The 558060-nt window shown below is 45.5% G+C and overlaps 1 protein-coding gene across 3 annotated transcripts; it reads right to left on the reverse strand.

Moving 5' to 3' along the window:
- Nucleotides 1–20725: 20725 nt before the first annotated feature.
- Aff3 (ALF transcription elongation factor 3) lies at nucleotides 20726–424683 on the reverse strand. Of its 3 annotated transcripts, none has more exons than XM_051204400.1 (23): nucleotides 424472–424683; nucleotides 341558–341632; nucleotides 339292–339412; nucleotides 337788–338100; nucleotides 337278–337663; nucleotides 210279–210326; nucleotides 155351–155431; nucleotides 145023–145059; nucleotides 135251–135302; nucleotides 98697–98748; nucleotides 82439–82476; nucleotides 61437–61626; nucleotides 53186–54271; nucleotides 50277–50401; nucleotides 47489–47690; nucleotides 43885–44012; nucleotides 34895–34958; nucleotides 33319–33455; nucleotides 32305–32376; nucleotides 30650–30743; nucleotides 27749–27798; nucleotides 27402–27625; nucleotides 20726–24642 (listed from the first exon to the last, which is right to left on the reverse strand). In XM_051204400.1, exons 1-23 carry the CDS (start codon nucleotides 424522–424524, stop codon nucleotides 24521–24523), a joined length of 3750 nt encoding a protein of 1249 aa, XP_051060357.1. In that variant the 5' UTR covers nucleotides 424525–424683; the 3' UTR covers nucleotides 20726–24520. The 3 variants fall into 3 exon arrangements, with proteins under 3 accessions (XP_051060357.1, XP_051060356.1, XP_051060359.1); XM_051204399.1 differs by having other exon boundaries at nucleotides 82439–82479; XM_051204402.1 differs by lacking the exon at nucleotides 341558–341632 and having other exon boundaries at nucleotides 82439–82479.
- Between the last annotated feature and the right edge of the window lie 133377 nt (nucleotides 424684–558060).

Below are 558060 nucleotides of genomic sequence, written 5' to 3' on the forward strand. Positions count from 1 at the left end.
TAAAAACATTTATCTTTCAGGGGGCAGAATGCACATGTCACAGTATATGATTGGAGGTCAGAGAAGAACTTTCACGAGCTGATTCTCTCTACCCACCATCCAAGGATCCAGCTTAGGTTGTCAGGCCTGGCAACAAATGCCTTTAACTGCTGAGCCATCTTGCCAGCTCATATGAGTGGTGTGTGTGTGTGTGTGTGTGTGTGTGTGTGTGTGTGTGTGTGTGATATGTGTATTGTGATATATGTGTGTATGCATTCATTTGTGGTATGTGGTGTGTGTGGTGGATGATGTGTGTGTGTGTTGCATTGTGTGGTGTGTGTATGCATATGCATGTGGTGTGTATGTAAATGTGTGGTATGTAAGTATGTCTAGGTTGTGGACTTCTGTCAGAGTGTACAAATATTTTCTTCCTGTCTAGAACTTGTCTTTTCATCGAATCAGAGTCTTTCTTTTTCAAGGATTTATTTTTAATTATATGTATGTGTCTGCATGGCCTCATGCACAGGAGTGCAGTGGCTTTAGGAGGCTGGTGCATGGCCTCCTCTCTGGAGCTGGAGTTACAGTCATTCTGACTCAGCTCCACAGAGCAGCGGAGCTTTCAACTGCCCAGCCTCTCTCCAACCCTCTCACCATAGTCTTTATAACATATGTCCTCTGCGCTTTACCTCTTTCATACATAGATTCCAAAGCTTTCCCCCCCAAAGCTTTCCCCCAATATCTATTTCTGAAGATGTCTCGTCTTGTATTTTGCCTTTAAGTTCCCAAACTGTCTGGGGTTACTTCTCAAATCAAGAGCAAGGTTGAGCTCAAGGCATTCTGCTTTGCTGTTCCTGTGGACCCTTGATCACCCCTGTACCATTTGCTGTTAAAGCTAGCTTTCCCTTAGTGAACAGCTTTTACATCTTTGGCAAACATTATGCGGGTAGGCAATGCACTGGAGAGGGTGCGTAGGACTCATTATTGCTCTTCTGTCTGTCAAATGAAATTACTTTTATCTCCAACTTCCCATTCTGGGGGCTGATGGGAAATTCCTCCTTGATCATTAGTGTGGCCCTATTCCCTCCCAGGGTAGTACCAGACTCCAGGACTTCCATGCCTGAAGGGCCTGTAATTCCATCCCTAACTCGAGGCTGCGAGGCTTCCTGCCCTCACTGCTTTTGATGATGGAGTCATGTGGAACTGAGAGAGAGAAAAACCCTTGCCTCCCTGAGTTGCTTTTGGTCCTGGTGGTTCATCACAGCAATAGTAACCCTAATTAAGACAGATATGAAACCTCAAGGTCCACCTTCTCCAATATGGCTGCACATGAAGGCAAATGAAGGCAACTTTCCTGAACAGTGCCACCAGCAACGGACCAAATGTTCAAACCCATGAGCCCATGGGGCACATCCCACATTCTAACAACAGGATCAGTTAGAGATTTCTGTAAAATAATTTAGTAGATAAACAGTGTACCGGACCCATCCACAGGACACCTGAGAGGACTACATTTCCCAGTGTTCTTTGCAGGTAGCCGTGGCTTCCTCAGTAAGCCTGTCTAGTGAGAAAGGGGCACAGCCCATGCTTCCTTTGCAGCTATATTGACTGGCAAGAAAACAGAAGATCAGGAGATAGCTGAGCCCAGGCCGAGTTACCTCTGAGTGTTTACGTGAGAGGCACGCACCTCTTTCTTGATGTAGGCGGCAGTGATCCTGCATCTCTGACCCATCAATCAAAATAATTTCCTAGCTGAACAGATGAGAAAGTCCTTGCCCTTGAAGCCTAGCACAGCCTTGCATCATTCGAAATCCGCACACAGGTAGTGCAGGAGAAGCCGTGAGCAAAGCACCTGCCAGTGTGATGATTAATTCTTTTCAACCTAAGTGGCCTTCACGTCACCCAGGAAACATGCCTCTGGGAGCATCTGCGAGCATCCTTCCCCACAGGTTTAACTGAGGCAGGGATGACCTGCCCTGAATGTGGGTGATAACGCCCTACGGCCTGGAACCCTGGGCTGAGTAAAAAAAAAGAAAGTTGCCATCTTTTCCCTGATCCCCGATTGTGGGTGCCGTCTCACAGGAAGCATTCCTTCCTCCAAGGAAGCGCTGTAAGTAGGGAGGTGAACAACTCAAGACAGCTTCAGGAAGTCCCTGAAACTGACCAGGTTCACATGGCCCCTCCCTGCCAGAGTAAGTAATGAAGAAGGAAGCTCCTGGGTCACCCTCAGACAAGCTGTCCCTAGGTAGGGTTTCTGATGCTGTGAAAAGGCGCCATGGCCACAGCAAGAGGAAAACATTTGATTGAAGGTGGCTCACTTACAGTTTCAGAGGTTCAGTCCGTTATTGTCACGGCGGCAAGCATGGCAACGTGCAGGCAGACATGGTACTGGAGGAATAGTCGAGCATCCTACATCTTACAGGCAACAGGCAGTCAACAGAGTGTCACACTGATGGAAGCTTGAGGAAAGAGACCTCAGAGCCCACCCCCACAGTGACACACTTCCTCCAACAAGGCCACACCTCCTAAAAGTGCCACTCCCTGTGGGGGGCTGTTTCCTCTCAAACTATCACAAAAGCCAAGCGGCAAAGAGGACTCAGACTGAACCAGCTGCCTGGAAGCAGCAGAACCCAGCTGAGCAGGACACTCTCTGACCCGTGGAGCTGCTTGCAGGCTGTGCAGTGTGCTCCAGGCTCCCAGCTTTGTGAGCTGTCACTCATGCCAGAGTGGGCCTTGGTGATTCAGCTATCCATGAGTTATTTCTACCCCTGGAAGTAACCCCAATAAAACTCAATGGTCCACCAAGCTGAACTTTGGTGGTATCTATACTTTGATCCATCCTGGGCTCCCTACTTGGAGTGAGTAGATGTGTCTCCCGCAAAATGTTTTATCACATAACATGGAATGCACCCCTTCTTAAACCATGAGGCATAATAACCCCAACCCTTGGAACTGGAGAGATAGTCCTGCAGTTACAATGCTTGCTGCTGTTGTAGAGGGCCCGAGTTCAGCTTCTAGCACCCATGTGAGACGGTTTATAACCACCCGCAACTCTAGCTCCAGGGGATCCAACACCCTTTTTTGGCCTAATAGACTCTTGCATGCGCAAGTGCATGTATCTTGCACGCGCACGCTCGCGCGCGCGCGCGCGCGCACACACACACACACTTTAAGAAGAACATCTCTCTGTAAGTTGCTTTTGTTAGGTGCTTTGTCTCAGCAACAAGCAAGGTAACTAATACACACAGATAGACACAGATAGCAGCTTAGCAGTTAAGGAAGGGTGGGTTGAGGGTGGGTATGGGTGGTAAGGAGTTCCCCTAGTGAAGCTGGAGAAAGGTTATCTAGGGAATAGGAAGAGGGTGTCTGGAGGCAAGGATGAATTCAAGTGATGCTTCCTGAAGGACCCCAAGCAGACTCAGCATGATTGTTGCACTCTGTGGGGAGGTTGCATAATGAGTTACACGGGTAAGGGCTAGATTGCCAGGAGCCCCATACATTAATAGTTAGAGTTCTCTCTAAAGCAGGGGTTCTCCTTGGGTGGGTTGGGGCCACAGGTGATGGTTGCTGCTGAAAGCTCTACAGTGGATAGGGCAGCCCAAGGTTGGCTGCTGAACATGTCAGATAGCCCAGAATGAAACCATGGGTCTCTTGGTTCAAAGTCACCATTGCAATTACTAAAATATATGCCAATAATCAATCTAACCCAGCAGCACGTAGGAGGTTGAGACAGGAAGACAGCAAGTTCGAGACCGGCATGAGTTGTGTAACAAGACCTACTTCCCCAAGACCAACCAGCTAAACAAAAAGGCAAAAATACAATGCGGAAGTCTTTCCCTTTGCTCCGAATTCTAATTATTTGTCATGGAATTGTTTCTGTTTGCTACCTAGTGTTGTTCTAAATAGAGAAAAGTTAAAAAATTTAAATTATCAGCAAGTGGTGTCCCCTTTATCTTCATATTGTACAGTGCTGGTTTGAACAACAAATACAAGGACACGTAATTCACCCGAGGAACACCTAAAACCACCCTATTCACATTTCGTAGCTGGCCTGGGCATATGTGTTTGTTTTTCTAGCAGAGCAGAAAGGCTGCACAGAGCTCACGTGCCTGCTCTTACTCTGCTCCATAGCGGCACCCTGTCCCAGCAGCTACTGCAAGGAGGAAAGAGTTAAAGCTGAGAGCTGCCCTGGCCTCCCCTTCCCATCAGATAAAAGACCAGGTAACTTGTTTAATTTGAATTTTGAGACCAATATTAAAATTTCAGTGTAAGTACGTCCCATGTTGCTTATTTTAAATTCAGATTTTAACAGGCAACCTATGCTTACTAATAAGAGCCCTCTGCTATTTTTCAGTCCCAGGAATCAGATCCTGGGCTTCTGGTGGTCTAGGGCAGTGCTCTGCCTCTGAGTTTCATCTACCTCCATGTCATTGTTTTCGGTAATTGGCAAGTTTAGGAATGGGACATGAATGGGAGGAGTCCCTTAGCTTATTGATCACTTGCATTTCTTGGTGGCCAGCCCACTTTTTATGCATCCAAAGCAGGCTTCTGGCTGGACAATATCTTGGAGCTGTGAAGGGCTCTGCTTGAGAAAACGACCCTTAGGGGTCACCTAAGACCATCAGAAAACACAGACATTTACACAAATATGTACACTATTACAATTCATAACACTGCTAAGACTACGGTTATGAAAAAGGAACAAAAATAATTTTGTGGATGGGGGTCACCACAGCATGACGAACCGTGTTAAAGGGCCGCAGCGTTGGGAAGGTCGGGAGCCATTGCCTTACTCAGTCACACGCCTACGTAGCGCTTTGCTGATTTGCTTGCTCTGACGGTCACTGCACCTCCGTGCATCGTGGGCCAATGAGAATCCTGTGCTCACAGGACACCGGAACTGTAACCAGTCTGCAAACAGGGCCGCAAGGACCACGGCCATGACTATCAGGCATGTGCCCTGCTCATAGACACGCTCTCTCGCTCTCCTGCATCTAACACGTTTAAAGATCATTAATGTATCACAAAAAATAAAAGACCCAGAAACTGATACTGGGGTTCCCGCAGTTCAGACCGAAGGGGCGATCCTCAGACTGCTCCCGACTTCTCTGCTCCTCACATTCACTCAGACTGCTGTGCTCTCCTCAACAAGGCTGGAGACTCACCCTGATATTGACTCCCGAAGACCCTGCTCCTATCTTTTATCTCTCTCTAGTGCTGGCATTAAAGGCGTGAGCTCTGTTACTCCTTTAGATTGATTCAATCTCGTGTAGCCCTGGGTGGCCTTGAACTCAGAGAGAGCCAATTCTGAGTCCTGGGATTAGAGGTGTGTACCATCACTGCCTGACGTCTATAGCTTGAGGCTGGCTTTGCTTTCTGAGTTCTCACGCAAGCTTTAATAGATCCTAAATAATGTGTCACCGCCACACTAAGAACTTCAAGATGACGGCAGTGGCCCCTGCAGGTGTTAGGACCTCCTCTGAGTGTTCTGCCTTGTGGGACTGCACATGCTCCATGCGGCATAGAGTTTGGGTGCGAGGAGGAACTTCGGAAGTGCAGCTTAATGGAAACGATGAGGCCACCAGTGCTGGTTCAAAGGCTGCGCATGGCCCCCTGGGAAGGCACTGGTTGTCTCAGTTGCCATGGCACGGGATGAAGTCGGTGGCATCCGTGTTGCATGGGGAATATTTGAAAACTGGAATAGTATTCGGTGTGGGGAGGCGCCACACCTCAGTCCCCCGGCAGGCACTGAGATAGAAAGGGTAGCCTTGTCTCTGCTGCCAAGGTTCTCCAAGGTGGGTGTTAGTGACATTTAGGCTGCTGCTCCAACACCCAGCAGCTCTTCTCCCGCTGGGGAGCGGCCATGCTCTCTGAGGAACTGCTCCCAATCCAGCCCTAGAGGTGGAACTCATTGGTCTAAACCAGCAAGGTCAACCCCGTCCGCCTGGGTAACTCAGGCCTAAGCAATTAAACAGTGGTAGCCCGCCAGAGCAGCCACACGATTGGAGACCGACATCTCTGCTCAGGGCTCTGCACCTGCCGGCTTTCTCCTCTTTTGTGTAAACAGGGAGGCCTTGTCGCTACAAGCAGCTACATTGTCACATTGCCACCATGGGGCAAACCATACCAGGTAAAAAAAACGGCCAGCACTGGGAGGAGGAGCTGGGGTGCTGCAGCTAAAGGGGACCACATCACTGGCAGAATTACGTCTCCAACCTTTCTCCAACCGGTCCCCTGCTGCTCTATGGTTTCTGCTCGTTTTTTTAAGTTACCTGAATTTAGCTCTCTGATATTCTCAGCCCACTCTGGGCATCCCACTAAAAAACTGACTTCCTGTAGGAGAAAGGAAAGCTGTGTAGTCTTGCTAAGGAACAGAGAGGACATGCTGTTAGACATCAGGAAAGGGTACAGCTTGCCATTATTGGCTGGCACACAATGCAGCCATCTCTGGAGCTACAATGTCACAATTACACCCACTGTGTGTGTGTGTGTGATGGGAAAAATTAATAAAAATCTAAAAACTTAGACTTCAAAGTCCATAGAGGAAAAAGAAAACTTTCACACTGCTCTGAGCTCCCAAACGCAGCCCAACAGACAAGGCTAAACAAAGAACTGGATGTGTGACCTGAGACCAGATAACACACCCCAGCTGTGTCAACATTTCTCGTCTTAAAGAAGACAAGATAGCCATCAACTCACAGTTGTGAAAATCCTTGGCCCAGAAGATAACTAACAAACTTATTTCTCCTACAATATCCCGCCCAAACATAGTTATTGTTTCATCCTATGTAACCTTGGAAGCTTTGCAATCTCTAGACTTTCAGTCTTGTGTACTTTCCTTATATCCTCCTCCCCGCTTAGCTGTTGAAGCTTGCCAATAAAGAAACCTTTGCTCTTGCATTTGGTGAGTTGTCTCCTTGGTGGTGGTCTTTTTGGGGTCCCGTGAACTGTGCACAGTGGGGTTGTATGGCTTACCCACCTTCATACAGGAGGGACTAAAGTTATGTTGAGGGGATTTCACCTCTGTGTGCAGAAGACTTCTGGAGGGTCAGTGGCCCACTAGCTGCCCAGAAAAGCAAGGCTTCTGATGTTTAAAATGCATCTGAACTGGAGGGTTTTTCACAGGGAACCACTGCACCGTCGGGGTGTGGTCCAGTTTGAGTAGCCTGAATTCCTCTCTCCCATCCTTTGAGTTGTCTCTCTCCCAGTTTCTGTGTGCATATCCAGCTAGTAGCAAGTGCTCCAAGATTCTCTACCCAATGAGAGTCCTATTTCCTTGGGTCTGGGACTCTGATAAGATTGTCAACCCATGATCACATTGTGTTACTATCAAGGGAAATCTTGAAGATTTAATTAAAGATAATAATGACTTGGCTTTGAGATAATCAAAAGGGAGATTATGCAGGCAGGTGCAGCCTCATCACATTCTGCAAAAGGCATAAGATTTAAGGCTGGTAGCAGATGGAGAGACATCAGAGAGACTGGAAGCGTAAGGAGGATTGGAAGTGCCCTTGCCGACTTTGAAGACAGTTAGCTACACACCAGAGCCTGTGAGAAGCCTCTCCGTGTGGAGAGTGACCTGATCAACAGCCAGCAAGGATGCCAGGCCTCTGCCCCATGGCTGCATGGAATGGAATGCTGCCAACGACCAGAAACAACTTAGAAGCAGCTTCTTGCCCAGCCCTGAAGGGCTGACTCTTGGAGTTCAGATCTTAAGAACCCGGTCACCTATATGGACTTCTGACCCACAGAGATGGCAAAGGGATGCTAATTTAAACTCTTATTTTTAGTAACTTGTTACCTAGAATTAGCAAACTAATACAGCCCATTAAGGTGTCAGCTAGCAATCCCTTAAGTGGTTTTTAATTAGGAACTCGGGAGGCAGACGAACCCAAACATGCAAATATACGTATGAGTAGAAGAGAGGCACCCAGTGGGAGAGGGATTTGATGTGAGGGATTTGTTTAGCAACCCCTTTCTCACGTCTTCATAAGACTAAAACTGAGGGTTTCAGGAGAGGTGGGATGCCCCCTACACACACGGAAAAAGCAGCGAGGGATTTAAAAAGATCTGGTTGTGGTAATTGTTCAGGTTTTAAAAGATCATCTCCACCTCTCCCTGTTTTTCTCTTCACCTTCTGGGAATTCTCCACGCTCAATTTGAAACAGGTGGGAAAAGCCACAAGCCGTGAACGTTTGCCGTTACCAGGTACACACAACCCTCAAGCGCAAAGGGGCCTCTAGGAAGATGTCAATGGAAACAATGTCCTGAGCTACCCGGTGACCCTCTAAGTGACACAACACTGCATTAGGAGCTGAGCAAGATTATAACGAAATGCATATTTCGATTCACGCTTTTCAGATTGGCATGGCTGAAAAAAGACAAATTTATTAGAGAGACTTGCAGTGTTGTAGCGTACTTGCAAGGCCTCCCGGCCCACTCAACCCTAAAGTCTACACCAGTCATCTATGTTGCCAACCGGGTGTTGTGACGTGGGGAGAAACGGGTTTACATGGCTTACGTGTCTCTGTCACAGTTCATCACAAAGGGAAGTCGAGGCAGGAACTCACTCAGAGCAGGAGCTGGAGCAGAGACCGGGGGGGGGGGGGTTGCTGCTTTCTGGCTTGTTCCTCCTGGTTTGCTCAACCTGCTTTCTTACACAACTCAAGGTTACCGGTCCATGGTTAGCACCTCCCACATGGGATGAGCCCTCCAATTAATTAATTAGGAAAACACCTCACGGATGCGCTCATAGGCCAATCTGACTGAGCACCTGCTGAGCTCCCTCTGCCCGGCTCACTCTAGGTCCGCGTGAAGCCCACAGCTGGGGCTAAGTATCTGCCAGACTTTGAGCCCTTTCTTTGTCGAAGACAAACGCAAATGTTCTGAAAGCAAATGTGCATGGCTTCTTGTTCTCTTAATTGACCACCTGATGGTGTGTGCTGAGAGCGTTAGGCTGGGAGCTGGGATGCCAGAGGAATAGCAGGACACAGAAGGGTTTGTCAATGTATAGTAGTTCCTCCTTGGGGAATGTCCCCAGGGATGTGGTGCCCGAGACTGCGGATAGTTAACACATCTCATTTGTGTCCCTTGTATCATTTGTGTCCTTATTCTATGATACACTTGACTTCATCATCTAAGCATAGAAAGAACTTGACAATAATTAATAAAAATAGATTACTTTAACAATACACCGTAATAAAAATCTTGTGAATTTATGGTGTCTCAAAAATCTCCGTGTGTGACTGTGTTGTGTGTATATTTATGTGTTAACGTGTAAGGGAGGGTGCGGGTGCTTGTGTGTCTGCACATGTGTAGGCCATAGGTCATCATGGTGCTTGCATCTCAAGTGCTTGCTTTCTAGTCACTTTTTGAGTCAGGGTGTCTCACTGACCCCGAGGCTTGCCAATTCATCTGGACTGGCTGGCCAGCAAATGTAGGGATGCTCCTGTCTCTGCCTCCCCAGCTCCAGGATTCCCGATGCACACTGGCTCTTCAGTGGGTGCTAGCAGCCCGATTCAGGTCCCCATGCCTGTGGAGCAAGGACTTAGCCATCACCTGTATACCTCAGTGTGCTGTATCCAGCTCTCTTCTGGAACTGATCCCAGATCACGTGGTGGCTAGCTGACAGAGGAAGTGAGGTTCACTGGGCCAGCCACAACTGTGCAACTGATCTCAGGTAATGGGAGCTGTGGAAAGCAGAACTGGCAGAGAGAGGGACTAAGGTAATCCCTAGCACAGTACAGCGGGGGCGTACACAGATCATATTATAGAGTGGGCCATGTCCATGTCACCCTACAGGGGGGCACGGAGACTGTAAATACCAAGAGTGGTCCCCAGGAGAAAATGTTTCACACAGGCTCCTTGATCACACCAGTGCAGGCTCTGCTGGGGCTCGGGCTAACATCGAGGCTCTGGACAGGGACTCCACAGGAACTATCTTAACGTCCCTCTTGGCTTTTTTGTGAATCTAAAACCGCTCTTAAAAATGACATCTTCAGCCAGGTGGTGGGGGCGCATGCCTTTAATCCCACCTTTCGAGAGGTAGAGTTCAAGACCAGCCTGGTCTATAGAACTAGTTCCAGGACAGGCTGCAAAGGAATACAGAGAGAAACCCTGTCTCAGGGAAAAAAAAAAAAAAAAAAAAAAAAAAAAAAGCAGCATCTTCGTGATGAGAAAGGATTTGAATAGAAAATGTACGTCAGGATCTCAAGGAACTGAAGGTAACTTTTGACCTAGCCCTCCATGATCAGGGCTCCCTTTGCTCCCGAGTACACTGCCGCTGAGTGGTTTTGTCTCTGTCTGGCATGCATTTCCCCCTTTAAGTTCTGCAATGGCAAAGTGTTGAGTAGGATATATGGTAACACTGTGAACCGGGAGTTTGCCTTTGCATTAATGACAGAAAACCAAACTTAACTTGGGTCAGGAGGCGAAGCTAGCAACTAGGTTGGCAGAAGGAAATCTGAGAGTCAGAGGGAGTCTGGAAGATGGATGGAGAAGTGCACAGGAGCAGTAGGGAGGGACCTCGAACTGCTTGGTCTTTTTAGGTTTGGGGGAGCAGAAGGAAGCTCTCGTTCCAGAGACGCGGGAGAACAGGGACATTCAGTTAGTTGCTCTTCAGCCTCTCTGAGTTAGCAGGTTTCACTCTAGCCTCTGATTCCCGAGTCTCGTTGAAAAAACAGAATGATAGAGATTTAGTTAAAACTACATTTGGTGACAGGGGCAGGAGGTGGGTCCTGTGGGACTTTTTTTTTTTTTTTACCAGAGAAGCGGCCAGTAACTGCGGAGCCACAGTCACGGGCTGAAACAGCAGGCGGCTCAGGACATAAAACAGCAGCAAAGGGCTTCCTTCTCAAAGCCAAAATCCAGAGCAGATCATCCTAACAAGAGAAAAGTATCCTAGATGTTAGAAGTCTGTAGAAGTCATCCCTTTGTTCACTCATCCGCTGACCGAACCGTGTAGACCCTTATACCCTTTGCAGACCAAAGTCTGGGGGAGAGGGGGCCGGATACTCTCCCCATGTAAGTATGAATTAGCACCCTGCCTGGCCCCCGTCCTGGGCACAGACCTCCCGAGTTTTTGCCGCGTACAATTTGCACATCTTCTTCAACTCCCTGCCAGCGATAGTGCAACAGTTTCAGGCATGGCAGCTACACGGACTCCCAAGTCAGACCCACCCATCTTCAGAACGGGTCCCTCAAAGCCTAGCGGAGCAAAGATCCTGATTGGCCCCAAGGGCCTCTGTAGGACCAGATGGGAGGGGCCTCTCCGAGGTGGGGAGCAGCTTTTCTTCTGTGTGTTTAACGATGCTCTGTGTGGTCTGAATAGAACCCCCCCCCCCATAGGCTCATAGATTTGAAAGCTTGGTCACCGGAAAGTGGCGCTGTCAGTGGGCTTGTTGGAGGAAGTATGTCACTGGGGGGGGGGGGGCTTTGAGGTTGCAAATGTCTCTCTCTTCCCGCCGCCTGCTGATCCAGATGTGGAACTCTCTGCTCCTTCGCCAGCACCACATCTGTCTGTGTGCCCACCTCAATACCTCCCAGATTTGGCGTGGGGGTGGGGGTGGGAGGATAAATAAAAATCATTAAAACACGTCCATTTGCGGCTCATGCATTTTCTGTGTTATGTGCGTTGGCCATTGCTGAACTCAGGGACTGGAGCTGGATTTTTATTCCCAGACAATGCACAATAAAACAAAACAACCCATTCAATATGATTTACAAATTGCAGCCACCTAATAATAATACCTTGCATTTCTGGAGATCCTTTTTATTGCAATACTCTTTCCAGACAATAACTAATGAATTCGCCAACTCCCTCAAGGAATAGAGACACATGCATTCCCACTTAATTTACATGAAATGAAGAGAAAGGCGTCATGAAGCAGCATTCCATTAAATCATAATTACAACCTCAAGCCCAAGGTGTACATATTGAACTAACTCTCCCAGGGACGTTGTGATTCTTAACCATTGGGGAGTTTCCACTTGGAGTCTCTCTTTATCTGCGGGCGAGGATGAACTTCCTGTCACTGGCCGGTCCCACACAAGACACTCAGCACTATGGCTACTTCCCATATGTCTTGACTATTTGCCACGTCCTGTTATTACACTGACGTGACTCCAGTCACCAGGTGAGTGACTGGGATGTCTTGAAGTCCTACATTTGGAATGCCTTAGGATGGAGGATGGATAGCTGCTCCCTGAGGGACATAGTGACTGAGTACAACTGCCTTCTTCCTCAGTGGGTTCATCAGGCAGGTGGAGGGGACTGTTACCCTTCACCTGCACCCTGCTGCTCAGGCAAAGGCCACTGCTCAGGGCAGGCAACTCCTATCTGTGTTCCCCTGAGGTGGTCCAGTTTCGTGTCCCAGCATTGACAACTGTTTTCTGCTTGTCTGGGTCTCCAGGAAGTTTTCTGATTTATACTGTGTTGCTAGCAGTAGCTTGGAACAGTCTAAAACCAGTGGTTTTCAATCTGTGGGCTGTGACCTCTTGGAGGCGTCGAATGACCTTTTCACAGGGGTCACCTAAGACCATCAGAAAACACGGATATTTACATTACAGTTCATAAGACGTCCAAACTGCAGTTATGAAGTAGCAAAGAAAATAATGGTATTGTCACCACAACATGAGGAACTGTATTAAAGGGTTGCAGCATCAGGAAGGTTGAGAACCTCTGATCTAAACTGACTTTTTAAAATTTTAAAGCCATGACAGAAATTGCTTTGACACTGTTTGTCATTGCCATTTCTGCCTCGTGTGTGTGTGTGTGTGTGTGTGTGTGTGTGTGTGTGTGAAGTTGCCTCTCTAAATTATTCTACATCATATATATTGAGGCAGGGTCTCTAAATCAACAGCTTGCTGACTTGGCTAGTCTAGCTAGGCAGCTTACTCCAGGGGTCCCCTGATTTTATTCCCCCCACACCCCCAGCACTGGGATTACAAGTGGGTTGACATTTGTGCTCATCCTGGGGATCCTAACTGTGGTTCTGATGTTTGCGTGGCAGGTGCTTTACCCACGAGGCCACCGGCCCAGCCCTCCAAGGGAGCATTTTAAAAGCTAAATTAGAGACGGATGCACCAAAACCCCCTCGTAACTAGGCTCACTTGTATGGCTGAGCCAACAAAAGGCAACAAAACACAACCTGTTAGCAGAGATGGGAGACCTCCCTGGGTCCCCATTGGACATCCTCAGTAGAGAGATGGGTTATTAGTCAGTCGGGACGGTTGGCCGTGTAAATGGGGAAAGGCAGGCCCAGACCCAGAGCTGTCAGCCAGTGAGCTACCTCAGTGAGGGCTCCAGCAATGTACAAGATATCAGAAAGCGAGTCTGATGGAACATGAAGACTGCAAGCCCGAGATGCACCATGATCAGAGGGGGTTCTGTGCCAGAGACATTTGGTCTGAGCTTGTCCTCCCCAGCATCTCTAGTCCTACCTGAGAAATCACTTGGAGGGATGAGGAGCCTCTCAGCTCAGCCTCTAGGATTCCCTCAAAGCACAGATGCCAGGAACGCTGGAACCCTTTAATGCACTCTCTCATCTTGTGGGGACCCCCGACCATAGAATTATTTCCCTTACTTCATAATCTTGCTACGGCTATGAATCATAATGCAAACATCTGAAAAGCAGAATATCTGATATGCAACTCCTATGAAAGGATTATCTGACCCCCAAAAGGGTTGCAATCCACAGGTTGATAAATGCTATCCTGGAAAGATCTGGAAAAGTGGCCAGGAAAGTATAGAGAGGTCATAAGGCAAGGAGGAGTGAGGTCCAGCTTCTTCCTCAAGCACTGGAAAACTTAGCAGCCTCAAGGAGACCTCACCCAGGTGGGACTTCAGAGGGGGCCTGGCGGTACCAAAACACAGGGTGCCTGCTGCAGGCGGCGGTGAGCATCCGAGTGGGAAGCACAGGCACACGGGAGGGAAATGGACAGAAGAAGCTCATGGTTTGGAGCTTCAAGTTCTGGAACAGCTTTGTGTCCCATACACCTCAGGCCACCTCGGCAGTGAAAACAGCATGTTTAAGATGTGCCATGTCGGCAGTGGGGGTAGGGGGTGGAGAGGGTGACACATCTGAGCACTAGGTCAGTCACTCTGGCATGAGCCCTGGTCCCTCAAACACACTCAGAAGAAAAGGAAGTCAGCCGGCAGTGAAACGTGCATGAAGTCATTCTGCTCTTTCCAGAATCCTAGTCACACTGCGAAGACAGCATTGCTTCCTAAACTGAGATGGATAGACATTTGCTTGCAAAAGTTTACTTACATGAACTTTAGTAGATAATGGGAGGCTAGTTAAAACCAAACACTTTAAACATAAAACCGAAAGAATGAAGTTAGGGTGTATCGCAGTTAGAAAATGCATAAAGTTCTGGATTTGGTTCCAGATGTGTTTGTGCACACCCAAAATCCCATCGCTCAGGGGGCAAAGACAGGACTCAGAAGTTCAAGGTTCTTTCTAGCTACAGAGCATGTTTGAGGCTTGCCTGGGCTCTGGAGTTAGTGCCAGACCAGCCTAGGCAACTTAGTGAGACCTTGTCCTGAAACCAGAAAAGTAAAATGCAAAATAGGTCTCAGAGTAGAGCTCAATGGCAGAGTCCCAGGTTTAATCCCAGAAGTTGAGAACCAAACATGGAAAAGAAAATTTCAGGAAGAAACTAACTGATTTGGACAAGGGCAGTAGGACAATTGGTAGAGGACAGGGAGTTCTTCCAGTAAAGGATGCTGATACAAGTGAACATCCACGCAAGAGGGTGGATACGCACACACAGAATCAACGGATGAAAAATCTAAAACCCAGAGACAAACTTTCCAAGCCCATCAAACAATGTAAGGGCAACCTCATTATCCCGAGTTAAAAATCGTCCTCAGATACAGCACAAACACTGCAGAAAAAGTTCATGGACTTCATGAAAGTTAAACGTGCCTGTAGCACGCCACACAGCTAACAAGGATAGGTACACCCAGTTGGCAGGGCAGCTATTTGTGGGTAAAACTGAGTGGGAGTTAAGGGAAAGTCTACTTACACAGTATACCTACACAGGAAAACAATTTCATTAAAAAATTTAGGAAAGGAAAAACGTAATGATGGTTAAGGCTTATTATTAGCCTGATAACACCGAGCACCATGAAGGACAGACAGAAGCTTCTGGAACAACTATGAGGGATGACCTAGAGCTGGTTAACATCTGGCGTGTCTCTGAGGGATTATTTAGGTCAAGGCAGCAGACTCACCTTCATTGTGGATGTCACCATCCCATGGGCCGAAGTTCCAGACTGCATAGAAAGAAGACAGGGAGCTGAGCACCAGCATCCATCCGCCTCTCGCTGTTTCCTGTGGATGCAGTGCGAGCTGCGGCCTCAAGCCTGCACTCAGTGACTTTCCCCGCCATGATGGACTGCACCCTGGAACTGTGCCAAGGGAAACCTTTCCTCACATAGGTTGGATTTGTCAGAGCACTTTTTATCACAGCAAAAGGAAAAGAACTAACAGTGGCCAGTGAGCCTTTCACATTTAGTAATTTTTTTAATCATTATTAAAAAATATTTTTTATGTGTCTGGGTGTTCTGCATGCATGCATGTCTGTCTGTGCACCATGTGCATACCTCATTTTCATGGAAGACAGAAGAGAGCACCAGATACCCTAGAATTGATGTTACAGACAGAGCTGCCATGTGGGTGCTGGGAATTGAACCCTGGTCCTCTGGAAGAGCAGCCAGTGCCCTTAGTTGGCTGAGCCACCTCTCTAGCCCCCACGCTGCACATTTTAAATGTTTGTCTAGTGTTTGCACTGTGGAATAGTAACGGTTTACACTTCAGTACTGCCTTGTGCAAGCAAAGCTTTGACATGCGAAGAAACAAGACATCTCTTAGCGAGAATGCCCCAGGTGCTCCAGAGGGTGCTTCACCTTCAATCTGAAGTGACACTGTTTCCGAAAACATTCCCAGACTGGTATGTGTTCCTTTCAAAGCCAGGCATCCCCTGAAGCTTACATGGGCACATACTTCTTTCTGGTTAGGAGGTAATTTATTTGGCTGATTGATTATATTAAAATAAAAGCAAGCAAAAACAAACAAAACAAACAAAAAAACCAAACCAAAACCCTGCTATGCCACACGAGAACAAACATCCTGCTTGAAAGAAGTTCGGGACACTAGAACATATTTGAGTCAGAATGCCAACTTCATGGTTTATTGAGACATTAAAAAAAAATGTCACTTTGATGATGAGTTCCTATTTGCCTCTAAATAGAAAAACTTCTTTTAACAAATCCTTAAGGCTGTTTGGGTGTCTTGTGAATTATACGAGCGGTAATCTATGTGGTTCAAAACAGTAACAAGTCTGGTTGATGCTTCCATCATCTTTGTATCTGGGAATTTTGGCCTCAGACAAAGGGAGAGTCTTAGTATTTGCTTCTCCTCCATTCGCTATGGAGTCTCTCCTGATTTGGAAGGGCATTGCTTCCGCTGTATGGGAGCAACTTTTATTCTTTGAGAGGAGAAATAAAAAAGGGGGTTTAACATTCTGCTGTTGTGTGCTACTGTGAGCAAATGAAGACATTAGGCCCCAGGCATGTGGGCACCTTCGAAGCGGCCTGGGAAATGAGGCCCCTTACAGGCTTGTACTGCTTACTCGGGACCCACTGCAATGCCCTTGGGAAAAACACTCACAGGCCTGGGGCAGAAAGTGCTCCTTATTAAAGCCACTAGCCTTTATTAATTTCTTGGGTTAGGATTCTTGTCACACGCTCAGACACAGGAAACTGCACACAGCTCCCTCAGTAGTGCCTGAGCCACCACAGATTCTGGATTCTGTAACAATACCCAAACACGGGAACAAGCAGTCCAGATGAACGCCACATAGCACAGACGAATTTGAGCTGTTTTAATTTAGAGCAGCTGGACAGAATACAGTGATATTGGACTGTATGAACATAACATTTCACAAGTCTCATTGCCGTGCAGAATTGACCTGTTTAAAATTCTCTTCAATCCCTTAAGCCACCTTCAGGCTGGTCCCCATGGGAGGCGCAGATGGGGGCCCTGTAACTAACTTGCTTTTGTGATTATTAAAGCTGGATCACTGGCCAAGTCTGGTGGGATGTAAGCACTGGAGATGGTTGTTGGCCTGACGGTGTGGTCCTTTGTCTTTGGAATATTGAGTCTGAGTTATCGGTTCCAGGAATAGCATGAATAAATGGTTTCTTTCTCCAAGGTAAACAGGCAACTCCATAATAAGGGAAACAGCTGAGTTTCCCGTGCTGAGTTTCCCAAGGGATACTTGAAAGTATCAGTCGGATCTGTACCTGATGTCTAGATTCTAGAGTCAGAATGTTTGGGGTCTAGTTGGGTGTTACAAAAAGCATTGAGTGCCCCTGTTTGTTGACAACTCTCTTTCCCAGCTGTGACTCAAATTTCACCTGCAATTAAGTGATTATGCTGAGCCGCCGCTTAGCCCACTAGAGAAAACCATGCCCTTTCCCTTGAGAGGGCTCTTCTTTCTGAGTCTCTTAGGACAGATCTTCTTTCTGGGGGGACAAACTTCCCAGAACAGCTGTCCACCCCCCAACCCCACAAAGAGAACTCAATCCCGCCGTCTCCAGGGGTGAAGGCCCAGAGCACACGGAATGAGACAGGAGGCTGTGGACCGCCAGCTCCGTCACAGTTCTTGAACCTTAGTGAATGGCTACAGTGGCTTTTCATGGCAGATGTCAGCTCCTGAACCCAAAGTTGTTTCCTTCCCTTCCCAACTGGATACCACTGACCTCTCAGGCCAGAGCTGGGTGGTGGAGAGGGTGGGGATTCGGTTGTGACAGAACCCTGCCTGCCCCCAGGAAGGATCCCAATCCTGATGACACACAAGATCCCTGGCAATCTCCCCTGGGTGTCCTTGCTGTCCTATCATTGGATTGAGGCCACGCACTGTCAGCTCTAGATCCCACGGTAACGCTGCGTGTCCCATATCACACATCGGATGCCTACAGCGTATTTATTCCCTTTGTCTGTCCTACAACAGTGCTTTTGCTATGCATCTAAGGTCCACCGATGACCTTGAACTCACAATTCTCTTGCCTTTCAAGTGCTGGGATTACTGGGACATGTCACCATTGCTGGTACGTGGTGGTGCTTGAACCCAGATGAGTGACAACAGAGAACATGTGTCCCAGTCTACTGATCTTCATGCGGAGTGGGGTAATCGATATGTTCAGACACACTTAACAGAGGCCAGGGAGACAAAGCGCAGCTTTCTTTAAGGGTTAGGTGACCCTGAGGAAAGTGTGTGGGCACCCAGTTACTGCTCTTCTGTGGTCCCCAGAACTGTGACTTCCTGCTTTGCATTAAAAAAAAAAAATTATTGAGCTATACATTTCCCCCCTTCCCCTTCCCTCCTCCCCTCTCCCATCAGTTTTGTTTCTTTAAACCTCACTGTCTCTTGGAATTGTTCTACTGAAGAGACAACATACTAAATGTGACGTACAGAATTTGCACCTCAAGAATAACAACAAAACCAATCCAGTTCTCAAGTGCGGGGTGGGGGGTGGGGGGGGGTTGGAATTGATTTGGAAACCCTGGAACTCTGGGGAATCAGCTTGAAATCACTCCAAGTCACCACTAGGAAGGGACTCAGTAATGACTCAGAGAGGGGTGTGTGTGTGTGTGTGTGTGTGTGTGAACAGCATCAGATCTGTGTTTACAATCACTGACCTCTCAACTGCACAGCCATATTTGTGGTACTCATGCTCAGGCAAAGGTACCAGAAGAGGCTCAAAGACCATTAAGTCATACCTTGAGTACCTTTGGCTACTGTGGATGGGATGCCATTCCATTCAGTCACAGATATTCCTATGTTGAGGGTTTTCTCTGTGCTTATCTTGAAATAAAGAGTTCATAAATCCTGGTGAAAAGTCTAGTTTTCTGAAAAACTGAAAGGAAGTAGAATGTCAGTGATTTCAATCAACAATAGCATGGTTTGAAAGCCCCAAGCATGGAAGATATTTCCCATCTTGTCCGGGTACCACGAGCTTTCCTATTTTGAAAGCAAGCAGGAAACAAGAGCTTGATTCAGCTTTCCAGACCTCATCAATACTTCAGAAACTCTGTGGACCCCATCCATATCTTGGATGCTTAATTCTCTTTTTTATTTGGGATTAACACCTCATCCTTCAGATCACTGTTTTTCAAACTGGCTCTAAGAGATGAATCTCCCAAATAATACACAGAGGTTTAGTCCCTTGATTCCCATTACTGCCAAGAGCTGTGACTGCAAACCCCTCTGCAGCTGACCCCAAATTTACCCCTTGGTGTAGAAAGTGCCAATTAAATAATAAAAGCGAAACCGTGGTCAGATGTAATTAGTTTGAGAATAGGGTTTTATAATGTGCCTCATACAGAGCAAATAAGTTAACCATTCCCAAGACAGAGGCACACGGTTTGGACCAAGCGAACAGAGCTGTCGGATTGGAACATTCCGTGTTTGTTGGTTAGGGTGTGTCTGTCCTCCTGGGAATGGGAAACTGAGGGAAAAGTCGCTGACTCCAAAGTACAGTTTATGTGGCTGCTTCCCCTCCCCACTCTTTCAAGATTCCAGCTGGCCTAGGCGTGGCTGAAAATTAGGCATACTTTAAAACAGGATTCTGATAGGAATAGACTCTGCTGGTGTAAGTTATTTGACTGGAAGGCAGTTAGTTCTTGCTTGGAAGGTTGCAGTTGTTCTGAGCCCACCTCTGAAAGAGTATTGCTCTCTTTGGAACCTACTAAAGACAAGTCCCCGGTCCGAGCCACTTTTGGTGTGCCCCTTGGTTGTCCATCTCTGGTTGGCTGATGAGGGTTGAACTGAGTGGCCCAGCCTTGTCCGTCTCTCTGGGCTGGGTGCATTATGTCAGATGGGAAGTGGGGAAGGTGTGTGAACCTGAGGGTATGGGCTGCCATCCGGCCAGCAGGGCGTTTTGTCTCTGTTGTTTCTGCTTCTTCAGCTTGGGGGGTGGGGCGGGAGGAGGAGAAGGAAGAGGGAGGAAGATAAAGTGTGAAAAGGTTGACAGGTCTTCAACTACACAGGTACACTAGGTCATGTCCTGCTCCAGTATTTCAGCTCTTCAATCCAGAGTTCTCTCATTTTCTCAAGCAAATATTGCAAACATGATCCTACCATGTTGTTCAAGTTGGAAAAGCCTGGCACAGTCAGAGTTGACTTGTGCCGTTAAAGAATGTTGATTAGAGCAGAGTTTTGGGGATGTTAGTTGAGTAGGTGCCCATCCATGTAGTCACCGACAGGAACCTGGTTTCCTCATCAGCAGTCTTAAAAAAATGTGTGTGAGGCAGGGAGGGAGAGAGGAAGGGAGGATGGACACACTTGGGTATGGAAAGCAGAAGTAGGAAACTACAGTTCTATTGGGAAAAAAAAAAAATCAGACTTAGCAATGATAACCCATTAAAAGTATCAGTGAGTGCAGTTCAGTGGTCTAGAGCTTGTGCAGCATGAGTAAGGCTCTAAGTTTAATGCCTAGAATAGAAGGAGGTAAAGAAAGGAACAAATAAATAAGAGAAAGAAAAAAGTAACGTAGAGAGAGAAAGAAAGGAAAGACAGACAAAAAGAGATTCATGAGAAAAGATTGCTTCTAAATCAGTTCCAAGCTGGGAGCCAGAATATTGCTTTGAAAATATTTCAATTCTAAAGTTTCCTTGTAAAATATTAAGAGAACTGGTGAACTTTTTTTTTTTTAACGTACAACTCGATTTGTCTCACGTACAACATAAATCATTTAATGTATCGTTTGCAACCTTAGAAAGGCAGACATACTCAATCCAAGTCTGTTTATAAATTCCAATTTTGTAATGGATTAAAAACTGCAGATAAATTAAGTCACAATAGTATCCTGTACATGCATTAAGGCTGGTGACTGCTAACGTCTCTTGGTTATCTACAAATAGGAAACCACACGCAGATCACTGTGTCTGGAGTGTCTACATCATTAAAAATAAAAATAATAATAATAATAATAATAAAACACCTTGCATTCTCTCTCTCTTTTTGGCGATACAGATTTCAACAGTAACTCTGGAAAACTGTGAAAAATGTCGTTTAAAAATATATATGCGTATGCTACTGCACAGTTTCAAAGATGTGATTCATAAATAATGTCGCTGCATTGATTAATTTTATAACAATGACTGCACTTCCAAGGTGACGTGGACACGCAGTGACTTATACTCGGTATTAGGCACTAGTAATATGTCAGGCGCACTACGGTTTTGTGTTAGCTGTACTGTACATATGTATTTTCAAATGTATGCATTTATACAAACTGTGTCTATTTTGTATGGGCGTCAGAGACGTACATAACTGACATCAGCACAAACACCACTGCTAAACATTCCAGTGCACAATGTCTCATTGCATTGCATTCCACGTGTTCAGTCTAGAGCATGGTTTGTCAACTGTTTAGCGTATATTTTCAGGACACTCCTCTTTAGAGTGGGTTCAAGTTTCCATTTGCAATTTGGATGTTTCCAGAAGCAAACCTCTCTCTAGCACATTTGCAGAGGACATTCGTCTGTGCAGAGTGCTAACTAATGCAGAAGTCTGTGCAGGAATACTTATATACTCCCTTTCAAAGGTAATTCTAACATGTGACAAAGGGTGGCATCTACTCAGGTCACAGGACATAAGACCAGTTGGTCTTTGGTGGGATGTCTTCAGATGGACACAAGTGGTAATACATTTCATGTTTAAAAGGAAAAACTTCTGGAAGGATACAGATCACCAAACTGTGGTCATCTTGGGGCAGGTGAGGCAACTTACATCTTCTACATTTCAGCATTATTTGAATTCCTATAATGAACATGTAGGACTTTTATAGCCATAAAACATAAGAAAGATGCTTCAACCTGCAATCCAGCCTAAGGAAAGGAACATGCTATGGAGGACTTCCATGGCATCAAGCTGAAGACGGTTCCTTACCAGAACTGTCAACATTGAATCCCATCAAGTGGAAGATGGTTTCTTCCTAAAATTACCTACACTGGGCCTGACACATGCTCCATGGATGAGGCGAGACACGGACAGGACCTGGATGCCCTGACTACATCTCCAGGAGACCAGTTTCCACAAGTTCTGTCAGGAAACAGGCCCCAGTGTGTTCATCAAACCTGTGCTGTGGCAACGAGCCATAGGCCACCTTTGCAATCTGATGGGGCTTTTCCAGGGATGTGGATCCAGGGGTGCTACAACTAAGGGAGTTGGGACCAGAAAAGCTCCCCAAGGTTGCAGAGAGGCCCTGAGGGTATTCCTCCTCTATGTGAGAATTTGAACTTTACACCAGAATTCACCGACAGCAACCAGAACAAAGTCTCACTCCTGCACAAAAGGTGATTGAAAATCTCTTATATTCAGACTTGGAACATAGGATAGGATCACAAACCTGCCGACAGTTAAGTGAAAGGGGACACAAGGAGCACGCGGTGTGGATAAATATAAACGTGGAGATCGGGTGGGGTGCTCTCATCTCAAGGCTCTGAAACATAACCTGCCCCAAAATCTAAAACTTCTTGAGCAGTGACATGACGTTGAGGGATGAATCCCATACCTGACCTCATGGGATGGCTTACAATCGATACTGCAGACATTACTTTCATGTATACAAGGTATATATGAAATGTAAATGATTTTCATATTTAGACTTGAGTCCTCTTCCCCTAATTATGTATTCACAAATATTCAATATCTTAAAAAAAAAAATTTCTGGTCCAAAACATCTGAAGTCAACGTACTGCTGAAAATTTCAAGAGTCTGAGGGTCAAAGCCGAACGCAAATCCCACAAATTTCAGTCTGGTATGGATCGCCAAACCATGGTCAGCTGTTCTGAATCTGCACTACGATCTGGGGAATGAGAGCAGTCTTATTTGCTGCCGACTGAGAAGGCTGACAAAATGCCAATACGAACATAACCAAGCTCGCGGGGAGACCGTGGAAACACAGGACACATGCTCTAGGACCCTGCCACCTTCAACATTGGACTGCAGAGGTGGTCTTACCTATCCTCCTCTGGCTGACATGGCACACTGGTGACAATTACTCGAGGACATTAGTTTGTATTTAAAGTGTGGCAAGATGCATCTCGTTTGTAGGACTTGTTTCTTTATACTAATATTTCAGATCCACATATACTTAACAAGAAGACTAAGTCTCTAGGGTATGACAGAATATGAGAAGAAAAAAAAAACAGACAAAAACTGTAAACAAGATGCTGAAAAACTAAAACATAAAGTCAAAAAAGCAAAAACCAAAACCAAAACAAAACTCAAACCAAAAACAATCCAGAAAAGAACTATGGTCAAGTCATAAACACACCGGATGCTCAAGCTATATGTAAGACACTCCGGTCATTGCTACTCCAGACAGAGTTATGGTCGTCAAAGGGGTAACTTCCCTTGCAGTGTGAGGAGCTTAAGGAAAGCTTGAGAAATATCCCCAAACCAAAATGCACTCACAGCCCACACTGTGCGTGCAGACACCCCAGCAGTGACCGGCTCCCAGACTCGACAGCGACGGCCAGACCCAGGGATGGCATGTTCTAGACAGTGTCTTCATTTGGGCAAGACAAGCTGCAAGGAAGCTATTGCAGAAAGAAAAGACTTGCAATGTGTTGGCTGACAACAGCCAGGTGGCTCTAGGGCCACAGACTCACAGTGGCAGGAAGAGGAAACCCGTGTGCCTGGAGGGTTTACTGCCACAGGGGTGGACTGGATTTCCAAACCAAAATGGTCACCGTTGCTTTTGTGGTTGTTGAGCTTTCGCTGAATCCTGGGGCCATCTGCACACTAGGTGGGGACGAGGCAAGGGACGTTGGCGGCTTATAATGTGTTCCGTTCAGTAGGTGATGAGGGCTGGGCGAGGGTATGAGAGAGAGGACGGGCAAGGCAGTGTGGTTACATGCAATCTAGCGAACTTCCGGCACAAAAATAACTGACTTGTTTCCATTATTCAATTGCTCATTAATATACAACAACCGAAAGCAATTGGGGACTTGTATGTAATACTGAAAGTAATCAATAATATAAGAGCTAGGTTCAATGCATCCGGCAGTTATGCTTTTTGCGTGCTGGATCACACCAGGTTCAGCAACACATGAGATTTTGGTGGAACTTTCTAAGAAGGCAATGGCTTAGCACTGGGGGTGGGGTGGGGGGTGGGATGTGTCTGTGGGAGTGTGGACACGCCTGTGCTGCGTGGATTTCCTCCAGTGAGGAATCTCTAATCAGTTGTCTAGCTTGGGATTATAGGAACCAGACAAAGAAACTGTGTTTCGAAGAGCTGTTGATCTTACACACACACACACACACACACACACACACAGAAAGCTTCGTACGAACCCACACCTAAACACACACGCCCCAGAAAAAGATCACTGTTGGAGTCTGAGGAAATGTTCACCACAGTTTGGGAGAAGCTGTGGGCTAGGAATGTCAGCAACACAGAGTCCAGAAGAACACTGGGCCACCAAGGAGAGGAAAAATGCGGTCTGGCTCGAGGGCAAGGTCCCTAGGACAGGTGTGCGCTGCTCCGAAGCCAGTGCAGGCCTTGCTGGGAATACTGGACCAGGTGTTCCATGGTGCTGTGCAAGGTGACAGGTCCCATGAGCAGATCCAGGTCATTGAAGAACTCTAGGAGACAGAGAGACATGGGGGGGGGGTGTCAAGGCCCGGACGACTTCAGAAAGAATCCACTCTCAACCATTCTCCATTGTCTATGTGGCTTGGCATTTCCCTGGGACAGAGTAAAACCCTACATCCAAACATTCGGCTGTTATTCTGCCACATTTATGTCTGTGCGTTCCAGCTACTTCCTCCTGGTAGGAAAATGCTTTTCGCAGGGTGTCAGTGTGACTCAGCTCTCCATGATTCCATTGTCGCCTGTCATGGGTGTCCCCTGAAGGGGTCCAGGGAGCGGGGCTCTAGGACAGCTGGCAAATCCCGCCCAAGCGGTCACCTCTGCTGAAGTCACCTTCTAGCTTGGGATAGGCTCTGCGTTTGCTGTCTCCTTTACTTTGTACCTGGGTACTTCCTGGGAAAGTGGGTGGGTGCGGGGAGGACAAGCCAGACCTCACAGCTGCTCTGTTGCCACAGGTGCGTGGCTGAATGAAGTCCGAGACAACGTTTCAAAGGTGTGTGTGTGTAGACACACACACACATATATATACATATACCCACACACGCGCACGCACGCGCACACACACACACACACACACACACACACACACACACACACTAAGCGGTGTCCTCCTAAGAAAGGAGGAAGGGAAGGTTCAGGAAAGACTCAACACTGAAGGAGCTATGGTGGGTGAACAGGAAGAACCAACTTTGTACCCTAGACATGTCATTGAGACCTCTGGAAGGAGGCACCTAGCGGGCGGTGGCCGGTGCTCGCTCATGGTCTCTCAGACTGGGGAGATTATCTTTCTACATTTGCCTGCTTTGCTTAACCCACCTGTGATACCCACCTTGGTCTACTTCAGCCGTTGAACTACGTCCTTTTCAAAACCCTCTTCCACACCAGCTCCTCTGGAGAGCTCCTCCTGGGGGCCCAAAGCCTGCCATCAAAGCCTCCTATCCTGCCCACTGGGCTCTCGAGGCATACTGCCTTGGACCTCACATCAGCCACCCCCCAGTACTCGGGGGTCATCCATGCTATCATCTGGCTCTAACTAGAGTCTTGTCAGAAAATGAGCTTGACTGGCATTCTCACCTGTTGCTGGGGGGAGAGGAGCGAATCGTTCAACTTTTCATCTATTAAGATACAGTGGGGTGTGGTGGCTCATGCCTGTGATCACTCCAAAGGCTGAGGCAAGAGGTTCATCATGAGTTTGTGGCCAACCTGGGCTACACGGTGAGCTCAAAGTCAGCTTTGCCTACCTAGTGAGGTTCCGGCTAGCGTACGCTATAGAGCGAGACTCTGTCTCAAAAACCAAACCAAAATAAAAATGACAAAAAGGATCTTTATTCACCGACACCCAAAATTTAACTTCCATAACTCTCTCTTAAGTATGCAATAAGAGCCAGGTAGTGGTGGTGCATACCTTTAATCCCAGCACCTTGGAGACAGAAGGCTTGGCAGAAACCCTGACTTGAAAAACCACACACACACACACACACACACACACACACACACACACACACACACACAGAAAACAATGATTTACTGAAACATTATTTGTCACAGGTAGAAAAAGAACTAGAAATAACTTAAATGTCTGACACCAGAGGGATGGATTGAGAAATCAGGCAACTTCATGATTCTGTAAGCGCGGTATCAAAACAGTTATCATATATAATTGTGATTGGCTACCTGAAAACCTTTCCCTCTGTATTGAGCCACAGAAAGCACTCATTACTATGTTAAAGTTTTCGTGTGTGTGTGTGTGTGTGTGTGTGTGCGTGCGTGTGTGTCTGTGTGTGTGTGCGTGCGTGTGTGTGTGTCTGTGTGTGTGTGTGTCTGTGTGTGTGTGTCTGTGTGTGTGTGTGTGTGTGTGTCTGTGTGTGTGTGTCTGTGTGTGTGTGTGTCTGTGTGTGTGTGTCTGTGTGTGTGTGTCTGTGTGTGTGTGTCTGTGTGTGTGTGTGTCTGTGTGTGTCTGTGTGTGTGTGTGTGTGTGTGTGTGTGTGTGTGTGTCTGTGTGTGTGTGTGTCTGTGTGTGTGTGTGTGTCTGTGTGTGTGTGTGTCTGTGTGTGTGTGTGTCTGTGTGTGTGTGTGTGTGTGTGTGTGTGTGTGTGTGGAGAGAATGCATGAGAAAGGGAGGAAATGCTTATGCAAATGTGTGGAACACAGAGGTCAACTTTGGGGACCTGGTTTTCTCCTTCTACTGTGGGTTCCAGGGACTGAACTCAGGCTGTCGGGCTTGTATCCACTGAGCCCCCTTGTTGGCCCCTGTTATTTCTACCATTAGCAAAACAAGTGTTAATTCGATACTACATGTAAGATAATCTCTTCTAAGCAAGTAACACTTTTTTTTTTGAGACAAGGTCTTATTTATGTAGCCCAGGCTAGCTTGGAACTTGGATTTGGCAATCTTCTTGCCTCAATTTCTGGAGTACCACCAAGCCCGGCTAGCAGCCCAGACAGAAAAAAAAAGCTGGTAATATTCACATTCATTCATTTCATATATTTGATATTTTTGGAACCCCAGCCGAGTTCTAGGAACTAGGCTAGGTCTTGGGGGCATGAGTCACAAGGAAATAGATTCTGTGTGCAAGGAAGGAGCCCTCTGTAAGCTGGGAAATGCCGTGTGTGTGTGTGTATCGACATCCATTCACGTCTGAATTTCCCCTGCATCTGTGTGTATCTCATTTAATTGCTTCCACAGTGAGGGTAAGAGCAGGTCCATGCAGCAGGTGCCAGCGGGTCCCCACTCCCCACGGGATGCACATACCTCTGTTCTCCTTGGCCAGGTCGTCGGCCATCTCCCAGTAGTCATAGCTGTGGAGGATGCTGTTGGTGATGCTGACGTGATTGGCTGCCATCTGGTGAATTCGCTGGGGGATGCTGACGATGGTTGACGGGGACAGGGCACTGGAGCTGGAGAGGCTGCCCTGAGACCCCACGGAGCTGGGGGGAGAAGGGTTGGGAGAGATGGGGGATAGGCTTCCAGTGCTCCTGGAAGGAGAGAGGTAGAAAAGCCAGAGAGGAGAGGTTGGGAGCAGGCGAGCCGGGCAGCCCACTCAGAGCCGTGCCATCATGCAATGCGTGGCGTATTGCGTTTGGGAAAGGTGAACTTACTTGCCACTGGACCCCCATGGGGATGGGGCTTGGGCAGCTTTCGATGAATTCTGCAAGGAAATAAAAATGTGGACGGTGAGTACCACTGGCTGAGGCTAACCAGGGAACAGCAGCAACTTTTAACGTGACCGTGATAATCGGTAGGTCAGTGCGGAATCACAGAAATCAGCTTGGAGGGTGGAGGGGGGGGGGCGCTACAATCACAAGGCTATTCTTCCCTCGGAGGAAGCCAGTGTGTATGAATGAGTGTGCACACGTGTGTGAGCACACCTGTACACACGTGCCTTACCCAGTGGAGGTTTTTACAAACAAATTTTAGGCACCAAGTTATCCATAACTATTTAGAGTTTTCATTGGAGAGTAGTCTAAATCTTCTGGAAAGAGTGGGAACCCTTGCTCATAGCATGATAAAAATGCCTTATATCTAATCTTATATCTAAATCTAGGGATTATTTACAGAGACTTTCGAGGAAAGTATGTCATGAAACCCTACTGTTTTAAATTATGAACTTTAAAATTATCCCTCTTAATGCTGGGTGTGGTAACACACAGCTTTAATCCTTGCACACGGGAGGCAGGCAGATCTCTCAGTTTGAGGCTAGCCTGGTCTACAGACCAAATTCTAGGACGGGCAGAGCAACACAGAGAGACTCCATCTCAAACACAACAATAACAAATTATTCCTCTTAAAGGAATAAGAGAATACTATTCAAGTGATAGTTTCAGATTATTTCCTAACAGAAAAATTTAAAAATTCTGACATTTATTGATATCTTATTATTAGCATAAATGTTAACACAATTAATAGAACCAAGAGATTTCATTATGACACACAGGTTTTACTTTTTTTTTTTTTGGTGGTACTGGGTACTGAACCCAAGTGTTACAAGGAGGCACTCTACCATTCAGCTCCATCACTAGCCCTCGGAATACTTAGGTAGCCCGATTTAGGTTGTTATAGTTCACAGGCTAGGCACCTGCAGCAGGCATTTACGTGTTTTCCTGATCGGGGTGTGTCTCAGTCATACAGTACTTGACTGGTATAGGAGCTCCTGGGTTTAATCCCAGGCATCACAAAAAACCCAGAAACAAACTGGCAATAAATAAGTGAATAAAAACAAATGAAATAACAGTTTTTAATATTCTGCATGTCTGTCTGTCTGAATGTGTGTGTATGTGTATGAGCATACCACGGCATGTAGATGTTAGAAGACAACTTGTAGGAGTCAGTCAGTTCACGCCTACTTGTGGGTCCTGGGGACGGAACCCAAATCACCAGCCAGGCTTGGTGCTGAGAGCCTTTATTCACTGAGGCAGCATGCCAGCCCAGCAAAAATGTTCAGAAAGACTTCTGTTAAGCAAGGGACGTCACCAAGTGCAGCCGGGGTTCCTGTCTGAGAGCCACATCTCGCTCCTATCGTCTACATGGCTATGAGGGGAAGGGACAGTCTCTGAGCAACCACACTCAGCAGCTCCTAACAAACACAGGAGCTGCTGGCAGAAGGAGCTTTCAGGAAGTGACTGGCTGTCCAGTGTCAGTGCAGAGGCTGCCAGGATGGCCTTTCGGGCTCTCAGCAAGCGAAGACTGCCATTTCCATCTGTCTCACAGAGAGGGCTGGAACAAGAATGCCAGGCTAGGGTATCCCCGCTCCTTTCAAAGCATCACATCGTACGCTATTATTAATACAATCTGCCACTTACAGCATACTGCAAAATATAGAATTGATGGAAAGCAAAGCCAATAGCTCCTAGAGGACAGTATGATTTCTTGTTCTCTTACCCATTTTGTTCATACTTTTGGACTGGATATAAACATTAAAAACTATTTTCAATCTCCTTAAAAGTTTGTCAGAATTCCCAGGAATTCAGTTTTCTTCTTTATTCAAGCATTGTGTTTTGACTTTGCTGTAATAATTCGCCTCTTAGACTCTGAGTTCCTGAAAATCACTACCCCACTTGAGTATGTTTGTCTGAGACAGGCCTCACTGTACACAGATGTGACTGGCTTGGGACTTCTGCCCCCTGAGTGCTGGGATCACGGGCAAGCCCACCATGCCTGGTATTTGTCTCACTCAGTCACTGCTCACGGGGACTCAGCAGAAGTCATTTGGTATGCACAACTAGGAAGCTGGCCTTGCACTGGACAAAGCCCAGGGATTCTCCAGCATGGCCTGGCCATCTGACTGGTCGCTAGGGTGTGCAGGTTGACAAGAACGGGTTGAAAATGACGGCTGTGTCCTTGTGTATGGTAAGGGGCTGGTGGAGACTGTGGTGGTGTCATTTCAGACAGAGAGAGGCCCAGAAACTCTGAATGAGAGATTAACTTCAGGGTCACTTTGCAACGCTACATCAAAAAGGTGTTTCTCTTCTGTTTGTTATGTATTCTTCTAGTGAAAAGAATTTAATTCTCTGAGATAAAAAGTTGCCATGGTTGCAATTCAATCCCTCTCATCACACATTGCTATCAAGGGTCTCGGAGCTGTAACAAGCCTTTTCCTATCTTTACAAATAACATTGACATCAAAGATTAAATCAGCTGCTAGAGACTAACTAGGCGGACTGGGTCTAAGTAGTTACTTCCAAGAATTCTACATGGCCATAAGGAATTATATCTGTTCTAAAGACCAATCCCCAGGTCACTGAGGGCGAATAATCGGGCATTCTTTGTTTACAGGCCGTAAAAACAAGGACATGAAGGCAGGCAGACATATTAGCTGGGCTCTCAAGACCAAGTCTCCCTCTGAGTCCTACAAGCCACAGTGTGTCATAAAAGGGTGATTCTGGGGAACGGAGATGACAGGTTTAGCCTCAGCGCAATGGGCTGGATGAGGCCTCTCAGGGAAAGCTGTCAGGGAGACAGCTCACCACGAGAAGACATGCTGCTTGTTTGCTAGACAGTACCTTGAAATAGTCGATAAGTGCTTTCGAATACTTTACAGCGTGGTCCCTTTTGAGTCGAAACATCCGCCAGTATAGGAGAGCCAGGCATCGGTAACTGCAGAGGAAGAGAGGGTAAAGAGTCGTCCATCACACTGAAGCTTCAGAACAAATTCTGTTGTTTCCAACTCAATATTTCCATCACACTTATACATCCAAAATGTTCCCATATCAAGTATTTGCGTGATTATCTGACGCTTCTCTTGTTAAAAAAAAAACAAAACAATAATTCAAACTTCCAAGGAGGCACTCCATACATGCATTTACCACCAGATGATGTGTAACAACAGCTTTGACAGCTCTTTGTTGGGAACAGGGTCAGGCTGCTTTCTCCTCCCACCACTAGAGAGCAGTCTCTCCCCACGAGAGGCTGAGGGACAGCCAGCATGCAGCCTGCTTTACTGGGTGAGCTATTATTGGCTTTGCAGACTGGACAGCAATTTCACAGATTTCTATTACCTCTGCTTGTTAACACTTTACTGGGCCGTAATGAGTTCAAATAAAGTGCACTACAAACAACAGAGTACTAATCGGGGGCGAGTTATGTTTGCTTATTTCCTACAATGTCTTGTATAATTGTTTATGTCACTCATACATCCCAACATTAATTATTAACCACCGTCAATTTATTAATCCCATTATGGTACCCCAGTAAAGAAAAGGGTATGTTTAGCATTTTCTGAGACTGATTCTCTCTTCCCCGGGTGCTTCTGACTCGTAACTCTTCCCCAGCTGAGGCCAGGTTTTGAGGTGCTGGAGTCGTAACACGCCCAGCACAACTCGATCTAGCTCGTAGCACTCCAAACTCCACACGAAATTATGTCAAACAGCGCGGGACCCTCCTGTGTCTATGCGGCTGCTACCCCGCCTGGGATTCCATTTGATTTTCTATCTCTCAGATTAGATCTTGAGCTCCATGAAGCCCACAGGGAGCAAAACACAGGAGAGAGCCAGAGAGGGCCTTGCAGAGAGGAACGGGAGGGGGCCTTCAGAAAAGATGCCGTGGGGAGTTGCCACCGCGCAGTACTTGTTACTGTAATCCTAAGCATAGGGAGATCGATTACCCTTTAGCCAGTATGAAAGAAATGATTTTATTATCTAAGTATAGCGAGCTAGCGGCCCTCAGCTCAATGTATTGGTAACTCTAATGGATCGTATCTATTCATACGATTTGGCATGCAAAGTAACTCGTCAATGATTCTGACTGCATCTGAAGTGTTAAAACACAGGATAATTCCATTTAATACAATTCACATTCAAATGAATGAGGCGGGACCTGTTTTGCTTTGCTTGTGTGTATGTGTGTGTGTGCACGCGTGTGCGCATATGTGGATATGAGTGTGTTCTCCATGCATGTGTAGTGGCCCGAGATCAACATGAGTGTTTGTTGTTTGCCACCTCTTTCTCTGGGACAGGGAGCTTGCTGGTTTTGGTTGCTCTGACTGGCTAGTGACACCACCCACCCACTCTGATCCTTTGGACACCGCGGATTCAGGGTAGTGCAGTAAAGGGCAGACTGGGCCTCTTGGCTGGTGGAGCAGCTTGGGGTCAGTGGGTTAGAGGTACGGGAAGTGCAAAGCTGCTGGCCATCCTGTTTACAGGGCTGGGGTTACACTTACCAAAGTGCGGCGAGTTGTTTGTCCTCTGGTGTGGCGTTGGGGCCTGAGTGGGTTTTTAGTCTCATAGCGTACCTTAAAAAAAATAGAAATTAAAAAGCCCTCTCTGGTTATCAGCGGAACCCCTCTCTCCTCTCCACGCTTACATGTTCTTTCTTTTCTTTTAAAAAAATGTATGTGCATGAGGAAGCAGTTTGGAAAGAACGATTCCCAAATATTGTCTATAAATGTTTTCATTTAAATGGACTTGGTTATGTAAAATAAATAAATAAAAAAATGTATGTGCATGTGGGTAAGTGTCAGTGTGGACGCCCACAGAGGCCAGAACCGGGTGTTGGGTCCGCTGGAGCTCAAGCGGTTGTGAGCCATTTATTGTGAGCTCTGGGCCTGGGACGTGGGTCCTCTGCACAAGCATCAGGTGTTGTCAGCCACCGGGCCAGCTCTCCAGCCCCAGTTTGTAGGTGCTCCCAGTGCCTTAAAAGCCAGCTGATGGCAGTACTGTGGCGACTAAAAGGAGAAGACACGTATGAGGATGCGCCACTTCCCGCTCTCTCATGGCTCGGGACAAACTCTCAGGAGTGCTGCAAGCTCAAGGGTCATCACCAGTGCGGTAAAGTGTCCATTTTTCTACATTTCAACTTACGCCGAGACACTGAGAATGGAGGCCACGTCCACCCCTGTACTTAGGTGGATGCTTAACGTACCTCTGTCCTTGCTATGTGTGGCTCTTATCTGATGACAGTATAGCTGGCGGCAGTATGTTTTAACGTCTATTTTCTGAGGGGACATGGGGACATGTCCCTTGGACAGTCAAGGATGCTTTGAGCAGGAGATGCCCTGTCTCACACAGAAAAGAGGGCCGCACGCCACGTGAGAGCTGTTCTTATTTTGGGGACTAAACACTGGTCCCCAGGGGCTGACACTGCAGGCTGCCTTTCTCTGCTTAGCATTGCTCAAGTACTTATGGACACAGCCTTCCGGCTCCTCACTGCGCCCCCTGCTGGAGGCAGACCTTACCTGATGAGCTCCACCGTCTCCGAGTACATGGTGTAGGGAGACTTGGATTCCATTGGGCCTTGCTCCATTGCATTCCCACACTCGATGAAGGACAAGGCTGCTTCGGCATAGTTCAAAGCTTTCCCAAACTTCTCCACCTGACCAACAGAATCAGTGGCGTCTTCCTTAATAAGAGGGAGCTTTGCTTTTTTTTTTTTTTTTTTAATAGAAAAACAAGGGCCATCACCACATAGCTTATATGCTTTGAGAAACCCAACTTTCAAGCTCTAAAATTGCCTACAACGGAGCTGAGAGAAAAAAGAAATAGATATGTAGGCCCTCCCTGCCATCCTCAGCTCATCTTCTATGATTGCGGGTACCTGTGGTCAGTAGGGTCTGAAAATGGTGCGAGCAAAATTCCAGCAATAAACAACTCATGGACGTATACATTTTATTACCACAGCTTTCTATTATAATTGCCCTACATTAATATCAGTTACCGGTTACTGTTAGTGCATTTCTGTGCTTAACTGTATATCAAAGACACACATGGATATGAAACACAGTGTGTATACAGCTCTTCCTTCCTTCCTTCCTTCCTTCCTTCCTTCCTTCCTTCCTTCCTTCCTTCCTTCCTTTCTCTCTTTTGAAAACAGAGTGCTGGAGAGAGGGAGCTCCACACATCAGTTCCTTCAGATGACTAAACTCCACCAGCCGCAGGGATTGTCCGGCTACGTGGGCAGGGGCTGTCCATTCAACCGTCTCTGTTTTCTGGTATTCACTGCTATTCCCACATTTCCCAGTGTTCCCTGGAAGCTGACTTGGATAATAAATGTGTGGTAGGCAACGGCTAGGACTTACACATCTTCCTCTCTGGAATCATATTCTGCAAGGCATTTGAGAAGCCACCTTTATCTCCAGCCCCCTGACTGATCTTTGTTATGAACCCTGGAGGGGAAGAAAACTAGAATTTCTAGGAAGAAAGACATCATTCTGGAAGAGGCCTTAGGGTAGGAACTACCTTGTCATCTAAAAGGCAAACAAGCAAGCACACAAACCAAAAGCCTATTTCTTTCCTGAAATAAATAGGTCACACACATCAGAAAAGTTATTCTTTGCAAAGATCAAGTCACGGCAACTTTAAGGTTTTGAGTGCGGGTGATCGTTTCTATGTTGAACACTTCAGGGGATGCACTCTTTTTGGGTAGATATACACCAGGAACTAGTTGTCCTGAAAAGAGATTTGTGGTGGCACTGAGCCAAGAAGAGCCAGCTAGACTAGCCAGAGAGGAAAATGCAAATTCAATTTCTTTCCAATAGCTCCGCCCACTGATTCCTCTGGCTCTGTTTACTATTCAAACCTTAAGACTGAATTGAAATATTCATTTACCCAGGGCTTTCTTCCAGTTGGGCCTTACTGAGTGAAGCCATAATTTATTGGGCTATGAGCCTTTGATTATATAAACATTTTCCCATTTAGCAGGCCTAGCCATGCTTGTAATAGATTTTATAATTACCCCGGCTATATTGCCCCAGTGATGAAGCTTCAGCACAAACACAATTTGGATGAACAAATCTGGAAAGAAAAGGGTCTCACCATCGCATCTGCTTTATGCTTCATCCGTTTAGCTTCTTGCATAAAATAATCTGCACTACGAGGCCTACAAGGAGAGAGTATTAGATGCCATTATTGCTTAAGTGCAAGATCTGTTGAAGATACGCTTTTCTTTCATTTAAACATAAAGCACAATTTAAAAACCCTGCTTTAATATAGAATCATGTATACTTTTTGCACTTTCAAATTACAGCCTGTACATAAAACACATTATTTTTCTCCTAAGTTAGCAATTCAAAACCCACTCAATGCATTCAGATAGCCTATATTTATAGTTGCTTTAATGTGGTCCCTTAGTGCCTAATTTGTGAATAAGATTTTTATTTTATTGTATGGGTAAGAAAAAAGTGGAAAATCTTATTTTGCATAGTATCTACAGAAGACTATCCCCCTTTGATTAAAAAAAAAAAAAAAGCAAACCTGTATGTATATCTGGTAATAATTTCATGGATATGTATGGGTGAGAATATTTATCTGTTCTTATGAGTGCATCATTTATATACATAAGTAGTAACTAGAGTTGCGTGCACATATAGTTATCTTAAAGCCTCATGGTGAAAGCTGAAGAATTGTGTTCTAGTTGTAATGAAGTTAATTGTAAAATGATGTCTACCTTGTAACAATGCAAACACCACATGTATCCTCTGGAGTGCTGATTAGCTAGCTGGTAAACAGGAGCATTAGACATGTGTGTTATTAAAGCAATAACCCTGGCCAGTGCCAGTTCTTCTGGGAGATGAAGGTAATTTGTCCTGAGACAGGTATGAATGTGCGTAGCAACCCAAGTCACACTAGGCCACTCATCGGTTGTTACCTTTAAAATGCTTAGTCTAATAGATTATCAAAAACATAAATAAATAAAAATACATTTACATCCCTTATATGCCACCAGCATAAACTTCTTTGTATTCGGTGCGTTATGTGATCAATAAACTTGACTTATGCATAAACAGCAGATATCAGCCAGGGGATATGATGTCAGCAGAGACATCAGTCATAGGCTGTTTAACCAACTGTGATACGCTTATTTTAAACTGTCTTGTTTAGATTAGATTCTAATGGGTCTTTTACCTCATTGTAATACCAGGTAGTGAGGACATTCCTTTACTCAAAGAGATCAAAATGCGTAGAGAAACAGTAATGTACAATGACAATGAACTTGGCTTGGCTAGAACATGACATTTAATTAATCAAGCAAAGAAACAAAATCAGGGTCAAAGCAAACAATTAGTCTGCACCAGAAACCAATGACAAGAACAACAAAGGACCTCGTATCCTGCCTCTCGCTCCTCTACAAACACCGTCAGAGTTGTGGCAATATACTGGGACGGACGTGTTGGTGTGTTACCACAAAGAAGCTGCAGGATTTCCTGAACGCAACTGTCTTTGGGCAATGGCTCCTTCTCCGTCCTTGCTCCCAAAGCCTTCCATTCTGATTGGCAGGTCTCAGTTGTGGCTGAAGGTCTCCTCAGTAAAACAGGCCTGCTTTTCTAGTTCATCTCCCTGGAACCCACACCTACACTTGAATGGCCCTTCAGGCACAGGCAGGTTCTCCTCCTTGGCTACTTATTGACTTGATTCAAACTTTGGCAACTTTTATTGTTTGCTTTCAACTTCTCAGAGGGGTGTGTGTGTGTGTGTGTGGTTTTGTTTTGTGTGTTTTTTTTTTTTTTAGATCCACAATAAAACTGAGCAGAAGCTATGTAGTTTCTATGTATATTCTGCCCCATATGTGGACAACCTCCTCCATTGCCAACATCCTGAATTAAAGTGAGTGTAACTGTTAAAAGCGATAAGCCAGCCAGGTGGTGGCGGCACACGCCTTTAATCTCACAGCACTCGGGAGGCAGGCGGATCTCTGTGAGTTCCAGGACAGGCTGGTCTACAAAAGCGAGTAGCCAGTGGTGCCAATCCATGTTAGGGATCATTTCTGGATGTTCGAGACCCTGTGGGTTTGGAGTTATGACATACAAACATCCATGACATCCCGCTGAGTCTGACACACATCTGCTGCTACAGCATTAGAAGGAACATACAACACACGTGCTGCCGTGTTTGCTCTTTGGCTTCACATTCCAGCACAGACAAATAGAGTCATCCCCAGTCCCAGCCTAGACTGACTCCTGAGCTTCAGATCCCAGGGCCTACAGTTTGAGGGGAGGTTACAGTTCTCCCAAGTTCTCTCTTGTTGCCAGATGCTTCCTTTTTTAGAATTCCTCTTCTCTTAAAGACACACCGCCCAAGTTGGCTTTTTTTCTACCCTGGTTCTGGGGCTTACAGTTCAACTCCCTTAGAGTCAACCTGGAGCCTTGCTCCTTGACCAGTGTCTCTAAAACACGTCTTGTTTCCAGTCCAGAAACCAATCTTCGGGACTTGTGAGGTCAAATCTTTGTTCAGGCGAGGTATTCACCAGGGAGTAAGATCCGGCCGGGATGGTTCCATCAGTTCTGGTAGAGCACGCCACTCCTGTTTGGAAGTTCCCTTCTTCCTTTCTCCAGCCTGTAGTATTCTGCTCTCTGCTTATGCACTGATGCTCACCAGATCCTGTCATGATCCCTGCCAGCATTCCTAGTAACGTTGCCCATGCTTCTCACCGTCCCTCCCACTGTCACAGAGAACCTGCCTACACTACCCTTCATGGGTAATTAGTTACCTTCCAGGGTTACAGGGTTACAGCCACCGCATGTGTGCAGCTTGGCTGCTGGCACGTTCCTGTAGGAATCATGCAGTTGACCTTTTCGGTCTTCCTCAGCCTACAGTAATCCTTGAATTGTGCTGAATTTCTTCTGAGCCTCGGGGAAGAGTGGTACCTTCTGAGAGGGTGCAGCATCATAGCCAATGAGCCAGAGAGTGTCTCCATGGCAACTTGAAATTCTCTACATCATTATCTGCTCTACACTCAAGTATCTAAGTTTGGTCATTTTCTTTGTGTCCTGTTTTGCAGACTTTGCCACTAGAAGATTGTCATTTTAAATGCATTTATTCCCATGGTGTGTGTGTGGGGGGGGGACACCTCTTTTGGTCATACACTATGGCATCTTGGGCTTTCTGAGTTACTCTTAGAGATGGCAGTAGCCGGTAGACCCTAATATGGGTTCTTAAATCAATTTTTATCAATTTATTTTTATCTTCAGCACATGGATGCATTTTTCAAACCCGAAGCAGAGGCTCAGTCACAGGCACACAGCAATGCCTATAGGTAAGTAACACATCCAATTTTCTGACCAGATCCTGGCAGCTACAACAGTAACCTGCCATGCTCAAAGAAAACCCGGTGCCATCTATGGGCCATTTACAAACATGCTTGTTAGAATCCTTTTTTGCATATAATGGAGGGCTCTCTATACTAAGCACTGAAAATTGCCCCAAGATTGGCCCATTTTCTCCTCTCAGGTGATTTCCATTGCTATGCTCTTAAATCAGGCCATTATAAAGTCATCGGCACCAACGGGGTGTCACTCACTGAGACTGTCCAGCGTGGCTGTGGACGCACTAACCTGAAGGCATTGCTTCCTACAGCCGTATACAAGTCAGCTGCTGTCACAGGTATGGAATGTAGTATGTCAAAGGTTCTGAAATAAAACCCAATCATCTCAGGGTAAAATAGGTTTTCCATGGGATCTGCCTTTACGTGGGAAATCTAGAGTTCTTAAACTTCTGTAATAACACCTTTCCCGTTATTTTTCATGACGGTCGCGAACACGAGGAATAAAAGTGCGATTAAACATTGTAAAGGGAACGACATACACCCACTGCCCCAGACATCAGAACTGGCTGAAGGCAGAGCCGGAAGGCAGCCATGTGCATCTTTGTTCTAAGGGTTCTCTGTAACAAAAGCAAACTGGTGTGCTTGATCCAAATGGTACGTTTTCTTTTCCTCCTGTCTTCCGCCACCGCCACCTACAGACACATGGCCTTGGCTCTGAGCCGCTGCAGGGTGCGGGTGACCCTGACATATCTTGTAGCACAGGAGCTTCAGAAGCAGGCTCTGTTTTTTTGCTCTCCTTCACGGCTGAGGGAGAGAGAGAGATGAATGGCCTCCCACGGAGAGGCTGGCACACTGCTTTCTGTAATTCCTACCTCTTTGAAAGGCCGTCCCTCCAAAGAGCAAGCCTGTTTTGTGCAAACTGGCAGGGACGAGAGCTCACTGTGCTTGAACAAACAGGTCCCCCGGGCGTGGAGAGATCTGGATGGTTTGCTTGCAGGAACTGAAATCCACATCAGACAGAGCAGCAGCAACAGTGGTATCAAATGAATTTTCGTCTGATACCCACAATGTCAGTTGATGTGCCCTTGGGGTGCTACTGTGTCCCCCAGCCTTGAGGTACTGCTTCCAAAAGGAGATGTGCCGTGTAAGGGGTTACACACGTCTCTTTCCACACACAACTGCTTCGTAGTGCTAGCTTGCAGAACTGGGTGGCACCCTCAGGGCTAGGTGCATGCTGGGCAAGAACTCTGTCACCTGCCTCCTCCCGCAGTCACTGCTGGCCATGTGTGTGTGTGTGTGTGTGTGCGTGCGCGCGTGTGTGGGTGTGTGGACCGGGGCCCCCAGATGCTGCTGCTGGCTGTCTGCACACACCTGGAGGGTGCAGGTAGATGGTGTTTAAGCAGCAAGGATTGAAAAGCAGCTTTTGTTCCTGAACATCTACTGGAACCCTAACCCTGGCACCGGCTTCTCAGGAGGGGGAGAAGCCCCCTGCCATTCTTCACGCTGTGCTGACTAGGGAGGCAAGCTTTAATCACCTAAGAAACTTTTACTGAAAGGGAATGCCATCAGTCTGTGTTCTTCCTCTCTGGGTTGGATATTTAAAAAGATGAACTTTGGCAAAGCCGAAAGAGTCAACAACAGAGGTGCCCTTCCCCCCCAAATCACACAGTTGTTTCTCTTCAGGGTTTTCCATTGGTCAAAATAAAGTTAAGGGCTCAGCCTGAGAAAGGGAATTCATGGTGGAGACAATTCCCTAAGGACAAAGAGTGGGGTCTCCCCAGGCCTGGAAAGGTCCACAGAGTGCCTTGCCTGGCTCTCTTACGGCCTAGGCAAACATTCGAGTTGGCTTCCTTTGATTAAACCATGCTGCAGGAGAGATTCAAGCTCTCATACACGGGACTCTTCCTTCCCATCCTCTGTAAAATTAAAACCTTTTTAGCAAGGACACTGCTGCCCATAATCACATCACAAATGTCAAGTCCCCATCCCTTCCTCCCGCTCACATTTCGCGTGCTCGATGGCCTTCAGCTCTGAGTGTCCCAGGGAGTCTTCACTCAGTGCCGGGCGGGTTAGGCAGCTCTGCTCCTGTTATTGGCGTCATGGGGACAGATGGCACATTTGGTGGACTGGCTGAGTGCTCTGGCCGTGACTGCCTCTTCCATGCGAAATACGGGCAGGGCACAGCATATCCTTCAGCAAGCAGCAGGCAGTGCTGGCCTCCAGCCCCGCTGGCTTCCAACACAGCAATATGGCTGGCGGGAGCCAGGCTTTATTTCTCGCCAAGCCTTTTACCGCTTAGCTCCATGAATTCGGGACTCCTGGACCGGGGCTTGCCATCCCAGATCCCTCTCAATTTTCCTCGGCTAGAGCTCCCTGTCACTAATTATGACACCAAATAATATATAGCTCACGGCTTTGCACTAATAAGACCTGTGTCTGAGCTGCGGGGCGAGGCAAGCGTTCTCACTCCTTGACATAAATTCTCACAGATTTTGTCTTTTGCAAGGAAAGTCTGTTAATCATGCCAGTGCCACCCGACTGTGTCATGCTTTTCGGGCTTCTCCTGAATGTCAGGGGAAGAGGGCAGGCATACTGACGCTAGTCTGCACTTGCAGCTTACCAAGAACATGCCGACCTTGATCCCGGTTTTAAAATAAGTGCTAACCCCTTCGGTTCATTTGCATCCCCAAAGCACTAACTGGCGCTTAATTGGTAAGAAACGTGGGAAACATCATGCGGAAGAGCATGAATTTAAATGTACTTTCATGTAGGTTGGTGGAAGAAGGAAAACGATAGAAAAATCCAGGCCCTCCCCTGGGAAGGGTATTTATAATTCAGCTGTATTTATTCAGTACTCATTCTTGACAGCCTGGTGGATCCAGTTGTTGTCTGAATTGCATGTTTATTCAACCATTAACAAGTATTGATACTACAAAAGGATGACTTCCTTCCTTCCTTCCTTCCTTCCTTCCTTCCTTCCTTCCTTCCTTCCTTCCAAGGCTACGTGACACAGCTTTAAGAACTAAACGACAGCCTGGCATCTGTTACTTTTGGGATCTTTGTAGCTGGCTTCCCATCAACTTCTCAGTTGCTCTGGCCCTGATGATCTGGCCCTCTCCCTCCCTTCTCCTGGCAGCCTCTCGGTCATCTCGGTGCTTGTTGACACCCTCGGAGAACATAAGCCAAGAGGAGTGACAGGAGCTGAGCACTTAGGAGGTTGCCAAGGCAGGAGGAGACAGGGTGAAAGGGGAGGGAAGGAAGAGAGGGCAGAGAGAGCCACTTGGGGGAGGAAGAGGCTCATTTGCTTTGCCTGTCCTGCCTGTCCCGGGATGGTAGTGCACGCAGTGAGCTGGGCTCCCGCACCAATCGGCGGGAAAGAAAATGGCACGCAGGCATGCCTGTTCTCATGGAAACAGTTGCTTAACTGAGGTCTGCTCTTCCCAGGTGTGTCAAGTTGAAGCAAATTATGACAGAAGGGAAGGAAGAAAAGAGGGGTAAGAGAAAGGACAGGAAGAAGAAAGGGTGACAGGAGAATGTGGGAAGAGGAGGAGGCGTGGCCACAGAGGAGGCGTGGTCACAGAGGAGGAGGCGTGGCCACAGGAGTGGTCCCATTCATGTCCCAGTCTCTCTCTGCTCTGCAGAATGACCCAGGATGAACCAATCATCATACCCCAGCTGTTGCCCTGTACCTGATTCCTCCTGGGTGCTCAGTAGAGCAGCTAGTCACGGTAGACGTTTTGCATGTGTCAGGTGCCTTTGATCTCTTTGAGGGGCAGCTATTTTTATGGCTCAAAGGAAGAGACAATGTTGGGTCTTCGTGTTTTGGGTTTTAAGAAACCTTCCCGCTGCTCTCTTAGATTACTGGCTGTTTCAGTTGCATGTTTATTTTACTGCTGAAGATTTCAAATCATTTTGGGCCACTGGCCTTACCTCTCCGTGGAATGGGTATGTAAGCGGGCTTTTCCATTCCACGGCGCCATATCCCTAACCGCCAGACTGGCTACCATCGTTGGGTCGCTGTTCTTTCTGACTCAGGTCGTTAGTTCTGAACACTGGAGAAGTCACTGAATTTATTTTCTCACACATTCTCGTTTCTTTCTTATCTTTACCATGCTCCCCAAACCATATCCTGGAGATGTCTGATATTTTGAGCATTCCAATGCCTGATACGTCTGTTATCAGCTATGACACCCAACCACAAATTCCACAATGACCTTCAACATCACTCTCAAAAAATACCTAAAGTTCACAGGGCCAGTTTCCACCGCAAAGTCCTACTGAAACGATAGTTGACCACCTGACTGTCCTTCCGGGGTCAAAGGAGCACCTGCCATTCTGTTCAGCAAAGGGCAAGTGAAGGGAGGAAGGCGGTGGAGCAGTTAAGGGAGGGGAGGATTGCGTGCAGCATGGAGTTGGCAAGCAGCTGCAGGAGCCTCAGGAAAGGGACCTGGGCCTTCCGGCTGTCCAAATACTTCCCCCAATTCAGTTAACCTGGCGTGTGCTTCTTAAATGACACAAAGTTGTGCATTTGGCTTCCAACCCCCCAAACACTGTGTCTTGGTTAATGTATAAAGTAAAACCAACACTTAAAAGACTATGGCTCAGTATGGGAAGCTGCTAGAAGGAAATAACTCAGGTCTACTCTTGGGTGAGGGTTAAGGCTGTCAAACAATGGGCGGGAGAGTAATCTCTCCTGCGTGATGCCTCATGGTCCCCAGATGCTGCTGCTGATGTGACAGTAGTCACTGGTATTATTATTTTCTTCATAGAGGGGCTGGGGGATGTTGAGACTTCCGGCGGGGTTATGGCTTGTAGTCTGTCTCTGCAGTTGGAACATAAGCCAGCAGAGGGCAGGGATCTCCTGCACGAGGTTTCCCAGATGACTTCATTGTCCTGCCTCAACTGGACACGCATTGCATGTTCGTGGGTCGACTAACAAAGGAACACAGGATTCAGGCTGAACTCATGAAACATTATCGCCTCCTTCTAGGTGTTCCTTGATGGGCTTTCTCTCTGAGACTAGATCATCTTTAGCATCATCTCTGCCTTTCTGGCTGTGATTTTTCAGCCCCCCCCCCCAATATCATGGCTGGACATTCTTGTTCACCTTCCCCTGGTAATGAGCATGGGAGGTGCACTCAGGTTTTCAGCAGGAGAAGTAGACAAAGGATGGCAGGCTGCTTTTCTACAGAAGGCCTGTTTACACTGTATCAAAGAACCTACATTTTGGAAGAAAACAGCCTTCGGAGTAAATCACTATTATTCTTTTGCTATTAGAGTTCACAAGACCAAAAGTACTTTTTTTTTTCTCTGATAGCATAAAATCACCAACACCCCATAATACATATCCTTAGAAATAAGACTCACTGGAGGGGCTGGAGAGACAGCTTAGCAGTTAAGGGCATGTTCTGCTCTCGAAGAGAACTAGGGTTTGGTTGCAGTACCCACACTGGGCAGTTAATTGCCTTGGCTATAGGTGATCCGTGAGCACCCATGCATACCCAGACAGATACACACATACTTTTAAAAGAAATAAGACCCGTTACTGCAGTTTGCCACAGTTTTCTTAGGTCTTGGGTGTCAACTCCATTAGCCCTAAGGAACCCTGTTTACCCAGGGCTGTGCACTAGGTTCGAGCTTCCTTTGAAAGGGACATTTAAATGACCATATCACTCAAAGGCAAACAGCCACATCATAAATGGGAGGTAAGGATCTTTCTTTCGACTTTCTCCTCCCTCACATTTTCAAGAAGGTCCAAACTTACATGTCATCGAAGATCAGTTTCTGTCTCTTGCAGTCCCTGTGGCCACTGGAACCTGGAGACCATGGCTCAGTCTGCGGCCGTGACTTGGTATGGAGGATGCCGTTTTCGGAACTGTTGTGAGCTGCTTTCTAAACAACAAACAACACAGAAGTCACTGAGACACTGGCCACCTGGCTAAGAGAGCTGTTAAACACAACACCTTTTCATCTGCAGAGTACTGCTTGTTCTATATTAGAAATGGTGGCAATTTTGTTTCGATAAAGAAGAGGTAATACAAGCTATATATTCTTTACTCAAATTACTGGGGACCACAAGTGATTGACTGTTTGGGGAAAGGGATTCAGGTCTAAGTATAAAACTCATCTGTGTTTCTCCTTATCCATATAGTAATTATATACACATGAAATCAATTATATGCAGGTTTTTTGTTTTGTTTTTGAGATAGGGTTTCACCGCGTTGCTCTGGCTGTCCTAGAACTAGCTCTTGAGACCAGGCTGGCCTCGAACTCACAGAGATCCTCCTGCCTCTGCCTCCCAAGTGCTGGGACTAAAGGCGTGGGCCATCACTACCTGTCTATATGCAGTATGTTTTAAAACAGCTTTGTGACTCTTTTTGACTGTGACCTATCATAGGGACCAGGTATGGCATGATCATTTTTGCAGAATTATGTTGGTGTTCATCAAGTTTCAGATTTTGTTGCCCTTTGGATTAGGGGTGCCCAGCCTGTACATGTCTAAGTCTCAAGCTGAGGACTTTTGCACCTGTTATCAAAAGCTGTGCTCACAATGTCAAGAGGGAGGTCTTACACCTCTCTCATGGATGAAGAACTAAGACTGGGTAGGTCAGGTGCCTTTCTCAAGTTCTAGCAGGAGCTGTGGGTGGAGGTCCTGGAGTGAAAGCTTGGGCTTTATTTTTCCCAATATCACACATGTATCAGAATCATCCGGAGACCCATTAAAACACGGATTGCTGGCTTAGTTTCTGTTTTAGTAGATCTAGGGTAGTCTCAGAAATCAGCATTGTTTCTTCTCTTCCTGCTCCCCACACCCTTCCACATAAGGTTTGATATATCACTCAGGCTGATTTTGAATTGCCTCAGCTCACTGAATGCTAGGATTACAGGAGTGTGCTATTATACTCTCTGAGAGCTAGGATTATAGGAGTGTGCTATCACACTGTCTGTGAGAGCTAGGATTGCAGGAGTGAGCTTTCATCACACTCCCTGGGAGAGCCAGGGTTACAGGAGTGAGCAATCACACTCCCTGTGAGTATCTGTATTTCTACCACATTCTCATATGTGCCCCAAAGCCAAGCTTTCGCCCCGTCTCACTCTAACTAGCCCTCCCAAGAGCTGCCATTCATGCCAGAAATGGACTGCTTCCCAGGCACTATCACTGAAAAATAGAGCGCAAAGCAATTACTTAAACTGTTTGAAAGAGGTCCTACTACCCAAGGTCACAAAGCACCCACTGTGGGCTGACACATGGTAAGACAGCACGAGTCTGGTCACAACACAAAGACTGTTTGCTCTGAAGTAGCAACATATACATAAATGCTTTTTTAGGTGTGGGTCAGGGTCATGTACAGGATTTTAAGAGGAAGAGTGTTGTACATGACCAAGAAGATTGGATGCTTAATTTAATTGTTCTTGAGACATTTAAATGGTGCCCACTTAGCTCTCTATGAAGTGGGAGAAACCCGGAGCGCCATCATGGTAGCAGTGGAGGCTGGCCTTTGGTCTGTCTTCAGGCATCTTCCTAGGCTCTCTATCGCTCAGACTCATGGGCCGGTGCTGACTTCCTCAGGACCTTTGACATCACGATTCTTGTGCCGCGAATGTCACTGCGACTTGCCCTGCCTTTTAGAGATTGTACACTGGGGCAACCTATGTCTAGTGGTTCAAATCTGGCCCTTTCTGTGAGTGAGTTATTACTGGGGACCAGTTCTGCCTGTGTCTTTACACGATGTCCACACCTGGGGTCTCCCTGTGATGGAGACCGTTACAATCAGCAGATGGGACAAGCCAGCGCAAACCAACAAGCCATCATCCATTTATTATCTGACCTCTTGTACTGGCAGGAAGTAGAGGCCAGGGGTACTGCCTGGGACCCTACGGTGCACAGGACTATCCTGACCATGAATGGTTGGTTACACAGCCCCAGGTGCCAGTAGTGCTGTCTCAGAAACTTGCTGCTCCTGGTGCCAATCAGACCTCTCTGCGAGACAAATGCCAGTTCACTGTGAGCATCATCGTAGCATGTCTGGCAGTGATGAGGGGGTGTGGTTATGAATGTGTAGGATTCCCTGTCCTAGGCTCTCTCCCCAGATGGGCTCATAGCCTCCCGGTGATGCAGAGGCGGATGCACTTAGTGATCAGCTCATCAGCTCAGCATGAGCCTGGCCTAGGATAGGGCCTGCGCTCAGAAAGCAGCTGCTTGGTGAATGAGAAAGGAGCAAATGGTTGTACCTCTCGGCACAACGGCACAAGGATATGAAGGAAAAGAAAACTCGTTTTGTTTTAAAACCTGAACAGATAGCTTTTTCTGTCCCGTGTTTCTCTAGCAGAGTCTCTCTGAATTCTTCCTGCCTGAGATAATTACTTCTAAATGTGGGTGCAGTCAGAGAGGGTGTGGTTTGGAGATGTGCTAAGACTCAGGCTCCCATAGAGCCTCCTGCCAACTTTCTTGCATTTTAAATCCATGGGGAAAATGGTAAGTACTAGCCCCTGCTTAATACCTTTCTTTGCACAGTCTATTTTTTTTTTTTTAAAGACAGAGTTTCCTCTCTGTAGCTCTGGCTATCCTAGTTCAGGCTTGCCTCAAACTCAGAGATCTGCCTGACTCTGCCTCCCCTGCCAGGATTAAAGGTGTGTGCCACCATAGTCTGGGGCATAGTCCTATTCTGAAATCTTCTCTCTCCCTAGCCTCGCAGAACCTTGCTGGCTTTTGCAGGCACAGTGACCTGGGTGAAGTCAGGCAGAGTGTATGGAATTACAGAATACCCCAGGGAGATGCTGTACTTCGGGGCTAGTGAGGGAATGTGGAGGAACTAAATGGAATGTCAGTGATATCTAGAAGGGCTTCGGTAAAGAAATGCTCATAGAGATTAAGCAACTGGCCCAGAATCACACCAAAGCTCCAGCGCCTCTACTCTACCCCCGGGGAGTGTTAGAACGACCCTGGTATGGATGGTTAAGGGTGGTACTAGGAACCCCATTCCACGGGTGGACAAAAGCGGGTGACAGTCCTGCAATGTTGGCATGGGAGTCACGTATGGGTAGGACGTTTCCTCACCACAGAAACTGGCCGGTTTAAAACTCCTAATTTTCTTTGTCTGGGGATGGTGTTATTCTGGGGTCTGACATAGTTCCAAGATGCTTCATAAGCAGAAGGGGCTTGGAAGGTCAACGGGGCAGGCTTCTTGCTTCCTATTCCTTAGGGAGAGAGGAGGAGGAGGAGTACTTTCCTCCACCAGATTTCACCAGAAATGCCTTCAGCACGGGACCTCCAGCCTGAGTGTACAGTGTGCTCAGCCAGGGACAGAGTGGTGGGCAGACTCAGCATTTCACCCGAGCTCACTTAGAAGGGAGGGGTGTCAACCCACCGTGAGGTCTCCAGGGTGTGACTGCAGCTGGCTGTCAGCCTTCGGCTTTTTGTTGGAGGAGGCGGAAGTCAACACCCCATTGCCATGAGGGCGGCTGGAAGAGGTCAGGTCCTCGCTGGAGTATTTGTGTTTGCAAGCGTCAGAGAGCGGCGAGGACGGGGATCGGAGCGTTCTTTCACTTTTGTTTATCGGTATTGCCGAGCTGAAAAGAGAAACAACAACAGGGTCTCCCGGTCAGCACAGGCAAAAGGGACAGGGTTCTCGTAAGGCCCAACCTCCCATCCCAAAATCTGCTGGGAGGAAGCAGTTTCTTGGGAATTATTGTGGCAGGCGTGACTCTGTGGCGCCAGGACCACAGAAAACAACTAACAGATCTCGCGCCCTGTCTCTTTATGAGGACACACAGTGATCTTGAGTCCCTGCCAATGCAAGATGAAGAAGAGTAACACGTGCACCCTTGGGATTTCTTCATCCAGGCGTCTGCAAACACCGAACAAGCAAGTTTTCCCTCACAAGTGTGAGGAGCGTGGGGAAGTCAATCGATAGTCAACAACGGTAACCGAGCTCTTAGCTTCCTAGAGGGTGGGCACCCAGATTGCGGGAAACAGTCATGGGGCGACAGGGTGACTTCAAGGCCTGAAGCCGCCTTCCAACAGCCGAGTTTCTGAATTCACCACACATTGATCGGCATTGTCTACTCTCAGAATCTATCCAACAGTAAGCATCAGGGAAGACAAATTCACTGAAGTCTTAACTGTGATGGTGATGCTTACTGCTAGGGATCTATGTGTTTGGCATTAGGGAGGAGTACCATTGGTGGAGGATATGTTGTTATCCTTAAACTGAGTCAGTCATTGCCAACGAGAGAGGCATACAGGGTCACTTTGTACAGATCACAAGCAACAACAACTATAACAAAAGGGTAGCGCCAATGAAAATTTAGTTGTGACTCCCGGGGTTATGGTGGGTTAATTGTATGTGTTGGTTATCAGAGCAAACAAGCCGTTAGAGTCACTTCAAAAAGCAATTTCCTTGGCTGGTAGTCACAGTGGGGATCTGAGATCTAACATCTCGCAGATAGAGCCGGGGTTCCTGTCTTCAAAGGTACTGAGTGACATGTTACAGACAACCGCTCTGGAGGAGCCCAAGATGTGTCTGGCGAGGAGAAAGGGGAGCTGTTGCCAAGGATGGGTGTGAAAAGCCTGGAAACAATCATTTCTTGACATCTGAGTGAGGGAAGAGCTGCTCCTAAGTGTCTATCATTTTACATTCTTCATGTGTGGTGGAAAACAAATTACTGGCATTAAACACAATCAGGGGTATACGTGGCTGTTGCAGGTTTAACATATGCAAGTGGAGCATTCTATGGAAAGCCTCGTAGCTGGGCGGGCGGCTCTGTTGTGTTCTGCGATGGTAAAACTGGCAGTGAACCACAGTCTCAGAGGTCCACAGGCCACCTTTCCCAGAAAGAACTCCGTACAGTTTCATTCACACTGTGACCTTACTTAGTGTCGACAAGACAGTCAGATCTGGGAGGCCCTGCCAGACAGTCGCCAGAGCAAGAGAGTTTTAATTTCAGGTTCATGAATCTGGATGGCAAACAGTTTAATCATCGCTGTCACCCTTTCTCATCTCTCGTTGGAACATTTCTTCCCGTTACAAGCAAGGGCAAGGATCAGGAGAATGGTTAAGCCAGAGTCATCTTAGCAGCACCCATGAGCGTGTCTCAGCAGAAACCATGGGTATTTTCTTGTCATGCTTGTTTCGGATACCTTGTGTTCATTGCTATGCAGCGGTTACGACTGCCACTAGGCAGGAAGGTTATTTAAAGCACTGGCAAATGCACAAAAAACCACACTATACATTAAAGAGAGATATTTGCGTGTGTGTGTGGGGTGGGGGCGAGGCCCCTTCATTCCCATTTCCCTACTCCTGGAATGCACAGAGGGCTGTGGAAGAACCGAGTATCTGTCCCCCGTGCAGGGTTTCAGCAGCATCTCAAGGGGATTCCCCAGAGCACCGCGGACCTGTGCGTCTCTGCTCCCCAGTTGCCTCTTCGACATTCATAGAGGCTCTACGTCTTTCCCCAACCTTTCCGTTTACATTTTTATGTGCTGTGCAGAACCATTAATCTCCCTTTAAAAACCCTCTGTGCATAGCCAGGGAGACTGAGAAGTCTCAGCAGAGGGAACGCGGGGTCTGTGCGGAGCGGCTTCTAAATGGAAGAGCCTCTATGACTGATGCTAAGCTACTTGCTTTAATGAATGGCTGGGACCTTGCCTTGCTGGAGGACCATTTATCACAGAGCGAGGTGGTGTGGGGGTCCCGGTGCTGCTCCTTTGGAGGAGTCACTGGGTGACCTTGGAAGCACAGATCCTTTCTAAGTCCACGCCCAAGAGCTCAGGCGCCATTTTTGGTTCTTATGCGTGTTGCAGCTATTATTAAAGCATTAGCCTGTAAGATTTGGTTAGGGTTAGGGTTAGGGTTAGGGTTAGGGTTAGGGGAGGAGATCATCTTTGGGGGGGTACAGAGCGCAGAGCTGTGTGTGCCAGGTCACTGGTTTCTGGTTACAGGTAAGGAAGGGCCTGATACAGCTACTGGAAAGAGAGCATGGGACTCACGTTAGACAGAATTACCAGCCTTCGGTTAATTTGAGCGAAGCAAACGGGCAGACTCAGATTAAGCAATCAGAAGGATCTTCCGTTTCCTCGACACAGCGTGCGTGCGTGTGACTTTCAGATGTAGTGGCCCCCTCCTGCTCACCTCTACCCTGGGGGAACAGGCTTACCTGTTGAAGTTCATGTTGCAGTGGCTCCCGGACAAGGTGTTGCTAGTGGAGATGGCCAGACGTGAAGTACTGTCCTTCTCTCCCTGGACCTTCTTTATCTCCCGGTAGTCATCTTCGTTATCACACTGGGTGGTAACAAGAGGAAGCCAATCAACTTTGGGCTCTGAGGGGTGCCCGTGAGGTGCAGGCCACTGCCTGTCACACAGCACAGCCTCTTGGGAGATGCCCTCAGCTAGCTCCTCTAGAGAATGAGGCACAAGCAAAGCCCCTGGCATGGGCTCCACGGTGAACGAGGAGGATGTGCGCTGGGTTAAGTGTGGACGGCTCAGTGAAGGGAAGGACACCATGTCCTGATCACAACCGGGCGACGAATGTTGCTAAGTGTTTAGCCCTGCAAAGCGGATCCGGTCTGGATTACCCTGCGGCGTCATCCCTGCGCTCTTGGTATGAGAATAAAGCGTGCCGTGTGTGCTTTGCCCAAGCTCGTTGGGGGGGGGGGGGTCAATGGTGAGAAACCGAAGCTTGGCCTCTCTGAAAGAAATGTCTCTAGTGAACGGGAGCAGAGGGTGCTGTCTAGGGTGCTTCAGCCCAAAACAGCATCAAGTCCCTCTCGAGAGCCTAGGGCTTGGGTTGGGTTCATGCCGCACTAATGTGTTTGACTCTACCGCATCAGGGTCCAATGGAAATGCACTTCCCAAAGCGCTACTCTTGGGGAGACAAGAGCTGTCCATCAGGGCCGCGTGGGTTGTTTTGTGGGAGAGAAAAAAGCCACACAGCCTCTGCAAAGGGGGTGGTCCTAGAAGCTCATGTTGTTACAGTGGCCCCTTGAAGGATCGAAAGAGAACTTTAAAAGTCCTTGGATCTCACTTATGGGGCCTCAGCAGGGCGAGGCCCAGCTGTGTTGGTCTGTGTAGGGAGTCTGCACAGTCATTTGCCTCTTCCAACCCTCCCATGGAGGATGGGTGACAATAGGGATGGAAATGTCTTCTACTGAAAGGGAAGTTAGCTGCCCTGATCTTGGCATACGGGCAACTGGTACAGTCAGTACAACTGGCTCTGCAAGGTAAAGGCACTTGCTGCCAAGCCTGACAACCTGAGACCAATTCCTAGGACCCGTACGGGGGAGGAAGAGACAAGTTTGTCCTCTGACCTCTATGTGTGCACTGAGGCGTATGCATGGGCCCACACACACATACACTCTCTCACACACAAATATAAAACACCGAAAAAAAGGCCTTCGTATGTGTGTGTGTCAAGAACAGGGGGAGTAGCTAGCCGCCTCTTGGTGGTCTTTCTTTCACAAGGTTCAAATTCCACTTTGTCGAAATAAGCTGTTCAGTGTTACTATGTGAAGAAACACATTCTGTGCCTGCATAATAAATGTCCTTGCTGGTAATAAAGCTCACTGTCACCAGGAAGAGACTACGCCTTTGACATATACCCTTCCAAAATGAGGAGTATCTTCATTTTGGCCAAGAAAATTGCCTAATAAACATTACTTCCAAGTCACCTCAGTGTGTGTGTGCGCGCGCGCGTGTATGTGGGTATGTGGGTGTGTGTGTGCACTTCAGTGCTCATGTGGAAGTCAGAGGACAACTTCTGGAAGTTCGCTCTCTCCTTCCATAGTGCTCTGGTCATCTGAATTTCATGTCCCAAGAGTCATTTTGCCCCTGCCCACAACTATTAATCAAGCAAGTGAAACAGCTGTAAAAAAAAAAAAAAAAAAAAAAAAAAAAAAAAAAAGCCATAAAAGCCACGTGTACGGAGTCTCTCTCTCTCTCTCTCTCTTTTTTTTTTTTTTTGTTGACAGAACAGATTGCCTTTTGGGAATTGGAAGACGGCTACATAAAACTCAGGCTGATGCATTACTGAGTAGGAAAATGTGGGGCCAGCAACTGCCTGGGTCCATTTCTATTGGACAAGTCCTTTTAGGCTCTCTCAGCTTAACATGGGCATGACACAATAAAGTTGTAGGGACTTAAATGTATAAAGTATTTAGCAGCATCCTTCTACATACAGGGACATCTGTATGTAGTGACTGCTGTTAGCAATGATGGCGTCCACGGGTACTGCAATCTTTGGTTAGTTGTTAGGTGTTTGCTTGGTGGTCCAGATTCGTACATATGTATGTATGTATGTGTGTGCGTGAGAATGTGCGAGTGTATGTGTGGGTGTGTGCATGCACATTGAGGCCAGAGTTTGATTTCAGGTGCTATCCACCTTGTTTCGGGAAACTAGGTCAGTGGAGAAGACCCCGGGGGTCTGCCTGTCTCCACCTGTCCACGCTGGGATTATAAGCATGCACCTCCATGTTCAGCTTTTTACAGGAGCTCGGGGGAATCAAACTCAGGTCCTCCTGTTTGCTTGGCGAGTACTTTACCGATGGAGCTATCTCCTTCCAAACAGCCAGGGAAGGGATTGTCGAAGTCCTCAGATGTGACTTGAGGAAGGAAGGATTTCCCAAATTGGAAACCTTCAAAACTCCAGTCACTAGGCCCCGGCTCTCTTTCTAGAGTGAGCACACTAGCAACATTACCCGTCCATCTCAGCAAAGAATGGGGTTCACCTTGTGTTCAGCCCATATCTGCACGCTCCGTAAATGCTGCCTGAACAAGCATTTCTTCAGGCTGGGCTTATGCCTAAGTGTCTACAACTATATTGATACAGTGCCAGTACTTCCATGCATCATTATATAGGAGTATCAATCACTTATGCCATTGTTGGAGGGTACACAGGGCAGCCACCTGCAGCCTGCCCAGCAGCTTATCTGTAGTCCACCCCTTGCCCTCAAGTGCAGAGAGAGAGAGAGAGAGAGAGAGAGAGAGAGAGAGAGAGAGGGAGGGAGGGAGGGAGGGAGGGAGGGAGGGAGGGGGAGAGAGGCTGCTCAAGACCTCCAACTGTAGGCCTACCTTGCGTTTCCTCTTGGATTTTGGCATGGTCCTTTCAGCAGGCATGTCTAACGCATGGCTGGCCGGGGCACTATCAGTGTCCTTGGCTCCAGGAGCACTCAAGACCCCAGGCTCCTGGGACAGGTGTTCTGGGATCCGGGACAGGAGGGTCAGGTCAATTTTGACCCACAGAGACCTGACCTCATCACTGTCCTTTAGCGGAGAGAGCAGTTCATTCCGGCCAAAGGGGACCAGCGTGTAAAACTGTTCCTCTAGCTCCTTGGCAATGTCACTGGTGGTCCTAGCGTTGATGGAGCCCACGGGGGCCCTGGAGGCGCTGCTGTTGCTGTTGCTACTGGCGGCCTCCTTCAGTCGCTGCTCGTTCCCGGTGGTGGTCTGAGCCTTGGACAGGACGTACTCCTCTTGCTCCGACTCCAGGTCCGAGTCAGAGGAGGAGGATGAAGACGAGGATTCAGTCTCAATGAATTCCTTGGATTTAGGGGCAATTCTGCTCAGCCCCCGCGTGCGCCTTTTCTCACAGGTCACGGAGGAGCGCAGCTCCTTGCGGTGGCTCGTCCTGCTGTTACCGCAGGGTCTGGTTTTGGGGGGCTCTGGGGGTCCCACCACACTAGCCCCCAGTGTATCTTGGGCCACGGGCTCCTCTGGCCGGTGGCAGCTGGCACTGTCCCCAGCTGAGAGCCTCTCGGTGCGCCGGGTGGGTTTCTTGCCTGCTGACCTCCTGGTGGGCGTGGGTGCGGTCTCGGCGGGTGCACTGGGCGCAGCAGGCAGCAGGGCAGCTGAGGTCACAGCCACAGTGGCGGCGGCCGGTGGGGACTTCTGCTTTACACTCTTGCTGCCAGGGGCCTTGTTCGCGGTCCGAGGCCTCTGCTCCTCCTTGCAGGCAGCCTTGAGGTCCTTGTCTCTCAGGCTGGCTTGGCAGATCTCGGGAAGTTTCCCGCGGTCCTGCCCTTCATCTTTCAATGGCGTGTAGTATTGATTCCTCTCAGGGCCATGGCTTTCATTTTGGATCAGAATAGGCGGCTTGTGAGGATTAACTTTGTTTAGCCATTTATCCAGCTGCCACTTGTTAGAGGACGCAGGTTCCGCCTGAAAACAGAAAACCCAGAACAAACAAAACAGCGTTTAAAACAGGCACACGTAAAAGGTGCCCCGACTGTTTCGATCCTGACATGCTCTGCTAAGCGAAAGAGAACTGAATGGTATGGCAACAAATAGCAAAAGGAAGCTCAGGTATGTGGGACAGCCCTCCGCTGGTACAGAGGGTGCCCAGCTGGCCCCTGGCACCACAGTATCCACAGAGCAGTTTCAAGTACACTTAATAAAATAACAGGACAGCATCACACCTCACCAGCTTATTCCTGGGCACTAAACAGTTAGTTATTTGTACGTACATATGTCATTTCATGTACATTTGTACATATACATCTAAATTCAAGATTCTGTGAATTTTTTTTTTTTTTTTTTTGGTTTTTCAAGATAGGGTTTCTCTGTATTGCTTTGGAGCCTATCCTGACACTCTGTAGCCCAGGCTGGCCTCGAACTCACAAAGATCCGCCTGCCTCTGCCTCCCGAGTGCTGGGATTAAAATCGTGAAGCCACCACCGCCTGGCCAAGCTTCTGTGAACTTAACTGGGCAGTAATAACTGGGTGGCCCTGAGCATTAAAATGTTATTTCCTTTTTCTTCTGACTTGTCACCTTTGAGAAAAATCTGTGAACCCAGAACCGGCTCCCCATTAGCACGTAACTTACATGGAGAAGGCAAGCAGGTCATAGGTGTTTAATGGCAAAAGCAGCATCATCGGGTGAGTGACTCGTTGGCAGCAGAGAGCACCGCTTTCAAATGGACCCGGTGTGCCCTGCACAGCCTGTCAGCCTCACTGGGTCCTCCCTCAGCCTGCTTCTGCCAGGGTCTGCTAGAAATGTTTGGACACAGATGACTTCAGAAACCGCCCCCAGAGGCAATGATGCTGACTTGGAGCAGATCATGGGAATTACTGTGTTTCACCCTCAGCTTGTGTGGAGGGTGTAGGGAATGCTCTGAACAGGAGAGGAAGGGGCTGTGTTGATGTCCCCAAAGAGGTCTAGAGTTTTGAGTTGAGTCTGTGAGGCTGTATGTTCCAAACAGGTTAGAAATTACGATTTTACAGAGATTGTTGATTTCTAATAAAAGTGCACCCATGTACCACTAGGATTTAATTAAAACAAATAGAAAATATGTCTTTTGAGAGGCTTGGGACTTCAGTCGGAATATTTCCAATTGGTGACTCGGGCAAACGCCATTATTTTCTTTCTGTGAGTTCCCTCTCTCTGAATCCATGGCATTAATGCTTCAGGAGCCAGACACTAGGCTAGAGCAGTGGTTCTCAACCGTCCCAATGCTGTGACCCTTTAATACAGTTCCTCGTGTTGTGGTGACCTCTAGCCATAAAATTATTTTCGTTGCTACTTCTTAACTGTAATTTTGCTACTGTTATGAATCATAATATAAATATGTGTGTTTTCCGATGGTGTTAGGTGACTCCTGTGAAAGGGTCATTTGACTCCCAGAGGGGTCGAAACCCACAGGTTGAGAACTGTTGGCCTAGAACAAGAATGTCTATTTGACTCAGGTCTATCATTTACCTCCTACCTACCCTACTCATCATCCATCCATCCATCCATCCTCCCTATCTATCTATCTATCTATCTATCTATCTATCTATCTATCTATCTATCTATATCTCCAGCTATCCATCCATCATCTATCTCCTTATACACCAATCACTTATCTATCATTGTGATGGTATTATAAGAAATTCTAAGGTTTTTTTCAACAATGAGGTGCATCTTGGGAGCAGAGCTTAGGGCTCTGAGTGTTGTTACATACCTAAGCGGGTCAGGAGGGGTTGTGTCTGAGACACTAGGTTGCTAGACAGGCTTGCAGGAGTTGAGGGCACACACAGCCAGGGAGATAGGCAGCCTCTGATAACATCAGGGGGCGGAGCCAGCAGGAACTGGCCACCTAATATGGTGTCCACCAATCACAGCTGTGCAGGGGAGCAGGGACATTGTGATGGTCACTCTTAAAAGATGAGATCAGCTTATTCTCCCTTATTACAAATGCTTGGGGCTAGGACTTCTTCGGGTTTTATGCTATTTTTGAATTTTGGACAATTTGCATATAATCATGAGATCATTGAGAGATAGACCCCAAGTCTAAATGTGAAAGTCATTGTGTGTGTGTGTGTGTGTGTTGTATATACATGCATAAGTGTGCTTCAGTACACGCCAGGGCATTTATGTGAAGGTCAGAGAAACCTCAGGCATCAGTACTCTCTCATCGGCTATCTTGCTGGAGGCAGAGCCTCTGTTGTTTGCAGCTGTCTGTGACTAGCTGACTCAGCAGCTTTCTTCCACGGATTTTCCTGTGTTTGTTTCCCATCTCGCTACAGGAGGCCTAGGGTTACAGACGAGTGACCACGCCAGGCTTCATGGGGTTCTCAGTCCCTCACCCTTGCGTAGCTAGCGTTGCTTACGGAGCTATCTCCCGGTCCCTTGACGGTGACTTTGTACAGTTTTAAAGTAGCTTTGAACGCGGGACATAGTGTCCTGATGTGAACTCCCCACCCGTGGCCGGTTTTAGAGCATTTGGACCAGGGGAGCTCAGTTCTCCCATTCTTGCTCTCGCTGAGTGTTACATGTGATTTTCTGCTTTTGGGGGGGCCTTCTCCAGAGAAAAGGCAGGAAGAGAAGCCTGTAGGACGCTGACTGGCTTAGATCACAATGGTGACAAGTGGGAAAATAAGGGACACAGAATAGCTTCTTTGCAAGGGAGCTCCTGTCTTCTGAAGAGCATCTGAAAGCGATTTTCAGTTTCTTTCTGAGACAGATCTGGCTGGCCTTGAACTTCTGACCCCCTTTCTCTCCGCCTCCCAAGGGCTGGGATTGCAAGTGTGAACTACCACACAGGGTTTAAACAGCCTCAGGGACAGAGCTCAGGGCCTCGTGTTTGCAAGCTAGGCAAGTGCTCTCCCAGCTGAGGGGCAGCTGCTGCCCCCTGAAAGCTAACTGGATGACAAACATTCATGGGCTCCAAGTCTGCCTCCCCTAACTGTTTTGTGTCAAGCTTCAGTGTCGCTAAGGAAGTGCAATGCGGGGGCAGAAGGGGCCGTGAAGAACAAATGTGTGCGGCAGAGAGGGCTCAATCACCAGGCGGACGGAGCACAGGGCTCACACCAGGTCCCTCCTCCACCCCAGGCTTCCATAGCTCTCGTGAGAGACAGCACAGAAGTCTGTTTGTAGCTGAGACACAGCTGCGAGCGGGCAGAGCCACACTGGAACTTCAGAGTGGGACCAGTAACGGTGAATTGTAGAATCTCATACACTTCGGACGGGCCCACTGCCAGAAGCACTCTGGGTCACTTTTTTTCCCTTGTTCTTCACAGCTGAATGAATCAGTCTCAAGTATCATTTTCAACACATCACTAAATCACATTCCCTTTCTCAAGGGCCTACAATAACCTCCTATTGCCTCTTAGACAAAATCCAGATTCCCCAGACTGGCATTCAAGAGCCCATCGTCTTGGTTGGAATCATTTATCATTGCTGGAGCACCTACAGTATGCCTTCCCACTTTGCATATGTGGCCCGATTTAATCTTGACAGATAGGAAATGCTATCTCTAATCTGTAGATGAGGCTCAGAAAGGCTGAGTGATACCCCATGGCTGCACGCTTCCCGGGCTCTGCCAGGTGCGCAGAGCGGGTTCCCCCGCACTAGCTGCCTCCCCTCCCCCCAGGACTCTCGGAGTCGCCCCATGAAAGGGAGCTCTTTCTTCTGAGACATGTCAGTCCTGAACCTAAAATTGAGAGTTCAGAGGAAACTTGGTTCTTGCAAACAATGTCTGCTGGCCTCTGTTTCACCCAACAGCACAGTCTTTTCTGCGTTTGTCTCATGGGCATGCGGCTCGTACCTTCAACTAGTCTGCACTCGTTTCTGGCTAGGGTCAGGCCTTTTAATGGCCTTGTACAGCCATGTCAGGGCTGGGAGCTTGGTGGCCATGCTTCTGCTCAGTCTGTATTGTCTGTCCCTCGAGGGTTAGGGAATAGTGCTGAAGCTGTGGCTGCCGTAGTGGAGGGAGCCACTGTGGTCATGGACGCTCAAGAGACAGGTGACCACATGGAGGGAAACCTGCGGCTCCGGGTCCCAGTCTGCCGTCGTGCAGGGCTGGCACCCACATCCTGAAGTTAACACCGAGACGTCTGTTCCCCGGGGGCTCCCTGCATTCTGTGCGTGACCCGGGCTCTCTTCCCTAACCCGTCTTCTGAACATCCCCACTTGATCTACTCCTTTAGGGCACACGCTGCCAAGTGGCCCAGGGGTTCCAGATCATCAAGAGGCCGTGCACCTGTCAGCATGAGTTTTGAGTTCCCGCTGACTGCAATGAGGACTCTGTGGTGGTCTTTTCTAAAACGTGCTTTCTGTGCAGGTACCTCATGAAGGTGTGGCATGGTCAGATCCACTGGGGGAGTGGTCACAACGGAAAACGCACTTTGTAAGAGCAATATCTAGGGTCGGGAGGTAGAAAGACATGGCGCTAACCTGATGTGACCAGAAAACCCTGTGCGTTGTCAGTGTGGTGGCTGCATGGAAAGGCAGCTTCCACCCCTGAGACGCACTGGCATCAGAGGGACATACCCGATGCCAGGAAAACCCAGGAGAGAACAATCCAGCATAGGCCAGGCCAGAGGGGAGTCACAGCTTTGTACGTACTGACAGAGGCTTTTCCGTGCTAGCTCTCCAAAACCTGGCCTGCCTACGCTGGGGGCGATTCATATACAGTAGAGTGGCTTCCAACAAACAGGTCCACAGAGAACGATCTGTAGGAGTCTCAGTGGGAGCAGCGAGTTTTCTAAGCGCCGGCAGAGCGGAGGAAGACGTGAGTACGTCAGAACGTGAGTGCGTCCTCTCCCTCCACGCCCATGGAAGGGCAGTCTGGGAGAGAAGTGACCGCCAAGGCTATTTGCTTCGAGGCAGCACAAGTGGATGTGAGCCATGGCCTGTGGAATGTGGCTATCAGGGGCTGGCCTATCTATCACTTGGGGCTTGTAATACAGGGCTCCTCGCTGTCTGCCCGGCAGTCTAGTTCAGCCACCTCCAAGAGAAGCAGAGTTAGGCTGCTACCTAGCACTGTGATGTTCAACTACTACAAACTGTTATGTTTACAAACAGGCTACGTTTCTGTGTTAACCTTGGGGGGAAAAGGCCCAAAGTGTGTGACTCTTATTCCAACACGCACGTACACACATCCTTTGCCAGAAGAAAGGAAATCTGGGGAGTTGGTTAATGCATCACCCAGCTTCCGCCTTCCCTCCACAGAGAAGGGAGTGGACATCTCTTACGCTCTCCAAGAACTTAAAACTCCAGGTCCTCCCTCTTCCATCTGAGACTTTCAGGAAGAAACGACAAGAGCCTCTACAGCCTCTACTGCCCAGAATTCCAGGCTCGATGCTTTTAGAAAGTACAGTGCTGCTCTCAAGCAAAAGCAGGCAACTCGGGAGCCCCGGGATTCATGTTCAGTGTTGTTTTAACCAAAATAAAGTCACAAAGCAAAGAAACCTGGATAGGAGGTACTTCATAGGCCCCGCCTCCTTCCGGTCGCCCCCACCCTGGCTCACGACTTCCTGGGATGCTCTTTTACCTTCTGTCCTATCACTTTCTTTCCTTTTCCCATCCCGGTAACGGGGATTGAACCCAGGACTCTGTGCATGCTAGGCAAGTACTCTCGCACGGACTATAATTCAATGTGCTGGAGTTTCTCAACAAATTATAGTACAATGTGGATACTACTAAAGTTCAATCACCTCCAGTATTTTTTCCCATGGTCCCCCCCCCCATTTCAAATAACTGCCACTGGAATGTTAGCTCTGGACAGACAGGACACTTTCTGTCATGTAGTACTGTGGCTGATGGTCAACGCATATCTATTGAATGGACACTGCATGGATGAATGAATGAATGAATGGATGAATGATGAGGGAGGGATGAGGGCTTAGCTTCTGGGATCAGTCAGGGTACAGCAAATAGGTTAGCGCAGCAAATAGGTTAGCGCAGCTAAGGCCTTTGACCTTATGCCTACGGGTACAGGTGGGCAGGTGGGGACTTTGTGGGAAGGACAGAAGACACTAGTGAGCGGCTTATTTTAGGATGCACGGAGAGCTTGGCGTGATACAGAACACGCGGAGAGCGAAGGTGGGCTGTGGGGCATAAAACAAAAGCTTGCATGGGCGTGAGCCTGGAATGGGAGCATTTCCGGGGGGGGGTACAGGCATGACACTGGGTGTGCATTCTATGCATGGCACAGCTGGACTTTCCACGCAGGGTCCGCCTTTGCGGCTCAGAGCCTATTTGTGCTCTTGGTCCCTTAGGTGGCATGGAGGGCTGTAAGCAAAGCTTTTCACCCCACAGTCCGCAGTGATGTCAACTGCCCGTAATCTCAAGAGGAAACCGTTCTACTCATTATTTAGAAAACAAAGCCTGCCCTTATGGCTCCACAGGCCCGAGGACCTGGTTTTCAGCCCTCACCCAAGAATCTTTGGGCTCTGAATTACTGTTTAATCCTCCCCTCTTTCCACTGAAAGTAGAAACAGCAATGTTTTTTTTTTTTTTATTGGTACCTTATAATGTTTTTATATGAGGCACCTAAATCTTCCCCTTAGATATCGGTCACAGCCGTAAAAGGTTTCATTATTATTTGTAGGTGGATGCTAATTTCTCCTTTTATATTTTCACAAAGAAAACATGGTAAGGGCGGTTTTATTAACATTTACAGCCCTTGTTCTTCCGATGCGTGACCAACTGCAGAAAGGTAACATTCTAAGCATGTCCGATGCATAAAACTCTTTGGCCTGTGATTTATGGGTGGTCACACTTCCCAAGTGACAAACTTCTCTGCCTGGTTATTGCCTGGGATGGCCCTGAGGGGGAGACCCCAACCATGGGTTATTTCCTGTCACTGATGTTTATAGCATATGTGGAAATTTCTGGAAGCCGAACAGAGATTTTTTTTTTTTTAGACAGTAAAAGCTGATGCTTCATACTTGAAAGGAAGCCTTGTCATCAAGAGACAGGGAGAGGACACAGTAAGGAATAGAGCCCCATAGCCCAACAGCTTGCTCCAGGCTGGGGGACAGCAGGAGGGTGGGTGGGCAGTTAGGATGAAAGCCAGGGCTGGCCCCGGAGTGAGAGCCTGAGCCAGCGGCCGCCGCCTACCTCGGGGCTGGAGCAGTGTGGAGGCTTGCTGCCCTCGCTCTCGCTGGAGCTGCTCTCGGTCTCTGAGTCGGATCCAGAGCTGCTTTCCGAGTCGCTGGAGCTGCTGCTGCTGCTGCTGCTGCCGCTGCTGCTGCCGCTGCCCTTGCTGGAAGGCAGGGAACCTCTGCAGTTGGTCTGCTGGACCGCGGAGCTGCCAGTCCACCAGGCCCCCCAGGAAGGGAAGGGAAAGAAAGACAAGTGAGCAAACAGGAAGCGCCAGTAGACTCCCATCCTGGCAAAGGCCAGGGGCGGCACAGGCTACACACATCTGTCCACCAGGACCGGGCCTCGAGGCCCACAGCAGCCAAAACCAGACAAAATTAGACCCAGGAATAAACCGAGGATGAACAGTCCCTTTGGCCACTGGACGCTGGTTAGATGTGTGGCTGTTTCAGAGGAAGGCGTTGTGCTAGCCTAGCATTTATTTCAATATTGCTGCTGTTCTGAGAATGTTGTTCAAGAATACCCTAAAACCTCAAAATATTTTGCAAACTGTCAAAAATAACTTTATCTTTGCTCTAGAGGGATATGTCTGATGGCAAGGAAGCTGCCAGGAAGGCCACAAGGGTCTGCTGGAAGCGTCCACACAATCTGGGACTATCAGAAGTTAAACAGCTTAGCCAGGTGGTGGCGGTGCACACCTTCATTCCCAGCACTCGGGAGACAGAGATAGGTGGATCTCTGAGTTCAAGGCCACCCTGGTCTACAGAGAGAGTTCCAGGACAGCTCTTACAGAGAAACTCTGTCTCTCTCTCTCACACACACACCAAAAAAAAAAAAAAAAAAAAAAAAAAAGGTGAACATCTTGCTTTAATCCTTCTTTTCCCTTTCCATTGCAGAATCTGATGCCGTAGTTATGGATGCTGGCAACGTGTGTGAACAGTGGCCTCTGAAATCTTCAGGGAAGAACTGACAATCTTTTACAAACAAGTTTATGTATTATTCTACATTAAAAAAAAAAATCCCCAGAACAGTCGCTTACAGAAATGGCATCTCCAGCTTTCACCGGACAATTACACACGTGCTGGAATCAGTCACACCGTCCCTGTATGCTCAACGCCAATAGCAAGATTTGGGCCCTACTTTCATAATAGTAATTCATCACACACAACAAATCCAGCTATCACAAATCCACCAAGGAGTGTGTAAAAGTCAAACAAGAAGATTCCAATTCTCACACATTATTCCACTGTTCCCAGGCCGGCTACGTAACTGAACCGAGACATTCCTGTATGCATGTACCCCTCTGGGGTCAAGCTCCAAACTCAGAAAAAGCTGGTCGGTGTTGAGGTGCCAAGGCGGCAACAGTCTGTTTGCCGCTTCTCAACCGTGACCATGGCTTCTACAGGACTGAACTCAGGTGAAGGATGAGGCTCGGGGGCACCCTAGGACTGAGGGGTCCCTTACCATGCCCAAGGAGGCCGGGCATGGTAAATAAAGGGTTCCTCTCACCCATCCCTTAAATCTCAGGAGGCACTGTCTATGGAAACTCTCATAAATTCCCTTTGTGGGGACTGGGAGGGGGGAAACATTGGAATCTCTGCTTCTCTTAAAGAAGAAGAAAAACAAAAACAAAAACAAACAAAAAAACAAAAAAACCAAGGAATGAAATCATCCCAGGAACTTGGCAATAAAAATCAGCTTTCTGAATGGCAGGGTTAGGCAGACTGGAGTTTGAACACAAACACCCCTACTGGCTTTCGTTTCTTCCTGCCAGTGTCAAGGTGCACACGTACTATCTGCCTGAGTTCTTCAACCTCGGACAACATCTGCAGGTTCATGCCTCGTCTGTCTCAGCGGCCGAGATTTTAGTTCCCATCCCGTCACTGGTCTGGCATTGAGGGAGGACTCTGGGATTTTGAGATGGAGACCAGAAGAGATAATTCATGTTCAAGGGAATAAATCGTATCTTTTCCTCGTGAATGAAAATTCGCTCTCCAGGTGACTGAATGGTGAAAAATACTATCATTGGAATTATTGCCCAGGGTTGGGGCTACTCTCAGTGGGCTTGAATTCAGCTGAATAGGAACATCAGGATCCCTAGTAATAGTTTTATGGTTGGCCCTTAAAACACTGGGGCTCTCTCTCTCTCTCTCTCTCTCTCTCTCTCTCACACACACACACACACACCCACCCACGCACACACAACAACAACAACACATGGACAGAAAAGCTACACTTAGCCCGGAAGCACTTTTATCATTAAGAAGATGGTGGGAACAGACAGCAACCACAGAGGTGGGTCTCTCGGTGCCATACTCTAAGACGACATTTGCTGAAGATCCCAGGAAATAAAGATGAACAAAGATGATCTTGACTCATTTTATAAAATATGCTCCCGATCAATATCTGTTACTTGTTCCAATCTGCACTGCATTCACTGTTCAGCAAAGGCTGAGGTGGGTGGGACTCCCTGCACAGCAGGGTGAAGGGCTGTCTTTTGAGAAGAGAGGCGGCTTCCATCCCGGGGAAATGCCCACTGAACTTTCCCACGCCGCCGCTCTTCCTCAAGGGCGAGACACACCAGCCCACGTTGATGACAATACAACCACTAATCTGAAATAGGTTGGCAGGACAGCCTTGCAAGTCCATGTGTCTCTACCTTAAATTAGGAAACTGATCTAAAAATCACAATTTTACTGGCATAACCATTTTATTTTTAAAAACATCTGGGGGAGCCAAGGACTAAGATTTTTTTCTCCACACGTGCGTGGCTTGTTGGAGCCGAGAGGCTCACACTTCTGGGGCCAGGGATGAATTCACAGACAGTCCTTTCATGGTGGGTGTTTGACTTCAGGGTTTGCGTGTAACGGTAGTGCGACAGCAGCATGCACTCAGGAGAACCTGCACATGAAATGTTGAATATGGATCTTTGCCTGGGCCTGTAATCTGTCCTCTTGCGGCGCTGGTATAAGCATTACCACAAGGGGAAGCAGCCAAGACTCTGCAGTTTGATGGTGTCCACAGAAAGGAACTGCTAACGCTCTACCCTGCTTTCACCTTACGATGAGTTTATCTGGACGTAACCCCAGAGGAAGCAAAGAGCATCTGATGTTCATGTTCCTCTGGTCTGAGGATGTATAGCCAGCAAACACCTATGTCTAGGGTAGGGCTTGGAAGGACTCAGCTGGCTGGTCGTCAGGCTGAGAGAGCCACTCTTCTATTCCTGCTCCACAAAGAGAGCTCTGTTAAGTGCAAGGATGCTAAGTGGTCTTTGCAAGATGATCCCCGGGGCACACTGGTCACCCTGGCCGCTTCCAACTGACTTCTGCGGCCCTGAGTGCATGTATCTACTTTGCGTCTGCTGTGATGATGGTAAGGATGACCGACCAAGTGATGGTCTCTGTGGTGATTTGAGAGAAAACGGCCCCCAAAGGGGGTGGCACTATCAGGAGGCGTGGCCTTGTTGGAGAAGGTGTGGCCTTATTGTGTCTATGGAGACGGACTTTGAGGTCTTATATGCTCAAGCCTCGCCCAATGTCTCAGACCACTTCCTGTTGCCTGGGAGTCAAGATGTAAGAGCTCTCAGCTCCTTCTCAAGAGCCATGTCTGCCTGCACGCTGCCTTGCTTCCCGCCATGACAATAATGGACTAAACCCCTGAAATGTAAGCAACACGTCAATATGAAATGTTTTCCTTTGTAAGAGTTGCTGTGGTCATGGTGTCTTTTCAGAGCAACAGTAAATCCAAAACAGTCACTCATACAGATGAAGAATCTGAGAAACCAGCAAGGTTTTGGGGGAGTCATGGAATTTAGAAGCTGAAAACAAAACAAAACAAAACAAAACAAAACCCAAAAAAACTTCCTTAGGCTTGGTGTACTTAAAAAAAAAAAAAAATCACAAATTGAAAATGTCAGTACACAACTCGTTATTACGTTTATAAGGGGTACTGTGAAAAGTAGACTAAATGGTCTGGGTAGATAAAACACTTGCCATGCAAACTTGAGGATTCAAGTTTGGACTTCCAAAGATCCATATAACAGCTGGACAAGTGTAGGGGTCTACCTGTAATCTCAACACTTTGGAGGTGGAACTGCTATCCTCTAGCAAGCGAGCCAGCTAGATCAGTCAAACTAGCAAGCTGTAGGTTCAGTGAGAGGCCCTGTCTCAGTAAATAAACTAAGAGCCATCAAGGAACATACCTGATGTCAACCCCTTGGCATCCACAAACATGCACACACAAACACACACCCTATGAGTGCCCACATATATATAAGCATACACATGAAATGTCGACTCAGCAGAAGCTTTCCTGAAATGATCACACAGACTGATTGGCATTACGACACAACTTTAGGTGACTCTTACCATACCGCCTACTAAGGAATGGACCCTATACCGTTTCAAAACCATGGAGCCACTGACTCTGAAGACATGGAAAACGCATCTGACATCATGGAATCATCTTTGCATTAGCTCGAAGGGTGGTGCACACCTGTAACCCCAAAACCCAGGAGGCAGAGGCAGGAGGATTTAAGGCTGGCGTGAGGCTCAAACAAAACAAAAACCCAAACAGCCTCCCCCTTAAAGACAAAACACAAAACAAAACACAACCCAAACAAGACAATGCCCCTCAAACTGAAAAGCTAAGTCCTTGGGTCATCAAAGCTTGGCATATATGCTAAGCTCAGCATGGATGGGTATTCACATGCATTCCAGAATGAGTAACCAAAGGGAAACTACAGCCTTAACTGGTCTCACTTTCCACAAAGTTGCAATCGCTTGGTTCCAGTAACAAAAACATGAGGTGATTTCAGTGCCTTTCTTCCTGTCTGCGAATATACCTTTAAATGCATTCTCGATTCCATTTGCTGTAACTTAAGCGGGCTCCCTAGTGGGGAGTTTTAAGTTTCCACTTTTCATGAACTAACTGGCCTGCTGGTGTCTCGAGTGTCTGGACTCAAATATTTCAAGCACACCATTGAGAGGTGCCAGGCTTTATTTATTCTGGAGGATGTGCCTTGGTTGACATTGAAGAATCCCTTCCGGAGTCTGGCCCAGGTCTAAATACAGGCCATGAAAGAAAAGGTCCAAAATGGAAATAACACACCCTGGATGTCCCAGTTAAGACTCAAGCTCTCTCGCCCGCCGGGATGAATATACCCCTTGCCTTCACGCCTTCCTGGTGACAAATGACTAGGCAGGGGTTCCCTGTCATTTGCTGGGATGGTGAGGAAATGCTATAGGCCTGAAGGCTATTAAGCACTTGCTTCTCCTTGCTCAACACTCTGTAACATTGCAACAAATACACCATCTCCCGGCCACCGCCAGGCCTGAGTGGTGGCAGTTCTTTACTAGTGCTCCACTGGTCCAAAACCGGGACCTCACCGGAGAGTGCAGGGGCACTTTAGTGTGGGACGGGTCCTCCCCCTGCTGCGGGATTATTTCCAGGTGCGTTACATTTGTCTTAATGACGTAAAGATGTGTGCTGCTTTTGTTTACGATGTTTGTTTAACTCTGTGAAGCTGCGATTCTTTGCCTGTCTAAAACACCTGACTGGCCTAATAAAGAGCTGAACCACCAACAGCAAGGGGGGAGAAAGGGTAGGCAGGGTTGGCAGGCAGAGAGAACACATAGGAGAAATCCGGGGAGAAAGGGTCCAGGAGCAGGGTAAGGAGGAGGACACCAGGGACCATCCATCCAGCTACACAGTCAGCCACAGAAATAAAGGAAGATAAAGGCCCAGAGGCAAAAGGTAGACAGGATAATTTAAGAGAAGCTGGCTAGAAACAAGCCAAGCTAAGGCTTGGCACTCATAAGAAGGAATAAGCCTCCGTGTGATTTACTTGGGAGCTGGGTGGCAGGCCCTCCTCCCCAAAGTGCCAAAAGAATAAAACAACCAACACTTCCCCAATCCAAACTGATGGCACTGTCTGTTTGAACCAAATTCTTAGGTTTGTCCTCCTGGAGCAATTTCTCTATTTAATGTGTATTTCGGTACTCCACACCATGGGGTATGGATAGTAATGCTTAGACTCGGGTATCTCTTTTAGACAGGGATAGGGTATGGTTGGGAAAGGTATGGTTTAGATGGGATAGGTGTAGATTAGCCTATCTTCTTGTGAAGCTGCTATCAATAGTTTTGTATAGGGTTTGTGTAGATGTAAATAATCATTTCTATGTGACTAATGTCAAGGAATGTGCTGAGTTGTACAGTGTCATTTTTTTAAAAGATACTTTCAAACTACTCAAATATTTAAAAGTTCTTCTCATTTTATGTGTTTGACTATTTTGTATATCTGTGCACCATGTCCATGCTTGGTGGCCTCAGAGGCCAGAAGAGGGCATGGGATCCCCTGGAACTGGAGTTACAGATGTTTGTGAGCTGCTATGTTAATACTAGGAATCAAACCTGGGCCCTTTGGGAGAGTAGCCAGTGCTCTTAACCCACTGAACTGGTTCTCCGGATGATAAACATGTTTTGTATTTTCGGTGTCTCTCTGCTATTATTTGGTGTTAACCTCGGGGGAACTGAGATGTTTACTACTATGTTACATTTGTTCTCAGTCCCTGGTAATTTCTTTCAAGTTGACTTAAGTTGTCACTAATATGGCTACCTCTTTCTTTTTTTTACCTAATTTTTATTTCTTTTAAATTAGAAGCTTAGTTGAAACCCAGAAGTTGTGCATAATTTGTGAGATACACGATGATATTTCAATGGCCTTGTCCCCTGTGTACTAGTCAAAGCAGGGGAGTGTTATTTCTAATGTTGCTTCAGCCACTGGATGCAACTTATGAAGTCTACAAGGAGAAATGAGGGATGAAAATGACTGAGATTCACTATATGCACGCATGCAATTGACAAAGAATAATGAAGAAGTAAATAAGAACGCCCGAGGGAAGGAACATTTCTTGTAACTATGCTTCACACATCTTACTGTTATCTTTTCTGGGAATGTCAAGGCCCCTTCTCCCCTCGTTGAAGACATTGCTTCAGCTGTCTGAGCCTTTAGGGTTTTCCTCCTGACGTGCCTGTCACTCCTGAAGGACTTCTCCGGATGTAGACTCCAGCAGCTGAAAACTGTCGTGTGATTTTCTCGTGGCTCCCACGGCTTACAAGCCAGTGTCACTGACATGGTTTGACCTGTTTTCCCTGCCCGCACGTGTGGTATCTGTCTCTTATTGCCTAATTTTCTTTTAAAACAGACAGTGCCTCATTTACACAGCCCAGGCTTATGTATGTAGCTCACACTTATGCAGCTAAGGAGGATGACTGTGACCCCCATGGTCCTTCTGCCTCTGCGTCCCGAGAGCTGGGATCAGAGGCGTGTGCCAGCACCGCAGGTCTATGTGGTGCTGGGGCATGAAGCCAGACTTGGAGCGTGCCAGGGGGGCATCCCAACAACCGTGATGCACGTCTATACTCGGGCCGTTGCCTTTGTTGTTGGAAGTTTGACTTGCTGTGCTGTCTGAAAGTTACTGTACACGCATCTCTGGGCACATGCTACAGGGTCCCCAGGTTGATAAAGGGACAGGAGGTGTAGACACACCGTGGCCAGCTGTGTCACCTTCCTCTGCTCGCATAGCTACACCGGGCCTCTCTGCCACACTTCCCTGCTGCTGATGGACAGCTCAAACCTTCCTGCGCTACGCCCATTGCCAAGTATTTTGTCACAGCAATGGAACAAGGTGACCGATTCATGTGCCTTGACCTAGATTTCCTTGGCCTCATCCTACCCGGGGTTCACTGAGCTGCTGGAACCTACAGGTTTATTTATTTTGTAAAAGTTGAGAAATTCTTAAAAGTTCATTTTCCTTTGAATACGGTCTCAGCCGGCTTTTTTCCACTCCTGGGACTCTCACGACATGATTTTTTTTTTTTTTAATTACAGTCCTGCAGGCCGCTGTCTGGTCCTCTGTCCCCTAGTCTATATTTTTCTCTGCTGTACGACCCAGGCTGGCCTTCAATCTGTCGCAGTCCTCATGCCTTAGCCCCCTTAGTGCTGGGACTACAGGTGTGGGCCACCTGCCATGGCTAGTTTTGCTGATTTTATGTCGTTTTACTTTTCAAAGATGCAGGTATCAATCCATATTGTGATTCTAGTATTTTATGGCTTTGCTCATTTCGGAGCATTGTCGGAGCTGTCTTAAGACGCTGTCACAAAACTCCCGAGTTGAGGGCTTACTTCGGCTATTTTTTTAATTAGTCATAGAGCCGCTTCCTTTGCCCCTTAACATGCCACAGCCATGGCTGCAGGCCATCAGCGGGGTTTCCTTTTGCTTCACTTTCTATTGACAGATGATCTTTGGTCAAATCTATCTAGATTGCGTTCACTACAGGGTGGTGTTACACTGAGGTTTTACAAAAAAGGAGGGAAGGAAGGGGGTAAAGGAAGGGGATAAGGGGTATCATGAAGGACGCCGCACCCTGGGGGGGACCCTGCGAGCCCTTGTAAGCAGGTGTGAAGGTGAGATGTAGGGGAAGCGTGACTCCTGTACTCAGGGCCAGTGGAATGGGAGTTGGCGATGGCTTGTGGAGGTGAAGGCCATAAGGAAGACTTATACAGCACTGCCCATGTCCCAAGGGCCCTCAGAACCTTCTGCTAGCCTCGGGGAAGCATAAAAGTGGACAGAAATGGTCATATTCGGCAGCAGAGAAATTCAGTAATATAGAGGGTCCATAAACGTGGACATAAATTATGCCTCTTTTTACGGCTGATACTGCTGTAGCCGCTGAGACATCTTTGATACAAACAACAGAGTCCAGAGACGTGGCTCACAGTCCTGCTGGGAATGTGAGGCTGTGTCGGATACCAGAGAGCCGAGATGTCACCTCCCAAGGCCCCTGGTCACTTCCTGGGTTTGTATCCTTTATAATGCTCTGCTCTTCCAGCAGAGGTGGGTGCCAGGGCATGGGGAATCTGCCTGGATAGTGGCAAAACACTCTTGAGTTTAAGAGCCTTGAGTTTAGGGTGTCACTATCTGACTAGTGACATTTGTTAAGAAATGTCTGCTACTATGTCCCGGGATAGCCCCGGGATCTGCTGAGGGACGCTGTCATCCTCATGGACCAAGACACAAAAACTATTGTTTGGTGCCCTGGGTGATATTTGAAGCGTACTTTTACTTTCATTTGGATAAAGGCCCCTATGTATCCGGCCAAGAAGAAACGGACTTCGATAAATAAAAAGAGAAGTAAAATAATATGCAAACATTCCCTAGCTCTCTCTTCAAACATTCTTGGGCTTGTTGGAAGTTTTTAATCAATAATATCCCATATTAAATATACTACAGTACAATATATATATAAAATAATTACCAACGCAGTAGTAAGTAAGGCTTACATGAGAAGCACCCACATAAGTATTTTCTGCAATTACGGTGAGCCCGCTGGCTCTGTGTCCTTGGGAAGGGTCCCTGCACTTACTCCTGGGGAACAGAGCATGGCAAACGGCCAGACTCTGTACTGGAACTCTAGATGGGGGAGGGACTTGGAGGATGCTGGCCCCTTCAGACTGTGTCTCTGGGTGTCCTATGTTGGTAAGGCCACGGTACCTCGTCACGACATTGCCGAACAAGGCCAGCCAGTGCTACTGCATTCTCCTCCTTGAGAGGCAGGGACAAGGAGCAGCAGCTGTCTTTGGCAACACAGATTTGCACCCCTCGCATTAGGGGACAGTATGCTGAAGAGTACTTCAAGGGAGAAGTCCAGTCTTTTTCTGAGAGTGGTGTCAGGAGAACTGGGACCTGGCAGAGAAGGCTGAGGATGTGTGGGTTAGAACATCTGCAGCCATGGCCCAGCAGTTAGCCTGCCACTCCGGACTTATTTATAGGGCTCTGGAATTTATTTCTCTGTATTTTCAGCTCCTGAGACAGTTGCCCCATGGGAAAGCTGCTTGACCCCACAGGGTTACCACCAACGGACAAGTATGGGCAGATAGCAAAAGACGGGGAGACAGCTTTGGTATCTAAGCTGTGACCATGTGACCCGAAGCTTGGGAAGGCGACCCAGTAGGTTGGAGGGAAGCAGAAGGGAGTGGGAAAGGGGAGAGGTTCCAGGCTGGAGGAACACTGCAATGATACATGGGTGGGTGCACATTCTGAAAACATGCTGTATATCTGAACGCAATTTATCTTTCACTTCAAAGTACCAACAGTTGGAAGGGGAAAAGTCTTCCAAGGAATAGAAATCTTAGGAAACAGTATTGGCTTGCATCTTCTTTCCTCCTCATCTAAGTAAGTGGCTCTCAACCCGTGGGTCGCAACCCCTCTGACAAACCACTATCTCCAAAAATATTTACGTTACAATCCAAAACAATAGCAAAAATTACAGTTACGATGAAGTAGCCATGAAAAGTTTACGGCTTGGGTTCACCACAACATGAGAAACCTCATTCAAGGGCCGCAGCGTTTGGAAGCTGGAGCGCCACGGCCTCTAAGCCCAGCCAGGGCACCTTTTCAAATGCTTTGTTATCTCCTATTTCAAGCGTAGAGCCTGGATCCATTTGCTTGCTTGGGTGGAACAAGGTTAGGCAAGGCATGCTGTACCACTCAGACTTCCCCGGGGTGTGGCCCTCTGGCATGGGCTATGTGTACCGTTTTAAGGGGACGAGGGCTCAGGCAAGCAGCCTGTGGTGTGGCAGATCTTCCCTGTCCAAAGCCACGTGGCCCCTGTTGTGGGATACTTTGGTCACACTGTGACATTTCATAGACTTGCCAATAAAGAGAAACCTTGAGTCAGGGGGCGGAGCCAGGGAGTAGCTGACCACAGAGAACCAGCAATTTGGATGGAGAAGATGCCCAGGAGGGAAGGGGTGGAGACTTGAGCTTGGTGCTTCTTTTTCTGGTTCTGGTCTTCCAGTGTCTCTGGCCAAAATGCAAGGCCAGCTGGCTGAGTCAGCAGGCTTTCACCCCACCTTTGACTCTTTTGATAAACAGAACGAGAGAGACTTAATTTAAACCCGCATACTGTGGACGCAGCAAAGCCAGGGCCGCAGGACCGGAAGCCCCTCTAGGCCTTGGCTCGAGTGGCTGGCGGGGCTGTGACTGAGGGGGCTGTGGGGCCACAGACGATAATTAAAATAGCAATGGCGTCATGTGCAGCTACCCTGACTCCAGTGCGTACCACACCTTCCTGTAACCCAAGTGACTGGGTGGCAAATGACTCGACAGTTCGAGACTTGTTTCCCGTGTGCAAGATGAGGGTGAAAACACCTGACCCAGAAGGCTGTCTGGGGATGACGTGGGACGGTGACCGTGAGATGCTAGCACAGAACTGGAGCCAGCCAGCCAGCAGGCTATACCAGCAGGACAGAGGCCAGCTAGCACCCAGAAGACCACGCGTCTTCGATAGAGAGGGGGCGTGGACAGCTTCCTCTGTGCGCATCTTCCCACCGCGCCGGGGAATATTCCTCCTTTCACAATTACACTGACTAGCTGGGACAGTGACTCAGAGAAAGCCTGGCCGACTTTCACACACCCTCTCTGGTAACTTACACTCAAATCGCCATGCTCGTGCACTGCCCGCTGTTATCTGCCTTGGCTTCTCTGAGTTCTAGGGTTAGACAAGCTGAGCCGTCTCCTCTGTAGGATGAACAGCGGTGACCTCAAGTGGCTCACGGGCTCACTGGCTGTGAAGAGAGACCACACTGCCAAGAAGAGCCACATGGGAGCTGCAGGGCCGAGCTCGGACTCAGCCTGGGCAGGTCTTCACACAGCCCTACTTGATTGGCTACACCAGAGCCCGCAAGCAGGCCAACCTGGCTTGTGATACAAGAGAGGGGCCGTGACCCTGGCCTCCACAAGCCTGCTTCAGCATTTTAGCTGAACTGAGTACAGTGAACGCAGTCACGCTAGATACCATCTCTCAGGACGGGAGGGACGAGGGTCAGAAAACCCATACAGAAGGAAACTGGGAAGTCACAGCAGAGAAGGGGACAGAGAGAAACCCACTCAGAATCCGGCAGACCCCCAAACAGCAGGGGTACACTTTGCAGGGAGAGCAGAGACGGGCACCGTGTGGTGCCCGTCAGAGGAGGATGTGGTGCGGCTGCCAGACGCTGGCCTAGCGATCGGCACAGGGCAGGGAACTGGGCAGAGCGAGAGGTCAGGCTGCTCCAGCCAGCAGGAGCATATTAACCTTCCCTGGCAGCAGGAAGTGTCGCGGCTCCAAATCACAGTCATCAAAGGCTAGCTAGCCAGCGCAGGTGACCAGCACTACTCCAAGTCTGCCTCTGCGAAGGAGTTAAAGGAGCAGGTCACCGGGAGGGGAGGACTTCCGGAGAGGGGCAGGCCCTGAGACTGGACTGAACAGCTGGCTGGGCAGTGAGTCCAAGTTCAGAGAGACACTTGGCCAAAGGACAGCTCTGGGAGGGAAGGACAATTACAAGGAAGAGGGCCTATTCGCAAGGCTCGTAAAGCCAGAGAAAGAGGACTCTGTGGACTCGGGAGATTTAGGAACCGGTGCAAAGATTTAAATAAATTCCCATTATAACCAGCAAAGTAGTTTGAGTTCTGAACAAAACGCAAAACAATCCTAGCCTACCAAATGGCTTAACACACCATTCCGAATGTTTCTCTCACTGGCTTTCAGGAGGAACGACAGGAACAGCAGTGTTCAGGGAAACCCATGTATACGAAAGGCTTTGGAGCCTGTCCTGGAACTCACTCTGCAGACCAAGCTGGCCTTGAACTCACAGAGATCCGCCTGCCTCAGCCTCCTGAGGTTGTCCGCTGGCCTCCACCTCCCTCCCCTAAATATAATTCTTGCCTTGGTATCGCCTTTGGGTTCTGCCCCATTTACCAGATGAGGACTCTGAGAACAATAGCTATCTATGGCGAAATTCAAAGCAGGAGGGAACTACACACCATCTCTTCACTGGCGCTCAGTTTAAACATCCTAAAATAACTGCTCAGTAGCTACCAAGGAGTAGCCCATTTCCCGTAGGACAGTAGTCTTTAATCAAAGCAGTTTTCCAACAAGGTACAGCAGGGGTGTCTCTCTCATAAGTACATAGCTGTAAAGTCTCCAGTTTTTAGTTCACAGAAAATATGTTAACTACACAATAGCTTTTTCCTTAGCTCTCGAATTGAAATGCCACACGCTCCATTGTATTGGCTGGAAATAAAACGGCCCCCAAAGGGAGTTGCACTATTAGAAAATGTGTCCTGGTTGGAGGAAGTGTGTCACTGGGGTGGGGTGGGGGTGATTTGAGGTCTCAGTTGACTTCCTGTTGCCTATAAGATGTAGCACTCAGCTCCGGCACCACATCTGCCCGCACGCCGCCATGCTCCCCGTCAGATCATAAAGCACTGAACCCCTGAAACTGTAAGCCAGCCACCCTCAACGAAACGCCTTCTTTATGGGAGTTGCTGTGGTCATGGTGTCTCTTCACAGCAACAAAAACGATCTCTGCGACAACCATTTTATGTAAATTCAAATAAAAATTAAAAGAGCCATAAACACTGGACACACAGAACACCCACCACCCTTGGTCCATAAGGGACACAGGTGTTCAAAGGCCCAGAACTTGTTGACCAAGTGACAAAGACCAAGCAAAATAAATCAATATAAATAAGGCACAGGCCTGTGATGTAAAGATCTTGCCTCTGGTAACTTTCTCAAAAGTCGGATGCTTTCAGCAGGGAGGGGACACGGTGTGGGATGATGACCCTGTAGGAAAATAAACCAAGTACGGCGTGGTTCAACCATCCTGTCACTGGAGTGTGACGACCAGTTTACAGAACGCAGTGATGCAGATGAGCAAGGGAGGCTAATCAGCTGTGCCCCTCCACAGTCACAGTGGCTGGAGGAGCTGGAGGGGGCATCGAGCTAGCCTCTGGTTCTCCCCACTCCAGAAGCCCAGGTTAGTCACTTCTAACCCTGTCTGAGAGGGAGCGAAGCATGCTTCAGTGGGAGACCCAGTACCTCAAAGCCATGTGAGGACGGACATAGGTCTCCCGGATACCTAGGAGCTTCCAAATTCCTGACACTGGAATACTTGCTGACTTCAGTTCTTTTTCAGGGCGTGAGAGAGAAGGGGGAGGGAGGGAAGGGTGACAGAGGCGAGATGTCTTGGCACCTGGACCCAAGTCTACATGCAAAAATCTATTGTTTCACATGTACCTTATTCAGAGATTCTGAAGGGAATTTGAGATGGTGTTTTAGGTAATGCTACACGCAAAACAAGATTTCATAATAGATAGTCTTCTACTTGTGGTGTTAAGTTGGTGCTCCAAAAATTTTGGATTTTGGAGCATTTTAGATCTGAGACTTTTAGGGATCTCAGCCTGTACCTGCAGACCCATTCAATTGCATGCATGCATACATACATACATACAGGCATACATACATACAGGCATACATACATTTTACTGTGCCAAATACACATCACATGTTTTAACCTTTTCCCTCATACACTTCAGTGGTATTAAGTACATGCATGTCGTCACAGACATCTCCCTATTATTCTTTTTAAAGAAGCCGAAACTCTACACGTGCGTCAACCATGTGAACTGGGGGGGGGGGGGCTCACGGCAACGTGAGCGCCAACTAAAGGGTTGAAACGCTCGCACCCAGAGCGCCTCCTGCTGGAGCCCCCCCTGGCCAGACATCAGGTCCATGTTACTTCTCAAGCACACTCAGACCCACTAAAGCCACTTAAAGGGCAATTAGTGGCTTTATACAACTCGCTACTTATTTACTCAACAGACCGTAACTGTAACTTCTTCCTCCTCTCTTCTGTTGTGTGAAATACATGTTTGGGACCTTTTAAAGCAGTGTATTATTTACCTGATAGGACCCAATGGTTTCTCTGGAGCCATTTAGTTTTATTGTGGAAATTAGTGCTGGGGGTGGGGTGGGTGTTAAAGCTGAGCTTTAGACCTCTCTAGCCCATGTGTACCCCCCCCCCAGTTAATGTAGTGTTAATGCAGCTGACTGGTCTAACGGCCACCCAAGGGCTGTGAGGGACAATTCTGTGGCTTCCCTGTAGAAGCGGGGTGGGGGGTGTGTCTCTGCTTGTAAATGATGGATATCACAGGGCCCTGTTAAGGACCAGAGAGACTTAGCACATATGGCTCTGTTCATGGCCCCACACAGCGCTCTACCTGAGGAGGGAGGCTTGATTTTGAAATAAGGGATTTCTGCTCTGTGGTAAGGAAACCAGGCAGGATCTTTACAGTCGTTGGGAAGAGCGTCAGTGAGTGACAACGAGTCTCCTGCACGAATGAGGTGAGGTGATGGCAGAGACACGTGTGGCCAGTCCATCAGAGGCATGTGTGGGCCTCATCCAGGGCCCTGGGTCTGGTGTTTCAGGGACAGCAGGCGAGGTTAGAACATTGCAGGAGAGTGGGTGAGAACTAGCAGGGCCATTGAGACTTACTGACGCCAGCTTTCCTTGGACAGACAGACAAGCGGTCAGGGCTGGTTATTTTTCCCATCAGACCCATGTTCTATTCTTCTGGGTAGTGAGCCTCTAGGCAGACTCGAGCCAAAGAGCTTCCCCCAGTACCTGGGTGACAGGTGCTTCAGAATGCTATGGTGGCGGGGTTATCTGCCCACAGGGAGAGGGACAAGACACCCATTCTTTTTATTAGTTCATTTGGTCTGTCCACAAACCCGGGGTGGGGGTGGGGTCACTGCACTGTTTACTGCGACTGGGAAAGTTCAGACCCGGATGCTGAACGCCTTACCTCAGTCTCATCATCCTATTTGCTTTGCTAAAGAGCAGAGAGATCAAGGATGGCTGGGGTGGGGGCTTTCTCTTCTCATCACGAGAACAGATGTGAGGGGCAGGATGCATATTCTCGGACTGTTTCGTTTTAAGCGGCATGCAGGAGTTGGCCACCCTGCAGCCCAACACTTCTTCATTCTCTGCTGCACTCCATCCCTGGTCATAGTCATTAATGCAAGTTTCCTTCATGCCACACTTAAAATGCTCAACGGGTCCCCCTTTTCATGCTCTGAATGTCCCCCACCTTTCCTCATGCCCCGCCAAGGTCACTGATTTCCTCACGGCTGGATGGGGGCAGGGGTTTGCTTACTGAAGTGGCTAAAGGCATTGACTCTGGGGTCGGACAGATTGTTCTGGGGCTCTGTTAACAGAAATCCAGATGCAGTAGGATTTTGGGGAAAGCAGTTTAGAATATGAAGGGCAACGGAATCCTATGGACAATAGCCTCTCTTTACAGCCCTAATGTTGGACCCTTTCTTCCTTGCTGAGATGGCTGTGGTGAAGATTAAATGAATACCATCAATGACACCCTTAGCATGCTGACGCACAGCTGCTCCAAGAGGAAGGCTATGCATTCTACACCATTCTTCTACGGACAACAGAGTGGTGCCCTACCCAGTGTGCGGTCAGAACTGTAAATGCCTCTTGAATGAGTCAGTAGAGGTAAGAAGGGGACATTTTAAGTCTTGTCACAATGCATTGCAATGAAAGGTTGTGTGTGCATGCGTGTGTATGCGCCTCTCTCTCTCTCTCTCTCTCTCTCTCTCTCTCTCTCTCTCTCTCTCTCTCTCTCTCTCTGATGTCAGTTACATAAGTCACCTGGCCTGACTTCCACTTGGTGTCAGAAACCCTACTGACAAAGTTGCAGAGTTTTCTCCTAATCACTGGCTTCTACTTTACTCCACTCAAACTTAAGCGCATCAGGCAGGAGGCTGTCTTGTCCACCCTTGGACTGATTCTTTTAACAGTTGTTCAATATTTTTCTCTTGTTCTATCCATGTACTAGCTGCTCATGTTACTTGACTAAAGCAACCCTAACCCCTGAATTTTGAGCCCCTGTGTACCAACCTCTCCCTTCCGAGTTACCGTGTTGCTGGGATGGAGACCAGATTCTGAAAATCATTTTCTACTTTAAGCCCAGAGTTGCCTCCGTAGCCACAGCCCTGTCTTGGTTCACCCATTCAATCATTTGTTCATTTACGCATTCACTTATTCACCCAATAATGTCTCCTCTGGTTGCCAGGTAATGTTGTAGGTATAAAAAGACGGCTAAGGTAGAAATAACACATGGATCCGAAAGGTGGCTGAGCCTACAGCAGAGGTCTCTGATATTTCAAAGCTTGCTTGCTGTTGTGTGGAGGATGGCTGGACCTGAGTTCGAGTCATAGCTGCACCACCTGCTTCCAGGTGGCCCCTGGGTGAGACACACCCCCTGCCCTTTTGGGTTTAAGTTCCCACACACCTGTCAGGACTGTTCTGAAGATTACAAAGTAATACGGTAAATGGGACAGAGCCTCTGAACCGTAATACTTTTAGAAATCCTGCGATGCACATGGTGTCCCAAAGCCTTCGCGATAAGGCGTCCCTTGCTTGAGAGAAACTAGGGAACATGGGCCCCGCAGGCTCTGCTGATAGGAACCTGCCACTTTAACACTGTCAGAGCCATGAGTTCAAAACTCCCTTAACAGTGGCCCCATCTGCTCTTATTGATGCTTCGAGAGCAACTGGGCCTACAAGGTGGCTCAGTAGGTGAAGGTTGCCACCTAGCTTGCCACTAAGCCTGCTGACACTCGTTTACTCTTCAGGGTTTACAAGGCGGAAGGAGACAATCAGCTTGCTCGGATTGCCGTCTGACAGCCATCGGCACCTGGTAGCATGCGTGCCATCCACAATAAATAAAGCAAAATACTTTAAGCAGAAGGGATCAGTTAGTCAACTGGGGGCGGGGGGAGCAGGAAGAGGAAGCTGGAGTAGAAGCACCCACTACCCAGTCAGCGTCTGTCCTTCCCTTCCATCCCTCACAACAGGGACATGTTTCTGGACACACATCATTTCACGTCCCGCTCTCAGGGTGGAGGCGAAGTTCTCTTAATTGTAGGCTATTCCTTATCTATTTCAGTTCCTTCTATTCTTCCCCATGGAGAGCAGGACTCCATGTGTGAAACTTTACCAGAGAAAGAGGAAAACCAGGCAGAAGCAAGTGCAGAAGCAGGGCCAGGCCTCTCTCCTTGAAAACCCAACCCCCGGCCTCTGGCCTCAGGCTGCCAAGGCCCTGAGCAGAAAGAAACATTTCTCCAGCAGCTCACTTCAGTCCAAGCATTGCCCCCAAACCGAGCATGCTGCGCGTGCTCAGTGAGGAGCCCAGGAATAAATGGATAAATCCATGGCAGTTGTTTGGATGTTAATATAAATGGATCTTGGACCTGAGAGTCTGCCAGATGGGCAGACAGGTCTGGCGATGGCTCTCCAAAGCTATAAAAACGTAGCCATGGCTGGAGCTGCACGCTGGCGTTTTAGAAAATGATTACATGCACAATTTAAGCACACCGCCATCCCTGCCCTCCAAGTGCCGTTGCTATCATGGCTGCATGGATATCAGCTGTCTTGATCCTCCCCCCCCTTTATTAGAGCCAAGCAATTTTTTTCTCAGCCCCTCACATTTCTAACAGTGTGATTTATTCATACAAAATTATGCTCCATTTTTATAAAACCCAAGTTGCTGCAAATGATGCCCGAGGTTCCCCAGAAAATATTAATTCCTGATCTACTGCTATAAAGCATGCCTGCTCTCCCTGCAGAGACTCTGCTGCCCCAAGACAGATGGAAGCAGTCTCGGGGTATGATTAACTTCTCAGTCCTGGCAATTTCCTCACGCTCCTCTGGCCGTAGACTTCCAGACTGACCTCCAGCTTCCCTGCAAATGAACAGTCGCTCCTCGGATTGATAAATCACACCAATCCCTGCTCTGATCAGAGCAGTCTGCTATTTACTGCTTCAGAGAGAAGTTAATCATATTCAAGGCTCTTCACGTGCCGCATGCAACCCTTCCTTCCTAACAGCCGCCTGCATATTCTCCACATTACAGACAACACGGGAAACCCCTGCAGTGTGGCGTGCACCTTCCCGAAGGAGCCGAGTGTCCCTCCACCCCCACCCCCTTCACCTGTCCCCACAGCACTCGAGACTGTAAGAACAGAGCACCTGTGCGAACTACGGTCTAATAATTAATTGCCGTTTTTATCCCTTCAAGACTTTTGCCACCTCTTCCTGCCCTGGTTGCTTGTGGTTTTCATCATCTGGGGACACCAGTAGGCCTCACACTTCTTGAAAATATAAAACAAAAGCCTACAGTCAGGTGTAGAACAGAACAAAGCCCACCCAAGCCCATCTCCCTACAACAAACCCTGTCACCTCAGGGCGAGGTCCGGGCGAGTGGGGCTGCAGGTCAGCTTCCCACACGGCCTGCTGTGCTCTTCTTTTTTGGCTGAATTACAAACAAAGCCATGTCAGTATCCCATGTGGCCTGTTAAAGTTAGGCAATGGATGTATTTTATTTTCAGCTGAGACTTCCCGAACTTCAGAGCTGCTGGCCTGGGTATCAGGCCCCAGTACACCAGTACTCAGTAGACTGTCGGTACATAACGATAAGGGACTTGGTGCCTTTGGAAAAGGCTAGAAAAGGACCAGCAAGGAGGCTCACTGGGTAAATGCACTCAGTCACTAAGCCTGACGGCCTGAGTTTGATCTCTGAGACCTAGGAGGAAGGAGATGACCAATTCCTACATGTTGTCCTCTGATCTCCACAAACAAGCAAGCATATGCATGTGCACACACTAAAAAAAAAAATGTTAAAAACTATGAAAACGCTACAATAAAGGGTCCTGAATGATTTCAGTGAAGAAGGGATGTCTCAAAAGATAAATGCCTTAAAATTTAAAAAATGTATTTACTTTACTTTTAGGTGTATGAATGTCTTGCCTGCCTCCATATATATGCCTCTTGGATCCCCCCCCCCCCCCCCCCCCCCGGGAACTGGGGTTAGGATGGTTGTGAACCACCATAGAGGTGGTGGGAATCGAAGCCACATTCTCCATAAGAACAACAAATGCTCTTAACTACTTAGATATCTATCCAGCTCCCAAGATGTTTTTGATTTAACTAAAATATCACACAAAGGATCAACACATCATGCCGGTGAATGCGTATAATTTAAAACACAGTTAAAAAAGACAAACCTCACTCTAAAAAGCTTAGTCAAGAATAGTAAATATTGGATTTGTGCCTCTTTAGAAAACAAAGTAGGTGACTTTTGCGATATGAAAGGATGGAGAAAGAAACCCTTCAGAAAGTATCTGGACATCATCAAAGCCACCACTACCCAAGAGGCATGAGAACCCCCTTCCCTTTCCCTGTGGCTGGCCTTGTTGGACCAGGTGTGAAAGCAGTAAAGACAGGTTTCCTTCCAGCCGACCTTACAATGCAAATCCAGACCCTCCCAGAACCTGGTCAGCAAAACCAGGCTTCATCAGAGCAAGGATGCCACCCTTGATAGATGTCAGGGTACCCGTGGGCCATTCAGAACTGAGGGCAAATGCTTGGGTGTGGGGTCTCGAAAGGAGGGCACAGCACAGGGAGCATGGCTGGAGACGACTGGGCCTCTCTGCCCGACTCCAGAACCCAAGAACGTAGGGAGCAGTCCAGGTCTGAACTGAAAAGCGCCGTCTGTCCTGGTCTGTTCTAGAAAGTGATTCTGTATCTCTCCATCCGGTACTTCTGCAACCTTTGAGAAAAAGCGGGCTGCAAATTCCAGTTCAGCAATACAAGGCAGGAGAAGCAAGCCAGGACTTAAGAAGTCAGGCGGCGGACCATAGGGCTCAGGAGAAAATCCTACCAAAAGGCAGAGTCCTCTGGGTGAAAGGGCACAGAAGGAGGGAAGAAAACACCTCAAAATAAATGAAGTACTTATAGCTGAAAAATGAGCCTGGCTCTAAACCAGTTCCAAAGTTCAGAATTTACGGCACCACTCAGGCCCTTCCCGCCTAAGTTTCCTGTCTCTTGTTTCACGGCACAACAAGGGATTTTTCATACTTTACGTGAAATACAACAAGGCGATTTTTGCAGTAATAAACTCCATGCACGCATGACAAATCCAAGCACGGAGAAATGTTTAACATCCCAGCTCTCAGATTCTTTAGGGACAAAATCCGATTATGAATTATATGCCACAATAAATAGGGCTCAATGTTTCATAAGGCAATTTATAGTTCATAAAAATGACAAAATGTACCTGTCAGATAGGGCGCGGAGAGCTGTTCTCTGGGCTGCCTGCTGGAAGAAAGGACAGAGATGTTTGTTTAATATTCTGACTTTTAAATTATGCGCTCAATCAACACTTAAAAAAATCTGTGCCACACACATTTTTTTCTTTCTTTTTTGTCAAGTAACCAAAATTTAAACATAGTAGAAAGCCCTGCTAGGCCATGAAAGGAAGGTTCTTGGTTAAGGGGTGCTGCAGCAAGGCACACTTGCCAACAGGGGGCGGAAGAGAGGGCGGTGCTGCTGAGAAATCCTCCGGGGGCCGTGTCTGGCGGCGCTCAGGAAACACATCAAAGACCTGAGCTATTTTTTTCCCCATCACCTGAAATGACTTTTCTACTGTTTTATCCTCATTTCCTGTAAGGAAAAGAAATAAATTGTTTATCAATGAAGGTGTAAATCTGTGTTGGTATGTGTCTGTATGCAGTGTGCCTGCTGACAAGCATTGTTCAAGCATGGCTGGGCACACCTTTGGACGCATGGGCAGAGGCTAGAAGCAGACATGGGTGCTTTCCTCGAAGGCTCTGGGTCTTATGCCCTTGAGTCATGGTCTCTCAGGGAACCCAAAGCTCTCCATTTCAGGTAGGCTGGCTGGCCATCAAATTCCCAGGATCCATCTGCTCCTGCCCCCACGCCAATGCTGATGTGGTGAACATATGTGGGCCGTGCTGCGGTTTTGGTATTTTTCTTACATAGGTGTAAGAGGTCTGAATTCAGGTCCTCAAGCTTGCGCAGTATGGAGCCATCTTACTAGCCATTGAGGATATCATGTTTGACTTTTTTTTTTTTATTTTTAAATTGTTTCCTTTTAGATTTATTAAAGGTCTCCATACTTAGAAATCAAATCGCTGCCTAGGCACAAATATGACGCTGTGACCATGGTTTTGTCTTTTGTTTTGAGAGATTTTTAGTGACGCAGGGAGATGGCTTATTTGGTATAGTGCTTGCTCTGCAAACATAAGCATTAGTGTTTGGATCCCCACTACCCTTGGGGACACATGCACACGTGTGCATCTTAAGCCCAGCTCCGCGGAGGCAGAGGTGAGTGTATTCCTACAGCTTACAGCTAGTGTAGCCCGAGTGATAAGCTCCAGGTTCAGTGAGACACGGTGTCTCAAAAAAGCACCCCCTGACTGAAACGTATGAAATGTAGCAAGCATGCTGACTAGGCACTGGTGCTCGGTGATGTGTCTTATCTCCTGTTCCTCCTGCTGGTGACACTCAGGCCTCTTCAAACTGACCCTCACGCAGGATGGGCTGCATCTGACACCTCTGTGCTTAAACAGGCTGCCTGTGGTTAAGAAGACCTACCCTGGGCTTCCCACAGACACTCCCGTGGTTCTGACTTCAGGGCAGCCACTGTAAGCCCTACCTTAGCCACTTTGTAAGGGCGTGCACTCTTGCGTTAGTGTGAGGTCTAATGTGTGATCTGAGAGTCGGTATTGGTAACTGAGACTGTAACAAAGGAACTTGACATTGCCAACGGCTACCCATCAAGCACATTTAGAAGCAAGTCGCAGCCAGTGAGACTGCTGTATTTTATACATTCCTGGTTACCCAGTAAGTTCCAACACCGAGGAACAACAACCAAAAACAACGTGGAGAGTGACCGAGGAAGACGTGACGCTGACCTCTGACCTTCACACGGAGGAGCATCCGCACACACGTGTATGCCCTTACAAGAACCACGAGGGATAGGACTAAAGATCCAGTCTGAACTTGAAGTCCACTGACACCCTCCCCCCCTTCCAAAGATTCCTCCTGCTGACCTCCAGGACAGGGCGCACCGAGCTGGGGTATGATTTACAGAGCAAAGGAAGACAGAAATGGCTGTGCACCCACTGAGTGCCTGGGAATCCATGTCTCCTGCTAATGACCTTGCAGGAGACTCTCCTTGGCTAGTTCCACCCTGAGCTGGGTGGGAAGCCTGGGGCAAGGGTGGCTTCCTGTAGGTCATTTTGATCTCCATTTTCCTTTTCTTAGAGCACACTTGTTATTCACTGTTTTGTATATAGTTTTGTATTAAGCCTAAATCTTTTCTTTAGACTAAAAGGGGAATTGTAGTGAGATAGTCCTTCTGTGGCACTGACCACGCCCATTGGGGGTGGAGCCATGGGCGGAAGTGAGCTGTGGAAGGAGGTCGGAGGGGGCCAGGAAAGGCGCTCTCTTTCTGGCGTGACTCGGACAGGAGAGGATCTGGTTGAATTTCCTGGTGTTCATCTGTCTAGGTTGTAAGTTATTTCTCCCTGAATAAACATCTATTCGGCCTGTTTGTTTATCGTGATCCTTATTTACCGCGATAGCTTCCCTTTAGCAAACCCACATGATGCTGGCTTAGATACCCCGCCCTCCCCATCCATTTACCAGTGTCTGTTGTCATTCTTTACTCTCTTTACTCTCCTATTCTGTCAGTGTGATGAATGCTACCGGAGGGAGTCAACGCTGTGGGACTCGGCACAGTTGCTCCAAGTACTGTTTATTTTTTTAATGCTTGATTTTTGACTGCACTTTTCGTTGTAACTATTCTTTGTTATGAAATACTATACAGAGGACAATCATCATCCATTAAGAAAGGCAATGAGAATGCATGAAACATTTAAAATCACTCTTAGGGAAAAAAAAAAAAAGCTATGGTATTAAAGTAAAAGTCATACATGGAGTCAGGGAGTGATTACCAAGAGATCTTTGGTAATCCTTCAGTTTTTGCACACTATCTTAGTTTATAGTTGGGAAATAGTAAAAAGGAATAAACATTGGGATTAAATAGTCAAGAGAAAAATTAGTTGGGTGACTCGTGATTGAAACCTGAAAAACTCGTCGTAAACTAGATGGATCGCCCAATTCCATTCCTTCAGGAGTTGCGTCACACTGACCACATTTTCCTCTCTTAATCTCTTATCAGCTTTCCCTTATTCGGTTTCAGCAGAGTCACTTGAGAGGGTTCAGAGAATGCTTCACTGATCTTTCCTGAGTGCATTATTCATTCATGAAAGACCCCGAAGCTCAAGTCTATAAGACAAAACAAGTTCTCTGCCAGAAATAGTCATCTTCCAAGCTCTCCTCAAGAGATGACATCTTTTCTCTGTCTTTATTTTAACAAGGTTGGTGCCTGGAAACATAATCAGCAGATATTCTGGTTACAATGAATGCTAAATGAATTACAAGCCCCAATCTGTTACTGAAAGGAAATCAAAGAGGAAATGAAATGCCCTCTTGTAATTGGGTCTAGCATAGGGCAAGTCCACAGACACTGTGGTAGGGAGTATAACAAAGAGTGGGAGGCTGAAGGTCAGAGGCGGCCCAGGGCCATCCCATTTCACGATGTAAACAGCATGTCTGCCTGGGTACATAACTAGGTTTACTATGAGCTACCTACTATGTGCAGGCACTGGGTCTGCCATATGTGACAGTGAAACAGATTAAGGTCTCGGTGGTGTCTCTGAGTCCGTAGGTGTGGCAGACTCGAAAGCCCATAGGCACGCAACACTTTGGATTACAATGCCTGTGGCTGAGGTGGGCAGCGTGCCATGAAATGGTTACAGAAAGCTCAGGAAGTGTGGAATAACAAGGCCTGGAGGAAAAAGCAGAACAGGGGTCCAGAGACGACATGGGGCAGGGGGAGGAGCCAGGGCTCGATGCGGGGAGGAAACAACCGGAGAGTAAAAGCTGCATCAGGCTCAGACGAGAAACTATCCAAGGTCCCTGTGCAGTGGGACAGGCTCAGCAGGGCAGGCGGGGCCATGACAGAGCAAGACGAAGCTAACCTCAAGGGCTACAGAGGTCCAGTGTAGGCTTGTGGATATACAGGACAATAGCAGAGCATTAAAGGGTTTACGTGGACAGAAGCTGGACAGAGCATGCTTGTACCTTCCGTGTAACTCCCTGTGAATCTCCAATAATAATAATAATAATAGTAATAATAATAATAATAATAAAATAACAGAAGGACCAGTGACACAGAGTATATTTTCAAATGTCACGCTGGACCCTGTTTTGTGTGGTGAATGAATCTGAATAAGAAAAGGAGTAAACGCGAACTTATTATTACAATGGCCAGGCAAGAGGAGTATTTGACGACACTGGAGACGGCGGGAGAATTGTTACACTCTGCAGTTCTAACGGAGGCAGCTGTCTCCGGCAGGGTTGGCAGGTCAGGTCGGGGACGGCACTGGCCTGGCACCAGGTCTCAGGCCTCAGCACCTGGTGTGGGTGCAGGGGCGCTGGTGGAGATGAGGGACCAGAGGTGCAGGAATATGCGGAGAAAGCTGCGTGCTGTTAGGTTCAGCACAGGACGGACGTGCATGGACAGACGGACGGTGATTGACAGCAGGAAATGTCAGACACAAGTTCTTCAACACGAACCAAACAATGATACCAATCACGGGGGGGGGGGGGGTGACAGCTCAGCCAGCGTAAGCATGAAGACCTCTGAGGGTCTGGAGGAGGAGGAGATTCAGTGGCCTGCACTGATAATCCCAGCCTGGGGTGGGGGGAGCCCTGGGGCTTACTATTCAACCAGCCTGTCCTAATCTCCAAGTCTGGAGGATCGCCAGCCTGCTCTCACATACACAATACGCATGCACATACACACGTACCCTTTCTGCGAGACACTCACACGAGTCATGAAACTGACAGGTATGGGTCAACACTTCGCCACTGTTATTCCTCTTGGCGTTTCCCTGGGTAAGCAGCGTCAGTACTGTTCATGCCTCGATTCCTAGAAATGCAGTCTAAGGAGCCTGCATTCAGGAGGCTTCCTCCACACCCTGCTCTGTGCTGGGGTCCGGCAGAGCCAGTGAGGATAATAACTTAACCTCTGAGGGAAAACACTTGGAGAGTTGACAGGGGATGCTAACCAGATGGCAGCCGGAGGAAGGAGGAGAAAACCCTCCTTGGCTGGGTACCCTGGGCCGTCTCGCTGTTCTAATAAAGACTGCTCTGTGTGGACACTGCTGGCTCTTTATAAAACCCACGTCGAGTAGTCTCACACAGACATGGCACAGTTTCAGAGGTGGCAGAACTCGTCAGTAAAGAAGGCCAGCGGCTGAATGGGGGCAGCACAGGACAAACCACTGTGGCTCCTCATGGCAGGGGCAAGCCGACATCTGTAAGGCTTTCTGGATCCTTCCCAGCACTTCTCCCCTGATTTAGATTGCGCCTAGGCTCTGAGGTCTAGTTCATTTATTTTTTAAACTGATTGCTTCTGCAACTCTCAACTTTCCTCCTCCCAGACTTTGGGTCTATAACAGGAGCTCGCCACTGGGGCAAGGTGGCATTTTAACGTTGGCTTTCCATACTCCTTTTAAGAGGGCATGTGGCAGAGATCTTAGTGCATTCTTCTTCCGCCGGAAAGCACTTCTTTACATTTAGAGGATGTGAACAGGGGACTGCTGGCCCCGACTAAGCCTTCCGCGGGGTTAGGAAGACACATTTGCTTTGTTAAGCATTTCCAGGACATTCTACTCCCTGGAAACACACTCTGAACTGTCTATGGCTCTTCTGGGTTCTGGAGGCCATTTCCATTACAGACTTTGGGCTTTTCTGTAGAATCAAGAGAGAATTTGACTTCACCGACACATTTAGCACACACGACAGGGCTGTATAAGGACAAGCCAGTCTGTGTTAGGTGTGGGTAGGACTAAAGGCCACTGAAGAGTAACTAGGATTAATCTAGTTGATACATACTGCTTCTGGATAACGGAGAGTCAAACTTTTACTTGCCCTCAGAATTGAGAGGGGGCTCTTGTGAGGGCAGCACATTTTTTTTTTTTTTGGGATTCTGGCACTGGTAAGACAATTGCACCTTCTCAGAGGGAGAGAGCATGTATACAGAAGTGCATGGCCATCTGTGTGTTTACAACACCAGGAGAGAAGTCATATGAGAGTTGGCTGAGGTGGCCGAGCTTCTAGGAGAGTCTACAGGAGGGTATGTCTTTGCAGCTCTAGTTCTTGGCAGTCGGAGATTAAATTTGGAATGTGGATGGTGACATTAGAACACAGGTCTGAATCAGGTGCCAAGTCACCTTCAAGAAGGCTTTTTGGCCTCTAGGTCTCACCTGAGTAGACAAGCCTATTCTCTAGAATCATGAGATACACTATTTGGGTAAAGAATCAAAGTCAGTTACTGGTAATGAATCCGAAGTTCTACATAGTTTGATGAGTGCTTCTGGACTGTTATATTTGGGTTAGATTTAATGTAGTTGTTGTGTTATATATGGAGTCACTGGGTTTGGTGCATTGAGGTTTTACATTAACGGTGATGCCGGCAGGGAAACAGAAAGCTGATAGAACTTTGTAAGTTAAAAACTAGCTGGTTATTTAGGCTGGGGTTGGGGACAGATCAAGGGTCCCTACTGCCTCGAGACTCGAGTGTACAGGAGTTATTGCTTGAGGTTCTAAGTAGTCTGCAAGGTGTTGGCTAAATCCTTCAGGTCCCACCGCAGCTCTGAGACCTACTCATCTGGCCGTTTTGTGCTCCTAGAACTTGTTCCATATTGGCAATCTGAATGCAGCCACCACTTCAACAAGGTTCAAATGGTGATGGATTATTGATAACTCTCATTTAAATCTATACCCCAAACTTTAATTGATACATGGATATATATATATATATATATTATATACATACATACGTACATACATACATACATACATACATATATATTCATTCATGGGGTCCACACTGTGATATGCCAACATGCACATGATGTTTAATGACCAGATCAGGGTAACAGCATCTTCATGATCTCAAACACTTATAATTTCTTTGTGTCAGGAATATTCAAAATCATCTCTACTGGCAAGTTTGAAATATGTGAAAAACTGTAGTCAACCACAGTTACCTTTATTGTGTTACAGAATATCTGAAATCATTCCACCTGTCCAAATGTATCCTAGTTCCATTTTTCATCATCTTTCCATCTTTCTGCCACATTCTTCCTACTGGGCGCTGGTTCTGCTATTACTTCTCTGAGGTTCCCTTTGCTCTAGCATTTGGGTACTAGGATGAGTCATTTCTCACTTTGTGAGCTTCCAAATGCCTTTGGAGCTTTTTACAAACACCCCTCTTGCTACCTTCTTTATGATGCTTTGGTGCAATTCCCTTAATGTCCCACTGATGTTGGTGGGTGGTCAGTAACTGTGAATGTAAACGCAGTCTACACATGTTACTTTCTTTTTACATAAAGAACACACAGGAAAGTGAAAGAAATATCTTGGTAGCAATATTATAATTGTAATCTATATATTGGTGGTTTTGTTATAACAGCAGTCTGTGATTGAAGAACCTATACTAAATCTGGATATACATGATATCCAAAGTTTTCTACTAAAGAAGTAAAAATAGGCTTGTCTTGGTCAAGAAGATTATGCCAGTTGTATGTTCCAAACCAATTATGCAGCAGGAAGCAAAAACTATTCCAAGTTCATTATTGGTGTTTAGATCTTCACTTCCCAGATGATCGTAGCTCTGTAGTCACTGTGAAAGCACACCTACTTTCCCCAGAACTGCTTGGGACTTAAGAACAGCAACCAGAAGGGCAATAAACGCAGAGGCATCCTCCCCAGCGAGAAATCCTGGCTACCCTGTGCCTGCCATGCGTCAGTTGTGGTAATGATGGTGATCAGTGTCAAACATAAATCTCTTCTATCAGATACTGAAAACTTGGGTTTAGGACAAGGAACTAAAATCTTTTTTTTTTTTTTTTTTTTTTCTTTACCTTTCTCAACTGGTAAGACTTTCATGCAAATGCTTTAATGATTCTGGACATTTGTTTGCATAAAGGCCCAATACTCTGCTCTAGAATTTGATGGTCTGGAGGGGTAACCCCTTTTTTCCTCAGAGCAGGACTCCCTTTCTACTTCCTCATCCATTTATTATTTATCAATTCTAACTGAATAAGTTTATGAGGTCTAACCCCAGTCAATGGGGAAAAGGCACAGTCACTAACTGATTTTGAATAAAAATCAAACACATTTTCTCTTTCAGAGAGCGTTCACTCTTTCAAACACACCCTCTTGATCAAGAGTAAAGTTATTATTATTTTAATGTCCAGACATTTCAGTTGGGATGGTGCTGTCTCTCCTTTCCACCCCAAATGTATTTCTAACGATGCGGGGGCTCTGTCTAGGAACCTAACTTCCCTGAGGGAGTGCCTTGGATCCAGTTTTAACTATCATCTGATCTGTCTCTTAGAGATGATTTTATTCCATGCAACACAACCCATGGGCTGCAGAGCTGGCCTGGAGAGGACTGCGAAGTGCCAAGAGCCCTTGAATGACAAAACATTGGTTTGTCTCTCTGCTTCTCCAGGCTAAGAGTCTCCTGAGAAGAGCTGTGCTTAGGAGATAACCAGCCCCACACATGAAGAAAAATTAGGACAATAAAAAGACAACTTTCCAAATGCTTATCTGGACCAAACACCTGCATGCCTGACTGCAGATAACTCCTGTGCTACAGGACATCACCCACACCTGTAGAGATGGCAGACACTCTAGATGCTGACACCTCCCAAAGAGCTAATAAGGAAAATAAACAAAAAAACACCCCAAACTCCACATCATCAAAGTCGCAGCGCAAAGGGCGACTCCTCCCAGCTGAAGGAGTGCGCTCTTGGAGGGAGAATTCCAGGTTCTCCAGGGAGAATGCCAACTAACAGTCTAGCTGAAAGCTAGGTTGGAGAAGAGTGGTCCCTTGGCTATGGATGGTGGTTTCCCTGAGCTCCTGGAATGCAGGGCAATATTGACACCCGTTACTAGCCTTAGTTAAAAAAAATATTGCAGGTCCTTGTGTGAATTCTACACGTCTAGCAGTCTCCACGGCTTCCTGTCTTCGTGTTAATCATTTGTTTTCTTACATTCATTGGATCACCTTTTAATTTATAGATATATTTTTTTCTCATTTTTTTAGATTTTCATTCATGGTGTTAGGGTTGAAGTGAGGCACATTCTTCAGCGTGGGCCTACATAAATCTCACCTGACCCCCAAAGAGTAGGTCACTAAAACACGTTAGGTTAGGGAACAGCATGTGGGGCTTTGCACATTTGTGGACAGTGAAATTTAAACTATTTCAGTCTGGGAAATTGCAGCCGACTAGAATGGAAAGAGAAGAATGTGACCGGCCGCTCTCACCATGTGTAGCTTTCACAGGTTTCCATAATTTGATAAAGGGGGAATTTCCATTCACTTTGGACGACAGCAAAAATTTTTCGTTTATAAAACGCGACGTCGGGCTGACAAGCGAGCCCGCACTCCTGGTGAGCACTCACATTTGCTTCCTTGATTGACAGTTCAGATGTGTGCTCCTTCCGAGACAGGTGTGACAAAGATCTGTGTTCCCACACAGAACGGAAACTAACTCAGCAATGCTATCAAATTGAGTGTTTACTCAGGGACATGGGTACAAGACCAGAAACAAAACCAAATATAAGCTAGTCTTTCCCTGCTGTGTTCCTACTGGATTTGTGATACATTAATATAGTCTCTTGCATAGTCCTTCAGAAACAAGACATTTTCTGGCATTGAAAATTTACTTAAAGTTTTTGTGGTTAAATTATCATAACAAATATTACTAATGTGTAATTCAGCTTGAGCAGCAAGCCAGCAGCTTGCATGGATACGTGGAGCTTAGTAGGCATTTAAGACTATTCTTGGAACGATTTATGCAAAAATTCGTCTAGCTCTTGTTTGGATACAAATAACAGCTCTAATACACTTCATTTCTCATGGAAAAGAAACTTGATTTTGGAGCCACGACCCCCCTCAACCCCCGCCCCCAAACCTGGTCCCGATTACTGCTTTGACTCCTGTTTATATAATTCTACACAGTTTTGGCAGGATCCAAGAGCACATACCAGGGTGTTGGCTTTTATGAATCTCCTGGGATGTGGATGTCACGCCGACTGGATGAACTCTGGCCACAAATCCCAGACAAGCACAATGACTCTATTTATTCAGACTTGGCTGCCTGAATGCAGATTGACTCTGCGTGTAATAAATTTTCATAGGCCAAGAACCTCCACATCAACCAAGCTGAGGCCGAGAGGAAAAAACGCGCCGAGTGGAACTGGGCTGCAGAGACCTCTCCTTCCCGGCTGCGTTTCATTCCTCATCATGTGCTCCCTGGCTGACGCGCTCTGTCAATGACTTTAAAGCTTCACCTTTCACTGTTTCCAAAGCTCTGCTCTCTGTGATGCAGTTGTCATATTGAAACGAAATAAGGGGGCAGGGATGACGAGCAGAAATCTGCTTTTAATAGTTTACCCTGGGCTGGTATGAGTCATCAGTGGCCTCTCCAGGACGGGGCTGAGAGCTGAGACAGGGCTATTTTCTTTACCACTCCTAAGAGACCAAATGAAACACGATGACCCCACTGTGGGACCTCACCTGCGGTACAGACAGGCTAGGGTACCGAGGCTCTGGATTCCTCCTGACAGAATTATAAACAAGAAAATAATTGCCTCTTTAGCTTGCAGATTTATGTTAATGACATAGATATCTATTAAAATAATTGTATGCTCTCCAAATATTGATTGGGGATTAAAAGGTAACTTTCCTTCATTGTGTTGAGAAATCAATTAGGCCAATAGAGAAATTCCCCTCTACAGATTAAATCCGATGATCACTGCCTGTAAAATTAAAACAGTCAGTTTAAGTGGATAAACTACACTCATTTAAAGAGAGAAATGCACTTACATAATTAAAATGAAAAGACTGCCCAATCCCTGTGGATAATGTGATTACTTGGAGCTGCAGGCACAGACGTGGCTCATGCAGCATGGATCGCCGTTCCCTTGCTCTCCCTGAGCTATGGACCTGCCACCTCGGAGACCCTGCTAGCAGCTGATACTCTCAGCTACTGCTTGCCAAAATTCTCAATCATGCGTCCGGTCCCACATGCCTCAGCTGCACGGATCCTGTCTAGAGATTTGCTCTCTGTCCCTTCCTAGGCTTTTCCCGGACTCAAGAGGAGCAATGAAGGGGTCCCATTCTCTTGCTTTTTGGGGGCTTCAGCTTGAGATGATTGAGAAAACCTTGTAACATTAATATTGCCTGACATGCAATTAGTGTGTGTAAGAAATGCATATAGAATTTCCATGCAGATAGTACAGACATGTTAAATCAAGTAGACATGTTATCTCTGCCTTATAATCTTAGGTCTCACATTTTTTTTCTCCTGTCTCTCAACATGTCTATTTAATGTTTGGAATTAGAAAAAAAATATCAGTGTGTAGTTAGAGAAATAAAGGCAGAACAAAGGTCATCTTTGCCCCTGGACACTGGTGTGTCGGTCCTTAAATACCAACTTGAGGCTGCGCTCTGTGTTTATTTAGGCATCTACTCAATAATCAGAGCCCCTACTGCGCCTGGCTGTCTCTGCTCAGTGATCCTTCAGTTCTGTCGGTAGGAGCAGTTACTGTCAAGAGTAAACACATACACCGACTAAAAACAGAACGAGGTCCCGGGGAAAGAGTAGTATCTCTGAGAAAAGGACACGCTAGCCAGGGTCTCTCTGAGAAAGTAAAGGTATGATGCGCCTTCAGTGCGCACAGGAGTCGGCCAGGCGCAGCACGGGACAGAGCGTGGCTTGGAGGAGAGGCTGGCACAGGACCGACCGCGTAGGCTAGGAGACGCCATGCATTTCTCTAGGTGGGACAGGAAACCCATTTCAGATTTTAGATGAGAGAAGAATGCTTTGGGAGCCAGAGAGCACTTGTTACTCCCGTGTGGGACCCACGTTTGGTTCTCAGCACACGCTAGGCTGGGCACAGGTGCCTCTTAACTCCAGTCCTAGGGGATCTGATGCCCTCTCCTGGCCTCCACGGGTACTGCATGCCTGCGGTGCCCATACAGATAGCTAGATACACACACACACTCACTTACACACACACTCACACACACATACACACACTCACTTACACACACACTCACACACACACACACACACACACACACACGCTTTTAAAAAGATAAATGATTTGATCTGATATTTTTTTTTTAAAAAAAAGATTGCACAGGACCAACTACTGCAGGGGTTGGAAAACACCAAGACGACAGTTCACACAAGGCTGGTTCAAACTAGTTAGGATAGAAAGAGGTAGGTAGACTAATGTTAAATTTTACAAGTTAAATTTCAGGAGTTAGAGAAGAAAGGTGTGTTTGCGTGAGGAGTGGGAGTTATCAAGGCTGAGACTGTGATTTTTCGGCTTGAGCAATGGGCATCTGGCCATGCCAGCTCTGGAACTGGGAACGGCCACAAGACAAACACTTGGGTAGAGGGGAGGCAAAACCCGCAAGTTCAGCTTGGCATGGCTTGAGTTTGGAAGGCCTGTGAGACAATCGAACAGGAAAGCCTGTATGTTGTTGAGGAGCTTCTTCTGAGTGAGAGCTGAGGCTGCACAGAAGTTGTCATTATTTAAAAACCGCAGGCATGAGGAGGGATAGGGACTCCACAAAAGGGTAGAACCGGAGAGGAAAAGGCAGGGGCGAAGACGGTCGGATTCCAACACTGGGTGGAGAGTGAGCAGTCAGCGGATCACTCTGGGAAGGGTCGGGCCGAGAGGAGGGGCATGGATGAAGGCAGAGAGCAGGGACACGGGCCAGAAGCCGTGCCCAAAAATGGCCAGCAATGCCGCGTTCCAGGTAAGCCAAGGGACGAAAAGCGGCGGGTGTTTGGGTCAGTCGTGGTTCCAGCGGAGCAGCTGTGACAGAAAAGAACTATCCTGAATGGGGAAGGCGGGGGCTGAGGACAAGTTTCAAAGAGGCAGAGATGGGCAGACTTTGGGTAGGACTGGCACAGGGCCCCAGGGAAGAGGGTTGACAAGGGGGAGGGGGATAAGGGCGGGGTGTGGCAGGCTGAGGAAAGACTAGTCCTTTAGACTAGACCCAGGTCAGCACCGGAATGCAGTGTGGAGATGGAGAAGCACAGGCTACGACTCAGCTCTCTCACTAACGTCAGGGAGATGAGTACTCACTCCAAAGCTGAGCGATGATGACTGCCAGAAGTCAGAGGCCTGCCTGGGCTAACCTGGAAGACACGCCCCACACCCCCCACTCCCACAAAACCCCACATGTATAAGATTAAATTCTATACTGTCCATGACTGTCAAGTTTTGACGGATGTAATTATAGGATATTAATGAGGAAAATTTATAAAACAACCAAGGGACTGCCATGTCTTTATAATGCAATATAATAGCCACCATAAAAGGCTGTATGAAGTGGTATGTGAATGTATGTGTGTGTGTGTGCACGTGAGTGTGTGCATTTGTGTGCATGTGTGAGTGTGTGTGCGAGCATGTGCGTGTGTGCGAGCATATGGGTGCATGTGTGTGTGTGCGTGTGTCTGCATGTGTGAGTGTGTGCATGTGTGCATGCATGTGTGTGTGCGTGTGTGGGTGTAGGTCAGAGTTCCTTGAAGGGCATCTTCATCTTGTCTGCCTCCTGACTGTAGAAGCAATGTGGCCCGCAGCCTCATGATCCCACCATCCCGAAGTCTGGGTTGTATGCCTTCAAACTGAGCCCCCCAAACCCTTCCTTCCTTGAGTTACCTTTTCAGGCATTTTGTCAGGGCAGCAAGAAGAGTAACTGATAGGGGGAGAACTCACAAGTGGAACCCTGAAGGGCCTTGTGGTTGAAAAGCTGGGCAAACTACTCAACAACTGAGCAGGGATTTGAACCCTGGAGCACGCACGGCTCCAGTCCTCTTCGTTACTAAAGCAGCCCCCTGTCTTCATTTCTAAGAGCACAGAGGCAATTAGGAGTGTTCAGAAAATGTCCTAGAGTGTGAGGCGAGCGAGTGCAGCAACCTAAGGCTCTTAAGGACACCCTCTTTTATTCATGCTTAGGGGACCGCACAGGCTAGCTGGGCCGATATTTACAAAGACAACCAGGCGATCTTAGTACATCCACCATGCTTCCACGGGCAGGGAAGTATGCGGGTTTTTTTGACAAGATTTCTGGGACAGAGGAGAACTCTGATTGTACCTGGAAAGATTGCTGAAAACCAACGTGTGAGAAAGAAAATAAAATATATGTGTGCATGCTTCAGGTGTGTTTGAACACATGTTTCAGGGGGAGAATATCAGTAGCGTTTTTCTAAAAGCCCCCCCCCCCAGGGCTCAGGGACCAGCATGAGACAGGCACTGGAACAAATATAAAAGCCTGAAGGCGGGAAGAAGGGATGTGATGTGCGTTCTTCAGTCATGACATCATGACTAAGAACGTGACTTCTCAGCAGCAGTATAAACCAGGAATTCAGAGGAATAGGTCTGCAACGACCAGTCATGGATCAGAGAGGATTCATGGGGTTCCTGCCTTTTCCCTGTTGAACTATTGGCAACTTAGGGAATCTCAGGGGGCGGGAGAGGGGGGTCATTGTCTTTAGCTGCATACTGAAAAGTGAGCCCAACAGTCTCTAAGGCAGAATACATTACATACACACACGTATGGAGTTATTAAATAACCTTAATCAGTAAAAATGGGGAGAGTTGTGACTTTGTGATTATATAAGAGTATACTTTAGATCCAAATAGGACAGCTTTATATAATCAATGTCGACAATTTAACTTAAGTTGCCATATGCAAAAACACCATTTGGAGTCTTGTTGATAAGTTAGGGGACGACTGTTTGAAAGCCACTCATACATACAAGGGTTGAAACACAAGAATAGAGGGTCTGACCCATCTATTCATAGTGCAATGTTACCAATGTCTGTAGACTGCAAAGTAGACACTAAAACAAACGATTCGGCAGACTTTAGAGAATGTGACTGTACACCATTAACACTGAGTTTCTGAAATTGCATGTTCACTGGAAGTATTTCCTGTAAATAGTTCTAGAAACTGTTTAGCCTCTGAATCCTTTTTCTAATATAAACTACCACAAATGGCATGCTTGGGAAGGCTTAACCCATTTGGTACCTTGCTGGGCCTCTCAGTGGTATAAAATAGAGGTGAAATCATTTTCTTTCGGTCACACAGATGAGAAAACAAAATTAGATGTGAATCTGTTTTACATTTCTACAATGATTGCTGAGCTGTGGGTGTCTGGCTGCCTGGGAAAGACATATAGAAAAAGATTATTGCCTCTCTAAAATTCTCAAAGCCCCAAAGGCCCTTTCTGCAGAGCTAATCTTCCTCTCTGGGGATGCTCTCCACTTGCCAACTGGGTTCCCAGATTTACGAGTCCTCCTGCACCCCTGTGTCTCAGTGAGGGCTCAAGCCTTCCGTGGCCCCAGGCCCATGTTCTGCTCAGGCACACTTCTTAGTAATATTCCTTTGAATCCTCTCTCCTTTGCTTGCTCTATGTAAACATCATTTGTATTTGCGTGCCTGGGCAGCAAATCACGTGCACAGCATTTCACGATGCCTTTGAATCAAGTTCACGGCTTCAAAAACCAATGGCGTGGCACATGCGTTTAGCCCAACACATAGAGATAACTTAATAAGAGAGAACTCTCCAAACTGTCTCTTTAACCTAGCCCGCTCATCTAAATTCGACAAGACACAATACAGGTGATGGCTCAAGTGAAAGAAATGTAAGAAAGTCTGTCTTCAGTGTTTTGCAAGCTGCTTTAAAATAAAAATGCTTCCTGAGATGCAGGAGTGGATGTCATGACTGTTAAGTGGATATTTTTTAGCTTTAACTGACTGATCAGAAGACTATTTATAGCCCTCCTGACTGATGTCTCAAGCTGGTAAATCAACAGCAAGGGAGACTATTTCAAGCACATTTATCATTTAAGACAAACAGCCCAGACTGCGCGTGATTATTTTTTATTCATCATCTCCACTCACCTCTGTGTTCGCTCCTTCTCACTGTTAATAATGTCTGTATAAGGCTTCTCAATATTTAATGGTATAGTCTCCCCGCTGAATGCCGAGGAGTTTAAGGTCATATGTTTGAGCGCAAGGAGGCCAGTTTGCCAAAAGATGTAAAAACAAAGGGGGGGGGGTAAATCTGTATTTCCTGGGGAAGCCGACTCCCTCAGTTTTGTGAGAAACACTATTGTTTGTCTCTTTGCCATTAAAGAAAGAAATCACAGAATGAAAGCTTTTAATGGGAACAGAGCTCAAGGCATTTCAACAGACTGGCCCAACCACATAGAGACTTTTGAGTGGCGGAACAATGCCCAGAATCACAGGACAGTTTGGCTCAGTGTCTCTATGGCTCAGTTTACCTTCATCTGTGCATCTCGTAGTAGATAGCAACACCCAAGAAAAATCTTACCTGTTCACTCTCTTCGTCGTCACTACTTAGCTTAAGGTCATCTTCTAGCATCCTGAAAGAAGGAACAGAGGGGTGCAGACGCTTAGATTCAAAATCTTTCAACACCTAAACATCACCCTTCAGGAATGTGCATTTGGATCTCTATACCCCCCCCCTTGCATTTTAAGCGTTTTTCCTCTGATGCACTTAGGGATGAACAGAAGAGTCGCATCACGAAAACGAACCCTCAATGGCAATCACAGGGCGAGATGAGGCTCCTTCAGGGTTGGCTGTTGTAGAGACACTGAACCAAACAGAGACTGCTGTTCCCTAGGAAGTTCAAATTTCGCAATTGTTTCTTTAGCCTTTCCCAGGCTGTGTCCTTGGGCCTGTCTGGGGGATGCTCAGGGAAAAGAGGCTCAAGAACAAGCAGAACCCTGCCGAGGGCCGAGCAGCCATAGCCTTGAGTCACAAATGACATTTGTGCAGGCCCCCTGACAGCCTAAGGGCTGGAGAGGACGTCTACTCCAGGATCTGCTGCACGGAAGGCAATGACCAGCGGGGTGCTTCTGAAGAGTCTAGGAGGCCCTTTCCACAGGCCACCAGGCACGCATGCGTCCTAACATGGGCAGCAAGTGAGGCCAAGGGCACACAGAGAGTGGAAATGCGCACCCTGCTGTGCTTAGGGTGCAGGGCTGCTCTTATCAGGGTTGCTGCGATTAGTTCTTTGTAGTGCAGCTGTTTCCAGATTCGTCTAGTGCCAAAGGAATCTTGCTCAGAAAAGTGTGCTCTGAAATGCACTCTGTGCACCAAGAGCTGTTCTGCCCAGGAGTGGGGAGGATGCACTGGCACAGAGCCCAGGGCTCCAGACACTGGCCTGGAAAACTGTTGAGCTCTTGTGTTCAAAGACCTCAATGTCATCCTTATAGTCAACTTCTGAAGGCTGCTACCAAATGTGCCTCTCAAAGGCAGATAGTACTATTTTAACATTACTTCAGTGACTTTGGGGATAAACAGGAGACCAGGGGCTGTCAGGGAATGGGCCCAGTTATGAAATGTCTAAGCTTTGGGGGGTAGCTGACATGTGGCACCCTTGTTCACCTCATGGAAGGTGAAGGTTACACCTGGAGATTCTGCTTTAGATTCCACGAGTCTAAGAAATAAAACTGTTTCTCCCATCTCACAGAGTAGGAAAAACATCCTTTCTATTTGATGAGAATCATTTGGAAAAACAACTGCAATTGAACATGTGTGTTTTGTTTCTTGGCCATTATTTCCTAGCCACAGGGCAGAACACAGCACTTACGTTGTGTTTGGCGTTCAAAGTGATCAAAATATATGAGAGAGAGAGAGAGAAAAAGCCAACATTTATCTATCCAACACATCGTATTTGTTAGACAGGTCTACCCCTTTACAGGCATTCCTACACAGTACACCCCATGCCTTAGAACACTGATTGTAGGGAATGTTAGAAACCTCATTCCATTCTTTCTGAAGTTCCCTGCTCTGTTGGTTGCTGCTACTACCTGGCTGGGTAATTTTTATCTGTAGTTACTTGGAACAACTTTGCCTATAGCATTCTTGGGAACTGGGGACTGAGAAGGCTAGAAAAGCTCTTGTGTGTGTGGTGGGGTTGATGACTAAGTATATTCTAGATGAAGATGGATGAACTGACTTAGCCTGGAGCCAAGTGGAAAATGCAGGATCAAGACAGGGTGGTTTAGATAACCTAGCAAAACCTAGCAATGTCCGATCAGAGCGTGCTCTGTTCCAGGGATCTATATATTGTTGTAAAAACATCTTGTGAAATTCTGGCCACCTGGGGAATCTACGTACTTGTTAGCCTGTGTGAACCAACCCATGCCTCACCCATGCCCGCTTCTCTTGGATGTAATAAGAGCGCATGAAGCGCTGAGACTATTTGAAATTCTTAGCTTTTTTTTTTTTTAATAAACTGTATATTTTCAAGTGTACCACTTGTGCTTTTTACTTGGAATTAGAATTTTAGCCACTGGAGCTGACAGCCTGGAAAGAATGAGTTTGGAAAGAGGAGAGGAACGTTGGGGCCCCCTTTCCTTGAGCATTCCATCATTCTTCTACATAACCAGCCCCCCCCCCAATCCCTCAAGGGCCACATGCTGTTTGTATGCTCATGAAAACATTCCCTCTTTTCTGTTTAGGACATCACAGACCGTGGTGATGAGGTCGCAGCCCCCCCCCCCCCCAACACATTAGACTTTAAAATTGCTTCTTCCTGAAGGGATTACAGGAAAAGAGATCTGTCCGGACTCTATCATTTCCATCAAAAGACAACAGAGGCTTAGAAACCCACTTCCATAGGAAATGCTTTCCCTCTAAGACGGCTTTTAAATTCCCATCTTTCTTACACCGACTTGCAGAAAATGAGTTTTTGAACTTGGCGTCCCTGGTATTAAAGGGCCGAGTTTCCGAGGACAAATGAATGCAAACACAGTGTGTATGAGAATATGATCCTTTCCCCGGCAGACAACAGAGGGGAGTGGAGAGGGCCCAGGCTAGGGACATAAAATGCCCTTGGCTGTACAGAGCCAACGATGGACGCTTCTTTACTGGGTCCTGATCGAAGAGGAACCTGTATTTAACCAGAGGGGTATTCATACATATTCATCTAGCTCAAGTCTAGATGTTGAATATTAACACTATTGGTTAAGCTTGGTACCTGTTCTGCTTGCTAACTAATGATCTGTTTAATTGGTAACTCTCGATGGTGAATGTGCACTGGCGTTAAAAGTGTCATATATACTTAGGCTAAGATTCGGTCTTTGGTTTTGAAGTACTGGCTTCTGCCTTTTGCAGCTGCTGTTATTGACATGTTAATTGGGAAGAGAGTCCCTAATTAAGGGATTTGTTTGAACAGGTAAGCTGTTAAAACCAGGACGGAGGGCCAAACATAATCTCTCAATTAACAAATTCATGGACTTTAAGCCCTATCACGGTGCCTGAGAATGCCACACGCAGTCATTGTTAAGCTTTACTGCACACTGGCATCACTTGGGAATCTTTAAAACATACGGATACTGGCTTCCATTCTTCACGCATGTTCTGATTTAATAGGGCTGGAGTGGAATCTGGGTGTCCAGACATTTTTAGAATTCCCTTGGTGATTCTAAACCGTAATGAGGGGTTAAGCGCACTATCGACAGGAGGAAACGGACTGCACCAGAAAAGCTAAAGGATAGCTCCTGGCCTTGGACGAAGTCCTCACCTCTAAGGTTCAGTTTGTTCATTAATAAACTGGGGTGGATGATAGTCAAGACTCGAAAGAGACAATTTAGATACGAATGCATGCCAACTCTACAGGCTTGTAGGCGTGCTCAACAAAGGTTAAGGCAGCCTATGGTGTTTCCAAACATACTGACTTGAGGGCCGCATCCACAGAGGCTCTGGTTTCAGCGGACTGGCCACAGGCATCAACATTTTTGATAAACTCCTGTGGTCAACCCATTTGTTGAAACCTAACCACCAATGTTGTGGTGTGAAGATGTAAGACCACTGGGGATGATTGGGTTCCGAGATGAATGGGACTATTACCCTTAAAGAGGACCCCAGGGCTGGGCGCGCAGCACAGGGGTGGAGTGCTCTGTGCATCCTAGGTTCAATCTCCAGTTCTCAGCAACACAACTCCAACAAGCAAAGTGCCCACAGAGATCTATCACATGAGCACTCAACAAATGGCTACTACTTACGAACTAGAAAGCTGACTCTCACCAGAGTTCAGTCTAGCTCAGCCTTGGCCTTTGACTGCCTGCCTAGCCTCTGCTGTTTATAAGCTGTCTAGTCTACGGTACTTTCTAAGATATTTTGTTATAAAAGTCTGAAGGGACTGAGGCACACTCATCCTGAGACTCACCGCCTGAATTCTCACCAGGTGACCATCACACTTGTGCCCCGAAGCCTTCACCAATCCACAGGGAGGACAAAATGACTCAAGCTGCGCCTGAGTTTGTGTGTAACTGGTGCACCATGCTAGCACTGCGTACTGACTCACCTGACTTTACCTTTCCCTCGTCTTCTATTTGAATAAAGCGTACTAGGGCTAGGGAATGTAAGCCTTAGTGGCAGGGGACTTGCTGGGCATACACTCTTCAGTTCCATCCCTCCTGTACTTTAAAGTGAGAGAGAGGGAGAGAGAGAGAGAGAGAGAGGGAGAGAGAGAGAGAGAGAGAGAGAGAGAGAGAGAGAGAGAGGGAGGGAGAGAGAGAGAGCATTCTCTAAGGGAAGTGGGTGGTGTATTTTCTCAGTGCCTAGTAGAAGCCATAGCCCCATCATTACCAATGAATTAAGTTAGGGATTGTGGTGCAATTTAGAGTTCTACAGGGCTTGTTTTCAGACACCATGGGCAGTGCAGGAGAATCTGACGCCATTTCCTGGGCTGCTCTTGAATTTATAGGAAGACCCAGAGGTTATCTGGAATATCATGCCCTCTCCCAGCTGGAGAAGTCTTCAAAGTTTCTTCAAGACCAAACAGCACAGCACAGGCCATTTCAGGCATGGAGACTCAACACCCTTCTGTGTCAAGAGGGCTGGAGGCCTTGGGCCCATCAGCACGGTTTTTATTCAGGTGTCACCATTGAGAGGCGCTTGAAGAGTGCTTGGAAGGTCAGAGAGTAACAACCGCTATTGCTCCCAGGGCAGAGAAGCATCCCCACCACCTTCAGCCCGCGGCTGCCATGACTCCCGTCGAGGATGCTGGCATCACTCTGTGACAAATGCTTGTAGGCATGCTAGGCCTGAGATTACCCTTAGCAGTTTCCTGCAGTTCTTGTATTTATTGCTTCTCTGCAATGAGTTTCTGATTACCAACTTCTCCCCATTGGCTCCCTGAGCTCCTGATGAGTTTGGCAGCCACTGATTCTTTATGTTAGTGTCTTCATTCTTGAAATGCCGCCAACAGTGGCTTCTCTTGCCCAGATTAGACTCTGACCCACATATATAATAAATGGCAAGAGGTCTGGAATCAAAAAGGCTCACATACTACTTCATTTCCCTGCTCTGTCACATGTGTCCTGGTCCAAAGGACTTAAAATTGCTCTGCCTCGCTCTCCTGGCCAATAAGATGAGACACCAAAACTGTCTGCCTCCTAGGACTGCTGTGAGAATTACATGGGGAAATGAAGAAAAGCACATTATATATATAGTAATCACACACAAACATTTGATATTATGTCTGGTATCTTATTACCCATCCCATATGGTCGCTGTAACTGTGCTATGATTTAGGTCTATTTTATTGTTTCTAGCACATAGCATACTTTGCTAATTTATCCACTATTTCCAAAGTGCACATTTTAGGAGCCAAAAACATGACGTTGCAGAAGTTTCTGGCTCATGGTTGGTTGGAGACAGGCCGAAAGGCAGGAGGGAAACCCTGAGAAGTGGTAAATATCTTCTTTCCTTGGCAGGCAATCACGGCCATGTTCTCTGTCCTTGCAGGTAGATCCTCCGGTTTGTAAGTCTCCAGTATTCTGTAATTTGCTTCTGTGTCTACTACAAATTCTTTGGCATCCTTCCCAAGCTGCCCTTAAACTAGCTATACAGCAATAGGTAGCCTTGAACTTCTGATTCCCCTGACTCTGTAGAGTCATGATAGGGACTCAGCCCACTCACCACATAGGCCTTATTAATGCTATCTCCAGCGGGAGCATCGTCAGCTATAATGGTTAGGGTCAGATATGTTCCCTACAGGTGGTGTATGGAAATACTTGGTGCTGGCTGGAATGCTATGGAAGGCCGTGGAACTCTTGGGACAAGGCTAGCAGAAGGCCTTTAGAGCAGACCTTGGGGAGTTTAGTAGGGCTGCTCTGGTTCCCTCTCTGCTTCTTGATCTTCAAGATGTGAAAGAACATCCAGTTGGCACAGCCCCAGACCAAGACATTGACCACGCTGTCTGTACCATGACAGATCACATTCTTTAAGCTTCGAGTCAAAGCTCATTATCTCTTGAGTTGCTTCTGCCAGTCATTTTTGTCACAGCAACAAGAAGGTAACTAATACATCCGTGTTGTGAGGAACATTCTGATAACCAAGGCCTACTAAGATTAACTTTCTAATACCTGAACCCATTCAATTTGTACCTTCCCCAACTATATCTTGAGGACAAAAAGGCATCCACCTCCTTGCTTTGGATATTCATGAGGCCACCTAACATTCATCAAAGAGCCCACTGTGGTGACATAGACCTGTAATCCTAGCACTTGGCAGAGGGCAGAGGAAAACAGGAAGATTAGGAGTTCAAGGAAATACTTTTGCTACATAGCGAGTTTGAGGCTAACTTGGGCTAAAAGAGACGATATCTCCAAAAACCAACCAACCAACCAACCAACCAACCAACCAACCAACCAACCAACCAACCACCTAGAGCTGACCGATCAACCAACTACAAGTGATTGACCGACCAACCAGCCAACCAAAACCAGCTAAATGTCCATGAAAGCAGTCTAACAACTTTGCCCTATGCTGTGAGGTGTCTGTGATGGAGACACATCTGGAATTGGATCCTCCTGAGACACAGCCACTAAATGGTCTAAGTCCTGGGATACAGACCCTCAGCACATTCATGTGCACTGATCCGCTAATCCTCTCTGCTGCAAATGTAATAGACTTGTCATTTAAATGTAAAGAGGAGAAAAAGACTTTTATGATCCATATTAAAGAAAATGCATCCTATTAGCCATTCATTGGACTTGGAGATTGCTATATGATACTCCAAATAAGGCATTTTCATGAATTTGGCTTTAATGCTAACACTTTCATAATAAGTTGCATATTATGTCTGCTACTTCCAGAATTTTTCATTATAAAAGTAATCCAGGTGGCCTGAATATACAATTTGGGGAAAAAGAGAAAAAACATCTCATATATGGAAGGACTAATCCAGCATTAAAAAAAAAAAAAGTGAATAGACTCGAAAATTAGGTCAGGTATATGAAATATCCTAAACCCATTATCAGATACACATAACTGACTTTTGCCAAGGGATGTATGATTGCTCAGTCAAAATCAATCACTTTCCAGCATCTTTGCGGTGGGGGTGGGGGGGTGTAGAGGTTAGTTTAAGGTAAAAGAGAACACATCAAACAATCTGTGTAAGTTAAGCCCTGTCACACTGATTAGAGACAAGGACTGGATGCAGTCTCCTGAAGCTGCTCCCCTCCAAACCGGCCACATCTGAGGGTTAAGCAGAGCACAGCTGATGTACCAATCATGTTATCCACCCCACATTTTTATACATTCGCCGTTGGACTTCCGGAGTGCAGAAAAGAGGCTCGCGTGCCGAGGAAATAAATCATGCAGGAAATTTTAAGAGGGCATGTGGATCTCTGGGACAGATCCTGACCGTGGAATAGCCATGCTCTCACCCGCTGCTTAGGGAAACAATCAGGTAGTCTTGAACACAGAGATCGCCTACATGGGTCTGCTCATTGGTGGAGGACAGGAAGCGGGAAACTGCTCATTTCCCTGTTTTTGGCAAGTCAAGACTCTTGTTTTGGTTAAAATGGCAGAAAATCAACTGATTTAAAGTCAACACTAAGTAACACCTATGGTCGAAGCTTATCCTTGAAAATCTTTTCCATTTTAGGCACAAGTCTCACCCTCTAGGACTTGGGGCTCCAGCTAGTGTATTCCTTTCTGAATGATCCTGTAGAGTCGTCCCCCCCGCCCCCACCCCCGTGATGTGGCCTGGGTTTCCTTCCTGCCTACCGCTAACACCTTTCTCTGTAAGAAAGCTACTGCATCTGGGGGAGGGGCTACTCAAATTCAGTCCCATTCCAATAGGTTTGTAAGCACTTAGGACTTGCAATTGTACCAACTCCAAACAAATACAACTCTAACTGAGGCGACAACGATTCCGAAAGAATGTAGTTACGGGGAGGGGGGGAGGGGGGAGGGGGGTGTTCAGTTACACTATGAACTCCTCAGCAGATTCTCTTAACCATGACCCAGAGGGCCTGGAAAAAGTGCAGAGGTGAGCATGTCCAGTTGACACCAAAGAGCATTGCCTCCCGTGGGTCCTTAGTACAGGAGCTTGGCCTGCTGAGAGCAGACCATCAGCTGCTTCAACCAGACATCAGTGTCGGCCTTGGTTTTCTCCGCCTTGCATTTTGAGGCAGGGTCTCTCACTTAATCTCAGAGCTCACAGACTCAGCTAGCTTGTCTAGCTCTCTACCTTGTTCTGGGGGAATCCCTTGTCTCTGCCTCCTGAGCTTAGGAACTGCAGGGGAAGCTGCCACATGGAAGGTGGAAATTTAAACTCTTGTCCCTGAGCTTGTGCAGCAAGCACTTTCCCTGGCGAGCCATGCACCTGGCCCCATCAAAAACTCAGAAAGAGCTCCCTGAGTGCTCCAAGTGTGAAATGTCAAACCCAGAATAAACAGAAGGCTCTAGAAGATCCCGAAATACAGCAACTTGTATGGCAAAGGCAAACAGTACTAAACACAAATTTACTTCTTGCTGCTGTGATAATTTCATCATTGCCCCCCATTTTTACACTTTAAATAAATAGCTGAATGAACAGCGATAGGCATTTAGGAAATACGTTGTTTTTCTCCCCTCATTGTGGAACTGCAGATTGAGCCCGGGGCCTGACCTTGCTAGGCAAGCATTCTCTTGGGCTACCCATATCCTCCACCTTCATGTTCACTAACTGCATTTGGACAGTGTCAGGTTACAGGGGTGACAGCAGGGACAGCTGGGTGTGTGTGATGAACTAGGGCAAAAGGAATGAGTGACATTTCAAGTCAGGGAGCCCAGAGGGAATGCTCAGTGTGGCGTTGCAAGCCTGCAGGCTGAGCTCTCAGCGCCAAGCCCCATGCAAGAGGCTGTGGGAGTTTGCGTGCAGGATGGAGAGACGTCAGGGCCTTCCAAATTGAGGGCCCGGCCCACGGCATGCACACACAGCGGCTTAAAGAGAAAACTTTCGCAAGTTTCAGATTCCTAGGGATGTTTTCTTAAACATATACTGTCCTATAACCACAATGATGCATGTTAGATGTCCTTTAGGTCAGTGTGAGAGTTCACAAAAGTAGTCACTGCTTTTCATTGCCAGCAGCATTCAAAATATGACATGCTCATCAACACTTTACTAGTATGCTTTGTGCTAAGTGATCTGCCTGAGCTACAGCCTAATGCACTCTGTGCGTGGCTAAAACTGGTAAAGCTAAGCTACGATGGTAGGTAACACAGGTGTGTAACTCACATTTCTCACAGGGTATTTCTGACCTGTGATGGGTTTTCTGAGGCCCAGAACACCTTAAGTTGAGGACTGCTCATCCTCAGTACTTGATTTCTATTACTGTCAAGATCTAACGTCGATGAGGCATTTGGCACAAACAAACCAATATTGCTATATTGACTTAGGCCCACACCTAATTCCAATTTATTACCTCTTACCTAATGGTCCCTTTATGCTCGTTCTCTGCTCTGGTGGGGGGACGGCAGTATGTTTCTCTTTAATTGAGCTGTCCTCAAACTCGTCCCTTAGCCTCCTTCTTAAGTGCTGAGATCACACTTGTGAGCCACCTCTCCTGGCTACCCCAGGCTCTCCCCCCAAGATAGAATGTTATGTTTAGTCATCATGTCTGGGTAGGGTCCTCTAAATGGCGCTAGCCTCTTAGACCTGTCTGGTTTAAATGTTTTTGACCATTGTGAGGAGAGCTGGCCATGTATTTTATAGAACGTCCCATAATTGGCTTATGTGCTGTCCTTTTCCTGGTTACAGTTAGGAGGCAGGATAAGACGATGACCCCAAGAGGTACACCCTATTCTTTCCATGTCCTATCACGGGTGCATGCTACCGACATGACGTAGCACTGATGGTAAACATCACCACATAGAGGAGCTGGTGTCTGCTAAGTTTTTACTCCTTCCTCAGACTGCTTGTGGAAGGCCCTGAGCAAGACTCACAAAGAAGGAGAGAGCGACAGGTCACTACCTCCTCACAGGCATCGCCTACATAAATTATTTGGAGTTTCCTCCTACGGGGTATTTGTCGATTTCTACACCTCCTTCACTCCTACATCAATATGGCCTCTTGTATGTTTATTTCTGTTTGTTTTTCCAGTGATGAAGATGGAGCCCAGGGCATCATGCATGGACAAGTGCTCTATCACTAATCCCATTCCTCTGCCTATTACATATTTAATTCCGATGATAGCTTTTAAATCAGCCCTAGCCAATTGTCTCCAAAAATCACATTGAGAAGCCCCAGGTCCCCGAAGAAGTCAATGTCCAGAGAATAAGGGACTAGGGAACGTGCAGCCTAAATGACACATCACACCTCTCTGGAGGCCTAAGGTTTGGGGGTGTTCCCAGGGCGGGTGCACACTGGAACTCACAGAGACTGTGGCAGTATGCACACGGCCTGTGCAAGCTGAAGTCAGACAAAATTCCAGTGATGAGGAATGGGAGGAAGTCAATAGAAACTCCCACCGTTATCTGAGGAGCATTTGATAGCTGCTGGGAGAGGAAGACTCAGTTTCACCATGGTCCGTCTACAAACAGCCAGAGCAGACCCCACTCACCAGGGGCCTCAATGGGAGAAAGAAAAGAAGAAAATTCAAAGTCGAGTGGATATAGATACGATAGTAGGTAAGAGAGGGGTCGAGGTGAATATGATAAAGACCCGTTTGTGACATTTTCAAAGAATTGATTAAAAAACAAAAAACCATTCTTTCCAAAAGTAGCATATTAATCAGCTTTCCTGCCTCTGGTAGAAGCAGGGAGAGTAATGGCCGAGAGGAACTGAGTGGGTGGGTGTGTGTTACAAACAGTTGCCACAGGTACAAATCATAGGACTGTCATTATCTGTATAAAAGCGCTGAAAAACTATGCCCAAATGGACCTAGCAAATCCTTCAGGTTTTTGACCAAAAACCAAAAACAGATTCCTTTCCAAATTATAGTTTACCCACATGTCCACACTTGGACTGTCGAGGACATTCAGCTGTCACATGAGGGGGGACATTCTTTACTTGTCACGCTCCTTGCAGTTTCTGTGACCTTCCTGGCTCTCTTTACCTACTACCTCCCATTTCCCCCAGCGTGGCTACTCCTTTGGGCCATTCCCCACAAGTTTCCAGCGCCTGAGGACCTTGTCGCCAATTCTCACCTCTTCTGGACCTTCGTGATCCCAAACAAGGCTACTCCTGGGTATGACATTGGTGACCACTTCCTCCAAGTGCCAGCTGGGAGGGCTACAGTGGCGTTTCTGGACTCTGGCTTCTGGACTCTGATTTCTAGACTCTGGTTTCTGGACTCTGATTTCTAGACTCTGGCTTCCGGACTCTGATTTCTAGACTCTGGTTTCTGGAAATTACAGCCTCTATTCTACCCTACGAGGCACCCGCAGAAAAACGCTTGGCATAGAGTAACCACACACGCAACACTTGTTGACAGACAATTACCCTGCGCTTGGATGTGTCCCTTCATTTTCCTGAAACTGGAACCTATCACCTGCTCACGTAAAATTCAGCTGCCACTCCAGAGTGCTGTACTCAGCAGCACTGGGGCCCACCTGGCCCTCTCCATCGGGGTTTTGACTCACCCTCGCTCCTTCCTGGGGACGACAGAGCTCCGGGTGGTGTCTGTCCATTTCACCACCCCTGTGTGGAAACCCCCTTCCCTTTTCCAAGGGGTGTCGCAGAAGCTCACGTCACCTCACTGTGAAAGCTTCCTTTCTCCTCGACCCCAGTCCTCTGGGGTCTAGTTCTTGTCTTCCCACACTCCATGTGAAGCTTAAGTTCACACAGTTTGGCTTGTGGAGAGCCACAGCTCCCTCTGTCAGGCCTGGCTCAGCTCACTGCAGCATGCTGGACCCACTGCAAGCCTTTCATGGCTCCTTGCTCTGGATCGAGTCAGGTGTCGCTCCTGTCTGACGGTTCCCTTCTCCCTCTCCTTAGCCATTCTTCGGAGGGTGCCCAAAGGACCCTGCTCGGTGACCTGAATTAATCTCCCTCCGCTATGCCCGTGTCTGTTAGTGCACTTGCCACCCCATATTGTAATTATTTGCTTTCCAGTCTGCCGAGCCACAACTGCCTACAACCTCCTCCTTTCTGCGTCTCTGGCGTTCGGAGCTTTGGAGATTTATCCTGTCACGCCCGGACAAAACGGAGCTGAGGAGCCATGCGACTAAAAGGGAAACAACACTCTGGTCACAGACACCTACTTCAAGAACCAACTTCCTGAACTTGCCCCACGAAAAAGCCTGTTCTGCTTCGAGACCATTTCCCCTTGGTAACTATCGATACAATTGCCAACTGTGACCTTAAGATTAGATTTATGTAGCTGCTGCCACCACTCACCAATCAGAGAGGGTCAGCCTCCGGAAGCACCCAAAAGGCCAATGAATTTTCAATGTCCTCTGTGTGGATTTCTCTGTCCTACTAAAATCCCCTAGACATATCCTGGCTTTTGTCTCTATATTTCAGATGGCATCCCTAGTCTTTATTTCTGAATACAAATACCTTCACTGTAGAGCTCTTATTGGCATTTGGCTCTGACAGGGCATTAGCATTTAAAATGTACTATTTATTTATTATTTTAAAGTTCACACACGAATACCATATATTTTTGAACCCCTTACCACTGCCTTAGGTATCTTACGAACAGCAGACTAGATCTCTAATAGGCCTTGCTCCAGGGTTTCAAGTGGAATGGACTACAATTAAAATCTTAGTAAGCCGAACATACTGAGAATAAATTACGAAAGTCTATCTAAAAGACTGTTGGACTGTTTCACAAGGAAAAGTTTATTGATTGTCACTAAGTAGAGACATACTAACTTTTAAAACAATCAGTGGCTGGACAAATCTATCTATAGTACAATCCCGCCAGTAACAGTAAGGGCCTTTTCAGAAACTGCTGAGCAGCCCAGGCCTCTGTAGGCTGTGCACTGTTACGAGTAACATTCCCAAGACTGAATGAATGGCTGCGTACTGTTGTCAGAATGCATAAGTGGGCATGCAGAGAGACGCGACTTTAACAGAGTATAAGCACAGCATAAGATTTTATAAAAATGAAGCGTGTTATTTCAAGACTTTATATATGGTGGGGTCTCCTTCTTCCCACTTTCTCAAGAGTGTTGGGAGAGACAGGAGCATTACTCCAGGGGAACGGCTGCTGCAGAAGGGTAGGTAATCCATGCCTAGTGTTCAGGAAACCCTATGCTCCTGCCTTGGCCCGATGATAGGATCTGCAGCAAGGAAAGTGCTCAATGGCTTTCTCAGGGTTCCTAAAAGAAAGTTCTGGAAGCAGCGGCCTCAAAAGCCAGCAGCGGAGCCTATAGTTGCAGTGACATCAGAACAGCTTGGCTCTGGCTACCTTGGCTGTATCCTCCCTATTCCTGGATCAAGGCTTCCTCCTGTTCACATCCAAAGAGGACTACTAGCTCCTTTCCCGAGTGGCCCATTCCTACGGCTCAGCTGTAGCTGCTAAGCTTGGCTCTAATGCTTACTGAGCTCTACTGTGGTGGTGATGTCCTGTTCTACTGCAGAGCCCCAGAATGATATATTCTGCTTGTCTCTTTGCCTTGCCCCTGCATCCAGCAACATGTCCTTTATTCTTATACCCGAACACCCTTAATGGCAGAGTTAGAAGAGGGTATGCCTGTGATCCATGAGTGATGTACACAGGATGAGCTCAAGAAGGTTTGGGGAGTTCTCTGGGGGAGGGGAGGAGTCCTGTGTGCAGTGTCCTCTCTGAGAAGTCCTGCCTCCTTTCTCTGTAGACTCCAGTCCAATAATACACCCCAGGGGCCTATCCTCTGTGCTACACATACACCAGACATCTCCACCTGCCATGGACCGTCGTCTATACGCAGGGACACACTCTTCTTAATCAGGCCTCTGGAGAGAACCTGGACGTGTGCTCTTAAACAGAAAGGAAAAATAACCTGGGGAATGTCTTCCTGATTCTTGTGTGCGTGCGTGCGTGCGTGCCTGCGGCTGCCAGCCATCCTCTGAGGCTGCCTGCCATGCATCAGGGGGAAGTAGGGAGGTCTCTGCATCCGCTGTAAATGTCAGTAAGTGGATTCCTTAAATTAGAGCCCAGCAATACATTTATCCTCTCTCTTTCTACATTTGTAATATGTGCATGCGAGAATTTTCAGGCGTTTACGCCTGAAACGAAGACAGTGTGACAAAGCAAATATGACACTACAGATGACCAGCTACCATGTTGTTTTTCCTAGCCCAGAGAACTCTCCAGATCTGAGAAGAAAAAAAAAAAAAAAATGGCTTGGAGGATCACCCCGAGCTACCAGGCAAGGCTTTAGTAAATACTGGTCACCCCGTTGCCAGGGACGACAGTCACTCCTCAGCCTCACCACCTCAGACCGATCAGCTGTCCAAACCCTTGCAGGCAAAATGGATTATTTTTTCTGGTGAAGGGTACAGAAATAATCCTAAATGAGCCGCCTGTACAGTTAGTCTGACAGAATAGTTCACAAAAGCTTTGCCGCTCGGGAAAAGTGTAGAGTCTCACTGACATGGCGCTGCATCCCCGCCTGGCTCTGCAGACACACTATTGCATCATCCACACGCAGGAGGCTGCAGTTACTGCTTCTCAGATGAGTAGGGTGCGGTTGGGTGGGAGTTATTCTGTCCTTCATGTCTGTTACATACCTTTACATCGCATTACATCTACGTGTGCATTAACGTGTGTAGATGTGTGTGCTTAAGTGTGTGTGTGTGTGTGTGTGCGCGTGCATGAGGAGGGTCGTGTGTCCGTTATCAGATGTCTCCCTTGATCTCTCTCAATTTATTGTTTAAGACAGGGTTTCTTGGCTAAGATGGCTGGCTAATTCGCTGCAGGGATCTGCTCTTGCTGTCCCTGACCCCTAGCACTGGGGTAACAGCTTTTATGTGGACACTGGGGATCTGAGTTCAGGTCCTCATGCCTACACAGAAGGCATTTGAGTAACTGAGTCAGCTGCCAGGCCTATGGTGCATCCAATACATGAAAAGTCGTGACAGTACTAGACGCGTGGTCTCTGGAGGAAAGGGCTTAGGCTCAGGAAAGGTCATCACACCACACAACATGCAATGTGACTTCTAGCCACATCATGATGCTGTCCCACCAGTAACGGGGGTTGAGCCAGCACACAGCTAGCTCCTTTGCGTCAGGCTCCACCGTGTTTTTCTAGGTTCCGAAGACACTCGGTGTCTCTGCCCAACATTTCCTCCCACCACACAGATTTGGCTTCAAGGGAAAAGGCCACCTGTCCCTTGTGGGGATAGACTGGGGGAACTAGGAGAGCCTGGGAACGATACATTCAAGAATTTTATAAGGACTCACTTTAATTTTTAATCATATGAGTGTGTGTGTTTGTGTGTGTATGTGTGTGTGTAAGCATATGTGTGCCAGAGAATGAATGCAATGATCCCTTGGATGTATGTGCTTGTATGTAAGGAAAACCTCTGTGTTCTTTAGACCTGTCAGCTTTTCTTTTTCTTCTCTCTCTCTCTCTCTCTCTCTCTCTCTCTCTCTCTCTCTCTCTCTCTCTCTCCTCTCCTCTCCATCTCTCTCTCGCTGAAACAAGGTCCCTCACTGACCTAGAATTCATCCAGTAGGTAGGCTAGCTGAACGTCGAGTCCCAGGGATCCACCTGTCTCTGCCTCCCAAGCACTGATATTGTAAGAATAACCCACGAGCTCATGCCTGCATGGCAAGCCCTTCGCCCACTGAGCCCCTTCCCCAGCCATAAATGCTTTTTTTCAAACAGGCAACACACTGTTTTTTAGAAGGGCTCTGGGGATCAGAACAAGAGGAAAATGGGTCCTGCTGAAGGCACAGGCGCTAGGAAGATCTTTTAGGGCCCCCAAACCCCGATAGGCGTTATGAGTGTAGTCAGTGAGTCGGCGTTCTCTGAGTTCTGTTCAGCAGAGACCCACACACCTCCCTGTGGTTTCTTTACAATGTGAACAATAAAACCAGCTCCACCCTCCCACAGTAGTTCTAGGGACAACATAATAGAGCTGGCAGAGTTTTTAAGAGCATTATTGTGTGAATAAGACATCCCTCCCCGAAATGTCACTCTGTGAATTCAAATGCTGTCAATACATGTCACCAAAACCCAGTTTCAAGTGTGTGTGTCTTTTGAGGACTTGGTCGATGACAGAGTGTTATGCTGCTCCTGACCCTGACTGGCCCACCATTAAACTTCTTTTCAGCATGAAACCTCAGTCTCATCTAAGCACTAAAATTTTTGGTAACTGATTTGTGTTTTTTTCTCCTTCTAAATCTACATTTATTTTGACTTCTTCCCCCCTTTTTAAATTTAAATTTGAACAAGCTTGTTTTACATGTCAATCCCAGTTCCCTCTCCCTCCTCTCCACCCCCAACCTCCATCCCATCCCCTTTCTGCTCCCCTGGGAGGGTGAGGCCTTCCATTGGGATCTTCAAATGTCATAGCATTTGGAGCAGGGCCTAGGCCCACCCCCATGTGTCTAGGCTGAGGAGTATCCCTCTATGTGGAATGGGCTCCCAAAGTCCATTCCTATACCAGGGATGAATACTGACCCACTACCAGAGGTCCCACAGACTGCCCAGGCCTCCTAACTGACACCCACGTTCAGGGAGTCTGGGTCAGTCCTATGCTGGTTTCCCAGCTGTCAGACTGGGATCTATGAGCTTCCCGTTGTTCGGGTCAGCTGATTTGTGTTTTTTAACATTCACTCCTCAACCTTCAGGATTGCTACGCATCTCCTGGCTCCTCTCTCTAAGGGAGTCTTGGGGTCAAGCAGGCTATCTGCAGAACACTGAGTCTGCTTGATTCATGCTTCGGAAAACTGGGTGTCAGGGAGCTGGGGTGTTATTGTCTTAACACTGGCAGAATTTGGAAATTCTTCCTCATGTTTGACTCCAAGGTCCAAGGGTGTTGATTCTGGCTAACCACTCTAGAGAAAAAAAAAAGTTCCAAGGCTGATGCGTCATATGAGAGATCTGGCATGCTTGGGCGTTTGATAACGAGACAACAACAGACACTTTAGTAACAGTGTAGGAGCCACCAATGATTTTTAAAAATCTATTTAAACACCTGATAGTTTACGTATTTACCCAGCAATTTATAATGTTCTCATAGCTCACTCAGCATTATTTCCAAGGGCAGATTGCTTCATAGCCCAGACAGATTCACTGGCAGTCTCCAAGTAGGCATAACTTAATTTTGATTCCGAACCTGGAGAAACCTGGCAATATGTCTTCAACTAGGTAATGACTCACTAGCGTAGCAGTTAATTGAAAGAACTTAAAAATAATGCTTGAATTTGGACCATAAACTATTATATATGCTTCTCCGCAGAAGTCATAGACAATACATGGGCACATAAGGAAGGGGCCACGTGGTCCCTTTGAGTAAAATGAGGCACATTCAGTTGACAACATCAAAATCCATCCTATCACATGGGTGATTAAAAGTGAGAGAAAAAATATGTCACCTTCTAATGACTCCTTTCTCATCCTTACTAATACTTAGGTACTGCACACACATGGGGAATGGAGTAGTGCCTTGGAAACTGTCCTTTTCTCCCTCTAGCCCAAGTTCCTCAAGACATGTTTCTCTCACAATGTTTCAAGGGTCCAGACTTGTTACTGCTGAGTAATAAATATATGATGCGGTGAACATTGAGTCAGTTCCCAGTTTGGGGCTTTTACCAATGAAACTGCTATGAACCTTCATGTACAAGTTGTATGAAAATAAAATTTCATTTTTCTGGCATGTAAGCCCGAGAGTATGACTTCTGCTCCATTTCTAGCCATAAAAAGAATTGCCAAACTTTTTTTTTTTTGAGTGGCTGTAGCATTCTGCACTTACAGCAGCACTGTGTTTAATGATCTGGTTTCTCTACATCCTTGCCAGCATTTCCAGTTGGCGCAATCTTTATTTTAGTCACCGTGACAGGCGTAGGGACACTTTATTGAGGCGTTCAGTTACACTTTTCTGAAGGCTCAAGGATGTTTCCTGTCTCTCCCTATGCTTCTCCATCGCCTGCAACATCTGTCTCAGTGAAATATTTACATGCCGTTTGTCCATATGTGTAGCTTGCAGGCTTGTTCCTTTAATACTAAAGAGTTTGTGAATTCTTTGTGATATATATATATATATATATATATATATATATATATATATTGTGATATTTATATATATATATATATAAAATTTTACCGGGAACAATTAGATTAAGGTATATGGGGTACATGCACAGGTTACACACAAATGCTATGCCATTTTAAGGAATTCTGATACCCTCCTGGAGCCAATTCCCACCTGCAAAACCAAGGCCTGACTGAATCTAAACTTGACAGTGAGTAAAAGCATGAAGGCAAGATGAGGTACTCGCCATTCTGCATACAATCATGGAGGAAGAGACATAAGTAGCTTGTGGAGCCCAGGTAAGCAGCGTCATGGGAAAATGGCATAGGGTCTCAGGAGAGAAATAAGAGAAGCCACTTTGGGTACAGAGAACAGCGCTCACAGAGGAGCAGAGGAGGCTTATCTGGGGACAAAGTAAGAATAGCCGAAAGCTTATTAATTTGTTTGGTGCTTTATGTGTGGGGTTGGGGTAAGGGCAGGGAGAGGGAATGGGGTCAGGAAATATAAATAGGGAGCTAGAGGCTGTAGCTTGGTGGTAGAACACTTGTCTAGCACGAGCAAATTCCACGACTCAAAACTCCCAGCACTGTGGAAAGGAAATGAAATAAATAACCGAGGGAAGTGTGCAAAAGATACTAAAGGCCAGGCTAGAAATCTGAACATAAATTTTGGGTGTTTAGTCATTTAATGGTATAGAGCAGAGAACGGTCAGAACCAACCTTTATGCAAGTTAATTTTGGCCTGGCCTGGCCACCCTGACTTCTCCCAGTCTCATCTGATGTAAGTTAATTCAGAAGGATTATATGCAGAAGGGATCAAGAAGCTGGAGGTGGGAAATCAGATTTCCATAGCGGGCAGAGGCTAAAGCAGAAGAGACTCGCCCTGACTAGCAGTCAGGAGGACTGAAAGGGACAGAAGTATGTGGGAGAAGCTGGGCAAACAGACTGCTGGCATAGAACTAGTCAATGAGTCCGGGTTTGGGAGGTGTTTGCGTCCCTGTTCTATTGCTGTGAAGAGACACCGTGACCAAGGCAACTCCATAAAGTAACTGCATGCTTGCTTACAGTTTCAGAGGCCACCTCCATTGTCAGCTCCGAAGGGGGCGTGGCATAGGAAGGTGTGGGAGACAGAGGCAGACACACACACACACACACACACACACACACACCCCAGAGAGGAGAGACTAGGTGTGGCATGGTGACCTCAAAGGTCAACCCTAGTGACAACTTCCTCCTACAAGGCCACGCCTCTTAACCCTTGTAATCCCATCAAAGAGCTCCATTCCCTGGCGACTAAGTATTCAAATCCATGAGCCTGTGGAGGCCACCTTATTCAACCTCCACAGGGGGCTTCATTAGACACCACAGTAGTCAACAGTGAGTGAGCAAGGGCCATGGACAGTGCCCCGTCCCCGTGGATGGCTGCAAGGGCTGATCGGGTTTAGGAAGATGTCCAACTTAGAGATCTTGGCACGAACACCACCTGAACAAGTAAGTTAAAAGGGATAGATGATGGAATGAGAGGCCAGCTGAAGAACAGAAGGCAAAGCGGCCTGGGCAAGCTCCAAGGGGGTCCCCGAAGACAGAGAGCCAGCTAGAGCTCAGTACAGGGTCCCACTGGAGTCCCCCTCCCACGGCTGTGCGTCCTGCGGTGTCAATTGCTCACAGTTACAAACTAGGAATCAGAAGGCTTCAGACACAATCATAGACTTTAACTTGTGTGCCCTGCTCTGTCTTGCATGGATGCAAACTGTCCTTTTGCTCTAAGAATCCACGGTGTACAAGTTACATGTCCTTCAGTCATTTCATAGCCACAATGCAGTAATTAGAAGTAAAAAGCACAGTACAATGGAGGATTTGGTGGTGGAGAGGGACTGGCAAGATTCACATAACTTACATTATGTGAATACGTATACATTATAATAACATTAGACTTGCTCTTATTTTATTATTAGTTATCGGTGCTTCTCTCCTACTGTGCTGATTTTTTTCAAATTAAATTTTACCATAGATAGGTGTGCGCAGTCAGGTATGTGTAGACTGCGCACAACGCACACCTATCTATGAGAGAGAGAGAGAGAGAGAGAGGGAGAGAGAGAGAGAGAGAGGGAGAGAGGGCAGAAGTCAGAGGCTAACTGTGGCTATCTTTCACACTCCACCTTATTGTAGGGGCATGATTACCCGTGCTGAACTTGGGGCTCGCCGTTTTGGTAGCCTGGCTAGCCAGTGAGCTCGAGGGTTCCTCCTCTCTGCATGTAACCCTCCACCAGGGCTTCAGGCATAGAGGCCACCACACCGGTGCTCAAGTTTGCAGTGTACACACTTTATACCCCTATCCCCTAATATTTTAAAAAGCTTATCCAGAGCTCTGACCTACACCCTGTCTGTGATGCATAGCGGGGAGGCTGGACTGGAGGAAAAGCTGTTTGGCTGGGAAACACCCATGTACACCGCAAAGGGCCATTAGATCACCGGGCAATTTTCTTTGGTTATCTCTCCCATCAAAAAACGGCACTTGTTTCTAACCTGGCTACCACGGGTTGGCCCCGTGGCTCCTCGTGGCTTTTTTCCGCACGCAGCTGTCGCTGGCTCTTGGGAAAGAGCCTGGCTTTGGGAGCTTGTTGAAATCTATTAAATGGAAAGCATTCTTCATCTGACCCAATCCCACCGTGCACCTGATGAGAGTTAGGTGCGGGATAAATCAGACAGTGAAATGAGGGAAGGTAGAAAAGATAGGATGTTTTGTTTTGTTTTTCTCTAGACAGGGTTTCTCTGTGTGGCTCTAGCCTGTCCTGGCACTCGCTCTGTAAACCTGGCCTCGAACTCACGGAGATCCGCCTGCCTCTGCCTCCCGAGTGATGGGATTACAGGTGTGTGCCGCTACTGCCGCCGCCGCCGCTGCTGCCACCACCACTCGGCTAGTTTTTTTTTTTTTTTAAAGTCAGCAAAGATGCAAACTAACAAACCAAACCAAACCAAACCAAACCTATTGGAATCAAGAGGCTCCCACCCAGCTGCTGGGCTTCAGGGAGCTGTAAGCACACACAGTCCATGAAAGACATCTCGACAGTGCAGCTTCTTTTCCTTCACACCAAATGAAAGCGTGGTCCAATGCTGATACCACATGGCCAGGCCTGCTATGTGTTAGACCACAGCTCATGGCACAGACACCCCGCCCCCACCCCGCCCTTTAGAGGACGCTCACTCTAGCTCACCCAACAGCCAGTGCAAACCTGCCGCTGCATTTCCCCACAGCCACCCGCCCTTTTAACAGCAAAGATAAACAGTACACGAAATGACTCTTACCCCGTTTAAGGCTTGATCCAGCTGTGGCTCAGCTGGCCAAAGCCCAGCACACGTGACTGAAATGATACGCTTAACATTCCAACCATTATTTTTCCCCACACACAGTTAAAATCCACCTCCTAGGAACAATGTCACAACGTGAAGTGTCCAGGATCAAGCCAAGAGTTTTCTTGGTTAGAGTCATGTGTCTGGTTAGAGATAAAGGAAAAAAATAAACCGTCTTGAGCTGTGAGTTAATATTTTTAACTTGAAAGAAAGAAAGAAAGAAAGAAAGAAAGAAAGAAAGAAAGAAGAAGAAGAAGAAGAAGAAGAAGAAGAAGAAGAAGAAGAAGAAGAAGAAGAAGAAATCCATCTTCATGTTGCACAGCCCGTCTGGTTCTTTCAAACGGCAAATTCCTCTCCCTGCCCTGTATCCGATCATTTTCTGCTTTTTTGCACAAGACAAACAGAAGGTCACTCATGAAGTTTCAAGGGTGTGTTAGAAAGAAGAGCTGAAGTTAGGTGCCTTTCCTCGCTAGCCAATTGTGGGGGGCAAAAAACAAAACCTGCAGTTAATAAGTGGCCACGGTCTTCTGACCAAGTCGCAGGGCTAAGGGTCTTCAGGTTCCAAATCTTCCCTTCCTGGATGAGCAGCGACGCTCAGTTGTGAAGAACAAGGTCTCCCCCCCCCCACCCGAAAAATATTCAGGCTCAAGAGTCCGTGAAACAGACATTTTCCACCCTATGACCTCAGTTTTCAGAATTCAGTTATTTTACTTGGCTGGCACCCAGCACTCATTCTCCCTTCTGCCTCTCCTCTCCTCTCCTCTCCACTCTCCGTTACTCGTTATTCATCAATACTTTAAGACATTTGGCTCTGGAGTTTATGTGGTGTCTGCCGAGGGAACGAAACTCATGGGATTCCCTGCTTAAAATTTGAATTCTATGTTAAAGAAACAAAAACAAACCCAAGCAACATTTTTTTGCATGTGTATACCCTTAATACTGCACAAGATGCACACTGAAGCCATTCCTTGTTTATCTGAAATTCTGATTTAACTGGGTGTCATGTATTTTACCTGGCAGCTATCTCTATTTATTGAGGGGAGGGAACCAAGCAAGTAAACAAACAAACAAACAAACAAACACACCCATTTACAGCTCCTGGAGGAGGAGACCTTCCTATCCCTGTTGTTATGAGTGCTCTGGGCCGCAGAAGCTATCTACAGCCTCTAACTGTGCCCCACCACCCATAACGAAAGATCATCAGAGCAGACCACACATGGACAAAGCCCACTCCAGGCCAGCACTTGTGCCCGGGGCAGCGGTGAACGAACCTCAGTGTAGCTCCGAACCCACACAAGCCTGAGTCAGAGCAGATTATTTTTCTTCCAACTCTGAATACCAATGGAGTATTTTTAAGGACAAGGCACCGTTTTCTCTGCTCAGCATTTGTTCGGAGGCATTTAGCGGGATCAGCGACAGGGAAGATTATAGAACAGAACAATGGGATTAAAATGCTCTTCGGAATGCTATAAACCGATCACTTATCAGATATCTGAAAAGATGTAACACAATGCTTTGTCTCAGACATTTAAAACAAATAAAAATATGAGGGTCGATGAGACACGCTACATTTATCATAAATTGATGCACATACTTGAACATTTGAGAAAATCCTGAGTGGCTCAAAATTTAGAAAGTCTCTTTGGTTACTCAGAGACACATAAATAATATCCTTTGTTTTGGCAATATGTTGAAGTCTGGTCAAAACAGACGTTCTACAGAGGAGTCCTGAAAAGCATGGACCCAGGAGTCAAACTACATTCAAATTCTGGCTTGAACCTCTTACACAAGGACACCTTTTCTAAGAAGGGTCCTCCACCCCGAGAGCCCAGGAACAACACCAGCAGGGTGCTCAGAACAGTGGTCAGCAACGCTGGGTGGGAGGGTCAAGTGACCGGCTCACACCGAGGAAAGGAGGTTCCGTGTGCAAAATCCAGGGAGTCTCATGAAAAGCGATTTTGCCTTGTGGTCAAATGGATGATTTCCCCCCCCTCAAAATCTATAAATGTTTTATGCATATACTCATTTAAAATATTTATTTTTCAGAATATAGCTTCTGAAATTTTCATTATATTGGTATAAGAACTGTTGGCTATCATTCTTGTCTTTTATTATTCTATTTACTCTTGGAAACTCAAAGCAAACAAACACATAAAAAAATAAAACCAAAACCCAATACTCCTTCTGTCTCATATTCCTTAAATACAATTAATCTAATAGATCTAATCAATCTTTTACTTTTTGTGTCAAACTGATTTTCAAGTGAAATCACCCAATGGCTGGGCTTCCTCCTGGATTATTAGTTCATTTTCTGTTCCTAGGCCGGGTAACTGTCCAAAGCAGCATTCCCTTCTAAGGGAAAGAACACGGTCCTACAGAACCGACGCCAGAAGACCTAGCTCCCAGCACAGCACACCTGAGACCCCCCCCCTCCCAGTACGCGAGCCCCCGGGGCACGAACCACGCCAAAACCATCTGCAAAGTCCTTTCTAGGGTTAAAACCCTGACCCGAGGGCTCCAGATGGCTCAGTGCATAAGAACAGTGGCTACTCTTGCAGAGGTTTGATTCCCAGCACACACTCTGTGGCTATACAACTGCATGTAACTCCAGGTCCAAGAGACCCAACACCCTCTTCCGGCCTCCCTGGGCGCTGCACAGAGAGAGACACGTGGAGGCAAAACACCCAAACAGACAATAAAACAACAAAACACAACGACACTGGCCTGTCTGCTACACCTGCGTACGTTGCTCTCTGGGCCTCTATTTTCCTGTCTCTGCAAGAGAAGGGTTGTGGTGCACTCTGAGTTGCTATGGAGATTCTAGGATGACTCACTTAAAGGGCACACGATTCAGGTCACACCCCTGTACCTATTATATAGACACAGCATTTGAAATAACACATCTGGTGTATAGCGCCGCATCAACTCAGTATAAAGCACGTCCACCTGTGGTCGCCAAAGGCTCACTTTTAAATACTTGGACTTTCAAAGAGTCCTTATTTTTAAAAGGTCAAACCTGGAGGTTTGATTTTTATTTGTTTATTTTTTTAATAAAAAGGGGAGTGTAGGCATGCAGGTACGATTTTGATCACCTGTCCTAACCCTGTTTGTTCTGTCCTGTGGACACTTCAGTCACGTCAGAAAGAAGGCAGAAGGAGGGGGTGTGACTCCCTGTGGTGCAGCCTTGGTGGCAGAGGCTAACACATTTACACCCTGTGGTTAAACGGCTTGGGCACGGACGGCTTCACGGAGGCACGCTCTGCCAGCAGCGGGGGCCTCTGAGGTGAGCAGGTGGGTGAGGCTGGGACGTCACTTTTTGCTGGGAGAACTCCAGACTGGTCCTTGGCGACTTCTACCACGGTGCGGGAGACTACAGGCGCTGATGCCTGGAGCCTGGCTCTCCCGTATCCTCAGGAGCCCTCCTGGGGCCTCGCTCTTGTCGGTGGGTGGGAGAGGCTGGGCTGCAGGAGCTTCTCAGGGAACTATCCGCCCTTTGTTTAGAAGTGGGATCTCTTCACTCACCACCTCCGAGGTCCCCCGTGCCAAGCCACAGACCTAAAGCAGCGCCTGTCAGCGGCCCTGGGGCCAGGCAAACAGCCAGATTCCTGGCTCTGCGGCTGCCAACTGCGTAGCCTGGGGGGGGAGCTGGAGATCCTGTTTACCTCCTCTGTAATAAGAGATGTGACAGTGTAATGATACACCCCATCAGATTGTCCTGTGGATTAAACAGAACAATGTGTCCAGGTGAGTGCCTGGCACAAGATGGGTTTTTTAATCCATGGGAAATATCCTGTGTGCCAGGTGTACAGAGAGGTCCTGTGATATGGGGAAAGCATGAACTCAGCGGGCAAGCATTTGAGCTGTACGTTTAGGAGGTTCCTGTCTCAGACTGTGTGGAAGAGACAACACATTGAGCTCAAAGTGTTTTCGAAAGAAAGCGCACGAAATGCAGAGTGAGTGTGTTCCAATCACTCCCTGTGTCCTCTGTATCAATTAATTTACTCATCACATCACACTGTGGGAGTACTCTGAATACTGGTGTTTGGGGGGGGGGTGCACGTACAGAGGAGCATGGAGAAGCTGTAAGACAACGCTCTGCCAGGAGAAGACATAACCAACCGTTAACGTCAGGCAATGCTGACTTTCTACAACAGTCAATAAAAGTGGTAACAAGAAACATACTCTTCTGCAGCCAAGGGCTTGCTCAAAAAAAAAAAAAAAAAAAAAAGGTTACCATCTGCTAAGGTCATTGAGGCTCAGGGCCACTGAAGCTTGCCAGGACCGACTCTGGGGACTGAAAGGGCTCATTTCAAAGGTGCCACACCTTCCTCTAGTCTAGGGACTGTCCGTTGTAATAATATGCCCACTGCCAGCTGTGTATGTGGTCTCTGTAGGGGCCACTAGAACTTTCTCCCATCACACAGAGCCCTCACAGCTCCATCACAAACAAGCCCGTGACTCGGTCCTAAGAATTTTCTAGGTTTCGGTTCTCTTAGCTAAAACGTTTGTAGGTCCTGCTAGGATGATCTTGAGTCCTCTGGGGAGTGCTACATGGGCGTGTATAGGCCAGAGCTGTCCGGGCTGTGTAGCACTCACAGAGCGAGGGCTGGGGAGATGGCCCGGGGGGGGGGGGCGGGGGTGAAGTTCTTGTGCAAGAGTGACTGTGTTTTGATCCCTGGGGCTCGTGGAAAGCTGCTATCACATCTGTAATCTCGGTGCACCGAGTGTGAGAGGGGAGGCAGACACAGGAGAACCCGGGGCGTCTTTTTAAAAAGAACGAAAGTCTACAGACTGGCCAGCCTGGCGCATGCAGAGGCAAAGGAGAGACTGTCTCAAACAAGGTGGGCAGTGAGGTCAAACACCACGGGCCGTGCTCGGATATAAGGACCACGGCACGTGCACGTCATCCTCCCCATCCCGCCAAGGTTAAAAAGAAATTACAATTTGAAGCTTCGTAAGTCAGGGATAGTCTATAACACACAATGCAATATTATTCAGGCTTGAGAAGGAGGTTGTGCTGCACGCTGTAACATGAGTGAAACCTGAGGATATCAGCTATAAAACAAACAAACAAACAACACTATATTTTTCTACTTATCTAAAAGTATCCCGGATAGGCAAGCAGAGATCTACAGGTGGAATGGTCCTGGGATTGGAAGCAGACAGATGGTGAAGCTGTATTTTCACCAGTGTGGGTGTTCAGTTCTGGGTTAAGATGATGAGCGGTAGAGCAAGCCTCCGAGAATGGCCCTCATGCTACTAACCCTTACACTTAAAACAGCTAGGACAGTAAGTCTGGTCACATTTTAAACATTACATTATAAAATCCAGAAGACAGTCAAAAGACCCCGAGGAACCTAGATAGCCTCTGAAAAGAAGTATGTTTCGTGGGGCCCAGGAAGAGAAGAGGTAGACCCCACACAATCAAACAGGGGACAGGGGAATGGACAGGTTTCTCTCTGCTGACCGACCCCCTTGGGACCAAGCCTCCAGTCAGGAACAAGATCACAGAAGACAAGGTTTCTAGTCTTTTCTGGGAGGACACAGTTTATGACTAGCAATCTTGGAGAGCTTTTTACCTGATTGCCCTCTAATGCAAAATGGACAACTCTCGCATAGCTTCTCCTCCAGAGGGTGCCTGGCCCTGCTACTCTTTGGTGCTTGCAGGCTGCTCATGGGAGCTACTGGGTGTTTCATGCTTCTTCACAGACCTACATCTAGTTTGGGCATCTATACGATGAGTGGCCTGCGGCTGTCTGGGTACAGAGGAACCCTCGGCTCATTTTTCATCCTTGGTGTCTGAGGGCGGGAGAGACAGGGTCTGGCCAACCCTTTCCAGCAAGGGCTGTTTTGTTAGATTTCTCAGGTCTCTAGCTAACAGGATCCTGGCAAATCACTTCAACAGATACAGAAAAGAGGTCTCCGGGGACAGACACCTAATAAGCTGAAAGATCAGCAAGAATTCATCATTGTACACACAGATTGCTACAGCTAAAATAAATATCACCATGGTTTCAAGTTTCTCAGGGGGAGCAATTCTGTTCTTTTGAGGGGGGAGTCATTTTCCAATAGACTTTGATCTCTCTACTATGAGCTGGCCAGTTTGTGTAACCTGATTATTAAATGCACACGTCTAAGTGGCATACTTCTTTTTATGTTTAGAAGCCATTTTCTCCATACTTAACATTTTAAAGGTAATTTTGCTATGAGCATGGAAATTTCAAATGGACACTTACATCCTACAAACAAGCAGTCTATTGCAGCTCTACAGCGTGCTGGTGTAGGCTCATCCAGGACCACATCACCAGTCAATGATGCCTATGTCTGGCAAGATGTTTTAAAGGGAAATCAGTGATGGAGTTGGTCTTCAGCCTCCTTCTGGGCATGCACTCCCTCTGGAGAGAGGCAGAGTCAGGCTCTTGCAGATGGTTGTGCCCTGTGATGGCTTGGGGAGGAGTTTGTCCCGGTTGCCATCTCTGGAGATGAACAATACTGGATCTTTCTGAGCCCTGGCCTCATTGGAAGCCCTTTCAGAAAACTTTCTACAAGTTAATCTTTAATGCCCTTCATTCCTTCTAAGTTCTCTACTTGTTTTAAAGAATAAATTAAGCATCTAATAAAGCTCCGAGCAGCCACAGAGACAGGGCTGTTTTCAAGCTTTTATACACCATAAATACTGTTATAATGGCAGTAACAATGAGTTATTGGGTGCCGGCTTGGTAATGGGCACTTTCCATATATTACCTTTTGAAGAAGGAACATTTCATGGGTCGTTGCAATTTAGCCTAGCTTATAATAACTTCCAACTCTTTCAGTGCACAATGTGGGCACCTGGATGGGCCATTTCCTGCTGCCTCGTGTCTCTCCCCCCTCTTAGGATTTTAACCCTTTTGTTTACGGCCATCACCTTGATTTATGAAGGTCACTTATAACCTCTTTATTCTCTCCAGGCACACTTACTCCAGCCGATCGAGGGACATCCACAAATGGAAAAGGGCATTCTCTCGGGGTTTTGTCCGCATGCCTGAGCCACGGCCTTTGACTCGAATGTTCATTCTTCATGGCTAGCAGTCCTCCAGAAAAGCCAGCTCAGCAATCTGCCTAACTGTGGGCTTTGCAGGGTCTTGGAAGTCTCCATCCGGTCATCATTCCTTGGAGCTCTCTAGCTGGGATGACTACCCAGTGGGACACTCCTAGGATTGGAGCCTTGGGGGTTCGAGTCCCGCCTTCACCACTTCATTTACAGCAAAGTGAGATAGCTTTTGTTGGTCCGTGTCTTCCCAGCTGCGACCTTGGTGTAGCCAGTCATCACAATTCGTCATAAGAGGTAGTACTTAGTTATGGCTTCGATGTGTGCTTCCCCAGGACGAGTGTGAGTAGCGAGACACACCCCTTCACCCGCTCACTGGCCGTCTGTGTATCTTCTCTGCTATCTTTGAGGATTTTTCCCACTTAAAAATGCTTGTTATTCTATGATGGGCTTTTCCAGAGTTCCTTACATATTCTGGGTATGTTATTAGCCAGGTTAAATAGATTATAAATGTATCCTTCCGACTCTTGGCGAAATATTTTCAGGCTGTCCTGTAATTTCCCTAGAAGTTTTGTCCACCTCTGCTGCCTGCAGTGGGAGATTTGTCCCCTCACTGGCTGTCCCGCTGTCCTTTGGTGAAAGGCTCGCCCTTCCAGCCGGCCTGCATTCCTAGCTGTGTGCAGGGATAACCGTGCACGGGGCCCATCTTTAGACTCTTGCTTCACAGGCTTGTCTTGCTACACCGTGTTAAGGCGTTTTTATCATTAAGTTTGAAATTGGGTATTTGTAGACAGATGCCTTGCTCTTCATCAGGGGTCCTACAGTTATCACCCATGCCCTCCGCTTTTGTGATATTTTCCCCTTAGTATCTGTGCCCCACATTCCCTTCTCCTGTCCGATGGTACTGACCATGATCTCCAGCAGAATGCTGGACAGACGTAGCGACTGCGGACAGTACTGATGTATTTCTGATTTTAGGGGGAAAACCACTACTTTTAAGTGATATACCAGACAAAGGTCTTGATTTTTTTTTTTTTTTTTAAATAGATCCTCATCACTAAAGTGAATACGTTTCTTACTGGTTCCACTTGGCTCATTTAAAAATTCATTGATGGGGCTTAACGTTATTCATCATGTACTTTTGCTGTACCCACTTATATCTAATATTTTATCATTACTGTAAATTTATATTACTTGATTTTTAATGCTAAAGCATCCATACACTTCTGTAGTAAATCCTACCTATAGCTATACTCTTTTCATAAACACTAGATTGGATATGCTAATGCTTTAAGTGTTTTGCATAATGTTTTATGAGGCGTATTGGATTACAACTCTCTTAATAAGGTGAAGGCTGGTTCTGGTGCCTTGTTATAATGGTTCTATACAATGAACTGGATTTTCTCATAATTCATTGATGGTGTTTCATTGGAAATAAACTTTTTTTTTTAATTTAAAAACATGACAATTAGTATTGAGGCTGACACTGAAGGGGTTTCTTGTTTACAAAAGTCTGACTGGATTCACTTATTTAATAATACCAATATGCCATTCAGATTTTTAAAACAAGTATGATAATTTTATTTCCTTTCTAAGAAAACTATTTGATCTAAGTTGCCAAATTAATTTCCAAGAAGTGGCTCATAATATCTATTTAATTATTAATTAAATATACATAGGAGATGTGAAGCTGTCTTCTCTTGGGGCTTATGCTGGCAATTTGTGTTCTCTGTGTTTTGGTAGATCAATCTTGCCAATAAGTTAATTTTGCTAACCCTTATAAAACTTTTTATTAGTTTTCCCTATTGTTTGGTGATCTCTATTTTTTTTTTTTATTATACGTTTTACTATTGATCTAAGGTTTACTTTCTCCTTTTTGATATTTTTCATTAGTTTTTTTTCTTAGCATATAAGGATATATTTCATAATTTTCTATCTAAATCTTAAAAACAATTTTGGTGTTAGACACAAGTGCATGTATCATGTGTCTCTGTGTGGGTACATGCACATGAGTACATGTGCCCACAGAGGCCAGAAGTGTCAGATTTCCTGTGGAGTTTGAGTTACTGGAGGCTGTGTGAGTTGCCTGACCTGGGTCCTAGGAACTGAATCTGGGTCCTCTGAAAGAGCAGTAGGTGTGATTAACACCTCTACTTTTCTAGCCTCTTAATACAGAGACGTAAGTCACTGATATCAACCTTGGTTTCACATATTTTCGCTCAAATGTACTTTCATCCTTGTTCAGTTAAAATTACGTTCTAATTTCACTTGTGATGTATTCTTTAATGCAAAGAATACTTAGAAATATTATTTAACTTCTTGACATTGAGATTTAAAAAATCCTTACTGCTATTGAGCACAGAGCGGGAGCCAGGATTATTTTCATACTCAAAAGCTTACTGAAACTTCATTTCTGCTGCTCACCATCAGGCCTAGCTTGGTGGATGTTTCTGTGGCTCTAGAAAGATCCCGTATTTGCACTGCTCAGGTGTAGCATTGGATGTACACTTAGGGCAGAGTGGCTGCTAACGTGCATTATGTTCTACAAACTCTAGTATTCTACTTACTTCCCTCCCCCAATTACTATAGAGAGATATGTTAAAAAAAAATCTAACCATGATGCCAGTCTAGTTAGTTTTTGCCATGACTTTTGAGCCTGCCTGTATATACATATTTATGACTATCATATCTTGCTCATTGGCACGAGGGAATGTCTTTCTTCAGTGTCTTACAATTATGCCCTTTGTCGTAGGGACTGTTTGGCAGCAACAATAAGACACCTACTCCTGTTTTCTTGCATTTGTTATATAACCAGTTTATCTTTTCTTATTTTTCTTTTTTAATCTAAAGGCGTTGGTTTACTTTCTTATATTTGCAGTATGGAGGTATAGACAATAAATAATCTTGATATTATAACCAGTATGACATTTTCCTATTTACTGGAGTGTTGTTTTGTTTTTTCTTAACATTTCTTTCATTAATTTATTTTTTACATTCCTATCCCAGTTCCCCTTCCCCCCTCTCCTCCTGGTCCTCCACCCCCAATCTGTTCCCTGGACTCTCTAGGAAGTCTACTAAGTCTGTCCTGTTATCTCCTTGAACCAGGACCAGGGCACCTCTCCACCCCCACACCCCTGTGCCTAGGCTGAGCAAGGTGTCTCTCCATATAGAATGGGCTCCACTAAGTCAGTTTGTGCATTAGAGTTAGGTCTTGGACACTGCCAGTGACCTCATACATTGCCCCAGCTGCACCACTGGAGTTTTTAATGTTTTTATATTTAATACAGGCACTGTAGGCAGATTTAGGTTTGCTAGTTTTCTATTGGTATCTTTGTTTCTGAACTTTTTGGACTATTGTCATTTATGTTAATCTATTTAAAAATTTCTGCAATTGCTTTTTAGATGAGTTCCATTCAGTATCTGTTTCTAGTGATATACTGGTGTACTATGTATATTTATCTTATAGCCAGTGTACTTAGATTTAATATTGTGCTACTTACACATGAATATGAGACCCTTATCATTTATGTTGCTTTTGCCATACATTTTACATTTATATACATACAAATTATAAAAGATTTTTACTGCAGTAAGCATTTTTTTAAAACATAGTCATATATTTACATTTCCTGTAAATGTTTATTTGCTTTAAACTTCTATTCATCATTGAAGGAAGCCAGGACAGGAACCTGGAGGCAGGAGCTGATGCAGAGATCATGGAGGGATGCTGCTTACTGGCTTGTTCATATGGTTTGCTCAGCCTGATTTCTTATAGAACCCAGGGTCACCAGCTCAGGGATGGCCTCATCCACAACGGCTGGGCCCTCTCCCATCAATCACTAATTAAGAAATGTCCTACAGGTTTGCCTACAGCCTGCTCTGAAGGAGGCGTTTTCTTAATTGGGGCTTCTCTCTCCAATGACTCTAGCTTGTGGGAAGTTGACATAAAACTCGCCATTGGATACCCAGGAATGGAGCTATGGGCGGTTGCAAGGCGCCTGACTTTAGTGCTGGGAACCACACCCAGGTTTTCTGCAGGAGCATGATGTGCCTTGACCATGGCACTGCCTCTCTACCTTCAACTTCCTGTCAAAGCTTGATCCTTCCAGACTTGGGAAAACCGGTTTTACTCTACATCCGCATCTTGGGTGATATTTCAGTCCCCGACTCTGGGCAGTAGCGGAAGTCTCCGCTGGTCCTTTACGGAGTTCTAGTTCTTGTTTCCGACCGACGGTTCTCATAGGTATCTTCCCAACACCGGACTATGCAAATTAAGAGTCATTAAAGCACCCGTGGGGTTTAAATCCAGCACCGGGAGTGTCTGTTTCTCATGGCTCCTCCTTTATGAAAGTTCTTCCCTTAGTTACGCCATACGTGCCCAGCCGGGGGCTTCGCCCTCTGACATCTCACACCATTGGAAGTGTGGTTCCCTCCTTCAGTCCTTGCGGATGGCTGAGTGCACCCTGGAAGAGTCTATCTAAACGTAGTTCTTGCTCAACCCTCTTTGCTTCTTTCTGGGATCAAATTTCTATACTGCGCCTGAAAAAACTAATGCGAGTTTCCCCATCATTAATGTAACAGAAACTCTTTCACAGACAGTTATGGTTTTGTTTGTGTCTAAATATTAAGCTGACCCTTTCATCTTCTTGAATCCCTGGATCATTACTCCTGAAGGAAACCTCAGGAATTTCCCCAATTCCTTTGTCCTACCACGCGACACATGTCTGAAGTGCATCACAATTAACAAGGCAGAAAGGCTCTTCTTTAGAAAATGTGCTCTGGCTCCCAGGGCCACTCGTTTATGAGACGGGATTGCTATGCCCCTGTGGCTTCCGGGTGTCCTGGCGCTCACCGCACAGACCAGGGTTGGCTTTGAACTTGCAGTGATCCTCTCTCCTGTCTCTGCCTCCCAAGTGCTGGCACTGCAGGTGTGCCCCACCACGCCTTGCCCAATGGTTGGAGTCGGCTCAGCCCCTCGGGCGTCCATTGAAGCTATGGCCTTTGCCCCACCTGCTGAAATCCGTACATTCTATTCCTGTTAAATACCAATTCCTAAGCGTTCCCTTCCCCAAGTCTGCCCTTCAGGGTTATGGGTTGAATTGCTTCTCCCTGAGGAACCCGTATGCTAAGGTTCTACCTTTAGTACCATGCTGGTTATCCCTGGGTAGCTGTGACAAACAGCTGGAAGAAACAATGTAGAGGAGGAAAATGCTTAATCTGGGGCCCAGTTTCACAGGGTTCACATTTGTTCGTCCCCGTGAGCTTCGGCAGAGCATCATGACAGAGGAGACATGGCGGAGATGGCTCTCACCTCATGTGGGCGTGGAGTAGAGGAAGGAGGAGAGAGAAAGAACAGACAATCTCAAGGATTCCCCCTCCCTCCCAAGTGAACCTCTGTCAGCTTAAGTCCCAGGGTGGATGTCATCAAAACCAAGTATCCAAAAACTGGAAGCCGCGGGGGACTTTTCCTCTTCAGACCAAAACTGTTATCTCGGAACGTGACCTCATGTTGGGACAGGATCTTTGTGGAAGTAACCGCGTTAAAACGAAACCGTCATGGTGAGGTCTCAAGCTAACATGGTGGGCTTTGATCAGTATGGATGGTGTACTTACAGAAAGGGGCACAGAGGAAGGAGATGCTGTGAAAGCAAACGGATGGCCTGTACGATGTACATAGACCAGCAATGCAGGTGGCCCTCCCTCCCAACGGTCGGAAGGGAGGGCCGCCTCATTCAGTGGGGAAAGGACATTTCTGTTGCATTTGTCAGCGGTGGCCCCTGACTGGTACTTGTCTCTAACCAAAAGTGGTTCAATTTTAAAAAAAAAATTGCTTCCAACTCATGGCTTGACTTTGTCTCAAGATTATACGTTTATGCCCTAAGTATCCTTTAAATTGGGCAGCCATTCTGATCCTCAGACTTCTCATATGCAATGTGTGTAGAGTGTCTTGCTATACCCATTACATTGAAACACAAATGAGGGGTATATATCGTGTGTTGCGTGCGTGTGTGTGTGTGTGTGTGTGTGTGTGTGTGTGTGAGTGTGTGTGTGCTTGCGATGTAAGTATATACTCATATGTGTGAGTAGGTGCACATAACATCATCTGCAAGCATGCCACTGCTACCCACGTCTGAGGCATCCTTAAGCTGGCCCTCCCAGTGTTTCCCTGCCTGAGTATAACAGAGCCCCTGGGAAGAGCTCGGAGAGACTCTTAAGACTCACGCCCATGGTGCCTCACTTTGAAGAGGTCCTTGTAACCTCAGCTCTGTTTCTATTACGTGCGATTTGAGTGACAACCATACAGTAGGACACAAAGGAACCACTCGGGAATGAAGAGGCAGGGAGGTGGGCTGCGGATTTCACATCACCAAAGTGCTTGAACTTTCCTCCTTACACACTAGAAAAATAAAGCACTGAGCAGTGGAAACCGACATTTGGGGAGAGGATGCTACAGAAATGCACAGGGAAAGGAAGGCGATCATAAACAGTGCACCAAATCACACAAGTCAAGCTGCTGTCTGGCGAGCAAGATTTTCAAAATATGTAAAGTTATGCATAATAATGCTGACGGTTCACTGACATATTTTTGATGCTCTTTTGTCTGTCTAGGAAACGATTTTGTTAAGAATTTGAAAGACTGCTGCTTTTATAAAATCAACGCTGTTATCAAATAACAAATAGATACAACTATTTCACCAATATCTTACGCTCTAGTTACATTCATTTTCATCTTGTCCAAATGGTACTCAAGTTAATGGTAATTTTCAGCGATTCTACCCTTTTCAGTTCTCTAGAATGCCTCCAGATGGCGTTAAAACACTTCACCCATTGTATCCTACAGCATAACTTAAAAACCCACCAACATTTCTAACCAGTTAGGACTGCCATATTTATTATTTCGTGAGAAAATACAAAACGAACAAAACTCATTAGAACGTTTAGGGCAATATCTTGAGAAACATAGCCCATAGTCCTATCTATTATTAAACATCCAGCCACCTTGTATAAGCCAGAGGAGCTCTATAGGTGGAAAAAGTTCTTGAACCAAATAGAAGACAATACTGGATCATAGGCTGTGGTTGCCAATGAAGAACACATTAGGTGGTTAGCACAAAGCCATTCCTATAATCGAGCATGTTCCATTCCTCAAAGGTGATCAAAACGAACATTTTAAGGAGGAAGCCTGTATGGATGCTTGTGAGGTTACAACAGTCATTAGTTAGTCCATGCTTCGTTGCCATTAAGGACTTATAGGCATTTCAGACAATAATAATGATAACGTTATTGTTTGACATGGGGCCACTCACTGGCCTGGAGCTCAGCAAGAATGCTAGACTGACCAGCTGGTGAGCCCCAAGACTCTGCCTATTACTGCTTCTCTAGGGCTGAGGCTCAAGGTGCTCGCCACATGCCTCAGCAAACGCTTTACCCACTGAGCTGATCCTCTAGTCCTGGGACCAACCTTAATTTGGTATCATATGCATCATTAAAAACATACTTGTATTCCTTCAATACTGAGAAGGAAAAGATAAAAACGTAACAATGAGGCCTTCTAAGTATCTTTTCTCATCTTTGACAAACGCTTTACTTAAAAAAATCAATGAATCCTTGAGATCCTAGAGATATCTAGTTGTGTTTGTCACATATTTCAGAGGTGGGACTGCAGATGGCAGGCTTGTTAAATGACTTGGGTACTTCATGGGTATGTGGGACAGAATGCCCTCCGGTATGTGTAGAAAGTTCTGCAAATCTTATGTCAGTGTTAAAAGTCTCCAGCCAAATTTTAAAGGGCTTATCTCCATCCTCCCTTAGTACATATGCTCTAGTCTAATTATATTTGGACTTTAGAAAGAAGAGCATTTGCAAGATCCCTTTTTCAGTGCTAAAGCATAAAAACCTCAAAGTGCGTCTCTACCCAAAAGCATTTAAAAAGACATTATCATGAAAAAAGAGAACCGTGGGCCTCCTTCCGCTATGGTTACCACCATCGCAAGATACTTGTACTGTTTCATTTTATAAGGCATATTAAAGAACCGTCATCTCAGAGAGAAACGCGAAAGACACTTACGATGTATTCGATGTGCCATTGTCTGGGCTCTCTGGCTCCGCTTCAGCCTTCTCTTAAAAAGGAAGTAGAGGGGGGGAGAAGAAAAAAAAAAAAAAAAAACACCAACATCAGTCTTACAGTCCTTTAAGATTTAAGATTAAATGTATTTCTATGCTCCTATTAACGAGCTTTCAAAATGTGCAGCGGGAGGCTTTTAAAACATCTTTTATTGTTTGAGAACCCAATGTGAAAAATAATTTCGCTTTGGCAATACAATTGCCCAGGCACAGAGCCTTGAGTAGGTACCAAGGAGCTATTTGCAAACAAGCAGAGACATGGAGTGCAGGCCTTGCCAGAAGATGAATATCTTACAGATGGAATCAGTTTCTCTCCACTACACTTTACAGAAAGTTTAAGGAAATAAATTCATTAGCGTTGCACATCCAAAGCACTCTGAACTTTGATCCCTTCTGCTAACACAAGCCAAATGGGGTCAGGCTGCATTGGAACTTGGAGAGAATTTCACAAAACACTGAAGCTATAGTCATGAAGTGTCCAAGAATTTCACCCCACAGAGAACTCTGGCAGCGGATTTGGGGGCTCCCAGTAAAAGCAGAATAAGATATAAACCAGAAATCCTTTCTGACCATCTGAGAGGCAAGTAAAAGAACATCTCCATGGGACACAGCTATGGGGGATTTAGTTTTAGGAGTTTGGAAGCAGTCCAAATCCTTTTCACAACAGGCATAAGGTAATACTTAGCCCCGAGCCAACTGCGATTTGAAATGTGCACCCTCACTTTGAAAGGCGCTCCTAAGGTTTTATGGCCACGGAAAGAAAAAGCCGGTTGTGCTAGGCTACTACGGATGGCTCTGCAGTGCCAAGAGCTGAACTAACCCAGTAAAGTTCTGAGCAGCAGGGGATGCGCCTAGTGGCAGCAGCTAACCTCTGCTATCGTCCAAGCCAGGCCTGACACCTTCCGGGACCTCAGCTTCTGCTTAGCCCCACCTACCCAAACACCGGACCATGATAGGAAGTTTCACGTATTCGATTCCGACGCTGGCTTGTGGTTGTATCATTTTGGGAATGACCTCCTGGACTATACAATGAACTTATCCCAAAGGAAGCCTCCTAACTGAGCTCCAGAGGCCACTTTGTTTGTTCTTGCAGGAGACTAAAAAGCTGCAAGGAAGGGAGGACATTTGCATACACGCATCTCAGATATAACTCTGCTGCATGTCTACATGGAGCCAGAACACTTGCAAGAGACAGCTAGTCAGTCCCAAACCCAGTCAAAGGAAGGGGGGGGGGGAGGCACACCACCTATGTTGATACCAACCCGACTAGTAGGTTCCTGACCCAGCTGAAACTATGTTGAGATGAAAGCAAACACAACAGACTGATGCTTGCTCTAATACCCTGTGCAGAACTATGGTGTGCTCATTTAGGAGATATGTAAGGTCCGGTCAAGTGGCCTGGAAAATAACCTAATTTAGTCTTTTCCAGAATCGTTTTCCCAGAGCCATCATTTCTGCCACAGTCCTAAAATACAGTCACAGCACCTGTATTAAGCAAGACAAAACTAAACAAGGGTCTAATTCCTCTCATGCACATTGCCTTTCCTCCCCCTCCCCCGACGTGGGTCACATTTCTCCAGGAACAGCCGTCAGCAGTTATGGCCAGGCACCATTATAATGGAGGGTATCAGACAGGCCCAGCAGTACCAGACAGTAAACATTCCCAACAGTTCATGGCAGAGACCAAGGGCAAACTATAAGATAAAGGAAGACCTTGATTGGATGTCTGAGTACGTGTTTTACCTTGACCAATAACGCTGTCAAGTAGCCCACAGGCCGAGAGGACCCAGGTTGGATTGCACATGGGATCTGGGGGCCGGAGGCATCCTGGGCTGGCTTCAGCATGGGGACAGGGCGGCAGCTGATTATCTCTGCTCTTAGCAGCACTATGTTGTGGCAACAGGAGGGGTAAGGTGGGGCCAAAAGGGACATTTACAGGAGCAGTCTGATAGTGCTCTTGGCAATCTCAGTACTCAGAGAGTGACTCTTTCTGGGGGAACAGCAAGGCCAGGCTTGAGACAGGGATTACAGTTTTTTTTTTTTTGTCTTTCAGGAAGAAAATACAAGCAAATTAAACCCCCAACACCTTTGGAAATTTAGGTGATGCAATTTCTGAAGTTAATTTGAAACGGTCAAGGATTTGAGTTACTGGGAATCATTATCCCTTCACCAGGCCTCAAGGGGAAGTGACAGAGGAGAGCTCTCGAAGTCTCAGGGCCATGAGTCGGCAAGTGGGTACTTGTGCCCCACAAAGAAGACCACTGGGAGTCAGCTTATAGTCGTCCTTAGCTCTTGGATGCCACCATTCTGGTCTCACTGGGGAGGGGGGGATCTGCATTGCCCATTAATAAACAAGGTAGAGGACGTACAGGGCAGTCACGGTGCACATGGAAACAGAGTCCAGAGAGAAAGGGAGGGTCATACAGATATCCGTGAAAATGTGTATTTACATATGCAAAATGTATGTAAAGACATTAAGCTACTTTTCATGCTATTTATTACTGTGTGCGTGTGCGTGTGTGTGTGAGATGAAGGCCATGGTAGGTATGTCAGAGGACAATCTGTGGGAATTGGTTTTTTCAACTATTTGGGTTTTATGGTAGATCCCATGGGTCAAGTATAGGTCATCAGGGTTAGTAACAAGCATTTTTATTCACATCTGTCTGTCTGTCTGTCTGTCTATCTATCTATCTATTATCTATCCTTCCTTCCTCCCTCCTTCCTCTATCTGTTTATTATCCTAACCACCATCATTTGTGGTGTGTGTGTGTGTGTGTGTGTGTGTGTGTGTGTGATACATGTGTTTTCAATTTCACATGTGCCCTCTGATGCCAAGTCACTGAAATGGAAAGTAAAAAACCTTAGCGCCGAGGGTAGCGCTGAGTGGCAATCACCATTGGGGTGGATATATTTTGAGGCGCGAAACAGCTCACTCAATAGGCCACTTGAAACCATACAGTAGCTTCCTTTCTAACTGATTACACATGATGATGGCTCCCGTGTGCCTGGTAGAGGTAAGATTAAAAAAAAATCTTCTTATAGAGACACTGAGTACCCTGATGGTGTTAGTTACAGTGACCATCTTCCCAACAGAGGAGAGTTTGGACACGTGGGTCCAGCACTTTTTATTTTTGGAAAAGGAAGAACATCAAGTTAAGTGGGAAGGGAGGAGGGGAAGATCTGGGATGGCTTGGGGGAAGGGGAATGAAAATGATTAAAACACACTGCATGAGGAGTAAAAAAATAAAAAGTGTAATAAAAACCCACACATATGTAGTTTCTAATAAGATTAAGAGGAGCTACACCTTGTTACTAAATTTTTAACTGAGATGTTATTGAAATGACTAAAATAAAAAGGTCCTCCAGATAAAATATGTATTCTAACATGTATTTATAACTTCTTAATCTTTTATTTCTCACATTGAGAAAGTGAGAGGGTTATGCTATGAAGAAAGAACAGAATGTAATCTGTTTCTTGATTAATCTCAGCTTCTTTTGAAAACTAATTATGCGTTTTTGTTTAATGTGCACGGATGTTTTGCCTGCTTGCGTATCTGTGAACCACAGGAGTGTGGTGGCTACAGAGAAGAGGGCATCAGATCCCTTAGAACCGGAGTAAGGCAGCTGTAGACTGCCACGTGGGTACTAGCACCAGAGCAAGTACTCTTGAATAACGCTGGAGCCGTGTCTGAGGCCTCCGGCTTCTGTTTTTATAAATGTAAAGTGAGGAGGCTCACCCACACGCCTCTCTTCCATCCTGTCACAACTCTAAGTAGGTGTATCGTTCTTTTCACACGGTAAAATCACAACTATTAGTGAACCTTCACGGTAATATTAATGTAGTTAATGGATTATTCACTGTATTCGCTTATCGGTCAGTTAGAGAAACTACAAACCAGTAATGAGTACTTGCAGCATAATACAAGTGAGAGATACTAACCAACAAGGGAGGAAGAGCTGACTCACACCAGGAAGTATTCCTCACTGAACAATGGAAATGTTCCTGGCATTTATGCTCAATGGTTCTTACTCTTACATCCCGTCATTCCGTGGGTTAGTTTTTCTCAAGTCAAGGCCAGGCCTTTCCTAAAAGATTGCTAAATGGTATGTACCTTTAATGCACATAAAATGTACATGCAATTGATGGGTATAGGCAGGCATTTTTAAAAACTAAAATGCACTATGAAAACACCTTCCAGGATGGAAATAAATATTCACAAGTCATCTACTGCCTCCTTAGTGGTCCCAGTGGACTGCATCCTCTTTCTTGCCTGTAGGGCCCCTCATGGACCCCAGAGGCACCTTGAGCAAGCCCAAGCTGTTGGCTGGAACATTCTGCAGTTTTAGCTGGAACATCTTGCCCCAGAGTTGTTACTGGTACTGGGGAGGAACTAAGCCTGAGAACTTGCACGCTTGGCCTTTGACTGTTTTCCACTGTGCTGTAAGTCAGTATATAAGCCTGCTCCTTCCTCCTCAATAAATGGCATTCGGGCATTCCTGTTGGGAATGAGCCACTGTCTTGTCTCTAGGGGAGCAGATTGTAGTGAGGGAGCTACACCTGCCTTTCTCAGTCACTCCTGTTTTTACACTTGATACGAGTGGGGCTGGGTTACTACACAGTCTCCTGAGACTCATCTCTGACTCTTGAGAATCAACTGCCGGGATGCTCACAGCGCTGCCCTGATTCAGTGCTGCAGCCGGCGGCCTCTGTCTACAGAAGTGTACTGTGAGCTTCTTATTAGACTTATTAGGGGCATTTCGATTTGACTTACACGAACGATGCATTTGCAAATGTTCATGAACACCTTTCCCCACAGAACATCAGAAACTCTGGACGTCAGGGCTTTCCTATGTCCCAAACTGGCAAATCCAGATTTACAATCCTTCAGGGAATACCGTAGTGTGGAGGGAAACATCACTGTGATGTCTGCATGTGTCTGAGAACAGTGAGCCACCCGCCCCCCCCCCCCACACACACTCTGTACCTGGTTCTTTTGTGTCATTTCTTAAAATGTTTTGATTCGTTGTCCCAGTGCTAACGGTTACTCTTTAACCACCACAAACACAGATTATACGTCTAAGTAATAAGATACAATGTTCTCGTGCTGGCTGTTTACTTTTGTACCTGGTACTTTTGGCTGAACGGTGTTTTCCACTTTAATAAAGAGATATTTGCAAATAGTTTCCTTTGATGTCTTCATATTTATTGAAGACACAAATAAGACATTCCATTACCATCTTCTAAAAGCACAGTTTTACTGGTCTCTTAAAAATACTTGAAGTAATGTTTGTGCGAACTCAGGAGAGAGGGGATTTCATTATTTCCTGTTGTAGAGTATTATTTTAAGATGTGTTACATTTGTGTTTTGCTGTGGAGCATTTGTTTAATGATGCAAAGATATGCTGCATTCTCTTATGTTGCATTTGTTTAACTCCGAGAAGCTGTGTTAATTTGCCTGTCTAAAACACCTGATTGACCTTATAAATAGCTGGACAGGGATAGGTGGGCCGGTGGGCAGAGAATAAACAGGAGGAGGATGAGGAGAGACAGACAGGAGGACATCAAAGGACAGACACCCAGCTACACAGCAAACCATGGAGTAAGAAGAAAGTTACATAGAATCAAGGTAAAAGCCCAGAGACAAACAGTAGATGGGATAATTTAAGAAAAGAGAAATAGAAACAAGTTGAGCAAAGCTGGGCATTTATCAGAAAGAACAAAACTGTTTTTATTTGGGAGCTGGGTGGCAGGCCCCCAAAGTGCAGAGCCAAAAGGGTAAAAAACAAGTATCAACTACAGTTTCCCATTCCAATATTGTAGCACAAGACACCTGCTTCTCCACACGGCCTGGGACTCTGGTCTCCATGTATCCATGGTCGTCCATCAGTCCACTAGTCTCTTTCTACCTTACTAATGTAGCTGTGCTTGTTTCAAAACTGGTAAAGAAAAGGTTCCAACTTTGTTCTTTTTCATGTAAGTATTCGCCATCCTCATCTTTTTCTCTATGGTATAAATCAGAGGCCCAGCTTGCCAACACCTGAAGTTTGATTGGCGTTGTATTGAATCTACAGTTCAATGTACAGAGAATGATAATCTTCACGCCGTCATTCTAATGCCTGTACCTGGTATTAGTCAGTCTATTCATTTAGGTCGTCCGCAATATTCCCTGAGAGTCTGTAACCTTTCCCATCATTCACGTTTATACTTTTTCACATTCTTTGCTTAGTAAGTTATGTATGTTTTATGCCAATGACAGATATTTTTAGCTGTGATCTTTGTTTTTTTTTTTTTTTTAAATTAGGAGAATGCAATTGATTGTGAGTACAGAATTGTCCTATTTTCTTATTAATTCTAATTATTCATCTGCGGGGGTTTTTCAGTGTTCTATCAGTGTATTGATGGTCACATCGTTTGGGGAAACGAGCTGACATTTTCACCATAAGGAACACCCCACTTTCCTTTTTCTCAACTTACTGCTGTGACCAAGGATTCTGTCCTGAGGGGTCGGCCTTGAACTGGTACCTTTGCCTAAGCTTTAGAGGGTGAGGAGTACTACCATGAAACAGGAGAGAGATTTTCCTTTCTGACATGCGCAACTGTTCACGGAAACGAGCTGGTCTTCTAGTCCCAACTCGCTAAGACATTCCCCCCACCCCAATTACACATATAGGATTTTATCAAGTACTTTTCTCACTGTCTTTAATTAAACATATTTCATCTTTTCATATTACTACGGTGAATTGCATCAGTATTTGCACAGAATCTGATTTTTGAATTACTACAACAAATAGGATTCCTTGCCTTTTACACTTTGAAATGTATTTTACACATTGCTAGATTTAAATGAATAGCAAGTGCATTGGGATCATTAGTAAAATTATAACATTTCTTTCTTGTACGATTGTTGTCGAGTTCTGACATCAAGGGTACAGTGGCCTCAGTGAGTGGGGAATTGTTGCCCTTCCTACCAGACTGCCCACAAGTGGGTGCCAGCTGTGAGTCATCTCTCACAGTGCTTGGTGTAATTCCCGGTGAGAACCAGTCCAGTGTTACCGCCGTGTAAAACGATTTCACTTTTAAAACGACTGAGTAACTTTTAGGAAATAAACAGTTGTAGGGTTGTTTACATTACTTGGGCACCGTGCGCCTGTGGGCTAGCTTTCCAGATGGATAATTCTCACGGTCGCGTCCTTCACTAAGGGCCCTGACCCGCATGTTTTGGGAATTCTAGCCAGTTGGATGGTAACGTTCCTACAGCAGCTCCTTGCTTTGTAACTCATGCCCTTCTGTCTGTCTGCGCTTGGTCTTCCTATGCTCGCTCTTTATACTCAAGTTCAGCTTTCTAATCAATTCATTGGTTTTGTTTTTTCCAACAATGTCAAATGTGATATTAAACTTTCCCAAGGAAATTTACTTTCTATTTTTTATTTATATAAATGTGAATTAGCATTTCTTCAGATTTTCTTGTTCTTTACTGTATTTCCACCTTTTCTGCGACCTCTTTTGTAATTTAACAAACATTCTGTAGTCCACAGTTCAAATACCAGAATTCTGATTTCACTTGTGTAAAGCCTTTTTTTTTTTTTTTTTTTTTTTTTTTTTTTTTCCTTTTACATAAAGTGATTTTTAAACTGTATGTTGCTTGTTTTCTTGGGGGACGTTATTTGTTTTGAGCTTTGTTTAATTTTTGACTTTTTTTTTTTTCTGGTATTCTATCAACTGGACCTTGATGCTGCAGTCCTGGTTTTCTGTTTATGTTAGCCTCCTTTGAGGCTAACATAAGTCTTTATCATGAAAATAAAAAGGTTTCAATTATATGTGCCAGGTTTGGGCCTTAAGCTATTGCTTACTGCTTTTATGAAAGTCTACTGATTTTTTTTTTTTTTTACTTAACTGATCATATTTTCAATTCTTAATCAGCAACCTCTTGTTTTGCATAGCTTTTTTTGCTCCCCACAATTAATTACAGGTCTTTCCGCCCTACACTTGCACCTCTGCTCCTCTGCCTCGAGTGACACGGATTTCCTCCAGGTCAGGCCTTTCAGTGCTCACAGCTGCTCACAGGTTTGAACAAGGGGCTGTTCAAACAAGTGAGGTGCTGATTTCCACATCGGAACACTGATGGACTTTTCTAGAATACCTGTGCCTTGTGGGGCACCAAGGGCTGATCTGCAAGAGGAGAGGGTATGTTGGCTGGAGCTTCACAAGACAAGCGGTGAGCTGGGGGCCCAGAGCCTGCTTTTGCTCCCTAACAAGGTGGGAGACACTTCACACTGCGTGGGCAGAATTCTTGATTAGTCACCTTACTGAATTTTGCCCCGTCCAGATCTGACACCATCTTTAGAGTCTATGTTGTTTCTCTTTAGGAGGAGAGTTAGTCAACTGTTCATCTCTTAAGCCAGTATTACTGTGGTTTTCGTTTTATGGATCTTTTGAAAAGGGAAATCAAACGGAAATATCTAGGTGTACACTATTGAGGATGGGGACTTGGGTGACAGGTGGAACTGTCCAGGTGTACATCACTTCGGTCCACGCCTGTTCTCCTGGGCTCCCAAGGGCTCTCATACACCAGCACACACTCTCTGTTGTTGTTTTTTTGTCTGAGAAAAAATTGGACTGCTCAGGGCTGTTTTTCAGTAGGGGCCCATCTTTCTGTTCGCCAGATGTCATTCTTTCCTGGACCAGGCTGCTGCTAATTTAGTCCCATTCCTACAGAGTCCTAGTCACTGAGTGAGGGGTCCAAAAGGGAAAGGAGCAAGTACTTAAGACCAACCTGTCACTGAAGCAAGCATCCCCCCAACTTATAAAAGGCAGACGCATTCCAGGTGCTTTCATACGTGAGCATACACTAACATATTTAATATCCTAATATTATAAAAGAGAAGCTTATTAAACAGAGGATTTGTCACAGAAGGATTACAAAGATTCCTCACTGGTGACCATGTTCCCAGAAATCCCTGTGCTGGAGTGCCATCACCCCCTCCAATTCACCTTTCTCCTGTCCTCCCATGTGATTTTTATCTTCCCACAGAGCTTGGTATAACTAGCAAAGGCTGCTCTGTTCCCAGCTCACTGGCTGCTCAGGAAACCGACAAAGCCTCAACTTTATGAGTTTGCTCTTAGGACACAAACAGGGCAGCTTATGCATTTTTAATGCCCCCAGACAACGTGAATACCAATTTGTAGGGCCAAGGAAGAGAATTAAAACTCTTCTCCACCGAATGCTCCCTGTCTGATGACAGAGCTCATGAACTTCATTATCCACTGATTCAATAAAGGGACCACTTGCTGTCCAGCCCAGCTGCCTATTTCTGGAAGAAGACACAGCATATTTTGCAAGTGTGAGTCTCCCTCATAGAGTCTAAGGCCGTTTATTGCGAAGACTTCTGATTGGATTTCTTTGCCTATTCATTTTCTTTTAATTTAGGCATCTCATTACTTGCCTTTTAATTTGTTTCCTTCACAGATACTAGGGACCAATGGAGCATATTTTCTTCTGGAATGCCTTTGACACGCACTGTTCTATGCTTTGGCTTCTCTTCCCCTTAAATATCCACACCCAGGCCATCAGGAACCTCATCACGCACGTAGGCGGTGCCTGAATAAGAAGTTCTATCTCTTTTTCTCACTTGATTTTGTCTCCTGGTGGCTGTTTTGAAACCTACTGCTCATCTTCCCCCCCCCCCCACAGAAAGCTTTAAAGAGACATTCTTACTTGGATTATTGTGTCCGGAGGATACAAGTTGAGAGTCCTGAAAAAAAAAAAATATCAATTAATTCTCTTACTTTCATTTTTCAAACCGAAGCTGAACACACGATATTGTCAGTCACTGTACAGAACCAAGCCTCCACTCACAACCCTGCCAGCTACCGCCACGAGAAACATTTACACGGGTGTGCGTGCTAAGAGGTTCTGGGAATGCAGATGGCAATCACAGCCATTTCTCACGACTGAGTTTTTGTTACACTTCACCGAGGAGAGGATTCACATCACACAAAACAGACACTAGGAGACAAGAGATTCCGTGGCTGTGGAGCTCTCGCGGTGAGAGACGACTACCACCTCTTTCTAGGCGGCGTCCCATCCCTCAGTCAAGCCCCTCACCCTTACTCACGCAGCATCTCCCACATCCCCTTCCCGTCCCCCAGCCTCTAGTAATATACCCATTTCCCGTCTTGTCAGACTTTCTCACACACACACAGAATCATGTAACCTGTGACCTTTGAGTCTGGCTCCTCCAGATAGAATGCTGCCCTGGGCGTGCCTTCTTGTTGGAGTTGGTATCAGTAGCCATCTCTCCCACCCCTGTCTCCTCCTTCATTTCTTCTCTCCCCCTCCTTCATTTCTTCTCTCCCCCTCCTTCATTTCTTCTCTCCCCCTCCTTCATTTCTTCTCTCCCCCTCCTTCATTTCTTCTCTCCCCCTCCTTCATTTCTTCTCTCCTCCTTTTTTGGCAAGGTCTCACGATACAATCTATGCTGGCCGGGAACTCATAATCCTCCTGCTTCAGGCTTCTGGGTGCTAGGATTATACGCATGTGGTATGGTCCGTTTTTCATGGGTGAATACTATTGGATATCTAAGGTGGTATTTTATGCATGCACCTGCTTATAAGTGAAAGGTGTTTATATTCTGTGAGCCATGCTGCTATTGATATCATAATACTAGGACACACTCAGCTCCTGTTTTAAATCCTTTTCTGTATATACCTAGGGGTAGAGTTTGGGGTCTTGTGAAAAACTCTTTGTAAACATTTTGAGAAGCGGCAGAACCATTTCATTCCTACCAGGAACAGTTCCTGAGGTGAAAAGTTCCTCACACAGTTGATACTACAGCCTGACTAGATATAAGGTCTGCCAATTACCTCCCCTTTCTAGTCTATCCCCTACTGCTGGTAATGCCTTCGGGTACATGAAGCTTTCACATTTTTATATTTACTTGATTTCTCTTTTGTTGTTCATACTTTGGAGGTTGCATCTCAGAATCTATCACCAAACCCAAGGCTGTGGAGATATACCCTTGCATCTTCACCTATGAAATCTGTAACTTTAGTTCCCAGATTTAGTCACTGATACATTCCATTAATGCCTCACTGAATGAGCCCTACTTCTAATTCCTCTACCGACAAGGGCTGCCAGCCCCAACTCGACTGCACACAGTCTACTGAGCAACTGTGGTCATCGCATTGTGACGGACACAAAGGTTATTATGCATAAGCATTAACCTGCAAGGCCATGGATCTGGCATTACTGTGTATATTAGATTTAGTCACTACTCAGGTAAATAGAGGCTGAATCTGATTTTATTTGTATTTAAATGAAATACGAATGTGTCTCTTAAAAATTTAAATTTTCTTTCTTTGCAAAATTGTTTTTTTTTTTTTACATAAAATATAAGGGTGAGTTCTAGAAGAATGGACTGAGATGTTAAGAGTGTAAATAAGAAGAATGTGCAAAAGCACATAAAATTCAAGACTCCTGTATAATTCTGATATGTGAATAAAATGTCTAGTGAAATGGAATTAACTTCTAATATATGACTTGATGCGTTTCTACAGAACTTTGCTCTAGGAAGGAAGTTGCTACCAGTCAAGGGGAATCATTTAATGAGACCAGTGACATTTAAACACAAGTAATAATGTCTATTTTAGAAAGGAACCTCTCTGAAATAGTATAAAATGAGCCAGGCAGTTGGGTGGCTGTTTAGCATGGGTCACACACAAGCCTAAGGAAACTTTCTAAGAAATAATGGGCTATTTGCCTTCAGCAGAGGAACAGTTTAGTTCTTACTCTGAAACTCAGTTTTTGGAAAACTATTGTGTGAAGAGGAAATAAATAGGCCATCCCACCGCCCTTTTTTAAAATTTGATTTTTCGAGACAGGGGTTCTCTGTGGCTTTGGAGCCTGTCCTTGAACTAGCTCTGTAGACCAGGCTGGTCTCAAACTCACAGAGATCCACCTGCCTCTGCCTCCCAAGAGTTTGGGATTAAAGGCACACGCCACCACTCTCTGCCTAAATAAACTGCTCTTGAAGCGATGGGCTGAAAACTAATCTGCAAAATAAATTTGGCCTACTTTGGGTAGGTTCTGGTTAAAAAAAAAAGTTCACAGTTAAAAGACTCCAGATGGGTTGGTGCACGTTTCTTTTTCAATTAATTTGGAGTTTATATATGGACACAATTTTGTTTTAGGTTTAATTTGTAGCAAACATTTTGGGCCTCAGTCAGTCAGCTTCCCCATGCTGTGTGTAGGCTGTGGCTCCAGGCAGAGACTTGTCGTCAATGGACAAGGACTTCAGCAGCCAGCTCCTTCTTCTGAAAGCTTCTGATTGTCTGCCAACACTATTGGGAGTACAACGTTTGCTTGCATCTTATAGGTTTCAGCATCCACTCTTCTTAAGACAGGAGGAGCTCACAGCTGACCTGAATCCTCAATCCTACATCCCAGAAGATGAAAAAACGTCACTGCAGAGGTCTTGTATAGAAAAGACGGGAATAAACAGAATAAAGCTGGAGTTTGCTCCCATTGTGCAGATGTCAGATGCACGGACTGCCAGATATTAACTCAGAAAACACTAACTCATTAAACTCCAATATTCCCACACTGCTACTGTATGCCAGGCTGGCCCATGAGCTTCTGCAAGCATCCTTGTCTACACTTTCCGTCGTTCTATGAGTGCTGGGGTCACAGGTGGCTGATACTGATCTGGCTTTTCTCGTGGGGTCTGAGATCTAAAATCAAGGTCATCAGACTCGCACTGTTACCCGGAGCCCTCTCCCCGGCCCGTATCATCATCCTTAATGGCAGCTGGTCCAGCGTGCCATCAGTCTGTTCTCGGAGGCATTAGTTTCTTTAAGAAAACACAGGATGCTGTCTTAACCATGATACACTATCTGCCACCCTTCCTGTCCAGTTAGCTGTGAACCCCAGAGGCCTCCACAGTGTGCAGACCGTTATTTCTTCAGGAACCCTGTACCAGGCTGCGTCATGCATGGCAGAGGGATAACCGACTTCTCCAAGGGGCCCAGAAGCTGAAGTCCTTTTCATTTTCATCTTCACGTCAACTATCCAGCCGCCAACCTGCTTGAAGCTTCTACCTTAAAGGCTGTGTCCTCCCTTGTGATTATCTTCCGTTAGCAGATACCTGGAGGGTACCAGTTCTCGCTTGCCTTGTACTGTCATTTCCAAGGTCCCCTGACCTCTTTTGGAGACTTAAAGACGATGCCAGTGGGTTGAGAGAGAAGGGAGCACAGGAAGGAGTCTAACTCTGCCGGAAAGTGACATCAAGTGGCTGCACGAATGCCCAGGCTGTGTCGTTCACCCAAATTCCCTCTCAGGACAGACGTCTCACCGGCTTCTGTGATTCAAGGGTGCCTTGCGCTCTGAGACCTTCCTGACTCCGAGGGAGACATGGTTGCATCTTTGTTTTATTCTCAAGCACGAGATTTTTTTTTAAAAAGAAAGCTACACTGAGGTATAAATGCATATGGGTGTAAAAAGATGATTGATAATGCCATAAAAATATCTTACTTTTATGACCGGTTTAATGCAAGCATGGCTTTGTAAAAGTTAATAAAGTAAGTTTAGAGAACCAGAGAAAAAGAAATTGCTTTCATCTTATATCAGGACATTCCTCAAGTTTATGTGTTGTTTCCGGCTTATCATGGTCACACCTCAAAGGTGATGCTCTGATGGCCAAGGGCATGATGGGAGAAGTGCATGATGGGAGAGTCAGCTATGGTTTTGGAAGAAGGCAGTACTCATATTGGTACGGTGAGCACATTTCTTTTTAAACATTTTTATTATTTTTAATAACGAGGTGTGTGTGTGTGTGTGTAAGTGCAGGTGTGAACAGTGACCAGAGGAGGGGATGAGATGCCCTGGGGCTGTGAGCTGTCTCCCCTGTGGAGGAGCCCTGCTTCTATAGGAGCAGAAAGTGATCTTCCCTGCTGTGTCTGCTCTCAGGCCTTGGTAAGGGCACTTCTTAAAAATAATGGCTTTGTTGAGCTTTCTGAAGATGACTCCACTCCTGTTTCTCCTTGTTTGTTTATCAGTTCATCACTACAGTTACCCAGTGCTGGAAATGGGAATATTTTATATTTTCAGATGGCCCCTGAAGCTGATTACCACAGGAAATGCAACTGTTCACTTGGCAGTAATTTAAATGTCTTCAAAATCAATCAATCATCTACCTACCTACTATTCTCTCTCTCTCTCTCTCTCTCTCTCTCTCTCTCTCTCTCTCTCTCTCTCTCTCTCAGAAGACAGCGTGTATGAGTCAGCTCTCTTCTACAATGTGTGTCATGGGGATAGAACTCAGGTCCCCAGGCTTGGCAAGTGCTATTTCCTGCTGAGGCATCTTTGCTGGCCCCAAGCAGCCTGCTTCCTTTCCTTCTGCGCCTATAAAGTTCAAGCTGATAAACCATAATTTACAGTAAATTTGGATGTTTCTTTTTGAGGTAATGTGAGCCACGAAGCTTTACGTTCACTTGGGGTTGTGAGGCATGCCAGTGACCCAGAGGAGACGTGTGACGAACCTTCCCACCGCAGACATTTCCCGTCACACTTCCCAGCTCTCACTCTCCTTCTGGTGATCCACATCTCTGGCAGTCGATCCACATCTCTGTAATGATGCTGGAACGCTGTATACGGCTTTGAAAACCACTCGGCAAGAATAGTGCCAGATGAGGGCTGATCCGCCAGACTCATCACTCCTGACCACGTAAAAATGCTGCCAAGGCGCCCCTGGGTTCCGAAGTGCATCCCTAGCGAGGATGGAGAACGTACTGCACTCTTCAGCTCTGTATTTGCATTTCACCAGACAAGATTGCTGCAAAGTGAGGGGGGATGGACAGAGCGCATTCATTTTCTTCTCTCTTGGCTGAAACACCTGGCAATGAGTGGCAGCCAATTTATAGGAGCCATGCATTCTCTTCTTTACCAAATCCAATTACTTTTGAGATTTGAAGAATGAGGCAGAAATGCGGGGCACTGTTTGTCTAGGGAACTGTGACTGCAAATCAAGTCCCCAGGGGACAGAAGCAAAAACCAAGTCCATTATCCACTGACTTAGCTTTCGTATATATCATTTAATACTTAGACAAAACACAGAAATTCTCAGAAGTGTGTTTAGCTAATTAAATTAGTGACACTGGAAACTCAGAATGCGCAGTAAAATCGACTTTTCCTTTTGTGAGAGCAAACGATACCCTTAATCTTAATAAGGTCTTAACTCCATTATTTATTAGTCATTTTGAAGGTTTTTGCCCCTCAAATTCCATAAACACTTCTAGCTCAATAACGCAAACATTAATAGTCTAATCAATCAGCTGCACTGTCCAGCAGTCAGTATATTAATTAGCTAAGATAAGGGTTCAGAGAGAAGCACTCTAGGATTGGCAGCCGGCATAGCCGGCAGGGAAGCACCTGCCTCCATGTGCGGGTCTGTGGACTTGGCCCCGCACCACATCCAGAAGCAGCGCACACTATTGTAAACACTCCTGTCTGCAGTAGGCACAATCATGGTACCCTCAAAAATGGTGATGACGTTATTTCCACGGCCCTGCAAATATGCCGCCTCACATGGGGAAAAGGCCGCTATAGATGTAATTCAGCTAACGGTTCTAAAGTAGAGGCTTATTCGGGGGAGCCCAATATCATTTCAAGATTCCTCACAAGGCAAAAAGGATGTTAGAGGAAGTCAGAGAGCCCAAGACAAAGGTCAGAGTGAAAGGAACCCTTCGCAAGGAAGCGTCCAGAAGAAGTGAAGTTATCTCTGGAGACATTCCGAGGAGCAGAGCCTGATTTAATGTCAGTGAACCTGACCTTAGGCTCTGCCCCAAAAGTAGCAAGACAATAAATGTGTGTTGTCCTCAAACACCAAGCCTGTGGCAGTGGGTACGGTTGAGGATGGAGACAGCTTCATGTCATCCGTACGAGACAATGATGAGTGTCTCAGCAAAGCTGTCTGAGAGAAGGTGCTCGTAAGACCACTCATGCTCCTGGATCATAAATCAGTTACGTGCTCTTCCTCAAGGGCCCAAGACAGACAGACAGACATAACAGACAGACAGACAGTCCTAGAGGTGAGTTCCATGCAACCCCAACAGTGGTCCTAAGTAGGGTAGTTCTCATTCATGTTTGACATTCCCTGCCTTTTCAGTAAATAATAGTTTTTTTCCCCTCAGTGGAAACAAATTAGATAACTTCTAGCTATTTGTCTTAAAATGTGGATTTTTCACAGCGGTATCATCATATGTTAGATCACTGAAACATGTTCATTTTGTTAACATAAAAAGAACTTTTTGTCTTGTGTTTCCACGACCACTCCAGGTTCTGGAAACTATAAGTTTCACGATATTAGAAGAATCGTAAGTGACAATACTTTTCTTTCAGTTTTGACTTATTTCGTTAAGCACCCCCCACACATATTTATATACACACATATGCATGATAGACCTTATGTAAATGCACCTTGTACGTGATATATATGACATACATGTATACATGTCACGTGTGTGATTTTTATGAATGATCATGGAGCATAATATACCAGAAATAAAACTATAGTTAGTATTAGATTGATGGTGTCATACACTTGGAATTTGCTAAGAAGGCAGATCGTGTGTGCATGTGTATGCACACATGTACGTGTGTCAGAGTGATCCAGAACTCTCTATTTCCACCATGTGGATCACAGGGATTAGGGAATCAGGCCTTGTCACAAGCACCTTTACCTGCTTTACTGGCCTCTTTACTATATTTATATTTGTTAATTGTAATTCATTAACACTAACAAAATGAAATTTTTGCATTAACAGTTTAAAATCCAGTGTCACCCTCAGGAGTTAAGTTCCTACTTACTTATTTCGTATTTATACGAATCCAAACAGAACACATTTTGGGACAGTAACAAGAAAAATAAGCTTGGCAGATGCATATTGCTATCACAATTGTGTCATAGATTTCACAAAGCCCAGCACTCTTTTTGGAACCTATTACCCATGCATGGATGCCCTGCCCACCCTTGATGCAGGAAGACGAGCTTGGTTCTGCTGCAAAGTGATATCCCATGCTTTGTTGGCTCCCATGGGAGGCCTGCCCCTTTCTGAACAGATGTGAGTGGATGGGGCAATAGACAGGAGTAGGGAGGAGAGACTGTGGTTGGAATGTAAAATAAATGAAAACATTAATAATAGGGGATAAAAAGGTAACCCAGCACTCAGGAGGCAGAGGAAGGTGGATCTCAGTGAGTTCGAGGCCAGCCTGGTCTACAGTGTGAGTTCTAGGATAGCCAGGGCTACACAGGGAAACCCTGTCTTGAAAACAAACAATTAAAAAGGCTTGTCTGATTGTATTCTGGGTAGTCATGGTCTCAGATCAGATTATGTGTAGATTTGAACAGTTTTTCCTCTTTCTTCTAAGCATGGCACGATGACACCAGCAACACACATTATAGAAACTGTTCATCCCGAAGCATTTCAAAGGCACGTGGCCTAGACACCACTGTGACACACTGCTCGCTTTATGACATGTTAGTGCAGCCTGGGCTCTTCACTATCTGATCCTTGACTGAGAAATACTGCAAACCTCTGACTTTTCTCTCTCTTTCCCTCCTCTCCTCCCAATCCCCATCCCTGTCTTCTTGTTTGTTTGTTTGTTTTGGACCCAGGGTCTCGCTATGTTGTAACAGCTAGTCTTTGAAATTCTGGGGTCAGGAGATCCTCTGCTTCGTCTTTAAGTAGCTGGGACTATAGGTGTCTTGCCATGCCCAGCTTAGTCGGCCTGATTTACATAAATTATTGAGAAGTGTGTGTGTGTGTGTGTGTGTGTGTGTGTGTGTGTGTGTGTGTGTGTGTATGTGAGTGTAGTGTGGTCTAAAATAAATTCAAATGTTGACACAGGGAATATTTCAAATTCCTGGGAGAACAATGGGCTAATGTGGTAACAGTGCTACCATAATTTACTAACTGCTACACAGATGAAAGCTATAGTCCCACCATCCACATTTTTTTAAAAGCTAAAAACCATGTTAAAATTAGAATAGAGACCATTGTTAGAATGTTGGGAAAGGGAGGATTTTCTTCCTGGTGACAGAAAAATTAAACACTTTTCTAGATAAAAGGAGCATAAATAAAGTTACAAAATGATCCCATTATATGCACTAGACAAATGAATAAGATAAAAGAAGTTACTACAAATCATTTTTATGAAGTGGCAATGGATGTGAATGGGCAATCCACAAAGGAAAAATAGTCATTGCTAAAGCTAGAAGTAATTGGGGAAATGCAAATTAAAACAATGAGATATCAACTTTTCATCCATCATACAGGCACAATGATAAAACCGTGGATAGTATTAATCATTGGCTGAGATACATAAAAAGACTTCCTGAAACACAGCCAAGTGTAAATGTGGTTTCCAGGGGCTCCATATCATAATTTCTGTGCTTACTGGGGACAGTCAATGGCAGGCACACAAAGGGACATTCACAAAGAGTGCTTTGTGGTACTGGTGTCTGTAGTAACAGATCATAAATATATCTGTCTACCACCATGAATGGAGTAAGTAAATCAAGGCAAATCCACAACACCCAATATTTTGCTACTGTCCGCATTCACTCAGAAGGTCTTCCAAGTACACTTTGTCAAGGGAAATCTAATCAGCTCTTAGGAGGCTGGGGTTTGGCTCAGTGGGGGAGTGCTTGCCCAGCACCTGATTCTTTGCAATAAAGAAGAAAGGAAGGTGGGAGGGAGAGAGAGGGAGGGATGGAGGGAAGAAGAGAGGCAGGAAGGAAGGAAGGAGAGAGGAGAGGGAAGGAGGGAGAGAGAGCAGCAAAAGCCTAATCCTTAGAACAGAATTTATTGTTCTGGTAAAGCAATGAACCACTTCTTCAATGATTCACTCTAGAATGTGGAATTTCTGTAGAAAACAGTGTGGCTGGGGATGTCACTGAGTTTCCTACTTTGCTTCCTTTCTAGCTGTAAGATTTGATCTTTGATAGTGAGCACTGAGCTACCCGTCAGTTACATGCTAAGAAAGTCACGGAAAGCTTTTGGACTCATGTATATTTTAAATGTATCTTGTGGCTGAGTTCCTTTAGAAGATATAGACATCCCTTTTAAATCTTAGGGAATTGGATGCTGTAAAAGGATAGCCAGAGAAGTTAAATACTATACGCCTTGTAATTCTAAGGCATTCTCTTTAGGCTTAACCATTAAAAACAGGTTTCCAGTGTGTGGGTAGGGGTGGGGGCACGTGATCTCAATGAATATATGAGATGATTTCAAGATAAGTTTGATCTTGCAAACACTTAGATTTGTGCATCTCAACCTGAGGGTCGAAGGACCCGAAAACACAGATATTTACATTGCGATTCATTAACAGTAGCAACATTACTGTTACAAAGTAGCAACGAAAATAACTTTATGGTTGGTGGGTGGTGACCACCACATGAGGAACTGTATTAAAGAGCCATAGCATCAGGGAGGTTGAGAGCTAAACAATTTACAGAATATGGAAATGCGAGGGTCACAGGCTTGACACCCACCGCAGTGAGCACATACATGCTTGCAAGCCATTGGAGGCCACAATCCCATGCTTCTGCCAGGAAGGGGGGAAAGAGACAAGCATCCATACACCATCCATAGCATTCACACAACACACACAGTATCCACACAAACTACATAGCATCCACACAGCATCCACACAATCCACACAGCATCCACACAATCTACACAGCATCCACACAACACCCACAGCATCCACACAACACCCACAGCATCCACACAACACACACAGCATCCACACAATATCCACACAATCTACACAGCATCCATACAATACCCACAGCATCCATACAACACCCACAGCATCCACACAATCTACACAGCATCCACACAACACCCACAGCATCCACACAGCATCTACAACACCCACAGCATCCACACCCCCCCCACAGCCTCCACACAAGCCCCACAGCCTCCACACAAGCCCCACAGCCTCCACACAGCATGGGGCTTCCCTCTAGTGCTACAAGTGCTCACCTTATTTGGGAATGGAAACTTGCTCGGTTCCACTTTGCCAGGAGCTTGAATAGCAGAGAGTGGAGGAAGCCAGGTCATCTCCTAAAGGTGGTTAGGAAAAAAAAAAAAAAAAAAAAAAAAAAAAAAAAACATTTTCAAATAGAGCACTGGACAGCAAAAGCATGCAGTTTTATATGGGTATGCTTCAGAGGGCATTGAAATGACGAGAATGAATAGAGGCTGAAGAGGAATTTTTCAAACAGAGATTTGAAACTCATTTTTGTGAGGTGTTTTCTAGAGTGACCAGTTCTTTACTCCAAGCCTCTCCCCAATGCCTTAAAAAGGGCTGCCCCACTTTCGACATAGAATCAGAGCCCCTGTTAGTACACAAAACACACAGGGCGTTTCTTAAGGTGTGCTTAAGACAGATGGAATCTTAGTGACTTCACTGGGTGAAATGTCTCATCTACTCGAGATAAAGAAGGAATTCCCAACCAGTTCCATAAAATCAACTCTACAAGCCGGTACTAAGACCCCGACTTGAGCTCTGTGAGCAGTAATGTGCGGCATGCTCTTTGACACTTTGCCCGAGCTATGGGATAGGGAGGGGCTGCACTATTCACAGGGTGCTTTCCTTCAGTTTCACCTCCTAGAAGACAGCGGCCGTCAATAACTTATTAAGGGATTAAATTGACTTCTGATGACCATGGGAATCAGGGTAGTTTAAACAGAGGTTCTGAATCCAGTTTTTAATTGGCTATCACTTTCAAACCTAAGCATTCATGAACCACAGCTGGTGTTTTAAAAAGGAAAGTAAGATCTCTGCTCTGTTCGAGGGAGGCTGGGTCCTCTCCGACCGACCGTTGGTACGCACGGCGTTGAGAAAGGATCCTTCAGGGTGTGAGAAATCAAAGGAGGGTCTTGTGGCTTTCTTTCTCTGAGTAACCCTCTTCTATATATAAAACCCCAGGTGGGACAGAATTCACACAAGAGCCAAGGGAGGGTGAGAATTCTAAACAAGCCAGAAAGGATTTAGGGGACCTCCACCATCTCCCAAATGACACGTGCCACAGGCTGGAGAGTTTTCCACGTGTCCCTTTCCCCTTGACCAAGTGGCCCCATTTCCTTATCTCCCCCCACCTCTCCTCTAAGGAGAGTAGGACTTGCCGGGTTTGTATTCAGAGTGGCATCTGACTCCATGCCCAGGATGAAGGATTAGCTCACCAGGACCATGAGTGGGTCACGTGGGGAAGCGATCTCACCTGGATTTTTGCTCCCCAAGTAAGAAAGCTATTAAGACACAAATGGGTTTCCTCCACTTCCTCTAATGCATTATTCCTTCCACTTGGCTCTTCCACACAGTTCAATAGCTCTGTGTTTTTCTTCACAAGTTTTCTTGTTTTTCTTTCTCACTTATATTACTGGATAAAGTGGTGTCAAATCTTTCACAAAGGAAGCTAGTCTTCAATTACAAATACTTGACCTGTCTTTTCCTTTTTCTCCTCTATGAACTGACGTGTCCCTAAAGCCACCCCAATTATTCAGTAGCTTTCTTCGCAATCAGCTTTTTATTCACACAGTTTAGAGTGCGTAATCTTTGGAGATAAATACAATATACACTAATTATTCATGATAAGCATCAGACTTGTGTGTACACTCCAACATGTTCCTGTTAACTTCCTTTCAGTTACTGTATGCTTGAACACTGGCATGTTGTATATGAGTCCTTACAGCTATTCAGAAGTAAGTGACAAAAAGGGTTAATGAACGTAAATGGTTGAACTTTCTTAGGACATGTCCTACAAATAACTTCTCCCAAGCAGTACTTTCAGAAATGAGTTTATTACACAGTTTATCCAAGGCAGAGGTAGCAAACCAGCTTTAAGAAAGCGCTAAGCTGTGATTCCCAGGGGCAGGGATGGCGTCCCCCTGGCGCAGTATCCTGATCCTTGACTGTCCCACTCACTCACTCCCTGGGTAACATTTACTGAGGAGTTCCCGTGGGCGGGCACGGGGCTCAGTTAGTGTGTCAGCCCCAGGCCCAGGCGTCAGACTTGCAAGCCTCCCTGTCCTCATCCCTTCCCACCTCCGCCCCATCTGCCCATCCACACACTCTTCCGTTCATCTTCCATCCTGCATCCCTCCCACACAGCTTGCTGTTCTTGCCTGTACCATACTCCTTTGCGCCCTCAAGGCTTTCCTTCATTAGAGGGCAGCTCCCTCATTCTCTCAACCCCTAAGAGTGCAGTGGCTCCCTCTTCTTCCCTGTCCACCTTTCCTAGACCCCCCCCCCCTTGCTGGCTTTTGAGAACATTCTTGTGGCAGCCCCCAAGCGTTTCACACCATCTTCTTAATGTGATGTGTGTCCACATCTATTATATTGCTCCATACCTCTGGATTTCACTCTCAAAAAAAAGCAAACTTTATTTATTTGTTTTTTAAGTGAGACTCTTGAGTCTTTTGTGTTCAGCCTATTTTCTATTCCCTGGCTAATCCTGTTTCTTACTATGGCTTTAGAAACCATTGATGTATATGCTGCCCAAATATACATCGGGGCAGTCAACTGCCCACTGTAGGTGTCTACTGAGTGCCTTAGTTACTGAGCTCTACAGCCAATTCATACTGTATTTATCACTGATTGCCTCATCCTCAAACTGTTCATCTTCGGTATTTTACATCCTGGGTGAATGCACCAACGTCTCTTAACTATTCCAGACAGGATCCTTGTGATCCTTATGGAATCCTTCCCTTTTATCACTCTAACCCTCTCCCCAAAAAAGCACCATCTAATTAAACACTTAAAATAGAAAATGTTTTATAAGGTTTATTTAGCATAATCTTCTAATAACCCCCAAAGGTAGGAATGATTATTTCCCTAGTGTATTTAAGGTTCGACGCAAGGCCGGGGACCCCAGTGTATCCTGCTGGTCTCACGGAGCTTCTCCCTATCTACAGGGCTGCCTCTCAGACCCTATGGTTCCCCCACTCTCAATGAAGCCTTCAGATGCCAAGCCAAGGTTTGTGGGATATTTATCTCGCACCTAGGAGTGACCGCCTTCTCCATGAGGCCGCATCATGTGCTTGATGGGCTCAGCGGTTAATACCAAGCCTATGCATGCCTAGCTGGAGTATATATTTTCATGGTCTCTGTGTTTCCTTCCTTTATGCTTTCTGAGCTGCCATGAAAATATGCTGTTATTTTATCCTGCTTAATAACTTCCTGTCTTAATCCATTTTTCTATCATAAGTTCTTTTTCCATATGGGTGGCAAGCGGCTAGTCCTGTGGGTAAAGGTAGCCAAGGGTCTTCACGGCTCCAAAAGCCTCATTAGCCACCATCACACACACAACAGATGCACAATGATAGTCGTGTCTTTAACAGTTTCATGACGGCTCCATGCAAGGTGCTCTATTCATGCCCACCCACCTAATGTAACAATGATTTCACATGGGACGTGAGGAAGGTAGAGCTCCAGATTACAACTGGTTCACAAACATCACAGCTCAAGTGTGGCCCTGCGTCTCCTCACTTCCACACCAGGATTTTGTTTTCACTCTAGTGCATTTGCCTTCAGAGCTCTCACCCTCAAACATGAGAGCAGCATTCAGGGACCTGAGCCAGTCACATTTCTCTATCACAGAGCAGGGAGTCTCTCTTTGCTTATGAAGTGCCTGTTTCGCGTGAGTGCCCGTTCCCACACCCCGCCGCAGTTCCCACTATCCACTAAGTGATCCATCTGCCTTTGCTGATACATCCTTTACATCCTTTGTTCCAGTAATCACATGAGAGTTCCTTTCTCAGGCTCTTCTAAAGCATTCACCATTTCTACCTTCAGCCCCCAGGCCCTGTTCTGTGACATACTTCTAAAAGTACGCACCTCAACCTGTGCATAGGCTTCCCCTCCTCTGAGACTCTCCTTCCATGATGAATAAAAAGATCAAACTCGGGAGATACCGATACCTTCCTTCAAGAGCATCCATTCCTACTCAATAGAATTAACAAATGGGAATCCCAATAACCCCTCACGAGGGTGTGTAGGCTAGAGCATTTTACACAGTAGGTGCTCCACAGAAACTCAGTGAGCTGAGTTGAATAACCACATGTCAATGCAAACTTATTTGCTAATATTGATTTAAGTATGGCTAAGCATTTCAATGGGATTTATCTGTCTAACAAATCTTATCAGACACATAAATGAGGATATGGGTGAGTTGCACAAAACACACAAGTATATAATACTTTCAAAAATATGAATTATTATGGCTATTTAAGTAAGTAATGATTGCATAAAATGTGGAGGCTGGAGAAGATGGCTCAGAGGTTAAGAGCACTGGCTGCTCTTCCAGAGGTCATGAGTTCAATTCCCAGCAACCACATGGTGGCCCACAACCATCTATAATGAAGTGCCCTCTTCTGGTATGTAGGCGTGCATGCCGACAGAACACCGCATACATAATAAATAAATAAACAAACAAACAAATCTTTTAAAAATGTTATGTATGTATAATGTGCAATGACTTTATGAGGTAGACTGCATTTTATTGAACTTTCTTACAAGGGTTGTATTAGGAAAATTGGGGCATACAGGCATCTCTATTTCTCTTGGCACTTACGAGCTCAGTAAATCCACAGCTCAACATACCATGGTAATTTCAGGTTTTGGAGTTCAGTATCAATTGGATCTCTGCTTGTGATAGCTTAGAAGGGAATGGAAATATCATTCCCTGAGTCAGGCACAAAGACTAAATGAGATAATGTATGAGATAACACAGCGGAATGCCCCGTATCTAAGCATTCATCGAGGATGTCACTGATTACTATCAACACTGCTCCTGAATTCTTGCCTCTAAAATGAGAGATATACTTTATTTCTGAGTTCTGGTTGTTGGGGGGGGGCCTAAGACATAAGAACAGATACCGATGTGTGTTTGTCTTAACAATATCAAAATAAGGTATCATTCATACATAACCTAGAGTTTCGTTAGCAATTATTCATAAAAAACGATATGTTACTAGAACTGAAGTTATTTAAGAAATTATGATTCCAGAGGATGAATTGCACTTTGCTTTTGGGAAAGGTCCCTAGGTTTTCTGAAATGAACCTATCTGTGACAAAATAATAACAACTGATAAACTAGTAAGACCTTATAGAAAAGCGTTCGTGTGAAACTTATTCTGGGCACTGAGTGAAAGTGTGAGCACAGGACCCCCCCTCCCCCGCCACATCACATGGCATTAAAATTGCCACTGGTTACTCTACATGGTCCTGTTGCCAAAACACCAGGAAATTAAGCTGGCTCTCAAGTAGAAGCTTCACCATTGCTGACCATCGTTCATGGAAAGACAAGGTACTATGCAAACTATTAGAGGAGAGAAATCATTAATCTCACACAGCTCCAAACTCTGCAACCTGTAACGGCAACCTTCCAGAAAGATATTCTCGCTGGAGCGACAACGGCACACACATTACGAGAATAACCGACTACATTTAAGGCCTACTTCACATGATGGAACCCATACCTGACACTGTTAGTAAAGCCAAGAACCTGAGACTAGAGAGGCTATGGGACTCAGGGGAATGGTTACTGTTCTGCTAGATGAACACAGCAATAAAATGACTCCTTATGACACACAACTATAATCATAGATCAGTACACTGCTATCAGATACAGTTCTCGCAGGAAATGGTAGTTAACATGGAGACACAACTGGACAATGCATATCGTGGGTGGGTGGGAGACTTGGCAGCACTCGGCCCCAAATGAGGTGCTCTTATCAAACCCGTCCCCCCTCGAAGCTCAGAGACCTACATGGCAGAGGAGGTGGAAAAAAAGTAAGAACCAGAGGTGGTGTACAACTCCATGGAAACTGTTTCCCAGGCACAACGGGGCTCAAGAGACTGCGAGAGCACACAAGACATGGAAAAGGGGGAATGGGCCCAAAGTTCCACCCTTAACGTGTGCGTGCTTGCCTGTGTGTGTGTGTGTGTGTGTGTGTGTGAGAGAGAGAGAGAGAGACACAGAGAGAGATTTCCGTGGATTTTTTTGTGTGTATGTTCTTTTTTGTTTTTTAGTGGAGAGAGAAAGAGAAAACATGAAGTTGGGTAGGGAAAGGTTCTGGTTAGAGTTTTGGGAAGGGAGAAGACTATGATAAAATATGTTGTATGAACATATATTCTCAGACAAGAAAGAAAATGAATAATAAAGAACGAGCAAAGGTAAGGTTTCTTGTCCTCGTCCAATTCTTCTTTAGCTGGCCTTGTATTATCTTCTTTATAGAGAAGGACACATTCTTGTGGCCTGGACGGGGATTCTCACCCCCTGCATCCAATGCCTTGCAACCCCATCCACATTCCTGATATTGAATCAGCCCTTCTTCAATGCTCTGCTTTATTTGCCCTTACCCATAGGTGATACATTCCAGGACCCCGCAGGGGAAGGCTAAACCTTGATCGCAAAGGAGCCTGTATATACTATGCCTTGTCTTGTGCGTTCAAGCCTGCCACTAAACCCTTTTAGGACGGAGATAGGGCAATTGTAAACTCAAAGCAGCTGTAGGTGCCCACATGGACAGGCTCAACTCAAGATCTTGCAAAAGCCATTCATGGAGAGGGGCTAATGGGGTCCTATCTTTCACTGCCAAAGCGATGGCTATTGCAATGGGAAAGCCATTATCTTTAGATGTGTCTCTCCCTGATGACCCCAGCAGGCTCCCCTAACTAGCTTCACACTGAAGGTCACCCAGACAACCCTAGCTAAAACAGACTGGTCACAGAAGAGGCATGAACATGGAAAAGGGTGTGTAGGATAGAAAGGAGAGCAAGGGTAGGAGGGAGAGGTCTGCTGGCAAGGGGTGACCATCTTCAGGGTGTGCAACTAACGACAGCTTTGCTCTGGGAAACATATGCTACGTGGGACCATGAATTAGCTGCCACTTGGGATTACGAAGGATAAATGCCAGAGCTGTTATTTATGTGTTTCCATGCCAGAATGACCACCCGGATTTTCAGTATTTCCCAGTTACCGTTCGTGTTACGACCCTCCTATCATGTGACTGTCACCACCAATAGAACACGGCAATTTTCATGATCCTGCCAATTTCTCCTGTGCAGGCAGCTCACAAGAGCACCGGGGAATGGGACAGCATTCTGCAAGTGTTGGACTTGGAGGAGGGACTTAGTGCCAGACTGGGAATAAGAGAAGAAAAGTAAATGCTCATTACCTGGTAGATCTGAAGAGTACATCCTAACCATCAACCCACAAGTGGTGCCCAAGGAAAAGGCCAGCATTGGCCTTCACATATAGACTCCAGTGCCAGGCATGGAGGCTACCTGGCTTTGCTCAAGGCACGGAGGCCATAGCCAATAACAGAAATTCAGAGACATCTTCATCTACTGCTCTATGGCAGAAGGGCCTCGGGCTTGGCAAACAAGAATCACAGTGCAATGCCAGGGTGTCTGAAATCACCACAACCTCTACCTACTGTGAAGTTGGTTGGACACCAAGGGGTAAAAAATGGGGTAGTCTGGTAGAATTAGTCTGAGAAACAGCGTTCAACTAAAATTTCAAAGACCGACAGAAATAATAAAATCACCACTTTTTAAAAATGCAAACACTACTCATAAAGCTTTTGAACAACAACAACAACAAAAAAAAAAAAACAAAAAAAAAAACCCCAAAAAACCACTACATGCTGGGGGAAAAAATGTACCTTCTAAAAATGTTAGCTTAAAAAAATTCTATAATGTAGATTGCATAATTGCAAATGATTTATTTATATGTGGACACAAATAAGCAAATGACTGATAATAATTTAAAGGCTGAATTAACAAATACTATAGTGAATTTTTATTTCTTTAAACTTAAAATGCAATGTGAACTAAAAATAACTAAGAGGGGGTCCTTGGGTATTAATGGGAAATCATTCTAAGACCCTACAGATATTAAGAGCTGCAGATTCATCCTCATATAAAATGATATAGTAGTTGCATCAAAACCTACGCAAAATTTCTCATACACTTTAAATAATCTAGAGGTGACTTAGAGTACCCAACACAATGCAAACACTCTGAAAAGCTGTCAGAGCATACTGCCAAAGTAATAGTTTTTGCCTGCTCACCACGGACGCAATGCTTTCTGTGAACATTTCTGATCCCTGGATGGCTGGCTTCATGAATGGAGAACTCAGGGACGTGGAGGGCCCATGATATTTATGTTTCTTGGTGTCACGTGGGCTCTTTGGATGGGGAGATCTCGGAGCAGGATACTAATTCAGCTAATGAACAGTAATGCGGGGCCCCTGTCTTTAGAGAGGTGAGTCAGCAAGGAGGAGCACGCCATGCAGATGGACAGATGTAAACTGCACAAGGCGTGCAGACAGAAACGCCGAGGGTCCTCAGGGATGCACAGTGTGCCTGCTTCTTAGCTTGAGAGAGTTTCGCTTAGGAAAAAGCTGAGGACAAAAAGCACTCAGCCTGTATTTTATCGGTTCTGTCTAAAGTGCTGCTTGATGAAACAACACAGATCCCCCACGTGGGGGGGGGGCGGGGACGGGGACGGGACCACTTCTCACCTCTTGGACTCGAGCTGTCACTAGAAACTCAGGATTCTCCACTCAGGATCTTCCGACTTTTGTCACGGTGTTAGGGAGCCACTTTTGGACTTAACACGGGGTAGGTGCAATTGTATCGTTGTTGGGTGGGAGCACAATAAGGCCCTTTTTAATCTCTAGTACCGCCATGTTAAAGAAGTCCTTATTATATGTTCTCAGAACCTTTTGCAGCAATTAAAAAAAATATACATTTTAAACTTTATTTTTAAACGCACCTGGCTTTCTATGTCATTTTACTACCCATTCCTCAGTCTACGGGTTGTTTTTATGACTCTTGGTGGATTAAAACGTTAAGGTAGAAGAATTTAAATTGGGTTCTCAGAATTTAAAGCGGCCACCTTTGCCACGCAGTACACAGCTGCCAGGCTGAATGAGTCCTGTTATAGCCCGGTGACAAGAACTCCAACCCTGGGCTGCAACCCACACACCTGTTAGCCTCCAAATTTGCGCTCCTGATGAGATATGGCAACTGGACTAATTTTAAATTAAAATTCGTTTTAATATGCATTTGAGGATCACTGCGGGGTGGGGGTTGGTTTCCCAAATTCTGAGCCTGGGCTTGATTCTTGTCTGTGCAATTTCTGAGAATCATATTAGATCTAGGTGGGCAAATTGAGGGGAAAGGTCATGGTATTAATGGCACTGCTATTATCTTAGTTTTGACTCACAAGGTAGGTTTTCACAGTAGCATAAACGCCCAGAGATTGGCCTCCCGATAGACAAGTAGATTATAATTAACCCTTGAACTGTGGTTTGCCACCGCCAAATTGCTTGTATTCACACCCAGCTAAAGGAAAAGATGGCATTCAGTGCTCTGGGCACACAGGCAGATCATGGGAGCACGAAGGGGCAGAGGATGGTAAGCATGTTTTTGGCCAGGTTTCCATGTAACCTACTTCCAAACTCATTGCCGTAAGCACGCTGGGACAATGCATTTGACAAATCACAGAGCAGAACGGTGGAACAGGACTAGGGCTGGTGGGTGCATGGCCCTGTGTAGTACTGGCCCTTTCACAAGCCAGCAAAACATTCTTGCATGGATAGGTCCTCCCCCTGCCTCCCCGCCCAGGTATTATTGTGGTCACCTATAGAATGATATTAACCGTAGCCAAAGGATTACTAGGAACAGTGGCACGTATACACAGCATCTAGAATGTCTGGCACACACTAGGTAGTCAGTCAATAAGATCTATTGCTCTAATACCAACTTTATAATTACTATTGTCAGCTCTTGGCTTAGGCCTTGAAAAAGGAGAGGATAAATAAAGAAGGCGTTTATGAGTTTGTTTTTTAATCTATTTCACTCAGTTAATTATTTAATATTTAACTGGTAAATTATTCATAGTCAAATAAAAGGCATAATAAAAGTATGCTTATTAAACAATAATTTGCTCCCTCACTCCCTTGACCCCGGAGTCTCACGTGTACAAACGGAAGGGAGAGCTTGCCTTTGTGTCTGCGGTGTTCCTTCAAAGGCATATGTACGAGAAAGCAGGGTCCACCTCCTTCTAAGAGCTGGTGTGTGGTGCCAGAAGCATCACCTTTAGGCCCAAGGGCAACCCCCAGCGCAGCATGGAGTGGCGATGAGGAGGTGCACCGGTCTAAGCTCTCCTCGGCTAACTGCAACACATGTTGGGCAGGCTTTGAGCACAGAGCTAGAAGGCGTCTGCAGTGTGGTGGAAGGGCAGGGGACAGACAGAGCAAGACCAGACAGAAACAAACCAGAGTCACCGGGACCAGGAGAAAATCCCCAGGTGTGGGGTGTGGGAGTGAAGGTGAGGCCAGCCCTGTCCATGGCACATGTCCATCCCCTTTCAAATGTTTCCCAGCTACGTCCCCTTTGACGATTCTGGCTCCTATCTACAGAGGATGCATTTCAAGACTGCAGGAAATGCCTGACATCTTACATATAACTGTGTTGATTCCTATGTATACATCCTCAGATTTAACAGCCCCTCCTCCCTCTCTTAGCTACTCTCGGGGACGTTATTAAGTAAGTACTTGAACACAAAGCCTGTGATACGATGATGGCAGGGCTGTGATAAACAAGAGGCCCACTAAGTAATCGACGCAGGGCAAACACACTGGACAGAAGACGACTCTTGCCCTGGGAGAGATCTCATTATGGGACTCAGCACGGGGCACAGTTCAAATAGTTTATCTAGAGTTACTAGATAATATATTCAGCACTTTCGGGCCTCGGTGAAAAGCTGCCAAAGATAGCACTGCAGAAGGGGGCTTACTATGCTAACGTTATCTAAACACTAGGCGGGGAGGTGACTGTATCACTGAGTAGAACAAGGGTCCCGTCCAGCAGGGATGTCTGCCAATCTTTCAGATGAATTCTAAAGGCAGGAAGACTTTACAGGAAATATCACCAGAACTACACTGAACCCCAGCAGCCACCCAACTTCTAGGGGACAGTTCTTTAGCTGTATCCATGTTTCCTTTCCTCCTTAAAAAAGACAAACGATTCCTCACAAAAGATGTCTAAAACAAGATGTCAGGGTGTAAGTTGTAACAGAGGGTGACTATGCTGTGATCTTTCCAACTTGACCCCTCCGAGTCCTGGGATGTATAGGTATGGGCCGCAACACACTACTTTTATTAGAACACTGAATTTGCAAATCTAGTGGAAAAGATCTATGGAAAACAAATAAATGTAAAAGCGGAAGGTGCCACATCAATAAATACCAAAAATTGAATAAATAAATAATAATAATAATAATTTTTGGGGACTGGTAAGCGATGATGATCTGACAGTGACTGTCGTATAAAAGGCGGCCAAAAATATGAACCAAATTACAGGAGAACAAATGGGGTGGAAACTTCAAAAGATCCTCACTAATACGGACATCTTCTACCTTGAGAGGAGGTCTGGAACTAGGCTGACTTAGCAGAGCCAATCATCTGAGTTCCTGTGAGTGCACCTGAGTGCATCCAACAGAACCCATATTGAGCAACCATACTGAGCATCCCTAGGTCTTAGAACATACTCTACAACCCAACAGAAGTCTTCCTATTCTTAGCAAGTGTAAGGTCCAAAAGAAGGACATGGAATGCATAGTCTCCTATGCGTCGTTTTGTAATACAACCCAAGGCAGTATGTGCAATGAACAACGACGCTGTAACCATTACAACTTGTGTCTTAGAGTGTGGGTCAACATATGCAAACCAATGAATTTAATGCCATTTACACATACACATACATACACAAGCAAACAGAGATCACAGGATCATCTTAATAGACATAGAAAGTGACTTTGGCAGCATTCAACATTCCTTCTTGACACAAGCTCCAAGGATACTAGGAAAACGGAACGCGCCTGAATGTAATAAAAGCTGTACGTGACAGACCTATACGCAACCGAAATGCAGCCAGACAACGGTGTCACGCTTCACACGTTGGAGACACTACTTGAATTCTTAGCCAAAACAATAAACCGAGAGAAAAAATAAAAAGAGAAAAAAGAGTGATAAATACCGGGTATTTTCTCTCATGCACGGACTCTAGGCCTAACCAAGCACTTGACCACAAAGCAGGGGGAGGCAGCTTGGGAAGCAGGCCACAAAGGAAGGAGCCGGGGAGACCAACGTGAGCAAAGCACATACATCACAGTATCAAACATAATTAAAATATTGCTTTTGAGACGAGGAGCCAGGGAAGACAACAGGAATAGCACTGTGCATCCGTCCAAAGGCCGTCTCTTCAAATGCTGAGCTGCTTCCCTCAGGAGCACTGAGCATCTCAAACAGGGTGGGAGGCATAGGGGCCCTAGACCTCTGCCTTCGGTAGAGCCATGTGTGGGGGCTCCTGACTTAAGAGTTTTGTATGTATTTGTCTCTATTCCTGATTTGATGTCATTTTAAACTTAACACGGGATGCGTGGTCTGCTTAGATCATATGGTCTCGCTTTTTCATTAAGTAGTATATTCATGGCATTCTTCTGCTTGGGTAAATTATGCTTTCCATATAAAAGTCAAACATGGAAGAAATGTTAAATGTAGGGGTGTGGGATCCTTCTAGAACAGGAACATCTATATCTCTACAGTGAATAGCACTAAACACTGGATCCAACTTTTATGTGAATATATATTAACATGGAGGTCACGTACACATATATGCACATATACAGATTCACGCGTTAATTTGTATGTGCCTGTGTGTATGAATATGAACATATATGTGTGCTGGTGCAGGAGCCTGTGTCTACATGTGGGTCAGAAGAAGGTATTGGGTATCCTCTGTTACCATTCCCCACCTAATCCTTTGAGACCGGGTCTCTCCTTAAACATGCAGCTTACATTTGCTTAAACTAGAAGCTAGCAAGTCCACATCTCAGTGGCCCTCTTGACTCTGCTCCTATAGGGTTGGGTTTGGAACAGTGTGTCTAGTGCCTGGTTTGTTGCCTGGGTACTAGGATCCAGACGTTCATCCTCATGATGGCACAGCAAGCTCTCCTAACTGTGGAGTCCCCTCCCCTCGCCCTCTTCCACACACTCTCTCCTTTCTTAATTGTTTACATTTATTTATTTATTTTACATCCCGACTGTGGTTTCTCCTCCGTCCCCTCCCCTCATCCCCTTATTTTTAACGAGGTCATGCTGTTGGGTGACATACCCTTCTTCACTGAACATCTTAATTTCACAGTACCACACTGAAATGTATCTCCTCCTTAAGGGATGCAGAGACCATCTCACTGCCCGGAGGCGATGTGTTCATTTACTTACAGGACACAGTTGCATTGTGGGCATCTCTTCATAACTACAAATGATGCTTTGGCTAAAACCACTGTGCCTGCATCTATTCACTGTCCTGTATTCTTCAGTAGGATTAATTCCTTGAGTAAATTCTAGTTCAAATGGCATAAATACTTAAACTTTTAATATATTATCCAAGTTTTCCTTTATCTATCAGTTTATATTTTCACAATTGTACATCTTCACAAACAGTCCGTGTTTCTAATCATCCTAATACCCTCTTTCAAGACATTTTTACTTTATTGCCAATCTTATAGTAAAAAGATCATTTGCCATTAATTATCAATGTACCATATCTATTGGATATCCACTTATTACTCATGAAGTATTTATTTATATCCCTTGCCTGTTTTGATGTATGAATATATGCTTTTCATTTTGTTGTTTAAAGAATACTTTGGGAACACAGGAAATTAATGACCTGTTTTACCAGCTGGCTCATTATATATTTTCCATATTATGCATACATAAAAGGGACTCCTGATATAAAAATGAGTAAGAAACTTGGAAGTAAAAAAAACTTTGGAGAAAAAAGGGTAAGTAATAAAATTTTACTGCTGAAAGATAGGTTTAATGCTTTTCTATGTTGCATAATTATAAAGGTGTGTGACAGGCACACTTCATTGCCTAGTGGCAAACTTAACGCTGAATCAAAGAAGCTGACTTCTAAGCACATTTGGTGTATAAAAGCTTAATAGGCCACCACAGCAAGGCCCCTCGTGAGCCTTTAGAAATATTAACATGAAGGTGATTGTCTCCCAGGGATCCAAAGATGGCAGGACTCTTGGCTGGATTTTTTTTTTTTTTTTTAAAGACAGGGTTTCTCTGTAGCTTTGGAGCCTGTCCTGGAACTCACTCTGTAGATGAGGCTGTCCTTGAATTCACAGCCAACCGCCTGTCTCTGGCCTCTTCTTCTTAAGCTCTTCAAAGATAGACCAAACTGCTAAACACATGTGCATAAGCCCCAACATGCGGTTGACTTTTTGGGGTGCCGAAGTGTACGGCATCTCTATCATGGTATCAGTTTCATAATACCGAGCATCTACCTTAATTCCTTTTGCAACTTTCTTGTTTATTTTTACATCATGAGCTCCTTCTGTACAGGCATTATGTGGAATAGGATACAATGACCTAATTGGCAAAACGTGCCATTAATTTCCTAAATTCCCAATGTATTCCTCAAAAGCACAACATGAAAAATCTATCTTCAGATAGCACTGAGTGACATGCTGGAAACATCCATGAGCCTATCCTGTGTCCCGGGATCTTGTTTCCCACGCCATAGCATGTCACCAAGCCCCTCTTGCTGTCCAGCTCCGTCACGTGGATCTAATCTTCCCTTTGACACTTGCTCTTTCTTCCCGATCTGGGAGGCATAGTGGCGATTTTAAGAAAATATATTCTCACAAGCCGGATGCGATATGGCTAAGCCTGATAACCGTTTCACTCCAGAGTTTTAAACTCTTCCTTTGTGTGAAAAAGATAAGGTCTTAGTCTCCAACTCCTTCCTGAACCAGATGTCACCAAAGTTGTTGCACAGGGGCCATGGTAGGGTAGACTACAGCAAAGAGCAAGACCATCCTTCCGGATGCAGATTCGAAGCTGATAGGCAACGTTCCCAGCATACCAGCCCTTATCTGGGCATCATTTCTATTTAAAGGAAGACCTGAAAGAAAGGGTCCAAGCTCTGCGCTTTGTGGCACGCTACTCCTAGCCTGAGTCTCTATCCAGTTCATGGGGAGAAGGCTCAGGGGATCCCAGCTGCAGGATTTGGTCAGGTGTATGCTCACTGGTAAGTTACCTTGGAATCTCACCTTAAACAAAACAACTTCCCTCTAACTCCTTTTCCTAAGTACAGATCGGGTGTGTTTGGGGTAACATGGCTCTTAACTCCCCCTTTTCTCAGTGTCTAGAGTGTTCTAGACAATGCAGTTTACATTCATCCTATCAAGTGTCAATGCAGTAAAGCTCTCTGAGGGATGGAAACTTCGTTGTGTTCTAGGCCTCTTGCCCAGATCTGGCTTAGCGAGATGCTCCTTAGGAAGTCACGGGGAGTTAACGGGTGAGAGCTTGGTTTCAATGCATTTGCTGCTCACCATGTTTCTGGCGTCCTTCTCTGTGCATTTAGGAATGGGTGGAGGTGTGGGGGGATCTCAGCGGTCAGGATGGAACTGAATTTGGAGAGTTAGGAATCCCTGACTGAAGTGGCCAACGGAAAGAGAGAGGGCTCTTCTGCACTGGGACCCAGTGCAGGGCGCTCTTCATCCTGACCACTCCTCCTCCTCTTCCTCTCAGGACGTGAACACAACTGAGGAGTTTTTGAGAGACGAGAATGCATTCGCGTATTTGGTTTCTCATGTCTGTTTCCAAGGATGGCAAGTGATTCCTCAAAGGCATTAAATCACCCCAAACTTATTTCCCCCTAAAATGAAGCTACCAGCCATCCCCAAAAGGAGTTCACTCGCTATCTACTGCCCCGACTCTATTCATGGGGTGGCTGAAGCTAGTCTGGCCCCATGTAGCCAGACTAGCCCCATTTGATGCTCTAAAAATACCAAGCTCTCACAGAAGGTCAAGAAAATAATATATCGGCAATAAATGGAAGAAAAAGAGGGAAGGAGATTGTTGGAAATACAGTTCTCAGAGAGGGAACACATTCCATGTTGCTGGAGTCTCTCATAATTGCTCACACTGGCTGCTAACAGCCAGCAGAGTCAGTATTATTTTGGGAAAGTTTCAGAAATTTAAAACAAAGAGTTTTTGGATTTTTTTTTAAAGAACAGGGGTCAGTCTGTTTACCTAGCACAGACAGATGGTTGTGTTTATGTACTCAGAGGAGCAATGTAGAGAGATTCCAGAGTTCCAGATGAGGTGCATTTGCCAAGAAAATGCTTCAGGTTGGCAGAAGGCAGAAACCATGTATTGGGTAAATATTTAGCAACATGCAAGAAGTTTTAACACTAATATCTCATTTGTAGTGGAGTATGCTCTGTAGCCCGATGAAATCTCTTTCCCCGTTCTGTTTTACAAGCAGTGATTAAAAAAAAAAAAAAAATCAAAACAGCATCACCTGTCGAGGACGAATCCTGCACCTGGGAAGATGCATTTCAAAGTGACTTCCTAATTACAGCAGAGGGAACTGGCAGAGGAAGTAGGCCCTTCCCACTATCCCCAATGGGACCCGGACTCACAGGCAAAGGGCTGTGGTGTAACCACAACAAAAATCTGCTCAAGTCATCCTTATTATTCTAGTCTGTACAACAAACAGTGCCAGCTCCAGCCAAATGTGAGTGGGCTCAGCTCTGAGGCGAGTGGAGTGCAGCCCTGCCTGAGGGCGCCATGAGCCCAGGGCCGCACCAGCTGGCTTTGTGCAGGGCTCTTTCCTGAATGAACTTAACTTACAGCAGGCGGGCAGACAGGAACCTACAAAGGCACGGGTACAGATTCCAGTCCCTTAGTCACGAGCCACAAATCCAAACGCCGCAGCGGGTGGCCGCACATAGGAAGGCTGACGTTGTGCCGTGAGCACGTCAGTCAGGGGCCCACGAAAGAAGCAGCCTGTGTACACACACTCTGTGCCAAGCTCCTGTACGGCGTCCTCTTCACATGTCTGTAGCCCAGGGACACGCTAGGACAATGCCACTAGGAGCTGCCAGCACTTTCTACCCAGAGTGAAGCTTCCTTCCATTCCTGAAAAGCATTGCATCGTCCCACCCCAGCTGACAGCAGACCCACACCTGGCAAAGCTGTCCGTTCCAAGGCCTGAGCCCAATGCCATGGGCGTCAGTGACAGGTGCTATGATGCCCTGGGGCTTAGAGGCAGAGTCCTGAGGACTCGGTGGTCTTCTGGATACACTGCCTTGACACCGCAGGACCCTGCATGGCCACGCTGGCATGTCACTGTCATGTGGCTGGCACTGAACATTTCTCTCCTTGATACTCTTCAAAGTATTAAAGTTAGTGTCCGCCTTCACCATCCAGCAGGCTCCCCCTTAGTTATTTGTTTGTTTTCTGACTCCACTAAGATGCTCGGGAGAGCAGGCGGTTCCCAGGTGACTCCCCGGCACGCTCTAACTCGATGGAAACACACGGCACAGCCACCTTGTACCAGCTCTGGTGACCTTACAGAGCACATGCGCCTGAAGGTCGTGGGGACACACTCTCAGCTTGTACCACACTACAAAAGCAAAGCCCCAAACCCTGGGAAATTTATTGCCATATATCCAGCTCTAGCTGGTCACAAGAGAGTCCACCTGCCGGTCCCTGTGAACAATGAGGTCAGTCCCCAGTTGATTTTGTGTCAGGACCGAGCCCAAAGGCCGTTATTCCCGGGAGAGAAAAAACAAAGGCCATTGCTTGTAGCCCAATCCATGGCCCCCTCCACATGTGCATTCTTTACCATTTTCCCTCATCCTTCATTCTTTAATGAAAAGCATGTTTGCCTGAGTGGCTGGAGAGAAGGAGAGAAGAAGGTTTCTTATCTGCTGGGCAACTGCAGAAGTCCCTGCGTGTCTTTCTAAAGTGCCTTTAAGGATCCTTCAGTGATACACCCAGGAGTTGTGCATAAATATAAGCATCCTATGGTAGCACTATACAAAGACGTTTAGTAGAACCTGGGTATCCCGCAGCATTCATCCTCCTCTGGCTGTTTCTGTGCAGCAAAGGCAGAAGTGGGCAGTCGTGACTGAGACCGTGTGGTCTTCATATCCTAAAGCATCGGTCACCACAACCTGCACAGATCGAGCCTGCTGACACCTGGATTTCTATCTAAGGCCCAGCACTCGGTAAAGATGTCTAGAGGAGACACAAACACACTGTTGAATGAATAAGTGAACAGAAGAAACAAGTAGGCAAGGGACCTTTGCAGTATTACTAGATGAATCGAGTTCTGTACAATGTCAAGAGAAAAACGATGTGGATGTACCACAAATCCAAACATAGGAACGAGATGCATTTCTCCTGACTGAAAGCTGAGGATTGAATGTGCTTCCCTTGATGTGAAGAGAGTGAGTTACTGAGATGGGCAGTCAGGCTTACATAACATTTAAGTTTATATGGGACTTTACTACCTGTGCCAGTTTGAATGCAATTGGCTCCCATAAGCTCACAGGGAGTGGCAGTATTTGGAGATGTGGCCTTTGAGGTCTCCTATGCTCAAGTTACGCCCGGTGTGGACACTGACTCTTTCTGCTGCCTGCAGATCAAGGTGTAGAACTCCCAGCTCCTTCTCCAGCACCACATTGGCCTGCATACCACCATGACTTACTATGATGATACTGGACTAAACCTCGGAACAGTAAGCAAGGTACACCAATTAAGTGTTTTGCTTTTATAAGAGTTGTGTGGTCACAGTGTCTCTCCACAGCAGCAGAGACCCTAATCAAGACAATACTTGAGTGACCTCAGTCTGATTTTCTTTTCTTTTTTTGAGACAGGGTCCATCTGTGTATCTCTGGCTGTCCTAGAACTCCCTATGTAGACCAGGCTGGCCGTGAACTCTCACAGAGATCTGCCTGCGTCTGCCTCACAAGTGCTGGGATTAAAGGCGTGCTCCACCAACACTGCCTGGCACCTCCAGTCTTAATACACAAGCAATACACACCAAAATCTGGTGCTAAAGAAACATGAATTCTTCTTTCTGTTTCTTCTTTCAGTTATTCACAAAATGTCTTCATTCGCCATCTCCCCTTGGGACATGTCCCAGAGCCCTACAGTCTATTCTTCTGGACTACAATTTACACTTAGGGACAGTCAGGGGGCACCAGAGGGTCTTTCCGGGGATGCTGGTAGAAGTTCTGCAGGGTACCCCACCTGAAGACTGGAATACACTGCAAAGGAGAATCAGGACCCCCTCCCCCTCCTACGTCATCTTTTTAAAGACCATAACTCTGTTGAGGTGGGGGGTGGGTGGGGATGGGAACAAAACAGAAATGGTATAAACAAAATGTGAACTTGCGAAGATAACGCTAAGCTCCACTGAGCACCCACGGGCGCCTCCAATAACCCCATGCAGCTTTCCCAGGGAGGTCGGCAGACTGGCTTGAGGGGAGGCACTCATTCATACTTTGGTTTCGGTATCACATCGACGGCCCAGGCCTGTGCTTCACATTTCAAACGACAATCTGCAGACAGATACCTCCATCCCCACACGTGCACATCCAGACCCCTGAGGGAGACTTGGAGCCTGGACTTTTGAAGGTACTCTGGGTGTTTCAGAGTCTTATGATGAGTCTCTGTCTCACCATGCACAGCGTTTGGACCCAGAAGAAGGGAGCATAAATACTTTGCTTCATGACTAGATAGAGAGTCTATCCCCGAGTCTGTCTTTCGTTCCTGTTTAGAGACATTCCTAGAGATCCGGGGAATTCAATGAGGAACGTGATAGGGAGTGGTTTCTTGGAACTCAAGCCCAAGCTGGCAGGGCAAGGAGCGGAAATTAAGATGAGAAAATGTACCGTTTACTCAACTTCACTATGGCAACAAAAGTTTTTCTGCATGCCATGCCCTGCTAATCTTACCTCCCTGGTGCTCTTTAGAAGTCTCCTCTCATCCTAAAGAGGTAGAAATCCCCCATCCTTCACCCTGACAGTAGAAACACAGGACACCTGTCTGTTTTCAGCCTTCTCAGAATTATCATGAGGGTATGTCAGACAATGCCTAGGGGAGCTGAGAGGTATCAACACCACAGTTCTGTTCTTGAGTCTTCCTCGCAATGAAGAGGGCGCTGGAATCTAACAACGGGAGAGACAGGAACCACACAATGGTGGAGGCTCCCCCTTCAGGCTTACACTGACTTAAGGGCCAAGTCAAGAACTCTCAGCCAAAAGAATCCCAGTTCAAATTATGTGCTGTTCTAAACGCAGGCATAATTCATGTTGTGAGGCTATCCTTCACGTAAACAGCCAGAAAAGGGAAGAATGATAAAAAAAAAAAAAAAAAAAAAAGAAAAGAAAAATCCAGCCACTTCCTGCCAGTCTTCTACCTGTGCTCTGTAACATGTCGCAGGACCCTCACAGAAAAGCAGGTCACTTCAACAAGGTCTCCCATCGCTACAGGGACCAGGACATCTACAACTCAGTTTTGAGTATCTGCTATGTTTCAAACCTGGGTAGATGTTGCACTTCCTCAACCATGTGTAATCAGTTTCAGAAGTTGCAGTCTTTGACTGACACTGGGTGCACCCAAAGATCCTTAAAGGGACTTTAGAAAAACACCCAGGGACCTTCTTCTCGCCAGGCGCCCTGGCTTGGACGATTATTTTAGCTTCAAAACCCTTCGAGAATTGAACGTGGTGGCAGCCAATCTCAACCAAGCCCACATGACCCAGAATTCCCTGAGCTTTATTTCCTTAGACAGTTCCCCAATAGAAATAAGGCTAGTGGGCTGCCCGGGCCTTGTAGTCTCCAGCACCCCAAGGTCACCCTGGAGCATTCTTTGGATATGTGTATCTATTTATAAATAGCAAGACTCTGCCGAGTCCAAGCATGCTCCAAATTTAGAGGAGTATACACGACTGGGGGGGAGGCGGGCATGTGAAGGGCATGTCACAGCATGGGAACCCAAAGGTCATTGGCCTGGCAAAGGAGACTGTATATGCTCATTTGTCACTGCAGAGTGAGTGTTAGGGTGACTTCTGGACTAGTGAAGCTTGTGCAGGGGGAAGAGGCCAATCTCAGCCAGCGGGAGAACGAGCTATACAGGGATTTTAAACACAGGAACAGTTTTCTTCTGTTGAATAATGTGGACTTCATTGCTCGTAGCCATTTTTTGTTTGTTTGTTTGTTTGGGGATCTAGAGTAAGGACATTAAACAGATGTATTTGCCTAAAAACGTAGTCCATATTTTCAAATTGCCCCCTTTTGGAGTGTTTCCTGTTACAGTACGGTCCAAAACACCAGAGTTTAAATGATCTGTAGTAACATGACAAGGAAGCTCTATCGATCAATTTTCTTCTTCGCAGATGTGTTATTACTGTCTTCTTTTCTTCATTCCTCAACCCGGGTCTGTAGCTATCTACAAAGACAGTCTGAAAGGTAGTTTCCTGGGCCGTATCCCGAGTGTTTATGCACGGTGGTGGTGATATTGGGACTCTTTTGAGGTTTCAGTATCTTATTCTCATTGATGACCTGCCTGTGCCGCGGCAGCTGGTACTGTTGTTGGTCACGTGCTGCATCCAACCTGTAAGTTACACTTTATCACAGACGTGTATGTCCAGGAAAACACTGGCATGTTCAGAGCAGTGAAGAGAGAGGATGGTGAGTCCAGGCGACTGAAGGTTCCTCATTGGATTATCCGCTTCTCACCAGCCTGGGGCCAGGTCAGTGCTGTTTCTAGTCTACAAGGGGCTCTGTAATAAGCAGCTTGTGTATTAGGGGATTACACTAATGGGGTCATGATGAGATTTCACACGGACACACTACATTCAAATTAAGCGGCCCACTCTAAATTAGAAACAAACAAACAAACAAACAAACAAAAAAAAAAACACAGCATCAAGGAGGATTCAGCCTTCCTTTGTTGGGATAGCACTGGTTCAAAAATCATCTTCAACACTCACAAAATTTATCATAGTACAATTGTCCCATTTTGTCATCAATATGGGCAGTATCTTGCTAATTTATTAGCCACACTTTATCATACATAGGTATGTATATGTAGGACAAGGCAGGATATGCTGGTTCTGCCCAGGGCTTGAAGCTTTCACACAAAGTCTTAGAAGATACTCCCCACAAATAAGGGGGACTTTGGGAGCTCCTTAAATGTTAGTTGTTACTACGATGATTGTAGGTTGACAAGATCCTAAAGCAAAGGGCAGAATACTAAGAGTTCAGATAATACAACAGGCTTCCTTGAAAATGACAAAAGTTTTTCTTTTTTATTCTTTTTTTTTTTTGTTTGTTTGTTTGAGACATAGTTTCTCCATGTAATAACTTCAGCTGTCCTGGAATCAGATCTGTAGACCAGGCTGGCCTCAAACTCCGAGATCCAACTGCCTCTGCCTCCCAGGTGCTGGGATTAAAAGTGTTTGCCACCATGCCCAGCTGACAAAATGTTCTTAAGATCAGCATGTTCCATATTCTTTGTCTTTGTTCTGAGTGATGAAGAGGCAAGTTAACTGAATGCTGTAGTGGGGAATCAGGCAGCCCATAGCTGTGACTGTCCAGACGCCAGGGGCGTGTGATCACGAGACGGAACAGAGCCTAACTGCTGTCCTGGCTTCTTCTCCACAGTGCTATAAAGCCAGATAATGAAAACATAAACTAGAACTTCAAATTAATCCTCCTGTGCCAATTTACGGTAAAATATTTAGAGGATTCCGGCTGGCGGTAGGGTTGGCCTCAACCTGCCTTGGAACTCTGTGGAACTGGAACTGCAGGGGCTGGGTTCCCGCCACGCCATCTGCTCCTGACACTTGGTCCCATTAGTACGACTGCTTTTATCGATACACACAGTCATGCTTCTAGTACCATCTTAGCTAGGCATTATTTATTGTATCCATATACACAACAATATTAACACAGTCAAGCACCAAGATGGATACTTGAGGGCATCATTAAAATCAGCCAGTGTTCAGTACGAGATTTAATGATGATTTAATAGTATTAAATGAGAAGAAATGGCCTTTACACTCTCATTTAAAAACATATGAAAGAGCAGTGGCTCAGGCAGTTATAATTCTCTCAAAGATCTTGCTCTAAATCACAGATGGCAACGAGAGGCCATGGCCGCGTGCTGGCTCACACCCCGCCCACTCTGACCGAAGCGGCGCCACAAGTGCTTTGTTGGGTCGTCAATAGCAAAATGCTTGCAAACTCAACCCTGTAGACCAGAGGACAGCAAGTGCCAGGCTGGAGAATAGAGGGTCCATCCCCCACCGCAAACACTGACACTGAGCAGCACCTGCACACACACAGTGTGAAGGAAGCGTGGTGTTCTGTCCGCCCAGAAGGCTGGGTGGCTTTGCTCTCTGGCTCACAGGGTTTAGGGCAACACGCTTTGTGCACTCAGCTCCTGCTCTCTCCCTTGCTGCCCACAGACAGAAACATATCACGGAGCTGCCTGATTCAGAATTCCCTGTGATATGCAACCAGCAGAGGAAGACTACAGCTTCATTGGATGCCCATCAGGCTGGGTTTCTAAGCGGGACGGAGAACATCTTGGCAGAGCAGAGAACAATCTTGGAGTTCAGGGGGAGACAGAGCAGTCTGTTTGCTTGGTTGTGGACCAGCTCTGCGGCCAAGCTCCTGCCAGTTCCTGAATTCTTTCCCTTATCTACAAGCTGTCCCTTAGATTCATTCCAGTAATTCTGTAATCAGAAGACATAGCAAGACTAGATTATAGTATATGGAATGCCTTATAGAAGGCTTGCCATAATTTCTGTAAGAAGTTGTCTTCATGTCTACAAACCTTAGAAACAATGCAAATGTCACCAGAGTAAAATGGCTATCCTCTTTCAGAACCAGAAACATCTACTCGGTTAGCCTGCATGTGTGCATGCCAGCCTCTTTCTTCCTGGGGCATCGGGAGAGACTTTCCTTTTGAAATATGACAGTGAGCATGGGCAGGCCATGTCAGGGAAATCCACTGGCCACACTTGGAGGAGGCTGCATCTATGGCATGTCCTGGTGCTAAGAGTCATCCCACACTTGCTCAAGTCTTGTTGGGAAAATAAACATGGGTGGTAAAAAGCAAATTAGAAGAGAGCTACAAAGTGATGCTCTCTGCATTCTAACATAGATTACAGAATCTTTCAACTGCTCCTGACAATGAAGGCAATATAGAGCCAGTCAAAATTACACATGCATGGACTCTGGTGATGATACCTAAAATTAGACTGCGGATGGCGGCTCCTGCAAAAATAAATGCAAAGTGATTGCTCATCAGAAAACACACACGTTCCCGTGCAAACCTCTCCCGCCTGTGATAAGCTAGCTCTTCCATCAAAATGACTACTCAAGCATTTACCAACTGCCCTCGAAATACTGCAAGTTAATGTTTCTCCTGAGAATGTGTACACAGCACAGATAAGGGAAGAAATTTCACAGCAACATCGGAGTCTCGAATTCTCTGAAAAACTCATACAGTAAAGGCAGGGCCTCGAGAACTTTCAAAGCACGACGGAGAACTAGGCCAACGGGGTAACAGCTGTGTTATAACCACAGCACCCACACCAAGGCAACCCATTTGCCCTAACTATCCAACTCTTCACAAGGGAGCCCTGTGCTTCCGAGTTTTCAATGAAGTAAACAGAACCTTTGTGGTGAATGAGACCTGGCCTCCCTCTGCCTAGCGAAGGGACGCAAAGCTTTCCCCAGGATCTGAGGATGCAATGCTCCTTTTATGGAATGTCGGCTGCTTTCATTATTTAACAATAATGTCCACCATTAGTGTTTGACAGAGCATCTCAACCAGGGGCCTGATGGGAAAGTTTTTAGTGAAAACAGCTATTGTGTATGGGTAAAGGTCAAAGGTGAGGGCACAATCTTACAGTACCTGGAACTATCCCTGTAGCCGGAAATCACCTAGCTCAAAATGTTAATAGTGTCAAGGTTGAAATCCTGATAGATACAGAAGCCTGCGATTCTATTTAGCTTAGCTACATGAAAACATACAACTACACGGAGACTTGTACACAACAAGAGCTCTATTACAAAGCCCCAAACTGGAAACTCAGAATATCTATGGACAAACGAACACGTTCGATGGTGTATTTCTCAACATGAAAAAAGGATGGACCCAGAAACGTGAAACACAGGTGGACCTCGAAATAACAGTCTGATAAATCCAAGAAGGAAGGCACAAAGATTATATCTTGTTTGAATCTACACGGGCAACATTCTAGGGGCGGCTGTGCAAGACTTCTCTGCGGTGGCTTGTTGATGAGAGCTGGGTCGGTAGAGACGCTCCTCTTTTAAGCCTTTGTCCTTCCCTGTTCCGAACACTGGAGTCTCACGCCTTTCCATAAATCCCGGTGTGGGCTGTGTGCGGCAGGAATGCTTTCAGCAAACCCCGTACATACTCTGATTCCTCCTGCGCTTTCTTTGTTGAGTTATGAGGAGTCATAGAGTTGAACCTTCCAGTATCGGGAATTTTAGTTACATTTCCTTGTTATTTCTAAATTCATTTCATGTTTGAGCTGAAAACGTATTTTCCCGGTTTTCAGCACCTTGGACTCTATGGAGGTGAGTGTTATATTCCAACCACAGTCTACTCTGCCTATTGTGTCACGTGCGAACCTGACACAGATCACCGGGTGTACTGCTGCCTAGTGGGACATGCCAAAGTCACCAGATGAAGCCGCTACTGGGTTTAGGGATCACGCTGATGTGTTTGCTTGAGTTTTGGGGTCTTTTTTGCTCCTACTAATTTTTTGTGTATTTTTTTTTTGTTCCAGTAATGAGAAAAGAATAATAACCTCCAACTAAAATGATTACATTGTTTCTCCTGATACTTCTACAGGGTTTATACCATGTAATGGAAAGTTCTATTATCACACGCAAGCTTTATAAAGGCAGTTGCATAATTCCAATGGTTGGTTACACAGTTTTTATTATTTAAAACTTTCCCTCTGAATCCCTAATAATATTTGTCTTGGAGTCTAATCATAAAAACAATGACTCCCATCACTGTTTTCTTTAGATTAGCATGTGCATAAATTTTTAAATCTTTTACTTTGAATATCTTGATGTATTTCCAAGGCATATAGGCAGCATGCTGTTGATCTCTGCTTTGTTGAATCCACTTGAATAACCTCCAACCTTTAAGTAGTGCGTGGGTCATTTTTCTTCAATTATATAGTTTTAACTTACTTCTTTGGTAGTTGTTTTCTGTCTTTTACATTTTCCTAGCTTACTGATGGGTTGCTGTCCTCTGTTTCGTTTACCTAGGTGCTCTTCTGTTCAAGATCAGCATCTTCAGTTTCTCACTTTCTGACGGCTGTCAAGTAAAAGCATCTGCTCATGCAGGCACAAGCTTTATAACTCTTGTGACTTCCTTCCCCTATCCCCTCATCCTTGATACTCTTAAGAAATTCATTTTACTTCTAAATATGTTACAAACCCCTCGAAGGATTGTTACCCTTTTGTTTTAGGCTGTCAGTTATTTTAGATAAAATTAAAACTAAGAAAAATTATACCCATCATTCCTGGAGTTTTTTTATTGTTTATATAGATACAAGATTCTGCCTGTCAATGCCTTCTAGTAAGCATTTTATTTATTTATTCAGTTTGCTTCATTGAATTTTCTGACTATCTGCCGAGTAATTTGCATTCATTATTGAAAGGTGTATTACTGGGGATAGATGTCTTCGGTGACAGAGTTTCTTTGTCACACTTCAAAAACACACAGCACAGTGTGCCATTTCCAACAACAACAACTGGCTGTTTTTCTATTTTGCCCCTTGAACACTTCCAGACCTATCAGCTGCGTTTGTGGCCACCTTGCTTTGGTTTTGTTGAATTTTCTGTATTAGTAAGTTTACAGTTTGCGCTGACAACTATTTCTCCAGATTTTGTGTCTTCCTCTCTCTTCTTCCTCTGGTTTCTGGTGACGCATTTTGACAAACCCCTGCGTGTGAAGGATACGGTCACAGAGGCACTGATATCCCTCTTCACCCTGTACTTTTTTCTTCTGATTCTATTAGTACAGCTTTTGTGAAAATGTTGGCTTTTCCTCCCTCCCTCCATAGACATTAGTTCCTCAGTATTATTTATTTATTTCACATAACAGAATTTTCCTACCTAAGTCAAAGTTATCGTTTTGAAGCGTGTCTGTGAGTGTAAGGATCCAAACAGCTTGGAATATTATATGGGCTGAGTCTCCAAACCAGTCCCCTCTTAGTCAAATGGTGTTGACCAGTGTCAGTTTATCAGTGCATCCATGTAGTAAATTTAGAATGTCCAATCATGTATTTTATTAGCTTTATCCGACCATTTCTCATTTCCATTACTGTTGTCAATGGCTGTGGGTCACATGCCTGGCTTTCGTGTCTATCAGCGTTTGGATTGGAATCTTACTGACTTCATGGGTCAATACTGATGAAGTTGGGTCTATGAGAAAGCCAGTTTACTTGGGCTGGATGTTCTTTTTAAGATTTTGATGAATTTTTCATAGGTATATTCCAGGTTGTTATCTGAGAGCTTACACTTCAGTTTGTTCGGACAGATCCTATCCCTCAGCGCTGGCGTGTGTTAGCTAGTCTGCTGTCAGGGTTGTAGGTTTTAATGAGGTCTTTCCACTACAGCTAGTGAAAATTTAAACATACCTATGCTGAATTACTGGGAATTACTTAGCTCATAGCTTTGTGGCAATTTTCATTTGCAGGCCCTATGGAGTTTATATTATGAGCGCCAGGATTAGCTAGCCTTCAGACAAAGATGGAAGGGACCTTCCCACCCCCGGCCCCTGGCGGAGATTTTGGGACTCGTCCTGTGAATGCTGTCACATTCGTCTTCTGTCATCAATTCTAGCTACGTAGGCCTCTCCAAACACTGTCCGATCTCCCCTCGACTCAGACAGACTTCAAGGCTGTGCTTGAATGTACCCCTGTGCACTGCAGTCCAGACCCATCTAAGATGATGGTGGAGTGGCCTGTGAACTTCCGTCACAGGTTCATGAGTTTCCACTGACTGATGATCAATAACTAAAACCAGCAATGTCAGGGTTTCATATCATTTCTTAGTTGCGGCAGGAGGTAAAGTCCTATGCTGTTTACCACTTCGTCAGAGGGACCAGAGAAAGTACTCAATAGTGGAAAGCTGATGATGTCATTCCCAGCTTAAAATCCATCCAAGCACGCTGTATGTTTTTCTGAACTGCTAAAACACAAAGAGGAACTAGAAAAGCAACTCTCCCTCTCCCCATTTCTTACCAATCGTTAGTCCTTCCGTTCTATTGCCTCTGTGATGACAGCCCATTTTCTCAGGACACTCCCTTTCTGACAGTCATTGGGAAAACCCAGAAACCACCCCCCCTTTTGCTCCTCAGGTGCTGAGAATATCATCATATCGTCCAAGTCATGTTTTGTACGTTATGGGATTCTATGAGCTTATTGATTTGTTTACATTGTGAGGAACTGAGGAAAAAAAAAAGATCTATATTGTAGAAAGTTCATCTAGAAGGTTTATTTGTGGAATTGATAAAATATAGATGGTAGAGCTTACCCATACGCAGGAGACTCTCAGTGCAAAGGTCAGTGCAAAGGAGGCCCATCTAAAGCGACTGCTGGACTCCGTTCACTTTCCTTCACAGGGTCATGAGTGTACTGACTGCCGCCCAGCACACATCCACAATCCTATCCAAATCCTATTCAGAAAGTCATACTTTTAAAATCTTAAGCTTTATGATCTAAAGTCCCTACTGGTGATGACACCAGGAACCTCAGAAAGAGGCCCCAAATATCCCTGATCTGGAAATGAATCGGTCTGGAAATTAATCCAACATCTCCTCCCTTCAGAGTAGGGATTGCATTGTAGAAATAAGAAAACACAAAGTTCTACTTAGCATCCAAACAGAGGTTACCAGACACATGCTAGAAAAAGAAGAAAAAAAAAAAAGTGAGTCATAAGGACAATCCAACCTAGAAATAATACAGACATCTGAATTAACAGGCATGGACGCTCTCTGGCTATTAGAAATGTAGTTTACACATCTATAAAAGCTAATCGGAGACACGTGAGATTGAATATATAAAGATGACGCAACGACTCGATCCAGTGTAATACACCAGATGAAAATATGCATTGAAATGCAATTAACAGGACCATAGAGACGGCGAAAGGAACACCGAGCTGAATGACAGCAGTAGAAACTAAGCAAGATAAAACAGGAATGAATCTGTGTGTGTCCTAAGGGGTCTGGAACTGGACTCCGTAGAGAAGGAGGGGAAGCAGAAATTCATACTTTAAGAAGTGATGAAAGAAAAACACGATTTGGATGATAATTATAGACCCACAGGTATAGACTCAGAGTCCTAAGCATATGAAATATGAAGAAAGCTATGTGAAGACACAGTAGAGTTAGTTACTCAAAGCTAGTGATGAAGACAAAACATTAAAAGCAGCCAGAAAAAAAGAGCTTAAATCTAAAAACATAAACAACGAGCAAACATTTGCAAAGACCTGGAGAAGTGGATTTTCTTTTCCTGCAGGTGGGAATGCTATAAGGCTTTGCATAATGGTTTGGAGAAATATATATATACATATGTATACATACATATGTATACATACATACATACATACATACATACATAATCCTCCCATTCCAGTCCTGGGCATCTACTTCAGAAAAGAAGACTTCTTGTGTCCTGTAAACAAGTGCACACATTTATAATAGTTTATTTGTAATAGTACACATATAGAAACCACCCAAATGCCCTCATACAGGCAATGGACAAATACATATAAAACCATACAATGGACTGCTGCTTAGTGATAAGAAATAATGACTATTGTCCTTTTCTGTTTATCCTAACTGGCTTCATGTGACTATTTTTATTATGCATATTATCTCTTCTGCAAAGATGGTCACTGTACTGAAAACCTCAAGAAGCAGGGGCAAGCATCAGGTCACAAATTGAGCCAGTACACACAAAGATGGTGGCCCTGTGATCAGAAACAGAGTGGTTAAGGGTGGACAGGCACAGCCCATCTTCTCAGACAAGGCCCAAACCGCTAAGCTTGTGTTCCTCTCTGAATACGCTGAGCCTAAGCGCAGCTCTCAGAGGATTCTGACCATCAAGAGATATAAGTATTTTGAATTGTGCGGAGACAAGAAGATCACGGGTTAAGTGATTCAGTTCTAAAACTTCAATATTTTTGTCTGAGAGGAAAATACTCAAGTAGTAGAATAATTACCAGTTGGAAAATAAAACTGCCAGTCATACAAAAAAAAAAAATACTATTGATGCATGTAATAATTTGGACAAACAGAGTAACATTTATTTGGCATAAAAGAAACCAAACCAAAGAAGGGAGTATGCACAGTATGATTCCATCTCTGGAATGTTTGTCAGCAGCAGAAGCAGCAAACAGATCAGTGGAAGTGTACGAGGGAATAGAAAAATCAGAAAGAGGACTGGGGGTCGGGGGAGGAGTTGAAAATGATGGGCATGTTCTTTAAATTGACTGTGGTCAACATGCCCAGGAGAACACCATGGGCAGCCATGCCAAGTCTGTCTGAATATGTGTAGTGCAATGTGTCAATTATGCTTCAGGAAAAAACGGCAAAAGTATCTCCCATGGCCACCGGCAGCTCACAAGCATCAAAACCAGCTACGTAATTGTGAGAGTATAGTTTCAAAACATGTTACCGTCAACCTGTTATTTTTGAATAATTTCCTTCTACGTTCAAATGTATTAGACTTCACCCTCTCGTGTGTCTGTTAATATCACTTGTGATTGTTCGGTCTTTAGAGATATCTGTGGAGTCAAGAAAATGAATCCAGCTGGGCGCCTTTAATCCCAGCACTCGGGAGGCAGAGGCAGGCTGATCTCTGTGAGTTTGAGGCCTACAAAGTTAATTCTAGGAGAGCTAGGGCTGCTACACAGAAATCCTGTCTCAATCCCCCCACCCACCCCAAAGAAAATGAGACAAATTAAACTGCAGACACCTTCCCTTTCCTGAGAACCCACAAGTGCCTTGTCCTCCAGTCTCCTTCAGAAGCAGCTGGCTGGAGAAACCAGCTCTGGTCCAGAGTTCTCTCCAACTGCCGTTGGTAACTTAGCACCCACTTCCAGGTGTCCCTCCTTAATTGGTTCCCCAAGCCCCAGCTCCATGGTCATCATTTACTTCTGATAAGAAAAGTGGGAAGAGAAATCCCAGTGCTATAACATGGGTTCTATGTGATTGTACATGGGTCTTCATCTCACTCCAAGACATTAATTAGTCCAATTCCGTTATTTCCTCCAAGACAATTGCTTTGCCACTCTTCCCACAACCATCTTCTGCAGAGCCATTTCCTTTGTTAAACACATGCTTATGCAGGTTTTCACATGTGTATTATGTACCAATTATCATATAATTACATAATTACTGTAATCGGATTTAACGGCATAATTAGAATGTGTAATTATATAATTAAAACATGTAATTACCAAGTTTAAAAAGTTATGGAAATTATTTTTAAATGAATAATGCATGTATGAATAGGCAACTTTTAAAATTTGCTACCCGGGCCTTGGGAAAGTAATTTTAACTGGAAACACGATTAAAGACCTAGTCAAAGGCCAGGAGAGATGGCTCAGCAGTTAAGGGCACTCGCTGCTCTTAAAAAGGACCGGACCCAGGTTTGGTTTCCAGCACCCATATCAACCACCTGGAATTCCAGTTCCCAGAGAAGCCTATGTCCTCTGGCCTCCATGGGCAACTGCATGCACAAAGTCTGTAAGACACACAGGCATGCACATACATACACAAAAAATAAGTAGGTAAATAAATAAATAAATAAATCTCTTAAAAAATCTAGCAAACGTTATTCTACCACTGGATTTTAAAAACGGGCACAGGAAAACACCTTTATCAAGTGTGCATGAGGTCTATCCCCACATAAAAATCATAGCTTTCTTAATTTTAAACAGTGAGTGGCGGTGGCTTGAAGAAATGTTATCCCCCAGATGGTAATCCGGGACATGGTGCATCCATTTCTGTCCCCCAAAGTGCAGCTTGGTCTCAAAGAGAAAAATGCTACTTTTAAAAATAAGTGCTGACTATGTATCACCTTCATAGTTTAAAAAAAAAAAAAAAAAAAAACCCACAGCTGGCCTTCATTCACATAACATTAGAGAGAAACTATGCACCACAGCGGCAGCAGCAATGTTACGGAAGAGTTTCCGCTGTGTTGAAGACAGAACACCGAAGCAGGCTGAGGGCAGCACTGGCCCCCCCTCGCACCCCTCCCCACTGAAGCTGGTGCTTGCTGAGGGTGGGGTGCTGTATCCTTCAGTCCCGTGGGCACTGGTTAACTGTCCCAGCTTCAGAAAATAATCTCGACTCATGATCAAGCCAGTGACAATAATAAGCTCAGCGAGTCTCGTCCCTCACAGAAACCAGGAAGGGAATGGTGGACGTGGTAGTAACTGCTTCTTTTCTAACAGAGGTGCTTAGCCTGAAAACCACCTGGAACCCTGACCTCTGTGTTGTCAGCCGATCACTTCAGTTGAGCTCCCAGGACAGAATGAGAGACACTGTAGTCATCAGGAGAAGACAGGCTGTTTGGACTGAGGGCATTTACTGGCCCGCTTGGGTGGGTGGGGGCACCATTTTTACAGAAAGAACACCTTATGGAATTATTTTCCCTTTGTTTGTTTGCTTTGTGCAACACCACGATTATTCTTTTCAAACATGAATGAAGAACGGAAGAAGAAAAGTTGTTTTTTAGGGGGGGGAGGGTTAAGAAGTGAAAACGTTCATTAATAAAATAATCATTATATATGTGAGTAAAACTATCAAAGGAAAAAAAGATGGAATGATGTGTATGTTGTTCAAACAGAAACCAGAGCAATAAACAACAAACAAACAAACAAAAACCGCAGATGATTTGGGCAGCAAATGCTTTTGAAATGCCCAATGACTATTGAGAACTTTTTTGAAAATACAATAATGAGTCATAATTTGGTGCCTGAGGAAATGTGCTCCTCATCAAAACTGGTAATCAATTATTGATTTTCCTGACCACAATCAACACAGCGGTTCGGTTGAGTACCGTCTGCATGAAAATCCCCTCTCTTCAGGCCCGCCAGGAACACTTTGCACATACTTAATAGTAGAGTACTTACCCCATTACCTCAGAATTATGCATATGGCTGCGTCTGTAGAATGTGACCCAGCAGACGAAGTGCTCAGCGTGGGGGAGGGGGGCTATGCTTCCCCGCCGGTGCTGCATGCCTCAGGGGTCTATGCACATGCGTGCAGGTGTACATGTGAGTGCATGCAACCTCCCCCCCCACACACACACACAGGAGAGAGAGACAGAGACAGGCAGCGCTCACAGCGACTTAACCTGAATTATTTATCCCTCCATCTTAACCATGCATTTCTATACAAAACAACGCACAAAGACAAAAAGAACGCGTCCCGCAGTAATAACAGACGAAAACTGTGGAAAGTCACTCACTGGACCTTACAGGGTTAGACCAACCACGGGGATGCTATGTCTGCTTCCCATTGCCGCGTCCCTGTACTCATTTACATTTCTGATGAATGCATGTGTGCCCCCCTTTTCTCTATCCTTGTCTACATTTACCTACCTTTTGCCCGTTTGATAACTCAAGGAAACGCCCTCCTTAATGTGGCCTTGCTGGGAAATAAGTGGGTAGATGGGGTTGGCATGTCGTCTGGGATACAGAAAGCACTCTACATTAAACGCTGTATCCTTACAGGAATGCCACTCATGATAGACAGCATGGTAACACTGAGTGGGTTTTTTTTCACCCTAATAAATCTTTATTCTGAAAGTATGATATCTACCATGCAGCTGAAAATAAACCTCTAGAGTTGGACCTCTGAAGGGTGGTGGGGTCATCTGAGGCACTGCGAGGCCATAATACTTAACCTCAAGTGTCCCCTACTCTGGGGCATTAGAGGCACACCACCCAGGATGTTCCTTACATCCATCAGCAAATAACGACAGAAGCTGCCATTTGCACCAACATGTACCAATGCCCTTGGTGAATGAAAATTGGTTCATTCGAATACTACCTGTCCCCTTGGAGACAAGCAACCAGGACCTGGGCGTGAAGAGGAAGAAAATGCCTCTGGGAACAGCTCTGGGGTCACCTCTCTGAATGAACCAAGGCCAAGCAAACAGAGCAGAAGTGAGGGGCAGTTCAGAACAAAGAAATGTATATCTTCGGGGATGTCAAGGTCACTGGTGACAGGAAACTGATTCTAGAAAGCAGGTCAGATTTATCTGATCCACCAGCACTCTTAACCTAGGGCCCACGCCTTACTCTAATGCTTGTTTTGATTATCATGTGACTGGCATCAGAAGTCTTGTCTTACATGTAAGAAAATCAAGGGGAGGGACAAGAACTAATGATGACTAAGGCAAGCGATCTGGTTACAGAAACAAACTACCACCTTGAACCCTTAAGCTAACACCGGAACCTCTATCGATACATTCAGGGAAGGCCATGGAATCAGTGATGAGGATAACGTAGTAGCAGAATCAAGAGGTGGCTTTAGAAAACAAAAATAAGGAAGAACACATTGATGCAATAACTACCTGAGATGTTGCTTAGCAACAAGATATGAAATTGATACATGATGTCACGAACTCAGTTTCCCAAACAGAAACAGTGCCCTGTCTCAGCAGTGCTGAAAAGTACTTTTACCAACTGGGACTCTATGGAGACTATTAGCGCTGCCATTTTCCATAATACACTCTCTTAAACAATCATGTGTTTTTGTTAGTGCATTAAAACACTGGATTTACTTAACGACTGCCCAGTGATCCTGCCGCCAGGGAGAGAGGGGATTTATTCTATTTGCTTCTGCAGATCACAGGTTCATTCCGTGGTCTGGAGAGGTCAACAGGTTCTGAAGGGTATGAATCCAAACACAGGGGCTGGCATCAGGGAAAGACAGGCTTTTGTCTGTGTGTATTTTGAGGGTGGATGGGAAATAATGTTTCTCAAAGGTTTTTGTTTGTTTTAAATCACAGAAGAGACGTTTCGAGAAAGCACACAGTTCCAAGGCGTTTCCTAGGACATGGGAGGAAGGTATGGAAAGTAACAACAGAGGGGACTTTGATGGGAGATGTCATTCTGTAAATATGTTTCTCATACTGGTTAATGAATAAAGCACTGTTGGCCAATAGGAAAGGAAGATAGGAGGGACTAGGAGACAAGGAGGAAGAGGAAGTAGTAAGGAGGAGTCAGGATGGAGAGTCAGGAGAGAGCAGTACGCGGCAGCCGGCTCCGGGTAAGAAGACCACGTGGAAATACATAGAAATGGGTTAATAATTAAGATAGAGCTAGCCGATAAACAACTAGTAACTGGCCAACAGGATAATATCTAATACAGAGTCTCTGTACATTATTTGGGGCAGGCGGCGGGCGGGAAAAACAGGACTTGATCAGGGGGTAGAGAGTAAAGTGCCCTGTTCTCAGTGGCCAGCAGCCAGGGTAGGAACGGAAAGGCTCTTGCTTCTAAGGAACCGGAGGGAGGAGGATGAGGTTCGGGTGAAAGGTGGGGGCGTCATACTCACGGCTTCATTTCATCTTGCTACGACTTTAAGCTCATTCAGCAGAACCAAAAAATAAGCTCAAGGAAATTATGTGACTTATCCAGAGTCACTCAACTAGCAAGCTGTAAAGCTGAAAAACATCATCATCAACAACAACAAACCTGCCTGTCTTCCAAGATGCTGCACACTTGAGGCAGAGTGGCTGCTACAGAACGGCTTTGTGGGGGATGCTCTGGGAGTTGCCATCATTTAATGTCCTGGTTGCACAAGTGAGGGAGGAAACTTACTTCTTCTAAATGTTCTGGCAAACAAAACCCAAACCTATCCCCACTAAGTCCTGCTATACGTGCACTGTGTACACATTGGACTTACAGGCCGCTGACTTTAGTGGCCTATCTACTCACTGTTATGTGTGGCCGTTCACTCCTTTAACATAGGGCTGCAAATACTATTTTAAGACAGGTTATTCAGTAGCTCACCAGGAACTTCTGATAGACACCTCATGGGTAGGATAAAGGACATTTCATTTTATAAAAATCCCCAGGGCGTGAATCTATCTCATCCACAGCACGGTCTTCAGCATCGGTGGTGGACGGAGTATAGCACGTGCTCGAGAAGCAAGCAATGCCCAGGAGAACTTTATAGATTCAGAATCCAAGATCTTCCTGGCATGCTGATGGACAGTGGTTTTTGGTTAAGGCCCCCTCTGGGATTTGAATCAATAGTGGTATCGGTAAAGCAACCTCACAGATGATAAATAAACCAGACCCTCCGTCACTGGATGCTGATCTGAAGTGGAATGCTCAGTCTGAAGAACAGGTGATCAGATAACTCAAGGGCACCCGAGCATCCTCCTAGTTGCTATGCAACCCTGAAGCCCTGCACATCAGCAACTTCCCCAGCCCTCAACATACCTGTTCCCTCACCTAGGCAATCAATTCAACACTTAGGCTGTAAAGCACTCACCGAGTATTTATGGGATACCCATAGGGCACAGAGCAATAAACTTATTGCTTACTTAAGTCAGGAAGTAAAGTAACAGCAAAGCGGAGGATTAGTCAGAATCCTGAGCAAACCAGGCCCAAGTAGAGGCATTATGCTTCTAATCCTCTAGCGGACTATGGTGAGTCTTGGCTTTGGTTCTTTCTAAAGTAGCACCTACCTGACAGACCATGTCTCTTTGCTGCTTCCCATCTCTGGGGGTTAAATCGACTCCAACCCAGAGGGCTAAAGCAACACACATTCATGACCTTAGAACACCGAGGTGCTGGCAGGGACATTTTCTATCCTGGAAGTTCCAGGGGAGAATTTACTCTTTGCCCCTTTGAGCTCCTAGAGGACACACGTATTACCTGGCTTATTGCCTATCCTCTGTCTTCAAAGGCAAAGTCACCCTTATCCTTTCTCCTCTCTGGTCACCTCTATTTCTACACTATTTTAGTTCTAAGGGCCTTTGTGACTACCTCGCATTCAGACGATATTTCCTGGACCACCTCTGATTCAGAGTGAGCCGATGAGCATCGTCAGTTGAAGTTCTCACCTTGGAACCTAAACATACCCACGTGTTCTGGAGACTGGGGTGCAGAGGGCATCGTTCTGCTTGAATTTATCTACTGAGATTAATGAAGGGCCATGTAGTCGTCTATGGGTATGAACCAGAGGCCTGGATAAGACTGTTTATTCCTTTGAGAACTCAGTGTTCTAAAAGGAAAGTGATAAACACATAAAATATTGGTTGTAACCCCAAGCTTCACATCTAAAGTATGATTTACCTTCTACAAAGCACTTTGACATCCATCCTTCTTTTGAGAACCTCAGAACTTCTTTGCAGGACAGGTAAAGAAGTCATGATTAGCTCTGATTTATAGGTAAGAAGGATTTTTTTCACAAGGCCATAAAAATATCAGATTCCAACCTAGGGATGCAGGCGTCTGATCCTATGCTCTTTCTACTCCCTACTCGGTGAAGACCTAATGGCAAGTGTCCCAACAACTACACTGCCAAAACCAGAGGTCCTGTTTCCCTTCTCTGAATAGAAAAGAGAAAAAAGGAAGGAAGGAAGGACAGACGGACGGACGGACTGAAGGAAGGACAGATGTGAGGCTATCCAGAAACTTCAGGCTTCTTCTAGAGATGAGGTCCCAGACACAAGATTCTCCACCAATCAGGTTAGGGCTTACCCCTAACCCACATCATGGACAGTGATAGGGTTAGAAGAGTTGCCTCTACAGAGTCACCATATGTCTCAAAAGCACTGGAGATGTGGGAAAAGGACCTCTTTGTTGTCGGATTCCAGTCTTTGCATTCCTAAATGAGGGATACTACATGGTGGCTTTGGCCTTATGTGAAAAATGGTAGTAGGCATACACACACGGGTATGCTTAAATTTCGCTACTGTTTCAGTTCTGTTTGCCACACTTTTATCTCCCCACAAAGCTTCATCATTTATACGGAGACTCCACGATGAGAAATGCATTTGTCCTGTCTCTGACCTCCCAGGGTGGGTCTACTCCCTTCTTTTAGATGGAGGAGACCTATCCAAGAGATCATGATTAGAGAAATGGGGCCAGTTAATGAGCAGGTAAGATACATAGAGTGGAGAGCGCAGGAATCAGTTGGAACTTTTTCTTTTTAACTCTGTTCTCCCTCTCTTTCCCCTCCCTCCCTCTACAAGAAGTGGGAAACTTAAGAGGCTGCCTGCAGCGGCCTCTCCGTGGAAGAGATCACTCCTGAGGTGAGACATCACTGTCTTCTTTCCCACAAACCCTGAAGGTGAAGCACCTGCAGAAGCTAAAGATTCACGGGCACCTGCTGGCCCTTCTTGATAAAGCCGCATGGGACTCAGCTGCGAGCAGCCTCTGGCCACAGCATCTTTACAATGTAAGACCCGCTAAGCCCCAGGATCCCCCGATGCTCAGTGTATACATCCTTCATGACTCTTACTGGCAAAGAATATGGAAAGAGACAGTCACTGACAGAAAGGAAATATGTAAGTGTAAACACATAACGGGAAGTCGAGTGTGCCTGTCTTAATTGCCTAACACAATTCCCACTACGTGCATAAATTGCAGTTCCCATTAACAACACCATGAATAATAATCAGTTTACTTTCTGACTTGTATCTAAATATACCTTCTATATGATTTCATCTTTTATGCAGCTGTTTAGAAGCAGAACGTCTAATTACAGTTCCTATTAGTCAACATTAATTTTTCCCGCTTTTGCCATGGAGCATATGTAATGACTGATTTTCTAAAAACAGAATTTTTTAGCATATGGAACAAATCGTGTTATTATTAATGCATTCCCAGATGACTCTGCATTTCAATTCCCTTAATTATTTAGTCATTGCTGATTATGTCTTTTTACCATTCATTATCCCATTTCTTGCAACACAGGCAGTTTATTCATTAAGTGTCAAAATGAAAACCTTGACCTCCAGGAAGAGGAAAAGATAATTAGGAAAACTGACATTTTTTTTTTAAAGGTCTGAGTGTTCACTCTTGAATGTTTTCAAGTGCACAATGACACGCAGTAAGCCAGCTTTTCAAGGGCATCCTTAGATACTGATGCCAGAGCTGGAGGAAGCAAAATGGAGACATCACAAGATTAGGCCGTGACCTTAGCTGTACCGCCACGTTCTCCCTTTAAAAGAAAATTACAATTTGTGTAGTCTTTTGTTAGACCTGTTTTATTCAAAAGCTAACACGATGTTTCAAAAATAGTTAAGCGGCACTGAGAAGCCCAGGACAAGAAACATTTACTTAAATTAAAAGAGAACGAGCTCTTAATGAGGATTCATTGTGCCTGCTGGCTGATCCCACTGACGTTATAAAACCCGATTTTGACCCTGACTATTTAATAAGGCTTGGGTACTGTGATCTCCATGCAGATGCTGGCTCATTATTTCTGTGAGGTCTGTGTACCTCATCTGAAACCAAATTTACTGCAAAGATAAGACAGCAAAGGGAAAAAATACGAAAGGAACAACAGGGTTCAGAATGTGAGGAAGCCAAAGGAGATGAGGCATGTCAGTTTTACTCAGACAGAGCCTTAACAAAACTATTAATGTGGGACAGAGGAAATCATAGCAAGATACCTCTGGGCTTCCCCAGCTAGTCAGTGGGCACTGGAAAGCAGCCAGCCCTCATGTGGGACAACTGGTAAACCTTTCATAAGGCACATTTATCTTGTTGCTAAACAGGAACCCAGATGACGGTGCCAGAAATGGGTGCTACTGAGCAGGATTTTATGATACAACAGACAAGAAGCATCAGACAGCCAAAGGTGGCTACTCAGCCCAGACTGGGTGTGGCTGGTAATGAAGCGAGAGGAAGGGAGGCCTGCTTTCCTAGAGAAAGTCACGGAGTACTGTGATACTTTCCTGTTGTGATACGTGGTGAAGGGAAGGAGGGTGGTTCTTCACCATCTCTGTTTCCTGTTTCCCAGCTTTCATCTGTCTCTCTCTGATGACTCTCATCTCTGGTGATATCACTTATGTTACCTTGCATGCTGCCTACCTTTTCTGTAAGAGCGTGGTATTAATTGTGGTCATTTAAATAGCTTCTTTTAAAGGTCTATTACCTGTGTCATATCTGATTCTGGTGGGGGGACGCTGCTTTGCTTTAATCCCCCCCCCTGCACATCCACACTCCCAGACAAGCATATTGCTGTGTCAGTAGACACTGAAGTAAATATATCCCAGGGTCTGCAGTGAACCTTCCCTCACCTTGTTTTTAGTTTTGTTGTGTTGGATTTGGAGGTGGTCTGTGTTCATGTATCCAGGGCGTGAGCTACAGGTGAGTTCCCTCTGGGACTTGCAATCTGTCTCCCCCGTGGCCCTGAAACTTTCCTCTCCACACCTCTCCTGGTTGCACCCACTGAGAGTCAGGTGGAAAAGGCATTGGCTATGCTCTGATTGCTACTCCTGCGTCTTTCTTCAGCATTCTAGCCCATAGCTGATGCACACTGCACATATCCCTTTTCCAAGGGGCAGAACTTCTGAGTTTCCCTGTCCCTCCCTGAAGGGCAGGCTTCTAGCAGGGTCCCTCAAAATGTACTTCACGTGCCTCTGCTGCCTTTGTATCCTAGGATTGACGGAGGAGAGGAGTCTGTGTCTTGGCAGAGGCTGGTAGCTGTTATTCACCGTCCTCCCTCGGCTGTAGAGGGATGCAGCCCTCCAGAATGGCCCTCTGTGTCCTTCCTGCAAGCTGAGGCTCTTAGGGGAGGGGAGACAGAGGACATGGGTCTGGAAAGATGTTCACAGGCGAGGTGTCTCAGGATTTTCCCACGTCTTCCCTACAGGTACCAAGTAGGGACAAAACTTGCCATAGGGGGCAAACCTTCCAACATAAATGGCCCCACAACTGACAGCCCACATTTAATCTTCAGCAAATATTGCAGCGTTTCTGGCTGGACTTTTCATCGGTATTGAGACCTTGATTAGTGCTCCATGTACACAGCACACAGGCTGTCCTGAAGTCCCCTCTCTGCAGCTCAGGCTGTTTGCTCTGCAACTTGAGCTCCCTCACGAGTTTTAGAGAAATCATTAAATTGTTAATGTTCTGGCCCTCTGCTTTTCCCAGCTTCTCACAGTGGGACTGGTGCTCTCACAGGCAGTCAACTCCAGCTGAAATATTACTATTACTTTCATCAAGTTCTGTGCAGCTAATTCCCTTTGAGCTGTCCCCTTGGCAGGGACATGCTGACCAGTGCTGTGACAGAGAAGAAAATCAGTCCTAAGACACTGTTTCCAATGCTGGATAGTCTTCCCATGTTCTTCACTCTCAATGTAAACAGGGGTTACCATCATAAACTATTCACACAGATGAGACTTCCCATCAAAGATAGAGCCTAACTGGTCAATTTAGACACTTTTATTGGTTCCCATGAAGAAATGGATTTTCTACAGGTAAAATTCCACTTCCTTAAGAGACAAAAAAAAAAAAAAAAAAAAAAAAAAAACTATCAACCACCAGGGGGCGCAGTCTGCACTGCATTGATTTCTTTTGCAGTTACTCGAGTATGTACCTGAACCATGGTTCAACACACCACTTTGCAAGGTAAGATCTCACTGCTTTAAATTTAATTCCGAGGGAGGCTATTCTTCATGTCTTAATGTTTGACAATCAATTTCAAATGACTTTCATTTTTACAAATTAATGTCAACTTGAAAGAAACTAAACAAGTATTTAAATGCCTTAGGGAACTTCACTATTAATGTTAATTATTCCCAAACAATCAGTAATGCTGAGGAAATAAAAAAAAAATCTAGAAAATATCATACAACCTGGTTTTCTAGACTGAGATTTCTCGACGTGAAGTTCATTTCTAATAAATCTGAAAAAAGAATGCTTGCAGCTAACAGCCATTATTTCCAATATAAAATATTTATCTTGGTCACAGGTTTGCAGTTTGGCTCGCCCCCAGAAGCATAGTTAAAGGATGAAAACACATTGTTAGAGATATGCGAATCTGCAAACTGATTTGGCAGGCGATGTGACAGCCATATGTAACACCGAATGAGAACAGTAGCTTTACACTGCAATCTATATTGGCTCAAAGTCACTTGTGTCATGAGCAGCAGAGTGGCTCAAGGCTCAAGCACAGTAAGAAATTCTTACTCGGGCGCCAAGGAGCCTGTTCCGTACCACAACCCCACTCCGTGTCTTCTACTTCTCCCCCTCCACGGGAAAGGAGATGGCCATCCGGTATTGCTTTTCCCAGGGGCGATATGGGTAGTATCACTTGCCACAGAGCTCCGCAGACAGTGGTACCACCCAGGCCATTGCAGAAAACAGACGGGCATTTTAAGGTGTGTTGCTAAGTAACTAGTTATGATTGCTCTGGGCCAATGTATAAGGACTATCAAAAGTGTCTCTACGCTTACAAGGCGCCTTCATGCGATGGCTACGTAACCAAAGTCTTAGTCCTGTATCTCATGAACAGTTAGCAGGTTTTTTTTTTTTTTTTTTTTTTTTTATTCCTCCAATACAGAAGCAGCAAATGCAGCCATGATGTATTTTCTTCAGACTGAAGGGAGCAAGGGTCTTGAGGTACTTCCACAATAGTCATGTTTAAAAATCTGCCTTTTGTTGTTGTTCTTTGTTTTGAACAAGGTTGTTCTTCATTAGCCACGGGGACTGGTTCCCCAAAGGCGGGCAAATCTGCAAGTGCTCATAACCCTTGTATAACATGGTACAGTTTAGTATGAAACCTACACATACCCTCTCATGCAGTTGATGTCACGCCTATGTTACTTACGCTATCCAACACAAAGTATTATATCATTCTATTGCAACCGTTGGGGAATAATGACGTGTTAAGGACGGATGTGGCCATACTGGGTCCAACATCAGAGCTCACCACAGAGACACGGACACGGCAGATGACAGCGAACACTAATCACCTGGGAGAGACCAGGATGTGTGAAAGGGTGGAGGCCACATGGGCCACACCCACAAATCAGGAGCAGTCACTGAAATCCTGGGTGCGTGGGAACTCAAGTTGTGGAGCTTGTTTTCTGAATCCTTCCTATTTTCCACAGGCATGTGCAGCCGCTGTGGGTACAGAAGGGTCCCAGGCGGGACTGTGGGAGCCCTGAGTTTCATCCCTACCTCTGCTTGCTACTCCTCCCACCTCTCTCTTTGCACAGGGAAGACACTACATGAGTGAACAGGATAACGGATGTGAAGGGCATCCTACCAACACACAGTCAGCCAGGATGCAGGCAACAGTAGTTCCGGTGGCTTCCATTCCCTGTAGTCCAAAGCCTTAGCTTTTAAGGAGGAGAAGGTTACCTAAAAATATTGACCTTTCGTATTTAGGACTGAAAGGTCCAGTCTGTGCCACCTTGGGGCCTGTGAGTTTCCCTGGCAGCGGGGTGGAGGCATGTTAGAACCCGGATGTCTGCTGGTCCCATTTTCTTAGATAGTCCTTCTCATTTACTGAATATTGTGTCCTCTGCCTTTCAGCTGATTCCCCTCCAGGAGCATGCGCTTTTGCCTTTGATGTGGCACACGCTTTCAAAAATGCATTATTAAACAGGGGAGCCCCGTGGCCCCTGGGGCTGATGCTCTGTCCCCCGCTTATTCTTAACAAATCTCCCTCTGTGCTCTTTTGTGCTGAAGTGATTAATCATTTCACTATCCAGCGGGCTGCTGACAACCTTCCCAGATGACCCCAGCTGCATGACCTCTCCACCCTACGTCCAGCACCCGCACTTTCTAACGCTCTAGGAAACTTCTTTGGGGTCTTTATTCACACTCCTTTATTCAGGCTCCTCCTTTCATACAACAACACTTAGCGCCATTTCCATCTCTTGGCTTTTTTTCCCTTCCCTCCCAAGAGTTCAGGGCTCAGTGTGCGCAGGCGGTGGTGATGGCTTCGATGCACAAACAAGGAAACAGAAAGGGAAGAAGTGAAGATGATGAAGCTTGCTGTGCAGAGCAGAAGGAGGTTTGCATCTCCCTGGCCGAGGAGAACCTGTTGCTGCTCGTTTTCCTAGGCGATATCATTCTCGTGTCCTGATGTTTCTTTGCTCCTTATTCCTTTTTGCCTCTGGTGAGCTTCCGTAGTCTTCAAATGTTCTGTACTGAAGTCCAGCCTTAGCCTCCCCGGGCACTAAATCTCTAATCTGGTTTCCTGAGAAGTAGCTGGGGTAGGGTTTGGGGGCTGGTCATTTAGACATAAGTGCTCAATAGCATGTTTAGCTAACTTTGAAGGCTCATCTATTTTGTCTTCTTACAGGCATATGCTGTTAAAGTGAACTTTAAATTCATGTTTAAAGAAAGACCCAACATCGTTATTCTTAGAGATGGGGAAGCTAAACTCAGAGAGTGGGTACCCATATATGAGTATTCTGAAAATGTTCATCAGGAGTAATCATCAGGGTGAGTTAAAGTATAGACTTTATATGTATAAAAAAATCTGTACTTTAATATGTACAAGTAGCCGTGGCCTAGGGAATTCAATCCACTGCACAGTGGCATGCTGAGCTGAAGTTCTGCGTGTTCTGTTTGTTTGTTTTTTAACCTAGGGCCTTGTACATGTGACGTAATGAGTGAGCTGTACCCTCACCCTTCTGACCTTAACATTTTAAAGCCGACCTCAGGAGCCTAATCAATATGCATAGACACTTGAATATGAGAAAATAAGACCCTCTGTATATTAACGTCATGGAGCCACAAATCTCTAGTTGCTTAGAGTTACCATAAAAAGTAAAGGTGTGATGAAAATTTGGCTAATAAAAAATATTGTTAAAATAAACAAGGAACTTCCCATCACTTCCCAGGAAATCCCCAGGACAGCGAAAAGGCTGATGAATACTGCGTAGGAACAAGGGAGAAGAAGACCACACCGTAAGTCAGCTCATGTTAGCGTACAACAATCCTTTCCAACCCAACTACTTCAGGCACAAGAAAAAGGCCCAGTTTGCTGAATGATCCTCAGACACCAAAGGCTTTGAGGAAGGCAATCTTTCTGAGAGATATCGGCCAGAAAACGGAGGTGCTAAACACATTCAAAGGTACAAAGAGGACCATAAGCAGAGCCATGGACAAAGGAAAATAAAAAAAGCTTCACGTCTAATAAACATTTCCCTTAGGAGAGTAAAGAAAGCCTGACACTGTGCTGCTCAGGGTCTGTGAGAGCCAGAGCAAAGGACGTGCAAGGGTCCAGGCTCGCCGTAGTTCTGAAACAATCTGAGTCTGAATACTGGTTTCTCAGTATTCACAGTTCATAGCACCCAATGAGCATAAAAAACGAGAAATCACACATCTACAGACTGGAATTAGCAGAGCTTACTAAAAACACATGAATGCAAAACCAAAGGAAAAATTAGTTTCCTAAGTTTTTAGGCTCAAATGGACTAAACGTCCATAAAATTACAGGGGACAGGTAAAGAATTACACCTGATTCAAAATACACAGTTGTTACGGGGATAGATGCTCTCCTGCTCTCCATTTCTATCATCTTCAGGCCATCATTCTCTCTGTTAGGAATTATATTCCAGAGATCTGTGTACATACAATGGTAATTTGCAGGAAATCAATGTAATTCTACAACCCTCAATTTGGAAGAAAAAAAAAAAAAGTAACGGAGAACACTGCATGTGGTTTTCATAATAAATACAAGTTTTAAATGCGTGCCCCGAGCTGATCGCTCTGGGCGGGTGTTTTAATTTTTTTCCAGGAGATGCTTTGCATAGACCACATTAGCGGTGAAATCACTTTGACTTGCAGCCCTCGATTCCACAGTAGCAACACGCCAATTAACCAAATTATCCTCGCAAACTTATTATCTTGATTTCTTCAACTTGTAAAATTCATTTATCTATCAAAACGAAAAGGCCAATCTCGTGAAAGGTAATCAAGACACAAGCGGCAGATACAAACGCTCTGGGCTTCCCTGGTGGGCTGGCACACTGCAGGGACAGCTGCATTCCTTGCCAGGTCTGACCCCTGGTCACTACAAAGTTCCCCTTTGTCTCTCTCCCAGATCCGCTCACCCCAGTAACAACTCCTGCACACACTGTGCTGACAGGCCTTAGGAGTGCTCTTCGAAGGGAAAGTCATCCTGAACACCCTTGTTACAGTGTGCGAAGATAACAGGGTGAAGAGCAGGAACAAGTAACTAGCACAGGGTGAAGTCATTCATTCATTCATTCAGTCCTCTCCATTTGCTCAGCATTGATTAAGTATCTCTTATGTGCTTGTCCTGTGTCAGCCCTTCAGGACAGATGGACCGAAGAGAGGTGAGAAAGAGCACCACGTAGGGAGAATCATAGCATGAGTCCACATTCCTAAAAAAGTCCTGAGAGAGGGGTCTCTCTCTCTCTCTCTCAGACCTGGGGAAAGAGAAAGGTTCTAGAGACAGTGCTGTGCCCAATGAAAAGGGGCCAGGTGAGTTTGTGACCTGAGGATAAGTAGAGCAGGACCCAGGGGTCGGGCGTGGGGAGGGGCTGCAGCGATGACTCCCTTGCGGAGAAGGAATTCAAGTGCAGGTTTGGGGAGGAATTGAATGAGATGAGAGAGAGAGAGAGAGAGAGAGAGAGAGAGAGAGAGAGAGAGAGAGAGAGGCAGCCAACAGTGTTAGGAGCCGTGTGACCCCAACAGTTCACCCTAGAGGACAGTGTGGTAGAGGGAAGGTGTGAGGTAGAGTTAAGGGAGAGGTGTTCGGGACACGTGGGAATGTGGGTGGCTGCATGGGTGAGCGTGAAATTCAGGAAACAGCTCGGTTCAGGGCATGCATTCGACACCGACCAGCACGCAGAAGCTTTTATCAGGAGCCAAGGGACAGCCGAGTGCCAGGGGCAGGAGATGACCTAACGACACCGGCTTCCCAAACGGATACAGAAAGGAAGGGCCACAAGGCTAGGAATGACCAGACGAGCCCTTTACCACAGGTGCCCTGTTGAGCAGCACTCCTTTGCCTCCGGATGGGCACGCTTGGGGCCGGGACCTTCTCAGGCCACACTGACTCACAGGCATGGTAGGTGAGAGCCAGGCAGCAGAGGGGTGAAGGGAAAGTGGAGGGAAAGCTGCCGAGGAGGAGGAGGGAGAGGAGCCCCAGCTCTGGAGAAATCCTGCTGCTTTTCTATGACACGCTGCTGTTGCTACCCTGAAATATTTCGGGATGTTTACAAGGGCGCCCTGAGTACAGGAAGCCAGCAGAGAGATCATGATTTCAAGGCAGTGGAAACATTTGCTAGCTCTTGAGTCAGCGTCACTAGAGGGTGGGACTTGGAATCGCAGGAGAGGGTTTGTCCCAAATGGGAAGAGAGTACAGATGACTGCAAGAGCCTAGTTCAGGTAGCCCGTTACAGGGACACAGGTCGGGGGTGGCATTCGCCAGTTTCACTCACGGCTGTGTTGAAGCCATCCAGCCCTAAGACACCCAAGGGAGGGAAGCGTCTCTGCAAGGGAGAGCATCCTGTGGGCACAGCAAGCAGAGACGGCCGAACCCAACCAAACATTCGCAAATGCTGGGCATACAAAACAGTTCTTCATATGGAAAGCTTACTCTAAGCAGAGAGCCTACAGATACGGGTGCAACACCTAAACAGATACATGAAGGGGATGTTAGAAAAATGTTTCTATAAAACTTCCCAGGGGATTGGGGTTAAATTGGTGGTATATTGCTACTTGGCCAGTGTAGGTCCCAGGGCTGGTTATATCAAAAACGCCCTTGCCCTAAAAGAGTTTGCTCAGAGAATTGAGGATGAAGGCTAAGAATATACCAACGACGATGACAGGGTGACAACCCCAGATGCTGTCTGTGAACTCTACAGTGGGGGGTTACTAGACGGAAGAGGGTACCGGAAGGCTGCTGTGATCCTACCCTGGGAGGCAGGTCTGGAGGGAACCAGGGAACGCACCTCCTGTTGCATGGCATAGGGCCCACACCATAGCCTCCACTACTGACGGCTCGGCATGCTACAGACCCGAAGCAGCCCAGGGCAGCTAAGGCCAATGGGGACATGGATCAAGCAGGTGTGCTGGTCCAGCTGGCAGCAGGACCTGTGTGAGAAGATGGCCTGACCTTGCTACAGCCACACAGTGGACATGCTAACACTGCAGTGATTCTGCGGAGGAAGAAGGCAACGCTCTCCGGGGACCTGGGCAATAATGGTACTAGGACAGGGCTTGGTGAGTTGGACTAAAGGATCTGTTGGTAAGGACCATCTGCGTGATGGGGTTTCTGGGTCAGAGTTGAGAACTGAAAACGCCAGGTGGAGATGAAGTTCACAGATGGGGGCTTGTCTGACACCGAGTTCACACACACACGCACACGCACACGCACACACACACACTTCCCAGATACTTTTGCAAGCCAAGTGTGATACTGTCCGTGTTCACATTTTAAGTGCTGACATCACTTCAGCAGACATATTCGTGTCTAGATGCTTCTTTAGAACCCGAAGCCTTCTCAGCGCCTTACAATAACTCTAATTTTCTATGTTGCTGTAACTTTAAGGAACTTTCACTATTTACTTTTGTGTGTAAGAGCACTTTGACTACAGGTGTGTCTGTGCACAGGGTTTGCGCCTGGCGCCCATGAAGACCAGAAGAGGGCGTCTAGTCCCGTGGGACTGGAGTTACAGATGGTTGTGAGCAGCCCTGTAGGTTCGAGGAAGTGAACCCGGGTCCTCTGGAGGAGCAATGGATGCTGATAATCACTTAACCTTATCTTTTAGCCCATGTCACAATTTTTTTCCCAAGTCTGATGAACCTATACAGTTATTAAACACATACATGATCTATATTAAGCACAGAAATCATGAAGAGAAATGAAATTAGGAACAAGGATGTGGCATGGGCAGGGCTAGGATGATTGCATAGTGCTGGCAAGGTCCTGGGTTCCAGGCCAGGACCTTAAAAATGTACCAGAGAAGAGCGTTTAAATGAAACCCACACTGAAAACTGGCTGTGGTGGTTAGGGGTTCAGTTTTGTGCCACAGGACATACTTGACAGGTGTAAGGCCCTGGGTTCCGGAGCAGTAAAATAGAATTTTGCACAAACATTGCATAATGTATAAACCAGTAAAGGCATACTACCCCTTTTAAATGTCTATCATTTCTTTGTTGTAAAGAGCATAATGTGTCATCGTTTTGTACGACACGACACCAGAATCTAGTTCCTCTAAAACATACAGAACTGTTACTTAACCTGTCAATTCAAAAACTGAAATAAAAATAAGTGATGTCTTTGAGGATGATCTGTACATTTTAAAGTATGACTGCCTACTGTGATTTTTGCATGCATTGATGTTTTCTGCTCTATACAGACAACACTGCAATGGTAAATCTCACTTGTGGGTACAGATAAGGCTGCTCTCCTTTTTATCACACATGCGTCACATTTAAGCACCCAGGTTTCTGAAACTACTCACTCAGACACAGAAAATGTAAAATAGTGCAGAGAGTTTAAATGGCTTATATGGATGGCGATGCTTAGTCCCCTGGCCTCGGCTTTATTCCAGCTCCCAATGGCTTATCCTGTGCTAGTGGGGCTGGACTCTGCAAGCTGCCTGCCTGGGAGTGCCGCTTCTGAAAGGAACGCATCTCCACCCACCGGGTCTCTCCTGTGTGCAGCAGGCACCCAGATGCCAAGCGTGCACTGACTGCTTTCTGAATCACGTATGTGGAACACACAGATGACGCAGATGTTACTGCAGTACTGACATTCCCAAAGTATGCCATCAATCCCTGCAACATTACCACTAACGTTGGCAAACACTCATGAGCAGGCTGCGGTACAGCCCCTTGCTAGGACACAAACTGAAGCAGGTGGTTATCTAATTAAGTCTGTCACCCTGCAAAATGACTGCATGCTTCCTAACTGCGAAGCAGACAAGAAAGGAGACATTGAGGGCAGAAGCAGCTTATTCTCAGAAGGTCCTTCTGAACCTCAGGGCTTCGTAGCTGCCATCCCTGCCTGTGGGGTCAGACCCGCCTCTCTTATACAGAATGAAACCTTTAGACCCAAGGCATAGAGCGACCAGATGGCCCTCTAACGAGTCACCCGGATGCCCTTGGCAGGTAGGAATGTAGTCCTTCATTCAAGGCTTCCAGATTAACAATGATTTTATCTACAAATGTAAAGTGAAATATAAGCATGTGTAATTACTGTCCTTAACATTCAGATGGCCAAAAGCAAGAAGAAAATACCAAAGGCAACACTATGGATGCCCTGCCCTAATTTATCCTTGGGTAAGATTATAGGTTTTCTCCAGTGACCTTTCTTTATTGACGTCTGGCTTCTTTTCCTGTTTTCTTTAAAGACTTATTTATTTTAGTTTAGGTGCATTGGTGTTTTGCCTACAGGTATGTCTGTGTGTGGGTGCCAGATTCCCTGGTACTGGAGATGTTGCGAATTACTGTGAGGAGCTGGGAATTGAACCCAGGCCCTCTGGAAAGGCAGCCAGTGCTCTCAAGTGCTGAACTATCTCTGCAGCCCCTAATGTCGTATAGTCATTCCCCCACCTTTTTTTTGAGACAGGGTTTCTCTATGTAGACCAGGCTGGCCTCGAACTCACAGAGATCCTCCCGCCTCTGCCTCTCGAGTGCTGGGATTAAAAGTGTGCACGACCTCAGTCTGGTTTGTTTTTCTATAATAACTAATGGAATATATTAATGTTATTCCTTGACAGTTTTTTCTCTGGGTTGATTTTTGTTATTGGCGGGCTGTAACTTGCCTTGAATTATATTTTTAGTGTTGGGAACAAAAGAAAACGAATGATAAAAGAAACACTATGAACTTTTATAAAGTTCATTCTGGCCTGCAGTGGAGGAGATGTGTGACCTGAGCCAGTTCTGCAATGGAACCAGGCAAGTCATTGAAACAAGGCATCTCTTTGTCTCTCACGTCCCAGTAGGCACAGAGTAGCTAATATGTTTTCATCGGGGGCAAGGGGCACGTAGATGTTTGAGTACAAGGCCTCTCTTGTCCACTCACCCAGAGCCTGGCCATGTGACAGGCTGGAATGATGTGGCAGCCATATGACATTGCTCACAATGCCTCTGCAGAGATGCTCTGTGGTTGGGATCTTAAGGTTTTGGGAAATTATGGAAAACATTGATTTCCCTGTACTCGCCTGAAGGCTGTTCCATTATAATGTCAGGAAATGGATCCCTAGAATTTAAACAAGTACCACTCATCCCTTCACATAAACAGAAGAATGCAACTCTATTCAAATCCCCACGATGGATACCTCACAGCACACTGGAATTGAATTAGCATGTAAAGATGATAGCCAAGAAGAGAATCTGTTCAGACGCTACACTCGAATAGTCTCTAAATTCAAACCAGAATCTCAAGCACTGGCCCCTTGGTTGTTATTATGAAGGCACAGCACTTTGTGGGAGAGCCCTCAGCAAAGTGTAATCTAAACCCTTCTTGCATAAAGCTTGTGTGTCCTGGACCCTGGCCCCGCACTCCATCCATTATGTTGTAAACGGCTTTTATTGGCTGAACAAATGTTAATGCCATTATATGTTAATGGACGGTGCTATGAAAGGCACCAAGGTATATTATACTATTTGAACCTCCAAGGGTGAAAGGTAGGACAACTTGCAGAGTTGTCTACCACGCACACACGTCAGCCACGAGGGCCTCAAGTGCTTACGGCCCATCTCCACAGAACTCGGCTGGTAATCTCGCCCTTGGATAAGAGAATTCTGTGATTATGCACAGTTTTATTAGGTCCCAGGGTTACAATTTTCTGAGTAAGAATAATAAATATTTGTATTTTTAATTGCATTACAATATTCAAATGATTTGAAAACAGTCACCTCAGCCAATAAATAAATAAATAAATAAATAAATAAATAAATAAAAGATGCGGTTGGCTACGGGAGCCATAAACGATGTGAGTTCAACAGGTGGGCGCGCGGTCTGACACCTTCACGTCGCCCTCCCGTGGATGTGGGAGTTAAGGCACCATGCCTCGGCTTTCCCCTGTCAGATTACTGAGACCTGACCCATCACTCTAAGCATTTACCTGCCCTGCATCCTAATTGCTCCTTGCCTGTTGACAGGTGGAACTTCCTTCCCTGGGCCTTCATTCCCTTGCTTCCTTGGTTTCTAGCCTCTCCCTGGGAAATGTGGCGTATCTGCCGTACGACTGCCAATTAGTTCAGCCATCCGCTGTGAGCTACACTCACATGCTCATCTCTGTTCTTCAGACGCTGCAAATGCCCTTCAACTCAGCTGTGTCCTTAGATGGGCTCCTATTTCCCCTCTCTTCCCTGGAAGAGGAGTCCCCCTAAGTGCCCCCCATTGCTCACATCGGGGAGTGTACCTCCAAACATCTCTCCTCCTCTGCACTCTTTCTTGCCACCTCTCCTTAAGCCTTCACTCCACTCTCCACGGCTGTCAGAACAGGGAACGGGATTTGCCAACGTGACCATATCACCCTCTGCACCAAACTCACGGCTCCCTTCCACGGGACTTGAACATGCCTGGGATCTCATCCTGCCTCTACCCACCAACTTTCTTCTCACGCTGGTCTACCTTGGCCTCACAGGGCGCTCACAGGCTATTTCCTTTGCTTGGGGCCCTTCTCATCCCCCAGTCAAGGTCCTATTTATCTTCTAACTACCAGGGAGACCAGCCTTAACCACAAGAAAGCTCATATAGTATATGGTAAGATCACATAAATCCCTGAGAATCTGTCACAGCTGGTATTTCCTAACTGGCCTCTGCTGGGAGGCAGACAATCCTCAAAGGCGTGGGATTGGGGAGGGGGAGACGTGTCTACTTAGCCGCCCAATTTCCCCAGTTACCCATACACACAGGATGGACACAAGAACTCCAACTGTCATCACCCTGAGGCATTTTTTTTTAAAGGCCCTTTGCTTCCTTAGCAAGAGAGCACCACCGCTTAAACAGCACGGCTTCAGACAAGTAGTCCTGATGACCCTGACCACCTCAGGTTCCGCCACGTTAGTCACAGGGCAGGAAAAGTATGAAGAAAACTGGGCTCTACAAAGGCTCTCCATGGAAACCAGACATCAAAAGGACAACCAGCCATGGCCATGACTCACAGCAAATGTGTCACGATGGCTTTTGTGGTTTTCTTCTGGAAGGTTCCTTCACTCATCCACTCTCTTAAGAGCTCACAGATTTTAAACTGGGCGACGTCTCAGGGCTCTGAGGGTGACAGCTCCAACAGTTCACTCTCTACTCACACAGCCCCCACACCCAAGGCCAGCTGGACAGCCGTGGAGCCTCCGGCCTCGCGTGGGGGGGGGCACCAGTCCATCTACTTGATGGCTCGGGTCTTTTGTGCCACAGCTGACTGGAGGAGGGGCATGTGGGAGGGAGGCTGTGGGTCATTGCTGTAGGAAGGCTAGCAGTAGTGGACTGGGGTGGGGGTGGGCATGAGGCCTTCATTACTTCTCCTCAGAAAAAGTAAAAACTTTAAACTCGACTGAAGGAATTTGCTTTACTTAAATGGATTTCAGCTTCCTTAAAGTATAACTTTTTGATGTGTGAATCATTTAAGGCCTTATTTCAATTTCAAGCCCGGTCTACCGACCAGAAGAAAAAAACGGCAGGGTTGAGCTTGACGGCACACATCTATAATCCTAGCAATTAAGACAGTCGAGGCGGAATCGCAGGTTCCAGGCCAGCCTGGGGGACCCTGTCAGGAGACCGAAGAGAAGGGATGCCGAATGAACGATTTCGTCAGAATGGACAAAAGGTGATATAAGGGTGCAAGTCTAATCACAGAAAGAAAGTGGTATACAATGGCAGACAATACAATCACGCAAAGACCACTAGAGCATTTAGTCCCGATGTGGAATTTTGAAATAGTAAAATAGAAGGAGTGTATCAGCATCATATACTGTCTGCTGTTTAATCTGAAACAAAATAGGCAACAGAGATTTTTAAAAATAAATTATGGACTCTAAATGTACTTAAAGATCAGAGATGAAGCTTCTGAAAAGTTTCTTCAGAAGGAAAATAAATCATTGTGGATTAAAAAAACAAAACAAAACAAAACACCCAACTTTAGTTATTCACTCTTTTGGAAGGAAAATATCCATCCTTGAAATCAAGGTAGAAACTGTAAGTCAAGTAATTCTATAACTGCTGAAAATACACGCAGGATGTCCAAGAGGGAGAATCATGTTAATGTTCTCGTTTTTACAGGAAATGACCACACCATCTACTGTAATTTATTTTGGTGTTTTGCCCAGTACAGTATCAATTTTCTAAGAACTATAAATTTTTAGGTTATTTCCCTGAAAAAATAATGAGTGAAGAAAAAAACTATGTGTTAACGGCGACGTCTTGATTATAAGAACACTCAGGAAAACACGAATACAGTGCGAGAGCCCAACGTGTCCGTGTCTGTGTCTGTGTGAAACTGGCTTGTGGAGGGAAGGCAGTGGGCAGGACAGGGAGCAGAGTAACAAAGTAACAAAGTGTTGCAACAGCACACAGAAGTATACCTTAGCCTTCAGCCCTATGGCCGTGTCAGGAGCTTCTGATTCTAACTAAGTTTTGAAGAAAAGTCACGAGGCAGCCCTGCCCGACTCAGGACGTAGCCTTAAAGGATGCTTGGGCGATAAATGGGCGCATACAGATGTGAGCGCAAATGTATTTTCTGCCTGATGTCTGCTTTCTTGGTCATCTGGCTGACTGCTTTGACAGTTTTACCCCCGTGTGCCTCAAAGCACCAGGACCGGACAACCTCACAGAGCGCGGAAGGGGAGGGCTGCTCCGCTAAGTGTCACACGGGTCACTGCAGTGACCCTCCTCAGGACAGGTAAACGTCAGACAACAAACCATGATGGATCCCTTGGAAAATGTGGCCCCAGGAACCCCTTCGTTTGGGAAATCTGTGCATGGCTAATACAATGATTAGATTTTAAAGAGTATCCTTACCCGAATTATTTCTTCCACACAGCTGTTGCTTTCTCCAGATCTACTCTCCTGAAAGAAAAGGAGAGATAAATTAGTGTTGCAGAATACTATTTTAAGATGGGTTACATTTGCTTATGCTGTGGAACATTTGTTTAACGATGCGAAGATGTGTGGCATTTTTTTACGTTGTATTTGTTTACCTATGTGAAGCTGTGGTTCTCTGCCTGTCTAAAACACCTGGTTGGTCTAATGAAGAGCTGAATGGCCAATAGTGACACAGGAGAGATGACAGGCAGGGCTGGCAGGCAGAGAAAATGAATAGAAGGAGAAATCTGGGAAAAGATGGTCAAGGAAGGAGAAAGAGAAGCTGAGGCGGACTCCAGGCGCCAGCCACCCAGTTACACAGCAAGCCAGAGAGTAAGAACTAAAGGAAGGTATGCAGAAATAAAGTGCAAAAGCCCAGAGGCAAAAGGTAGATGGGATGGATAATTTAAGAAAAGCTGGCAAGAGACAAGTCAAGCCAAGGCTGGGCATTCGTAAGAAAGAACACGCCTCCATGTGATTTATTTGAGAAGCTGGGTGGGCCCCCAAGGAGAAAAGTGTAAGAGTAGAGAGTTAAACGACCAACAACAAGTTAGGCTTGATCAAATGCAACAATGCTCACAAAGAGAGGGTGACAAGCAGATTTCCAAATTAGGTGGGTGGGGGGGCGGGGTGGAATGAAGCAATCTTCGAAGGGAACGTTTAATACAGGGAGTGCCGACTGAGGGATTTGCTCTGATGGCCAGCTCTCGCCGGTCAGTTATCACGTGGCTGTTTCCCCTTCCCGGGCACGCAGAGCCACATGCCCGTGGACTCTGCCCAGAGCTCTCCCTCTGCGTTAATTTAAGTGACCCATAGAAACACAGAGAAAGTTCCACGGTTCTGAGATTCATCCACTCTGGTCTTTAGTCAAGTGTTGAAACCATTGACTTCACCACAAAGTAGTTCCAGCCTACCCATGAAATGTGCGCCATGGACCAGAGGGGTTCGGCGGTTACCACAGCTTAAATAAAAGTCTAGTTCACAACCCTCAAATCCTACCAGTCCGAAGCTAAATACTGAGTCGGCGCAGCCACAATCCCCTGGGCAATGCCAACTATGCTGGTGTCAGGTATCACCGGAACCGCTTGACCTGTTATCACTCATGCTCCTTGCGCTGTAGGCAGCTGAGGTGTGGTGGCCTAGGTCACAGCTGATCGGAGGAAATGTTATTAAGTGCCACAGACACTGTTTAGTTACTGCTGGTTACAGAGCCGAGAGCAGAGGGCGTGGTGGTTTTATGGGAACATAAAAGCAATGAGAATCTACTGTTGGGTGTGCAGCCGAGGTCCCAGGGAAGTCATTCTGCAGGCCCTGTAATGTAAGGGTGCCGACCCCAGCACACCGTGACATACCAGCATGAGATAGTTCTGTGATTTGTCAACCAGACACAACTCTTTCCTCCAGGAATGCCATCTGCGCCTCCGGGAGGTTCCCCAGCTATCCAGTTTCCTCAAAGTGGCTATCCTTGACCCTGGCATTCTCAATAGCACGCCCTTTCTCATCTTAGATTCCCCATGACTGCATTTCAAAACCCAGAACTCTCCCCCCATTTAGAGCACATACCGTATGCAGAGTCTCTGTCATTCTAAACTGTTCCACACTGTGTGCATTATACATAATGTGCACGGCAGCTGATGTCAAGCAAAGTAATGAATGCATTAATTTCTGTAGTCCTTGCATTTAAGCTTGTCTTCTTCGACAGGGTTTTACTATACAGCCATCCATCTGCCTCAAGTTCTGGGATTATATCAATAGCACAGCAGGGTACTTCTGATATCCTGAGGTACATGGAGTTGATCAGAATCTACCCTAGGTGTTGAAAGGATGATAGAAGAACCCCAGAGATGTATGGCACCTCATTCTTTGTATCTTCTGTGAGACCATTTTCCTGAGAACTCAAGGGTACCTCAAGAATGGTATGTACTGGTTTGGATCTTCAGGGCTCCAGGTGACCTGGGGTGGATGACTGGGCCACAAATTTGAAGGAAGCCTGACTCAAAAGGCACCCAGGCAAAACCAATGACTTTGCCAGGAAATTGTGATAAAACAAAGAGCTCTGTTCAAAATCACCACGGAAGCAAGTGGCAGCCAAGGCAGGAGCCACACGTATTTCCAGCAGCCCTAGTGACTTTTCTACGTCAGGCAAGTTTCCCGTGCTCAGTCCCTGGGGCTGTCTGTAGCTGAGTTGATGTCTGAAGTGGAGAAATGGAAGGATTTTGATAACATTTTGATGAATGTCTTCATCTTTTTTGATGTTACACATTTTTAAACACTCTCAACGAACCCCCCACAATACACGGAGAGACAGGGAGGGAAAAGGGAGAGGAAAGAGAGAGTCAGAAATCATTATCTCTGTCAACTGAAAAAAACAAACAGGAAGAGTGTATGTCCTCAGACATGGGAACACAGGATTCCACCTGGTCTTTTCCAAATGCTCCGCAGGGGTAGGTCAGTGAGGAGGAAAGGGAAAGGGGCCGCGGGAACTTTCTACCTTTCAGGGATCTTCTTCAAGTCTGATTTCTACTATACTTGTGTACTTTGATTATATTTATGATCTGAAAATTTTCTGTGTTTATGAGTAGGGCTAAAACGTGCACACAAATTACAGCTCCAAATTTGTGTGTATATTTTCCACAATAAAAATCACTGCTTCCCTTGGAAAGGTACCCACTGAGAAGGAGGCTGCACAATGTAAATTTTAATTACTCGGTATTTTTTTTTTTTTTTGAGGTTTTTGTGGCTGTTGTCTCATGCTGAGTCACTGAGCCGCAGCTCCGCATTTACTGTGACGCTGATGAACCCCCTTCATTTTTCTAGCATTACATTCTGAAATCTGTCAAAACAGTCTCACCTCATTGAGGCTCCAACTAAACTTCAATTAAACGCCAGCATCCCTGGCCGATTCTCCTCCACAGCCTTGGTTGTTACTTGCTTTCCCCAAAACCCTACCACTCACACACAAGCACAGCCTGCCAGGGAAATGTGAGGACTGGAGTTCTGGGAAAGGAGATCTCAAGAAGCAGCCAGGAGCATCATGCCGGCTGACAGCCGAAGTCCCTAATTACCATGCAGAGCACAGCACACTGGAAGAAGCAAGGCTTAAGGAGGAAAGGCTCCATCAAATCATGGTGAAATGGCATTTTGCAGCAGAGGAGATGAGCTGCACACAGGACACGTTCTGAAAACAGTTTAACTCTTCAACAGACACATTTCAAGGAATCTTCCATTCATAAACGATGCTAACATCACGACCCTGTCGGCAAAGCCTCAAAAGATCCTTGAAAATTTAGAAATTGTTCATCCCCCCCCCCCAACAGGCATACATCTAAATATTCCTACAGGGCTATTTTTTTTAAAAACAAATCTTACTGTCTTTCAGTTACAGAAAACCTGGACAAGGAAATCAGGTATTCTATCAATGCTATGAAAACGGTTCCTGAAGATCTAAGCTAAAACGAAGAACGGCCCTAACTCTGTGGCAGGACCCGTCTCTAAGATTAAGCTTTGGCTTAGCCCTAGCTCTTGAGGGTAACTTGTGAGTAACTAGGCAGACACCCTCGGTCTCTCAAGCTATCCTGACATGCCACCATCTGAAGCTGGGGGTGCTATTTCCTTCTCTGCCCTTCAGCCTCCCAACCTTCTCTGCCCTGCTCACCCATGAACCTCCTGCTCTGCCAACCCCGCCCAGCTCCAGCTCTGTCTGTGGAAGCCGAGTGTCACCACCAGCACAGAGACCTCTAGACACCCAAGAGAGACAAGCAAAAGCTAAATAAAAGCCAAAATGATAGATAAAATGAAATTAGAACACACTGTTAATAAAAACACATGAGATTGGAAACTTTTTGAGGAAAACAACGGATAGGTAACAAGTGACATAAAAATCACCTTCAAATACGGCTTCCAGCCAGATAATTGAAGTATTTTGAAGGTTTTTCTCTTTCATAGTGGAAATTTATAGAACACAATAACAGTTTATTTTATTAAATTAGTTAAAAAATAAGGGAATTCTCAATCAATAACCCACGTGAAAATAAATGTAAGATCCTTAATACATTATTAACACATATCACTCAGTAAAACAATAGAATTAATGGTATGTACCCCTGGAATTCAACAGGGATCTAACATTTACTTTTAAGGACCTTTGGAAGTACTATATCCAGTTGTTAAGAAAAATAAGATTATGAAGTTTGAAGGTAAATGGATAAGAGCTAGAAATAATTATCCTGAAAGTGCCTTTAAACTTTAGATGTGTGTGCTTCTATTAGAACAGCTTGCAGGTTTGATACCTAGGAAGGGCGCAGAGCAGATGTCTCTGGTTCTCTTTCCCAAGAAAGGGGAATTGAACATACTATTATAAAGAGATGAAGGGGACATAGATGAGGAGAGTTAAATGCAGAGGGGAATGAGATGGCAGAGTAAAGGAGAGAGAACGGGAAAAGACAACCAACACTAAAGACATTTGAAAAGCCATATAAAAAAAAAAGCTTTCCAAGACACACACACACACACACACACACACACACACAAACAAATTTAAATTTAGTCAACAAATTAACAGGGAGAGAATGACTCCAACTAGACATCTTATGATCAAGTAAAACTTCCCGGGCAAGAAATGTGTTACGTCTTGTCTAGCCTCCTCCCCCAAATTCGAAGCTATTGCCAAGGCTATGGGTTATCCTTCACAATCTGACAGTAAGACCCTGTTGTTGAAGACACCCTGACTATGTCGCTGAACTTTGAGAAATCAAGTTGATACACAACTGGAAGCTCCGCCCCTACCGACTAGCATTCATGGTCCCAGAGGGGATTTTGCATACTACCAGAAGAATGGAATCATCAATATCATTAAGCTACAAACTTGGTCCTACAATGACTGGCCTGTAAGATATACAGGTCCAACAGTGGCACAATGTTATGGGGGTAACCAACCACTTTTTGGATGCATTTAAGGTATGTTCCATGAGATGGAATCCATTTCTGACATTGTTAATGAGGCCAAGAACCTGAAACTTGGGAGGCATGGGCCCTAGGGGAAAACCTTCTGCTATTATTCTGCTAACTGGACATGGCAATAAAATGACATCAATATTCCCACAGATGAGTGCATTGCCAAACCCTAATCAGAGAAGTTCCTTGCAGGAAATGATAGGTATCACAGAGTGAGAGACTGAAGCACTCAGCCCTACGTGAGGTGTCTGTAACAAAATCCTCCCCCAAAGCTCAGGGATTTGTGGGGAAGAGGATGTGGAAAGATCATAAACCCGAGGTGTGGATGACTCCAACAAAACCATGTTCTCCAGACACAACAAGGCACACATGAACTCACAGACTACAACAGCACACACAGGGTTACACACATTCAAATGAGACAAAATCCCAGCAAGGGGAAGGTGGTGGACACAAAGTTCTTTCTACCCATAACAGAGGAAGCTATTTTCAACTGTTACCTGCGAGGAAAGAAAAATACAAAGAGAAACAAATGAGGATAACCGTAACAAGAAATGACTTACGGTGCATGCACGAGACAAAGCCTAAAGAATCATACTCAACGGATGCAAATACCTTCAAATTCTAACATGTAACGCGAAACCAAATGAAAAGAAGGAGAAGAAAAACAAAACAAACTGCACTATCTTATGAAGATGCAGCCAGGCACAAAGGCACAAATGGAGAAGTCCACATCCAAGCTCATGTTGGATTAAAGCATGTGCTCAAAGTCAGGCTATGAACATAAGTTGCATTTGAAAACACACGTGAACTTCATATTTAGACTTGGGAACCATCCCCCAAATACCTTGCTGTGTATTTACAAATGTTCCACATTTTAAGAAATCTGAACTCTGTAACATTTTCTGGTCTGCTTCATTTTGGGTAAGGGGGAATCAACCTGTACTGCCATTCTATGGAAAATAAATAAATAAATAAATAAATAAATAAGGGCAAGGGAACCACTGGCTTAATTAGCAGTCCATGGACATACTATGTCTCTGTATTGCTTTGGAGCCTGTTGTCCTAGAATTCACTCTGTAGACCAGGTTGGCCTTGAACTCACAGAGATCCGCCTGCCTCTGCCTCTTGAGTGCTGGGATTAAAGGTGTGTGCCACCACTGCCTGGTGATACCTCTCATGTATGTATGTGTTCATGACCAGGCTTTCGCAGAGCATTTGGCTCAACCTCAAAGGTACTTACGATATGATACCCGTTGGATGATAAAATAAGTGGCTAATATACTTATAAAGAAATCTATTTTTTTTTTAAATCAAAAGTTCTAGGTTAGGATGAAATGGCTTAGTGAGTGAAGTTTTTAACACAAGCATGAAAACCTGAGTTTGGATCCCTGTTGTCCATGTAAAAAGTCACACATAACAGTATGCTCTGTAACTCTGGTGTTTGGGAGTGTGGGAGAGATAGGCACATCCCCGGAATTCACTGGCTAGTCACAGTGTAGTCCATCAGTGAGCTCTGGGCTCAGCTAATGATCCTGTCATAAAAGATAAAATGGAGAGTAACAGAAGAAGACGTCTGATGCAAACCTCTGGTCTCTACATGTATGAACGTACATCTATATGCACATACAAAAATGCAGTCACACAAACATTGTATGTGTGCAAATAAAATAAACAAACACCGCTAAAAAGTTCTGAACACTGTAAGAAACCAGAGCAGTCATCCGTGTCATGAGAGATGTCTTTGCTTTCCCTGACACAGCAGCAAATGACAGCTGCCTTAAAGCATAATGCTTAGAACATCACCATTTATGGATTTCATGAAAATTAAACTTGTACCTCTTACCACATAAACTACTCACAGGCCACGTGAGCTCCTTATCCTCACACGGGGTTGCTGGCTGAGCTGCCCCCCTGAAGAAAACTTCAGTTTGAAATATCCTGAGCACAGGAAAGAATGGTACAAGCAGAGGATTCCACCTCTCATCTCAAATGATGCATTGTGGTCAAATAAAGGCACAGAAACACATTACATAAAAGGTCTTCTACACTCTATGCGTGGAGCGTGCACAGCAACCTTTAGACTTCAGTCTCAGCCCATGCAACCCCATTACACACGTGAAAATATCCCAAAATGTATGTTTTTAAGAACCAAATTATGTAATGCCTCATCCCAGGAAATTTTAGATAGGAAATCAACTATTACAGATTGAATATCCTTATGAGACTCTTAGCAACAGGACAAGTTTAGTGGTCTATTGGTGTGCTGTCCGAGTGATACCATGAAGACTTTACATCTTGGTCACCAACTGATATTGAATGCTTTTCTGTGGGGTCACGTCTCAATGAAGTGCCCAGTGCTAAAAGTCAGGGTCATCTTCCGGAAACTAACCCTAACCCTGTCAACAAGGCAGTCATCACAAGGCAGTCATAACTGAACACTTGTGATCGACACTGATGAGAAGATGGCAAGACCTTCAATCTCAAATCACTCCTCCCAGCAAGAGGAAGACTAGCCAGCCGACTCAAGACAAGACTGGGCTGTCCAACACTCACTCTCCCTGCGAGCCCTCAGGGAAGCATCTGAAGGGCATCTTTTCCTCTTTAGTGTCTTCCTGAATCTCATCCTGCCCCCAATTACCCATCTGCCTCCTAACCTAATAAGGAGCAAATAATACGTTCTTAGTGGGCAGAAGAAGCCTTGCTGACAGGATAACTCTAACACACATCCTCTCAAAGGACAAAGGAAAATACACAGGAAAAACAACACACTTGGTGATCACACATCACCACAAATGTGTTTTCCGTCTCTAATCATGAAACTCAGAACACAGACTTGCAAGATGGAAAGAGTAATCCAATGTGGCTGATGAAATTAGCCAATTAGAGGAACTTGGGACGACCCTAACTTGTGTCCCCCGGTTAGACATATGATCAATTCTCTCTCCACCAAGAACGGAAATGCACTGTGGTACTGTGCATTTGACACCATAGGCTGAAATCCCTTACCCCAAACATTCTAAACCCTACTCCCAATGTCAGATTTTAATGTTTTCACTAGTTTCCTTTGAATTGCTATAACAAAATACCACCAACAAAAGCGAGCTGGGAGCGAGCTTTATTAGGCTTACAGGCTATCAGCAGAGGACAGTAAGGCAGGAATTGGAAAAGGGAATCTGGAGTCAGGGACAGAAGCAGAGACTGAACAGGGACAGTAGGTAAGACTTTGTTGTAAGTAATACAGGAAATAAAACAGGAAATAAAAAGCCAGGTAGAACCGCCAGCCGCCTCTCCCTGGTAAGACCACGTGGAAATACATAGAAATGGGTTAATAATTAAAACAGAGCTAGTGGGTAAGAAACAAGTAACTGGGCCAACAGGATTATATCAAATACAGAGTCTCTGTGCATTATTTGGGGCTGGTGCGGCGGCGGGACAAGACCAGCAGCGGCAGGCGGAAAAACCGTACTCATTACACTTTGTGGTTTGTTCTGTTCGCTTAAATATACAACCCAGGGCTACTTGCCAGGGGTAGTGCCATCCCCAGTGGCTCTCAGAGATCTAACTTTATTCAAGAAGATGCTCCCCCTAATTGCGGAAAGAACAATAGGAAGGGGCCAATTCCTCAGCTGAAAGTTGTTCTTTCCAGCTGATACAACATGAGCCAGACCCAAAACATTTCCATGAGCTTTGATTTTAATTCATTAATCTCACATGCATGTGTACATGTGCACATGTGTGTGTCTTGTGTTTGTGTGCGGATGCAAGTGTGTGGGGAGTGCATGTGGGGGACAGATGACAAACTTGGGTGGCATTCTGAGTTGAGTTGTTCACCTCCTTTGAGACAGGAACTCTCATTGGCTTGGAGCTACCCAGTTATGGTAGACTGGCTCACAAGTAAGTCCCAGGGATTGTCCTTGACTCCCCAGCTTCAGGATTACAAGTATACACCACCAGGACTGGCATTTTCCCTAGGTTCTCAGGATAGGACTCCTCACACTGACGAAGTAAGCTATTTACTGACAATCTATCGACCCCGCTGTTGCTAGTTAAGTTTTCTGTATTTTAACTGTAAGTTATCACAGGGAGCACACCGGTATCTTCCACTTGAGATAGGATGTCATTTCTCAAAAAGTTAGGGATTTTGGAGCACTTTAAATTTCAAGCTCTTGGGTAAATATAGGCCAACCTATACTTCCTTTAGAGCAGCCTGTTAATCTTATTTAATTTTTTATCTAAGATACATGAGCCATGAGCAGCCTTTCCTATGCCATGCCTGTTATGGGTCTTTATCTACACCACCCTGGGAACTACCTCCCCAACAGGCCTCAGGTCTTAGAGAGAGAGAACAAACTTAAATCCAGCTGACATGAGCTGAGGAAAAAGCCTGTCAGGGGAGAGCAAGAATTACTGAAGACCATGACGGAGAAATTCACACCCCGTTTTGTTATTACAGGAAAACTTGGCAGAAATAAAGTTTGGTATTTTTTATTCCCATATTAAAGATGCTACTTTCTGAAATTTGCAGCCTCTTGTGGCAGTTTCGAATTGAGCTCAGAGACATAGTGTTATGTTCATTTGGGACAGTATTTGCAGGTTAGTAGTAATCATTCTAGAGGAGACAAAAACTGGTCTCTGATGTCTATGCGTTCAGCAGTTCCTGGAGAAATAGTATGTGGGTGATGTCATGAGGCAAATTAAGTTTGTTTGCTTCTGGACCTTGGGTCAGCTGGGAATTAAGCTGGCATTAATCATGCATTTCCCTTTATCTGGGTGGGCCTCAGAAGGCTCCTGGAAGGGAATGCTGATCACTGGGTTTCCATGAAGAATGTCACTGGGAGAGGGAACTGGGATTGACATGTAAAATAATATATTAAACTAAAAAAAAAAAAAAAAAATGCTTTGACTCCAAAATTTAAGTTGAAGGACAAGTTACTGGGGAAAAGGATTTCTATTTTTGTTTCCACAGAAAATGAAAAGATGTGGATTCCTTCCAGACTAATGTGGTTTGATCACGCCAGATCGCCTGAAACAGAGTATAAGGTGATCCTACATTCAAAACAGCTGGACAAAACAGCCCTACAGACTACAGCCAGGATATCTGAATCTTCTTCGAATCCCCCAAGACAGCGCCCCTTACCAGCAGGAAGTAGTTTGGAAAGAACGACGCCCAAATTCCCAAATATTGTGTATAAATGTTTGTTTTCATTTAATTGGACTGTTATATAAAATTAAATAAAAAAAAATAAAGAATGTCACTGGGCCAAGTTATCTGGTAGTCCCCTCTAGAAAGTCCTTTTCATCAAGTCTGTCTGTCCAAAGCCTCAGGGTGGGACCTTGAATAAAGGAAATCTCACATCACACATATAATACACTGACACCATTAGAGTTTCTGTGCGGACAGAATGTGAACACACCCTCTTTATTGGTCCACTAACAGCATAAGATTAGCTCTGTAGAACACCTCCAAAGAAAACCATTTGCTTAGGTCATCCCAAGTCTTTGGCTCCTTTCTCTCTGTCAAGGAATGATAAGGCATCCGGCAGCAAGAAACTTCCATCTCCAAGGGTAAAATCGGCAACTTCATTTACCAAAAATAAAAATGCTTGGTACAAAATAAATCTAAGACTCTTAGCAATAGTAGAGAGGACATCTCAACTGACCTCTCCCTGTAATCAGACTGGTTAATACCCTGACTGTCATCATAGAGCCTTTACCCAGTAACTGACGGAAGCAGATGCAAAGATCCACGGTCAAACAACAGGCCAGTCTCTGAGGGCCCAGTTGAAGAGGGAGGAGGGATCACATGAGCAAGTGGGAGTCAAGACTACCACAGGGAAATCTACAGAGACAGCTTGTGGGAACTCATGAACTGTAGACAGACAGTTGGGGTGCCTTCATGGGACTGAACTAGGCCCTCTGCATGTGAGCAATGTAGCTTGGCTTGTGTGAGGAGCCCCGGGCAGAGAGATCAGGATCTATCCTGTTTTTGTATGAGCTGGCTTTTTTGAGCCCATTCCCTATGGTGGGGTGCCTGATTCAGCCTTGATGCAAGGATGGGGCGTGGTCCTGCTTGGACTTGATGTACCTCACTTTTGTTGACTCCCATGGGGTTACACTTTTGGAGTCATTGGGGGGTAGACGGCGGGGGGGGGGGAGGCAGAGGGGAACAGGAGGAGAGGCAGGAGGGGGAACTGTGGTTGGTATGTAAAATGGGTAAAAATAAAATACAATTGTTGTACCCCTAATATTATGTTGCAATGACTTAATAAATGATTGGCTTGTGCTAAAATTAGCAAGAACAGTCAATTTAAATCAGAAAGTGTAAATGAAAATTGTCAGGGTCCTTCTCTCTCTAACACCAAGGCTTAAATGCATAGAGAAAAGAAAGTAATTCTGGTAGCTGTCAACCTTTCTCTCAACACAAGCAACATCAAACAATAAGATAAAATGTTTCATTTGGGCACCTGATTTCTAGCACTGGGAAAACCAGTGAAAGTTTCTCTTGGGACTGAACACAAGACAGAGAAGCTCGGTGAGGTAAACAAATGAACGGTAAGGACTACCTAATGTAATTCATGGCCAATGAGACAGCGGGGAAGCCTGTTTCGGCTCCTGGCTTCAATTGCAAAGACGAATCAGAAGGGAATTCGTATCTCAGTTGGGTAGGAATACCACGGCAGTGCCTTTAGCCACTTTATACAGTGGCGTTTGCCAACCAAAAAGCCAAAACATCTCAAAATACCACTTGTTGCTTTGACTGTAACACCAGCCATGTTTAAAGAAACTAACCCTGTATCACAAACACGCATCTCCACTGACAGATGCCGGAGCCTGTTGTGGGAATCCAAGTATCACACCAGAATGTGAGAGGTTTAGCACAGGATCCAAGGGCTTGTGCAAACCCAATCTTCTCACGGGGTTACTGGGCCGTTCCCACCTTTCCTACACTTCAAAGTTCTCATTCTGGTTTTTCTTTTCTTAATTTGGCTTTCAAATTTTTTAAGGTGTGTGTTTTATGTATGTGTCCATGCATGTGTGGAGATGCCTGAGAAGGCCAGAATAGGGTGTCAGAGCCCCTGAAGCGATGAGGAGTAGAAGGAGGTCTTGAGCCACTAAATGTGGGAACCAAACTCCAGTCCTTGGAAAGAGCAGCAAGTGCTCTCACTTACTGAGCCGTCTTTCTAGCTTTCTGCGGGAAGCCTTGCATTACTTACCTATTTTGTTAGTGTATGTAAGAACATGGGTGTGAGCATGGCCTGGCACAAACCTTGGGATTGCATTTTCTTTTACTACATGTTCATCCCAGGGGTCATATCCCAAGGACTCTAAGCAGTTGATCTCACTGGCCCCAACTTCTCGTTACGGAAGCAGGGATAATAATAGTAGCAAGGACACGTGAGCCCTACGTGAGGCATTGCATACAGAATGAGGAGCTTTCCCAGATGACAGTCGATCACTGGAGAGGATTGATTTCTAAGTTTAGAACTGTACAGACGTCATTTTAAGCACACAGGAAAGCAATAGTTACTAACAGGACACATGAGTTCATGAAGACCAGATGATGTCAGCACAACCGTTTTCCCTGCATCTAAAACGCCAAGGGAATTCTGGATTTCCGTAGGACACCTGTCAAGGTCTTAAGAGGGCAGATGGAGAATTAGCTATTCATGTATTTAGATGAACTCGAAGTCAGTTAATGACCTCCCCTTACTTATTTTTTGAATTTTAAAAATGTATGTATGTATGTTTGTATGTTTGTATGTATGTATGTATGTATGTATGTATGTATGTATGTATTTGTTGAGACAGGGTTTCTCTGTACATTTTGGAGCCTGTCCTGAAGCATACTATGTAGATCAGGCTGTCCTCAAAACTCACAGAGATCTACCTGCCCCTGCCTTGCAAGTGCTATGATTAAAAGCCTCTGCCAACACCAAACTGCTTCAATTATATTTTTAATAGTTTATCTTCATGGGCATTGACTCGTGTTTTGTCTGCATGTATGTCTGTGTGAGAGTGTTGGATGCTGGAGTGACAGACAGTTGTACGCTGCCATGTGGGTGCTGATAACTGAATCTGGGTGTTACCCACCCACCCTCCATCCCTACCTCATTCTCATTTCTCTGATTTTTGTTTGTTTGCTTTCTCTTTTTTTTTTTTTTTTTGAGACGAAGTTTCTCTGTGTGATTCTGGATATCCCTGAACTCACTCTGTAGACCAGGCTGGCCTCGAACTCACAGAGATCTGCCTGCCTCTGCCCCTCAAGTGCTGGGAATAAAGGTGTGCGCCACTACCATCCAGCTCTAATTTATTTCTTATCTGACATGGTTTAGATGGTAAAGATTAAGTATATTAAAAAGATAAAAAAAACCCTCTGCTATTGTAGACCTTATATTTTAATAATGGGGTCCAGGGCAGTCATAAGTAACAATTATACAGTATAGTAGAAGTTGATACATTACGGGGCAAAAGGACAAGGTCTCCCAGCATATGAGGTGCTGTGTGAAAGACACTGACTTAGGAGGAAAATACTGCTCCCAACATGCAATACCAGATTTGTGTTGCTAGTTTGTCAACATGAAACAAGCTCATCTCAAAGGAGGGACCCTCCTTTGAAAATGCCTCCATAAAATCCACCTGCAGGCAAGCCTTTGGGGAATTTTCCTGGTTAGTGACTTCTGGGAACAGGACCCACGTCCAACGGGAAAGCTGGGCCTGAGCTGTGTAAGAAAGCAAACTGAGCAGGCCACGAGGTAGAAGCAGATAAGCAGCCGTCCATCGGGACCCGGGTTCAGTTCCTGCCTCTAGTTCCCGTCCTAAGAGATTTGATAGGGACATCTCTCGGATACACCCTTCCCTCCCGAGGCTGTTCTTGGTCATGGTGCTCCTACCACAGCATTAGAGAAGCTACTGAGGATAAGCTTTAAGACATAAGCTGAACTGCCTCTTCCCCCAAATCCCCTCTCTGCTCCCAACCCTTCATCCCTCTTCTTAGTGAAAGCATCATCAGTAGTGATCCCCATCTGCTCCGTGTATGTTATCCATGAGAAAGCCATGGGAGTAGATAGAAGTCAAGACTGACGAAGAGACAGGTCAAGAGCGGAGAGTCACCTATCACAGGGAAAACCAGTGTCACTGGAACGTCTCACTTAAAGGGCGTGGGTACAAACGAGGATCCTCACCTTTCCCGGGGCGTACTGACAATGGTTTTCGAAGCAACGCTCTAGCGCAGTGAGTTAGTTCATCGTGTATGAACGGGTTATTAAGGGGCAAGGCCACACTGCATGGCTGCTCTCTTCTGCGTTGCTGACAGGAGCTCTCTTCTGAGGGAACCGGTGCCATGCGCTAGGACCCACCAGCCACTGTGAGATTTTCATAAGCCTCCTATGAAGAAGCACGTCTCAACAGCTGTGGTCATGACAACAAAAAGGGCTGGAACACAGGTGGAGCCTTGTTTTCGGGGAAAGTGCCCGGGGTTCTCTTGAGACAGGTAGCGAACACTGGGGGTCCACAGTAGCCCACAGCATTGCTAAGGTCAACCTCAACTCTGTCCACAGCTAAACTCCAGCTGCCCGCTTTCCTGATTTCCTCTTCCCTAAGTTTCTCGGTTCTTACCTGTTGTTTCTGCTTTATTTGGTTTTTGAAAGAAAATATAGGATTATAGGAAAGTATTAGAATTACACACACACACACACCTTAATTTCTGTGTCTGCTGGAGTTTACCCTTTATAACGCCATCTCCTAAACCTAACACTGTTTGAGGCTTTCATGAACACTCGCCTGAGGCAAAACTGAAGCTCAGAGGAGAGAAACATCAACCCAAAGCACACGGACTCTCTTTTTCGCTCTTCGGGTAATTTTGGCTGCAGATAAATCAACGTCTCCGTTCAGCTGAGCTCCCCCCCCCCCACTTTTCTCTCCCCGGAAACTGCAGCGGCTATAAAGACCTAACCAGTGAAGCCAAGCCTAAACCACTATAGACACATGGTTGCAGCAATAAACAGATATCTTCAACTTCCACTGTACTTCTGAGCTGAGAGACGGGATTTGTTATTCTATTAATAAACAACCTGCCAACACTTCCAACAATTAGAGCAAACGGTCCTTTTCTAGGTACAGCAGAGCGTAACCTTCCATAGTAACTTTTCTCCTCCATTTGCTCAGGTCTAAGACCAAACAGCTCTGGCCTGGAGTCGCGAAGACAGTTAATGCAAGGTGTTTTATGCCAGTCCCGGGTTGGGAGCGATGACGATCAAGGCAGAACACACCAAGATGAGACAGTGATACCACAGCCAGGCACAGCAACATTAACCACCCTGTGAGCTGAGCAGACGCCTCAGCAGTCCCGGTATCTCATTTAGAAGAGAGAAACCAAGGCTTCTTAATAGGGACACTGGTGGGTTTACTGTCATTGTCACATGCCTTTAAACGGAAAAGCCTGGAGTCAGTGCTCATCAATACAGGCTTCCTGCTTTCAATCTGTTAGGCAAGAGAATGCCTTTCTGCTGGCACTAACCCCGTTGTGCCCCAATGAAGAAACAGATGCCCCAAGAGGCTAGCTATGCAATAGTTCTAAACACTGTTGGTTTTTAGAACGAGCACATAGGACAGAACAAAACCAAGGAAGTAAGGCAGACGCCAGAATAAGATAAAAGTCAAACGAGAGAAGGGAGCCATGCCCAGAGAACTAGCTGACTTGTGAAAACTCTAGTTCCTAGAGGGTTGGCTATCATTTTTAAGTCCTGAGCTCACTGATTCACAGAGGACCAGCGCTGAGCTGGTACTGGAAGTTAAGGACTGAAAAAAGCAGGGTCGGCCTTTCCTAGAGCTGACGTTGTCTGTGATGGCCGGCACTAAATAAATAAGCATGCCTACTGTAGGAGATGGGATACCCCTACATGGAAGTGAGATCAGCCTGAACCGGCTAGATGACTCATGAGGGTTCCTCTCGGCACTAATGGGCCTCTTATCTGAAAGGATGGTGGGGACCGGTTTCCTGAGTGGAAGTCAGAAAGGGAGAGCTCACACTAATAACAATGGGTATAAAAGGCAAGACAACATAAAACCGAAAAGCTACACAATATGCAATTGCCATTCCTATACGCCCAAGACCGTTATTTATAATTTCATTGCAGCCATTCTCAAAAGGTAGAGAACGAATCACAGGTTTTTGAAAAGAAATTTTGCAAATAACATGGCAGTATTGCAAAATGCAAATGCAAACGCTGCCGAACCATCTGCTCCGTATTACGGAGACATTGGGGAAGGCTCTGAAAGAAATGATGTTTGAAATCATTAAAAAAATAACATGTCAAGTTTAAAATACTCAAGGATGTTAGAAGCAGCATCAACACATTCAGCAACCATATGGCCCTACAGCAGGTTTAAAAAAAAAAAAAAAAAAAAAAATCACCCGGCTTGTGTCTTCTACTTCAGCCCAATGGTTTCTAAAGCACGCATGACCTTTTCCTATCTGGGCACTTCCCCCTATTGAAAGTGGTGTTTACAGTTTCTTGAATCATAGTTAAATACAATAATCGATTCACCTTTTCTGAAGTAAGAGATGCTATGGTGAGGGAGATGGAGGCAGCTGTTCTAGAACACGGGATGTGTGGGTGGCAGGTAGAGGAGTTGAGCTGGTCTAGCTTTCACCATTGACTTAGGAGACTGATTACACGGTCTCGGTCACAGCTGCTAGCCTCTCTGGAGAGTATACGTTTCCAGGCTCAGTGTTAAGTGCTTTGTACTCATCAAACGCCACACTTTTGTAAGGCAAATTCTGTTATTACCCACATTTTGTATATATGCGTCTCCCTCGGGGTCATCGAACATGTATGTGGCGTGGCTATGTGGCAGGGTCAAATGTGTGAACCCAATTTCATGGACCACATCGAATGCCTTCAGCCATAATTATACATACATGTCAGCAACCAGTGTTCAGGTGGTTGTGGGAACAGATTTGTGTTGGTTTTTAAAGGCTAACAAAATCGTCAAGGTTAAAAGTATTCTCGAGGTTACAAACTCAATGAATGTCTCAGGGTGGTGCTGGTTCCCATGACACAGAAAAAGTATTTATACTCCTTTTTCATTGTATTTGTTATATGGGTCACTGTGATGTATAAGGATGCTTTCTTGCAAATCGTATTGTACACTGAACATATTTACACCCCAAATCCCATACCCTTGCCTTCCTGTCCTCCCCTCTTCCATCAGACCCAGAGACAGTTTTAATTTTATTCCATGTCACATATGCGTGTTATATACATATATTTTACATATATATGTATATAATCTGTGACTCCCAAATGATAAACTTTTGTCTTAATATGACTGGAGCTGACTTAATTTGCTTAATATGATTGTCTCCAGGCATACTGATTTTTCTTATAAAATAATATAACTTCCCTCATTTTGACTCAAAAAGTGCCAGTGCATGTATTCCTTTGTTGCTGGACACTCAGGTTGGCTCCATGGGTCAGTTATTATAAATAGTTGAGACTAACTTACAAAAGACATTCACAGCATTAGAGATGACGTGTCCTAAACAGAACCTAGAGCACCTACACCATGGGAAGAGACCCCATTGAGTTCTAGATGCAGAGTTGCCGCCGGAGCAAAGCTGCAGCTTCTGTTTGGGGGTAGACCAGTTAGTTATACCTGCTCTATCATCAGAACAGCACAGAGCAGTCTGGCAGACCATCTCAACAGGTGTGATGGAAGAACAGCCTAATATCTATCAGATGCATCACTGTTTATATTTTATTTGAGGCTGACCACTCTACAGACGACAGTTTAACTTTACATAGAGACACAGATGTAGAGCACAGTTTGATAATGTCTATTGAGATTTGCATCAGGGCTTGTGAACTACCCAGCCATGGGTATCAGCCAGAGATACAGTACTGGGCATGCTCTTCCTCCTGAGTACCGGGTCTTAAATCTAACTAGAAACTATGTGGTTGTCCCAATGACATTTATGCCACAGGCCTATTTTGCCATTCCAGTCATTATTATAGTTCTCACTGTCCACGTTTGGGTTTGGGTTAGACTGCAGATTACTGTTCTTCTCCAGCAGCCTGCACAGTACCTTTGGGTTCTACGAAAGCTAGCAATCAGGGAGGAAGCTCACTTGTTGCTATCAACTTGATTTCTCCTTGTCCTGGGACAAAAGTGTATGTTGTCTTTAGCAACAGAATGTTACCATCATACACCGGAGGACAACCAAAAGCTCTCTTTATTGTTTTGAGGCCTTTGGGACACTCGTGACCAACAACGAGAAGAGTACTTGGCCTTTTTGTTTGGCAACCTATGGCTCTTGGAGCAGCACTGCCTTTTTTATTTGGTAACTAATGGAGCTCTTGTAATGAAATACACACACACACACACACACACACACACACACACATGCTCTTTCCCCCTCCTAACGCCTATCTTCAACTATCTCTGCTTCTCTTTAGATCTTTCTTCCTCCTTTAGTTCTCCCTCCCAAGGCTTAGGGAGCATCAAGGGGGATGAGGGCAGAAGGATTTCAAATATCAGAAGCTGTGGGCAAGAATAGATGGGACACACACACTTGGAAGGGGTTGGACATGGATCAGGGAGGAGTTAGGGAGGATGGAGAGAGGCGAATATGATCATCACACAATGACACAATGTACTCGGGATGAAACTCCCAAAGAAATAATGTCAGAAGTTAATTTGATGCGTAGAGATATTCTGTTCACAATCATTGTGAACAGCTTAATAAAACATGAGCAAAGACACAATAATGGGGCACGCAGAAGAGACACGGCAGGACGGTAAAAGCTAATGGTCAAAGCTGGAAGAACAAAGGGCAGCACTACTGCATTAGAATCAAAGTACCTGTACGTGTCATCGATTGCATCTTAATGCACAGCTGAGTAAAGAAGCAGGGAAAGAACACACCTGACATTACTGACGGAGCCGTGCTACAGCTCTCCCCCTTTAAGTATAAACGTCACGGACTCGTTTTTGCAAAGGGCACGGCACAGAAGGTAACTGCACAGTGGAGACGAAGAGCGAGCCCCCACTCCTCCCAGTGACCCAGGTCAGAAGCAGCGGTAAGTCTCACTGACACGCTTAGCCTTGGTAAGACATGATCAGAAAGACAGGTTCCTTCTGTGGTCTTCCGAATCTGTTACTTCAGTCCAAGCACCGGTAAAACATCACACAAAACGAGAGGCTTCTCTTTAAATTCCTGTCATAATTTTAAAACCACATAAAATTTGAACAGTCTTCACAGTCTGCAGCGGTCTAAGGAGATACTACTATGAAATGTATGATATTCAGGATAGGATCTTAGGATTAAAAAAAAAAACAAATCTGAATAAACCAGTAACTTAGTTATAATAAGGTATGAATCCGCTTGATAGCTGTGGCCAAATATGCCATACTAATCCAAGATGTCCACAATACAATTTTAATGAAGTCTTTACACAATATCCAAAACAACTGAAGTTACTGACTATAAGAAGAACGAAAAGCTTTGCTCCTGGACGGAAAGACAACAGATGCCAATGATGAGAAGAACCAATGCTAAAATGGGTAAAATCAAACTGTGTCTATAAAATGAATGGATGCGCGGAGTGGAGAGATGGCTCAACAGTTCAAAGCACTGGGCCGCTCTCTTCTAGAACCCACATGGCAGCTCCTATCTGTCTGAAACTCTGGTCCCAAGGGGCTCTGACCTCCTTCCGGCCTCCTTGGGGTATGGTACACATGTGTTACACAGACATATACAAGGCAAAACACTCAAATACATAAAATTAAGTACATTCTATGTTGTCCCCGAATGACGTCAAGACATAGTTAAAATATTATAATGGGATTATTCTGTATATAGTATAAGACAAATCCGATATTATGGTTCATTTGGGGATTATTGCAGTATACCAGTATTTCAGAAATTATGTTTTAAGTGTTAAACAGCCATCTTATGAAAACTACCTATGCCTTTTAAAACAGGAGAGCATGTGTAGATACTGTGGCACTGTTAGGACACCATCTTAATTCCATGGCACCGGGCTTCTATTCACTTGGGTATCAGATCATACAGCGGCATGTCCTAGCCCAATTAACAGGTCGAGAAGGGCTCTGCAGACAGTATATTCAGAGATGGGTAGGAGTTTGGCAAGATATCCACGTGATAACTCATCTGTTGCTAACAAGAGGACACTCAGAAGGGCACCAGAACACCCTCTCCTCCACATGACATTAGACTGACAGCTTGAAAGGAACAGATTCTGCTAGGCATGGGATCATGTCTGTAGTCCTGGCTTCTGGAGAATCTAATGCAAAGGAATCACTTAAGGCTGGGGATCTGTGATCATCCCAGGAGACACTCTAAATCCTCTTTACCACTTACTAATATTATCCCAGAGAAAGAACACAGAGACAGGTCTTTTCATCATACTGAGCTATTTGCATGGGTACAAAGGTTTCAAGATTGCTCAAACGAGTATTTATTTTCTCAATGAGAAAAACCTGTTAAACCGATTTTTCAGTCTAAATAAATGGAGAGTCATAATTGGTATCTATGTTTGGGGGCCTTTTGGGGGCATAAGCGAGTAACTCAGAATACTGTACCCTGCTTATTTGCATTGATTGTGACTACCACATTTAGTTTAGAAGGCTGAATAATATTTAACCCTAAAGTAATTATGCTGATTAATAAATGATTTTGTAGTATTCTAAGAGACTACGGATGGGATTTCCTTTTCTGGGTCTTGCTTTTCATCCAAGCACGCAGAAGTTCTTCCAAGTCATCCAGCCAGGAGCTCATCAGAAAAAGAAACTGAAGTGAACATACCTGGCGGCGTTCAGGTACAACCAACACCAAGATACAGGAGTGTGACACTCAGCACATACAGTTAAAGCCCAGCTTGGATCAGTTCGAATGTCTGCTTTGGGTGGTGAAAACTCCCAACCACCCTGTAAGGCCTACTCAGGTCAACCTTCCTGGAGGCCCTATATATAATGAATCATCACTTCCTCTGAAGGTCACTCAAAGAATTCTGTGCTGCTCTGCACGTGTGTCCTACCCTACCTTTCACATGGGCGAGTTCTCAAATGGACCTTAAATGCATTCAATACAGGATCATATTCATGCCCCACCCCCCCCAGAACCAATTAGAGACTTACCTCTATTTTACAGCTTAAAAAATATTCACTCTCAGGGCTTAGAGAGATGGCTCGGAAGTTAAGAGCACTGGCCGCTCCTACAAAGGACCTGGGTTCCCAGGACTCATATGGCAGCTCACAACTGGCTTTGAAGCCAATGGGATAAGTCAAAATGATGGGAACTGAGAATTAAGATGAACTTGCTTAGTAGACCTTGTTCTCCAAAATGTCTTGCGATCAACACAATAAAGAAATCTCCCTTAGGCCAGTTGTGAGTGATGGAAGAAAAGAACTGTAGAACAGATCTGAGCACAATTTTCAACAAGGAGCTAGGCTTAGCAGTTCTAGACAAGACTGGCAGGTACAGACAAGAAAGGAAGAGCTAATGGCCACTGTTTCAAACCTCAGCAGTAGCTGACTAATAGACCCACTTTATTAACGTGGAGCCAATCACATTCTGGAAAATCCACCAAAGAAAAACAGCTCTGCTTTTCCTATGTCCCGAGCATTGACAATGCGGATGACTTTCCTACGATGATCACTGTCTACTGCCTACTTAGGCATTTCTGTGGTCACAGCCCACTCAGTCTCCCATGGTTCTCCTTGTAGCTACGTGACCACACGTCAATTAAGAGCTGCATCTGCGAACATGTCAATCTGCACTCTGCCTTCTAGAATCACAGAGCTTTTAATACAAATTTCCTTTTTCCTTTGAGAGTGATCCAAATAACTTATAATTATTAAAATTACCCATTGCTGGGCTTATTCAAGAATTACCAAGTCAGAATCAATAGGCCAATGGTTTCCCTATTTAAAACAAGCTCCCTATGAAAAGCTGTTACATACCAAAGTCTGGGAAACACTGATGTCCGAATGTGCTAACTCATCATAACCCAGTCAATACCAAATCCCAGAGGAATTTAAGCAGTCACCATCACTATTTCTATTTAATTCTTAGTTTTGTTTTTTATAGTTGCTTTCTAACTGGTTACCACGTTTTTTTCTTCCCTTCCCTTTTAATGTTGTAAGAGGTCAATTAAGATTAGGAACTTTACGGGATTGGAAAGATGGTACAGTAGCTAAAATCACTCGTTACTTATGCAGAGGACCTAGGCTCAGTTCCTAGCACCCTCTTCTGACCACTCAATGCTCTGTTTTAACCTCTGGGAAGCACTAGGCACACCCATACTGGACAGGTGTGCGAGCGCGTGCACACACACACGGGTACAAAACACTATAACACTATTCACATAAATTAAAATAAAAAAATTTTAAACTTGTACAGAGATTATCATCGTAGACTTATGAACTTTGGTAATAAGCCAAGAATACGGTCATTTAAGTTTTCCCAATGTCTACTTTCTTTAATTTATATAGTCTTTCAAAATGTATTTGGTTTGGGCAGGGAATTCACATAGAATCCATACTAATCAATTAATTTTTGTCATGGTAGTAATGGTCATATAGAGTACTAACTAATTCTAGAAAAAGGGTTTTCTCTGCTTCATGTACATGGTTTTTGGTTGGAGTCTATTAGTTTTCTACAGTGAACCATGACCATGCCTAACAGTGACATTTGGAGGACGGAGCCTCACAACACCAACTAAAGATCAGCTTTGGGCTACAAACTGCTCAGAACAATTCTGAGGTGGCCAGCTGAGGTGATTCCACCTCACAGAAATTGTACCCATCATCTTAAAACTGCCCTGTCTATGCAGAGACTGGACAACAAATGAAGACATAGCCTGACAATTAACCAAAATTTTCTTTTCAGGATTCCCTAAAGATGTTGTCATTACACCCAGACAGCAGGAGGCAACATTAAGAACATGACACCCACATTCTCAGGTGGTGGGGTGGGTGGTTTGTAGTCACTCATTGGGTTATGGACATCTGTCATTGTTTAGGAGGGTGGGTTACAAAATGTCGCTGCTTATGATCAGGAAGATAGTTGAACAAAGGTTTTCAAGGTTTTTGTTTTGCAAAGAAAATCCAGATATGGTAGGATAAAAAAGCTGCTAAATCTACTCTGAAAAGAATAAGGGAGGATACAGATATGATAAGATGAAAAGGGAGATTACTGAATCTACTCTTAAAAAAGCAACTACTAGGTTTAAATATTTTACATTCAATTTGACTTCTGTATACTTACTGTATACAAATTTGAGATTACAAAGTAAAACTGATATTTTAGAAAGACAGGCCATCTTCCAACAATTCAGAGATCTATAGAATATGGCATTAAACATGCATTAATCACATAGATTCTTTTTTTTTAAATGATAATGAGATATGTCTGTTCCTGGAAGCACCAATCTGTCAGAAGGGCATCAAATAACTCCACATGGAATTTAAGTTCTTTGTGGTAAGGTAAGCCACTGAGCGAGAAAGTGACCTTGTCTCAATTACGGACAGTTTGCTGTCCAAATGGGATAAACAGACCACCAAAAGGAGTGACCGCAACCCTTGCCGAAACACGGCGGTCCAGTCCTTCAGATTATCCTGGTTCACAGAAACGTCTGTCAGATATGCCAGGCCTGCAGAGCAATCTTGAGCCAGCTGTTTCTGTGATTTCTCATGGTTTTTGGAAGTCACTTGCTCACACTTCCTGTTTACCCGGTTAACACTTCCATCTTGGGTCTCTGAGGGGGTTGAAGACTAAATAGTTTAGTTGTAGTTTCCCCTGTTACCAAAATCACTGTAGATGAGCCCAAGACTCATCAAGAAAGAATAGACTATGGAGTATTTTCTCAGAATTTGTCATATGCTAATGGGCTAGACATTGTTAATGTACTTATTGATATGTATATATTTTATATAGTTACGGTACTTACTATATATAGTTTTTCTTATATTAGTTAAACATTTTTTATATTTTAGACAGAAAATGGGAGTATGTGGTGATATTTTGTTTGCAGAAATAAAGCCTACCTGAGGATCAGAGAATGAAGCTTGCCACTAGCTAACCATAGAGGTCTGGAGGTCTGTACAGACAGACAGGAAGTGGGGTAGCTGGCCAGAAACAGGACATACACAGGGAGAAGCAGGAAAGTGCTCTCTTTTCTGCTGAGATGTGGCTGTGGCTTGCTCCTTCTCTCTGATTTCTCAGCATTTCCTACAATATCTGACTCCAGCTTTTTATTAACTTGACCAATTAAGGACTCCATCTACACAAAATACTGTCCTTGCATTTAAAATGTTTTAAAATTCAATTTTTTTATTTAGAAATTTTAATTGCCTAAAAACTGTATCATTCTACAATATGAATATGAATACACACACACACAAACACACACACACGGTATAATAATGATCACAAATTAGCAAACATGTTTATTAGTACCTATCATTATCATTGTGTGTGTGTGTCTGTGTTTCAGGCAAACAGAACTACTACTTAGACTGACCTTGAGTTTTGCAAACTTTCACCTTATGTGGTCATAGTTTCCTCCTTCAACAGAGTTGCCTCCCATGGAAACTAATCTCAAATCTGCATCCTTTGCATTTCTTTTGGAAACATGACATCAGGAACAGAACAGACGGGTCAGATGCCCTGTAGGCGATGGATTTTGCCACTGACTGCATTTCATGTGCTGCTCCGGAACTCTCACCGGAAGAGTTACAGAGAGCATAGCCAAATGATGGGGAGCACAGGTTTGGGTCTCCACTTCTGGATTTGCATTCTGCTCACACTCTGTCTGATTCCCATTCTGCACAGCTGGGGATGCTGACCTACTGAGCGTTATTACCTTTCAAAGTTGATGCTAGTGCCTGAGTCAGTAGAAGTCAAGATTTGCAAGTTGTATTTTCAATCCTTGACTGCATTCCTGACTTCTACTTAATGGCTCCCTGTTTTCTTAAATGTTTCACTTCAGAATATATCACCCGCGATGTGTACGCACATATTAGGAACAGTAAAATAAATGTTTGCATGCCCAAACAATTTAAGACGCAGCATTCAAACAATAAACATTAGGCCCACGGTGCTCCCTGTTTATCTCCTCATCCCTTCGCTCGCCCAGATGGAGCACATGCCATTCCATGCTTTCCTTCATAGTTTTACTACATGTTTTTATTACTATCAAAATAACTTTCCAAGTTGCTCATAAATTATTCTATGACCCATTTTCTTGTTAACCGTCCCCATCTGCCACCCTTTTTCGGCTCTGTCTTCCACTGGGGGGATTGTGGCAGATTATGAAAGGTGTTTTGTTCCCTGCATTGGTCAAATTGTTTTTTCTTCCACTGGTTGGTTTTGAGAGCTCTTGCCCCCCCCCCCCCCAATGCTCCATTGTTACAACCCAGAGTCATTAACTACAGATGATTTAAAAACATTCTAGATCCTTTTTAAAACGCCCTATGCATGTTCCATTCCTTCCCTAAAAGATTGGTGTGACTGCATTTGCTTTTTTTAAGCTGCTGAATCGAGTGGCAGGCTCCGTAGGTTTAATGGACCTTACTTACCAGGATGTGTTCTCTGCAGTGCAGTGCTGAACCATAGTCAGCCTCCAGAATATGTGTGGGGGGAAAAGGGCTCCTACTGGCTGGCAAATATATGCTGCAGAATATACTTGTAGGGTCTAAGTTTCACATGTGAGAAAAATAATCACATGCTCTATGACAACCATCTGACTCCAGGTGAAAGGGCATCTTCATAAACCCAGGATAATTAAGATCCAGTTTTAAAGCCCCCCCCCACCTAAATTTCCATGTCTCAGGCTGTTCAGACACGCCCAGCTCAATCCATCAGTCTGTCACAATGCTCCACACCATAGCCCTGAAGCTGGCCTAAAAGACACAGTCGGGATTTCACAACCCTGCAATGGTCTTCATTCCCTCTAGCCTGTGTAACGGCTGAGTGTGAAACAGCATTTTACAAACATAGAGTGGATTTTCCAAACCCACTGACGTATCCCTGTGCTGAAGGCTAAGACACCGCACCAGGGTTCAAATAAGGCTGTGATTACACTCATTCAATTTTCTCTTCTCAATTAAAATCTAGTGCCAGACACCAATGGTTTCCCCTTCCTGCCTTTCTTCTTTTAAATGGCTATAATGGCAATTAAAAAGACCCCTTTGGTCATTCTGTGTGACTTTACTCTTAAGCACTTCCTGTAATTTAACGACCCTATTTTGGGCAAACTAGTGTCACAAGGACTTTTTATTAAAATAAACAACAGTTTTGAATAGAACACTCAATAAATTATCTCAGCAGATGTTTCCCACTGAAGGCACTACAGAAATTCAGAATCAATCCATCCTTCCTGACAGCATCCCACCTTGCTTGGGAAAGACTCCAATGTTCACTTTGTGCAGTCATTGATTTCTACAATAAAATCAAAGAGACCAAGGAGGAGGATTGGAAGCTCCCTGACAGGCTGGGGTTTGCCCCCTGCATTTTGTTATGGTCAATTTCAGATGCAAAAGAAAACAGAAAAGCAAAATCAAAACAAAGGGACAAAATCTATTCTGCCCCCCCCCCCCGAAAGGATACTATCGTGATGTAGAAGTAACAGTTCTGTGTGGTACATACAAGGGCTTCCTGGGGGCTATGAAGTCAAATGTTGTCTGACTTAATGTACACAAATGTCAGGAGTCAGATTATCCTATGCATCTGAAACCTTGTTTTACAAGACCAAAATTGTGAGACAAAATTTCACTTAACGCCAAAGTATCTTAAATATAAGTGTGACTTAGGTATCTGCATCCCAATGGTAATTTATGATTCGTGCAGAAACATTACAGGGATCACTGAAAAGTTATCTATTAATGTGTCTGTTGTGCTTTGATCTCCAGACACAATAAATATGATTTAATGGAGACTGCACACATAGAAGACCCTCGTAAAGCAAGGTATGCAGAAACAACTGGGCTGAGGACCATGGGGCCGGTGTACGAGCCAGCTGAGACCACTCAGCTGAGCGGCCTGAAGCCAGATTAGGATGGACTCCTGGGACAAAAGAACATGACAGGCTCATGCTCCATCTTCATTTGAAATCCATATGATACAGAGATGGTTCATCCTCACAGGAACAGTGCAAACTCTGCACTGGAAACATCAGAGAAAGAGACAAGGCGTAAAATGAGAAATTTTTACACCGTCAATCTATCCACTTGGTATCTCAATTCTATGGAGGAGGCAGAGGAAACTGGTATCGCTGTAGCAATGGCCAGAATCCGACACTGTGGTTGGCACATGACTGGATTGATTCCTCACCCCCACGGAGACTACGAAATGACTTCTTTTCACCTCATGATACAAAGACTTGCTGGACAACATACAGAAAACTGGCGGGGGATAGATGACAGTCTCGTCCCAAGGCTGCTTTCTTGTTAGGCTCCACAGCTATTTTTAAAGGGTAGAAACAGACTGGTGAACTGGTTTAACTATGCATTTAGTCCTCTCAGAGAATCCCTCAAGATAAATGCTATGGACAACTTTTCAAGGTCACATGCCCAGCTCTTCCAAGGCAGCTTGCTCACAGCCGCTCTACATGAAGGCCACATTCTAGACTCTAAAATCACTCTGTTCAAAGGGTAGGCAGGCATCCAACCAGATGTAAGTGCTGAGAAGGCTAATTATAAGTTAACCGGGGTTCTTTAAGTAATGTTCCACCAAGGAAATGGACTGCAATCTCTCCCTGGACTCTGCTCCGTACAACAGGGTTCACGAGACATGAAATGGTGGACATATTCCCTGAGAGTATGGCTGACCAGATTCAGCATCACCAAAGAAACTCCAAACCAGAGTCATGTGTGTTTGTCAGCTGAAGACTTAGAGGTGACTTGAGTGTCATGTTGCTTCTTAGGCATTATGATATGCACGGTTTAAGCATTAATCAGGAAGGAATGAGATTCTGAAACATACCCAGTTTTAAAACATGGCATCTGTATTTTGGGGGCCCGTGCTGCAGAGAACGTGTTGAGATTGAGGGGGAAACCAAACAGCAAAGCAACAGCTGTGTGAAGTAGTGAATGAAAATGATTTGAGTGTGATGGATAAATAAAACATTCCATGGCCTAGTGGTGAAGTTCAGCTTCTGGGGGTACAGACATCACATGCTGGGGAAGGGGGTGACTGTGGGACATTCTAGCCAGTAGAAATGGTGCAGCTTCTCTGAGCAGAGTCTCCCACATCAGCAAGGAAAACAGTGGGTGGCTTTGTCCAAAAAACAACGGAACCCAGCAACGGAGTAGAGAAGCCTCAGTTGTTTTTATGAGCATAAAAACAACCAATATTAGTCACAAAGAGTTCATATATTCGATGACAGAGTGAAGCTCGGAAAGGTTTCTTTAAATTGGGTCAATCCAACAAAATGTAACAGAACACATATTAGTGGGTCTTGATTTTAGATCCCATGATGCATCTCCAGGGACACAGGAGCTGAAGCGTGGCAGCCCATGTTATATGGCTGGGAGTCCAAAGATGGTAAAATATTTGAATTTGATTAATTATTCCGAACAAAAAAAGGGAAAAGGCCAATTTACAGACCAAAAACAGAGCAGTGTTCTAGGTTTGGGAGTAATGCTATAATGAAAAGTTTTTATGTGTCAGCTAACATGGGTTGACTTGTGATGTTCACCACCAGATGGGAGTCTGTGAGAGTATTTTCAAGGAAAGTTTAATTGAGGAGGGAAGACCCATCTGGAATGGAGGTGACACAATCCCATGAGATAGTTCCAGGCTGAATTGAAAGGGAATGAAAATCAAGTACACAGAATTCACCGCTCTCTTCATCTAGACTACTGGTATACCCCAGTTCATGCTCCCGATCCCATGCCTTCCCACCATGATAGGCTGTACATATCACCTCTTAATTATAAGCCTAAATAAATCACTGTTCTCTTAAGTTGCCTCTGCCAGGGGTTTTGTCACAGACTGACAAAAGTAATTAATATACCAAAGACTAGGAAAGTATATAATGAAAAAAAAATCCATGAAAGTTTTTAAAAATGTCCACCCTAGCATGTGAGAACCAAAGGCCATCATAAAACACTTGTATCTTGAAGGGTTTCATCGTGCATAATAGATTAGAATAACTCCATAAACACATTGTAGGCAAAACTAGAGTCAATATTGGACAGTAGAGTCATTCACTCTTAAATATCTATTGAAATCATACCATATCAGTCAGTATTGGAGAAGCAGGAGAATTCCAAATGAAGGGCAACTTTGCCAACATTTAGAATTCTCCAGAAACTAAAGTTCCAATCTGCTAGAGACACTGAGGAACCAACTGCTGAAGAGACTACGACAAAAGCTGAGCTTTCAGTCATAGTGGCTGAAAATGCAATAGATAAGCCTTAAGTTCCGTGCCTCGGCACAGGTTATAAGCACCCACTAACTCTACCACAAACATCTCTCATTCAGTTCTCTTAAGATAAAACACGTGACTCAATGTTGGAGAGACTGCAAAATGTAAACAGAAACGCCACTTATTCACGAGGGCTTCAGAGTCCTGGGGAACATGAAAAGCCAGGCTTGAAGACATCATCCTCAGAAAAGACACCCGGCCATGCCTGGCAGAGTTGATCCGGATGAGAGGCCGACGCTGCAAGAGAGGAACTCACACAAGTATCACTTGACTATGATGCTGATGATGCTGTAGTCAACAACAGTCTGCGCACCTGAAGGTATTTCCGTCATTCTCACCGTCTTCACCTAACCATTGTAAATAACTACTTTTAATATAAATCCACGAGGGTGAACCCAATTGACAGGTGGATCGTGGGACACTGTACAAACACTTAATAGTACTGAGAACTATGCAGCAAACTCAGTGACCAGGAATAACTTACAGGTATCATAGGCCTGGGAGAAGCAGCCAGGACTCAGGAAGCACCATCAACCCATTTTCCTAGGGCTTGACTTCCCAAGAGGATGGCCAACAATCCTCCTTCCCTCCAAGGCTGGAGAGAAAGTCATTTGCTACGTCCCAAGACATGTGAGAATTACAAGTGGTAGAGCCTTCTCCAGGACCATTTTGCTCTTTCTCCTGATCATCACACTCCCAGCCATGTACACAGAGAGGTGCTCACCATCATCCAACCAGTCCCACTGTGGCTTCAAAGGATGGTCCAGGGGTCAGAGTCAGGGTCAGCTCTCTTGCTACAAAATGATGTACCAATAGCACATTCTGGATTCTGGGTGACAATTCAGATTACCAGATTTCCTTCAGGAAGTGTGAACATGCTAATCATGCCCCCAGGACAGGTGGGCATGAGGAGAGAGAGAGAGAGTACGTAGCTTAGCTTTACCTCACAGCTGTCAAGCTGGAACCTCTCATTAACACCCACAGTTCTTTCCTGTAAGGTCCTTTGACTACAGCTCCTGCACTTCAAACACGTCACCGAAAAATGCACAGATGGGGTCCACCAGATCATGAGAATGCTTTCACGGCTTTGGAAAGTGTGTTGGGTTTCTTTCCTTTAGAAATTAAAAAGCAAAAATCCTAAAATTCTAATTTCTAACCCTTCCCACCTTCCTCCTGAATGACAAAGAAGCCTCCACAGAAGCCATGCAGAACAGTGTTCCCGGTGCTGATAACTAATAGGGCAGTAATTAAATTGGGTCCTTTCTCTCTCTCTCTCTCTCTCTCCTTTTAAAGCCAAACCCGGCTAATTGTCTCTGCTAATCATGCCTTCCTAGTCTACAGAGAGGCCTGTGGCAACCCACTCACATTCAACTCAACACCAGCCCAGAAAAGGGAGACAGCAGGGAACCCAAGACAGGAGCTTGACAGGGGCTGCCCAGAGGGCATGTGTCCTCAAGTGGGAGGGAGCAACACCGGAGAACTTTAGAAAGTTCTGGACAAGGGGTTGCCTCACTTTCTGTCTGATTGTTTTGGTGTGTGTGTGTGTGTGTGTGTGTGTGTGTGTGTGTGTGTCTCGCCGGTGGTGGGGGGCGGGGTGTGTGTTCATGTGTCACGGCATTCAGGTGGAGCCCAGAGGACATCTTACAGGAGTCAGTTTTCTCCTTCCACCATGTGGGTCCTGGGGATAGAACCCCCTGAGCCATCTTGTTGGCTGACAATTTTAATTTTTCCAGGTGGGATCTACCACACCTACTGGCTCACTCAATCTCATCCAGAGGTTTCACTTAAAGTAAAGGACACCACGTCAAGTAGATGACCACAAGCAACCATAAACACACACTCCAGGATAGACAGGATTGACAGCCTTCCCAGAAAAAAATTCTCTACAGAGTGTATTAATAATGGCGTTCCACTGATTAAAAACATACTATTTCTGAAACTCAGCAAGGACCCCGCATTTTTTCCTCAAGCACCATTTTCTGGGTGCCTTTGGCGTCACTGTCCTAGGTGAGTGTTGGGGGTGGGGGTGGGGATTAAGGTAATAGGAGGGGATGGACAATAACTGAGAGTCAATCCTTTTGGCACAGGAGCCCACAACCCGAACTACCACTGGCATTGTCTAGGAAGCTGTAGCTGCCCTGAGAACAGCTTTTACTCACTCTAAGAGGTGGTGTGGGAGAAACGCCATCTACGTCATACTAGGAGGGCAAAAGCAGAGTGACCTCTCAGAGGGGGGCCAGTATACTGAAGGGCCAGCATCCACTGTGTGCAAGGCGTCAGTCAAAGTCGAAGTACACTAACAAAGCCTCGCCCGTGGCCGAATATTACAGGACAATTTGAGGGGTAAGATGGTGACTCATGAATGTCGCTGGTGAATAAACCCTTCTCTGGGAACTTACTGGAGGCTATTCCTGAGACCCAGAAAGAGGAGAATATGCTGGTGGCCCACAAAGGTTGAAGTAGTTAAGGGAGAGTCTGCCCTAAAGAGGGAACACTTAGGATTCCTCAGCATGCCTGCAAGGACCCCCATTAATCAATTTGTAACAAATCAATCAGATCATATGCCTGGTCCTGGGATCTTTCCAATTTGAAGAGGAGCGCTGGACTAAACGGATCAAACCAAACTGTGGTCCTCTTTGGACTCTGGGGCCAACCTGGCCACCCTTTGTGATGTTCTGCTCAAGTCCATCCTAACTCTGAACTCTGAGGTTCACCAAAACTACTCCTGCAAGGCTGAGACCAGAGTCAGTGAGCTTCAGCTGCAGGATGCAGCCCAACTCCTACACGGTGGGTAGAAGAGAGGACAAGGCAATAACAGTCTTCTGCCATGTAGAATTGAGATTCGTCAAATGAGGTCACATCTGAGCACCCTGGTCCTAAATAGCTTCTGGATGGCATCCTCCAGATCTTCCCACACAAACCCCGTTGGGCCACCAGTCTTCAGAAGAGGGCATCAGGCCAGTCATTGTAAATCTGTGTTGTTCTTGCACAGGGGACATGGCTATGCTAATCTTTTTGTGATCCAATTGTCAACTATGTGCTGCTGACGAGGACAAGAGCTGACCTTCCTTTGTAAGGGTTTTCTTGGTGTAAGGTACGCAGTAAAGAATCCCACACACAGTGAGGATTCACGCCAACTGTCAGCAGCTGTTACTGTCCCCATGCTTGCTGGCTCCTTGCTCCACTGAGCTCTCTCTGATCCTTCCTGCCCGCCTCCATGACGAGAGCTATTCTGCCGTTCCTTCAGCGTAGACTTTCCATCAGCAATTAGTCAAATGCAAATACTTCCCCGCCATGAATGTAAGACATAAATGATACAGCAGAGTTGTAATGGGACTTTTGAAATCATATCAAGACACATTATTCTGCCTTATACTTTGAGTGAGTACTCTGCCTGTGCACAGGTTTACAAAGCCACTCGGGTCATGCCGAAGTTTTGGATCACTGAGTTACATAGCTCTCCCATGTGTTAGCATCCTTCGCGACACAAAACCCAACACACAGTTGTGAATATCAACACTAACCTTTCAAGGAGAGTATTTAATATGCTGCTTTCAACTTAAAAAACAAATAGCTCCTGCTGCTAAATATAAGTTTTCTAAAATTCTATCCTTTATCATTTGTTTGCTCAAATTTTTACCAAAGCATTGTCAGTTACTCCGCTAAAGTGGAAATTTCACTCCAAGTGTGTCTGACAAAATGTTTCCCAAATACCCAAGTTCAAGCACCACAGATTGTGTCTGAGCCACTCTCTAGAGGAAAACAGTGACTCAGAGGAGGGAAAAAAAGCTAGCGTCTCCTAAGACAACTGTGCTACCCGACTGTGCCAGTGCCAATGTACACCTCTCATTTACAGGCTACCAGGAAGATGTGTTCTCAGCCATCAACATTTAATAAAGTCAACGGTGTCTGCTGTTTTATCAAATACAATCTTAAGGGAGACTAGAGATTTTAAACGGCATCTACATGACCGCGGGGGATGGGGGTGGGGGCTATCTGGGCTCTCAATATGTAACACTAAAAGAGCTTTGAGATATCACTGGACCCTGCTCTCCCTTTCAAGCATGGTTTTCAGAAACAGTGACTAAGGACACAAAGACATCTGTTTCTTTAGCTAGAGAGATAAGAAAAAGCACGACTTTCTTTTTCTCGTTCATCTTGTTTCCTTGGCAGTATTTTAAAATATTCCAATCAAAGCAAATATGGATGTATTACAGAATAGAATACAAACTTAAGATGGTAATTTTTGTAGCTCTCAGAAGTGTGTGATCTGGACCATGGAGCTGATGAACGGTGAGTGTGGAGCTACAAGGACCCACACTTCAGACAGCTGGAGAAGTCATACTATATATCAGAGTTACAGTTACTGGATATAAAATGATCGGTCTTGGTAGTTATAAAAGTGAAGGTCTTTCTTCTTAAGAAAGACATTAATACATTTTGGAGTAATGTGCTCTAAAAGTTTCCCTCGATGTTTGGGAAAATATGGGGTGGGGTGGGGTGGGGTGGGGTGGGGAGCGGATGTGAGCTTGAGCAAGGAAGCACAGGAAAGGGCAGAGGCTCAGCACAGCCAGCTTTCCGTACTTCTGGTGCTTTTAGTCTGCAGACGCACCTAACCGAAAGGAAGTTTGACACAAGTTTGCCCACATTTCTTTCCTTATCATTATTCCTAAAGCGAGACACTACATTAACTATTTATACTGCATGACATCATAAACAACCTGGACAGGAAGGAGACTATGTAGGGAGTGTGTGTGTGTGTGTGAGTGTGTGATCTACACAAACTACAGTGTTTAATGCAGAGACTCTGAGTACTTTATAGCAGTGCCAAGATAAGGCTCTGGAACTTGAGGAATGACTTGATGTATAGCCAGATTATTGGACTTGGGCAAAACTGCTTCGTCCTTAATTTTTCTTATAAATGTGAAATTATCTCAAGGTACAAAGTAATAAGTTGGTCTCCTGGGAATACTGATCTGTCTCACAGCTCATTGGCTGTCTGCTCCCTCTCACACCCTTCACATCCTGGTTCCAAGCAAAGCAGCCACAGTGCCCTTAGCCTCCAACCCTCCAACAGGGCCATCAGTGAGTTTCCCTGTGCCCACTGCCCTTGACCTTGCTGAGTCTGGGGATCTTCTCCTCCTCGGAAGCACAGCCCCGCACATATCGAACCCTGAGTCATGAACCTGCCATCCCACCTAAGGGAGGCCTCTGACTTCCTCTACAGCTGTTTGTTTCTGTTTTACCTACAAAGATTATTAGCACTATCCAAAATATTTACAACAATCTGTCTGCCTGTGTATCGTTATGGACGCTAGATAGAGACCTCGAGTTAGGGACGCGCAAAGGTTTCCTTGGAATCAGGACCCATAACATTTAGTAGGTAGGAGCTCACTGAATGCAGGAATGAATGGATATCCCCAGGACATGCTGGAGTAGCCACTCAGTGTCTTCTTCCCCTAGGGAGAGCTGAGTATGGCAAGTTCACTCATATTAAAGCTGGTCCAGCCATCACCCAAACGTTGACTTGTGATTGTATATCTTCAACGCCTTGTTGAAGCCTTGGCTCAATTTTCAAGAGGATTGTCACATCAACTGGAGTCATCTCAATGCACAAGTCTACAACCGAACTCTCCACTTCTGCCGCTGCCCGCCAAGCTGAGAGCTGTGCTGTAATCTCACCTGCTGACTTTCTATCACACTGACTCATTCCATATGCAGATGTGAAACAACATTTCACATCTGCATATGCCGAGACACTGCAAGATTGTAAGGTCTCCTCTCTCTTCCTCTCTTCTAGCTCATTTCCCAGATTCTATTCTCGCCCTGCTTCATACCAATGGCTTCCATGGTTTGAGGTATTAACATCCACAGGATGAAGACAGTCTAAGTGGCTCTGCATGGCTGAGTCCCCGTCCGCAATCCAAACTACTCTGCCTTGGCACAACTGAGCCTCGGCCTCACTGATGTTCCTTCAGCTTCTATCAGTCGTCTACAGACAGTCCCTCTCTTAAGCCATGAGCGTGACCTTGTGACACAAGTCTCCCAATCAACCGCGGATTGCGATCTATCTTAGAAGAGAATCAACCGAGGCAGCTCGGTTAAGGAACAAAATTCTTTCAGCTGAATTTCAAGATGCTAAGTTAAGCACGTCAAAACACCATAGTTCTTACAAAGCAATGGGATCCCTGTGTGGTCACATTTAATCAGGTTTACTAAAACAACTTGAGATAGAGGAAAGTTTCACTCCATCATCTCCTACTTACAGGTGTGCCCAGGAAGTGTTTTCACCTGTTCATGACGGTCTGTTAAATATAACATCTGTTAAAGTCACTCCAAGTCTCATAATTTCTAAAAGACACTACTTTGCAACAATTATTATAGGCTTTCGTTAAAAAAAAAAAAAAAACAGGTTTTCTGGTGTTCTGTCAATAGGTATTATATGCACTGTTTGTAATTATCATGCTTTCCATGTCTGGGACTCTGAAAAATAAAATAAAAAGTGAAAATTTACGAACAGGCAATATCATCAGTTCCCTATGTAAACCATCTCTGAACTGATGTGTGGACATGTGATGTCTCCCAAGACAAATAGAGTGTCAATAAACGAGCCAATGCTAATTTAGAACACCATGGGCACAAACTGTAAAGACTTCATCACTAATCCGCTATACACATTTTGAACAGAAAGTACCCTTTAAACACAATTGTGTGGGGCTCGATGATGGCAAAACATCCTAAGAGATGTGTCTGGTCCTCGCGCAATTTGAACACTGTGTAGCCATCACAAACTGCTCTTACACAGGCTTTGTTGACACAGGTAACCCCATCCTGGGAGCACAGAGATGCAACCAAGAGGCTTGTAAACCCAACACACCCAAGACAACTGCAGGTGAAGGACAACACACTATTTTATAGCATATTTTAGGAAGACACCAAAATGATGATTAAAAGATGTGACAAATTGTGTGTGTGTGTGTGCGCGTGTGTGTGTGTACACCATCATGGTCAAGTACATGTACTGGACATAATTTCCAGGGTTAGGGTTACACTGTCACATGACTACAGTCCAATAGATCACGTTTACACTAGCATCATCCCAACCATGTGATCAATTCTCTGTCCCAGAATGTTACAGCAGCCAAAGTGCTGCCATCTCAGCTTCTTATAAGCTTAGGGGATCATCATGGATTCAAGTGGTCCTTTTGGACCGAAACACCATTATGTGGTGCGTAACTGTCCGAATTAGATGCAGACAGAAGGAAAGAAAACTCGGGCTGCCCAAAGGCGGCAAAATTAGGTCACTTCAGAGGGTTGCCAGGTTGCCTTTGTGTGTATTAAAGTCCATGGTCTCTGGCAGCCCGGGATTCCGCTGGGAATCTTCCAATGAACTGATAACTTATAGGGTTGAAAACAATTCCAGAGCTGGTCATGGTGACAGAGACATAAAGCATACAGTTCTCAAACTGTTTTCCAGACAGGATCCTTTAACAAAGATACCTATTATTTATGCTTTTGAAAAGAGTCAGTGATGTCCCTACGCGATCCATAATGAGTTCTGCAGATTCATGGAATTCCTTCCTTGAAATCATTTCCTTTCCCTGAACTGTTAGGTCTCTGCCATTCATCTTCCAGCTTATTTAAATTCAGGCTATGAGCAGGAGTGTGTTTCTGTCTTCTGTGCCATGACCATCAACTCCTTAGTGGTTCCATAAGTGTGCATACAATATTAGTAACTGTCGTGTGTAAAAACTGCCATGTGCATATCCAATCCCGCCCCCCCCATTCCTTGAGGGGCAGTGCACAACCTACATCTAATTTCTCTGTTAACTTGTGGGTAGAAGAAAGGTCAAAGGTGTCCCTTCAAGCAATTCTGACCTTTTGGATAAGTTAACTTAGGTCAGCTGGGTACAAACGACTGATCTTTCTACGCCCGTATTTTGTCAGAGGAAGCAAAAGACACTGGCCAGCATTTCACATATGGTCAGGTTCCTAAGTCATTAGATGCTGCCAGCATGCCCAACGACCACAACTGTGTTCTTGTGTGAGTATAAAAAGCCCTTGTCTTAAATCCATGACCTGTCTCTGGAGTTTTATGTCCTTTTTAATTATTTTTAATGTCCATGAGAACGATTAAGTGGATACATACTCTTCTTAAGAGGTATGAGCCATCCTTAATTGCCACTGCAATTTTCATTAATATAAAAGTCATTAAGGACCAAATATGAATGCCACCTAAAGTAACAATGAAAGTAATTAGGTGCTTAGATGTTTATTCAGTAGCAATAAACCCACCCTAGTAGGAACTCAAAATTCAGTCCTGTGCAGAATTTCTACAGAAGGTATTAGCTGCAAATACCATTTGATGGGACAGCTTTAAAAAAGCAGCAAGGAGGATTTTACTTCCCAAGTATTCATCTCTGACATTTAGTGGGTGGTGGGTACCTTTGGGGGGGAGGGGAGTTATTTATTTGTTTGCAGCTTTATATAAAAGAAAAGCAAAACAAATAGAAAAGATTGTCAGAGCCAGCAGGTGTGACTCAACTAAGTGAACACATAACCCCCGCACCTGTGAGCCTCATGCTCAGGAGCGAGCAAGCGCCTGCTGAACCCTGGGATTTGCCAAGACATCTGACAGAGGTGTGATTCACCCGCTGCTCTGAGTCAGGTCTGAGAGCTGTTTTTCCTCGTAGGAGAACCAGACAGACACTTGGCCTTTCAGAAAACCTCTGGGATGAGTCACAAGTGACATACACTGGCATCCTGAGGTGGTGGGGAGAAACCAAGGCTTGAAGAGTGGTCACGTGAAGAGTGGAAAGGCATTGCATGTGTGCGCACGCGTGTGCGCATACACACACACACACACACACACACACACACACACCAGGTCACTCTGGCTGGCTCTTTTCCAATGCCACCAGGAGAATCCCTCGCCCCAGGGTCCCTGGTGTGCCCTTCTTCACACATATATAGGCCTCCCACTCATTTTCAAAACGGTGCTACCCACCCTGGCCAAAAAAAAAAAAAGCCCACATAGTAGCTGGGAAAATACACAGCCAGGGGAGACAGATGGCTTAGGGAAGGCGCAATCTGGAGCTGAAGTGAGGGTATGGGAGGGAGTAGCACTGTGCACCGGGAGAGGGGATCAGAGAAGAAAGGACGGGCGTGAGTGTACAGTGACAGATGACAGACTGCTGTTTGGGACAAGCGGGGGAAGCAAGGGAAATGGAAGCCATGTATTTATGCGTAAGGGCGGCGCCATCATTAGCAGAAGCCTCCTCCTGTCTACTCCGTAAGCCCTGCTGCTCCAGACCGAGGCAGGCAGACAGCACAGAGCACTTCCTTTCCTGAAGCAGCAGAGGTGACTTGCTATCCAGACGTGCTTTCTATTTCTGATCGAAACGGATCCAAACTGAGCTAATTTGTGTACAGCTGCAGGCTGTATAAACACGGCTGCTTAGAATTCTTTATAAAGTATGGGCCTTTGTACTCAGCGCTGCATCGAAGTTAATAAGTAGGTGTCAAACTCTGAATTAAAATTCCCACAAGAGGACACAGCACAAAGGACAATAAAAATGATTTTTAAATAATCATAGGGATAAATAGCATCTACTTTTGACTGATGTAAGTGCTAGCATAAAATGTTATTAGGCTACTGACATTGTCTTTTGTTCAGGAAGTATGTTTTATTCTCTAGCCATGTCATTCATCATCCTAATGAGCCCTCAAAATGTAAATTAAAGAGCAGAGACAGATCCATTCGAAAAGCATCTTAAAAAAAAAAGAGCTAGGTGTTATACCATTTTCTATTTTTATTTTCTACTTGTGTATTGGTTCAATTTTTTTTCATTGAAAAAAAAAAAGCCCTTAGTACTTGAACACTTCATGGGGTAAGTTCATGCAATTCATAACTTCAGTAAACATTTCATTCATTCCCCAGTACTCTGGGACCAACGACTTAATACAAGAAAGGGGGAAAAAAAAAGAAATCTCATTTTAAAATGGTGTGCCCTGTAAATTATGTTTGATCCCAGAAAAATCTTAGGAGCCTGTGCGTGCATTTACTTCTTAGTTTTATTCACAAGTGACTTGGTCCAAGGAAACCCTCAATGGGAAAGGATTAGTGGAAATTTCAAACAGCTTTAGTTTACTGAACTGAATGCATGAATGGCTAAGCAAACACCATTTCAACCATTAATGATAAGAGAATAAGGTCATGAGCCAAATGAGTTGCGATTTCTTCTTATGTATCGATAAGAACATTACCCATTCCTATGATGAATAGAGAAATCAGGGTTTTCTACTTGACCTGAATTTATGCGTGAGCACACACAGGAGTGACTGAGTATCTCTGTCAGGGAGGGGGGTACCAGACTGAGAAAAGCAGACTGAGAAAGGGAAGAAGCAGGAAATCAAACCTCATTTCAGCAATGGTCCTCATTTCCCTGCCCCCCTCCCTCTCCCTCCCCCCCCCCCCGCGCCTATAAATCATTCTTTGCAGTCTCTAGCTGTCCCTGTTTGTGTGAGAGCTTGGCTCACCCATGCCTTTCTCCAGCTCATCTTCCATGTGGGTGAATGTATATAAAATGGAGAGAACAAATAATTGTGCTGTTGAGATTTGCCTGATGTCCAGGGAACAGCCATTAATCTGGGCAATGGGGCTTTGGAAATCCCATTCTGCAGAATGAATTATCGTTAAGCAATGATAGGCATTCTAAAGACACTATATTTTTATGAGGTCAAAATGAGGGGTCCGTAGCCCCAGGGGAGGGCTGAGAGCATCCAGCTGTGAGAGGAAGGGAAGCCACCTACTGAGAAGCCTTATGCAGAGGCCTGGCTTCCTGCCAGGAGCACATGCAGCATAGGTTTGGTGTGCCCACAAAGACAGTCTGACCCATGCACTGGGAGAGCTTCCATTCCCTGTGGGAGCAGCCCAAGACAGCACACATTAGAAGTGTGGCCGTGCCTCGGCAAGAGTCTGTACATTCTTCTGAACACCCTGTTCTAAAATATTTACGTAGCTATATGTAATAGAGAAGTCATTCCTTTCTTGCTTTCGTTCGTTCTTTCTTCCTTCCTTTCTTTCTTTCTTTCTTTCTTTCTTTCTTTCTTTCTTTCTTTCTTTCTTTCTTTCTTTCTTTCTAACACAATGGAGCTGAGATGAAGCAAAGCTCAAGACTGCACCCTGGGAGTCGGGTGCTGGTAGGTAGAACAGTGGTCCCAGACGAGGCGTGGCCACTACATTTCTCCCCCTTGATTCCTAATTGGGCAATATGATAGGCACAATAATTAGTGTCAGATGTAAGAACTGATTATCGAGGGAAAAGCTCGTATCGGGGTGATGGGACCTTTGAGATAGGCAGGTGACGGAGGGACAAGAACACATGTCCCGGGGCATTTCGAGCGGTGGCGTGAATGCTACTTCTGATGAAAAGAGAACAAGGTTTTACTGTGTACACAACTGAACTAGGAGGGAGAGGTATACAAGAACAGAGGTGTGCAAGCAGACCTGAACCCTCTTCTAGAGTCCGGGAAGGAAACGAGTTAGGATCGCGACAAACTCCTACATTCGACAACAAGCAAGAAAAACAATATATGGACCAGGGAAGAAAATGTACCCCACCGTGAGAAACACGCATTTTTAACCTTTGCAATGTGTTAATAATTAATATGAATTTGCACCAATGTGGTGTCTGCATAAAAGCACAGAACTCTCACACATGAAAACCTTTCAAGGATAAAAGAAATAAGCTACCCCTGCAGGCTTTCTGCGGAAATTTCCAGTGAAGAAGGCTCTGGCGGTTAGAAGGTACAGACTTTTAACCAGATCTAAGATCCCCGGCGAACAGGCCTTCTGTTAAATGATTGACAGTGCCACTAGGAACCCCACAAAACGAAATCCATGCTTCATTAGTCCCCCAGCTGAACTTGAAATCCTCTGGCTCAGAATAAATCTCAGCCTTTAAAAATAAATTCTTTGCTGAATTAACATCTCAGAATCGTTAATCTTTGGAGTGACCCTTCAATTTCCTTTGGAAGAAAACCACCACGTTTCTCTTTCCGCAGACCAGGGCTTCAGGGAGAGAAGGAAAATAACACCACCTTTTGCTTTTGCCCTCGGGGAGGGCCCTTTCCCTCCCTCCCACTGAAGAAACATCCTAAATCAGAAAACCAGCAGAGAGAGGTTCACTCAGTCAGGATGAGAGCTCAGCATTACCAACGAGCACGTGACATTGAGAAACAAAGCTAGGTAGAAGTATTATTGCACATTTGAGGGAGAAAAGAACCCCTGGTTCACTGGTTAAAAATCTTATCAGATTACAAGTTATTCTCCATTGCAAGGCCCTTGCTTCTCGTGTGGTCCAGAACTCAGCTTCACTCTCCCCCTAAACACGCACAGAACGTGAAAAACGGGCACGCTTGTAACTGCACAGAAAGGTCAGATTTGTATGTGCACACATGGGACAAATAATCTCTCCTTCTACCCACTGTGCATGACAGTAGCAGACACTGGAAGACACTGGCCTGACTGTACATTATAGAAGTAACACACGTATTAAAGTTTTAGATGATTATTTTGATATTATATGACATGACTAAATCAAGCTCACTGTCCACTGTACTTATTTTTTATATAAATTTTGATTTAAATTGGAAATAATCTCATTTTATATCAATCCCAGTTCCCTCTCCCATCCTCCCATGTAACCCAGCAATCCCTCAACCACACACTTCATCCATTCCCTAGGGAGGGTGAGTCATTCCACAGGGGAATTATCAGTCTGTCATATCATTTGCAGCAGGGCCTGGGCCCTCCCCCGTGTGTCTAGTTTGAGAGAGTTATCCCTCCACGGGGAGTGGACTCCCAAAGTCCATTTGTATACTAGTGATAAATATTGGTTCCTCAACCAGAGGTCCCATAGACTGCCCAGGCCTCCTAAATAACAACCCATGTTCAGGGGGCCTGGGTCTGTCCAATGCTGGTTTCCCAGCTGTTAGTCTGGGGTCCATGAGCTCCCCCTTGTTCAGAAAGCAGTTTCTGTGAGTTTCTTCATCCTGGCCTAGACCCCTTTGCTCATCACTCCTCCCTCTCTGAAACTGGATTCCAGGAGTTCAGCTCAGTGTTTAGCTATGGATGTCTGCTTCTGCTTCCATCAACTATGAATGAGGGTTATAGGATGGCATATAAGGTGGTAGTCATTCTCACTATAGGAGAAGGGCATTTAAGGTAACCTCTCCAATATTACTGTATTTATTTTTTATGTGGTAAAAAAAAATTAAACTCTGTTCTGACATATGCACGGTTACTATTACTGTTGGCTCCTGGACGTGTCTGCGCTGTCCATCAATCTGCAAGGAAAGATCCCTGGACCAGCTCTAAGAGGAAGCCATAGGTTTGCTGCACACACTGGTTCCGCTGACCTCCTGGCCTCGCCGAGTCGTTCACCCATCCAGGGTGTTTACAGGAACAATCTGTGTGGGTTACCACATTTTAGGGTGTTCTCCACCCTAAAACGATTCCTCTAAAATCGTGACTGTGCGAGCCGAAAGGCAAAGCAATATTCTATTGCAGGTCTGCTTGAAACCTGTCTCACATATGCAGGTGTTTTCCGTTTCTTCCTCCTCAAAGCCCACACTCCACACCGGTGTGCCTGGCTACTAACACTCCACCTGGTAACTGTACTAGTGTCTCCCCGAGAGCAGGGATTTATTTCATCTGATGCCCTGCGTACACCACAGTGCAGGGCCCACACAGCAGACTCAAACGTTCTCCAGCTTTTCAACACGCCTTTCTTAGCCCTGCCTGCCACCGAAGGCGTGTCATGCAGAGGTTTTCTAAACTGCTGACATGTGTGTGTTTTCAGCCAGTGTTTCCAGGGAGAACTGTCTCAGGAGAGGCCGCTGGGTCTTTCAAACCCTCACAGTTACATCGCGGCCCTGTCAAAAATTTAAGCGCTACAAGCTCTTGAGCGCTTTTCTGGAATTAATATGCACAAGCGTGCTCAGAAATTTGCTTATCACACTATAACTATCGCTTAAATATATCAGCCTTTTCCAGAAAGGATATGTTCTTCCATGTCAAAATTAAATATTGAAATCCTATTTTTAAGGTAGTATCTACAATATGACTAACACCCAGTAAACATTTACGTAACTGTTGTGTCTATTAATTTGATCAATGTCAGTGACCACCTTCTACTGGAAAAGCACTGTGGCAAGTTCCTTCCATAATCCTTGGACTTTATCCTTTATCGCATCCATGTGAGGTAGACATTACTGTCTTCCATTCACAGGTAGGGAAATGAAGTTCAGGAGGGTGAGTGAGTTGACCCACCCAGCTGAGGGAGAGGGGACAGACTTCCTTCCTCCCTGAGCTTAACTCCAAACAAGAATGGCCTTATATGCTGCACAGAACATGTCCAACCTCCTCTACTCTAAATATCTGGTACTCATCTTTAATAACTGTTATAAAATCCAGATGTATGATAAGAATAATTTCACAAGCACCACCAACCAGGTCCAAAACTTTGCATCTCCTGGTTTAGGAATGGATGTAACTTTCAGAATACTTTAGGGACTTTCCAAGCAAGGGAGGAAAGGTGTATTTCCAAAAAAATATCAAAATGGGAAGGCTTAATTCCAGGAATATGATATTCTAAAACTTAATTGTAAATTCGAGGACAGAGCAGATAGCAGAAGTGTGTAATGGGATAAATAGACAAGATTATTCCTATTCCCAAACAAATAAAAGCTGTCAATCAAAGGTTGTAACATGTAATTTTTAATTTTGTCATTGCAACATAGCATTACGTCTTCTGTATCATATTAAAAACAATATATGCCCATTTAAGCTTTCATAGACAGAAAACTATGAATCAGTCTGGTGTGTGTGTGTGTGTGTGTGTACGTGATATCCGTTTCCTGTATTCTATCCACTTACACATCAACAGATTATCTTTTAAAGACTGTGGAGAACATAGTTATCATGAACTGACTTTTACTCCTGCCGCTTTCAGAGGGGATTTAAACTTCGGCAGCCCTGGTTTCCCTTTCTGTAAGGATATAACCGATGGCAACTTTCTGAGAAGTCTGAAACATGAATATCCAAACTGTAGCTTTTTACCAAATGAGCACAGCTGTCTTGTCTGAGCATTAGATCTTTTCAAGGAAACATCAGTAATGCTATTTCTGGGCCTCCTTCTGCCCAGGAGGCCAGTGAGGGCTGAACAATGGAGGAATGCCCTCTCAATCAATACCCGTCACAGTCCCATTTGTCAACCTCGGGAATCTTCATTTTCAACTAGGCTCACACCACGAAAGTAAGAAAACCAGACTTTCCAATTTCATTGGTTCCAAGCATGAATAAATAAATAAACAAATAAACAAATAAATGGGGGGGGATTTGGCTGTCATAAAAAGAATGGTATAGCCGACTGCTTCGAACCTTTCAGAACTTGTTTTTTTAGGCTTAAATCCTAGAGGCGGGGCATATGTGCTAGCTAGAAACGAAGGCGCCCATTCATCAGTTCCTTCCTTTCCTCACAGGCTGAGTCTATCCCCAACCAGCCTGCATCTTGTGAAGGAAAGGAAAGTGTTCAGAGACAAGCACGCTCGCTAAGATGCCATGAATAATAGATTCGAAGGCCGTTTATTAGTAGAGGTGCCGCCGCCATTGTCTCCGAATGATGTTGATACATGTGCTCTTCCTGTGACAGATTTACAGGCAGGGACACAAGCATCACGTAGCACACACAAACCCTCTCCCTAGGGCTTCAGGCAGTGTTTGGGGGCTCTCAGAGCCTACAGAGCTCATCTTTTCCTTTTGGAAAAAGAAAAGAAAAAATTGTGAGTACAAAATTGGACGAAGAATGGTGTAAGAGAACTTACGGTCCAGAAGTCTTGAGACTGAAGCTTAACTTTACAGCTACTCTGCTGCTGTCTACTACACTACAAAATGAATTTTAGGCAGGCTCTCAGGAGTTGGGCCTCTGACTTATAGTCTTGTGGTCCCTGTCACAATCTCCTCGTCCTCCTGAAATGCTTTGTGTCAAGATGTACAGTCTCACAGGGCATCCGGTCAGCCCCAGAGTTCAAGCGTTGGTAAGGTAATCGGTTCCACTCAGCCATGAGTGAAGGGGCATCGTGGATAAAGGGTTTGAAACTTGCTGACACAATTCGGGACATAGACGGGACTGGTCATTATGTACTGGGGGTTTTTAAAGCGTAGTTTATGCAGGGGGACCTCAGTGTATGAGCTGAGCATCTGTGCATTCAACTACACACTGAGGATATTGGGGGAACAGTATTTTCTCTGAGCATGTACGGACTTATCGTTAATCTCTAAATGATATCCTAGCTCAAGCATTTACATAGCATTAATATTGTCCTATGTCATGAGAGATGATTCAGCAAGGAAGGGAATGTGGACTGTCGATTAAACATACAGAATTCCCTGGCGGGTACGTGGGGTCCCCTCAACCCAGTCTACTGTCTCTCTCCATCTCTGTTTGGATTTCCCAGCTGGCTTTACTCTCTTAAATCATTGGCTGAAACAGCTTTATTCATCAACCAGTAAGAGAAACACATAGTCGCAGCATACAGAAGGGCATCACCCATCACTCCTACAGGGGTTATGGGAATGTGCCAGCATGCCCACCCTTTTCCATGTGTGCTGGGGTTCTTAACACGGCTCCTCACACTTGCAGAGCGGGTACTTTAGACACCAAGCTGTCTCACCAGCCCTTCCCATTCCTTCCTCATGTTTCCTCTTCCACCTAAATTAAGAAATTATCTGTCACGAGAAATCCTGTCTATCTTTACATTCCAAACAACTGGGGATACGACATTGGGTGTATACCAAACAGGTTCTCTATGCGAGTATCAGTTTGTATGAAGCTGGGGGCATGGAATGAGCCGAGCATTTATGATGAAAAACCAGTAACAGACACCTCTGGCCTTCCCTACGTCTCAACAAGGATCCCGCAAATCTGGAAATAACAAAAGCCCAGCTTGACACACGGTCACACGTTAGCCACCTATCTGCTGGTCTACCCAAAGCATTGGCAGTTACACTGACCATCATGGTATTAACTACCTGGAAAGAACATCTCAACAGAGTAGCTGTCTGGGTCAGATGAGACTGCACGTATGACTGTTATTTTGATTGATATAGGAGAGCCCAGACCACTGTGGGCAGTATCATTCCCTAATCATCCCAATTTCCCACCTCTCCCCTAAAAACATTCTTTTTCAATAGTTCTCTCCTAGGAGTTGGGAGCTATTAGGCAAATATAGGCTAATACACTTATAAAATGTACATTGTAAAGGTTTCCTTTTATTATGTTTTCCTTTTTCTTTTTTGAGACTGTGATTACATCATTTCATCCTTCCGTTTCTTCCTATCAACTCTTCCATACACCTCCTTGTTTACTTTCAATAGCATGTCCTCTTTTATACAATTATTATTAAATGCATATTCATATACATATGTATTTCTAAATGTAACTCACTCATTCCGTATAATGCAACTTGTATGTACATTTTCAGGGCTGATCATTGGGTACTGGATTACACGTAGTGTGTTTTCCCCTGGGGAAGGCTATTTCTCCAGCTCTCAGCACTCCTCAGTTGACTGTAGTTCTCTGCATGGGTTTAAAGCATCACAGGCTCTCCTCTGTCCATTTTAGCATGCCCATCGTTATTGCTCCTGTTCGGCACACGTTTAGGCATCCATGTTGGCCAATCGCTTTTATTTGTTTTTCAATTATACAGTGAAAGCCCATTGAAAGCTGAGTCCTGATCCAGAGACTCTACCAAACGTACATGAAATTATAAAGTATTATAAGGTCAATGGACGGATGACAGTAATCGAGCAGATACTGGAAGCCTTTCTGGTATTATTACCACTTTTGCTGACCAAGAATCATACTGTGTTTTGTCCTTACTCCTTTCTTTCTTTAGGTCAGCATCTGGGTGGGCTGCATTGGTGTCTCTGGCCAACATTCTTATATCTGGCTGCTAAGTGAGTCCTATCCCCTAGGAGGCTTCTCCTCTGCTCTATACCTTTCTACTAATTTTCCAGTACTACACTTTCATGGCTGCTTAAAATGCTATCACCTCCTACTGCCTTTGGAGTTTGGAATTCAGTACCATGATGACCAATGTTCCTGCTCAGCCTCTTGTGCTCATCCTGTGGCTCCAACATGGAAACACACGGGCTTCCACCTTCCACCAGCAGATGCCCTGCTACCAAGATGATTTCCTCTAGACATTGCTTAGATTGGGTAACATAAAAGAATATGGCAGGCCACTCCTGGGAAAAATGCCTCTTCGCCTTTTTCAAGCCCACACTTACAAATGAACAACAGTCCTGCCAACTCCAAACTTTACCAAGTTTGCATCGCAGTTCTCAGAAACAAAGGTCACTTGTCCAGCTACTGATAAATAAAAATTCACAAGCATCTCCAGGAAAATCAATACAGGTACTAAAAAATCTAAGCTGATAATAAATTTTAGTTCCCGTTGCACAGAGCTCAGGAATGTCACTATTTACTGGCCCCGCCGTAATATCAGATATTTCACAAGGGTATTGATTTTGCCACTGAAGTGTGACTAAAGGGATAAATAAACTGCTCCTGGGGCCAATCGATCCATTTATCTTCACTGGTATTTTATAAAAAGTCAAAGTAGCATAAACTTTGATAAATAAATGTTATCGTGACGGAAATACCGCTGACATAGGGCTTGGAAGACGAAGGGACTGACAATTCTGACGCGTGAAAGCAGCCGCACAGCTGGCTTCACGTCTTAGCGAGCTCACTAACAGCTGCTCACAGGCACACAGCCCATTCCACCGCTCTGCATAACCTGCGTGGCTCACATGGGAAGGACACGCAGGGCCAGGAGTCATGTCCTTGTGAAATGAAGCAACGATGTGAGGGAGAAGGGAGGATTCCCTATCCCCCGCGTAATCAGGAAGGAACCGTTAAGTCTCCAAAACACGCAGATGTCTTTGGACATTCTCCAGGTGTGTTTTGGAGTGGCGGAGTGACTGTGGATTTTTCAGAAATCAGAATGGGGTGCTCTCTGAAGTGGCTTTTTAGGGTTTCCACTTAAACCGCAACATAAGGACCCTATAAAGACCCTATAAAGATTTCAATGCAAGGGCAGCAAACTTACAACATGATGCCTACAATGGGGTACTAGGACTTTTAATTCAGGTGTGGGAGAAGGGGGGGGTGTAACATAGCACACGGAATTACACAAGCAGTGTTTAGCTACAGTGTGTAGAGACAGCATTTTGCTCCAGCGATAAAACAAAGCCATGGTTTGGGAGCACACCGGCTGATACTGCAATTTCAGCCCTATAACCAGCTGAGTTAAAATCACCATAGCCCAGGGGACACCCAGCTTTCGGGATGTAGAAAATGCTAGCAGACTACAAATTTGGCCTGGACCTCACAGGGCTTTCAAACTCAAAATTTTTTCCTGAGTCGTAAGGCAGAGCCTCTAGGTCATCGCCAGCCCCTGCCCCTCCTCTTGGTCATGACTACAGGTCTGCACGGAGCTCTTTCTTTTTCTCCTCTCCTTCCCACAGAATACTGGGCCACTGCTGCCTTTCTCGGGGACTCAAGAGCAAACAGCGCTCAGCCTTTGGCGAGGCTCAAATCCCCTGCAGGCTGATGCGATGCCCAGGAGGACACAGTGGGCACTTGATACAATGGCATTTACTGACTGGAAGAGTCTGGGTGGCCAGACTGGGCCTGGGAGTCTGTGAAGGTCACAGGATGTTGGCAATGTGGTTAGAAGCAGCTGCGAAAGCCGCGCTGGGCAGGAACAGAGCGGTAGCCATGGGTACAGTCAAAGGGGGAAGCCCGTGACGAAAGGCTGTCTGGCAGGTTCGGGCTATCACCACAGAATAGGGCTGGCACATTCTCATGACAGCAGGCCGCTAGAAGGAGCCCACAGAGCACAACGCTGCTCACGTTCTGGGCCTCAAGTGCAACTCAGCTGCAGACACAAAAGCTACTTTTCCGCCACAGGACAGGTTCTCCCACACCATGTGAGGCAATGGGTGTGTGTGTTGTGCACAAGAGTGAGTGCACATACGTGCTTGTGGACATGCATTTGTCATGTATGCTTTGAGCTTACTGTGAAAAGTCCCTCTGATATCCTGACACTACAGAGGGCAGTTGCATAACTGTCTATTCAGCAAACCAGCAATAGTAGGTTTCCCCTGACGTCTGAGCCGCCAAGGCAGGTATTCTTGGCTAGACGGTATCTTGGCTAGACAGGTCAGGATAGCTCTAGGATCACGTCAAGGAAGTTTCCTTTTGGTTAAGTGAAATCCCGCAATGAGTCAAGGCACAGTGATGGGTCTCTGTAGTAATCCACGAATGGGACGTGTATATCACACACATCCCATAAGGCTTAGGGATCATCACGGAAGCAGGGACAGAGTGGCGGTAAGAGGCAGAGGGTGGGAGGGTCACACTGGAAGAGTTTACTCTGGACACGACAGGACCACTCAACTCATAAATCCCCACCAGTAGTGGTCGCCTCACAAGACCCGCTAAGAGCAGGCCAGACTACATTCTACCGCAGAGTGGGAAGGAACTCAGGACCCGGAGACCTTAGCTGAGAGCAACTGGCAGCTGATGGGTACTAGGGGCAGGAGAGTGAGTTTTTGTTTGTTTTGTAAAGGCGTGGGACCCGGTAGTTAGACCACACTCCAGCAGATGCCCACAACGGTGTCTGGTCCGCACAAACTGAACTAGATGGGTTGTTTTGTTAAGAGGGGATGAGGAGGGGAGTATGTACATAGAAAACTCACAAAATAATAAAAATACTCAATTTAAGAGACTAAATTAATATAATATTTAAATATTCTATATTACAGGGCAAGCTGTCTTTGATGGGATTATTTCTCTTCTCTTCCTCCACCTGGGTTGTGCCGAGGACCCCAGACATGTCTCCCTACTGCTTTATGCCGAGGGTCTGAGCCCTTGAGTCCTCATAGGCTACTTCTTCAATGATGCTGGAGAGTACCTAAGACTCACCTGAAGACTGGGGAGTCAACTCTCTCCACACAGCTTTCTTGACCCTTCAATAGGCTCTGTGATCCACACTGGCTTTAATAACCTCCCCTCTCTCTCCACTATCTTTACCCCCCTCTCCCTGACCCCTGGCCAAAGGTAAATCAAGTCTCAACAATGTCAATGGAGGAAATATAATTTCCCTTTTATGAGTTATTGGGTAACTGTGTAAAATGAACTGGTGATGGACCCAATCATCAGTGGAAGGTTTTCACATAACATGTTGCGCGCGCGCACACACACACACACACACACAAACACACACTCAATTTTGTACAGGTCTGGACACTTTTAGCTGAATTCTGATACTGGCTCAATGATACAGGTGTACTTCACTTTACACGACAAGCACACTAACAGAACTTCAGGCAAATCAAATTTTCTTTTTGAAAAGAGGTTGATTTAAAATGTCCCATTTGAACAAATTTCATGTTAAGTCTATGTTAAAGGGAATAATCACCTCCAAATGTAACTTTCATGAATGAAATAGACATTCAGTACTGGATTTAACTAAAGCAATATTATAAAGTGATTAAATGGATATGGATTTCACTCACCAAATGGAAACCAAAGAGAAACCAGTGATATCAGACGGACACATACGCACATTACACATTATCAGCACCCTCCACGATACAAACAACAGCGTGTTTAAGCTGTCTGAAAGCTGCTTTACTGAATAATAAGAAGAAAATACAAAAAAGTTAAGCGTTCAGATTCCTTGGAATCCCATTTGATTTACTAATTCAATGTTTTCCCTTTTTTTTTTTTTTTTTTTTTTTTTTCATGCTTTATTCTTAACTTACAATTACCAGGGACACAAATAGCATTCCACACCCGAGTATATGAGGTGATCTCTCTCTCTCCTCTCTCTCTCTCTCCCTCTCTCACACACACACAGAGAGAATCTTAGAAGTATCTTCTCAATTTTTATAAGCAAATGCGAATGTTTGAAAATAAAAAATAAGGTGTAGGATTATTATACTGGTACCATTACATCTCATCTCAAGGATTCTTAGATGTTGCTAGTACAACATGTGCCATTTAAGAAGACGACGCTCCCGAAGCTCACTGTGATTCATAGCAATATGAGGCGCATCCCATATCTGGGGGGGGGGGGTTTGACTGAGAGAAGACAATCCACCCTGAAATACTACAGACTCATCAAGCATGGTTATGGGTCATCCCGGCCCATGGGACAGTACTGAACAATGCTAAAACTCCACATTTGTTGAGTGCTTGGGGAAAAAAATGGGGTATTTAAAACGTTACAAAATAGGCAGACATCTATTACTTGTGAAAACTGTATCTACCAATAAAATGTTGTGATGGTCTAGTCTGAGTTTTCCTTACTCAAATACTTTGGGTCAGAAGTGTTTGGACATCAGATCACCCCCCACACACACACACACACCAGGTTTAGGGATATTTCTTAAACATAAGGTATCTTAGGACTAGGACTGCAATTTGAATCTGAAATTCATTTATGTTTCGTGTGAACTCATACATATACCCTGAAGATAACTTTACACAATATCTCGTATTAACTTTATGCACAAAGCAAGGTTCATGGATGCTGAACCATCAGACATAAAGGGTAGTATTGGAGGCTCCAAAGTTTCAGATTCTGTGGCAGTTTTGGATTTCGATTTTTCAGATCAAGGTTGTTCATCTACAGTTGACTGACAGACCAAGTTATGTCTCCTATAAAAGCACAGTGCAGGAATTCAAGATGGAAGCAGTAATAACTATCCACAGGATCCCAGGATGTGTATAAGGCACACAAGGAAAGTTACAATTAAGTCTATATGCATTATTTAATATTTAATGAGGTCTTGGAGGGGTGCTATTTGGATATACCAGGAGACAAACGCATCTCCAAGTTTTATGATAAGCCCTTTAGTTGCATTGAGTGTATCTTGTGGGTTAGAAGTGTCTTATCTGATGGAAACAACATCCCACAAACTTACTTTCTCATCACACCCATGTGGACGGGAAGGCACTCTGCCTTGTAACCGCTAAGCACCTGATGTTGTCGCAAACTACAAGTGTCCCTGTGCTAGTGATGGGAGCCCCTAGATTTTTGTTCTCCTCTGCTGTATCTGTTTCAATTAACGCACGCCTTCCCGCATCCTTTTAAGCCATTCCTTCTCAGTAGCATTTGCTACTTGCTTAAATCCATCAAGTTGCAATTAATCATCTTACACAACTTCTTTACTAATTATATCCTGTATCTGAGAGCCCCGTCCTTTTCTGTCACACTTGTTCTGCCTTTCCTGGGCTCATAAAAATGATCGTTGAAGCTACCTATGCCACGTTGGATAGTTTTCCAATTATACTCCACTAGGAAGAAAAACCAGGGTTCCCCCAAAGCTCGATGTTTTAACACAGACATGCTGGCTTTGCCGGGTCAGACACCAAGCTTTCTCTATCCTATCTGCATCCTATCTCTATGTATCATCTATGCCCAAATACACACTGCAAAACAGTTTACATCTCTGAGGGACACAAGGGCATCACGCTCCACCTGTACAACAAAATGCATGTCTCCTGTGAAATGGCAAGCCCTTCGTTTCCAAAGGTTGAATGGGATAACGCTTATAAATGCATTCTATGTGGCTAAATTTAGACTGTAGGAGAAGAAAAAGCACACCCAAAAATACCCTCTGGCTTGGTGCTTTTTTTTCATGTGGTTTTGAATCAATTTATTGTTCAACCTTCACTCCTAGCATCTTGTGAGACAAACGCTCGTAGATTCAGAAATATCAGGCCCTGAAACCTGCAATTGTAATGCTCAGATTTAGACACCTAGCTCGTTTGCCAATTACAAGAGAGCTCTCTTCAATGCAAGTAGCGTGACAGCTTGGGGGATTCTTTTCTTTCTTCAGTAAAGAACTTTGCTTTTAGCACTATCCGGGGACCCCACCGCAGAAACCCCTCTGCTTTGTACAAAGTGGAAGGCACGTCATATGAGGAAGGTCAGCCAAAAAAGACGTTATAACAATCTGCGCTAACTTAACCGACGTGGTTCTCTTTGTGAGGAGCCTGCAGTCCAAGCCTTGCCCCCTCTCCACGGCGGAGAACAGGCTGCGCGTGGACTATGCCACGTACCCAGTGTCCACCACCCTGACCTCCCTCTCCTCTCCTTTTCTCTTTCCTGCTTCTTTTCCTTCTCCCCAGAGCTCTTGTCCTTCACTTCTGACCTCACTGATCTCTTACACTCTCTGTCTCTCCTGGATCCCTCATGGCAACATCCAAATGATGGCATTGCACTCGCTGGAACATGTGGGAATCTGACGGTGTTATATCTTCCAGAAACTATCTGCCTCTCTCTCTCTCACACACACACACACCTGGTGCCCAGGGCTTCACGGCGCTGTCATGGGGACACCTGCTCAGGCCTCCTCCAACCTAACTTTGCTTGTTGACTGACTGTCACAGTGACCAACCAACCACAGGGCGAGACAGCAGCCTTGCTTGGAAGCCTTCAATAGTTGAGTCTCAATCGCATGCACTCCCTCGTTCCTACTTAGAAATTAAGAGCACAGTGTCTGCCGGTTCTTCGCTTATCTTAGATGCCTAATGTTAGAACAGGCGACGGAGGACTTGCACAAGTTTCCTTGTGTGTTCGCTACTGGCTTCCCACCCAGGAAGACGTGCTCTGCACAGTTCAACACACTGCTAGAAGCAGCAGTACCAGGCTTTTGTTTCCGTTTTTATTTTAAGAACTGTAACAGATATTCATGAGTTTAATTTCACTGTCTATTTACTAGCAGCCACACTTGTTAAGGGCTGCAATAAACAACTGAAAAATTAAGCGCTGCATTTCCTCACACCCTAAGTCATACATTACTCTAAGAGTCCCATCATTAGGAATTCAGCTGGCACTCACACGGCAGTGACTGCATTAGGTTTTTGTCAGGATGTTACCATGTGTCACATCCTCCTCTCTCACTAGAGAAGTGGTCCCATACAAAAAAAAAGGTTTTTTTTACTACTGTTGTTATTCCTTGCATTTGATAAATAAGCTGATATACCTCCCCTACATGATGAAAGAATATTAAATCCAGTCCTGACTAATGTGTTGCTGGGCACAAAAGAGGAAAGAAATTCTCATAGGTTCTAATGCTATTCTCCATAACCCTCACTCAAGCCTGCTGATTTCAGGCCATCCTTACATTGCTGGGAGCCATTACAAAGAAGAAAATCTAAGTAGAAACGTCCTTTGCCAAACACACAAAACCATGACCATTTCTCATGCCAGAAGCGTTCGTGATCATGCCAGATTTTCATCATGGTAATGTCAGCTATTAGGGAAGTCATGCTTAGGATGATGACACCATACCAGATGTTGGGGTGACAGAATCTTAAGAATCCCAAGGTGTCAGCATTGCTAACCCCTTCTTACAGAGAAAGAAGCAGAGGCAGGAAGGGTAGGACGTATCCCTAGCTACTGAATCGGGATACAGCGGAGGTGGGCTTCAGATGCAGAGTTTCTCAGCAACCTCCTGGACACTGCCATGTCAACCACTTACCCAGCTCTGGCGCTGTCCGGCTACCGTGTCTGCACACGTGAACCTGGCTCAGTTATTCAGAGAGACTGCTACTGCAAACAACCACTGAGGTTAAGGTATTTTACAGAAAAGATGAAAACCTACAACCAGTTTCTTAGAGTTAGGAGCAACTTCCATTTAGGACGGTGCTTCTCGACCTGTGGTCGGTGACCCCTATTCGGGTTTACATTATGATGCCTAACAGTAGCGCAATTACAGTTACGAAGTGGCAACAAGATAACTTTATGGTTGGGGGTCACCACGACAACGCGAGGACTGTATTAGCCGGTCGCAGCATTCGGAAGGTTGAGAACCACTGTTGAATACCTATGTCCACACAGTGTGTACAATGTGAAGACACTAGAACTCAACACTGGCCCCTAAGTCTTCAGGGCATCATCACAACGTCTAGATGCTACCGCACCAAAGAGCCCAGTAGGTTAAATTACCAGGCAAGGCTTTAAAATTAACCAGCGGGGGACTGAAAACGTGAGTAACACAATGTGAATGAGAAAAGAGAGCATGGCCTTCTCTCCCTTAACCCCTGCCTGGACAGAAGAAGGTTTGCACGCAGACAGGAGCAGGTTCCTCCCCACGAGGAACATTATCCGAGTTCAGTGAGTGGTCTCCGTGGCAAAGCAGAGCATCAGACAGGCCTAGCGTGCTTCCTATTTCCAAGTTGCCCTATACGGAAAGGCCATTTTAAAGCATCCCTTGCTCCAGAACACGAGGAAAGAGTTGGAAACTGCTTGTGGCAGTGGCATTGGACGTGAGTGATGACTGGCTCACACTGACAGGCATCAGGCAAACTAGGAAGCCGGATCTAAAACTGCGGGAAACGGGGAGAAAGTGAGCGAGTGGGACCACTTGAAGGGAGACCAGAGCCCAGCGGGAAGTTCTGTTAAGGACAAGGCAAGCGGACAGCCAGCCCCGGTCAGAGGCCAGAACTGGTGCACTGAACTCAAGACTGACTGAGGACATGTCCCGGGGTCAGTTATGCAGAGGAGCGAGAGGCCGGCTCTCGCGGGTCTCCACGTGGCCTGTGCACACAATGCGTGTCTCTTACGAAGGCGCACAGTCAGTAGAAGCTTCAGCCTTTTATTCAGGGCTGAATAGGAGAGCGGGGTAAATGGGCAGCAGAAACGGCACCAGCAGGGAGGAGGAGTCACCAAGCCTGGAGTGTGAACCGCAGGCAGTATGGGTTATTTAATCCAGAAAGAAGAACTGTGAGCGTCTCTAAACTAGCATCTAAGGGATAATATCTTGGCATCACCGGAAATACTTCACTTTAATCTTCCATACAGAGTGACTGAGTTTCACATGCACTTTTTAATTATGTAAAATGGTAAAATTACACACAGCACAACAGAATCAGGCTAATTTTAGGCAGCTTACACGGACGGTCACGTCTGTGTGACCTCTTTACTAATGATAAGTATACAAAGAGGGGTTGACTTTCGCCTTTATTAAGGATAAAAGAAGGCCTGAGTCGTAAAAGTAGAAACAGCTAAACTTGTTGCTCAAGCAGTAAACATGGCTAATGGTGGTTGTTATCTTTTTTTTTTTTTTTTTTTCTTTTTTGATATGGCAGTTAAGCATTCTGGCTTACTTCTGTAATCCCTGCACAGAGGATATCTTGAACCCATCTCCAGCTGTACAGTGAGCTCTTGTTTCAAAAACGCTAGCATATATATCTTGCCTGACACGCAGTGTATGTGTAGATAGATACAATTGTATAAACGCGTAGGTCTGAGTGGCTATGATGGCATGAGCACATACACCGTCCTTCTGCAATCATCAGCGCAGCTCTTAAAGCCCAGGAACACGGGCATCGAAGGCGTTTGGTGGGTAGGTGGCTCCCAGCAATGTAAGAATGGCCTGAAATCAGCAGGCTTAAGTGAGAGTAAGGAGTGAGTGATGGGTCCTCACACTGTATAAAAAGATCAAAACCAACTTTACGCCTTCCCCTGCATTTAAGGAAAGCTCTCTTTGCAGATTCATCTGTCTGTGCTGGAGAGACAGCTCACCAGTTAAAAGCGCCGGTAGTTTTTCAGGGGCCCGGATTTGGGTTCCCAGTACCCTCGTGGGGGCTCACAACTATTTGTACCTCTAGTTCCAGAGGGTTCTCTGCTGGCGCTGGCAGGCATTGTATATACATGCAGGACAAACAACTCATACACATACAGGATTTAATATTTTAAAAAGACTTGTCATTTAAGCATCAAGTTGCCAGGCGAGCCTTGGGTCTGGAGGAAGGAACTGTAGAGTCCTCGGTTGGTTACCGTGAAAAGTGCACGCTGCTAACTCTTATGAAGTGACTTGTCCATGCTAACTGCAAGGCAGACCGAGCTCTCGGAACGACCACTTTTAATTTCATCTTCCAAACTGCCACGCTATCCACATGTCTCTTCCTTAAAAGAGGTTGTGAAATGACTCACCAAAACTCACGTACTTGTCACCTGCCAAGTGACGGTAGCCTGCAGACGGACTCTAGGCTTCCTAGTAACGGAAGTGAAATGGGAAATGTCAAAGGGGCTCCATCCAAGTCTCCTGGTTAAATGTCAACTTACTAGCCACTTTGGAGGAGGAAAATAATCTTATACTGCGCTTGGAAAGACCTTTCTTCGCCGGGGCAATGTGGAAATGTGGGAATGGTCTCTAGCATGTTCCTTTGCTCTGGGATTCACTGTGAAGTTTCCTGATCAACACTTAAACTGCACGTTAAAGCAGGCTGTAAATGCAGGTGTTATGTATCATTTGCAAAGTGTTCGTTCCCAAACCCAAGCTGCTAGGCTGTTATACCACCGTCTCACCCCTCTGTGAGGATGCTCGCCAGTGACTAAGTGGGATGCGCTGAGCTGGGGCCACCAAGGAGCCAGAAGGACAGACTTGTGCCCAAAGCAGCTGCATCACGGGGACAAATCCTGCTGCTCTGTGATGTTAAGGAACTGTGACGGTGCACAGTGGTGTGGGATTCTAGGTGCTCAGGATGTGAAGGCAGTTTTAACATTTTACGAGCCTGACATGGTAAAGGTTAACTTCTCGGATGATTCATCAAGATGTCTTGTTAAGAATGGCAACATTATGACTGGCAGAGCTCAAGCGAAAGGGGAGAAGGGAAGCATCGATGGCCCAGACACTGGGCCTGAGCAGAGGACTCCTTCTAAGCGATTCCAAGGCCAATGGGAGCAATATATTGTCCTTAGCCCAAAGGAGAACAAAGTTACATTCACCTTCCTAGGGGAAGATTCAGTCCTAACTTTATAAGAGATTGGCCTATGAAAGGCTTCATTTATTAACATTAGAACACAGCATTATTAGGGGCTCAAGGGGGAAAGGCAACGGTAGCCCATGGGAATACATTTGCCCATAGACCTAGCCATCAATAGATTGGTCTGCAGCTTAAACTTCATGTGGCATACCAAGCACAGGCCATAGCTGGCAGCTGGTCGTTTGCACTGCTAAAAATTATTAGTCAAGATCACAATTGGAGCACACAGGCTTCCAATCTCCATACAGCTTGTTATAACATATCCTCAAATAAACAGTCTGAATGCCCCCATTAAGACACAGCACAATAAATAGCTTCTCTGCATCACTAACTCGAAGGGTTTTCTTCACCAGGGCCCCTTCCAGTTACACAGAGTTCACAAGGCCATAGTCTTAATAGGTAAATGTGGTTGTATTTCTGAATAATTCCCAGAGGGGAGAGAGAGGGGGGGGGGGAGAGAGAGAGAGAGAGAGAGAGAGAGAGAGAGAGAGAGAGAGAGAGAGAGAGAGAGAGAGAGAAACACACTCAAATCAAGAAACGGCAATGCAAGGATGGACAGACTCTCACAGGGTATTGCACCCTTAAACCAGGGCATGAACTCTTAGCTTGCTTTCATATTAGGATTAAGTTTTGCCCTGGCCAAACTATATGTTAGTGAGTAAAACTGACTGTTACATTTGGCTTGGGGGTGGTTTGTGATATGGTAATATCTAGCCCAAAGGCTCCATGAGAGGAGAATACACAAAGGCATGTGAGGAGGTGTCTTCATTTCAGAAACAAGAACTAAGTGTACACAAATAAGAGAGACAAATAAATAAATAAATAAATCCTCCGTCCGCGCCTCTTATCCCCTACGAGTTCCAACCCTGTTACAGCCTGGACTCACTCACAGCTCTTCATTGACATGATTTTTTGTTTTGTTTTACATGCATGTCGGCATGTGTAGCACATGCTTGACTACTGCCTGTGGAGGCCAGAAGAGGACACTGGATTCCCTAGACGCGGAGTTTCATTCGGGCGGTTGTGAGGAGACATGTTGGTGCTAGGACCTGAACTCTATGCAAGAGCAGCAGATACTCTTAACCTCTAAGCCATCTCTCCAGATACCACTGGGCTCGTAGAGACACCGCATGAAGCCAGTTTTACCTCTGTAGAGCTGAAAACTGAATGGAAAGGAAAGGGTCTCAGGGCCATGAGATTGTGCCTCGATACCACAGCAAACTTACAAGGAATAAAGGATTATATTAAACCAATGTTAGACAGAAGATTTGGCTTCTTTGTAGAACAGTATAACAATTTTCAATGGGTATTCCAGTATTCAGTAAAGAAGTAAACATACCACAGAGTGAACCCAGGTTTGGTGCTGTCGGGGTGGGGTGGGGGTGGGAAGGAGGGTTGGAAACACAGAGCAGAGGAAAGACCAGGATGAGCAGTGCAATGAACAGGTATTGAAGATGTCAGCAAAACAGCTGGGTAGACAGAGAGATGGACGACAGACACCGTAATACTAACACATGTGTGCATGAATATGCAGGCCTTGTCTCATGGCCCTGAAATATGAGCGCATTGTTATACTATACATATAATAACACACACACACACACACACACACACACACACACACACACACACACCAGAATCTTTAGTGATTTTAAGATTAATTACTAAACAGGTTACCTGATTTTTCAACATACAAAGAGACCCAAAAGTGTCCCTAACTGTGATTCTACATGCTAGCAATGCAACTCTATCTCATTACCAGTGACGAGAATTCCACAGCAACTACCATTATCTAGTAAGAAAAGTAAATGATGGTAAACAGTTTGCTATCTGACAGGACCCTACATTATCTGCCCCACAAAAAAGGCGCGCGCGCACGCACACACACAAACACACACACAAAATTCTGTTGGACATTTATTACTTGGCTGTGACCTGAAAATATTACAGAAATAAAAAGTCAAGGAATTCTTACTGAGCCAAATGGCAACATGCTGAAGCACAATCAATTCTGATAAAAGGGAGGGGCTGTGTTTTCTCGTTCAGTGTGGTTTGCCTAGGGGAAATAAATAATTTACTGTTCCTTCAACCAAGCAATTCTCTCCTATTATTTAAAAAAATATGTTCTGTTGTCATGGTAGAACAAAGCAAATGAATGCCCCCCACCCATGTGCCTTTACGTGGCTGCAGATCTCCTGGATACGAGGATGATAGCTTGAAGTCACTAGTAAATGTTTTGAAATACCATCTTGATTCAGCAGCAAGGAAAGGCTGAACTTTGAAATACCCCAAACTATGGAAAGCAAAGACTCTTAAGGCTGGGTGAAGTGCCCCACACAAGCAATCCCAGTCCTTGAGAGGTAGAGGCAGAGGGTCGGGAGTTTAGGTCGCTGTCAGTTAATGAGCTAGAATAATTGAAATGAGACCACTTTTTCACTGCACCTGGTATCTTTCAATCCCACAGGAAGTATGTCCATCACCTGGCTGTTTATCCAACTCACAGTTCTTTGACAACCACAGAGAATAACAGATCAAGTCAGTGTAATGATGTCTGGGCTCCAATATCCTACATCACAGGGTGTTGCTATCAGAGTACTGTCTCTCCACCCTAGGGCCACTGTTTACAATATTAATTGCTCCAGTTTTCTGAAGTCCATCGTGATGTTTCATTAATTCGTCCATTTATTCTGAAAATAAGTATCGATGAAGAGAAACAGACAGATATGAAGCAAGTACTCCAGGACCGCCACTGTAGAGGCGCCCTCGGCACACCAGGAAGGGGGATGTGTCAGTCATTTGGAGTCAGATCTTCATAGAAGCAACTTCCAACAGCAACCTTCTTTGTTTCCATCTCATTTCCAGAAGATATTAAAAGAAGAACAGAAACAAACCAAAATGCTCACTCGGTGGGAAAAATGTTCAGTGTGAACACAAAACATGGGTCTCCTCTGTCACTCCAAACAATGTTTGCACGAGACCCTATATCCCGCTAGGCATCTAGGGGGAAAGGCATTTTCATCAGGAATACAGAATGCCTCGCTGTCATGCTTTGAAAGGCAGGGTACACTGTCCATCCTAATTATTAAGGTTACAGTTCCTGGTGCATGTAAGGTTACTGTCTCAACTTTATGAATATGGACAGTACTCATCAGTAGTACTATGGAATCATTTCTCTCCACCACACTCCACCTCACAAGAGACATATTTGCAGCGTCTTGTTTTTCCTATACGGATGACCCATGTGCAGAGGACTCTTAACGCCAATCTCAAATATAATGAGCACGTTTCTCACATCAATGCCCGTGGCTGAACACGTCAATTAAAGTTAGATGCTTAATTTTCCCAACTCGAATAAAGCTAACTGCGTAAAGAGCGCATGTGGTATGCCCTCTTGCATATACATTTGCAGAGGTATTGCTCTGGCAACTCCGGAGTGATCTGCGAAAAGTGGGAACACCATGTACAGTCTTTATACTAAAAATTGTATTACTGATGTATTACTGATGCAACAACGGTGAATGGAGAGATACACATAGATGTGTGCAACATAAGACTACTTTTCAAAATATCAGTTATCCCCAAATTGACCAAAAGCTTCACCATAATAACTGTATAAAACACTAGTAGGTTCTTCCCAAAAGAAAGAACACAAAAATAAACTTTGTAACAATCATAGATCCACGTAAAGGCAAAGAAAATACAATTAAATAACAAGGAGAACACTTCAGTCTGTCACAGCATTCTTCCCAGTACTCATGCATAGATAAATGCAAATTGGACACTGTTTTACAAAACTCCTGGAGTAGTTTTCAAAAGCGCCCAAGTTATAAAAGGCAACAACAAACACGCTTTGAAACTGTTGCAGACAGAGGCTGGCTACAGAGTTGCGAAAATGAAATGTCACATAGCATCCTGGACTATGTCCTGGACAAGGCATTAGAGGAAACTGGTGAAATCCAAACAAAGCCTGTCGTTTATTTAACTGAGTGTGTGCATGTCAAGTTGTTAGCTTTGATAATTGTGCCACAGTTACGTGAGATGCTAAGTTGATGAAAAGCTGGGTCCAATGTAAACAGACACTCAATGGACTTATCATAGGTCAACTTGTGATGTTTTGCCTTCACAATGGAACAAAAGCAATGTGCATCCATTGGAGATCTTACTCTGAATATTGACCTTTTCCCGGGCTAGCAACACTCAGGAGGGACAGAGCTCCCGGGCAGCTGTTGGCAATAAGGGAAATCTGCCACCTCCTCTACAGTGTTGGGTTACTATGCTTGGGGAGAGGTTCTAGTGTAGTAAACACACTTTAAGTATTTCAATCTGTGTTATCTCCAACCCACAGTGCTTTTCTACTGAAAAACAACCTCACTGTACATTTAGGAACACATAAAATAAATTTGTGAGGTTTCAGTTATCTAAAGTTACTTCGAAATTCAAAGGGTTTATTTAACAAAGCTGTCAGGACAAACGATATATTAGTTAAAGGGAATACAACATGGAGTGTGTGTGTGTGTGTGTTTATAAAATTTCTATTCAGAATATAAGAATATTTCATCAATTTGTAATTTAAAAGCACACACGAAATATAAAATCCTAAAGAGGCATTTTACAAACTAAGGTAAACAAGTGGCTAACAAACAGCTTGAAAGGGCATTCATCATCACCTCTGTCCAGAAAATACAACCACGAGACATCTATACCCACCCACTAGAATGGTTAGTTGATAAAGACTGAAAACACCAAACCTATACTGTCACAACTCTTCTCAATTACTGGCAAATTGTAAAATATTAAAATCACTAGAAAATGCTTTTGTAATTCCTTAAAGAGGTTAAATACTCTTTAAGCATCAATTCTCTACTAGACATTTATAAAAAGAAAGGAAGCCTATAGGTGTTTACTTATAGGCTTGTAGCACAATCTCCAAAATAAAAAAAAAAGGTCAAATCTTCATCAACAGGTCAGCTAATTATCGTGTATTCATATAACAATATAAATAAACCTATAAACATTATGATGAACGAGAAGCCAAAGCCAAAGTCCAAAAGTATGGCTTACTTCCCATGGATTCTAGAGATTAAGCCAACATTTGGTGGCAGAAGTCAGGCTACTGCCTGTGACTGGAGGCCGGGGGACACATTAGAAACAAAGGGGTGGTTATGCTTAGGGTCTGGATCTGTACACACATCATGTGATTGACAGGGATACTGGACAACTGAGCTTCTTTTGCACGGAAACTACATCCCCAGAACAAAGCAGCACCAGTTCTAAGAACAAAGGGCCATTGCAAGATCTACTCTAGTTAACGAGCGTTTCCTTCATGCTTAGCCTCGTCCGTAAGTCTGTGATGAAAGCAAACCCTATAGCTCCCCACCTCTGACACACTTTTCTGTTGATTGTCCTAGGGGTTGGGAAGCCAGCCTTTTGGGCCAGGTTACTACGCTGCTGCAGGCCCTCCGAGAGGCTCCTCAATCCTGTACAACATCGTCACATGTGCTCCATTCATTACCAATGTGCCATCTGGGACATCAACATTATTAATGTCCTTTATTTTACACACTCTCAAAAAGATAGGCACTGCCTATTCCCTTGGCTTCTTCCCTGGGTTTTACTCCCTTGGAAGAGCATAGAATCATCACGCCAGATTCAATACACGTTCCAAAAACAGCCTTTTCCTCGCTGTAGGAAGCATGGCAGTTAAGTGAGCTCCAGTATAGATAAGGCAATATGCCGGCAATCTGAAGATAAGACACAACTGTGGCTCTGCTTAACCCGGATCTCCTGGGATCTGTTCACAGCTGTCCCTCCAAGTTAAACGGCTCCGCTGAGAGTCACCGGATTGCGTGCCTGAGTGCCGACAAGGACTTAGGTCGGCACCACATCTGTGATGCTCAGCACAGGGCAGATTGTCAGTTTCTGGATAGGAACTCTCGATTTTGGAAAGCATATGGGGGAGTTGGACAGAACGATGCTTCGGACTGAAGCATCAGCAAGTACTTGGTTTCACGTTCTACCTAAGTATTCTCGGGAGGGGCACTTACGAGTTGTAAAGAGCTAAGCCAAGGTTCTGCAAAGGGAACAAAAGTGGATGGAGCCCTCTGAGTGCTGGCTAAATGGAGTGTAAGGTCTACGGAATCTATTCAGGAGGCCCGAGAGCACAAAGCGACAGGTGTTTCCCAGAATGTATATGAAGGAGTCAATGGTGCTGACTCTGGGAGTCATTTCTACCATTCATTCCACAGATCTATTGCATCAATAATTAGATCTGGCTTTGGGAAAACCATTCCCCGAATAGGAAAATTCTGATGGCCCTGGATTATGACAATGACACACACAGCAAAGAAGGAGACAATTTCCCAGCATGCACACACTGAACATTTGCATATATTTGTTGCACACCGCAGAAGTCGCCTTTTCATTCTTTTTGAAGCTTTGTATTCAAGAGAATCTCACACATATATTCAACGAAATATAATCCTACTTGCGGACAATTTCCCCCAACCTTCCCCTTATTTCCTTAATAAATTCCCCTCCCAACATCACGAAGTAAGTCCAACTAGCTCACCCATTTGTATATGGGTGAGAGGCCAGCCACAGAGCACGGGAATCCTACACTGGCCATATCCCCACAGAAGAGTGACTGACTCTCCCTCTCCCAGTAACGACCAGCTACCAACACCTCCCCACTAAAGACTGGGACCTGGAGGTTATCCACTCGATCTATGCCGAGCATCTGGAAGGCTCTATTTCGCATTGTGTGACCTTGAGTGTGCGAGTGAAAGCATACCCAGAACTCAGCATAGAATTATCTTCTGATGTTCTATTATTAATAAAAACGAATTAATAAAAAGAAAAAATGGGTGACAATTACTTATGGCAGATAAAGTCCCACTTTAAGAAACACCTGCTTCCTGGCCATGGAACAGAGGAGAGAAACGGAGGCTGTGACAGCTTCACACATGAATGCTCCCGTGAGCAGTCAGGGCAGATAGGACTCCCCTAAGAAGCAGTGACTCCAGCCATCGCCCAGCACAGCACTGTGGCGATGAGCTCACTGCTCTGTAGCGGCCACTGGAAACCCTCTCTCTACAGCAGACTACAGAGGGGAACTCTCCTTCGGCTCCACAGCTTCATCTTTCTGGACAGCCCCTCCCTGCCGCCACTAATATACTTCCTGTTTGATGTAAGCCTTAGGTCTCTGCCCAGGTCCTGCCTGGGGGCTGACTCCTTTGGTTTGTCTTTCTGGGCCCTGCTATGCCTGTCGCTTATTACATTACTGCTAGCCCTCTTAGGAGGGACCCTCTTCTGAGATACATGAGTCCTGCTCTCTGCCCCCTCCAGCCCTCTGGGAGCTCCTCCCTCCTGGTGCTTGCACAGCACTCCGCAGGCACTGGGTGCTCACTGAACAATAGCTGAACCCCTAACCTTTGCACTTGGGTCTGGAATATGTCAGAGTGAGGTGGGGGGGAGGAAGGAGAGGGAGTCTTGCAGCTGAGTCTAGCACCCTCCTTCTGTCTGCCATGTGGTTTATAATCTCAAACGTCCCTCTGCTCTGCTTACTGCCATAAACCAACGGCAATATTACAAGACCAATCTCATACATTTCAGGTCTAGAAACTGTTACTATGACACATAAAACCCCAAGTCCTATTTTGCCAACTTAGTTTTCCGATGTGTACGTACTCCAAAAGGAGTTTCTATTTTAGAACTATAGCACCAAATACAAATGACTAAATCTTTTCCCTTTGCTCATCCAACTTATTAAAATTCATATCAGGTGTGGCGTGTCAAATCACTCCTGATTTCTTCACGCTTACTAGTGATACACACATATAAAATATGTTAATAAGTATATTTACCTAAAGATGATGCAAACTACACTAAGAAATGGTTCTCACCACCAAAGATCACAAACCAGGAGCTTCTCCATTGCTTTTGAGATCCTAAAGCTCAAGGCACTCACTATAGGGTCTTTATGTTCTTAGCACACAGCACAGTGCGTGGCACACAGAAGCCTACAGAATGGATGCCCCATGGTGAGCCTTGGACAGACGGAAGGACAACTCAAAGATGAAGAACAGTTCGGTGAAACTCAGCCTTCCCCTTGCATGGAAAGCTGTATTTCCAGGCTTCCCACGGCATCAACGTATTGTCCTGAATGAGGCTGATCAGTGGAGACTGAGATTCTGGAGTGAAGGACTGTTGGAGAGCAGAGATCTACATGTATTGAACCCAAATGAAGACCCAGTCCCTGACACCCCTGGCTCAGTCCAGAGAAGAGATTCAGTAAGTGTTCGATGAAGCCACACGCGGGACGCCCATGCACACAGACTTGTTCCGCTATCAGCACACAACCCAAGGTCTCCTGACTATGGATCAAGAGCCAAGAACGCTGACGTGTGTGCTGACATCCTCTGGGCGCTACAGGGAATACACGCCCCGACCACAGCAAACATTTTCCTTACGACCTGGGGAGGCTGCACATATGAAAATGAAGTCATCGTTCGCACATTCGGTGAATGTGTGTGGAGCCCCAATTTCAACTGTGCAAGGAGGTAGGGACAAGAAGTAAGTCATGCAGAGTCTTCCTGGAACTCGGAGCCACCGGGACCCAGTCGTAAGTAACATAAGCCAATGGGCACAATAGCAGGGAGCTTGGAAAAGGTGGAGTTGGGGCGCGCTGCAGCAGAGGAAAGACACCTGCCCCGCCCTGCAACACACAGACACACATGCACACCTCTCATTCAACACAGAAGTTTTCAGACAATAAAGTCCCTAAACACAAAGTACCCATTTCATATTTTTAAATGGACGTAACGCATGCTACACACACACACACACACACACACACACACACACACACACCAGGTCACTCTGGCTGGCTCTTTTCCAAAGCCATGTGCTACAGCACATGTTCTTACGAGAAGACCAGGGTATGCTGAGGACCACTCTGTGGAATGGGTTTCTGACTTCTGTGGCTCTAGAAAACGTGTCAGGGAAGGGCAGAGCTCGGTGAGCACACAGGGCTGAGGAGTGTTCAGGGGGGGCCACCACCGTCAATGTCCTCAAAACTACCGTGCACATTTGACGGAGCAACCATCACCGCTTTCTAGGAACCTGATTTCTCTTCAAGCATTAACAGATTAAATAATTTTAAAAAATGCAGCATCGTTTGAAAACTTAATTGTACTATTTTCACGCTGATACACGTGTGTGTTGTGTGTGCCGTGTGCATTTGTGTGGTTGTGTGGGACGTTTGTGACAGTTGGGAAACCACTTGTAGCAGCAGTTGGTTCTCTCATTACAACATGTGGGCCCCAGGGATTGTTGCCATGTTAGTAACTAAGTACCTTTACCTGAGCCATCTCACCTGGCCCCTTAAAAATAAAATACAACTTCTGCGGTCAAACAAAAGAATGCCAGCTACACAACACATACAAATGTCTAAAAGGCACAAACAACAACAAAGAAAAACAAAACAACGGCACACCAGCATCTCGGTCAGATGATGTCAGTCGATGGTCATCAATTTCTACAGTCCCCAGCCCTACAGTCACACGCAGACTGTGGACGTCAGTCCTGGAACTGTGGAGAGCATGCATGCCTCAAAGGGGAAAATAAAAAAACTGCACCCTCGGTATGCCCTACCTGTGCAAGACCAGGTTTGCTTCAGAGCCAAAAGCTGGGAGATGAACAATTAAACGGTTTGCCAAGGGTTTCCAAACGAGTCATAAGCACAGCAGCTCTCTGTGGCTTTCCAATCGTAAGAACCTGAAATGTCCTCATCACACAGGAGCATGAGTGTGTGTGTACTGTGAGCCCCCAGAGCACATGGGAGGTGGTTTCATGTTCCAGAGTCTGTGAGACAGCCATTGTGGGACAGATGCACTAACTGAGAAAGGAAATTAAAGCTGAAGACTAAATAAGTCCATGAAAACCTCAACATTGTAGGCAAAGAACATTCTTTAAGTCTCTTTGATATGCACACAGGAAGAGAGCAATTCGTCACTAAAATGCAAGCCCGCCATCTTCAGTGGCACTGGCAAGGGAAGGCCGGTTTTTATAGGTCACCTTTGCGGCGTTTACTTGCCTAATTATATTTGTAAAACAAGAACAGGCTGGACTCCGTATTTCAGTGTCAGAAGCTGAAAGCTTCGACCCATGAAAGAACCTCCCTCCAGAAGCCCAGTAACTCAATCTGTACCACTGAGTTAGGAGACTCTTCTTATCATATCGCTGCAGGTAACGAGGCCAGTCCTGCTCATTCTTCAGTGGGAGACACAGGAAGATGCCAGAAAACAAGATCTGGCACTTGAGGCTCTGGCAATCTGCTAGGTAAAGTAACACCACAGTTGGGGCTGTAGACAGCCCTGACCTCAGTTCACATGAGTGGGGAATTTTATCAGCCCTGTTGTCAAGGACTTGTCCGATCAGTCTGGCATAAACTCACACCAAGCCTCCCATAGTTGAAATAGCCCTTGATTAGGAGGACTTTGATCACAAAGCACTCTACAGCAGTGTACAATGATCAGTGAGTGTCACACACAAGTCAATCACACACACACACACACGCACGCACACATACAAACACACACACGCACACACACACACACTCACACACACACAAGTCAATCTCTCACACACACACACTCACACCACACACACACACACACACTCACATACAAACACACACACGCACACACACACACTCACACACACACACACACAAGTCAATCTCTCTCTCACACACACACACACAAGTCAATCTCTCTCACACACACACACACAAGTCAATCTCTCTCTCTCACACACACACACAAGTCAATCTCTCTCTCTCACACACACACACACAAGTCAATCTCTCTCTCTCTCACACACACACACAAGTCAATCTCTCTCTCACACACACAAGTCAATCTCTCTCACACACACACACACTCACACACACACACACACGGAGCTAAACTTTCATGTACTAGATAAAATGCTATGGATTATAAAGCCAGCTTTCGAAACACCGGAAGAAAATAATTTACATGAGTTTAACCCATTTGGGGGTTATGATTAGGAAACAGTATGGATAAACAGAAATAAACCAGTTAAATATTAGAAAACTCATAACACATTTACTATTTACATAATCATGATTAAACTAATTCTTCTAGTTTGGATCTAACCTTCCCCAGGTTTGAGCCTAAAAGGAAGGCAGGCTACTTGGTATTTTCTCTTGAGAGCTGTACTGGGGCCTGTAGTTCTTGCCCTTTCTTGCTTCACTGGCATAGGTCTTAAGTGTGTATGTTTCCTTCTCCTAGAGCGTAATTGATATCTGCTATCTTTGTATATAGTTGTGTAACACACACACACACACACACACACACACACACACCGCACCTGTAGCGCTGAAGCTGAGCATGTAACCGAGGGTAGGATAGGTCTGGGGTCACAGAGAGCAGCCTGTGTGGATCCTTGGAGCGGGAACTTACGATGGGATGGTCATCTGTTTCTTGTGTAAGTGCCTTCTCCCGGAATAAAATTATATCAACCTATATTCAGCCTAGTCCGTTGAATCGTGACCTGCATGTCCACAGGGGCCCCGATCTCTCTCTCTACCTGCCCACCCCTGCCATACTCTCTGTCCCCCTCCACCCTCTTCTCCTCTCGGCTTCCTGGCAGCCTGCGTGCCCAGCCTCTCAGCACAAGCCAAGCTAGGAACCGGTGACTACAGACTGAAACCGTGGGCCAAAATAAAACCTTCCCTCCTTACCACCTCAATTTTGACACGATGACAAGCTGACTTATGGAACAGCTTAGCTCAAAACCATACTGGGACACAGAACTCCATTTTTGTTACTGAGTCTGAGCATGCTTCTCCTTTGCTTTGTTTGACCATTGGTTATTTTTAATGAGTCTGACTTCTTGTTCTCCCACATTTCTCAAATTAATCACCCCAAGAACTCCAGCCTTCTTCAACACACATTACTTTGAGAAAGATGCTCTCTTGAAACAAAGCATCCTCAGATGCCCCGTCGCACTGACTTCATTTGATTTAGATCAAGCTCAAGTGCAATAAACTACAAGGCAATTCAGAACCTTTAAAACAAGTATGATTAATGTTCAATATTGTGCAATCAAAGATTGCTTTCTTATAGAATTCCACAGCCACTGAAATATCTAACAATGGACATAGCATTCAAGAGGAGCTTGGTGCTATTACACACCTAGGTCCTTTAAAAAAAATCATGATAGAATTCTACATGAAGCTAAAGGAAGTATGTGGATGATATACGGAAATTGGTCATAGGTCCTCAAGCCAACATTTCTCTGAACCCAAAATGATGTCTTCTGAGCTGACAGGAAAGGGCCTGTATAAGATACAATGCTTAACTCTCTACTTCTCAGCCAAGTGATGATAAAAGAGTGTTTTATATCTATCAGCTAATATTTTTTTAAAAAACAAACATACTTCTTCAAGGTTGCACTCCATTAAGAAGATGGGCATCGATTGAGATTCCGACTAAAGGTGATTTGGAGTCGAAGGAGGTGATTAATAATCCTAACCTGTTACAGAGATCCTTGGGGGAAGGAAGGGAGGGGGGAAACTAAAGGGCTTATATTCCTTTAAAGCCAGAGCCACTGATGAGCTAAAAAGCCAGTCTCTAAGGCCAGTACATGAGGCTTATAAAGAAGACAGAGCCCCAAGAACAATGGGTTGTGGAAAAGTCTTTCATACACTGTGAAGATTTGTCGCCATGCTTGGTTTAGTAAACAAGCTGACTGGCCAATAACTGAAGAGAATAAAGCTGGGCGGGAAAGCCAGGCTGAGAATATTTGTAGGAAGGAGGCTGTCAGAGGAGTCACCAGCCAGAGTAAAAGTGGTGAAAGGCGCAGGTCGCTGGGAAGCACGCAGGTTAGCAGAAATGGGTTAAGTTCTAATGGCTAGTTAGGAAAGACCGAGCTACCTATCAGTCAAGCGTTTACAATATAAACCTCTTAGAGACTGTGTGAGAGTGGGTGCGAGACAGGGAAACTACTGTCTACACGATGCTGTACACGCTTTCCAGGCTAGGGTTTCCAAAGGCTTGTTCCATTTCCATGAGGCTTTAGTGGGGTCTGAGATTGTGCATTTTTGAAAAAAAAAAAAGCTAACATTTATAATAACTCTCATTATCTTTGACTACAATTTAGAAATTTGGTTATGCATTCACATACTAATCTCCCAGTAATCGCTACTTTGGGATTTAGACTCGAAATTCACATGGAAGCAGGCTTAAAGTATAAATCTTAGCATGTTTTACCCTCACCAATGTCTAGCTGTTTCAGTTTCAAGATGTTGAAAAAAACAATCACGGCTTATTATGACCCAAGAGTCCGTCTGTCTAATAACAAAATAACGAAAGAGATGCCACAGTGCCCCCCCCCCCCCGGTCACATTCTTTGGGGTTGAATACGATGAGTCAGGACCAAGAGACGTTCATTTGTTAAAGTTCCTGAGTTCACTCACGACACTCCCAGTGGGTGTCAATAGAAGTGACATATTCTCTGTCTCCAGGCATTTCTCAGCCTCTGGCCACCACAGGAAAGCCAGAGTGCAGAGTTCCACTTTCAGAGAGAAAGATGGATCGCCACGGCCAGGAAAAGACCAGAGCTTTCTGTAGAAAGCGAGGAGGCCTGCTTGGAGGGTCGATTGAGAGCTGGGAGATTGCTGGTGGCTTCTTTCTTGTCTGAATAAGGCAGCCTCCTCCCATACACATTCTGCCTTCCAAAAACCTCCAATCAATGCCTGAAACCATGGACACCACCAACTTTCTACATACAATATTTCTTCCTACACACACACACACACACACACACACACACACACACACACACCACTACGATAAACTTTAATTTATAAATTAGGCACAGTAAGAGGTTAACAACAATTACTAATGATAAAAGGGAACAATTATACCCATATGCTGTAATAAAAGTAATTTAAATCTCATGAATTATTCATTTCTAGAATTTTCTATTCAGTGTTTCAGATCCACGCCTGAGTGTAGGTAACCAAAACCATGGAAAGTAAGAAAAGAAGGCGCTAACATTTAAAATAATAGTTGTTTGTCAACACTGCTGAGGATAATTCACCTCATGATGGTTAACCGTGAACTCCGTCTGTTTCAATCATTCTTTCTCTAAAGGCCCCACACTATGACTAAGTAACTAGCTCAGCGCTAGCGCGCATGATTAGCAAGTAGAAGGGGTTGGGTCCATTCCCACTGCCCCACACAGATTAGGCACATTTATCTTCCTTGATTTCATGCTACAATCAGTGTACACTCTGCTTGTTTTCTTTATGAGAAACAACATTTCCAAAGATGTTTTATTTTCCTCCTCCTTCTATGTTTGTTTGCAGATTAAAGAAAACAAGGCTTGGGATCAGCAAAAGCCAAGAGGATATTCTACCACAGATGTCTATTACACACCACACAGAGTTTACAAGGGACCAAGCCAACAGTGCTGACTTTTCTTGCCCAGTCTGGTTTCCGTACCATGTCACCTTACAAACTGCATGCAATTTCCTCAATTCCGTCAGTCCATCCTGTCTGCCCAGTTCACCCATGAACTGAGATGACAAGAATGATCTTCTGAATTCATCTGCCCGGCATGTACTAAATGTGATTCAATGAGGGTTCCAAAACTACTCAGAGAGGGAGGCAGATTAGCAGTTCCCGCATGACCCTGTGGAAACATTGACCATGGCCAACCGCAGGCTCGAATTCCCTTTGTTCACTGTGCTGCTGATATCCGGGGCTATTCCTTTGTTATGTGGCCCTTCCTCACCTAATGTATGATGCGGTCCTTTTATTACTGATGTAGAATGTGCTCCCAAAAGTCACAAAGAAAATGAAGTAATTTCATAGATAGACAAACTGGATTTGCTTACCAGATAATAAATATCTATGTTCATAATGAGAACAGATTTATGTTTCCAGAAAGGCATTCGATGGAATGAAGACAGATGACTCTAGAGTAATTTGAGGCATGCACTCTCACTAATGAAAACTGCCTGAGATCTCTTTCAGAGAAACGCAACATTCTGGAAATTTAGAATCTGGAGAGTTTGCACTAAAGACCACAATTCACATATGCAATCAGCAAGAGTGTTTATTTACTGTGTCACCTGTAGAAAATGGTGACAATCCAGAGTGGAACAGGCAGGCTCCTTTTAAGCGCAGTCAAGGGGTGTTTTAAGGAGTTAGGTTATCCTGTCTACGATTGGCTTAGCAAGTAGCAGTTACATTAGTACATTTCTGATTGGCTAGGGAAAACTTGGGCTACAATTCTGCCATGTCTGTGCATGCTTGGATAATTCCCAGGATCTGTTTCTATTTGGTCACTGCCTGGAGATATTGTGGGGTCGCCTGCAGACCCTGGACATGCTCTCTTCCTTCGGGTCTTTGTTGGGAGAGACACCTGTTTGTCCCCCTCAGAGAACTGGAACTTAAGTTCAGTTGTAAACGGGGAGGGTTTTAACCCTTCAGCCCATCAGAAAGACAAGAGAGAGACTAAATAACAATCAATGAATGACAGACCAGCCCAAGGAGGGCTTCAGCTCCCTGCCAATCCCCTCGGAACATGTCAACTGTCCTGAAGCCTTTGTGGTCACCCCTGAGCTTATTCCTTGGGAAAAGCTCTGGGGACATTCCTAATGGTGCCAGGTAAGCAGTCATTTCTCAAGGATGGTTTAGAACCACAGTGGAGGGAACAGGCCGTAACCACATAACACAGCAAGTAGATGCTTGTAACCACATAATACAGCAAGTGGATGCTCGCTCACGGCCTTCCTCCCAGGAATGTGATAACTTATAGTTCTTTTCTCTGTGTGTGGTCTCTCTAGGCCTAAGGGCATGATGGGCCTGGTCACGCAGCGGTCACATATTTGACACCAGGCAGTCAACCTCAGGGTTAGAAGGTAGATGGATAAGAGATGTGAGTTTTCATAAGGCTATCAACATCAAAGCGTTTGAGTAAGCAACAGGCGGCTTCCAGGGTCTCCAGGACACCACGCTCATGGCTGAAGTGAGTGCTCCACTCCCATGCCCTGAAGTGAGTGCTCCACTCCCTGCCCTGAAGTGAGTGCTCCCCTCCCATGCCCTGAAGTGAGTGTTCCAGAGCCACTAACTCCACAGGAGGAGAACAGGGCAGAGGCAGCTGAACAACAGGTTGCAGAATCCACACTTGGGATGCCGATAGGGCGAAGTGGGCGCTTGGCCAAGGTCCTGGGAGAAGGAAGACACTCTGATGTCGGCACTTCAAAAATGTTTCATCATCTGAGAGGTCCGCCCACCTCTGTCACCCCTATCTTATTTTTCTAATAGCATTGAATTCACAAAAGGAAGAAGGCGGTGTGTTTCTGAGCCTCCCAAACGCCTGGCCCGCTATTGGTGTAAAGAGGGATGCGGGGCAATACTGAATATGTCAAACGCTGGCACCTCCAGCCTGGGCTGGCACTCTTTCTTCTTTCTGTGGGGAACCCCCAACCCACTGTCTCTTTCTACTGGAAGTTTGAGCAGTGCAGCCACCAGTTAACCAGCAACAGGGAGCACTTCCTGTTTATTGCTTCCGCCCTTCATTACTGGTCACTGGCTCCAGTACTTTCTGAAAATGTCCCTCTTTTCCTCTCCCTACTCAAACAACTTCTCAATGGTCATTATTCTCATCCGTCCATTGCACAATATTTAATGAGCAGCTTGTAACTCTCCAGGGGAAGGGGCTGGCAGCACTTTGTTTAAGGAATACCTCTGAAATATTGGAGCTCTCAGAATGGCAATAAAGAACCACGAGCTTTGCTGAGAAGACACAGCTTTGCTGCAGTAGGTGGAAGGTCAGGGATTTCAAAGCTCCAGGATCTCTAGAGGCGGCAGGCCATGCATCAGTTAAGAAATGTGACAATCTCATGGACATATATGATGGAGACGAACCTTTGCTATTTATAGGAAGCCACGGATGCCCATATCAAAAGGGCGGTGTTATACACCACCACTACTGTCTTGAACACACTATCGAGTGGAATAGATTTGTACTTAGTCTGTCTCGATAAAAGATGTTCATAAGGCATCAGAGCCGAAAAAGAATTCCATGAAGTCCTAGTAAGTAGCCAGTCATTTCGGCCATGGGAGTTGCAAGAAACACCAGTCAGCAGAAGCAACAGGAAGACACGGAGGAGGTGGAAAGAATATGAATTCAGACAACAACAAAAAAAATCCATACTCTCAATTAGAGGAGGAGAAACACACACACACACACACACACACACACACACACGCACGCACGCACGCACGCACGCACGCACGCTCAAACACGCTCATACCACAGCAGGTTATGCAGCCTATGGAGATAAAGGACGAAGAAATAGAGAGATGCTTCAAGAAAATGCTGAGGAGGAAAGAAATCATAACCAACCCATCACTTAGGATTCTTTGCTTTTGCTTTGTATTTTCCTCCCCCTTTTCTCTAGACATTTGGGGAAGCAGACTCGGCTAGAGAACCTAAACTGGTCAGCGTGAATAGACTAGCAGAAGCATCCATGTGTGCTGCTTGGCTAAGTCCTCCTTGGAAGGGGTCTTGTGTTGGCTAGGGCTCCCAGGAAGCCTGTAGGATGGCCGCCCACCAGCTCTGAGAGCTGAGGATCATCACCTGGCCTGCTTTGAAGGTAGGGCTTACTATAATCAGACCACCCAGGAGCCAAAGGGACAGGCAAGCCAGCTAAGTTTCAGGGAGACAGCCAAGAAGCATGGAGGAGGATTACAGAACAAAGGGATCTCCTTATCTGTCAAACCCACATACAAGCCAACAGGAGGAAACGCCATGTGTGCTCGCAGGGTTTACGGGCTGGAACCTTTCCAACTTTTTAGAGGAAATCACACAGTGGTAAAGAACAAAATGTAACTTCAAACTCAGTCCCAGGAAGGAAAGAGGATTAACGTCCACTGTGTTTGCTGGCTCTGGCTCTTGGGGAGGAATTCCTAGAGTCAGGATTCAGGATCCTACTTGTCAGACACAGGGTACGGATGATTGTCTTCAGAATTACTGGCGATTACTTCCTTCTCTCAGCCTCATCCAGACTGGGTACATCATGGTACTACCACGATCAACATCTACCAGGTGAATCCGAGAAGCACATATCTGAGGACATCAACTCCCACACCTGGACTCCAGGAAATAACATTCTGAAATTACTATTTATATTCTGTAAGAAAATGTCTGTTTTGGTAGGTAGGCTGGTGACCTGGGAGAGGAAAGGAAGAGTCCCTGAACTACACAGACGAGCAGCAAGCGGATACAGGGATGGAAAGGTCAGAGATCAGTCACAGATCCCAGGACCCGGACGGACAGTTTGAGACCGGGCGGGAGGGTGAGCCTCTCGGCTGGAAAATGATAGAGTACCCCGACTTGCCTGAGGAGGAAAGTGATCAGCCCCGTCTTTACACACAGGAGCTTCCTGATGGATGGGAACCATTATCGCCCACTTAGTGAACAGTTCCTGACCAACCACAGACAGAAGACACCTGCTTTGTCTTCAAAGAAGACTCACAGGAAAGACAGACTTGTGTCAGACCAAGCTAGACGAGCCTCTTGCCTTTCTGTTCCTAAGTCTAGACTTGGTAAGATGAATGTAGAAAACTATGTTCCAGAAACTCATGGAGCTATAGAGAATATGCAATGAGATCATCCGGGGAACAATAAGGGGAAATGGGAATTTGTAGTTATTTGCTCACTGTCAGCCTTGACATCTTTGTGAAGATTTTGGGGGGGGGGGCAAGAATAACATCAAAACCAGTAAATTTTGATACTTCGATTGTGCTCCATAAGGAGGACGAGTCTAATCAAGGAGCTCGGGAAAAACAGGTTGGTGTCTCCCAAGGCAGAAGGGATTCTGCCAAAGGATATCTTTGAAATTAGATTGTAACAGCAATTTTTCTTGGGGGCCCAGTTTGACAGACTACCTGTGGCCTACGAACTTGCTAGTCCCCAAATTTACGTGAGTCAACTCAATAAAATCAATCGATTGACCAATACATTCCCAAGTTCAAGTGTCACTGTTTTGGAATTTTATCACTGAGAAAGCTGTGTAAGGAGAGGTGACAGTGTCTCTCAAAAGTGCAGTGTGAGCCCCTTTTCTGAAGCCACAGTCCTGCTGGGAAGGCTCCTGTGTACTGGAAGATTTTCACGAGGATTACTACTGCACACCCGGCTGTCTCCTTTCCAGCAGAGAGCAGCTACCACAAACTTTCTACCACATTCTGACTTCTGGTGCTAGAGGGGAGCAAAGGTCCTCATGCTTAACCGAGCTAATCATGTAAATGGATAAAAGAATCCCACTCTCCAACTGAGGGGAGAAAGGCCCTTGTTAGTTGCCATCTTTCACTGTGCTCAAGAACAACTCACCTTTTCTACAGCACAGCTGGTTCACTTAAACAGACACACGCACAAGAAACACGGAGACACCTATAACCTGAAGAGCAATACCCAAACCAAGGAATCCACCTTGTGCACCTCCTGTCAGTCCCACACGTGAATACCTTCTGCTCCTTGTTCAAACTGTGCTTCTGGAAACATCTGACATGGAGGCTGCTCGTGCTGGATTAATGAGACACTTTAAATGTAAGAGGGCGAAGGCTGAGCGTCTCTCATTGTCTGTTTATGGCACTAATAAGAACCACTTTGCAGTCGTCAGTTTCCTATTGGGATAATACTAAGGTTTTAAGAGTCCATAAAAGCTTTATATTTGAGTCTTGTTCCTAAATGATGACTCTATTGTTCTGGCGGGGCCCATAGCATTGAGATTATAGCAAGACGTGTGGCACCATACTGAGCGAAAAGGTAATTTCAGAGAATTCTCCTTGACAGACACCGAGAGCTGAGTTTTCTCAGTATGATTGCACGTGCCATACGCACTAAGTCAGGTAACCTGGATTCTGCGGAGCTTCGGCCCACTTGGGTGGATGGTAATGCCTGGCGCGCACGGATGCGGTTACCTTTAAGCCACTCACCTCTGTGATCAGAAAGCATTTTATGCATACAGAATGTTTCCAAATTACCATCACAAGTACATCATGCTGTTCGTCCTAAGGTCCAAGGATAACCAAACACTCTTGGACAGAAGCACAATTTGCCACCTTATTCCCCATCACTAAGCACCTGCCCAGTGTTAAAGGTATCAAGCTTAGACAGCTCTCCGATCCCCACCGTGAAGTAGCTGGCTGTCCATTAGGGAAAGAGGCAGAGTGCATGCCGCATTCAAGACTTCACTCCCCCACGAAGCAGACACTGATTAAGTGCCTACAGCGCGCTAGGATTTGATGATGAGTTCATGTCCTAGACGGCAAGAAGAGGAGAGAGCCAGGGGACAGAGAAGAAAAGTCATGGACAAGAATCCAATGAAACAAAGGTAAGGCCAACCACAAGGGACTGCTGGGAATATGTTCGACGTGATGACTCAAATGCAACATTTGACCCAAGAGTCTAAATGAAGGGGGGGGCGGGGGCAGAACATGGAACAGGGTGCTCACGGAGCAGAGGGAGTGCAATTTTGGGGCAGACATCGGTGAGCGTACCGGGGAATAATCCGATGACTTACACAAGGGGCCCCCTTGATGGGGAAGGAATGGAGGATAGTTCCTCAAGTGAGACTGCAGTAGCCATCGCTCTTCCCCTCCTACAGCCCCACACTCTCAGTAGAGACAGCTGTCTACATCCCCACGTCCAACCACGGGGCCTCGCAGCACGCTGAGTCCCTCCCCAATAGCTCCTTTCCCTGAGAAATAGCCAGAGGAGGTGCACAGGGAGATCTCAGTAGGGAACCTCCCGTTTCCCTCTGTATTAGAGGCAGAGAGACCTTTTCCGCAGCACAGTTAATTCAGCTGCCCCGATAAGCCTAGCCTGGCCCCAGCTCAAGGACCAGGCATCACCAAGCATCAAGCTCAAAGGGTCATCTCACATCCATGGGTATCTTAGGTCCTTCAGTGTCCTCCAAAGACCCCCAGTGACTGCTCAAGGACAAGTGTTAGGAAGTAGAAATCTCCTGAGCTAGGGTGGCGAGGAGAAGTACTTCCAGTTGGGATCGGGGGACCGAGTCCTTTGGTCTTTTGATTTTATGGCCTGGCCATAGGAGAGGTTTCTCTCTGCACAGTGTACTGCCTAGCCACAGACCAGGGTCAACTGTGATTAGTGACGGAAGGCTGAAAGAGTCACAGCTGGGATGTAAAACCCAGTGTTTATGTTTACACGCTTCTTCAGTTATTTTCTATAATGTCAGAGAGCTGGCCCAAATAACTCATGGGCGGCCTATTCTAGTCTTTCTACTGCTATGGTAAAACACCATGACCATGGGGTCAGGGTGGGGGTGATGGGGAAGGCTCTTCATCTTACATCTTATAGGCCGTTAACCAGGGAAGCCAATCAAGGCAGGAGGCTGAAAGCAGCCTCAGATGCAGAGACCAAGGACCAGTGCTGCTTATCGACATGCTGGCTCAACCCGATTTCTTGAAGCCCCCAGGACCACAGACCCATAGGTCCCACCCACAATGGCCTGTGCCCTCCCACTTCAATACTAATTAAGAAAATGCATTACAGGTGCCCCGAGAGGCAGAATTATGGCAGCATTTTCTCAACTGCGGTCCCCTCTTCACAAAGGACTCTAGTGTGTGCCAAGCTGACTAAAAGCTAGCTAGCTAGCACACGGCCCGTACGCCCAGCCATTGGAGGAAAAAGAAAGGATGCTAGGCCATCCAAGCGGCAGAAAGGACAAGGAACAAATGGGACCCACCCTTACTCCAGACAATTCCACAGCTTCCACGTGTGGCCAGTGAACACGTGTGAGCACCCTGGACCTCACTTCAGTGTCTCCATGACAGGCTCCACGACAGGCCCCGATATATAACCATTTGGAAAGTGAAGACCACAGACCACTAACAAACCTGCTACTGCAGACATTCCTAAATACATACTTCTAAAATATAACGGAGTTCAAGTGGAATTACCGGGTAACAGGGAAGGGGCAATATCCCAGCTCAACAACGACAAAGCTACGAAATACAACATCCAGTACCAAGTACAGATTACAACTTTTTGAGTCATTTACCCCTCTCGCACCCCAGGTACTACAGGAGGGTGTGCACGCCAGGCCCCACCTCTTCAAATGTCAGAGGGGCTGAGGTCCGAGTCTCCCAGGTCCCTATAATGCTTTCTTCCAGCGATTTCTGCTTATCAATCGCAAGCATCGCAGGGCCCCCTTCTAGCTCTCTGTGAGGTAACGAACACATGTCAGTAAGAAGCAGTGTCAACCTCTCTTCTCACTCAGATCTGGCCTCCTGCTACCCAGCAGGGAAAGTGATTCAGGTGAGACAACAGCCCTTCCTCTAAATGACCTCCTTTCCTGGGCTCTCAACACTGGTGTAAACAGCCATTACAGAGGCCATCCTCCTCCACAGGAAGCCGGTCCTGGAAGATGCTCTGGGTCCATAAACAGAAGCTGTCAACAAAAACTTCACCAATACAAGGCGCGTACCAGGAACCGCGTGAAGTAGAACGCAGAGGGACAGGCCACACACAGGGCAGCAAGACCCTGAATGGCACTCTAGATATGCTTGGTAAATAAATGACTAGAGATGAGCAAAGCCAACTGGCTAAATTCAGACAAGTAGAAATTCTCCAGTATCCTTTCATCATATTCTAAACATTTAACACAAACTCTAACCTATGGCACCTGGACCCTTAGTGTAGTCTCCTCGACAGCCTACCTATCACAGCCCATTCTACTCAGGGCCATAGCCCAGTCCGAACATTGGATTTGACTGCAATATCTGCTTTTAAGGCACAAAGGTTTTCCTTAAGAGCAGCAAAAGCCGCTTACTTTTCTCCGTGACTTGAGGGCGTCTCCTCTAAACTAGTCAGGAAGAGGAAGCTTCAGAGTGCATGTCCCCAGACTGGGCAGGACCCGAGCTGCCTGATCCCTGGGAGCTAACTCTTCTGCAAGGAGGGCCTGGTCATAGAATCGGGCGGGTTTTAAAGGCGTGTCTGTGCCCCCCTTGAGTTATATGCAAAGAGCTCAGATCTCTGATATTTAACCCCATACTTCTACATTTGTAACAAGGGATCTTGGTGGAGGAATGGATGGCTGGGTAGGAAGGAGGGCACAGGGATGTGCACAGAGCGACACATTCTCCTCTGGACCCCAAATGGAGATCTCAGAGATTCTACTCACCCGATACCTAGAGAACAAAAGTTCTCCAAGCACAGCCAGCCCTAGGGGACCTGTGACTGAGGCACCAGCATGTAGCCTCCTCCTGCTTCAAACAGCAGTACACACAGGTCTAAAGCCACGCTGTCAACACTGTGCCCATCAACCTATGTATTTTCTACATGTTCATCATAAACACGAGACAATGCTTAAGGCAACAAAGATGCTAACAACCCTGATTTGATTACCACACATTGTACTCGGGTAAGATTATCACACTGGACCAGGAAAGTGCACAATTAAAACAGTAATAGCTCAGAAATAAAACAACACGTTTTTATATACACAACAAAAACCCAAACCCCAAAGTTACGACTTCTCTAACAGAAGCTCATACCACACCCAAGGCCACCCCCAACTGCAGACTACTGGAAAAGAACATGAGGGTTAGAGCCTCGGTTCCTCCACAACAAAACTATATTGGAAAAATCCAATTGTGGACAGGACCAGGATTAGCTGACCTTATGTGGCGTGGGTGCAGATCACACCTGCTCTGGCTAGGGAATAGGAGCTATCTGGCAGAGCTGGAGTCTACTTATGAGCCTGTACAGTGACAGCACTCGTGGGGAACAGGACCACAGAAGTTTTAGGGGGCAACAGACAGACTGGGATTTATTATCCTGGCTCTGCCTCCTTCACCTAACCTTGAGCATGTAACTTAGGCCTCGGAGTACTCATCAGAAAAAAAGTATTTAAAAACCCCCCTTTAGATATTTTATCATAAGTTTTGTTTCCTTTGAGATCCCTGAAAAGAAGGAGGAAAAACTCTGAAGAAATATGTGAACCCTACTTGGTGTTTGGACGCTCCCCAACAGTCACCTCTATAATAACCCTTCCACAAGCCTTTAAAGAAGTCCCCAGACGTCAATGTGTCCGTGTGTCTTCTCACATCATCACACAATGGCCATACTCAGACATCTGCATTCTCTTTAGTGTTTATCAAACCACTTCTACTCTTAATATCCTCCCTAAAAAGAAAGGAACGTAAGAAGCCTTGCATTATCAATGCGAAGCATAAGGTGCAGACGGTGTGTTCCTAATAAACATGACTTCAGCTGTCTCTTAACCTCAAGAGCGACCTCCTCAGATGGGCTTACACAAATAATAGCATGATCGGCCCTGCAGAAACATGGTAAGCTGTAACCCAACAGCAAATCAAACTAAGTGGGTCACTGCTGTACTTCGGCCTCACACAAGGATTTCTGCACTGGGATGAGGTTGCTGATCTGCAGAAGTTGGGGGATTTTTTTTAACCTGTCAAAAGGAAGAAAACTAATTAAGAGAAACTGGATGAGGTACACTGAATATGTAACAAGAGATTCCACTAGAAAGAATGAAAATATGACATTTTGCAACTGAATTTAAAAAAAAAAAGTATTGGCAAAAGGGATATGAAGTCACTGAATCCCATTTGTGGGAGACTGGGGGGAGGGAGACAAACATGGTCTTAGGAAGAAGGAAGGTAGTCGCACTAAGAACAACGAAAATAATGTGGCTCAATAAAAACATAATGGGGTCGTTTTGTGCATTGTCAACAAGTTGTTCTGTCCGAGAGATCATTTTATCTTTGATCCTCAAGAAGGTCAGGTTTAATTGGTACGAATTCATAGATGAAGATAAATCCACCAAGTTAGTCCAATATCTCCATTGTGCAGAATTAAAACAGGAGAATCAGACTTACAAGCAAATACGATTATTTGAAGCATATAATTTATGGTTAGAGCCTTAATGATGTGACAAACTCACAAAGACTTTTAAAATTACGAATGAAGTTTCGTATTTGTAGACAGAAAACCAATACTCAAGAAATGCATGCATAAACATAAATCTCCGTTTCTTGTCATGTGGGCAAATAGAAGCAACTCAATGAGAGGGAACAGAGAAATAAACAAGTCGAGAGTCTTAAGAAAAAATAAGTAGTTTATAGTTTAGCAATCCTATGTTCTGCTTGCAATTATGTACTTACCCTTACACAAATGATAATTATTTCCAAAGTGGTTTTCGGGCAGAAATTATATGGCTGTGCTTGAGAAGAACATTCCCCAACTACCTTTGACTAGGAGGTGTTTACAGAGACCGGTTAGTGAAAGGCAAACAGAGTAGAAAGGTATAAAACAATTAAGTGTAGGGAAAGACTGCTTGGGTAGAGACCGATTTCACAATTGGTAAATTTACTAGGAATTACTGCTATGTTACAGCGACGACGTCTGATTTTCCTCTGCAAGCCCAGAACTGGCGGGGTTCTCTGACAGTCACAGGAGGTCATACGGTGACGTGATAAGCTGCCTTGGTCCCCTTCACCACAGCCACAAGGCCTTCACGCCAAAACCCATTCAGGTTTCTCGTCTCCACATGAGTGTAACTCGCCTGCGGCCTGACCTATCCTGTCATGTCTTTTCTCCTTTCTGTATTTCCTTGTCCTATACACTCGGATTTTTGAGCTTTATTAGGAAAACAGAAATGCTTGTGAATTTGGGTACCACCCTGAAGTAGATTCTTTACCACTCCTGAACACAAACAAATCCCAAACATCAAGGAATAAATCCTATCAACAGGGCCAGCATCATCTGTGATACACATTTATGGAAATCCAGGGAAATTCATATTGTGATATAAAAGAAATGCATTCAATTAACAACTGATGATTCCAGTAATTATGGAGAGGGGACAATGCTGGAATGGGGCTACATGCCTCAGTGGGTAAACGTGCTTGCTGCACGACACTGACAGCCTGAGCCGGGTCCCTAAAGCCCAAGGGGAAAGCAGAGAACCGAGTCCTGAAAGCTGTCCTCTGACTGAATGACTCCTACGCATGTCCTTCGGTGTGCATGAACCCACACATCACACCACCCACACACACCCACACCCACCCACACACACACACACACACACACACACACACACACACACACACACACACACGATCATAACAGCAGTAATTAACAAAGTGGAAAAAAGAACATAGTTTATATTATTCTACCATGAGTTATATAGTAGGGCTCCTCTGACTCGTAACCATGGAAAACACAGGTTCTATGTAGTTTTCCAATGAAAGGGGGCATAAATACAGCAATCCTGATATTTCATGGATGTGTTAACAAGGTAATAGTGTGACACACAAGACACTGTCTAGGTTTTCAGTGTTTAGAAATGTTGCAATTACCACCAAGGTGATGTAATAAAATGGGGACAATAAAATATAACTAAACATTAATTACAGAAACTATCAAAAAATAATTGATTTGTACAAAGCACAGCACTCTGTTTAAAAAAAAAACAAAGCTGATGGATAATAAAATATGTACAGTATTCCATCCTCTAGACATAATTATTCCAAGGCAGCAATTAAATTTATAGAAAACTGTTACGTTTCCTCTGTGATTCCTTACTAAAAATTCAAAGCATTTTCACGGAATTGCTTCCAAAAAAGTTCTTATGGCTGCTTACCATCCTAATGGGAGGCATGGTCATAAACTCAAGAGTGTGCTATATAAATAACAGGCATTCATGCTTCCAGCACTCCTCAGCAATTGTTGTATTTCTGCTTCCCACAAGACCAACTTCTGCCCTGGTTGGAAATGTCTAATTCCCCTCTATCTGTGTCTGAGCATACTTTAATAGTAAGAAAAAAAAAGTTTTAATGCAAAACTAATGTTCTGCAAAGCAAATGGTAGAGAATTTTTTATTAATAATTATCATGCCAAGATTTTTATACCAGTTTGTTTCTTTAACATTTAAGGAATCAGGACCAGGCCATAAAATCATCCCAGAGTCCTTATGGGAAGCATTAAGTTTTTTAAAGGGTATAAAAATCACCCCTCTCGGATTTGTTTTTTACAGCACACTCAGAGTCCAGAGGATTCTCTACATATATGCAGTCATGAACATAAACTCTTGTACACTGCTGGTGGAAATGAAGAAGGCACACATATCAGATAACTTGGTATCAAAAGTCTTAGACACTGGAAAATGAAGGAAGCTTTACCTAAAATAGATGTGCATAAGAAGATAAATAAATGGCAAACGAAAAAGACATTTGAGAATCATGCTGTGTGTTTGTATGCATGAACAGAGCAACCCTTTGAAACCACTTAAATTTCAGTTTCCCACTTCGCTTCAAAAGATGTTTGTGAGGCTTTTGTTTTACTAGGATATTTTTATTATACAAAATGATGGGAATCGTCCTATTTCCCCTTGATACCCCCTCCCACTAACCTCCTCCTTTCCCATAAAAAAATACCTTTTCCTTGAATATGTAAATGGTGTGTGTGTGTGTGTGTGTGTGTGTGTGTTCAAATCCAGTTCATCATATGAAAGAAAGCACAAAATACATTACTGTAACCCAAAGTCACCTCGTGCACATGAGAGGAGCAGTCAGTTATGAAAGAATCATCCTATGAATATGGGTGGAGAGACGGGACAAAGGAAGGAGACAGAGCTGGCAAACACCAAGGCCATCCTTTGTTGATGTTGGGGGAGTCTCAGGATGAATGAATACTTCCTGGAGCAGAGCTCCACAGAGAGGAAACATAAACTCCGATACGAAAAGCCACTAACTGGGGAGTCTTTGTTACTGCAAAGTACAGGCAGCATAAGCCCACAAACAGGAAGCCTACCATCTCCTAGGTAAAAGCAAACTATAGTTGGGGGGGGGGGGAATCTGATTCAGAGCAATTACAAGTTCCCTTGGCCTACAAAGGCTTTTACAGTAAAGAAAATTCAAATGACTTGGCACCATTCCTGAAATATGCCAGATTCTGAAAACTCAAAATTAGAACACTAAGGGAATTCCAGAGGCACAAGTGCTCATCATCCATCTCTAATCGTGACAGCACATCCCGCGTCCCTGAGAACGAGGCAGTGCATTATTCCTGCAGTGTGGTGATGCAAGCTCAGCAAGGAGTTTCTTCCTGGAACAGGAGGCTGAACAGGAAACAAGAAACTCCAACATATTACAGAACTCACCACTGCTGCCTTGACACAGATATAAAAGTCTCAACGACGGAAGATGGCAGAAACAGGGAAGAATGGTACTTAACAAATACCAGGTCCCAGCGACAACATCACACTCATTAACCGCAAAGATTCCTTACCAGTCATGGGGTAGGGGCATAGAAGTGTGTGTGGGCCTATGTATCGTTAGATAGAAAGCAATAATCTGCCCTAATTCATGTAGACCCTGCCACCTCTCAAATGCATTAATTAATATTTGCGTTAATTTTAAACAAATTTTAACTCATGAACAAAAAGTGTTTGCATGTAAAATAAGGAAATCAGGAGAGTGATCCAGCGTGAAGCGTCTTCCTAGATTCAGCCCCACAGACAGCCAAATGAGAAAGTGCTGTTATACACGTACAGGAGAGAAAAGAAGGGGACAGAAGAGTAAAAGAAGAGTGAGTTGGTAGATTAAAGGGTATTTTTAGCTCTAGGCCTATGTTAAAGGGGATGCTGACCAAAGACAAGCTAATAGAAAGACAAGGTTTATAAGCGTTGACAGTCTCATGGAAGGTAAGTTAAGACAGCCTGCGAAAAGTAATGCAATTAAAAGTTATCCTCAAAATTCCCGACTGTCCCTGGGACAATTCCACTTGTTAAATATTTACAAAGCAACTTCCACGTGGATAATCCTGTTACCAGTCACAATGCAGGCACACACCAAGTTTGACAAAAAACAGCTCCTTTCTTTAGAGCGAGGGAGAGGTCAGAAGAAAGCAAGTAATGAGCATCAAGTAGGCCCTCGGGAGCACAAAGCACCACCAGGTCTGACTTGTAGGCAGGAATGACTGCATTCTCTCAGGGAAGGCTTTTGAAAAATGGGGTGCATTTAGAGAACCAGACGTTCTTCTTTGTTTTCTTTAAGGGAAGTCAAGAAATAAAAATACTCTCAAGAAATGGGACAATTAAGTAGTTAAGAGTAGAGAATAAAATATACATAAGGGCCACTGAATGACAAGGAACGTCTAGTTTTACCAGCGAACAGGATATAACAATAATAAAAGGTTCGCATGTGTAAAACATATTTCCAAGGCATATCTGCATTCATAAACAAATCCTGTGACGTTAATAGAGTGGTGGGGAGGTAAAGCTCACAAAAACACCTTCCTCTCCAGGCCTCCCTCCAGAGGAGCGCATTTCAGTCCAGTACTCTGTAAGTGCTCAGTAGCAGAATGTTGAATGTTCTTACAGACACACACACTTAGAGTTTACAAACAGTGTACAGCATAAATACATATGGCATCAGTATTAGCATTGTTATCCTGAGACTCAGTCACACATTTCTCCCTTTCCTGTTTGTAAACAAAACATATTCCTGCTAATAAATGTTTATCATGTGAGCTTTGGGTTTTTATTTAATTTTTTATCTGTGTCGGGGTTTGGGGGGGGGTGCACACAAAGTTTCCCACAGGCCAGAAGAATGTGTTGAGTCTCCTGGAGTTGGAGTTACAGACCGCTGTGAGTCATCCAAGCTGAGCACTTAAGATCCCAAACAGGGGCCTTCTTCAAGAGTAGCAAGAGTTCTTAACCACTGGGCCACCTGTCCCCATCCATTCTGCTCATCCTGTTTTGCTGTGACGGCAAAGATCGAAACGCAGGGTCTCCTATGTGCCAAGCAAATGTACCACTGGGCATTACTACATGGTCCAGGCTAGTGTCTGTCTGTCAGCCCTCCAGCCCCAGCCCCCAGCTGTCCCCCATTTTAAAGTCTCTGACAGCTTGACTACACCTTTTGCTGCATTCCTGAGAACCCCGGGGGGGTGGGGGGGGGAAGCCAGCAGTCCTCTCCGGGGAAAGAATCATGGAGAATGGCTTCCGTATATCTTGCTTGCTGTTTTATCATATTTGTCTCTAAGACAGTCCCTTGAACAAAACACCACCAATATCTGTTTCCCTGTTAAATAAACTTAATTAATGCAGAGTAGGCCGAGGCAAAACAGTGACGTCCCTTCCCTTGATCATCTTGCTGCTAGAAATGATCCATAGTAGCTGAAGTAGCTCTGGCAAGATAACCCTGCAAGTTCGTCCAAAACAAAAACACAAACTAGCAGTGTTGAGCTCTGGTTAGTCACTCCCCCCCCCCCTGAAGTCACCTTAACATGCATAAAACTTAAATGATGGCAATGAAATAATGTTAACACAGGTAACTGTCCACTAGAAACATATGCTCATTCACACCTTCACACACCCTTAACTGTTAGCAGGAAAGTAGTCTTCCTGAGACTTCATTCAATATCACAATTTTACAGTTATTTCTTATGTTTACTGAGAAAACCGTGAGCACCATATGGACTGACTCGGGGATATCCTGCTGGGATGTTACATTTTGTCGGCAATATGCTAAATGTGCTCCCCTTACAGCAACCCCAAACGTTCTCCGTTCTAATGAAAGCTGCCCTGCCCATGACCGGACACCAAGCTGGCCATCTCGGGGTCCTCTCCTTTTGCCGTTTCTTCCCTTTACCCTTATACCTACACAGACGTATCCTCCCATGAGAACAGGGGCCCAGGGCAGAAAGCAAGGGGCAGCTTCAGGTTCCCGATTAGACGGGAAAGGAAGGCTAAGGGGAGGGCCTTCCAGTCAACATGCCAAGAGGCCTGACGGTTTTCCTTCTGGCTTCCGGAGGGCGCTGCCAAAGCTGTGACCCACTTCCATACCGCCCTGTGATTCTGGGTCCCCACATTCTCCTTGTACGTGATGAGCTTTCCACCTGCATCAAGCTGAGAATCACACAGGGCCCGTGAGACTCCTGCTCAGCTTTTGGGTTCTCAAGCATCATGTGAGAGAGTGCTCAAAGTCACCGAGCTACCAAAGATGCTCCACAGCCTGCTGCTCAGCACCACCAGCTGAGGTAAAGCAGGGCCAAGGTGCCCTGCTCACAGATACCATTTCCGAGCTTGCTATTCTATTCCACCACTCAGAGGATTGTTCCTCTGAACATGACATCTGATGGGCATCATAGCGCCTACGAATCTGTGGTTACTAACTGCCTGGGTCAGGCTGAGACATACGGATCGATGCAAACACACAAACACACACACACACACACACACACACACACACACACACACGCACACACACACCCCAGCCTGTCTTGCTCATACTTGGCGATTAGTACTATTGTGCCTTCAAGCATCCATGGTTTCAATTTTGCATTCCCATGGCTCTCTGCAGCCTGCCAGCCAACCCAATGGACATACAAATGTTTGGGAGATTACACGTCTGTGTTTCCCATGCACTAATGCAAACTTGGTCTTAAAGACATTTTTGGACAGTCCCGTAGACTCCCGATCTAAAGGGAATGGTACAGAATGATTCCTCTTCGGGAGCCCTATCAGGAATCCCTGGAGAAACCAGAATGGGCAAACAGAGAATGGCAAAGGACAAGATGTCTGGGAGGCAAGGATGGTGGGGGAGGGGGGCATTTGGTTTCTTACTCCTGCCCATAATGTAGATAGAACACAGCAATCAACCCATAGTCTACAGCAACAGGGTACAGCTTAGGAAGGGACATGCCTTCTACACAACAGGGAAGAATCCCGGGTCAACAACAGAACAGTAAGAGGCACAGATCATAGTCACCTGACTGACAAAAACCAACCACAAGAGGGCTTACAACACCAAAACACCATAGCAGGAGGACTTGGCCGCGAATACTAGACGACCTAGCAACAGATGCCTTCTTCACCAGGCCTGAGCTATCACATGGCAGCTAGCACCAAAAAGGGCATCATCACAACATCCAACTCAGAAAGCATTTCTGATCCAAATCCTCCCACAGGCTGAGACCTCCCCTGCCCCACCCAGCGCCCTAGGGTCCAGCCTAGGAAACCCCTTCGTCCTTCGCAAGCACTGGCATGAGGTAACCCAAGCTACCAACGGAACACTAAAAAGAGAATCCCTTTCTGTAAGCACAAGAACGTCAAAATGATGCTTTTTGTTTAAAGATTACTGAAAACAAAGAAATACACACTTGGTGACAATCATTAATCTGAGGTGATCAGATACTGGAGTTATCATCATAAAAGTACTTCAGCTAACGCTGAAGACACAGCTCTTACAGAGGACCAGAGTATTGCTTCCCAGCATCCATGTCAGGTGGCTCATGACTGCCTGTAACTCCAGCTCCAAGGAATGCAATACCCCCTCCTGGATTCTGCAGGTACTGCACCCATCTGCACACATCCCCACACAGACACACACCACTAAAAATAAAATCTTACAACACACACTTCAGTACTGAGTTATTTTAAAATGTCTCTTCAAACAAATGAAAATTATAAAGGTGGGCAAAACTAAAGCTGTACAATTAGGAAAATGGTGTAACAGGACTATAACCTACTGGGTCAGCTCAACATCAATGCTTTAGCAGATTTTACATCTCCTCACACAACAACACAAAATGAGCCCCCAAAACCATCTGAACTTGCCTGTGGATTTGTGGTCTAAGCAGAATGGTGGGGAATCGTTTCCCCCAGCTCTTCTTGCAAGGATTGAAGACGTATCAATAGGATTCACTTAGCTTGGTTAACAGAGAAAGCGGCCTAGAGAGAAAAACTGCACAGAGCCTCACAGATCTGTGGGATAATGTGAGGAGAATTAATTTTTAAAATCATTAGCATACCAGAAGGGAGGAGAAAGTATAGATTTAAAAAGGATTTATTTAACAACTCTACCTAAAGAACCACTGGCAACTAAAGAATGCTGAGATCAGGAGAGACAATCTTCTCCGGGGAAGAACACACTAATTAGTTGTCCAATAACAAGCAGTCAGACTTGAGAACCAACATACACGTAACATCATACAGATCATACAGACTAGGTAGGTTGTACTCATGCATTCAGGAACACACACACACACACACACACACACACACACACACACACACACGCGCGCGCGCTAATGATTATTGAAAAAGGGAGCCAAGAATATGAAAGAGCATGGAGAGATCTACAGGAGACTTCGAGGGAGGAAAGGTAAGGAGGAAATGATGTCACTATACTATAATCTCAAAAATAAAGAAAACAATTTATGAAATAAAATGAATATGCATCATCATAATAATCATCATTAATATGATGATGTCTGAAAACGTCTCACACCTTGGGAAAGGTATTAAGTCCCTACACTGAACAAACTAAGTAAAATGCCAAAACAGATAACTCCCTCAAAAATTTATATCAAGACTCACTGTAAAGCGTTCAACCTAAGGACTAAACAAAAGTCCTTGAAAGACATCAGAAAGGAAAGATGCTCAGCAACAAGGGGACAGGCTTGCCCCACAAAAGCAGAGTTTACATCTTGAACAGGGTGTGGGGAAGAGGGCGCGGGACAGGTTTCAAACGCAGCTGTCGACCCTGAAGTGTATACTTGGCGACAGTGTCTTTTAGAAATAAGAAGAAATAAAGACATTCCTGGATGACATTAAAGAAGAGCAGAAGTATCAAGCCTGCCCTTCAAGAATGGCTACAAGAGGTTCTCTTTTTCCAAAGGAACAGCAGAATTAATTAGACTGATCATGGCTGTAGCATAAGTTATTGAACCCTGTAGAGCATGACCGTCCCTGGGCGGGGTAACACTCCAGAGGAAGAAGCAGGCAGATCTCTGGCTGCGGCAGGTCAGGGTGATCTACAACAATGTATTCCAGCTGGGCAGGGCTACCTGATGAGACCTTGTCTCAAAAAGAAAATAGAATGAGCCAATTCATGCCAAATGCAGACGGCAGCTACAGAGCAAAGAAAACATTCCATCCAAGCCTAGCGTGGTGGAACAGCGTTTGGGGGATTAGGTACAGAAAGAAGCATGAGTGGCTCAAATGCATCTCTATACTGCTAGGGGAGAGGGAATGTCCTGGGCACACGGGGAATTGTCTCACTGAAAAATGCTACTCGAAATGTTGAGTTACAAAAAGCTATACCACTGAGGAGATCACCTGGGAGACACACGGACTCCTAAATTACCACAGAGCCCCAAGTCCCCCTTCAAGCTTCCACCTCCCAAGTACCCTCCAGTAGGGAGGTGCTCCCTGGTTGCCTCCAAAGCCTCCTTAGCCCCCTGAGCTCTGTGAGCCTGAGAACATTCCCTTCCTTGCACAAGAGCATGCTAACAAGCCCGTATTGCGTCTGTGATGGGGGAATGACCTGTATGCTGTAAAATATGATTCTCTTAATGGTTAATGAGTAAACACTGATTGGCCAGGTAGCCATGCAGGACCACAAAGAGAACTCTGGGAAGAGAAAGCGGAGAGGAGCAGCCAGAGAGATGCCATGTAGCCGCCAAAGGAGTAACAGGTTCGGGCATTCTCCGGTAAGATAAGGCCATGTGCAAATACATACATTAATAGTCATGGGTTAATAATTAAGAGAGAGTTAGCCAGTAAGAATCCTAAGCCATTGGCCAAGCATTTTCTAATTAATATAAGTCCCCCTGCAGGGCCCCCAGGAGGGAGAGAATTCTGGCTACAGGCCTAGCTATACAGCAATCCACAGAGTAAGACGCTTTGTAAGGGAGCTAGATGTCGGGCCCCCTAACACACAAAGACCTAAGAGCCAAAAGAATACAGAGTTTAAAAAAAAGAAAGGTACAGCTGAGAACCAGTGTTCTGGACTACAACGGACTAAGCAAGAAACCGGTAGCACAAAGACAACAGACCTATCTTCAGACACTCGGGCGGTTAAATGCACACTTTTATGCACTTAGGACAGAATAAAAACCCACAAGACTTTGAAGATACAGAGACTCAAAACAGGCAGTGGAGACGCTAAAAGGGGTGGCAGGGAAAAGCCCCGGCGTTAAGATGCAGGCGTCCTACACAACCAAAACACCAGGAAATTAAATCTAGCAGATCAAGCAGTACGGAAAAAAGATCTAAGCGCCACGACCACGGGGGAGTTAATCTGGGCGTGCAAGGGCCACGGAGTGCACCCAGGAGTCAGCGACAGTGCCCTGGCTGTGATGGACACAGCAGGACGGCGGCGGCGGTGGCGCTGCGGGGAAATGAGAAAAGACTGCACAGGAAGTCTGCCTGCTATTTCACAGCTGTGTATAGGTAGCGGCAGTGACGTCAAAATAGGAAATGTAATTAGGACATCTGTGGATGCCGAGTGTAATTCAGTTCAACCATCAATTTTTGTTCAGTCACGGGAAGGGAGGGAACCGTCATGGCTGTAACTGGAGTTTGAGATTTGGTCTCTGAGACTCAACAAGATGAAGGGAGGATTATCTACAAAAAAAAAAAAAAAGAATGGTGATTGCTAGACACACAAGGACTCTGGAAACTTAGGCAGGGACATTGCCACAAGCTCGCGGCTAGCCTATGCTACGTGCTAAACAATGGAAGCCCTACCTTACTCCAGACAATAAGGAATGGCAAAGAATTTAATCGATAAAAATTCAACAGTTTTTGAGCTGTTGATAAATCTTTAACATGACACTCATGTTGAAAATAATTGATCTTGATTTAAATAATGTTATTGAGACAAATATGAAAACAGAAAAAAAGGAAACAGATTAACGGTTCGCTATGGAAAATTGATTACGGGGAAGAATTAAATTAGTTTAATGATGTTCCCTCAGGAACTTTATGAAAATTAATTCATGCCGGGCCAATCCTGATTAAAATATTTATATTTATATTAATAATCTCAGAGTCAAAATATCCTTTATCGCAATGACATCACTGAGTTTCTCACACTCCGATTAACCAGTGCTGCGCCTTCCTTCCGGCACCCACCCTAATTCTGATTCTCTCCAGATCCTCACTTCTGTATTCTCCACACCGCACCTTTACACACCCCAACGCTCCATTCTCAGCCGACCTCAATGGTTTTATGTTCATGTTTTAGATTACATGAGTGTGTGTGTGTGTGTGTGTGCTCATACACATGAGCTCATACACATGAACCCTTGGAGACAGGAAGAAGGCGGTGCTGGGTCCCCTGGAGCCAGAGTTATTTATTGGCAGTTGTGAATTCAGGTCATCTGCAATCATGGTAGGTACTCTTATCCACTGAGCCACCCTTAAGCCCCCTTTTTTGAGACAGGGCCTTACACAGTCTAAGCAAGCCTCTAATTCTTGATTCTCCTCCCTGTACTCCCAGGCGTATTCTCCTGCTAGACTCCGTAAGTTCTATCCTCTCCCGCCAGCCTTCTCATGCCTTCTCCACAGCCACTCTTCAATGCAGGCAAGCTTAACCGTGCACACATCTTGTCACAGGTTTCTGATGCCTGCTGGACCCTTTCCACATGAACTCCTTCCAAAACTGGACCTCATATCTTTCCCCCATTTTACCAGGTGCAGTGGTGTACAGGGGCTGGTTCTAACCATCTAATGAACTCACGGTGAACACCTCATCTTAGTGCCACATCAGTCACTCTACCATTTCCACGGTCGACTCAGATGGCTTTGATGGGTACTTATACCACGGAAGCTGCTAGACACAGCAGATCAGAGAGCAATGCTCTCTTCTCACAGATGGAAAGGTACCACCATCCTGAGATTCTGCAGGAGAGGCACCCTGCAGAAGTAAGCTTTGTCACCCCAATAAGTTTGAACCCTCACATTCAACTAACTACCACGCTAGCAGAATTCTGGTTCTGAAATATCTCGCGTGCCCTCTACCTTCTCTCCAGACTCACGGTTCAACCTACTAGTGCCGCTTGCAATGACTACCACCGGAGGTTCCTGACTGGCCTCCTCACTCCACCATCTATCCGAAATACCATCTCTGGGTTCTCTCCCTTTTAAATACATTTGGGAACATATCATTATGTTACGATGATGGCTCGCCATTCCCTAACTATTTTGCTTCGGTAACGGTTGGTTCACTGAACTTACTCATGCATTCGGTCTGTCTAAGCGGTGAGCTTTGTGTTCCCTTAACCTCTAATGCCCCGCCATCATGCTCCGCGACAGGCCCGCTCGGCTCAGAAGCCCCTTTCCTGATCCCCCTACCACAAATGGACCAGCCCTCCCTTTCCACCCACACAACCTTTGACAGCATCGCTGTTGTGTTCTGCGGGCCCTATGCTTCAGTGTCTCGCATGTGCCAAGCTCAGCAAGCAATTAGCTTCATTCCCGTCAGTTTTCAGAACCTGCTTTGCCCTTAAGTGACGGAGATTCTGTTTTTCTTTCAGCCATGTATTTTCTTCATTTTGCTTCCCTAACTCAATTTTAATTATCCCCAAACCAAAAGCATTTAAGACTTAAGAATGCCTACTCTCTGACACAATCGTGCAAGATGAAAGGATATTTAACCTCAGGCTGGGTGTTCCGACTGCCTGCAATTAAAGCACTCTATCTCCCCAGTTCTCCCCGCACACTTGGGTCGACTCCATGATTAAAAAAAGAAAACGATTTCATTACAGATAATTTAGTTGACATTTTTGCTTTGGTACAACTTGGAGTTGAGATGGTTTTCACTGCCACGGAATAATTCAGCATCAAGGAGCACAAAGCAAGGGTGCCTTTAACACACGTGAGTCACGGGGGAAACAAGATGCCAGCCACGGGGGTTGGTAGGAGGGTTTGCCATAAAATACCTGTGGGAAGCCACAGCAGTGTGAGTCAGGGAGGGTCCTGACCTCTGCCTGCTGCCCTGGGCTTCCCGCTTTTACCTCCTCCTCCTCGTCCCCCACCGCCTGCCACCCCCAGCAGCCGAAGGCATACCTTCTTGGTCACGTGCCCACACTGAGCACCGCTGCTTGACAAAGAGGCTATGGGATTGGAAGCAGGGAGAGCATTGCACGCTTTGGCGTGGGATGCAGTCAGCTAACCGCTGCCCACTACACTCCTGCAGTCTCTGCCTGAGCCCAGGGGCAGCCTGGAGGCCTGGGGAGCAGATTCTGCAGGAGTTCCAGGGGAAAGGAGTGGGGGAACACACTCCTGCTTTCTACTCTGCTCTGCGGGAGTCAAAGAAGGCAAGCACTCTTCCGGTTTTGGCTCTCCCCCAATTTCTTGTAGCTTTTGGTGCAAAAAGAGGGAGTTAACCCAGGCGCCCCCTCCGGTGGGCATGCGGTCGGCTTCTTGGGTGCCAACCGCGAAGTTTTTCTATTCACACCTTCAAAGACAACACCCACACTTGTCCTTTCTGCCGACTGCTGACCTGAGTTGACCTTGTGGAAAAACGTACAGCCTTAAACTTCCTCGCCTGTGGAGACACAGATTACTTATTTCTTCTCTTTAGACCTGTAATCCTTCTCAACTCCTAATGCAGTAATTACACACATTTACGGGGCATGGTATATTTCAGTACATGTAAACACTGTGTAGCCCTCAGATCAGGGTGATTGGCATATGGTCACCTCATACACTTATAATTTCTTTGTGTCCAGAGCATTCAAAATCTTCTCTGCTTACCTGGAAATACGCAATTAATTCTTGGCAAACACGGTTGCCCTACTGTGCCGCAAAACACGAGAAGGGAGGTATTCCTGCTCGTCAACCGTCCTTTGCATTTGCTAGCTGTCTACCCACTGTTCTACCACAACCCTTCCCAGGAAAATCATAAGATCAGTAGTTTAGGCCTCTGCATACAAATGAGAATGCACGCACAGTATCTGTCTTTCAGTGCCTGGCCAATTTCACTTATCAGTGGAAAGTAATTAGTTTAAAAATGTGTGCCATTTCCACCACCCCACTCAAATACGTGTGACGACCAAGGGAACCCTGCCAATCTAAATAATAATTGTAAGTGTGCGTATCTATTTTATTTTGTAATTAGGGGCTCTGAGATTTTTGAAAGGCTTGTCACACTAGCACTCACTACACCTTTCTATAAAGTAAGGGACACAGGCACCTACAGGTATGGTCTACCCCCGAATCTAATCGCTGTCTTTGTAGCACCCTAGACACAGCCTGAGAGGAAACGCAATGTTACATAACGTGTTCAAACGGTGCTGCTCTGCGAGTGGCAAAGACCTGTTCCGACCAGGGACGGGCGGGAAAAGATGCCCTTTCCTTTTGGACATCCGCTCCACAGCCGACAAAAAACCGATGTTGTCCTCCTGCATCTCCACCCGCCCCCCCCAATGCTCCCCCCTCCCCCCTCCCCCAAGCTCATCCCGCCCCTCTTCCTGTGCGCTATCGCTCCTCTAGGCCCCCCTCCCTACTCACCTCTCCCTCCTTTTACAGTGAAAACAGCCCCCTGCACAGCTGGTGGAACATGTCTATAAAACCAGCACTTGGGAGGTGGAGCCTGCAGGATCAGGAGTTCAAGGTTGGCTTTGGCTACATGAGACCCTAGTCTCAATCAATCAATCACTCAATCACTCACTCACTCACTCACTCACTCACTCACTCAATCAATCAATCAATCAATCAATCAATCTATCTATCTATCCATCTAAATAAATAAGTAAATAAATGAATAAATAGCCCTGATTCATAATCACCCACCCCGTAATGACTTTGAAATCCTTTTCTCAGCTTATATTCTCATAAAACGCACATTCTGACACACAGACATCATCTGACGCTGTTCACCCTAGTCCTTTCTAACATACGCTGTTACCCCTCCACTCCCAAATCCGGCTTATCTACTCTCTTATCTGCTGGGGCCTGTCACTGCTCCAAGTAACACAGTATTCTTAATTTTCCTTCTTGCAACAGTTTCTCAAATCAGTCATTCCTCATTCACCCCTCCTTACTCTGCTTCCCCTAGAACAATCTTCCAAAACTTAACTTCTACCACACTTCTTCCAATTTCCTAAACCAGTCATGGTTGCCTCTGTGTCCAGGCAAATACCAAAATCCTTCTCAGTTTTTAAATCCTCTATTACAAGATCCTTTTCTCTCCAGTTAAAATTACCTCCAAAGTACAATTTACTATCCCTGAATATACATGTCGTATATCCCCTCCTAGATGCAAGCTTCTTGCATACATACTTAATATATATCCAAGTGTGTGTATGTATGTATATATATTCAAAGTATAAACATACATATTTGAACATACATATGTTCAAAAACGTATGTGTGTATTAAACTTACTTTGTATAATTCATTCCATGCAGCCCTCTGTCGATTGAACATGTACTGATTGATCCATTGTGTAGTGAAAACTGGAAACTGGGTAACAAGATCATAAAATGTAATCTAAAGGTCATTTTCAGTTAAAGAGCAACTCATCATCCAGCCCGAAACCAACACGGCAGATCCAAGGCCAAATCAAAAAATGAGCAAGAAGGGCCAGTGTATTCCGCCGAGGTTTTAAACAAAAACTGTATGGTTAAAAAAGAAAAGAATGATTCACATCAATTCCCACTGTATAAACAACAAGCAGAACCAAAAGAATTTCACACATTAATGCATATTCAAGAAAGAAGAGGCCTAATTCCATCAACAGGTGAAACACCTAACATTGGATCCTACCACAACATGGTCCTTCCCAGTGACACAGAAATCTTCCAGTACAGGACTAGTGGCTGGATACCAGATGGGCAATGACTCCAACAGCAGGAGACTATAATCATGGCATTAACTCTGGCACTAAAGTCAATGACTATTTAATGAATAGGCCATGAGGTCAAACCTCTCTAGGTTTGGGACATACAGCTGTCATCCTCTAGATCCTCAAGGTCAAAAGGAAAGCAAAAGATTTATCTAGCCAAAAAAAAAAAAAAATGTGGCAAAAGACACTTGATTATATTCAGAGCTGCTAATATTAGAGCAACTCTTGATTTATGGATGCCTCAGACAATGTCCATCTCCCATGCCTGCTGTATACTGGAGAACTGTGTGGGAATCGTGGGCTGGGTGTGAAAGATGCTATTGAGGGAATTCAGTAAAGGACAAAGAGTGACATCATATACAGAACAGCATTAATTCGCTCTTCCAGAATATACTTTGATGAGTTCATTCGTTCATTTGATGTATGATGATGCTCCCTCTGCAGTACACTAGGAACTTTCATGTGCTGGGCACAGAGAAGTAATTAAGAAGACAGGCAATAGACCCATATAGGGGTAGATAACTGTAGACAGTGCTAAGTAACACGGGAAGTTTAGGATAGGGTAGATACAATGGGGGACAGGTATAGGACGGTCAGGGACCTACAGCACAGTCAGTACAAAAATGGTTAAACAAGGAAAGGGCAAGGATAGGTTTGCAGTCCTTCACACAACTGCTGGAGGGCCACCTCTCAGATACTGTGCTCACTGCTGTTAATTCTAGCACCATCAGGACAAAGGAATGGCTTTATGTCTACCTGTAGTCATGCAAGCCATACTCCCTTAGAGAACAGAATGTCTTTGATGTATGCCATTTCACCAGAAATGTCTTAAAACTGCACGTGACATTTTGAATGTGTGTCCTGATGTACCTTGTACAATTTTTAAACTATTTAGATCCATAAGCCCTTCAGCTCTTCCAGAAGTGTTCAGTATAGATAAGGATATTCCTGTCGGTTTTCTCTGGCAACAACTACCACACTAACTCTGGTCATGTGTCTTTTTACTACAGCACAGTTGTACCTAAAATCCCTTATTAGGCACAACAACCCTTCATCAAAGATACCATTTGGGGAAAGCATGCCAGTCAGCTCTCGGTCGCAGTAACAAAATATCCAAGATAATCAACTTATAAGGAGAAAAGATTTATTATCAATCAGCTTTTGGGAGCTCAGTCCATGAGCAGCTGTTCCCATTGCTCTGAGCCTGTGACACAGTAGCACATCATGGCAGAAATGTGTGGGCAAGCCAAACTGCTGATAGCTGGGAGGCCAGAGTAACCAGCCACCATCCCTTTCAACGGCTTGGCTCTGATGGCCTACAGACCTTCCATGATGCCTACCCTTTGTTTGTTTGTTTGTTGAGACAAGGCTTCTCTCTGTTGCCCTGGCTGTCCTGAAACCCCCTCTGTAGACCAGGCTGGCCTGGAACTCAAAGAGATCCACCTGCCTCTGCCTCTCAAATGCTAGGATTAAAGGCGTGCGCCACCACTGCCTGGCAGATGCCCTACTTCTTAATGGTCCCGGGGCTTCTCAAGAGCCATTCTCTAGAAGGAATGTCATTAATACACAGGACTTGAGAGCACATCAAGCATCCACATTATAGCAGAGAGGAAGCAACACATCCAAGCTCTCTGCTTTCCCTGAAGTGTTTCAAGCACCGTGGAAATGTGAGCAGAAAACCAAGTTCTTTCATAGGTTCTGCCTCCCGCTACCTCTATTAATTATGAATACTTCATGAAGTTTTTTACCCATAGACTGAGCCATCCCCCTACAACGGATGACTTTATTCTTATGTTTTATGTATACGGGAGAAGTCACCTAAAATTGACCCAAACCTTCCTTGAGTTTGGTGGTCCTCTATCAGTGCAGAAGAGAAGCTTGGCTAGAAATGCAGTGGCCATGAGATAATTCTCATTGTCTCCGCTGGCGTATGCATGCGACTGGCCAGCATGAGCCCTAACAGCTTGACTCTCACTCACAATGTTTTCCCTGTTCCAGGTAGATTTTTTTTTCTTTTTGCAGAGTTTGGGGGGGGGGGAAGGTTGTATTGTGCTTTGTTTGAAACCAGCTCTCTCCCGGGCAATGCCTGCTGCGGGTCCAGGAATTGTGTGTGCTCTCTGTCCCTGCAGCTATTGTTATAATTAGTTTGCCTGCTTGGCAGCTGGCCCTGTGCGGTGGGCTGCTCTGGGGCACAGGTGTCTGCAGAGGGTTCCTCTTCTGGAACACAGGATGTAATGAGCCATCTCAGTAATAGGAGTCCTGCATCAAGCCAGAAGCCTGAGCACCGGAGAAGCCCCCAGGCACTGGGATTGCTCATGAATTTCTAAAGCTGCCTTTCTGAATTTGCATTGAAACATAAGTCCTCCAAAAGAACTATTTGACCTGTGACTGTCTGATTGGGGGGGGGGGGGCTTTGAATACTGAATATGTACAAATTATGATAACACAGGCAAGTAGAGTCAAGTGTGAGGCCACATAAAATGCATATGTCCTCCTGCAATGCCTACTTAAAAGTGTGTGGGGGGGGAGCTTGTTTGTGTTTCCTCCCCCCTTAAGCAAAAAACGTGATAGGGGAAAAATTAAATGAAACAAATCTTTATAATTCCTATTTGATTAAAACTCTGATTATTCCTTGCTACCTAGTAACCAGGAACCTTTGCACGAGTGGGGATTAGTCGGTGCCTAGAGACTTCGTACAATGGGTTGAAACCAATCTAATTTAACACCTGTGTGCTCATCAATACACGCACTCAAGCACAAAAGTGAGCACAGTGTTGAGCGACTCTGACACAGACTGCATGACAACCGCAGGTTCTGTATCCAAACACTCCCAGACAAGAAGCTAATTGCAGCGATGAAAGGCGCACCACTAAAAGCATGAGTAATCACCGCTGCGATCCACAGACATCCTGCTCCTCGCTAGCAGGGCGCTGCTGCGAGGGCACTTAGCTAAAACCTGCCCCCATCCTCTCCCACAACCGTTTGTCTCTCCAACTAGCGAAAAATCGTAAATGGATGCCCATTGATACATCTGAGGTGGTCGAAGTTCTTTTCTGGGCGCAAAGACTTAGTTCAGCACCCAAGTACGAAATGAATGCAGAAGGCCGACATCCGTCATCACTCCACAGAGACGAAAGGCTAATTCTCGAAACCTGGGAAACAGAAACACGGCATGCCTGGGTTGTGGCACAATAACAAACTCTCAGAGCAAACGGTGAGTGGGAAGCCACCAAGATGAAGACCAAGGGTCTGTGCCTAGCAGACACATCAACAAGTGGTACTTAATGACTCAGTCATCAGTCACTAAAGGGGCAGGAGGAGTTTCCACCTGCAATAATCAGTATTGTGCAGACCCACAGGGAGGCCTACAGGAGTAACAAGCATGCAGAGACAATCACACTAACCTACTCGCAGGCCAAGATGACTTTGCCCTTCAGGTCTTTGCTCTTGGTGACCAGGAAACAATAAAGCAGTAAGTAGGTACATGCCTTTCCTGAAGTTGGAAACTACCCGGGGCCCACTGATCTCTTGTTTTTACCAAAGAGGATGAGTATAGAATTAAATATACTGAAAGCAAAACAAAACAAACACATGAAGCAGAGAAGACCCTGCAATCTATCAAAATCAACTATCTGGCCAGTATTTACTTGTGTGTTAAATGATGACAGCAAGAGAGTCTCCAAACTTCAAGTCTATGAGTGTAGCCTTCTATGAATGAGTATGTAATATGTATATAGACTAAATACCAGCAAATGAAATGGCTTCCTATGGCATCTGTAAAGTACTTTTCTTGCAAATGTGAGAACCTGGGTTTGATTCCCAGGTGTGGCAGCCCAAACATCTCAGTACTGGAGAGGAAGGGTTAGAATGTCGCTGGGCCTTGCTGGGCAGGTAGAGGAACTTGCTTTACAAGTCTCAGGTCAATGAGAAAGAAATCTGGTCTCAAAAGACAAGATCCCGAGGATCAGCAGCCAAAACTGTCCTCTGGAATGTTCACACTTGAATGCATTCCCACACACCTGTGCACCTACACACACGTGTACACATGCACACACGCAGAGTTAGAGAAACGATGCAGAGGCATCATCAACCGATGAGTAAACCGAGAACGCTAACGGGCGCGCCTTGCCCCAGCTACGAACTTAGCCGAGATTGCGGCTGCTTTTCTCTCGCCTTGCTAGGAGGGGGTTAAAGCCAATTCTATCAGATATCATGAAATTCTGGTGGGAATACCTCCAAGATGAAAGAGCCTCTCCAATTTAAATTAGATCAAATTCCCAATTAAGTCACAGAGAATTGTACCTTCAGTAAGAATCTGCTTTACTTTGTCCCTCTATGACAAGAAGACTCACTTTTTGCTTTTTGTCCACACAAATTAAGAGTTTTGTGCAAAGTGCTCCGTCTGCACCTCTGATTAAAAGGCCTCCCAGGTTAGGTTTGGGGATCTGATTCTGAGGTCCAAGCCCTCAGCGGAATCCCACAGAGCAGTTTCTAAATGAACGTACAACTGTGTTCCTAGGTTCTTTGTATTTATCGGGTTTCCAAATGGACCTGTTCCAGGAGGAGCTGAGGTTCTAGCAAAATTAAAGAACCCTTCCTCCAGAGTGCTTCTCACAGGGTTCTCTAAAGCTCCACATCTCATAACTACTTCATGAATCCACAAAGAAACTCCTTGAAACCAACGAAGAAGAGTACACTCTGGCTCCCGCTGGAAGGGGACAGGCGAAAATTAGGGCTCTGTGGGGGTGGCAATGCAATGCACCACATTCATTCCAGGCAGGGCGGACATCGGGGTTATCAGCGGAGAAATAACTATTCTTTGATTGCCTCCCTCTTACTTTTTTTTTTTTTTTCTCCTAAAAAAGGAAAGCCTCATCTCTACCAAATTTGAATTACACTAGCAAGCTATTTCTTCTGAATGCAAGTGGCTAGTGCCCACATCATTCCTCCCGGGGAGAAGACGAAAACAAAGGCCAATACTAAATTGCCTTTAAGATACAGGGAGGTTTCAGAGAAGTGTTAACCAACGGAATGGGCTTTGAACTAAAGTCTGAGGAATCTGAGCATGTGCTAAAAACTGCCCACAGGGTTTATGACAGCAAAAGATCCTCTTCACTGAACTACTCTGCCCACACAGTGAAGATGCTGCAGCAGTATTAAATCTTCAGGCCAGGCTGAGCAGTCTGTGAGTACAAACTAGAGGAAGCCCTCTCCAGAATGGGACCCCTTACTTCTGGGATGCAGCCCAGATTTCTGCTGCTCTAGAGGACGCTGAGGAACCCCAATTCCCAAAGCTAAACACAAAATGTTCCCCGGGACAGTGCAATTCAGGGATAGTAGCCTGTTTCCTCAAGGGTCCAGGGGCAAAATTCCCATCCGATTATTTCTGACCCCCAACACACACACACACACACACACACACACACACACAAGAAAAAAGAGGATCGCTGGGCAGTGGTGGCACACGCCCGTAATCCCAGCTCTTGGAAGGCAGAGGCAGGCAACTGTCTGTGAGTTTGAGGCCAGCCTGGTCTACAGAGTGAGGTCCAGGACAGGCTCCAAAGCCACACGGAGAAACCCCGTCTCAATGTCCGCCCGCCCCCCACCCCCAGGAAAGAATAGAATCTGAAAACACTATCGGAATAAACATGTTAGGATTGTTCACAGAAATGTGACCCGCAGGAGCAGAAAGTTCAGAAAGAACAAGCATCCCTTCCTGCACACTTGGTGGACCTTTGGAGGATGCTGTCCCTGGACAAACTCTAGGTATATGTACATGCACCAGGGAAGAAATCACTAACTGCGAAATACTGTTTCTCTCCCAAACTTATGTGTTGAAACCTAACCTTTCAAAGTGACATCATTAGGATGTGGGGCATTTGGAGATGGCTAGATTATAAGGGAAGCTTCCTGAGTGGGGTTAGAACTGGTAACGACAGAGGCAGTACTTATGAGGAACGGATTCCTGCTAGACTCTGAATCTGACAGAACCTTCATCGTGGACTTCTCAACTTTCCAAACTGTAGTGATGTTTGTTATTGATACAACATTCCCGTTTTGAAAAGGGAAGACACTGGCCTGAGATTACCAGGAATCTCCTGTATGCAGGAAGTGCTACACACACACACACACACACACACACACACACACACACACACACACACACACGCTGAATTGATTGGACTGCATTTGATCGAAGGAAAGGGGGTGCTGAGAACGAGCTACTTGTCGTATGAGGTGTCCTGTGAGGTAGGCGTTCTTAGAAAAGGCTTAAGCTCAAGGCAGCTATGGATCTGGAGCTGGACTTGGAAGATTTAGGGTCAAGGAAGGGTCCCATCAGTGTGACAGAAGGTCATCCGCGCCTGTAGAGGAGGGAGGACACCCTGAGCGCCACACCCCGCCTTTTGGGATCTCTTTGGTCCACTGTCCACCTTTAAAACTTGCTTCTCAGCCCTACTGTCTTTAGAGTCCATGTGTCCTTTCCTACTGCAAAGCTGCCACCGCAAGCCCAGTGTTACCAACAACTTCCATGCCATAAAGCATAGCAAGGCAGACGAGCAAACTCTGCTCTGGGTCTCGGTGTCGTGATTTCTCACTTTCTACAGCTTTCAACTACTCCTTAGCATAACAGTGTGCCCCTAATTAAATCTAGGTTACCAGACAATTCTTTTTTTTTTTTTTAATATGAAAACTCATGGCGATGTCTTTGGGTTTATGGCACCATTATTGTTACTGCAAGCTATCCAGCCTCAGCTTACCACATGACTTCGGTTAATAGAGGAGTTTGGTTTCCATATTCATAGTAGTAACATCACTTGTGGAAATAAATGTTGTGCTCTTGGCTCCTCCCGGCTTTCAGCAATCTCACTCCAGGGCTTTCTGGCATGTCTGGCCCAAGAGCCGTAACAGAAGACCCAGGTCTTCACAGACACTCTGCTAAGGAGCCCGTGTTTTCTTTCCTTACTGTATAGATACAGGGATGCCTTGGGGACACGGGTGAGCAAGAGGAGGCGATTAAAGACTAGGCACATCTAAGGAACACCCAGACTAGAAAGACAGAGAATAGCAGTGACTTTTCCTTTCCTGTATGAAGCATTTTTTTTTTTTATTTCAAAGGAGTAACAGACACACCATATGAAAGAATTTGATTTGTGGCAATTGCTTTTCTTGTCCTGATTCCATTAATGACAGGTTTGTGGCCCTTAAACTCAGGGCCGAGCATTCCCTTCTTACTTAGGACTCCCTGGATAGCTATTTTCTTTATCAGTTTCCTTTTACTCACATTGATTCTGTTAAAATTATGTGCCTTTCGGTCACTGCATTTTATTTAACCAAAATATCCTTTGAAACACGTGCTTTTTTCTGTAGTCAATCTGGGGAGCTTGTAAGTCATAGGAGTTGTTTTTAAACGTAAAAGGTATTTCTAGTGGTAGAAGTAATTTGGATCCACTACAAGAACGAGCTGATAAAGAACAAAAGGAACTTAATAACGCATTGACACCATCAACCTCGGCACTCTCTGGTAATGGACAGCACCAGACCATATTTACAAAATTGAAATCATCGTCTACCTACTGTTTTATCTACTTACTTTTCACTTTTAACTTGTAAGACATTTCCTCGCGACATTAAACATTATAAAACTATCTTCTTTTAATTTCTTGATTGTATGCATTTGAGTATTTTGCCTATGTGTCGGTCTGTGTGTCACCGGGTGCCTGGCCCCTATGGAGGTCTGGAAGGGCACCAGATCTCCTGGTGCTGGAGGCACAGGTGGGCACCGAGAGGAACAAGGCTCTCTAGAACTCTTAATTGCTGAGCAGTCTCTGATATTAAACACCTCAAAAACCAGGCCATACAGGCATTAGAGATTCTGTCCCTCTGCATTACACAACCGCCCCTAAGCTCTGTTTATTTCCTTCGCCCGAACTCCAATCTACTCCTCATACTTCTGATGATTTTTCTTTTTCATTTCTACAGAAATGACAAGGGACAAGTCATAACAATGAGATGTTAGCTTGTGTGGCTCTGTGTTCATTTGTCCCATTGCTCTGGGTAACTGGAGTCTTCTTTGGGTCATTATCAAGAGGCCTTTGCCTTTTGTCTTCCGGAGAACACTGGAGTCATTCCCCATTCCAGCCCGAATTAGTAGGGAAGTATCTCTCTTGCTTTAAAGGATATTAAAAGATGGTCTCTGATTCTTTTTCTGGTTTGATGTGTCTTTAATTGGAGAACCATTTTTATTAAAGACTTGAACAAGAATGTTTACCTGCACACTACTTCTCAGCTTCAAGGCATCACTAGAAATCACTGCAGTATTAGTAACCACAGACAAGTATTCTATATTATGAATCTAGGCACGACCTTTTGGTGAATCAGACCCTTTTGATTGAAGGCCTCTAAATGCTATCTATGAGAATACCAAAAATGCCAGTCCTTTCCTTTGTTGGTATTTTTGTTTGTTTGTTTGATTTTCCATGTTCAGACGCCAGTACATGGATATATATATATATATATATATATATATATATATATATATATATATATATGCGCCTCAAAGCTATGATCCCAATGCTAGGTTCTTCTTGAAATCATGGAAGTCATGTATGTGTTAGCACAGGTAAAATGAGACCAAGCTACCACCTTGTGGAATTCAACTAAACCAGAAGGAGAAAAATACAAGGCAGCTTTAACTTGTGAGTCTCATTCTGATATGCTAACTACTGAAAATGTCCCTCATAAACTCTCTAGGACTTAGGCTCCTTGACGTTTTAGACCCCGTATCCTGAGTTTACTAGGAATGTACTAAGGAAGGAGGAGAGAGAGGACGAGAGGGAAACAAGGAAGGGCATAGGTGGAAGAGGCCTTTAAACAGGTAACATAGTGGCACAAGACACCCAAGGGAAGAACTCAGACTGCAAATAATACAGAACGTCAAGACGGTCTGAGGGAAATCTTTCGGGGAAAACTGGGGAGACCTTCAACCGCAGAGAAAACTGAGCTCCTGAGTTCAGGTCACTCACCTTGACTTGTCACCTATATTATATCATCTTTGCAAAATGCCTAATACTCAAAATACATACACGGGCATGCAGGGGGAAACCCACAAAACGTTTAATACAGATGAGGGTCTCACCCATGTGGGTGGCTGGTCAAAACCCCATCCTAAGGAAGTAGAAATGTATTCAGAGAAAACCCTTTTCAATCCCAGGAGCCTTTGTAAGTGTGTGGTCGCCAACCATCCCAATGGGGGAAGAGACGGGGCTCACTGGAGGCTGCTCTATACATTGTTCTTGTCTGTGCCTTTCCTCTCGGGATGGTCCCTGGCCTTTCAGTAATTTGCATGAAAGACGATCCTCATATTTATCTTGAGCATCTCTGTTTCTCCCCCCCCCTTCGTGTATAATATTATAATGCACTTACAGATCACATGGGAATTATTAATGTCTGTTATTATGATCACTATTATTATTATTATAAATATATCCTGGAACAGCATCAAATAGTCAAAAGCATCTCTGCTAACCAAGCAGAGACTTGACCTTCAAAGGTCTGGAGTTATTCATCATCTAATGGGACAGCTTCAGAGCCACAGGACCTGTCTCCTGCTACCGACTGGCTTCAAAGAGCTGGAGGCACAATGTGTCAGCACCCAGGAAATTCAGGCGGGAAATTTTACTTTTTCCTGAATTCTTTGCACAAAGAGTTTTAGCAGAATAACCCACTTGGATAAATAATTGTCTGGATCTAAAGTAAGAAAGGGAAGGATGCTGCCAGGGATTCAGATATCAGAAGGCTGCGTTTTGCAGCACCACTGACTCAGCTCTGACAAATGTGAGGAAAACATCAGAATTCACCTGAATAGCGTCAGCTCTTATTTCACTGTGTTGGAATAAATCCACTTCTACAGGCTGAGAAGATACCGACTTTCAAGCAGGAGGAAGAGGGCTCTTTCTTCTTCCCACAAAATGAAACACTATATGCAATGTTTCCCTCCCAAGGAGCAGCTTTGTTTAACGTCTTTGCTTTGGTCTCTTGCTCTACAGCTTTACAGAGCAGCATAGGCACCCTCTAATTTCATAACAGCAAGCTTCGGTGTGAAGGCGAAAGCAGCCAGCTTAAAACAGAAACAGCAGAGAGTGAACAAATGCACAATGTCTCTGGGATTGAAATACGAGAACCGGTCACTTCCAACCAAATAGTCCATTGATTTCTCCTTAAAAAGGGGGATCGACGAGGCTTTTTAATTCAGTGCGGAGTAGAAAATTTTAATACTAAAGGAGATCATCTCTAATCAGTTTCCATTTACAGTTTCATGTAAGATCTTTACTTTATATGCTATGAAACATCCACAGGAAATACATGTTGCCTGTTCTCCTGGATGCTTGGACTAGGTATTAAAGTTGCTTACAAACCAGCCTGAAGGGTTTTTTTTTAAAAATATATCTGGCTTTGTTTGAGCAAATTACAAGACCGTAATATATGCTATACAACTGAACAGAAAGGGAGGTGTATTAATAAATCCACAAACCTAAAAACGAAATGTACATTAATACCATCTGTGTTACTTCCACCCGGTCCAACTTTGCCTACCCCAGCAAATCCCCACCCCCACCCCAGTCCACCAGAAGGATCTAGTTAATCCACAGAACTGCTTGCTGCCTGAGATTCCTGCCAGAACCCTTAACGGTCCTCTCATTTGCTGGGTGATTTTATAGGTCTCTGGTGCTGGGTAGAGGCAGGACAGCTTACGGGTTGTGAGGAAAATAGATAAAACTACCCTGCTGTGTAGATTTAGTCCACTTGCAATGGCTCTCAGACAGAAAACAAATTGCAACCTCTCACAAAAAAGGCCCCTTTCTGCACTAGCAAGCTTGAAAAATTCAGGCAGAAATGAGTAAATCAAGCAACTTCACATCAGGAGGTGGGGGGGGATGGCTACCACTCCAACAGCTGCTCTCGTAATTAAGAACAGATTTCATCACTAAACTCTCTCTGGTTATGTCCACAGCAAAACAAATACACAGATGTGAGGCATTTACATACTAGAAAATGTATCCTAGGCAGCCAAACACATTTACCTTTTGTGCTGGAGAATGTTCTCTTAAAAATATTATCCAATCAATGGTAACTTGTAAGGCAATGTCCAAACCTGAATACAACTACATTTCTGCCATCATCTTGCAACTAAATTTATTTTGGCATTCTACCAAATTCACTCTCTTCTTCCATATTTAGAATTGCAATGGACTGCCATGAGCACGACCTCTTAAAAATAATGAAAATGTGCTATGCATTTCTTTAACTCATAAAATTTGCTAAATTTATTGCTGCCTCATTTATCCATGTGTTAAATGGCTGCCCGGCACATGCAGTAAAAGGAATCACATTTGACCTTTGCAGAGGTAAATTGGTGTGAAGTTAAATCAGAGAAATAAAATTAATGAAACGGTAAAAAGTGATAGGCAAGGATGAATTAATGGAAAGCCGCTCCATTGCCCATGAGAAAGAGCAACCTCTAATTCATACAACATGGATGAATCTCACGACAACTAAACAAAAAAGCTAGGAATACAAAGTGGAAAGAAAATGGGCGAAAATAACTACACTGCTGAAAATCCGTAAAGTGGCTTCACTTGGCAGGGGGTGGTACCCAGCAAGAGGGTTCCCCGGAGGGCATTTCCAAGTGGCCAGGTTCCAGTGCTTAATTTGGGTGATGGGTTCACAGGTGTGTGTTCACTATATAAATATTCTCCAAGCTGTTTACTTAGGATCACTTTTTTTTAAAAACATACAAACTGTTCTTCTACATCGAGTTATAAGAATGAAAACAAGTTAAGAGAGCACTAGACTTCCTGACCCCAATGTCAATCCTGTTTGCATGCACGGCTTTTCAGCTTCAGGCTCTTCACAGAGCTTCCATCCGGTGCTAGGGAACCTTCTGGGCACTGCACCACATGCTTGGCTACTTAAAGGACCAAACTGGTGGAATGCTGCAGTTTAGATTACTATCATGGTATCTAGGACCATCCCCTACCTAACAGATTTTCCTCTCCAAAGGTGTGGATGATAATACGCATGTTCTATTGTGCCCTGAATTGCTACTATTACAGTTCCCAGTAAAAGAATAGTTTAAAACATGTAAGTTTCAATATAAGGTGGTTCTAAGTGTATTCTAAACAATGACTTACGACACTGTTTTACATACCAAACAGAAATGCACAGATGTAAAGCTAACCCTGACATGGAAAAAGAATGATCAAGCCTGCATAAGCTGGCCAACGATTTCCTAAGACCTCCAATGCCTAAAGCATGCACAGTCATCGTGTGTTAATAAAAGTTTTTGGAGAGGGAATGCTCACTGCCTTGATCTTTTCACACTAAATATAGGAAAAGGGGAATTGACACTTAAAAACCATACACTTTTGGAATTAAAATTAACCCCAGACTTGAATGACTCCCACCACTAACACATGTAAGTGTAGTTTTGTTGAGGGTGGCTGGCATTTAAACGGTAAGAGCTCTCTGTAAGAACTGCATTTTCCCAAGTTGACACTGAGTTGCCCAGCAACCACTAGGGTCCTGGAGTGTGCCTTCAGAGGAACAAGATGGGAAGCAAGCAAGATGTGCTCTGCCAGGAGTGGGAGGGTGGAGCAAAAGAAGGCAGAATGTCTACACAGGCTTTCAACCCAGTTAGGTCTTTGCTGAACAGAAATGGTGCTCAACTGGGGACATAATCACACACACTATGCTCTACGAGGCTTCACAGCTGCACTTCTCAATTGGAGATCATCAGTGCATCAACCAGGGGTCAGGGGCATAAAGAAATGCCCTTTACTCCAAGAGGAGGGTCTGGCCGACCTGCACCTTTGTGTTTGTTCATCTATCCCAACGTTGTGGCAAAGGCTGAGTTTTCTCTGATAGCTTGATCCTGTGTGGTCATTAATGCTTGAACCATTAAACCTCAAACAAAGGAGGCTGGGGAACTTTACTCATCTTCTAATTCCTCTGTCAGGTACTTGCTTGCTACTGAAGTCATAGAGATCTTAACCTAGCATGACAACACAACCCCACAATGGGATGCAGCGAAATAGCTCCCTGCTAGACTGCTCTCTCTCTACAATGATCCCAGAAGCACACGCCCGTGTATGAAGCCGCTGTGTTAAGCTAGTGCTTCTGAGATTCATCTCCAGACTTTCGCACTGGGAAAGCAGGGGACCCAGGAAGGTGATGGGCTCCTTTAATATTCATTGTAACTTAGCAGTTTCAGCTGGAGTTACAATGTTAGACTTTCACTTGCATGGAGCTGAACATTTAATTTAAAGAATTCTTTTGTAGCCAGAATTTCAGGAAACTAAGATGGTCTCCTTAATGAAACGATCCGATTTCAAATTTGCATCCAAGCTTAGAGAGCTGGGATTTTCCCACCATCATCTGCTACCCCAAAAAGGAAGGCTTTTCTCCATGATCTCACTCTTTTAATACTCACATGTTTCAAAACTGTATTCTCTGGTGTTTAAGAACTTCATGTCCAGCCAGAACTCTGACAGGATGTACAACAGAAAATGTACTTTTTTCCCCCTCAATCTCCAGCCAGGGGACCTTTTATGAACAGAACTGATGTGTGATTTCACTACAGCTTTTCTATGTCATTCAACATCAGTTTTTGAAGCACCTGCATGCTCAGACTGGGCTCCATACAAGGGACATAAAAATAAGGGAGAGAAAGTGGCAGCCCCCCCCATGCATGTCATGTGACTGACGGAAGTGTGCACGACAGATGAATGAATGGAAGGCTGGATGGGTGGGCAGATGGGTGGATAATAGATTAGCCACAATCCAGAGGACAATGACGCCCAGGTTTGTTGAAAACTGCTCCTGATAAGGTCAGAGAGAAAGGATGAAGTAGATCTCTGGGATTGAGAAGTTCACTATAACAACACAGAAGAAGGAAAGTACTCGGCACGGAAGGCGAGCACTGTGAGGTTTTTGAGTGTTCCTGGCACAAAGTTCTGGAATGACAGCCAGAGGAATAGTTAGTTTCCAATTTTGAAGGGTCCTCCTGTTCGGGGGATTAAAGATTTTTACCTAGTTGGTTAGTATTTTCTAGTCAATGCTTCTCTGCAATATTAACTATATGAAGTGTTCTACTTTGGGGTCAGGTTCACTAGGGCGTGATACACCCTAGAGTTTCTCAGAGAGTCATAGCATACATAGGTACCAAGTATAGTGTGAATACCCTTTTCAAGAGATCTCTGATACCCATCAAGGCCAGAATTCTACAGAAGAGTCACAGGAGACGGTGGTGGATGCTGCTCAAGAAGAGGAGGCAGACAGCTACTGGAACGTCAATACACCGGGATAAAATCTATTTCCCCCTTTATCTTATTATAGGAAAATGGGGTCTCGTCCATGGCTGGCACTGCTATCTAATGAAGCTGGAAAGAGATTAGTGGCAAGGAGTTACACGGTCATGAAACACAGGAGCCATCCCACTCAAGGGACATTCTAAGATGGAATGGGATGGGGGTAATGGTGTTAGGACATAGGATAATGAAAACACAAAGGCTCTTGCCCAGAGCCGTGGAGAAGGACCCCCTTCAGCCACAGCACAGAATTCTGGAGAATTTGTAAAAGGGTCAGTGTTAGAAAAGCAATCGCCTTGCTGGTTTTACGTGTTCTCCTTTCAGTTTTAATTGCAATGGCACCGTAACGACACAAGCTTGAGGGTTTTCTTGGTGTACCTGACGTGGACATTATTGGAACACTATGGGGATTAGCCCATATCCTTACAATAGCGTTCAAGAGAAACAAATACCTAACAACCCCAATAGTCCAGGAAGCCCTGAACACTACTGAACAACATTCACTTCGAAAATGCTTAAAATAGCAAATTTTATAGTGTCTTCTCACATTAGTCACAATTTTAAATTATGATCCAATCCAATCATTTCTGATTTACGTTAGTCCATAAAGAAATGGACAGACTTTCAAAGGTTGGAGAAGGTAGTGGGAATGAAGATCTAAAAATAGACAGGGACAGCCCTGACTTGGCAGGATTGAGGCTGTTGCAGACAGTGCTCCATGGGGTGTGGCTGTGGTAAAGACAGGGGAAGGAGGCAGGGGACACCATCCCCACCCCGGCTGGGCTCAGCCCGCCTTTAAGAAGAGGCATCAGGAAGGAGAGGTGGCATGTGAAAAGGTGTAAATGTCCCCAAGGACACTGCGCTGTGCTGTGCACAAACACTGTAGAGCGGAGCTCAGACAGTGCCTGAGTGAGTCCGCCCGTGGCGCACCCAACTGAGCGGGGCGTACGTCTCCTCAGGTGGGGCCCCACTGGCCTCCGTCCACACAGTCCCCCTTAGACGCTTGCTCCAGTGCAGCGGAGACGAGACCATCTGACTTCAAATGTGGTGAGACTGAAGGAATTTCCAGAGACTCAATAGAACGGAGGAAAGAAAATGAAACCCTGCAGGATGCTATGCCTCTGGGAAGCCTATAAATTGTTGGTCTTCCTTCCACTCTGGACCTTAGTGCCTGCTAGAAACTCGGGTACTAGGCAGTGCTCTCTGATCTGCACGGAAGGTCACCTGTCATCTCTACATCAGGCTCCTTGATGATCCCTTCCAGTAAGGCAGAAAAGGAATCTCTGCTACTGGACAGTCTGAAGCCTGAGAGCAACTTCGTGTGTGTGTGTGCGTGTGCGTGTGTGTGTGGAGTGGGTGTGGCGCGGGTGACACCTGAGTGGAGTGTCCTCCCAAAGTGCACACTTAATTCCCAAGGTGGGTAGGACCCGTATCTCCAGAACCCTGTCACTAAACACTTAGTCCTAACAAGGTCAAATGAAAGGTCTGTAACTGTAGGCAGCACAGCCAGTTTCAGAAGGGGTGGTGTGAGGACCGGAAGGGGAAGTCAAGTCAGTAATTGTGCCTATTGAGGGTTACCTGCTCAGTCTCTCCTCACCTGAAATGGCGGTTGTTTTCATTTTAGCATGGGCGCTTTACTTTGCAACACTTGGTTGCAAGCCTTGCTTTCACAGTGAAGACCTCTCTCCTGCCCATTCTTTCATTGAGAGAGAATGTTAGCACATTACAGTTTAACTAAATAATTGAATTTATATAATTTTTATTCATCTGCGTGTATATATATAATGTGTATATATATGATGTATATATATACATACATATACATATATACATATATATATATAATGTATCATGCTTCTGTTAGCTATTTAATCTACAAAATACAGCTCAGAGGGAGAAATGCAGTCATAAACCTGTTGGTATAAAGATAAGCAGTTTATTTAATATCTAATTAAATGTGGTCACCAGAGAAATCACAGCTTATGAAACTTTATCAGAAAAAGATTAATCCATTTCAAGCTCAACCCAAATGTCACAAGAGAACTCATGAATTTAGATAGGAATCCACTTATTATCCAGAGATGTTTTCATATGGACTAGAAGGAACTGGTATTACTGGCTATATTTATACTTACTTCTATCAAATCCACACACTTTGTAGCAATACTTGAATAATTACCAAACCAGAATAGTGCATGCTTTTCTAATTTTTAAACATTTCTAAAGTATTTCATGACTTTAAGCATTTGATTCATTTAGAAGCCAACCCAAAAACTACACAAACATGGCACTTTAACTAAGAACTCAAAAAGCCAAGCGCTATATGGCTAGCTATAGACTGTAAGAAAGGCACTGGGAAATGAGGCTGGAGAAAATTATCCCATCAAGGACTCACCAATCCATCAGCTGCAAGGATACACAGACAGACAGGAAGACAGAGAGGCAAGGAGACAGACAGACAGACAGAGGCAGCCATATCTACTATGATAATGAAAACAGAATCTGGACACACAGTTACTTTGTTGGCTAGATTTATGTCAAATGAACACAAGCTAAAGTCATCTGAAGGGAGGGAAACCCCAATTTAAAAAAAAAAAAATGCTTCCGTAAGAGCAGGCTGTACACTAGCCTGTAGGGGCAGTTCTTAATTAGTAATTAATTGATGGGGAGGGTTCAACCCACAATGGGTGCGGTCATCCCTGGGCTGGTGGTCCTCGGTTCCATGAGAAAGCAGGCTGAGCAAGCCGTCGGGAACAAGCCGGTGAGCAGCGCCCTCCATGGCCTCTGCCTCAGCTCCTGTTGAAGTTCCTGTCCAGACTTCCTTCAGTGACAGGCTGTGATGTAGAAGCCTAAGGCACACACACACCCTTTCATTACCTGCCTGCACTTGCTCGTGGTGTTTCAACACAGCAACAGTAACGCCAGCTTGGACAATGACCCAGCATACAGACCTGGCCTTGCAGACTAAACCTACAACTGGGTGACTTAGTTGAGTCAGTGGGATGCGACGGAAACCTGTTCTCCTTCCAGGCAGCGCCATCATGGACGCGGCATTCTCTTCCCTTTCCGCAGCCTATTTATGATGACAGAAAGGAATATGCTTCATCTGGGACCATGGGGACACTGTTTGCAAGTATGCAACTGCGTATGAAAGCTAGTATGGCTATTCTGGAAAAAAATATGATATATATATGGCAGTTGTCCCCTAAATATAGAAGTCGTATGTGATCCCAGAATCCCAGCACCAGGTTTTGTACACAGAGCAACTGAAACCACTTTATCAAGCAGCACAGCAGGCTCTGCTCCTCTTCAAAGAGGCTGAGATGCGGGAGTAACTAAGCAACAACAGATGACCCAGGAAGAAAATATGAAGCATGCACACACACACAAGAAAGGTCACAAACAGGGAAGAACCTACAGGACACAGTGTTAAGTGACACAAACCAGCACAGAGAGAGACACGTGTCTCACGCTCTGGCTCATGTGAGGAGATAACGTAAGATGCCATCTCATGGATGTCAAGTGTAGCAGGGCTCAGCAGAGGTTGAAGAGGGCAGGAGAGAGGAGACGGAGGGAAGCTGGTGGGTGGGCACCACATTTTCGGCTTGAAATCCATCCATACTGGAATTCTAACACAGTGTGGGGTGTCTACGTTTAACAGTAGTGCACTATTTCTAAAAAGCCACAGGAGAAAAAAAAAAAAAAAACACTGCATCCCATAGACATGTCTATTAAGGAGAAAGAACAGAGCTATCTTCCCACGGAAGGGACAGTAACAGAATAATGGGAACCCGAGTCTGCGGCAGGAAGTCACAGTGCAGAGCGCCACCCCAGACTTCAGTGACAGACGCTACACACTTGTTTTTCAGCCATCTTCCTGGGATTCATCACACAGACTAGCTTTGTGTTCTAAATGTGTAATACATGGAGTTGCTTCTCTTCCTAGGGATTTGTGGTACCAGAGAACACTGCTTATGAAGAACTTTTAACTATAAATCAAACAGGTAAATTGAAGTTTTTTTCTATGAAAAGTGAATTATGTCAATGAATAAATTTACTTTACAGTTAAAATAGAGAACATAAACATAGTCTTATAAGTTATTAGAAAAAAAATGATTCGTGCACTCGTGGAGAGGCATGTTTTTAAATAAAGCATGTAACTAAATAATCACATGATAAATTATTTCATAACTTACCAAGTTGATCTTGAAACTAATGTGAAAATGGCAACGAAGCAATTGTTAAAACTCAGGGGCAGCAGAAAACAGAATGGAGCCTGAGAAAGGAATCACTAGCCAACGGAGAGGGCTTCAAAATCAAAGGACTGAAAAGCACGGAGAAAAGTCACAGCTCAAAGCGGAAAGGAGCTCTTCAAAGAAAAGAATGTGGATTCTACACCAGTTACTCCTTCAGGAGAAAAGCTGAATGCACACATTGAATACTTTAAATTCTCTCGAACTTAAAGAACAGCCCTACAGATTAAAAGAGCACCGTGTTTCAAAGATTGCTTAATATTAAGATACTTTAGTGAGTATTCTTTGTTGTTATTTGTTTGTTTGTTTTTGTTTTTCAAGACAGGGATTCTCTGTGTAGCCCTGGCTGAACTGGAACTCGCTCTGCCGACCAGGCTGGCCTCAAACTCAGAGATCTCCCTGCCTCTGTCTCCTCAGAGCTGGGATTAAAGGCGCCAGCACATTCTTTAGGTACTCAAGTACAAAGAGCACATAACCTATAAGAAGAAATCAGACGAGCACATTAGAAGAGTATTTATCAGCAAAGCTCGAGGGGCTCCATACAGTGAAAGCCATGAGTAGGAAAGACAACCAGGGAGATGGCTCTGCAGGTGAAAGGGCCTGCTGTGCCAGCCTGGTGGCCTCATGGTGGCCAGCCTGGGACCCAGATCAAAGCAGAGATGGTGGCATATGTCCACAATGCCAGCACATGCAGCTAGTTGGACAGCAGGTGGGAGAATCTGCCAGAAGCTCATGGGGGCAGCCAGTCAAGAAGAGATCCTTGAGTGAAAGGAAGACCTGATACCAGAGGTTGACCTCTGACCTCCCCATGTGTACCTTGTCCTGTGTGTGTGTGTGTGTGCGCGCGCGCGTGCACGCACAAACAAAGTGAGAGGGGATGCTACCTGGTTAAGCCCCTCTCCTATGCAACCTCTTGTCTTGGGTAGTAGGATTTGAAGTGACTTCTAAATTTTCTGTCTTCATTATTCAGATTATTTAAATAAGCATGATACCTATTAATAAAAATTAAAAGTTACTAAAGAGAAAAAAATAATAGTAAGAAAATGGAAGAGCTGAGGATATGGCCCAGTAGCAGAGAACTTGCCTAGCAAGTGCAAGACCTTGGGTTGTACACAAAGAATTAACAATTAACAAGTTCTACCAATTACTGTTGAAAAATTACTTGGAAGAGACACTAGAGGGAATAATACTACAGATATAAGAAAATACACAAAAGTATGCCCAAAGGAAGAGCACGGGGGTCTGATGGGAGATGTCATCCTGTGTTTCTCATACTGGTTAATAAATAAAGCACTGTTGGCCAATAGGAAAGGAAGATAGGAGGGACTAGGAGACAAGGAGGAAGAGGAAGTAGGAAGGAGGAGCCAAGATGGAGAGTCTGGAGAGAGCAGTATGCGGCAGCCGGCTCCGGGTAAGAAGATCACGTGGAAATGCATAGATTAACACAAATGGGTTAATACTTAAGACAGAGCTAGCCGATAAGAAAGTAGTAACTGGCCAACAGTATAATATCAAATACAGAGTCTCTGTGTGTTAATTGGGGCTGGCATGGCGGCAGGACAAGACCAGGCGGCGGGCGGAAAAACGTACTCCTTACAGGGGTCTAATCTAGGTTGTGGCAACCTCTCCTCCGATGTGTGAGAACTTCATTCTGATCCTTTTAACATCAAACTGGACTCTCTGTATTTCAGATACAGAAACTCAATACCCACAACTCATGGTTGAAATAACCCACTGATGGAATGTTTATGATAGTGGGGGAAATAAATAAGGGCATCATGTATATTCTTATCTCAATTTAAAAGACGTAACTATTAAAAACAAAATCAGAAAAACCTATCCCAATAGGTCTATGTGTATGTGTTTCCAAACTGTAATGCAATTCACTTTATTCATCTTTATGTTCCTAGTGTTATGTACATTTTTACAACTAAGACAGTATTTTCAAAATCTTCTCTTCACATAGAGTTGGCCATAGATAAATTTTCTAAATCCTCTTTCTGATCTCTCTTAGGAACCTGAGACTCTCATCAAAATAACCAAGGCCTTCCATCTAACTAAGTCTAACAACATGGCGGACACGGGTACTTATCTTCATACCATCTTCCCTTGTTGTCTTCCTTCTCTGCTCACTCTGACTTCTTCCTGTAGGAGGGGCTCAGTTCTCTACCAAGTCCTCACTCGTGTCTCCCAGGGGGAAGCCCCGCTCCCTATCTCAGGTGCTGGTCACCAAGTGTACCCCGAAATCTCCCAATCTACGTCTCTGGCCCAGACAGGCTCCCTTCTTCAACAGCTCTGCAAACTGTCTACCTCCTCATCTGACCTCAGCACCCATGTCTACGTGATACTTCAAATTTAGGAAGCTCGAATCCGTTCTTGGTTTTTCACTCCAATCCGCCCTACGCGCAACCTTCCTCATCTCAGGTGAAAGCATCTCGTTCATCTTCAAAACTGTCCTCAGTTCTTTCTGTCCTCACTCAAGCCGTCGGCGACCTGTCCTGGCTCTCCTTCAAATACTTCCGTGACCCAGCCTTCCCTTGTCAACACCCTCAGTACCAGTGTGCGACGCCCTATCTTCTCTTCCTGATGCTACGGTTCAACAGAAATGCCCCACAAGCTCGTGTTGTGCTCTCCGGCTGGTGCCTGCATGATGAGAGGCTGTGAGTTCTAAGAGGTGGGTTCTGGGTGGTGGGAGGAGTCACCGCATGAGCTCTTAGATGCTATACCTGACCTGGTTCCGGCTGCACTCTCTCCTTCCCAGCCCAATGCGCGCGAATGAGAGGCTGCCTCTCACTCCCAATACCATGCATGGCGCTGTCTCTCTGGCACACTCCCAAACAAGGAACCAAAATAATTATCTGCTCTCCCAATGTGGCTCGGTAAGAAAAACACACACACAAAACCCACACAAACATCCTTTCATTCGTTTCTGCCGGGTATTCGGTCACAGACACAGAAGTAAGCATTCCTACACGGGTGCAATAACCTGCAGCCTCATCTGCGGCTTCCACCTCTGCCCTGCTCCAGACCACTCCAGATGTGACAGCCAGCCTAATCCTTTTCTTCCCTAGATTAGTTCACGGCACTCCACCAGGACAGATCATTCAATGTGGCCCAAGTTTTGAAGCTGAAATCTTTCTCATGCCCTAACAGACCTTCATGTCATTTCATGTCCAAGACTTTCGTCGTTCTGTATTCTATTGCAAACTACTGATTTCTGCCCATCCCAATGTGAGGAGAAGTGTCCCCAAACATGCCTTTGTATCAGCCACCCACTCCATCCGTATGCCATGTTCCTTCTCCTAAGACATTCCTAATAAACCCTTCATGTCTTCAGCCCTTTCTTCCAAATGTCTCACTTTTTCAATGATTATCCTAAACACCCTCCTTAATCTTCATAAAGATTTATTTTATTTTTATTTGTATTGTATGTGTGCACGCATGTGCGTGTGCACACACACAGGCAGATGCCCAGGAGGTCCGAAGAGGGCTCTGGATTTCCTGGAGATGGACTAACCGATGATTGTGAATCACTTGATGTAGGTGCTGGGAACTTAGGTCCTCTGCAAGAGCTCTTAGGGCCCTCAGTCATTCCTCCACTCCCCGTAATTTATCAGCTCACGCTTGCCCAACTCCCTTCACCCTGCTCTGTTTTCTCCTCTCTCTACTACGTACATCACACATAATAAAATGAGCAAAACAGAACTTAGGACATAAAAAAAATCTGTGGAGGGATGGTCAAGGGAGACTGCAGGTCAGACATGTAGCTAGGGAAGGTAGACAGCACTGGAGAAATTCTTCTCATGCGCTATCAAGGCATTGCTGATGCTGGGTAATCACATCGAGATGAGTGAGTCTGCTGCTCAGCCCAATTAAACATGCTATTTAATATGCTGTGTCTCCGACAGCTCCGATCAATGAGTCATTCTAAGTGCTCACTGCCTGAACGTTTTAACTTTTCCTCCGCCCTAATCTTGTTGATTCTGTGTTTCGTTTAATTGGAAATAAAGCCCAATGATATAATAGTTCAGAAGGAAAAACACAGAAGAGACAAAGAAAGAGCAAATATGATCTCAGACTTGGGAATGCTCCCCCACGAGGCCACGGGGCTTTCCACTAAACAAGGGAGAATTGTGTCACTGGGGCTTTGTTATATCAACCCAAGGCAGTCTCAGAAGTCATCAAGACTTTGGCTATTACACACACACACACACACACACACACACACACGCAAACGCAAGCATGCACGCACGTGCACATCTGCCACATAACTACTACCATTTTCTCTAGCTCTCATAGGCAGAAACAGTGTATTTAGTCACAGCCACTTGGCTAATGGGCTGCAGACCTGGGATTTGAACCCAGTGCTTGCTGGTCTCCAATCCATGGCCACCCTGTGTGTCTCTTACACAGCAGCAGGACTGCATGTGATGTTAGAAGATGAGGGAATGAAACGTCATGAGGCCTCTCTTGCAGGACTATACGGTGCCACCAAATGCAGAGGAATCAGACTCCTGATTAGCCACAGATTTGAAATCAACACACACATTTTGTGTGGTTTCAGAGAAGCCAGTCGTCATGTAGTCCTTCCAGATGTTTTCTGGGGGAAGGGAACTTTACAAGAAGGGGAAAGAGAGACAGGAAAAAAACAAAGCAGGCTTGCTAATAACCTCCTGCTGCGGCCTATCCTCCAGAATCTACCCTCAGAAGTGGTTTCCCATCTTAAAGCTAAAAAACTTGACTTTCTGATATCAACCTGAAGGGTACCCAGGAAGCAAGGGAACAGGAAGGAAACCTTCACACAGGGGACCTATTTTAATAGACATTTGAAAAATCAAAGATCACAGAAACCGAAGTCATTTTTAGTTAAGCACCTTACCTTTTAGGATCCATTGACTAAACATAAAAGGGCTAAAATGTATAAGTGTTTCCACGTGCTCACCTCCATTATGACCTTCAGAATGACCCAGATGGAACAAGGAAAGCATGTGCTTTCTGATGCACGTGGGATGAACAAGGAAGAGTATGATGTTCTCAGAGGGCGGAGGCTGTGCGTGTGGACATGCATGGTATGAATATTATCAGAGGGCAAAGGCTGTGCGTGTGCATGTGCACGGTGTGGATTTTCTCAGAGGGCGGAGGCTGCGCATGTGCACATGCATGGTGTGAATATTCTTAGAGGATAGAGGCTGTGCATGTGCCCATGCATGGTATGAATATTCTCATGGGATGGAAGGTGTTTTATTTGCACATGCATGGTGTGAATATTCTCAGAGGGCGGAGGCTGTGCACATGCATGGTATGGATATTCTCAGAGGGCGGAGGCTGTGCACATGCATGGTATGGATATTCTCAGAGGGCGGAGGCTGTGCATATCAATACTGTGGACAGCAGGAAGTACAGAGTTATACACGGAGATGTTGCTCAGCCACTAGGTCACACAGGACCTGCCTCCCATGTCATGGGGACTGAAGAGTGGAGGAGAGAATGAGAGGAAGAATAAGTGTCTGACAGGTAGTGAAACTGAGTCTCCCGGCTCCACACAGCTCCATCGTTTCTTCAAGGAATAATCTGACAGCATACTTTGATTTGAAAACATTATACATCTCAATTGTAATTAAGAAATTCTGACTGGCGTGAATATGTAATATACACTCGGTTTTTGCAGATGCCTTTCGCCCGACAGGCTGGTGCCGACTTTAATTTGGAAGAAATCCATTTTCATACAAAGGTAACCAAGAGTGACAGGAAATAGGGAGCCTACATCATTTATCTTCTGTGAACTTGGAACAAAATCAGTTAATTGCTTTTCTGGGAAGCTATTTTGTAGAATCATGGCATTTCGTTTTTCTGCTCTTACTTGTGACATAAATGGTGATTTTTAGAAAATGCTGGTCATGAAAAATGCTATGTTTAATCAATATATCTCAAAAGTATTTCAGTGCACACTTTAACAAAGCAAATCTAATCAAACAAACAGTTACTCTATCCTTGTAGATGAAGTATCAATCACAATAGAAGCTCCTTACATAGTCTGTTAACTGATACTCAAATTTAGAGATTTCTATCCAGATCAACATGGCTGTGGGTAATAAGTCTGGCTTTGCCCGTTGGATTTTAAATGTGTTCCCATGCCAGTCATCAGAGATCTGTGCAATTGCAATAGCATATTCAAATCTGATTGATAAAAAATGAGCACAGGTGTACAGCTTCTGGAATAGCACTGCAGACAAGGCAAACTTACAAAAAAGCTGACCGCACACTGAATGAGGATACCTTGGCAAGTGGGGACCTGCTTTAATAAGCTTTCTGCAGAGTCTTGAACCAGCAGGTAAGACGGCACACTCTGGCACGTATTGAGCACTGCCCAGCATATAAATAGGTACTAAACTTGAGTCTGATGTGAAGTACTCTTCCAAATGAAAAGTTATTATTTTAGTAACAATTTCACAATACCCCATGAGTCCTAGATTGAAAGACCTTAAGCTAGGCAGACTTAGGTTTCAGGGTACCCAACTTGCAGGAAGGGTCTCGATGATGTATTTACATAGATATATATTTTCGTACGAATTGCAAATCCCACACAAAAAACTGTATCTACACCTGTACGTTCTATGTTAATAGTCCCCAAAGGCTAACCCTGGAATTCTCTCTCTCTCTCTCTCTGTGTGTGTGTGTGTGTGTGTGTGTGTGTGTGAAATAAGTCACTTCAATTGGAAATTATTTGCCATGTCCTGTCTTATGATGTTCTAGAATGCATGTTTCAGCCGTTTGTTAAGGCCCCCGTCTCTCACCTAACAACAGATACCTTTCCAAGTGGCACTCTAGGGGAGGCTCGCTTAATGAGGGGTGGCGTCAAGAACGGGAGACTCAGCTATAACAACAAAAATATGTTTTTCATTAAACCCCACACTGGACTGGGATAAACCAGCTGAGAGGCAGGTGTACTGGTGAAGGAATCCTCTTGAGGCCTTTAACTTCCTCATCAAAGTGCACTAGATTTTTCTACACTAATTACCCATTATTAAAGAGTAAGGAATTATAACAAACAACCCCCTGTGGCAGCACACAGAATGAAAAGCACAGACTTGATGGAACATGAAAACAGGCGAAAGAGGCTAACAGTTTCTCCGCTTTCAAACAAAATGACGAAACTGTTCCATGACAAGGATGTTAAAGGTGACAGAATGTTCCTGGGACTCAAAGACTGATTTTAAGATTAGTCGAGACTGTGGGATTAAGTTTCGAATTAAAAAGCTAAGTGCTAGAGACCAATTTATTCAGTTCATGGGGATAAATACCCTGAAGGCAGAGATAACATTGTAGATTTTTAATATCTCAAGTTGCAATGCACTGAGCCACCAATCTGAGGAGCAATGCTCTTACTCAATCCCAAAGATCGATTTGCATGATTGCATGCCCTGGAGCATGCACGCACACACACACACACACACACACACACACACACACACACACACACACAATCTATCTACCTACCTACCTACCTCTCTATCTGTATCTCACAGTTATCTCTCTTTTTCAATTCATACCAGAACATGAGGAGGCAACAGGCTGGCTGTTTTCAATGCTGTATGTAGGAGCGATGAATCTATGCATCACTCTGGTGTCTCACGGCTGTCCCCAATCTGGGGTCCTCAAAGGGCATGCATGATGTCCAGAGTACCTGATAAACTCACCAAAGGTGTCTGCACAGGGCCACACTGGGTATGAAAAATGCATCTCATTGCTTTTAACCAGAACTCTCCACCTCACTGGATTCTGAATAAATAAATAGTTAGCTAACAAACTGAAGCTGCTGCAGTGGGAAAACATCATTTTAACAAGGAATCAACTAAAAGAAAAGTTGTAAGTGGAACCCTGGTGGTTTAAGTTGGCTACCACTGCTCAAGGATGAGCTAGACTTCCTTTTCCTACAGAGATCGTTTGATGGGAATGATAAAACCGGAGACCTGAGGAATTCAGTTCAACATGGAGGCATCCATGTGTTTCCTACAAGCTTTTACAAACAAGTGCCTAGAGAACACGAGTTGCTATTTTAAAGTTTGAATATCAACATCAATGTAGGAAGCAACAAGGACCCGTGACTTCAGGTACAGGCATCTAACATCTCACTAACATATCTATGCCCACACATGGACACACACACACACACATGCATAATTCAAAAAAATAAAGATAATTATTTATTTTCTCAATGGAGAAATAACATTTTGCTTCCATTATTTCTGATGATTCCTGCTTCCTAAATTGCTAGAATACATCACAAATGTGTAAACAAAAGAAGCCCCTGGTGCAGGTCATCACATTCCCTAATTAAACCCTTAGTAAACGCCTCCTGGGGTGCAGAAGACAGTCTCTCTCTGAGTGACAGTCTCTGGGTAACAGGGTTATCCCCCAAATGGCCCATAGGGAATTCCAAGACGATGGCACAGAAATGCTATCTATGCTCAGCCTTGTCAAAAAACACAACAGGCGAATGCCAAACCCTTTGTTTCCGTTGGTTATTAGATGGAATTAAGATGTAAAGAATACTGTGGCCACACCCTTCTCCCGTCTTTAAAGAAGAACATGTCAGAGGGGGAAACGGCTTGCCAGTCCCTAACCACACTGTTAGAGAAAGACCATTTTAGCCCCTATGCTACATCACAGAGAGACAGCAAAAGCACGTGTGTACAGTGCAATTTCTCTCCGTGTGCTCTTGACAACTATCGCCTATTTGGAATATGGCATGAGGTGTGCGCGCCACTTTTTTCCATTCAGATTCCCTGTCTTTCCTGCCACACTCAATGCGTCCACCTCACACACTGTGTGATGCAGTGGACTAAAACAAAGCCAAAACACAACCCGGGGGAGCGTGAACTGGGATACTTCATTCATTCAGAGAATATGCTCATGTGGCCAAGCATTTTCACATGGTAAGAAGAAGAGCCCACGCAGGAACTGTTTAATATATATGAATGAATTACAGCCTGTGCAGTGTTTTATACCGCTGCTAGCTATCTTAGTTAATACCACCATCTTGTTCACGAAACTCCATGAACTCAACCGAAGGAGGCATTCCTTCCCTAAGAAATTCCTACACACCATAAACACATACAAATACATCAATGCATGCACGTGAAGACATATTTTCAGTACTTAAGGGGAGGTGGGAGGGGCAGGGACATAAAAGCTGCATTCTCAAGTCAGGCTACTACTCAGCCGCATGTCTCTGACAATGCGGATGGACTCACCTCTGTTTGCTTGGGGATGCTGAACTTAGCGAGCTTGGCCTTGGATCTGGTTGACTCCGGTTTGTTGGCTGGGACCCCTCGGTAGGACGTACAGTGCCCGCCAGTCTCTGTGGAGGACTTAAGCTTAGGAGAGTCGTCAGGAGCCTGGTCTTGGCCGTCCATTGGCCGCACGTACGCTGTTGGTTTCTGCTGGACCAGGCTGGGTTTTGAAGCCAAGGACGGAGGAAAGTTCTGAACGCAGTGCCCACTGCTGCTGTGCTTGGCTGCCATTGCGGGTGGCCTCTCCTGGGCCTGAAGCCCCGCATCCACATTGCACACTTGCTTGGCCCGCGTCTGCTGTCTGCCGACACCGTCGCCGAGCAAGGTCCTGAGAGAGCCCTGTGGTGCTGGGTTGGAAGAAGAAGGCGGTGATGTGATGGTGAGGACGAGGGACACCATATACAGTGAATGGCTTTTTCACTGTGGTTCTTTGAGACCTGCACAATGCAGCCGCCTTACGCCCCTACTTACCTGCTCTCTGCTGGCCGTCAGATGGTTGGTGCCCGGTCTTCTGCCAGCCCATGGTGCCCCTCTTACTCTGCTGCACGGGGACGGCCGCGGGTGTAGACGATGCGGTACTACAGACAGATGAGGGCTGGGGCTGCGCTCTTGACTCAGCCACGAAATGTTCATCCCCCTTGTTGACGGGAGTCTGAGGAACGCCTGGCTTGGGGACGCCGACAAGGTGACTCTGGTTGGATCTGTCGGTTAAAAAGTCTTTCATTTCGTCGTAATTTCCTAGTGTATTCTGGATCCTGTTGGAGAGTTCATCCCCCTTGTTAGTCTGGAGAGATAAAAACATATCCATGATACTGTTAGAGATAAGGCATAAGAAACAGTGAGCAGGTGCCCGTGGGGTCACATGACCAAGACTGATAAATTCACAACCAGAGCTGAGGGAGGAAATCAAAGTTTTCATGGAGTCTGAAGATAGCTGTTATTCAAGAGCTTGTAACAGATAACCTCGGGGCATATTAAAAGACCAGAAAGTTGCCCTTGGTATATTGGGCTATTCCAAAATGTACCTATTATTGTTTATGCATACATATTTATTGTATATGTGTATGTAACCTGGAAATCAGAAAGTTTACTCTCACAACTTCACAAAGCGATCTACACTGTCTCTCTTGGATTAGATTAGAGTTGTGTTGCAGAACCACTAAAAGCTTTCCTGGAAATTTTAGATTTGGCTCAGTTATAAGGTTGCTTCCAGATTGTAAATAAGTAATTGCTCTTGTCAGAAACACTGTGTCAGTTCTTGTCAGAAACAATAGAAACAATGTGTCGGGCTAGCAGAATCAGGGTGAACTGAGACGTAATATGAGATCAAATATGCAAAATTCTCCCACCCCAAACATTTGCAGCCTGGAATGTCCGTGACCAATTCAGTGTGGGTAAAAAGTGTGCAAGTGTGTCTCAGTAGGTGATCTTCGGTTAGAATTAGAAGTGATTTCGCAACTTCTTTAAAAACATACTTTATGTAAAGTGTGGGGGCGGGCAACTTGCAAGATTTGGTTTCTCCTTCTACCATTTGAGTCTTGGGGATCAAACTCAGGCCTTTAGGCTTGGTAGCTGCTACCTCCCATCTCCCACTGAGCAATCCTGAAACCCCCAATTTCATTAGCCCTAACAGGTGCCTTGATCCTTGCATGAGCCACACATATCAAGTACCTAAACTAAACACTTTTGAATAGTATGTAAGAGATCAGAAAACCTAGCAGATGGCATTGAGTTTTGAAACCAATGAGGAAAAAAGGCTGAATTACTGATAAAAATCATAGCAAGTGGGTCTCAGCGTCACTCTTAACCTATGAAGTAAAGGAACCCACAGGGCCTTGCAAGCTAAATATAATTATTCGGGGTGGGGGGGGTGCCACAGTGCAGGGCTATCTAACCGGGGTTTCCTGTCAACTCCTTCACGGGACATGCCCGGAGGCAACAACTTTGGGGGTATGAACATCTGACAGCCATCTACCTTGTAGGGTTCACTGAAGAGAGAGTAACTGGAATTGAAGCCGCCACTGTCCTGCTGCGCTTCCTGGCTTCTTCTTTCTCGTTCTTTCCTCCGTAACGCACTCCTATCTGGTTCATAGACACTGCACCAGGAGAAAGGGAAGAGAACAACCCCCAAAGTTAAAGAGCCAAGCCCAAAGTCACATGCATCTGGTTAAAGGACAGATGGCAATGGTAACAGGACACTGGTGAGCTACAGCCAGGCGCGGCAGGCCAACGGCATTCCACGTGTGATAACCACGCTCTTCCAAAGGGAAAACCCACGGGACCAGTTCCAACCAGAACTAGAGTCCTCTGCCCGATAACGCAAGCAAGGAACTACGTAAGCAACTCTGAGCGCCTTGCTCGGGCCTGTGGTAATTATTTCGATGTGTAAATAGAAATTATGAGCCGACTTCCTCTCGTGACACTGCCTTTGAGTGTCCTGTGTGTGTGTGTGTTTCTGTGGTGAGTCTATCATTAACTAGCTCCCTAAAGGGCTGTTAAAACTCCGCCCTGCAGTGGATCTCACAGTTATGAGCCTTCTCCTGATATCTGCTAATCAGTCAAGTCCTCAAACGACCGTTGAATCAATTCTTCCTTCTGATGTATTTGACACTTTCATTCCTCCTGACCATAAAACATGTGCTAGGAGGAAAGTTTATCACTGTCGGGATGGAAACTGAAGTTTATCACTGTCGGGATGGAAACTGAAGTTTATCACTGTCGCCGGGAACTAAGCCTTCTGGTTGAAGAACATTAACAGTCTATGCACCAAAACACAACCACAGAGCGGCCAGGCACCAAACAGCTGGAAGTCGGAAGGGGAAAGTAAAATGCACGGTGCCCCTCATACGGAGGAAACAAGGGCTGACTCGACTAGAGATGAGAAAGCGAGTCCCTTCGCGCTGGGCTCCTGGGCTCGCGGGGCTCGCGTAGGCGTGCAGCACTACCCGTCAGGGAAACACACGTCCCCAAGTAAAGAACGACAGTGACCCTGCCATCGTGTTGTTTGGCGTGATCCAGGGCTGAGCTGAGAGCCAAGTCACCTACCTACTAATGAAAATTCTCCGAGGTCCAGAAAGGAGATGAAAATAAAAGCCAACCTCTTCAGCCCTCAGTGTCTATCCCCATTATGAGGTAGGGATGACGTAAGGCACTGTGTAAGGTCAAAATGAGAGGCAATGATGGCAATTCCAAAGAAAATTCTAGGGCACTTGGGTGTCCTGAAACCGTGTTAACATACAGTTAAAAATCAAATGATCTGTGAATTCAAAAGCACTTAGTGAAAAATAATAAAAGTTTTAAAAGTTAAATAGCCTTCTCTGGTGTTTGTGTCATGTAGATGCAGGGGACACACACACATAAAAAACACAGTGATTAAAAAGTAACCCTCCTGCCAGTTGGGCCCATGTGGCCAGGGCATATTTTAAAGTCACTGTCTGTGGGATGATACTACACATGCTTCTGGCAAAGCTATCCCTGCCCCCGAGGCATTTAATTTAAATTTAAAATTAGGGAATGCTAAAATATCCAGAGCAAGGAGGCCATTAGCATTTTAATTCATCCTTAGTACATTACCCAAAGTTATTAGGTTTGGGAGCCCAACCAGTGTCCTTACATTAAAAAAAAAAAAAAAAATCTACCAACAGAGAGGCTCAGTCTTGCAATGCTACAGTCATTTTCTGAGCGTGGCTGAGGTGACAGAGAGCAGCACATTGGGGACCCTCAATACACTCCTTCTTCTGAGAACCAGGCCGCCAACCCCAGGGAGAAGCTGAGACTATCCTATGCTGCTGTAGTGCACTACAAACAAACCCCCAGCTTCTGTAAACATTCCACGGGCTTCACGCGGTGACAAGATGGAAGACATGTGATTTATGTGACGCAGAGGCATGAAGTGGCCTTTGAACAACAGAGACCATGATCAACTTCTAACATTAATGTTGAATGGCACTTACAGAAAGAAAGGAAAATAAATGAATAAATAAAGGACCTTGCATCTCATGCATCTGAACTCCCCTCTCTCCAGCACCTACAACACTGGGGAGGAGCACCCAGGGTGGCAAGCGTCAAACAGAGACCTCCACACACATGCCATGCAGGCCCACCCTCGGCCAGGCCAAGCCAACCACACACAAGACTGGAGTGATGCATGGGGTGGGTGATCTCATGTAAGATGGGCGGGCGGGTGGTCCTTTAGGATGGTTGCTGGGCTTCTGAGGAGGCCCCCACACCCAAAATTATACCTCCTGCATCTGCTGGCTGATGACTGAAATTCCAGAACTAGAGAATCATTCCTCTGGCTCAAGATGTCTTCGCCCCTGTAAAAAATACAAACACCACAAGAAGAGACACAAGAAGAGAAACCGCTTTAAACCTGGCAAGCCTGCATTTGGTATCTTTGTAGGTACTGGTCTGAGAAGCACTTCCCTCAACCGCCTAAGGGAAAGCAACAAAGCACGGGGCTCCCAACAGGATGTACAACCAAAACCATGCAGGGTCATGGTCAGAGGAAGGGGAAGAAGTTGTAGTTAGAAACCAAAGTCAGATCGGGAATATCGGACACAATGTATTTCCAGGAGTTTGGAATAAGAGTTGGGTCCGAAATAAGGGAAGCTGGATAAACCCCTCACTCCCAGCCCCTTTGGGTTTGAAGAGGCAAAATGGAGAGCATCCTAAAATGCAATCCATGGCTAGATAAAACTTCCCTAGGTGGTTCTGCCGGTGTGGTCAGGCTACGGCTTCTGGCAGAAAGGGCCAAGCACCCACAGGGTGCTGTTATCGTTCCAAAGGCCATCCCAAGGTCAACACTGTGCATCGTGTCACACCATTAGATGACCTGGACGACCCAGGGTGGAGTCATTCTCACACCATCGAAGGAGATTAAAGGACGCACTAACAACAAAGGCCCTGCTTCCAGGAGCCTTCTCTTCAGCCTCTCCATCTCATGTAACTCTTCCAAAGGCAGCCCGGCTACTCTTCCACAGGCAGCCCGGCCACTCTTCCACAGGCAGTCCATACACTCTTCCACAGGCAGCCCGGCCACTCTTCCACAGGCAGTCCATCCACTCTTCCACAGGCAGTCCATACACTCCTTTGCAGCCCTCCTGTGTTATGTCAGGAGCCAAAATATCGCCAGAGTATTACAGCAAATGCCATTCTAAGGGAAAGGGGGAGCTTCCAATTCCCATCTCTACCTTCACCCTCCCGCCAGTGCTCAGTGCTTTTGCTCATACAGACAGCAAGTGCCTGACTATTCCACTTTTGCACAAATTACAGGAGGAACTAACTGCACATGCGCACATCAGGAGGAGCCGGCACATGCGCGCATCGCCTTCTCCTCGTCTTTCACTGTGGGAAAGCAGCTCCCACCCCTCAGTCCCGTGCCTCTAGAGAATGTGAAGGAAGGCTGTGCCATCTGATTCAGCAGCAAAGAAGCCCTTCCTCTCCGGGCGGGAAGCTGGGTCAGCCTCCTGGGGATGAGGGACCAGTTTTAGACAACTGTCATTCCTGGCAGGCCAGCGTACCTGTTAAAAGTTGGGAAATGCCACGCTGTTTCTACTTGCTAACAGATGGTAAAAGTCTCTATCAACTGTTAAGTTTTTCCTTGTTTCCATAAAAATTATAAGGATCGCATTCCTCAGATGTATATCACCAAATGCATTTATTTATTTTGCACAGAAGTGCGGTACTCAATTGCCATAATGTTATTTATTATTTATAACAAATGCATAGCATACCCAGAAAAATGAATCTTTCAAGTCAGCTCCTTCTAAAATACTTATTTTTAGTTTAAAAACAATCAAATATTTAATAAAAACATTTCTGATTCTTCTTCATTTACTTGGCTTTAATTTTTAAAGTCAAGTCTCATGTGAGGCTCAAGCCAAAGCCAGTTATGGAAATGAGTTAGAGGAAACATCCAGAAAAGAAACATCATCATTTCCAAAACTAATGTATTCTTAACTGCAAGATAAGGACATGAAACTAAGTAACAATAATGTCTGTGAACCTGGTGGCCGCTTCCTTTTGCTGAGGGAAAACAAACAACCAAATGACATCCCAGATGTCCATTAAGTATCCTTACAATATCAGTTAAACAAAGATAGGGAGGCCTGATGTTATTACTAGGTTAATTTTTCTAAATCGAGACCTCTCCATCAGGATCACACATGTCCATAACCCCAATCCTTGGAAGATGGGAGCAAGAGGATGTGAGATCTACCTCAAACAAGTAAAACAGAGCAAGGAATTTTGGATAAGAGTTAGACCATCAAAAAGATGCTTTAAAAGGACATCATGCAAGACAAACAAGTCCAAAATACTTTATTCATCTCTCCTAAGAGATGAGCAGCTGCCATCAAACCAAGACGTAGCAGAGCTATCTATCTAAAGGCCATGTCCATAAGCCGAGGGAGAATTTACTGCAAACACAGACCCCACGGAAGCAAACAGGGCAGATGAAACAAAAAGACACTAATTCCCATGCAAAAACAATGAAAAACAGTTACAATTCTTTATAGTTTCCAAACAAGAGATTATCTTTTTCCACCACACACACAGAGAGAGAGAGGGAGAGAAAGAGAGAGAGAGAGACAGAGAGAGAGAGAGAGAGAGAGACAGAGAGAGACAGAGAGAGACAGAGAGAGAGATTGCCACACAACCTAGAACTGCGGCACAACAAAATCACAGATTGTAAACAGTGCCAATTAGGGCTGACGCATGGCCAATGTGGTGGAAATGTCACCCATGCATCGGCGTACATCGGCATATGCCAGTCTCTCCCACACCACCCTCCATGGGAGGAACGGTGCTGGGGAGCACAGCCAACCCCACCAGCTGAGCCCAGTGCTTGACCTAGCAGACTCGGCTGGCCAGGAAGAGCTGCCTCCCTCCCTGATGAACTCATCCATGTGCAGCCCACCCACATAGGAATGCTCATTCCAAATAAACTGTCATTTCCCATGGAGGAGGTTGTCGGCAAGGGCTGTATGGAGCCAACTTCAGCCCTTGACTGCAATCATGTTTTCCTCTTTATAAGAAAATCATTCTAAATTCTGGTATGTCTCCAGAGCAGGGGTTCAGCAGTCATCATTTCTGTTGTTAGAACAAAATACCTGAGGCCATGTACCTTATGAAGAAATGAGGTTCATTTAGTTTGGGAGGCTGAGTCCAAGGTCAGATGGCCCCATACACTAATCAGCAATGAAGGTTTTCTGGCTATGTGGAGTAGCATAGCAGGTGGCATCATATACAAGAATACATACAAGGAAGGAAGCCACAGGATTCGCCACCCATGACTACTTTTTGCAGCAACACACTCACTCCTGGAACTAAACAGTCTAAAGAAATATAATAGCGCCTTTCTAATTCAGTGATCATCTAGACCAGACCCCGCCTGTTTTTTTAAAGTCCCAGCAGCCCCTCAACCCCACCACATTGGAGATCATGCTTCCAGTATGGATGGGGACCTCTGGGGAACTTACTCAAACCATCTCCAAATCACACCGGGGACTAGGGAAGAGCTGAGTTGAGGAGGTGGCTGTGAGCGTCTCTTTAGAGAACGCTGGCCTGGCAACCACCTGTTCCAAAGGCTGCCTTTCAAATAGCAGGATTACAGACCATAACCAATTCCCGAATTCCGGGGGCAAGGGAGATAATCAGGGCCATGAGCAATCCCCCTAGCGCTTGGAAGCTTCTGGTACGAGAGAAAGGAGAAGGAGCAGCACCATCAGCAGGTGTCTACCATGCACTGGGGTTGGCAACACGGGCTAGGGTGGGCATGGGATGTAGATCGGCTCTGAGCGGGGTCCGGGAGAGGGCTGGGGACAAGAAGGACCACTGAGTGGAACAGATACACAGATCACTGCCGAGGGGCTTCCGAGAGTTTGGGGAGGTGACCTTTGCCCTTGGCAAACAACTCTGTTTTCAGAATTCCGTGCCCTTGTCCTGCCCACGGGCCTAGCCTGTCCTTACTCCTTCCCTCCCAATAAATAGGTTTCTCTGGTCCCTTCCCAAAAGCGGGGGATGAAAAACACTGCGAACACTCTCCCCTTCTTAGGTTCTCCATCAAAGATGGCTTAGCAGCCTGCTTCAGAGACCATTTTTCAGGCAAGTTGAGTACTTGGCCAGCACACTGACAGGGGCATGGACACCAAGAGGGTACACAGGGAAAAGAGAAGCCGTGGGTGGCAAGGAGAAGACCAAGCTTCAGATACCCTGCTGCTTTCAGCTGGCAACATGAGACGCCGCATAATTTAAGGAATCTAATCAAACACTCGAAATTTGTAACAATTGTTTTACATTTAATGAGTCAAACTAATTACCATCTTTTGTTATTTATAAAGCAAACAATAAAAGATCAGTAATCCTGTCTCAAAAGAGACAAAAGCAAGGCTGCTAAAATGTTACTTGTACATGCCCTCCAGATGTGGCGGACAGAGAGCCAGCGGGGATTACACAGGCTAGAGTGAAGGAGAGCCCAGCTCCGGAAGACAACGCCTCCCAGACGCAGCAGCCCCTTAAGGCTCAGGTTTGTGCTTATGAAGGTGATGCTGATGCGGATGGTGAAGACAGTAATGATGGGGGGCGTGGGGAGGGGGGAGCAATGGCGGTGAGGGGTGGAAGGACCTGCTGGGGAGATGGTGATGGTCTTAGCAGAGTGTGCTGGTTAGTTTTGACACAACCTAGAATCACTTGGGAACAGGGTTTTACTACGTGATTAAATAGATCAGGCTGGCCTGTGGGCATATCTATGGGGGTTGTCTTCATTGATAATGGATGTAGGGAGACCCAGCCTGTTGTGGGCAGAACCATTTTATGGCTGAGTCCTGGACTGTACAAGAGTAGAGAAAGCATAGGCCTAGGCCTAGGCAGGTGTAGGCATAGGAGTAGGTATAGGAAACAAGCAAGAAGAGTCTATTCTCTCTCTGCACCCGTGGTAGGTTTGACAGGACTGGTTAGTTATCCGAGTCCCTCCTCCGGCCATGACTTGGAACTGTCAGTCAAATCTGTGAAACTAGAGCAGCGCAGGGTGTGGTGGGTGTGTGATGTGGTTGAGGCTGGCGATGGAGGAGGAGGATGGTGATGGTGGTGAAGGGTGGTGGCGGCAGGAATGATAACAGTGACGACGACGGTAACTAGAGAGCAGGTGGTGGTGGCGGTGATAGACAGTTGTGAGGCAGTAATGAAGATGACGGTGGCAGGTCACATGCCTGCTGAGGACAGAAAACCATTCAATAATGCACATGACAGTCCCCAAGGCCCCCAAGAGCATCATTATGTCCCACTTATTCTGAGTTTCCTCTTGGAGGAAAGCGATTTCAGCTCCATGCCCATTCTACTTACCCTACTGGCCTTACGCAAGCTGTCTGCCACCCTACCGTGGACCTGTGAGTGTACCCCCTCTTCCTGTTTGTCTCCAACCACAAAGACTACCTCCACCTTATTACCCTCAGTCTTGAGGGAAGCCTCTGGGAGCATTTATACACGTCAGCCTTACGTCCCCCGACAGCTCTTGCAGAAAAGCGACGAGGCTGAAGCCATCCCTCACCGGAGTCACCTCAACGCCACATTCTGGGAGAAACTTTAACATGACACCTAGACAAACCACGCACAAATATCCCAAGTGAATCTGAAGGCGATCTATGCCATCTTCCCAGACACATCTGACTTGTATTAAATTTTCCAATAACAGCAGCTTCTCCAAATGGACTTCACATGAATTATTTCATTTAATAATCTCAAAACTCCCAAGAGCCATTCCAATGAAGAAAACAAGAAGCTCTAAGGTTAACTAACTTTCCCTGTCCCACAGGCAGCTCTGCAGTTAGAAGCCCGGCAGTCTGGCACCAGACACAGAATTCCTAGACACCACTACACCGCACTGCCCCCCTGGGGACGGCCCCCTGACAAGCTTTGACAAACGGTGCCCCCATCCTTTGTTAGTAAATGCCAGGCTGAGGGGTGTTAATTTTCAAACAGTGACAATTTCTGTTCATTCTTTTAAGGTCTGCTACTTGATGGATGTAATTTTACAAATTCTGTAAGGAAAAAAAGAAAATCAAACACACATACATACCAAAAAAAGCTGCCATACTCTCTTCAAGTGAATAAGCACTAGCAATGATCTAATATCTAGTCCCTGAACATCCCCAGATGTCAAGAGCTTTAATTTAAACTTCCCCAGTCTATCCCATTCTGAAGGTGGAATTCCTTAGAAGTTACATAATACCATAATAAGAGCATTTTGTAACTAACATGGCAGAGTTGCTGCTGACCTGGAAAGGGACCCATTGTCCCAAGTTTTTACTGATAATTTTCTAGGTCCAAACTCCTTTCTGTCTCTCTGGAAATAAACACTTTCAAATCTCTCTTGTAAATACCCTCCAGTGAATCTTGAGAGAGGGAGATGACAGATAATTGACAGCTTTGCATTTCCAAGGGTTAACTGTTTCTCCTGAGGGAGCCTAAGCCTCCGTGCCATGAGAAAGAGTGTCGGGCACTAATGGAATTGTTCCCTGATAAATAAACTGCCAGGCTGGATGACAAGCTGCTTTCAAAGAGGCTTTCCATATAGTCTAACCAGCAGAAGTTAATTTGAGTTTCTTAACAGGACCCTTTCCTTCACAGTATAAAAGTGCCTTGGGATGAAGCAATTACACTGATTTACCATCTTCTCCTTGGAAGAACATAAAGATGCAGAAAACCTCACAAAAGCAGTAACTCAGCCAAATGGAACTCTTGCAAAGTCCCTACTATGCTATTTCCAAGAGTTCCCGCCCTGGCGGCAACACAGAGCTGCTAGCAATCAGTGGGGCCCGGGTGAAGGAGGGTGTAGGAGGGTGCTTCCTCTCAGGGCTGTGCCTGTGAGGGCCAATAAATCATTTTTCCTCCAGGAATGATCGGCTAAATTTCATCTTCACTTTACAGCATGTTTCTCAATTTCAGCCTCCAGGAAGTTTGCAGATGTGTTTTAACCAGGACTGTTGCTCACACACTCACTGTCTTGGCCACTCTGGGTCATGACCTAGAGCCTCAGGTTTCGGGGTACAAGGATGGATGGCCAAGTTGATATTTCAAGTAGATCAGGCCTCCAGGTACAAAGCTGGAAATACGAAGTGTTAACACCTGAAGGAATGGCCTGTGCTCTCCTGAATCCAGCCCTCCAACTTGTCTGCCTGGAACCACTATGGAGATATGCACCAGCCGGCTGACATAGGCTCTCTGCAAAGGAATGAACAAATTTCAGGCTACTTCCAGCTGCTGCACTGAATTAATTTACCTGTCAGGTGCAGAGCTAGCTGGCGGCCAGGATGAGATCAAGCAGAGCTGACTTTAAGGATACACATAGGTCCAGAGACCTTCCGATAACACAGTCAACCTAACAGGACAACAATTAGGATCTTCTTAGAGAAAACATGTCTGGAAATTCCTAGGATAATCATGGTTATAGGAAGGCGGGGGAGGGGGGTGCCCTATTTTGGTTCAGGGCAGCTCATCAGCTTAACTGGAAACCTTAGTAGGTCCAAGGGGTGAGGAGGAATAAGGTGAAATTTTTGTAATGCCCTCGGGCCGTGACAGAGAACAAATCACATTCCCTGTAATCGTCACAAAGCTGCAAGGATTCAGAGCAGGAGCCCAGTTCCTTGTCCCAGAGCAGCTAGCAAACCGGACAGATGCTAACTCTACATTCTGTCCTGCAACCCCCCCCCTCGCCTACTGCAGCCTCTACTTCTCTCCTCCATAACCCCCACTCTCACTTTCCAAAGACTGACTCAGCATCCCCTCCCCCTCCCCCACCCCGCCACCATCACGGTGGTTTGCTGGCTTTCTAAGGAAACACACACACACACACACACACACACTCACTCACTCGAGATAGCGATCTTTAGGGAGGAAAGGCAATCAGCTCGTCTCACACTCCCCTTTCCTGTCAGCCGGTTTGGGGCAGAGCTGTCACACTTGCTTCTGCTGTTCACAGCCAGATTTCAATTTCCCTGCAGGGCCAATCCATGGGCAACTTCACTTCCCAACCTCCCACTGCCTGGGCACGTGGTGTCCTTCCCTGAACCTTGAGGTACTGAGCACTCCTAGGCCCCTTCTGATTAACCGACCCCCCCACCCACAGTACCACCCAGGGATCAAAATGAAGCACCCACCTAAAACTGGATCCCTCCTGTAGTGCGGTCTTTCTGATCAATGCACTGGCTCACTTTCAAGAGCCATATTCACATGGATGCCGCAGAAGGCTCAGGATCACCTGGATCGCTCTCATCGGTCCCAGATTCGATTGCCCAACTACCCACGAGGCCTCCTAGCCGTGATCCCCCCTGACATGCTAGGTCCACGAGCCCATGCATAGCACACAGCTTGCCACCCTGAATGGCTTCTGCCAGCTCTGCTGCCAGCGTCTGTGGGTATCAGACTGCCGGGCACCAGCACTGCACCTGGAATCCGCCGTTTTCTGCTCTAGCGCTGCCCATCACAGCACCAAGTCAACCTCCCGGCAGGACACACTGCTGAGCTGGGTCAGCCTCCTCCTCCACGGTACCCTCTCCCCACAGCACTGCAGGTCCCCCCAAGACCTCTGGGCACTTCCTAACCAGCCTCCTAGCTCTCCTTCCTGCCTTATCTACCCCGCTTTGAGTATAACTAGAACATCCCCCCCTAGGGCCACATGTTAAGGATTTGGTCCCCAGGGCGGTGTCACCGGGAAGCGGTGGAACGGGAAAATAGCAGACCTTTTTGGGGTCATCGATAGCAAGCCCCGAAAAGAGCAACGGCGGGCCTCTCCTCTCTGCTCTGGTTCAAGGAGGAAGCATTTTGTCCCTGAGCACGCTCCTACCATGCATGGTACACCAGGCTCACCATACTGACAGCATTGCTGTTTCTGGATTGGAACATAAAACCGAAAACGAAATAACAGCAAACGACTAGTCCAACACTAAAGTCATAATGGTATTTCTTTGTCAGCAGAGTGATGGTGCCACGGACCTGCCCTCTGGACAGAGTGTTGACTCAGGACTCTGACCCCACTGCTCAATCCAACTTCCGTCTGGGATCACCTAGTCTCTGTGTCACAGCCCACGAGAGCCTGAGTACCCTGGATGCCTTCGCTCTCTACCAGCCCACCTCCCCGAGTCCAAATATTCCTATTAGCACACTTTACCCCAAGATCATGCCCATATGCATCCCAGCATATCCAAAGAAATTTGCATTACATTGTTAGCTCCCTGCTCAGCCCATATGTTGACCTATGAAACTGTGTTAGTGCCTAGAGTCCCTGGCACAAAGTGGGCACGGAAAATTGTTTTCAAAAACTATAAAAACACGTGGTAAACAAATGTTTTCTTCTCTCTCCTTCCTTTTCCAAACGTCTTCACCCACAGGCATAACACAACTCCAACAAATACAACTAAAACCCACTCAGACCCTAGAGTCCTAAAATTTCCTTTATGATTCTAGAATTTAGCAATCATGGGAATCACATTTATCACAAGTGATTTTGGGCAACGTCCTCGGGCTGGGGTCTTCTTAAGGAGGTTTACACTTGTTACAGTGTTTAACACTCAATGCAAACCTATTACATGGAACTTAGCACTATTTTTTTAAAAAAAAATCTTAATAAATGACGATATAAATACAAATGTGAAATAAAATCCATGTGCTATAAACATCATCATGATCAGTTTGCAGATAAAGACCTTTCTTCATCAATAGTAATTTAAAAAATGTAGAGCTTAGAAATTTTTGACGGTTTTCGCAGAGCGCAAAATCATTACGATCAGGATTCTTATTCTACGGTGATTTTTAAAACGAAGTATACTTTAAAATACTATACTTTGAATTAAAAAAAATATGTAACACTTGTAACACGCAAAGTGCCAGCTAGAAATGAAGGCATTGTCTGTGACTCCAGCCTCCACGCACGCACTACAGAGGACATTTTTCTGGCTTCCTGTGGTGAAAACCTTGCATTCAGCTGAGCTTCATTAACAAGTATGAATCATTTGAACTCTGTGGCTCTATAACTCATTCTGTGCTACAGACAGAAGAGATGATTAATTCTAAATATCCATATAACACAGCGGCAGCAAGCAAGGGGCCTTCCCATAGCCGATGCCTCACTTACACGTTCCCAAATACCCATGACACAAGTGGCCTATCACAGAGGTGCTGTGCTGGATCCCAAGGACGGTACCAACATGACCTATGGCGGGGGACCCATGCATGGCGCTAATGATCACAACTCTCCAAGCGATGCTGCAAAGAGGACTTGAGGTCTGCCCTACCGCCTCAGAATTGCTCGTCTTTCACAGTCTTCCCCTCGCCTGCCCACAAGATCTTTGTGTCCCACACACGACCAAACACAACAGAGTCAGGTTAAAGGGGGAGGGCAGTAAATACAAACAGCTCTGTGATATTAGGACAAATTCACTAATATAAAAAAGAGCCTGCAAAGAGGGTGCTTCTGCCTCAGAAACGCTACACTTTTAACAAGCGTCAGGTGACCTAAAGTAGGCAAGGTGGGCGTTTGGTAGAACATTACACAGGCAGAGTCGGGAAAGAGACGTTTTTGTATCTCACGTCTCTCTTGACTTTGATCTAAAGTCTCTTAGTCCTCTGCTGGGTACAGCGGGCACCACCAATTCTGTTAGCTCCTATCGATTCTGTTAACTTCTATCCTGGCCTCTCCAGTTTCTGGCTTCTCCCGGTCACCCTCTCTAGAACTTCAGAGTTTGCAGCTTTATAAATCTGCCATAAACACCACAGAAGTGTCATATTGTCCTTTTAAATTAAAAGTTTGAAGGCATTCACAGAGGATAATTTCCTAAAGGGAAGCATGCTATAGGTTGAGTTTCCCTAATCTGAAAAATCCATAATCTAAAATCAGAAAACGTTTTGTAAACCAGCTCTTGCTGTCACAAGAGTCTACCTGGACCTCAGGTGGCAGGTCGTAGTCAAAACACATATACTTAGAGCACTGTACAAAATTACCTTCCAACTATGTGTAAAATGTACACCTGAAATAAATGAATTCCATGTCACACGTATGCCCTATGCCTAGAATATCTCCTTACTACATCCAGAAATATTTCTGAATTAAAAACTGGGCACCTAAATGCTTTTTCCTCCCAAGAATTTTGGATAGAAGACACCCAAGCAGGAGAAAAATTATAAAAGGTGAAGACTTCTTGAAGAAGCAAATGACTTGGAAGCAGAGAAGAGGGAAGGCAGTGAACAGTCCCAGGAAAGCAGAGCATTTCTTATCAGTAGGTCCATAATCGCCAAGGTCCTGAATCACCCTGAAAGAACTTAGCATTGGGCCTGGAATAAGGAGACCCAGTCACCGCCAAGGAATGGACAAGCCAGGAGCCACTGTTCCTTAAAGCCTCCTGGTCAAGCACAGGTAATAAAACTAATCTACCCATCGACCAGCGTCTAGAAGCAAATGAGGTAATGAATGGACAGTGGTATGTAAAAACATCAAAGTTCTCTGTCAGAGTGATCTATTACTAATGCCTGGATAAGTGGTGAATAAAACACCCACCACGAAGAAGAAAACTCTCACCAAGCTCAGTCAGTAAACCGGGTAGCCTGTCATTAAATACAGACCTTGACATGATACTATATTTAGAAACGTATACCATGCACGTGCAGGATTTCACTGCAGTGTTACATATTAATTGGAAAGCAAACTTAAAACCTATTAACTATCCAATCTTAAGGGAATGTGTAAGAAATTATAGTGCTACACACAACTGAAAACTATGTAGCCATGGATGCAATGGATCTAAATGTGAAACATCCAAAATGCATATTAAATGGGGGGGGGGGAACCATCATGGAAGAACACGGATGCCACAGACTCTTTTATGTAAAATAGTCTGTGCATGAAGATTTTGAGACAGCCTCTGAGAATAAGCGTGGAGCACTGGCATAGAAGGGCATTTACACACTGTGTCTCTCGGAGGCTGCATAAGCATATAAATGCTTTCCTGCTTCAGTGGACAGCTTTTAAAATACCAACGATGGTGTGAATTTTCACCCGCTCTCTGACTTCTGAGCTAGCGACATGTACAACACAGAATTAAGATAACTGTTTCTAATAACTATTTTAAGTCTACCATAGGATTATGTGCCACACAAGACCAGAATCCTTGTTTTTCCTTTATCAGGCCCAGCCTATTTAGAATGACCTAAACCATTCTTTCTGCAAATGTTACCTATAGACTTTGACTCCCAAAAAATACTGTGCTGTTGTTCAAAGACACCCTTATTCTCTGTATTAGTGTATGTGTTTTTTTTGAGGGGAAAAAAAAGTTACTATATGTATCAATAATAGCGTCAAGCTGAACATACTCCAAAAACTGTGGGTTTCAGAGACATAGTCTACATTTTCCCCAAAGACAATACAAGGCAGTAGGTCTTCTGATGGCAGTTCTTTGTGAACTCAACTTGTCTCCTTCTTCTCAGAGATAAAAAGAAATTTAAAATTACACATCTGAACAGACGTGCCTAGGACTTCTGAATTGATGAGGGCATCTAACAACTCTGAACTCTAGACTCCTGGCTACAGACCAACTGGCAGCCACTCCCTGGCTGGCCACTCTCCCATTCAGATCTCTCCAACCTTTATAATTCCATCAATACTTTTCAGCTTTTGTATAGAGCTATCTGTTTATTTTCCAGTTAGTCAAACCTTGCTTACCGTTTGAGAATGGATAATTCCTATTAGGCCAATAAGTACTAAACCGGACTTTTAGATCAAAGTAACTTATTCGTAGGATGACAGTGCACTTCCTTTTCCCTAAATGTTTGTATTTTGTGCAGTTGTCACTGACGAGTGTCCACAAATCTTATACCAAGGAAGCCATCAATAACGCAACACCACTCTAGCATTAACATTGAGCATATCACATTTTCTTAAAGGTTAACAGCCTCTCCTTCTTTCTCTGTGAAAATGTTTGTAGTTCTAAAAATTCAACATGCCATTTTTCTAGTGACATAAATTACAAAATGCTATGAATTCTAGAAAGAAGAATAAATACTGAGTTACATTTTTTTCATTGATAGAGAAATGCATCTATTCTTTTAAAGGAAAAACCTTTTTTTTTTTTTTTTTTTTTTTTTTTTTGCCTACATCGCTGGAAAAGATTTTCTAAAATAAGTTAGTAGTATTCTGTGCCAGGTGACATGGGTAACCCCACACAGCTGGCAGGAAACATCAGAACAAACTTCCTGAAGATAATTTTAACCCAAAACCTATTTCTATGACTTTTTTTTTTTTTTTAAGAACTTTTACCCTTAAAAATCTCTCTCTAGGAAAGTAAACTGTCAGGAAATATATGGATTTATGTCCTTCTATTTTCATTAAAAGATTATATTTGAGAGAAGGAATTAGAAAAAGTAATATAATGTACAATGATCAGAAAATAATTAAATCATTATTTATAGAGCCATAAAAACTCTTGTACTTCAATATTCAATGACACAGGAACTGCATGGTCCAATGTCAAATGGGAAAAAAATTAAGAGTTGTGTTGAAATTACGCAGTGACTATACTTATAATGAGCAGATGAGTGTATAAGCATGAACACTTACATGGATGAAAATCTAAAAATATTACTAACAGTTACCCTGAATCATATAAGATACGAACCTTAATAGCTTCTTGTATACACATTTCTTTACGTTGGACATCCAGGATTCCTAATACTCATTAGGATGGGCTACTCTCAAAATAACAAAGTGAATGTTTGTGGAAACACCGGAACCCTTACGGACTGTCCAGGTAAAATGGGTAAGTTACCAGGTCTTCATAATATTAAAAACAGGATGACGTTGTTACCTAAAAAATGTATTTTGGGTTATACACACCCTTGTGCACAGCCACAGGACTCAACAGCCAAGAATCAGGATCAACCCTGGTGTTTACTGACAGACAAACGGATCAAAGAAGGATGCCTATCCATACAGTGGAATAATACTTACCCTTAGTAAGAAATCAGATATTGATAATGAGCTACACACGTTGTTATATGGTAGCACACGCTGGAGGCGCTACAAGACTTCAGGATGCGACTGCAGAGGGGTAATTAAGTTCAAATGGAGTTGTCAGAGCGGTTCTAATCCAATCTGACTGGTGTCCTTATATGAAGAGGAGATCTGGACACAGACACAGGGTTGCCAGCACACAGAGCAAAGGCCATGTGCAAAAGCAGCAAGAGGCCAGCCACCTGCAAGCCGAGAGCTCAGACTGCAAAGGACACTGAGCCTCATGACATCTGGATCCTAAACCTCCAGCCTTCGGAGCAGGAAGAAAACAAGTCACTACCAATCGAGCCAAGCGGCCTGTGGCATTCTGTTAGCATGGGTCTCAATGCGCAGTTAGAATGGGTCTCAATGCTTCGAGAGCATTACACTCAGTCAACTAAGCCAGACATGGACAGACAGACTGGGTGATTCTACATAAACGCTGTACCAAAATACCGAAGCTCAATGAGACAGAAAGGGAGCAGTCAAGCCAAAGGCTTCAGTGGGAAATGAGCACCTGTCTAAAGAACGTGGAGAAATCCTAACGACGGGTGCCGCAACAGATTCTGAACCTAACGGTCTAGAAAAATCTAATCAGGATCCAGTTGGCAAATTTCGCATGGTATACAGGGAGACAGTTACATACAGAAATAGCTTTGGGGAGGATTAAAGTTCAACAATGTAAGCAATCACCAAAAACAGGAAAATGAATAAATATATACATGTATGGCTGCACCATGGGCACAACAGATCTGCAATGCGCGTCCTGTCGCTGTGACCTAACACGTGACCCTGACACAGACAGCGCAGCCTGAAGAGCATCAGTTGGATCACCCTGCCCAACCAGCTTCCTCCCTCTTGCATCGGGGCCCCCTCCATGAGGCGGTGCTGTGGGGCAGCCTTTCCTCATCAAATCCCCTCACAGACACACTCACAGGTATTTGGGATCAAAGTACCTTCTCAAAACGTTCCGACCATAGTAGGTAAGTTCTTCCCTTGACTGTTACTTACTGGGTTTTGTTTTTTTTTAAATGTTTTTCATGCATTACAGTTTGATCGTGTTTGTTGCCCCTGTGAACTCCGCCTAGATCCCTCAACCTCATAGTCTCATTCATTTTCCCCTCCACCCCTAAAACAAATCAAAACAAAGTATCAAAACACAATGGAACCCCCATGTTGTGTTAACGGCCAACTCTGAAACAAACATTAACCATGACACCTAGCACCGAGATCCCAGTTTCTATGGATGTGTGCATGGGATGTCTCCCTGCACAGGTATGCAAGTGCACACGCATATATTCAAGAGCAGGGGCCAGGGCACACCTGCTGCATCACTCTACGACTTCCGCCCTCGAGACTGAGTACCTCTCTTACCCTGCAGCTTGATGACTAGGACAGACTGTAGACTGGCAGGCAGTGAGCCCCAGTGACCCTGGTGTCTCCATGACAGAGACAGAGACGGGGGGGGGGGGGGAGGTGTGCAGCCACACCCAGCTTTGTATGTGGGTACTGAACATCAGAACTCGGGTCCCTCCTGCCTTCACTGCAAGTACTCTTACCCATCTCCCCAGATACTATTTAGTCTTTTTCTGATACAGGGTTTCCGGCAGCCTAGGCTAGCCTAAAACTCACTATGAAGCTGAGGATAGCCTTGAACCCCTGATAGCTGATCCTCCTGCTTCTACTTCCCAAATGCGGGATTATCAAGTATGCACCACTGTGTCTGGCTTCAGATCTTAGTTTCTAACACCATTATCCAAACAAGAGAATGAGGGCTACTTAGATAATTAGCAAATTTTAGGGGTAGGGCTTTAAAAAAAAAATACATGGATTGGTCTGAGATACCTTGCTGTGAAAAAAGGCAAGAAGTTGCTCGGAACAACACAGCTACGACAATAAAGGGTAAATATTAAAGGGATACAGGAACCAGCTGAAACATCTTCTAATAGCGAAAGCCAGAGGAATCTGAACAACAGAATAAAGTGGTACTAGATTACCTAAAGCATAAAATAAATATCCATCAGTACACTGACAAGAACAAGTTGTTAAACAGATAAGTAAATGGGGTAAGGAAGAGACAGGGTGCAGAAAGAAATCCGAATGATGTATGTGGATACCCCATGCCCTTAAGCACCACTCTGTAATCTCTAAGAACCGCAGCCACATGTAACAACATAAATAAATGCGATAATGCAACACTGAATGAAAGAGGCAGGAGAGGACACCTACCGTATAATTGTATCTCTACGGTGTACAAACTAAATGCACAAAGTTACTGTAATTTATAGTCTTGGGACTGAGCATAATGGCTACCTCTGGAGAGGGAATGAGGATGAGGATTAGGAGGGAGCCTGGGGAGAGTTCTGAGGTTCTGCAACTTTCTGTAAAATCTGATCGGTGATCTGTGCTCTGCTGATGCTCCAATCAACTCGCTGAACCGAACCTGACAGCTGCCTCATACTGTGCACATCCAACTCGGCTCTAATGCAATATGGGGACCGTTACCTCTTCTCCATATGGTCATCCAACTGACTACACACCGGTGCTTGCCAACACCACGTGCCCTCTATGCTCCACAGAGCCAACTTTGGAAACGTCTTAGGTCTCTAACACACAGACGAACAGATAGACACATCTGCACACAGAAAAACAAGATGAGGGGGTCCTTTTCAAGCCTATCTATCCTTGTACTGATACTACATGCCTCAGTTACTGTAGATTTAATAAAGTCTTGTGGAATAAATCCTTCAATGAAGTTCTAAAACTAGCTTGTCATTCCTGATCTTTCATATTTGCCAACATTCGATGACAATTCCACATACAACTGCTAGGACTCACTTGGAGATAGGTATATCAGACCTTCAGGTGTCCCCTATCATTATGACTTCTTTTATCAAATGTGTAAACTTGGATGTGGAGCTTCCTTCCAAATACAGCACATCAACATATTATATGTGTGTATGGAAAAGAAATAAATCTCATTATAAAAAATAAAAATGTTGAGCTGGGCATACTAGCACATGCATTTATTCCAACACTTAAGAGGGAAGAGGAAGGAAGAGGATTGGAAATTTGGGGCCAGCCTGGGCTACACATTGGGATAGTGGCTGAAAATAAGAATAAGGTTAAGAAGCCAGGCATTACCACATACAGAGCTATGATATATTGAGTTTGATACTCAATGCAGCATGAAACTGTGTACAGTAGTATACATTATAATCTCAGTATATAGGCGATAGAGGCAGGATGACTATACTTTAAGGCCAGCCTGGGCTACACACTGAGGCAGTAGCTCAAATGATGATGCTGATGGTGATGATGGTGACGATGATAAATGTTAGGAATAGCCATTAGTATGTATAGAGCACTAAATTTGGTCTTCAGCGCTACATATAATTGTGTGGCAGTGTACACCCATAACCTCAACACTTTACTCATCCTCAGCCACATAGTAGGCTGCAGACCATCTTGAACTACATAAGAGCCAATCTCAGAAGAAGAAAAAAAAATAGCCAGGCCTGTAGTCTCAGCACCCACAAAGCTAAGACAAATGCCGTGAGTCTGAGGCTAGTTTGGGCTACAAGGTAAGTCCCAGACTAGCCTGGGAAACAGAATGAGACTCTAACCCTAACCCTCAAACACACCACCACCAACAAAACCAAAAATATGTAATAACAAAACTGAAACTTCTCCTAAACCTTGAGAGTAAGAGGGAGCATGAAGAGAAATATTTAAGATCAACTGCATTTATTTTCAACATCCCAGAGATACAGCAATGTATCGTTGACTCCTTAAGCCTCCCCGAAATTAACTTGAGTAATTTATCAGGTGGTAAATTCTTCAGATGAATTTTTACTCACAAAAAAACAATACAGACATGTCTGTGGCACAGAGTGCCTAGCTAAAATTTCCCATTTTTAATTGTGAGAACCGTAAACAGTACAAAATTTTTATTTCTCATATTATCTTCAAGTAATAGTTCTTGTCTGCAAAATGGTCTGTGCGTCCCTAACAAAGAAGCATTTCCCACTCAGAGTTTTTCTTAAAGAGAAAAATGCATACAGACTCATCAGCGCTAACAAAAATGCAGATTCTGTAACACTGTCCTACACAACATTTAAGAACCTTTACACCCATTATTTGCATACAGATAGAAGTTATACAACTATAAAGCCATGTGGTTCTTCAACATCTATCTACGCCTCCATTGCAGGGCATAAATCATGCAAAGGAATTCTCACAAGACGTAATACAAGCACCAAATTATTTTGATTTAATTCTCAGTAAGAAGTGAAGCAGTGCCTTGTTACTTGAGACTGGAGGATCAATACCAAACGCTTGTTCTTAGATTGCTTATCACTCCACTCATGCAAGGAGCCTGAAAAGCTGACACATTTAGCATTGACAAGGGGATTGCTCTATTTGTTTTCCAAAGGTTTTCCCTGCATGACTCTGTACTTAGTTTTATGCCAAGGAAAATCAATTTCTTTATTCAACATGTCAATCTGAAAACACACATAGAAACAATGATTCTATGGCAACCTATAAAAAGTACACTCAACAGTAATGCCAAGATGAAAATATATGTGTGTGTGTGTGTATACTGTTTTATACAGAATGTACAAACAATAAAGAATTACCCTATCAATATAATTCTCATTCTTTTGAATACAGGCTTAAGTGTAAACAAAAAAAAAAAAAAACAGACATGAGATCTAACCAACAAAATCAGTAGGACAGATTTATTGTGAGTCTCTATTCTCAAACACACCAACCTCTTTTCATTTCAGAATCATTTAAAAGTTGACTCAGACAGACTAGCTTCTACCAATACAAAAATTCAGAGACACCTAATTTTTCTTCTTTTAAATTTGTTTAGCCTGCAGATATTTTCTAGACTGTAATGCTGGTGCATGTTTATCAGAATATCAAAGAAAGAAGTCTTTTTCTTTAAAATGAAGTTTTGAGTGATAATAAAATATAGTTTGCATAATAAAGAATCAATGTAGAATTAGAGATGCGAGGCTTTTGATCTAGCACCCATAAAAGAACCCTTAAAAGGATATGTACAGGCTACCAAAGTAGAAAGCAACACAACACAGAGATCTAATTATCACATGCACTCATCCAACAAGGTCACTCAAGTACCCTGTGTTTGAAGTACTAAATGTCATCATCATAACTGTTTCATGTGAGTTTTCTTTTGTATTAATGGATGAATGTTGTTCCCCGCCACCATAAGGACCCGGCTCCTGGCCTCTGAGGACTCAGACCCTTTCTTTTCTTGTTCCTTCCTCTGGGGATCACTACACACCCGGACCTCAGCTCCTGTATCCTCAATGGCCTCCAATAAAACACACAACTACAACATGAACACCTTACCTGTTCCAGCCATGTCTCCCCCTACCCATTCTCCATCTATGTTCAAATCCCTACAAACCTACTTCCAGTAACTGTTGGAAGCAGGTGCAGTGACCCATAGCCAAGCACTGGGCTGAGCTCCAGGAGTTCAGTGGACGAGAGGAGGGATCAGATGAACAAGAGGGGGTCATGAGCATGATGGGGAAAAAGACTTTAAGCGCTGGTTTTCCGACTTCATCACATTCTTTCCTGGCAACTGTCTCCCTCTTCCCTTCAGGTCACATATATTAGTCACAGGACTGCCCACACGTGATCCTAGCTCCTTAGTGGCTCACCAGCTCTTGCAATGCATAGTCTCGTGATATTAGCAAGCCATGAATAAGATCAGGTTTTCAATAATAAGCTCACTGTGGGGTTATGAAATAACAGATAAAATATTCAGGGAAAGCAGTCAGGTATGGTGTTATGCATCTTTAGTCCCAGCACTCAGGAAGCAGAGGTAGGCTGTTCTCTTTGAGTAGTTCAAGGCCAACCTGGTCTACAAAGAGAGTTCCAAGACAGGGCTCTTACACAGAGAAACTCTGTCTTGGGGGGGAAAAAAAAGGAGGGGGGAGCAAATTGTTCAGGGAAAATACACTTTTTTCTTATCATATTAAAAATCAATTTTCCCAACCCATTGAATTAGAGAATCCTGATTTCTAAATAAATCCATAAAACAAGAAGAAAACAGAGGTCTTTCTAGTTTTTAAGGCAACGAAAGAGAACAAAAGTATATACTTCTATACATCAGTTATACAAAGCTAAAGAAAAGCGAGAGTAAACCTGGCGTAGTAGTTCCTAGCTGCCATTTTATCATCGGGAGGCCTGAGACAAAAAAGGAGACGTTCAAAGCCATCCTCAGCTTCACTGTCAGCCTTTGGGGCCAGCCTAGGCTACATGCTACAAACAGATAAACTGAGGGAAAGTATGTAACACAGGAGAGGTAGTGTTGTGTTAGAATATTTATAATACATATGAACACATGCATCATAAAATCACAAGCTGGGGTTGGGACAGGACTGGAAGAAGAGAGAACAGGGTAGAAGAGCAAGGGGCTCATCACTGATACAAAACAGGAAACTGCACACGAGAATTATCATTTTACCTAGCAAGTGGGTAAATTACTAAAAAGTATGGCCCTCAATCTAGGCAATTCTAGCAAGAATTTGTATACGCTGCTTCTGGTACCAAAACGGATAGATCTTTCTGAAGGTAAATTTCACAAATTGTCAAAAACTCTATAAAAGTCCACAGCTTCCAATCCATACTTCCATCTGTAAGAATTTACTAGTGGGAGATGGCTCGGTGGTTAAGGGCACAGTGCCTCTCACCCATCGGTAACTCCAGTTCTAGGCAATCCAACGTCATCCTGGGCCTCAGAGGGCACACAGACACACACATGAAATACGTTTTCAAAGAACCAAAGAAGCCAGCAGCAGAATACGCAACACCTTCTGTATAACAGTCACCACGGCACACGTCCGTGTAACCATCAGAGTAATAGGAAAGGAAACTCCACAGGACGGCTAAACAAGTTGAGGTACATTCACGTAACTGAACATCGGCAATTTGTTTTCAAAGCAAATGGAGTGATATCTAACGATAAACGAAATTGGAAGGTTCAATTACTATGCAGGTATAATCCAGGCATATGAGGAAGTATCAAATGTTGACTACACGTTTCACATACAGAGACTCCTGCACTGCTGAATAACAGGGGCGTGTTCTTAGACGCGTCAATACCCCACCCCCGGTAATGCACGGACACCTGTCTGTGCAGAGCCTTTACAGTCGGCCACAAGAAGGACACAGTCTCACCCATTTTGTGAGCTGGTAATACAGCAGAGACGGTTTTGATTTTACTTCCCACATATTTTATAAACACTGGGGAGTAAGAATGGAAGATGGCACGTGGGAGTTACAGAGACCGGTACCAGTCCCAGCTCCTCCCAGGCTGTCACCAGAACATACGTCTGCACAGGGAAGTCCACCATGGAACAAAACGTCAGTGACTTAATAAGCAGACCGTCTCTTTTCTTGTTTAATTGGGCTTGTTTGATTTTCTGTTTTTGAATTTCCCTGAAATCAATTCATTTTACTTTTATAATGAGAAAAACAACATAATAGCAGTTTTGAGATTTTTTTTTAAATTAGGTAATAATACCACATCCATTATGTCACTTTCCTGTTCAAAACTCTATGCCGGATGCTGGAAAGAAAACTCATTAAGAGCACTTGCTGCTATCCAAGTCTCCACATCATCATATCAGGCAGCTCTCAACTGGCCGTCACTCCAGGTTCTAGAGGCTCTGACAACCTTCTGGGAACTGTAGGCACCTGCACAGAAAAGCAGGCACACACACACACACACACACACACACACACACACACACACACACACTGTCTGTCTCTCCCTCTCTCTCTGTCTCTCTCTCACACTTTTTTTAATCTACAATCACTTCCTAGCAGATTTCCTATCAAATTCATCTTCTTTTAAGGGATTTCTGCCAGATTTGATGGCCCGAACACTGCGCATGACGTGGAACCCTTGACCTTCTTACTCCCTGGTGATTCTCCCCAGACCACTCTTGCTCTATGCCCGCAGCTAGATCTCCAGGACCACTCCCAAGCACACAGCACTCCCTTACACTCACAGGCCTCTGCTCACCTCCGTCTGGTTACAATCCAGTTACCTCTCCCGCCACAGGTAACAGCCCTCACACAGCCTCCCCGCCCCCCATTTCCTACACCTGTCTTAATTTTCTCTCTAGGATGGAGGCACGTCATCTTGGTTCTCCACAGCACCTAGCTTAAAGACTTCTCTAAAAGACACTGGATAAACAAATGAGAAATATGTTTCTACCTTAACCATTCTACGTCTTAGAAACCTCCGCCACAGTCTCTCTACCTCAGCCTGATGAACGCCTGTTCAGCATCCCTGGCCGTTAATGAACCCAAATGCTGTGTCATGGCGTCTTTCCGACTTTATACAGGAAGCCCTCCCCCTTAGCCATTCTCCCCCAATCACACCCCATGCTCCTCTGCCTTATTTTACATGTTGGACCTTTCTAAACTACAGTGGCTTACACCTTCTCCATGCCCAGTGTTTCTAAGTACTATGGCAATTACTGCTTACAGCTCGCCTGGTCAGATCACCATTTTCTTACAGAAACAAAATGGAACAAATCCCATAAACATGTCCTCACACTATACTACACAAAAGAAGATCCCCAAACACCCAAGCTACAGCATTGCTCTGCTCCAGAAAGAAAGCCTTGGGGATGTGGTTGTTTTACTCTGCTCCCGGAAGCCCCACCATTCACAAGACGTGGGTGTCGATGATCAACATTGCAAGGGAATGAAAATGTTGCAGCAGGGTCTGGAGAGATGGCACTAAGGTCCTGGGTTTATTTCCCAGCACCTGCATGGCAGCTCACAACCATCTATAAAAGTAGTATTAAGAGCTCAGATGCCCTCTTCTGGTATGCAGATAATGCATGCAGGCAAAAGGTCTAGATACATAAAGTAAATAAGCAAACAAAATATAAATCTTTAGCCAAGTATGGTGGTGTATGCCTTTAATCCCAGCACTCGGGAGGCACTGGTAGACAGACTTCTGTGAATTCGAGGCCAGCATGATCTATAAATGAGTTCAAGGACAGCCAGGGCTACACAGTGAGACCCTGTCCCAGAAAGGAAGGAAGAATCCTGTAAGAGGTAGACCAGGAATCAGATGGACAGCCCTGGCTGCTCCCCTCCACAGAAGAGGATGGACAGAGAGCCAACACAGGTAAACAGCCGAGGGGGGTAGGAAGCCTGTTGTAAGCCTACAGCCTGTGTCCCTGTGTTCTAAGAAGTCTCGCTCACGAATCACCATCCTTCACAATGTTTTTCTCCCTTTTAGGGTACTCCAAGAAGAAAACTGGCTTTTCAGTTTAAATACGTAAATGCAGAGGTATGAAGAACAACGGTGAAACCCCTCCACTCTGCCCCTTCATCACCAACTACACCTCTAAGCGTCCTTGATTTCACCAAATACGGCAAAGATGAAATCGTATCAAAGTCTTCAAGGGACAGATTTCACTGTCAACAGGAGCTGTTTCTAATCTCAACCTGAGTCAGCACTGAAGAGGGCCTGAAAGCTCTAGACTGGTGTATCTCCCCTAGACCTCTGTCCAAGACTGCTCAGACTGTTGCATCTGTCAATTCCTTCTGCGGGCAACAGCTACAATGCCAGCACAAGCCTTCCTGTAGGCACACCCATGTTGGGACTCAGCACCACAACTTGCTAAATTCCTACCAAGAGAAAAAGAAACGGTCAGTGCCCTTAACAGTAAGGTGGGCAGTCATCTTTTGGAGAAAGACAATTAATTACCCTGCCACTGTGAAACAGAATGCACGTAAAGGAACAGTCTAACTCCGCTATACAACACAAGAAATAGCAGCATTAGTAATAACACATTGAAATCTGTAGATCAGGGCTGACTTTGCTACAACTATTGCTAAACTTTTATTACTGATTTTCCTCAAAGTCACCAAGATATGGATGTTGTAGTGGCTCTCCCTCATGGCAGGAAAAGGGTCTGGATCAAAGGTCTACCAACTCTGGTGAAAAGATGCTTTTGGCGAATGTGTTAGAAGAGACCACACACATGAAGTGACTTGAAATGAATACATACGAAGGGCACTGTCAAAGCTTTAAGAATACATCATGCTAAATAAAAATTTATTCTGATAGTGTCAGAAGACGCCCCCCCCCATTTTAATTCTGGGGCACAGAGTCACCAAATCTGCAGTGTTTTCCATTCAGGTGATGGGCAGGAAGCTGAAGTGAGAGTTAATGCATGTCTAATTAGTCAAATAACCTCCGTGCCACTTATCTTTAGATTAGAAAATCCCCCTCATGTCCCCAAATCATAAAAATCCCATGGTTTCCTATTCATTAAATCCAGCTTGTCCCGTGCTGATGAGTCCTATTTTGACATGTAACCACAAGGGACACACAATGAAAATTAAGAAGAGACCTTAGCTCGAACTGGCACGCCCTACTCCAGTGAGCAATTTACGTCCACACATAGTTAAGCTGCATATATATTCTCCAAATGATGAGCATTAAGCTGGGAGAAATACAGACACACACAATCCAATGGTGCATTTTGCACAAAACATTTCTTTCAGCTTTCAGCCAAACACGTAGAAAAGATATTTACAGCGTAGCAAGCAGGTACACGGGCTGTTATTACATGGAGACTCTCAACACCATCACCATCATGTTTGTTAATGAAATCATATTACCCCATGCTTTAAACTCTCCGCGGCCGCCCTCTGCATTTAGAATCCATGTCAAAGTCCTCACTATCGCCGGCTAGGCCCCTACAGGGTCCCGCTACCCACACCCACTCTCGGAGCCCATCTTACCCAGTCCTCTTCATCCTACAACCTCTGCGACCCCCCCACCCCTGACCCACGGTATTCCTGCCATGCTGGCCATCTTCTTTGTTCTTTGTCTCTTGAACAGCCCTTGTCCCTGCTGTCTGTTTCAAAGGCTTTTCACCCAAACCTCTGCGTGGCTCACTTCTCCGAGCTCGGGTCAAATGTCACCCTGCCAAGGGGCCTCCCTGGCCACCCCAGTGAGCGCTGCCCTGGTCCTGCCATCAATCTCTGTCACGTCCTCGTCTCCCACCTCATCTTTCTTTACAACACAAACACATTCCAATGGGAAGCACTCTGCTTCCGAGGGTCACGTGGCCACCAAAACAGAAGAGCACCATCCGCTTCCATGGCTGTGCCCGAAACGGTTACTGACGTACAACGGGAACGCGGTGCCCACGTGGTACATAAACTACTGTAGATAAGCAAGCTGCAGACACAGTGCACACCCCTGCGGATGCGTGAAATGATTAGGATGCTAGTGGACAAACAGGAAGGTGACACACAAGTGATCTGATCTGGAGCAAAAAGAAAACCCACTCAACACAAAACTCAGACCTTGTGCTGTGGTCTGGGCGGGGTTTAGGCGTGTTCCCCGTGGGCGGATCCATTAGGAGTGTGCTGTTACTATGGTATCAAGGGTAGTGGGGTTCCTAAAAGGTGGGGCCTGCAATGTGCATCCCTGCAGCAGAGGGCTCTCCTGGGACTATTCGGTAACTTCTCTTGAGGAGCTAGCTTATAAGAGAAAAGTAAAGCCTCCCCATCCTCCTTCTGGCTTCCTGCCTCACCCTGTGACCCTCTTCCACTCACCTGGACTCTTTCAATCACATTGCATCCCATCCTGGGATGTAGCTCTTGACAGAGCTGGTTCCGTGCGGTTTGGACTTTGAAAGTTTCCAAAACACAGCGAGTTCGGTATCTAGCCTCCACAATTGTTTGGAGAAACGGGAATGCTCTAACATACCTGCACCTACACAAATCTGAGGTTTGAGGCTGGAGAGCTTGAAGTCTCTCCTCTGGGTGGGTATTTGGTTCACACACAATGCCTGGGCCAGCATAGTTGCTCAGTAAATACCACTTCTTTAAACACACATATGAAGGAACATTTTAAATGTAACTTTAGGCTCCTTAGCTAATGTTTTTGAAAAACATCCCTCTACAGTTCCTATTGGCTGTTCTTTCTGGTATAAACCTACTAGATGTGTGGCCGCTAAAATGAAACGGGGAAATCCGTCCACGAATACAGGTGAAATGCAACCCTGAAGAGGGCTTCGTTAAGTGATGAGGATTTCTTTTAATCCCTAAAGTGCAAACAGACGTTAGCTTTTCCACATCTCTCATGCCCAGAAACCCGGACATTAAAACGCCAGGAAGTAACCCTTCCAGTATGGGAATCCTGTGATAAAAGCTGGAGAAACTCTCCAACGACCAAGATTACCTCCGTGGAACTGCCAAAGGACCAGATGCTTCCGTCAAAAGAATATCAATTTGGCTTTGAGAAAAGTTGTGCCCTCAGCCCCAAATGGGAAGGGCAGGTGGGGTGAGTGTGGGCCACTGTTCCCCACGGGCTTGGGAAGCACCCTCCCCTATGAGCCAGACTGTGCTGCTCCCCAGCTGGGAGGCCTGTGTACAATGCCAAGCTCCACGGCACATAAGGAATTGGGATGGAGGGGGAAGGGGGGAGGGACTTGGTACAGCACAGACACGAAATGCGAAATGATGTTACAACGTTCAAAAAGATCCGAAAACGGCACCGATGTGTCATTTTCAGAGGAACTAAACATGGATAAATCAGAGGCCTCAGCAAGATGCTAAGACAAACGGTTCTTAACAAACCAATGCCCGCAACAAATAACAGCTGTTTTGGCCGCTGCATCTACCCTAGACATGAAACGGGAGAACTGTTTCCCTAATGATGAGCTTGTAAACGGCACTATTCACGGCCACCCATCTCCACAGACTCTTGGGAAGCCAGCATGAAGACTGGGATTTTGTAACGGTGACTGAGGGACTGAGGTTTCCATGTTTTACGCTGTAAGGGGTCCCAGCCTGAATTCCCTCCCACGTTTGCAGCTTACGGAGCTGGTACATGTTTAAATCCTCCCATGCCAGAGTTACTTTGTTGCCGTCTTTAACCCTGGCCAGCCCCCTGGGAGCACATGTGCCCTGGGCTTTCCTAATCAGCACCTCGCACCTGAGCATCTGACTCCAGTAATTAGGTCTCGCCACGCCAGCATGCTTTCTTCCCATCTGGCCTGTACAGGGTCCAGACTGAGCACATATCTAGGGGCTGTGACTTCATCCCTCTCTCTACTCTTCTCTGCCTGGGTCCTCGATTACCTTGTCCCTGGTGCCTGAAGGGCATAGCCACATTTTCATCTCGTTCCTCCTTTGACATCTACCATGACCCTCTCCCATGGAAGACAGCTCCTAAACATTCATTTACCAACACTAACACTCTGTAGTATCCAGGAAAACATTCTGATTGTGATAGTTCTCTTTCCATCTGCCTCCGGCCACTTAGAGACATGTATTGGGGCGGGAAAAGCTCTGCATCGAATGACTAAATATTCCAAATACCATCGCCTTCCCTCCCTTCCTTCAGATACTCAGTTACTTACAGAATACAACAGACCTTGAGATATTTTCCCACGATGCTTTTTCTTGTTTTGTTTTTTAATTCAAACACCAACGTAAGTTTACTTTCCTGGCTGCAGCAGTCAAGGCTAACAAATAAAACTCCCTAGGCAGTAAAGAAAAACTGCATACTGTCTCACCTCCTCTTCCTCTGTGGATGGGCCCAGTGTTGGCTGCTTCGATGGCCACTGGATAATCAGCATGGCATAAACGAAGCATTCAGTGTAAACAATGACCCTCCAAGGCTGGCCTCTGAGCTTTGGAGTGGGAGTTGTTGGTAAGTTTACGTCGCTTGAAAAAAAAAGATCTATAAATGTGCGAGAGAAGAAAAGGCTGTGCCCAAAAAGGATTGGCTTTCTACACAAGGACCTTTTGCCTTGCATGGTGAGGCAGATATGAAGAGGCAGACAGGAGCCAGCTTCACACAGGCTAGGGCAGCACTGGGCTCTGTGAAGGAAAGTCTCTGGAGCCCAGGGACCCAGAGGATCGGTTCCAATCTTATCAACAGAGGCTCACATGCACCTCATTAACTTGGCTGTAATGCTGCTGCTTGGAAAGACAGCAGAGGAGGGAGGGAGGGGCCAAGGCAGTAGTGGACAGGGTACATACAGGGAAGCCACTGACGATTGTCATTATTCCTGGGGACAGCGCCAGTCAGTGCCTGAAAGCACCAGAGAGCCAGAGCAGCTGAATGCCAACAGTCATCTCCCACCAGCAACGGCCAGGTTTCTGCTAGAACTCTGCCTCTATGGTTACCTGCGGGTGTGCCTGCAACTGTGGACTGTTAAAAAGCAGAGCAAAGCCCCATTACTGAGCCCCCAGCCACATGCTACCTCTCCGTATTCTGCTAAGAGATACATAAGCTCTCCCTCCAAGAGTCTCAGTAAATATTCACCATTTTAAGTGAGGTCCTTCAAAATATGCACACTCTTGGCTTTAAACAGCATCTACCACAGGCGGAGTCCTGGCTTAGGGCAGGTAACTAACGCTCTTCTGCATCTGTAAAATGGGGGCAGAGTGATAGATAAATGACACACCAAAATCAAGTATTAAGCACTGGGTATGCCAAAATGCTATTTTTAAAATAGCTGCTCATCTGGATCCCACTGAAAAATCTGAAATAGCAAATGTTCCAAGCTTACAACTACTTCAAGCATTGTTGCAACAAGATTTTGGATTATTCAGACGAGGGGTGCTCAACCAGAACCTGTACAAATATTCCCAAATCAGACTAGCTCTAACCTATGAAATGCTTCTGTTTATGAATGTTTCGACCTCTATACCTCTAAGACTTCCATTAGGGCAACTGCTAGCCATGTTACGTGCACACACATTTCTTTTCATAAGCACTTGGTGGGCTCTGCGTGGGCGGTGAGATTCTAATAGTTTTTGCTCATATTACAGGAAGAGTACATTCTTCATTTGAGGGGCCTCAAACTCGAGTGTTGATCCCATTCTTCTTGTTCCCTGCCCTGTCCTGGAATGAAGTGAGGGTGAGCACAGAAATAAAGGGACCTTTCTGTCTCTCAATAAACCCTTGAGTTTCCAAACGTAAAGAGTTACTGCGTCCCAGAACTCCCAAGGGCCCAACTCTAGGACAAACCGTACTGATCTAAATAAAACAAAATGAATAAATGTTTTTAATCATTTTTTAAACCCACTCTATATATTCTTGACTTTTTTTTTTACAAAAATATAATCAGAACAATACTCTACTGCATATTTCAAAGCAGCTGAGAGAGAATTTTGAGTGTTCCAGCACAAAGAACCCTGAAATGTCTGAGGTGACAGATATGCAAATTACCCTAATTTAATCATCTGCTCATTGCACACATGTCAAAATCTCACAATGTACCCCGCAAATACATACAATGATGTGTCAATTAAATAAGTAAATATGCCATCTAATTGCAAAAATACAATATCAAAAGATGAATACCCATAAAGAATATCAAGATATTCATTTCTGATAAAAAATAATAATAAAGGGACGTTCTTTAAAACAAATAACCCACTCAGAGTAATTAAAACCTTGAGTTTAAGCAGGCAACGCTAACGGCTAAACCAATGCTCATCAACGAGGTCATGCTGAAGCTCTCCAACCTCTCTCCTGTGTGAAACCCTCCACAAGGAGTAAAGTACCTGTCCTTGGTGCCAAATTAAACTGCAGAACTACATCCTCTGTTCTCTGCTTTGTACCTGATATTAACCAGCACCATAAAAGAAAGCCTTTAAGACAATATTTATTTGCAGAAACAAACATCGATTCAAGGCACTTAGAAGCACATATGAGTATTGAAGTGAGCACTAGAGGGAATCCTAGTATTTTATCATGTCGTGGGGACTATTAACGATGTACCTGGGTATCTCAATCCTTAGCTCATTACTAATATTTCATGTCAAGCTTCACCACCAACCAAAGCCATTCTCCTACCATACCTGAATACTATCCACAATAATGATGCCGGCAAATATCGTGTCAGGCTGTCTAAGATTACATAAACATTAGTCTGAGGAGGGACGCTTCTCTGCAGCTTACACGTTAACCAAGATTAAGCCATGACAAATATCGTAAGCTATAAATAAAGACATCCAACGCCGTACCGCACTTATTCACGTCTGGGTTGAACAAATGTTAATTACAGAGAATTTGAAAATGGGGCTTGTTAATGTCATTTTTAATTTAGCATGTTACAGTGTAAATGTTTTCCATTGTGTTAATTTACACCTGTTATCACAAGCTTCATTATTAGGTTTACAGAGGAGCAGCTCTCTGTGACTCTTAAAATTTGCTTAAAATGGCAGAAACAATTACTAATTAGAAGGGCATGTTTACTTTAATTATATTTATTTCCTACTCTAGTTTTGTACATAACGTGTTATGGAAGTGTATGCTTTCATTAGTGAAACCGGTTTATCACCAGCAATTTCTCAAATGAGCACTGTTTTAAAGACTCCACAGACTCTTTCAGGGTTTCCAACACTCCTTGGACGGTGTTTCGGCAGAGAGACATCTGCATGGGGTCTCTTGCTTGTGATCTCAAAGCTTCACTGTTTCCCTTAGCAGTGATAATTTATCTCCCAAGAACACTGATGCAAATTTTAAGACATGGCATGCAAATATGCAAATGAACTAGTTGCAACTATATTCAAAATGCATTTATTTACTGGCATTTATCCTCGCAAATTTCACTTAGAAATCCTATTCTAAATACGTGAAAAGGAAAGTTCAAGTACTAATCAAATGACACAGAAAGTTTTTTCTCCCCTAAAGTCAGTTTGGCATTGCACACACAATGACTGTTTGAGGGGTGGAGGTCCCATCCTGGGCACAGAAATCAACAATGCCAAGTTCACAGGTGGGTAAATTCATTGATGACTTTTCTCTCCACAGCAACCTACACAGCACCTTCCAGTACTGACATCCAATAGGGAAGGAAGCTTCCTTGCCAGTAATAACTTGATTTCTCCATGTCCTGTGAGCAAAGTGTGAGTTGTCTTCGGCAAAAGGGTCTCCTCATCACATTCTGGTAGGCAATCAGGAGCAATGGCAAAAGCCAGAATGTTTGGGAGCATGTTCTCCAGGATACCCCTGGATAGCAACTTGAAGCACAGGATCACACAATTAGCACTGGGCTTTTTACGAGGCGGCAGCCTATGGCTTCTGGAAGGAACATTGTTCCGTAAGAGGAGGCAACTGGAATCGTGGAACACTTCACCAGAAACCGCTGGGCTTTGTAAGGCCACTGAGGGCTTTGAAAAGCTTGGAGACTATTCCGGGTAAAAAAAGTCTAAGGAAATGTTAAGAACTAATTATTATGTGAGACTCTTGATTGGATTTGTGATTTTTTTTTCTTTTTTAAGGAAATAATACTTAAGAAGACAAATGCAGCTGGTAAAATAGAAATGCATCGTATAGACTGGGTCACATTTTATTGACGTGAAATTGCCGTCTCCATGATAAGAGCGGATGAATACGCACGGGAGGTCAGACATGAACGGTAAGGACCTGCAGCACTGCTCACCCGTCCCACCAACAGAGCAAGGACTGTGAGGCAGGTAAAATGGTTCACTTAGCATGCCACAGTGTAAAGTGAGCCGTGGACATCAAGGAGGGGCACCCCTGTGTTCCCTGCACCATTTTCAACGTTCCCACGAGTTTGAAGGTTTCTGTTTGTTTTGTTTTTAAGAATCACTAAGTAATCACACAGTCAGAGGAGGGGCCAAACCCGGAGTACCTTTCGCATAACTCCTCCTACATAACTTCCAAGGAACGTCAGCATGATACTCTCAATGTAAACGTTTGAGCGGATATATTAAACCCAATAAAATGTCAGCGTTAACACGTGCAAATGCTTCCTTGTCCTTACTCAAAATATCACTTATAATAGTCCCTGGGAGTACACTCTAATCACTAATATATTTTGATTCTACAAAGCCTCCGTGCCCGAGAATAGCCAAGACATTTTTATACAGATATGGACATCCTACACCCGGCCAGGTTGAGCGAGCCTGTTCTTGTTAGAAAAGACGTACCTCTAAATAGCGTTTGGTTTAATTTTCAGACAGGTTCTCTCTGTCTTAAGCAACCATGAGAAACTGGCTCCAGGATCCTCGCAAGTGTCCCAATCATTGGATGCTCGGGTCACTTACATGCATATGTATCTAACCTATACAAATCTTCCTTTACGGATTAAATCATCCATAACAGACTTAACACCTAATAAAATATAAACACTAAACAAATAATCTTTGCACTGCATTGCTTAGGAACAGTGACAAGGAAGAATGTCTGTGTCTCTTCAGGAAAGATGTTGCTTTTCTCCAATATTTTGATCCTCAGATGGTTGAAATATGGGGTGGTGAACGCACGGACATTGATAGCTGACTATGTTCACGCCGTTACGGTATTCTACGTTTAACAGAAATGCTTACTTGAAAGGAGGGAAACGGTGCAGGTAGGATCTTGTTCAATTAAGAGAAATTCCCTGGGGTTCCAAATGCTCTCCTGTTTCCATGAGACTCACAGAAATGTGGGTGGCCCTGGCCACACTCACGGGTTATCGCACAATAAATGACACTCACGGGTTATCACACAATGAAATGATACAGGCACGCTCTTCCCGGAGACCCCGTGGTAAAGGGTTAGTGAGAGGAGAGTCCTGTTGGAGGAAGTCTACAAGAACAGTGCCATGTACACACTGGCTGAAGCCTCCCCCAGGCAGACATAGTGCTCAGATTGCCACATTCCTTGTAAGTGTCACAGGACTTTCCAGTAACTATGCCACTTCTAGGAGGAAGATACTTCCTAAATGCCCAAGCTCTCCCAGTGGCTTGTCCATTCCTCCTATCCCAAACAGTCATTCAAAAAGTCGTCTCCAACATGGCATGGTGGTACCTGCCTTTAATCCCAACACCCAGGAGGCAGAGGTGGGTGAACCTCTGTGAGTTCAAGGGTAGCCTGGTCTACATAACGCAGCCCAAGTCACCCAGGGCTACATATGGAGACCCCCCCGCCTCAACCAAACAAAACAGATAAGTAGATTATCAACCTGATCCATTTAAACATTTGTCCACTTCCACCCCTGACCTGATTTTTAATTATCAGCTTAGCCCAGCTCTGATAACTAAGGAGGAGAAACGCATGGACAGTCACACGTGGACAGTCACGTGGCACAGTGGGAACCTGCCACCTGAGTCTGAACCCCATGACCCACATGACAGAGAGAACACTAACTCACACAGGCGTCCCTCGGACGTCCACATACATGCTGGACCCCCCACCACCACAGAATAAGTGAAAATGAGGTTGAGAATTTTAAGGCAATTAAAGAGATATTTTGAACAAAAGCTGGAAAACACCAGCTCAACCGGATTAATGAGTCTGGAGGAGGAGCAGGGGCTGCTGGGGATGAGCCCGTGAAAACCCGGGGAGCAAATCAAACAGCTTTCAACCCTGGTCTCAAACATACCGCACTTGCAATGTTCTGAGGCCAAAAAGAGAGGCTGGAATCGAACCTGGCAGTGGTTCCTTCCCACTACCCTTCCCCAAGCTACAGGGTTCACGTGGTAAAAGCTAACAACATGGCTTCCATTTCTTATCTCCTGGAAGTGTGGAATCAAGTCCAAGCCCAGGGACGTGGACATCGTGTGTGTGTGTGTGTGTGTGTGTGTGTGTGTGTGTGTGTGTGTGTGTGTGTACGCTTCAGGGCTCATGTGTGTACAGCATACACTGTTACGTGTTTAAAGGAAACCCAGATAAAGTGAGGTTGCTAAAGTGGGGTCAGTTTCATCAAAATATAACCCTCCCCTTAGAAACCAGCGAGCAGAGTAATTAGATTACAATCTTCCCAACACTGACTGTGAGAGGGATTCGATCAATTAGACCCGAGATCAGTTACACTATCTGGTTTACCTAAGTAATGGACCCGTAGATGCAATCAATACTTCTCCAGGCTGTGAGCCGCCAAGGCCTGAGATACACTCACAAATGGAGTTTCGGAAGGATCTCAAGATGCCCAATCACAGACTGGGGCTCGGGGCTACGGGCCGAGGCTGAAGGAGTAAGAGGTGGGGCGTGAACTAAGCCTGCTATGTGGATTCTCCATTCCCTCCACTGGGTTCTGTGATGATTTCATGCTCCTCAGGCCTTTCACGGTTCACATAGGAATTTTAAGTTTGCAACAACAAGTCTTAATCCCAGAGTGTGCAGGTGTGTCTTTTGGTTTATTGGGAAAATGACAGTAGTAAAACTTGGTTGATGGGGGAAAGAAAAAGGATTAATGTTTCAATTTTTGTGTTTAAAAACACACCAAACTTACATAGTGACAGCATAAAGAAAAATCAAGGGAGTATCCCCTGCCCCTTTCCATCCCTTTGTCCACATGAATGTACGGGAGGAGTTGGGTATTGTCTCTAAAATTACCTTTGTTTAGAATAGATTATTAAAGGGGACCCTAGTAACACCTAATTTTCAGAATGCCTACCCTGCCTATATTAATTGAGAAGTTGTTGTTCAATTGACTGGTTCTGCTTGCCACCAATTTAGGAACTGAAACTAATGCACCTGCGTGTCCTGGGACATTCCCAGTGTTTCTGTCTTATTCCACATCCTAGATGACGTCAGGCTGGCGGAGCCCAGCAGAGCCAGGGGGCGATTGCTCACTTGTCCCCCTCAAGCTCCTGGTGCATTCTGCCTGGGCATGCACACCTGCAATACCACACAGCGCTCTTTCCTATCTGCCGTTTACTTGTCGTTAACATACTTGTAATAATTAAAGAGCAAAGCAACTAATTCCTGGCTTCCTCAAGAGCGGGGGGTTTCTGTTAAACTGTGTGGAGGAATGTGACAAGAGGGGAAATTTTATCCCGAGTCTACTCTGCACCGCTTTGAAGTCTCTGCAGTCATGATGAAGGGATTCTGAGGTAATCTGAAACAACAGGTAATCAAAAAGTCATTTATATTTACCTTTTAGCATCAATTAGCTTCCTCTTGGCAGCAGTTGGAAAATTATGTTTTACTCAAAGAGTCAGCCTGTTGACTTTATTTATACAACACCTGAACCTTGTTGGGTGTCTGCATGTTAGCCACCATGGAATTTCAAATTTTTCTGTTTGACAGAAGTTGGCTCTGAGAGCAGCGTTCTGAATGACTTTACCATTAACCCTAAAAGAGGATATGCTCAAGGGAGGACAGTATGTTAGAAACCGGCTTTCCCTTTCCATTAATAGCATTTTCCCTGTGATCTACACACACGTGATGTTCAATCTTGCCGTCGGTGGAGTGGGGCACCAACCTTCTAGATGAGGGCAAAAGTTAAGCACTTAGAGAAAGATCTCGGTTCAAAGCCTGGTACAGTCACGATGAAGGCTGCCAGGGGCAGCAGCCACAGGACCAGCTTGAGTGTCTTGCATCTTTCTGGCCAAACCTGCTGATTCTTCGAACAAGACCATATGCTAAACCCCTCCCCCCCCCAATGTCTGATGGTGGTCTTTGCATTCCCTAATATGTATTAATATGTATGCTAGCAAGATGTCAGGCTGATGAACCATATTCTTCATCCTCTTGAAGGCACTAAAGGCTCGATTTTCCTTTTTGACCGTCCCTTTGGGACGATAAGATACAGCGTGTATAAGATACAGAGCCCTAAATCCAAGCACATGAGACAGAGCTGTCACCTAGGCTACACTGCTCACTTCCGCGTAGGTCATCCTCAGTCAAATGTTAGATCTACGGCGGCTGCACCTCTAAGTCCCTAGTAGACACGCGTCTTCCATCTCTTCCAGCGGCCAATTTAACCATCCTGAAGGTAGAAAAGGCCACAGAGGTCATAACTCCACCTCTACCTAACACCTCAGCAATCTGGCAGCAGGAATAGAAGGCAATGGATGGAGTGAGCTCAGGTTCTGGGGCCACCAGAGCCACTGACTCAGACAGCACACCTCTCTGAGCAACTGACACCCCGAGACTATTTTCCCATCCCCAGAAAGAACGTGCTGAACTACTCCCCCACCATGGGGCAAATCACATGTGTGGACTTGGTTGGGCATCAGGAGCCCAGACATTTCACCAACCACTATTCCGTGTGTTTCTGTGACGCGGCTTCCAGATGAGCTAACAGTAAACCAGCCTTCCTTTTCTAAGGTGCCTAGGTACCACCCACTCACTCAAGGGTTAAAGAAGACACAAAGGCTCACATTTCTACAAGAAAGCGGGAACTCCTCCTACCCGATAGAGTTAGGACACCATCTTTTCCCTTCCTTTAGACTTGAAATGAAACATCGAGCTTTCCCTGCAGGTCAAATCAGCCAGCATTCAAAATAGTTGGTTCTCCTGGGTCTCCAGCTTGCCAATTTACCCTGAGGGACCAGAAATTTGTGAGTTCAGTCCTAAAAATAAATTTCCTTAAAATACAAATAGAAGAGGTACAGTAGTCCACCCTATAGTTCCTGTGTCTAAGGAAGACCTATGTCTAAGACGATTTCCACTGATATTTTTTTGCCAGCAGTTATTTGTGTTTACCAGGACCCTCCTGGCAACAGGGCCTTTCTGCTTCACCTAGCTATCGCCGCGTTTCAATAAGAACATGGTTTGAGATGAAAGCTGAACAGATATGATGGAGCCCTACGAGATGCTTCCACAAAATGAGTACAGGATTTATAGCAACAGTCAACATCAACTTTACTACTTTAGTGTCGCAACTTCTGCAATCCCTCATCCCTCATCTAGACCACAACCCTCTGGCTTGCCTCCTGCAGAGGTGGCTTACACGTCAGGGGCTCTGACAGGGAGCAGAGATGGCAACTTTGTCCTGGCTCTCACTGCAAGCCAAAATCACGCCGGGCCCAACCTCAAGAACTTACTCAGTTGTAAGGGTAGGAGCTAGGTGGATGTGGAGAGAAATGAAGGCGATGAAGTAATTCCATCAGTGTCCTATCGAAGCTGTTGGCCAGAAAGCAGGTTTTAAAGATCCAGAGAGCAAATATTTTATGCTCTTTGGGCCAAGTAATTTCTGCAACAACTGCTCACCTCTGCCATGGTAGAATGAAAGCAGTAAGTGAATGATCGTGACTATGTTTCAAATAAAACTTTATTTATAACATTAAGTGGTCCAGTTTGAGGGTCAGTCTACTCCTTACCCCATTTAGAAACGGCTGCTCAGCAAACAGAAATGCATCGAACTACACGAGTTACTCTAGCTCACATTTCTTCTTGTCTATGACATGGGAGATGCTCAAGTGGCTCACAGAGATCAATATTCACTCTCTTTCCCTCTCTCGCTGACACTCCCTCCGTGTATTACATTAATGATCCCATGCAAACAAGGGAAAATCTTGTTCTGGGGGAAACCTGCTTGTCCAGCTACTCACTATCAAACACCGGCTCAATACTCTCTAGAATTTCATCAGAATTAGACTAGATCTCATCCGTCTGTAGTTCTTGTAAAGTGGGAAATAATTTGTTTCTCCTCTTGTAAAGTGGGACGCACTGGTTGAAATAATTTTCCATCTTCTGGAATCCTAGTCTCCTTGATTGTCTAAAAGTGTTGTCTAAAATCACATCTCCAAGTTCTTCCCCTGCCCAGGACACCTGAATGTATTCCCCCCCCTCCCCTTTTTCCAAGTATATTGTTTTAGCGACTCTCATTACCTTGACTATCTCAGACTTTAATTTCTCCTAACCATGTTTACTTGCCATTTCTAATTTGAAGATCGTTTTCCTGATACAGCTAATAAAAATCAAAATAGGAGTCCAGCAGCTCTGCTCTCTTCCTTCATCTGTTTACAATGTACCATCTGTTGCAAATAAGCCTATGTCACCGGGGTTGTTTTGGCTTGTTTGAAAACTGCTATCTACATGCGACTAGCCATGGTTTTCCTGGGACAGTCCTGCACATGCCTTTGCCCTGGGGTAACCATTAGCAGAGCCCGCAAGTGCCCAATGTGAACAGCAGGTTCTACAAGGAAGGCTATACTCAAGAATAAAAGAAAGGCATTTCTATTGAATTTCAATAGAAATGCCTACATCTGCCATTTACCAGCAGGGTGACCTCGGAAAAAAATTCTTTAATCTAATGCTCGGTTTTGCTCTAGAGAGTCTCTGTGCCTATGGAATGATTGGATGCATGATTTTAAGCACTTCACACAGGACACATATCACACAGTATTTATGAGGAATATGCTTATCAATCATTACCATCTTCTGCGCCCTCACTGTACGATGGCAATTGTAACTGCTTCTTGGTAGTATGCTTGTCCCCTTCCCTCGTGACACCCCTTTTTATCACCAGGCTTTGCTCCTGGGAGTGAACTCCTCCAATGCTATTGTCTCAAGTCTCCCAGGTTATTCAGAAAACCCTTAAGAGCTCTAGAGAGTCGGGATGCTGGAGAGTCTCCCCTCTGGCAGAGAAACAAGCTGCATTTCCAACCAGCAGGGCTGCTGAGCTTCTCTGGCAGACAGGCAGACATGACTCTATGAACCCCTCAGCATCCATCTCCTGGAATCAGTGCAAGATACCATCCTCATGGACCTCTTGGGAACCCACCACCATGGCCACCAAATGGAGGAGAATTCAGTTCTTAAATTGCTCCAATAAAACCACACCAGCAAGGGATTCTATGATTACACCAGCACTCTGAAAAAAAGATTATATTCAAATGACACCAGAAAAGGGACCCCATGGGGGGGGGGGGGATAAGAGCTAGCAGTTAGTACCAATTACCAAAACCAGCAGTCAGTTACCAAGGCCAATGTTCCCATAATAGTGACAAACATTTTTACAACTGTGATGTGGTACATTTTTCTCAAGCGTTCTAGTAGAACCCGAGGCTCTGAGAACTAACTCCAAGGACAGAAACTGCATTTACCATGGATCGCCTATACCCAGAGATCAGTCTTTTGTTTAATCGTGTTAGCTTTTGCGAAAGTAATCCAGTCCTGTTTTCAAATTAAAAATAGAAGCCTGTATAAAAGAAGTAAATATAATATACATATGCCTTTATGGTCACGTTAAAGGCTTTATAGTCACGTTAAAGGTTTAAAGGTTAAACCAGCAAACTTGGGTAGAAGTCAAGCGTTGAGGGCTGCTTTTTGTACAGTACAATGTACAATCTGCCCAATGGCACGGGCCTGAAGAAGGTATGTGTCATACATGTAGTTTGTGAGGTTCTCTCTGAACCACAGGATTCCTAGCCTGGTCCTTGTTTCCACTGTACATATAATCTTGCATAAGACATTCGGTGTCCCGAGGGCTTCTGGAGCTTAATCTACCTTTGCTACGGATGTCTTCCTTCAGTAAACCATAATGGGCCAAGCGCATGTAAACATGCGACAGGGTGGAAGGGAAATTATGGCAGGAAGCCCTGAGACTCCATCCATGTTCTCAGCACACTAACACTAAGGCTCGCTGTACCCACGAGGAAAGGACAAACAGCTAGATCACGAGAGGACAGTCCGGAAGGCCTCTGTGTTCTTGCCTTTCGTGGGAGACCACACCAGCACATGTCTCCAGAAATGAAACCTGGGATCATGCGTGATGCTTCCAGAGTGAGGAAGAGACTCGGTGCTCAAAGTTATATTATAGACTGGGACCGGCTTTACCCACTGTCCAGTCTACACCCAAATCACAGACCCCTCCACGGGAAAGCAAAAGATCTTTGCAAAATAGCCAGGGAAAAACAAGGTGGTTTTCATCAGACTTAAACTACCTGTCAGAGTATTAGTTCAGAAGTGTCCCTTGGGAGATGACTCCGGGGGGTAAAGTCCCCGATGGGCAAATAAATGTACAGACCTGGGCTTAGGTCACCAGAGCCCACATGAAGTCAGGTGCAAAGTACAGATTCTAAGTCCGTAATTACAGCACCCTGGGATGGAAGGCAGGGGCAGAAGAACCCCTGGAAACTTGAGGTCGTCAACTAGCCTGGAGTATGCAGCAAACAGTAAAAGGCTGCCTCAAGCCAAGTGAAAGGCAGGGTTAACACTGAGGCTGACCTTTGACCTGTACCTGTGTCACGGTATATACTCTATCGATCTGACAATCTTTCTATTCATGTGATAGACACACACATTTATACATACATACATATATACATACATATGTATATATATGTGTGTGTATATATATATATATATATATATAGAGAGAGAGAGAGAGAGAGAGAGAGATCACAGAAGAAAACAACCTGCAAATCATCTTATAAGAAACTTAGACTACATAAAAAAAAACATTTCTTTGTTTATTTTAGACAAGAGCCTCACTATATTTCCTTGACTGGTCTCAAACCCATAGGCACCAGCCTTCTGAGTTCTTAATTAAAGGCATTTACTACCACTCCTAGTAAACATTACTTATTTTTAAAGTGTGTGTGTGTGTGTGTGTGTGTGTGTGTGTGTGTGTGTGTTTTACCTGCACGCAATTTGAGAGACCTTAAGCATGCAGTACCCAAGGGAACCAGAAGAGGGCATCGGGTCTCCTGGGACTGGATTTACAGACAGTTGTGAGCTATGCTGGGAATTGAACCTGGGTCCTCTGGAAGACCAGCTAGTGCTCTTAACCATTGAAGTATCTCTCCAGCAAAAAGATTTATTTATTTTTTAGTTTTATGTGGTATGAGTTTTTGTGTGTATGTATGTGTGCCATGCATGTGCCCGAAGCCCCTGAAGGACAAATCAGGGAATCAGATCCCCTGGAACTGGTGTTACAGACAGTTCCCGGAAAGCAACCTGGCTCCTCTGCAAGAGCATCAAGTGCTGTAAAGCACTGAGCATCCATTCAACCCCTCTGTAAAGAATTCTTACAACACCATAATAAAAACAGATGGGCATAGGATTTACATAGACATTTCTCTAATGATTTATCAACAGCCAGTAAGTACATACAAAGGTGCTCACCGTCAGAAGTCATGATGAAATCCAAATCAATATCATAATGAGATGGTCGATATTAGACTACCCATACTCAAAAAGATAGCTAATAGCTAGTCTTAGAGAGGCTGAAATGAAACCCCCACACACTGACGGCAGGAATCTAACAGTGAGGTCAGAACGGTGTGTTAAAACTCACTGTGGTGACCGATGCAAACTTCTCTACCCACACCGCTGAGATGCACGCTTACTGCACAGATTAGTCACGTGGTATGGGAGCCAGAGCTCAATACAAATGACTATCTTTACAAGAAAAGCTGTACACATTCATTTTTTTTTTTCCTCCTAGATCCAAACTGAATTAACAAAGACGTGATGGGGGGGGGGTGTCCTGAATCAATCCTCCATCTGGACAAAAAAGCCAGCAGAGAAGTCGCATGCCCAGAGGAAGACCATGACCCAGGATCTGGCAGAGAGAGAGGCCTTGCAAGTGCATTGGACAGTGAACCATGGAAACCTGTCTGCATAAAGCACAGAACAGGACAGCCTCAACACTGCCATGCATGTGATGTGATGTCTTTTTTTCCCCCAATAAAAAATTCAGCTCCTCAAACCGACAAATTAAGCATGCATCAGTCAGACCATCCAGGACACTTAGGGAGGACGAAGGGCCCGGCAGGTGTTAAGTGAAGACTAAGCATGTCCTCTAGCCTTGCTTACGTCAACACTGACCTCTGAGAACACACAGTGTAGTCTGAACTTGTTCAGCTTTGTGCTATCTGTAACCCCGTCACCTTCAGTCACTGGGGGAAACACTCTACAACAGGGAGAGGGCCGCATGTGTTACAGCGTCAAAGGCGTAGATAATCAACAGTCGGAGACGCTCAGCCATGGGAAGGCCAGCTCAACTAAGGTCACAGAGCAAGGCAGGCTTCAAAGGCCAGGCCTTTAACAACATCAAGGTCAATACACGTCACTGCTCTGCCTTTGTCCTTACGACATCTTTCGTCTCTTCCATAAGATAACCAAAGGAAGGGTTATGAAATACACACAATACTCACACACACACACACACACACACACACACACACACACACAGCTTTGACAGAGCCAAGTGAAACCCGTTTTAAAGATTTTTGTTTGCAAACGCAGTACACAGTGAACATCTTACATTGTTGCATGCATTGGCCACGGCTAAGGAAGACAGGGCTAGTTCAACAACGCTCACCAAAACGATCTCTGAATCTCAGGCCTCTATGTCCCTAGGATCATTTTTCCGTTGGGGACGCCATCACACCCAATAGGAGCCACAGAGCCTTCGCCTGCTACAGTCTGAGACGGTTGGTTTCTCAGACCTGGCGGTGCGAAAGGACACTGCACACGCGTCTGTCAGCATGACCCTCGCGCTGGGTTCCTCTGATGCTTTCCTGACTCCTCCTGAGGGAGTTGTTACGGGTCTGAGGGGAAGGCAGCAGGGACCGAGGACCCGTCTCGTCTCATGCCACCAAAGGTGCTACACCCCGACGCCAACGCCAGTCAACAAACGCGTTGACCATGATGTCGCGTTCTCCTTCTTACCACACCCTGCTCTTTGCGAACTGACTCACAAACTGCAGGGATGAACAGTGAGAGGCGTCACCGCCTCAAAGGAGAGCAGCTGTGTGCACACCTCATCTTATTTATATCTAGACCAAGGGGACACAATGACTCAATAATAGTAGTAATAATAATAAAAACAGGCCAAGACCTGCATAACGTCAAGCCAGTCAGCATCCCAACATGGGTGAGGAAGGGACCTCATGGACCCTTCTAGGCGAGGGCTCACCAAGGGTGCACGTTTTTCTTTGGGGCGGTGGTCACTGGTAGGTTGCCCATGCCCCCACTGGACGGCCCCCACATCCACACGTGTATTAGCGGCACTAATTGGATATGGCGGGGGACACCAAGTTGGAAGGATTAGGGGAAGCTGAAAGATGAGAGTAGGAGGGAATATGATTATAATACCCTGTCTGTATGGATGAAATTCTCAAGTATAACTTGTTTAGTTTTTAAGTAAAAATAAAACACACCAAAAAGAAGATCCATATTTTGTTGTTGTTGTTCTAGTTTGGGTTTGGGTGGGGTTTTTCTTGTTTTGTTTTGGTGTGTATTTTGTGATCCGATGGCTTCTCTGCTCATGACGCTTACCTCTCAGACTCACACGGGAGACTCACACGGAAGAAGGTTTACTTTACCCAAGGAAATAAAAACATGCATCTACACGGCCCTGCGGGGATGAGTCGGCAACTAAGAGCACTAAGGACCCAGGTTCATTTCCCAGCATCACATGGTGGCTCACACCACACACAGAGCCTGTTCCAGGGGATCTAACACCCTCTTCTTGTCTATTCAGTCATACACGCATGCAGTCTGCAGACAAACACGCGGGAAAGACACCCATACACATACATTAAGAATATCTTAATGTACATCGACTGACTTTCACAAAAATGTAAGCAAGAAGGGCCCCGTGATATACAAAGCAGCTCACCATGTACATGCTCGCAAAGATAAACGTTAGGCTGAAAGTTTCAACTGAGTTACCCAGAAACAGACAGAGACTTCCAAAGGAAGATGTCCGACAGATTCCTCAACATCCGCATGTCACCACTAGTGGAAGCTGTTCTTACACACTTTACCCCTTTGCAGGGATAATACCAAGAATGAAGTTTAGGTTTCTTTTAGGGAGGAAAACCTGTTATCCACACGTTACGCCACCAGTCTCGGGAAACCTCACAGTAAAATGTTCTGTGCTCCATATTGTTTGCATAGACTCTGGGAGGCCTACTGGCCTGGCATGTGGCCCAGGCCTAGAGGGTAGAGGTTAGAACAGGAAAAACAACAAGAAAAAAAAAAAACACCTAATTCCATCTCCCCAAGTGGAGCAAGAGTGCCTTAATCAGGTAATGTGGATGTAAAATTGATGGAAAGGCTTCCAACTGAGCTCATCTTGCCCTGGAGACCCCTCCTTGGTTGACTCTATGAAATCTGAAGCGGAGAGAGACAGGAGAGGAGCCTTAAGTCTGCCCTTGCAAACGCCCTTTTATTCCAGCTTAGTCTCCCTTCCCAAAGCACGGTAGGCTAAACATTCTAGGGTCAACCAGTTAGCCAAGCAGAACTTGAATTTAAAAACCATTATTGTTTCATTGGGACCAGATGAAGCAAAAAGGAAAGAAAGAAAACCCTGTAAAATGGGAGGGAAGGCAATAAAAACTGGGTGATAGGCATAAAAATGAGGCGGTTCACTGGGGTACTCATTCTGACAAGCCCTGGGAACTACAGGCTAGGGTCTATCATCCGTTGGTAGTGGATTATACTGAGAGAGACATCTGGAAGGTTCTTGGATGGCCCAAGATACACCATGGCCTCTTGCTTAAGCAAAAGAAAATACTATGAGAAAAAGCATCCTGGATTTAGGGCCCAAGGCATTTTTTCTGCAGATTAAGATCGATCGAAGATGAGCTGGCAATTAAGGCTTACTCAAGACACATGGGGGAGGGAAAAAAAAGCCAACATGAGCACTGAGGAGAGCCCAAAGAAATAACAAACCACAGATGTAACGATCCACGGACTTCCAATTACTAGATCTAGAATGTTCCAGTTACTAGATACAGAACACAAAACAGCCACATGTGAAACGCTAAAGTGAGAGATAGGATCTCAAAGACAAGCAGGCAGAGAGGACTACCAAACTGACCGGGCATGATGGAAGCAGGTCAGAGGGAAGGCTGGCTGTGGCCCAGAGCTGCAGCTACAGGACAAACGGACTCCGGTGTTCCCTTGCAGTGTTCTGTGGTCACACAATAATGTACCACATATTTCAAAAAGGCCAGAAGAAGAGACTGGGAATGTTTTCACCACAGAGAAATGCTGTTAGAGGAGATGAGCTTATCCTTATCCTGGTTTGGAAATTATGTAATATACACACACACACACACACACATATATATACATGTGCATTCATGTATATAATGTGTATATATATATATATATATATACACACACACATATGTGAGTATGTTTATGTGTGTGTGTCTTGTGTGTGTATGTATTTAAGCATCATATACCATCCCATAAATGCACATAATAATGTCATTAAAATTTTTTTTAGTTACAAAATGAGAAAAATGGCCAGGTTTTAAAACACCTTTCAGTTACGCAAACTGAGAAGGGTTATGGCTGCTGGTACCATGATAATAAGAACAGCATTCTCTGAACTGTACGTATAAAAATGGTTGAGATGGCATATTTTCTGTAATGTGTTTTTTTTTTTAAAAACCACAATTCTTTAAAGGAATGAACAGGTTGAGTTTACAAGAATTAAATAAACATTTGAAACAAAAACCATATAGTTATTTGTGGGGAAGCTCTGAGTGAAGTCTTGAATGAATAGGTGTTTACATACATGTTGTTTGCATATGTGTTTGTTTACACACGTGTTGTTTACATGGGTACAGCCTTCTCAAGGACCCTAACCTCAGATCCACAGGAAAATGGCAAAGCATTTCTTCCTGAGTCTTCTTCCTGAGCCTCAGCTCAGAGGGAAATGGTAAAGACTCGTCTGGTCTGGTCTGGTCTGGTCTGGTCTGGTCTGGTCTGGTCTGGTCTGGGTGTGGATGTTGACAATGTCTGTCCCCCTGGATGTTTAGGGCCTGAAGACTGCTCCCCTACAGAGAACGCTCTACCAAAATCAGCTGAACCTGACCGTTGATCAACCGTCTAGCTTTAACCCCCGCTGCCTTGCTCACCTGTAATAACCTTGACTCTGCTGTATGCAATAACTCCAGCTCTCTGTTCAATCCTATGTACTGAGCATGCCGAGCTCTCCAGGGGAGTGTGGTTTCTGCACCAGAGCACCCACAGCGTCTTTGCAACCCCAGCTTTCTGTGTGTCTGTCTTTTTCTTCATTCTTTCACCACCTTTAGTTAGACTGAGCCCCTAGAGGCCAAGTATAGCCTTGGAAGTTATTCAAATTAAAAATTTGCTAGCAGATTACATAGCATATTAGCCAGAGCTGAAAAGAGAATTAATGAACTAGAAGGAATGGATCCCAAAGGCAATTCAGGGAAACAAGGGATTGAAAATACAAAGGATGTGTTAACCTAAGAGGGGAATACAATGTCTAATCACATTCTGGAGGGGGCAGAAAGGTAGAAAGGATTAAGGGAAATGGCAGACTTCCCCAGGAGTGCTAAGACCACGAAGCCACTGTGAAGCTGCAAAGATGAAGAGGTGTTAAAAAGCAACCCAGCCCAGGAAACACAGAGCAGTCAGGGAGGAAAGTCTGTTTCTCCAGCAGCCTCATCTTCCTCCACTCCTCACCCCCAACACTAGCCCAGCAGGAAAGAGGAGCCAGAACAAAGGATACCAATGCCACCTCTTCCAACACACTCTCAGTGGATGCCTGTAAGCAGAGCTTAACGGAGCAATTCGCCCAATTTACCTTTAAACAAGTGATGTTTCTGATGTTCTCATCCACATATTATTTGACTGAATATTTATTTATTTATTTATTCATTCATTCATTCATTTTTGAGGCAGGGTTGCACTGAGTAGCCAGCCCACTGTCCTGGAACTCACACTGTAGATCAGGCTTGCCTCAGATTCACAGAGATCTGTCTGCCTCTGCCTCTCGAGTGCTGGGATTAGATGTGTGTGCCACCCTGCCCAGCTTGACTGAAATTATTACTGAATTTTTACTCGTTACTAAGATGGTGTGTTCCAACTTAACAGGATTGCCTAGCAGAGAGAGAAAGGAATCTGAGTTACCTTTGCTCAGTCATTTGTTTCTGTGGGGCCAGAAACCACAGCAAGGCTAGTAAACACGGCCCCCGCCCATAGGAAACAGCAGTATTACTCAGCGATCACTGTGGTGCCCACGCTCACCTCCAGCCTGTCTAATGGAAAAGAATTCATCTGCCAGAGCCTCATAAAAGCAGCCATGACATGTGCTTCGGTTTAAAAAAAAATCTATAGATACATTATTATTAGATACTCTTATATAATATCAGCTAGCCAGAAAAAGAGGATGAGGTAATGAATAATACCCCAGGGAAGGGAAACCCCCTTTTCAGCTGGTTTAAGTTGTGTCGATAATGTGCACACAGCATTTTGCATTTACCATAAAGCTTTTCAATTAGTTCCTAGACGAGTTAACCTTCTAACTCCCAGAAAATATAATTCATGCACATTTTACACCATGAAGCATCCTGCTAGCTATTATCCATCATTTACAAGTGTTATTTGTCTATAAAAATGACACTAAATTTTTGAAAAATGGGACGGCTTTGCCTGCTTCTGGCTGTGTTTTAACAAATGGCACCAACGCAAAAGGTTTTAAGTCACATAAAAAGCAATTAGTCAGGGAAGCAATAAATATTTTTTAAAAGGATATAAATGATGGCTTGTCCAGATAGCCAAATGTCTACAAGCTGATACACAATAAAATGAGGGCTGGCGTGGAAGAGTGTACTCCATTACTTATTGTTAATAAAGTTGATCAAATTCCATGCTTCTTACACCGACAGGAATAACACAAGCAGGATGTGTATGTTTAGGGAAAACAGACTGAAAGATCAGTAGCTTTGATAGACCCAGCAGAAGGAGATCCGTAACACATAACCGCTGCCCTCCACACCGCATTTACTTTAATTAAAAATGACCATGAGCTAAATGACATCGAGTTTAATTTAGCGGGCAACTATGCCCAAAGCATGAACTCCAGGATTAATAACAAACAATTTTGGAGGAGACAAAACCATGTAACCAGATGCCTTCAGACTTTCTTATCCACCTGTTAGAGGGTGTCTTTGCTCTTCCACCCAAAAACCTTTTCTCTAAAGATCTATTAGGATCTTCTGAAAAAAACAGAACGAGAGAGGCAGGTGTAGCCCCACCAATGAGCACCTTCCAAATGCATTATCTCTAAGCAGCTTCGTCTCTTCTGTCACTCACCTGTCTAGAATTAAATATAAAAGCGTCTTCAAGAAAAGAAGACAAAAAATTAACTTCATTCCATGGGCTCTCGTGGCACGCCAGCAGACAGCCGCCTTTATCACAGCTCACATGTATAAATCAGCGATTATGTACAGTACTTAAGCAAGAAAGGAAACGAAGGCAATTACAGAGCGGTGAGATTCCCAAGAAGCATGTAGTATAGTCAGTGTTGCTAAACACTAGTTCACTCGTGGTTAAAATAAAGGGTTCCCCCCAGATAGTTCTGGCATTGTGATTTGTAAGGGGGAAAGAAACCAGGAAAACCATATGACTGTCTTAATGAGGGAAACAGTGAGAGATCAATGAATCTAATTTTAATTCACTTTACTATTCCTTTTCGAGCTGAATTCCAAAGCCTCCTATGTCAAAACGTAAAACAGTGTTGAATAAACTGAGGCGAGAGTACATTAAATGGGGAGTACAACACCTGTTTTACATGAGGCGGGGGTAAAAACACACCGCAAGTGCTCTGGGCTTGGTTTCCACGTCCTCCTATGCTCTCTGCCATTTAAGCAGGGGCCAAAATGCCACTTGTAGTCTACTTTCCATTTCTTGGATGTGTTTTATTAACTCCTGCTTTATTGCAGTTAGATTATTCTAATTGCCCCATTGCAGGCATATAGTGGCTGGATGTTGATTACACTTTAATATGCTTTTTCCCATCTGCAGAGGGAAGGTTCTGACAGACCAGTAAAAAACAGCATTTACTTGTAGAGAGTTCACACTAATAAAATCTAAGCTGAGCTTCGGGACACAGGACCTAGCATCCTTGAAGAGGGGGAACATCCTCCCTTTCATTTTCAAAGCGCTTTGAAGATGCAAGGTATCCTTTCTACTCATTCCAAATGAGAGCTAGACATTGGGGATCATTTCTGAAGTGCCTTATACTCTTCAAAACATTTGTTTGTGCTCTATTAATTAACACCCTGTTACTCTTTGCCCCTGCAATGTCCCCAGCAGGCTGGTATTCTGAATGTCTGTCCCCACCTCCTGGCACTGTTTGAGGAGGCTGTTTACGTTTTAAGAGGCGGGGTCTATCCAATGGAGACTTTGAAGGTTGGGTCATGAGTTAACCTTCTCACTCCCTGAAAATATAATCCATGCATATTTTACAGCCTGCAGCACTCTGCCAGCTACCACTAACCATTTACGGGCTCCCCTTTCTTGCACTGCTGAGAAGTGAACAGCCGCCAGGCCACGCGATCCAACATGCCTTCTCCACCGTCACGGACTGAAACCCTTTGAAACTGTTAGCCAAACGAAGTCTCTGCTGTCTTAAGTTATTTCTGTCAGTAACGGTGGTCACAGAGACACAAGAGAAACTATTATAACCACATGCCACCACAGCACATTCTTAGAGAAAGAAGAAATACTGTCCAGTATCAGTATGTCACAGAGAAGAAAATGAGACAGACAATTAGAGAACTTGGAAAAAGTCAGAGGGATAGATTCTGGAAATGCAACCTGGGAACTCACATTCTAACAGAAACACTGAACCCATCCTAACAACTCTCACGCTCCTGCCTTTAAAAGGTGGAGTGATTCTCACTTACCTAGCAAACATTACAATGTAACTATTCACACTTAGACTAGGCTTAAAAAGTGCATTTCTAGAGGTCAGGCAAGTGTGCTACCCATTCCAACCCGGAGTTTACTTCCTTCGTTCATCCATGAGCATGCCAGGCAGGGAGGACATCTTACGTCCTCCTTCCTGAAAACAAAGGGAACAAGCAGGCAAGTGTGAGTCTGTGAGCTCATGCACGAAAGCATCACGGTGCATCTGAAGCCTATCAAGAATTATATCTGTGTGATCAGTCTGTTCTCCAAACGGTCAGAATGATGTGCCAAACGCTGTTAGCAACCCCACCTTGTCTAAACTAATAGCACCAACAAAATTTCACCCACACAAATAAATAAATGAATAAATAAACAGACAAATAAATAAATAAATGGCACACTACATAAAGAAACTCCAAATTTCACTAAGAAAGTGACAGTGGCATTTGTAAAACTTGTAATTAATAATTCATAAGAGCATAATACTGCTTCCTATGACACACTTCTGTGGATGTTGCAAGCCTCTGAGGATCCACAAGGTAGGCAAGGGTATATTTATCAGCTGTTTCATAGGAGAACTTTGGACCAGAAATTTAAAACATTTGTGTAAGCTCTACATTGGTGACAACATAGAGACATGAATTAAGGTCTCCAAACTCTCTGCTAACTAAATAATGGCCCAGAAGAGACATACAAAAGTCAACACAAACAGAGTGCCAGCTGTTTACACTACCTACAATAAATGTTTGTTCCAGGAAAAAGAGTTCAAACAAGATGGGAAATAGTTTAAACACAAAAAGCTGAAGGGTTCAATATAGGAGAAAAAAATATGTTTGCTTTTAATACAGTGGAGGAGCTGTTCATGAAAAGTTTGCTCTTCTCCTGTCAAAGCCAGCCTTGTACTGCCCAGGGCTGCAAGATCACAAGCTACATGGGCCTGAGACTGAGGATCACTCCGGCACAACTAACTCCTCTAACGCCCTGAGTTCTGCTACGCTGTCATTGTGCCTCTGATTTGAAATATGAATGATCATTTTTGGGCGAACAAAGTTTAAATGCATGGATGTGTGGTACAGATAAATGACTCAAGAGACAGCTGTGTACTGCAAAAACAAAACAAACAAAAACAAAGGATATTAACTGTGAATCCGTCCCAGGAAGGCACAATAAAAGAGAAACAAACAGCCACGGCACATGGTCCCTGACAAGCAAGGGAAATGTTCAGGATTGGTTGTGTCTGTCTGTTGAGGCTGTGGAGAGATTTATTTTGGGAGCTGGGGAAGGATTCATACTTGGCCTCTAACACAACCTAGAAAGGAAATGCTTTAACAGAAAGGCTAGTTATTTCAAACAGCCAAAGGGTACCATGCAAAGAAAGCCTGGATTTCTCCCAGGTAGCTCCAGCGCACAAAACTAGAAAGACAAAGGCAGGAGGAGCCTGTGTGTCCAGAGCAGAACGTGTTAATAAAATCCTACAGCTGTCTCCGCACAGCTCCTTCCAGACGGGAGGGCCCTCCTTAGGAAGACCTGCAGAAACAGGGGTGCCAAGAGACCCTAACTGCTAACACTGCAGGCCGCGACCCCAGACAGCCACCCCTGCATTGAGAACTGACAGGGTTCCTTCCCAATCTCATTTCTATCACATCAGGACTCACACAGTGGTTCCTCCAAACAAGTGTGCCTTCTAAACCTGCTGCTGAGGACCCAAGGCAAGAGAGATTTTTGAAAAGTACTCTCAAAGCCTCGAAATCTTAGCCTTCAGAGGCAAGACCAGAAGAAGTCCAGAATTTTAAAAGCTTGCCACAATTTTGCTAGTTGGCCAATTTTGACAACTACCAATAACCTTTTTGTAACCTACACACTTGTTTGTAAAACAGGAGGATATCTATCTCCCCCTACCTAAATCATGGAAATATATAAGTAAGACTAGATGTGAAGTAATTACCATGTCCATACCCGGCAACCAGTGTCACTTAACAAATGACTTCTCCAGAGTCCCTGAGCAAGCTAAAGAGGCCTTCACAGGGGCTCAAGAGATGGCTCAGAGCACTGACTGTTCTTCCAAAGGTCCTGAATTCAATTGCCAGCAACCACATGGTGGCTCACAGCCATCTGTAATGGGATTTGACTCCTTCTTCTGGTGTACATGAAGACAGGTCACTCATATACATAAAGTAACAAATATTTTTAAAAATGAGCCCTTCACAAATGAAAGCAGTGTGGCTTACCTATGATTAGCCTTTCCTGTTCTTCAAGCAACACAGACATCAGATACAAGAGAATTTCAATCCATTGAGTTCAGTGCTTTCTGTAAATACTACCTTGAGCTTAACCAAGAAGCACTTAAAAGTTGAACATAGCATCAGGAAGCCTATGGTTTATTTTCCTTCTTTTATAACAATTGCAAGCTCAAGATATGAGTCCTTCAGGCGAGCGTTGGTGGAGCATTCAGCGTTAGTCCCAGCATTCAGGAGGCAGAGGCAGTTCGAGGCCAGCCTGATCTACAGAGCTAGTTCCACAACAGGCTCCAAAGCAATACAGTGAAGCCCTGTCTCGAAAAACAAAACAACAACAACAACAAAAGATATGAGTTCTTTGTTCTACAAAGTTCAAAATCATATTTATTCTGGGATAAAGATAAAAAAGATCCCATTTCTCTCCTTCATTTCAAGCAGTCATACTCCCTCACTTAAAATTCTGCAAGGATCTGGGACAGAAGAATCGTCCTGTCCTGACATTTATTTGCTTCTTTAATTGTAAAGTTGCTTCTTTTAGATCATCCCAGGCAGAAAAGAAAGAAGGGGGAACTAGACACATTTATAAGTGTGTGTGGGGATACTCCTGGATTCCATGATTTCTAACCATTGGACTGTTTGCTGGGCAATTTTACACACACACACACACACACACACACACACACGATTGCTTAAGCACATCCAAAGGTTAAACTTCAGGCAGCTAATATGGATTTGAGAACAAGTAACTGTCAAACACTTAACCTCTCACAGATTAAAATCGTCTGACTCACAGATGTGAAAACATCATCGCTGTAATTGTTCTAAGAGGAGAAATCTGAGCATTTTTAGAAAATACATCACTTTTTGTTTTTTTTTTTTTTTTTTTTTTTTTTGGAGCAGCCATGTTTACACCCCAGGTCAACTTCCTTGTTCCTAACAGAGACAGAATCACACTGCCTTTCATTGCAGCTCAGTGGCGTCATCATTCACCGCACAGACGAGTTCTTGGAAGGCCTCAAGCTGAATTCTAATCATCCACCGGTTCTATTCTCACACACAATGTGTTCCACACACAATGATGTTTGTAAAAAAATGCTTTTCCTTCATTTCTGACCCATCCTGATTGGCCGCAGCTCCCAGAATCCTCTGTTGCTTGCCACTCTTCCTGCGCTCATTTACGTGACATAATTACAAGTGTCAGTTCCTAGTGGTTGCTCAGCCACGATTTGCTGACTGAAGTAATCATCTCCAGCACCTAGAAGACCTCTTCAGTAAAGTCTTTTGTAGCCCAAACTGCTACCTCTGCTGAACCTGCTTCCTGGTTTTTATATTTTAATAAACAGGATTGGCTTCACAACAGAGCCCCTTGCCTCTTTCTGACTTTCAGTAAACTCCCAGTAGGAATGAGCATTTACTACAGCCATACTCAGGTAGTAGCTCTGTTTAGCACGCTACAGGTAAAAAAACCAAACATGTACTTTAAATGGCTGCATGTCGTAGAAGCTGTCACATTAAAAACATTTGGCTTGAAATGTACTGCAATTTAAGGCTAAAGTTCTTCTTCTAAACAAGGATCTAGTAACACATACCCACTTTTTAAGAAAAACGAAATGTGCACAAAATTCTGGGACTACAGGCATGTAAGATATGGACATTATCTTTTTAAACAAACACTGCTGATAAGAACAATACAGCAGGTCTTTTAAATGGAAGTAGGAGAGATGGGGGAGGGGCTTATGTCTCCAAGTTCTGAGCATATCGGTGACTGGGACGTAAAATGTTAATTGTGAGGGCTCTACTAGGCCATCTGTGAAGGAGAAGGTCCCATCACACTGTAATTTCAAATGCAGGTTCCTTTAGAACTAAGAAGCCACATCCCGCTAGAGCATACAGCCTCTTTACCACTGGCTCGTGGTCCTCAGGCGTCCTGAGCTAAAGGGTTAAAGCCTTCATGCTGGGCTTCCTGCTGCCATCTACACACATGAGATGGTCTACACAAGCATCTTGTTTTTGAAGGTGGCAGGCTAGGGGGTTGACTCTGTGGATAAAGTGATTGCCTCCCAAGGGTGAGAAACAGAGTCAGGATGCATAGAACCTATGTAAAAGCCTATAATCCCAGCAGTTACGAGGAAGAGACAGAGATCCCAGGCCAAACTGGCCACTGAGCTTTGGGTTCAGTGGGGAAAAAAAAAAAATATATATATATATATATATCAATTAATAATATATATATATACATATATATATCAATTAATAAAGGGAAAAGAGATCAAGGAAGTCACCAGACATCAACTTCAGACCTCCATGAATAAGCACATAAACATACATACATATGCACTCTACACACACGAAAAATTAATTGATTAATTAATTAAGTAAGTAAGCAAGCTTTGGTGTTGGCATGAGCAGGAAGTATAGAGAGATGCAGAAAGGAATGATGTGGGCAGAAAGGCAAAAGCATAAAGTAAATGGGCTGACACTCCCATGATAACACAACGGTGGTTTTCCTTCCCCCAACTGCCCTGCAGATCACATCTTCCCCACGAAGGCACTCTGTCCACGTCAGACTCTCAGGGAAGATATGTTCAAGAGCACCCAGCATAGATGAGGAGCTCTGCGGGTCACACAGCCGTGAACACAGCTTGCCCAACTCAGGAGCAACTATCACTTACTTTTATACCTTCTGACACTGGTTACTAAGCATAAACAAAGGAATAGCCACTGAACACTAGAAATCTCTGTTATAGGAGACGGATGGCTGGCAATGCCACTCCCCCTTTAACTATAGCGTGACACCTGTCAGCTCCCGGGTCCATGCTGTGATTGCCCGATAACTAACCTTTGGTCTCTGAGGGAATATGCTGCAGATGAGGAGGCAGGCAGAGAGTCCTGTTCTGAACCAGGCTGGGCGGGCTCACTGCCTAGGCTACCCCCCAGGAGGTGAAGCCTGTAACCCTAAGATGTGCCAGCTGCAGACTAGGAAGGGAGTATGCACTGAGCATCGCATCGCCCTGTGCAATTCTGACAGCAGCATGTCCCCCCTTGTTGTTAACTGTAAGATTCATGCCCTGCGAGCTGAGAATCTGCCACGTTACCAATACTGAATTGTTTGGTCTTATTACACTGAAGTGTGTTTGGAGCACATCGTAGATTTTCTGCACTCAGAAAAATCCATCTGAAGCACGCCTGCAAGGCTCCCACTACTGCCTGCCGCTGCTCATGTGGTACCATTGCGTTTTACTTTCGCTTCCTCTTCCTGACGTCATCTTTCCTTAGCTGCATCCATTCCTTCTCCGTTTCTGCTCCTGCACTAACTGGCATGGATAACCAAGTAAATATTAAAATATAAAGAAACTGTTGCAACTTCATTGCAAGATTTTTTTTTCAAAATATAAGACATGCTTTAACATTCACAGACCAAACGTTGAGGATTAATTCTCTAACACAGGCCTCGGATAATGATGCTGTATATTGTCTACCATGCTCTGGTGAGTTGAGTTTTACAATCGCACCCTCCAAAAATTTTTATGTTGGAGCCCTAACACCCAGTGCTTAAGGCTCAGTGGACTCCGAGGAAGAGAAGACAGGGGAGATGCTGGTTTGGGGACATGCCATGACTATTGCATGCATCCACTCACAGAAGCTGGGGTTAACTGCTTGGGATCTATGCAAGATCAAGCCAGTCAAATTTCCAGCATGAATAATGGAGGAGCCCTAAGGCCCTACCCTTATCCCAGAGGAGCTACTAGCAATCGATGGATTCTGAGGAAAGGTCATTATCCTTCGGAGATGTGGCTGTTGGTGGGGTGCTCATGCCCCAGTGGATGGCCAGACACCTGTGTGCATATGGGCAGCACTCAGGGAACTCAGAGTCCATTAACAGCAGAAGGTAGAGAGGGAGACAGGAAAGAAAACACTAGAAAAGGTGGAGGAAGGTGGCAGGGGATGGGTATGAACAATAGATACTATATTATAAACGTGCACACTTCCAGAGAATAGAAGTATAAAAGTCCCCTTGGCAAAGGGGAGGCAGGAGGTGTGAAGGCAGAGGTCCAAATGATGTATCTACGAGCCAAAGACTCAACAACTATCAGAAACAGAAGAAAAACATCAATGGCGTCTCGCTCACGGTCCTCAGAGGGCACAAACCCTGCTGACACCCTGACCTCAAGCTCCCAGTCTTCAAGACTATGAAGCAATAAATATCTGTGGCTGGAGCCACAGTCTGTAATACTTCGTTACAGCAGCCTGAGCAAACTCAGACACACACCTTGCATTTTCTCAGTCCCCCCATAAGTTCGACAAAATGTGTTCTGTAGTCAAGCAAAATCAACCTGGAGACAACTGAAATGCCATCCTTGACAACAAGCTCAGCTGTCCTGCTTAGAAGTTAAAAACTAAGGGGATAATCACGGGTGTCTATTATTCAAAGATTGCTGAATGGTTGGTGTCCAATGGCCTCTTCACGAGAGTCAAATTTATTTTTGCAGTTAAAAACTGTGGAATGTTCTATTAAAGTTTAAGGTTGTAAGGAATGAGCTTAATGCGCAAGAGTGAAATGTTTTTCTTCAGGAGTAATGGAGAGGAGTAAAAAAGAGAAATTGTTAAATTATGGAAAATAAGAAGCACTGAGCTACAGACTTGTAAAGCCTTGCAAAACTGGTTCAAAGACCCTCCCCTCAGACACCAAAATGGCATAGTATCTGCATGTCCTCTTGAAATCATCTCGACTACCTGCAATACCGAATACGATGCAAAAGCCATGTAAATGGTTGTGCTGGGCGGTTTATGAAATAATGTCAAGGGATACATTCTCAACGCCACTTTCGATCTGAGGTTGAAAGAATCCATCGGTGTGGGGCCCACAGCTACAAGGGGGCCAATGATGCTATTAAGTACTACTGGAAGAGATGTTCCTCATTAATTAGACCAACCCTAGAAGGAAGGCCACTACCAGGGCCCTGCTGTGGCTCAATTACGCAACCAAGCAACAGATGCCCCATCAATTCTAAGCCTTGGTATCCTCACGTGCGTGTACCAGACTCGGGCTGAGCCACCTAACTCAGCACACACAGTCCAGAGAGACCTCATGGGGCCGGCTGGCTGCTGCTTTTGACTCTGCTGGAATCCCTCCCTCCAGAGAAATCCCCACTTCCTGAGCTTCTGGACCCCCCCCCTCTCCCATTTTCTTCCCGCTCCCTGTCACGGGTTCTTGGCATTCCTCTTACCTTCTGTAAGGAAGCTGGCCCACCCTTTCCCAGTCTGTATTTCCAACCCTAACCCCTCACCTGCCATGCAAGACGAGACGACTTGAAAAATAGCTTGTTAGCAGGTAAGTATCTTAAAGAAAGTTTACACACCCTAGCATCTTGCGTGTCTTATAACACCCTGATTCGGTGGGACTCATACCCCATTACACCTGGGGGGGAACCTGTCTCTGAACTCTGAACCCAAGGGGCATAGAGCAGGTCAAATGCTTCCAATAACACACACATATATGCAAGTCCTTCTGAAGACTCAACCACCAGGACAAAGACAAGCCGCTATTGGCTTTGTTTCGCTTGACAACACAATTTCTGACCTTGGAGGATTAAGAAATATTTTGGAAACTGGAACTCAAAACACAAAGTCCACTTTTGGATTATGTGGAGAAGAGAGTAGGCAGAGGCAGCAGGACCCCTCATGGGGAACAGTGTTGTGATTTAAATCTAAAACAGGGCCTTCACAGGCCCGAACCCCTTCTAGCAAACAGAACCTTTTACTAATATGCTAAGGAATTACCACTGTAACCCTCCAGAGGGAACCAGGGGACAGAGCTCTCTGCTCCGTTCACAAGAATTCTTACCGGGTGGTAAGTTTAGGGCACTAACTGGGAAAAGAGCTTGTCAAGAGGCACAGGTCTGAGTCTTCTCAGGCAAGTTAGCTTTCCACAGCTATTACAAAGTACCTGACCCCCCCCCCCAAACAAATAAGTAAGCAAATCATGAGGGAAAGGCCAAGCGTGGTGGCATATGGCTTTAATCCCAGCAGCACTCAAGAAGCAGAGGCAGGAAGACCTCTGGGTGTTCACATCTAGCCTGGTCTAAATAGCAAGTTTCAGACCAGCTATGGCCACATGCCAAGAAAGGAGGTATCTTTTAGACTCAGTCTCCAATCCATGCTCACTTGCTTCCAATGACTCTGGGTTGCCGAGGAGAGCTGTAAAGCAGAGGTCAACCAGAAGGCAGGATGAGAGAGGAAGGATCTTGGAAGAAGATGTACTCACTCCTCCAGGTCATACCTCTGATGATCTACTTCCTCCAATTAGGTCCCACCTCCTAACTGCCTCTCAGCTATCACTCAGTCTATCAAAGGGTTCATCTGCTGGTAAAGCTAGCGCTCAACATCCAATCGCCTGTTAACACCCACTAAACTGGACACCAAACTTTGAGCCTTCTGAGGGGGCGTGTCATATCCAAACCCTAACCCTAGGTAAACCACGGCAAACATCCTGTCTTCCTCCTCCAACTATTTCAAAACCCACTTAAGCCACGGGACTAAGCCGTCTTGCACCAAACACAAGCTCTGAGGGCTAACAATGTCGCCCCTGTTCCTCTGAAAGCCATGAGAACTAAGGAGGCCAACCTTATTCTCTGAGCTGTTTGCTCATTTCTCGTAACATCCTATAAACGTCTGCACACAGCACAGATATGAAAGAGTCTGCAGGATAAACTCCTTAAACACCAAATGCCATCAGACCAAAAGCCACACTATTTCTAGACGGAGCAACAACAATACTCACCCCACCCCCCCAAAAAAACTGTTAATTGGAAAAATGATGGTTTTATAAATGTTGCTGAATTTAACTGCTCTTTTGCCATACACTTGTCCAGCAGTGTCTGGAGTGATTACAGCCTGGGTGCCCCATCACCATCTCTTCCCTGAGATGTCTCATGTTTTTGGAAGGCTTGGGGCTGGCGGAGTACTTTAATGCCCAGGGCAATGCGGCCACTCGGACACACCAACATCCCCAAACAGCTCTGTTCTTTCTGCAGACACACACGGGCCAGTGTGTTCCTCTCTCACTCAGGCTTAGAGAGGCCTAGTGGGCGTCTAGCCTGCCAGTGGACCACCAAAACCCTACGCATCTTCAGGAGGCAGGTAAGTTTCTTCTGGTGACACGAACATCTTTGTCCAATCAGCACACGAAACACAAAGTCACTGATGGTGAAGACGAGGGGTGGGTGTCACTGGCTTGCCCCCCCCCAGCTGTGCCTTATCCTCAATTAGCTCTCCAACTACAAGCGGAGATATCTTATCTAACACAGTGACAATTAAAATGTCACCACTGAGATAATGAACACTGACTCCTAGGGCTTCTGCAGCGAGAACAGGGAAGACGGTCAGGTCCCTGTGTGTAGGAATTTCTTTTCTAGTGAGTGTTCAGATAACTTCCCAGGGCTGGAAGAAAGGCTTGCCTCCCAAACGTAAATACCTCTACATCAAAGATGGTGTGGCCAAGTGCGGAAATGAGCGAAAAGATACCTTAAAACCTAGCACCCCACTACATCCTAAGTGACCACCTCAAACGGCTGCAGCTCCCGGGCTGGAACCCATACCCTGAGCGGAGACGGACAGGTAAGACTGCCTCTCTGTGGCTCTTTCCCTGTTGGATCCCCTTTCCTGTTAATCACCTCCTGCTGAGGGCACCAGGGGCTGGATCAGGGAAGCTGAAGGCCCCCCCCCCCCGTGAGTGGTAAAGGTGATTTAATGTACTAGCAATATTTCTTCCCGGAGAGGCAAGAATGGGTCACGCAGAGCTATCGACAATATGATTGTGTGGTGTCCCCCTCTGAATTCCAAGGAGCCAAGAATGTGTTCCCCCCTATGGAAAGGGGGTCCTGCCCGTGTGCTTATGTTAAAGATCTCAGGCTGGGTGGTTTCAAGGTACACCCTGTGTGACCACAAGGCTCCTAACAAGAAAAGAAAGAAGGAAAGAAAAAAAGAAAGAAAGAGAGAGAGAGAGAGGGGGAGGGAGGGAGGGAGGAAGTCAGAGGAAGGCATCTGATTGTAAAACACGTGGGATGTGCAGACACTGGACATGGCAAGGAAGTAAAGCGTCTCCTACATCCTGACACTTTGAAAGGGACCCAGTGAGATGCACTCCCAACCTCTTGGCTTCAGACCTGCAAGATGATAAATTTGTGTCGGTTCATGCCACAGAATTTGTGATGATTCCTTCCGGCAGCAACAGGAAGCTAATAGAGCTAATTACTTCCCTCTTCCTGCGCTCATCAAACTAGGAGGCCTGGAAAGCAGAGTCACTGTGGAAAGGGGTCTAGCTGCTGCAAATCCCATTTCTCTACTTTAACTCCCCGCCGTGTGCTCCAATAACGGGAACCAGCAAGGCGAAGGTTTTCACGTGAAGATACCTAGTACTACAAGTCCTCCGGAGGGACGGCAAGCAGAAAAACCCACAGCAGTTCCAGGGACACCACGGACTTGACATCTAGTTAATGGTGATTTTAGTGACCCTCGAATACCGCTCTCGAAATTTCTCTTTTTTTATTTGTATGTCCTTCAAAATCACATCACATTTTCCCTAAGTCCAGCCCTTGCAAACTTTTCCTCTGAAGTAAATGTTCCAATTAGCAAGATACAGACCAGCTAGCAAACGCATGACGAATGCAGGCTCCAGGAACCTTGACCCACAACCTAACCTCAATTCTGGCTAGGACAGGGTCTTGTATTCACAGAGTACAATGTTAACTCCTGGAGATTAGAGAGTCTGTTGAAATGCAGAAGGTATGAGTCAATACACAGGCTGTCAAGTTCCACGAATTCCATCCAGATGTTTTTATCACCTCAGAATGGCAGCTCTTACAGAAGGCTTGTTGTTAAGGTGTTTTACATACATACATACATACACACACACACACACACACAGAGAATGTGTGCATTATGAGCAGGAAGTGGTCTTAGAGATCATTATTTCAATCCTTCACTTGGAGGATTCTCTCTACAAGAGCACCTTCCCGGGATTTGACTAAGAAGCAGAAGTCCAACTGTGTCTCAGAGATGCACAGCTCCTGGCCAAGTATTGAGACTTACTTTTTACATAATCAGTGTTAGGAATGAACACAGGAACAAGCCCGTTTAGCTTTAGGATGAACTGAGCTAAATGGACTTGTAGACATCTCTAAAAGGATAAAAAAAATTAATATATCAGATGGAATTATGTTTTGTTTACAGGAGAGTCCCTTGGTACCAGCAGGGCATTGATTCTAAGACTTCCATAGATGCTAAAGTCTGTGAATATTCAAATCCCTCATCTAAAAGGCCTATGCGTGGCCTCCTACATACTTTAAAAGATCATTAGATTACTTATGACATCTAATATGCAATGTAAACACTATGTTAATGCTTGTGTTGTCCAAGAACAGGCAGACAATAAAGTCTACACGTGTTCAGTGTAATGTTTCCAAATAGATTTTATATATAGTTACTTGGTTGAAATCTCAGATGCCGAATCCCTAGGTAGAAGATACCAAACATATGTGGAGTTTCTCGGCTGGGTTCTCAATTCCCTGAGGACGCGCACTAGCTGGATACGCCCCTCTCTGCTTCCACATCTTAGTTAGCCACCACTGCACAATCAGTATTTGTCGGACTCAGCAAAAATGGAGGGCCCTGCTCGACTCTTACATTGCGAGGTTCTCTACAATGAGGAGCACACCTTCTTCAGACCCTTCAAGTCTCCTGCTTGCACAGCATTGAGAGGCTGCCACATGCTGCTGAAACGTCTCTCTGTGGTCCAGCTTCCTTCACCAGCTTTTGCCTCTGCATCCAAAGCAAGTCTTAGGGCTGCCGACGCCATGTCTGAGCTCTGAGTAACTGGGATGCCCCTGATTCACAACACAAAAATAGCACCCTCGCCTTGTGGAGTTCCCTGAGATATGAGGTCTTAGTTCCTCTGTCCTAAACTACTGTGCACTCCAATCCCACTCTTGTCCTGTTCGCTTGAGTAGTCACCCCTAGACAGTGTCATGCAGTAGTCTAGCATCCAGCATAGTAAGGCAGCCAAGAAGAAGACCAGAACTCACAAAAGTACCATGGACTCAGGAGGCTGAGAAAGAAAGACAGCCATGAGTCCAAAGTCATCTCACCTACAGAATAAGACTCTACAACAAGGAAAAAACTCACATTTTCTGTCCTAGAACTCCTTCCGTAGACCGAGATCCTCCTGCCTCTGCCTCCTGAGTGCTGGGATAAAAGGTATGTGCCACCACCGCCTGGTTTCACATTTTCTTAAAAAACGGCAATATCCTATAGGAAACAGAGCATCTGCTTTGCTTCCAAATCACAGTGACACAAAGGAGCACATGACCAATGTCAGTGCCATACTGGGCAGAAATGGCTATGCCTCAGTTTCCCTGTCTGTATTTTTCCTTCAATAGATGCAATACAGCCTGTGGTGTTTGGTTACTAAGAACTAACGAGAATGAAAGATGCTAGTAATTATTAGTCATTCTTAACTGGCATTTTGGACATAAGTTTCATGCACTGCAGGCCTGGTCTTCAGCTGGTGGCAATAATCAGAGAGGGTTAAGAAACTTTGGGGAGGTAGAGCCTAGCGGCAGGAAGTGTGTCAGTGGGAACAGTCTTTGGTGACATCTTACCCCTCTCTGTCTCTGCTTCTTGGCTACCACGAGGAACACATCCTCTGCTTACCTCACTACAGGCTAGAAACAGAGTCACATAACTGTGGACTAAATGCTGCGAAAACAGGAACTTAACATAACTCCTTCTGTCGTTAAGGTGTTTTACACACACACACACACACACACACACACACACACACACACAGAATTAAACCAGGCACTAATCAGCTTGCCTCAAGTGACACACACCTCAAAGGAAATAACTTGTACTGTCTGGGTTAAACAATCAATTTATAAAGATTAAGAATCTGGGGCTGAGAGACAGATCAGCGGTTAAGAGCACTGGCTGCTCTTCCAAAGGACCCAGGTTCAATTCCCAGCACCTACATGGCAGCTCACAACTGTCTGGTTAACTCCTTTCCTAGGGGATCTGACACCCTCACAAAGATATACACGGAGGCAAAATGCCAATCTATATAAAATACAAATAAATATGTTATTTTAAAAGAGAATCTGTATACAGTATTTCTGCCTCTGATCATAAAACATCTGTTATCTTCTTCCGGGGACAAAAGGAAGAAGAGTCTTCATCAGGGCAAGAACCTGACCCTAAAGAGTTCCAAGAGAGATGCAGGAGGAATGGGTGGGGGTAGGGAGCAGAGGGGACGTGGGGGGAGGCTCTGGGAGGAGAGGAGAGAGGGGGAACTGTGATCAGGGATAAATATATATAAATTAGTTTAAAAAAGGGAAAACCTAACCAGAGTGAAGCCTTGCCTGCAGGAGGCACAGGCCGAGTGTCCCCAGCAGCCAGCTGTCAGGACAGGGCAGAGATCTGAGACCCACACAGAAGTCAAAATTGGGGTTCAGAAGGCAGCAAGGCCAGCTGAGCCACGGTCTGAAGCAGCGGCAAGCACAATTGACAGGGTAAACCAAGCACACAGCCCACAGCACATTCGAGTCTCTAACCTCAGGAAGCAAGGTCGTTAGGGTTAAGGAAGGAAACTACACTGATACAGAAGCCTCTTTTCTCTCGAACTATCATCCTTTCCAAACAACTGCAAGCTGTCCTCTTTCCTCTCGGATCTAGAAACAGTAAGAGAATTGATTGGTCTCTGGGCAGCCAAGCCAAGCCAGCCTAGACACCAAGAATATCCCACAGCAGCAGTAGCCACGTGCTCACCCAGGGGACTCTCTCCCGGACAATGTTCTAGCTGCAGTCTGCCTGCTCAAATCCCCAGCTCCTGGCCTGGACTCTTCTATTGGCTGGGTCACAGATAAAGGGAGATAGGGGAACTTGGGTTTGGAACACAGCTTATCGAATTGACTCTGATTTTATCATCTCCTGGTGTAGAGAACCGTTGGTGACAGGGTGGTTAGGATTTGTTAGATGCTGACCATAAGGTACTTTCCTAGGTCAGCTGTGACGATACGTTTCCTGGACCCCATATCTAAGATAGCACCTCAGTACATATAGTAATATGAAATCAAGAACATTGACAATGGTAAGCCTACATTTATTTGCCTTCTTGTAGACAGACAGACAGACAGACAGACAGACAGACAGATCTTCTTGTAGACAGACAGATGGAGAGAAAGGGGGTGGGAAGGAGGAAAGGAAAGGAAAATTGACGTGGTAGGTTTTGTTTTGTTTTTAATTGTAGTTAGGGGTTGTTTTTGACATGGGACTCTGTAACCCAGCCTAGACTGGAATGAGCTGTAGTGGCCTAGGCTGGTCTTGAACTAGTATCTTCATATTGTAGCCTTACAACATCAGGATTACAGGTGTCTACCACTATGTTGGACTGTACATTTGTTTAAGTGCCATTAAAGAAATTATTATTGACATTTCTTCCCTTGATGTATTCATTTTTCATATCCAAATCTCCCAGAAAACTTTTAAAGGGCTTGTCAGGTTACCTAAATACTTTGGCTTTTTCTTTGATTTAATTTCTCGTTAAGAGAATTTTTTTTTTTATAGAAAACAATCATGTCCTTCTAAAAAATGAGGAAATAAACAGGATGTTTTGAAGCATAGTAAAATATGAACAAATGAATGAACTTCCAAATATGCATGCGCCACTATCCCTCTATGACTAAATTATCTAGCTTCTACAAAACCTGTAGCTGGAAACCCCTCACCCATGACAGCTCTTGGGAATCTCTGGATACTAAATATAGACAAGGCCCAAATCCCTGAAGTCTAACTCTGGCTTTATCATATGCACTCGCCAAAAGAATGTCATCCTGAAAAGGCGTCCTGACTGGCCACACTTAACTGAATGTCCCCAACATGTCCTGCCTTCCAACTACTCCCAGGGATAAACAGCGCACTCTGGACTCTTGCTGTCTGGCCACATTAAGAGATCCTTGATCCTACCACTGCAAGGAAAAGTGCATAGCCATCAATTACATTAAAACTGTTATGTGGTAAATTTGAATACTGTATAATGAGGGGGAAATCAAGGGCTTCATTACAGCTCTAAAAGAGACAAGTAAAGCTATTTGGTCATGAGTTTAGCACTGCATAGTGACCCTCAGGGTAGCTATAATTAATATTTGAAAAGCCCTTGAGATAGGGTATGGTATTCGTGCTTATAAAATGCCTTTCATATCCAACACTGGCCCTTAATTTCATTTTAAGCACAGAAGACAGGCATTCTTCTAGCTGCTGTGCCTCACTTTGAGAAGGTCTGTGTCAATCAGCGTATTTGCAATTAAAGCAAATCTCCAGCACCTGCCTCCCACCATGGCGTGAGGCAAGGGCAGGAGGAGAACCTATAGGCCCTGGGGTTTCCCTGGCTTCCGCAACACTGCAAGCCTCGCGCTGGGGTAGCAGTCCGAAGGGACACACTATGTGCTCACAGTCAAGGCCCTCGGCCTTGCAGGGTGGCTCTGCCTAGCATCCCTGTCTCGGTGCCCAAAGTTTCCACAGCGCCTGCAAATACTAACAAAGGAATCCAGTTCTCAGAGTTCTCCAAGCTCCACCTCAGCCCCAGCTCCTAATGGAAACCGGCTGCTGCCAGAGCAGCTTCCACCAGCGCAGAAGCAGAGGTCACGGATGCCTTTGGGGGGTCTCATGAAAGCTGCAGGCTCCCTCCACGAGGATGTGAGGGTCCCCTGACCTCCAGGTTAAGGATTCCGGATTTCCAAGGCTGGAAGAGGGAGACAGGCTGAAGAGAAAGAGGGAAAATAGACAGGAAAAGGGAGGGCAGGCAGGCAGAGCTCTGAGAAAGCAGGTTCTACTCCTCCTGCATTCCAGAGTCCAGGTTCCAACTCTCTGACAAAAAGCCACAAAGCTTCATCTCAAACGACCCATAAGCCCAAACCTTTGAGATCACTCTCCAGCCTGTTACTATGCCCAGGTCCGATAAATAAACACTGGTACCCAAACACAAATTTCTGGACCCCTTCCTCCGGATGGCCAGTTGATTCTGGAAAAAAAAAACGGTTAGGTTTGAACAGCCTTGAACTACATCACAGCAATTGGCATTGGCTGTAACAGTTTCCTCTGCTGCTAAAAGTGACGAAAGGGGCTAGAACGCTCTAGAAATCTGATTTCTCAGCTCCCTTGCAGAAAGAGCTAACAACGTTCTTCAAGCCCGACTAGTCAGCTGTTTCAAGGATCCTGGTTCCTCTCCAACAAGACTGCATGCGTGTTCCTTCAGAGTAAGGGTCACGTTCTTTTCTAGGCATTACCAAGCTTCATGCATAGTAGGTGCTCAGGCAACATGAGACTCAAGGGTTTGGGTAGCTGTGTCCTGCTGAATGAAAAACTGGAAAGCTAGCCTACAGCCACTGCTGTGGCCAGGCTACCTGGTAGACCTTGTACAGATAGATACTGAGTAAAAGTCCTGCACTGAAAATACTTCCTGTGGAGTGTTAAAAGATGTCACAGCTTGATTTATTGTGGTCAGAAAACCATAGAAATCAAACCGTTTCAAACGTTTAGATACCAAGAAAGTACAAGTTCTGACCTTCTGATTATTTGTCGAGGAAGCCACAGAAAACTATTAAGGGTAACCCTGAGTTTGTGAGAACTCTGAAGCCTATTGCAGGATTGTCACAAAGACTTACATCTGAAGGGTGAACAAACTAGGACAGTAGTCTTTTTTACTACAAGGCCAGTGGGATGGATAACCCAGGCAACAATTAAAGCCCAGATAATGGATCTAGCAGCTATCAGCAAGTGTGTTCTATGAAAAAGAGGTATTTCTAGACAGTCGGGGGGCAATTTTCAGTGGATAGCTCCTAAAATATGGGGACAAAAAAGTATCTTCTGCGGAAAATGGAGATCCACAGAAAAAATAAATAAAATGTCCTACACTGACAGAGAATCTGATCATTTCAAGTTTCTTCCAAACATTACACCATGCAGCCCTTGGAGATCAGCAACTCGCCCATTATCCGCATCTCATGGATGAGACAACAGAGCTGTGGAGAAGTTAAGGGTCACCCTAAGAGTAGAGTTAAACATATGGTCCAGGTCCACAAGCTCCATCGGGAAACTCGGACAGGAGGCAGATATACCAGGACAGGAGAGGCTAACACTGTCTGTTTTACCTTGAATGCATGGAAGCAGAGTCACGTATGACTACCTCTGTTACTGCTGCACACATTTATTTGGTCTTGCTTGTCCCCTAAACATATGAATTTGTGAACTGAGTTTTAAAAAAATGTTCACACTTACTAAATAATTGTACCTTCCCATCATGTACCATCATAGAGGCAGATCACATACCATTTAATTACTGGTTCCCTAAGCCTCCTTTACTGGACTAGGAAACTAAGTGGTGGTGGGGGGAGGGGCTGACTTTCATAAAGTCAAGATATAAATTCTAAATGTGTCATATTAAAAATAGGTAGGCATTTCTTGAGCATATGTCAAGTTAAAATTCTCTGGGAAAGCATTCTGAGCTTGAACACTTGGACATGTTTTAAGACTTGATTATCCTTCCTTAAGGGACAGTCATTCCAAATATGCACAGAAACGAAGCCTTCGTATTTCCATGGAGAAATCTTTCTTTCATTCTTGTCCCTGGCGATCGTGAGCTTCCACTACTAAAGGAGAAACCGAGGGAAAACACTCTGCAAAAAGGAAGTCATTCAGCAAAATACTAGCGAGAGTTATTCTGCTATGAATCTGTAAGGGTTACACACTATGGCCAAGTGAGATTGTATAGGAATGCAAGGTTGGTTCAACAGATGACCATCAGTTACTGGCTTAAACCATATTACTAGAATTAATAGAACAGGATCTGAAAAATGTCTTTAACAAAATTGCTCCAGCACAGCAATGAAACAGACGGGAACTCTAACCTGACTCGGAGCATTTATGAAAAAAACCTATAGGTAATATTATAATCCTAAACAACTGAAAGCCTCCCCAGACTCCAAGATCAGGAAAAACACGCAGGAAAACTATGCTAACTGATGCTTATTTGACACTCTATTGGAGGTCCCAGCCTAGTCAACTGAGCACCAAAAAAAGCAACTAGATTAAAAATGCAAAAGCAAAATGGCTCTATCTGCATTCACACAACCATGAACATGTGAGCTCCTAAAAAATACACACACACTATTAGGCTCTTAAATCCCAAGTAATACACACATTGGTATATCCTATAATATCATTTAAACAAGATTCTGCATGTAGCCTATTACAATAAACAGAAAACATTTGGTGGCTTGTGATACAAACAAAGGCACCAGAGAAACACTGGCTCAATCGATTTCATTAATCAAGACCTGTGATATGGAAACGTACTATTCAGAACTTACTTAGCTTTTTAAAGGTTTTAAGGAAAAGATCTTTGCTTAGAAGAAGCAATTCCTGGTAGACACAGAGTTCTGGACATGGGGGTGGGGGCAGCAAGAACTTTATTCTTATGGTCAAAGAAGTTAAAGTAATGAGAATTAGAAATTATTTTGAAGTTGCCAAAGATCTTCTGGGCCCATTAGAGAACAGCTAATGTGTTCAAGTTTTGACTCCATGGGGTTTTCTTCCAAGTACTGTACAGCCGGTTCAAAACATTATGTCTCAATGCTCACACAGACTAGAAAGTAATAACTCCATTTGTAATTATTTATTTTATTTTTTTTTTAACCTTATCCCCGTCTCACAGAGTTTAAACACCATTTAAACGTTTCACAGCACTGCTGTGTTCTGCTTCCTGCTCCAAATTTAATGATATTATTCCAACAGCACAGAGAATATTTCTAAGTAATAAAACAAGACTTGCAGGAAATGGAAAATTGCCCTTTTCAGAAAAGCATTGCATTTCTCATTTTCTGGGGACTTGGGACTTCAGAAAGTGAAGCAGAGGTAAACACAGGCTCGGTCCACACTAAATCCCAGGGACTCCCTCATCCGCTCCACCCGAAGGCCACTCACCAATCGGTGGGCAGATATTCTCTGCTTATTTGTTGGCTCACACAGCTTCTTCTGCTATTTGAAGATTTTTCAGAGATCAAAGCCAGGTTCCAGAAATACAGGTCAAGTTAAAAGAAGCAATAAACATTATTTTTCTATGAACCAACTGATTGCCTTCCAGTCAACATATTTATTTGACTCTTCACTTATACATTAATCTTAGTTCTCCTGTGACATGAAAAACTAGCTTATTAATTTAGCAATCAGGACATAATTGAATATACAGTGTTAAGCCTTACAAGGTACAGGCAAATTGGCTAAGTATGAAACACTAAATAACTGCATACATGTGAATAAACCAACTCCCATAATATTCTAGCCTATCTCAAGTGAACTTTGTCTATTTGGAGAAAAAAAAACTTCACCTGGGTTTTGTTGTTGCTATTGTGTGCGTGTGCATGTAGGATTCGCTCGATCCCCCCTTTTTACCATGGTTATACAAGCATCGGTAAAAACGGAAGGACAAACCAAAATGTAAAGCTATTTTATAATATAGAATACACAACATGAGTGCTCTCTGAGATGCTCTTTTGAAATATGTTACAATTTAATTCAAAAACACTAATTAATAATAGCGGGAAATGCTGATGAACAGCTCGGGAGGCCATATCATCTTATTAGGCTAATGCAATAGGAGCCATGTCATGGTCACACCCTGACGAAGCCCATTTTCCTCTTCTACCAACAGGATGGCATGTTCCAAAAGAAGGTACGCCTGCCGGTGTGGCCGAGACAGAAAAGGCAGAAGCCAAGCTCATCGGCAACTGCTGTAGGATAGAACCGTCGTGTAGCCACTGACATCTGCAGGGTATTTCTTGCTACGATATCACTCGACTGAGAAGCCAGGTTTGGGGGGGGATCAGTTTAAAAAAAAAATCATTTAGTGACCTCACAGAACACCTTTAAATGTTGTTTAAGCAACAAAACAGATGTCCAACTAGAAAAATTAAGCTTGCCATCTGGAAGACCTACTGTGTGTCGTGCTGCTAACGTTTAACTCATCTAATCTTAGAAAATCAGTAGCAGGGTTACTTCCAGATATGCAAGAAAACGGAGGCTCCCAGATGCAAGAAAACACAGTTAATACAGGGCCTGCCGGGATCTGAACTCCTCCTACAGGTTGGCTCTGAAGTCCGTGCCCTTCCGATTACCAAATGGTGCCTCTCTGGAATGTTGCCTGCCAAGTGGATTTTTTAAAATCTTCCTTAAAATTTAATTTGTTTTGTTCTCAAAGATCTTTAAAGAAAGCATCTACGGTTATTTCTGACATCTGTTTCAATTTGTCACAGCCCATTATGCCAAGAATCTATTAATTTCACTTTACCAAACTATCTCATGACACAATTTAATCCTGCTTACTCTTTTGTGCGGCCAACACAGCACATTTGTACAGGATCACCCCGTAGGGAAAGGACAGCCACACAAGGAATGAAGAAGCTGCTACAAGACAGGCCGCATTTAAAAACACCTGACGCACGTTTCGGGCGGCTTTCCCGAGGTGGTGTTGATAGTTTTATTGCTGCGCCATCACTGTAGTTATTAATAGAGTTACATTTAGGTATTACAATAGATGTGACCAGCTGTGGCAAACAGTTGTTGCCATTTTCGTCAACCATAAAACTTGTCAAATTAGTGGTTTTATGGGCATACAAATAATTAAGGGAAAATATATAGACAGTGTGTTTTATACACGGTAAATATGGATAAAGAAGTGGAACCCAAAATGATAATGACCGCAGACAACTCTTGCACAGGGAAGCCTGTTAATTAGGATCCCACCAGCCCACAATATTTGCTCCCAGGACAGCTTCAGAGTTTTAACATTCACAATAAATCTCAAGATGCTTCATACACATCAACTCCCCTGTGCCCATTGGAGACTTACGTGTATACGCTGGATAGATATAGATGTTTGTCATGCACACATATAAATCTCACAAATACTTTGGAGTTGATGAGACCTTGGAATTCACACTCAATGACTGTCATTAAGCGGAGCTTTTTTATAGGATAGTGGCCGTGTATACACACTTCCTGAGTGGGCAGGCCAGCTACACCACCTAGACATGGGTTTTGCACCATGTGCTACACTCCTTTGTTTCTCTACGAAGCAAGGGAACCTCACAGGTTATGAAGATTAGAAAATAGCATTTGAAGGCTCTTGGCCCTCCTTTATCACTAAGAGCCTCGGGACCACTCAGAGGCCCTCTGGCATTCTGTCACTAAGTGTCAGCGGTACCACAGCATCCCGGGGCTCCTGATGGCAGCCCTTTGTTTGTTGGTTTGGTTTGGTTTGGTTTTGGTTTTTCAAGACAGAGTTTCTCTGTGAAACAGTCCTGTCCTGGCTATCCTGGAACTCACTCTATAGACAAGGCTGGCCTCGAACTCACAGAGATCTGCCTGCCTCTGCCTCCCCGAGTGCTGGGACTAAAGGCGTGAGCCACCACCGACCGGCTGTATGCCAGTCTTTTAAATTTAAAAATAATTCTTAAAAATCCATTTTAAATTCTCCACAATTAGAAAAGTTCACTTCTTTTTTTTTTTTTTTTTTTTTTTAATTCTGGTGACTTAGCCTTACCCAACTACTTCTGAATCGAAATCACTTTCAAAACACTCTAATTAAATTACAGAATGTATGACAGAGATTTATGCTAAAGTGGCTTATGCAGATTTTTTTCATTAAGTCACAGATAATAACCATGAAACACCTATCCGTTAACTTTCACGGTATTTCACCGTACACGGCTCTGTGACTGCTTTTAGAAGCTCCCTTTCCTTGCAGAAGGAGAAAGATGAAGGAAGGGAAGAGGGGAAGGGGGCGGGCGTCCTTCATTGCCAAGAGTGCACTCCTGCACCTTGGGTCCAGCCCCTCCAGCCTCCTCTGAGAGCTACCTCTAGAGGTCTTTCCCCTTCCCCTCAGAAACAAGACCTTCCCAGCTCTGCTCGGCCACATCCATCACTATCACCCATTGCCCATCCATGAACCTTTGCATCTCTTAGTTCCTCAGCCTCTTAGTCACCCCCCCCCTTCCTCCTTTCTACACTGCCCTGCCCCACCTGCTGCAAACATCCCAGACCCTGCTTCTCATCCTGGTCTCGCTCATCATACCCCCCCCCCAGGGGATACCCTCATCTTTACAATCACCCTCACCTCCTGCCTGCCTGTCAGGATCTTACAGCAATGTTCCCATAAGCCACCTGCCCTTAAACACAACCAATTTAGATCACAACACTCCACCTTTCAAGCTTGGGTTTTCTCCTCCTGGGGTCCCCATCTGATCGCACAAGCTGCATCTCCCAAAAGGACACTTCTGGTCCCACGCTTATCCAGGCCACCCTCAGGCTCTGACGATGCCATCTAACTGCCTTGTCTGCACTCGCCTCCCTCCCTGTCCCCCATGCTGACCCCCTGACTCTCTAGACATGACCCCAGTCGCAAGACTCAACCTTGTACAATGCCTTCTGAAATTCTACCATGCAGATAGTAACCATTGTATTCACCTGCTCATTGACCTCCATGGCTGACCATCTACAAGGAGATGTCCCAGCTCCTTAGGATGCCAGGCAAAGTCCTTCTAGAACTAGTCCTCGCTCCATGTCCCAGCTTCCTCTCCTGCTATTCCTTCCTTAGGTGCACAAGTCTAACTCACATTCACCGTGCAGATACTGCCCTGCCCCTCTTTGTCAACACAGTGCCTGCTGCCCTCCTCTACTCTGATTCATCCTTTAAGATCCGCTCATGCCACAAATCCTCCTTAGATGCATCCCAAGGCATCGGGCGGGTATTTGAAAGGGTGTAAACACATCATGGACTAGAAACGAGGTCTAGTCATATGTCTGTGTCTGGTTCTACCCAGTGACAGCTCATCTCAACCCAGACACATACAGACAGATCGAGAGAAACGACGTTACCAAGAACAGCTGAGTGTCCCCTAGACCGTAAACATACTCTGCTGAATTATTGTGCGTAATAGTTTAGGGTTCTAAAGTATTGCTCTCACCTTGCTGAAGAATGTAGGCAAGGAAAAGAATATAAATTAATTATGTAACTAATTGTCCATGGAAATATTAGAAGCTAAAATGCTGGATTTCCTCCCACACTGTAAATATTTAGTATAAATATTTCATCCCCACCCCTTTGAAGTTAGAACACAAAGTAGTCTGTTTCATCGCAGCCTCTTCACACATGTGTCTTTATTCGTTGTTCTTATTCACCTGTCCCCCAAACCCAACCAACTGCCTCTTCAAATATTTCCTACCCACACTTGAAACTTGTTACTCCCCGCCAGAGTTTTAAATCAAGGGAAGGCGGTAACTGGGTAGTACATAAAATTTATCAGCTTTCCAAGAAAAAGAAAGGTATTCTGTTCATACCAAAGGAAATTCTACTTGTTTTTAAGAGGAATGGAAAGATGTCACCTAAGTAAAACTTCCACCATGCTCTGGAAGAGGAACTATCTCCAAGGGAACAGACAGACAGTCTTATGCCACAAGATGACGTGGTCTCATGGGTCATGGCCATGAATTCTGGGAAGGACTTGGCTGGCTCTACAAGCAGCTCGGAACTGGACTATCCTATGTAGCCCTATAACTTGAGCTGTACCACTTTAATCTGCATCCAGGCACTACAGATGGGTCACAGGGCCAGGACTATAACCAGGTTACAGACATGAATTGTTAACCCCATGGAGAAGGAATTCTGGTTGGCGCAACGAGGTAGTGGTCCCATCTCAATGAATGGTATAGTCCACTTCCCAGACAACAGATGGCTCTCATATTTTGTTAGGAGGGTCTGCAATGGCTGAGTCAGAAGAGGGGCATTTCAGAAGACATGGGAAGTCTAGCAAGTCTAGCAAGGTCTGTCTGCCTACTGGACTCAGGACACAGAGCCTCTCTGTAGGTGACCACAGAATTGGCACTATGAGGTTGGCACTACTTTTCAGGCTGAGTTCAGGTCCTCAAGCTCCAGTCACGCTTTACACAACCATTGTTCCAAGAAATTATACAAGCAGCTCCACCCCATGGGTTATGGTATTGTGGGGGGAACCAAGCTGGGTCCTGCTCTCACAGACAAAGCTAGGGTTCTGAGACACCCATGCTCAGCACCCAGTTGATTGATCTCTGTTAACTTATTTTTCTTCTTAAGGATCTCTTGACCCAACAGAACAAAGCTCTGAGTCTAAAAATGTCCTTTATTTATTTATAATTGGGGACTGTCTATATGAACCCCATTGTCTGTATTACATATTGATAGCCAGATAATACTGTTTTCTGCAACTTGAAAGCAAATGCATTTACAGGCCAAATCAGTAATTGCATACTTGCTCACCTTAACACATACCTAGTTAAAATACAACAGTCTCCTTGTTCCTCCTTACAAGGTAATACAAGGTAAATCAGAAAAAAATAATACGGCATGCCCAAGATACGGTTACACAAGATTAGTTAGCACAACGGTTTGTGACCTACGAGGTAATAAATATCATTTGCACAAAGAACACAACTAACATCTGTAGCTCCAATGACACTAAATACTTCTGCAGGTACAATACTTTACCAATTTGCAAGCCCTAAGGCCACAGATTCAAATTTTCCCCACTATTCCTTACGTCATTTTTTGTTCTTTTCCAAATCTCAAACATGAAGCTGTTTAAATACTATCTTAGTCAGAAAAAATGGAAGTGTGTGGAGGCACGTGTGTGTTCACACCTTCAGTAATAAAAATAAGCCAATGCCTTCCCCACAGATCTCACAGAATGCAAAGTTGGCTGGGTTGTATTTCATTAGCCCCCTGTATGTTCCTACTGAAGCAAGGTTGTGTTAAACAGGGGAATCCACAGTGAAGAAACCCCCACCCGACTGACTCATGGTTTTTTGGTAGAGTGGAACATATCAGATCCCTGGCAGAGGAATCCAAAACCTACCCTAGGTTCCATGGAGGTTGAGTGGAGATTTCTTGTAGGACACTGAGAAAGCTGTAATTTAGGATGACGGCCACCAGGTAGGGCAATAATTCTGTAAACTGTTGCTACTCCCTAAACACCCACCTCTACCCTTTCCTCCTAGAGGCAGAGTGGATAAAAACTAATGGAGACACCTGGTATCCATCCTGGGCACCTACAGGAGCCTCCATTAGAATCCCCACACATCCAAAGGGCCTTAGGATCGGATGTGATTAGCCTATTTATTATAAACTGTGTTTGCTCATGCTCTCATGTTTACTCCCACTCTGCCCCCAAGTCCTAGTCACCACCCCCACCCCCATTCATCGGAATTCTATTTTTAATGGAATAGAATGGATGCTGCCTTAGGAAGCATTAGGAAGGGATGATGTTGCTAGACAAGTCTCCCCCAAACAGGAAAGAGACTACGGAGTCTCCGGAAAAGGCATCTCTTCAAAGGCATGCTTTCGATCCTTGCAAGTCAATGTCTGTTCTGTGATAAAGCATCATTACCCAAAAACTCATCAGAAGTGTAAACCCATGGGCCCACCTTGGTCCTGTGAAATTAAAATCTGTATTTTAACAAGATCCCTGGGCTATCTGGCTGGATACCCATTAAAGTTCAGAGGCATTCCCTGGATGTGTACTATATGTCGTATGCTGACCTCTCTTCTCCAAACACCTTTCTGTAGCCCTGATCTTTAAGTCCCTCTGGAAACCTTCTACAGAAAAAAAAAAATGTATTTTCCCAATTTGAAAACAAAAACAGATTATTTCCCAGAACTGGAGCTGATCTACTACAGGAAAGTGTTTTTTTTTTCTCTCTAACTGTCAAGGAGCTAATTAACATTTCAATGAACACTGACAGAAAATTTGTTCTGTCACTTCATAACTGAGGTAAACAGCACAGGTATGACAAGAAAAATTTAACTAAGACTAACAGGCTCACATTACAACCCCCAGGGGGTTTCTGAAAACTAATTTCCTGCCCATAAAAAAAAAAAAAAAGCAAAAATAAAATTATTTTCAGTATCAAAGTAAGCACGTAGCTGTGAGTTGAAACATTAGTGTGGTCTCCAAATTAGAGTCATTTTTGTTTACCTCCGCTAACAACAAGCCTCCCGGGGAGAAATTATATGAAGTTTAAGTCCCCTCCCTGGCTTCCTCCACATGTGAGTAGAGATATTGCAGAGGGAAAATTCCCACGTGAATACAATGCATGCCGTCTGCACACTGTGGTTCCGGCTTCCCAACCATGGGAGTGGGCTCAGATTTTAGCAGCTGCAAGGAGTCTGCCCTACTTTACCATGACCAAATGCAATTTGGGGAGGAAAGGGTTTATTTGGCTTACAGGGTACAGCCCATCACGAAGGGAAACCAAGGCAGGAACCTGGAGCAGGAACCCGGAAGCAAGGGCTGAAGCAGAGATTCGGGAAGGGCACAGCTTACTGGCTCGCTGTCCTGTACAATCTATACACATGCCCAAGATAGAATCAATCATGAGCCAAGAAAATGCTGCACAAATACACCTACAGGCCAGCCCAATGAAAGCACCTCCCTGGACCGAGGTTCCCACCTCCAAGTGATTCTAGTTCATGGCACAGAGTCTCAGGGATAGCCCACAATTGCTGATCCGCTTATCCTGGAATGTCTTTCGGCAATGCCGGGAAATCATTATGTTTTAACACGGGCCCAGCCACATCGCTGATAAATGCTCACACAGTACTCTAGGCCATAGGCAACACACAACAAACCCCACCCACCCAGTGCACCACCTTCAGGCGCCCAAGGCCCCCTAGCACACCCCCTGTGTGAGTTGTCTTCAATTAAAACTCACTTCACTTCTTAGGTGGTGTGGTACCCTCATAGCCTGGTGTAACCGTGTATTTTTCTTTCTGGTGAGCTGAAATTATGATTAGCCTGACATAACGTACTGAGTCACAGTGCCAGATGAAGTCATTTGATGTAATGGTTGGTAACACAATACATTCTGAGTAAAACATCAGAGATTATGTAATGGTTCATGTCTTAAGAAGTTGCTAGTACAATCATATTCATACCTGCTGGCCTATGACACACAACCTAGAAAACCTAATCCCCACTAAGGATGCCCCTGGGTTCCAATGCCAAGCAAAGAGCTGTGTGCCAGGCACACGGCTGAAGCAGAGCCCATGTGGTCTTTCTGCACGTTTCTTTGTTACGAAAACAGACATTTTTAAGGAAGCAATGGGCAGAAAAGAAACGTGTTTGATATTCACAGAGTACCTGATGCTTTTATTACTTCCTATCACATCTGTAGGAGATAGGCCAGAATAAGCACTGTCATTTTGTTTTATGTGATTAAACCAAGAGTTGTACTATAGAAAAGTAAAAACAAACAAAAAACCTGTGAGCTGTCCAGAGTCAAACAGAAAGAATGAAGCCAGTTGAATTCAAAACCTCAAATTACATTTCCAGACAAAAGACAACGGCCAATGTCCAAACGAAGTTTTATGGATTTTTGCTTTGAAATAAAACAAGGAAACATTATTTTATATCAAATGATATTAATATGTTCCTTTATGGCCTTGATTTTGCCACCCAGGCTTACCCCCCCCCAACAAGAAAAACTTAAGACAAACCTATTCCAAGTTTTGAAATCCCATTCAAGCACAAATAATCTAGTACTTCATACTGAGAAATTGATTCGTTGTTCTTAACTTGACTATTATTTTAACCTACATTAGGCAGAAGGGCCTGTTGAGTTGCTAATCTGGTGTCATTGATTAGACATTCTGGCTCACAGGGACATTCTCCCAAAATAGATTCTTAGCATTTTATAACCCTCCCACATTCCACAAAGGAATCTGGAACACAGGAAGGAACTATTTCCTCAGACGTAAGAGCATCTTCATTGTCATCAAAAGGCATTTGACTAAAACCCAAAGACATCTAACGCGTACACTTCTCTTCACCCCCACATCCCTGTCTCCCAAGCCTGAACTCATCAGCAGTATCCAGTAACCAGCAGGAACAAGCCTCCCCAGGCAACTTTCTCAGTCTCTGCCACTCGCGGGAACAAAAGTGGTCCCTGTTCTCCTTCATGCTCCCTCCACACCGACACCCACAATTTGGGAGGCAGGAGCCTCAGGAAGCGATCTCACCCCGGAGCCTGGTGAAGCCCTTTCCCCTCGTGCTCGGGCAACCAATGAAAGCCTCCTCGGTAGACTATATCTTCACTTTTAGCCAATGAGAGTGAAGGTAGCCTACTGCTCTCACCCAATCAATCTGGGAAACCCAGGGTGCCTGTTCGGCACTCCCCTCCCGCCTTATGGGCCATTTTTACCCAAAAGGAAAGAGAAAAGCAACAGAGAGAAACCTCAACATGCATGATGGTTGAGAGACATTTCTGGAGGCGCCTGACATGAAAAGCCAGGGAGCCCTAAAGGGCTTTTTGGAAGATTACCCCCCACCCCGGCCAGACTTCTGGTGGGTGAACTGAAAAGCAGAGAGAATCGCTTGGCCCTTGGAAGCATCTTCAAGCGGGTTAAGATGCTGGTGCCTCCTCCAGCAGCAAAGCGGCGGGACTGCAATGCATCCTCATCCTGCCGCAGCTAGTAACGGTAGCTTCAAATAGACAGCACACTCTGTTCATTCTTCCACCTGGCCTCTCTGCCCTTTTATTTCCTCCTCGGGACGCATTTCAGCACCATGAGGCCATGCACGTTTTACCCTCTCAACGGGATGTGCCCATGCCCCCTCCAGTGGGCGGTTGGTTATTTGCTTTGTGTCCCTGATATTTATGTGCATAGCCATTCTCTAAAGTCCTAAACTCTCCTTTGCATCCCTTACAGAAGGGCATCAAATTGCAGGCTTCAACCCATGAATGGGAAACTTTTAAAAAAAGAAGAAGAAATAGATGACTAGAAGATACCCGAATGCAACAGGAATATGATAAATGGTAAGTCCAGACACTCCTGGTTCAGTTATGTGTACTCACGTTCACGGAGGTACTGGGTTTCAGGGCTAAATGTGTTTGCCAACTGTGAATCTCAGTCCAAAACATTCAAAAGCTTGGCCAATAATAATGCCTACTGTGTGAACATTTACTGAGATGACCACAATGATGAATACAAAACAACCCACGTGTTACACTTTCTTTTGCCTCTTAAAACTGTTATTTATGTGGCTGTGGCTGTGTGGGCATATGCTGCAAATGCTCATGGGGTCCAGAAGAAAGCATTGGGTCCTCTAGAGCTGGAGTTACAAGTCCTTGTGACGGTGCTGGGAACTGAACTCGGGTCACCTGGGAGAGCAGTAGACACTGTTAACTGCCGAGTCATGTGTCTGGCGCCATGTGTTACAATGTCAAAAGGTAGGATTTACAGGGGCCAGGAGTGCGTGGGTGTGGAGGGAGGTACATTGACTCAGGCTGTACTGTGTGGGAGTATGGGACAGAGTGGGTAACAAGCAAGATCCTAACACTTATTATTTCAACCTTGATCGGCTTTCTCCCTAGCAATGAAAAAGTGTTTGCATTTAGAGAGGGGTGTACATAAACTGGTTTTGGAAAACTTTGCACATTTGCCAGTCATCTCTTGATAACCAGGTTCTGTGTGTTTAAAAATACACAGTATAGATAATTTCACTGTGATCAATAAAAAGTACACCTACACACACACACACACACAAGCCTCTGGCCTCTGTCATCTCTCCTCTACCATCTGCAAAGGCCCATTCATCATCCAAAGCTTGGTTCAAAGGCAGCCTCATCCATAGAAGCCATTTAAAACATATAAGTAAAAATAAAATAATAAAAACATAAGTAAAAATTAAAGTTTCTCTCCTCACCTCCTCTATCACCCACCCTAGTCCCAATCTCTTTTTTTGACTCTCTAGTGCAGTGAACTTCCTTTTGCTCTCACATTCTTGCCCAACTATAAAACAGGACAGCAATGTGCATAGCCCATGTCTTACCCAACTCTGCAGCCCCCACAGCAGCCACACAAGGTCTTATACTTTAGAGATGGCCAGTGAAGACAGACACATCAAGTAAATACAAAAACAAGTGAGTCTGTTAAGAAGGATGGCCGTCACTTTAAAGACCCTGAGGAATGGCTCATGTGTCTATCAACTGCCCCAAAACTAATGAACTGCAGAGAGGGGGAAGATGGGAACCAAAGGGAGTATCTTGCTATTAATCTGCAACTCCTCTCTTCAAAGACAGATGGGGTTTTTTTTTTGGGGGGGGGTCGATAATGAAATAAAGGAAATGCTGAGCGATCCTTGTTTAAAATTTATAACTCCTTTCATAAGTTAATTTCCTAACTCATGGTATTCTGTTTTCTGATTTTCTTTTGAACTGCTCTTTTAATATTTAGATACAACTTTAACTTGCAATCTGAAGGCCTTGCTTTGCAACTCTTTTGAAAACCACTCTCCACCAACTGGAAGGCGTAGACCTGATATCAGAAAAGCAGGCCTTGACGCTAAGTCTTAAGTCTGAACTGTGTGAACTCGGGCAAGGTACCTGACCACCCCATCTTCGAATTTGCCATCTGCAAAACAAATGGACCAACAGCAGTACTTCCTTTCTAAGTTTACTGTTGAGATATAAATGAGCTAAAACATACAATGTCCATGTCGTTGGTTAGTCATACTGTTCGGTTAATTTCGGATTTAAAACGCCTGTTGTTATTTTTTATCTCAGTATAGTTACCAAACAGTTTTAAGTCTCCCTTTTTCTCATCTATAAAATTAGAGTGCTATCACTTAACACCTCTGAGGTAGTACCAGATTCAAACTAAAAAAGAAGGGATACCAGAGCACGAGACACACAGAAAGTGATCAGCGATACTAGGAGTGAGTACTACATGCCTGTTAACCCAGAACTCAGTAGGCCGAGGCAAGAGTGTTGCCTTGAGTTTGAAGTTATCCTGGTTTGCACACAAAGACCTTCTCTCAACAATAAGCTAAGAGTGGGAGAAAGAGAAAAGGGGGAGGGAGAAGAAGAAAAAGAGAGGGGGAGGAAGAGAGGGAGAGAGGGAGGAGGGGAGAGAGAGGGGGGGAGAGAAATACTAGGTATTTTTGGTCACCCGTGGGCTTAAAAGTAAACTGTACACATAAAATCTTTAATAATTATGAAAAGTGAGTTAGAAATGTCAGTGCAAAAATGTGATTCATAACTAAGAAAATGTCTCACATGTTTGAAATGTACACTCCATCTAGATAGTCTGGTTCATCTTTAAATATACCTGAAAATAAGCTTTTGTATATGTAAATCCTATATCCACAAAATAAAACACTCTCTTAAGCCATGCTGTTCTACTATACTATAATGAAGAAATTTTATGTGTTTTCATAATGCAAATATACATGTATGCATGTGTGTGTGTGTGCACGCACATGCGTGTATACATATATGTGAGCATACAACAGCTTTAAAAAATGCTTTGGAGCTGTAGTGGTACATGACTTTAACGTTAGCACTAATGAAACAGAGGTAAAGTGATCCATATAGTCCAAAGCCAGCCCATTTTACAAAGCAAGTTCCAAGACAGCCAGGGCTACATCAAGAGACCCGGTCTCAAAATAAATAAAATAAAATAAAACAGAAATAAAAACAAAGAAATAATAACAATTTAGATGGTGTAAATTTCAAGTCAGTTTAGCAAACATTCTGTGACAGCATTCCAGGTAATTTGCTGGAGACTTAAGACACAGCTTGAGCCCTTACCCCCAAAGGTCTGCACATTGCCACTGATAATCTCAAAATACAACTTATAAACACCATACAGTTCAATTTGAACCAGAAAATGGATGTGCAGCACAAAAAATATGTCCAAACAGTTCAAGTTCTTCCCTTTGACTATAAGCCTGCCTAGATTTGAAAAAGCAACAGTCATCTTTAAAAGACAGTTGTTATCTGGAAAGCTACTGAATTTGTGCCAGAAACCAACATTTCAAAAGGTAAGCCTGTAAAATAATAGGTATCTGTAAATGAGAGGCTGAAATAACCCCAGGAGCAGCAACACAGTAATTAGCAACTTTTATAGAGTAATAACATGTTCCATATTCTCTCTGCACTTGCTCTTTGAAGTTGCCAGTGTAATATTTACAAGTTTTATTACATTAGAGCCCATCCTTGTATTTTATAGGTGCTAGCATTGTGCAGAGCAAGCTGCAGTCACCAACGGATCTTTTATAAGAAACTGCTCAATATCGCTCAAGCTTTGGGTCTAGTTTATTTTTGTTACACCTGTCTTTAGGAAAATAAAAAGTCACTGCAAGCCTAAATCACTGAAAAGATCCACATGTCCACATACCATCGACGTACGGGCCATAAATCATACAGCAGTTTAGCTTTAAAATTGTGCACTGCATATTCATGTGCACACCGCTTGCAGTTTCAGACACATGTGAACTCTTTACTGAATTAAAAAGAAGGGAACCGCTCGGCTCTACAATCAGCGATTACCAGAGGCAGAACACAGAGCAGTTAATATGCTTGTTCCAGCAGATGTTCATCCCCGTAAATATTAAACATAACACAAGTTCCTCCAGGAATATACAAGCAGTAATTTTACCACCTGAATAGGGCTGGTTGAAAACATTTAAGGGGGTGGGGGTAATGTGAGGCATGCTGAAGCAGCCAATGGGATTTTTTTTTTCCCAGACAACTGCAACTGGCATTAAATCGCTTCTACCTATAATTTACCTATAGGAGCTCCCTAATGTGAGAACCCCAAGAACTGGGACCCCCAAGTGCATTCCAGGCTGCCAGCTTTGAGCTTGACAAAAAGGGACTGGGGTGAGGAGTGGCAAGGAGTTCAGCCACAGGGAGGTGTGAAGAAAGCCTGCAAAGGAACTGTGAGCCTCGGGGAAACCAGGCTCCCTGGGCCAAGGCCTCTGGAATTCGTGCGCGGAGACACACTGGCCTCCTGGCCCGGGTGCTCACTTTTCCATCTCGAGTGGGAGTGGGTAGGTCAGACAGAGGATGCAGGCGCCAAGACTCGGAGCATGCAGGGAGCGGTCTAGAGAGCATCCTCTCAAGGCACTTCGCAGCGGCACCAACTCTAGGGGGTCACGGGGGGTGAGCCTGGGGTTCTCAGAGCCCAATCCGAAGGGAAGGAGCTAGGAAGGGCTGCGGGAGGAGGGCTGGATTCTCAGGCATCGGTGACACGTTCTAAAAAATCGCTCTTTTACCTCCACCGCTGCGCTCCTCTGGCACCCAGAGCCCCGGCCCTTTGAGCTGGCGCGGGCAGCACCGAGGGGAGGGGACAGGACCTGAGACCCGGCAAATGGACGGGCAGGCGACCGTGCATCCAGCCCGCCAAGGCTGGAAGGAGCCGGCTAGGCGGGCGCCCCCGGCCCACCCCACCCCCACGGCGGCCCGGGCACCCGGCGCCCCGGCCCAGGTGAGGGCGCGCGGGGCCGCCGCGGCTCTCGGAGCGGTCAGCCCTGGGACTTACCACAGCGACTCGAGGTCCCATTCCTGGAGCAGGGCTAAGTCGAAGCTGTCCATGGTGGGAGGTGTCAGCACCGCCGCCGCCGCCGTGTCCTCCGCCGCCGCCGCCGCCGAGGCTCGGGCCGCCCGCGCGCTGCAACGAAAGGCGCCCGCTAAGGTGCATCCCGGCCGCGCCCGAGCCGCCGCCGCCGCCCGCGCGCCCGCCACCCTTCCCCGGCTCGCTCGCAGCGCCCGGCACCCCCGCGGCCCCCCGACTCCAGGCCGGCCCGGCGTGCGGCGGCGGCCGGCGCACTCACCCGCTCGCCGGCTCGCACGCAGGCACACTCGCTGAGAGCCGGGAGCTCGACGCGCCGCCGCCGCCCCCTCCCGGCCTGCGCCCGCCCCTCCGCCCCTCCCTCGCGGCGGCCCGGCCCGCTGCAGCCGCCGGCGCGGTGCTCTGCGCCCGCCCGCCTGCCTCTTTCTCCTCCGGGAGGCGCGTGTGCGCGGGCGAGGCCGGGGAGCGCGCGCGCGCGCGCCGTGAGCCCCGCGCCGCGCCCGCCCCGCGCGCCCCTGCGCTCCCCCGCGCTCCCCGTGCGGCTCGTCGGGGTCCCGCGTCCTCTCCCCGGCCCTCCGGCTCGCCCTCACCCGCGTCCCTCCATCGCTCCTGACCCTCGGCAGCCCCAAGGGTTGCAGGGGACGTCCTGCCAGCAGGAGGGACCGCGAGGCGGAGGAGGAGGAGTGCAGAGGGATGCTCTGCTGAGCCGGGGCCGGCCTGCCGCAGCCCCTTGCTTGCCTGTCGCCCTCGTCCCCGGCTCCTGCGAGTACTTCCCTGGCCTCTGCGAATTTAGCGGAACCGGCGGGGCGCTGCCGCGGGGTGGTGTGCAGCTTTGCAGCCCTGGGGTGGGTGCTGGGAAGGGAGATGCCCTGGCCGCCCCAGGCGCCGTGAGAGTTAACTGTGCAGCCCCACGGCAGCGCCGAAAACAAATCGTTTCAAATATCTGGAGCCAGTAACTTAAGTGAAATAAAAGAGGGAGTGGGAAGGAAGCTGCTTCCAAGAAGACCTCTCTCTCCCTCTCTCTCTCTCTCTCTCTCTCTCTCTGCTGCAGTTTGGCCTCGGGGTTTGGGGGTGGCGGGGCGAGAGGTAACCCACTACCCCGCAGGCGGCCTGACCCTAGGAATCAGCCTCCTTTCTTTTTATTTCCCCCTGGAAAAGCCTCTGGGTTTCCACTACAAACTTCCCGCCGCCTCTCCAGTCTGCAGAGTGGCATATTGTCAGCTGGAAGGATGATAAAGTACCACTGTGGCTTGTTTAAAAAAAAAAAAAAAAAATCAAGTCCTTGCTATTATTACTCCCTTGGTTTGAAAGAATGTTCCCCCCTCGCTCATTATTCTATACTCTTTGAGAGTGGAGACTGGAGATGTAGAGCGGAATGGGTCTTCAGTCATCTCTGCGCTTCTGCTCTACAACGAGGAACCCAAGTTGGGGTGGGGGGGGGCTCCTCTAAGCTCTTGGCTAAGGCTCCTGGGTTCCGGATTCCCCAGAATTCCTGGAGAGAGCAGCAGCAAGTAAAGCTCACTACTTACACCAAACCCCGCATGCCTAACTAAGGGAGGCCTTTCCAGTGTGTTGCCCTTTGTTCCTTTTCTAGACAAGAAGAGCCACCGTGTGGGCCGCCAAAAATGTAGCCCCTTTGATAGGAATCAACCTAGGAGCGCCCCTTCTTGAATTCACCCACACCTGAAGGAGAACTAACCAAGTTCTGGGTTCGGGTAGAAAGTCAAAAAGCCAATTCAGAGGTTTTTTTTTTTTTTTTCCCTATCTGAAACTGGACCACAAAGCTCTCGGTGCAGTCCTTTACCACCCACCACCCCCTTTTGGAGGAGTTCTTCCTTTATTAACATCCATAACTGATGTGAAAATATCAATCGCTAAATAAAGGCGGAGTCTGCATCAAATCAGTCGTAGAAACAGAATTGTTATTTTACAAGCTAACAACTTCCCTGCTTTAAACGCCCCCCCCCTTTTAGTCGAAGGCTACCAAAAGAACAAAGGGAATATGAAGATAGGAAAAAGTACAGGTGTGAAGGGCTGGAGTCCAAATCTCAGTCTACAGTATATTTGGAGAGAAGGAGGAAAATCTGCCTTACAGATACCTACTTAGCATAAGCCCTCTTGGAAATGTTTGCTCTGGCAAAAGTGAGCTATAGACATCACATGGAGACAGCCTTCCCAGGAACAAAGGCTGGGGATGGAGGGTGGAGGAGAGAGAGGGGGAACGGCCCCTGTCTGGAAGAACTGCAAGTTCCAAGGCCTGAACAAGAAATGTGTCCTGTTCCTTGGGCTCCTGGCTGCAGCTGGGAGTCTTCTCCAGAAAGGAGACCTCCGCCCCTCACAGGGATCTGGCTTCCCTTCCCACCACATCTGTTTATACAAAAGAGGCCGCTGAAGAACAAACAGAACCATGTTTACTGCTGATCCCAAGCCGTGCTGGAGGCTGGGGATGCAGATTCAAGCCTCCTCTTAGTGGCCGAAGATAAACAGGTCCCAGAAAACGCAAGAGAGTAAGGGGGTTTAGAGCCTGGAGGGAGGTTTATTCATAAAAGATCTCTCCAAAAAAAATAGCTATGTAGTAATGGACAGATGTATATTTGAATTTCAACTCCGGGGCCCCATGTTTACATCTAAGTGTACTTGAGCCTAGACTAATTTCACTGTGGATGCTTTTAAAATGTTTCTTCACAAATAATGCACTTTTCAGTTTGGGGACTTTAACTAGAGGACAGATGTGTTAGTATTTTATTTCCGGTAGATGTTTCTGTGAATAGAGAGCCCACTTGGAGAATGGGGGCTTTGGAAGAAACCCAAAATGTCGCAGATAACGTTTTTGCCCAGGCTCTGATGGAAATAAATTGAAAATGAATAGTTTTCCCGACTAAAATGTAGACGAGTTAATGAGACTCTTTATTGGAAGAACTTACTATTTTATACTTTATGGAGCTGTTCTCATTACAGAGCCACTGGGTGTCTGACCTATTCAAGCACTGAGGCTAGTGAAAAGGTGAACCTTAGGACAAAGAAGAGAAGGAAGGTAAGAGCCGAGGGAAGGAAAGGAGAGAAAAGAGTGTGGGTTGCTGGCGTGCTCTAGAATTCAGATGCCAGAAATAAAAGTCAAGGGGTTTGGGTTTGTTGGGTTTTTGTTGTTGTTACTGCACTTGGCTTGGGGGTTCCTTTGGGTGAATTTTTGTTTTGTTTGGGGGTTTGAGGTCTTTTACTTGTTTGGGTTTTGTTTTGTTTTTGTTGTTTTGTAAAGGAACAAGAGACTGCTTAAATTTTAAAATGATAATAGTAATAGGAGCTACTGTGGGTGGCTTCTGTGCACCCTAAGACTCTAGGGGCTCTCCTGAGGGAGAAGCAGCTTGTCCCACTGACAGCGGAAGGAACCACCAGTCCAGGAAGGCCACTGAGACCTCTCAAAGGAGGGCTGCCAGCTTCCCTGCAAGGCTGGCCAGATAGTTGTGCTAAATCCACAAAACGAAGCCAGTAAGAAACAGATCCTGCTCAACACAGTACACACACATGCTCTTGGCAAGGAACTCACCCTCCTTCTGCTCCCCTGCACCTGGGAGCCTCTGGTATATACCTAGAGGCAAATCTGTGGCACCACCCTGAGTTTTCCCTGCTTAATGACCAAGAGAAACTTTATCAGTTCATGACTTATTCTCAAGACGTGGCTGGGACTCAGAGATGGCTTCGAGGACACAATAGAATCTCTCTCTCCCTCTTTCTCTCTCTCTACCTCCTCTCTCTCCCTCTCTTTCTCTCTCTCATCATCATCACCATCACCACTACCACCATCATCTCACCATCTTGCCTCTCTTCTAGAAAAGCACTAGCTCTGTGGATGCCCTTCCGGGAAGACAATGCAAGCCTCCTCAAGCTCTTCCAGCCCTCCCTCCCTCTCACTACACCAGCCATGCTTTCCTGTTCCGGGGAAACTGCAGGTACCTCACTCAATCAGCTTCTCCTTCCAGAGGCTTCCAGGGTATTTGAAACTGTGGGTAGGGTTTGCCAATAAACCCTCCAGGCTTTTTTGCTTGCAAATTAGATGTTAATATGTCAAGCTCCAGAACAGCGCAGATTTTTAAATCTACCCAGGAGTGCCAATGCCCTCAGGCCTTTCCTTGTCTCTTCACAGGTAGCTCAGAGTGGCTCTAGCCTGGGATCCAAGGTACCTTTCTGTTTTTCTTTTTTCCTTCATTCTCCAGGTCCTGAGCAGATGGTGCGGCTGTGCTGGCTGTCATCACTCCTTCTATGTTTCCATGGAAACATGGGGCATAGGGACCATCTCTGCCTTGGGCTCCCTGACAGTATCCTTTGGTTAAGAACTTCACTATGGCCCCTCCTCCTCACTTTCCTGCTGTCCAGAGCTTTGCAGAACATTCTGGGCATGGGCAGCCAGGGCCATTTCAGAGATCCTCTGAGAGAAGACTCCCTGCAAAGGGTTGTAAATTGACTAGAAACGGGAAGGGGGAGGGGAAGCCAATATGCCCACGCCCGTCAGGTGGCTGAAGTCAGTTGGGGATGGCAACATATATGGATAATCTGTCCCATCAGCCACCTTCCACAATGGCTGAGAATTGCCCAGATGTCAAATCCAATGCTTCTAAGATTTTGTCTGTTGTCAGGCAACGGATATTTATTGAGTGTGAGCGTGTGATTGAGGTTTTACACTGTACTCATATCCTACCACCTGGAAATGTGCATTCCATTATATATATTAACAAAACCAGGTTTTCCCTAAGGAATGCACTTTCTTCAAAGTTTCCAACATCCTCCTGGCTACATAATTCATTTATATAGCCACGAAGACATTAATTAGATTCAGAAGTCCATGGAAACAGCAGAGCTAGGCGAGGTCAGAGGGCAAGCAGGGCAAAGAGAAGAGAGGGAGGGAGTGACCCCTGGGAGAGGGTGAGGATGTGGGGGGAAATTTTTCATGCCTTTCAAGTATCAAACAAGACAAAGACAATTTCAAAACACGGTCAACTACCCTAACACTTCTTAGAGAATTAAAGTATTGCCAAATTTAAAGAGTCTGTTAATGTTACAAAAACAGAAGTTGATTTGCATGATAATTCTATGCATATGCATCTTTAGTGTTATTGTTTCTCATAAGCTGCGACAAAAACTGGGGTGCGCTACAGCTTACCATGTTTTTAAAAAGAAAAACCAAAAGTAGTCTTGCACAGACTGCACAGGGTGGACATACAAAGAGAAAAGACCCTTTCCACAGACACAAACCAAAAGGGGCATCCTTACCACAATTCGTGTGTTTCATGTCACACTGACTTGTTGGCAGACTAATCCATCATTTCGTGATACCAGAACAAGAATCAACCACCCAGACTAAACCATAACATTCTCACTGGCTCTTTGGCATGCTTCCTCCAGATGCACAGTGCACAGTGGCCAACCTCGCAAAATTCAAGAACCCTGAGCCTGCTTGGGGTAGCCGGTAGCCAGCCCGGCAAGAGCAGGCCTCTCTATCCACTGTCTGTGCATCCAATTCTGCATTTCAACTCCATGTCATCCTCCCAAAAGCACATAAGGTATGTTGCCATGGTTTTCCTTTGCGAGTAAGTACACTAAGGAACAGATAAGTGTCACTAACCAAAGCATGGCAGATTGGGGATCAGATCTGGTAGCCACAACACCATATGCCACCCTGTAGCTTTTGCCTTAATCCCCATGCTCACAGGTGCTTAAATAATGGATGCGATGCAGACCCAGTCAAGAGCTGGAGAAAGCCCTCTACCCAGCTTTGCAATCCTCCTTCCCTCTAGTTCTGCCATAACACAGCACCCGTGAGGTTCTCACACTCTCTCGGGCTCAGGAGTCTTCCTCTGCAGCAGGAGGATAGATCCAATGTTCTTTGTCAGTTTTTGTCTGTGAGGGTTCTAAAACGTGAGCTTTCTGGTTTTAGTTGCTCTTCCTGAGTGCTTTTCTTATTTAAAGGTAAGACCTCCTGTTGGCTTGTAACCAATCTCAGGGTGTTGTTTTGTTCTAAGCAGGACTGCTGCGCTGTCTGTTGAGAGTTAACACACACAGCAAGAACAATGTATCCAGGAGGAAGTGACTTAGGCTCCACCTGGGGGGGGGGAGGGGCTGTATGGGAGAGAAGTCAGCAGACTGAGGGCACTAAGTCTCAAGAGATGTGCTAGTGTAAATGTCATGGTCCTCGGGCAGCCTCAGGGGGCTGCCAGCCTGAAACCAGAGATGTTTCAAATTGTATCTTGGGGATATCAAGAGACAAGAAGGCAACAGTATAAGGTCCTCATAAAGTCCTTCAAATGGAGGCATCCTCCATAGCTTAGAGTTCCCACTGGAGGTCTTCAAGTCAAGAAACAGAGTAAAGCCTGCATCACCGGAGCCAGAGCCAAGCGTGCCCCGCCACTGCCAGTTGCCTGGCCAGTATCTATCTGCCCTCCTGCTTAACAACAAACCTTAAGTCTGATTTGGAGAATTAATAATCCTGGCTGTTGTTATAGCTAGATGAGGTTAAATCTCTGTATTTCCAGTCTTTCTTAACAAGAACTGGACATTCTGGCCAATGAGACATGAGTTTATGCAAGCTACAGTGTCTCGGGTTCTTCCACTGGGAATGGACACTACCCTTTCCTCTCCATCGCTCCCTCTTCCTGTCCAGCATTCAGATTGAGGAGGCCTGAGAGAGATCAGCTGCTGTGGACTTAGGGGCCAAAGCAGATGCTAATTTTGCAGATCAGACATGAAACGCCACTTCCATGTTTCTGTCTTCCTATACTTGTGCCATCTCCAGGCCACCTGCCTGCCTATATCTGCACTTTTCAGAGCATAGTAAACTCCCATGTGGCTGCATCCCTCCTATGATGCTTTGCTCATTTGTAGCTGGCTGGTTAGAGAAGCCACGACCCCTTGAGTGTACCCCACACATTGCAATACACTGTTGGGTCTACCCAGGGTCCCAGCTAGGTGACCCGACAGGAGCAGTTGTGCCACAGGAACCAACTATGACTCACAAAAGACGGTGATTGCTTCCTTAAATACAATCTTGCCTTCTAGGCTCATTCCAGTTGTAAGAATGTCAATTAATAAGAAACTCATGCTCATTTGTTCAGAGACTGACTAATCTGGATCCAGTATTTGTGGGATAGTCCATATCATTAGCTGTCCTTTCTTTCTACATTATTTATTAACCAGGTTAAGTTGTTGTTACAGCCTCACAGGAGTACTAAAAGATCTCGGTTACGGAAAACACTGAAGGGATAATAATAGTCAGGCTTTCTTGTGTTCTTGCCACATTCACAAAAAATATGCATGGTTCAGACTCTGCCATTGTTTCTACCAATAAACTAATTACCACTGTATGAAGCTCGTCTACTTCACAAGGGGTTTAGACAAACAGCTAATTAAGTACAGGATTTTGAAATTTAAACTGCATTACAGGGTTAGAACCCTATAATGAAATTGCAGAAGCTTAGAAGTGGAGAGGAACCATAGCAAGCTCTCTGTAGCTAATGGCTAGGCTCCTACATGATTCCGCATCTCTCCTGCATCAATGGTGCTTGCAGCCTTGGGGTGAGCATTTCTAAGGGTATGAAGCTGTCTCTCTCACCATTTCTGAAGAGCCCAGCTAGGACCACACTTCTCTTTAGGTTTATGGGACGCACATTGATTTCTCTGAGTCTTCCTAGAACATCACTAGTCTACAGTAAGCCCTGCAGCTACTTAGCGTTCAGGCTCCCCGGAGCCCTCCTGTCAAACCCCCATACACTGAGTCTATTGGTTCCTATGATCTAGTCAGCAGTCTGGCAGAGAGAAGACCCCGGGGATATCATTCAAAGAAACGGAGCTGGACCTGGGGATGAGAGAAACCCCAACTTCTTCGTTGGAGGAAGAGAGCTTCAGACAGCAGCTGGCACTGACCTCAAGGAAAATGCTCGCCGCAAGACGGGGGAGTCAGGAAGCAACTGAGAAGGGACATACCTGAGCCCCATATTTGGCCCCACGGGAGAGGGAAGGCCTGACTGTCCACAACAGCAACAAAAGCAGGGTTCCCGGGGGCAGCCCCCAGTTTCCTCCACAGCTTCTCTCATGCACACTGTATCTCTCTACTTGTCACACAGTGACAAGTTTATGGATTGAGCACGGTTTCCATCGTCCTCTAAACACCAATATAAAGTCCGGGATAGCGCAGAGGGCAACTCATCCACTTGGACCTGGAAGAGATTCAGCTGAGATGCTAAAGCTATCACCCCCCCCCCCGACGGAATGCAGCCCCCAGGCAGGACTGTACTCACAGGCATGCTTTTCCAAGCACAGGGCATGGGGCCATGCCTCAAGGGGATACTCAATGACCACACGAGTCATTGCAGGTATTGATTTCCCAAACAAGCATGGAGAGCTTAGTGTATGTTAAGTAAGGGGGTTGAGAAAGGAGATGAGAAGACATTCAAAAACAGACAAACAAAAGAAACCTTAGTTAGAAGGATCGTGTCCCTGCAAATTGCGTCACTTATGCATCCTTGAATTTAGCAAATATTTATTGAGCCAGATAAGCACCTCCAAGGTTACCACCATGAGTAAGGCAGATGTGCTCTCGCCAGGGAAGCTAGATGAGATTATGTTATAATGCGTTCAGACTACCATGGGGGGGGTGCATGTACTCAGGGGGATCCATGTACGAAGACTGGCTAATTTGTATTCCAAAGCAAGAACTGTATCATTTAGGATGGAGAATGAGAACAAGCCAGATACATGGCATACCACTATATGTATCTAGGCAGAGGAATGTCTGAGGTACCATAGGAGAAAGAATGGGTGTGGGGGGGCACTGGAACCCTCTTTTGGGGAGTTTTAATACCAAAGCTGACATCTGTGTTGATCTAATGGAATAAAAACCAATGTGAGCAGAGCATTTTTACAGAAGAGTGTCCCAGGCAGAAGGGAAAGCACATGACAGACATCAGAGGCCAGAAGGAAGCACACCATGGATTCCAAAACAGAGAAGGCTCTATGTGATCAGAAGATTGCCCGGGGGGAGAGAGGGGATGGGAGAGATGAGTGTGACTCCATAGAAACTCAGGGAGGAGGACAAGACATCGGAGCCAGGTAATGGAATTTTTGGGGTGTTGCAAAAATGTTGTAAGGGAACAGGAAACAAACATCAGAGATTCCACAACATGGCAAGGGAACACTCAGCTACCAACGTGTTGGAGACGGCAGAGCTGAAAGAGATGGCTTCCGAGAAGCCAGAGAAAGTGCTTCGGGGACATTAGAAAGTGGCTGGGTGGGGTTTTTATTTTGTTTTGGTTTTGATTTTCTTTTTTTGTTTTGTTTTCTTTTCTTAAAGCATTTTGTTTGAAGCTGTAAAATCAAGAAAAGTCTGCAAACCCCTTCCTTGGGCTCCGAGCCGGCCATCTCATTAACACAGCCTACAGCAAAATGAAAATGTAGAGAGTCCTACTCATAAGTTATGAAGAATGTCAAAATACTGACAGCAAGCTTGAAACTAAGACAGGGTCCTCCCGAGTATGAGCCCCCCCACTGCTCGGGTTACACACCCAGGCAGCTGTTCCGTCCTCAGCAGCACTGGAGACATCTCCTGCTCTTGCTCCTTTTCGCTGGCTGAGGGGGTAGATGTTGGCTCCTCCGGGCCTGATGTCATACGGACCCCTTGACAGCACACTTGGAGCTCGGCGCCAATGCCAGCCCTCTAGCCTTGAGTTCATTCCATAATGAAGAGCTATTTTATTTTCTGACTGCATTGCTAACAAACACCTGGGACATCACAAGCCATAAAAAAAGAGCAGGATATAATGGGAGGGGGATATGTCCGATTTTAAATACTCTCCATTTCCCCTCTCTTTTTCTCAATGAAAGCCCTCAAAAACACCACTTGTATTTGCTACACAAGATGGCGATAGTGATGCCGGTGAAGGAAACTGAGAAAGGGGGGAAGTGGCTACCTAGCACGAAAAATCTGACCTGGTCAGATCGAGACTAGGGGACGAGGTAACGCTGTAAAGGAGGGACGGGATTTGGAAGACAAGACAGAAATGTTTAAGTGGGGCTTCAGAGAATCTTGAATGACAATGCTCTCACATTTTCTATCTTCCTAGTGAGTGAAAACAACAAACGGAGACCAGGAGTGTTTGGAGGAGTATGTGTGAAGCTCTGAGTTCAATCCCTGGTACCACTGAATAAATAAAAGGATAGTTTTAAAACAGCGCGCACGCGGATGGCGCTAGTTAAAGGAAATAGGTCAAAACACCAAGCCAAAAGTCATGAATCTGGGACGGAGACAGGTAGGAAGGAACGGGTTTTGATAGGGGTGGGAGGGGCCAGAACAACGCATCATGGGAAGGGAGGAGCCAGAACGCATCATGCAAACGAATGAAATCATCAGAGCGCTAAGTTAACTGCTAACATTACAAGTGCATATGGTTCTTCTGGAATCTTTTATCAAGACTGTGGAATTTCCAATCCACTGCTCATTTGCTAAATTTACATCTCTTTACTTGCTTCACGTGGCTGGTTCAAACAATTACACGACAAGACTACACTTTACCATTAGTGGTTGAAGGAATGGATTACACTGATTAACTTTCAAAAATTAAGACAGCCTCGTACTCACGGAATAGGCGAAAACTGATGCTAAGACACCATTCCATTATCCACGTCTTTGTCACTAGATTCAATTTGCCTTGTTTAAAAACTGGACTTGTATTCCAACAATTATATCTGACAGTGGCCTTATAAGTGACCACAATTTTCTTATTTAGACATGACCTATGTCAGGTTTTGCAAAAAAAAAAAAAAATACTCCTGGTGTCTTCTAAAAATTGGACAAATTGGACAATTTGATTTTTTTTTTTTTTTTGCCTTGGAAGGAGTTGCATTTTATTGGAAGGATTTTTTTAAAAATATTTAATAGTACTCAGCAGTAAAATCATCTGAGACTAGAGTTTCTTTGCAGGAAGATTTTTAAATTATAAATTGAAATTTTCAACACTTTTAATTCTGTTTTTCTATCATTTTTGGAGTTGTATTTCACAGAAATACACACAAAACCATGAGCATTTTCAAGTTATTCGTCCTCGCATCTCTTTAACGGTAACAGGACCTGTGGTTATTCCCACCCGCCTCTCTTAACACGTCTTCTTTGTGGCTGTCTTCTCCTACTTTGTCCACTGTCATTGTGACAAACATGGAAGACAGCCAACTTTAACATGAGGACGTATTTAATTCTGCGTGAAATTGCAGGGGCCTGTGGTGCCTTTCAACCCACGGTTCTCTGTCAGCAGCAAGGTAGATTGTCGTGGCAGAGAGCCTGGGTTAGAGGAGAGTGGTTCCTTACTGTGGCCAGAGAGCAAGGGGATGGGACGGACCACGTAGTGACATAACTTCCTTCCACTGGGCTGCAAGTCCTAACGGCAGCCCTAACGGTCTGAATGTATGGCTTGCTTGTTGGCGTATAGCTTTTTGTTGCTGTTAGATCTGTTTATTTTTCATCTAAACACGAACATTTTAAAAAATTAGTTTTTTTATTTACATGTGTGTGTGCGTGTGTGTGTGTGTGTGTGTGTGTGTGCCTGCATGAGTTTATGTACTTCATATACAGATGCCTGCGCAGGGCAGAAGAGGGTGCCAGATCCTCTGGAATTAGAGCTACAGGCAGTTGTGAGCTGCCGTATGGGACCCAGCCCAGGTCCTCTGCAAGAGCAGTTAGCAATCCTAACTGATAAGCCGACTCCCCAGCCCCAAAGCACACATTCCATGCACAATAGTATTAGTTCGGAGTATAACAGTTTCTAATATCTATTGTGACCCTTTTTTGACAGATGAGTCGTTTATTCAGCAGTATATTTCTTAATTTCCAAATGTAGACATTTCTAATTTTCTTCTTGAAAATATCTTACAGTTCAATTACATTTAATTATAGAGTATACTCCTGTCTGTCATTTTGATACTCTAAAATGTGTTGAAGCTTCCCACAGATATTCAATTTTGTAAAATACCTTGTGTGTTAGAAGTATTCTAACTTGGTGGTATGATGTTTCTTACATGTTTTTCAATTACGTGATCAAATTCCTTCATGCAGATTTTAATGCCTACGAGATCCATATTTTTTTAACGTTGGTAAAATTTCTGATTTCAATTAGAACTTTTATTTTTTTCTCATTATTTATTTTCAAGTTTACCTTTATATAGCTGGAGCCATACTAGTAAGGATTTATACTTTTACTCTTTTAGCCCTTTCGTATCTTTATATTAAGTATGTTGCTCATAAAAAATTAGATTTTTTTATGTTTGCTTACTTGCCTTCTAATTAAAGCATTTAATCCATTTGCATTTAATGTAATTATGTCTGTGTTACCTTTTAAGTCGGATTGACTAGGTGTTGTATAGTTACTTGTTCAGTTTATTTTTCAGTTTTTATATTATCCTTGTTTGAATTATCTGAATATGCTTTTTTTTTTTTAATGTTCTTCCTTGTTAAGCTTTAAACTCATGTGCTGCTGTTGTTATTCCATTTGAACCTCATTGGAAAAGGGCATGCATCCTTGAGTTAGTAAAATCTAGTATTTTTAACTTCTAACCTCGTACATGAAAATGTAAGAATGACAGAATATTTAAGCTGCACTTACTACCCTGTTCACTTTTACAGAGTTATGACGCGCATTTATTTACCTATATTCTAAAACCCAAAGACATGGCCATTTTATAGAATTAATTTACATTAGCATTTTGCCTGCCTTTCAGTCATTCTTGCTCCTCTGAACTTCTGTTTATATTTTGACAATTTGTGTTTTATAAACATGGTCATCATGGAGCCCGTGTAATGATTCCATTATCTGGACCAACAGGTATCTGCTGCCAACATTTCCTTATCTCCTTGCATCTAGTTATTTTTAGGATGAGACTGGCAGTATTCTTGTCAGATTTTAGAGAAATAACTTAAAGCCTAGTGGTGTTGTCTTTCTCCAATTCTGTCAGGTAGTAGGGGTCCTTAGCAATTTAGGATTACCTTTATACAATTTACAAGCTTTCATTTGTGTGTTGGGGCTGGGGGTTAAAATATACTACCTCCCACGAGGAGTGTGTGAATGTTGAAACACACATTTCTCTGCTTTCTGAATGTGTGTGGGGCTCAGGGGGGTTACTATGTCCTTCTTGATGGGTGTTCATCTCCTTGTTACCCTCTGAGTTCTAAAAATATGTTAGCAGCATACAGAAGCTTCTTGACCACGACCTCCAAAACTGGAACTAGGGATCATAAATAGCAAATCATTTTCCTTGACTTAGAGTCTGGCTCTGTAATTCTTCACTCAATTTTTAGGTTCCCAATGCCATCATAAGCCAGTTATTTTTTTTTTTTAAATGACTTTTAAACGCACTTAACATATGAATGTATATACTGTGAAAACAAAGTTTTGTTTGGATTTGGGAAACTTGTTCTTCCTTAACAGGGTGGCTACACACATCCTGTGTATTGCTAAGAGAATGGGAGATGAAGCCAGCCAATCTATTTTAAACCTTTGCTATGATTCTATCAGCAGTGTGACCTTAGGTAGCTTCAACTTTCTCATTCCCTTCCATTGATAAAATTGGGCTAATGATTATAACTCTTTTATTGGCAAATAAAAACAACAATATTGCAAAGATATATCTAGTATAAGCAGTCACTTTAATGAAAACTACTTTTACTGGACTCGAGCCATTTAAATGTTTGGTAATGCCTGCCAAGGTAAACATTCATAGCCTATGAACTTGGGTTGCTGGGAATTCCTGCTTGGTAAAGCTTCCAAGTCCTAGCATTGGTTAGGAGGTCCCTGCTCTGGGGCCCACTGGAATACTTCCTTGCCTTCTGGGGTCAATTACAAAGCACTAACTAAGGGAAAGTTTGGCTTTGTCTGCATGTGGTGTTTGAGCAACAGCCTGGCAGAGATGTGTGAAGACTCTTAACCCATGTTTCAGTTTCTACAAATGCTATAATTGTTTTCAGGAGCTTTTTACTAGCACCTCTACCCATAGGTAAGGCTTAGGTACAGAGTAGAAAGGCCCTATTTTTAACCTCAAGGGCACTGTTGTTAAAGTTCTACTTGAACCGGCCTGGGCCCTGTTTTATATACCCACAGATTATTCACCCCTTAGGAGACCATTCCTGCCAATTCCCACTGTTGGCTTTTAAAAGCAGGTCCATTGAAACATCAGTAACTAGGCATCCTCACTGACCTCATGCTGCTTAATTCCTAACCTGGTCTTGACCCCAGAGTCAAAACCCTGTGAAAAGTCAATAAAAGCAGCAAACAATCTTAGGTTGTTCTTGGCAGACTTTCCCAAACAATGAAAGAGTTTAACAATAGTTAATGGCGGCTTAATAGTTGCTAACAAGCATTGAGTGTTAACGAAGTGGTAGGTAATATAGCAGCCAAATGAGGTAGGCACTGTCTAATTTAGTCCTATATTTTACGGGGACAAATTATTTAACCTAAGGCTACAAACCAGCAATGGGTTTGATGGCTACTCTATGGACTCCCCAAAGAACATTAGTGCAAAAAAAAAAAAAAACCTAAATTCCTGGATAATGACAGAAGAGAGAGTAGTGGAAGGTTTTGATGGACTTTCCTTCAAGTTAATAGGTGGATTGCTAATAGCATCTCTCTGTTAATGTGGAGTCCTTTTACTTCTGTAGACTACCCTGATGAGACCAGGGTTGAAGGGCCTAATTAAAACAGTAGTAAATATCCAAATGGCCCATGGGAACACAATGAGAGAGTCTGGATGCAGATGCTTATCTCCCAGTCATGGAGGTAATGATGGCCAATAAACGGTCCAAAGCAAGGAGCATTGTTAGCTCTTGATAAGAAGCTTCTCCGAGAGGCTCACACATGATGATATGGAAAGCAACACTCTTATACATGTAAGTCTGTGAATAACCACCTCCTAGGGATAAGCAGTGGGGTGGAAGGATGAATATGATAAAAATGCATTATATGCATGTATGAAAACATTATAATGAAACTCATTATTTTGTACCCATAACACATGTGCTAAAAAAACAAAAAAAAAAGTCTGGATCCAACTATCCAACTAGAGTGCACATTCCCACAATATCTGTGGATGGACATAATTAGTAGGATACCAAAGCACAGATTCTACCCAACCCCAACTCAAGGCTTGAACTCAAGTTTGAGCCCTTCAGATATCCACCTTCTGTTAGAAAGACAGCAAACATTTTCTCTCATTCTGTGGGCCCTCTCTTCACGCAGTTAGTTGTTTCATTTCCTGTGCAGACGCTTTTCACTCCGGTGCATCACCAATTACATATATGACATAAAAGCAGAGAATAGAATGAGAAATAGGAGGGGGAAAGAGAAGATGGGAGATGAATATGGTGAAAGTACACCATATACTTGAAATAAACTGTCTTCGTAAGACCTATTGCTGTGTAGAGTGACTACACTCTGACGACAAATTTTAATTGAAAACTGTATGATAGTGGCTCTAGAGATGGCTTGGTGGTTAAGAGCGCTTGCTGTTCCAGCGAAAGACCCCTCTTACATTCCCAGTATCCATTTGGACATTCACAATCCTCTGTAACTTCATCTCCAGGGTAACCCACCCTCCTTCTAGCATCCATGGGAACTGCATGTAAGTGGTACACTTATACACATAAATTAAAAATAAACAAGTCTGTTTTTAAAAACTAACACAGTCGGGTGTGATGGATGTTGCACACCTTTAATCCCAGCACGTGGGAGGCAGAGGCAGAAGCAGGCAGATCTCTCTGACTTCGAGGTCAGTCTGGTCTACTCAGAGAGTTCTAGGTCAGCCAAGGTCAGCTACTTAGTGATGAGACCCTGTCTCAAGAGGCAGAAGAGGAAGAGGAGGACGATGATGAAGGAAATAAAAGAAAGGTTTGTAGGGCAATTTTTAAAAATGGCCATGAATCGAGGCAGAGAATTCGGAGGAGTGTAACAATGATGCTGCCCAATCAAAGCAGTAAAAGCTGGATACATGGGTTGTCTTGGAACAAAAGTGTTCTGATTTTTGACCCAGATATGAGTGCTTGAGGACAAGCATTCTCTGAGGAAGAAAGCAACGTGGTTCTTCAATATGTCAACTCGATAGTTCTCAAGTTTTCAATCCCTTTGAGCTTCACAATTCATATTAGCAATGGAAGGTCCAAGAAGGCTGAGCAAAGGAAGCTGCTGGGCTTCGCCTTGTTCAGTGTACATCAGTCTTACTTAACTTTGCTTTGCTTTACACGGATGTCTTTTACCATCTCAGAAGAGAGGAATTAAGAAACTACTATTTAATTCACCAGATGGCGACTAAACGTGTGCATGAAAAGCACACAAAGACCTAACCCTTCTCCCTTAATTAGTTAATTTATTTTTATGTGTATAGGAGTTTTGCCTACATGTATACCGTTCATTATATGCATGCATGTTGCCCATGGATGTTCTGGTACTGGAGTTACAAACAGTTGTGAGCCTCCATGCAGGTGCTGGGAATTGAACCTGGTCTGCTGGAAGAGCATCTAGTGTTCTTAAGTGTTGAGCCATTTCAAGAACCCAACCCCTTCTCCCTTAAATAGAAATCTGAAACCAAGAGTCATCACACATATCAAGAAAACGGCATAAAAAAAGAAAAAGAGCCAAGAGATAATGATGATCCAGAAGGAATATAAGTGGCAAGGAAAAAAAGATAACATTAAAAGCGCTCTAATTAATATTAGAAGAAAATGTTGCACCCTGAAGATTAGAATCAAATATGGTCTCCAAAGAAAGTAAAGATTATTTTTAAAGTCTAGAAATCTTTACTTTAATGGATTAGAAAATAAGCCCAGGAGCTCTTTGCAGTCAGAATGCAAGAAAAGAAAGACAACATTGGACCTTAGAAAGTCAGCCGAGAAGATTTTCTTACAAGGTTGAACTTTTTTTTTAATCAAAGAAATAATTAAAGGAAAAACGTTTCCAAAGTTGAAGGACATTTTTAAAAAACCTTGTTAAATACCCAGCACAATTATTGAAACCAGCAGCATTACCTGGTAAAAACGTTGACTCATCAGTGTGCTAATCTCCACAGAATAAGGAAATTAACCAAAGCTTCTAGACTCAACCAGGTTAAATTAGTCATGTGTGAGAGTAGAATGTTATTTTCATGAAAAGCATCTCAGCAAGTTTGTTTTCCACACATTCTTTTCTTTAAAGGAATATTCCAGAGAACAAAAACTGGGCTAAACCACTGAGTACCAACCCCAAGCCGGATGGAGGCAGAAGAAATTTGTATCTAAATAGATGGAAGTGGGGGCTGCAGGATCAGGACCCAGAGTCCCTCAGGGGTGGGTTCGGGAGCATAACAGAAGAGACACTTGGGGGAAATTAATCACAAGGACAAATAAGGCAAGGAAACAACACTGATTTCAACTCTGAGAATCAGGCAGAAGGATGTATGATAAACCTGAACATATAAATAATATTTTCACAACTCACAAGAGAGACAAACTAAGATGAAGTGGCATTAGAATATAAAAGCAAAGGCAAATTCCACTGACCCTTGCTTCTGTGAGCCTCGATTGGCCCACAGGTCATGGTACAAGACTCAGTTAAAACAAGATAGTCTCCAGGGGCCACTTTGATCGGCCTATGAATGGATCATGGAGACCCTGTAGCAACCTCCAGGCACAGAAGAAAGTAAACATTTATGTAAACAAATGTGACATGCACAGTTGGGAGGGTAGGAGAAGACGGGAGTATCTGTAAATCAATCTTTTAACATGGGGGGTGGGGTGGCGGTCAGAGATGGGCAACCAAAAGTCAATTAAATGAGAAATAGAGATGAGCATGAAAACACAAGAAGGGTCCGGAGAGATTGTTCACAGACTCAGAGAACCCAAATGTCCATTCCAGGTGGCTCTCAACCTTCTGTAACCCCAGTTCTAGGGGATCTGACCCCTTCTGGCCTCCATGGCCACAGATGTACATGAAGGCAAAACACCCTCACACATAAAAATAATAAAGGTTTAAAAATACAAGAAGAATGAAGATAACCATAGGTATTAGATTCTAAGAATGTCATAAATCCTGGAAGGAGAAATTCAGAATTGTTGAGCTAAATTCTCCACACTTATCTTAAAGAAACTCTGGATTGACAACAAAGTATGTCATCTGCAAGAAGCGAGAGAAACCGAGAATGAAATTGGCTTCCTGAAGCAGGGACCACATCTGTTTCAGTTGGTCAATGATGCCTCCTGAGTCCCTGGAAGGACACCATTCCCATCACATCTGCCCGATGATGACATATGAAAAAGTCTGCTGAGAAACGCACCTGGGGGTGAGGGGGGCAAAGGCCAGAGACGCAGTCTTGCGGCTGGAGTGATTACTGTTTTGACGGAAGGAAAACACTGTGAAGGCCTGTGGCATGGACAATGCACGGGGAAGATTGTTACCTGGGAGAAGGACGGGATGATGGGGACAAGGAGGGATGAGGGAGGAATCAGTCTGATGACTGGAAGTAGAGTGTGAGTCTGAGGGGTCAGCTCCCTACACAAGGGGTGAGTGTGTGTGTGTGTGTGTGCAGTGTGTGTGTGTGGTGTGTGCGTGTGTGTGTGTGTGTGTATGTGTGTGCATGTGTGCATGTGTGTGTTTTGCCTACTTACAGTGGCATAAGCTGATAGGTGCCTGTTTCCTCTGGACTGATATGACCAATGTCACATTGAATCAGAGCGACTGTGATGACCTGTTTGGGACCCTCCTGGGGTCAAGCCTTTCAGCATTGCCTTGTGGAGAGGAAAGGGTGGCTCCCTGGGCTCAGGAGTTTCACGAGACTCATGGGAGTCAGGAGCCCTCTCTCTTCACTGAGATTGAAGGGGGCTCTACTGTAGGGTTGTTGCCAATGGTTCACCCAGGGAGCCCCTTCAGTGGTTCAGGTCTTTGTGAGTCATCCGTGCTGTGGGAAAGCTCTCCATGAGTTGCCCAGGGAGCTTCCTGGTTGTATAGCTTCATTAGAGCCCATGCACCTGTAAGAACGCCAGCCAAACTCATTGGCTCAATATGGTGGACATGGCTGGAGTCCTCTCTTTGGTCTACTGATATCCTGTCTGTCTGTAAAGATTGTTTGTTTGTTTGTTTGTTTTTCAACTCCCCAGAAGTCATATGACAACCAGGAATGCTAGTGAGATGACTGAACTAAAATGGTTTCAGCGGAGGGACGGAGAAACATCATCAGGACAATCCAGGCACCAATCAGGATTCTGTTCTGGAAGGCAGAGGGGCATTTACAGGGATCTTAGGGTAAGGGGCTGTGCCAGCTACCAATATACAGACACCAGCTCTGGTGCCTGAAGAAATGCCTGTTCTTAGAAATCAACATGGAGAAACACAGACCCAAATTCTCCCAGAGCATGAATGCTGTATGGGGACTAGGCACTGAGCTCTGGGACTCTAGTTAACTCTTCCAACCCACTGGGGTCCTTGTTAGTGCATCGAGGCAGCAATTTACTCAATGACAGGAGTTCATGGTGCTTCCTAAGGCACTTAGCTTACTCCCAGGCTGGCAGTGGCCCACCGGGGGAATCCAACTCACTAATCTTTAACACTTGTCATAATTATTTTTCTTTCAGTAATACTATTGCCCCACCCTGAGAAACTCAACATTATCAAACAAGAAATGCAGAAATTTAAACGTGTGATGCTTCCTTAATAAAATGTAGTCAGCAGCCTCTGGGAATTTCTGTAGCAAACGCCTCTGAAATCAATTATATTTTCTCATTTCTATTTCTAATAATTGAATGTTTTATTTCTTTATTTACTTAAGCTCTTTCAAAATGAAAAGGTGGGGCTGTGTTGGCATGCTGAGGGAGGGGGTGTTATTAATTAAAGTGGTTTAAAGTCTAAGATGAAAACAGCGTTGACGCACGTAAGTGAGTTTTGATGGACTGTCGGGATGCCCTTTGCGGTTATGGGAGCATCACCGGCAGCCATGCACAGTGGTAGGGACATACACATCCTCCCATCATCCCCAGGATGAGTCTGCAGCCACAGTGCACACAGCTAGGGTGAGTGAAGATGCTCCAGCGTTTAGCGCTCGCTCCTGGGGGGCTCAGAAATACAGGATCACCCGCCTGCGCTTTGCCCACCAGAATGTTTACCATCTCCCCTCCTGATACTCCACAGAGGCTGCTGGTCCCGTGGGATTCTGACATCACTGCTTTCCGATGGGTGGGGGGGCGTTGTTCCCCTTTTACAGACTCAGCCCAGAGAGGTTATCAGCCCAAGGCCAGGCAGAGCCAGAGCTGAGAGTCTAGATTCTTCCTTAAGGTTTTCACTGCTGCCGGGAAGCACCATGACCAGAACCAAGCTGGGGAGGAAGGGGCCTACTTCCCCTGCGCTGCTCATCACCAAAGGAAGTCAGGACAGGAACTCAAGCAAGGGCAGGAACTTAGAGGCAGGAGCTGACACAGAGGCCATGGAAGTTTGCTCCCCATGGCTTGCTGGGCCGCTTTCTCATAGAACCCAGGGGTGTCCCACTCACAATGGGCTGGGCCCTCCCACACTGAGCACTAATTAAGAAAATGCTGGCCTGCAACCCGATGTTATGGAGACTGTTCTTAGTTGGGTTCTCTCCTCTCAGGTGACTCTAGCTTGTCAAAGTTGACATAAAACTAGCCAGCACTTCCTGTGCACTTCCTGACCCCAGACCCTGCACTGCCTGACAGGTAGACCTCTCTCATTCTCTCTCTCTCTCTCTCTCTCTCTCTCTCTCTCTCTCTCTCTCACACACACACACACACACACACACACACACACACACACACACACTCCTCCACACTGACTACATAAATGCTGTGAGCCTCAGAATAAACAGAGCCTGAGTAAGGCAGCTGGAGAAGCATGGAGAAGCAAGCAGATGCATGCAGACGCATGCAGAAGCATGGAGAAGCAGCTCTACCTACTACGCCTCAAGGAGTCCGAATTTGTCAGAAAGTGACCACACCCTCAGCGTGCAGATCTTGGCTGCCTCTCTAGTTCCCTTCCTGTGACTGGCTGTATGTTCCTCTGTGTGTCCACCCGTCTATCTGTTCACTCTGTCTCTCTGCCTTCTCACTGGTTCCCATGGAACAAAGTCACGAAGGGTACCCGATCTCTTTCTGGTTAGTTAAGGACGATCAGGTCGACTGACTCGCCTAAGGGACAGCTGGTTTCAAGTTAAGACAATGATGTTCCTGGAGCCTGTCCTCAAAAAACGTGTCTGTGTCACCGGAGATCAGAAAATACTGATCCTTGTTATTTGGAGCCAAGAAACCTTTGCCCACAGAGGCGTGACCTGTGTGAAAATGTCAGTTCCCATAGTCTCAGGCGTCCCCCACGAAGACACTGGTGGGCAAAACTGGACTCTAGAGTTGAAATCACAGTTCAGGTTTGAAAATGAAGGGCTTTCAAGTAATCCTCACCCTTAGAAAGCCATGGCACAGTGACGAGGTTTCTGTAGCTGCAATAATGGAACACAGTTGTGACTGCTTATCCAAGCAAGCTGAGAAAAAGAGAGCTCGATTAGCCCAAGCAACCACTAACATCTCAATTTGGAGAGAGCTGATTTTCTTCCCCTTCCTGTGGATACATTTCTAGAGGACAGAGACAGGAAGTAGGGTCAAAAGTCATGGCCAGTGGTCAAGTACTCCAGGCCATCTGTCGCCTTGGCTAGCCCCAGCTGCCTCTGCACCAAATCCTGCCAGGAGTACACAAACCGTGGCACCAAAGACAGCATCTGGCACAATCCAGGTCCGTAGTTAATAGGCCCAAGCATCTTTCCTTGTTACCACGGGGAACCCCAGACCTAACGGATCTGTCTCAATGACCTCAGTTCTCAGAGGAGAATCCTAATGCCTTCCCCCACTCCAGAATCCCGGGAAATCAGCAGGAGAATCATCATATCATTTAAATCTGTACCTCCTTCACCAGCTACACCTCACCAGGTGTGGACAATCAGCTGAACATACGATCCAAATCATTGCATTGACACTTCACTCCAGGCCGGAAATCCAAGCTACTTAGGCAAAACCATCAGCCATGTAGTGTTCCGGTATTGTGTTGTGTGTGTGTGTGTGTGTGTGTGTGTGTGTGTGTGTGTGTGTGTGTGCAGTCCACATTATGATCACGTAATGGTCAGGCCTTTCTAATGGGCAATTTACTCTCTGGGAAATCAACGAGGCCTGAACCACATGCATGCTCTTTTCCAGGTTGCTCAGAGCCATTTAGAAAATTACTATTGTGATTCACAAAAATGCTCCAGCAGCCTGAGGAATTAACCCTCTTCCTAATACGTCTAATTTACTGGTTCTTCAAGTAATTGCCGTGTTAAAGTTGCTGCGGGTCCGGTATCTAAATAATAACACAACAGCTACTTTTACTAAAAGCTTAGTGTGCTCTGGCACGCTGCTCGCACCATGTGTAGCCTTGTTAAGACCTCACAGCAGCCGGGTGAGGAAAACATCAGAGTCCCCATTTTAGCTGAGGGGCTAATTGGAGATGCAGAGTGAGGAATCATTTGCTCATGGCCACTTGGCTGCTGCTGGTGGCTGGCACACAGGAAATGTGCTAGGACAGTGTTATTTTACACTAGGGGACGCCACTGGGATTTGAACACTGACTTAAACATTTACACTTGGCCTTTGTGTAATTCTACCACATAAAATGTGAGCTATAGCAAAAGGTGTGTGTGTGACTGTGTGTGAGAGAGTGTATGTGTGTGTGTGAGTGTGTGTGTGAGAGTATGTGTGTGTGAGTGTGAATGTGAGTGTGTGTGAGTGTGTGTGTGCATATATGTGTGTGTGAGTGTGTGTGTGTGTGTGTGAGAGTATGTGAGTGTGTGTGAGAGAGTGTATGTGTGTGTGTGTGCATATATGTGTGTGTGTGTGAGAGTGTGTGAGTGTGTGTGAGAGAGTGTATGTGTGTGTGTGCATATGTGTGTGTGTGTGAGAGTGTGTGTGTGAGTGTGTGTGTGAGAGAGTGTATGTGTGTGTGAGTGTGTGAGGTGTGTGTGTGAGAGAGAGTGTATGTGTGTGTGAGTGTGTGAGAGTGTGTGTGTGAGAGAGTATGTGTGTGTGAGAGTGTGTGTGTGTGTGTGTGTCCAAGTGTGTCTGGTAGAACATTTGCTTTATTCTTTTCCTCTCTTTTTTTATACTTCTTTGCTTCATGTGTGCGTCATACAGTACCTATAGTACACATTTGTATGTACTCCCGAGGACCAGAGACCACCCTCAGGTATTGCTCCTCAGGCGCCATCTTCCTTGCTTTTGGGGACAGGATCCTCCCTGGGTCATGGCAGACTAACGGTCTCAGGGATCCTCCTGTGTCTGTCTCCTCAGAGCTGGGATTATACATGGGTGGTGGGTTTCGAACTCAGGTCCTCAGGCTTGTCACTTCCCCATGAATACTATCTCCCTAGCCCATGGTAAGACACTTGCAATAGCTCCTCGCCAGGTAAAAGCATCTAGCACTACAACAGAATAGGTTGTCTCAAGGGGATAGGATGAACAAAGTTCCTAGAAGCTCATTAATACGTAGCATCAGTGGAATCAGTGGGTAGATTCTTAGCTTGCTAGAGGATCCTTCTGAAAACTAAAGCACCCTGTCTGCAGCTGTGGATTTCCGTCAAGCCTGGCACCAAGTTTATCCTCCAGAGAAGAGCAGGAGATACCTGCTTCAAATAGTGTACCCCCAGAGGCACAGGGCTCTGTGAGGGCTTGTAAGAAATAGCCAGGGAAAGGTACGCTTTCCTCTGGACAAATGGGGACAGGCTATACTCCACCCACCCTCAGCGACGGAATAGCAGTGTGTGCATTGTCCCAGACACAACAGCCAGTGTGTGCATTGCCCCAGACACAGACACAAAAAGCTCTGGGTGCCAAGGGGAGCAGTTTCAAGGACTGTTATCTACAAGGCCCCAGAGCACAAAAATTCTCCCAGAGTATTTCCAGAAGGTTCTGAGATACATTCATGTGGGAATGAGACAGCCTGCCGCCTTCACAGCTTCCATGGGTACGAGCAACCTCTTGGAGACCCCAAGGCCATCTAAGCTGAGATGACAAAGGACATTTGCCAGTTAAAAGATTAATCGCTCACTCTTTAGTTCTAAAACAAAGATCAGCAAGCAACCTGTTTTTAATGTACAAAAGTATAATGGCAGGTCAGACAACAATAAAGAGTGAGTAATAGACTCATAAAATTAATGGCAAGAAGTCCCACAGCAATTCTTCTCAGCCCTGTGTGTTCTCCAGCCTGCATTACAGACATACTGCTGAAAACCAGAGGGGTGGACACAGAGGGGTGGACACAGGAATGGGCATGCCCACCAATCCCGAAAGCTCCAGCCCTGGGAGACACACTGCGCTATTTTTAACCAGACTGAGGAAGGATTGGCTCAGCACATCCATGGTACTTCCTCAGTCCCTAAGCTACTCAAGTGAGTATGCTTTTCCTGGTCGGTTTTATTGATAGGATGTAAGTGCCCTTCTCCTAGGAGAGGCTGCTCTCTTCAAATAGATTTCTCAAGAATTAGGCAGCTCCTGCGGTAACCTCTATTTGTTATTCTTACGAGTCCAACGGTGGGATAACACAGAGCACGGCCCTGGATGTGAAGTCTCACCCCCAGAGAATGGAAATGCGGACGATAGCATGTACTAGCATTTTCAAATTCCATCCGCTTGCCATGCATGGCAACAGAGAAGATGACGGCAATACTTAATATAGTGTTTGCTGAGCACCTAGTATATGGCAGGTATTTAAGAAAGGCACACGTATCTGCTCATTGAACTATGCTGTACTTTTCTCTACAGGAAGGGAGAGTCCACCCACCTCCTCAGGCTTAGTGGGCCCTCTCTCTGCTCCCAAGTAGAGGACCAACCTGCCCCACTCAGACAAATGGTCAGGCAGAATGTTCTTAGTTCTTACCGTAGAGAACCAGTGCCCACTCAAAGCCCACGCTGAATCATTCTGAGGGCCTCGGGAGGAGGGAGTCTAACACAACAGCGACGGAGAATGGAAACACAACGAACACTTGAGAATTTTATCAGAGAGTAGATTCCAACCGAGTTCACCATCATCACCACCACCACCACCACAGCTGCCGCTGCAGCCGCCGCCGCCACCACCATCATCAAAACAAGAGAAGAGCAGGCAGATAATGCATTGTATTCCCCTCATTAATCAGAGCGCAAACTCAATGAGATGCCATGAGTTAGTGAGGGGAGGGCAGTGAAAATTACCCTTTCATGTTTTCCACCCTTTAATTCAGTTTTGAGTGAAGCAAACTATCAAAGCAGCACATGCCAAATGAACATGTACCCCTCACCAGCCAGTGCGCTAACCCTGACCACAAGGGAATGTTTTGCCTTTGAAATGGGGCCAGTCTCCTCCGAAGACAACAGCACTAAAATGTAAGACCACACTTAATGTTTCGGAATAGTCCCATGGCCTACCGAATACAATACATTATTCAGATTACAAAACTTGAATCGGGTTCATTTATTTCATAATTGAAAATAAGAAATTACGCTAACGAGTAGCATTTGCTCAATTTTCCATTTGCCTCACTCGATGCCTTCCCTAAACTTTTGGCCTCTACTATTGCCTACATGCAGACAGCAAAGCAAATAAAAAGATACCAAGCAGAATTTTTTTTTCTTGCCAATAGCAATACTTGTGTATGTGCACATGCATGCAGATACCCTGAAATTCCAGAAGAGGGCGACAGATCCCCTGGAGCCAAAGTTACAGGCAGTACTTAGAACCATACTCCGATCCTCCCCAAGAGCAGCAAATGCTTAATTCATTTCTTAGGTGCTTAACTCAGTGTTTGCATTTTACTTGGATTTATTTGACAGTGCTCTTTATATATGTTAAAGACGGTAAGCTCACATTTTGTGATTAAGTATCTTTGCAAGTTTACTATTCATTGTTTAAATTGGATTTTTTTTAAAGTAGACTCAAGTATATCCTTATTTTCATATTTCATTAATTTGGTATCAGACTCATGAAACTCTAATCGTAAGATAATTTAATGCTTCACGAGTTTTCTCTAGTAACTTCCAAGCATTATTTAGTAACTTCCGAGCATTATTATCCCACACTGAGATTCTTTCTAAAATTTATTTTGTCTTGGTGTATGACATATGTATTTAGTTTTATTCTCTTCCTCTCCATGCATGTTAGTCAGAGAGTAACCCAACATCACTCAATCAAAAGAATTTGCGTAGATCTGTAATGAACACATTGCACTAGGTTACAGAGATATAGCATTGGACTTATATCCTAATAAGAAGGCTAAATGCCTACAGAGAGATGGAGAGGGAGGAAGAGAGGGGAGAGGGATATTAGATAATGCTAAGGGAGGCACCAGGTCACATGGTTCCATGATGTGATCAAGGAAGAACTCTGCAAAATGGTACCACTGTGTGGGAATGTGAAGGAATGGAGAGGTCATTTAAACATACAAAAACCCATCTCCAAGCAGAGAGAGAGAGAGAGAAAGAGAGAGAGAGAGAGAGAGAGCACATGATAGGCCAAGAGGAAGGAGCATTCAAGAGATGGCAAAGAAGCCAGGCATGGTAGCGAATGCCAGCAATGCCAGCACTGGAAAGGAGGAAGCAGAGGAAAGAGCTTAAGCTCACGGTCATTCTTGGCTACATAGCGAGCTCCTGTTTGGAAACTAAATAAATAGAACAAGTGTCAAAGAAGTCACCAGTGGATCAGTGCCAGAAGTTGGGACAAGAGTACTAGAAGAGATGAACATTAGAGCAAGTCTTCCCAGATAAACCATATAAGGGGTCTGCACTCCGTACTGGATGAGCATAGCAGGTTATTTCCCAAAGGCAGTCACTGCAGTGTGCCAGGCCAGGCCCTCTTCCGTAATGCGTCTACCCACGATGTCTGAATCTGGGCAGGTCTCCTGGGAGCTTTGGCCAATATGAAAAAGTCAGAAAGGGTGCTCTGCTAGACTAGGGAGCAGCTCTTCACAGCTGTGGCATCCGTTTCTTACTTCTTACAAGCCAGTCACGCTGGGGGGGAAACAAAAATAAAAGCAACTATCTTTGATGAGCACTAAGTGAGAAATCCAAGTCACAATGTGGGCTCTAAAAGATAGATGATAGGTAGAAACATAGATAGATGATGATAGATAGGTAGATAGATAGATAGGTAGGTAGATAGATAGATAGACAGATAGGTAGATAGATAGATAGATAGATAGGGAGAGAGATGATAGATAGATAGATAGATAGATAGAGATGATAGATGATAAATGATAGACAGACAGACAGATAGATAGATAGATAGGGAGAGAGATGATAGATAGAGATGATAGATGATAAATGATAGACAGACAGACAGACAGATAGACAGATAGATAGATAGGGAGAGAGATGATAGATAGATGTAGAGAGATGATAGATAGATAGAGATGATAGATGATGATAGACAGATAGATAGATAGATGATAGATAGAGCGAGCGAGAGAGTGAGCAACATGCAGACAGCTCCAAACTGCTGCAACTTCAAAAAAGACTTATATTTTACTTTTAATTATCTCCATGCGTGTTCACACATGCATGCATACATACGTGCAGGGCCCATAGAATCCAGAAGAGGAAGTTGGATACCCTGGAGCTAGACTCCACGGGTGGTGATCAGTCCCAGCATGGGTGCTGGGAACCAAGCTTGGTTCCTTTGTAAGATGAGCAAGCTCTTTAACGCTGAGCCATCTCTGCAGCTCCCAGCTGATGAAAAGCTCTAACCTATGATGCCTTGAGCAAAATCAAACCTAGTTGCTGTTGTTCTGTTCAAATTAACCCATCTCATTTGAGGAAGAGGGACAAACAAACCCTCCAGCCTCACAGTACAGGCAGTGGCTGTCTCCACATCTAGCAGAACCTGAGGTGGGTAGCCTCACCGTGCCCTGGGGACGCCCTCAAGCGGCTTTTTATTTTTTATTTTTGTAAGGCTGTGCTTTTAGCTGGTTACTTATCCAGTGACAGACACTGAGACAGTGAGGTTTTCCACTGGAGAGTTTTGAGCACTCATATGTTATGACTTAGTTTTACAAGAATTCCTCTGGGTCTGAGCTGAGAGCTGAGCGAAAGAGAGGGGTGAGCAACGAGGGAGCCAAGTTCGAAGAGCAGGCCAGAAGGCATAGGGTCTTAGTCAGGGGAAGCAGAAGCGGAAGAGAGTGAGAAGCGATTTGATTATGGACACGAGAGCACCCATGGATGGGATGTGCTGGCTTCTCAGATGCCAGCGAGCAAGGAAGCACGTGGAGGAAGGCCCCGAGGTGCGGGCCAAAGGTGAAGAACAGAAAGGGGCTTTTACAGAGACGCGGTAAAACCACAGGAAGAGCTGGCGGCGGCGTGTTGTTAGGGAAACGTGTTAAGATCACGACGGAGAGCCAAAGTGTAGTGGCCATAGTCAGAAGAGAAATGGAGGCTGGAGGCCAAAGTGTGGGCGTCACGGTTACTTCGTATGGAGATGGGGCATCTGGGGTGCAGGGCGGGTACAGGAGTCAGAAGCTCCCCAGCATCTAGAGGGGTTGAATCGCTGGAGAAGGCTCCAGAAGGAGCCTGCAGAGGCGCTGCAGCTAGGCTGAGAAAAAGCCAAGAATACCATGCTCTGGAGAGCCAGTGGGAAGGCGTTCTGAGAAGAATCGGGCGGGCTGAAGAATCAGGTCCCACGAGGTCCAGCAGGCTTGATATTACTGTCTTGGTTCTTGATCTGACTGATTGAAGCGGGGGGTTTTCCCATGCACTACTAAACTTTCATATGCGTGGGTGAGCAGGGCTGCGCTTCTCTCCTTCACCAGGGTGTTTATCCACCTGGAACTATGAGGCCCATGGAGTTCTGTCTGACAAGGCAAACACTGCACCCTGCTTTTCTCCCTTTTCCAAAAACAGCCAGGCAATTCTTCAAGGTTCATTTGGAATTTTCACTGACGTCTGTCAAGTCCCTTCCCTCCTTAAATACATGGGGGGTTTTAATTTAATTTAAACATATATATATATATATATATATATATATATATATATATATATATATGAATGATGTCTGGTGCTCTTGTACGTTGCTAGAAGAGGGTGTTAGATTCCCTGGGACTGGAGTTTCAGATGGCTGTGAGCTACCAAGTGGATGCTGGGAACTGGACACAGATCCATTGCAAGGGCAGCTAGTGCAATCTCTACAGTCCCTCACTTTATTTTATTTATTTATTTTTAATAAGGATAAGTCAGCTTGGTGAGAGCTGAGGTGCGGTGATTCATGTGTTTTAAATCCCCAAGCTGTCTCTGCACATTGTTTTCCCATATGCCCAGGTATTTCCTTGTAAAGTTTTTCTAAGTATTTAAACTTTGGTGCCTCCCTTGTATTTTCTGTCTGTTTTAGCCGTGAGAAGTCCACTTGCATAGAAAGAATTCTCTTACTACTTGTAATGATTTTACAGGCATTGAAAACAGTTTCCGATACCTTTGCTACTGCGTGGCAGGCACGTGGTCTCATGCCATGGGTCCGTACAGAGAGCTGGGGAGGAGGGTGGGGCTCAGCGCCGGGGTTTCATGTGTGTCCCAAGCACTCCATGATTTCCAGGTGCTCCGAGAGCAACCGTAGCCACACATCTCAACATGTCCCAGAGGCTCCCAATTTCAAATACTTTCCCCTTTGTTAACCCATGAGTCAGACCATATGTCCCTTTGATCTTTGCTTCAGAAAATATTGTCACGGTATTCGAAAACAAGGACAGCCCAGGCAAAGTTATAACATCTGGGCTGTTTTTCTTCTGAAGCCCCAACTCTCGGCTTTCATCCTGGTTACACATGCCTGGAGAGCACATATGCCCAAGCACATGCTTTAATGAATACTCACACACTTACACAGCATGTATGTACATGTACATAAGTACATTTACTCACATATATGATGTACGAATACACAACACACTCACATGTACATCCACGCTTTCCAGGAGCAGAGGGATTCTACTCAAACAGTCCCACACATGTGCAGACAGATTCCCCTAAGGCTGTGTAGAAGAGTTTGGAGTTGGGCAGCCCATGCTTGCACCACACCTCTATCTTGGGCAAGCCACCTAACTTCTTACAGCCTTCATTCTCCATGCCTGGAAGAAGTATGCATCTCTCCTACGGGGTTGCTGTGGGGACTCAGAAAATGTCCATTAAAATGCCCCCTTCCCCGACAGAGTAGGAGGAAGGGAAGCGGGGCCTATTACCTATTAGTATAATTTAGAGGGAATTTCTTTTTTCTTTTTGGTTTTTGAGTTTTGTTTTTAGAGACAGGGTTTCTCTGTGTAGCTTTGTAGACCAGGCTGGCCTAGAACTTACAGAAATCTGCCTTCCTCTGCCTCCCAAATGCTAGGATTAAAGGTGTGTGCCACCAGCGCCCAGCTAGAGGGAATTTCAATATGATTGACCAGATCCTTAAAGAATTCCCTGGCCTTGGCCAGTACTCCAGCTGGAGAAACACAGTGGCCAGGGTAACTAAGGACATGGGAGTGGTAGGCTCTCGTTTCTTGAACCAAACCACCAATGGCAAGCTCAGCCACTGGGAGCAAGCCAGCCTGCATCCAGAAGCTGCTGTGCTAAGGTTGGGCATGAAACACTTGGCGCTTTTTCCTGTCACTTCCGGGCATCCAGCTTCCTTGTCCTTCCTCCGTCTTCCTTTTGAGGAAGCTCCTCAGTGGATAGCTTAGAAATCCAGCGGGGTCTAACCTTACCTCCTGAAAAGGCAGGCCCTAAGTCTAAAGATGGCTAGTTACCCTCTCTCCTCCTCTTTAGGGGTGTTTAAGTGAGAGATACCCCAGTAGGGGAGCAAATAAATCATACCTGTGTCAGCTCACGTGGCTCAAACAGTTGCCATGTTTTCATCTTTAGCTGGTTCTCACTACCTGGGCTTTAACTCCTTAAGATGTCTGCTCTATCTTGTTTAATGTTGTAAAAGATTTTATTTTGATGTGATGTGTGGTTATGGTGGGTGTGGTGGTGGTGGTGGTGGTGGTGGTGGTGGTGTGTGTGTGTGTGTGTGTGTGTGTGTGTGTGTGTGAGAGAGAGAGAGAGAGAGAGAGAGAGAGAGAGAGAGAGAGAGAGAACACTGAAGCAAGAAAGGGGTGTCAGATCCCCTGGAGCTGGAGTTGCAAATACAGCCATCTGATGTGGGTGGGTTCTGGGAGCCAATGTTGGGCCCTCTGAAAGAGCAGCAAATGCTCTTAACTACTCAGCTCTCTCTCCAGCTCCCTGCTCCGTGTTAAACTTGCTTGACTCCCGTGTTGTTTCGGTTGAGTATCTTTCTGCTCAGCAGCACTATCCAGTAAGAACAGAGTCCAAGGGGGAAAATAAGACAAGGTGCCTGGCCCCTCCTGCCTCAGAAGATTCTTCTGTTACCGTGGCCAACATCCACCCAGGAGAAAGGTGAATACTAAAACACTGGAAGACTTTACATATCCATGGGAGGAAGGACTGTGTGTGTGTGTGTGGGGGGGGAGAATGCCTTTCGGTTTGCAAATGTATCATCAAATGGAGCCAGAGGATGTAGGAACCAGAAGAAGTAGCGAAGTATCAATATAAGAAACATTGATACAAGAATATCCATGCGTAGAGCTTTCAGCGCAAACACGAACTTCTCGTTTGCTTTTGGGATTCAAAACTGTATCAGTTCTCAGGGTAGGAAAAGCAAACATTCATATTTGTCCTTTCTCTCTTTTCTGTCCACTGTGTCTGCACCTTGGCCTGCTCCTTGGCCCAGGGAAAGCTGCCACAAAGCATCTTACCCGTTCCCTGATTGTCATCCGACTTAACGTGTCCCGTGGTCTGCTGGCTGATGGTAGTTTAGGCAGGATCTAATTGGTAACATATTGCCGATTGAATTAAGTACCATATGATAGAGATTTTAAACCATGGTAATTTTTTCCATAAAGAAAAGTCTGTCAACGGGCTAGAGCAGAGGAACAGCAATAAATCAAATTGTCATGTTTATTAGTTATTGCAGGAGTCTAGTTGCCTTGTATTCATTATAATCCCCCATTTTTAGCACGGATAAAAGCTATAAAGAGGGGTATTTGTGAAAGAGGCTTTTAATGGGTTTATATTTGTGCACAAAACACCTGCTTATATTTTAATCACGAGAAAAGTGGTTCTGTTTCACGTTAGAGAGGGCGAGTGCCTGGACCATTATCTAGAGGAGAGGAAAGGCTTATGGTAAAGCTTCCAGTCTACGCTTTAAAACTTTGAAAGCAAACTCACTAATGGTTAAACAAATAAGTAAAAATTAAACAGGTAAGCGCACATAATATAGTATCCTTTGCTTATCAGATTTACTCAAATTCAGCAAGTAGACAGAATATTTGTACGAGTAGATCTTTAGAATGATACTATTTGATTTATAATTTATAATTTCCAAAGCTCAGAAATAAAAATTTCACGTACGGAGATGGTTTAACAAATCACGGACAACTGTTACCGGCACCATTTAAAGGGATAAGGAACACTTTATAGCGTGTCGTCAGGGGCTGAGGAGGTCAGCAAACCAGGAAAGTACCTGCCACTCACGTGTGAGGACTTGAGTTCAGGTCCTCAGAGCCCACATGAAAGCTGGGCATGATGTCAAGTCTATGGACCCAGATCTGGAAAGATGGGCACAGGTGGATCCCCGGAGCTCCCTGGCCAGCCAGCTCAGCTAAATCAAGGCATTCTAGGCACAGTGAGAGGCCCTGCCTCAAAGAAAAGGGGGTGGGGTGGGGGTGGATGATGACGGAGGATGACACCTGCTATTGATCTCTGGCCTTCCCATGCACACATATGAGCACAGACACACACCCGCATAAACATATTAATTAAAGTAGAACAGAACTGACATACCTATAGTTTTGTTTTCCTTCCAACCCACCCTTACTCAACGTAGCACCCACATCTTCCCCTATGTGAATCTGAACTAATAGAGCAATATCTTGTCTGCCAAGCTTCAATGGGCCCTTATAAAGCTGTGTGTACTCTACCCAGGTTACTGAACCCACTTGACATATATAAAGAAACTGAAGTGTGGAAAGTAAAAGTGATTTATTGGCGGGCCCTTAGTTGCCAACCTTCACAGGCAAGGGTCAGCCTAGCAGCCCTTTCTCTGAACCATGGTATAGAAAGAAAAATCTAGAAACTGACATCTGGCACTAGCCCCTCCCCCCATTGTACCTCTCACAGTATCTTTGAACCTGGTTCTTAAATTGTTTTGGACTTGGCTTCCTCATCAGTCATGTTTCACGGATAACCTAAAGTCTAGCGATGCGTGAGGAGGGCGCAGGACATGGATCTGGGCAGCACCACGTAGAAATGCTATCATTTCCAAGGTCTGTAACCTCAGGACACGGATTAGCCTCTTCTCTGAGACAGGAACAATATCACAATGGCTTGAGTGTAATGAAATGAAAGAACTTGCACAAATTCCCCACATACAATTATTGGCACGTGAGAAACACCAAGCATGCTCCGTGCTGTCGGCTGGATAGTAGAAATGCAGGTACCAACTCCTTAGGTTACTATGCACGTGAACGAACAGGAGATGTGTGAGCACGTGGGACCAAACACGGTGTCTCCACATCGCTTTTCTAAGGGTGGGACTCAGGGGCAGGGATGCCCAGGGCCCTCACTTAAGCATCTCCCCGCAAACCAACCCCAACCTTATATTCTCACCTTTCCAACCTTTGGACATTTCCCTTCAAGTCCAAGAGCTCAACCACATGAAAGGTGGCGGTGGTGCCGGTAGTGACAAGGACAGCTGCTGCTTACCAAGTCATTTTAAGGTGCCAAGCGCTCTCTGAGACTAAGCACTTTACATGGAGCCAACTCACCCAACCCTTAGTTGAGGGGTAGGGGCTATTATTGTGTCCGATGTACAGCTGAAGGGCCCAGGATACAGAGGCATAATGGCTTGTTCAAATCCACCTTGCTGGAGTTGGGATTTGAACCGCCGAGTCTAGCAAATGAGCAACGTGCATTTGTTCTAGTTCTGAGATGCAAATTAAATAAAACTATACAGGAAACAACTGAATGCTAAGCACAGGCAATGCCCAGATCAAGAACATAGCAGTTGACAGAAACCAAACCCAAGAACCTCCGATGCCCTGCATCACTTTCACCACAGTGATGCTTAGCAGGTGACAGGGAGGACCCCGAGGGCCCCTTGTGGAGGAAAACAATTTTGTGCAGTTAGCAAACTTCTAAATTTGTACCGGGGAACAGACATTTTTTGGTAAAAGTAGAAAATACTTTCATGAATTTTCTATTTAGTTTGTATAGCTGATGCTCAAAGATTGAGTTTTCCACCACTTTGGCCCATGGACATTGGACTTTTAGCTACCCCTGTTGCAATGCCAGGCCCCATGCTACCTGAACCACCCTGTCTTGAATGGTTGCTCTGCTTTGAATGGGATACTCTGGAACGTGCAAACCTAACGTGATTGCATATTTTATATTGCTAAGATCTGAATAACAAGAATTCACATATAGAAAAGAAAAACCCTTTGTTATATTATTTGTTTTCTTTGATCTCAAAAATATAGTTGTTATGGTACCTAATATGTGATATGTGTTTCTGAATATGACTATTTGAATGTGTGTGAGTATGTGTGTGCACACATATATACATATGTACATATATACATTTATACAAAACATGCTAGCTACAAAGATAGTGTTGTTAACGCTTGCATTAAGTTACTTCTGCAGGTGCAATGGCAGCCTTAGCCTAAACTACCCACATTCTCCTTTATGTAGCCAGGTTCCGAAGTCACCAGAGAGGCCAGTCTGTGACCCAGCCATTGGTTTTCACACTGAGGTATAACTGGTGGCCTACACAAGGTTTGACATACTTTGCCTAAGACCCATGAGCCCAATTGGCATCACAAATGTGTGTGAGAGCATGTGTACATCTAGATTGTGCCTTGTTTGCATGCAACACACACACACACACACACACACACACACACACACACACACTGTGTCCTACTCCTATTACACTCCATGCTTGCCTTTCTCATCCCCTAGCCATGCACCAGGTCTGGATCCCCTCTGTAGGACAGGCTGAGAATGCTCGCTGCTGCCAGGCTCTGAGGAGCATGGGCCTGGGTACACAGTCCTATCCTGGAGGCCACAAAATCCACCCACGGCAGCCCAAGGGACCCAGACGCAGGCTGGCTTACCTCTCAACCCACGCTCTCCCTTTTCTCTCTTCCAAATCAATTGTTCGGCCTCTGTCTTCTGGGGCTGTGTGGAGATCTCTCCTCTCCGCAAGCTCTCTGAATGGCACTTCTTTCCACACAAACAGGAAGAGCTTGTGTGGTCACCACCCAAGTGTGCAGGTGTTGATAGAGGATATGAAAGTGTGGAGGCGAGCGAGTGACTCCACAGCAGACACCCAGCCCACAGTGTTCACCCGCTCCAGGCCAGGAGACGACTGGTAGCAGAGCCTGGACTCCCAGCTTGGGAGACCTGATTTAAAAAAACAAAAACAAAAACAAAAAAGATTGAGATGGTCACGGTGGCCAGGGGAGAAGGTCTCTGTCCCTCCCATCTAACCCTAAAAATACTGTTTTAAAATATCCAGGAACATTCTGGAACCCCTTGTAGTATTTGCCATCGGGTACTGATTTCAGTAGGATGCCTAATGTCCTTTTTTCTCCTCTGTATGTGGGATGTGTGAGTGCGAGCGTGCACACGTGTATTGTGCAGATGCGTGTACAGGTGGCTGTGTGCTTTTGTGGAGGTCACATGCACACGTGTGGAGGTCAAAGGTGGATATTGTTCTCCACTTTCTGTTATTGAGGTAAGGTTTCTTGCTGAACCAGGATGCAATGATTTGGTTAGTCTAGTGAGCCACATTGCTTCAAGGTGCCTTTGTGTTCAGCTCCTGCTGCTGGAATTACAAGTAGACCACCATGCCCACCTGGCATTTATGTGGATGCTGGGGATGCAAACTCTGGTCCTTATGCCCACGCGCCAAGTGCTTTCCTTTTGAGCCACCTCCCCCGATGCCAGGACTAATTTCTTGTCCAAGCTCTGCTGGATCCCAACTGCCTGGACATCCAAGAACCAAAGGGCCAAAGCTTATCTGTCCTCTAGGCTGTAAGAGTTTTCCAGAATGTTCCAGAACAGAGGCTCACGGGGGAAAGGAGAAAGAGCTGCGGTAGGGTGGAAACATACAAAATACTAAATGTGTGCTTCTTAAAGGGTTTCATCTCCGTATGTCCTGTGCATTAGTTAGCCCATGGCAGTGGCTGTTCCCTTAGGTCTTGCCTTTGTTCTACTAATAACAGGCAGATTAGCTAGAGGACACTTTATTACCCTGCAGTTTGCTCAGTCTGCTTTCTCCATAGTGTTTAGTATCGCTGAGCATTTCTTTTCTCCTGGAACTTTCTCTCTGGCCACATTCTCCTGGCTTTTGTGGGGTCATTTCTCTCATTCATTAGCGGACTTCATTCCCCAGTGACAACCCTGACCAGCGTCCTCCCCCAGGCTCTATTTTTCGGGCTATTGGTTTATGTTCTCCATGGGTGGTCTCTTCTACTCGCTGGATGCTACTTGCCAAGCCGACGTCCATCTGTTTACAAGTTTCTGCTGCTCTTCCAGAATGTCCCCTGGGAACTTCAGGTTCAGTTGGTCAAAATGAGACTCTGACCTCTCTGTTCCTGCTCCCCTCATCGGGTGGCCTGTGAAACCTTCCTACTACGTTCCCAACTCATTCCCCTTCCTTCCCGCATTTAGATGTCTGCCTTCTGCTAATCTAGCTCCTTCCGTTTTGACCCTAGTCTTCTTCATTTGAATATATCCTTCTTTATCCTCAAATTGGATAGAATTCACACTTAACTAGAGAGTTCCCTGTCCAGTTATATATTGCCAACAATTCCAGCATCGTCCACATGGGTTACCCAGGCAGAGGTAAGTCTTTCTGCTGTTTCCAAACCAGAAATGGGGGATGTGCCTGGATTTTCCCCTTCCCCAAACACTCCTCAACCCGCGGTTAAAAAGCCTTGCTAGTTCTATCTCTGAAACCACTGTCTGTAAATCCTCTCTCCTACACCCAGGCCCTCACTTCAGGTTTCCTGGTCACCCCAACCGACAGGACAAGACACTGAGGTGTAAGAAAGGACTTGAGTTTGTTTCTACAACACTTACGTATGGTTGGATTTTCATACAACACAAAATGAACCATTTCACCATTGAGCCCATTCACAATGCTGGGCAAACTACACCTCTGTCTCCTTGCTTTATGTATCATCGTGTGCGTGGTACTGGGTCATGCCTGAGCTGACGATATGCCGTGAAGACATTTTACTGTAGAGACGACAAGATCGGAGACAGGGAGACTGGTGGCCTCTGAGCACCTTCCGTTTGACAGGCTTCACAGTAGTTTTCCAAAACTGTGTCCAGATTTCCATCGTGAAAGACTGAGAAGTGGTGGAAGTCTACTCTCTCCATCCCACTACCCGTCCTCATATCCCCCAGGGCCCCCTTTCCATTCACAGGAAACCCCAAGTTCAGGCACTGGGTAGGTGAGGCCCCTAGCTCACTGCCCACCATCGTCGTTTCTGGCCATGTTTTCTCATAGCCCACAGAGCCACGCCTCTGGTTCGACGTTTGTAGGTGCAGCCTGTGGGAAGTCGCTTAGTTTTTCTAGGGAAGCCCTTGCTTCCCGAGGCATCTTCTGCCTGCGACCAGAGGTTCTGGGTGACAGATGGGGCACTGTCCCTATCCCCACCAGTAGCTGCAGAGCCTGTTGCACATAGTAGACCCTCAACACCCATTTGTTAATTGTGGAAAACGGGTTTTGAGCCTAGATTGTGTGACTGCAAGTAAGCTCCAATAGCTCTGAGCTCAGTTCCCAAATCTATAAAACGGAGGCACCGTGTAGTCCCTCCCCCGGAGACACAGCTTTTGCCAAAGCGGATTGTAATCGCTCAGCCCTTTGCAGACTTGACATCACTGAAGGCATCTGTTGCTGGGGATGACAGAAGAGAGCTGGATCAACAGAGGGCCTTCTCTAGGCACGCCCTGTTTGTCCAGCCCAAGCAAGTTTTCTTCACCTCAGCGCCAAGTAAAAGTGGGGTCTCAGCTTTGTACCTGTGGATACTTGCCCTAAGGCGTCGCAGTGACTCCAAGGGCGCTGTTTGCTCAAGGCTTCCTCAGCCTGGGGCAACCAAGGCACTGGAGGCTTTCTGAGGTGAGAGTCTCGTGGGAGAGGAAGTTAGGTCATTGGGACCATGCCCTCTGATGTCCCTGGCCCTCTTCATTTCCTCTTTTTCTCTGTTCTTCCTGGCACACCTGATGTGAGCCTCTTTACCACACCGTGGGGGCCCTGCCATGATGTTCTGACTTGCTACAAGCCCCAAAGCAGAAAGCTAACCAGCCATGGACTGAAGCTACTAAAATTGTAGGGTCTGAGAGATGGCTTAGCAGCTAAGAGTGGTTACTGCTCCTGAGGAGGGCTCAAGTCCTGGTCCCTGCGTCTGTGTTGGGTGGTTCACAATACCCCTGTAACTCCAGTTTCAGGGGGTCTCATGCATTCTTTTAGCCTCCATGGGCACACACATGGCACACATATATACTTGCACGTGATCACATGCATGCATGCAAACACTCATACAGAAATAAAATAAATCTTAAAAAGGAAAATAAATAAATCTTAAAATAAAATCCTGGGAGACAAAATAAGCCTCTCATGTTAACTAGCATAGGTATTTTGTCATAGCAACAGAAAACTCATTAACATTACTGTGCATAGCTCTGTGTCTTCCTGGACAGAAGCGTATGGGACAGTGTTATAATGCCCTGTGATAGGAAATGAGGCCACCTCATCTGCTGGGGTCCTGGAAACAAGCCCAGGTTGTGTACACTCTCTGAGCAAGAGGCCCTGAAGGGCCTGAGAGCCCTCAGATGTAGTTTCACAAGCCTGGGAGGAAGGCAGCTATGTGTTGGAATATTTGCTAGACCAAGGGGCTTGGCAAAGATAGTGAGAAGTAAAGTTAGGGATGGGCGACCCATTTCTTGCCACTCTAAACCACCCAGGGTATTAGAAACCTTTTTGTTGTTGTTTGCGTTCTTGTCTGTTTATACAGAGTCTTCACATGTCCCTAAGTGCATCTCACAGCCAGCAGCTAGGCTCATCTAGAGCAGAGCACAGAAATTTTAGCTGAGCGAATAGGGAACCTAATCTAAATGATGCCTGTCCTGGGTAAGACTACACTCCTTGTTTATCTTGTGATAATAAAAATAGCTGATTGAAGCTTACCATGCACCAAGAGACTTTCTAAGTATAAATTGATTCAATCATTCCTATAATCCCTTACTATTTTCCTAATAAGGAAAGGGGAGGCAGAAATGTAAGAAGTTGACCAAGGTCAAAGAGATAATTAAGAATGAACGTAGGGTTCAAGTTAAAATAGCTTGTTTCTAGACGACAGGCTTGATCTCTCTCTAACTCTCTGCTCTCCACTCCCTGACACACACACACACACACACACACACACACACACACACACACACACACACACGTTTATTTGTACCTGCTTACATTCTATTCATATAAACTTGTATGCATTTATAAAGACAGGTATACACATCGTGTTTACATTTGCATGTAAATCTATACACATCATGTTTATGTATATTCCTGGCATGAATGTCCCACATGAAAATTTCATTAGATTCCTCAGCCTCACTATAAACAATCTAACACACACACACACAAACACACACACACGTATATAAAGTAATTGCACCTCATATTTTAGTATTGCATAAATCAACATGGGGAAGGAACAGGAAGAGACTGAGTGAGTCACTTGACTATCGGTTAGAGCCAAAAGGCCTCTAGTTTTAAAAACCATATCAAGAAAAGAAAGGAAGGAAGGCAGGGAAAAAGGAATTAACACAAGAAGTAAGAAGGAACAGGCCCCACGCATCCAGTCTAGAAAGAGCCCCTGTAAGTGGGTGATGCATTGTGGGAGGAGAGTAGAACCAGCCCATAAGAAAAATCACCCATAAGAAAAATTGCTGCCTGAGCCAGTCTGTAATTCATGGCCAGAACATGAAGCAGGACTACAGCGGTGATATAATAAGAAACAAATAGGGCAGACAGGGACGGAGCATAATTACAGACACTCAGTCTGCTGGTAGCATTTACCAAAGAGTGAGTTGCATACAAGGAAATTTGCATACAAATGAGATAGCAAAAGAACAGGACAGTGATAAGAACTCATACGTGTTATAAAAGCATGTCAGCAAGCGGAAAAATAAAAAAGCAATGAGACTCTTCTTTGAAACCACTCTAGTAATAGGGTGTGTGCTACCGTGTATTATCAAAATAAATTTTAAATGGCATATCAGGCTCCAGGCAGGTAGGTGGCTTTCAATCAGCATGTGAATTAATAGTTCGTGTGTGTCTATCTCTTCACCGCTATTCTTCAGACTTACGTATTTAAAGGCTAATTTCTGGAACATTTTAAGGGAAATACTAAATCCTTATGAACATCATCTTAGGTACTCTTGTGATGGCCTGGGTACAGTTTCCAGGTAAGAATATTTTAAGAATAATTTCAGCCTGCCAGAAAAACAGGTAGGCTGCCCACACACCTTCTCCACTCCGTCTGTTTCCCCAAGACCCGATCCCCTAGTCGTGTCCATAACCTAAAGGCTACAACAGAATACCAGTGGGAGCCTTCCCTTCTTACCCCACGAACCATCTCTACCCCTAACCTCAGACTGCAACTCCAGACGGCGCCCCCCCCCCCCAGCCCAAAGGCAGCTCCTCCCAGGACAAGTAGGCTGGAGGCACCCACACCTCTCCTACTGCTTCTGAAGTCCAACAGTCCAATCTCATTCCCAGCTCTGTAGCTGGAAACCTGGTGTGTTGTGGCCTTTCCTCTCCCATCCCCAGCAGATCATAAAGACCTTCTCCCTCCACCTTTCTTCCCCCAAGTCAGCCAATGCCTGCAGGTATTCCCCAAGAACAAGCAGCTGAAGGGGCCAGGAAAACACGTAACACACAGCCACCACATTATAGAAACCAGGGAACAAAGACAAATTCCATCAACAAAGACAAACAAATCCAGAAATCAGCACCTAGACCTTTAATCATCCCAAAACCAGATGCTCATATGCCAGGGTAAAAGCATCATCGGCAACAACCAGGACAATATGTGTCCAGTAGAGCCCAGCTAACCTAGCATAGGATGCGCTGAATACTCTAACATAGCTGAAGCTCAAGAAAATGACCTTAAAACCAACTGTATGAAGATGACACAGGCCCTTCCCTTAAAGAAAGCCAAGAAAGTACAAACAGTTGAAGGAAACAAAACTGTTGAAAACCTGAAATTGAAATAGAAGCGATAAAGAAAACAGGAAATAAAAAAAAAAAACTAGGATTTTGAACGGGAACTACAGAGGCAAGCTTCACCAACAGAAGACTAGAAATAGAAGAGAGACTCTCAGTCACTGAAGGCATAATAGAAGACAGGGATAGATCAATCGAAGAAAATGTTAAACCTGAAAAACACCAAACACAAAAGATCCAGGAAATATGGGGCACTATGAAAAAGCCTGGTCCTAAGAAAGTCAAATCAAGACCAGACAAACAATTTAAATCAACCTAGTGAAATAGAAGCAGTCTTTAAAAGCATCCCCCACCCCCACAAAAGGTTTTAGAGCAGAGTTCTACCACACTTTCAAAGAAGAGTTAACACCAATACTTCTCAAATTATTCCACAAAATAGAAATAGAGGGAACATTGGCCAATTTATTTTATGAGGCCACAGTTACCCTGATACCCAAACCCCATAGACTCAACAAAGAAAGAGAATTACAGGCCAGTTTCCCTTATGAACTTAGATTTAAAAAATACTCAATAAACTATTTGCAAACAGAATCAAATAACACATCCAAAATATCATTTACCATGATCAAGAAGGCTTCATTCCAGATATGCATGGAGGATTCAACATATGAAAATCAGAAAATATACTCTACCATATAAGCAAATTGAAAGAATTAAACACACACACACACACACACACACACACACACACACACACACGATCATCTCATTAGATGAAGAAAAGGCCTTTGACAAAAATCCAACATCCTTGCAAGATGAAATTCCTGGAGAGATTAGGAATACAAGGGGGCATACCTAAATATAATAAGGGCAATTTATAGCAAGCCCATAGCCAACATCAGATTACATGGAGAGAAATTCAAATCAATTCCACTAAAATCGGGCATTCTCTCCATATCTATTCAATATAGTTTTAGCTAGAGTTAAAAAAAGATCAAGGGGATACAAATTGGAAAGGAAGAAGTCAAAATAACATTATCTGCAGATGATATGATAGTATACATAAATGACCCTAAAATTTCCACCAGGGAACTCATTCAGCTGATAAATACTTTGAGCAAATTGGCTGGATACAAGTTTACTTAAAAAAAAAAAGAAGAAAAAATCACTAGCCTTCCTATATACAAATGACAAATGGACTGAGAAAGAAATCAGTGAAACACCTTTCACAGTAGCCTCAAATAATATAAAATATCTTGGGGTTAACTCTAACCAAGCAAGCGAAAGGCTTGTATGATTAAAAACTTCAAGTCTTTGAAGAAAGAAATTGAAGAAGATATCAGAAGATGGGAAGATCTCTCACGTTCACGGATCAATAGGATTAACATAGTAAAAATGGTTATCCTGCCAAAAGCAATCTACAGATTCAATGCAATTAACCATCAAAATTCCAACAAAATTACATACCTTAAAAGGACAAATTCTCAACTTCATATAGAAAAAAAAAAAAAAAGAAAGAAAGAAAGAAAGAAGAAAAATCCAGGATAGCTAAAACAATCTTGAACAACAAAACAGCTGCTGGAGGCATCCCCATTCCTGATGATTCCAAGTTGCACTACAGAGCTAAAGTAATAAAAACTATATGGTATTGGCATAAAAACAGACATATTAATTAGTGGCACTGCAGGCCCAGACATCAATCTAAACACATATGGGTACCTTTTTTTTTTTTTTTTTTTTAAATAAAGAAGCCAGAAACACACACAACATCTTCAACAAATGCTGCTGGTGAAACCAAATGTCTGCATGTGAAAGAATGCAAATAGATTCATATTTATCGCCCTGCATAAAACTCAGGTCCAAGTGGATCAAGCCAGGTAAACTGGCTGGGCAGTGGTGGTGCACACCTTTAATCCCCGCATAACCTACTTGTCTTCTGGAAACTCCTACTTGCAAATATAATCAAGGGCTCCACACCAAAGACTAGAACACAGGGGCGAGGGCTCCCTGTAGGGACCATCTGGACTTCTAGCAACGGGAACCTGATAGGCAAAGACTCTAGGGCCAAGACCTTCCTGGGGAAGTAGAGGAAAACAGAAGAGTATGGAAATACTGGCAAGGGAAAGCAGCCAGAGAGCATCACCTGTCATTGCTTGGGAAAGAATCTGTGACCCAGGGAGAAGCACACAATTCTGGGCCAAAAGCTGGAGCATTACAAACCACTTTTTATTACAGGCTGCTTGCTGGGGGACTGAGGTCCAGGGAAACCTCTGGGAAAGAGTCTCAGGGGGTAGCCTCAAAAGCCAGGCTGGAACACACTCAGACAGCCCCTTAGGGCTAAAAGATGAGGTGCTGGTCACACCTGGTACCCCAGGAGGAGGATTATATCCAAATTCAGAATGCATAAAAGGAAATTATTGCTGAGTTTTATGTCATCAATATTGGGAAGTTTTGCTTTCCACAACATACTTTTATTATTTCTTCAGGTTTATTGGTTTTGATTTTATGTGTATAAATGTTTTGCCTGCATGCTAGTCTGTGCCCACAGAGTCCAGAAAAGGGGCATCAGACCCCCCAGAATTGGGATTACAGAGGGTCGTGAGCTGCCATGTCCTCTGGAAGGGCGGTCAATGCTCTTAACCATGGAGCCATCTCTCCAGCCCCCTTTCACATAAACCTTTTGGGTTTTGTTTTTTTTTTTTTTGTTTTGAGACAAGATTCCTCTCTGTAACCCTGGTTTTCCAGAAACTTGCTCTATAGACCAAGATGACCTCAAACTCAAGAGATCCACTGCCTCTGTCTCCCAAGTAGTGGATTAAAGGCTGAAGGCGTGTACCACTAGGCCTGGCTTCACCATTCACCTTTAAGACAAGGAAAAATAAATGACAGAGTGAGGGAAAGTATTTGAAAGTCCCACATTTTAGTAAAAGCCCAGAGCCTTAGTGTACAAAGAGGTTTTAAAACTTAATAATAAGGAAACAGGCAACTTGATATAAAATGAGCAAAACTTCAAGCTGAAACTTCAAAAACATATGCAGATGTCAAATAAACGTTCAAAAGATGCACAACATATTAATTTAGCAAATGCAAATTCAAGCCACAATGAAATAGCCATGTGCATAGATTAGCAGGCCTAAACTTAAATTTTCTCAGCACAGCAAGTGTCATTATTACAGGGTTTGGAGCACTGCAGCCCTTACACACTGTTGGCAGGAACGTGAAATGGCATAACTATTTTGAAAACGAGCTTGGCAGATTCTTCAAAAGTTAAACATATACGTACCATATGGCCCAGCCATTCTACTACTAGATAAACAAGAAGAAAAATGAGAGCATATGTCCACAACAATATTTATAGCAATTTTGTTTGTAATAGCTCCAAACTGGAAACAACCTGATTGCACATCGATAGGTGATTGGTTAAATAGGCAGTGGTAGATGACTCAGCTTAAGACACGAATTATCAATACAAGTCACACACAGATGAATGTCAGTTACACCGAGTGAAGGAAGGCAGACAAAATAGAGAACAGACTGTGTGATTTCACTTCGACTAAATTTGGAGAAATGCAAATAATTGAAAATGACAATGAGGGAAACCATGGCGGCGGAGCGGGGCGCGTCAGAGAAATATTGAACAGAAGAATCCTAGCAATGGTGGATATTCTCCATGATCTTGACCATGGTGCGTGATGACAGGGTCACGGGCACACAACATTCACACTTGCTTTAAGTATGTGCAGATTCTCCTCACTGACACATTTTTAAACTTAAATACTAAAATATTCCTATAAAAAAAAAAAACGTGGAGCCCGAATGCAGTCTAAACACGCAAGGATCATACTAATTTTATATACATTCCTCTAGGGAACATACAATGAGCATGTTTACGCTACCTTGATCTGCAAGCCAGTGTGTCTTCAAGAGCCAAAACCAGAAAACAAATCCTTATGTTGCAAAATTCTAAAGAAAATATTAGCAAATCCCCTCTTGTAATTTGTGTAAGACATAAAACGTCACAAGGAAGTTGAGTTTATCCAGTGATACAACGCTAGCGTTACATGACCATTCAGCGAAATCCACTACATTATCAGAATAGAAATAAAAAGGCAACTATTAGAACAGATTCATAAAAGATACCGAACAAATGTTAGCACCTATTTATTCATTTTAAAACAACAACTATCAACCAGAAATAAAAGGAAACTCTCTTAGAATGTTGGCATATTTGCAAAATTCCAAGACAAATGTGCTACCTGCTGCGAAGATATGAGAGCGTTTGTTTCTGTGGTCCGAAGTGAGATAAGGACTCTCACCACAAATACATCTATCCAATGTCAATCTGCACATGATATGGCCAGTTTTAAGATGCTAGAAGAATAATTAAAATGTTAAGCTGTTTTCTTCGCAGCAACATGTGTATCTACAAGACTCTACAAATAAGGACTCAGTGGTGACGTTAGCAAACGCCAATGCTAAGCCAATGCTCAGCAGTCAGATTTCTATACATGTGGGAACAGCAGTCACAAAGTAAAAATTTAACGAGGTACTATTTAAGTTCAGTTTGATTCAATGTGCTGTAGTGAGCTCTTCACAGCTGATGGCTTCTGGGAGGGGGAAGGGCTGGGGGATGAGAATGGACTCAGTTATCTTTAAGGGGCCAGCCACTGGGAGTTTGACCACACTCCAATGAGCATATGGGCAACTCAAATTGGACTCACTGTATTATTTTTTTCTTCATCTCCTTTTGTGGAGGGCACAAGAGCAGAAGAATGGACTCGGGAGGAATGGGAAGTGAGTGTGATCAGGGTACACTGTATGGAGGCCCCAAATAATCAATAAAAATATTACGTTGGAAAAAGTAAATTAGAATCTAGGGGCTAGAAAGATGGCTTAGCAGTTAAGAGGGCTTGCTGTTCTGCCAGAGGACCCAAGTTCAGTTCCCAACACCAACAGTTGACTCAGTTAAGCAAGGATTTCTTAAGTTGAATACGGAAAGTGCTGAGTAGAAAGGGAATGTGGCAAATTATAGCAGGTTAGATGGATAGTGTTTGCTCACTGAAGAACACAGTCAGGAAGTTTAGGTCTGAATGGCTGAGGTGGGAATAGAACTCTTGTTTAGCATTCATGAGACACTAGCTGGGTCCCCACAGCACTACCAAAAAAGGGAAGTATACAATGGTTGAGTAGAACAAGGCATTTGCAATTAGGGACTCACATGATCTGGAAAAGGAACAATAGTGGAAAAATAGATACAGACACACCCTGAACGAACCACATGAGTACCTACGTCAGAAAAGAGACACACCAGTGTGTACTATTCATGTGTGAAAGCATTCAACGTGACGAGGCATCGAATGAACACAAATTCGGGCTGCAGGAGAAGCTACTATACATCCTCCAAACATTTAAAGTGAAGTAGACGACATCCGATAGTTGGCAAGGATGCGAAGGAGCCAGACCTTCAGAGAATGCTGGCAACACATCTGTCCAGTTGTTTGGCAGCAAACACTACACGAATATCTGCACAGCTTACAGCTTGATAGCCACCCCTGAGGGTCTTCCCAGCAGAAACAGGTACGCATGCTTACCAAAACCAGTGTGCAAGAACGTCTCAGGGATGGTGTAACAGACATGAGCCCCAAATATCCCTCACCCCTAGAATCAAAGAAACAATAATGCCGTGATATAGCAGTAAGTCAGAATGCAACACGGGTGGGCTCCCGAAAGCTGTTCTCCCAAGAGCTAAGTGGAGAACATTTTTAGGTTTTGCAGGCCACAAATTGCTTCTTTTGCACTGACCTGTTATTTTTTTTTTAATAAGCTTTTATGAAAGTAGAAGCCATTCTTAGCCCTGGAGGGATTTAAAAAAAAAAAAAGAAAAGAAAAGAAAATGCAACAGGCCATGGTGGACTTTAGTCTTCCTGCCTCTTCTAGACCAGCGGCAATGAATACATCACCGAGACAGACGAGAAACATGAATAAATTCCACGAACAGATTTTTCATGAGAAAGCCCTTCACAAACATGCACACACACGTGCACGCACGCACACACACACACACACACTTACTGAACACACAACTGTAGTACAGGCGGCTGAGGGAGAAGGGTTACAACCTTGTGAGAACCCACCTCAAAAAATCATCCTAATTCCAGGTAAATCTCATCAAGATAGAATTCCTGAAAATGGTTGCTTTGGGGATAATGGGCAGATGGGGGAAAAGGGCACTCCTCCCCATCTCTCTCTCTCTCTCTCTCTCTCACACACACACACACACACACACACACACACACACACACCCCATTGTTGTGATAAACAGGCAACAACAACAGCTTTGAGGAGCAAAGGGTGTGTTTCCTCTTGTAACTCCCAGACCATACTACTTCATGGAGGGAAGCCGAGGCAGCAACTCAAGGCAGGAGCCTGGAAACAGGCACTGAATCAGGGTGCTGGAGGATGCTAGCTACTGGCTTGCTCTCCACGGCTTTCTCTGATTGCTTTTTCATCCAATCCAGGACCACTGAGCAGGGCGCGGCACCACTAAGAATGAGTTGGGCCCTCCCGCATCAATCATTAGTCAAGAAAATACCCAACAGACAGGCCGATCTGATTGAGGCAAGTCCTCAACTGGGGTTCCTTTTCCCCTCTAGTTTATGACGAGTTGACAAGAAACTACCCAGCACAATATTTACCTATATAGTATATGTCCACATTTTATTGAAAATCCTATGAAACCACAGAAGTCTGGTTTCCTCCCACAATCTTACTGTCACTTTATACCAGTTTGCCAGTCCCCCTTTTAATCCATGGAAGTGTTCCCACATACATCCAAAATGCCAGCTAGCCAGTGATCTCCAAGACCATGCCTGTGATTCACCGTCACAGCATCGCAAAATATTAACACTCCCTATTATAAATAAATAAGAGAGACCCCTGAGGAGGGAGAGAGAGAGAGAGAGAGAGAGAGAGAGGGGGACCCTTTGGCGTCTGACCCGCGCTCACTCTGCTGGGTTGCAAGGCTTACATTTCAGTGGAAGAGAATGAAGAACATTAGTTAGAAACCTAGCTGAACACATTTTTCTCGTTTATGCTTTATCCTAAACATTTGTAAAGATTTAGTGGCTCACCCCAGCAAGCCTCTTAATCCACATCCCAGTAAGAGAAATTTCAGAAACGCTTTCTCTAGGATGTCCTTGTGCCCAGCCACCACCCCCTGCAGAGTCCTTACTTAGTCATCTTAGGCAGCAGGGATGGGACTAGGGGAAGAGAAAACCTTGAGACTGTGACTCATGGGCAGACATGAAGGGGTCTCCTCTGAGCTTGTGCTGCTGCATCTCAGCAGCACAAGGGGTTGGGGGGAGCGATGGAGGGCACTCAGCAGGGCTTATTCACGTTGACCTGCAGCAGCCTCTTCACCTGTCAATCAACTCATGAGGGTAACTCATTGTTGTTGATGACCTGAACCTCCTGCCTAGGACAGAATTAGCCCAGCCTGATCTAATGGTCTGATCCCCCTCCCCATTCCTGGGTGGATGGGTGGGTGGGGAACGGAGGAACTCTGCAGGCGGGAGGAAAGGAAGGAGGAATAACAGAATGCGGGAATTTAAAAACACACCAAGAAGGCACACACGTTACGTTGCCTGCCTGCCCGAAGCTACTCTCTAGCGGTGGTGGTGAAAATGGGATTGTAGATGCTGATAGTTCCCAAAACGTTTCTGTTCTGCAAATAACGTGAGCTGAGGTGGCTCCCAGAGAGTCTTTTCCAGCCTAACTTCACTTCTTCCCACTGTTGGAAACTCATCCCAAGGTGTCCCATGCAGGACTCCTATCTCAGTGCCTCAGGGCTGACAGAAACAGATCTCAATTTCCCATGTGTCTGAACTCCCATGAGCACGTAGAACTAATTTCAGCAGCAGCAGCAGGTCATGGGTGTGGGATGGGCTGAATATGACCCCACTCCACTCAGGGACTTCTATTGGCCACGCATGTAAAAGTATGGATGTATTTCAGAAGATAAAGGCCTACAAACTGTTGCTGTGGTGGTACGACCAGAACCTTTTAAAATGCTGCTTGCTTGATATATGTGGACACCTCACCTCCTCCAAAGATCTAGGTTTGTGGGACGAAATCTAATTTAAATCACCAGTGTGGGAACTCAAGGTTCCTGAGGTCTCACCAGAAGTCAGTTCATAGCTCAAGAATTTCTCAGTTGGCATGCGTGTGGGATAACTGGATCCCTTCAAAGAAGGATCCAGCAAGAGATACAAAGGAGTGTAGGGTGCTGTGAATTTCCATCAAAGGGCCCTGAGGCCATCCGTATAGAATCCCAGGTCTCAGGAGTTATTAGACTTTGAGCCTAATCCCACCACGTTGAAACAAGTGCCTGATGCAATAAATCCGTGCCCTGCTCTGCATCTCATCCCAAGCCTGTCCTGCGTTACTCTCGCTCCCAGTGTTGGTTGGGTTGTCTGTCCTCTCTGAGACTCATACTGAGAGATAACTGGCACTCAGACGTTAGCAAAAGAGACTGAACACTCACAAGGCGCTTGGGTCATAGGTGGATCGGACTTAAGTCTCTTTTGTTGACTATCAGGTGGGTCCTGAGGATGGGCAGTTTGACCAGATGTTGCTGGTGTTTGCGGTGGTGGTTCTGCTGGGAGTATAATCACTGAAGCAAGACTAAAGATTGGCCTGATAGCCAAAGGGGACATTAGGGGACTCCTAGGGGACAGGGAGGGTGCAAGAGTAGTGATATTCTAGGCAAACTTAAAACTGGCTAAGACATCACTGCGAGACCACGGGAGACTTGAATTTCCAGGAGTAAACCTGGGTCGTGCCGCCTGTCTAGATGAGGTGCTCACAAAGGGAAGTGTGAAGGTATCGAACACAAGATGAAAGCTCTGCCGTCAGCTTAGGCCTGTGACCAGCTACCAGCGTGGAATACCTGCATATGTGATAAGGGATCTATCCCTCGTGTGATGAGTACTGGAGAGGGGCTGTTTAGAGACTGAGGGAGAACGCATAGCCAAACAGACTCTGGACTAAGTGAGGGGACTGTGTGTGTCCCTCAGTAGGGGATGCAATTATTTCCAGAATGACAGGCCGTGAAGGTACTAAGGCAGGAGGGTGAAGTTGCCAGAAGCTTCCCACACTCCCCAGGAGGCTGGCCTGTGTGCGCTATAGTAATGGCTATCCCTACCTCCTGCCTTGGAGTAGGCTTAGCCAGTGAAGAGGAACCTGAAGAGGATGGGAGGGGAGGAGAGTGAGCCGAGGCATTGATCTGACCAACATGCCAGCATTCCTCCTCCCTGTGTCCTCGATGGCCTTGGATGCATCCTTCATGCCTTCACGCATCTTCCGCGAAGCTAGCCTTCTCCAAACCTTGCTACTCTCTATGTTCTGGCTGGGTTTCCTCTGATTTTCAGTGCTCAGAGCTCTAGAAATTGTCTTTGTTCCGTTGATTGCCCTAAACTCTGACCATCGCCTATACTTCCTTTCATCTTATTTCCGAGAGACAAAGTGTCAGTATGCTGGTGTCACCCCTGGGTACCAGTGACGCCCCATCCTCAGCATCAGCTCCAGGGGTGATGCTCACGTCAAGGGCAAGCCTGGCTGCCCACAGGTTTTATAAGCAGTTCCTTTATTAAAGCCCTACTATACATGCCCGGTGTGTGCTCCCTGTGTCCTGACAGGACCCTGCCGATGCAGAAACCGTTTTAACCCTTTTAACAGCTCCACCGCAGTGGAGGTGCCTGGGCCGGAGATAAGGCCAATGTGGGCCGCAGCCACAAAACCTCACCACCCTTTGCGCCTGCTTCCTTTCCAGGCAGACAAGCGTCTGTGCAGTACAACAGGAATGTCCCCAACCTGCAGCACCTGCTTCCCCTCCTGCCTTGGCTTGTTTTTGCAGCCTTCTTCCTCATTTTCCCTTCACTGCCCACACCCTGGGCCCTGCCCTGCCCGGGGCACTTCTAGCTGCCTCTGTCCAGTCCTGTACTGAGCACCAGGCTTCCCCCAAGCACCCCTGAGCCTCTTCCTGTCGCAGCAGATCCTGCTCCAGGGGTCAGGACTCCACCATCTTGCTGCATCTGATTGGTCACTTAGCATTGCGTGCCCACCCAGCCAAAGTGTCTGAGCACAAACTGTTTTCTCCTCTAGGTGAAATGCCCTAACCCCCGCCTAGTCCCAAACACCCCAGATGTGACTCATGACTCGCTCCCTCCCAACCGCCAGCCGCATACTCACACCAACTGACTCAAGGCTGACAGCTTTGCAGAAACCAACACAGCGCTTCCTCAGCAAATAATGTGGCATTCCAGGAAGCATCCCAAGAACTCTAAAGCCCTGGGCACGGGTGATGCCGTACCAATGACCAGCGTTTATCCAAGAGTTTAGGTGCTTGGAGTAATCTTTTACGTAGTTAATATTTGTAATATTATAGAAGAGCAGACATACTTATCTTCTGTGAGTAGCAATTTCTTTTTTTCTAAACATCTCACTAGGAAGCCGTGTGGAAAAGAAATAGAAACATTCTGCTCCTTGGGAGTAAGCTGGGGTACATGCAAATGTACATGTGTGTTCTGGGACGGCAAAAGCCCCAGGGCCCCAAATTTTCTAACTACAGGTTGAGAGGGAAACCCTGGCAGGGGGTCCTTTAGGAGACTAAAAGGAATGTCCTTCCCTGAGCAGGATGAAATGGGGGTGACGTAGAAGGGCCATGCGAAGTCCAGAAGGAAGACACCACTGTGCTGGCTAGTTTTATGTCAGCCTGGCACAACTATAGTCTTCAGAGAGGAGGGAACCGTAACAGAGAAAACGCCTCCGTAGGACTGGGCTGTAGGCAAGCCTGTCCGGCAGTTTCTTAATTAGTGATTGGCATGGGCGGCTGGTACCGTGCCCGGGTTGGTGGTCCTGGGTTCTATAAGTAGCAGGCTGAGCAAGCCATGAAGAGCAAGCCAGTAAGCAGCACCCCTCTATGCCTCCAAACCTGTCCCCGCCTTCAGATGCCTGTCCTGACTGAGTTGCTGTCCTGACTTCCTTTGATGACCATCTGTGACGTGGAAGTGTGAGCCAAGTGAACCCTCCCCTCCCCAAGCTGCTTTGTTGACCGTGTCCATCACGGCAATAGCAAACCTGGACTAGGACAGCGACATTCACCATTCTTAAAGGAAAACCGTATTTACTGGAACAGGTTAACTAAAGGCATAAAGCTTAGCAGGGACTTAGGGGTAATACTTATTCTTTGCTGTATCTGGCAGTAATTCAGGGTTTAAGAAAAGAGACATGATAAAAATTAAGGATAGTAACAATAATGATTGCAGGCATCGGAGCGTATTGGGCGCTTATTATGTTTCAGGTGCTGTGTGCGATCCCATTTAATTCAGAATTTTATATATATAAAGACTGCTGGATATCACTATGGAGTACAGGCAGGCCCTGTAGCTCACTATATACAACACACTTTACTTATACTTGCCATCTTCCGGGCTCAACTTCCGGAATGCTGGGACTACAGATGTCCCCCGCGATGCCCAGATAAATGTTCTGTTATTGCTTTTATTTCTGCAGCTAGAACTAAAGAAGTAAGCCACCTGATATATATATATATATATATATATATATATATATATATATATATAAACAAACAAACTCAGGTCTGAAAACACTTAGTTGTTCCTTGCACTGTGATAGCCTAAATGACCATGATCATAGCTAGGAGCCATGTGATCAACTGTCCTGCTTTCCCTGGGACAAAAGTTGCAGAGAACTGGAGATTTTCACCAGGAACACTGGGAATGCCCTCCTGGTCACCCTACACGTTCTGACCAGATAACAAATTTACCTTGGGCTCTTATGGACTGACTTTGTTTGGGCGTTAGACGACCAGGGTAGTTTCTGCATTTTGTCTCTTGCAGCCACTCACTCGGGAGTGAAGTCTTACCAAGGTCCCCCATTCCTTTCTCATTAAGTGGTGGCTTTCTTCCCAGGCATCCTGGGATAATTTGCTTTGTTGTTTGATGGGGGGAAGTGGGCAGGGGAATCCACAGGCTCTTTAACTACTGCAGGTGGGGGATTCAGGCACAGCTCAGGGAGGGTACGTTCCTCAGAAGGGAAAGGAAGAAAACTTCTGGGTACCTGAGTTCTTCTTTGAAGACACCCAGCTTCTCTAAACTTCCATTATGCTAGCCTGGCTGAGCAGGCTTGGAAGAGGAACTTCCTGCTGGGTTCCCTTGCTGCTTTTGCAGACCACCTTATGTCTGGCACTCGATGTGCATGGGGGTAGTCTTTCAGTTCCCGAGCTTACTTTAAAATTCAAAGCCAGCTAGCCCACGCCTTGGATTTCAGCATAACGATGGGCCGTTGTCCAAGTCTCTAACTTGGGTCATCAGACGGTCTTGCCTTGGGCTGTCTTTGTCACTTGGCTTCTTTCACGCGGGTGACTCTGGAGGTACACTCTCAATCCCAGTCGCCAGCAAGACGGTCCTGCCTCAGCTCTATGCACAATCTCATTTCGTGTAACAGTTCGATCATCCTGGGCAGCAGGAAGACCCCAATCGCAGGTTCATGGCAGCTCATCAGACCGGGCAGCAAAGTGAGTTGATAAGTGATGGAGGCCACTGACTGGTTCCCCCTGACTCTGCTGGCACCCGCTAATTATCTGCAATATCTGAGCTCGTGTACAGACGCTTCTAAATTCAGGCCACATCAGCAAAGCTACTGGATCAGAGAGCCAGCAGGCAGGTGGACAGTCAGCGAGAAGGAGCTTCTTTTGAATTCGGTTCTTGCTTAAAAAGTGAACGGCAATGACGACGACAAAACAGTCGAGAAATGGATGAGCTGGGGTTTGGAACCATTTGTGTAAAATTTTATGGATATAAAAAGAAGCCATGTACCAGAACGAGGAGCTCTGGGGGGTTATAGCAGACGAAATCACCCTGAGTGTGATCAATGAAATGGGACTCAGCCTCGTTTCCTCACATTCCCACGCCTCCTCGATGGGAGGAATCAGTACAGAAATCCAGCTCCTCGGGGAAAAAAAACTAAGGATTAGTCCCCCCCCCCCAATCTCTAAAGCACCATCACTTCAAAAGAGGCATAAATACAACATTAAAAACCCCAATCTTCATCTATCACAAAGCCGAGAGAGTACAATTCTTCCTGGGGGTAAACTAAAGTCTGCTTGGAGGTCCCTGCTTGTAATTATTTTACCATCAAAGTCCAATCGTACTTCCTCACCGTTCTGATCTGTTTGTTTCCCCCCAACCATCAGCTGGCTTCCCCTACAAAGAAAGGCCTGGAAGGAAATTAAGTCCTTTCTGAGAACTAATAAAAGACCATCTCTCCCACAAGTGGTGTTTGGATTCTGTTTGTCATCATTTGGCTGGAAGAGACTGCAGGAAAAGGGAGGGAGATTATTATACAAGAATACATATTGTGGGGAGAAATAAGGATGTGCCTATCAATTCTGTGTTCCATTCCAGAAACTGGGTGATACAGATCCAATATGCTTAGTGATGTTCATTTATAAGAGGAGGCAGTATGGCTCGACTGGGGGAAGCCAACACTGTTGTGCCTGGTCCTGGAAGGACTCGAAGGACAATTGGCGGTCATTAACTTATGATTAAAGGAATCCTGGCATCGCCTGGTCTGGCAGAATCTCTAATCTGAAGGCAGGGAGGGAAAGCTTCCTTTCTGAGTTTTACTTAATGAACCAAGAGAAATTGTGTCACGAGTTCAAATGCAAGGAATGCTTAAAGGATATTGCCCAGTAACATACCAGATGACTGAACATCTTTTTAAATTCACCCTACTGTAAAAGTGATACAGTCAGGAGAAACGGTACTTGGAATCTTGAATTTGGAATTTTTCCAAGTGAGCAACATAAGACAATAATCTCTGGCAAAGCTGGACAGAGGTGTGTGTGTGTGTGTGTGTGTGTGTGTGTGTGTGTGTGTGTGTGTGATCAGTCCCAGCAACGCAGGGGGAATGATGCTCTGGTGTGCTGTGTCCCATGGGCTAGGTGCACTAAAGGAGTAATTGACACACAACTCAAGAGCAGTACTTGCGCTGACCTGTGAGCTAATCTGCTTCCTGCTTACTCCTCTCTCATGAACTCTTTCCAGCTCTGCCTGACTGCAGGAAGGCCTGCGGGACATCAGCGAATGGAAAGAGGATGCTGGAGAAGTGTGGGGGGGAGGGTGGGCAGAATGGTCCCTCGTCATCTCAGACTCACTCTGTTCACCCTGACTGCTCAAGCGACCTAACACTTCCCAAGTCAGCCCCCAACTTCTTTCTGCATGAAGTGTAACTAAATCTGTCCACTTTCCCTTGATAACTAATTGTCTGGGTTTATTCCAGTAACCCTGTTCTCCTCTGCTTTGTGCTTTATCAGCAAAAAACACGCCTCCACCGTCTTCCATCATGACACTTCCCCCACTTATTGGATAGTGTGTTAGTAGAGTCCAAACTGAGCCCTGCCTGCAACAGCCGGGCGCTCTGCCATGGCCAGGCAAGCTCCTGGACATCAGTTCCCACACTCTGAGCTCCCAAATCTTCCTCCTTAGCAGCCAGCCCTCCACGTGGCCAGTTGCTACTGCTATGTTAGCCCAGCATACGTTCAAGGAAACTTTGATTCAAGCGTCTCCCCAAGGTCCTGGGAACACAGGGTACACGACAAAGCACGTGTCGCGCGAGAAGACAGACAGGTATATGGTTTGACGGCCAGGGAAACAACTGTGGCGGAAGAGATGCACCACAGAGCAAGGAGGAGGGGCTTCCGGAGGTCAGAGAACAACTTCTGAAAGAAGGCATCCGAGGGAAGGCTTGGCAGACACGAGGGCAACAGCCGAGCACGGTACCTGGAGGGAGGAGCTTCTCGGTAGAGGCTATGGCAGGTCAAAGGTCTCGAGATGAGCACCCACCAGGGATCTGCCTGCCACCCCTGTCCCCAGACCGTCCCAGGCTACCCCCACAATCCATTTCCCACTTTGAGGCCAGGGCAATCATTGTGCAGCCATTGCTTCTTTATCCAGAACACTCTCCTTTGTCTTCGGAAGGTAGGTGGAAATGCTCTCCAAAGTGTCCACTAGATGGCTGGAATCTCTTCTGGAAGCTACAGGAGTTCAGAGGGTTGCTCGTTTTCCTCCCACAAGCTGACCATCTTTACTTGTTGTTAAGTCATTTGGTCATGGACAAGGTGTCAGCTGACCTCTGGGGTTATTTTCTCCTGAAGCACCGAGAGAGCTCTGAGCACCGGTTGAACTCGTTTCGGCTAATTGATCCATCTTTCCTTCCCGCCCTCCCTTTCTCCTCCTACTCTCCCTCGGTCCCTTCCTCTTCCTTGCACAACCCCCTTTGCCCCTTCCCCCTCCACACATCCTGCCTGGGACCCCAAGGATGTAGCTTTGTGTGAGCAGGTGAGCAGAGGCTGGAGGAGGCCTCTTCTACAAAGCACCAATGCTGCTTATGGAATGCATTCTGCTTCTCCAATAGCTGTCCCTGCCTGGGAGGAAGCTAGCAAGGCTCAAGTCTCACCTCTGGGGGTTCCTAACCCTCTGCCCCCCCCTTCTTTTCTCCCTGCTGCTTATGTAATTGAAGACAGGTCTCAGGTTAGCTCCGCCCCTCACTCCCTGCACACCCATGCTCCACACTGACTTGGCTTCCTTAACAGCGATGTGCGTTTTGTTTCCATCCAGAATCATGTTCAGATGTCCCTGGCAATACTATTGCATAGTATACAGAATATTTGGGTGTGTCGGCTGAGGTGGTCATGTGGATGGATTATAACATTAAATATTTTCCTTTGACTCTCAAAATAAATTATACCCAATCTGTAAATTCCAAATGCTCATGCTTCGGCCGTGACGACGGAAGGAAAAGTCTCGTCTTTCACTTTGGGTCTCTGGGGCACACTGTAGTACCCCTTCTTCCTAAACTTTCTAACATATGAAGAATTTTAATTGAACTCACATTCACTCATTTTTTTTTTAGTCCAAGTAGACTAGTCTAAAAATTAAAAAAAAAAAAAAAAAAAAACACAATCTAAAATGAAGACCATGCCAATTTTGCACAAATCACATTCCCAATGGTTTGGACACAAGAACACTCACTTTCCATTCTGGCGTAATAACCCTCAACCTGTGACCATGGAGGGCACCTAAAAAGGGCCAAGAGAATGGAGGGTCTGTCTGGGAGTTGCGAGAGTTAAGACCTGAGTGTGTATCTAGCCATGAGCCCGTGGCCAGCACGCAGGCACCCACCTGTTTACGCCACCGGTAAGTATGCCGAGAAGCTCAGACAGTGAAGGGAAGAAACCACTCAAGAGTCCTGCTCTAGGGCTGACCACTCTACCAGATACCTTAGTTTGTTCTGAGACAGGATCCCACTACGTGGTCCAGGACAGCCTCCACTGTACCAACGAACTTAATTACCCACCCGGTCTGATCCCCTTTCTAGCCCAAGCTAACCACTATTCTTTTGTTTTGTTTTGCTTTCCTCTGTCTCTGAATTTTTCGAGTCCAGATATTCCATGTGAGGGGGGCCGTATAGTATGTATAATTTTGTGACTGGCTTATTTTACACAGCGGGAAGTCTCTAAGGATCAGCCACATTGCATCAGCGGGGTGTGAAAACTCATCACTCATGAGGGCCACCCTAGGTAATGTGTCTGGGACTTCCCTCCTCTGCTGGAAGGGAAGGGGCCGCTTGCTAGGCACACCCAAAGCACCTCTGCTGTTGTGCTCACTTCCCTTCGTGTGCATTTTGCCTGGTTTTCAGGGATGTAAAGACGTGTTCTTAGACGCCTGCACTTTAAGCATTCCATCTTCCAGACGAAGGTCACAGGAGCACAGGGATTTGGTCCATACTTTGATCTCAGATTCCTGCCTTAGGGCTTACAATCCCATCTAAGCTATTTATTTATTTTAATTGAGTTTTCATCTCATGTACGGTCTCATTACGTGGCCTCAAATTATACTCAGCCTCCTTATTGCAGGGTTGCATGCATGTATGACATTTTGGCTCCCCCCCCCCCACCTGATTAAGAACTACAAGGTGCTGTGAGATGAGGGAGGGGAAAGCTTTGGTTAAAGTGTCAAAAAACAAAACCTGAACAGACAACAAGCAAAACCACATGGTGCCGTGAGATTGCTCAGAGAAGAAGGGTACTTGTCACCAAGACTCACAACCTCAGTTTGATTCCTGGAATCAGCTCCTCCAAGCCATCCTCTTACATCCATGTGTGTGCCATGGAGTGCACACTCACACAGACACACACACACACACACACACACACACACGATGAGAAGAAGACTATAACTATTATGCCATTGTTAATCAGCAGGAGTGACAGCCATTCACTCACGGAAAGCAGCACATTTCTAACCCCTCATCCTAGAAGTGAGTTGGCCAGGGAGAAAATCCTCACCTCTGATCAGGGGTGATGTTGCAAGACACAGCTTTTCCTTAATTGCAATTCTATCTAGAATGTTGTGTGTGTGCGGGAAGAAGTTGAAGGAAGGTATGTGGCTCTGGCTCACAAATCTGGAATGCCATGTCCAGACAATGTGACATTTTATAGACCACTAAAGAAGGATGCTCTCAGTTAACTCTGGCAGAATGCCTCATCACTGGACAGTCTTGTCTTCTTTCAACGCTATTAATAGAGCTTGCTTTGGCTTACTAGACCTGGCTACTTCTACTGAGGAAAAGCATGCAGCATAAACAACCACTTTCAAGTGTGTAGTTCAGGGGTACGAAGGACATTCACACCATGCAGTAATCACCACCATCACACTCCAGGATCTTTACTTCCTCCCAAACGGAATCTCTGTATCTATTACATTCTCCATCCTGCTTCCCTTTCCAGCCTCTGCTAGCTACTGTTTTCTTCTCTTGCTCTATGACTTTATATATTCTAGATAGTCTGGATGTATGGATGGCTTATTTCACTCAGCAGGATGTCTCTGAGTACCTAAGATCATCCATGCTGCATCAGTGTGATGTTGAAACTGTTGTCTTTGGAAAGCATGATAGCCGCCCTTGGTAGCATGTCTCAGAACTCCTTCCTTTGTAAGGCGGAATCATATCCCATTATATGGCCATAGCATACTTTGCACGCATGTGCATCTGGTGAAAGACACACAATGTCTCCATCAATGTTGCTGTAAACATGGATGTACTCATATCAGTAGAGTTCTTGCTTTTAATTCTTGCGGTGTAAACAATCAGGAGAATGAATGTCCACATGTGAAGTCTGTACTTAACACTGTGACAAACCTAACTCACGCTTTCCACAGCGGTTTTACATCCCCACCACCAATGGAGCCAATGGACAAGCATTGCAGTGTCTTCAGATCTTCACTAGTATTTGCCGTTTTCCATTTACTGTTTGGGTTTTAGGTGACTAAACCTGATTTCTTATAGTTTTTTCACCTATTACTTTCCCTGTATCTTAGCAGTAGGAGTGTAAATGTAACTGATAGTTGCATGCTTTCTTGGAGGGTCTTCAAGCTTGGCCTGCCTTCCTGATTCACACTTCCCCCTCATTTCCCTGACTGCTACTGTAGAAACACAAAGCCTGCCGGTGACTGACTCAGCACCTTTAAGGAAGCCCTCAAAAGCACAGTGCAGGGGCTGGAGAGACGGCTCCGAGATCAGGAGGCCATTCTACTCTTCTAGAGGACCTGAGCTCAGATCCCAGCGTCCGTAACTGCAAGGCTCACAACTGTCTATGACTCCAGCTCCGGAGGACACTGCACCTTCTTCTGGCCTCCATGGGTACCTGTACTTTTACACGATCCTACACACAAAATCATCATCTTCTTATTTATTTATATTTAAAATATGGCTCCTTGGTGTGCATTCTTTCTGTAGAGCCAAGTGTAATTCCCACTAGGAAATACTGCTAAATATGCCAGGCCTCCCATCCCCAACCACATCCCAGTGACATGTTAGCTGGCATATTAGAGGGCAGTCATTCAAATAGTGCTTCACTTTGGTCTCTGGGATTTTCATCTATGCAGCTGGTCTCTGTTTTGCACATTTAGATACTTAAGTCTTCTACGTCAGTGTTCTTCCAGGCAGTAGCAATTAGACCAGGACCACTGGTAAAGAACATAATGTGCCCCTCAAAGGTATTTATTCCAGAAAGGTTGAAGTAAGAAATCAGCATGCCTTAGAAGTGATGACATGTGTTGCTAAGCCATAACAGTGATAGATCTGTGCAAGGATCATCAATAGGAAGGCTCTGCTGGAGCTCAATTCCTCATTTTGAAATTGCATTTCAGTTATTTAGTTACCAGAGACAGAATCGTCGTGAGCAATCATGGAGAAGACACATCAAGTTCATGAGGTGGTGCCTTGAATTGTTTTTTTTTTGGGGGGGGGGAGTTGTTACTCCAGTCCTTGAAACAGGGTTTCTCTGTGTAGCTTTGGAACCTGTCCTGGAACTTTCTCTGTAGCTTATTACTAGCTCTGTCTTAATTATTGACCCATTTCTATTAATCTATGTATTTCCACGTGATCTTATCTTACCAGAGAACACCTCACTAGAGTCCTCTCTTCCCCGGGATCCCATGATGACTCCCCTATGCCTACACTTCCCAGAATTCTCCTTGTCTTCTAGTCCCACCTATCATCCTGCCTGGCCAATCAGTGTTTTATTCATCAACTAATAAGACAAACATATATCCAGGTGTTGAGTCAGTTAGCAACAGCTACCATGCTAAAGCAACAAGATCCTGTATCACTGACCCTGCTTACACAACTAGCCTTATCTACTGCCATGTCTCCTTCTCATTTAGTTCTTCAGCTGCAGGAAAGTTTTTCAGATAGCTTTGTTTGGACTGTGTATTCACCCTCTTGCCTCTAAAAGTCGTCTAACATTGGTCCTCCGATTCTGGCCCCGGGTCCACGTCCCTCTCTCCTCTCCAGCTCTGTCTCTTTAACCTAGTTAGCATGCTCATCTTCGGACCAGCAGTTGAACGGAATGGGAACATTGAGAAGCTGCCAGCATCCTGAGGCTGTGGGTATTTGAAATTTCAAAACCTGGCTTAGATTGTCCTTGACCATCCCCTCCTGGTCTGGATTGCATTTTTTTTTTTTCTCTCTGTATGTTTACAAAGGAACCCTAACCACACAGTCAGATTCCCCCAACACTTAGATTATAAATTCTTTGAGGGTCATGAGCTTTTCTATCTTGTCCCTTCGTTTGTCCTTATTGCCTAACAGTCTGGCACACGGGCTGTGGAGAAAAGTATTGTTAACATCTCGTTTAGTTTAGAAGTTTGTTTTGCTTTGTTTGCCTTGGCTGATTTAGCAGTTATTTTTATATATGTGAATGTGATTGCTCCATTTCCAGTCATTATTCATGTAAATGCATCCATGGACCCAGTCGCCCTGTGTAAATCAGATGTACTCCCCAAGACAGGGGCAGTCAGTCCGCAGTCGGTACTGGGAGTCACAGATCAACCAACCAGAAGCACACAGTTAGTTACTTTTCCTAACGGAATATCTGATAAAAGGAGCTTAAGCAAGGAGATGCTGACTTGGAGGGACATGGTCCATCATGAAGTGAAATCATAGCTGTAGGCAGGCAGGACAAAGGGGTCTCTCCTGGATCATTTCTCAGCAGATGTGGAAGAAGCATTCACTAAGCCTACGGAATCTCAGAGCCCTCCCGTAGTGGCTGGCTCTGTTCAGTGAGGCTCCTTTAAGGGCCTATAACTTCCCTTGTGGTTTGGATGAGAAGTCTTCCCCCATAGGATCACATATTTAAACACCCGTTCCCCAGCTGCTGGTGCTGTTCGGGAAGGTTATGGAGTTCTTGGGAGGTGTAGCCTTGCTGGCGGAACACAACACCGCAGACGGCCTTAGGGCTTCTATATCCCCTTCCCACTTGTCTCTGCCTTCTCTACCGCCATGCCTTGCAGCCCCTCTGCAAATGCAAACCAAAACAAACTGTTTCTCCCCTCAACATGCTTTCAGTCAGGGTGTTCTATCACGGCAACAGAAACAAGACTAACATACTGCCCAAAACAGTGCTACCAGCTGGGAACTGAGGGTTCAAACACAAGTGCTTATGGAGACAGTTTATATTAAAGATCGCACGTGTTTAATTTCTGTTTCAGTTTCTGAATGCATTATCTGGCATTTACACATCTGTAAGAGTAGAGGTGTCTATTGTCATCACTATAGGCAAGTAATGGGAACTGTCTTCAACAGACTTTGATGAATCCCCTCCTCCCCTAAGCACAATTTCTTAAAAGGTAAAATGTAGATTTGTTTGGCCTTTCTTGTTACTCATATAAAGCAAAGAAAATTCATGAAGATTAGATTCATCGCACATTACAGGGAAGATAATCCACAAGGAGGTCGATTTCTGTACATTAGGAAATCAAGTCATGATCGATGGGAGGGACTCAAGAGTTTGTCATTCAACTGTGACAGCTTAGAATGTAAAATGTGGAGTCCCGAGTGGTTCACATGGAAAAATCTTAATGCCTGCGTGTATTTTACACGGGCCCAAACAAGATGCTGTTGGATGTTTTATTACCTCCCTGTGTAGGTCTCCAGCTAGCAATGGACTGGCAAACACACCCTGTAATCATATCAAAGGGCTCAGGGTGCTGCTGCTTTGCCTAAAGTGCAGCAAATAGTTTCTAAATGTCTGCACTGGGGAGCATTTAATTAACACAGTACTGTGCAGTTAGACATTTGTCAAGAGGTTACATCTTATGTTGTGCTCTTAACACAAACAATAAGACAAGGTGAAAAATAACAACAGTCTTTGAAAGTAACAAAAGCCCTTTTAAGAAAAGCTTATATTTAATCAGTGTTTGCAGGGCTGGAGAGACAGCTCCATACCCCAGCATCCACACTGCATGTAATGGAGCTCCAGGGGATACGTCACCCTCTTCTGGCCTCTGAAGGTACCTACACGCACACACACACACACACACACACACACCTACACAGACACACACACACACACACACACACACAGACACAGACAGACACACCTACACACACACACACACACACACCTACACACACACACACACACCCAGACACACACACCTACACAGACAGACACACACACATACACACACACCTACACACACACACACACAGACACACACACCTACACAGACACACACACATACACACACACCTACACACACACCTACACACACACCCAGACACACACACCTACACAGACAGACACACACACATACACACACACCTACACAGACACACACACATATACACACACACACACAGACACACACACCTACACAGACACACACACATACACACACACACACACCTACACAGACACACACACACACACCCAGACACACACACCTACACAGACACACACACACACACACACCCAGACACACACACCTACACACACACACACACACACACACAATAATAAAATAAGTCTTTAAAAATGTGTTTTAAAAAGTGTTTTTGACCTGGGTAACTTGAATGACTTCTCCACTGGTTTATGTTAATGCGTGGCATGCTCATGGAGGATGTTCTCTGTACACTGACATTTTAAATACTCAGAAGCTTGAAACAAGTAATTTATAACTATGACCTATCAATTCCAAGAGAGCTTTATACTTAAAACCATGACAACAAGATGCCTGTGGTTCAGAGCCTGGGGTGGAACATCCTTCACGGGTAGCGCTGAAGGACACCTGGCCTAGAAAGGCTTCTGGTCTTGGCAATCAGTGGGGCCACTGTGGCTTAATTTCTCAGAGACGAAGGAAGATGAGCCGTCCCACTTGGCTTCACTTGCTCGTGGAAAGTTAGAGGACGCAGCAAGTACATGTCTAGATGCTTGTGTCTGACAGAGTGGAATCTTACAGAAGAGGAAGTGGGGCATGGGCTGGAACTCATCGCCACAGGAAGGACTGTCTGAACAGGACACTGACAGCACAGGCACCAAGAACAACAGTTAATAAATGGGACCTCATGAAGCTGAAAACTTCCTACGTGGCAAAGGACACTGCCATTCAGACAAAACGGCAGTCCAGAGGATGGGAAGAGATCTTTCCTAATCATACACGTGACAGAGGATCAGTGGCTTGCTCAGACCTCACCAGAGAAGATCTTTTTTTTTTTTTTTTTTTTTTTGCTTTTTTCAGTAAATGGAAGCTAATACACACACACACATACAGAGAGAGAGAAAGAGAGAGAGAGAGAAAGAGAGAGAGAAGAGAGCACACTCAAATTGAGTGTTCAATTTGGAGCCCTCAGTCCTAAATGGGATGTCTCCATGAAATCCCTGCCCTCTAGGCTCGGGCATTTATGCTAATGGGGAGGCAGACAGATTGTAAGAGCCTGGAGTGATGGATGACTCCAAGAAAACAGTGTCTTCCAGACACACAGGAATGATGCCCAGGAGGACTCACAGAGACTATGGCAGCATGCACAGGGCCTGCACTGGCTCAAGCCAGCCGGGTCCCAGCACTAGACACAGGCTCCCACTGTTAACCAAGAAGCTATCTGTAATTGATACCACTTCAAAGGAAAAACAAATTTTCTCTAGCAGAGTCTCACTGGGCATATTAACCACACTTCAGAACAGGCCCCATGCCCAGCAGTAGACAGCCAACGCAAAACGAACTCAATCGCATTTTTGTAGACTTTTTGTCTTAATTTACTTCACTCCGGGCATTTTCCCCATCTTATCGGTCTTTTGTTTATTTTGATTTGTGTTTTTGAAGGTGTATCTTCTTTTGCTTGTTCGTCTGTTTTTAAAAGTCAGAGAAAGAACATAAAATTGGGTGGGTAGGGGAAAACATGATCAAAAATATAGCGTGTGTGTGGGGGAAGCAGAACACCTCACAATTAAATAAAATGTCCAGGTGCTTTAAGAAGCACAGTGAAAGACATCCCATTATTTTGCCTCCTGGCTATTTTCTAGGCATGTAGGGGTATAACCTAGTTTGGACTGAGCTGTACAGGGTTGGAAAGGACAGGTTGGGCTTTTATCAGTAGTTCAGAGAGCACTTGCCCTGTCTACCAAAGTTAGCTCACGCTGGTACAACAGTCCTCTCCATAGTTAGTGCCGGCAGCACCTTCCAGATCCAAGGGGCTCTGAACTCTGCTTGTTCAGTAAACACGGAACAAAGATGATGAGACCTCTAGGCTAATGCAACCTGAGCTGGGATGCTTTTCTTTCATCCAAGTTAGTTGCCCTGAAGTAAGGGAGCTTGAGAAGGGCTTTACAACCCTAGCGACATTGGAGTGGGTCCACTGAGTTCCCAGGTCTTCCCTCTCCAGCTCATGTTCCCTCAGCTCCTAGACACAATGTCGTTTCAGATAGTTTACAGTGTCCTGATGCCACTCCATGTTGTTCTCTGGGGTCAAGAGTATCATCCATCCCTGCTTATCCTCTTCTGCCTCCTGTGAGGATGGAGATGTGACGTATCCATGCGTGATTTCAGCTATGACCATGGCCCTGGTCTTCCGTGCTAAACTTGATCATTCTTTCATCTCTCTGATGGCCAGTGTTGGGTCCTGCTCTCTAACTCTACATAAGCCTGCCACATGCATCTGTTAGGACAAGTGCTCTCTGTGTTAAGATTGTAAAAAGATTAAAGCCTCAAATTCTTTGAGCTTGACAATGACCTTAACCCTATAAGGAGTCCCTTTCTTCCTCTTTCATTTTAAGACACACACACACACACACACACACACACACACACACACAGAGAGGAGTGTGCACGCACACATGCAGACACACATGATCCCTTCTATAACAGCCTTCACTTGAATTATGCCCTCTTACAGATTCCAAAGAGTTGAATGCAGTAGCCTTTTCAGCCCCTGGGGCCTGGCTTTTAAGAGAACAGAGTTGCATCCTTTCTTTCCTATATGTGAGCAGCCTGAGGTCCCTAGTTCTTGGTTTGCCACAACACCCAGGGTCTTGTAAAATCTGGTCCTGCTTGCAGGATAGAGTTAGGTAAGTATGCTGTTTCTTCAAATCCTCCTGTGATTAAAATGCTAGACCACAACAAATATGGAGTTTTGGGCTCAAATCTATTAAAGGGGTTTGTGTGTAGCTAAAAATAGAGGAAAATTCATTCCATTCTTTTCTTACAAGAAATGTATAAGCTTTGCCAAATGTGTCTCTGAAAATACATCTTCCCGCTTCCTGTCGATAGTCATATTTGCTGCCACCCCCGGCAGGAAAGATTATTCATTCAATAAGCGCAGTGTAGGGGAATCCTCGCTAAAACACTGTCTTATCTCAGGAGCACATAGGTACATGCTTTCAAGAATGAAAATTTTTAGTAGGGCATAGCGGCATATGTCTTTCGTCCCAGTACTTGGGAGGCAGAGACGGGCAGATCTCTGTGAGTTAAAGGCCAGCATGATCTACATAATAAGTTCCAGGACAGCCAGGTCTACATTGTGAGCATAGGAAGCCCTTGTCAAAAGATGATGAAGATGATGATGATGATGATTAAGAACGGAGATTTTTTTAAAAATGATTTTTCAGTAAAGTAACTAAAAAGTGCCAGAAATGTACCAGAAGGGAATTTTAAGAATGTGGGCTGGCTCCAGAGTACAGAGAAGGTAGCATCGGATAGAAGAGGGCCCAACTATGTGTGGGTCTGGCTGTGGTTCCAGGAGGCTACAGACCTTGTCTGTTTCTGAGAGGCCAAAAGCCAACAAGGGTGGGGCTTGAGTCTTCATTCACCTCTGCCCTTTTATGCTGTTCTGTTTAATGAGTCTAAGGCAAATAGTGGAGATGGTGATATGCTTGAAGGTGACGACCATAGTCAATAGCAAAGAGTCATTGCTTTCAGGACAGTTAGCCGTGTGAAACACAGGAACTTCAGTAACACAAAGTACAGCGGGTACACTTATGAGGAGGACATCTCCATGGGCCAGAAAATTCCCGAGCCGAATGAGAAGCTACGTTTTTAGGATCACAAATTACTTGTAAAACCCAGACAGAAGTCATCTGCTCTTGTGCACTTGGCTTCGCCTGGCCCCCCAGTTTCCTGCCCAGGGTAGTCCAGTTGCTCTGGGTGGTTCCTACCAATCCATAGTGGCCTTCACCCTGAGGTAGGGTCTGCTGTGGACCTTCCCTAGGTTCACCACTGAAATCTATTTACACAGACCCATATATGCCACCATGATCAATTGCCTGGAATTAGTAGTGTCTAGTTTATGTTATAGACATCATAGCTCCCACCCTCAAAACCTCCCTTCTCAAGGCCCCTGTTGGTGACGGCTTCGCCTTAGATGTGGGTTGTCTCCATGAATGCGTACATTGGAAACTTGATCCCTGGTGTGATCATGTTGAAAATATGATTATTGAAAACCACATTGGTCTTTAAAAGGTGGGAACCTTTTAAAGGGTACCATCCTCAAAAAAGGATTAATGCCTGGAAAGCTACCTGAAGGGTAGAGTTTTATAAACTGGGCTTGTCGTTTTGGGTTCTTCTTGCTTTCTTTCTCACATGTGATGAATTCCTAGCCTGTTGTGGCATTTGCATTGGGGTCCTTACCAGAAGTTGGAGTTGGTACAATGGCCTTAAGACCTCTAGAAATGTGAGCTAAATAAACCTGTTTTCTTTATAAACTACCTAGTCTCAAGTGTCCACACAAAACAGACTAGATGTTTTGAAACTAGAGGATGAAGACAGTTGTTGACTTTGTAGACATACACTTTAAAATAGTTAATCTCATGTAACTGTCATCCCAATTAAAACAAAAGCTATGACATCTTCTCTCTTTGCTGTGACCAAACACCTGTTAAAAAGCTTAAGGCTGGGAAGTGGTGGTGCAGGCCTTAAATCCCAGCACTCAGGAGGCATTAGCAGGCAGATCTCTGAGTTTGAGATCAGCCTGGTCTACAGAGTGAGTTCCAAGACATCCAGGGCTACACAGAGGAAACCCTGTTTCAAGACACCCACAGCTAAACACTGAGCCAAACTCCTGGAATCCAGTTGCAGAGAGGGAGGATTGATAAGCAAAAGGGTCAAGACCAGGCAGAAGAAACCCACAGAAGTAGCTGACCTGAGCAAGTGGGAGCTCATGGACCACAGTCTGATAGCAGCAAAACCAGCATAGGAACAAACCAGAATTCCTGAAGGTGGGTTGGGTGTCAGTTGGGGGCCTGGGCAGTTTATGGGACCTCTGATAGAGGAACCAGTATCCATCACTAGTGCACAAATGGACTTTGGGAGCCCTTTCCCCATGGAGGGCTACTCTCTCATCCTAGATACACAGGGGAAGGCCTAGGTCCTGCTCCAAATGATGTGACAGACATTGATGATCCCCTATGGAAGGCCTCACCCTCCCTGAGCAGTGGATGGGGAGTTGGGGTGATGAGGAGTTGGGGGGCATAGGAGGAGAGGGGGGAGATGGAACTGGGATTGGTATATAAAGTAAGATTGTTTTTCATTTAAATAAAAATTAATTAAATAGAAAAAAATAAACCAACAGGGAAAAAAAAGCCACTTGAGGAGGGTTTTATTTTGGGCCATGGTTTAAGGAGATGCAGTCCCTTGTGGAGGGTAAATAAGACGTGGGAGGCTCCATGGCAGACATGGATCCACCTGCATGCTCACGTGCCTATGGATCACAGAGCATGGGCTCAGGCTATAAACCTCAAGGCTCACTTGAGTAGCCCTCTACTCCATCTCCCTCTGAAACACAACTACAAGCTAGGAAATATGCTGTCAGACGTATCAGCCTATTGGGAACACTTCACACTCAAATTATAACATTCTATCCCTGGTCTCCCCTGGCTCCTGGCAAACTCATAATGCAGATTTTTTTTCTGTCCAGCACTGTTCAAAAGTCCAGAGTCTGTCCTGAGGCTCAAGGCAAACTCTTGACCGTGAACCCTAATAACAACAAGAACAGAAACAGACTCTAAATTACATACCTTCAGCATCCAACGGCTCAGAATTCACTTCCTAAAGGAAGGAATAGAAACACAGCAAGGAAATAAACATCAGGTACAAGGCAGGACCAAAGCCCAACAGAGAAGATGTTAAATCCTATAGCTGCATGTCTTATATCTGGGACTCTCAGTAGCACCTTTTGGGCTCCGAAGGCTTTGAGTGGCCCTTCCCCTCCAGCAAAGTTACCTGTGACACAGGTGGCCTCTCTCTCTTGAACATACCACATTCAACACCTTCAGCTTTCCTTGGCAAACATACCATATACCTGTCATTCCTAATACACTGGGCTGTCTACTGCATCTTAGGCATTAGGCATATAACCACACACACAACCCTTCATATGAGCCTGCTTCTTGTTTCCAGGCCTGGAAAGCATTCAGAAATCTTAGTGCAAGCACAAAATATGTTTACTCTTGCAACTTGAATGCCTGAAAAACCAGTAGTACATTCACGTTTCTTCTGTAAGACCGTGGGTACAGCAGCCTCTCTGCATCTTTATGGTTGCATTGCTGGCCTCTGAGTCTTGCTTTATGCCAATGCTCTCCATGGAAAATTCTCCATTGAGCTTACAGTGTTGCTCCTTGCAGTGTTCAATGGGTAAGGTCTTTTCCTATAGTCCCTGCTCAAAGTTCAAGGTTTCTCCTTTATGGTGCTATCTTTTAAAACAATTACCCCTACTTCCTCCTCTCCTGCTCCATCCCCAACTTTAACTGAGACCATAACTGCTTTCCACACCAAAGTGCGTAATTTTTTCCCATCTCTCTACTCAATGTTTTGCTTGCTATCATTGTAAATCTGGGTGAATGCAGTAAGCAGTAACCATATCATGGCCTAAATGTTACTCGGTCTCAAAATTTCCTTTGTCAAACAAATTGGTCTGCTATTTTTTTTTTAATTCAGGCCTCACTAAGTTTCCTGGAGATAGGATGAATGTAAACAGATTCTTTCATGTTATAATTGCCACTGATCCTAATTCCCAGCTTCTTATCCTCTCCTGAAACTTTGTGAGAATAACATTTCCCACCCTCCTTTCTACTGGCATGAATGCCTATCAGAATCACATATGAAGCTCTGTCTAGAACACCTGAAGGCTTCTCCAGTCCACAGCTCTGGCCTCTTCCACATTCCTCCCACAAACTAATCCTGAAGGCCTAACAACTACACAGATAATCACAGCAATAAGTCTATTTCTCCGTATTTTCTGGAGTACTGACATGGCAAATTACTCTGATGACGGAAAAACTTGAAAATAAGCAACTTCACAGAGGAGAGGCTTATTCTGGATGATGGTTTGAAGGAAACCGTCTATTGTGGCAGGGAAGGCATGGGGGCCGGTATCTTTGGGACAGTGGGAGCTTGCTGCTTCTGCTAACTCACATCTTTGCAGATGAGGAAGCAAAGGTTTGAAAGGAAGGACGTGAGGCTGGGCTAGAAACCCCCCCCAAATGCTTGACCCCAGTGTGGTTCTACCTCATAAAGCTTCAAGAACCTTCCAAGATACTGCCTTCAGCTATGACAACTAGTGAAACATGGGTGCCTAAGGGGGCATTTCCCATCCAAACTGTAATACCATTTGTCTTGCTCTTCCTGTCTCGATCCTTCTCCATTTCTTGGACCCAGGAAATGTTGGGTGTCAGCATCAGCATTGTGGACCTGACTATGAGTTAAATTCTATCTTAATGACTTATGAAGTGTGGCGAGTACAAAGAAATGTTTGGTTTATCATGAGCCATTAGTGTCTATGGGATTCTATCCCCAACAGGGTCTGGAGGCCCGGGGACGAATAATCCCTGGGAGTAGGTAGCTAGGAGTTTCTGGATCTGGGCATCAAGTGTGTTGAAACGGAACTGGAATTTTCTTAATTGCTTGCATTTGTATTGATAGCAGTTTACAGAACACTTTCACCACAGACTCTTACCTGGTTTCACAACCACTCCAGGAAGCAGATTTCATCTTCATCTTGACAGATGAGAAAGCTGACACTCAACAAGATTAAAGCGACTTTGTTCTAACAAGCAAAGAGCAAGCCACAAGTCGTTCTCTCTGTGGGAGCTCCCAGGTGGGAGTTCTGTCTGTCTGTTCCCCTCCACCGAGAAGTGCGGTCGGGTGGAAATTTCCTTACACTAGTAGTCTGTTTTGCTGTAAGTGGAAGGTGGGGATAGTGTGGGTCATACATATCCTGCTCCAAGAGAGTCTGTGGTCTCTCCATGAGGATTGGCCAGAGCTCTGAGTTCCTTCAACTGCACGTGGTGCTGGTGGCGTCCATTGGAGAGCAGCTGGGTCATGGGCAGCGTCAGCACACTGATGCCCAAGTTCACTGAGCCCCAGCTCAGTGTTCTTGTCTGTCTAATGGAGGCCATCAGGGACTAAATGAGAAAACTCTTTGTGAAATATTCACTGCAGTAGCCACAACTGCCATTCACACAAGCGAGCTCTTGTCCACAGTGACCGTCCCCAGTAACATGTAGGTGGGGCACTAGCTGACCCTCTGTGTTTTGTGCCTCATGCACAGACAATTTACTCTAAGTTACACACGCTTAATCCTATAGATCAGAATCTACAGAGCACTCAAAACACAAAGTTACAGAAGGAAGTTTAGTCATAAAAGTATTTTCATCTGTTTCTTTTTTCTTCCTTTTTGAACTCACAGAGATCTGTCTGCCTCTGCCTCCCAAAGCTGGGATTAAAGGCGTGGTGTGTGCACCACCATGCCCAGCTCACCTATTTTATTTTATATCATATATATGCATATATATATGTTTATATATGTATATGTTTGCCTGTTTATATATACACCTGTGTCTGTATGTATGTACCCATAGACAAACATGTATATGCTGATATTTGTATACATAATTTTATATTATATATATATATGACATTTCAGTAAAATTGTTTTTATGACTTTATAGAACTATATGGATGTATAGGTGCTAAAGTTTTAATCTTAAGATCTACCAAAATACGGTAGCTAATAGATTGAAAAGACTAACTAAGATGTTTCTCTGTTAAAGATTTTTAGGAATATATAAGAAATGGCAATGTCTCAACTTCCATCTTTTCCTTGTGTTTTCTGAGGGAAAACGGAGGTGAGATGGGTTTTCTGGAATATTCCTCAAATTTGCTTGTAATGACACGTTGAAGAGACCACGGCTTTTTTTTTTTTTTTTTTTTTTTTTTTAATAGACCTGACTAATGACTAAGTGTGAATAAGATAGAGGTGTGAGTAATCAGGCAGAATTTATGACGTCCTAAAGCTGGAATAAAAATCCATGGTACAGAAAACCGCCTTCAGGGCTTGGGCCAAGTTCTTAAATCAGGGGCTGGGCATAATGGCTGCACTCAGGATACGGCATCCAGTCACACAGAAAAAAAAGCCTATTAAAAATTAACAAAGTAGTTTTCGAGATGATTTTAAGCATTATGAACTGGCAAATGGCAATGGCCAGCTGATCAGGTGACTGGTTTGATTCTTAATAGCCAGTTGTAAAGGAAATGGAGCACTGCAGCTTTCAGGCACCGGTGGCCATCAACACAGAGATGGAGGCGAGGGTTACATCCTGGTGTAAGGACCCGCAGCTCTCCAGGGAGCAAACACAAAAGCCTGTGTGATTTCACATCGGTATTGAGAGTGTTCTAGCATATCAAGATTAAAAGTCTGGCTCTGGGAGGAGGGGTTTGTATTAGAGTGGGTCTTAGGGGTAGAGACACCAGGGTGAGAATTGATGGTTTAATCATTCCTGGACAGCTTGATGTCCCTCATCCCCCCACCCCCCTTTGGATCTTAGAGACAGGGTTTCTCTGTGTAGCCCTGGCTGTCCTTGAACTCACAAAGATCCACCTCTGCCTCCCGAGTGCTGGGACTAAAAGCCTGCACCACCAATGCCTTGCAGCTAGGCAATCCCTAGCCTTCCCAGTGCTCAGGCCCCAGTTACCTCCCCAACACTCCTACGCTCACCTGTACCAGCAGGCGCGTGCCCTCAACAAGCATCTGTGTCTCTCCTCCCAAGGAGGAGAAAGCCATACACGAGGAAAGGGACCACCTATTGCAAGCTAACAGTCTGGGGAGAAATGTGACTATAGGCACAATGCTCTGTCCGTAGAGAACACCAGGACCCGGGCCAGAGGCTCGCCCACGCCTCCATCTCCAGCCTGGCTCACCCACGCCTCCATCTCCAGCCTGGCTCACCCACGCCTCCATCTCCAGCAGCTTGCGGTGCATTTTACCCTTGAGAGCACACGCTCATCGCCATCGTCAACCACACTGCCGCTGCCACCAAGATGTCACAGGAGGTTTCAGCAGGACAAGCCAGCCAGGTTGGTTCTAACCTACCTAGGAATCCACATGTGTGTACGCATTTTCCCTTAAGTTCACAGATGTGTGTTGTTAAAGAACCACATACGTGTGCAGGACCAGTGTTTGTGAGTTTCCAGCGCGTACAGAAAAACAAAACAAACAAACCCAACTGCAACTGTTACTTGTTCCCGGTACCCGAGGCAAGTCTGGCTTTCAGCTGGCTCCAAGGTCTCTCATCATTTACCTGAGTGAGGCACTGGGCTTACTTCCTTTCTGTCTACCAGATAATTTCATTTCTGCCCCTTCCTTGACGCAAAGTCTGGTAGGCAATAGCGAAACGGCGGATTGGGCACAAATAGAAGTATGCCCACAGACACGTAGTACACACTTACAACATTTCCCCACTGTGCGCCTGCTCCACCCTCTGGAGCTGGAGGCCTGCATCTGTGCTTCTGTGGGTAAAAGCTGTGGGGATTTTCTTGATTGGCCTAAGTGCTTTAAGCGTTTCCATCTAGCTCCTCTCATTAGGGCTGAATTTAGGTAGATTAGAGAGGGGCGGGGGGCAGGGAAGCCAAACGGAAGGTAAAAGGTTTTCATCACTTAATAATGTCAATTTTATCATCACTTACAATAACTTCCATTAGGGTAATAAGGCATTAAGTATATGTTGATTGCAAATAAGCTGGTTACATTTGCTAATTGTAAGGAGACTGATTTTTTTTTTTTCCTTCCTATTTGAGTTGTAATTTCAAACCATCTCTACTTCCTAAAAACAGGACATATCAAAGGAAGGTGGCGCATACGCTACAGACACAGAAAATGAGATTTTTGGAGCTATTTGGCAAGTGACTGATTGCACGATGGAAATAAATGGAGAATTCGTCTTCAGAAATGAAGGATATAAATGGCTCGTTCTTAGCCAATTTGTTCTTGCCTTCTCTTCCCCCGGGGTCAAATTAATATGTTTACTACTGATAAGCTGATTTAGCCCTCTGAGGATGCTGAAGCTACATGCCACTGCACAGTGCTGGGGTCTCCCCTGAACACATGGTCTCCGCCAGATTAAGCATAAGTTGCCAGCCTCTGCATTTTAGGGACCCATAGCTATGAAGTGCTGGTTTGAGGGACAGGGAGGCTCTGGTGACATGAGATTGTCATTTAGGCCTGCTACAAAAGCACACACACACACACACAAAGTGCAGCTGGTCAGCTCTCTGGTGACTGCCAAAGCAGTGTCACCTCTGCTACAAGCAAAGGACACCTGTACCATCAGTCCATATAAGCCGGGCTGAAATGATTTGTTCCCCACCTAAACGATGAACGTCTGGATCCCCTGAATAGAACAGGGCTTCCAGAGATGGCTCCATTTGGGTTTCTGGAGCGGGAGATCATTTGTTTTCAGCCACAGATATTTCTCATCTGTTTCTCACCAATATATTCACATGTGTTTGGCTCGGAAAGGATTTAAAACAAAACAAAACAAAACAAAACTCAAATTCTGATCTGAAAAGCAGCCAGGGACGATAACTTCTCATTGTGCTGTATTTTCAGCCACAGTAGCTCTGGCTTGTCCCTGGTTTCGCTTCAAACGTTCCTGTCACCTTGTGGTCAACTGCAATTGGGAAGTGGTCAGTGGAAAGCCAGGAAGAAATGCTTAGCAAGTTTTTAAACACATGTTGTTCTGAGCAGGGTGATGAAATCTTGTGCCCATATTGTCCTCTTCTACCCGGGTACGAACCGGGTCTCTATAAGGATGTGATGATGGGCATCACATCTGGCAAGATGGGGCTGGTTTGAAGGTCTTGCCTGGCTCTCTGCATCGTCATATGCTGTGCTCAGCCACCATCAGATCAACATGCAGAACTCCCCGAGACACGGGCATACTTCAATGCCTGCAGCGACTCCAACCACACCACTATCATCTCTGAGAACCCTGAGGGCCACCCACCTGACGATTGCGCTTGGAAACATCTCTCAAGTTGCCTTAGCTTCCTTGCTACAAGTAATGAAATAATAAGTTCTGTCTCCCTGCAAGTTTTCAGAGGTCAAGCAAAAAACCTTAGCACATGTCAAATTCTAACACTCCCAATGACCCTATGATGTATCAGTTCCCATGGACACTGCTACTGTGTGTGCAGTTTATCCGGATCAAGGTCAAGGAAGCAGGGGTCCAGAAGGTCTTAGCCCAAGAAAGTCTAGAAACTCCTTAATACGAGAGGCTTTCTTGAATTCAGTCTTTCTCACTTACATAAAATAATTAAAGGTGTGCATCCTTTCTAGAAAATTCCAGAGACCTGGTGGAAACAAGGTTTATATATTCCTGGAAAGAGTGATTCTGCACTGAAAAGGGTTCTTGCTATTATCTTCTGTCCCTTCAGACTGTGTTTTAAAATCTATAATCGGGGGCTGGGGATATTGGCTCAGGGATTGAGAGTACTGGCTACTCTTCCAGAGGACCTGGGTTCAGTTCTCAGCAACCACATGCCAGCTCACAACTGTTGTAACTCCGGTCCCAGGGGATCGGACATTCTTTTCTGGCCTCTACCAGCACCAGGCATGCATATGATGTATAAACACATATGCAGGCAAAGCACTCGCATGCATAAAAAAGGATGTGTACTTCTCTTGCAAAGAACTGGGACATCCTAGTTCATGGTTCACACCTGCCTGTAACACCAGCTCCAGGGACCCTACATTCTCTTTGACCTCCGAGGGCGCTTCATGCATGTGTACACTTAATGAAACATTAAAAGGTTGCTTGGCAGCTGGGCGGTGGTGGCGCACGCCTTTAATCCCAGCACTTGGGAGGCAGAGACAAGTGGATCCCTGTGAGTTGGAGGGAAGCCTGATCTACAGATCGAGTTCTAGGACAGCCAAGAAACCCTGTCTTGAAAAAACAGAAACAAACACAAGAGTCGCTTGGCTTTACTAACTGTTGAGTCACTAAATTGGTGTTGGTGGCGCTGACAGCGGTGTGCTTACTGCTACATCTTATCTTTGGAAGCCGGGCGCGTAGGGCAGTTCATCCACTCATCATCTTTTTGGGTAGTTGAGTGTCTCTGCAAGGTGCCATGTGGATCAGGGCTCAAAAGCACAACGCAGGCCCTGTGGTTCCAACGCTGACAATCTTTATATTAACAAGAACAGAGTTCTAATTATTCTAAATACTGCCAAAATTAGGCCCAACTGTTCAATTTTCCACGTGTTCTTCTTAATTAGAAATGAAATGAAAGAGAAAATGGAACCATCAAAATTACATAAATAAAAGCAGATGGAATCCAGTTCGGGGAGGTCTGCTCTATGGTAACATTCCCTTTAATAAAGCCCATTGGTTAATTTGATTGATAAAAGCAGCGTTAAAATTAAATAAGAATTAACATACACTCGGGTAAATATTTGTAGCTTTCTTCATGGGCTGCCGTGATAAAGATAATTTAGCTTAAAAGCGGCCATCATCTCTCTTCATAACTAAGAAAGCATTACTAATTGTGTGTGTTAATACGGTAGGATATGGGATTGAATAGAGATTTTATCTTAACAACATCTCCGTTAAGTTAAAGACAGTGTTGTATGACAAGAAAGATACGTCTGTTTATTGCAAACAAGCAGAGTAAATGAACAACCATGGGGAGATTCTGGAAATAACATTTGGGCATCCTAACAAACAAGGGCATTTATCACTACTGTTGTAAGCAAGGGTTGGGGGGGGATAATCCAATTTCACTGTCAACAGCGATATTTTAATTATGGTGTAACATACACTGATCTTCCCCCTTCTGCATCCGGTAGGTATTTTTTGAAACAAAAGATCCTGACTGGGGAATGACCAAACCCTGCCACAATGGTATAACCATCCCTTTGGATTACCTTCGCAGCCTGTGGACACCAGCGGATGGGCTCCTGCAGATTCGAGTGAAGTGAAGGCTTAACTAACTACAGGAATGGTGGTGCAGGGCTTCCGTGCCCCAGAGCACCCTGTCTGTCTGTCACCTGTGTGTCTGTCATATGCCCAGCCCGCCCTCCTGTCCCATGGGTGCTGTTCTCACCAAGATGGAGTGCGGAGGATTTCCCCAGAAGCAGAATTCCAGTGAGCAGAAGCCCAGCCCTAAAGGAGACAGGGAAATTAGCCCGGAAGCCCAACTCTTCCCCTTGTGGGCCTGGGAAGTCTCACTCTGCTTAACACAGCATGGCCACTAATCATTTGCCCTGGAGGACCAGGCAGCCATGGGAGTAGCAGCTGTCTTGCCTGCTAATTTGCTTGGTTCTTTGCTGTTGTTTGTTTTGTTTTTATAATAACATGTCAAAAACCGACTATTCAGAGACTATAGATCTGCTATGAGCTCAAGGCCATTGAATGGATAGGCGATCACATTCTCCGACGCTATCTTCCTGCCTCCAGGAGTAAAACACCCCTAGCCATGAATGCATATGCAGGACCCCAACACGTCTCTTAGTGTTGCCTTTGAGCATGCAGACACATGACACATGTGTACGCGCGAGCACACACACACACACACACACACACACACACACACACACACCACATCTGATAAAAGACAGCATTATCATCAACAGCCAGAGCCAATATTCAGGACAAACCTAGCATGAAAACAGTTTGAGGATCATTATAACCCTCCTCCAGAATACGCCGGCATGAAAGTCAGTCTGCAGAAGTAGATGCCAATCCTATTTTTACACCAGCCCTACTGAATTCCTGATATCCAGCGGGGGGGGGGGGGATCCACAGCTTAACATAAAATGGCAGATGTAATAAAACCCCACTAACGGCAGTTTAGTATCCTAAGGAGGCAGATAGAAACCCTGTCCAGAGACCACTGCATCTAGAATTCCAGAAAGAGATTCTGGATGTATTGGCCTGTGGGAGCACGGGGAGCTCAGGTCTGAATTTCAATGAGGCGGGAACACTTCCTAGTTTAAATGCAAGACTGCAGGATCTCTCTTTGAGGAAACACAGAGATTACACCATTCATCTGTTTCATCCAGGACTGAAAATGCAACACCCAGAGTGTCCGATTCCATCAAAGAACAGATGTTGCTGGCGATTTGTTTCCTGCAGAAGTACCACAATGCCATCATCTGTTCAGGGACAGAGAGGGAACTGTCTTCTAAGCTGTTATCAGGAAACCAGCATGTCGGAACAAAAGAATGATTCCCACAGTAAAAACACTGCCATCCGTTGGCTTGCACATGGATTGAAAGACCAATAGCTACTGCTCAGGGTCCCAGGGGTCCAACACCCTGAAATGCAGTGAGGTCTGCATGGTGCAGAACTAGGAGAAGGTTCTGGCTGGCTCTGAATCACAGAGACAGCAGAGATTCTGAAAGCCTCAGTCCCCTTGCAGGAAAGAACAGATGTACACACCAAGACACAGACCATGTCATGTACGTCAAATCGGAACCACTTGGATGTTTGGACTTTCCTTTCTCAAGATGCCATCTTCAGTGCAGTTAACTCTAAGTCCCCTGTAAGTGGCAGGTGTTGTCTTGTCCTTCTCTGCACCTATCAGGAAACTTCACACTGGTTTCTAGATTCTGCGGAGCCTACTCCATCACCAAAGGACTTTCCTGTGGACTGTGGCGTCTTAGCTGTTTAACCAGCACCATCATCCTGTCAATATGACTTTAACATTAGAATAACTCCACAGTCCTCAAGGCAAAATTTAAATAATACCCTGGTTAGGGTTTGGGGACTATCCAAAGCAAGTCTTTTGGGTGACATTCTATGGGGGATTTAGGCTGGTGGGTTGTCCAAATCGTCACCATAATTACAGGCCATCTCTTTGAGTGGCCTCATCCCTCTGAACCCTAACCAACATTTCACATGAAGCATGCATTTTGAAACAATGAATGTGTGCTTCCCTTGGAAATGCTATGAACGGTGGGGTGCTCTGTTCTACCCAGCATGCCACAGCTGACTTTCTAACCCAGTACATGTTAGTGCCAATGAATCATGGGTGTAGACAGCCAAATGCAAAATTCCAAACTTTAAAAAATAGGACAGGAAAAAAGATGAATTTACCTCTGGATTACAAGATAGGAAATATGTCAAATATGCATTGTTCCCCCCCCACACACACACCCAAATCAAGAGAGCACACATCATATAAGAAATTAACAATCAATACTGTGACTATATCAGCTATCCTGAAGTCAGGCTTGAGGATCATTCTTGGGGAGACACTGGGAGGGGGAGGACTCTTCCTTTTTGTTGTAACCACAGCCATGTGGGTGTGGCCATATTTTCTTTTTGATCTAATAAATAAAGCTTGCCTGAAGATCAGAGTGACGAGCTAAACCACTAGTCAGCCACAGAGGACAGGCAGCGGTGGCCACAACTTTAATCCCAGCACTTGGGACGCAGGGGCAGACAGATCTCTGAGAGTTCAAGGCCACTCTGGGCTACACGAGACTGAATCAGTGTAAAAGAGAACCAGAGCTCACACCTTTGATTCCAGCACTAGGGAGCTGGAGACATGAGTGACAGAAGAGAGGAATGTAAGGCGTGAGGAGGCAGGGGCTCAGAGATTCGTAGAGGATTCGTAGAGGATTCGTAGAGACAGGGTCTAAGGATTCGGGAGAGGTAAAAGGTCTCTAGTGGCTGGCTGCTCTGCTTGTCTGATCTCTTAGCTTTTACCCCCTAATGTCTGACTCTGGGTTTTTATTTTAAGACCAATTAGAATCCATGCAACAGTGGGGCATAGGTAATTCAGGGCAAGTGATGGCATTCAGGGCAATAGATGTGATCAGGCAAGTGTAGCTTTGTTCTTAACATGTCAGAATAATTGCCTACCTAGATTCTTAAAGTGTTAAAATTTTGTCACATAGACTTTCTAGCTCCCTGAGCATATTGCATAGTTTTATTTTTGCTGAGTCTCTTCAGAGCAAAATAAACGTAGGTAGAGCAATTCCCTATGTTCCTCAGAATACATCTCTCATGGATAAGGGCATTACTGTGCAAGACACATCGAAATGCAGTCCCAAGTGGCATGAGAGATGGCTCCAAATCCGACAGCTTAGAAGACTTCTCTGGCACCCTGTAGCTTATGTTGTATGAGGGGTCTGAGAGGACCTAGTTGAGGGCTCTACACAGGATGCCCAGGGCTGGAGTCAAGCCGTCAGCTAGGGTCGAGGTCTCATCTGAAGCTTGGCTGGGGAGAAATCCATCTTCCTGCATAGAGTTCAGTCCTTTCAGCCTTAAGGGAGAGGGCTTCAATTTCTCGCAGGCTGTATCTGGGAGGCTGCCTTCAGGAACTGGAGGTCAGCATCAGTCCCTCCCGATGGAGGCAACCCACACATGGTCACTTGTCTTTTCAAAACCAGCAAGGCAGTTAGAGACTAGCCAGATGGTACTCCTGATGCGTATTATACCAGAGTCATGCTGTGATGTGTACGCAGCCATTGACCTCCGATGGCGCAGCCATTGACCTCCGATGGCTTTGACCATATTCTCATGTTCTGTTGGAGAGGAGAAAGTCATGGGTCTTGCCCAATCTTAAAGAAAGGGTGTCACACGAGACAAGGGATACCAGGAGCTGGGGATGACTGGCGCTGCCTCAAGGGTCTGTGCCTCAATACAAGGGACAGAGTCCAAGGATTAAGACTGTCACTGTCTTCAGTAAACCCGAGTCAGCTTGTCTCATATCGATAATATTAATTTGATCATTTGGTGAAGGCAAAGGCTATCATGATTTTCATATGTTAAATTTACCAATTTCCCTTTGTAATGATTATTAGGTCATGATCAGTTCCTTGAAATGAGCGACTTTTTCTTTATCACCATGTTGGTGATTTTTTTTTCCCCAAAACCCTGTATTATTCAGTGCTCTCTAAAGAGCAGAACAGACAGAATGAATATATTTATATATTAAAATGGATCAGTGTATGTGTAATTTGAGGTACCCCCTCTCATTTTTAATAGGCTGGTTTACGAGATGCTGTCTAGGTAGTTGAGTATGGCTGTCTTATACTGGAGAGGCTAAGAATTGATTGTTGTTAAGTCCAAGTGTCTGAATCAATAGTCCCAGTCGTGTGCTGGAGTCCAGAAGGGTTCCTGGACAGCTGTCAGTCTTCAGTCTGCATTGGAATGCTGATGATCTTGGCTTCGGAGGTATACCTTAGCAACAGCAGAGTTAAACTTGTCAGCCATCTTAAGGGCGAGCAGGCAAAAAAGAGCCCTTTCTCCATGTTCTTTTATGCAGGCTGCCTTCAGAAGGTGTGGCCCAGATTTAGGCTGTGTCCCCCAGCTTCAAATAACCTGATTTAAGAAAATCTGTCACAGGAGCGCCCAACAGCTTGGGTTTTAGTTCACTCCAGACGCATCCAGGTCGACAACCAAGATCAGCCACCACAAACCCTATCATTGCTTAACTCCATAGTCCATGTTCGTTGGCATTTCTGATGAAAAAAAAAAAAAAAGGAGGGGGGGGTCTTCCCATATGTTTATGCATGTTTCACGTTAGTCAGACCATGCTTCAGGACAAGGTTTAACATGACTGTAACCAAGCAATGCTGAAAGCAGGGTAGTGTCATCTGGGGAAGAAATCCATGCATGCACGCATGCATGCATGCATGCATGGCAAGAGGGCTCTGAGAACCACCAGTATGCGTGTTTGTACAGCGCTCAGCTACAGGAGGAGCCCGTGCTCACGTACAGTACGTCCCCTTGAACTGTCATGTGTTGGCAGATCCACTCTGCTGGGAAAGAGAGCCGTGAGGCTGTGTGTGCGCCATCTCATACTGTGACGGAAGGGACTTGGGCACCTCCTTCCTCCTGTGTGATCTGAAACACAGAAAGCCCGGGAATGGGGTGGGGTGGGAGTATGGCAGGTCACTGGCATGGGTGTGAACATACTTTGAGTCTGAAATGCAATGACGCTCTTCAAGTTCATAGGTGATTGAGGCTGAGCAGTTTTGTTTTGTTTTGTTTTACTTTATTTACCAATTAGAGATTAACTGCCTGTCCAGCAGGATATGAGTGCACACAGATATGGGTGTGTGGATTCATGTTATCTTTAATGGGTTAAGATATATTACTGTCATGATTTATTTTGGTGCTCCAGATTTGGTCAGTGGCAACCTTTGCAGATGGCTTCTGTCATTTGAGTCCATCGCACATTCCCTGACTTCAGTACTTCCAGTGTGGCACTGCAAGATGACGAAGTTTCATCTTGTCCCCTCCCTGCCATTTCCCCAAGTGGCTCTGGTTCCTTCTGCTGGGGATCGGTAGTCATAGACCAAGATCAGTGTGCAGGCATCACAGGGTTTCAGCGGTGATATGGTGCCACTTAGTGGGTGACTTTCTGGCTAACTAACTGTTCTATAGTTCTTCAGAGACTAAGAACTAACTCAGGGATACCTTTTCTCATGCAAACATCTTCGCTGGTCTAGAGCAAACCTCCCTGGTTTTACTTAGTCTTTTCACTGACTCTATTTATAGCTTGATGGTAGTAAAAAAACCAAAGTCAGTTTCATAGATGTTCTTTATAGTTTATTCCATACAACACAGAGCACATGTGGCTTCGGGACCATACAGGCTGTTGTCCATTTGCCCATTGAGAATTCTCGTACTCCAGCAAATGTAACGGCAATTCTAGCCACACGCCGGGCAACCACAGAACCTGGCTTCCTCTCAAGTCTTTTATCAGTACCATTTGCGATAACCCAAGAGAATCCTTTCCTTTTAACAGAAGGTCTTCCACAGCCTCTCTGCGACTTGCCTTGCCTGTGTAGCCTGGCATAGTTGCCAGATAGTCTGATCAAGCCCCTGTGTGTTTACACGTTCCTAACTAACAGTCATCAGTGGGGAATTTGGTGGGTGGTCCCTCATTAACAGAGTCATGCTAGGTCCTGTGAGTTCTGAGTGTTCGCATGGCTGATTTCCAATCTGTCCAACACATTTTTTAAATCATTGACCACCTGTGTGTAGCATTGTGATCTAGTGGGGTATGGTAGGTGTACATTTCTGCCCTGCGGTTCTCTATGCCCGTCCCTGCGAGGGGTAAACAGCACTGTTCCTCAGTGCTCTGAAACCAGACAGAATCTTCTAAAAGGCTACTTATGAAGAAAACCCTGGGTTACTGGGATGTTAAGGCGTGCCCAATTATTTATTTATTTATTTTGCATGTGTCCTCTGTAGTCGCCACGACCACTTTGGAGGGTCATTATCTCCGCATTTCTCAGATGAAAAACGTGCTACAAAATAGACAAGTCTGAAGTCGTACTATGGATGTGGACATGAAAGACTCAGGCCAGGCCAAAAGGCTGAGGTGAGAGGTCTGGAAACTCAGGAGTCTCCAGCCCCTGGGTTTCTAGAACATTCCTTAGCTTTCCCCCAGTCCCTTCCCTAGTCTCTCCCCAGCCTGTCTTTCTCTCCGTCCGTTAATCCCCAGGAGGACTCCTCAGCCTGGCTTCAAGCCCCGTCTGCTCACAGGATTGACTTCTTGATTCTCTAAAAGGACTCGCACTTCTCTGCTATTCATTTCCAGCATGTTTTTCTTCTGGTGGAGCCAGACCTCAGTTAGGCTAGAGGCAGACAGTCAGGCACGCTGGACGTTTCCCCTCACATATTCTGGAGGTATGCCCCGGGGCTGCTAGCGGAGGGCAGTCTCACCCTCTGGTGAGTGCTGAGCTCCACAGACTTTGACTCCCACTCCAGCATCTGTCCTGGGAAGTACTTAGGGGCAGTACCTAGGGGTGGACTCAAACTGCCACTCAGGGTTCAGCCAAGTTTAATCTGCACCATGACCAACGTTCAAGTAAAAAACGTTTGAATGACTCATAATAGGGCTGACACCAGGGTTCCCAGAAGTGATCAGAAATGACAAAGTTATAGGCTGGTTGCCCTGATTGGCAGGGGGACTCTGGGCACCTTACCTAACTCGGAGGGAGGCTAGACATTTGTGACTGCCCCTCCTGGAAGGGGCTAGTTTATCCTGAAGCTAACGAAGCCTGCACACTTTGTATTTGTAATTTTATATGGTTTGTTTGAGAGGGAACTTCAATTTACACATACATGGGAGATGCTGACCCACTTCAACACTGTGCATCTGTTTCAAGAGGCGATCATTTCCCCCAAAGGAATCAGTGCAATGGGATTAACAGCACTGGTGGCCAGGGATCCCACAACACAGACCCAGAATTCTTTGCAAGAGAACCGTCACTGCCTTATTTCTCAGTGCCAAGGCTAACTCCTCTCTGTCTGATCCCATGAAACCATGAAGGCACAAGAACTTGGAAATAGCCCACTGCTGTTCATATGTTGGAGGGAATGAGCATTGCTTTGGGGTCTTGCTCTTCCAGCATGGTAGATCAAGTCAGAGAGTTCCCAAGACACAGATGTCCAGACTCAACAACAAGCCTATTGAGTACCTGGGAGGTGGATTCAGGTGATGGCATTTAGTTTAAGTCACAGAGATGATGCTCCCATGTAGCCAAGGTTGATAACCACGGTTTTAGCAAACTATCCTGAACTTTCCAGATCTTGGGCTTCTGTAGCATTAAGCCTAGGATAAATTTCTTTGCCATTCCTTTTATGCTTAGAATTTTCTTCCTGATCATTTGTCAGGTTGTTTCTGCCTTTCAAACTGGAGGGTAACTACCTTGACACCTCTTTCCTGCCTCCTCTCCAACACCCTGGGCATTGGAAACATCTCTAAGATTGAGACTAGAATGTGGTTGACTGTGTGTTGTGTGAGAAAACGTTTTTCCTGGGGAGAGGCATTGATCCCAGATAGGAAGCCCAACGCAGACCAAAGTCGGGATGCCACTAAAGTTCCGAGTAGGTGAACAAGTTTTACCTACAGGAGCAGAAAGCTCCACCCTGGCACAGACGACAGCTCACAAAAGCTGGGAACACACTGCACAGCCTGTGCAATAGGTTGGAGAGCATCCTTTACAAGTGACTCAGTTGGTGTAAGCCTCTCCCAAGCAGATCTCCTGGTTTCTACTTCTTCCACGTAGGTGGGTGGTGTGGTATCAGGAGACTTCTTCGCAAGCCAGCTGCTCTGAGAGTGTGATCCTCGGCTGTCTTTATTGTTTACTCTTTCCCGGGAGAGGGAGGGGGCCTAGTGAAATTTGGCCAGATTCAGGGACTTCCTAAAGCCATTTTGAGTTGTCTGCCTTCTGCCCTAAGGGGCTTCACTGTTGGATGGAAGGCTTTACTCAGGGTGGAAACTATACAACACTGCTGAACTTAGGTATAGTTACATGGGACCACTTGTTAGCAGTCTATTACTGTTAGGAGCTCCCGTCTTGTCTAAGACCCATAACAAAACTTGCAAAGGAAGAGGTCCATTTAGCCTCCCTTTCACAGGTAAGGGAGGAGAAGCTTGGAGAGATAAAGCTGTTTGATGGAGCTACCTAGAGCTGGGTTGTATGCCTTGATGTGCATCCCCTGAAGCCACCTGCCTGTCTCTGAAGCACGGTGCTCGGTGACTTTGACAATGAAAGGGAGTGTGTGTGTGGGTACGAGGTTGAACTTACAAGTCCAGCCGTGACTGCAAAGGTGGTCGCTGCTTCCAGGGTCTCACTGTTAAGCCTGCCTACTGTTCTGAGTCCCAGATCCAAAGGACCAACCGCTCCTTTTCTTCCCTTCTCTTCGGGACCAGCCAAAAGCCTCCCTGTGTTTGCAGTGACTGACTGTCTCTTTTCTCGGAAGACCTATGCACCTCCAAATGCGTCTGCTGGACAACCCCCGCTTTCTTTGGACCCCAACTCAATAAGCCATGGCTGCCTCTTCCTCCCATCCCTTGCTCTCTGCTGGGATTTGCAGCTTGCCTGCAATTCCCTCATTTCTCTCAAATTCAAATGGAATGATCTTTGAGTTTCCAAACAAACTGCTCTCTGTGTGACCAGCTTAGTTCAACTACCAAGGGTGGCTGCTTTCCTGAGCCCCAGCTGAAATAAATTAATAACGAAACAGCCAGTAATTGCTTAGTAGCTGCTTGGAGGTTTTTCGTTTTCTAGAATGAAGTCATTATCCTTTAATAATAACCCTTGAAAGTTCCAGATACTTTCCAACCTTCGTTATTTTTCCAGTACAGCCTCTGTGAATTATCACTTGAAGAGAAAAAAAAAAAGAAAAGTCTACCTAAAATAGCGAGCCTTCTAATCCCGGAAGTCACTTCATTTGTCTGGGACAAGGACTGCAAGCTTGTCCAAGAAGAGGCAGGCAGTGATGCAGATCATCTCCTTGATGATGGAAGATACACTACTTCACCGTTCTAACCTCAGGTAACTCAGAACTTAACCTGCCTGGCCCCTGTGGCTGGGACCAACAATACAAAGGTGACCTTCAAAGCTGTTGTTCCTCAGTGTTCGGGAGAAGGGCCTAGGGCATGTAAAAAAGTGTTTCATTGGGTCGGTGCTGAGACCAAAGCAGGGCTCAGCAATCTGACACACTGTGCATCATGAACCCTACCTGCTTCTTGTTGGTGAGTCTCCAGCCTTATCTTCAACATCAGTAATTCTCTGAACTCTTACCTGTTTCCCAGGACGAGCATCCAGGAGAGAAACGGGAAAGAGTAGGTAAGACCTGAGTTGGTGGCATCTGGCCTGCGACAAGGTCCTGTTGACGGCCACAGCTGACCCTTCAGAACGAGATCCCTGGGAAAGAGGAGAGGTGTCTCGGTTATGTTTTGTTGTTGCTGTTGTCGTTGATGTGAAGAGACACCATGCCAGTGGCAACTCTTATGAAGGAAACATTGATTGGGTGGCTCACTCACAGTTTTAGAGGTTCAGCCCATTATCATAATATTGGGGAGCATGGCGGCGTGCAGGCAGATGCCGTTCTGGAGCTTAGGGTGCTATATCTTCCAGGCATCGGGAAGCCAACTGACACTCTGGGTGGTATCCTGAGCATAGGAAACCTCAAAGTGGCATACTTCCTCCAACAAGGCCACATCTGCTCCAGCAAAGCCACACCTCCTCACAGGGCCACTCCCTGTGAGATTAGGGGGTCAAATTACATCCAAGCTATCATAAAGGTGAGATTTGGGTGCCCATCTCTGCTCTGACTGTTTGCCCTGGAAGTGACCTGAAAGCTAAGAACTATCTTTTGGAACCACGTCCAGCGCTAAGATTTGACCCGGTTTGTCTCTCAGAGGTTCACGTTTTTACAGGGAAAACTTTGTTCCCAGTGTGGCATTCTGAGGTGGCAGGACCCCTAAGAGGTAGGACCTCATGAATAGCAATTGCATCATGGAATCTTCACCTTCAGGATGGACTAATGAAGGGCTAATAGGACCAGGTAAGCTTTCAAAAGATCAGGTACTTGTAAACAAACCTGGTACCTCCCTTAAATTCCTCTTCCCCATTCCCTTCATTCTTACACACTTCCCCTAAGGCTGTGTTACCATTCATCAGGGTACTCTCACCAGAGTCAAGAAGATTCTGGTGCCTTGCTCTTGAATTTCCAGGACTACATGAACCTATTTTCTTCTTAAAGTACCCAATTTCATTACAGCAACACAAGATGGATTCAGACACCCAACAGCTGGAGCTGTCAGTCTTCCATTCATCAAGATAATCTTGGGGATGGACTCTCATAATCTAATGTGGTTCCCATTACTACTCAACTGTCTTCCTCCCGGACTTTGCATAAGGTCATCACCTTCCCTATGACTGAGCCAAGCACTGGGCTGAGGAAATCAAAGGCCTTCCTTCATGTTTTTCTACCCCCAAAGTCAAACAAATCAGTTCTGCTGATTTTCTGCACCACAGCCATGCAAATGCTTGAGGGTAGTCATCTTCAAGTAGGCCAGAGCCAAGACTTGCCAGATGCATTCCTGCAGCCTCTGCTGCGTAAAGTGGTTATTTACACTAAATTTTATTGAAGAAAATTTCTATACCTATGCTTTGAAAATCTCCAGTTAATCTTTATAACTAAACCACTAAGACTCTACCAAACTATCATTCTATCTTCCCAAGAAAGTAGAATAAGCTGTCCAGCAGCCTGGCGTAGTCAATGGCTGAACCAGGACAGAAAAGCAAATGGCCTGATTCCGAAGTGTCCCATGAGCTTCAGAAACATTCACTGCGAAAGCAGAGACAGGACTGGGCCACACTTGAGAGGTGTAAACTGGCTGTCGTGGCCTGAGAAAAACTGTTTCCTGGTAGCCATGGAACCAGACAGCTCTGCTTGGAGACAGAGCCCTAGCTGAAGTAATAAGTAAAGCCTCGACATGAGGCTTTGGCCATTCTCCTGATGGCATCCTAACACTCCAGGGTTTCGTTATCAGAGGGTCCTCAGGGAATCCTCCAGCCTAAATGTTGTTTTTCTGATGAAGAAACAAAGGCCCAAAGACATGGAGTCACGTGCCCGAGATCACTTCGTGCAATTGTCCTTTTTCCTTTGGAAATACGGTTCCTTTATGTCGTATGTTTGAGGAGCTCCCAAATGTCTCAATAAAAGCACAATGGCACACTTCCCTTTGTTTCCCACAAAGGCTTTTCTCTAACATGGAAGCCTTCATAGACCCAGGCAGGAAATCCCAAGGTCACAGAAAAGCTAATTAGCAGATATGAAGATGTCCTCAACCACATCTAGAATCCTCATTGCCAGTCCTAACTATGATTGGAGGACCATAGCCATACCGCCCCCGGATTCCAAAACACAGGTGATGCAAAGATTTCAACTCCTGTTATTAAAACAGCTGATGGAGCACAGCATGCAGTTTGTATCTCAGTGGTAACCAATCTAAGCTCACACTGCTCCTTGCCAGCCAGAGAAGATGTTTTGAAGGACGACAGAGATTCCTACAGTAGGGGGTCTGTGTTTCATGTTTCTTCACAAAAGTTTGACCGTCCCCTCTATCCGACTGCCCTTCTGTACCTTCCAAGGTCACTGCTTACCATTGCTGCCTGCCACCAGGATATCTTTTCTTCTTATCTCTCCCTCACACACACCCAGAACCCTACCCCCCTGCTTCTAATGCAGCCATTTGCTCAGCCACTAAGACTCTGAGTTTACCAGAAAGGCACAATTCTGATTTATTTTAGCTTTAGTATAAACCAAGCCCTTAGGTAGGCAATGACCTACATCCTGTTTAATATGGAAATATAAGAATATTTATCTTTAAAAGCTCCCTGACCTACTTTTATGGCCACTGTCACAGGTACTTTTGGGTAAGGTAGGCTCTTGATGTCTCTAAACAGCGCACATGCTAATATCATTAGCGTTTCTATTATGTAGTAATCCTGTCAAAGCATGCACCACTAGCCTCCAGCAAGGGCCACTCCTACAACATGCCTTAATTCATTTGTCAGAAGGTGGCCTATATTAAAGCAGAAAAATTCTCAAGCATGGCCTCATGACATACCAATCTCATGCATCCTCTGCCAGATGTGGCCTCTGGGGACAAGTGACTGTGCTAAACATTCTAATGCTGAATTTACAAAAGGAATGCTTGCCATTCTCTTCATGTCTCAGTTGGTCTAGGAAATGCTTTAAACTCTCTCTTTTTTTTTTTTAAGATAATTATGTCATACTGGAAAGTACTAACTGTGATGTAAAATCTACTTGGGTTAAGCAGGCGAACTCAGTCCATACGGGACTGAAGAAAGAAATAGGAATTTCAGGAACCCATGCAGGAGTCCTGGCGCACTCATTTGATAGCACGCGACCTGGGATAATTACCCCCTGTACGCTCTACTTTCTCCTTAGAAATGGAACACACACTCAAGCTGGTCTCGCTGTCCTACTTTGTTTTCTATTGCTGAGATAAAAAACGCCATGACCAAAAGTGACTGTGGGAGGAAAGAGATTATTTGGCTCCCATAGCCCAATCGCAGTCCATTATGAAAGGAAGTCAGGGGAGGAGTCTGGGGGGGGGCAGGAATGGGAGCAGAGGCCAGGAAGGAACACTGCTTATGGGCTTACTCATGGTTTGCTCAGCCTACTTTCTCATCTACTCCTGAATCACCTTACCTAGGGGTAGCTCCACCCACAGTGGGCTGGGCTTTCCCACACTTAAATGGTCAGTCAAGAAAATCCCCAGAGACTTGCCAATCCGACAAACCAACTCTAGCCGGCATATTCACTGTCTAGAAAGACCAAATTAACTCATATTCACACTCTACTAACTACAAATTCAAGGATAAGCAGGTCTTCTTAGTCTCAATTCACTATTTCAGGGATTGAAGTCAACACCGAGGTTCAAGAAAAGCTTGTGTCCCATCATCCCTTGCTTCCAAGTTTACACATGGCAGGTTTTAAAGGTACCCGATCAGCTTTCCATTCTAAATGGAGCGATAGTTTTCTGAGCATAATTTTTAAGATTGTTAATCATAGGTACAAAGAAATGCCTGCTTTTCCCCGTGTTTGCTTTTTTTATCCTGTGACTCCGCTGAAGTTATGAACCCTGATGGTTGTATTGGATTCTGTAGGACATCACTGAAAGTAAGGGATGATTTACTTGTATCTAGATGTCTTTTCTCCCTGTCTGTTGCCTGATTGGCTTGCCTAGAAGCTTGAGCTTGAGTCACGGTGGGAGGAGACATTCACGTCCTGGATGGTCCGGGAAGCTTTTCACCCTTACAGCTGGTCCTGGGTTTTCATGGGTGCCCTTTCTGGGTCTGGGAACTGTCTTTTGTGTTCTGTTGTTGTGTTTTTACTGTTTTATGAAAATGGAGTGTTGAGTATTGCCCAAAGCACTCCTTGTTCCCACTGTTCTTCAGCAATATGCTATATAGGACAGATCTGCTTTTGAATGCGGAAACAACCACGTATTCTTAGAGTAAGCCCCGCCCCTGCAGTGTGATTAATTTTACGTGTCAAATGTGACAAGGCCATTGGGTGCTCAGATGCCAGGGGAACCATTATGACCGTTGAGGGTGCCTCGGGAGGAGATGAAAGTTTGAATGTGTAGACTAAGCAGATTCCCATCGCACTGTGGGTGGGCCTCACCCAACTCATGCAAGTCTTGAATGGAGTGAACTTCCCTTGCTCAGCCTCATGAGCAGAGACGTCTGCCTTCCTTTGGACTTGGTTCAGGCTGGCACGGTCCCATTGGCTTCCCCAGTTTGGACTCCTTAGCCTTCGTGATTGTAAGTTCAGACCTTCTTGAGCCATACTCACTAAATCCCTACCTACATGGAACATTCTTTACCCCATCCCCTCTCCTCCTGGTTTATTCCTAAGCAGACAATTTGTCAAACTGTATCCAGATAATTGGACTTTTCTTGTCTTGATGCCATATAGGTCTCCCAGAATGACCACTATGCAGGAGGGGCTAGCCTCTCTGGCCTCCTCCCCTGACCAAGCCACCATCGGCTCTTACCTAGGTGTCTGTAGGAGTTTCTTTGAATTTCTCTCATTTCTACCCTTCCTGCCTCATGGTCTTTCTCATCACACAGACCAGAGAGCAGCCAAGCCTCTCCACCCCTAACGGGATCAATCCTTTCCTTACGCGTACCCTATCCTTGAGGAATGCTCTTGCCTTAGAATTTGTGATTCCTTCCGTCTGGCACAGTCTCCCAGCTCCCCCCACAGAGGGCCTCCAGATTCATTCCTTTATTTCACATATTTATGTAAATGTTACATTGAAAGTGCCAGCTTCCCAAAGACTGCACTGTCTCCTAAAATAGCCTGTGGTCACCATGGCTCTGCGCAGACTCAGTTCCATAACCCTCTTCTCACTGGACGGAATGCTACTCACGGGCAGGCACCTTGCTAGTTGCCCTCTGCAGGGATTGGATTTGAAATGTGTTCCCACAAAGCTTCACATGCTGAAGTCTTGGGCTCGTGGTGAGACTGTCTTGGCAAAGTTGAGTCCTTCCTGAGATGTTAACTGGAAGCTAACTACTACTAATACTGCTCTCTCACGACCCCTCCATCAAAGTCCCACCATTTCCAGGCACCGCTGTGGACCAAGCTATGTGAAGGTGGTCATCGCAACCATCTTGTGTATCTCCGCCTTCTCCTTTCTGAGCTTAGGTTCCAGTGGGACCCGCCAGGCCATTGCTTATGCCCTAGAGTATCTGGCCTTTCCCCTCCAACCTGGTAAATCTGCAACCAGGATGAAATCTACCCCTTGGACACATGCAAGAGAACCACATATAGTATCAACGAGTCTGACTTCAAAACCTTGGCCATTTCTCAGACCGGGTGGTGCCTTGGCAAGCCTCCATGCCCTCAGTCATCTACATCCGCCCTACCCATCTACTCGTTAACAGCTGTCCACACTTTGTCCCCCAGCATCCTCTCAGGTGATGAGGTTTCTTCCTGGCTAGAAGAAGGCTAGGATTGCTTGTATGGTGAGACACTATTACATCACTCTGTTTTTTCCCCACTCAGTTTTGCTAGGAGCCCAAAACTTCTCTAAAATAATAGCCTGTCAAGGTTGCACACATGTACACACAATTTAAACAAGACCTCTAAAGAAGCACACGTGTATGTATGGTCGTATTAGGAAATGGGTAAAAGACATAAAGAGACATTCCCACCAGGAGTGTGTGGATGACAAATAAGCCACTAGAAACCTTTGAAGTCATCGACTTTGGGAGAAATGCAAACTAAAGCCTCTACAAACATCAAAATAGCCAAAATAAAAAATAGTGCCAATACCAAATACTGGCAAGGAGACGAGGAAATAGAAGCATGAGTTCGTACCATATGTTGTTACTGGGAGCACAAAATGGTGCAAGCATTTTGCAAACAGTCTGCCAGGTTTTAGTAAAACTAAGCACCCCAAAGCTGGGTACCATCGATCCCTGGGCAAGTGAGGGCAGAAGAACCAGGAGTGTAAGGTCAGCGTGGTAACCTTGTCTCAGATAACCTAAAAAACAAAACAAAACAAAACAAAACAGCAACGAAACAAAAAACACCCTTGATAAAACGCACAGCTAATCAAACAAACAAAACAGCTTGGTGTACAGTGATCACGTGACTGGGCGTTTGTGCCAGAGGAATGAATACTTGAGTTCCTAATCAAAACTTTGGACCAATGTTCATGCAGCCAGTTTGGGTGATAGCACAAACCTGGTAGCAGATGCCCTCCAGTGGGTGTAAGGTTAAATAAACCAATGCGGCCATGACATAGAGCTCTATTAGCAACAAATGGAGCCAAACCCGGACACGTGTGACCACTTGCGAAATCCCTTCCATAGATGCCAAGTTGTCCTATTTTTATATAATTTCATGCATATAACTTGATTGAACTAATTATAGAAACGAAAAAAAAAAAAAACAAATTAGAGCTTGCTAGAGGTGAGGGAGACGTCACAAGGAAGCAGGTGGGTGTGTCTATAACAGGGCCATTGTGGTAAGGGGCTGTTCTGTGGCTGGCCTGTCATGATGCATACACCAGTCTACAATTGTGATGAAAACTGCACAGAACCAACATATAGGTACACATGCGTCCCCACGGGCACACACATGTACACAGATGTTGGTGCTCCCACAGAGACGCACAGAGGAGACACACACACGCATGACACACGCATGTTCACACACACAGGCTCACACACAGACACACACACACACAGGTGTGCATGCTCACACACAACAAACACATAGGCACACACTCATATATGTGCAGTCCTCCACAAGTTCAAGAAAAGCTGGAACAATCCTACCAAGCTCCATCTAGCCTGATGGTGGTGGCACACACCTTTAATCCCAGCACTCGGGAGGCAGAGGCAGGAGGATCTCTGTGAGTGGGAGGCCAGCCTGGTCTACAGAGCAAGTTCCAGACCAGCCAGGACTACTTCACAGAGAAGCCCTGTCTCGAAAAAACAAAACAAAACAAACAAACAAACAAAAAACCCCACCTGTCTCCACAGGCCTGAAACATGGGTGGCTGGGTGACCAGTGAGAGGTTTCTTCACCAGGAAATCCTCTGTATATCCAATGGCAACAGAGTCTAGACCCCTACAAGCCTAGGACAGTTTCTTCCAGGCAGCTCTGGGGATCCCTGGAGCCTCGTCAGTACCAGATAAGCCCAAGAGAAACAGCCAGAAAGGCTTGAGAAAACCAAGCAGGCATTGTGAGGGCAGCCCAGGCAAGCACCCTGTACTCCCAAACCCTAATGCAGGGACTTCATCAAATAGCAGTCTACCTGTCTAGAATACAAGAGCCACAACAACAAAAATCACCAGTCATCCACAGAGCCAGGAGACTCACGACTTAGGAGGAAAGAAAAAGAAACCAAATCTTATCAGTACTGAGATGAATCATATGCTGAGGTTAGGCATGTGACAAGGACCTTAAAGCCATCATCACAAACATGCTTCGGCAGCCAATGACAGATTCTGTTGACAGGCAAAGCGATTTAAAAACCTCGACAAGGAAATGAAAGATGCACAGATATACGTACATACAGTATATGTAATACACATCACACACATTACATATTATATGTTACATACATAATCATATTATATATCATGTATAATAAATGTTATATATGATATATACTATATACATGTTGTATATTGCATATATAACACATAATATATTATATATAAATCATTAGAAACTATAAAGCTGAAAATGTTTCTGTTATGGGGTTTATAACTTAAAAAAAAAAGCAGTTTTGTTCGAGCTCGGTAGGAGAGAGGGGTGAATGAGACCAGGAACGGTAAAAGGAAAAGCGCTAACAGGTGAGCCGAAGGAGAGGGAGCAGAAGCCTCGAGGGCCTGTGACAACAACCAATGATCCATCCACTTTTGTAGTTCAGCCCCAGAGGACCCCAGAGCTGGAAGAGATTTCAGACAATAACGGCTAAAAGCTCCCCAAATTTGGCAAAAGACACAAAGCTCTAAAAACCATAAAATGGAGAAGCCAAGTAAACTCCCAATAAAACACACTCAGAGATGTCCATTCCGGAACAAAACCGTAACTAAGCTTCTAGAAAATAAAGATGAACTTAAAAAAAAAAAAAAATCCTTGAAAGCAGCCAGAGGAAAATGCCGCATTCCCTAAGGCGAGCGCTAACCTGAAGACAGAGAATTTCTCATCCCCTGGGCTCCGGGGAGGCAGGAAGCAAATGGCCCATTTTTCAAATGCTGAGAGAAAAGGGGCCAGCCACAGACTCTGTATCTGGGAAAACTATCCTTCAGGAGTAAATGGGAAACATGCTGCTTGTCGGATGACGGAATGCACAAGGAATTTGCAGAGTGAATGGCCGCCGAAGCAAGCTTTCCAAGTAGAAGGCTAACTGCAAAAGAATCTTGGAGCCTCAGGAAGGATGAGGAGGAATTGAGGGGGGGGGGGATCAGAAAGCACTCCTGATGGCTATTTATGAATTTCATAAATTGTGTTTGATTGTGGGGACGGAAATTTACTATCTGATGCCTAAGTCAATGTAGGGGGTGGAGCAAGTCCACTGGGAGCAAGGTACCCACACCAGGCTGCAGACAGCAGCAGACTCTAACTCACTCCTGCATGCTGTGAGTCAGGGTTAGCTTCCCCTGCAAACCGAGGCACACAGAGTCACCTGGGGAGAGGAAACCTTAACTGCGGAATGGCTTCCATCAGACTGACTGGTCTGTGGACATGTCTGTGGGTCATTTCCCTCATTGCTAATTGTTGGGAGAGGGCTCAGCCGGCAGTGGGCAGTGCCCACCCTGGACAGCTGGGCCTGGGCTGTATAAAATGGTATCTGGCCAGGCGGTGGCACACTCCTTTAATCTCAGCACTCGGTAGGTAGAGGCAGGGGGATCTCTGTGAGTTCGAGGCCAGCCTGGTCTAGAGAGTGAGTTCCAGGGCAGCGAAGGACAGTGGAGGCTACACAGAGTAAATCCGGTCTTGAAAACAAAACAAAACAAAACATCATCTGAACAAATTGAGCCTAGAAGTGAGCCATTGCATGGTCTCTGCTTCAGATCCTGCTTTCAAGCCCTGACTTTAGCCCTGACCTGGATTCCCATGAGGACGGACTGTGACTTAACAAGGCAAAAAAGTCCTGTCATTCTCCACATGGATGTTATCAGGGTTTTATCAGAGGAATGGAAAGCAAATTAGTACAGTGTCCAGAGCACCGCAGAAAAAGACCCACTCAGAAACACTGGTAATGAGACAAGACAGAACCCTAGAATGTGTGTGGATAATCTACAGGAAGAAGATTGATGAGAAACAGAAGAGAGTAATCAGAAACAAAAACAAGGCGCATTTAAGCTCGCATATCTCATGATACGCCCAAATTTGTTGTTGGGCACTTTAACTAATTCCCTCCCAGCAACTGAAAGAATTTCTAGAAAGCAAATTAGCCAAAAAAAAAAAAAAAAGGAAAATATATTCAGAATACACTTGACCAATAGGACAATAGGAGCTAATATTCTAAGGACCCCCCTCCCTTCTGCCCAGCATCAGAACACACACTGATTTTTTTTTTCTTCCACGTATGCAAGGGACATCCCCTAAAACACACCATATCCTGGCCCATACACCAAAAGCCCAAATTTAAAGGAGTTTATATTGCACAGACTATTTTATCTGTCCGTCATGAAATCAAGCTAAAACTCAGTAAGACAAAAAAGAAAAATCCAGCCCAAAACAACAGCAACAACAAAACCCATCAAGTCTCTAAACTCTTGAAAATCAAGCAAGGCGTATGCGTGTAATCCACTGGTGGGAAAGGCCCGTTCCAGTGAAGATATGAGAACATACTCAATGGCAAGCAAGCGTTCACCAACACTCCTTCCTTGCGTTGGGTTAAATAAATTTAAATACTTTTTATCATATGATTTAAATACTGGACTGTGGATACACAGCCTGTCAAGCTTTCAAATGAAAGTTGCCTAAATTGGCTTTAATCTCCACAAATTGGCTTTAATCTCTAGAATAACAACACATCCCTTCACAAAATGACAAAATCTGTGTGTGAGAGATCTGTGTCCTACTTCACGCATGCCTCAGACCGTCTGTCGGGAGACAGAGAGCCTATGGTTGGGGTCCAGTGCACGGCCTCTCCTCTCATTCAGACTTGCCACAGCTACCCCTGTATCTAATGGCCATCATCCTGCCCATCTACACCAGGACTCTCCCCTGAGCCTCTCACCTCTGTGCTGGCACTCACAATTCACCCAGCATGCAGGTCGACACACCATTTCCCTCCTCTTCATCCACATCCATGACACTTCAGCAAGTTCCGTTTCCTCCCTTCCTCCCAGGGTAATCCAAGCCACCGTCTTCCTCATGAAGAGCTGTAGTGAGCTCCTGCCCTCTTCCCCTGTACCTCTCACAACTAATCCCTCTGGTGTGGTGTTATTCTCCACATGGAAGAGCCCTGCCCTAAGAGCTGTGATGTTGCTACAGTACTGTGCGTACAGGCTCCAGAGGCTTCTTGTCAAAGTCCCATTGCTTTACTGTGTTTTCTTTAGCTAGAATTCAGATGGTATGGTACAGGAGTAAGACCTTACCTTCGCTCCAGTTAAGTCAGGACCTGGCCCTCAACGGGGGACTCTGTGGACCTCTAGTGGATGTAAAGGCTGTGATGGGACACAAACTGGCTCAGGGCTGCGTGTAAGGGTACAATAAGATGCTGCCCTAGCTACTCTTCTGCTTCTGTGACAAATACTTGTGGGAGGGAGTCTAGAGAGAAACCTGGCAGGACTCAAGCAGGACCCTTAGGCAGGAACAGAGGCAGAGCTGTTTACACTGTTGATCCCCATGGTTTGCTCACCCAGCTCTCTGACAGCAGCAGCCAAGACCACCTGCCCAGTGTTGGCTCCACCCACAAGGCTGAACCCCCCCCCACACACACACACATTGGTCATTAATTAGGAAAACGCCTCCATACACTTTCCCACGGGCCAATCTGGTGGAGGCAATTTCTGAATGGAGGTTCCTTCTTCCCAAGTCTGTCTAGGCTTATGTCAAGTTGATGAAAACTAATCAGCACCGATGGCTCCTGTGTAATCATGTAATCAATCCAATCACAACCACATGGATACATTATATGTGCAGAAAGGTCGCATAGAAATAAAAACAAATTCGTGTTAGTTGTTAGTAGCATTGTCTTTCGGTGGTAGGATCGTGATGGATTTTTTTCTCTCCTTTACCATTAAAATTTATTTTCTAAAATTAGTAATAATTTCATAATGAAAAAAACATAGATAAGCCTTCTTTTTTTAAGCCATCCATCAAGGTCTCACCCAGACTAAGTGATTCTAGTATTTTTTTTTTTTTTTATTTTTGTATCAGAGCCCTTTCAACTCAGGGACTTGGGCTTGTTTATCTACCATTGGGCTGTAACTCTCAGCCATCTTTGAATATCATGGGTTTTTTGGTTTGTTTATTTGGTTTTTGTTTTAACTTTATCTTTGGGGCCCTTTGTACTGTAATCCCTGTGACCCTTCACGAGTTTCAGCAAGTTTTCATTCACATTTTTGTGAACAATATTTTTCAGGTTTTACATTGAAGGGACAGAATGTTTCCTTCTATATAGATGGCATGCTAGGACATTTGATGTAGATGGCATCCTAGGGCAAATGTGCGTTCCCCGGTGGTAATAAAGTCCTGGTTTTAGGAATGACTCCTTGAGAGACCTGGAAAGTTCTGACGGGAAATAAAATCTGGCAATTAATTTCTGAACGAATATTTGAGAAACTCTAATGAGCTTCATATGTTTCCTCTTTTTAGGAAGAGGCCGAACGAGTTGTTACTCACACATTTCAAGTGTGAATCCTAGTGGAAGTGGGCTTACTTACGTTTAGATCAAGTACTATGGGAGCCAAGCACAACTAGTCTACAGAAATTAAAGAGATGAGCAGCGTGCCACTAAAGAAAGCATGTTTCTTTGGACAAAAACGAACAGTAAACAGATTTAGTTGCTGGGCGCATGAGTATACAGATTTACCTTCTGTCAGGCAGGGACCCCAGAGAAGGTGGTGACATATTAATTCCAGGGATATGTGTCTAAGAGGAGAAACACAGAGCGTGTTTTGTGAGCAATTCCTCTCAGGGGCAGAAGTCCAAGTCTGCTCTGGGGGTGGTCTTGAGGCCACCTGGATAAGCTGGGTTCCCTGCCAGTTTTGGAACTGGCTCATTTCCAAGCATCATTAAGGGAGGGTTAAAACAGAGAAGGGGGGGAGGGAAGGGAGGAGGTCAGGCTGTCTGGGGGAAGCTGGACAGAGTGGACGTCCATGCACTCCATGGCTCTTCAGATTCAGGGTAGAGTTAGAAGCATTCATGAGCACCGGTCATGTATGAGATCTGCTGGGGATCTGCCAGCATGTGCCCTGTGCAAGATGAGAAGTAGCTAAGCAGTTCAGGAGAGGGAAAAGATTAGAAAATATGGAGCTGGCAGGGGACCAGCAGAACAGAGACCCTGAGCCAGACCTTTGCCAGTGTGGCCCACTGGGCATGGCTGCTGGAGAAACGCACCTTGCTATACATACAGTGCCCTTAGTGCATCAGGGTTCTTATTTTCTCTGCTCTCATTTACGTTTGTCTCAAGGAGCCAGAGAGCAACTTGGGTGTGATATGATTTCATTTAATATGATTTCATAACACAGAACTATACCCATGGAAGTGTGTGTTAGTGCCTGTTTTCTGAAAGACACTTGGCCTTGGCTCTGCAGGCTAAGTGTGCGTTTGGCTCCTGTTTGCCTTTCTGCTTCTTTGTGGGCACTCACCATCCATGCACTAAGGGATGACAGAGGAGTCAAGAAGCAGAGGCTGCCAGGAGGAGGAAACTGGGGGTGAAGATATGCAAATCTAACTACAGTGATGTGCCAGTCAGTCGGTCCGTTCCTCAGGCTGAGCAAGCTGGAGGAAGACTGAGGAGCAGCAGCTCCAGTGAGTGTTCAGGGGACATGCTGGTGGACACTATTACACATTAGCAGTACCCACCGGATGCAGATCACACGTGTAATGTGCCCCACTTATTTTTGCCTCTGAGGCGTCCGCCTCTACAACTGCCTATGAGAGCTCAGGCTTAAGAACGCTCTTTACTTCCATTTAAAAGGTTGGACACGGAAACGTGGGGGAGTGGGCCAAACAAATCCCAAAGACAAATGTTAAATTGTGTGTTTACATGGTGGAATACTGTACGGCTTATCCAGAGACCACGCCGGGGCTCTGCGCACTGACATGAACAGCAAATGTGATGTGGCAGGAAGGTCCCATATCCAGAACAAGCAACAGGAATAGGAAGTGACACAGACCTGTGCCGGTCCCTTACATTAGTCTCTCTGAGAGTTACATCATGTACAATCCCTTCACACGTTCCGATTTCCTAAAACTTTGTACCGTGTAATGTAATCAGAGGCACATAAGGCTCAGCCCCCTCCACCCTGGACGAAACACGGTTCCAAGCTCTGCACATTTGCTGGAGTTGTTTTAAGGCCAGTGAGACAACCCTTTGCAGAGGCTGGGAGAGAAACATTCCCTTTGTGAGTAAACAAGGGGAGATGAAGGCACATCTGTGGACCAGGTTTACTTAGATCCCGTTACCCTTGAGAACGGTTATGCCTAGCCAGGTAGGGGTGGTGCACACCTTTAACCCCAGCACTCAGGAGGCAGGGGCCAGCCTGCTCTTTGCAAAGAGTTCCCGGGACAGCCAGGTTTACACAGAGAAACCCGTCTCAACAAACAAAGAGCGGCTTCCCCTGTGTGTGAGCAGGGAGTCCCCTTTAAGCTTCCCTGTAGTTGAGATGGCTCAACACACGGTCAAACAGCAGGTGGAGCAGATGCGGTGATGTTTCCCAGTGGTGTCACCCGTCGGGCACACGCTGTTGACATCTACAGGAGCCAGGACCCCAGACGGCACAGGCATCCTCACTGACTTTTCTAGAATAATCTGTGTCCTCCCCACTCCAGCGCTTACCCTCACTCATCCCAGGTTTCTGAGTTCCTTTGGGTGCGAGTCACACTGATGAGAAAGCATGAAAAACAGACCGTGGGCCGGTGACGTGATGACGGACACACAGCCACAAACCAGCGGCCCCAGAGGACGCTTCGCTCCACAACGTGGCCATTGATCCAGCGCAGGTGTGCGCGCCCTCCTCTCCTCTCCTCTCCCCTGCCTGCCTGGCCTCCCCGCTGCTCAGGAAGCCGTGCAGTCGGCCCTGGCTGTGCTTGCAAACCCCACAGCAGGCCAGGAGTCTGGGGAGCTGGAGGCCTGCACTGCTTCACACTGTAAATGCAGTGTCTGTAGCCAAGGCGAGTTCACAGCCCCCGAGTCCTTGGGGGACAGCCTCGCACAGCTCACAGCTTTCCTGACTGCTGGGGTCAGGCTTGTGAGGGAGGATGAAGTCGCCGATGATGTTAGAGCCACATCATCTCGTGTTTGCTGGGCACTCTGTGACAGCCTGTCCTTCCTAATAGCTGCACGGACAGGACTTAAGAGTGAGCAGATCACTCACAAGGGAGGGTTAGGGTGCTTGCTTAGTATCACCCATCCAGCAAGCACCAGAGTCCACATTTAAAGCCAAGCTCTCTGCCTCCCATCGCTACATTGCTACTTCCTTTGAGGATTGCCTTTGGCTCTCACCCATCTGCTTCCCTGGCCCTAGTCACCAGAGAATTCTCCTGGGCCTGTAAGACACCAGGCTGGAAAGCCAGACATGCCCAAAGCAGGATTTCTGTACCTCTCTATCCATGATGCCCCTTGGAAGACATTAAGAGGTTAATCTTAACAGATACTCTGAAGTCAAAGAGAAACCTTAGTGGAAATTGCAAGGCAATCAAAACTACAATGTCCCATCACCTCTCAGTGTGGTTGCGAGGCTGTCAGCTGTGAGTCACTGTGTGAGTGGGACCATCACACATTCAGAGGGTCAGCAGGCTAGTCTGGCCTCATATTCTTGCCTCTCAACTCCTCCTTTGGGTCATGCTGGCACTAGTCACATTGTGGGGTGAGTGTGGAGGGGACCAGAGGAACCCGGCCTCCCTTCTGACAGATGACAAGGTTGTAAGGCCGCTATACGAAACTTTGTATACAAGAGAAGTACGAGCCAGTGCAACTCGGAAAAGGCTGAGAGACACCAGGTGACTGAGTTAACTGCTGCCTCTCCATCTCCTGGAAACTGAAGTGTAAACGGAGTTCCTAATTGGTCTAAGTAATAAAAACCCAGAGTCAGACATGGAGGAAAACCTGAGAGGTCAGCGAGAAGGAGAAAGCCACCGCCACGCCTTAACTCTTCCGCTCCTCAGCAGACAAGCGCGCGAGTTCCTGTTTCTCCCTGCTTATGTCCTGTCCCGCCCAGCTACCCCACTTCCTGTCACTCTGTACTGACCGCCAGACCTCTATGGTTAGCTAGCAGCAAGCTCCATTTTCTGACCTTCAGATGGGAAGATCAAGCAACTTATCACCACACTGAAGCTATCTTAAGATGCAAAGGGAAACATCTCCAAAATGATGTAGCCCAGACAGAATTCTTCACTGATGTTATGGGTTGAAGAATGACACCCCTCAGTCATATACTGGAGCCCCAAGCCCTTCTATAATTTGAATCTGGAATGTCCCTAGAAATCTCATGTGGTTTAAGATTTGACCGACCCCTAGCCCTTGGCGTTATTGGGAGGTGTGTTGGCTAGTTTTATGTCAACTTGACACAAACTAGAGTCATTTAGGAAGAGGGACTCTCAAGTGAGAAACTGCCTCCCTAACTTAGGCAGGACATGATGGGAATCTCTAAGGAGTGGGCCGTAAGTTTTGAGCACTGGAGGTCTCCGTGAAGGAAACCGTGGGACACCAGACTCGCCCTTCACCAACTGTTGTCCTTGCCCGACACAAGCAGCTCTGCTCCACACTACAAAACAACAGGACCAACTAACCATGGATTGAAGCCTTCAAAACTGTGAAACAGAAAATTCCTTTCCTCTTTATAAGTTGCTCAGCTCTGGTGTTTTGCTACAGCAACGGAAAAGCCAGCCAACATCCCATAACACCCGAATGTAATCATATCTAGAATAGGGTCAGTGTGGACACTGTCAGTAATGCGGTTCTCTATCCATGAAAAGGGACACCTGGGGGGCTCAGAGGGAGGCTCAGTTGGGATAATACTTTCCTTGCAGGTGCAAGCCCATGTGTTTGAACCAGAACCCATATTTTAAAAGCCAGGTGTGGGGAGGTAGAAATAGGAGCACCCCAGTGGCTTTAATGACCAGCCAGCCTAGCTTAATCGGTGATCCTCCAGGCCAATACAGAGCCTATCTCAAAAGAGGCAGACTGAATTCCTAAGGGTGGTGACATAGCCAAGGTTGTCCTCTGAACTCCATATGCATGTGTGTGCATGTGCATGCTTACCTGTACATACACACACATATGCATACATGTTAAAAGGGGGGAAACATCTGGGCACAAAATACAGAGGCAATGCCCAGTGGTCATGAAGGTATCTATCTCCAAGGCACAGAGAAAAGCTGGAGCGGATCCTTCAAGTCCGTCTTCATATGAGTGAATGAATTGCCGTTACTGAAGCAGTCCGTGGTATTTCATGGCCATCCCCTGAAACAAACATAACCACTCATTTTCCAAACTCGGCCTGGGGAGGCCTACACTGCTTGCCTCTGATCTCAGGTGTAAAGTATGCTAATAAGGCAAATGGAGACTTACATGCTTTCAGCCCTGCATCTTTGTGCATTTTGCTCCCTTCTGCAGGATCAGCCAGCCCTGGGCTTCCTGGAGAAGATACTTGTGTCTTAATTGACAGGGTTTAAACAAGCACAAAACCCCAGGGATCTGATACTCTAAGCACAAAATCCCAAATACTAGATGGTAACTAGATTAAATGCGTATCAGTTACATTGAGCCATGCTTTACTACGCTCTATAATTGCCCGTTGGAAAATCAACGTATCTGACAAGATGACCTAACTTTCACTTACCATTCTTATGTTTTAAATCATATTGGAAAAACATACATTTGTAGGGTACAGGCCTCCAAACAAATAGAATCAAACCATGATGTCCTTTGTTTAAGGAACGCGTTCAGAATTAGGGCCATGAGAACATTCCCAATTCGTGGCAATTTACTCTGATGACTTGATTAAACTCTGCACTCTAATTTTATCTCCAGACATTCTGGTTTCTCTGTAATTTGATATGCATTGTGCTGGGTGAAAGTAGAAACATGAATTCCATATTTGAAGTTTTTCCCATGTCACCCCGAGAGCCTAAGGACCTTGAGGCGCAGGCTCGCTAAGGGAGGCCATGGATCCCTGTAGTTGATACAGCTCTGTATGGCCTTCACTTACGCACTCAAATGCGTCTCCTTGCAGTTAAGTAATGCAAAGCAATTCTTCCTGTGCAGGCTTGGTTGACATCTGTGGACCCCACCACATCATTTAAGACGACTTGGGGCAAGGACAGTTTCCCATTTGTCCCCTTAAGGCCCTGGCAGGTAGTATTCACAGTCAGGTTTTGTTGGCCCTTTCTGGAGGGACACAGTAGGGGGCTGTAATGCAACCTGTCTTTTCTAGTTTACTGCTTTGGACTGAAATGGTAACATTCCCTCCGACTCGATGACGGCATCAATTAGACTTCAGCAAAGGGAACTCTCTGATGGAATAAATTTAGTTGTGGGAATGGAAACCTCTCCAGGAGACCCTGAAGCAGTGATCTGTGGCCTCTCAGGGGGTAAGGGGACAGATGTGGGGCATTCAGGAAGTCCACAGGGATACCCAAACTTTGGAATGCCACTGGCTGCCTCTGTTGCTCCTTTCTTCCAGAGTTACTCTCCAGCACAAGGTGCATGTCTCAAGGGACACTCAAGACCCAAATAATACACCGTAGGCTGAATCTTACTCTGAGAGAAACGTCCCTGAGAACAGGGGCTCTTACGGCTCTTACATCCAGCTTCGAAAATAGCAAGTGTCCAGCCAGAAAGGATGCACCATCCAATTTCAAGAATATTTAAAATCTCCTTTTTGAATAGCCCAAGACTTAGCATGTTTATATGGAAAATGGCTTTCCTCAACTCAAGTCCTGCACATTCGGATGTTGTTGCAATTTCCTGAGGTCCTGAGTTACACATCAGTAGACTTTAGTCATTTTTCAGAAACAAACAAAATAAAATGAAGGGCCTGTAGGAAGCAACTTTGAGTAATTGTTTAAGAATGTCGTTCTACTAGCACCAGCAGAATCAAATGTTTATTCTCTTTTTTCTTTCTTCCTCCTCCTCCTCTTCTTCTTCTTAATAAACCTACCAACCAAGCTGAAAACCCCTTTTCATCCTGGCGGCTGCCCAGGAGGATGAATGAGGTGAGCTATGCATCAGTCACAGACACCTCCAAGCGCAGCCCTCCCCGGGGATGCTATTAGTGTCCCAGGTTCTCATACAGAGAGGGAGACAGGAGAAACTGATTGCTATTCAGATCAGCCTTAAGGCCAAGGCTGTCTCTGCCATCACCAGGTACATAAAAGACAGCCACTGTGGGCTGAGCACACCCTAGGCCCCCAGAGTGGAACAGCCATAGGCTGCTTCCACAGCGTGTGTGTGTGTGTGTGTGTGTGTGTGTGTGTGTGTGTGTGTGTGTGTGTGTGTGTCTGATCTCTGTGCCTCTAGCCAATGCCCCACCCACCCACCATCGACCAAAAACATCAAGGATGCATTTTTACTATTTGTACCACTGGGCATGCTTTCTACCTGCTACCACCCCTAGAAGTCAATCACCCAGCCTCTACGGAGTGTTACAGGGAGAGGACCTTTCCCTTGTTTCCTGGGAGATGGCCGTTCTATATAGTGACACTGTCCATCCACTTACCAGGACAGAATCGTCAACAGCAGCAAGCTCAGTGGCTCTGTGACTTTCGTGAACCCACTAAACAGTCTCAGGACAATGGCTGACATTCACTGCGCCCGAGACTGCTTAATACTCATTATTTCAGAGGGGGGGGGGTCAATGCGCTCATCATATAGGTAAGAAAGCCAAGGCATGGCGAGGTTATACAACCTGCTCCAAGGTCACACAGCTTGACTGGGTGGCAGCTTTGGCGAACTACAAAGCCCAAGCCTCCCCACTCTCCACAGTCTCAAGGCAAGCGCTTACCCATGCTGTGACTATTCCTTTCCCTGGCTCTCAGGGTCAACACAATCCATCAAGTCATTTAAACTGATTCCTTGACTCATGAGAGAGAGAGAGAGAGAGAGAGAGAGAGAGAGAGAGAGAGAGAGAGAGAGAGAGAGAGTCCCCTTTCCTTGAGTATCAACCCGGCTTTATCTACACCTCCATCTTCAGGCTGATTTGCAGAGAATACAAGGACTATGGTCCATGGGAGCTTAGGGCCCCTCCTGGGAATGTCTGTCTGTGTAAAACTAACCCTGGCCATATAAATCTTGTCCAGGAAAAGAAAAGAATGGTTGTGCAGGAGTAGAGTTACTCCAGCTGCCAGGACCCCCTGTGCACAGCCCTGGGAGATCAGAGGGGAGCCAGACCCGACCGATTCCTGGCCCCGAGGGCCCTGTGGGAAGCAAACCCTCCTCAGGTTTCCAAGGTTTCCAGGAGGGCAGGTTGGCTGGGAGTCCTGCAGTGCTGTGGAGACTGAAGGATGCATTCTGCCATGTGGCTCCAGAGATAAGTTGCGGGCGGCAGACTGGATAACAAGCTAGACTCCCTTCTACTCCTGATAAGATAGAGGGCCTCTGTCTTTGAACGTGTTATTAATACTCTGCTCGGCCCTATGGCCAGTGGAAGGGTGGTGAGCCCGTCCCTTTCATCAGAAGAACTCGGGCCTCCCCAGGCTATGGGAGGGAGATTACAGACAGAGCTCAGGGCCCAGGGCACCACTCAACATCTGGGTTCTTTCTTGGGCTCCTGGAGGTGGGGTAAGGGAGGGGCTCGGCACCAGGGCTTAGCCTTGAGGCTTCTGCCACAAATGTCTCCCTTGCCATGTAGTCAGATTTAATAAAACATGGATATTGTATAATAAATACTGCATTTTCATGAATCTGCCTGTGAGATCAAGTGCTGCGCTAGAAAATATTATGAAATATGTATCAAAATCTATTACAGCCTCCTCTGAGCATTTTATATAAATCGCTACCTGTCAGAAGGGTTTGTGGAGAGACTCCAGACTCCGTGGAAGGCCCAAAGCCTTTTCTCCGTTGCTATGAGATATTAATATATTAGCATAACGTTTTTAAAAATGCAAATACGCCCCTGGTATTCACATACTCCGAGTGGTACCCTAAGAAACATGCTTTCCATCCACTTGATCAATGACCGCTCCTGCTCCAGGCTGCTTTGTGCAGGGCCCGTTGCCAAGCAGCAGCTAAACTGCTCGGCGGTGCCCTCTACTGCCAGGGAATGAGAATTGCTTGCTCAGCTCCAATCTTCCTCTTTTTTTAAGGGTCAGGACCACTTTTTCTGCCTCACCCTCCTTAACTGCACCTTGCCTTCAAATGTGTGGGGACTCGGTATACAGACTTAGTTGAGGGCGCCATGGACCCCCCCCCACGCGCACATGCCCATCTAGCTCCTCTCTGTGTTCTACGCTCTTGCAACTCATGGGAGGTTTATTTTTTTTTCACCCCCCTGGGAAAACCTGATGCGCCTTCCCTTTAGAAACCAAATACGGACAGACCTCAGGATTGTTTGATGCACGGGGAACGTTCCTAAACAGGGTGTTCTCCCGTCTCATTCTGCTTCTACAGTGAAACCAACCCACAAGTGTCCGAAGGAAATGAACTTTGAATACACTGTTGTATGCAACCTGATTGCTTTTCTGCTGACTTTCAAACAAAAACCTTCTTGTCACTGCTGCAACCTGTATACTTCACCTAGAACAAGGGTCAAGCTGTTTGGGGAAGGCTGCAGCATGCTGTAAATGCGACGCATCCATAGTGTTCTGTTCACGTGTGGCCGACTGTGCTCGGAATACTGCCCAGTTCTCTGCTGGAAGCCTGCAGGTTTAGGACTGGGTTTAGTGTGTGTGTGTGCGTGTGCAAATAATTTTTTTCCCGAGACAGGGTTTATCTGTTTAACATCCCTAGCTGTCCTGGAACTCGCTCTGTAGACCATGCTGGTCTTGAACTCATAGAGAGCCTCCTGCCCCTGCCTCCAGAGTGCTGGGATTAAAGGCGTTACTGGCTTGATTTTTAAGCCAGGTCTTTGCTCCGTGAAACGAGCCTTGCACGGGTGGGTGGGTAGGTGGGTGCTAGCCCACTGAGTGGCTCACTCCACAGCACCTGCAAGCATTTCTGTCTCTGTGCTCAAGTGTGCACAGCCCATGGGAACTGTCTTTCAGACTTGTCACCTTCAGTCCAGAACATTCTACCCAGAGTGCCAAGGAATGCTTCAGATGACCTGGGTGATGGTGCTAGCATTTCCCCACCCTGTCCTCCATCCCCCAGCCCCTTGCTTTTAGGGACACTGCATCCCTTCGCATCAGCCCTCCAACTTGGGATGGACGTCGAACTAACGCTGCTAGACGGTTTCCAGCCTGCGCACATGCATACCGCATGGGAAACCAGGAGGGGGACATCTCCTCAGAGTGGCAACATGCCAGCATGGCTGTGGATTCATTCGCTCCGCTGGGTTTGACACAGGTGACCCCAGAGGAGGCCCCGAGACTCGCATTTCCGGTAGGGAAGGAGTCTTGACCGCTATCCTAGGACGAGGGTACTTTATCATCCCAGTAACTTAAACACAACTACGTAAAAGTAGCTGCAGGAAACAGGTGTGTCCCACCTACGGGCGGCGTGTACCCCGAGACAGCTGTGCCTGTGACCTAACACAAACACAAAATCCCAACATTAACTTACAGTGTGTGTGTGCGTGTGTGCATGCGTGTGTGTGTGTGTGTGTGTGTGTGTGTGTGTGTGTAAAACTGTGTTACATGGCAGATAACATCCTATCACAAAAGGTTGGTCGCACCTGGTAGGCAACACAGATGAATTCCGACAGTAATTTTTTAGCTACCCACATCACCAAGCGCGAGATCATCTTTAACTGCATGAAGAGACGAGAACCTATCGTTTCTTGGGCCCGCTTTCTCTTTTCTAGCTTTTCCTGCCCTAGAAAATCTGCACGGAGGTCTAACTTCTAGAATCAAAGTCGAGCCTCGGAAATTCATTGACATGCCGGTGGAGAAAGTTTAACTTCTTCCAAAAGCTCTGCAAACTGCCTTTGTCTGTTTGGGAGGTGGCGCCCCCTACAGGCTGCAGAACTCTGGTCTTCCCGGAGACTCATTTGATTGAGTCTTTTCTCCTGGCTGACTGGAGCCAGGAGGTTCAGTCCCAGCCTTTTTTGTAGAGAAGACTAGTGTTCTGGCTGGGTCAGAGCTGAAAAGGGATCCCCCTTGGGGCGGAAACAGGCTGCCCTTACAGCTTGGCTCTCTCCAAGCAGTGCTGGGTGGAGGGGATGGGGGTGCGGGTTCACTGCCTCACAATTTCCTGCCTCAAATGATGACCACAATGAGAAGACACAGACCTTTGGATGGTGTGGTTATGTGCTCAGTTCCCCAGGAACCAGGGTGCTGGGACCTTTTGTAAAGAACAAGGTGGCAAGAAAAAGGAAAGGCACAAACCCTTTGGGAAGCCACTCCTGAGCCCTCTATTCTGGGAGAGTTTACAGGGGAGGGGGGGGGGAAGCACAGGTAAGCAAATACCCGAGAAGCATGAGTCCTTTTTACAAACGTATTCCAGTTCCTTGGGCTGGGAACGGGATGTGAGTTACTTTACCCGAACCTCAACTGCCAGGCTCCAGACAGGTCCATGGGCGCTGGGGGCCTCTCCTGCTGTTTTTCTCTCTCCCTTCTGGAAAACTTCATGTTGACTTCCCTAATCCTCACAGGACACACTTAGCCCAGGGATGTAAAAGACCCTGACCAAGACAATTATAGTCTCTGGGAGGCAGACAGCCTAGGCTCTGAGAGACAAAGCCTGCCTAATGGCAAGGTCCCATCATTCACTTCGAGTAGGCCCGGAGGCCCAACCTCACACCTGGTGAGCCAGGTCATTCACTCCCAAAGATTCCTGGGCAACCTGGGCTGAAAAAGCCTGGTAGATTCCGTGTCCCTCTGGCTGGCAGCCTCCTATGGAATGTAGGTTTTATTTTTTATTTTTTTTTTCACATTTAATCTTGCCAGATGTTATTCAACTCTATCCTTAGAACTTAAGAGGAAAATGTTACTTTTATGAGCTAACATAGAATAAGTAGAAAATCTACACTTCTTGACTCAAATTCTATTACCTCCCCTGATTCTTCCTTTGAAGAATTTTCTTTGCCCTCAGCCAGGAGTGTCTTACAAGCGCTTAGTGTAATTGCGAGTGGCTTTGAAACCACTGGTTCTTAAAAATCTCCTAACTCGGAGGGGGCCTCTCCTCAGAAGAAATACACAAGGTGACAAATAGGATTCTAAAGCATGCATCAGTCACTCTCTTCCCAGGTAATTTTTGGGATGGGTTAGTAGTTTCTACGACCCCCACTCCCCCACGTGGCTACAAGTACAATACAGACCCTGCTCAAAAGATTCAGGAAGAGGGGACACAAAGACCCTAAGGGCCAGGGCTCAGCAAGGCTGCTGGGAGGTGTTGTTTCCCCAGAAAAGGGCAGGGAAGCTTCACCCAGTAGGGGAACCACAGTAGGGCTGCTGAACTAAGACCTGAATAAGCCGGACACCAATAGACATGTTAATGGCAAAGGAAATTCCAAGGGGGCCCACCCCTAAGGTGTGTGTGTGTGGGGGGGGGGGACTAGAGGCAAACAAGAAATGTGGAGAGAGGAATAGTCAATAGTCCTCATGGTGGGGAGCAGCCCCTCCCGCCCCCTCTCACCCACACATTGGCTGTCCCATACCAAGTGCTCAGCCCTGAAAGCATATACAGTCACACACTTGAAAGCAACACTAACTGGACTCAGAAGGCTATGTTTATATATTTAGGGGCGCGGACGCGCACACACACACACACACACACACACACACACACACACACACACCACAATAACATTTTTAAAAGTTTTCAAGAGGGAACCAGAGGTTTGGGGGCGGGACATGGGAGGATTTGGAGAGAGAAAAGGGAAGGGGATAATTAAATTATATTTTAATTTTTTTTCTTTTAAATCTCATCTCTGTTCTGTGCCCAGAGGCCAAGCGCTGTAGCTGGAAGTGAGGATGTGTGAGCCTTTAGCTCTACAGGAGTCCCAGGACCTCTCACACACACCACAGCCCTGCCCGGGACTGCCGCACACTTGCGCATGCCTTCTCCAGTTACCCTAGCATGTAAATAATCTCCCTACCCTTTGGTTTAAAGCAGTAGCTAATGGTTCTTTTTCATAATCCCATGGACCAGCCGGTTTCACACGGGCAGCTCCTACTCTGGTCTTCTGCAGTTATGGGCAGTTGGTGGTGGGTCTGGAACATTCACTCCCTTATGGATGGGGCTGTTCCTTCCATGCTGGCTTGGCCTCCTACTGACATGGTGTCTGGGTGGCCAGACTTTTTTTTTTTAAACAGGGCATCTGCACGGGAATTCTGAAAAGCCTAATCAGTGCTTAGACCTCTGTCTGTGCGTCTGTCTTTGTGTCTCTGTCTCTGGTGTGTGTGTATGTGTGTGTGTTGTGTGTCTGTCTCTGTCTCTGGTGTGTGTGTGTGTTACCTGCTTTGTTTTCTTTCCTTTAGACAAGGTCTCACTATGTAGCACTGAACTCCCTCTGTGGACCAAGCTGTTCTAAATTCCAAGAGACCCACCTGCTTCTGCTTCCCAGACACTGGGATTAAAGGTGTGCGACACCAAGCCTGACCTAGTGTTTCTCTTGACTGAGTCTCAGAAGACTCAGAATGCCACACCTGCCACTTTCTATAGGTGAAGTTAAGGCCATGTCATCGGCAAGGGCAGGAGAATGGGGCCTCATCTTCCAGTGGGAGGAGGGGAACACAATGTGGCCGTGTGGGTTGGCCCTGGCATCTTGGAGGACTCAGAGGCATCTCCTGATGGGACAGGTCCTGTCCGTGGCCCCTCTGCAGTGGCTAGAAGGAGCTCCAGGGTCCCAGGCGTAAGATAACAGCAGCTGTCTGTCATCCAGCCCATCTGTGAGGCCAGAGGCTGGAGGTGGAGTGTGGGAACAGGGGATTCAGAGCAGACCCTCAAGAGAATGCATCTTGTGGAGGAAACTTGGTCAGAATCTGCAACTGGCCAAGGGGAGGTTAGGGGGGATTCTTAGAATGGACTTCTGATTTGGCTACCAAGCCAGGAATGGGCCATAAAACACAGGAGCCATTTCCAACATCAGGCTGTGAGGGAACGGCTGGGTATGAGGGCTAGGCAGACCTCAGTCAGCACCATGCATCAAGAAGGACAAAATCTTTGTTTCTATCACTCCTGCTAATTCCTGGGTACTCATTTGTGGAAGCTGTTAGGGCTGTTGGAGGGAGACTTGGTCCTTCATTGTCCTGCCTGTGCTGTGGTTTGTCAGATCAGGTGATTAAATATGGCCAGGGGGGGTAAGAAGACATCCCTCTCTCTTCATACATGCATACATACATGCATACATACATACATACATACATACATACATACATACATACGTCAGAGCCTGTGATCACAGCCGGCCGAGCTCTCCTTTCTTTTGGTCCCATGTCTAATGTTACAACATTGAACATGCAGCTGCTGGGCCTCCGAGTCATTTATTTAGTGACAAAGAGAAAGAACCCTCTGGCCTGCCTGCAACAGCCCAGTAGCTGAAGGAAACCAAGGACCTGTGCTACCTCAGCCACTGCTGTACAAGATGGCCTGTGGCCTCTCCAACTCACCTCACCTCAGGGGCATCTACCGCAGTCTGGCTCTGGCTCTAATAAGTAAACATTTGTTTTAGAATACCCGCAGAGCCCTGGGGGAGCTGAGGAGCGGGAAGTTCCTTCACAGTCAGTCCTCACACTTTCCCCGTCATTAACGCCATTAACGCAACACAGCGGCCCCTTTGTCATAACTGAGGAGCCGGCTCTAACGGGTTATTGCGGACGAAGGCCCGTTCTTTTCTCCCATCTCCTTAGTTCAAACCATTTTTCTGTCCTTGCGGCTCCTTGGGCCTCTCTAAAAACTGGGACAGCTTTGAGACTAATCTTGGGTTTGAGGGTCTTGGTAATTTTTGTCTTTTGTCCTTGATGGTTTTGAGGGATACTTGTCAGGAGGCTTATAGACTGTTCTTCAAAATTGGGGCTCGTCGCGGATGCCTTCCTCATGGTCAGAACGGGTTATGAATTTGTGGGGGGAAGGCCCTGTAGACGGCCACCATTGGGAACTCATCCAGCTTTCTGCTCTTTGAATACTTCCTTTCTCTTCACCACCCAACACTCCAGGCTCACCTTGCTCATTTCTTGTCCCTCATCTAGATTCCGCCATTGCTGTAAGCAGCCCTGGACCCGTTTATTTATTTGTTTGTTTGTTTAGAAGGGATCAGAGTCCAGATTTGGGAGCTTGGTTAGACATTTCATTCTAACATGCAGCAAGGCCTGGGCCCGGTGCCCTGTTGCCCATCACCGAGCTCAGCATAGGACAGCACAGGACAGCTCCCCTCTCCCCTGGTCACAAACTGTCTATTCACAGGACACACAAACATTTTCACACACCATCGATGGAAGCTGTCTTTTATGAAGCAATGTCTATGCATTGCTCATCACAACACTTATTGTAGTTTAAATATTAGCAGAACCGATGCTCTGATGCCAACTTCTCCCAGAGCACAGTCCTCTCGGCACCCAGAGAATGTAGAGAGTAGAGAGTTTAGCCTCTCCAGGTACCAAGACCGGAAGATCTAACCCAAGATATCAGAGATCAAGTCATGGATGGGACCATATTCATTTTGGAACTAGCAAGACAGACCTTACTTACTTGGTTTGAAGGAAGTGTGTGTGTGTGTGTGTGTCTGTGTGTATGTAGGAAGGTGGGTTAATGAGTGTCACTGAACATACACACGAGTGGAGTGTGTGTACCTCAGTTTTGAGGTGTGAACAAATGTACATGAGAATGTTGATAGGTATGAGATTGTGTTTATATGGAAATCAGTGTGTAAGTGTGTATGGGGGGAGTTAGTATGTGCGACTAATGTACGTGGGAGTGGATATGTGAGCATCAGAGTGTGAGGTTGGAGTGGAACAGATCACGTCTTCAACACTCAGTGCCCTCCTCCATTTCACATAGAACACTGGCGCGTGCCTCCTCGGGACACCAACCCTCATCTTCCCCCATCTCCTGAGAATCGAGGTGCAACACAAAACGGTCAAATATTTTCCCTGACACTACTAACGGTGGCCCCACACGTTCCCAGATAGCAGAATTAATTTATTGCCATAATTAACAATTTTCTAATCGCGTACTAACACCACTTAATTATTCCCTCAGAGACAAAGCAGACTCATAGGATGACACTAGTAGGCGGCCACACCCGGTCCAGAAGCTCAAACACTCACTGTGTGGCAGGCTTGGTGACCTGGAATGGGGCTTGGAGACTGAGACACGGGCGAGGGAGTGAACGTAGTTACCGCTGTGCGAGCCCAAAGTGGTCTCTATTGGGCTTGTGCTTCCTCTGTCTCAAAAACACGGAAGCTTTGGGGACATGTTAACCACCCTGCCAACCCCTTCCCTGACTCCATGGCAAGCCCAAAGCTGTCCCAGCCTGGTCTGAGGTCCCAGAGCATGGAAAGGAAGCCATCCAGCTGCCCAGACACCCTAACCGCACCCACTCATTACCCGAGAGGCACACTGGCCAGTCAGGGTCACAGGAACGCATGAGCACAGTCGCTTCCCACAGGGGGCGCTGTACAAGGAGGGCCTGGGCCCAGAATTGGCTCTCGGACTCCTGGGACAGATGGCCACCTCACCCTCCCCCCCACCAGGGACACCTCAGCTCCGAGTGAAAACAAGAAGCCAGAAGTGAGAGCTCTGCTCACACGCGGACGTGGCACAAACCACAAACCACAAAGACTCATTTGACGAAAGGAAGAAAATCAACCCTGAGGCTATTTTTGCTGAGAGACCGTAATGGCTCGAGTGGACACTGGGTTTTCTCACCTCAGTTACTCAAAGGGAACCCAGCTGTGTTCCTTTCACGAGGAAGAAAGTCCCTCCTCGGGAGGGAAAGTTCTGTCAGCTCTTACCCAATGCCTCTCTGCACCCGTGTGCTCTTTTTAGTAGCTGCCGTTTCTTAGAAAGGTCTCAGTTCCAGCAAAATGGAGAGGAAAGTACAGAGATTTGCTGGATGCCCCATCCATGCGTGTACACAGTCTCACTAACCGCAAACGTCCCCCACGGGAGTGGCGTGTTCATTAGAACTGATGAATCCCCGACACACCCTTACCACTCAAGTCCACCTGTCATCCACACTTGCTTTGGGGCTGGACATTCTATGCGTTTGGTCCACTGTTATAATGACATGAGCCCATCCCATAATACACATGGCGGCTTTCCCCACCCTAACAAGTGTTGCTTTGCATCTGTCTCCCTCCCTCCCGCCCTCTCTGAGCCTGACTCGGCCTCCACTCATCTCAATACTTCATAGTTTTGAATGTTCCAGAACTCAGAGGATATTGCACGCAGCCGATTCAGACTGGATTCTTTTTTCTTTCTTTCTTTCTTTTTTTTGAGGTGGGAGATTACCCAAAGTGGACTTTCTTGGAAGGGAAAAAATGGCTTAGCATTTAAGAGTAATTTGCTCTTCTAGAAGACTTGACTCTTCCCAGGATACATGTCATTTGGCCCTCTACTGCCTGGAACTCCAGCTCTGTGGAAGCTGACACGCTCCTCTGGTCTCTGAGGGTACTGCACACACACACACACACACACACACACACACACACACACACACACACACACACACACAAAGATGATAAAGTGAGCCATCTTAGTAATGTGCCTGAGTGACTCCATGTATGTTCAGGTTTTGGCAAATCATTTCTTTTTGCCACTGAAGATTCTATTGACAGATACGTAGCTGTTCACCGGCTACAAGAAACTACAAGATGCCTGCATCTAAGGTTTGGTAATTGCAAATGAAGCCACGAGTAGTGTTGTGTGCGTGCGTGCGTGCGTGCGTGCGTGCGTGCGTGCGTGCGTGTGTGTGTGTGTGTGTGTGTGTGTGTGTGTGTGTGTGGTCTGTGTGTAGATTTCCAGTTCCCTTGGGACAAATATAAGAAGAGTAATGTCTGGGTTGTGAGGTAAAGGTGCTCGGGTTGCTCTCACCATGTTTGTGGAGGGGCAGCACACAGGAAATACAAAGGATGCACTCAAGACTAAGGACAAAGGTGTCGAGGAGATGGCTCATTGGTAAAGTGCTTGCTGATGCCAATGGTCTGAGTTCAAACCCCCAGAGCCACCTAACAGCAAGTCAGGCAGCTCCTCTGTCATCAGTGCTACTGGGACCAGAGATGGAGAGAATTCCTGGAAGCTCGTGTATTAATCAGCCGAGCTAAAACAGCACCAAAGGGACAAAACAAGGCAACAAACAAAACGTGTGCATCAGACGAGATGGAAACTGAGGACCAACAATACCTGGTTATTTCCTGATCTCTACATGAATGCCTAACCCACATACATACACGTACGTGTAACACATGCACGCATGCACACACACATATAGGCACATATGCGCACACACACAGGCACATACGCACACACACACGTTAAAGGTGAAAATGGGCAACTAAGATTTCTTCTTCCAGCTTCAGTCTCCTCACAGGAACCCCACATGCAGCAGCATCCATGGCTGCATGAATTGGGACACCAGAGCTGAGTGAGGCTCATCACCATCTGTGTGTGAACACACACTTGGAGGGAAGACACATCAGTCTCAGCACCTACGAGGAATCACTTTTTTCTATTGCTTTATCACCTACGATTTTCCATTTCATAAAAATGGGCATGACCCTAACGAGGCACGTTAGGGTTTGATAGCACTGGCGATGAGGGAGATGGCATGGATTTTATCCTCTGCATTGACATGGCGTTTCATCCCCAAAACTGGTCCCTAGATCCTGGCACCGTTAGCCCTGTCATAACACGTGGACGATTCAAACTGTAAGACTCTGGAACCTTTGCAAATTGAGCTTGCATATTCATCCTGGGCTCTGAAATCTTTAACTAAAAAATGGGGGGGGGGGATTGCCAGTGACCAAGCTGGTTTGCTTTGATGACCTGAGCATCCCAGGGATGTAGGGGGCAGACGGGAACTGTCCTCCTGGCAGGAAGAGAACTTAATAATAGGTCCAGCTCAAGCCCTTCACCCACCCCACAGGTCACTACTGGGAACAGTGTGGGTGGCAAACAGTTCCCACAGGCCCACGGATACCAGGCCTCCTTGCCAGGAACCCAGGTCAGGGCTGGGCGTGTGTGTCTCCTGGGGTGTTCTTCTCAGTAGAGGAGCCTGGGGGGGTGGACCTCTCCTTTCCTGACCACTCCCACTTTCTCTTCCTCCCTCCCTCCCTCCCTCTCTCTCTCTCTCTCTCTCTCTCTGTGTGTGTGTGTGTGTGTGTGTGTGTGTGTGTGTGTGTGTGTGTGTGTCGCAGCTCTGGCTGTCCTGGAACTCACTTTATACATCAGGCTGGTCTCAAACTCACAGCGATCCACCTGCCTCTGCCCCCCAGAGCGCTGGGAGCAGAGGTGTGTGCCACCGCCATTCGGTGTCGCTTTCTTTTGATGTGCAGTGTTCCACCTTTGCTTTGAGTCAGCGAGCAGTCATCCCGTTGCGGATGCCTCTAAACTCTGCGGATCTGATGCCCCAGTATCTGAGACTGTAGGACCAAGAAGAGTGACGGCCCGGTTCAGATGAAGGCGGTTCCATGATAGCTCCCTCTCCCCCCTCCCCGAATCTGGCCTCTCTCACTCTGTCAGCTGACTGACCGGGATCCATGGCCCGACGGACCTGCTTTCCTTGGCCCATTGGTCAAGTGCTAATCTCATCTCTAAAGACCCTCGCAGAGACACCCAGACATGTGATCAAGTGACATAAAGTTTCCCATCATAGCTCCCCACAGGCAAGAGAAGAGATGAGGAAAGAATTAGCTCAATTGGTGGTCTAGCTGTATGGCTACAACACTGCTCACCGCTGGGCAGGCCATTTGGGTTCTCTCGGTGCCAGTGCCCACATCTCACATTCGGCCTTGCCAACACCCACCTCCTGGCTAGCATATGCAAAGTACTGCTTCCCTAAATGCATCACTGGTGGCTTCTGTATGCGTGTGTATGTGTGTGTATGTGTGTGTGTGTGTGTGTGTGTGTGCGTGTGTGTGTGTCCCCATCCCTCCCTGATTGCTGGGGGATTTCTGACGAAGGCTTACCCAAGGCTCCTCGGGAAAACTGAAATTGTTCCCCTGCTTTGTCTTATTATTTTTCTTTATTGCATTTTAGCTTTATGACATGGGACCTCTTAAGGGTAAAAAAAAAAAATCTCCTCAGATCACAAACACAGCTAACTAAATAACTATGCGTGTGTGAGTCAGAGTCCCAGGAGGCTAGAAATCCTTTCCTGCAAGGCCCAGCCATCCCTTAGTTTGCACCTCCTGGGCCCTGGGGCTCACCAGGTGCTGGATTTTACCAGGGTGCCGAGTCCTGCTCTCATTCCCTAACTGAAGTTTTTCTCTAGCCAGGCATCCTAGTTTTATTTGCTACAGCACATGTGGATCCAAGCTACACTCAGGCATCTACTAACCCAGGAACAAACAACCCTTAAAAACAGACTACAAGGGCTTGGAAACATGGCACCCATATCTCCAGCTCCAGAGGGGATCTGATTCCCTCTTTGGATTCTTTGGCCTATATGGGCACCAGGCAAGGCACACATGTATGTAGTTCACAGACATACATGCACACAAAATGCCCACATGCATGGAATAAATAAAACTAAAAAAGAATTTTTTAAAAAAAAACATACTTCAATATCCACAGCCTGATAGCTTTGGGTCGATGAACAGTTGTGGTTCAGTATGTATTTGTTGAGTACCTACTGCATACAGTACACTGGAGGCAGAACCACAATGTCCCTTGAGGGCAGTGGCCCCCAGCTTGTGAGTCACGGCCCCTTGGAGGCCCGAGCGACCCTTTCACAGGCTTCACCGAAGGCCATTGGCAAACACAGACATACTTATATTACGATTCATAACAGTAGCAGGACTACAGTTATGAAGTAGCAACAAAAAATAATGTTAAGGTCAGGGGTCACCGCACCATGAGGAACTGTATTAAAGGCTTGCGGCATTAGGAAGGTTGAAAACCGCTGGTCTCAGAAGGAAAGGTCACCCACCTCTTACCCCAGGGCTCCCCCCCCTCTGGTTAGGACTTGATATGCCTGCTCCCCTCTCCTCCCCCTTCCCTCCTGGGTGGGTGTTCCCCTCTCTCCTTTGGTGGGTGCTATATGCCTTTAGGGACATTAGATTAGGTTTCTCTGCAGGAAAAGAGCTGGCGATTCCTTTCTCAGATCTCTAGGAAACTGCTGGCAACCACAGACGGGTGAGGACCGCTGCTATTCAGAGAGCTGTGGTTCACACCGTTTTACAACATCCCGCCTGTAATTGCTGGCCAGCCGGGCTCCACCAAACATGGCTTGAGGTGGGAATAGGTTTGGTGGGCACCTGGGCACCCACTGTCTGGTAGGTGAACCCTTTCAATGCAGTGAAGGCTGCACCAAGACTCGGAGCTGTTTCTGAGGGCTCTCTGTGAGGTACTGTTTGTTGTAAGGCTGTCTCCTCGGAACCGGAAGCATTCTCGGACGGGAAGGCTCCGGATGCAAAGGGCAACGTGTCTAGGGAAACAGAACTTGGAAGGTTCTGGGGACCCTACCCTAGCTGTATAAAACAAAGTAAACAACTTCTGGGGGCGGGGACTCTGCCCACTGAGCCAGAGCAGAGAACTCTCTGTCTATTCGCCTGTGAGCAGCACATGGTCCAGGCTCGCAGTGCTCATGACAAGTCATCACGTCCAGGTGGGTTTTCCCCTGAGGCCCTGCTTCTGAGTCATCTCTGCTTCTTGTAAGTCACCCCTCCCCCACATTCTTGTTAGTAACCTGGGTAAAAAAAAAAAAAAAAACAAAAACCCATTGGCTCCCCAAGTTGGACATGGTGCAATGCCCCTTTGGTCTGTTGTGGGATCCTTTACTGGGGTAAGTAGATGTGTGTGTGTGTGTGTGTGTGTGTGTGCCATCTCCCCAGGAAAAGTCTGTCACACTGAAGGAGCCCAGATAGAACGAAAAAGCGACAGAGTTTGTGGCAGAGTCTCACACCCAGAGCGTGTGACATGTGGAAGAGAAAATAAGGACATTGCCCAGAGTCCTGAGGAGATGACCTTGAGAGGCCATGGCTTGCAGTAGTGGAGGTCAGCTGTGAACCTCAGTGGCTCTGCCTAAGATCAGCTGGAAATGCCTGCTGGGTCACCAGTGGCGGCTTGCCACTGAGATCTCAGAAGTTCACAAACACCACCTGTTTTCACCCAACTCGTTCTCCATGAACCGATGGGAAGACACAATGTCACTGCAGGGGGAAGGTACCGGAGAGACAACCGTCCGCGCTGTCAGCGGCTGTCCTCCCTAGCGCACATGGACCAGCCAGGCTCCACCCTCCCCCCTGCAGACCGCTCTCTTCACTCTGTATCCCTTCCACAAGCTCCACAACAGAAGGTTCTGGTGGTGGCTGAGGTCTGGCAGAGTCCACACAGGGGGTGGCAGCCAACACCTGTAACCATCTCCCGGCGCTAACCCAGCTGTGCTGTGGGACAGGGGCTGCTCTTAAGGGTCTGCTCCAAGAAGACTAGATGTGTCTGTTTTCTCTAGGGAGTAAGCCCGAAAGCAAGCTCAGGATGAGGGCTGCTCACCCACAGACCTCTGGGGTGTGGAGCCTGGTGGCAGGCTCCAACACAGAAGGGTGAGTGGTGTGGCTTCCTGGGCTCACAGACTCACCCGGCGTTCCGCACCTCACCCACATTCACAGCAGCCCCAGAAGGAATGAGACTTTTCGTCCCCCAGGTCACAGAGGACACATAGTGGGGCTTCTAAGTGCAGCGGCTAAGGAAGCCCTGTGTGGATTCACCTCCACAGACTGGATAAATCTAGACTTGAGCGGGGCAGGGGGATGCTCACTAGATGGTGTGCACATCTGGTCAACCTACAAACAAACTGCTAATGCCCTCCACTAAGACCCTGGGATCTGGGGAGATGGTGGCCCAGGGCAAGGGCCAGGGGAGGGAGGGAGGAAAGGAGGGAGGGGGAACACAAACAGAAATGGCAGTTTGTACACTCTCGAACCCTGTCCCCACTGACACACTCCCTCCAACAAGGTCGCATCGCCTAAACCTTGCCAAACAGCCTGACTCACTGAGGGCCAAACGTTAAAATACTGCTGGGTACAGTGTCTCGTGCCTTTGATCGAGGCATTTGGGAGGCAGAGGCAGGCGGATCTCTGTGGGTGGGGTAAAAGGCCTGCCCCCTCTTGCCCCAGGGGGTGAATGTAGGTGAGGTTGCCTAACCCTCCCAGACTCCTCCCCGCCCTTCCTCTGTGAACTGTAACAACAACTGTGGAAATCTCACGGGCTTCCTGTGAGCAGGCCACAAACGCCAGCCGCTGTGACCCTGTTGTGATTGTCCGCGACGTCACTGCCCGGATTAATCAACGGTGGCCTTTATCATTAGCTATTCACCCTCACCTTCGTTACGGGGAGCTGTTCCAACAGCACAGCAATGAACCAGCGCCGACATCCATCTGGCCCTGTGGTACTCATTCTTGCCGGTGGAAAGCCGGGGGAGGAGCCACATCCCTTCGCCGGGGACCAGTGGGAATCATGTGTGGCTAACCTTCTGCCGTCTCACTGCTGGACGCTGTATCGGGGAGCAGAGCCGGTCAGAGCAGACCACACTGGGGGCTCATGAGGGGAGGTGGACAAGGCCGGGGTGGGGTTGCCAAGGAGCAGGGGCCCCTCTTAAGGAGGGTGACACTGGCAGCTCACGGACGGGTCCCCTTCCTTTAGAGAAGAGCTTCTGACACTCTGAAACTCATGCTTGTTGTTTCCATCCCTGGGCTGGAGATTAAGTCTAGGAGGGGCCCAGGGTTTGAACCCGTGAATCCCCAGGTGATGCCAGTGCTGCAGTTTGTGTGTGAGGGGAGGAATGGACTTTGGGAGACACTGCTTCAGTTCCAAGCCCGATAACATAGCAGTCGGGCGAACTCACTGGCAGGCAGAGGTGAAGCACACGAACTAAGCAATTACATGAGAGATTATTTTGGAGGGGGGGTAGAGATGGGGCTGTTCTCTGAACAATCCCAAGGCCCGGTTCCAAACGAAACAGAAATTCACCTTTGACTTTAGACCAAGCAGGAAAGAAAGAAGAGTAAGTCCAGACCTGGTGGGGTGCATCCTCCAAGAATGGGGTGCATCATCAAAGAACAGATTAGAACCTCTCAGCACTCAAGGCTGGGTTTCAGGGAGCCCCACAGGGACCCTGACCCCAGACTTGTGAAGCTGTGAGCCCCACTGACTACACAGAAGCCCCATCTCTGTGCCTGCAGCTCACCCAAGAAGGCAGCGGAGGCCTTCCTCCGCTTCAGACGGCTTCAGTGGCCCTTCTATCCCTGCCTTCCCCTGGCTGCTCTGAGCCCCCTCCCCACTTTCTCCTCTCCTCCTCTCTTCCTGCAGTCTTGCAAGTGAAGTCAGGGCAGCTTCCTCACCCTACGCTTTTCCCGACAGATCCTTTGTGCATTAGTTCCGAGCCAACGTGTATGTTACAATCCCTAGCGTGTAAACAAGACAAGCAAGGATGCGGGATTCCAGGCAGCAAGCCCAAGGTTGCTCAGCTTGAAGGATGGTTCCTTGACACCATCACCAGCAGATCAAGCCAGAAGCTGACTCACCACACAGGACTCCCGACTCCCTGGCTTTGACTTTGATTTATTGGATAGTTGCTTCCTCCCAGAGAGAGGCTCTGCAGAGTCAATGCAGAAGGTACAGGAATTCATCCCAGTCATTAGAACAGCCAGCTGTTCTAATGTTCAGATGGCTGCTTCCTGGTTCAAAGCCCACCATGTTAAGACCCTTCCTGTCTAACAGCAGAGGGGACCGGGTCCCAGGAGCTCAGCTTGTCTGGAAAGGGAAGGTCTCATCTCTTTCATAGGTGATTGGTTTCCCATCTAAACCAGTCCAGACAGGCTTCCTTTATTCCTGAAGATGCAGTGCCCCCAAGTGGCCATTGCCAAGCACAGCAGCCTACAGGGTATACCAGCTATTTCTTTCCACCAAGCAGCTTTTAGGACAATTTGCCCCTAGCCTGCCAACTGTGAGACCATAGTTCCTGCTGCCCCCGACTCCGTGTGGTCTGAGCACACCCCTTCAGGCACTGCTGGAGGGCTGTGAGCATTGTGTCCAGTATGGCTGACTTTCAGGTCTGTTTTTGCGCTGTAAGGGGCCACCTTTACCTCGTCATATCTACTTTCTGTATCTTAAAGACAGGTGAGGCCAAGGGAATCGTTAAGTGACCTCTAGATGCAGGAGATGGAAATACAGGGCTTTTACAGAGTTGGGAGGGTCTATGAGGGTTGGTTAAAGCTATAACCACATTTGTAAGTGCAAGAGGACCATGGGCATTAAAGAAGTTACTCCTAACGCCACCCAGATGGTATGCACAGATACGGGAGGAATTGCATGTGGCTGCTGCTGACACTTGCTGAGTTTGACACAGCTTGGGAAGGGTTTTATTTTAATCCACTCCCCCACATACTCTGAAGTCCCTAACATAGGTAGGTGGTTCAATGGAGTATGCTGCACCTTACTTCTGTTCCGCACACCTCGCTTCCCTTTCTCTGGTTATCAATAAACCCTGCCTGGGGCACAGGGCCAAGGACTCCAAACCACTACTCCCTGTATCTGTCGGGCTCCGCTCCGAAACGGCAAATGAAATCAATTACAGCCCTGCATATCTAGACTGCTGTGATTTATTCCTTAAGAGCCACAAATGTGGATTCTTAATTGTAAGTGACAGGCACGTCACTTTTTGAATAGGAGGGCACAGCCACTATCTAAAATGGCAGAGGAAAGAACACTTAAAAAAGCAAGAACTACTTCCTTCTAAGTCCAAGGGTTCCCCTCTCATCTCAAGGTGAAACTCTCCTGTGAATGAGTTGTGATTGTGAATCTAGACAGTGTTGATTCAGTAATGACCAGTCTGCCATGTATATGTCACACTCACACACACAGACACACTCACACACATACACACACACAGACATACACACACTCTCACACACACATACACACACACAGACATACACACACAGAGACACACACACAGACATACACACACACACTCACACACAGAGACACACACACAGACATACATACACACACACACACACACAGAGACACACACACAGACATACATACACACACACACTCACACACAGACATACACATACACTCACACACACAGACATACACATACACTCACACACACATATACACACTCACACAGACACACACACAGACATACACACACTCTCACACACACACATACACACACACAGACATACACACACAAAGACACACACACACAGACATACATACACACACACTCACACAGACATACACACACACTCACACACACAGACATACACACACAGACACACACACAGACATACACACACACACACTCACACACAGACATACACACACTCACACACAGACATACACTCATACACACAGACATACACACACACACAGACATACATACACACACACTCACACACAGACATACACACACTCACACACAGACATACACTCACACATACAGACATACACACACACTCACACACACAGACATACACATACGCTCACACACACAGGCACAGACATATACACAACACACACACACAGAGACATACACACACAAAGATACACACACTCACACACACACACACATACATACACACACTCACAAGACATACACAGACACACATACACACAATGACACACACAGACACACTCACACAGACAGATACACACACATACACTCAGACAGACACACACACACAGAGACATACACAGACAGAAAGACACACACACACACAGACATACACACATAGACACAGACATACACACAACACACACACACACACACACACATCATATATATATGGACCTGCACAATCTTGATCTTGCAGCTTCCAAATCTCAGAACTAAATGAATTTCCTTTCCTCTTAAGAAGAGATTTGAGTATTTTGTTATAAGCAACAAAAAATACATGAAGAGCTTTTCTAAAACTCCACCCCTCCCCCACCTCACCTTCCTTCCTGTCTTCTTCATCCCAGTGCCCTGCTCCAGGGACTGGGAGACACAGATACCTCGGGCCAGCCCCTGTCCTGCCTGTATCCCCAGACCAGTGAACACTGCATCCTGATGGTCTGTGGTGTGGGTCCATCAACGCGGGTGCAGACTCGGCACGGAGTTGAGGGCACCCCAGTGTCAGGGCCTGAGCCGAGGCTAAGGTGCTGGCTGTGGCTCTAGCACACCTTGGTTGTTTGCTGCTGCAGGCCTCAGGTATCCGAGTCCTCAGATTACCCGACCCGACCCTCTCGCTGGGGATGGAAGCCTGCGAAACGCTGTCCGCGTCCTATCCTGACTGCACAGTGGGCTTCTCTCCCCCAAACCGACTGCTTAGGCTTCTGCAAGAGAACACCTCGGCCTGGTGAAACGAGACTTTTGTTTCCACAGTCTGGGAGTGTGACGGTCAGGCCACTGGCTGCCCCTGAGGTGCCTCCTCAGCTTGCAGCTCTAAGGCCTTCCCTGACTGCGCATCCCTGGGCTCTCTCTTCTAAAGACACAAGGGTGTAAACCGAGCTCTTAGCTGGTCTAAGTAATGAAAACCCAGAGTCAGATACGGAGGAAAATCTGAGAGGTCAGAGAGAAGGAGAAAGCCACCGCCACACCTCACCTCTCAGCGCCTCAGCAGACAAGCGCGCGAGTTCCTGTTTCTTCGCTTATATCCTGTCCCGCCCAGCCACCCCACTTCCTGTCGCTCTGTACAGACCTCCAGACCTCTATGGTGAGCCAGCGGCAAGCTCCATTCCCGGACCTTCAGACGCGCTTAATTTGTACAAGCAAGATCTCACCATGCTAGGGCCCACACTCACGACCCCGCTTAATCTCCGCTATGGCTATCTCAAGCCCATTTAAAGCGCCATCTCTCTACAGTCGCATTCTAAGTCAGGGACGGGTTAGGGTGTCCACACGGATTTGGGGGGAACGCCATTCAGTCACAGGAGAATCGTGTCAATGGGTCTAGGATATGGGCAACTTTGAGGGAGGGCATTATTTCACCTGCGTGTTCAATCGACTCATCTAGACGTTGACCAAACAGATCGTTTTTAATCTCTCTCCGGGCTGAGAGAAACCCAAAAGCAAGGGGGTTTGCCTCAGCCAGTCCCCAGGGTTTGGAGGTCTTGACACTGACTAAGGGACAGCCACACAGCCCTAGGTTGTGTCCCTGGTCAGCCTTTAGTTGCCAATACCTCTCCACGTCTGATGAGTCCACCAGATAACCCTCCAACTGATGCCGGCCTGTGAATGCCACATCTGTGAATGACGTCAGTGCCGGAAAACACCGGAAGGACTGTGGTGTGCAGCACGGTTATTGAGGGGAGTGCCCAGAATTGACCCTGATGGAAGAGAGAGGTGTGGGTCAAGACAGAGATGTGAGCCACTCGGGAAGCAGAGGGACCACGGGCGGGTGAGGCAGCTCTCTGCTGCTCAGCCAGCTCTAAAGGAGCAGGGAGCAGACGCCTGTGTGCCGACAGCATGGCCGGCCGCTGGCCAGCAGACAGCTCTCGCTTGTAAGAGCTAAGGTAATACATCCACTCGCTAGCTACAGTCTGCTCAGCCTCTCTGGTTTGCCTCTAAGTGCGGACTCTGGAAGCGTCTCTGGCAAGATCCATGTTGACTTGCCTTCTTAGGAGAAGCACAAGGAAGCAGGGTGCAGGTCTCCGTGGCTCGGGGGCGGAACAGATGGCTGGTCGTGCAGGAATCCCTGGATCTGGGGTCACAGCTGGTGTCCTACAGTTCCCATCTGTACCGTTCAGTCTTCAGCTACACCTCAGCTATTCCCAGTAGCTATCCTGAGGGGTGTTAGCCCCCATCTTCCAGCTAGGGCGACTACACTTGGCTATTACCATCCACACCGAAAAAGGGATATCTTAGGGGTCACCTCTGTCCCACGCTTCTTCTTCCCTTCCCCAGCGTGTGACAGCAGCCGGGCAGCCCCTTCCTCTTCTGTTAGACACCACCTGCCCTTCACCAGGGCCACTGCTTGCACTGGTCACCCTGAAGTTCCCAGACTGAAACTTCAGCTACAATGAGTTACTCAACTAGCTTTCTGTCATCTTTCCAGGCAGAAGTCTCCCTTGAGAAGCAGATACTTTCTTCTTGAGAGCTTGCACTTGGAGCTTCACGTATGTTCCAGGAGGATGCTGGGAATTACAAGCACCCCTCGTTGGTTCTCAGACCCTACGGGGACGGAATACGTCGTGAAGATGATTGACCCTAAATGTCTCCCGCATCCCGGAGAGAGGCATTATGTTCTTGTATCTCTGAGTTGGCCCTGGGCCCTTAACGGGCAACACTGACTTCCTGTGAGTATAGATGGTTCACATGATGTAGTCCCCTGGTTACAGCCAGTCATCACACCTTTATTCTGTAAGGAACATCTCCAGGCCTTTGACAATGACACATGATGCCCAACACTAAATAGAGGAGCACTCTGGGAACACTCTAGGGGGCTTCTGAGGAGCTCTGTGGTCAGAACAGGCAGTATCTGTCTATTTCTGTCAGAATGAGTCACTGGCCTTAACAGGATCCATTGTGATCAGATTGTTGCAAGCTCAGACTTGACTGTTAAGGCAGATTGGGGATTTGTATGTAGACCTGCACTTAAGTCCACTCTGGCAAATGAAAGCCTGCACCATCAGAGCCATTCATAGCCGCCACCTTCTCCGCCCATCAAGCCAGCACTGGGGTGGGCAATGGCAAAGGCTGGCTGAGTCATCTTATCTATTAGGCCAAGAGGCACCTCTTCTGCTGTGGAGAATGTCCTCCAGAAAACTAATTCCAAATATGACAGCCATCATTCTCTGCCTACAGATGCTCCAACATGACTCTGCATCACACACCCTGTCCCGAATCTTCCAGGCCTTGTCCTTCCAAGTTCCTAACACCAGAGAGCCGTGTGATGCTGCCTGGTTACCCAGCTGTATTCTGACTTGGCCTGCTGCCCTTCACCCACAGTGTGGATGAGCAAGTACCCTTCCCTCCATTCTGGCCACTATGAGGCTTGTCCTGAACACTTCTCCCTAGACTACTCTTGAGTGAGGCTCTATGGGGCTGTCGTTTAGGTCACATATCCACACCAAGCCCACCTGACCATAAACTAAGCTTGGCCACTTTCTTCTTGTTTGGCCTTATTTGGAATCCCTAACACAGCGTGAGTATGAAGGGGTAAGTGGCACTGTGTGGTGGCTGTGGCCTCTGGTCCTGCCTGTGTACAGCTGTGGACACTCCTCCTCCATCTTCAGATGGATTCTTGCTATCCCTTGCCACAGAATCTTATCTGGCCTGCATCATAGAAACGATCTTAAAAAGTAATTTGTTTGTTTGTTTGTTTTTCTTTCTTTTAGTCAGGGTCTCACACAGCCCAGGTTGGTTTTGAAGTTACTATGTGGTTAAGTGTGACCTTGAAGAGCTGATCCTCTTGGCCATGTCCCAGGTGCTGGAATTATCCACATGCATGGACCATACTGGGGATCAACTCAGGACCTTGGGTATGCCAGGCAAGCATACTGCCGAGCCACAGTCTCAGCCCAACAGAGTCTGTTTGTAATGAAAAGCCACTGATAACCCACTACTGAGTCAAGTAGTGGATTGAGCATCAGTTAAGCAGTAGGCTGACTTATAACACAAGACCCAGAGTCAGATATTGGGGTTCAAGCTTCACATTGATTCATTAAAAAAAAAACAAAAAAAAAAAAAAACTCCATGACCAAAAGCAACTTAGAAAGGAAAGGGTTTATTTGGCTTACAGGTGGCAGTCACTGAGGATAGGGATTGCAGGAGCCTGGGGGCGGGGACTGAAGCGGAGACTGGCTGGCTCCCCACGGATTGCTCATCCAGGTTCCTTATACACCCCAGGACCACCTGCCCAGGTGTGGTACCACCAACAGCAGACCAGGGTTTCCCCGCAATCAGCCATCAGTTTGCTTACCCACAGGACATTCTGATGAGGGCATTTCCTTAACTGAGGCTCCCTCTTCTCAAATGACTGTGACTTCTGTCATGTTTACAAAACAAACAAACAAGCAAACACAAACGCACGCACACAGCCAACACAGTGGCCTCATCTAAAACACTGCGTTTACAGGTGTGATCATGTCCAAGGGCGTGCTCCTCGAGGACAAGGCTGGATGAGCGTGGGGCAAGCGGCAGGCCGCACAGGAATGAACGGGAGATCTACGTCATCGAACTAAGAGCCGAGGAACGTGAGGGTCAGCGACAAGAGGCAAGGGAGATTCCCCCCGCCCCCAGGTTCATAGGAGGAATGGCTTTGCCAGCGCCTTCATCTTCACCTTGTAACTTCTAGGATTGTGGAACGATACATTTCTAGCATTTTCAGCCAGGAGCCTTGGCAATCTGTTAGGATCGCGCCAGAAATTTAATTTAATATCCTGCACACATCTACTCATTTACCTCGTTATCTGGCGGAAGGATTATTTATTAAGGAACATTTACAACACGGTACATTTTATCTATCCCAACTATCACATATTAGGTACACAATTTCAATTAATTAAAATGAACAGGCGAAGGATACAACGAGGTAAACACTGCAACATTTAAAACTGGCCTTGCCTAAGAAAGAGTGCCAAATGTTGGTACTTACATCTCTACCCCATCTCAAACAAGAAACAACAGTTAAGCCTGGCGAATATTCCATATTATATGAATGTATATCACGACTGATCTCTTGATGTTCATTGATGCGGGCTTAACCTGCTCTAAATGAAAAAAAATACACACAATTCTTAATTCATTTCACAAAATCAGTTGCTCACAGCTCAGTGTAAGTGGATGAGTTGTGAATATGCGGCTTTCCAACCTACCTATTAACCAGTTTTGCCAAAGCTCATGGGAAACAGTGTGTCAGGGCATGAGCTGTGTGCGAGGTAAGGTGATCAAGGGACAACCTGTACACGGCCAAACACTACTCAAGCTAAAACGGTGCCGTGAACAATGGAGACACCGAGGGGACGTGGCAAAAGCGAAGATTCAAGATACCTGGCTGCAAGCAAGCTCCATAGTCTCCCGACTCTGGGACCTCACAAAGACGGAGCAAAGCAGAATCCAAGAGTATTAAAAATAAAACATTTCATCAAAACCTCTCCAAGAGGACTGGGGACAACCCTGAACGCCTTCTAAACGTATCCCCTGAAGCTTTCCCACAGAAAACTGCCTGCCCCATTCCACAGCTTGCAGGCAAAGGAAGGAAAGTCCGTTTCCGTCTGCAGATTCACTCAAACACCACAGAAAACTCTGAGCTACAATCAATCAAGGATGCTTCTCGTGGGGAATGAAATGGCAGTAGCAGCTATACTGGTAAATCACCCTGGTCCCGAATTAGCAGTTAAGAGACAGAAGGCTGGGCATGGTGGCAGGTCTTTCAGAGGGCTGGGGCTTTCTCAGCTACAATTACAGTTCCCAAGCCAGAATGACTTTCCAGGTCTTATGCAAACCCAACACAGAACAAGGGATTCTCTGCTTCTGGGTAGGCGTCCAGGGAGAATTAAAAACTATTGAGTTTTCTCTGGCCTACAACAAAAGATAAGCAAAAATCCTTTTGGATTTTGTGGGATATGACAGGTTCCAAGGTCCTTTAACGGCCTCCCTCTTCATAAAAACTCACCATGGACCTTGGCCTTGAAAGCAGGGATGAGCAGCTCTTGGCCAGATGAAGCTAGCCTGGTAATCAACACCAGCTATTCAACTTGCAAATTACACCGGGTCTTTCACGTTATTTGTTCGTGAACGTAACCGTCAGAAACCAGGCAAGAAGTGAGTGGGAGGAGCTGAGGGTGGCTGTGTGCTGTGCTCTTGGCCTGTGTGGAGGGACTATCTTTTTGTTCACAAATATGATGCCAGGAACTCGGAAGGAAACACCAGGCAAAGTGTATGCTGCTCCAAGCCGGTTCCTACAACAGAGGACAGAACTCTAGATACTAAGGTGGCCCAGACCAAAGAGCTTGCCCGAGTTTGTCATAGGGATAACAACAAATTGGGAGGCTTTTTACCCAGCCACATAGTGAAGACACGAGCTTTGGAGCTGTCTGCAATTCTGGCTGTAATCCTGGAAACAGGGTTTTGCACATCTAGTGGGGGCCTCTTCTGCTGCCCAACGCTACTGCAGATCATCATTGTTAAAACTGAAGCCCACGGGGGCTGGAGAGATGGCTCAGTGGTCAAGAGCACTGGCTGTTCTTCCAGAGGAGCTGGGTTCAATTCCCAGCACTCACATGGTAGCTCACACCTGTCTGTAAACTCCAGTTCCAGGGAACCTGATGCCATCACTCCAATGCACATAAAATCAAGTTAAATAAATCATACAAAACAAACTGAAACGCATTTAACAGACCCCGAGCATCACCTCTGCCCCTAGCTTGACGGGAGTGCTTTCACACATGGCTCTAGGCAATGGGCCTCTCATATGTAGAGAACCTGGAACAATAAAGTTTTCTCTTAATGGCATTCATCATTCCCTCATTTATAAATTAAGACCCAAGTACCATTCAGAGAGAATGTCCCTACCGTGGCTGAGGGCAATGGTGGCACTTTAACTTTTGCACCACTGAAATATTCTGACAGGCAGAGCCCCGTGAAACCCCTCAGTGAGCCCCTGTCTACCACTGTGCAGCGTGCGGAGGAACAGAGTGTGTGCAGGGCGATCCTAATACATCCCCCTTTTATTGAAAATCCGAAACAGTTGTTCTTTGTGCCACTGTGGCTTGGGCTTTAACGCCAGAATCCCGGGGATGAGAACACTCGAGAGAGGCAGACAGAATCAGGCCGAACACCTTCACAGCTCCAAGTCCTGGAACTCAATCAGTTCTAACATTTAGCAACCCAGAGGCAAGAGCAAAACCTTCCAAACACTAAATCAGCAAGACACACGGGACCACGCTCCAATCACAGTAGCTGGACACTTCCAGATGGAAACAGTAACAATACAACTTCCTACATTTTTCCAAAAAAGGAAAGAGAGTACATCGAAACCTACTAGTTTTCAGGAGTGAATCCTAGTAAGGGGCTTCTGCCACAGGGGCTGCAGCTTTGCCAATATGTGGTCAGATGATGTCAAAAACGCCAAAGAGAGCTGAACTGGTAATGCACGAAATTGATTAGCTTCTTTTAAGACAACACTGAAGATGGGTGTTGTAGTCTAAGACCCATGGTGAAGCTGAGTTTCAGTTACTGGGGAGAACAATAAACTATATTATTGTTGTGATCATAAGACCTTCCTAACAAAATGCTTGATGGACTAATAAACCATCAATACCTTGTATCATAACATGTACTTTTAAACTAAAACCCCATACCTTAATGAATAAAGCAGAACTTGTCACTGGGATTTGCTCAGCAGGGTCTTGTCTGTAAGGATGCTCACCTTACAGACTCAGCAGCCCACTGTCTGGACCAGCTGCTCAGGACAGCAGCAACGTGTGGGTATTCCAACCCATATTCCCAACATGCACTGGAGGTCAGGAATTATACCTATCATTATCCGTTGGAAAATTCCCAGCTGAATACACATAAAACTTTCCTTTAAGTTTTGGTAGAGTAGAGTATACATTTACACAATGGAGTATTATTCATCGGAAAAAAACAACGGAATCTTGAAATTCGCAGGCAAATGGAAGAAACCATCCTGAGTGAGGCAACCCAGTCACAAAAAGACAAACATGGTATGTACTCACTCATAAATGGATTTTAGATACAGAGCAAAGGATCACCAGCCTACAAATCACACCACAGGAAAGAGAGACATTA

This window comes from Phodopus roborovskii, unplaced genomic scaffold, assembly GCF_943737965.1.
Source record: "Phodopus roborovskii unplaced genomic scaffold, PHOROB, whole genome shotgun sequence".
Taxonomy (NCBI): Eukaryota; Metazoa; Chordata; class Mammalia; order Rodentia; family Cricetidae; genus Phodopus; species Phodopus roborovskii.

Coding starts and splice junctions, on each gene's coding strand:
- Aff3 (XM_051204399.1), bottom strand. CDS start 424,524: ATGGACAGCTTCGACTTAGCCCTGCTCCAGGAATGGGACCTCGAGTCG. Junction 210,327..337,277: donor GCATCCCCAAGCAAACAGAG/GTGAGTCCATCC, acceptor CTTTTCTTTCAG/GAGAGTAGATCTGGAGAAAG. Junction 34,959..43,884: donor AAACTGATCTTCGATGACAT/GTAAGTTTGGAC, acceptor CTCTCCTTGTAG/GCCTCGTAGTGCAGATTATT.